The following is a 557,681-nucleotide window of genomic DNA, read 5'->3' as shown; positions in this document are numbered from 1 at the left end:
AGGCAGAGGGAGAAGCAGGCTCCATGCAGGGAGCCCGATATGGGAAAAGCAGGTGCTCAACCACTGAGCCACCTAGGCGTCCCTGCAATTCTTAATCTAATGTCTCCAGATATTCGAGAGAGCACTGTGCAAAGTGTTATTCTCTACCCCACAGAAGATTCTATCTCCATTCCAACCAGGATGAAGGGACTGCACCATTTAGTGTTGACTCCTGGAAGGCTTAATGCTGAAAAGATGCAAATATCATGCTAAATACACAAACTCATGAGGGTTTGTTCTCCCCCTTATTTTTGCCCATTAAATGTTCTTTATTGAATTTATTTTATTTCATCACTGAATTCAGAGAAATATGTAAATAATAACATCAGTAAGAACCTTCTAATAAAAGGGAAAGACACCAATTGCTTATCTATCCTAAACTTTTATTTTATTTTATTTTATTTTTTTTTAATAAATTTTTATTTATTTATGATAGTCACAGAGAGAGAGAGAGAGAGAGAGAGAGGCAGAGACACAGGCAGAGGGAGAAGCAGGCTCCATACACCAGGAGCCTGACATGGGATTCGATCCCGGGGCTCCAGGATCACGCCCTGGGCCAAAGGCAGGCGCCAAACCGCTGCGCCACCCAGGGATCCCGATCCTAAACTTTTAGTGCCAGGAAAATACCTATCTCATGTGCAAACTTCTTAAAAGTTTGAATTTACTTTTCTTTCACTCAATAGATAAAAGACTCTTCATCTACAACAACAGGTAGCATTATCCAATTTTCTCATTAAGCGTCTTAAATATTTCTAAAAAAATAAAAGTAAATTTCTTACCCCTTGACATTTTTCCCTGATTATTTTCCCTTCTACTTCCCACTGAGGTCGTCCATCTATTGAAAGAAACAATTTACAGTTAAAAATAATTTAAGTCTGAAAATATATAAACAAAATCTAATGTATTTAGTATCACAAGCTTATTGGCAAAGGGAATCTTTTTCTCACTGACCTCCATTATGAAAATAAGTACCCATGAGAAAAAATGAGGAGAAATATCTTGGGCTGCCTGAGTTAGTAGACCCCACAGTTTATTCTATTAAGTGATGTCTGAAAACCTTCTGAGAGCACCTTCACCAAGTGGTAGTCAACTTCCATTTGTCTACCTTAGGTAAAAGGAAACTCATTTCCTCACCAAGTAACCCATTTTATCTTTGGACAGTGATTGCTGCTGGAAAGCTCTTCATGATAGATAAAATCTGCCTCCTTATAGTATCCCATCACTGGTTTAAGAACTACTCCTTGCAGCCCCCCAATCCAAAACATCTTGAGTGGTTCTCTCCAGGACAGTAGTCCAGATGTTTAAAAATAGCTATGCTTACATGTGTCTCCTCTTCTATTGGCTAGTATCCTCAGTTCTGCATCTAACTCCTACACAGTATTTTAGCCTTCCGGCCCACTCTTTGAACAATCCTCCAGTGTGACCATATCTCTCCAAATGTACCAAGCCCAGAACTGAACAGCTCAGGTGGGAAATGAAGAGATGGTAGGCTCCTACCATCAGCCTACAGTGATGTAGGCTCCTGCCATCTTATGTCAAGATGCTGCATCTGAATGGTGAGTGCACCACACTGACCTACACTCAGTGTATAGTCAGCAAATTTCCCTCAATCCATTGTATTTCCTACTGCCAAGTTCAAACTCCTACACTGCACTTATGTGTTTTCCTCCCAACCCTTATTAGGTTAATTTCTCCCTAGTAGACTTGGATTGCCTGGCTTGCTAAGAGCTTTTTAGACACTGATGTCTTTGAATATATTTGCTAGGCTTTCCAGATTTGTGTCAAAGATCTGGCCAGCACATTATCTGTCTCTTCATCCTAAGTGAACTGTTCATCTGGGGAGAACCCCAACTGCTAAAGCTCTCATTCCAGTCTGATGTGAGTATTCTAAGGCATTCTTTTTGTAAGTCACAGGTATTCACCCATTGACTAACCCATACATGTATCTTCACAGCTAGCATGACTTCATCTGGTCTGTGAAGATATCAAAAAAGACTCAATCAAACATCTTCTGACCTGTGACTATCATTTTCCAGTCCAATAAATAACTAGATAATGGCTACTCTCGCACAAAAGAGATACTACACTCAAATGCTATGCCTACACAGAAATACAGCTCAGTTCAACAATCATTTGCTGATTCCTGACGTGCCAGGCACTTTGGGTTACCGAGATAATGAAGATAGGATACTCTTACCTTCAGTCTGTGGATGAAGGCAAATATAAACAGTTCATTATAATAAAATGTGGCGGTTACAATAACTAAAAAAGGTGAACTCTGGAGGTGCCAAGAGAACAGAAGTCAGGGTCCTTACCCTAGTCTTAGTGTGAGAGTATGAGACAAGAAGCTTTCCTGGGTTCTTGAACTGAGGCTTAAAAATAAGGGAGAATTTAAGTGATGTGGCGGGGGAAGGGTGGTCTATGCAGAAGAGACAGCACGAGCAAAACCAAGATGAAAGGAAATTACACGATACAGGGAACCATAAGCAGCTGTGTTGGTGGGCAGGGAGCAGTAAGAAATGAGGCTGGAAAGAAAGGCAATAGACTGTGACCTAAATGCCATGTTAAGGGGCCTAAACTATGAAGGGATTACTCATGGTGCTTTCAGAATGGGCTTTAAATATTCGCAGCTGCAGTCTCATCTGAAACAATAACTGCTACCATTTAACATGATTCCATTTAAATCAAAGGTCTCAAAAATAAAGCTCTGGGTTAAATGAATTCTATAATCAAACTGCCATACATACATACATATTTATTATATTCAGGTGCAAATGAATTTTTATAATAGAAAGGGATAGCTTTGAGATACTAAGTCTTCCTTATATTTTTTGTTTTGCTTATATGACTGCTGAGGACGTTCCTCGACCAGCTGATATAAATAGTTCAATATTCAGTTACTACCATGTTACTCTCTTACTTCATAGTACTTTTATCTGGAATTATTTTGCTTACTGATTTGTTTATATGTTTATTGTCTGCTTCTCCACTAGAATGTAGACCATCAAAGCAAGCAACTTGAAGACTGTATTCACCATTATATTCCCAATGCCTAGATAAGTGTCTGTCATTTAACAGTTGTTTCACAAATAATTGATGAATAAATTGTGAAACAGGGATGCCTGAGTGGCTCAGTTGTTGAGGGTCTGCCTTTGGCTCAGGGCGTGATCCTAGGGTCCTGGGATTGAGTCCGGCATCAGGCTCCCTGCAGGGAACCTGCTTCTCCCTCTGCCTATGTCTCCAGCTCTCTGTCTGTGTCTCTCATGAATAAATACATAAAATGTTTAAAATAATAATAAACTGTGCTGAGATGCCTGGGTGGCAGTTGGGCATCTCTTTGGCTCAGGATGAGATCCCAGTTCAGGAACGAGTGCCACATCGGGCTCCCTGTGGCACTTAATCTTAAAAAATAAAAAAAATAAAAAAATAAATATAAAATAAAATAAAATAAAATAAAATAAAATAAAATAAAATAAAATAAAATAAATAAAATAAAAATAAAATAAAATAAAATAAAATAAAATCAAAATTCCTTCCAGCTCCTTTGATCCTGACCCATGCCTCCCTGTCTGCAAGGAGTATCAGTTCTGTTTCACAGTTTGTTTTTTCTTAAGATTTTATTTATTTATTCATGAGAGACACAGATAGAGGCAGAGACACAGGCAGAGGGAGAAGCAGGCTCCATGCAGGAAGCCCAATGTGGGACTTGATCCCAGGTCTCCAGGATCATGCCCCAGGCTGAAGGCGGTGCTAAACTGCGGAGCCACCGGGGCTGCTCAAGGAACTGTATTTTTTTTTTTTTAAGGAACTGTATTTTAAAGGAGAAAGACACATGGTTTCCAGCCTAAGAAGAGGAAGACGTGACATTATTAAATCAAGTTGGGGGACCCAGTGAGATAAACTGGTTTGTTAAGTCTGACATGTTTTTATATTTTAAGTATCAGTGGGACATTAATGCACTATTTAGTGGGTACTTTTTTTTTTTTTTTTAAAGATTTTATTTATTTATTCATAGAGACACAGCTAGAGAGAGAGACAGAGACACAGGCAGAGGGAGAAGCAGGCTCCATGCAGGGAGCCCGATGTGGGACTCGATCCCGGGGTCTCCAGGATCACACCCTGGGCTGCAGGCGGCGCTAAACCGCTGCGCCACTGGGGCTGCCCTTTAGTGGGTACTTTAAAGCACATGTTAGAAGTTTAAAATAATGCGCCTATGGATAGAGATATGCTAGTTGATGAGATTTCCTAGAATGAAGGAATATAATGAAAAGAAAAAGCTGAACCACAGAACCTTGGGAAACATCTATATTTAAAGGCCAGAAAAATTAATATTAATAATAATAAAAAAAGATGAATGAGGACAGTTAAAAATGTGCCGAGAATAAGGTAAATAAAATCACACAGGCCAAGAAAGAAAACAGTATCAAGAAGGAGAGTGGATAGCTGACTGTCCAAATTTTAGGTTATAATTTCAATATAGTAGAATACAAAAGATAAGTAGGAGGTAAGGAAATGAAGGTAGGGGAAAGATAATTTTTTTGAGGATGATGAAAGAGAAATAAAATACATTATGAGGATGACAGAGTCAAGGGAAAGGGAATAGTTTATTTTAATTTTTTTATTTTTTTTAAAGATTTTATTTATTTATTCATGACAGACACACAGAGAGGCAGACACAGGCAGAGGGAGAAGCAGGCTCCATGCAGGGAGCCCGACGGGGGACTCAATCCCGGGGCCCCAGGATCACACCCCGGGCTGAAGGTGGTGCTAAATCGCTGGGCCACCCGGGCTGCCCGGGAATAGTTTAGTATGAAAAAATTTAAACTTATTTTAAACTCCAAGAAAAATACTAAGTGGAAAAACAGGTACTGAAATCACAAGAGATAGGCAATGAAAGTAATGTATAGCCTTAAGTACTTAAGTTTTACAAAGATGAAAGGATGAAAAATGAATGAGATTACCACTGATATTAAGAAAAAGAAACATGGGCAGCCCGGGTGGCTCATCAGTTTAGTACCGCCTTCGGCCCAGGGCCTGATCCTGGAGACCCAGGATCAAGTCCCATGTCGGGCTCCCTGTGTGGAGCCTGCTTCTCCCTTTACCTGTGTTTCTGCCTCTATCTCCCTCTCCCTCTCTCTCTCTCTGTGTCTCTCTCATGAATAAAATCTTTAAAAAAGAAAAACATATTAAGCCCCAAAAAAGGGGAAAAAAAATACAGAAACTAGGGAAACAGGAAACAAATACACAACTGAAAAGATCAATAAAGCCAAAGTACTCTGGGAATACTGACTAAAACACCAGAGATGTACAAATAAATAAAAGCGGGAATACATTTTTTTAAAAGGGATAGAATTCCAGATGCAGAAACACGGTATTATAATCAGATTAATATCAACAAATTTGAAAACTTGGGTGAAATAAATAAAATCCCACTGTGAAATAATAGGGAAAATATATATTGGTTTCTACCTCTGGTTCCTGGCATAAAACTCCTAAAAAAGTGGTAAGAAGCTCACAAGGAGTACTTTTTGTTCTTGTATTTGATCTCTGACTCCAGTTTCTGACACAGAAGTCTTAAAACCCTTGGAATTTCCTGGGTGATAGGACTATCTCTTATTCTAAGGAAGGGACTCCTGGTGGCTCGTGGATAGAGGCTGGTCACCAAAAAGACCAAGCCATGATTAGAAGCTTGAAATTTTCAGTCCTACTTCCATTCCCCAGACCGGGGTGAGGGGCTGGAAATGGAATAATCAATCAAGCCTGTGTGGTGAAGCCTCCATAAAAATTCCAAATACTGAAGGGTTTGGGTAGCTTCTGGGTCACCAAACACATCAAAGGAGCTGGGACAGGGGCAAGTCCACAGAGGACACAGAAGCTCCATACCCCTCACTATATATATCTTACTCCATGTATCTCTTCCACTTGGATGTTTATCTGTATCCTTTATGATATCCGTTGTTATATTATCAACTAGTAAACGTAAGTTAAGTGTTTCTCTGAGTTCTGCTCTATCAAATGATCAAATCCAAGATAGGGGTCATGGGAACTTCTGATTTGTAGCCAAGTCAGGCAGAAGTTGTGGACTCCTAGGCACCTCCACTTTCAATTAGCATTTGAAGTGGGGGGCAGTATTATGGGACTGAGCCTTTAACATGTGGGGTCTATGCTAACTCCAGTTACTGTCAGAACTGAATTTAATTAAGAACACCCAGTTCATGTCAACGAGTTGGTAGATATATGGGAAACTCACACATGTGGTGTAAAAAGTGTTTTGACAGTGGTTAACATTGTGAGAGTGAAGGAGAAACAGACTGAGGGTTTTTCTTTTTACCTGGAAAAACATAAATCAAGAAAATTACCTCAAGAAGAAATAAACTTAAATGGTCCCTGTACCCATAAATAGGATTATAGCAGAAATTAAGAGTCCCACAAAACCTCTGCCCAGAAGGTTTCAGAAATGAACTCAGCTACATGTTCAAAGGAAGGTGAAATTATATGACACACACTTGGGGAATAGGAAAAAATGAGGCACTTCCCCAAATCACTTTGATATCCAGAACACAGAAAGAATCCTATAAGGCAATAAGAAAACGAAAACTGACTCAATGGAAAAAAAAATGGGCAAAAACATGAAGATACTACACAAAAAAGGATATGTGAATGACCTGTAATATCCTCAATAAATACCAGGCAAATTCAAATCCAAAGTCCAAGATACCATTTTACATCTACCAAATTAACAAAATTTAAGAATTACAACATTCTTATCTATGTCCACCAGGTGATAAGAACTATAGCAGCACTGTTATTGTTTGGTAGTGCCAAAAACTAGACACAGCCCAAATATCCAGTGAGAAAACAGTTAATAAACTGTGGCATGTTTATACAGTGAAACTACATAGAAGTAAAAATGAAAGATCTTTTGTTACATGGATCAATCTTTTTTTTTTTTTTTTTTTTAAGATTTTACTTATTCATGAGAGACAGAGAGAGAGAGGCAGAGACATAGGCAGAGGGAGAAGCAGGCTCCATGCAGGGAGCCCGATGTGGGACTCAATCCCAGGACTCCAGGATCACACCCTGAGCCAAAGGCAGACGCTCAACAGCTGAGCCACCCAGGGGTGCCATACATGGATCAAGCTTAAGACATTACTGTTGACCTCTGAAAAAAGCAATTTTCAGGAGAATACATGCAATGTTATAACATGTCCAAAACCAGAGAAAACACATAAAACTTTATATAAAGAAATGCATGAACTGATTTAGGAATAGGATCCATCTGGAAAGGGGTTTCAAGAGGAACTTCAGAGATAAATGTCCTACTTCTTAAACTGGGTAACAGATATAAATATCTGTTATCTTCTTCTTATAAAAAAGGTATTTCACAATTTTAAAACAGAGGAAGAGAGGAAAAAATAAAATAAGACAAAGAAAGTGAGAGAGGGAAACAAAACATAAGAGACTTTTAATCATAGGAAACAAACTGAGGCTCAATGGAGGGGAGACAGGAGGGCAGATGGAGTACCTGGGTGATGGGCATTGAGAACATGTGATGTAATGAGCACTGGGTGTTAAATAAGACTGATGAATCACTGAGCTCTACCTTTGAAATCAATAATACATTACATGTTAATTCACTGAATTTAAATTTTTAAAATGCAAAAAAAAAATGCTTAAAAAACTGAGAAGGAATATTGATGGAAAAATGTTTCGTTTTGTTGGTACACCTCCAACACCCTACAGGGTCCTAGGACACTGTGTGAAATGGGGGAAGCACTGTTTTTTTTATTTTTTACTTTTTGTCCTCCAGGAGCTTGATAGAAAAATGTTTTAAATATGTTCAAAAGGGCTAAATCAAACATCCTGATAGTCACAGGATTCTTCTACATTTCCAAAATTGAAGATATAATAATTTATATAGTTATGCAAAAAATACATAAAATTCACCCTTTTAAAGTAACAAGTGAGAAGTTCTTTAGTATGTTCACAGAGCTGTACAATCACCATCACTAATTCCAGAAACCCCATGCCAATTAGCAGTCACTCCCCACTGACACCTCCCTCCAACTTGAGGCAACCGCTAATACACTTTCTGCCTCTATAGAATGCTGATTTTGGACACTGCATGCTGATCCCTTTCACTTACCATGTTCTCAAGGTTCATTCATGTGTTATGTATCAGTACCTTATTGTTTTTTTATGGCTAAATATCCCACTGTATGGATAGATCCCAATTTGTTTATCCATGTAACAGTTGATGATTATTTGGGTTGTTCATCTATTTTGGCTATGATGACTAACGTTCTTTTTTTTTTTTTTTTTTTTTTTTTTTTTCCTTTTTTTTTTTTTTTTTTTTTATTTATGATAGTCACAGAGAGAGAGAGAGAGGCAGAGACACAGGCAGAGGGAGAAGCAGGCTCCATGCACTGGGAGCCCGACGTGGGATTCGATCCCGGGTCTCCAGGATCGCGCCCTGGGCCAAAGGCAGGCGCCAAACCGCTGCGCCACCCAGGGATCCCATGACTAACGTTCTTATAAGTATTTATATCTAAGTTTCTATGTAACATATTGGCAATTCTCTTGAATATATGTATATATAGGAGTAGAAATACTGGGGGGTTCGTCTAGTTTTGAGACATCTTTAATGAGAATTCAACATTTAGATAAAAATTTAAGAAATGTATGGCTTACAAAAAAAAAACTGTGTAAATGATGTCTGTAGCTTTAGGAAAACTATTTTGTGATTAATGTTAATGAAACAACTGAGTAATTCATTTTATCCCCTCTGCCCCTTATTTTGAGGTCAATCAACTCAAATCTTATTTACCTTGTCCTTTTTCAAGAAAAATGATTTTGGATTCTGGAAGAAAATTAGATCCAGTCACAATCATTTCATGACCTCCATTTACAGAACAACTGTTGATACTGTACTTCTCAATATGAGGAAGTTCTTGAGCAGATCGCTGAGCTGTTTTTTTTTTTTAAGAGTTGAGAAGAGATAAAATATTAGTTTACAATCTTCCATACATGAATGACAAATTCAAACTATACAATAAAAATAAAAAGAAGCAAACTTTGGGCTTTAAATGTTTGAGATAATGGTAGCAATATCCACTATTATTTAGAAAACAAAACAGATTTATTAGACTTGTGTGATTTCTAAATAATTTTCTCACAACTGTAAAGAAACCAAAAGAGAAAAATTAATCAATGCCTGCAACTTCATATTGACTCCAAAATACTAATTTCATCCACTTTTCTCCCTTTAGCTTATATCTTCAGTACATTTCTTTCCTACAACTGTTAAAATTGGTAAATCTAAAGCAAATTAATTCAAACATATAATTATATTTCATACAATTAAAAGAAGACAAGTTTCTAAAGGACAAATGCGAATTAGCTCTTTCATCAAGAAAATATCTACATCACCACCGTGAGACAACAGGATTCCATTTTGGGCAATTTGCTAAGTAACTGAAGTACATCCTGAATTTTTAAAAATGGAAGTAAATGTTTCTACAGTGTACTACACTCTTCCTTCCCAAAGTATGAGAACATAATTTTTCTTAATGCCTTAGGGTCATTCTTTAAATTTCAACTTTTATAAAGTGACCTTGGTCACCTTTCTCTCATATATATGTATTTTTTTTGCCTTTCTCTCATACTGACTGATTTCCAGTTGTTATATTTTGTGGAGATCCTATTTCTGGGTTTTCTTTTTTTTCTTTCTTTCTTTTCTTTTTTTTTTAAACTGAGCTTTAAGCTACAGATTATACTTCTTATGATTGCTTAGGTTCACTAAGGGTTTCTTCTTGCCCAATGCCTAATTAGGTTTCTCTCTGGATCAAAACAAACAAAACAAAGTGTGGATTATGCACTCTTCTTCACAGCTGGAAAACAGGTCTACTTTTAGTTCTACTTCGTGGGTGGAAAATTGGTGGCTTTGAAGGTCAGCTTATGTTTTGTTTGGCTAGAACATATTTTAAAGAAATTTAAACTTGAATGCCTTTGGGAAGCACACATTCACAGTTCACTATGGCTCTTCCCTGTCCCAAATATTTATACCAAGCCACAAAATGTATGTGAATTGGGATCACTGCCCCATTCAAAGAGAATGTTAAAACAGACCCTTTTCTTAGGAGATAGGTCTGGGACTTAGGATTAACTACCACTTAGAAAGTACTGAGCACTAATCTAGATCTCAGAAAATGGCTCACAGAGAAGGGGCATGAAAACAAGCACGGACTGGCCTAAGAGTCAGACTAATTCAAGTTTTAGATATTTATGATGGAAACTAGCCACCATGACAGCATTCAAAGTAACAGCAAAAATGTGTTCAACAAATGGCAGTCATAAAAAGCAGGTAAGCTCAACTAAATTTTATATATATACACACACACACACACACACACACATATATACACATACATACATATATATGTAAAGACAAAAAAAGAAAGTCCAAAGAAAGGTTAATAGTGACTCTGTGAGATTAGTGATATTACGAAAAGATTTTCATACTACTTTGTACCACTCTGCATTTTTATATTCTCAACAGTCACATATTAATTTAATAAACTAAAAGAAAAAAGAAAATAATTTTAGAATAACTTCATCTCAAAAATTCAAATTACTCTATGAACTTAAATTATTTAAATTAACTTTGCTAAAAAAGAGACATATATGTTTATGTAGGCATAGAATAGTCTGGCATGATAATAAAAACATTGGTAATGACAGCTGCTTCCAAGAAGGGGAAACAGTTAACTTGGTAATTTGCTTTCCACTCTATATTCTTTTTGAATTTTGTAGCATGTGTCTGTATTGTTTATTAAAAATTAATACAAAACTGCTTTTACAGTTAATTCTATTACCATGGATTTTCTCAGTGATACCCACGGTCAAGTGGGAAATAATAAAGTAATAGTCCAATTCAACAAACAGCAAAAGGAGCACAGAAAGGTAATATAGTAGGTTTGACCTCATATTAATACATGTGTTTGACAGAAATAAAATGATATAACTGAAAGAGCACTAAGAAAACCTATGTTCTAGGCACAGCTCTGTCACCAAGAAGCAAATAAGATTGAATGAGTACGTCAGATACTTGTGCCTGTTTCCTCCTACACAAAATTAAGACATGAGATTAGAACACTTCTAAGACTATGCCCTAAACATCTGAACAGCAGTCTCAAAATTTCAGTCCTAACAGCTAACCTGCCAGAGGTCCATAGTTCTCCAGGACTTGAGCAGGGACCAGGTTCTAGGGCCTGTTCTCATTTCCTGCCTTTGTAAATTAGGGGGAAAAGCATTCACTTTCTCAATCTGATGTTTTGAGTAGATTAATGATAAAACCAACCAACCAAAAAATAAAATCCTTTAAGTCTTTAGCTGAGGAGTCAGTTTACAGAGATAGGCATATTCTAACAAGAAGGCTCACATTTTAACGAAACAAAGGTGACCAAGGGATACTTAATATGAGAACTATAGTTTCTTTTTTTTAAGATTTTATTTATTCATGAGAGACACACAGAGGCAGAGACACAGGCAGAGGGAGAAGCAGGCTCCATACAGGGAGCCCGATGTGGGACTTGATCCCAAGTCTCCAGGATCACACCCCGGACTGAAGGCAGGGCTAAACCACTGAGCTACCCTGGCTGCCCAAGAACTACAGTTTCAGTTGGTCCTTAGGTGTCATCAAGCCCAACTACCTCATTTACAGATATTTACAGATAAGAAAACTGTGGTCAAGAGAAGTTGTTTATAGTCCCACAGCTACCTATGGTCAAATTGTCATGAGAACCCATTTTATAAATCCAAGATCAGTATTCCTCCCACCTAAACACGTAGCTTATTTCCATATAAGAAAATCACATCAGCTATCTAGTCTCTGTGCCTCAGTTTATACTTGTGATCCAAATATTACATTATATGCAAAACAGAAAATGGCCTATTATAAACAAAATCTGAAAACATCACCACAAGCTCACTTACAGCACTCAACAGGTATCGAAGCTGTCTGCAGAGAAAGGACTTTTCCATTGGGCTGTGGGATGTGCACACGAAACACGAGACGTACTCTTGTATTCTTTCTGCCAATATCAGTTTCTCCTTTTCGAAGTTCTATATCTGAATTGCGGAGTTTCAAAATACCTGCACAGTCAATACTAGGGAGAAAAATACACAAATTTTATTTGCTTGCTTACTGATATTTAGTGGTCCTCAACAACTCAGGTCAACTTGGCATAGAAGAACTATCACTACCTAAAATCAGGTCAAAAAAGAAAGATGTATGGGGTCTGGGTGGCTCAGCTGGTTAAGCATCCAACTCTTGATCTTAGCTCAGGTCTTACACTCTGGGTCATGAGTTTAAGCCCTGTGTTGGGCATGGAGACCACTTAAGAAAAAAAAAAAAAGACATGATTGCATTTTCTCCTATTTTGAGATTAAAAGTTTTTTTGTTTTTGTTTTGTTTTTTTTAGATTATAAGTGTTTTGAATGACAAATGTTTAATAGTAAGTGTGGTAGACTGTCCAAAAAGATGGCTGTTAATAATTCTTCCTCATTCCTGTACCTGAATATTGCTTCTCTTATTAAGAGGTGGAGTACCTATGTACCTTCTCCTTGAAAGCTGGCCTTATGATTTGCTTTGACAAACAATGTAACTAACTAACTGATGCAGTGTAAATTATGAGGCCAACACTTAAGCCTCACAACTTCCACTTTTGCTCTCTTGGAGCCCTGAGCCACCATGAAGTCCCAACTAGCAAGCTGGATTCGGGAGCAGGAGTAATCCTAGCCGACACCACATGAATGGACCAACTGAGTCCAGCCAACCGTAAGAATCAGGAAAACATTGAACAGTTATTACTTTGTGGGTTTTTTTTTTTAATAAAGTAAACCTCATTTATTTATTTTTAAAAGACTTTATTTATTTGACAGAAAGAGAGAGAGTACAAGCAGAAGGAGCAGCAGGCAGAGGGAGAAACAAGCTCCCCGCCAAACAAGAAGCCCGATGTGGGGCTCAATTCTAGGACCTCAGGATTATGGCCAAAGCTGAAGGCAGACACTTAACTGACTCAGCCACCCTGGTGCCCAGAACAGTTATTATGTTGGGCCATTAGATATTAGAGTGGCTTGCTTTACAGAACTAGGTTAAGTGAAATACAAAGTAAAAAGGCTGTTTGTTTTTTTTAATTTTTACTTATTTATTTGAGAGAAAAGGAGCGCAAGAGCACCAGGTAGGGGGGACAGGTACAAAGGCAAAGGGAAAGGGAAAAGCAGACTCCCTGCTGAGCAGGGAGCCCAATATGGGGCTCAATCTCAGGACCCTGGGATCATGACCTGAGCAGAAGACAGACACTTAATTGACCGAGCCACCCAGGCACCACTAAAAAGACCGTTTTTGTTTTTGTTTTTGTTTTTTTTTAAAAGACCGTTTAATTTTATATAAGTAACCAGGGCAGAAAAGATTCATTTGTAGGACTACAAATCAGTCACTTAATAGGATATTTAGACTTTTCTGGAGACGTTAGCTAGTCAAAACAATCCATCAGACTAAGATTCTTTCATTTCTAAAGTATGCACATATAAGATTAAAGTTTTGAGGGGATCCCTGGGTGGCTCAGCAGTTTGGTGGCTTCCTTGGGCTCAGGGCATGATCCTGGAGTCCGGGATCGAGTCCCACATCAGGTTCCCTGCACAGAGCCTGCTTCTCCTCCCTCTGCCTGTGTCTCTGCCTCTGTGTGTGTGTGTCTCTCTCTCATGAATAAATAAAATCTTAAAAAAAAAACTAAACTTTTGACATTTAAGATCTAATATTTCATTATCTTCCAAATTTATGACTTGTGTATGGCTGGCTGCTTGACACACACAGGGTAAGAAACGACATATCTACAATATATGTTTGTAGTCACATTTTGAAAGAATGAAAAAGGATAACTAATAAACAACATTTTTTTTAAAGATTTTATTTATTCATAAGAGACGCAAAGAGAGAGAGGCAGAGACACAGGCACAGGGAGAAGCAGACTCTACACAGAGGCCCAATGTGGGACTTGATCCCTGGACTCCAGGATCATGCCCTGAGCCAAAGGCAGACCCTCAACCGCTGAGCCACGCAAGCATCCCAATAATCAACATTCTAGTTAAAGTTTACTCTCTCTTACGGTATTCCTTTTCATTCTTTTGCTTTATCTACCAACAGTCCCAACTCTAGTGTTCACTGCCTGGAGGCTGCACCAGTTGCTATGAGGACAGTATGTGTTATAGAACTAGGTAATCAAGGTAAAAACCAGTAAAGCACAAGAAAGAATTCCAAAAGGATGAATATTTTCATTTTCAGAAAGACAAAGGAGAAGAAATTTCCAAAAAAAAGGAAACACTTTTGAAAGTAAGTATTTGCCATTTATGGATAATAATTATATTTAATATTAAACATCTGCATTTTATTTCTTCTTAAAGGTTTTATTTATTTATTCATGAGACACACAGAGAGAAGCAGAGAAATAGGCAGAGGGAGAAGCAGGCTCCCTGTGAGTAGCCTGATGCGGAACTCGATCCCAGGCCCTGGGATCACTAGCTGAGCCAAAGGCAGAGGTTCAACTACTGAGCCACCCAGGCACCCAAACCTTGTACTTTAGATCAAAGCAGTACTGATCAAATTATATCAAGTAGTGATTATTCATGTTAATATGCCAACGTGAGTCTTTAAGGGGAAATACCAGAGATCATCCATTGTATTGAGTTTTGAGGGAAGTTTTATTTTTTTGTTCATTCATTCATTGTAAACTCTATCCTCATCACGGGGCTCAAACTCAGAACCCTGGAATCAAGAGATCAAGAGTCACATGCTCTACTGACTGAGCCACTCATGACCCCTGGGAAGGTAGTTTATCAGAGACCTAAGTATCTAGAAGAAGGTTCGGAAGTTTGGAATAAGAATATGAAAAATGACAATCTTAAAACTTTGGGTAAGAAATATACAGAGAAATAAAAACTATTAATTCTGTTTAAAAGTATGACTATATTTTATTTATATCAGGGTTTTTATTAAGTTTTTTCTTTTTTTCTTTTGAGAGAGAGCAGCACAAGCAGGGAGAGGGTGTAGAGGGAGACTGATAAGAGAAGACTCTGCTTAGGGTGTAGCCTGACATGGGGTTTGATCTCCCCACCCTGAGATCACCTGAGCAGAAATCAAAAGTTGGAGGCTTAACTATCTGAGCTACCGAGGCACCTCCCAAGTATAACTATATTTTAGATCAGAGTACAAAGCTGCCATATCCATATGCATCTAGTTTTAAAAACAAGGAGTTACAAATAGGATAAGGCAATGAATACTGGCATCCTATATTTAAAGTACCTTGTAGGGTGGCTTACAGCAATGGGTTAGTATAATGGTCTTAAATAAAGGGTCTTATACATCCAAGATAGTATTGACATGACCATGACTGTGAGACAATAGGCAAAACAAAGAGGACTATCTACCAACCTTCTCCCATCTTACTGCTTTTAGAGTCATTGAATACATACCTATAACTCACTTATGCATAAATTACTTTGAACAATGGTCTTATCTATCATTCATAAATTTTTTATCTACCATTATGTGACACTACACTACATTCAGTAACTGTAGCTTATCCTTATAATTAGTTGTTACATAAAAAAGGCTCATTCATCATTAGCTACTCTATTATCTAAGATACATGGAAGAGTTTCCTTAGGTTTGGGTAGCTTCCAAGTTGGTTCTTCTGTTTTATTTTGTTTTTAAGATTTATTTATTTGACAGAGAGAAAGAGAGAAAGAGAATCTCAAGCAGACACCCCACTGAGCATGGAGCCTGACGCAGGCCTCAATCTCAACCAAGAACATGAACTGAGCGAAAATCAAGAGTTAGATGCTTAACCAACTGAGTCACCAAGGCACCCCTCCTAGCTACTTATTTGATATGTGAAGCTTTCCCAATTTCTTGAAAATTTTAGAAACTTCTATACTCTTTTAATTTTTTTTTAAATTTTATTTGAGAAAGAGATCATGAGCAGGGGGGAAGGGCAGAAGGAGAAGCAGACACCCTGCTAAGCAGGGAGGCTGATATGGGTGGGACTCCATCCCAGGGCCTTGGGATCATGACCCAAGCCCAAGGCAAATGCTCAGCCGACTCAATCACCCAGGTACCCACACTTTCTTCTTTAATTTATTGATTTATACATTATTTTTAGAAAGGATGAGGGATTTTACAATATAAATACAAATAAGGTCAAGGAAAAATAGAAAAAAATTTAAATAGAAGGAACAGCAAATGTATTCCAAATCTAGGGTTATACAAATTACTAGAATTACTATAACTGAACTTGACTGTGAACTTCTGGAAGCCAAGGCAAAAAAATAAATGTGATAAAGTTTTTATAGGTCTCTCCTTGTTGGGTAAAGCAAAATCTATCATGTTATCAGGAAATACCGGCTTTTCCCCTTTATTTATTTATTTTTAAGATTTTATTTATTTATTCATGAGAGACACACAGAGAGAGAGAGGCAGACACAGGCAGAGGGAGAAGCAGGCTCCATGAAGGGAGCCTGACAAGGGACTCAATTCCAGGACTCCAGGATCACACCCTGGGCCAAAGGCAGGTGCTAAACCACTGAGCCACCTGGGCTGCCCCAGCTTTTCCCCTTTAACTTGAAAAGTTTCTGTGGGTATGTATATGTGACTAACCTAAGACACAGTACTTTAATACTGTTTTTTCAGATTATGAAGTTATTCATATATTTCTTTTTTTTTTCTTTTTGTTTTTGGTGTAAAGTTATTCATATATTTCTTAATCCTTCAAAGTTAAAAGGCATAAGAAGCTTCTGGTAACTTTCTATTTAACTAGATTCAAGTCTAGTGCCTGTAATATCCAGAAGAATGAATGTGGTAACATGGCCTGTAAACTATCTTGTAGGGATCAGTTTTATGAGTTCTTAAAAAAAGATGGTTCAAAACTGTTTTATTTTTATTTTTAGATTCAAGATACTTTTTATTAGACACCTGTTGTTTCTTTCTTATTTTTTTATTGGAGTTCAATTTCCCAACATATAGCATACCCAGGTGCTCATCCTGTCAAGTGCCCCCCTCAGTGCCTGTCACCCAGTCCCCCCGTCCCCCCACCCACCTCGCTTTCCACTACCCCTTGTTTGTTTCCCAGAGTTAGGAGTCTCTCATGTTCTGTCATCCTCACTGATATTTTCACTCCTTTCCCCTTTATTCCCTTTCACTATTTTTTATATTCCCCAAATGAATGAGACTATATAATGTTTGTACTTCTCCGATTGACTTATTTCACTCAGCATAATACCTGCCAGTTCCATCCACATCGAAGCAAATGGTGGGTGTTTGTCATTTCTAATGGCTGAGGAATATTCCATTGTATACATAGACCACAGCTTCTTTATCCATTCATCTGTTGATGGACACCGAGGCTCCTTCCACAGTTTGGCTATTGGGAACGTTGCTGCTATAAACATTGGGGTGCAGATGTCCTGGCATTTCACTGCATCTGTATCTTTGGGGTAAATCCCCAGCAGTGCAATTGCTGGGTCGTAGGGCAGCTCTATTTTTAACTCTTTGAGGAATCTCCACACAGTTTTCCAGAGTGGCTGCACCAGTTCACATTCCCACCAACAGTGCAAGAGGGTTCCCCTCTCTCCACATCCTCTCCAACATTTGTTGTTTACTGTCCTGTTAATTTTCCCCATTCTCACTGGTGTGAGCTGGTATCTCATTGTGGTTTTGATTTGTATTTCCCTGATGGCTAGTGATGAGGAGCATTTTCCCATGTGCTTGTTGGCCATGTCTATGTCTTCCTCTGTGAGATTTCTGTTCATGTCTTTTGCCCATTTCATGATTGGATTGTTTCTTTCTTTGCTGTTGAGTTTAATAAATTCTTTATAGATCTTGAGTACTAGGCCCTTTATCTGATACGTCATTTGCAAATATCTTCTCCCATTCTGTAGGTTGTCTTTGAGTTTTGTTGACTGTTTCTTTTGCTGGGCAGAAGCTTTTTATCCTGATTAAGTCCCATAATTCATTTTTGCTTTTGTTTCCCTTGCCTTCATAGATGTATCTTGCAAGAAGTTACTGTGGCTGAGTTCAAAAAGGGTGTTGCCTGTGTTCTCCTCTAGGAGTTTGATGGATTCTTGTCTCACATTTAGATCTTTCATCCATTTTGAGTTTATCTTTGTGTATGGTGTAAGAGAATGGTCTAGTTTCATTCTTTTGCATGTGGCTGTTCAATTTTCCCAGCACCATTTATTGAAGAGACTGTCTTTTTTTCCAGTGGATAGTCTTTCCTGCTTTGTCGAATTTATTAGTTGACCATAGAGTTGAGGGGCCATTTCTAGATTCTCTATTCAAAACTGTTTTAAATTCACCCTGGCAGCTACTGCAACTGTTTAGTCATACGCTTTTGATGCCAAATGAAAAAGTAATATTCCAGAATAAAAGGGAAGAAGTCTACATGCATGCATTCTCATTCAGTTCTCATTGACCACCTCACCTTATTTGAAAATGTGTCAAATAGGATGTCTGGAGGCAGAGAACTGAGTTGGGTTCTTGCGTACTGTCTATGTGAACAAAGTAGATAAAAATAAGGTTTTATCTCAATTTATATTAACTTGTCTTTTCTGGTAAGAAGTAGGTAATAAGAAAAAAGAAGTAGGTAAACACATAAATTCTTTCTTTTCCTCGTCCCCTTTTTAAAAAGATTTTATTAATTTTAGAGAAAGCATGTGTACATGGAGAGGCGCAGAGGAAAAAGGACAAGCAAATTCTGCACTGTGTGTGGAGTCCAATGTGGGGCTCGATCCCATGACCAAAGCTGAAATCAAGAACTGGACACTAAACGGAATGAGCCACCCAGGCACCCCAAGATAAGTTATTTCTTAAGGCAATTCTTATTTTATAATGATAGAATTATATCACAAATTGCTATGCCTTCAAGGGTATATTCGGTTCACTCAAAAAGTTATTTAAATATGAATTTAAAGGAAGAGAGCTAGAGACCAAAATCTTATTTTATATAACTGTTATTACAATAATAGCCTGGGACAGATGTTACTGCCATTTTAAGAAAGGTCCATAACGTAGTTTGAAACAATCGTGACAAACCTGACTGTAAGTTTCAAACACCTAGTTGTGACAAATTAAAATTAAATTTCCTTTTCCGGGCAGCCCTGGTGGTTCAGCGGTTTAGCGCCGCCTTCAGCATGCGTTGTGATCCTGGAGACCCGAGATCGAGTCCCATGTCAGGCCTGCATGGAGCCTGCTTCTCCCTCTGCCTGTGTCTCTGCCTCTCTCTCTCTCTGTGATGAATAAATAAATAAAATCTTAAAAAAATAATAAAAATAAAAAAATAAATTTCTTTTTCCTCTTTTTTTCTTGGTAATAGGTCCCTATGTTGTTAGAGGTAGTAATATACTCAGGTAAAAACAAAACAAAACAAAAATCCCAGATGTTTCTTGTATATATACAAGGATGAATAATGAGATGTGTTGCATAGGTTTCTGTAACAAGCTCTTTAAAGTGGCTAACTCGGGGATCCCTGGGTGGCTCAGCGGTTTGGCGCCTGCCTTTGGCCCAGGGCGCGATCCTGGAGTCCCGGGATCGAGTCCCACATCGGGCTCCTGGCATGGAGCCTGCTTCTCTCTCTGCCTGTGTCTCTGCCTCTCTCTCTCTCTCTCTCTCTCTCTCGCCTGCTTCTCCCTCTCTCTCTCTCTCTGTGTGTCTATCATAAATCAATCAATCAATCAAGCTTTAAAAAAAAATAAAGTGGCTAACTCGGGAGTACCTGGCTGGCTCAGATGGTAGAGCATGCAACACTTGACCTCAGGGTTGTGATTTTAAGCCCCACACAGGGCACAAACTTACTTAAAAAATAAAGAGGCTAACTCAGATGGAAGTTTTCATTTACCCTTCCTCTTATCCCTTCTTCCTTATTCCTTTTGGGACTACAGTTGTGATGGCTAGAGTTCCTGTATCTTGGGGCTAGAAGTTGCGTGTTAAAATAGCAGGGAAGAAAAGACAGAGAGGGGGCCCCCCAATGACTTATGAAGCCGTTGTGTTAGCCCTAAAATGCCTATCTCTGTACCTTTTTTTATGGAATAACAAACGAAGCATCTAATGTTTAAGCAACTGCATTTTCTAACATAAAATCTAACATATAATATCCTGCATATAATCCTAACTTGAACAAAACTCTAAAGGATTCTCCTTCCGAAGCTAGCCACCTCATTTTGTTTGGAAACGAGTCAAACAGTATACCTGAAGATAGAGTCAAAGTGTCCTTTAAGGAAATTTAACATTATAATAATTGTACTGCAATTATTACTTTATTGTCTATTCTACTAGACTGCAAGCAACTACAAGAAGTCCATATATATTTTTCTCTATCATTTAACATAATGCTTGGCTGGTATTACATGGTTCATAAACTTTTGGTAAATTGAATTTCTTTTCTGGAAATTTCCTCCTAACCTTATTAGCAAATATACTATGATTACTTACATAGTATTAGTTAATTTAGAACAATGAATATTTCATTTCTGTACTAAAAAAGAATTTAAAAAATATTTTTTTTCTGAAAGTTGCTTTATAGAAAAAAAAAAAAGAACTATCCATTTGAAGGTATTTTTCAAGATACCTGGCTGACATATTGTTTTCAGGAAGAAGGGGAATTTCCAGAACTTTTGTGCTGGCAATTATTATCTCTTGACTTGCAGTAGCAACAGTCTTCCCAGTGATTCGATGGACCTGGTAAAATGCGTGAGGTCGTAAATATCGATCATCTGCTGTTCCAATAAACATCTGTAGATTTATCGGCTTTTCACTATAGCCCAGGAGCTAAGGAGGAAGAAAAAATGGAAAAATACAACTTATTATTCATGTACTTACAATAAGCTTACAATGGTAAGTCTATTATATCTATAACATATATTATTGATACATAAAATGTTATTTCAAAAAGATAATAAGAAAAAGTAATAAGTGAACAATCTTCCAAATTTTAGTTTATGAATTATAGAATGTTGGGATATGTTACAAAGAGATGAGGATTTGGTTGTTTTTTGTATAAATAGCTAGAACAATAACAATTTTGCAAAGCCTTCTTTGTAGAATGCTGTGAAAAACCAAAATGAATGCTGATTCTGTACTCCATGCAACATTAACTATCCAGACCAGACTTAAAAGACTGGTTACAGAAAGCTCCTCTAATAAGCTCTTAAAATCAGAGACAGTTTGTTTTAGCAGAAAAGAAAAATCTCAAAACCCTATTATGTATGTTACCAACTTAAAATTTCAACTGACTTAACAGGCTGAGCTATTTGACTTTCTCTGGTATTCTTCATTATTGCTGAAGAAAGTGTTGGAGGTAAAAACAGTAACCACAAAAAAGAAGGAAAATAAAAGAAACAGAGCCTGGCACTTAGGGAGACTCCACCTACCCAATCTGATGGCAGAGTAGCACCTGTCTGACCTATTATCATGCAGATAACAATTACAAACTGGAAGAAACATAAAGAGTGACTTGAAAGCATGGAGGGTAACCAAAGAAAGCACTTACTGGAAGCAAACTGACACATTTATGAAGCGAGTAAGGAAAAATGTGTTTCTCATTAAGGCTTTTTACCTGAGAAGGCCACAGACCATGCTTAAACTCCTATAGAAAATCTACGGTCTGAAGGGTCTGAAGAATTAAGGAGAAAATATAGGACAACCACAGCCTCTGGAGAGTAAGAGGGAAATCTAAGAAAGGAGACGGCCAGAGAAGGGAAGCTCCAAAATATACATGTAAGCTTTGCCGGATCCTTTGGTTGACCTGGGAACCATCCACGAATAGGTTAAATCCCAAGAAGTGTAAGGTTAACATAACTGAAATGAGATTATAAACTGCCACCAACCAGAAAGAGAAAGGTTCTGCAGGTTGACTCTAACCAAGTTAAGTGACTGCTTAGTAAGCAAAAAGAAATTCAGCATTCTAAAAAAAAAAAAAAAAAAAAAAAAAAAATCAGCATTCTTTGGGGGTACATTTGGGTGTACATGTGTATCTGTTTTGCTTTTGAGTTGAGAGTTCTTTATATAATCTGAACTATTAATCTCTTACAAATAAATGATTTGCAAATATTCTCTCTCATTCTATAGGTTTTTTCACTTTCTTGGTATTGTGCACAAAAGCTTTTAATTTTTATGGAATCCAATTTATCTATTTTGTCTTTTGTTGCCTGTACTTTTGGTATCATACTTGAGAAACCCATTTCCAAATCCAAAGTCAAGAAGACTTTCCTTGATGCTTTCTTCTAAGAGTTTTATACTCTTAGGTCTTAAATTTAGGACCTTAATCTATTTTTAGTTTATTTTTTATTTTTTTAAAAAGATTTTATTTCTTTATTGATGAGAGACAGAGAGAGAGGCAGAGACATAGACAGAGACACAGGCAGAGGGAGAAGCAGGCTCCATGCAGGGAGGCCAATGCGGGACTCTATCCCGGGACTCCAGGATCACGACCTGAGCCGAAGGCAGGTGCTAAACCGCCGAGCCACTCAGGGATCCCCTATTTTTAGTTTATTTTTGTTTATGATGTAAGGTAAGAGTCCAACTACATTATTTTGCATGTAGATATCCAATTCCCCAGCACTATTTGTTGAAAAGGACTGTCCTTTTCCCCTACTGAATAGTCTTGGCCCCCTACAGAAAATGAATTGACCATATACATAAGAGTTCATTTGGGGGCTTTCAATTCTATTTCATTGGTTTGTTTTTATGCCAGTACTACAGCGTTTTAAATACTGTAGCTTTGTAGTAAGTTACAGGTCAGGATGAGTAAGTCTTCCAAATTTCTTCTTCTTTTTCAGGACTGTTTTGCCCATTTGAGGCCTACTGCAATTACATACAAATCTGAAAATACAGGCAGCCCTGGTGGCCCAACGGTTTAGGGGTGTGATCCTGGAGACCCGGGATCAAGTCCCCACGTCAGGCTCCCTGCATGGAGCCTGCTTCTCTCTCTGCCTGTGTCTCTGCCTCTCTCTCTCTCTATGGCTGTCATGAAAAAATAAAATCTTAAAAAAAAATCTGAAAATACACTGTCCCATTCAGCAAAAAAGGCTGCTGGAATTTTGGTAGGTATAGCACTGACTCTACAGATTGCTTTGGAATACTACTGATGGCTTAACAATGTTAAGTTTTCCAATCTATAAAAATGGGTATCTTTTTATTCTCCATATACTTATATTTTATTTTTTATCTTATGTTTCCATCTATATTTTTCTTTCAGCAATATTTTATCGTTTTCAGCATACAAATCTTGACACTTCCTTCGCTCAATTTATTCCTAATTCCTTTAGATACTACTGGAACTGCCTTTTAAAATTTCCTCTAAATAAATACATACATACATACATACATAAATAAATAAATAGAATTTCCTCTTTAGGTTGCTCAACAGTGGTATACAGAAACACAAATATTGATTGTATGTGTTGATCTTCCACCCTGAAATACTCTGTTTATTAGCTCTAGTAGCTTTCTTGTGGATGATTTGAGATTTTCTATGTACAAGAACATCTATGAATACAGTTTTTCCTCTTCCTTTCCAATTCAAATGCCTTTTATTTTACTTCTTTTTATTGTCTAATAGTTCTGACTAGAACTTCTAGTACAAATTTGAACAGCAGTGGTGAAACTGAGCATCCTTGTTCCTAATCTTGAGAAGAAAGCTTTTAGTCTTTTACCATTACTTAAGTATGATGTTAGCTGTAGGCTTTCCCTAAATGACCTTTCGTGGTAAGGAATTTTCCCCCTTTCCTAGATTGTGTATGTGTGTGTGTTTAAATGAAAGGCTGTTAAATTTTGTCAAATGCCTTTTCTGTGTCAACTGAGACGATCACATGGTTTTTTATCCCTTCTATTAATGCAGTGTATTATCTCAACTGATTTTCCTATGTTCGGGCACCTTTTGCATTATGGGGATAAATTCCTCTAGGCAATGCTGTATAATTGTTTTAACGTGCAGTTGGATATGCTTTGTTAGTTTTTTTTTTTTTTTTTTTTTTTTTTTTTTATTCATGAGAGACACAGAGAGAGAGAGAGAGAGAGAGGCAGAGACACAGGCAGAGGGAGAAGTAGGCTCCATGCAGAGAGCCTGACGTGGGACTCGATCCTGGGTCTCCAGGATCACTCCCTGGGCTGAAGGCAGACGCTTAAACATTGAGCCACCCAGGCGTCCCTATGTCTGGGTTTTGTTACACCTTTAGTCTGATACCTCTGCTTTGAGATAGTGGCATCCTTGTACTTGGTTGTTTCACAAGCTTCAGAAAGATCTCTCTCGGTAATCTCCACTCCTACTTTTAGCCACCAAGTGGGAGAAAGATTTGTTCCACAGCTGTTGAAATCCATTAAACCAGCAAGGGAGCGACAAAATATTGGAGGTTGCATAAAGTCTATTTTTTAAGTATACATAGTGGAGGTATCTAGCTCTTCGAGGCAGTAGTGGAGTTTCTGGCACTCTCAAGCACTGTCAGAACAAGTTGTGGACATGAGTCACAGTGTCAGTGATGTTTTCCCTATGGCAGTATTGGGCTGGATGGCTGGACAATGCTCCAAACCACGAAACTTCCAAGCCTCAGATTTTATAATACTCTTTAAAAAAAATTCTGTTTCTGTACTATGGCTTATAAATTAGCTTAACACATGATATCAAATATAAAGTGTCTAGTACAGTGCTATCATGTAGGCAGCGATAAACAAATATTAGCTATTAGTCTGCATCCATGATTCTAGGTATATAATGTAGTCAGAGTTCAAATGTGGTAGAAGGAGTTTTAGTCCACTATGAGGTCTTTCAGGTGAACACTTTACACTCCTGCTTGTCCATTCCCAGATTTATAGTGGAATTTGTAACCAAGCAACATCATCATTGATTATCCTCTCCCCAGGAAACAACATGAAGATTTCTGCCTATTATTGGGTAATATAATTTACTTAGGATGGTTATCAGTACTGTAACATTTACAGAAAAGCAGTTAAAGCCTAGACCACTGCAATGGCCTTATAACTTCTCACTCTTGCTCCCTTACAGCCTATTCACTGTCTGGGAGCCAGAACAAACTTTAACTAGATAATTTCACCTCCTGCTCAGAACTCTAATGGCTTCCTTGCAACATTCAACTAAATCCAAATGCCCTGTGATGATTTATAAGGCCTAAGCGATTTGAACTCTAGCTAACTTGTCTTACCATATCTTACTCCTTTCCCTTCCCCAATCTGCTCTGATTATTCTGCCCTTGTTGCCTGAACCACCTAAGCTCATTCCTAACCTCAAGGCTTTCACATTTAATACTTTATCACTCTGGAATATTCTTCTCTCTGATTTTCATATTACCTCACTCCTTCAGTTCCATACTCAAATGTCAGCTCCTCAGAAAAGATCACCTTACCTAAAATACCTTATCACTATCCCCTTATCCTGTTTCATTATTTTTTATAGTATGGATCACCATGAAAAGTGTGTCACAGGGTCACCTAAGTGGCTCAGTTGGTTAAGTGTGCTATTATTGATTTCTGCTCAGGACATGATCTCAGGGTTTTGAGATCAAGCCCCATGTCAGGCTCTGTGCTCAGCAGGGAGTCTGAGATTCTTTCCCTCCCGCTCCCTTTGCTCCTCACCCAACTCATGCATGTACGCACAATCTCTCTCTAGAAATAAATAATTTTAAAAAAATGTGTTATAGGGGCACTTGGTGGTTCAGTGATTGAGTTTCTGCCTTTGACTCAGGTCATGATCCCGGGGTCCTGGGATCGAGGACAACATCGGGCTTCCTGCAAGGAGCCTGCGAGGAGCCTGCTTCTCCCTCTATGTCTCTGCCTCTCTCTGTGTGTCTCTCATGAATAAATAAAATCTTTTTTTAAAAATGTGTTATACATTTTTTTTAAAGATTGATTGATTGATTTATGAGAGACAGAGAGAGAGAGAGAGAGGCAGGGACACAGGAGGAGGGAGAAGCAGGCTCCATGCTGGGAGCCTGACGTGGGACTCGATCCCGGGACTCCAGGATCTGGCCCTGGGCCAAAGGCAGGCGCTAAACCGCTGAGCCACCCAGGGATCCCCTGTGTTATACATTTATTTATTTAAAAAAAAATATTTTATTTATTTATGCATGAGAGACATAGAGAGAGGCAGGGACACAGGCAGAGGGAGAAGCAGGCTCCATGCAGGGAGCCCGACGTGGGACTCGATCCTGGGTCTCCAGGATCACACCCTGGGCTGAACGCAGCACTAAACCGCTGAGCCACCGGGGCTGCCCTGTGTTATACATTTATTATCTGTTTTCCTCAGTAGCATAAAGTTCCAAAAAGGCAGAAACTCTGTCTTGTTCACTCCTCTACCCCTTCTTCTTTTAACTGAGGATCTATTAGGGAAATATCCATATTGAATAGCAGTGATACTGCTTTAGCCAATACTATATAGATGACAAAAAATAAAGAACAAAGTGGCATGTATTAAACTTTAAGAAATTAGTGAAGACTTTAAAAGGCACTACAAAAAAGAATGTTGGGATGCATATGATAAAAATCAAAGAAGGCTCTATGAAGGAGGGAAAAGACAGAATCATGAAAATCAGCTAAGAGGCTGAAGCACTAAGTACTAACATCATGTGTACTGAAAGTTTAGAGTAGAAGTAAGAACATAATAGAGAATAGAAATGGAAAGGGATGAATACAATAAATCTTTCCCTTTATAAAGAGATTTTTTTAACTGACTATATATAGAATAATAAAGAGAAAGGAAAAAAGAAGCTGTAAGTTCTGAGATTCAGGGGCTCCTGGGCGGCTCAGTTAAGTGTCTGCCTTCAGGTCAGGTCATGATCCCAGGGTCTTAGGATGGAGCCCCCCATTGGCCTCCCTGCTCAGTGGGGAGTCTCCTTCTCCTTGGCTCTCTCCTCTGCCCCTCCCCCACCTAGTCACTAATGTTTTCTCTCTCAAATAAATAACCTCTTAAAAACAAAAGTTCTGAGATTCAGTATCCAAGAGAATGGTGGTATCACTAGCAAAAAAAGTAAACAAGTCAATGATTTAGAACAAGTTTGGGGGAGGGTAATGTTTTCACCGTTAGTCTTAGTATATTCAAAACAACAGTGATACAGCTAGTTGGAAATGTGAGGCTATATAAGATGTATATTCTTTTAGCCAGCCACGTTACTGAACAATAAACACAATGCTTTGCTATCTATTTTGATAACAAAATAATACAATCTATTGTGCCTTAAAAGGATGACGTTTGAAATCTATTTTTCTTTTGTTTTGACATAAGTATGCACTATGAAAGTTCCAGTATAGCAATACTCTGAGGACTTGAAATACACCGAGTTTTAACTGCAACACTGTGATTTGCAGTGTCCTAAGTGAAGTGTGAAGTGACGTATCACCTATGTTCTTTTTCTTTTTTAAAGATTTTATTTAGGGCAGCCCAGGTGGCTCAGCGGTTTGGCGCCTGCCTTCAGCCTGGGATGTGATCCTGGAGACCCGGGATCGAGTCCCACGTTGGGCTCCCTGCATGGAGCCTGCTTCACCCTCTGCCTATGTCTCTGCCTTATTCTCTCTCTCTCTCTTTCTGTCTCTCATGAATAAATAAAATCTTTATTTTTTAAAAACATTTTATTTATTTATTCATAGAGACACAGAGAGAGAGAGAGAGGCAGAGGCACAGGCAGAGGGAGAAGCAGGCTCCATGCAGGAAGCCCGATATGGAACTAGATTCTGGGACTCCAGGATCACGCCCTGAGCCAAAGGCAAATGCTCAACCACTGAGCCACCCAGGCGTCCCCCACCTATGTTCTCTATCTTAACTACTCTGCCATCTTTGCACAACAAAAACAGCCATAGTCAATATATAAATGAATGAACATGGCAACATGAGTGAGGTACATTACAAGCATTTTATGACAAGGGGCCAGAGACTGAAATTCCTGTCAATGCATGAGATAATTAGTTCTTCCAAGTACAGAACTAGCCTATGTTGCATAGAACTTCAGAATGTCCTGTATATATTTATATATATATATAGAAAAGTTTATGAATTTAGAATCCAACTCCTTAGTATATATAAAAAAAATTGCAGTTTTAATACGTTTAATGAATGTAACTACCATATAAATCGAAGAAAACTTTACCAAGAGTTCATCGTTTCAGAAAATCATGTCATTGCCAGTAATGCTACTCCCTAATGGAATTTAGGTTGCTGATTAACATGTATCTGCCTTCATATCTGCAACACCTGCAGTGATACTGCAGGTACAAATATCTAACTATTTCATTGTCTTCTACAGTCAATATCAAGCCTTTTCATTTTGAAACACAATTATTCTGTTATAATGTAGTTTTTAAATTTATTTTCTCATACTATCATAGCATTGTTTCGATATTCTTAAATTTATCCATGCAGGTTAATAAAATAGTATTAAAAAATATTTGTTTTGTTTTGTTTTTTAAAGAGTGGGGTTGAATATGATCATTAGTCTGGAAGATTTGCCAAGTCAAGAGGCACACAGGTATTTTCTCTTGACCAGTCTGTCTAAAAATCAAATCTTTCAATCGCCTGTCTCTGAAGAATAAACTTGTTAATAAGCATTTGAGGAGTTGAGAAAAGGGGTGAGCAGTCTCCCTATTCAGTATGTAGACTTTCATTATGCCACCCCTCTTAACCCGCTCCATTTTCTGTACAGATTCTCAAGCTCTGCCTTCAGTAATTCTAGAACCTTGAATCTCTACTTCATTCCTTCTGAAAAGTAAATCTGCAATATTCTCACAGGGTAAGACAGTATTTATCATGTGTCTATGCCACATAAGAGAAAAATCTGGGAAGTCTAACTACTTCTTTTATAGACTTTCAACCAATCCTTTTGTTTCCAGATCCAGCTCACATCCCACTTTCAGAGATATTCATTGCCTCAAATTTCTGAGACTTTCCAGGATTTTTTGCTGTAAAATGATTTTTTATTGATTCTTTCTATCCAACAGGCTTAAGTTGCAGCTGTCTAAACTCTAATGAAAGTAAAACACATGTGTTCAATTTACTATATTAAACTGGAAGTTGCAGTTCTCTGCAAATACTTATATAGTCAAGAAATCGATCAATATTCTCTTTTTTTTTTTAAAGATTTTACTTAAGTAATCTCTACACCTAATGTGGGGCTCAAACCTATAACCCCATGATCAAGCACTGCACACTCTAGGGCACCTGTGTAGCTTAGTTGGTTAAGTGTCCAACTCTTGATTTTGGCTCAGGTCATGATCTCAAGGTCGTGGGACTGAGACCTGTGTCAGGCTCTGGGCTTAGCAGGGTTTCTCCTTGAGATTCTATCTCTCCATCTCCCTCTGCCCCTCCCTCCTGTGCACACTCTCTCTCCCTAAAATAAATAAATCTTAAAACGAACAAAGAGTTGACCAAGCCAGCCAGGCACCCCTCAATATTTTCAGGTGTGATTTCCTTTTATATATTTTCATAGAATAAGTTGATAAATTTTATATAGCTTTAATTAAATTGAAAATAATCCATGAGGGACGCCTGGATGGCTCAGCAGTTGAATGTCTGCCTTCGGTTCAGGTCCTGTTCCTGGGGGATCCAGGATTGAGTCCCATATTGGGCTCCTTCTGGGAGCCTTCTCCTCCCTCTGTCTATGTCTCTGCCTTTGTGTGGGTGTGTCTCATGAATAAATAAATAAAATCTTAAAAAAAAAATCCATGAAAAATAAAATGCCAACACAATCAGAATTTAAAAAAAAAAACCTAGGTAAATTAACTAAAGAAAAAATTGGAAACGTATGGTTAATAAGTGATTAGCTACTCCTTTCTGCTATACCTGTTGCTCTTTCATGTTTAATCCAATTGAACAAATTGTTCCATGGAACCAAATGTTCATCTACATAGAGGAAGAAATAGCAACAATTTTGCCACTCTCCTCTAAGTATTGTGAAAGGGACAGGGGTCCATCTAGTTATCTCCAGAGCATAGTACAGTACTTAGCATATTACAGATGCTTGTTCGATCATTGTTGAATGAATGAATTTTGGAGTAAAGAGTACAATTTGGTGGAGCAAAAGAACCATGAGGTTAGTCAACAGAATTACTTAAATTAGAATAGCCACTAAAGTAGACTGTTCAAAAAATAGTTAAGTCTAAAATAGAAAATACAAGTAAAAATTTTATTGCCATCTAATAAGCTACCCAAATATCACATAACGTACCAGTAAGTACTATATACCAAAGTATCCTAGTCATATTAGATGACTCACATTAATACCCGCTTGGCAAAGACATAAGCCACCTGTCCTTTATACTTCGATAGTAAAATAAACCAGTGATGGGGGAAGGTAATCATGCATATAAGATTTCAAAGGGAATATATTTCATAACACGTACTTCAGTCAGCATCTGCTCCAAGCATATGTATACTATATAGCATATGAAAAGTACAGTTTCTCCTATGTATCTTAGGGATTTTAAGGAGTCAAATAAATTAGATTGTCTTCCCATTTCATTTTCAGATAAGCATTATGTTGTAGGCCATAAACAAATTATTGCTGCTACTACTACTCTCAAAAAATTTTCTTCTAGGATCAGTATACCTCTCTTCAGGCCACCCTCCGCTTTGGAGAAGAAAGTAAGCCAAGTTGTTTGTTATGTTTCTGTATCGTTTCCATAGCAAAGGTCTGTGCCTGCTTAATTTAACTAAAGCTGGAGTGTTAAAGCCCGAAGGTCACTATAGGACAAACTAGAGTAGCTTCAATAAGAGGAATTCTATTATCAGTTCTGCTAAATTACTTGGGGGTAGGGAATCTGAATATATTAGAAACATGAGAACACATTATAGAGATACTAAAAACACAAAATTAAATTTCCATAAGTAAACTGCTTCAAACTGAAAATGTGCATGTAACAACATATAAACAATCATCACCTGGAAAAGGATCTTGGTGCATGAGGAAATACAATCTAAATATGAAAAATTTCTATAATCCCCATTTTTATTTTTTAAAGATTTATTTATTTATTTCAGAGAGAGCGAGCAAGCAGGGGGAGGGGCAGAAGGACGGGAAAAGTGAGAACCTCAACCAGATTCTGCTCTGAGCATGGAGACTAACTCAGGTCTTTTTTTTTTTTTATTTTTTTATTTTATTTTTTTATTTTTTTTTTTTTTTAAATTTTTATTTATTTATGATAGTCACAGAGAGAGAGAGAGAGGCAGAGACATAGGCAGAGGGAGAAGCAGGCTCCATGCACCGGGAGCCCGATGTGGGATTCGATCCCGGGTCTCCAGGATCGCGCCCTGGGTCAAAGGCAGGCGCCAAACCGCTGCGCCACCCAGGGATCCCTAACTCAGGTCTTGATCCCACAAGCCTGAGATCATGACCCAAGCCAAAATCAAGAGTCAGATGCCAAATGAATGAGCTATCCAGGTGCCTCGACAATCCCCATTTTTAAAATTTCAGTAATTTTTGAGGTAACATTCAAAATGTCCATGCCTTGGGGCGCCTGGGTGACTCAGTCTGTTAAGCATCTGCCTTCAGCTCAGGTCATGATCTCTAGGTCCTGGGATTGGCCTGTGTCAGGCTCCCTGCTCAGTATAGGAAGTCTGCTTCTCCTTTCCCCTCTGCCCCCCACCAATGCACACTCGCTCGCTTTTTTTTTTTTCACTGGCTCTCTTAATTTTTAAAATGCAAAATATCTATGCCTTAATAAAATGATCACAGTACAATAAGATGTACATGTAGTTTTTTTTCATTTGTTGTTTTTAAAAGATTTTATTTATTTGACGGAGAGAAAGAGAGCACAAGCATAAGAGGCAGACGGAGAGGGAATCTCTTAAAAAAAAAAAAAAAGACAATGTAGTCATTAGCCACACTTCTACCAAGTCTTGAAATGCTGTTAATGCATCTAAAGAAGTGAATTTCTAATTTTGATTAATTTTTTTAAAGATTTTATTTATTTATTCATGAGAGACACAGAGAGAGAGAGAAGCAGAGACATAGGCAGAGGGAGAAGCAGGCTCCATGCAGGGAGCCCAATGTGGGACTCGAATCCGAACCCCAGGATCATGCCCTGAGCCAAAGGCAGACGCTCAACCACTGAGCCACCCAGGCATCCCTAATTTTGATTAATTTAAATTTAAATGCGGCTAGTGACTACTGGATTGGATAGTGCAGTTCTAAACTCTTCCCTCTGCTTAATATTTTTCCTTTCTTAATATCTACCTTTTCTCTGGCTAATGATTGTTTATTAATGAGCTATCAACATTCCTCAAATAAGTAATGCCATTTCAACCCATTCACCTATTTGCTTTCTTAAGGATATGAATTTCCTCCATCCTACTTTATCGTTATTATCTCATTTGCAAGCTTCACCAAACTGTAAACTTCATGGGAGAAGGAAACATGTCTGATCCCCCCCCCCCCCCAAATTCCCAGCTATAGCAGCAGACTGGCTTCAATCTATTAAATAGCTGCAGATCATATTAACAAATAAGATTATTTACTTCAGGGACACCTGGGTGGTGCACAGTCGGTTAAGCAACCAACTCTTGGTTCAGCTCAGTAGTGACCTCAGGGTTGTGAGATTAAGCCCTGTGTCAGTGTCTGCATTCAGCACAGAGTCTGCTTAAGATTGTCTCCCTTTCCCTCTTCCCCCAACTCATGCACTCTCTCTTGCTCTTATTCTGCTACTTTTCATGAGCGTTCAGAGCAGTGATCAATGTTTACTTAGTATTAACTCTGTGTAAAGTACTATGGCCATAATAGGTCTAAGATTTTTACTAGGGATTATAAAGGTAGTAGAAACAGCACGTGACTTTAATTCAGGGTTTCTAAAAAGGCTTATCTGGAGAATTAAATGAGACAATGTGAAAGTGTTAATAAAATGAAAAGCACTATGAAATTATAACTTATCTGTAATACAAGAGGCAATATGGTACAACAGAAACCAGAACAGCAGAGTCAAAAGACCTAAGTTTAAGATCTCCATCAATTATATCACGTGTAATCTCAAATCTCTGGCACAATGTACTTGCCTTGCCCTTTTTTTTAAGGTTTTATTTATTTATTCATGATAGACATAGAAAGAGAGAGAGGCAGAGACACAGGCAGAGGGAGAAGCAGGCTCCACGATGGGAGCCTGATGCGGGACTCGATCCCAGGACTCCAGGATCAGGCCGGGGGCCAAACGCAGGCGCTAAACCGCTGAGCCACCCAGGGATCCCTGCCTTGCCCTTTTCAAAGAACTTTTGTGAATATTAAATATAAACTATGAGAAAACATTTTATAAACTAAAAAGCACCACAAAAAAGTGATTTTTTTCTGATTAGAAGAAGCACAAATAGGGATGCCTGGGTGGCTCAGTAGTTGAGGGTCTGCTTTGGCTCAGGGAGTGATCCTGGAGTCCTGGGATTGAGTTCCACATCAGGCTCCCTGCATGGAGCCTGTTCTCCCTCTGCTTCTGTCTCTGCCTCTCTCTCTCTCTCTGTGTCTCTCATGAATAAATAAAATAAAAATTGCAGTTGTACAAGATAAAAAGAGCTGTAGAGATGGATGGTGGTCAAAGTTGTACATTTAATACCACTAAATACCACTAAATTGTATATGTAAAAATAATTAAGATGGTAAATTTTATGTTATGTGTATTTTACCACAAAAATTTTGGGGGAAAAGGTATAAAAATTAGAAGAAGTAAAACTCATTATTCAAAGATGAGTTGACTATTTAGAAAACCCAAAAGAAGCTAAAATAAACTATTAGGTCAAGAAATATAAAGTCAACATAAAAAAATAAACTGCATTTCTGTATTCTATAAACAAAAAATTAAATGGAATAAAAAATAGTGTAAAAAACAGTGAACACTGGAAATAACAAAAGATATAAAAATGTCTACTTTGAAAACTACAAAACACTGCCAAGAGGAATTAAATAATACCCAAATAAATGGAGGAATAGACCATTTTCATGGACTGGAGTCAATAATATTATTGAGAAGTCACTTAATGACTGAGCCATTCAGGCATCTCTAAACAAAGATTTTTGAACAGGATATAAAAGCACCACCCAGGGATCCCTGGGTGGCTTAGCGGTTGAGTGCCTGTCTTTGGCCCAGGGCATGATCCTGGAGTCCCAGGATCGAGTCCCATGTCAGGCTCCCTGCATGGAGCCTGCTTCTCCCTCTGCCTATGCCTCTGCCTCTCTCTCTGTGTCTCTCATGAATAAATAAAATCTTAAAAAAAAAAAAAAAGCACCACCCAGCCACATGTCAGCACCTCAGTTGGTTAAGCACCTGCCTTCAGCTTGGGTCATGATCCCAGGGCCCTGGGAGTAAGCCCCATGTAGGGCTCCCTGCTCAGCGGGGAGCCTGCTTCTCCTGCTCTGCCTCCTCATGCCCCCCCCCCCCGTTCATTTGTGCTTACTCTCACGTGTGCATGTGTGCGCACTGTCAAATAAAATGTTAAAAAATAAACAAAAGCACTATCCATAAAAAAAGACTAATAACTTGGACTTCATTAAAATTAAAAACTTCCACAATTAGAAAGTGGAAAAGGAAGCAAAAGACGAGAAGAAATTTTATTTGCAACACATTGTTCTGACAAAAAACTTACATGCAAAATATTAAAAACTCCTACAAATCAGTAAGAAAAAGAGACAATTTAAAAACTAGTCAAGAGACATGAACAGGCACTGGACAAAAGACGACAGTCAAATGTTTGACAAACATGAAAAGATGTTCAACATCACTAGCCACCAGGAAACCACAAATCAAAACCAGTATGATTCCTCTACAACACTACTGAAATGCTTAAAAAATACCAGGAACCAAAGTTTTGGTGTTGATGAGGATGTGAAGTAACTGAAACCTTCATATATGGCTGGTTAGGAGTAGAAATTGGTATAGGTACTTTGAAATACCAGCAATTCTACTCTTGGATATATAGCAAAAAAAGTGAATGTTTTTGTCTATCAAAATATAGGTGTAGTACATCTGAAACTAATGTAACACTGTATGTTAACTATACTGGAATTAAAAGTAAAAAGATATGTAAAAAAAAAAGAGAGAGAGAAAGAGAGAGAGAGAAAAGAACATACTATCTTTATTCAAAATAGTCCGAAAGTGATCACAAACCAAGTGTCTATGAACAGGGAGACAGATGAAGAAATTACAGCTAATTCATGCAATGGAATACTATACTGCAAAGAAAAAGAAAAACTATCCCCCCAAAGTGGATGACTCTCACAGTCGTAATGTTGAAGCCAGACAGAAAATAAAACATACTGTATGATTCTATACATATGAAATTCAAGAATAAAAAGATGAATCTATGATGATAAGCAGTCAGAAGCATGATTACCTTTGATTGGGAGATACAAATTAGGAAGGGTACAAGGGAGTCTTCTAGGTGCTTAAAATCTGTAAGTTGGGGTGCCTAGGTGGCACAGTTGGTTGGGTATCCTATTTTTGGTTTCGGCTCAGGTCATGATCTCAGAGTCATAGAATCAAGCCTTGTATCAGGCTCCAGGTTCAGCACAAGTCCTCTTTTTTTTTTTTTTTTAACTTTTATTTATTTATGATAGTCACACACACAGAGAGAGAGAGAGAGGCAGAGACACAGGCAGAGGGAGAAGCAGGCTCCATGCACCGGGAGTCCGACGCGGGATTCGATCCCGGGTCTCCAGGATCGCGCCCTGGGCCAAAGGCAGGCGCCAAACCGCTGCGCCACCCAGGGATCCCAGCACAAGTCCTCTTAAGACTCTTTATGGCTCCATCTGCCCCTTCCCACACTAAAATAAATAATTAAATAAATCTTTTAAAATTATTCTGTATCTTAACCTTTGTGGTAGTTTTGTGTGTGTGCACATGTGCTAAAAATTCACTGTGCTGTACATGTTAAGACTTGTGTATTTTAGTGATGTATTCTTACACAGCAATAAAATGTTTAAAACAAAACAAAACAAAAACAGTACAAAGAGAGCAAAATCAGGGCTTTTTCTGAGAACCAAGCATGCCACTCTAATGTGTGATGGGTCAGACCAGTCTGGAATGGCAAATCATGCCTTCCTTTCCTGAGTATTACAAAATTCTCAGAACAGCAGAGAAATCTACAAATAGTCTTCTTAGCTGCTGGGAAAGGGCTGCCTCTGTTAGTGGGAAAAATGAGGTCTCAGAAGTAGGCATACACAACTGAAGAGTGTACCATACAAGTGTGGTACAGTACACAGAATCAGGCACATTTTATTTCCAATTTGAGATGACCTCTTCTTATCGTGCAATGCTTGTTTTACTCTGATTATTAGAAAGAGAAAACTTTTGGATAAAAACAATGGAATGAAGTAGTATCACAATCATCTTCCCCCAATACCTAACAAAATTAAATATATGCGTGTGTGGTGGTAGCAGGGGCAGTATGAGAAATGCAAAACATAAGATTACGATTTTGATTTGTGTGGCAGAACTGCTAACTAGTTCATACCTTTATCCACTAGGAAGAGTAATAACAAATAACATTACTAAGTAAATTAATGGAATAAAAGTAATAAATTGAGAAAATAAAATAAAATATTGATATAATGCTAACTAATTTACAGCAAAGTAAATCACAAGTGTAAGTAGTCAGCTCTGAAAAAAGTCAAGGAAAAACTTTCCCTCAAGAATAAAAGATACCACATTCTGCTCCAGGGCCTTTGGCAGAAGCAGAAAAGGTCAGGAGTGCTTACCATCTTCCAGGACTCTGTGCTGTACTAAGGGAACAAGTACAGCTCATGAAAATATGATACATACTAGAGTAATGGGAGTGGGCCATAATACATACGTGATACTGTTTACTCTCTTGAGCCAAACTCAACAAGGCCTATCTTAAGCTAATTCTGTACCTCTTCCACCCAATTTCCTCAGGCTATAGACCAAAGTTCTCAAACAAAATGGGGGATAAAAGGCATGGCAATTAGGCAATTACAGTATACATTTTTAATTTTTATTTAATAAAAAAAAAGGAACAAACTATACAAGACATTTGAATAATTTAATAAAGTGAAGGGGTACCCGGGTGGCTCAGTCAGTTAAGTGTCCAACTCTTGATTTTGACTCAGGTCATGATCTCAGGGTTGTAAGATCCTATTTTTGGTGATCCTATTTGTGAGATCGAGGCCTGCATTGGGCTCTGAGGTGGGCATGGAGCCTTCCTAAGATTCTCTCTTCATCTGCCCCTCTCCTTCTGCCCCTCCCACCTTAAAAAAAAAGTGAAAACAAAATCTCCCCCTCAATATAACACACACACACACACACAACTGAGAAACTAATTGCCAGTGAATGTTCCACACTACAAAATTTAAGAAGGTCAATAAATCATGAAATCAAATATAATGATAAAATATGAAATAAGTGGAAAATGTAGCTAAAGAAGCAAACTAAAGTACAAAACACAACTGGAGATCTAAAAACTAAATTAAGGGGCACCTGGGTGGCTCAGTCAGTTGAGTATCTGTCTGCCTTTGGCTCAGGCCCTGATCCCAGGGTCCTGGGATCGAGCCCCATGTCAGGCTTTCTGCTCAGCAGAGAGCCTGTTTCTTCCTCACCCTCTGTCTGCCACTCCCCATTTGTGTTCACTCACTCTCTGTCAAATAAATAAAATCTTTAAAATAAATAAATAAATAAATAAATAAATAAATAAATAAATAAATAAATAAATAAATTTTTTTAAAAAGCTAGATTAGAAACCATGAGTGACAAATATATCAAAAACATCAGTGCAAACATCAGGGCAGGGCTTTAAAAAAATCACAATAAATGATAAGAAAAGACATTGAAGGAATCAAAGAAGAGAACACAAAGACATGGGAGATAAAAACAAGTAAACATCTGAATAGTAATTGGAGTCCCCAAAGTAAAGGACAAAACAAATGAAGAAGAAATGTATACAGATACATAATATAAAAAGGTTTTCTTGCATGAAGGAAGAAAAGAATCTCAGATTAAAAGAAGCATTACAGGTACTAGGAACAGACTGACAAAGAACCATCAATATCCAGACATACTCTAGTTAAGTCAGTAATTTCAAGTATACTGATATAATTCTTCGAGGAAGCAGTTACAAAAAAAAAAAAGTAAGTCACTAACAAGGAAAATACAAAACACTGATGATACTCAAAGTGTTAATCTCCCCTTAAGCAGAGAACTAGTTTATTTTGGGGGGAGTTGTGGGGTTTCTTAATTTTTAGTAATCTCTACACCCACGGGGGCTTGAACTCATGACCACAAGACTAAGAGTCACATGTTCTACTGAGCTAGGGAAGAGCTCCAACAAAGAATCAGCTTTTACTTTTTGTTATTTTTAAAAATATTTATTTTAATTTTATTTATTTTTAAAGATTTTATTTATTCATGAGACACACAGAGAGAGAGGCAAAGACATAGGCAGAGGGAGAAGCAGGCTCCCTGTGGGGAGCCGCGTGGGGGACTCGATCCCAGGAACCTGGTATCACGACCTGAGCCCAAGGCAGATGCTCAACCACTGAGCCACCAGGCACCCCTAAAATATTTATTTTAGAGAAAAAACAGAGAAAAAGAGAGAGAGTATATGAGTAGGGGGAAGAGCAAAGGGACAAGGACAAGTAGATTCTATACTCAGCACAGAGCCCAATACAGGGCTTGATCCCACCACCCACAAACAAAAACACTTAAGAGTAAAGTAAGTAAAAATTAGTAGTAATCATTGAATTCAACTAGATATAGGACTAAAGCTAAATAATGGGGGTGGTAAGGTACAAGGGTGGGGAGATGGCGGTACATCAGTAGGGAAAAATAAGCAACAAAATTTAGACAGCAGAGGGGGAGAGCAAAAGGAGTTTAAAAAAAAACATTATCTCATTTTTCAAAGAAGGGCGTCAATTCAAACCATCTAAATCTTTTAAACAATGATTAATTTCTCAATTATTTAGTATCTCTGACCTTAGATCTTCTTAGGACTCCTGAAAGTGAAGAACAATATCTAAGATTCGGTAGTTCTTAGTTTTACTTGTTTCATTTTTTAAAATGTTTTATTCAAATAAAATTAAAGTTAATATTCAACTATTATGATTCAAAACTTACATATTAAATATATTTCACACACTCAACTATCACAATTTTTATGATTTCACGTTAGTTTTATTTTCTAATAAACTCAGATAAACAATATTTTATTTTATTTTATTTTTTTAAAGATTTTTTCTATTTATTCATGAGAAACACAGAGAGAGAGAGGCAGAGACACGGCAGAGGGAGAAGCAGGCTCCATGCAGGGAGCCCGATGTGGGACTTGATCCCAGGGACCCAGGATTAGGCCCTGGGCTGAAGGCAGCACTAAACCACTGAGCCACTCGAGCTATCCGATAAACAGTATTTTAATCACAAAGATGCTCAATATAATCTTATCCTTAAAAACTTCATTCTATTTTCTAGTCATCCACTCAGTCTTTCACTAAATATACACAGAGAATTATTTGGAATATTAATCAAATATTAACTGCTTATTTCTGAGGGGTTTAGATTTGGGGTAATTTATTGCTTTATTCTACTTTTTGGCATTATTTAGATTTTAAATGAGCATGTATTATAAAACAGTTGTGTTTTGTGTTGTTTTAATGAGAAAAATAACTGTTTGACCACTATAATCTTGACCCAGAGTTCCAAAGCTGGAGAGTCAGTCCACAATCAAAAGACTGGTTTTTGGGGCAGCCTGGGTGGCTCAGCGGTTTAGCGCTGCCTTCAGCCCAGGGCCTGATCCTGGGGACCCGGGATCAAATCCCACATCAGGCTCCCTGAATGGAGCCTGCTTCTCCCTCTGCCTGTGTCTCTCATGAATAAGTAAATAAATCTTAAAAAAAAAAAAAAAAGACTGGTTTTCAACATAGCAAATAACAACAACAAAAACAACAAAAAACCTTCAATGTAGATAGAAGTGCTGCCATCAAGAACACAAAACCTCAACAGAGGTTTTTGTAAGCTTTGAACTTTCTCTTTTTGGGCACAGTAGTACCTAAATGAATAGACTTTATCATCAACAGATGTAGGACGTCTCCAAAAGCCAACTCATATCCCAACTCATACCTTTACAACAGGATGTCCTCCAGTAGATGCTTTAACTGCTCCTCGGCTACCTTCAGTTTCATAATGGGCTCGATGATGAGTTTTAGGTTGCACTTCAATTTTCAGTTCACATTGTCCAAAATGAGTTGGTAAAGGCCAGTCTAGTGGAGGTAATGAAGATGTGCTATAAACAAAACACACACAAAAAAGACATTTCATCATACTATTATTGCCAACCAATGATTCAAATCACTTCTTTGCCAGCGCCCAACATTTTCTTCCTGTGATCTCTGAAGCTGAATATTGCAAAATAAAACTTCAGTTAGTAAGTGATAACATTGGATTTGACAGGTACATAAGAAATAATTCTTTAATCTTAAGAATAAAATCAATTTCATTTACTTTTTTGTTTCCTTTATTTTTTTTTAAAAGGACAAATTCTGGGATGCCTGGGTGGCTCAGCAGTTCAGCGTCTGCCTTTGGCTCAGGCCATGACCCCAGGGTCCCGGGATGGAGTCCCGCATCGGACTTCCTGCGTGGAGCCTGCTTCTCCCTCTGCCTGTGTCCCTGCCTCTTTCTCTCTCTCTGTGTCTCTCATGAATAAACAAATAAAATATTTTAAATAAATAAATAAATAAAAGGACATATTCTAACATTCTGTAAAACTATAACTGATTCTCAACTATGTATACATAATTATAAAAAGAATTAAAAGAATAATGTTATTTTTTAAAGATTTTATTTGGACAGCCCAAAATAAAATCTTTAAATAAATAAATAAAATCTTTTAAAAAAAAGAAATTTATAAAAAAAAGGATTTTATTTATTTATTCATGAGAGACAGAGAGAGAGAGGCAGAGACACAGGCAGAGGGAGAAGCAGGCTCCATGCCAGGAGCCCGATGTGGGACTCAATTCTGGGATTCCAGGATCATGACCTGAGCTGAAGGCAGGCACTTAACTGCTGAGCCACCCAGGTGTCCCGAATAATGTCATTTTTAAGGCAAAGATATCAACCTGCATGAACATATACCAGTGTCTCTCTAAGGAACCAAACAAACATCCCTGTATTTCCCAGTACAAATGTCTCCCTCCCTGGTGTGTAGCTATAGCAGTTAATCTATTGTACATGTTGCTTCCCTGCTTCCTCCCTATTGCTCTTTTCCCTGTCTCTGTGAAATACTGCTTAAGTCAAAGGTATACTGCAATTTGAGGCACAAATTTAATTCCACTACATACTCAGCTGAAAATTATAAGGCCTATCAATACAGCACTCTAAATGTCTATTTCAGAGAAAACATCAGTTGATCAGTAAGATAATTTAAACCGCTTAAAGGGACACAGATTCATTCAGATATTAATATTGAAAATGTGGAATTTAAAAAAGAAATAACTTGGGACGCCTGGGTGGCTCAGTGATTTAGCGTCGGACTTCCTGCATGGAGCCTGCTTCTCCCTCTGCCTCTCTCTCTGTGTCTCTCATTAATAAATAAAAATCTTAAAAAAAAAAAAAAAAGGTAACATATGTCTACAGGTCTAATATCAAAAGACCTAAGGCTACAATGATTTATATTAAAAATGTCTTCTTGAGATGCCTGGGTGGCTCAGCAGTTGAGTACCTACCTGCCTTTGACTTAGGGCATGATCCTAGAGTTCCGGGATCAAGTGCCACCTCAGGCTTCCTGCAGGGAGCCTGCTTCTCCCTCTGCCTATGTCTCTGCCTCTCTCTCTCTCTCTCTCTCTCTCTCTCTCTCTCTCTCCCCCCCTCTGTGTCTCTCATGAAAAAATAAACCAAAACTTAAAAAAAAAAAAAACCTTCTTAGTGACTGGGGAAATTGGTCTTTTAAGGTCTTCTCCATCTCTGAAATGCTATCATTCTTAGTTGTAAATTTCTAAATTACCTCATCACTTCTTTGAATGTCCTCAGCCTAGCTTTACTACCTACTGTGAACCTCATAGGTATTAATTTTTATTAGTCTGAAACAACTCAATTTCAACTCTCAGCTAGTTTCTACACTTGTTCCCCAGACTAAAGCAAACCCCAAAAAGATTAAGACAATTTTCAGAAGCAGTGTGATAGGCTCAAAGGCACCTTCAAAACCCTAATTCCACATTGTATCTTCCTAAATACTAATGAAAAGGCTTTAAAAAAAAATGAAATAAACTCAACTCCACCATGTGTCACTTTAATATATAATAAAAGCTGTCTTTTCTAATCAATTAGACTAGATTGATTCTATAAAATAGAATTGTGGGAAGTGATCAGTCATTTGGAAAATAAAGTTGTTACACTGTTCTCTACTCCAGTCCTCAGCTAGACTCAAAATTCAAATATATATATAAAACATTATATACATAGATCATAAAACTAGTCTGTACATTAAATTTACTAGAAATTTGCAAGTTAGATTTTTGTTTATTTTTAATTAGTTTAGATTGGGGTAAGGCTTTCAAATATAACACAAAATCCAAAAGCCACAGAGCAGACAACAAATTTGAATATGTAAAATGTTAAAATTCCTCTACACTAATAAAAAAGTCAAATTTATAAAGCCAAAATATAGATAAAAAGCAAATTATGAAAAAAAAACTTGCCACAGTATACAAATTTCATTTGTACAATAAACTCTTAAAAATATAAAAAGCCTGTTCGCAATTTATTTTATTAGTAATTTAACCCATACTATAATCAATCTTTTACAAGAAGCTTTTTTAGGTAGGAAAATTCTTTCTAGGGATTCTTAAATGTAACTTATTATTATCTACAACTCATTATCCATATGTTTTTAAAATGCTAAATCCAGGGAAGCCTGGGTGGCTCAGTGGTTGAGCAACTGCAGGGTGTGATCCTGGAGTTCCAGGATCAAGTCCCACATCGGGCGCCCTGCATGGAGCCTGCTTCTCCCTCTGTGTCTCTCATGAATAAATAAATAAATAAAATCTTAAAAAAAAAATAAATGCTAAGCCCAGTCTATCCAAGGCCCTTTTAAGAATCAAAGGAAAACACATGTTGACTTTAATTGATTTAACCAGAAGACACTGGGGGAAAAGGAGGGGAAGGGAACGGTCAAACCATTCCATATAGATAATGTAGTCACATGCCGCCAATAACCCATAAGCATGAAAAATGACCAGCAGACATTTCCATCAACTCACCGAAATATTGGGGTGTGGCCAGGCTTTGGTTTGCTCCAGGTAAAAGGTGAAGGAACTGAAAGAAATTGGTCACCAGATGAATCTTTCTTTAAAGGATATTGAGATCCAAGGCCATCATCTATTGAAGTCTCCCGGGATGGTGATAAATTCCCTTGGTCATCTGAACAGAATTCTAATTTTCCTGGTAGTACAGCAGCTTGGTCTTCAGAAGTCTTCCTTGTTTTCAGAGGGATATCAGTCTCTACACAGCACTGAAATGGAAAAAGTGCAGGGCCAAGGCCTGATCCACCCTGGACAGAAGCATTAAGCCAGGTATCTTCTGTGACACTTCCCCTGGGGGAGTGACCAGGAGAAGGAACAGGTGAGTGATGGGGTGAAAGGGACCCAGCATAACAAACCTCAGCGCTGGAGTGCCTTCGTTTCCCACAGGGGGAAGTAGGCCTTGATGATGGCCCTGAGGCTGGCCTGGGGCTCAGCCAATTCTCATCAGTGACACTAGATCTAGGAGAGTGGCAAGGAGATTGTCTGGGTGACAAGGAGTGTCCAAGTCCATACTGTTGATGCCAGGACTCTTCTCCAGGGCAGCCTCCTGGCGAGCCACCAGGAGAAGTCAGAGGGGATCCGAGAGTAAATCGGGCGGCAGCTTCATTCAACTCTGAATCCACATCATCATAAATGTGTGAAAGAGATTCACAAGAAGATGCATCTGAAAACCAGCTCCTAGAAGATATGCTGCTGGCAGGACTAGGACTAAGGGAAGACTCCCGGTAGGATGGCTCAAGAGGAAGATAGAGATGATCTCTAGAAGGCCTTTCCAAATACTCCCTTTCTGGGTCATTTATGTGTAGGTCATCTTCATGAGCATCTATTTCTTGATGACAGTTAGGAGAGATGGATGTAATTTGAATACTTGGGCACTCAAAGGGTTTGGGACCACCTAATGGGCTGTATTTAGATTCAGGAATCTCACAAGTTCCTTCATAGTTTTTGTGACCCTGCAGCTGAAACGATGATGACAAAACAGAAGAGTGAGACGGTAATCCATGATGTGGTAAGCAAAGTGGTGAGTTTAAGGTAGATGGAGGTGGATCTACATTAAAGATGTAAATGGATGCACAATCATCTGGCTCAAGATCTATGGAGGGAAAGAAAAAAAAGAAAAGAAAAAAAATCAACAAAACAAGAAATTAGAAAATTTAGATGTATAAATTATTAGATGAGAAAGTAAATAATAATCTTGAGAGAAAAAAGGACATAAAATGTATATCATTAGCTCCACTAAAGAGTGGTATGTGTGTTTTGTTTATATTCAAATCACTTCTCTGCCTACACCAACAGTGTGGGTTTAAAAAAAAAAAAATTTTTTTTTTTAAGTAATATCTATACCCAACATAGGGCTTGAACTCACAACCCTGAGTTGCATGCTCTACCGACTGAGCCAGCCAGGCACCTCAACGTGTGTTTTCTAAAAAGTGTATCTAATTATTTCTTCAAGTATACATAATTATTACATATTTATATTTGTACCTATATATGTAATTTTCTCATTTCCACATTTTCTAAAATGAAAATCAGAAAACATCTGAAAATAAATGCTTCTATAAAAGAATCATATCCACAATTCTAAAAAACATTTATAGAATTATAAAATGATATAATCCTATAAATTCAGCCTCATCTGGGGTCTGCAAGTTAAAACAGAATAAAGGATAGAAGAGAATCTGAAACATTTTTAGTTATAAGCATACATACTAAGTTTATTAATGAAAACGATTACAGACTCAACTGAGGAGACCTAGACTCTAGTCCACCTCTGCCATTAACTGTGAGCTCTTAGCCATATTATTTAGCCTCTCCAAGGCCTCAGTTTCTGTGTAGCAGTACCAGATCTTTTCATTAAAGGATTTTTTTTAGGGAGAGAGAGAGAGCTTGTGTGCACATGACTGGGGATGGCGGCAGGGAAGGGGGTGAGGGAGAGAAGGAGAGGGAGAATCTTAAGCCCCCACCGAGCACAGAACCTGCAGGGCTTGATCCCAGGACCCTAAGATCAAAACCTAAGTCAAAGTCAGATGCTCAACCAACTGAGCCACCCAGGTACTCCAAGAAATTTGTATGATTAACAGTAGCTGCTTCTTCCCTCAACATCATACTATCAAGAATTCGTATCTTTGGACACAGCAGTCCAGGTTACAAGAGCCACATGACCCCACTGGATCCTTTACCTCAACCAGAAAAAAAAAAACTGATTAGAGCTTTTAACCTATGATTGACTGTTAAGGTAAACCTTTTAGGGGCAGAGCTTTTAAAATGCAACCCTTGCTGGATGGAATATCTAACACTTGTTTGTCCTGCCAAATGACTTGAGCGCAACTGCAGCAATAAGGGTATTTTGCAACTTCACTTTTAGAATGGAGTGATTATTACCCTTTGCACAGAAAAAGTAGTTCAAAGCATTAGCACAAGGTGCTGGTTAACACCTTCACTTTCTTCAAAGAGATCATCATTGGGAAACCAAAGACAAAACTGTTCATAGGTAGAACAGAGAAAAGCACAAACCTTTAGCCTCTTCTCAAAAGTACTCAAGGAGATCACATTATTTCATTACATTAGTAATCTTGGAAAATAACATATCTTCAGACTCCTAGTGCTGCTGCTATTAACCAGCATCCATAATTTCACTATCTCCTTAAGTCCTAGATTTTGAAACTTCAAAGATGCTCTGTGGTTAGTGAACACATTCAGTAAAGTTTTTACATGTATTAAAACAACCTCCTCCCCCCATGTTTAAACCCTGGCTCTGCGTAGCGGTGCAGACAAGTTATTTAACCGGCTTGAACCTGTTTTCTGAGGCAGTTTTTTTTTCTATAAAACTGTTAGAAGGTGACCAGAGTATCAACTGAAACACACAGGACCATTCTAAAGTAAGCAACCTAATATTATGACTAATATTCAGCAAGAACTCATCACATGTTAATTACCCGGTCTTTCCATTTAAAAATTTTAAGGTGGATATGTTATATTATACTTTTTTTTTTTTTTTTTTTACTCTTAAGTATTTATAAACTGAAACAGCTTTTTAAAAAGTACACCCCTGGGACGCCTGGGTGGCTCGGTGGTTTAATTTAGCATCTGCCTTCGGCCCAGGGTGTGATCCTGGAGTCCCAGGATTGAGTCCCGCATTGGGCTCCCTGTGTGGAGCCTGCTTCTCCTTCTGCTTATGTCTCTGTCTCTGTCTCTGTCTCTCTCTCTCGCTCAATCTGTGTCTCTCATGAATAAATAAATAAAATCTTAAAAAAAATAAAATAAAATAAAATAAAATAAAATAAAATAAAATAAAAAGTACACCCCTCACGTCACTTACTGAATCAAGTAGGAAGGTCAGAGATCCAAAGAAGAATAGCTGTACTTAACAGTGACAGAAGCTGGAGAAAAAAGCTTTTAAAAATAAACACCTTGTGTGTGTGGGGGGGGGGGGGGAGGGGGTGTGGCTCAGTCAGTTAAGTTTCATCCTTCGGCTCAGGTCACAATCTCATGGTCCTGAGATCAAGCCCCACATCAGACTCTCTGCTCAGCCCATCACCCTTGCTCATGCTCTCGCATTCTCTCTCTCTCTCAAATAAATAAAATCTTAAGAAAAATAACGAACTTGTGGTAAGCACAGCATAACGTACAGAGATACTGAATCACTATGTTATACACCTGAAATTAATTTAACATTGTGTGTCAACTATACTCAAATAAAAATTAATAGAAAAACAAAAAGAAGAGGTTTGGGGAAAATGGTGAGTCACTTCTAATGGGTATTGGGTTTCTTTCTGGAGTGATGAAAATGTTCTAATATTGACTGTAGTGATGGTTACTCTACTCTGTAAATATACTAAAAACCAATGAATGGTATGCTTTAAATGGGTGAATTGTATGGCATATGAATTATGTCCCAATAAAGTAGTTATGAAAATATAAAAAGAAAACAATATTACCTATATTTTATCACAAAATTTTTTAAAAGTTAAAAACATTTGTTTCTTATCTACGAAAATCATAAACAAATGTTATCACCTAACACTTAACTAATGTTTAACATTTTCACATATATCTTGGTCTACAGTAGTATATTTTTCAAATAGCTGTGGAACATATTTTGGAGGTTTTTTCCTAACCTTTTATTGAAGTACAAGATACATCATAAAAGTGCAGACATTATTTTAAAAATTTTTTTTAAGATTTTATTTATTTATTCATGAGAGACACAGAGAGAGGGGGGCAGAGACAGGCAGAGAGAGAAGCAGGCTCCATGCAGGGAGCCTGATGTGGGACTCAATCCCAGGACTCCAGGATTACACCCTGGGCTGAAGGCAGACCCTCAACCGCTGAGCCACCCAGGGATCCCAAAAGCAGACATTATATACAGCTTGATAAACTGTCACAAATAGACATATTCTGTAATGGTATCCTTAAAAAAAAAAAAAAAGATTTTGTTTATTTATTTGAGAGACAGAGAGAGAGAGAATGGGTAGAGGGGCAAAGGGAGAGTGAGAAGCAACTCCCTGCTCAGCAGGGAGTCCAAAACAGGGCTCAATCCCAGGATCCTAAGAGCATACCCTGAGACAAAGGCAGACGCTTAACCAACTGAGCTACCCAGGCACCCCTGTAAAAGCATCCTTTAAGAAAAACAAATGCCAAAAGCCCGCCTTTGGCTTGCTTTCAAGTCATTACCTCTCCACCAAGAGTAACCACTATACTGACTTCTAATGGCCTAGGTTTGTTTGTTTATTGTATGTATGTTTTTTTGTATTTTATTGAGGCTTAAAAAAAGTTCCTAAGCAATTTTCAAGGCCACGTAAAACATCAAGGGTCAGTGATCATAGCTATTTCCTACTTTTTTTTTTTAAAGGTTTTATTTATTCATGAAAGACACAGAGAAAGAGAGAGGCAGAGACACAGGCCAAGGGAGAAGCAGGCTCCCTGCAAGGAGCCTGATGTGGGACTCAATCCCAGATCCCGGGATCATGCCCTGGGCCAAAGGCAGACGATGCTCAACTGCTGAGCCACCCAACCATCTCATACTTGTTGTTTTTATAAATAATGTAGCACTGAACATCTCTATACATACGTCTTTTTCTCTTCTTTTGAATCCCTCTCCAAGAATAAATTCCTAAAGGTGGAGTTACTAGATCATAGGGCATCCATTTTTAACACTTCTACTATGTAGAGACATTTGTTTCAAAAGACTTGTTTTAATATGCAACATGGGAAGGGCATGAGTATCAATTTTACTTTAGTTTCTCCAACAAGGATATTATTTCCAATTTTAATATAATTTAGGAGTAAAATGGTTCTGTAAGGTATACAATGTTTCTAGGCTGCAAAAAAAAGAAAATCCAACTGAAAGTAGCTGAAGAAGGGAGGATATTTTCTAACATGACAAGAGGTCTAAAAGTAGGACAGTTCCAGAACTGGTTATTTCATCAGTTCAACAAAGTCACTGATAAATCCATTTCTTTCTGTTTTTCCCATTTTGCCACTTTTGGGGTGGCAAAAGTTAGCACTTTGTGGTGTTCACTTTTCTTTTTTTTAAAGATTTATTTATTTATTTATGAGAGAGAGAGAGAGAGAGAGAGAGAGAGAGAGGCAGAGACACAGGAGGTGGGAGAAGCAGGCTCCATGCCGGGAGCCCGACATAGGACTCAATCCCGGGACTCCAGGATCGCGCCCTGGGCCAAAGGCAGGTGCTAAACCGCTGAACCACCCAGGGATCCCCATGGTGTTCACTTTTCAACCACAAATATGTATTCTGTCCTAAACCAGAAGCATTGTGATAATTTGTTTAAAAATATTTTTTGAGTAGCTGCTATGTAACAGACATGTTCTAGACACTGAAAACACAAGAATAGACAAAACAAAATCCCCATCCTCATATAGCTTCCATTCTACTGTGAAAATTAATAAAAGGAAATTTCATTTTAAATGGAGTCTGGAGGCCAGCAGGGGGAGCTCTCACATCCTCCAAGTCTTCCTCAATTGCTGAACAAACAGGAAGCAATGAAACCAGCAGGGGAACAGCAGTTTACCATCCCAAGGAGGAGGAAGAAGTTTTTCTCCTCCCCCAGGCAACAGCCAGCCACTGAGAGACTGTCACAACTTAGCCAATGAAAAGTCATCACACTTTGAGCTCCAATTAATGCCAATGGGCTTTTTTTTTAAGGTTTTATTTACTTATTCATGAAAGACACAGAGAGAGAGGCAGAGACCTAGGCAGAGGGAGAAGCAGGCTCCCTATGGGGAACGTGATGTGGGAATCGATCCCAGGACTCCAGAATCATGCCCTAAGCAAAAGGCAGACACTCAACCACTGAGCCACTCAGGTGCCTCGCCAATGGGCTTTCTGATTAAAACAACCCAACTCCCTCACTTTCCTACATAAAAGAGCTTTCCTCTCCTTTGTTCTCGGATTTGCCTATTGTTTTGCCATAGCTTGCTTGTCTCAAATCACAATTCCCTATTCCAAATAAACATTTTTGCTGGTAAAATAACTGGCAGTTTTATTTTTAAGATTAATACCAATAACATGTAATTGGCAGTAATATCTGCCATAAAGAAAAATAAAATAGGGTAAGAAGAAGAGATGTGAGGGGAGAAGCAAAGTTAAACTAGATAAGGGGGTCAAGGAAGGATTTTCTCCAATACATGAGGAGCTACCAAAAGCATATGAGAAACTGAGCGATATAGAAATCTTTGGGGAAAACACTGCAGGTGGAGGAAATAGTGAGTGCAAAGTCCTGAAGACAGAGAATTTCTAGATTTTATGAGAAAAAGAAAGAAGGCCAATGGGAAAAGAACTGAGTGAGGGTGTGGAGCAAGGACTGGGGGTGGAGGGACACTGGCTAGTAAAACTAAGGCCTCATAGACCATTGAACAACTGATTTTTATTATGAGATGAGAATCACTGGAAGGTTCTAAGCAAAGAAGTGTCATAATCTGACACATTATAACCTGATATATATTTTAAAAAGTATTGTAAGGGGTACCTGGGTGGCTCAGTTGGTTAAACATCTGCCTTTAGCTCAGGTCATGATCCCAGGGTCCTGGGGTAGGCCCCGTGTGGAGCTCTCTGCTCAGCGGGCAGTCAGCTTCTCCCTCTCCCTCTGTGCCTGCTCCTGCTCTCTCTTGCTCACTCTCTCAAATAAATAAAATCTTAAGAAAAGAGAGAGACTATTGTAATAATCTAGGTATAGGACCTGGGTCGTGATAGGTTACAGAAGTAGAAAAAGCAGTAAGAAATGAGGTGGGTTTTTTTGCTTTGTTTTTTTTTTTTTTGATAAGGTAAAGCTCACAGAACTTGGACTGGATTTAAGAAACAGAGGTGAGTCCAGGATGATACCAAGGTTTGGGGCCTGGACTACTGTAAGAACAATATTTCTAATTACTGAAATGAAGAAGAAAGAGAAATTTGGGAGATAGGAAATCAAAAATCCATATAGAATGTGAGATGCCAGTAAGCTTTTCAAGTGGAGATACCAAGTAGATAGCTCTATAAAGTCTCAGGTTTACCACATAGATTTGGGAGTCATTAATGTACAGATAATACTTAAGGATATTAAGACCAGAACAGGGGCACCTGGGTGGCTTAGTTGGTTGGGTGTCTGCCTTCTGCTCAGGTCGTGAGGGTCGTGATCCCAGGGTCCTAGGATCAAGCCCCACATCGGGCTCCCTGGTCAGCGGGGAGTCTGTTTCTCCTTCTCCAGTTCACTCTGCTTGTGCTGTCAAATAAATAAATAAAATCTTAAAAAAAAAAAAAAAAAAAAAGACCAGAACAGAGGATTAGGGAGTGCAGATGGAGAAGAAAGCAGGCAAACGAGGCATAGGAGATTTCAAAGTTTAGGGATCGGGGAGACAGAAAATGGAAGAAGGGTCAGTCATTGAAATGAGGGGAAAAAAAAAAAAAAAAAGAACGTAGCATCCCAGAAACCAAGAGCTCATTTATTCAGCATTTATAATTTCATTGCTATTTTCTACAACTGTTCCAGATGCTAGGTATATAAATAGCAAATAAGTAAATATACATGCATGGGCCCTGACCTCATGAAATGTACAGTCTCAGGGGAGATTGACAAAAATACAAATTAAACACTGTAACTACTACTAAGTGGTAGAAATTTCAGAGACTAAAGAAGAAACCTACTTTACAGAGTACAGGGATAGCCTTTTTGAGAAGGTGGCATATAAGCTAAAACCTGAAAGATGAATAAGAACCAGCAAGCAATGAAAAGGGGGTGAGTATGGGCAGGCACAGGTAGAGAAGATGACAGCTCCAACACAAGGGGATGATACAACTAAACACTGAGTCAGATAAGACCTTTGCTTCGTTGAGGAAGTGAAAAGCCTAATGTATGGCTAAAGCCAACAATACAACAGGAGAACTGAAAAGCAAAAACTAAAAGGATAATGGTAAGAAGCGTGACTTTCATTCTAAGGAAAATGGAAACTATACGAGTTTTAAAGGGAGAGTGATAGGGACCGCCTGGGTGGCTCAGCGGTTGAGCATCTGCCTTTGGCTCAGGGAATGGTCCCGGAGTCCTGGGATCAAGTCCCGTAACAGGCTTCCTGTATGGAGCCTGCTTCTCCCTCTGCCTATGTCTCTGCCTCTGTGTGTCTCATGAATAAATAAATAAAATCTTTAAAAATAAATAAAAGGAGAGTGACATGATCTCGATTATATTTGAGAATAACTTTGACTACTACATATCTAGTATCGTAAGTCCCTAATGCTTAGTAAGTCTATAGTAATGTATTTGTTAAGGTTGTGTCAAATGTCTTAAAGCACTGCAGAGATCTGAATACAAAATTTGGGAGAATGCTGCTACATCTTCTTCCCAAGTGTCACCAAAGTCCAAGCTCTGGAAATGATGTGAATGGCTACTATAACCTCTCTATGATAAATAATTCTAGGTCGGTATTTCCAACTCTACAATTCTCAAATTCATGGTGCTTCAGAAACTTGATCAAGACTTATTTGCTCTGTGTTCATTCAGCCACTAAGAGGTTCCACACAGGTATACAGTAATCTGTAACTGTAGAACAAAGGTTGGCAAAATATAGCTCATGAGCCAAACCTGGCCTCCACTTGTTTCTGTATAGCCTACAAGCTAAGAATTCCAATCATTCAAATGGTTGGAAAAAAAAGAATCAGGTAATACTGTTACATGACACAAAATGATGTGAAATTCAAATTCTGGTGTCCACAGATAAAGTTTTATTGGAACAGATCCATGCTCATTCATTTATGTATGGTCTATGATTATTCTCATACAAGGGTAGAGCTGAGCAGCTTTGAGAGATAAGTGCTTCCACTGCTACCTAACAAGTTGCACTACTGGACAGCATTCCCCATGCAGTGCATATTGACATATTGCAACATTGTTTTAAGCTTACAAGTACATACCTGTCAAAACAGGCCAGAGAAAAGTGGATTTCAAATCTAAGTCACACTTCCAAGGCACACTGATAATTTTGTTATCAAATTACATGGCAAAGTATCATGTTTACCATGCAATGACATTATGGCTGTGCTATAAGAATACCCTATACATCAGCAATTCCGCAGTAAATTCATCACAATAGCCCAACTCACAAGAAAACAAAGGAAAAATTAGAAAAAAACAATACCTTATAGCAAGATTTCTTCGCAAAAAAAAAAAAAAAAGAATAAAAAATGAGGCTGCAACCAAAGAAAGTTTTTGAGTGGCTCATTTGTTAGCCAAGCACAGAAAACTATCTTCTAATGGTGATTTATTTAAGTTGTTTGCAGCAAGGGAAGAAACTTGCTCAGAGAAAAATAAACTGTATTAGCTTTTCAGCAAGCATGGTTGATTGAAAAATTGAGGAAAAATTGAGGACACTGTTAACAACATCAATAGGCAATTACAAAACAAGGCAAACAGTTTCTTTTTTTTTTTTTTTTTGGCAAACAGTTTCAAGTGGTTTTCCTTGGCTCCTGATGTGTAACAAGATGTTACAGATTATGTTCAATTACTATTTATTTAAAGAGTCAATGTGAAATTTATTTTTAAATATTTTATTTATTTATTTATGAGACACACACACAGAGAAGCATAGACATAGGCAGAGGGAGAAGCAGGCTCCCCATGGGGAGCCTGATTGCGGAACTTGATCCCAGGACCCCAGGATCACAACCAGAGCCAAAGGCAGATGCTCAACCACTGGGCCACCCAGGCGTCCCTCAATGGGAAATTTAAAGTGACTAAGAATTAGCCTCTATGAATAGTCTGCATGGAACAATGTCAGGTAAGAATATTTTTGAAAAAGTTGAGAATACAATAGTCGAGTACAAACTTTTTTTTTTTTTTTAAGATTTTATTTATTTATTCATGAGAGACAGAGAGAGGCAGAGACACAGGCAGGAGAAGCAGGCTCCATGCAGGAGTCCAATGTGGGTCTCGATCCTGCGACTCCAGGTTCACATCCTGAGCCAAAGGCAGACGCTCAACCACTGAGCCACGCAGTTGTCCCTACTTGAGTACAATCTAAATGGACTCTTAGGATGTATTATAACTGGTGTTGCTAAAAATATGTATGAGAATACAATGATAATAATGCTGTGAACAACTGTAATCCACCAAATTAGACAATCGATAAGAAATAAGCAAATTCTTACAAACACACCAATTACCAAAAATGACTCAGAAGAAGTGAGAAAATCTCAACAGATCAGTATCAAATAAAGAGATCCAACCAGAACCCAGAAAGTCTCTCAACTAAAAAAGTCTAAAACGAAATGGCTTCACTGGTAAATTCTACCATTTAGAGAACATTCCAAGAGGCCTGTATTACCCTGATGCCAAAGCAAGACAAAGATACAAGAATACTACAGACTATATCCCTTAGGATTACAGACATAAAAATTCTCAACAAAATACTAGCAAACCAAATTTAACAGCATATTAAAAAAAATAAACAAATGGAATTTAGGGCAGGAATGCAAGGGTGATTCAACATATGAAAATTAATTACCATAGTACTAGAATGGAGGATCTGAATTGACAGAGAAAAACATTTGACAGAATTCAATACTCTCATGATAGAAAAAAAAAAAATCAGCAAACCAGGAATAGAAGGGAACTTCCTTAAAATGATCAAGGGATTTATAAAAACATAGTAACTAACATCATACTTACTGGTGAAAAATTGAAAGCTTTCTCCCTGAGATCAAAAACAAGACAAAGATGCCACTTTCACCACAGCTATTCAACATTGTACTGGAAGTCCTAGCCAGAGCAATTAGGCAATAAAAAGAAATAAAAGGCATCCAAATTGGAAATGAAGAAGTAAAACTATCTCTTTGCAGATGGCATGATTCTATATATAGAAAATGCCACAGAATGCACAAAACACAATTAGAACTAATAAACAAATTAAGGAAAGGTGGAAGGTAGAACTTCAACACATAAAATTCAGTTGTGCTTCTATACACCAAAAGGAACAATACAAAAATTAAGAAAATAATTCTATTTACAATAGCCTCCAAAAGAATACTTAGAAATAAATTTAACCAAAGAGGTAGAAGACTTACATCCTAAAAACTACAAAATATTGCTGAAAGAAATTAAAGAACTAAGTAAGTGATAAGAATTCCCTCGTTCATGGATTGGAGGATTTAATACAGTTAACACTGAAATATTCCACAAAACAATCTAGCCAATGCAATCTGTACCAAAATTTCAATGATTTTTTCTGCAGAAATGAGACCAATCATCAAATTTATATGGAACTGAAAGGGGTCTAGAACAGCCAGAACAACAATAAAAATGAAAAAGCAAGAAGACTCCCAAAACAGTGTGATATTGGTGTAAGGATAAACATATAGACTAATGCAACATTAGTGACTCCAAAAATAATTATTAAATTATAATAATTCAAAAAAATTAATTTTTTAAAAAGATGATAAAATGATTAAATAGGAAAATAGCAGTTCCTTCAACAAATGGTGCTGGGAGAATAGGATAACCACATACAAAAGAATGAAGCTGAGGGGCACCTGGGTGGCTCAGCTGGTTAAGCATCTTGCCTTCAGCTTAAGTCCTGGGATCAAGTCCCACATATTGGGCTCCCCACTCAGTGAGAAGCCTGCTTCTCCCTCTCCCTCTGCCTACTGCTCCCTATGCTTGTGCTCTCCTTCTATCAAATAAGTAAAATCTTTTAAAAAAAGATAAAGAATGAAGTTGAACCCCACCTCACACTACATACACAAATTAACTCAAACTAGATCAATGACCTCAATATAAGAGCTAACACCATAAAACTATTAGAAGAACACAGGTGTATACCTTCATGACCTTGGATTTGGCAATAAGATTCTTAGATTTGATATTTAAAGCAGGAACAAAAGAAGAAAAACTGGATGAAACAGACTTCATAAAAATTAAATTTTGTGCATCAAAAGATACTATAAAGAAAATAAGGACATTTCTTACTCAGCCATAAAAAAGAATGGTATCGGGGATCCCTGGGTGGCTCACAGTTTGGCACCTGCCTTCGGCCCAGGGCGTGATCCCAGAGTCCTGGAATCAAGTTCCACATCGGGCTCCCTGCATGGAGCCTGCTTTTCCCTCTGCCTATGTCTCTGCCTCTCTCTCTCTCTCTCTCTCTCTCTCTCATATGAATAAAATCTTAAAAAAGAAAGAAAAAGGAAGGAAGGAAGGAAGGAAGGAAGGAAGGAAGGAAGGAAGGAAGGAAGAAAGAAAGAAAGAAAGAAAGAAAGAAAGAAAGAAAGAAAGAAAGAAAGAAAGAGAGAGAAAGAGAGAGAGAGGGAGGGAGGGAGGGAGGGAGGGAGGAAGGAAGGAAGGAAGGAAGGAAGGAAGGAAGGAAGGAAGGAATCTTGCCACTTGCATCAACATGCATGGACCTAGAGAGTATTATGCTCAGTGAAAAAAGAGAAAGACAAATACTATGATTTCAGTCATATGTGAAATCTAGAAAGCAAAACAACAACAACAAAAAAGAAACAGACTCATGAATACAGAAAACAAACTTGTGATTGCCAGAAGGGAGAGAGTGGGAGGATAGGCAAAATAGATGCAGGGGTTTAAGAGGCACAAACTTCCAGTAATAAAATAAATAGGTCACAGGGATGAAAAGTACAACACAGGAAACAGTGAATAATACTATAATAATGCTGTTTAGTGACAGATGATGACTACACTTAAGTGGTGAACATTAGGTAATGCAAAGAAGTGTGGAATCACTATGTTGTACACCTGAAATAAATATAAAATTGTATGTCAACTATACTTCAATAATAAAAATTTTAAAATATTCAAAAATAGTTCTTGAAAAATGCCACTCAACAAGACCCTCTGATTACCTGTAATAATGACATTTTCCCTTCAGAAAGTTAATTTCCCCCATATATTAAAAAAGAAAACAATCAGGGACACCTGGGTGGCTCAGTGTTTGAGCATCTGCCTTTGGCTCAGGTCATGATCCTGGGGTTCTGGGATCTAGTCCCTCATCGGGCTCCAGGCAGAGTCTGCTTCTCCCTGTGCCTGTGTCTCTGCCCCCGCCCCCACTTTCTGTGTCTCTCATGAATAAATAAATAAAATCTTCGGTAGCCCGGGTGGCTCATCGCCGCCTTCAGCCTAGGACATGATCCTGGATTGAGTCCCACGTCAGGTTCTCTGCATGGAGCCTGCTTCTCCCTCCGCCTGTGTCTCCTCTGCCTCTCTCTCTCTGTCTCTCATGAATAAAAAAATAAAATCTTTTTAAAAATAAACAAATAAAATCTTAAGAAAAAAAAGAAAGCAATCTAAAAATTGAGAGAGGAAAAAAAGACAACCCAGAGAATGGAAAAAAATATTTGCAAATAATGTATCTGATAAAAGTTTGAGTGTCTAGATATATAAAGGATCCTTAGAGTTCAAAAACAAAAACACAACCCAATTTTTAAAATGGGAAAAAGATCTGATGGACATTTCTTCAAATTAGATATCCTAATTGCCAACAAGCACAAGAAAAGATTTTTAAGGAGCACTTAGGTAGCTCAGTTGGTTAAGCAACTGACTGTTGATCTTGGCTTAGGCCTTGATCTCAGGGTCATGGGTTCAGGCCGTGTCAGGACACACACTGGGCATAGAGCCTACTTTAAAAATAGATAGATAGATAGATAGATAGATAGATAGATAGATATAAAATTTTATTTAAAAATTTTAAGATTTTATTTATTTCATTTATTTTTAAAGATTTTATTCTCTCTTATGGCAGAGAGAGCACAAGCAGGGGGAGTAACAGAGGGAGAGGGAGAAGCAGATTCCCCACGGGGCAGGCCCAATATAGGGCTTGATCCTGGGATCATGACTTGAGCTGAAGGCAGACATTTAACAGACTGAGCCATCCACGTGCCCCTAAAAATAAATTTTTAAATAAAATATAAAGAAAACTGGGCAGTCCCGGTGGCGCAGCGGTTTAGCGCCGCCTGCAGCCCGGGGTGTGTTCCTGGAGACCCGGGATCGAGTCTCACATCGGGCTTCCTGCATGAAGCCTGCTTCTCCCTCTGCCTGTGTCTCTGCCTCTCTCTTCGCTCTCTCTGAATGAATAGATAAATACATCTTAAAAAAATAAAATAAAATAAAGAAAACTAAAAAAGAGAAAAAGAAGACGTTCAATATTGGTCATTAAAGAAATGTAAATCAGAACCACAGTGAGATACCACTTCATACCCACTAAAATGGCTTTCATTTTCCCCCCAAGATTTTATTTATTTATGTGCTGGGGTGGGGGGTAGGCAAAGGGAGAGAATCTCTAATAAGTGCATTGCCTGATATGCGGCTGTATCTCACAACCCTGAGATCATGACCTAATAAGCCAAAATCAATGAGTTGGGTGTATAATTGGCTAAACCACCCAGGCATCCCAGGATGGCTTTAAAACAAACAAACAACAACAACAAAATCAAGTACTGATGAGGATGTGGAGAAATGGGAATTCTCATATATTAGTGATGGCAATGTAAAATGGTGTAGTCATTGTGGAAAAACAATTTGACAGTGTCTCAAAAAGTTAAACACAGAATTAGCTAAGACCCAGCAAACCCACCTCTAGATATATATATACATACACAAGAGAATGCAAATATACTGTCTTCATAGAAGCTTGCACACAAATGTTTACAGCAACATTATTCATTAATAGCCAAAAGGTAGAAACAATCCAAATGTCCATCAGTAGATGAATGGAGAAGAAATTATGGTGCATAGAAACAATGGAAGCCATAAAAAGAAGCGAAGTATTCAAAGATGCTGAAATCTGGATTAACCTAGAAAACATTACAGTAAGGGAAAGAAGACCAAAAAAAAAAATAATAATAAAAAAAAAATCAGGGATCCCTGGGTGGCTCAGTGGTTTAGCGCCTGCCTTTGGCCCAGGGCACGATCCTGGAGACCTGGGATCGAATCCCACGTCAGGCTCCCGGTGCATGGAGCCTGCTTCTCCCTCTGCCTATGTCTCTGCCTCGCTCTCTCTCTCTGTGTGACTATCATAAATAAATAAAAAAAATTTTTTTAAATCACACATTATATGATGCCTTTTATATGATATATCTGGAAAAGGCAAATAACAGAGACAGAAAGCAGACTAGAGATGATCAGAGGATGCAGAGAGAAGGAAATAGGGAGTGACTTCTTAATTGAGTATGAGGTGTTTTTAAGGGGTGATGAAAAAGTTTTGAAATTAAAGTGAGTTGGTGGTTGCACAACATTATAAATACACTAAATACCACTGAATTATATATTTTAAAATAGTTAATTGTATACTTTAAAATGATTAATTGCATGTTATGTAAATCTTACCCCAATCAAAACAAAAACAAATTGAAAGAATTTCCAGAAAGAGGACTGAAGACAGATGTTTGCCCATTCCTTACTGAAACTCCACTAAATGATAGTAAAAGATATTTTTTAAGGGTGTAAACTCACAAGAACAAAAAGAACAGAAGGTAAAGCTATGGCAACAAAACTTTTAGAATGTGCAATACAGAACACATGGCAACTGATTTAGCATCTGAAAACTGAAAACTAATTTTTCAGTAAAGAACTCCAAAAACTCAAGAAATGAACCACCAGGTACTTTTGGTGAAGGCAAAAATGAAAACAAGATGGCACAAAATTTAATGAGTCACTAACCTTCCCAATTTCCCACACTGCCTCACTTTGCACTACTGGATGACCATCTCTCTAGGTAGAACACTGGAAATTTTCTCAAGAGGTAAAACAGGGTAAGTGAGAACCACGACACTGAAAACAGAGTGGACGATATTAAAGTCTCTCTAAATCATTAAAACCCCCAATACTCTTCTCTCCTTTGGTTCACAGTAATATGTGCTTATACTCTGCAGGTAATAGAAGAGATTCTTCTTTTGGGAATCTGATTAGCCAAAGAGAAAAGACCTACAGTTAATGACATCACAAGGTAACCCAGTAAAACTCCTAAAACAAGGCCTATAAGTTAGCAAGTGCCACTTGTTTTTTTTGTTGTTGTTGTTCGAGAGAGAGAGAGAGAGAGAGAGAGAGAGAGAGAGGCAGAGACACCGGCAGAGGGAGAAGCAGGGTCCCCGCTGGGAGCCCGATATGGGACCCAATCCCGGATCCCGGGATCACGACCCAAGCAGAAGGCAGGCGCCCAACAGCTGAGCCACCCAGGCGTCCAGCAAGTGCCGCTTGTGATCACGTAACTGCCATTAAGATTTTGGTGCCTCATTTTAAAAAATAAGCAGATAGCCACAGATCATCAAACATCTGAGAAAAGCTTCACCATTAAAGAAAGAAGCAAGGGCAGCCCTGGTGGCTCAGCGGTTTAGTGTCGCCTTCAGCCCAGGGTGTGATCCTGGAGACCCTGGACTGAGTCCCATGTCAGGCTCCCTGCATGTGTCTCTGCCTCTCTCTGCCTCTCTCTGCCCCTCTCTCTCTCTCTCATTAATAAATAAAATCTTTTTTAAAAAATTAACAAAAAGAAAGAAGCAAAAAGAGAAGTAGAGGGAAAAGGCTATGCAGCAAGATGAAAACCTCAAAAATAAAAACAAAAGTTGCCTTCAATAACCTCAGAGGAAAAAACAAGAACATGCGCTCATTTAAAAAGATGAGGGGTGCCTGGGTAGCTCAATCAGTTGAGTGCTGAACTCTTGATTTCAGCTCAGGTCACAATCTCAGGTGGTGAGATTGATTCCTGCATGGATTCCTTCTCTTCTCTCCCTCTGCCCCTCCCTCCACCCCATGTGCAAGCATGCTCTAAAAAAAAAGTTAAAAAGATGAAATAAGAGCCCCTAGAAATTAAAATAACGAATGAGAGGATCAAAGAAAAACTGAAATATCAAGTTGAAAAAATTATCCAAAGAGTTAAGCAAAGAGAAAAACAGGAAATGAGAAAGAATATTAGAATCTGTCGAGGAGTCTCAGAGTTGAAACTCTGAGTTCCGGAAGAAGAGAACAGAAAATGAAGAGGAAGAAATAAAGGATCACTGAGGGTCTATTAAGCACAATGGATGAAAACAGATCCACACTAATGCACATCATATGAAATTTCTGAACACAAGTGACAAAGATTTTATTATTTTATTCATTCATGAGACACACAGAGAGAAGGCAGAGACACAGGCAGAGGGAGAAGCAGACTCCTCGCAGGGAGCCCGACGTGGGACTCAATCCTGGAACTCCAGGACCAACGCCCTGAGCCGAAAGCCGTCGCTCAACTGCTGAGTCAGCCAGGCGTCCTCCTAAGAGTTTAAAAAAGTAAAGGATTCCCTACCTTTAGGTTCTATCTAATAATAATGAAAAATTGTTCAAAGGAATTTTCATACGAAAAGAAAAAAGCAGGAGAATCATTGGGCAACCACTGACCTAGCACTATTATGCTTGATTATAGGGACGAAGTCAATAGTGAAGAAATGGTACTGCCACCACAGATTAACATCCAAATGTAGGAAAAAATAAGTAAGGTCAATTCACAGTCATCAAAGAGAACACAGAACTATATATACTAATATGATTTTGTTAAAAAAAAGTCAGAACAATTTAATTTTTTCCTACAATTGCCATTATAGTGGCCTACAAGGAGAAAACAATTAGAAACTCAAATCTACCTAGATTATAATAAGAAGCCTTTGTTTGAATACACTGCATGTGACATTCTCACCAATGGGGCAAGAAATCATGGTAGCAATTAGGTATACAAACTATTGTTTTGTAAACAGTGACCCATAGATATCAACATTTAGAGCTTATCCTTTTCAATTTACTTATGAATAAACAATATAACAATATTAAATATATATTCATGTTTCCAAATATTATATTGGATTAGTATTATTAGTCCTTGTATAATACTTGTATTAAATACATAATGGCAATGGCAACTACTATGGAGGACAAAATTCTAAATTACCATGAGAAGCTGTTGAAAACCACTTAAAAGGAGAGAGAACAGGGGCGCCTGGATGGCTCAATTGGCTAACCATCCGACTTCAGGTTTTGGCTCAGGTCATGACCTCAGTGTGGCGAAATGGGGCACCAGGCTCCAAGCTCTGAGCTTCAGCATGGAGTCAGCCTGGGATTCTCTCCCTCTCCCTCTGCCCCTCCCTCATTCTCTAAAATAAATAAATAAATCTTTTTTAAAAAAGGCAGAGAGACCTTGTCTGAGGAAAGCGGCTTCTCCAGCCCAGCCGCCTGTGCTGCAGACCGTCCTCCAGTCCTGCCTGTTGCTCCTGCCTAAAGGACATCTGGACACTTCGAATTTTTCCATAAAACTGATCCTTAAAGGATCATTAAATCTTTAGAACTGTTAGGAACCAAGGACTTCCCTTCAACAGACTTTTCCCTGATTCCAACTACGTTTCAAGTTTGCTCAAATTTGTGGGTGGCTTCATCCCCGCGACTAAACTTTTAGTCCTACGTTAGCCTGACATCACAGAAGTGCTGAAATCAACAGTCCAATAAAATATGAACTAGTTATGGGAAAAAATAATAATAATTAAAAAAAAGGGGGGGTTCCCTGGGTGGCTCAGCGGTTGAGCACCTGCCTTCTGCCCAGGGCATGATCCTGGAGTCCTGGGATCGAGTCCCACATCGGGCTCCCTGCATGGAGCCTGCTTCTCCCTCTGCCTGTGTCTCTCCCTCTCTCTTTCTGTGTCTCTCATGAAAAATAAATAAAATATTAAAAATAAAAAATAAATAAAAATAAAAGGCAGAGAGAAAATAACAACGTGGTTGAATTATGATCCAACATTAACACAGACTACACTAAGACCACACTAGACAAATAATGGATTGTGTATTATATTTAGAAAGTAGTGCAGAATAACACCAAGGTAGAGGTGGGTAGTGATCAAAAGAAAAAACACAATGGAGAACACTGACGTTGGAGTCAAATAGACTACTTAATAGATGCCTTACCTTCATCACGTTAATTACCTTATCAAGTTTCAATTACCTCATCAAGTAAATTGAGGATATTATTGACACTGAAATGTTGTGAGGATTCTAGATAATCTGTATCAATATCTAGTATCATATCGGATAATATACCAAATAAATGTTTATATATATGTATATATACATACACATTTATACATATATTATATATATATAAAATATTTAATAGAACAGAAGCAAATCTGGTTCTCAATAATCTGTTACTACTGACTATAATTTTTAAGTCAACAATAGATATCCATTATTCAAAATGCCTATTATCAGAGAATAAAAGCATAAGAACTTTCAAAGTAGTCATCTAATAAACCACATGGATAAGTCCTTTACCACAGTGATATGAATGCCAACGCTTATGCTTCCAATGAGTGTACAAGAAATCCGTGATTTCAGAAAGCAATGTCTTACACTATAGACTTTTGATTTCTTCCCAAACCAGCATTCTCTTTTAGATACCATTTCTTCTTAATCCCTTACTACTATCAGGCTACTAAGGATGGCACCTCCCACCAGACTCCTCTCCGTTCTCAATTTCTTAAGAGATTCTCCATCCTCATCTCTCAAACTTTTTTTTTTTTTAAAGATTTTATTTATTTATTTATTTAAAAGATTTTATTTATTTATTCATGAGAGACACAGAGAGAGAGGCAGAGACATAGGCAGAGGAAGAAGCAGGGTCCCTGCAGGGAGCCCGAAGCAGGACCTGATCCCAGAACTCTGGGATCCCAGAGAGCTAGCACTCTCATCTACTCCCACACATCTCTCCCAGCTTTTTCAACATTTCTTACCATGTCTTTGGAAGGCCCATACCATCCAGCTACATCAACTTCCATCTGTTATTACCATTATCTAACGTCCTCTGGGTCACTGGCATCTGAAACAGGCTTCCTCTATAACTCAACTCTACTTGACCCTAGGCACCTTCAACATCCAATTCCCACTTCAGTATCCAATTTCCAGGAACTTGGACTTTGACATTGCTTGGGCCCATTTGATTCCTATAATTTTAAATTTTTAAAATTCCCATCTTTGACTACTACCCCTACCTATTCATCACTCTTTCTCTTACTCCATTAGACCCACTGTGTTATCTCGTTTAGATTCACAGTTTCTTAACCCTTCCCCTTTCTCTCAATCTATCTTTCATCTCCTGGCTTTACTTAGTACCTTATCTACACTATATCTCAAATTCTGTCACTTCAACTGCCTTCTTTCAGGCAGCTCATTTCCATTCACTCTTCAACCTTCCACCTAGCAAATTTCAGCCCAGAATCAATCCAATCATCTGTTTTTCTGTTATTACATAAAAGTAGTCAAATATTGCTGGAGGAATGGGGGAAGGGGTCAGAGGCAGTTGGAAAAGGACAACAACCATCTACACTGGCATAAACACAAATAACAGCAGAGAACTACTATCTCCCACTATACCACCCTCAAAAATATATGATCTCTATAAATATCTATAACTGCCCTTTTCATTTCTTCCTTTCCCAGAAAAAAGTGACCCATCTCCCATAGAAATCTACTCTTCTCCGTCTATGCTCTAAATTCCATTCCCCAGAGTCATCACTGGTCTTCTCTTTCATAGCTTCAACTTTCCCCTTCTCGTCACCCGCTACTTCCTTCAATCAGTCACTTCCTTTAAAAAGCCTCCCTGAGATGAGATCTTCTATTTTAGATGAAGAAGGGTCTTCATTCTTCTTTATCGAAAGTACTGTTTTAAGATGGGGCAATTCTGATCCCCAGGGCAATACTGATCCCCATAATATTCCATTGTATACATGGGGATCCCTACCAAAATTCTGCTGGCATTTTTGGTTGTGATAGCTGAAGGGGTAACTATTGGCAAACACCAAGTAGGGGCCAGAGATCCTGCGTACAACTCAACTCCCCCAAAGAATTATCCAGTCTAAAATGTCAAGAGTACCAAAGCTGAGAAACCTTGCTCTAAAAACTATGTTTTTAGGGGAGACTTTAGTGGCTCAGTCAGATAAGGGTCTGACTCTTGATTCTGGCCTAGACCATGATCTCAAGGTGGTGAGATTGAGCCCAGTGACAGGCTCTGCACTGGGCTTTAGACTCTACACTGGGCATGGAGCCTGCTTAAGATTCTTTCTCTCCTGGGGTGCCTGGATGGCACAGTCCATTGAGCAGCAACTTGGTTTTGGCTCACGCTGTGATCTCAGGATCATGGGATTGAGCCATGCATCGGGCTGAGCTCAGCACGGAGTCTGCTTGAGACTCTCTCCCTCTTCCCTGTTTTCTCTCTCTCTCTTCCCCAAATTAAATCAATGCCCAGAAATCAGTGGCATTTCTATACACGAACAATGAGACTGAAGAAAGAGAAATTAAGGAGTCAATCCCATTTACAATTGCACCCAAAAGCATAAGATACCTAGGAATAAACCTAACCAAAGAGGTAAAGGACCTATACCCTAAAAACTATAGAACACTTCTGAAAGAAATTGAGGAAGACACAAAGAGATGGAAAAATATTCCATGCTCATGGATTGGCAGAATTAATACTGTGAAAATGTCAATGTTACCCAGGACAATTTACACATTTAATGCAATCCCTATCAAAATACCATGGACTTTCTTCAGAGAGTTAGAACAAATTATTTTAAGATTTGTGTGGAATCAGAAAAGACCCCGAGTAGCCAGGGGAATTTTAAAAAAGAAAACCATATCTGGGGGCATCACAATGCCAGATTTCAGGTTGTACTACAAAGCTCTGGTCATCAAGACAGTGTGGTACTGGCACAAAAACAGACACATAGATCAATGGAACAGAATAGAGAACCCAGAAGTGGACTCTGAACTTTATGGTCAACTAATATTCGATAAAGGAGGAAAGACTATCCATTGGAAAAAAGACAGTCTCTTCAATAAATGGTGCTGGGAAAATTGGACATCCACATGCAGAAGAATGAAACTAGACCACTCTCTTTCACCATACACAAAGATAAACTCAAAATGGATGAAAGATCTAAATGTGAGACAAGAGTCCATCAAAATCCTAGAGGAGAACACAGGCAACACCCTTTTTGAACTCAGCCACAGTAACTTCTTGCAAGATACATCCAGGAAGGCAAAAGAAACAAAAGCAAAAATGAACTATTGGGACTTCATCAAGAGAAGAAACTTTTGCACAGCAAAGGATACAGTCAACAAAACTAAAAGACAACCTACAGAATGGAAGAAGATATTTGCAAATGACATATCAGATAGAGAGCTAGTTTCCAAGATCTATAAAGAACTTATGAAACTCAACACCAAAGAAACATGGGATCCCTGGGTGGCTCAGTGGTTTGGCGCCCGCCTTTGGCCCAGGACGTGATCCTGGAGTCCGGGGATCGAATCCCACATCGGGCTCCCTGCATGGAGCCTGCTTCTCCCTCTGCCTGTGTCTCTGCCTCTCTCTCTCTGTGTCTCTCATGAATAAATAAATAAAATCTTTAAAAAAAAAAAAAAAAAACACCAAAGAAACAATCTAATCATGAAATGAGCAAAAGACATGAACAGAAATCTCACAGAGGAAGACAGACATGGCCAACATGCACATGAGAAAATGCTCTGCATCACTTGCCATCAGGGAAATACAAATCAAAACCACAATGAGATACCACCTCACACCAGTGAGAATGGGGAAAATTAACAAGGCAAGAAACCACAAATGTTGGAGAGGATGTGGAGAAAAGGGAACCCTCTTACACTGTTGGTGGGAATGGGAACTGGTGCAGCCACTCTGGAAAACTGTGTGGATGTTCCTCAAAGAGTTAAAAATAGACCTGCCCTATGACCCAGCAATTGCACTGTTGGGGATTTACCCCAAAGATACAGATGCAATGAAACGCCGGGACACCTGCACCCTGATGTTTATATCAGCAATATCCACAATACCAGGCTGTGGAAGGAGCCTCGGTGTCCATCAAAAGATGATTGGATAAAGAAGATGTGGTTTATGTATACAATGGAATATTATTCAGCCATTAGAGATGACAAATACCCACCATTTGCTTCAACGTGGATGGAACTGGAGGGTATTATGCTGAGTGAAATAAGTCAATCAGAGAAGGACAAACATTATATGTTCTCATTCATTTGAGGAATATAAATAATAGTGAAAGGAATTATAAAGGAAGGGAGAAGAAATGTGTGGGAATATCAGAAAGGGAGACAGAACATAAAGACTCCTAACTCTTAGAAATGAACTAGGGGCAGGGGGTGGGGGTGAATGGATGACAGGCACTGAGGGGGGCACTTGACAGGATGAGCACTGGGTGTTATTCTGTTTGTTGACAAATTGAACACCAATAAAAAATAAATTTATTATTAAAAAAAATTCCCTCCAACTCCTTCTGCCCTTCCCCCTCTCTAAAAAATAAAATAAAATAATTAAAAAATTAAAAAATAAAAAATAAATTTTTAGAAAGAGTCATATTCTTTTACTGTCTCTACTTCCTCATTTTTCAATGTTATCTGGCTTCAGGTCTCATCTATATACCAAAACAACTCTTTTTTTTTTTTCCCCAAAACAACTCTTAATACAGTCCTGCACTTTCATCCATCTCACTGAAGAAGTAGATATTAACCACCCCTCCTTCTTAAAGTCTTCTATTTGAAAAAACAACCATGAAGACATGAAAGCAGAAAATACATGAAACAGAATAGAGAAAAATCAATGAAACCAAAATATGATGCTCTGAGAAAATCAAGTGAGCTAAAAACTTAAGGTCACATAAAAACCATGTGTAACTCTGCAGATTCATTCATAATTGCCTAAATCAGAAAGAAACAAGATGCCTTTCAACAGTTGAATGTATAAACTAACTCTAGGGTGCCTTAGGGTGGCTTAGTTAGTAAAGCTACTGCCTTTGATTCAGGTCATGATCTCAAGGTCCTGGGATCGAGCCCTGCATGGGGCTCCCTGCTCTGTGGGGCACCTGCCTCTCCCTCACACTCTGCCTGTTGCTCCTCCTGCTTGTGCTTGCTCTCTGTTAAATGAATGAATAAAATATTTAAAATAATAATAATAAACAACTAATTCTGGCACTTTCATAATGGAATACTTTATAGGATTAAAAGGAACTAGTTATTTATTCATACAATAACATGGATGAATCTTAAATACATTTTGCACATTTGTGAAATAAATTAGACACCAAAGGAATGACTCATGGGAGGATTTCTAAGATGAGCAACTTTTCTCTATGTTAATGGGGTAAGGAACACATAACACTATGCATTTGTCAAAACCCACAGAACTGTTCATCGCAGAGAATGAACTTTAATGTATGCAGTGAAAAAAAAATCAAGGAGTTTGGAGGGGGGGTTCCTGGATGGAATGCACCCACTGTAAAAAGAATGTACTGTATATAACATGTTATGAGGCCATAACCTCCAAAAAGCATCTGGAATATATAAAGAATTCTTCCAACTAAACAACAAAAAGACAACTCAATTTTAAAATAGGACTATTTTTAGGACTTACATACTTATTTCTCCAAAGAAGCTATACAAACAGCCAGTGAACACATGTAGAGATGCTCAACATCATAAGTCATTAGGGAAATGGTATTAAAACCATAGTGAGAGGGACGCCTGGATGGCTCAGTGGTTGAGCAACTGCCTTTGGCTCAGGGCGTGATCCTGGGGTTCCAGGATCGAGTCCCACATTGGGCTCCCTGTGAGGAGCCTGCTTCTCCCTCTGCCTATGTCTCTACCTTCTCTCTGTGTCTCTCAGAATTAAAGAAATAAAATCTTTATAGAAAAAAAAAAAAAGCTACAGTGAGAGGCCAAAAACAAAAAATAACAAATATCAGTGAAAATGTAGAAAAACTGGAACTCTTGTGCACTGCTAATAAGAATATAAAATAGTGTGGCTAGTGTGGAAAACAGTTTGGCAGCTCCTCAAAAAGTTAAACATAGAATTAACATATGATCCAGCAATTCCACTCAGGTATATACCCAAAAGAAAGGAAAACATGTCCACACACAAACTTTTAGCGTTTGAAGGTTTACAGAAGCATTTACAATAGAAAGATCTACACACTGAAAACCATAAAATATTGCTGAGAGAAATTACATAATAGCAATATATAATAAAACAATAATGATATATAACAAATTAAAAAAAAATAAGTAGAGACATTTTATCTACAGGTAAGATTCAATACTGGTATCAGTTCTCACAAAACAACTGGTCTATAGATTTAACATAGTCTGGAGTGCCTGGCTGGCTCTGCTCGTGGAGAATATGACTCTTGATCTTGGGGTCATGCGTTTGAGCCCCATGTTGGACACAGATGTAGAGATTATTTAAAAAAAAAAAAGGCAGCCCCGGTGGCGCAGCGGTTTAGCGCCGCCTACAACCCAGGGCGTGATTCTGGAGACCCTGGATCCAGTCCCACGTCAGGCTCTCTGTATGATGCCTGCTTCTCCCTCTGCCTGTGTCTCTGCCTCTCTCTCTCTGTCTCTATGAATAAATAAAATCTTTTTTTAAAAAAAAAGAAGATTCAACACAATCCTAGGCAAAATTCCAGTAGGTTTTTGGGCACCTGGGTGGCTCAGTTGGATAAGCATCCAACTCCTGATTTTCAGTTCAGGCTGTGATCTTAAGGTTGAGGGATGTAGCTGCATCCAGCTCCATGCTCAGCAGGGAGACTGCCTAATATTCTCTCCATCCCACTGCCCTTCCCCCAGTGTGTGCACACACTCTCTCAAATAAACTTTTAAAAAAATTCCAGGAAGTTGAAATAGACAAGCTGATTCCAAAACTTATATGGGAGGGCCAAAAGGATTTAGAATATCCAAAAGAGTTTTTAAAAGAACCAAGCTGGGAATCCCTGGGTGGCTCAGCGGTTTGGCGCCTGCCTTTGGCCCAGGGCACAATCCTGAAGACCCGGGATCGAGTCCCACTTCAGGCTCCTGGTGCATGGAGCCTGCTTCTCCCTCTGCCTGTGTCTCTCCGCCTCTCTCTCTCTCTCTGTGACTATCATAAATAAATAAAAATTTTTTTAAAAATTAAAAAAAAAAAGAACCAAGCTGCAAAGTGATACTGATTTCAAGAGTTATTATAAAGAAACTTATCATGATAGTGTAGTATCAACAAAGGACAGGCATAGTGTTCAAAAATAAACTCACATATATATGGTGAACTTATTTTTGACAAAGGAGCAAAGGCAACACTGGGAAAAAGAATAGCCTTTTCAACAAATGGGGCTGGTAAAATTGGAAATCCATATGTAAAAAAACAATGAACTTGAGCCCATACTCACACCATACACACAAGAAATTAACTCAAAATAGATAGATCTAAATGTAAAACCCAAAACTATAAAACCCCTGAAAGAAAACCTAGGAGAAAATTCTGGTGAACTTAAGTTAGGCAAAAATTTCTTAGATGTAACATCAAAAGCACAATCCTTAATAAGCTGATAAATCAAACTTTATTAAAACTAAGAACTTCTACAAACCATTGTTACTGAAAAGACAAGACATATATTGGGAGAAACTGAAAGCATATAGTGGATAAAGGACTTGTGTCTAAAAAAAGTAAAGAACTCTCAAAACTGAACAATAAGAAAACAATCCTATTTTAAAAGAGGCAAAAAATAAAATAAAATAAAATAAAATAAAATAAATAAAAAATAAATAAAAGAGGCAAAGACTTAAATGGACACATGACCAAATATGATACAGAAGATAAAAAAAAATACTTAATAGTATTAGTCATTAGGGATATATAAATTAGAACCATAATGAAAAAAAAAAAAAAAAGAACCATAATGAAACACTATTACATACCAATCTGAAAGGCTAAAAATAAGAAATAGTGATAATACCAAATGCTGTCTAAGATGCTGAGAAACTCAGTAATTTGTGCAGCACGTGCTGGTGGGAATGTATAAATTTGGCAATTTCTTATAAAACTGAACTCATACATTTGAGATTGGGAGACATACACTCTTAGGTATTTAAATGAGAGAAATGAAAACTTACATTCAAACAAAAACTTGTAATAAATGTTCATAGCAACTTTATTCATAATAGCCTATAACTGGAAATAACCAAGTGTTCTTCAATAGATAAAAGGTTAAACAAATTTTAATACATGGACTACTTCTCAGAATTAAAAGGAACAAACTATTTAATACAGGCAACAACTTGGAATGATCACCTGAGAATTATACTGAGTGATAAAATCCAAACTCAAAAGGTTAAATACTATATGACTAAATTTATATAACATTTTCTTGAAATAAAATTATGGAGATGGAGAATAGATTAGTGGTTGCCAGGAATTAGATAATGGGGTGGGGAGGAAGGAGGGAAGTAGGTGTGGTTATAAAAGGGTTAGTGTGATGGAACTTTGTGGTAATGGAACAGTTCTGTATCTTGATTATGGTGGTCGTTACATGAATCTACACGTGATAAAATTGCAGAGAACCACACACACACACATAAAGGAGTGCATGTAAAATTGGTGACATTTGAGTAAGTTTGGTGGATTGTATCAATTGTCTTAATGTCATTTTCCTGATCTTAATATCATACTATAAAAATGCAAGATATTACCAGGGGAAACTTAAGTGAAGGACTCTCAGAATTTCTCTATATATTTTTTGCAACTTTCTGTGAATCTATAATTATTTCAAAATTTGAGGTTTTTTTAAACAGGCAAAAACCTGAACAGGTATTTCACCCAAAAAAGATATACAGATGGTAAAAAAGCATACAGAAAGATGCTCAATAGCAAGTTCTTTATAAAGTAAAACTACAAGGAGATACTACTATACACCTATTAGAATACTCAAAATTAAAAAGACTGACCATATCAAATGTTGGTGATGATGTGCAAATGTACATTTCCACTAAGAGGAATGTAAAATGATACATCCACTTTGGAAAACAGTTTGGCAGTCTCTCATAAAGTTAAACTTATACCTATCATATAATCCAACCATTCTGTTCCTAGGTATTTATCCAAGACTAAAGGAAATATGTGTCCACATAAATATTTATACATGAATGTTCTAGGAGCTTTATTTGTAATAGCCCAAACCTGGAAACAATCCAAACGTACATCAAGAGGTGAATGGATAAACAAATTGTCATATATATGTATACAATGGCAACTACTTTTCAATAAAAATGACCTACTGATATACTTTTTAAAAAAATTTGAGAGGGAGAGGGAAAGCATGTGCAAGAAAGAGAGACACAGAGGCAGAGAAAATGTGTATGAGCAGGGGGAGGGGCAGAGAGACAAGCAGACTTTGTGCTGAGGAGGGAGTCCGATGTGGGGCTGAACCCCAGGATCACAACCTGAGCCAAAGGCAGACGCTTAACCAATTGAGCCACCCAAGCACCCCTACTGATATACTCTTTAACAGGGAAGAATCTCTGGGCAGCCCAGGTGGCTCAGCGGTTTAGCGCCGCCTTCAATCCAGGGTGTGATCCTGGAGACCCAGGATCGAGGTCCATGTTGGGCTCCCTGCATGGAGCCTGCTTCTCCCTCTGCCTGTGTCTCTGCCTCTCTCTCTGTGTCTCTCATGAATAACTAAATAAATAAAATCTTAAAAAAAAAAAAAAGAAACAGGGAAGAATCTCAAAAGTAACAATGCCCAATAAAAGAAGTCAGACCAGGAGGCCTGGGTAGCTCAGCGGTTGAGTATCTGCTTTAGGTTCAGGGCATGATCCCAGAGTTCTGGGATCAAGTCCCCCAAAGGTCTCCCTGCGGGGAGCCTGCTTCTCCTTCTGCCTATGTCTCTGCCTCTCTGTCTCTCATGAATTAAAAAAAAAAAAAAGAGTCAGACCCAGGGGCGCCTGGGTGGCTCAGTTAGTTAAGCATCTGACTCTTGATTTTGACTCAGGTCGATTTTGACTCAGGTCGTGATCTCAGGATCCTGACATCAAGCCCCATGTCACCCCAGTTCCAGATCCTTGCTCAGCAGGGAGTCTGCTTGAGATTCTCTCTCCCTTTCCCTCTGCCCTCCTAACCTCCACTCATGTGCTTTTTAAAAGATTTTATTTATTTATTCATGAGAGACACAGAAAGGCAGAAACACAGGCAGAGACAAAAAGCTCCCATTGGGAGCGTAATTGGGGACTCGATCCTAGGACACCAGGATTGCGATCTGAGCCAAAGGCAGATGCTCAACCACTAAGCCACCCAGGCACTCGGCGCTCTCTCTCAAAATAAAAATTAAAATAAAAGAGTGAGAACCCCTTGCCCCTAAGTATATACTCCATGGCTTCATTTACATGATTTTTATAGTGACTTCAATGGTTGTCTAGGAAAGTGAAAAGAGAGATGAGTGGAAGGAAATGACCATTAAAGGGACATAAGGAAACTTCTGGAGGTGATAGATATATGCACTATCTTGAATAAGGGTAAAAGTTCTATGGATACACTTGTGTCAGAACTTATCAGACTAGGGGCACCTTGATGGCTTAGTTGAGTGTCTAACTCTTAGTTTCAGCTTGGGTCATGATATCTGGGTGTGGAATCAAGCCCGGCATCAGGCTCCATGCTCAGCACAATCTGTCCCTCTCCCCCTGCTTCTCCCCACACCTACACCCAGCATGTGTGTTTGTGTCTCTCTCAAAAATAAATTAAATTAAATAAAAAAACCAACTTATCAGAGTATACACTTTAAATAAGTACTATTTATTGTTGAAGGAGATCAGAATACATCATCCCAAAATATGCCACTCTGGCATAAAAATTTGAGCCTGAAGGCAACTAAAAAACAGCAGACACAGGAAGAACCCTGCCCTCTCCTTTTTTGCCTAAAAGCAGGGCATAAATTTTCCTTCGTAAGTGACATAAATTTCCATTTGTAAGTGTTCTTCCCTTCAGTACCAGGAAGGGAAGTATTCTTATCTGCATAACAAATCTTACTAAACAACCCTTATTTATCATACATTTCCTAGTCATCTCCCCCTCTAGAAGCCCAAACTCCCTTTTTACTTGGTTTAATCTCTTCTCCACACTTTATCACTCTGGTAAAATTATATATATGCCTCCCAGATTTTCCCCACTGCCTGAAACATTTTATTAAACTGAATCACCTTTCCTTCTCACCATCCCCAAATCTGCTTCTTCTCCTATCACAACTGACCTGAATTAGAAAAGCAGAAATAACCCTACCCTCCTTCCTCTTTTTACTCAACTGATACCAGGTCCTATTGATTTCTTTTCCCTAAATCTATCTCAGCTGTATTCCCACCTTGACATCTTTAGTCCTCTGCCCTTATCATTTCTCAGGTACATTTGCCACCCCCATCCCCTGGGGCCTATTCCACCAATTCCTGCCTTAAACCATGATCCAACCTAGCACAGTGATCTAAGCCATAGATCTGGATTCCTACAGATTCAAATCCTTCAATGGGAGACACCTGGGTGGCTCAGCGGCTGGGCATCTGCCTTTGGCTCAGGGCGTGATCTGGTCTGGGAATCAGTCTGGGAATCCAGTCCGACATTGGGCTCCCTGCAGGGAGCCTGCTCCTCCCTCTACCTGTGTCTCTGCCCCTCTCTGTGCGTCTCTCATGAATAAATAAATAAAATCTTAAAAAAAAAAAAAAAAAAAAAAACAAATCCTTCAGTGGTTCCCTACAATCTTCATTCTAAAACCCAAATTCCTCATTATAGCATAATAGGCTCTCCTATGGTCAAATCTGGATACCATAGACTGATATTCAATCTTTCCAAATTAAAGGACTCTCTCTAACTCGGGTCTTTGGATGTGGTCATCGATGAAACTAAAATATACTTCTTCCTTTATCTATCTAGGAAAATCACTCAGGATTCAGCTCCATGTAACTTTTCTGACCTCTCAAAGTTGTCATTTATGCATTCAGAGGGCTTTCTCTGTACCTATATTACATAGATATTGCTGTATTTATTTACATGTCCACTCCGATAAACTGAACCATTCACACGTAATATTGATATAATAAATTTTATTACAAGATTGAATGATTTTGTACATTCAGCTAACGGTCTTGAGTTCCCCTCCCTTGCAGTTACTCTGAGATCTTATACAATGCTCCCATCTAGTTTCTGTCTTCCCAGTGCATATCCTTCTATTTTACCATTTAATAAATTCTAGGTTCCTTTCAGGTTAGCCTTAAAGAGTAAAATAAAACACTTGACATTATTTTGAAAACTCACGATTGGCTTAACTAGATGACTGTCTTTATGTTTCTGTATGCCTACGTGGCCATCCGATTCCACTTGAACCACACAAGAACATGAATTCGCTGTCCCAAATATTTCAATCACCAAACACCAAGCCCACCCACAATTCACAGGCACCTATTAGTCATACTTGATTCTTTCTCCATACTTATATAAGCTCCCACATCCACCCCAAGGACTTTGACAAAGCAAGAAAAAAGCAAATGCCAGAAAAAGTAACTGCATAGTAAAAGCTGCATTTACATTTTAAAGTTCCTGAACGGCTAACAAACTATGAATAGTAAGTGTAGAGGATTCTTTGGTTGAACTTCTCCCTGCCCCCCAATTTTCTCCTTCCTCCTTGATATATTTTCTCACAAGTATCTATCTACTCCTCTCTCATGCAGCCATGTTTCAGGGGAAGTCAAACACCTCCTCAGGCCAAGGGATGGGCCTGGTTGGCTAAGAATAATTCCCTCAGTCTTTACGAGTGACTAATTTAGGAAAGGGAATGTAACCCAATTTTGGTCAATGAAATGAGTGGTTAAGTTTGCTACAGGCTTCTGGAACAGTCCTTCTGCACCCTTAAAAAGAGCCATGTGTAGCCCTGTTTGTATCTCTTTTCCTCCCCCTACCAAATATATCAACCCCAAATATAGCCATTTTGCACATGTTTAAACTAGAAAATTTAAAGTATTACTATTTCTTTCAAATAGTGATCAAATGATATGAAGTTTCAATAAGAGTGATCAGTTAACATTTATTAGGTAAATAAAAACGTACTGAAAAGGAGAGTTCTGGTAAAGCTCAAAGACAACTGTGTGTGTTAAAACAAATAGGTAGTAAACAAAGAGAAACAAAGGGAAAGCCCAAAAGGCAGAGTAGGTGACAGATGGCAAACTGATCACAATATCAAGGAAAAAACTGTGAATCAGTGTTAGTTGGCTATAGAAAGTACATCAAGGGCGCCTGGGTGGCTCAGTCAGTTAAGCATCTGCCTTCGGCTCAGGTCATGATCCCGAAGTCATGGAATCCAGTCCCATGTGGGGCTCCCTGCTTAGCAGGGAGTCTGCTTCTCCCTCTTCTCCCTACTCATACTCTGTCTCTCTCTCTATCTCTATCTCTCTCTCAAATAAATATTTAAATAAAATCTTATTATTTTTAAATAGTATCTTTTTTTTTTTAAAGATTTTATTTATTTATTCATGAGAGACACGGAGAGAGAGGCAGAGACACAGGCAGAGGGAGGAGCAGGCTCCCTCAGGGGGCCCCATGTGGGACTTGATCCGGGGACTCCAGGATCATGTCCTGGGCAGAAGGCAGAGCTAAATCGCTGAGCCACCCAGGCGTCCCAAATAAAATCCCTACAACAAAACTAAACAAAACATCAGTTTTACTTAGGATCTAAATTCAACCAAAGAAATAAATAGGACATACGTATCTTTTGGAACAAGTGAAAGCAAAATGTTAAAACAAACAACAAAAAAACTGCTCTAACTAGTAATTTCACATTTTTTAAAATTCTAAACTTGGGGCACCCGGGTGGCTCAGCGGTCGAGCTTGAGCATTTCGCCTTCAGCTCAGAGTATGAAACCCAAGGTGCTAGGATCAAGTCCCACATTTGGGCTCCCTGCATGGAGCCTGCTTCTCCCTCTCCCTGTGTCTCTGCCTCTCTCTGTGTGTCTCTCATGAATAAATAAATAAAATCTAAATCTTTAAAAAAATTTAAAATAAAAAATAATAAAATCTTTAAAAAAAAATTCTGAACTTTTCCTTCATTTAGGTTTAAAGCAATCTTGACAACAAATCGAAAAATGCTTTGAATTTTAAATTGTAAATTGTAAGTGAAAAACTGCCTGCAAAGGTCACAAATCAGACCCTAATCAGGGCACCTCGGGAGGGAGCTGCCAAAGAAAAAGGCCAAGTCCTCATTACTGAAAACCTAGAACAAACGACCTCTTAACCTCCAGATCCACAAGGAAGCAAAGAAAAGAGGCCTAACACCTAAATTTGGGCCTAGCACAGTGCAGTACCTTCTATTGGTCTGGCTGTAATACTGCTACCATTTAAAATTTTCTAGTACAGGCTGAAGTAGAGGGATCATCCCTCAAAACAGCCATTCTGAGCCAAAAGCAGAAATCTAGTCACAAGAACACACATTACTTGTAAGCCCTAGCCCACATATATTTGAATCCTTGTACTTATCATGAATCTTGGTTTCACCAAAGGAAAATTTCTGCTCTTAAAAAGTCCAAGTGGCAAGAGGCATAAAAGAAAGAACCTAAATTAAAAACAAAAACAAACAAAAAAAAAAACAGGGTTCGGGGCATCTGGCTGGCTCAGTAGGTAGAGCATGTGACTCTTGATCTCATGTTGGCAAGTTGGAGCCCCAAGCTGGTTAAAAAAACAAAACAAACAGAAACAGGATTCAAATGCTGTATCTTCCACTTTCTAGATAGATGGTCAAACCTGGCATCTGTTTCCTCAGATAGAAAATGGAACTAACACCTGGGTACCTGGGTGGCTCAGTTGGTTAAGTAAGCATCTGGCTCTTGGTTTAGGCTGGGGTAATGATCTTAAGGTTGTGGGATCAGGCCTCCAGATGTTCCCAGTTCAGCAGGGAGTCTGTTTGAGATTTTCTCTCTCTCCCTTTCCCTCTGCCTCTGCCCCCCATCCCCACTCCTGCTAGTGCTCTCTAAAATATGTAAATCTTTTTTAAAAAAATGGAGATAACATCTACCTCTTCCAATTATCATAAAACTTAGAGATAATATACATAAAAATATCTTGCACATAACAGGTACTCAAATTAAGTATTTACCTAATAAAACACAAATGAAAAACAATTACAAAAATGATCAAAATTATAAGCTGTGCAAAAACAATTCTATAATTTTAAAGAAGAAATCAAACAACTTTCTAGATAAGAAAAAAAGAGTAAGAGTCAGAGGTCCTGGGTCTTCGTCTTACAACTAACTGGTTAAGTGACTCTGGGCAAATAAACTTGAACCTTAATTTCCTCTCTTATAAAATAAAAGGACTGAATTAGCCTAAAATTATTCTGTGATTTTTAGCAATGTAACACAACCACAACAAATGGGAAATCTAGAACCTAGACCTACCTCAGTACTACCTCAAAATAGTGTTTATAAATTGACTCACAAAAGATAGACTATGAAATGACATGTGGTTGGCAGAGGCAGTTTAAATAAATGGGTAGAGCAAAAGGTTTCACACATGGAGACTGAAGAGATGAATAAAATTAAAGATGATAAACTTGTTATTAACATACAGACTGAGGGAATAAAATAGGTAGGGCATGATGAGAAAGACCAGTGAGAAGGCAAGGTATAGATGTGGGAGCAGGAATCAAAGATGCCCTTAGCTGTGACTTTCAAAAATGATTTTTGGGAAATAAAATATGAAGAGAAAATTTCATAAATCCAAACAAGAGATGACCAAGATTTGAGTTTGGTCACAGAGCAGAGAAAACGGAGGTGATAAAACCCCTTTTCAGAGAGTGGCAAAACTTAGCAACAAAGTAATCCAATAAAAGATAGCAATAAAGTAATTCAATAAAAAATAATTTTTAAAAAATGTATTGAATAACTACTGATTAGGATGCCTGGGTGGCTCGGTGGTTGAGCACCTGCCTTTGGATTCAGGGTATGGTCCCAGAGTCCCGGGATCGAGTCTCACATTGGACTCCCTGCATGGAGCCTGCTTCTCCCTCTGCTTGTGTCTCTGCCTCTCTCTCTCTCTCATGAATAAATAAATAAAATAAAAAAAAAAAAAAAGAACTAGTGACAACGAAATATGGCCTGAATAATAAAAACACCTCAAAGACCTAACAGTTTTAATATGTCAGAACTATGAAACCATTAGCTTTTTTTTTTAAGATTTTATTTATTTATTCATGGGGGGGGGGGAAGCAGAGACACAGGCAGAGGGAGAAGCAGGCTCCATGCAGGGAGCCCAATGAGGGACTCAATCCCAGGACCTGGAGATCATGACCTGAGCCAAAGGCAGATGCTCAAACACTGAGCCACCCAGGTGCCCCTGAAACCATTCCTAAAGCTCTGTTTTTCAAACTGAAGGTCTTAAAAACAATTTTTTTTTTTGAGATTATTTATTTGGCAGAGAAAGCACAAGCAGGGAGACTGGGAGGCAGAAGGAGAGGGAGAAGCAGGCTCCCTATTGAGCAGGGGACCACCCCCTCCCTTGTGAAGCTCAATCCCTGGATTTGGGGCTCATGACCTGAGCTGAAGGCAGATGCTTAACTGACCAAGCCACCCAGGCACCCTTGAACAATTTTCTAATATAATGAAAAAGAAAATGTCAGGGTAATGTCACAGAATAGGTATAAATGCTGCTTGATCTGAAACTTCTATCTCAGTTTTCTGTATATAAATATGTATGCTGGGGATCCCTGGGTGGCTCAGCGGTTTAATGCCTGCCTTTGGCCCAGGGCCTGATCCCGGAGACCCGGAATCGAGTCCCACATCCTGCTCCCTGCATGGAGCCTGCTTCTCCCTCTGCCTATCTCTGCCTCTCTCTATCATGAATAAATAAATAAAATCTTTAAATAAAAATAAAAAAATAAATATGTATGCTTGTGCTATGTTGAAACATAAACTAGATTTCTTACATTGCATTATATTCAAAAAAGTTTCAAAACTTTGTATTATGGAAGTTTTCAAACAGTTTAGTATAATAATAAGTCCTCACATATCATTTAGCTTCAACAATTTCTGAATATCATTTTTTTCCTAAATGTCACTTTTATTGAACTTTTCTTGAAAGGAGGTGAAAACCATAAGTGTTAATAGCAGAGGAAATACCAAATTTCCTTAAAACTCTTATTCTGCAATTAAAAAAAAAGAAAAAGTAAAACTTTTAGATGAAACTTTCTATATTTTTCCCAAAGGCTTTCCTTTTATAAAGGAGAAGTTTAATACTTAAATTCCTTTAATACTCAATATGCTCTCACAAATGTCAAGATATAAAACATAGGGGACGCCTGGGTAGCTGAGCGGTTTGGCACCTGCCTTTGGCCCAGGGCGCGATCCTGGAGTACCTGCATGGGGCCTGCTTCTCCTCCATCTGCCTGTATCTCTGCCTCTCTCTGTGTGTCTCTCATTAATAAATAAAATCTTAAAAAAAAAAAAAAAAGATAAAAGACATAAATTTCAGAGCTTGTTTACTCTGAAATGTTTACAAATCAAAAGATTTAACATGTCAATTATTTTGCAAGTTAATCACTATAAATTATATAGTAGAATTAAAAATTAGGCTTGGAGTACCTGGGTGGCTCAGTCAGTTAAGCCTCTGACTCTTGATCTTAGCTCAGGTCTTGACTTCAGGATCCCAAGTTCTAGCCCCATATTGGACTCCACAGTGGGTGCAGAGCCTACTTTAAAAACTAAACAAACAAACAAAAAACTAAACAAACAAGGAACACCTGGGTGGCTCAGCGGTTGGGTATCTGCCTTCTGCTCAGGGCGTGGTCCCAGAGTCCTGCATTGGGCTCCCTGCCGGGAGCCTCCTTCTCCCTCTGCCTACGTCTTTGCCTCTCTCTCTCTCTCTGTCTCTCATGAATAAATAAATAAAATCTTTAAAAAATAAAAATAAAAAATAAACAAAAAACTAGTCTTAAAATTAAGACCAAGTTCTCTAGCTTCATTTCATCATAAATCTAAAAGCTCAAGTGAATTGACAATACTTAAGAAATATTAGACTGATGGATACAACCAATATAATAAAGCATTAACATCTGCAAAAATAATTTCAAGCCCAGAGCTTCTGGGTGGCTGTCAGTTAAGTGACCTATTCATGATCTCAGTTCAGGTCTTCCTATTTTTTTTTTTTTTTTTTTTTGCAGCTCAGGTCTTAATCTCAGAGTCATGAGTTCAAGCTAGGCTCTGTACTAGGTGGGGAGCCTAAATAAGAAAATAATAATAATAATAGAAATAATAACATCAAGCCCTTAAATTACTAAGCAATAAGTGAATTTTTCTGATCCTATAGTTAGAAATATTTTTTAAAGATTTTATTTATTTATTCATGAGAGATACAAGCAGATGGAGAAGCAGGCTCCATGCAGGGAGCCCACTGTGTGACTCGGTCCCAGGACTCCAGGATCACACCCGGAGCGGAAGGCACAGGATCAACCACTGAGCCACTCAGGCATCCCAAACAGCTCTCGGTTTCTGTTGGGGTCATGATCTTGGGGCTAGTGGGATAGAGCCCCACCTCAGGCTCCACCCTTCACTGGAGAGGGAGTCTGCTCGGGAGGCTCTCTTCCCCCTTTCCCTCCATCCTCCCCTCTCCCACATATGCTCTCTTTCTAAATAAATGGATAAAATCTTTTTAAAATCTTTAAAATACTTACTATTTTTTTTAATATTTTTTTAATTTTATTTATTTATTTATTTATGATAGTCACAGAGAGAGAGAGAGAGAGAGGCAGAGACACAGGCAGAGGGAGAAGCAGGCTCCATGCACCGGAAGCCCGATCCGATCTCCAGGATCGCGCCCTGGGCCAAAGGCAGGCGCCAAACCGCTGCGCCACCCAGGGATCCCCTAAAATACTTACTTTTAAAAAAAGATTTCTTTATTTACTTGAGAGAGAACATGGGAATATGGGGGGGCAGAGGGAAAGAATCTTCGAGTGGACTCCCTGCTGAGCAGTCTGAAGCAGGTCTCCAGGGCTCAATCCCACAACCCATGAGATCATGATCTGAGCCGAAACCAAAAGTCCAATGCTTAAAAGACTGAACCATCCGGATACCTCTAAAAAAACCTACTTAAAAGCATATATCATGAGTTCACTTTCTATTTATGTACATTAACTCACCTCACCATCCCACTCTAATACTATTTTTTTTAAGATTTGATTTATTTATTTGACACAGAGAGAATGCAAGCACAAGCAGGGGGGAACATAAGGGAGAGTGAGAAGCAGGCTTTTCCCTGAGCAAGGAGCCCAATGCAGAGCTCAATCCAGGACTCTGGAATCATGACCTGAGCTGAAGGCAGATGCTTAACCAACTGAGCCACCCAGGCACCCCCACTTTAATACTAATTAAATAGAGAAATGAGTTTTGTAAATCAGATATACCATAACTAATTTTCATATTCTGTTTACTTGCTAAACCAGGTTTTATTTTTTAAAGATTTTTATTTGAGAGAGTGAGCCCAAGCATGCAAGGGGGGAGGGCAGAGAGAGAGACAAGCAGAATCCCCACTGAGCCCAGAGCCTGATCCCATCACTAGAGATTGGAGATCAAGACCTGAACCAAACAGGAGCCCAGCTAAGCCACTTTTCTCTTAATTACATGCAACTGCAAATACTATTAACCGCATAATGCTGTTTTATTTTGTTGTTGTTGTTTTAAGTAGGTTCCATGTCCAGCAAGGAGTCCAATGCAGAACTTGAACTCAGGACCCCAGAGCCAGACCTGAGTTCTGGATGCTTAACCGATTGAGCCATCCAGGCACCCTTCACAATGCTATTTTAAAACATTTTTAAAAAATATATATATATATATTGTTCCTGGGACACCTGGGTGGCTCAGCGGTTGAGAATCTGCTCAAGGCCTGATTTGGCTTGAGTATTTGGCATTTGGCTCAGGGCCTGATCCCGGGATCAGGGATCAAGTCCCACTTCGGGCTCCCTGCCTGCTTCTCCCTTTGCCTGTGTCTCTGCCTCTTTCACTCTCTCTGTGTCTCTTGTGAATAAATAAATAAAATCTTTAAAAAAATAAAAATAAAACATTTTTCCTATCCTAATGTAGCACCTTAAAAAACTTGAAGAGTTTTGGAATGTTATTTTGTAAACTTTCTATCAGGGAAATTTTTTTTTTTTTCAGGGAAATTTTAAAACATACGCAAAAACACCAGGACATCAGTGTGGCTCAGCGGTTGAGCATCTGCCTTTGGCTCAGGGAGTGATCCTGGGATCCTGGATTAAGTCCCATATTGAGCTCCCTTCGAGGACCCTGCTTTTCCCTCTGCCTAGGTCTCTGCCTCTCTCTCTGTGTCTCTCATGAATAAATAAATAAAAGCTTTTGAAAAAATAGGGGATCCCTGGGTGGCTCAGCCGTTTAGCGCCTGCCTTTGGCCCAGGGCGCAGGGCGCAATCCTGGAGTCCTGGGATGGAATCCCAGGTCGGGCTCCCGGCATGGAGCCTGCTTCTCCCTCTGCCTGTGTCTCTGCCTCTCTCTCTCTCTCATAAATAAATCCTAAATAAATAAATAAATAAGGGCAGCCCGGTGGCTCAGCGGTTTAGCGCCACCTTCAACCCAGGGTGTGATCCTGGAGACCTAGGATCAAGTCTCGCATCGGGCTCCCTGCATGGAGCCTGCTTCTCTCTCTGCCTGTGTCTCTGCCTCTCTCTCTCTCTCTCTCTCTCTCTCTGTGTCTCTCATGAATAAAAAAATAAAATCTTAAAAAATAAAATAAAATAATTAAGCATACACAAAAAATACAGAAAATATTATAACAATTCCAGGATGCCTGGGTGGCTCAGCAGTTGAGCGTTCACCTTTGGCTCAGGGCGTGATCCTGGATCCTGCATTGGGCTCCCTGCGGGGGGGGGGGGGGGGCTGATTCTCTCTCAGCCTGTGTCTCTGCCACTCTGTGTGTCTCTCATGAATAAATAAATCTTAAAAAAAATTTATATATATATATATGTGTGTGTGTGTGTGTGTGTGTGTGTATATATATATATATATATATATATATATAAAATAAGAATTCCCATATGCCCATTATCTAGCTTCAACATTTTCTTTCAAAGATTTTAGGTATTTATTTGAGAGAGTGTGTGTGTACAGGGTGAGGGGGCAGGCAGGGGTAGAGGGAGAAGCAGATTCCCCACTGAGCAGGAAGGCAGAGTCCAGGCTTAATCCCAGGCCGCAAGATCATGACCTGAGCCAAAAAAGCAGATACTTAACCAACTGAGCTACCCAGGGAACCCCAACAATTTTTTTTTTAAGTTTAGTTATTTTTTTTAGTAATCTCTACACCCAAGGTAGGGCTTGAATTCACAACCCCAAGATCAAGAGTCACAAGTTTTTGGGGTTTTTTTTTAAAAGATTTTATTTATTTATTCATGAAAGAAACAGAGAGAGAGAGACAGGGACATAGGCAGAGGTAGAAGCAGGCTTCCTGCAGGGAGCCTAATGTGGGACTTTACCCCAGAACCTGGGATCACTCCCTGAGCTAAAGGCAGTCGCTCAACCAGAGCCACGCAGGGTCCCAAGAGTCACATGCTCTTTCAACTGAGCCAGTCAGATGTCCCTAGCTTCAACAACTTTTTTTTTTTTGTAAGACTTTATTTATTTATTCATGAGAGACACAAAGAGAGAGGCAGAGACATAGGCAGAGGGAGAAGCAGGCTCCCTGCGAGGAGTCTGATGTGGGACTCAATCCTAGGACCCCAGGATCACGACCTGAACCAAAGGCAGATGGCTCAACCACCGGCAACCACCACGTGCCCAGCTTCAACAACTTCTGAATGTCACTCTTATTTAACAACCTTTTTTATTTTTAAAACAATACTGAAAAATAGTTACATGTAAGTACAACTTATAAACTGTCCATTGAAGTGTTCTGGCCAATGATTACCTTGGCGGAAAAATGCTTTTAGAAATATTTTTTCAGAGGTGCCTGGGTGGCTCAGTTGGTTAAGCATCTGCCTTCTGCTTGGGCCAGGGTTCTGGGATCCAGCCCTGCATTGCCTCCCGGCTGGACAAGGAGCCTGCATCTCCATCTCCCTCTCCCATTCCCCCTGCTTGGGCTTCTCTCACTCTGTGTCAAATAAATAAAATCTTTTAAAAATGTGTTTTTTCATATGATACAAATTAACATTACTGAGAAGTTTTGTTTTTTTTTAAAGATTTTATTTATTTATTCATGAGAGATGCAGAGAGAGAGAGGCAGAGACACAGGCAGGGAGAGAAGCAGGCTCCAGGCAGGGAGCCCTACGCGAGACTTGATCCCGGGTCCCCAAGATCACACCCTAGGCTGAAGGCAGAAGCTCAACTGCTGAGCCACCCAGGCATCCCTGAAAAGTTATCAATATTAATTTCAAAGCTCATTTAATCCTATTTTCTATTTAAAATAAACAGGAGGGATCCTTGGGTGGCGCAGCGGTTTAGCGCCTGCCTTTGGCCCAGGGCGCGATCCTGGAGACCCGGGATCTAATCCCACATCGGGCTCCTGGTACATGGAGCATGCTTCTCCTTCTGCCTATGTCTCTGTCTCTCTCTCTCTCTCTCTGTGTGACTATCATAAATAAATAAAAATTTAAAAATAAATAAATAAAATAAAATAAACAGGAAAGCTGATAAAAATTTACCACAGAATTTAGAAACATAATTATCTTAAGACACTGAAAATATATTTAAAAAAATTAAAACTGTTGGGGCACCTGGGTGGCTCAGCCAATTAAACATCCGGCTTCAACTCAGGTCGTGATCCCAGGGTCCTGGGATGAAGCCCTGCATCAGGATCTCTGCTTAGTGGGGTGCTTCTGACTCTGCCCCTCCCCTCGGCTTGTGCTCTCTTTGGCTCGCTCTCTCAAATAAATAAATAAAATCTTTTTTAAAAAATTAAAACTATCGGGCAGCTGGGTGGCTCAACGGTTTAGCGCCGCCTTCAGCCCAGGGCCTGATCCTGGAGACCCGGGATCGAGTCCCACGTCAGGCTCCCTGCATGGAGCCTGCTTCTCGGTCTGCCATTCTCTCTCTCTCTCTCTCTCTCTCTCATGAATAAATAAATAAAATCTTAAAAAAAAATTTTTAAACTATCACCTGCTTCTTTAGCATAAGACATATCCAAACTTTACATTTTGTAGGACAGTGGAGCCTTCAGAGTTACTTGTCCAATGTACCAGGGATTTTCTGGCTTTCAGAGATATATAGTTCCCTTACACTCAGGATATCAACACAACTATAACTGTCCCAATGATTCAATTTCAGGTAGCAATTCAAAGAAAATTTATAGAACATAACTTAAATGTGGGGATCCCTAGGTGGCACAGTGGTTGGGCGCCTGCCTTTGGCCCAGGGCGCGATCCTGGAGACCCGGGATCGAATTCCACGTTGGGCTCCCGGTGCATGGAGCCTGCTTCTCCCTCTGCCTGTGTCTCTGCCTCTCTCTCTCTCTCTCTCTCTCTGTGACTATCATAAATAAATTTTAAAAAAAAAAGAACATAACTTAAATGTTACAGGTCCAATTGCTCCTCTCTTCTAAAGTCTGCTGAATTCAGGCAAGCAAGTGAGAGCCATGCAATATAACTATACAAACATTACCAGAAATCCTAAAATATATGCAGATCCATACTATGTTTGAGTTAAAATTTTGGTTGTTAAAAAAGCTTACTCCTGCTTGTGACTCTTCTAAGTCTCCATGAACAAACTCGCTCCTCAAATTCCACTGTTACTTGAACCTCATATGGCATGCCTGGGCAAATTTGATGACTTGGATTTTGTTTTAGAAGCCAGGCTTCTTGCCAAGTCTGCTGTGTCTACTCCCCTAACCCACCAGGACAGCTTTAGACAACACCTCCCTTATTTATGTTACTGCTGTGAGCAAACTGCAGCTTACTATCAAATGAGGCTTAACCTACTCAGGTTTCCTATCTCTTAAGAGTAATGCAACTGACTTCACTGTATTATGGCTTCCTCAACCCCACCTCTTATTTAAAATAAAACATCACCTTACAGAATCAACTACTTAAAAGGAAAATAAAGGACGCATTAAACTTCACTCTCAAAAAAAATTAAAAAATAAACTTCACTCTCAGTAACACAACTGCATTTATCTTTGTTTAGCAGGCTTCCATGTTATGTATCAGTATTTTATTACTTTCTCTGAAGAAAAACAAATTTCACGTTTTCTTACCAAAAATGTCCGTATGATCACACTTCACTGAAAGAATAAAGAGCAAAACTCAAAAGCAGAGCCTGGGATATGCCCTCAATAAAAATACATGTAATTACTGGCAAAGTTTACAGAAAGGCAAGTCATAATAAGTTGATCCTACAATTTACCTTTAAAAAAAAAAAAAAGATTTTATTTATTTATTCATAAGAGACACAGAGAGAGAGGCAGAGATACAGGCAGGGAGAAGCAGGCTCCATGCAGGGAGCCTGATATAGGACCCGATCCCAGGACTCCAGGATCACACCCTGGGCCAAAGGCAGGCGCTAAACCACTGAGCCACTGTAGCCATCCCCTACAATTTACCTTAAATTAATACCTTAAATGTCCTAAAAATGCTTCAGATACAGGCCTTACAAGAGGCACAATTTCATGGCCATGTATATAATACTCAAGTTTTAATTTTTATATCATGTAGGATAACTGCTACTGTATTACCTCTACTAAATTTAGAATATATGCCAAAATATTCCTTTTGTATTGGTACATGGGAAAACCTAAGAGCGCAGGTGTAGCCATGCTCTTTAACTGATGAGGTTTTAACACAACATATGACAGAGAATTAATTAATTTATTTATTTATTTATTTATTTATTTAGAATTTATTTTTCTTCCATTTTTCCCCAACACATTTATTCATTAACCTCCATCACAAAATTCTGCTAATACCCTCAGGACCATCTACCCCTATCAGGAAGTGTCAAAGAAACAGAATATCAAATTACTCTTCCAAGTGAAATGCTGAAATGTTTATCAGTGACTCAATCACCACATACTCTCACTGCATTCAAGTCTAAAGAAAACGCTGACCTATGGTATGAAAGTAAGGCTCTGCAGTAATCATCTCCGCCTATACACTATCTAATGTGCTGTACAAATACACCATTAAATTTCTACAGGAAACCATAGAGGCAACTTCCCTTTTTTCATACTGATTTAAATATCCAATTATACTTAGTATGGTTCGCAAATCAACCAACTTTCACACCATACCAAGTAACAGGTCAATTCCAGAAAGTAGAAAACATAAAAGCAAGTGACTTTCAGTACTTTTATTTGGTAAAATACAAGAATGAAGATTACTATTGAAAAGAATAGAAATAGATTAAAAAAAAGATGTCTAAGACAAATATTCCAACTTCTCTAAGCAAGATTTAAATAACTGGATCTCCTATTTGCCCCTACACTCTCTGTGTTTTAGTTTAGCATAGGGAAAAGGCTTTAGGAAAGAAGAGGAAATAAAAAAATAACCTAACATCAGTGTGCGTGTGTGTGTTAAGAAATATTAACTATCGGGGCACCTGGGTGGCTCAGTGGTTGAGCGTCTGCCTTTGGCTAAGGTCATGATCTTGGGGTCCTGGGATCGAGGCCCACATCTGGCTCCCTGCTCAGTGGGGAGTGTTATTCCTTCTCCCCCTCCCTCAGTTTGTGTCCTCTGTAAGGGAGCCTGCTTCTCCCTCTGCTTATGTCTCTGCTTCTCTCTCTGTGTCTCTCATGAATAAATAAATAAACTCTTAAATAAAAATATTAACTATCAGCACTTAATGAATACTACTGGACCAAAAATTGTGCTAAGAGCTTTAAATACATTTTTAAATACATTATCTCACTTAACACAGGTAAAACAAGAACTCTGAGTAAAAATTATCAATAAAAACAGAAAAGTGAGAAAATTATCTGAGACAGTAAATACAAAGAACATATGAATCAGATTTTCAAGCACTAAACAAAGTAAGAACACTACAAATTTAGGACTTTGACAATCATCTAGGAAAAGTTCCTCAACTTTACATAGGAAAATGCTATGTATTTGAGTGATATCCAACAAAAATACACATATCTTACCCTTTAGCTAATTTCTTACAAAAATACATATTGGGGCACCTGGGTGGCTCAGTGGTTAAATCTGCCTTTGGCTCAGGGTGTGATCCTGGGGTCCTGGGATCGAGTCCCACATCAGGCTCCCTGCGGGGAGCCTGCTTCTCCCTCTGTCTCTCATGAATAAATAAATAAAATCTTTTAAAAAAATACATATTGTATCTAAGCTATTTCTCCCCCCTTAAAAAGCTGCAGTAGAAAAGATATTATGTAGTCAGTATATAGCACACACTTCTCCCAGTGACTTCACTCAGAATTGAAAAGTCAATATTTAATACTGGACCAACCCTGAGAGTGAAACTTTAAATCTGAAAAGATTATTATAACATCAAACTAAACTAGAGATACACAATCAGTACCCTCAAATAAAGCACCAGAAGCTGCCCTTTATAATGGCAAATAGTGTTAGTGAAACACATTAAACACCAATTTAAAACTGTATTTACTATTGAAGTTTACCTTCATTTTGAAGCAAGGTATTAAGAGAAAATTTAAAAATAGTTTGATTCAGTTTTAACTGAACAACTAACACTGTCCTTATAGCTAGGGACTCCAGGATCTTAAATTTTCTTTAATGGAAAAATTTCAAAACACCTTGCTAAGCAATAATCTTTTAAAAAGTCAGTCATGAGGCACCTAGGTGGCTCAGTCACCTGTCTGCCTTCAGCTCAGGTCATGATCCCAGATCCTGAGATTGAGCCCCAGATCGGCCTCCCTGCTCAATGATGAGTGGGCTTCTCCCTATCCCTTTGCTGCTCACCCCACCCCGCTCCCGCTCATGCTCTCTCTCTCTCTCTAATAAATAAATAAAATCTTTAAAAAAAAAAAAATAACCCCAGTCAGAAATGTATCCAACATTATCAAGTATCAAAACATCTAATTTGTACTAGAACAAGCTTGATCTTAGGACATTAATTCAGCTTCTCAGCTTATCTTCAGTTCCCATCCATTATCCCTTTCTCCAAATATCTTTCAAAAATCTTCTGTATGAAAATGTACATGTGATACAAGCACTCTCAAATTCTTGAGATGGAAAACCTGCAGCCCCAAATTACCAAGATCTGCTGTCTTATGGGACTGACCAATAAAAGTCAAAGAACTGAAACAAGTCTCACCAACTTCCTCTACCACAAAAAAAATAAGTATTGACTCAAAACATAAGCGGTATATATTCATTAATTCAACAAACAGTGTCCTCTTAGGTTAAAGGTACTGTGCTAGGCACTGATAATACAACTATGAATAAGATATAGACACTATCCCTGCCTTCATGGAACCTTCAACCCAGTAAAACAGAATCCAAAAACAAGTAAACACACTGATATAATCCCATGCTGATCTTAATTCTATCAAGCTATTTTATTCTCGTAGTTTATTTCACTGCATATTACTACCATCCTAAAGCCATGTCAGTTAATCCACTTAGTTCCTTCAACTACACTCATTATCATGCTTACGGAAACTAATTTTCTGAACAAATAATTTTGAATATATAACATAACCTTCTCAATAGAACTTTTAAATCACCTGCTATGCTATTCACAATAACCAAAGGTAGAAGAAATAGCCAAATGTCCGTCAGAGGAGGAATGGATAAATTGGGGTATATATACAAGAATATTATTCAGCTATAGAAACAAATGAAGAAATGATGTATTCAACATGGATGAACCGTGACATACTATGCTAAGTGAAAGAAGCCAAACACAAAAGCTCACATCTGTATGATCCCATTTACATGAAATATCCAGAATTGGTAAATCCACACAAATCCCAGATTAGGGATTGGGCAGCCAGGGAGTGGGAGGGGACAAGGGAGAATGAGGAACAACTACTTAAATAGGTTTGAGGTTTCCTTCTGGAGTGATGAAAATGTTTTGGAACTAGATAGAAGTGGTTGCACAACACCGTCAATGCACTAGATGCCACTGAATTGCTCATTTTAAGAAAATTGACTTTAAAAAAAAAAAGAAAATTGACTTTTTCTCAAATACAACTGCTCAAGTTTAAATTTGGGAGTTTCAGTTACAGGTCAAGTTTCAAACCTTACCTCCTTTGGAACCCATTTTAATACCAAAATGGTTTTGGGGGTTTTACGGCAAAAATCACTTCTTAAAATGCTGTTCTCATAGCTTTTTTATTTTTTTTATTTTTTATTTTTTGTATCATAAACATCAATGTAAATCTTTATTTTTTTTTTAATTTTTATTTATTTATGATAGTCACAGAGAGAGAGAGGCAGAGACATAGGCAGAGGGAGAAGCAGGCTCCATGCACCGGGAGCCCAACGTGGGATTCGATCCCGGGTCTCCAGGATCGCTCCCTGGGCCTAAGGCAGGCGCCAAACCGCTGCGCCACCCGGGGATCCCTTCTCATAGCTTTTAAATGTTATCCAATATTTTGGAATTCCGACTTACGTGAGGATACTCCTTTATTGATCATGAATTTAGTATATAACATGCTCTAATCAAGTCCGTGCTAAATAAAAGCCTACAGACATCAAATGGTTTTCTTTATAATAAAAATGCTCACTAAAACTCATTAAATCTCAATAATCTAAATACACAATTCAGCGCTACTCTCTGCACAAATGCCACTTTTCCCATTTCTACTTATAACAAACACACCACCCTTCAGTCTGCCTGGGAGCCTAATTATTTGTCCCCCCCCCCCCCATTTCCCAAGCTCCTTGAGGGGCCTCAGTCCTTTTCTGCATGCAACACAACACTACAAAGTACCTAACAGTATCTTCAACCTAATGGGTGCTCAAATAACGTCAGTAGAATTGAAATAAACGCAAGCAACAAATTAACTATTACAGATTACTATGTTTAAAAGACGACATACATAGACTAAAAATAGTCCACAAAGAAATCCTTTAGCTTCACGTTCAGATATATTTTTGAGTTATGTTTTCAGATATTTTTCAACGCAAAGCTACAGAATTAGTCGTCCGAGGAACACCAATGTGATCATGAAGTAATTCACCTAATACCCAGAAAGAATAAATAGGAATTAGTCTTATCCATCTCTCTTTTGAAGTTCGCCTGCATATGCAATAGGGAAACTGAACTTAAACCAGAGTATTCCAAACCAGGTCACAGGAGAGCTCGAAGTCCCCAGCCATCCTGTTTTCTGTTTCCTGATTGGTCTGACCTCCAAGCATTATGGTGCCCAACCTTCGCAATTCACAATCTCCTTTAAAACATCTTCTGAGGTGAGCTTTTGATTAAAATAAAAATTGACTTCCAGAACTTTCTAGAATTATGAACAAGGCACCTCACCTTTTTTTTTTTTTTAAATCTTCCGAAACACTTTGCTCAAGAAAGGAAATCCAGTTTTCAGTCAAGTCCCGTTATAGTTACACTTCGAATTAAATGTGGGCCATAAACTTGCACAAGTGTTAGCGCGATGGCATTACTCTCCTAACAAAGTAGATTTAAGCGGACATGTGCAAGAATCTTTGAGAACTCCTACACCTCAAGAATGTGCCCCCTTCAGATTAAAAAAAAAAAAAAAAGTTTAAAACCTGGGTTAGATGACAAGCCAAGTGCGCTTATACTTCACAGGGGCAGCTTTCTCCGCACCACGCTGGCAAAGCAGCGACAACCAGACGCCACTTGGGCAACGGCCCGGACCCTCGGCCTCCAAACCGCAGGCGTCCACTGGCACAGGCGTCCCGGAGTCGAGTTCCCCTAGTCCGCTCCCAGCCAAGCCCGCGGCTACTTCCACGTCGCTGCGACCCACACACCTCTTCAGCGATTTAAATCCGCCTTCACTCACCGCACGCGCACGCGCGCGCGCACACACACACACACACACACACTCACACACACACGGCGTTACCAATCCCGGGACAACCCAGGGACCAGGGAAGGGGCGAGCTCGAGCGAACCAGGAGAGCAGGGGACGGTCCTCGGTCCCGCCCGGCCCGGCACCCACCTGCAGGCCGCGAGCCCGAGGGCGGCGGCGCCGGCGCCCCGTCCTCGCCAAAGACGAGTTTGAAGTCGAGCTCGTCGTGGGCGCCACAGTTTGCAGTAGTCATCGGCGTGGCCCGGGGTGCAGCGGCTCCTCCTCTGGCGGCGGCGGCGACGGAGGCGGCGGCAGCGGCGGCAGCGGCGGCAGCAGCTCTTCAGCGCCGCTTCATGCCGGGCCGCGCGGGCCAGGAGGTCGCGGCTCCGCGGCGAAGTTTCCGGGCGAGACCGTGACACCGAGCGTTCCTTTCCAAACTCGAGAGCTGGACGCACGCCGAGCCGCACCAGGAGCCGCCGCCACAGCCTGTCGCTGGTGCCTAAGCCGCCACGGTCGCCTCAGCCGATATTCCCCGCCCCCCAACAGCCGCCGCCGCCGCCGCCGCCGCCAGCGCGTTGCCGCGCCGTGTAGCACGCCTAGCCCCGCCCCCGGCCGCGCGCCCATCGGACCGTGCTGCCTATAGGCCCCTGGTGCGCCTGCCAGCCCAATGGCTCCGCCCCCATCACCCGCCTACCGCGTGATTCCCTCTCGGGGAGAAGGAAGTCACGTGCAGACGGAGAGCCGGAGAAGCCCCACTACCTCTTGGGAGTTGTAGTTCGGCCGTTATTCTCTCCTCAACTTCTAAAACCAGGGCCCTCTAATAGGGTTGAGTGCAATCCAATCCGCCCGCCAATGGAAGATCCCTCTCCTTATTGGGCAGAGCTCACGTCGAGTGGGGTTCTGGGTTCGGTGACGGGCGGCTGAAATGTTACTCTGATGGCTGGGCTGGAGGAATGTGTCGGGGCCGGAGAGGGTTACGTCAACGCCATTCACTCGCCCATCCCGCCACCCCGACCCTAATGGCGGAGTCTAGGGAAGGCAGGGCCGGGCCGAGGCTCCAGCTAGGTTGGGGCTGAGCGGGAGGAGACCTGCGCAGCGTTAGGAGTCCCGGGTCTCAGCTCAACAATGCAGACCCACCCCCTCGGGGCGGGGCCCGCGCCCGCAGGCTGCGCCTTTGTCTGCCCCTCCGAGCTGGCAGCTGCTCCCTGGAGGACAGCCGGCGCATTCGAGGCCTCGGCAAAGCCCCACGGGCAAGGTCGATCCGTTGCTGGAAGTCGAAGCCGACTGAACCAGAAAGCCTGTCCTGAACTCGCACCACTCACGGGCTTATGATCTCAGCATCCCAGCGCACATCCGTGAAAGCAGGAGGGCCCGCTACCCAAACTGAGTGGTTGGTAATGGAGAGGAAGTGACACTGTATCTGAAAAACTGTTTTTCGCTCTCGGTCCCTCCCCAGCGGGCCTATCTTCCCTTGAGACCCAGGACGCCTCCTCCTGGGCCTGGGGTGGAGGCCGGCCGTGCCAGGGGACGCTGAGCCTGGCTTGTTTACTTAGGGCTCCTTCAAGATGCAACGTGGATTGGGAGCTGGGAGAAGTAGCAGTGACCTACTTCCCTAACTCCAGGTCCCACAGGGCAAAGTATCTCTAGAAGCAAATTGCTGTAAGAACCCAGGGCACTAGGTCTCAGAGGCCTGGGTGCAGGTGTAAGAGCCCAGGCACTCACCCACAAAAAGGTGAAGAGGACAAAGTCCAATGCTTTGCAGAAAGGTCTCAATATATGGACTGATACTTGAGCTACCAGGGAGCCGCAGGGAAGGCCTAACTAGGCCTTGGGTCAGGAGGACAGGTAATGTCCAGGGCAGATGAGATGTTTGTCTTGGATTGATTCAGCCCTGAAGTCAGAAAATCTTTCCTGCCCAGTGCTCTGTACACATACCTGAGCTGAACCTAGGGACACAGAGATAAATTAGTCTCCCTTCAGGGGTTGGGGAGAGGAGGCCATCAAGTCTACAATCACTACACAAAAAGATTAGGGATGTGCCAGGATCTACAGCAAGGTTCACAATCCCTTGGGGTTACAGGGCCTCCACACGACTAAGTAGGAATTGGAAAGATGGCCAAGAGGTGAGGAAGATGATTCCAGGCAGCAAACAGATTTCCAAAAACAAAAAGTACCTGCAGTGAGCAGAAGCCAAAGGTAAGGCCAGATGAGTGGGCAGAGTACTATAGTACTATAGGCCACTGCAAAGTATCTAGACTTTTTATCTGAGGGCAGTAGGGAGCCATGGAAGGATTTAGAGCTAGGAATTTACATATTTAGAATTCTGGGAGAGGAGGAGATTAGGAGCAGAAGAAAATAAAGGTCAAAGAGATGGAGCACATGGTATTGTGTGGGTGAAACATCCTAATGAACAATTTCAGGATGTGTTGTCATCCCCCTGCTAAGTCCCTCCCCTACCCCCCCACCATACTTCCCAGGTTACCATCTGAATGGAGAAAATAGATCTTTATCTAGCCCTTCTGCCCTCCAAACTAGGGGCTCAACTAGGCAGCCTAGGGGGACTGCAAGAGGGAGACCCTGAACCTGTCAGCCACACCACTGGGAAGGGACCACACAGGAGCTGGAGATGGCTTGAAAAATTCACCTGTTCACCAAATGCAACCGTGTGCGCGCGCACACGCGCGCAATCCATCTGTGTTCCCAGCCAATGTGCACCTGGAGAACACTTAGAAGGGGTTAGGTCTTAGGAAGATTTCTGGTCTGGAGGAAACTGAGAACTCGAACCTGGATTGATCAGAGCTGGAGCAGCAGTGGGCCCTGACTGCGGGAAGAGTGTTACCACTTTCATAAGAAAGGCGGCCATGGCTAAGAGCTCTGCAGGCTGGTACTGAGGCCTGCCCCACTCACACATGAACTCTCTCCAAACCCTTTTCCTCAGCCAGGACCTCCCTTATCAGCTCTTCCTCAGGCCAGCTCGAAAGCTCTTTTTTTTTTTTTTTTAAGATTTATTTATTTATTCACGAGAAACACACAGAGAGAGAGAGAGAGAGAGGCAGAGACACAGGCAGAGGGAGAAGCAGGCTTCATGCAAGGAGCCTGATGTGGGACTCGATCCCAGGTCTCCAGGATCACACCCTGGGCTGCAGGCGGCGCTAAACCGCTGCGCCACCCTCGAAAGCTCTTTTAGATGGATAGCAGGGGATGGCCATCTGACCTGCCTCCAGCCTTTGAGAGCCCTGTGAAACCAGGAGGCCAAGGGACCACTACAGTAGATAGGACTCCAGACTAGTGGACAGGACCGTGTGGGTCCCTATACACCCCGTCTCCCTCCTGTGTGAATGTGAGCCAGGCCTGAGATTTGGGGAAAGCCATTACTTTCACCAGCTGCCACAGGCCTGGCTCTGAGCCCCCAATGTCAAAGACTCTCCTGTAGTGTCTGAGCCATGGGATGGTACAGCTTGGCCTGGCACAGCCCAGCCCAGCCCCCTTTTGTTCATTAGGGGAAACGGGAACCTTAGAGGAAAGTCAGAGTTTAGAAAAGTTCTTTCCATGCCACATATCCCATTCAACGAGCTTGTTGGATTCTTTTTTTGTGGCCGCTCCCCACTCTCAAGCCAAGGAGGGACTATAGCAGACACAAGAACTGCCCTTGAGCAGCTCCCAATCTGGGCAGAGGTAATACTGGCCAGCTACAATTGAAGAGAGTTGGTTGCTGAAGTCAGCACAGGGTGCTGAGAAGACAGGGTCAGCGCTTTGTTCTCGGATACTAGGCTAAGGGGTTTGGACTTGATCCAGAGGGCAGTGGAGAGCCATGGAAGAGTCTTGAGCAGGAACCAGGGATTCCCCACTCTTCTGTGCACAAAGTCCAGTCTTCTTGCTGTGGCCTTTGGAAGATGTGCCATCCTTTCCAGCTTTGCTTGTCCCTACCTCTCAGGCTCAAAACCATGTGTCCCCAAAATGTGATGAGCTAATAAGTCCTCAGTGTAGGTGGCTGGAATGGATGAATAAGTGTCATGGACACTAGCCCAGAGAGGGGTTTGGGCATCAGAGTGGCCTGAGTTTAGGTGGGCATGGTGAGAACAATGTGTAGAGCTTTCAGATCTGACTGGGCCCTCCCAGTTGGTCCCAGGTCTTAGGCAGGTCACTCTGAGACCAGGGCAGGCATCACTGAGGTATGCTAAAGTGAGACCATTTGAGAGCCAGCATACCCAGCCAGGATCTTTGCCAGGTATCCTCAGTCGTGGAACATACACAAGCCCCTCCTCACCTGCTCCCCTGTGAATGACACTCTCCCTGGTGCTTTTCCTGGGCCCTCTAAGTTTTCATACACCAGCCTCCCATCTTAACAGCTGACCTCCACCCCTGCCTCTCCTTTCTCATAGCCCAGAAATAAACCGACCCCATCAGAGAAGGGGCTTCCCCAGGAACAGTACGTTGGTGGGAAAGAGGCCTGAGGGTACCACCCAACCCTACAGAAGAAGTGGATCTTAAGACTGGTATTTGACCCACCACAGGGTCCTTCCACAGCCCCTGACAAGCTTAGGATGCCTGGGGGTCTACTGGGGCCTCGGTGTCCACCCTGTTCCAGTTGGGGTATGAAGAAAGACAAAGGGAGCATTTTAACTGAAACGGTTTTTTGGTGAGAAAAATCAGAAACTGTGCCTAAAGCTTGATGGCTGAGACTGTACCAAGTCTCAGCCTGTCTCCTGGGCAGAGCTCCTTCTCTTGGAGCATTAGTCTGGGAAGCTAGCATGGAGTGACCCTGTTAGCCACACAGTGTGCCCTATCACAGGCCTATTTATCCTCCAGCCTGCCTCATGCAAGCAGAGAGCAGATCTCCCTCTCAGAGGAGGTCCCTCAGGCCCAAAGAGAACTAGAAGTGACTTGCCCAATGTCGGTCAGCAATGGGCTCCGGGAGGCGGGAGGCGGCTGGTAGTGTGGTATCCTTATCTGCATACAGAACAAGTGTGCAGGGAGGGGCAACTCCAGGACTGAGAGGCCTCACCTGCCTGAACTTTGACTCAGGCCATAGGGCCAGGGGCTGCCAAATGGCCGTGAGGCCAGACCCTAGGCCTAAGGGAGAATCGGCCTTGTCCTAGAGGGGAATGCCCCTCCCCACAGAACTTGGAAAAGGGGAGGAGAAGTAGTGTGTTTACAGTGGAGGAAGCGGGGGTGGTGCAGGGCAGGGACCTTTGGTCAGAACGCCCCTCCCAGTAAGAGGGGGAGGCCCCAGGAGATGTGGTAGCCGTTTGTTTGCTTCTCACTGCCAAGAGGAAATTAAAGAGAATCTGCCACTTCCTTCCGGCCCAAGGGATAGTGGGGGCTGGTGGCAGGCAGTGGAGTGGGTGGGCAATTGTCAGGGCCCCAAGCTGCTGGCATCAACAACACATACGCTCAATGTTCCCCGTCTGGAGCAGACACTTCATCAGGTCTGAGCTCCAGCCAGCTGGGGGTCAAGCCCAGGAACCTCCCCCTCACCTGAGATGGTCCCTCACTGGAGCACCAGATACCCTAATTGTTCCCCAGATTCTATAATACCTCTCATCATGAAAGTCAACTGATAGGCAGTACCTCAGGTTTGCCATCAGTAGAATGGGCTTCTTGGGCCTTCCTGGCTCAGCCCAAGTCCTGCGAGCGTTAAAGTGATACCTCATCCCCCACTTCCACCCAGAGGAAGGATGGGTAGGGGTATTTTTAGGAAGCTCCAGCTGTGCATAAAGGGTGGGAGTAAAAAAAAATATGCCAGGCCATGAGTATGTGTGTGAAGATGCGCAGGGCTAGAGCAGCCAGCCATGGGTAAGGGTGGGGGTATCTTTATTGCACTGTAGCAATGTCAGGTTGAGGGGGTACCACATGAAAAGCTCCCGTTTTCAAAGAAAATACTGAAGTCACTGGGAACTTGGCCTTGCTCCTCAAACCCACCAAAGGAGATATACACCTTAGGCACCCTTTAGCCAGTGCTCCAGGCTGATGGCCCAGGTAAGGACCTCCTAACTCCTGTCAGGAACAGAGAATTGTCCAGTGGCATCTGGTTCATACCCACAGACATCTTATGGCCAGGCTTCTGAAGTGAGTGACCAAGGTAGGGACAATGGTCACCAGCCTTCCAGAGGGCTCTCTTCACCACTTCCCAAGGCCACAAAGAGCTTCTTGCACAGCTCCCCAGGCACTGCGTGCTCCTGAGCTCCAGGACCCCCAGGGTCTTGGTCAGGGGCCTCCCGCTTGCGCTTGTGCCAGGAGGGGTTCTCTTCACCCAGCCGACCCTCAGGGAGGCCGCGGCTCCGCAAACAGACGATGGCCGCAGCCTGCTCCGCCAACTTCTTAGACTTGTCCCTGGGCAGACAAGGCATGGGGCAATAAGGCAGGTAGGCAGGCGGGCTGGTTGCAGGACTGGAAGCAGGGAAGGCCTGACTTTATACACCCTTGCCAAAGATTCTGACAAAACTGAGGCAAGGGGTCATCGCCCAGGATGCCACTAGCCAGGTATGCCATCCTCCCCAAACCCTCCTCAGCCAGGCCCCTCATCCCAAGCCCCAAACCCAATGATGAGGAAACTCACCACAAGGTGGACTGGTACTTTTGCTCAGCAACAGTCACAACAGAGCAGAAGAGGCGATCCAGGGGGCGCTGAACCTGGTGCAAAGAGAGCAAAGGAAACAGGGATGGCTCCTTGGGGGCAAAAGAAATGAGCCCTGGGGCTCACCTGCAGGGACCACGTGGAAGACAGAAAAAGGGAAGTACTTTCCACATAAGATAAATGAAAGCTACCCATATCACATGCTCCTCCCCAGCAGAAGTGCCTGGTGCATCTGCCAAGGAAGAAAGGCAGAGACATAAGCAATGACATTCCAGTGTGTCAGGAGTTCAATCATGTACCTAAGCAAAGGGCCATCAGAGCCCTGAGCTGCATGTGACTATGGATCCGGATCCTACTGACATCTGGATGGGCCAGGTCACCAAAAATGAGAAGGAATTACCAGATGGCAAAGGGGTGAGAGGGGACAAGGATGGGGCAGAAAAGGTACACTTGGCAGAGCGACCAGGTGATAGGGCTGGACAAAGAGCTGAGTGGATGAGACATGAAGCAGAAAGGCAAAAAGGGAGCTTTGTGCTCTGTGCTGAGGTGCTAGGACTTGATCCAAAAGGCACTAGGGAGAGGATGAGGACTTTTCAAGGAGGCAGAAGTCAGATTTATTCTGGAAAAGTCACTCTGGAAGAGGAGGACACAAGTTCTGAAAGGTATAAGCTTGGAGATCAGAGATTGAAGGCCAGTCTAGAAGAGACAGAGCAGCCTTAATAACACATGGTCATAGAGACCAAAGAAGGTGAAGCAAGACTGTTTTAAAGTTTCCACCAAGGAGCCTCAAGTCTGGGGCCCAATTCTGTGCCCCATTGGCTGAAGCCTGGTCTAAAAACATGCCTGCCTAACTCTTAGGTTTGAGCATCCTTCCTAAGTGAGCCAACTAGTCCTTTCCAGAGCAGTCACTCTTATTTAAGAAACACCACTGGCAGAGACTGGCCCCAGTGGCCCCTTACATAGGTCTCAAGTTCAGTTTATGAAAGTGGCCAGAATTAGACAACGGGCCCGCTGTCATAGGGAAGGGACTATCATATCAGCAACTGGTCCGGCCACCAGCAACCACTGCATGCCCCTGGAGGGCAAAGCCAGGCTGCAGTCAAGCAGTCTGGAATTCAGGGTACGAACTATGGGTGTGTTGGGGGTGATGGCACCAACAGTGGGAGCACTATAGAACTGAATGCGGGGCAGGCCACAGCTAGGAACTCACCGTGTCATACACAGGCTGCGCCAACTTCTCCTTCCGGCACCATTCCAGCAGGCACATCTTGGGGGTGATCTGGGGTGAGTATGCTCTCCTGGGGCAAGGAGGGAAAGGAGTAAGGCTCACCTACCATCACCACCAGGCTGTTGTCTTAGAACTCCTGTACTTATTCCCCTGAGCTCCCATTTCTGTCCCACCAGTCGTGTGTGGCCTGGATTCTACCTAATAGGAAGATGGGCTTCAGCATGCTTAGGGAATTGGGATATGAAGTGAACTCCCAACACTCTGAACTCTAGCCTAGAAAACAGCCTTCCACAGCCAGAAATGACAGTACAGGGGCTCTTGTGTGGCTCAGTTAGTTAAATGTCTGACTCAATCTCAGTTCATGTCTTGATCTCAGGGTTGTGAGTTCAAGGCCCCCATGGGGCTCCACACTCACTGTGGCACCTACTTAAAAAAAAAAAAGGAAACAAAGTTCAGTTTGCCTCTCAAGACAAGACAGAAGGGAGTGAGTGGGGGTTGGGAACATGGGTGGCTGCATGATGGTCTCAGATCTAGCTCAGTATCCACCCTTATTATGTCCCCTGAGTATTAGGATGATGTTTCTGCCTTGAACTCAGTGTACTCTTATTTCAGAGTCAGAGTTGGATTGTGACAGGGTGACAGGGTAGAAGGCTCTATATTCCAACTTCCCACCAGAAGCTCTCCCCAGACTGCCCTACAGCTGTGCCCATAGTCCTCTCCTCCCAAGCCCTTGCTAGACAAGACTGGCTCCTGGTATGGGCCTGGGGACCTGGGAAAGGCTCAGATCCTAGATGGCAGAAGACAAGGATAAGGACCTCCCTCAAAGCTGAGTCACACTCTGAGAGCAATAATCATCATGGGCTACTTCTGACTAGAAAGGGTACCACAGGGCTGGTATGGGCCAGTGGGTATGGGCAGAGGTTGCACAGCCAGATGAGGGCAAAGGTCCCAATGCCTTGGAGGCACCTAGCTGTTTGGGACCAGGAAAAATGTACAGACTTTCAGGAACAGGAGACAAGCCCTCCCACCCTGAGTTGTGGGATGGGGTGGATCTAAGAAAAGGTGAAGTTTTGTCATCGTGGGACAACATGCACATCCCTGACAGTGCTGCCTGGGCTTTCAGGGACCATCTTCCTCAAAGTGCCTTCTTGGAGATGCTGAAAAATAAGAATAAGTATCCCAATCAAGAAGACTTGGGGTCCCTAAACTTAGCATTAACCATGTACAGAAGCCAACCATGTACACTGCCAGTTGAGGGCAGTGGCTCTGGCCCAGCTGGAGACCTACCGGTCAAACTTGACAGCCATCTTAATGACACCTGAGGTATCTTCAACTGGCTCCCGTGCAGCCTCTGGGGTCCTAGCCAAGAGCTCAGCCCGCCGGGCATTTAGCTCTCGTGTCGTCTCCTCGTAGAAGGCACCAAGGCCAAAGGCCTCACTATGGAAGGACAAGCAGAGCAGAAAAGACCCCTTAGTGGAGCCAGCATCCAGGAAACTACTGCAAGAGCCCAGGGACTCACCAATGAGATATGCCTTCTGCCCTCCCCCCTCCACACACACACACATGCACACGCATGCAAGCACCACCAAAACCTAGCCATCAGAAGGTGCCACTACCTACCCCTGGGATCAGCCTGGACTGGCAAAAAGTGAATGTGAGCCTCTGAGGGTGGACACTAGAGAGTAGGCTGAGTGAAAGGTCACCTCTACCACCTAAGCCCAGCCTCTCTTCCAAAGAAGAAAATACAAGCAAGTGTCCCCAGCCAACAGTAAGTGAACTGACCTACACTGAACAAGCACCTGGGTTTTACACAGCCTCATCCTCATGTGGGCCCAAGGGAGGAAGAGACAGAGGCCACGACCACTAAGTGGTTCCCCACTTCCTGCCCCAGCCACAAGCACACAAGCAGTTAGACCTAGCCTAAACTGAGGTACCACCCAGAACTACAGTGTTACATTCTTTCCCTTGAGTTCACAAGACACCCGCGTCAAGCTGGTTAGGCTCTATGGGGTAGGGCCAGCACCAACAGCACAAGCCTGGGGTTAGGAAGAGAGTTCTGGCAACTCTTTGCCCTTCTAGAAAGCATTTGGAGGGCTGAAGAATATTCGTGAGGATGGGTGCGTGGGCTCAAGTGTGGTTTAGGAAAGTTTCTTTGAGGAGGAGGAAACAGCAAGGAGGAAAGAGCATTCAGGCAGAAGACCCAGTATGAGCACAAGTATGGAGCTGGGGATATGGACAAATAGGGAGCCACAGGGACAGGTAGTAGGCCAGGCTGTGAGGGGCCCCAAAAGTCAACCACCTGAATTGGAGCTATACCAAATGTAGAGGACCAGCAGGTAGCCTTCCGGACTGCAGAGTAATGGGTTGTGGGAGCAGGCTCAGGCCAGGGGCTTGATACTACAACCCCAACTCTCCTGACCATTGAATCTTGATGGCCTGATGTGTGACAGATCTGTTACCGTGAAAGCTCTTTGCTCCCCAGGAATTCCCAAGCCCAGCCCCCACATTCCTCCATCCTACTGGCACTCCAGTTCCCAAAATTCTGCTATGAGATCAGTCCAGGGATGGAAAGCTCCAAAGCTTTGTTAAGTATCGTATTCTGGGAGGTGAAACTGTACCACCATCCCACTCCTGTACATCCATTTCCAGAAGCTGTATCTCTGGTCCCTGATAGTCAGCTTAGAGCTCATAGTCAAGTCCGGGCAACGTCTGCAAGGAATGAAGGACAGCCATTGCCCCTCTCACCAAATTTCCTGGGAAGACTGGGCGGCATGGAGCAACCTTCCCTGGGGTGATTCCAACTGTTCTCGCAGCATCTGGCACAAGCAGTACTTGGTGTTGGTGTAGTGGTTTTCATACTGTACAGCCTGAGGGAAGAACCAGCATGAGTCTACTTGCTGCCCAGGCTATGCCCTGATGGCAGAGAAAGGGGCTTTAAGGGGGCATGAGAGGTGTGCTTGCAGCTGAGGTAATATGAGCCCCTGAGAAAAGCCACTTCCATCTTGACCATCTACTCCTCTAGTTAGCAGTACAAAGCTCTAGAGTCATAGCCGAGATCAGGATTAGGAGCACACTCGACTAGACAGCCTGAAGGAAGTCTAGGTGTGTAGGGAGCCCCTCCTGCTGCAGCCACCACAGGCCACTACAGAGGACCTGCTGCCCTTCCAGGGCAGGGAGGGGGAACAAGTCAAATTCTGATGTAGCAGGAGCAGCACCAGGACAGGGGCGAGATTCTTCTATTTCTATACACAGTGAATACCTTCCTTTCCCACATCTTAAATGACCGGTCTCCAATATATGCTTGCATGGGAAAGCACAGCACAATCCACCAGTCATATTCCCATATGACTTGTCACCTCATTGAGCTTCACAAACCTCACAAGCGTGTGGTGCAGCTGTTACCACGACTCCTGACAAATGCAGGCTTAGGGAGGCAGGCTGGCTACACAGGGATACACACTAGAAGCCCGCCTGGCTGGGGCAGACAGAAAAGCGGTGGGTAAAGAGTGCCCTGGCCCAGGATCCCGGGGTGGCTCAGTGGTTTCGCGCCTGCCTTTGGCCCAGGGCGCGATCCTGGAGTCCCAGGATCAAGTCCCGCGTCGGGCTCCCAACATGGAGCCTGCTTCTCCCTCTGCCTGTGTCTCTGCCTCTCTCTCTATGTCTATTATAAATAAATAAAAATAAATCTTTAAAAAAAAAAAAGAGCGCCCTGGCCCTGTAGAACACCATCCCAGCCCTTGCCGCCTACACTCTTCTAATATCTTCAACTGGGCCTATATCTTCAGTGCCTGGGAAAGGTGCCCTGACATGCTAAGGACAAAGCAGAGATACATTGGTAAGCCCCAGCTAGTGGCAAGGCCTTGACTGAGTTTGTCTGGGACAGAAGGCACCTGGCTGGTCCAGAAGCAGCCCTGCCTATGCTTGAAAGCCACTCCCTTCCTCCAGGACAACAGCTCTTGAGGAGCTGCCAAAGGATAGACTGAGTAGGAATGATAATATCACCTTTTACCCAGGGATCAGCGCTGAGCCTATCTTCTCTGCTACAGACATACCAGCCAGCTGCAAGAGCTAGCACAGGTGGCCTGGGCTAAAGTAAGCCCTCCTTGTCTCTGGCTGACCCAGAGTACTGGGGAGCCTTGGTGGTCACCAACTTGCCCAACAGGACACCAGGAACCCAGGAGATGAGGGCTGTAGCATCAAGCAGGGGAGGCTCTAGGGCAGAAACCGCCCATTTTTGGACAGAAGCCTCAGGGCCTCCCCACCCCCAGCTTGCACAGTCTTGGGGATACCCACATGCCATGGCAGGCAGCCACAACTGAAGAGGGCATGGGCAGTCTGAGGATCTAAGAAGCTCTTGACTCTCCCAGGAAGGTGTGAGCTCCAGGATTGAAGAAGATGAGGGCTGGACTGTCTGCTCAGACCCAATGCACTGAAGAATTAGAAGTCTAGTATCTCTGCCTACAGACATGTACAGCTAATCAGAGTCATAGAATTCCAGGATTGTGCCTAATGCACAGGGCAGATGAACTGGTCAGAAAGTTCCTATAGAGGGAAATGCCTTTGGCACTACCATCAAATTCTCAGTGAGAGGAAAAGGCCAGTCCCTAATTAGAGGGTTAAAGTTAGGCTAGTCCCTAAGTCAAGGGTTAAAGGTTTCTGGGAATTAGCAAGAGAAGAGTTTTAGAAGTGATTCTGACTCATGACCAGAGAGAAGTCTCTACAGAGATAATCTGTCCTCAACAACAGTTACAATGGCTCCTCCTGGCTATGGCTGCTCAAGTGCCAACCCATTGGCATGAATGTCTTCCTGACACAGATCCCACTGTCATTGTGCATACATGTATATGTTGCGGGGGGGGGGGGCATAATGAGAGAGAAAGAGAAAGATATCACATGTTTGAGCCCTGGTAGCATCCTGAATCCGGGGGTCCTTACTATGACCCTCACACCTAGAAAGCTTTTGGAGGAGGTAATGATAGGGGCACGCCTCCCCAGCACACTGTCTTCACGTTGCAGTCAGGGAAACCCAATGCTACGTTACAAGAACTAATAAAAAAAAAAAAAAAAAAAGGAGAGGAACAACAGGGCTGCTGGGGGCTGGGGGCTCACCCAAAGCACTTTTTGCAGGAATGTGGCAGACAGTAAGAAATGTTTCTTTTGAAAAAAGCACATAGACGTACATATCGGATGTACTTCTGCATAACTTCCTCCAGGGGTCGCAAACCCTCCTTGAGAAAGATGGATGGGTTCCACATGGCGGCTCGGGCAACCATCACTGAAGAGGCTGCTGTAGCTTGTCGAAAGTCCTCTATGTCCAAATACTTTTGGATGTGGTCATGAGATCCTCCACTGAAAGGCAATAGGGGAGTAAGGGGTGTCCCCACCCTCATACCAGCAGTTTCAGAAAATGACAACTCCCAGAACTGCTACTTATTAATTGTGTGGCTTGGGCCAAATCCTTTAGCTATGAGCACTTTGAGAGCCTGGAGGTCATAATACACACCCCGCTAAGGGGTCAGGAACACCAAATAAAATAACACAGTAAAAAAGCCTGGAACCAGGCCTTGCACTTACCATGTCCCAGAGATTTTTACTTTCCTTCCTCCTCATCCTAAACAGTGGCTAAAGCCAGCCCAAATCTGAAGACATGGGTCTGTAAGTAGATGCTGGGATCACAGGAAAACCCCTAGCCTGGGGCACCTATATACTGACTAATGGGTAGGTCAAAAACCACAGACACAGTAGAGATGAAGAAAGGAGGCCCAGTTTGGTTGCAATTTCCCTTCCTGCCACTCTGAGGCCCCAAGGGCCTCCTTGGAAACAGCTCTGTTTGCATCTGTTCCATTAGGAGTTGAATGACAATCTCAATCCAGAGACAGCGTTATAAGTATTATGAGGAAGACCCTCAGGTGGCAGCAGCAGCAATGGTATCCAGGCTCTTGAGTAGCCCTACCCTCTCTAAGCCACTCCTACAACTTCTTGGCCTAGGGACAACCAGGCCTGGCTAACACCCCCGACTTTACTTCCCTCCCTCCTTCCCACCAGTCAGGTATGCCTTTCATCAGGGCTTCGGGACTTTGGAACCTCTCTGTTCCCATCCTGCCATCAGACTCTGTGCATCCTAAGGTGCAAGGCTGCACTGAACTCCCGACTGATCCACACGGCCAGCTCCCCAATGACAACTGGACACTGTCTTACTACTAAGCCTCTGGGCTAGTCATTGATACCTCACAACTACCCATTTCAGTTCCTGGTCCGATAGCTGCCCAGAATGCTTTGGATTGTAACCTGCCTTATGCCCCCTGAGCCATATCTCTATACACTCTGGCTTGTGACTACTCACCCTCCACCCTGCACACCTAACGCTGGGTGTGACATCACTTTCCCCTGGGCCTACTTCAGTGGCCACCTTCTCACTCTCCCTGTTCCCTGAACCCTCCTTACCTCAACCCATCCATCAGAATGCCCTGCCTGCTGCACACCAACCCCAGCCACTCACCATAGGCTAGGGGACTCAACAGGTACTTTTCAGCCTCATGCCCAACCTCATTTTTTTGTCCCACCCTTTTTTCCTTTTCCCTTAGGTCATTTTTTAATGCTATCTCAGTCCTTTTTTGTAGGCTATCTCAAGTCTCTCAGAGTGAGGTGGACATAAAACAGTAAATGATAAACAGGAGAGGCTTACTTGGCTATGACAGGAATGGAGACGGTTTCAGCAATGGCTTTAATGGCTTCACAGCTGACAGGGTGCTGAGGTCGTTCCTCCCGCTTCCTTGGAGATAAAAAGATGGGGCCAAGGGCTGAGGCTATGTCACAGTTCGAACAGGTTTACCTTAGCCAAACCCTACTGTCCTCCCTGCTGAACCTCAGCAAAGTCATGTGGCCATGAACCACAGTGTTCTGGACTGCAAAGGATGTCTCTCCATGACCTCTGTTTGAAGGGACAAAAGCAGCATAAGCCCCTGTTGGGAAAGCAAGTTCAGCTCTTGCAGGCCCGCAGGTAAGGCATGGCTGCAGACGGCTGGTGTGGGTGGCCTGGCTCCCAAGGTCACAGTGCCTTTCCCTGGCTTCCCTTCACCTCTGCTAGAGATGAGGGACAGTGCTATAAGAATGCTGCCCCTACTGTCCGGTCCTGCCCTCCCCACGAGACTGGGAACAGCTGCTGCCCTCAGTCTGGCCACTCCCACACAGCTGCCTATGCTGAGGCCAAGTTGGGCAGCTGATCCTGGGGAGAGGCACCTGGCACAGGGCAGACCCAGCAGCCAGGATGGGCCACAGATCATGGTTGTCACAATGTGCCCTGGGGAGGCAGGACAACAACCTGGGGCCCCTCCTTCCAAGGTCAATTGCAAGAAGTTCTTGTGTATGAGTGAGTCTTAGGGATACAAAATGAGTACTGATCTAAGTCGTGCCCAGGAACGAGCAAAAGAGATGGTCAACCAGACAACCCTTGCACAGGTCTTGCCTGGGCACATCCCTTCTGGTACACTCCTCAACAAAAGGGTCAGGAACCACACTACCTCAAGCCTCTTCCACCTCCACCTCTTCACACCCCCAGCAGCCAGTCTAGCCCATCCTCAACAGCTTTGATGGCCAGAAGGCCCCTTTTCAAACTCACCCAAATCTGTCTTCCTGGTGTTTCCAACTACTGGCAAAAAGGAATAGCTGTGTTTATTCAGAGAATACCATATGCCAGGCATTGTGCCAAGGTTAAATATTCACAACCTCATAAAAGCCTCAAGACAACTCTATAAAGCAGAAATTTCCAATTAAATTTCCCCAATTAATTTCCAAATGGGGAATGTGGTGCTCAGAGAGGTTAAGTGATTTGTCCAAGGATACACAGCCAACAAGCAGCAGAGCTGGGAGCCCAAACCAGGAGCCTACAGCCTGCTGCGACAGGGAGGAACATGTGTGTACATGTGTGTGGCCTTTCACCGCCCCCTACTGGCTTTGACCCGCACAGCTCTGCTTTTCTCTTAAATGTTGGAGTTACGGATTCACTTCTCTGAAATGCTGTAATAGACACAACCAGCAAAATGTGGACTGTTCCTACAAGACCCCTGAACCCGAAAGGAACAACACTCAGAGAAGAGAGGTCATTCTAGCCAAAGGCTGTGGACCTGGGATATACAAAAGCATATCTAGACACAGGAGGCAAGTCTGACTGGGAAACCAAAAGTAGCTGTCAGCAACACCACAGCTCTCAGAAGAGAGCACATTAGCTACAGATACAAGGGCTGTTTCAAGCAGTCATTGTGACAGCTGGAAATCCAAGAAGGGCAGACAAAAGAGATAGTGCCTTTAAAAAAAACAGCCATCTGCCTGGGATCATTCAAGGGAGAAGCCATTGCTCAACGTAATGGAAATAAAATGAGATTCAGAGTCAGAGTTCTAATTCCACCACTTCCTGGCTGCAAGGTACAATTCTGAACCTATCACTCAATCTCAACCATTTACACATCCTGAAGGTATGGGCGTTTCTCCTTCCTCTTGTATCTTTAAACTCAGTCTTCCTCTCCTTCTGTCTGTGTCTTTAAACTCAGGGCAGTGTCTACCACCAGTAAGGTGCTCAGGGAATGAAACAAGGAACGCCAGCCTGTAAAGGGTGTGACTGCCCTCAGGACTTACAGGATGTTAAAGAGCTAGGCAGAGTCAGGCTGCATATGTAGAAAAGTTGGCTGTCACCTGGGGTATGGTGATGCCTGAGGATCTCTCTGCAAGTCAGTCACTAGATAGGCAACTACTCACCTCCCATGAACTGTGACGGCAGCGATGCCAGTCCTCTCTATCCGCTTCACAAGGCTCAAGGTATCTTCCAGCTGAGGAAGAAGACAGCCCAGGGTGGTTACTGAAGCTACCCACGAAACAGCTGCCAGCTCCCAAAGTAGGCTCAGCCCTGCTTTCTCCTCCAAACCTAATTCAGCTCTTCGAGAATCATCCACCACCCCCAAATCAACATCCCAAGAGAAAGTGGACCTTGAAATGTAACATATCATCCTTACTGAAGGCAGGATGCGAATCTTGCAGGTCACAGGTCTGCGTATCCCTTTAACAAGAGTGCTGAGGATCTGCAGAGAGGAAAACACAAACTCTTCTGGAAAAATAACCACATTGCTCATACTAATTACCTGTGCTACAGACCTTTGCATCACCATGGCATGGACAAGTCCATGTTCATGTATGTGTCCTTCCTTTCCTACACTGGCACCCCAGCACCAGAAGCCCCTTGCCTGGTATACTGTGGTATACATATATTTGATAAATGAATGAATGAATGGGTCTGCATGCATGTCTATGAAGAACACAGTAAACCTTTTGCCAGGCAAACATCAGAATCATCTGGAGATGGGACACCTGGGTGGCTCAGTGGTTAAGCATCTGCCTTTGGCTCAAGGTGCGATCCCAGGGTCCTGGGATTGATCCCACATCGGGCTCCCAACGGGGTGCCTGCTTCTCCCCACGCCTATGCCTCTGCCTCTCTCTGTGTCTCTCATAAATAAAATCTTTAAAAAAAAATCATCTGGAGAGCTTAAGAAACACAGAATCTTAGATTCTACCCTGAGTCTCTAGAGGCAGGGCTTAGGAATATGTATTTTCAAAAAGGCTCTATATTATTCAACCATAAAAAGTAAGGAAATCCTACCATCTGCAAAAAACACGGATGGACCTTGAAGGCATTCTGCTAAATAAAATAAGTCAGAGAAAACAAATACGGTATGAACTCGCTTATACATGGAAGCTAATAAAAAAGCAAAGCTCCTAGAAAAAGAAACCAAATTTATGGTTACCAGAGGTATTGGGAGGGGGAATTAGAGAAAGATGGTCAAAAGGTACAAACTTCCAATTAAGTACTAGGCATATAATGTACAACATAACGCCTGCAGCTAACACTGCTGTATGATATCCAGCAAAGTTGTTAAGAGAGAGGATCTTAAGAGTTCTCATCACAAAGACAAAGTTTGTTTTGCTTTGTTTTGTTTTATCTTTATAGTATAGTTGACAATGTGACAGTTTAAGAAGAGTTTTCTAATTTTCATTTTATTGTAGCTATATGAGATGATGGATACAGAATACAGTGCAGCTTACTGTGATAACCACTTCACAATATAAGTAAATCAAAAAAAAAAAAAAACAATATAAGTAAATCAAACCATCATGCTGCATGCCTTAAACTTAGACAGTGATGTATGTCAATTTCTCAATAAAACTAGAAAATCTTTTCAAATTTTAAAAAACACACTCCTTCGTCAACATAATTCTGAGGCTTCATCCTGGTTGAGAAGACATAGCCAACAGCTTCTTTCCTGATTGAAGGCAATGTTCTCTGAGTGCTGTTCCAAGATCTTCCAAGTAAGAGAACCAGGAAGGTTGTACAGGTCCTGCCTAGGCCCTGTCCTCATGCGACTCTCTTTAGGTGAGTTGGATACACAGAAGCAAAATTGGCAAAGGAAAATATAACATATTCAACACATTGAAAAGCGTTAATTTGCACAGTAACTGCAAAGGACTTTTCAAAGAAAGACCAAGAAGTCACACAGGAAAGAGTCAAGAGAAGTAAGCGATGCCAGATCTCATATGAATCAGAGATCAAGAGACATGATCAAGATGACAATGAACATCTGTCACATTACTATATTCTTCCCTCACTAAAAATTTCAGGCTAGAAGTGCCTGGCTGCTCAGTTGTAGAGCCTCCAACTCTTGATCTCAAGGCTGTAAGTTTGAGCCCCACATTGGGTGTAGAGATTACTTTAAAATAATAATTTTTAAAAACTAAAAACAAATTCAAGTTAGGCAAGCTGGAGGGAAGGTGATCCCAAGAGCCCTCTTCCAAGAACTGGATTGCCATCAGGGCACAGGGGACACTCATGCAGCTGCTGTCAGTCTTGGTTCTAGACAAGTGGGGGCAGCAGAGAGCCAGACTGCAAGAACCACTCTAGGAGGCCTTTCTCTCAGGCCTCAGCTGAGGCAAACCTCTCTCGAAGACATCAGACCAAGAGGCTGGGCTGACAAGGCAGGTAGACAGATCATGGGCAAGAGAGGGCCTACTAGCCTAAGCACAAATGCCAGGAACTGGTAGAAAGGAAAAGTCCCTGGATGCTGCCCTGGGAGGCAGACTGGGCCTGTGGTCCTAGGGTCACTCTGGCAGGCTTTAAGGGGGCAAACTACCCTTTAAGGAGGGGGGACTGCCAGATCCACTGAGATACACAATAAAAATCCTCCTTCTAGTCTTATCCCTCAGGCTGGCAGTACCATCTCTGGAAGGTTCCTCTGCTAGTGCTGACTTAGAATCCCCTGAAGTTTCGTGACTAAAGCAACGTCAGCTGGTTTGATCCAGTTCTCTGTTTTGCAGAACTTCCTTTGCCGAATTTCATCCAAGTAGCTCTAAGCACTTTCTTTGGTATTTCTGTTCATTTCATGTGCATTTTCAGAATCAGGAAGGAAATTAGTAATCAAAATCCCCAGCCACCTGCAAGGGTCACATTGAGGGGACCAAGTGAATAGAGACTGTTTCTGGCTAGGCTCTAGCATGAAACCCTGCCGGACTCAACTCTACCAGACCCAAGTCACACCACCCATCTCTGTGGTGTGCAAGTCTGTGGGGGAGAAGGACCTGAGATAAGCTCATAACACAGGTAACATGGCACATCTACCCACAGGAAGCCTCATCTCACCAGATCTACTAGCTGACTCAGGAAAAGCAGACTCGTAGCTCCCCTGGTTGTTGTGGAATGGGTAGAAAGGTGGATGGGAGAGCATAGGTTTAGGAATCACTGAGAACTGACCCCCACCAATTGTTAGTCATAGCCCAAGTGTACAGAGCAGAGGGGAAAGCCCTGGGCACCCAAGGGAAGGGGGACAGGAAATCTTGGGCAGAGAGGATATTGGGTGAAAGAGAGGATATTACTAACCTAGAGTCTAAAACTGAGCTTCTTAGTCTAGGGAGGATACATCAGAGTTACCTAGGAAGTTGTTTGTTTGTTTTTAATTTTTTCTAGGAAGTCTTTTTTTTTTTTTTTTTAATTTAAGATCCACTATGGGATCTTAATGATTTTAGTTTATTTTTTTTTAATTTTTATTTATTTATGATAGTCACACAGAGAGAGAGAGAGAGAGAGAGGCAGAGACACAGGCAGAGGGAGAAGCAGGTTCCATGCCCCGGGAGCCTGACGTGGGATTCGATCCCGGGTCTCCAGGATCGCACCCTGGGCTGAAGGCAGGCGCTAAACCGCTGCGCCACCCAGGGATCCCGGAAGTCTTTTTAAAAGACTAATTCATACTCCCTCCCAGCCATTATCCACCCCAAGAGTATACAGAATTCTCAACAGATAAAATCCTTTAGAATCCTTTATTATTATTATTATCATCATCATCATCAAATATATATAACATAAAATTTCCCATTTTAGCCATTTTTAAGTGTATGATTCAGTGGCATTAATTATATTTGCAATGTTATATAACCATCACCACTACCTATTTCCAAAATTCTTCATCACCCAAACAAGTATCTTTGTTTTGAAAAAATGCTGCAGGTCATCCTGAAATGCTCCCAGAGACAGAACCATGGACCTAAAACACCAGCCTGGAAGAACTCACAAAACTCTCACCCAGGTCCCCAAGTCTGCCAGCTGAGTTTGAACCTGTATCTAATCCAGCCCACTACTCTTGGGTCCCATCTGGCTTTGTTGTGGAAGCCTACAACCTCCCCTCCATGAGGCAAACCACAACCACTAGCCAACCCAGCCCATCCAACCACCCCACCAAACAGAAAAGGAATGGAATAAACTGAGCAGTGTAACTCTGCTGTCTCATGTATGAAATGTGCCTTTTCCAAAGAGGTGCAGTGGAGAAGACAGAGCCAACAGTATGGGAGGGAGCAGCCAGGAGGCTGGAGGATAGGGTAATGTCTGTGGGCACATGCTGTAAAGCAAAACCACCTAACACTGGGGCCTCTCCCCTAAGTGTGGTGATGAGCTGAACATCCACAGTTGTCCAAATCCACTCCATTCTGCAGAGATGTCTGACTGGAGGTTCCTAAATCCAGATGTCTACTGACCCGTAGCTAGACACTTATAAACTATACCCAGGCACCGTTAAACTGAGATACCATCAAGAGGGTGCAACTGATACTGGGCTAGGGGTCCCAAGATCATGGCTCTAGCCTTGGCTCTGCCTGCTATTTATTTGCTACATAATCTTGAGCAAATTATTTTTATCTCTCTGTGCTTCAGTTTTATTATTCTTAATCATATTAACATAACAAATGCCTCCCCTGTCTACTTCAAGAGGCTTGAGGAATAAACTGAATATATATACATGCATACATAAGCACATTATATATGTAATCATCATATAATATGTGATACACATATATTATTATATACAGTTACATATAATATATATAATGTGCCTATGTGTGTGTGTGTGTGTGTGTGTGTGTGTATATATATATATATATATCCCTATCTACACATGGGAAAAATGAAAAAGCACCAAGCCCATCAACACACTGGTCTTCCAATATCCCAAAGACAGTGGGGCTGAGGAATATACATGGCTGAGCTGCAATACAGCAGCCAGCACAAGAAATGGCAGCTTTTCTTGGTAGTGCCTTATTCCAAGTTGCTCTAGCCTATGCGAGGCACTTGGAGGCTTAAAGCCCAGACAGGGAAGTGGGAATGGAGAATGAAAACAAAGGAACTAAGAAGAGCAACAAGAAGAGAGCTGGTGGACTGAGAAAAAGTTAAAGGTATAAATGGTGCTGCAGAAATGTCACCCTTACAGGCCTTGGCAGCTCACAACACTGGGCAGCAATGCCAACCTGTCGACAGTGCCTTATAAACCTGGCCTTTGGAATCACCAAGGGAAGGGGACCCGAGGGGACCAACTTCAGCTCACCTCAGATGACACTGGCCTGACTCTCAAAGGCTGATGACAGACTCAGGGGACCCACAGCTGCTCTCAGCAAGCCCCCTGGGAGAGGCCATCCCACCCCCACTGCCATTGAGTCTGTCCACAATCCATGGGTATCCTGGCCTATGCTCTCATAATCTCCTCAGAAGAGAGAACAGGCCATACACAGGAGGCTCTAAATGACTCCTCAAGCTACCTGGCTCTCAGGTGACCTGTCCCTAAGCCTTGGACTTTTGAGGAACTCCAAGGCTCTTGTATGCTCTCTCAGATGTTCCCAAATCTAGCTGTATGTCACAATCACTGGGTAGCCTTTCAAAACTTTTCCAGACTCCAGGGGGGCACCTGGCTGACTCAGTCAGTAGAGCGAATGACTTTGGATCTCGGGGTCATGAGTTCAACCCTCATGTTGGCACAGAGCTTACCTTAAAAAGGTGGGAAGGGGGAGCACTTGGATGGCTCAGGGATTGGGCGTCTGTCTTTGGCTCAGGTCGTGATCCCGGGGTCCTGGGATCGAGTCCCGCATCGGGCTCCCCGCATGGAGCCTGCTTCTCCCTCTGCCTGTGTCTCTGCCTCTCTCTCTCTGTGTCTCTCATGAATAAATAAATTAAGTCTTTAAAAAATAAACTAAAATAAAATAAATAAAAATATGGGAGGGGGAGGGTGCCTGGGTGGCACAGTTGGTTAAGTGACTGACTCCTGGTTTCAGTTCACGTTGTGATCTCGGGGTTGTGGGATCAAGCCACTATCTCTCTGCACTCAGCAGAATCTGCTTCAGATTCTCTCTCTCTCCCTCTGCCCTTCCCAATCATGCACTCTCACTCATTCTCTCTCTCAAATAAATAAATCTTTAAAAAAAAAAAAAACTTCCAGACTCCAGGTAGAGTAACTGAGTAACTGATTCACTAATCTTGGGGGAAGGGGGCATTGGTCGGGGGAAGGTTGTTCCAGACATCTCTATTCACAGACATGTTTAAGACCTCTGCTTTCACTCCTGCAGGACTTACCTTCTCAATCTTGTCAGGGTCTGATAGCAGAGCAGCTCCCATTCCTCCCTAAGGAAAAAGCACACAGAGGGTCTTCTTATGGCTGGAGGAGGGTGGTCCATCCCCACGGTGTGGCAACCTGGCATCGCCCCAGCACTCACAGGCAAGAGACCAAGGTTCCCTGGCAATTGGCACTTCTAGTCAAGCAGGAAAGTAGCAGCATCCATGCCCACAATGTCAGGGATCAGAGTTTGATAAATTCTAAAACTCATCACTCTGATCCTCTTAGCAAAACCCACAGATCTATCAGCAAGTGGGTCCCACAAAAATTGTTTTTTAGGAATGCCCATTCCTTACTCAAGGTCTCAGAGTCTTAATAAACTAAACCCCACAATATGGCAACCCCTTAAGAAAGCAATGAATCATTCTCCCTTTGGAATGAGATCCAATGCACCTTCGTCCTACCCTACCAACACTTGTTTTAGTACCATCACTGCCAGCAAAGCCACTTAGAGGAACATAACCTGCAAACCTTGTCCAGGCTCTTCTTCCTTGCTAGCAACAATGCTCCAGACCAACATCAAACTCTAGCAAAAGCCCCAGCTGATGAAAACCAACAACCTGCAGAGCCACTTAAATCTTGACATTAACAATAGTTGTCTCTTGATGGCGGGGTTATTGATGATTGGTCTTTTTTTTTACTTTTCTATATCACCTAAGTTCTGGGCAATGGTATGAATTACTTTAATAATCAGCAAAGAGGAGGATGTTAACAAAGCTGAACTTGTTAAAAATGAGGTGAAGGAAAAAAAAAACAAATCTAATAAATAAATCCCTTGTCAGTATTTAGACTGCGATCTAATGAATGCTCATAGGATATGCTCAGAAGTTTGAAGTTTGCTTATTACAGTTTAATTTCATATTTAAGGATGATAGATTAGAATCAGAGAACCTGAACCACCCGCAGACTCGGCCAGCCTGAGTCTGCATTTCAGAGGAAAATGGAAAGGGCAGAGGAGCTACCAGCCCTGGCCTACCTTGGCTACAGATACAAACCTTAGAAGCCTTAAGAGAGTCCCAGCCACTTATCCTGGCTCCGTCTATCCACCCGACACACAATCCAGCCCTGCCTTGTGGAATCACATGATCTAAAATCCAGCCCTCCCACAACAATAGCTTTGTCAATGAGTATTTCCTTCCTTCCTTCCTTTCTATTTAACTTATTTATTTGCTTTTTTGAATACATAACACATTAAAAATTTTAAAGGTTCAAAAGGGTAAAAATAAGAACTCTTCTTCCCTGAGAAATGGAAAACTTTTCAATTTATGCTTTTTATAAGGCTTCAATTTTTTAACCATCGCTATTCAGGTGGTATATACTGGTATAGCATACTAGTACGTATCTGTTCTGACTGGCCAGGACCAGTGCTGTGCCAGTTGTTAGTTATTTTGAGGAGCACCCCTACAATGGGAATTTATTCCTCATGCCAAACCAAATAAAAACTTGGTTACCTTCCCTAGGGAAAACACTAGTTTCTTGTGAGTCTTTCCAAAAATATTCTATGAAGAGAAATGTAAATATATATAAATATTCATTCCCTATCCCTCATATACAGATGGTGGTACATCTTATCTAATTTGGCTCCCTGCTTTTTCATTCTACATATATCAGGGAAATAATGCCAATAATTTAGGCTCTATGCTTTATATTATCTCAGAGCATAAAGGAGTAATTAGAAGACAGCAAAACAAGGTCCCAAGTTTTCAACTCCTCATAGACAATTTTAAACTTCCATAATTCCTTGAAGTAGGCCCTATGGTTTTCAAGCATCCAAAAGAGCCTTTCCCTCAAGTAATCTTTTACCTCCTGGCCTAAAGCCAAAGTTCTCAAGCCACTAAACTCCTGGGAACAGAGTGGCTGACTCTGGGCAGGGGAACCAGGGGGACATCTGCTATGTCTACAATGCAGATTATGACTGCATACCCTGTGATAAGTTTCCCAGCGGCAGCCCCACAGAACTCCCTCTGGGGCCTCACATGCAGCCAACCCCAAGCTGTCCTTGTTATCTGTCCCAAACATGCTTTTCCTCCAGCAGTCCCAATCACATTGAAGACAAACTGTTCTCCTGGCTACTGGTCTTTCCTCCCTCTACCAAATACTCACCTCACCTTCCCACACCCAGTCCAGTCAATTGCCAAGTCCTATCAAATTCTGTGTTTCACTTCTCCTCTCTCCATCCCTGATCTCCCCAATGCACCCAGGACACTCATCTCCTAAACCTGTGTCCTTACCTCTAGCCCAATTTCCACTCAAATGTACCAGACATGGCTTTCAAATTAGTATTTCTAAGTATTTCTATCACAGAATATATTTGGAAAGACACACAAGAAACTAGTAACACTGGTTTCCCCTGGGGAATAAAGTTTCTGATCACATGCCTTCTCTGTGCCAAAAGGCCAGAAATATCAAAAGTCCACATTCAGCTAACCTGGTCCTAACCAAGATTTTCAATCCTGTGCTCCGGTTTCCTCTTCGTCTTCTACTCCCCAGCTCTGGTCAAACCAAGGCTCTCTGCCTCTATCTCATATTGGCCTCCAGGCCCCTGCTTGTACCACTTCCTCTGCCTTTAGGGTCCCAAATCTCCTCATCGAGGACCACATTTCCCTATTAAGATATTAAGGGCTGCCTTTCCACTCCATTTTCTGAACTGCCCTAGCACTGTGGTCTGATTTTATGATATGACAACGGGCACACATATACTGCATCCTCTTTTTCTTTTTTTAATGTACATCTTGGTTTTTTTCATGAAAAACCAAAGCAATGTTCACATTTTTTCCTTTTAACATTTACATCATTAATTACTCAGGCATGAGTGCTTTATGTGTGTTTATGTGTGCATGTGCATGTAAATAAAGTTTGTCCTGAACCACTTGCAGGTAAGTTACTGATCATTGTATCATAGCCCTTTACATGTAAATATTTGTGTGTATTTTCTAATAGAGATACTCTTGGGGCTTCTCCCTGGCTGAGTCTGTAGAGCATGCAACTCCAATCCCAGAATTGTGAGTTTGAAACCCATACTGGGTATGTAGAGGTTACTTAAAAATAAAATCTTTAGGGGCGAGGTGCCTGGGTGTCTCAGTCGGTTAAGCATCCGACTCTTGATTTTAGCTCATGTCATGATCTCAGGGTCATGACATCGAGCCTCACTTTGGGCTCCAGGCTGGGCATGGAGACTACTTGGGATTCGCTCACTCCCTCTCCCTCTGCCCCTCCTTCTCTCTCTCAATACAATTTAAAATTTAAAAAAATAAAATCTTAAAAAAAAAAGAAATATTTTTACAAAACCAGAGTTATCAATTTCATAAACATATTGATACAATTTTTTAAAAAGATTTTACTTATTTATGCATGAGAGACACACACACACACACAGAGAGAGGCAGAGACACAGGCAGTGGGAGAAGCAGGCTCCCTGCTGGGAGCCCGATGTGGGACTCAATCCCGGGTTTCCAGGATCACACCCTGGGCTGAAGGCAGCACTAAACCGCTGAGCCACCGGGGCTGCCCTGATACAATATTTGTAGCTATTCTGCTATGCTCCATATTCCAATTTTGCCAGTTGACCTAATAATATCCTTTTGAGCATTTTCCCCATCTAGTATAGGATCTACTCCAGAGTCAGGTAATGTCTTGTTAGTCACTACTACTCTGTACTCTATATTTGTAAGGCATATAAAGAAATCAGTTTACCTTGGTGGAATACTCTTTTGGACAGCCCATGTTTACATCAATACCAGCCACATCATTTTCCCTGGAAAAACATGAAGTAGAAAAGATAATAAATATCCAACTTGAGGAGAGAATTTAGAGTCAAAGGCATGGATCTGTGCTCATAAACCTCTTCCCATGTTCCTGGCCATATTAAACATACCAACCCTCAGAGACAGAAGGTGAAAAGCTGGTCTCTGAGGGCAGCCTGGGTGGCTCAATGGTTTAGCGCCTGCCTTCAGCCCAGGGTGTGATCCTGGAAACCCGGGATCGAGTCCCACCTCGGGCTCCCCGCAGGGAGCCTGCTTCTCCCTCTGCCTGTGTCTCTGCCTCTTTCTCTCTGTGTCTCTCATGAATAAATAAATAAAATATTTAAAAAAAAAGAACTGGTCTCTGAAAGGTAGAACTGCCTTCCTTGAGCAGAGTTCAAGAGGAAGAGCATATTGCGCTCAAACATCTACAATGGGCTAGTTGTAGAGGACTTTGCTACTTGGGAATTATATCAGATAATCCAAATACCAAGTGACGGCCACACTGAATTTGATCTCAGAGTTCCAGTTCTGATTGGGGTAGTACAAGCTATTTGTCAACACATAGAGCCCTTTCCAGAACACTGGTTCTAGGAGAAGTTACAAGACTGCCTTTGTTTGCTGGGCTATACGGTTGGCTTACTCCAACGATTTTGTGGCAAGGACCCTTAGCCCATCTTCTGGTATGTAGACAGTTAACAATCTGTAGCTAATGCCTAAGTTCCTTCTCACCATCATTTCACTTAATAATAATAACTAACATTAATTACTCACTATGTGCCACATTACTGTGAAGACATTTATGTGCATTATTTCATCTACCGTCACCTATAAAGACAGAGGTAGGTAGTACTATTGATCTCATTTCATAGATAAGGAAACTAAGTTCCCTTGGTTAAAGTATGATTAGGCAACTTATCTAAGATCAAATAACCCTTGGGAGGGTGCTCAGCCCCTGGAATCTCAGCAAGCAGCAACTCAGAATTCCAACCCAGGTCTGCCTAACTCTAAAGCCCATCTCCTAACCACGTACTCTCCTGCCTTCATTAATCTAGGCAGCAGTAAACCTTATCTACACTTCATGAGCCTCAAAATGTTAGGGCTCATAGTCATAAGAAACCCTGGAAAGGGAGCTTCATGAATAAATACTAAAAAATAGTTGCCTGAACAGAGGTTATCTGGAATCTGGGTACTGTTGGTACACATGAGTCCCAGGCCAGCCCTCAGATGCCAAAAACAGAGAAAAACAAAAAACAACAGAGACTCTTAATTTGGAAAGAGAAGGTAAAGAGCTAAGAGACAAAAGGATGGTCACCTCCAAGGTCACCAAAACAGTAAAGTTTCACAGCCCATAGGAGAGGAAAAGGCAGTCCCAAAGACAGAACTTACACAAGTTTAGCCACAGCAAGGGCTCGATCTGCATCTGAGGTCCCCTGGGAACAAAAGAGACTGCATCAATCACCATCCCTGACACAAGTATACATGCACAGATGCATAGACAAACACATCTATGCACTCCATGTGCACGCACACTTCAGCAAGTAGAGTCTGCCTGTCATCCTCTTAAACAGCCAGGCCATTGGACTAGCTCACTATCAGAGGTAAAAATTGGACCTGGAAGGCCTAGAAAACGTCCTCAATGCTGTGATTATTTTCTAATACAAAAAAAAGTTGACAAAATTATATAGTGAACATATATTCATATACTCACCACTTATATTCTACAATTAATATTTTTGCTATATTTGCTTTATCATATGTCTACCCATTGTTAAGTTTAAAAACTTAAACATCTGGGGCAGCCTGGGTGGCTCAGCAGTTTAGCGCCTGCCTTCAGCCCAAGGCGTGATCCTGGAGTCCCAGGATCGAGTCTCACGTCGGGCTCCCTGCATGGAGCCTGCTTCACCCTTTGCCTGTGTCTCTGCCTCTCTCTGTCTGTCTGTCTGTCTGTCTCTCTCTCTCTCTCTGTGTGTCTCTCATGAATAAATAAATAAAATCTTTAAAATAAATAAAATAAAATAAGATAAAAATAAAAACTTAAACGTCATACAGAACCTATTTGTGAAAAAGTGAGAGAAGAGTGCTATGGAGTCATTACAAGCCAAACATAAATCAACTAGTCTTGAGGAAACCTAATTTTCTTTCTATGGGAAGTATATACAGACTATACAAAAACAAAGAACATGAACTGAATAACCAATCCTAGCAGGTAAAAATATATAAGTCATGCCAAAAAAACAATTCCAACAGCTAAGGAAATTATATTTGACACTGGAGGCATGTAACAGAGTGCTCTAACTTGACTTCCTTAAACTCTCTCTGACAACATAAACACTCATGAACAAATCTTTGAAAAACATTAAAGCAGTCTCAGGAAACCACTACTATGCAACAGCGCCCAGGCATTTAAGGATGCATAACCCTTGGGAGGGTGCTCAGCCCCTGGAATCTCATACCATCTGGAAAACAACCCTGCTCTGCTCTCTTTCGCAGGTGCGGAAGACGACTCGTTCATCAGGGGCGACAAAGTCCACTGTGCTGAGCACCTCTGCAAGAAAACACAAACACACAGGGCCACCCAATGAAGAAGCAAGTTCAACCTAGCCTAATCCCTGGGAGAAAACACAGCAAAAAAATCACTCTGAAGGGGAGAAATGGATGCTGGAAATACATAATTCTTTAAAGAAATCAGTGAGCACCTGGAAGCTTCTGAGGTGCTAATGATGGTCTATTCCTCGATCTAGGGGATGGTTAGTTACAGCTGGCTGCTTTACAGTTATTTGTTATACTGCATGCTTGTGTTTTATGCACTTCCTTGGTGTAGTATTTACATTTTGTAATTTTTAAAAGACTGGAAAAAAATGTGCATACATGGAACCTTGTCTATGTTTTAGCCTTGGCCCAAATTTTCCCAGATGTCACTCTGAAGTTCAGTAAAGTTGCTGTTTCTTAATTATTTACCATGTACTGTGAGTGGAGATTCACTCTATTACAGTCAACCCTCATTATGTGTACTTACGTACTTCCAAATTTGCCTGATTGCTAAAATGTATCTGTAACCCCAAAATCAATACTCATGGCATTTTCATGGTCATTCACAGACTAATGTAGAACTGCAAAAAAAGTCAGTCCCCTGATGTGTGCATTTCCAGCTAAGGTCTTATACTGTAAATAAGTGTCCTTATGGCGGTATATTTAACGTCACATATTTCTGCATTTGTGGGCCTTTTGTTAATTCCGCTGTTGAAAATGGCCCCAAGCACAGTGCTAAAGTGTTATCTCGTGCTCCAAAGCACAAGAAGGCTCAGAGATGCCTTACAGAGAAAATACACGTTAAACAACCTCTGTTCAAACATGAAATTAGAGAACTGAAGTCTGTGAGTTCAATGTTAAAATAGAAACACATATAAAACAAGGTTATGTACTGATGTTAGTGAAAATGCTGTGACCAGATGCTTGCACAAACTTAATCCTGTATTTCCCCTAAAAGCAATGGTTCAGTATTTGCTAATTTGTTGTTCGATGCAACCTAATAGAACATAATTGTTGTAAATAATAAGAATTTTATATGCTGCTCAAAATACAGCTCTATAGTAGGTACTACCATTATTAGCTCTCAAAGATGACGGGCACATCAAAGAGATCCAATGTGGCAGACGGGAGATTATGCCTACCTTGTGCATTTATTTTGAGAAATGAATGAGATCTTTAATACACGTAAGGCATTTCCAGAAATGGAAGCAGTTATTATCAACTCAGCACTAAACAGATTAGGTTAAAAACGTAGGGTAAAGGTGATGACATGTTGGGAGAGGCAATTGAAGTAAATTCCAACAGCGCAGGCTTTTAACTAGCAAAGAAGTCTGAGAGAAGAACTGCAAAAACTTACTGTGTTTATACAGCTTTATTTTTAACAGCAAAATACTGGAAACTCCCATTAAAACACTGATGAAATCAAGTCTGACATAATTATCTACAGGTACTGACATGGGGAAAGGTTCTAGTAAAAAAGTAAGGGGCAAAACTTGCAGAGCATGATCCCAAGGGAAAGCATATACAGAAACATTCTCTATTTTTACATACATGCTTTACTAAACGTGTAAAAAATATATATTATTCCTCCTCATGATTACCTCTTCAAATATGAAATTATGGGCATTTTCATTTTCTAGGCTATATGGTTCTGTAAAAATGAAATTTTTGTAACAAAAAAATAGAAATCTAAAACAAAGACATAATGAGTCACAACTTCTGATATTAAGATTTCAAAAATGGGTATACATTTCAAAAACCTCAAACAATACCACAACTCTAATCAAAACAGAATCAGCTTCATCAATAAAACATAAGCAAAACCACAATTTAGCACAACCACTTCTATCTGCAAAGTACTTACATGTACCTTATCTTATTTGATTTTCACTTCAACCATATGATTTAAGTAAAGCAGGGGTTTTGATTTTCATCTTAACAGCTGAAGAAATGGAGGCAGAGAAGTCATTGTGACTTGCCCAAAGTCACACAGCTAGGGAGTAGCAGAGTCAGGAACAATGCTGAAGCTGGCCAAGCCCAAGGCTTTTAGGGTCCCTCCTCTACTATGAAACCTGTCACTGTCTATGCCAGCAAGCCTGTGGGTGGAAGGTATTCTCAGCCTATTTTATATTTGGTCTTTGTCAGGGTCTCTGGAGAGTAGTGACTGCTGTCAAAGGAGGACACTATCCACAAAATGACACAGCCAGGCAAGGAGCACACTGGCAGGACACTGTCACTCCACGCAAGGGCAGGAGTAGTTGGTGCTGCTTGGGCCTGACCAGGTGCCACACAATCCTGGGATCAGAACTGTACTCACCATTGACAACTCTCTTGCACTGAAGCATCTTGAGGTCAATCAGCTCCTGCAGAGGAATCAGAGGGCACTTATCAGTGCTGGTCATGTAGGTCCTGGGCCCAGGGGGAGGGACCTTCACTGGAGGTCGCTAATGGGAGGGTGGTCACTCAGCCTGTTATCCTACTACTAACAACAAATCATGGCTTTTGGGAAATGTAACACTGATATCCTCACCTAAACATGGCAAGCAGGAGCCTGAGTGAGCTACCCTCGGTCAGCTGTTCCTCCCAGTGGCTGTGAAGACATCGGGGGCCTAGGAAGGATGAGCTACTCAGGGAGCCAGAGATAAGACAATAGCCCAGATTATGGACACCTGGACACTCTCCCCACCTACTCATCTCAGTTCCAGTCCATCCCCTCAAAGACCCTCCTACCTCATCCCCACACAAACAGCAGACAGTGTTGGGCTCCCAGGAAATGTCCAAGGACAAAAGTGGGACCAGTGAATAAAAGCAGAGGGAGGAAGCCTTGAGATCAGTTCTAAAACTCCTGCCCAACATGGGTCACACTGTGTGGAAACAAAAGGGGTGAGCTCTTTGACTCTGGACATCTTCAAACTGACTTAGGAAAGAAAAGAGAAAGAGGTTTCTTCAAAATCAGGATCATGAAAATGAAGGGAAAGCTCCTGTCTCCTGAAGGACTAAGATCCTCTGCCTCTTGGTAGGAGACAACTGTTCTGCTTTGTTCAGTGATCATTTCAACAAATGTGTAAGATAAAACCTGCCACACTGCCCAGAAGCTCATACCAAGGGGTTCTGCAGGTCCAGAAAAATGGAGAGGAAACTCTGCCCCCTGGTATCCATCGCCATACTGACTACCTATGAGCCTCAGCAAGTCACAACTCCAGCCAGGTGGGCACAATACTGTCAATATCTCATGGGAGTATGCAAAGCTAAAGTGGCCAAAGGGCACCTATGGCTTCCCCACATACTCATCATCTGAGTTAGTACACACATAGGCGTTTCTCTGGCTATTCTCTCTCTATGTTGCATTCAGGTCATCAAGTACCCGATGTCCACCAGTCCTGGCCAAACAAATCACCACCACCAAGCAGTTATGGATATGTGGCTGGCAAGAGTCCGTGTAGTGTCTCAAGGGATGGACAGAGCCCAACACAGAGTCCCTGGAGCCAGGATCTTAGTTGCAGGGGCAGGCCAAAAAGGCAAGTGGGAAAGCGGGCAGAGCATCAAATGGCCTGTGCTCATAAAAAGAAGCTTTGCAGGCAGGCTGAACTTCAGCCAGAAATGAGCAGGAGACAGCAAGGCAAGCCTTTGCTGAAGCCCCAGCCCTGCCAGATCTAACTTGTCCTCCTCAGGATTCCCAAACGCCCCTCCTCCAAGTCCACATTTGCTACTTCATCAAATGCTAGCTATACATACCTCAGTCATACCTTTACATTAGACTATACCCCCTGAGGAGGATCCTGTGATCACACAAAGGTAGGCCTTGAGGACCCAGGCCAGGTAGCCTGAGCCACAAGAGGAGGAATTAAGGCAAAATGGCCCTTGAAATGTCTTGTTTTCTTTTCAGTCTCCCCACCACACCAAAGGAGCCTGTGGGGCCTGGATGCCGTTTCATTCATCACCAGCATCTAGCATGTTGCAAGTGCTCACGAAACATCTGCCAGAACCTCTTCAAGACCTTGTATGCAGCAGATGTTCAACTGTTTAAGCGGAGAAATTAAATTGTCACCAAAAAAACCACAAGTGTGTCTGCTCAACACGCACCCTCAACACCACTGTTCGTCAATTTTATTCATTTTAGTTAGTTCTGGGATAAAATGGAACCTCCTGGTTTTTTCACTATATTTCCTTAATTAAGTGAAAACAAACATCGTTTTTCCTAGTGGTAGTTTATGATCAGTGAATCTTCAGAGCAAACTGCCTTTTTTTTTTTTGTTCTTTTTTTTTTGTTTTTTTTTCCAAACTGCCTTTTACATCTATACAAGTTGCAGGAAAAAAATCTATTCTTTGTCAAATTGTATATTGAGTTTTTCTGAGTTACCTACCACAAATACTTTTCTTCTATTACTACCACTTCCTCAATTGTTTTTTTAACCTATGCTCTACTTTTTTTTTTCTAGTTTTGAGATATAGTTGACATATAATATTATGTTACTTTCAGGTATACAACAGTGGTTCAAACAATTCTATACTTTATGAAATGCTCACCACAAGAAATGTAGTTACCATGTATCATCAAACAAAGTTATTACAGTATTATTGACAATATTCCCTAAGCTTTACTTTTTTTTTTTAAAGATTTTATTTATTTATTCATGAAAGACACAGAGAGAGAAAAGCAGAGACATAGGCAGAGGGAGAAGCAGGCTCCAGGCAGAGAGCCTGATGTGGGACTCGATCTTGAGATCACAGATCACACCCTGAGCGAGGGGCAGGTGCTCAACTGCTGAGCCACCCAGGCGTCCCAGTGCTTTTCAATCCTATAACTTATTCATATTATAACTACAAGTCTGTACCTCTTAAACTCCTTTGCCTACTTCACTCATCCCCTAACTTCCTCCCCTCTGGCAACCACTAGTTTGTTCTCTGTATTTATGAGTTTGTTTCTCTTTTTTGTTGTTGTTTTTTATTTGCTTTGCTTTTTAGATTCCACAGGTAGTAAGATCAGACAGTATTTGTCTTTCTCTGTTGACTATTTTACTTAGCATAATACCCTCTAGGTCTATCCACGTTGTTACAAACCTTAATTTCTATCATACATAACATTCTATTTTTATAGGAAAGATCACCCTAACTTGGCCATGAACAGTACCTTTTACTTCCTAAGTATATCTCCATTATATAGTGAAGAACATAATCTTGGGGCACCTGGGTGGCTCATTGGTTGAGCGACTGCCTTTGGCTCGGGACATGGTCCCAGGGTCCTAGAATCAAGACTCACATTGGGCTCCCTACTTCTCCCTCTCCCTCTGCCTATAGTTCCTCCTGCTTGTGCGCTCTCTCTCTCTCTCTCTCTGTCAAATAAATAGATAAAATCTATAAATAAATAAATAAATAAATAAATAAATAAATAAATAAATAAAATAATCTCAATTGTTTTTTCCTCTTCTTAAAAATAATTTTTTTAAGATTTATTTATTCATGAGAGACAGAGAGAGAGGAGGCAGAGACATAGGCAGAGGGAGAAGCAGGCTCTTCACAGGAGCCCGATGTGGAACTCGATCCTGGATCCCGGGATCATGACCTCAGCCGAAGGCAGCCGCCCAACCACTGAGCCACCCAGGCGCCCCATTCTTTTTAAAAATAATTTAGATTTTGTTAAAATAGTCCTCTTGTAATATTTTTTAAAGATTTATTTATTTATTTATTTATTTATTTATTTATTTATTTATTTGAGAGAGAGAGAGAGCACGCATGCATGAGCATGAGCAGGGGCAAAGGGAGAGAAGACGACTCCTGCTGAGCAAGGAGTCCAATGCAGGGCTTGATCCCAGGACTCTGGGATCATGACCTGAGCCAAAGGCAGTCACTTAACCAACTGAGCCACCCAGGCATCCCAAAACTAATTTAGATTTTAACTTGCCTGAAAATTATGGCCATTTATAAGTCATTTTTTCTTCAAATGAGTACCCAATGTTCTGAACAACATTTTTTTTTTTTTAAAAAGTAGCCTCCATTGCTCAATGTGGAGCTTGAACTCAAAACCCTGAGATCAAAAGTCACATGGTCTACCGACTAAGCCAGCCAGGCACCCCACAACATTTAGTTTTAAAATGCCTTAGGGGCACTTGGGTGGCTCAATATAGTTAAACATCAGACTTTTTTTTTTTTTTTTTTTTTTTTAGTATTTTATTTATTTATTCCTGAGAGACACAGAGAGAGAGAGGCTGAGACACAGGCAGAGGGAGAAGCAGGTTCCCAGCAGGGAGCCCTGTGTGGGACTTGATCCTGGGACCCCAGGATCACAACCTGAGCCAAAGGCAGACGCTCAACCACTGAGCCACCCAGGTGCCCCTAACATCAGACTCTTGATCTCAGCTTAGGTCTTGAAAGTAGAATATTTCTGAAAGTAGAATATTGATTTCCAGGGACTTGGGAAGGGAGAAATCGGGGAGATTTGCTAACAGATATGAGGTTTCTTTTTGGTGTGATGAAAATATTCAATAGTTTATTGTGGTGATGGATGGACAATTCTGTAAATATACCAAAAGGCACCAAATTATACAGTTTGAATTGGTGAATGATGTGGCATATGAATCATATCTCAGTAAAGGTGTTAAAAGGGGAGTCTGCCTGGTTTAGACAATAGACCATGAGGCTCTTAATCTTGCATTTGTAAGTTCAAACCCCATGTTAAATGTAGAGATTACGTAAAAATAAAATCTTTTTTTTTTAAGATTTTATTTATTTGAGACAGGAAAAGCACGAGTGGGGGGAGGAGTGGAGGGAAAGGAAGAAGCAGATTCCCTGCTAAGCACAAACTAGCCCCAGGGCTCAATCCCAGGACCAAAGGATCAGGACCTAAGCCAAAGGCAGACAGACACATAACCAACTGAGCTACCCAGATGCCCCTAAAAATAAAATCTTTATTTAGCTATTTTTTAAAAGATTTATTTATTCATGAGAGAGACACACACACAGAGACAGAGACATAGGCAGAGGGAGAAGCAGGTTCCCTCTCTGGAGCCTGATGTGGGACTCAATCCCAGGACCCCGGGATCACGACCTGAGCCAAAGGCAGCCACTCAACCACTGAGCCACCCAAGTGTCCCAAATAAAACATTGGGGGGAAAAAAAGATGTTAAAATAATGCTTAGAAGAACAATTTTGGGTCAATTGACAAAATTAGAACATAGAAGGTAGATTTTTAAAAAGTACCGTATCAATATTAAGTTAATCAAAGATGATGCCTATATCATAATTGAATAGAAGAAAGACTTAATTCTGGGAAAATATCAGTGAAGTACTTGAGAAGTAAGAAATCATACTGCATGAAACTTACTCTCAAATAGTTAAGGAGAAAAAAAATAGTTAAGGAGAACACATGAAACTAACGTAACATTGTGTGTCAACTGTACTTCAATTTTTAAAAATTAGTTAAGGAGAAAATATATATACATTAGATAGAGCACAAATGATAAAACAAATCAAACAAAAATGTTGACCATTGGTCAATATGGGTACAGATAGATGCTCTCTGTCCATTCCTGCAACTTTTCTTTTTTTTTCCTGTAACTTTTCAATAAATTTTTCCCTTTTAAAAAATTTTTTACTGAGGTATAAACATATAGCAACTTTTCCATAAATATGAATTCTTTTTTAAGCCATTCTGGGGAAAGGACTTAAATAAAAATTTCTCCAAAGATGATACACTGACACTCAACAAGCATATGCACATACTCAGCATTGCTAATCACCAGAGATATGCAAATTAAAACCACAATGAGCTATCACCTTTCACCCATTAGGATGGCTGCTATAGAAAGAAAGAAAGAAAGAAAGAAAGAAAGAAAGAAAGAAACAAACAAACAAACAAACAAACAAAGAAAGAAAGAAAGGGAGAAAGAGAGAAAGAGAAGAAAGAGAAGAAAGAGAAGAAAAGGAAGAAAGAGAAGAAAGAAAGAAAGAAAGAAAGAAAGAAAGAAAGAAAGAAAGAAAAAAGAAAGAAAGAAAGAAAGAAAGAAAGAAAGAAAGAAAGAAAGAAAGAAAGAAAGAAAGAAAAACGAATGAACAGAACTGGTGTTAGCAAGTATGTGGAGAAATTGTGCACTGTTGGTAGAATTGTAAAGTGGTGTAACTGCTAGGGAGAATAGTCTAGAGTTTCCTCCAAAAATGAAAAACAGGGCAGCCTCAGGTGGCTCAGCGGTTTACCACTGCCTTCAGCCCCAGGTATGATCCTGGAGACTGGGCGTGATCCTGGAGACGCCGGCTCGAGTCCCACCATGTCCCATGTCCCATGTCGGGCTCCCTGCATGGAGCCTGCTTCTCCCTCTGCCTGTGTCTCTGCCTCTCTCTCTCTCTCTCTCTCTCTCTGCCTCTCTCTCTCTGTCTCTCTGTGTCTCTAATAAATAAATAAAATCTTAAAAAAAAAACCCAAAAATGAAAAACAGAACTACCACCTCATCTAGCAATCCTACTTGAGGATATATATACCCAAAAGAATTGAAAGCAAGATCTCAAAGAGGTATTTGCATACCTATGTTCATAGCAGCACTATTCAAAATAACCAAAAGGTGGAAGTACCCAAATGTCCATCAACAGGTGAATGTATAAACAGAATGGGGCATATACATACAATGGAATATCATTCAGCTAAAAAATGAAGGAAACCCTGCCACATACTACAACATAGATGAACCTTGAGGATACTATGCTAAGCGAAACAAGCCAGTCACAAAAAGACAAATATCACATGCTTCCACTTCTATGAGGTATCTAAAGTAGTCAAATTCATAGAAACAGAAAATAGAAGAGTGGTTACCAGGGGTTGGAGAGATGGGGTAAGGGGGAGTTGTTTCACAGATAGAGAGTTTCAGTTGTGCACAAAGAAAAGATTCTAGAGATTTGTTTCACAACTGAACACTACCAAAGTGCACATTCAAAAATGTTTAAGATGGTAAATTTTATGTTATGTGTTTTTTACCACACACACACAAAAAAAATTTAAGTGCCCATTCTGGAAATCAGGGCCTCTTAAGAACACCACCTCCTCCCTTGATCTTGCTTAGTAAAAGGTTTAAGTCTAACAGGTAGGTGTCCTCTCACAGTTTAAGGGACTGGAGTCCCCTTATAATAAGGAATAGATAGGAACACCTGGGTGGCTCAGTGGTTGAGCGTCCGCCTTCAGCTCAGGGAGTGATCCAGGGGTTCCAGGATTGAGTCCCACATCGGGCTCATCGGGAGCATGCCTCTCCCTCTGCCTATGTCTCTGCCTCTCTCTCTGTATCTCCCATGAATAAATAAATAAAATCTTTAAAAAAAAAAAAGGAATCGATAAATGACATCTGAGGAACTCTTGGAAAACCCCTAACAATAAGGCAGACCTTAGTTTCAGTTGTGCACAAAGAAAAGATTCTAGAGATCTAACTCCCTTGACTCCCTCGACTTCTGCTGAGCTAGTTCATCCTTTCTTCACTTCCAGCTGCTGAGGGCTTTGCAGAGCTTTTGAGGAGGTACATGCATGCCTGGTATGTCGTAGACCCTATATGCTGGTCCTATTAGGTGGGTGGGATGGTTTAACTAAATCCACAGTTGTGCCACTTCATGTGAACCCAGGAAGATTGATCATCCAGGCAGCGGGCCTGTAGAGCAACGCTGGATCCACCAGGGGGCACCAGGCACCATACTGTGCCATGTCTAGTATTTGGCCCAGTCCCTGGCCACCTACCCATGCTAAGGGTCCACTGACCAGCCTGCCTCTGCTCTTCATAGGGGTTAGGCTTGGGTAGAAGGTCGAGGTGTCCTCTGGCAGAGGCCGGTTTGTTCATAAGCCATATTGATTCTCCCAAAGTAAATGCCCATCAAACATGCCAAAGAGGGCATCACAAGCAACAAAACAACAGTTGAGTTCTCTGGGACTTGATCTTTTTGGTCTCCGTTCCTTAGGCTCTGAGTCCACAAGTCCTCACAGTCCTTCCTCCCAATCTTCTTCTACGTCCAAGAGGTTTTTCTGGAGGGCGAGAAGGGGGCTGGCTAAGAAGGGCTATCCCTGGGACGCCTGGGTGGCCCAGTGGTTAAGTATCTGCCTTTGGCGCAGGGCATGATCCCGGTGTAGGGATCAAGTCTCACTGGATTCCCTGTGAAGGGCCTGCTTCCCTCTCTGTCTATATTTCTGCCTCTCTCTGTGGGTCTCTCATGAATAAATAAATAAAATCTAAAAAAAAAAAGAAAGAAAAAGAAGAAAGAAAGAAAGAAAGAAAGAAAGAAAGAAAGAAAGAAAGAAAGAAAGAAAGGAAGAAAAGAAAAGAAAGAGAAGGAAGGGAAGGAAGGGAAGGAAGGGAAGGAAGGGAAGGAAGGGAAGGAAGGGAAGAAAGGGAAGAAAGGAAAGAAAGGAAAGAAAGGAAAGAAAGGAAAGAAAGGAAAGAAAGGAAAGAAAGGAAAGAAAGGAAAGAAAGGAAAGAAAGGAAAGAAAGGAAAGAAAGGAAAGGAAAGGAAAGGAAAGGAAAGGAAAGGAAAGGAAAGGAAAGGAAAGGAAAGGAAAGGAAGGCTAACCCTAACCCACAGCTGACCACTTGGGGGCCTGAGTAGTGGCTCCAAGGATGAGTGACCAGAAAAATAATGCTCAGTGCACTATCACATTCCCTCAGGACTGGCCTCTGGACACAGGTTCCTTCCTGCCCTGGGGATATTCCGACAGCCTGGAAAGCTTATGGATGCCCAACTCTCATTTCTTGGACCTCCTTGACTCTATTTCAACAACCCCCTTAGAAGTCAGGTTCTATGCCCGTGACCCTAAACTCGGGAACCTCCCTTTCTGACTCCCACATTTGGACAACACATAGCCCCTCTCTCCCATTTCACCTTGCTAGCACCCTAGCTGGCTCTGCCTCTGCCCAGCTGTAGATACTGACATGCCAATCTGCAGCCACGGGCATCTGTCTGCCCGGCTTTGCAGCTCTCGTTCCCATAAAGCTAAAAACCAGCATGACTATGCATACCTAACGGCCAGGCAAATCTCCCAGTGCCCATTCCCCATAGGAATGGGACCAAAATGCCCTCACTTTCTTTCCTCAGGTCCCCATCCCACTCCTGCCACCTTCATCACCGACAGAAGATTGGCTTTCCATGTCTTGTAAAACAAGCCACTCAGGCAAAATCCCTTGGTTTCCCTGCCTTCCACGGTTCTCCCACTCTCCTCCCTGCCCTATCTTGGAGGCAGATCCCACCACCTCATCTAGAATCCTGCCCCTCGGGGATCCCTGGGTGGCTCAGCAGTTCAGTGCCTGCCTTTGGCCCAGGACATGATCCTGGACTCCTGGGATTGAGTCCCGCGTCGGGCTCCCGGCATGGAGCCTGCTTCTCCCTCTGCCTGTGTCTCTGCCCCTCTCTCTCTCTCTCTCTCTATCATGAATAAATAAATAAAATCTTAAAAAAAAAAAAAAAAGGAATCCTGCCCCTCCAAGTCCAGCCCCTACCCACCCCACAGTGATCTGCCAAATCTTCAGGCCTCCCCTCACTGCTAAGAGCTTTCTCTTATGTTGCAAACATGCAAGTCACCCAGAAACAACTCCCTTCACCATCTCCCCTACTTGCATGTACTCTTTGCCTCCCTTCACCTCTCGAATTCCTGAAGGGTAGTGGGCAGCTCTGTTTCTCTTTCCTCATTTCCTGCTCCTTCCACAATGTTGCCCCAACAAGTCCTCATCTCTGTCACAGCTGTCCTCCAATCACCTGGTTTTCAAATCAAACACCTTTTTGGTCTTTTTGCAAATTGGATTTCTCTGCATCATCTGTCACATTTGACAAACCTGACTTTTGCCTTCTCTGACACACATTCTTAATTTGCCTATTCTTCTCACTCTACATTTTTTTTTAATTTTAAGTAGGCTCCACCCCCAACGTGGGGCTTGAACTCACAATCCCAGGACCAAAAGTCACATGTTCTACTGACTGAGCCAGCCAGGTGCCCCATTCTTTCACTTTTCTATCATAAATTACTTACCTGTCCCCCCACATATAAACATCCAGTATATTGGAGTGTATTTTTCCCAAGTTCCCTCTTAAGCCCTCCCTTCTCTCTACATCAGTGGCTATCTATCTATCTATCTATCTATCTATCTATCTATTTATTTGGCAGATAGAGAGCACAAGCAGAGGGCGCAGTAGAGGGGAAGGAGAAGCAGGCTTCCCACTGAGCAGGGAGCCTGACATAGGGTTCAACATGGGGCTCAATCCCAGGACCTTGGGATCATGACCTGAGCTGAAGGCAGACACTTAACCAACTGAGCCACCCAGGCACCCCTCAGAGGCTTTCTTCTTAACTGAAGTTTTTATTTTGAAATAATTGGAGGTTCATATGCAGTTGTAAGAATGTGAGCTCCAAGGGGCGCCTGGGTAGCTCAATCAGTTAAGCATCAGACTCTTGATCTTAGCTCAGTTCGTGAATTCAAGCCACTGTCAGGCTCCTTGCTGGGCATGGAGCCTACTTTAAAAAAGAGAAAGAGGGGGGCAGCCCTGGTGGCTCAGCGGTTTAGCGCCACCTTCGGCCCAGGGCCTGAATCTGGAAACCCAGGATGGAGTTGCACATCAGGCTCCCCTCATGGAGCCTGCTTCTCCCTCTGCCTGTGTCTCTGCTTCTCTCTCTCTCTCTCTCTCTCTCTCGAATAAATAAATAAAATCTTAAAAAAATAAAAATAAAAAAGAGAGAGAGAGAGGGCAGCCCGGGTGGCTCAGTGGTTTGGCGCCGCCTTCAGCCCAGGGTGTGATCCTGGAGACCCAGGATCGAGTCCCATGTCGGGGTCCCTGCATGGAGCCTGCTTCTCCCTCTGCCTGTGTCTCTGCCTCTCTCTCTCTCTCTCTCTCTCTCTCTCTCTCTCATGAATAAATAAATTTAAAACATCTTTAAAATTTAAAAAAAGAGAGAGAGAGAGAATAGGAGCTCCTATGTACTGTTTGCCCACCTTCCCCAATGGTAACATCTTACAAAATATAGTATAATATTACAACCAGGATATTGACACTGATACAGTTAAGACACAGAAACATCAACACCAGAATCCCTTGTGCTGTCCTTTTATAGCCACAGTCCCCATCCACCACCAGTGCCTCTGAAAGACAGAAATATCTGAAGCATTTGAATGGCTTCTTCTTACTTCTCACACACACTAGGGAGACACATTGGTACTGGAGATGGTGGGGAGCTCTCCAGATAATTCTTTTATATGCCCAGCTGAAAAACACTGCTCACACCCCCACACTATCCAATATCAGCTATTCTTGTAATGCTATTTTTCCTGGAAAATACTTTTTTAAGATTTTATTTATTTATTTGACAAAGAAAAAGAGAGTAAGCACAAGCAAGGGGAGCAGGAAAGGGTGAGGGGAGAAGCAGCCTCTCCACCAATCAGGAAGCCCAATGCAGGGCCTGATTCCAGACATTTAACGGACTGAGCCACCCAGACACCCTGAAAATGCTTTTTAAACCTGGGTCTCAAGTCCTACTGTTCTCCACAGCAGCCAGGATGTAGGCAACTCACTAGCTACTACTACTAGAATATCCTGTGGCTCCCCAAACCAACCCTATCCAGCTTCCCTAGCCTGAATCTGGTCCTTTTCATCCTCCTCCTAACCATGAGGTAATTCAGTCATGCACTGAACATCTATTAACTCCTACAGAGGCCAGGGCAGTGACCTGACATGACACTCATCCAACTATCCAGCCCAGGAATCCCACAATGCCTCCATGCTGCCTGGCCTCCTGGCCCTGAACAGGGCCCAGAGAATTCACAAGTGTCATACATATTTGCCTTCAGTGAGGACCTGTGAAGTGAGTGCCCATTCTCTCTCCCAACTCCTGGCCACTTCAACTCACAGATTAGGAGGCTGCACTGGTGAAAAAGTCCTCCAGGAAAATTAGGAGCCTCTTACCTCACAGTACACAATGTCCGCTCCATAGTCCAGGGCCAGCAGCCGCATGGGGAGAGTGCCTACCCGAACCATAGGGGCTAAGATGAGTTTGTTGTGGTAGCACAGTGAGAGGCTGTGCTCAATCATTCCTCCTCTGCTGAAGCCTGCAGAAAAGGAAAACAAGAGTTAGAAATTCAAATAAAGAAAATCTCTTCTGTTAGATAGGTTTTTCTTCTTCTTTCCAATACATAAGACTTTGTTTTCCTTTTCTCTGACCATAAAAATAATGCACGCTTATTCATTCATTGAAAGAATATTTATTAGGTGTCTAGTCTGTGCCAGTCACTGTCCTAGTTTTGGGGATACATTACAAAACAAAACAGACAAAAATTCCTGTTCTAACAGAGCTTTTATTCTAGCAGGAAAACAAAGGCAAAAAAAAAATACATAATAAATAAATGATACAGTATGTTGGAAAATTAGTAATGCTAGAGAGTAAAAAACAGCAAGAAGTGGGGTGCCTGGGTGGTTCTATTGGTTAAGCATCTGCCTTCGGCTCAGGTCATGATCCCAGGGTCCTGGGATCAAGCCTCATGTTGGGCTCCCTACTCAGCAGGGAGCTTGCTTCTCCCTCTCCCTCTGCCTGCCACTCCACTTACTTGTGGTCCCTCTCTTTCTGTCAAATGAACAAATAAAAATATTTTACAAAAGAAAAAAAAACAGCAAGGAGAAAGGAAGATTGAAAACACCAGGGATGGATTAAAATTTCTTTCCATTTCATTGAGATGTGATTGACATACAGTATATTAGTTTAAGGTGTACAACATAACGATTTGATATATGTGTATGCTACAAAATGAATACCGCAATAACTTAACATCTATTACCTCATATATTAATAATTTTAAAAATAATAATAATTTTTGTCTTGTGATGATGATGACCTACTATTAGTAGGGTGCTTGAATGGGTCAGTAGGTTGGGTGTTTGACTCTTGATTTTGGCTCAGGTCATGATCTCAGGGTTGTGGGACAGAGTTCTGTGATGAGCTCAGCTCACAGAGTCTGCTTGGGATTCTTTCCCCCTTGCTGCTCCCTCCTGCTCGCTCTCTCTCTCTCTCATTAAGTAAGTAAGTAAGTAAGTAAATAAATAAATAAATAAATAAATAAATAAATAAAATCTTTATTAAAAAAGATCTATTCTTAGCAACTTTTAAATACACAATATTGTCAACTATAGTTGCTATGCTGTATATCACATCCTCAGAAGATATTTATCTTCTAGCTGGAAGTTCATATCTATTTTTTCCTTTTTTGAGAGAGAAAGAGAGAGAGAAGGGGGCAGGGTGAAGAAGAGGATGAGAGACAAGAGGACTCCATGCTGAATGTAGAGCCTGACACGGGGCTCAATCACATGACCCTGAGACCATGACCTGAGCTAAAATCAAGAGTTAGACATTTAACCAACTAAGCCACTCAGGTGCCCTAGAAGTTACTATCTTCTGACCACCTTCACCCACTTACCTCATACTCCCAGCAGGAAAAATATAAATAAATGGTATACTAATGGTATATTTTACATTAAAATATAAAAATATGTGAAAATATTTACATTAAAATATAAAAGTTTAAATAAGGAAACCAAGATAGGCTTCAATGGGAAGGTAACATTAAAGCTAAGACTTGAGTTGGTCAAGTTGGTATCTAGTAGAAGAATATACAGCAGAAGAAACAGCTTCCCTGATGTGTTAGAGGAACAGTGAGGAGGCCAATGTGGTTGGAACACAAAGAGGAGAAGAGAGAGTAATGAAAGTCAGATACACGATATCACAGCAGTAAGCAGATAGGACACAGTGTCAGATCCCATACGGACTTGAAGTACACTCTGTGGACTTTTTCAGCTCTTCACAAAACAGAAGCCAGTAAAGGACTTTAAGTAGAGAAGTAGCATGACTGAACATGTTTTCTCATGATCACAGTGATTACTCTAGAACAAGCAATTGGTTAGGGGCCAGAGTAAACACAGGGAGACCAAGTACAAGGCTCTTTGATAACCAACATAAGAGACGATGGTGGCTTGGCATGCCTGGGTAGCTCAGCAGTTGAGCATCTGCCTTCAACTCCAGGTGTGATCCTGGGGTCTGGGGATCGAGTTCTGCTTTGGGCTCCCTGCGGGTAGCCTGCTTCTCCCTCTGCCTATGTCTCTGCCTCTCTCTCTTTGTCTCTCATGAATAAATAAGTAAAATCTTAAAAAAAAAAAAAAAAAAGATGATGGTGGCTCAGGCCAGGAAGCTGGTAGTAGAGGTAGTGAGAAGTGGTCACATCCTAAATATATACTTTGAAGGTAAAGCCAACAGGAGTAAAAAGAAAAAAATCAAAATTCCATATCCCAGAGAAAACTGTTAATATTTACTTATGCTGAGCAAATATGGACCCCCCTAAAAAGTCACAAACCTAGCTAGCCAATGTTCCATTCTGCTCAGTTACTAACAATGTCTCCATTTTCTCTTTACTATTTAGCCCATTCCGGCTGGTGCCCTCCTCTACCATTCTACTAAAACTGCTCTGATTAAAGTCACCAATTACCTGGAAGTTGGGCAATCAACCACACACACACTTGTCCACAATCTGGTTTCACTAACAGTACAGTGACATGGTTGAGCCTCCCCTCTTCTTGACCTCTCCCCTCCCTAGGCTTCCCTGACCCCACACTTTCCTGGTTTTTCTCCCACCTCTCTGTCTTGCTTCTCAGCATCTTTGCTGGTTCCACCTCCTCAACTCACATGTTGAGTTTCCTCCTTAGTCTTGGGCCCTCTTCTCTTCTAATTCCACACATTCTCCGATGTAAATGTATTCACTCCCATGGCTTACAATATTGGTAATATACTGGTGATCTCTTTTTTTTTAAAGATTTTATTTATTTATTCATAGAGACATAGAGAGAGAGAGAGAGGCAGAGACACAGGCAGAGGGAGAAGCAGGCCCCATGCAGGGAACCCGATGTGGGACTCGATCCCGGGTCTCCAGGATCACACCCTGGGCTGCAGGCGGGCTAAACCGCTGCACCACCACGGCTGCCCATACTGGTGATCTCTAAAGGTATCTTATACCAACTGCTCAATATACATCCCCACCTGGGTATCTTAAGGACATCTTATAAGAAACATGCACAAAACAAAAATCTTGATCTGATCTGCCTTCCTAAGCTGCCTCTTCTGTCTTCATTAATTCATTCAACAGACATTTATTGAGCCCCTATAATATGCCAAGCACTGGTTGGCACTAGAGATAAAATGCAGAGGAGGAAGTCGAGTAGAAAAAGAGGGTTATAGAAAGAGAACTTACAAATACTTGGGAAATTAAACCACATACAGTGCTATGAAGGACATGAGGTTTTGGGAATCTGTGTCAACAGGAAAGGGACAGATAGAGGTTGAGAAGGGCTTCCCTTAAGAAATAATTGTTTCATTTTATTTTATTTTATTTTATTTATTTATTTTATTTATTTTAGAAAGACAGCGAGCACAAGGGGTCAAGAGGGGAAGTACAGAGGGGGTGGGAGAAGGAGGGGGAAAGAATCTCAGACTCCACATGAGCACAGAGCCTGACATAGGGCTTGATCTCATAACCCCGAAATTAAGACCTGGGCCACAATCAAGAATCAGATGCTTAACTGACTGAGCCACCTAGGCATCCAATAAATAATTTCTGATTCAAGATCCCAAGGGAGTGAAGGTGTTAATCAGGCCAATACAGGTAGAGAAAAGGTTTCCCATTTCAGCAACTAACACCTCCATTCACCCAGTTACTCATCCTTAATCCATATTCCCCACATTCAATCTATCACTAACTCCTTCTGAAACAGCCTTCAAAATATAACTAATCCATCGGCTTGGCTCCATATCTAGTGCCACCACTGTGCACAAAGCCCAGTCATCTAATGGCTCTCCCCAAATCTAATCTTACCTCCTCCTATCCTTTCTTTTAAAAAAAGATTTTTTTAATTTTTTTTAGATTTTATTTATTTATTCATGAGAGACACAGAGAGAGAGGGGCAAAGACAGAGGCAGAGGCAGAAGCAGGCTCCATGCAGGGAGCCCGATGTGGGACTTGATCCTGGGTCTCCAGGACCACGCCCTGGGCCGAAGGCAGGCACTAAACCACTGAACCACTGGAGCTGCCCAAGATTTTACTTATTTATTTAAGAGAGAGAGAGAGAGAAAGCAAGAGACAGAGCATGAACAGAGGGGGAGGGGTGAAGGGGGAGGGAGAAGCAGACTCTCCAATGCACTGAGCCGTGCATTAGGCTCAAACCTGGGACTCCAGAATCACGACTTGAGCCCTTGAGCCGAAGGCAGATACTAAACCGACTGAGCCATCTAGGCGCCCCTCCTATCCTTTTTCTGTTCCATACTGCATGGGTTTTGAAAAAGACAACTCTGGGGGATCCCTGGGTGGCGCAGCGGTTTGGCGCCTGCCTTTGGCCCAGGGCGTGATCCTGGAGACCCGGGATCGAATCCCACATCGGGCTTCTGGTGCATGGAGCCTGCTTCTCCCTCTGCCTATGTCTCTGCCGCTCTCTCTTTCTCTCTCTGTGACTATCATAAATAAATAAAAATTAAAAAAAAAAAGACAACTCTGATAATACCACTTCCTTGTTTATATCCTTCAGTGGTTTCCCACTCAGTTTAGGGATAACTCCCAAACCCTTCTGATGGCCCATCAAGCCCTGCACGACCTGTCCCTGTTCACATCTCCAGCTCATCTTAAGCCTCTCTTCCACTCATTCTCCTTGCTCTGGCCCCCTGGCCTTCTTTGAAAGTCTCCTACACTAAGCTCTCTGCAACCTGGGGCCCATGCACTTGCAGTCCTCTCTGTCTAGAACACTCTCCTGGACTCAATCATACACACCCACACTAAGGTCCTCTTTACCTTGAACGTCCCCTTTTTGGAGACATTTCCCTACCAGACCATCTAACTTCAGGTCCCTAGTCACATGCTCTCACAACACTTTGTTCTTCCTTATAGCTCAGTTACAATCCATGTGTCCACACTTACTTGTGTGGTCTCTCGTTTATCCCCCATCTCCTGCTCTAGATCACCAGGACAACAAGTCCCACAAAGACAGGAACATGGCTACCTAGTTCACTGCCAGGTTTCTAGCCCTGAGCCAGGGCTTGGCCCTTAGCAGCAGCTTCGAAAAGAAGGCGTGACCAAACACTTACTCTGTGGTGGCTGAGGACACCCTCTTGTTGGGACATTGGTCCAGGGACTCCCTCTGGTGCATGCCAGCAGGGCCTGACAGGGCCTGCCTCCAAGAAGGCTCCTCTCAAAGAAGCTAGGCTGTCCCCACCCTTTCCCAGTTCCCATCACAACCATTCACCCAGCCCTAAAATCACACCCAGATCACCATTTTAGTCACACAAACTGAGACAATCTCTCTACCATTCCTTTAAGGGCTGGTCTTCTCTATGACAGTTTGATGACCTTCTCAGTAGCCTTAACTTCAGTTTCATGGATACAAAAATCCCAACAATTATAATGCTTTTTGATTAAAGATAACACTATTCAAGGAAAACAACAAACTGGACTGGAAAAAAACCTTCCCAGCAGCCCGGGTGGCTCAGTGGTTTAGCACCGCCTTTAGCCCAGGGCCTGATCCTGGAGACCTGGGATCGAGTCCCATATTGGGCTCCCTGCAGGGAGCCTGCTTCTCCTTCTGCCTGTGTCACTGCCTCTCCCCCTCTCTGTCTCTCATGAATAAATAAATAAAATCTTTAAAAAAGAAAAAAAAACCTTCCCAGTCCCTTCCACATAAATTTTCCTGGAGACTATGATATTGCTTAAAAAACAATTTCTTTAAAATTAAATTTAGGGGGATCCCTGGGTGGCGTAGCGGTTTGGCGCCTGCCTTTGGCCCAGGGCGCGATCCTGGAGACCCAGGATCGAATCCCACGTCGGGCTCCCAGTGCATGGAGCCTGCCTCTCTCTCTGCCTGTGTCTCTGCCTCTCTCTGTCTCTCTCTGTGAGACTATCATAAATAAATAAAAATTAAAAAAATAAATAAATAAAAATAAAATTAAATTAAATTTAGGGATCCCTGGGTGGCTCAGCAATTTGGCCCCTGCCTTCAGCCCAGGGCCTGATCCTGGAGACCTGGGATCGAGTCCCATGTCGGGCTCCCTGCATGGAGCCTGCTTCTCCCTCTGCCTCTGTCTCTCTCTCTCTCTCTGTCTCTCACGTATAAATAAATAAAAATCTTTAAATAAATAAAAATCTTTAAATAAATAAATAATAAAATAAAATATAGAGTTAAAATTAAAGTCAATTAGGATTAAATATTCAGAGAATTATCCTACTTCCCACTCAAAACACCTGTAGATAAGAAAAAAATTAAAGTGACCTAATATATTTATAATGAGAAAGAGGTACTACAGTATATCTCTGTTACAGTTCTAAACACTGAATCAGAAGACCTGCCCTGAGGGCAGCCTGGGTGGCTCAGCAGTTTGGGTGCTTGCCTTCAGCCCAGGGCGTGATCCTGGAGACCCCGGATCGAGTCCCACATCGGGTTCCCTGCATGGAGCCTGCTTCTCCCTCTGCCTGTGTCTCTGTCTCTCTGTCTCTCTGTCTCTCTCTATCATGAATAAATAAATAAAATCTTAAAAAAAAAAAAAAAGAAGAAGAAGAAGAGGACCTGCCCTGGAATCCCAACTCTGCCCTGGGCAGATGAATTAACCTAGTAGAGAATGGAATAATTAACCTTATTCCATTCTCCCTCTGGAATATGAGACCCCAGCAGAATCTGCCAGGTGGGATATTGTGAAGAGTTAATTCTATGATGCTCAGTAGCTCTCCACACGTAGTAAGGGCTTAATAAATGTTCACTGCTCTCGCTACTGGGCTTTTACACTTTCAATACATTCTAAGTCTACTCTTCTATCAACAAACATCTACTAGCTGTTTTAGGATGAAGGCACTATGTGAAGTGCTGAAGGTAAAGAAATGGAAAGAACTAAGTTCTTGACCTCAAGAAGCTGCTCGGATCTGCCACTGCCAAGTGACTGATGACAAGAGCCTACAAGCCAGTCTCTCTGCTTCCAGGCCTATTATGTTCTGTATATGTTCCTTCCAGCAGCCAAAGGGGTCTTTCAAAACACAAATCAGGATAGGATATTATTCCCGTTCTCCAAAGCCTTCCCTACTGCTCTTAGAATTAAGTCCCAGCTCCTTCACAAGGCCTGCTCCCCCCCTTTCTCAGAAGCCCATTCATCATTTGCCCCCTGCCCTCTTAACTCCTCCATGTTAAGCTTCAGCTATTCTGATCTGTTTCTAGCTCCCCAAACTAACCTGCTCTCTCTCAGTTTGGAGTCTCTAAATAAGATGCCCCTGCTTAGAACCCATATTCCTATTCTTCCACCTGGCCGACTTCCAGTAGCCTTTCAGAACCTCCATACAGATGTCACTTCCTCCAGAAAGCCTTCCCTGACACTTATGTCCCAAACACAGAGTAAGGGAGCTCCTCTTAGCTCATTCCTGTCCTACATTGGAATATACTCTTGTAATTACAAGAGCAACTAACTATCAATCTGCCTTCCTCATCACAAATTAAAGGCAATCACTACATCTTGCTCATCACCAGGTCCTTGTCACAAAGTACACATCTGGCATAAGGTAGATGTTTAGGGTTTGTTGTGAAAAAAAGCTAACTGGGATGCCTGGGTGGCTCAGCGGTTGAGTGTCTGTCTTCGGCTCAGGGTATGATCTCAAGAGTGCCAGGATCGAGTCCCACATCGGGGTCCTCGCATGGAGTCTGCTTCTCCCTCTGCCTGTCTCTGCCTCCCTCTCTGTGGCTCTCATGAATAAATAAATAAAACCTAAAAAAAGGGTGGCCCGGGTGGCTCAGCGGTTTAGTGCTACCTTCAGCCCAGGGTGTGATCTTGGAGACCCAGGACCGAGTCCCACATCGGGCTCCCTACATGGAGCCTGCTTCTCCCTCTGCCTCTCTCTCATTCCTTTCTGTGTTTCTCATGAATAAATAAATAAAATCTTAAAAAAAAAAAAAAAACCTAAAAAATTTTAAAAATAAAAAAGAAGCTAACAGGTCAAATGGCAACAAGAACCACAATACGGTTAATGTTTCAGCCAAAGAAGAGCTCTATCACAGACAAATGTGTACTCTATAACAGAGCATTTCAAGTGCCTTGCCATACCTCAAGTATGATTACAGAGCAGACAAATGTCTACCCCAATCCCTTGCTTACCCAACTTGCATAAGAGCTACCACTAAAATGAATAAGATTCGGGTAGGAAAGCAGGAGGGGCACCCAGGTGGTGGCTTAGTCAGTTAAGTGTCTGCCTTTAGCTCAGGTCATGATCCCAGGGCAGATCAAGCCCCGCACTGGGCTCCCAGCTCAGTGCGGAGTATGCTGCTCTCTCTCTCCTTCTACCCCTCCCCCTATTCATGCTCTCTCTCTCTCTTGCTCTCTTTCAAATAAATAAATAAAATATTTTTTAATGCATTTTCTTTTTTTTAAGATTGTATTTATTTATTCATGAGAGACACAGACAGAGAGGCAGAGACATAGTTAGAGGGAGAAGCAGACTCCCTGCGTGGAACCTGATGCGGGACTTGATCCCAGGACCCTGGGATCACGCCCTGAGCCAAAGGCAGACACCCAACCACTGAGCCACCCAGGAGCCCTAAAAAATACATTTTCAAGAAAGTAGCAGGAGATGGAGTTGGGGGCAGATTCTGCAGAATGATTAGGAGATAAGCTGTAGGCCACAGGCATCCATCCATTAATAGCTTCTGAGTCAAGGAGTGACAAGGCCATGGCTGTGCTTTTTAGTAAGATCATTCGGAAAACAGATGATGGACTGGAGAATGAAAGACAGGAAGGAGGTAAGGAGTTGGGTTAGAAAGAGGATGAAATGATCTAGGCATATAGTGACACAGGCTGAAAAGAAAATGTTCAGGGGATCCCTGGGTGGCGCAGCAGTTTAGCGCCTGCCTTTGGCCCAGGGCGCGATCCTGGAGACCCGGGATCGAATCCCACGTCGGGCTCCCGGTGCATGGAGCCTGCTTCTCCCTCTGTCTATGTCTCTGCCTCTCTCTCTCTCTCTCTCTCTCTCTCTCTCACTGTGTGCCTATCATAAATAAAAAAATTTTTTTTTAATTTTTTAAAAAATGTTCAGCACTTGTACAACAGTCCTGATGCAGGCAGGAAAATGAAGGAACAGGGAGAGAATACTAACTAACAGCTACTTTTTATTTTTGCAATGCCTTGCAATTCCCTAAGTGCTTTGTTTATAACTGTGATTCTCAAATGGGGAGGCATATTAGAATCATTTGGAAAGGCTTTAAAAAATAGCAAAGTCCAGGCCTTACCCCCAAGTCAATTAACTCAGAATATAAACTCTTAAATGAATGAATGAATGAATGAATGAATGTAAACTCCATTAGGGCAGGAATTTTACCTGTTTTGCCCACTGTCTGTTTGAACAGTACCCAACATATACATGGTGCCCAGGAAATATTTATTGAACGAATAAATGAATGAATGGCTGTACCATTATCACCTGAGATCCAAGGGACAATAATTCTGTTTAAAACTTATGGAGTAACCAGGCAACGTGAGTTACTATGACAGCCCTGGGAAAAAAATACTACCAAGTTAGGCCCCTATTCTCATTCTTTTCACAAATAAGTATAACTTTCTTATTTCTAGAGTACTATAATATAAAACATGTATCTCAATAACAACTAGAGATTACTCAATGTCTCCTGCGAACAGCAGGAAAAGAGAGGAGACTTATTCAGTAGCTGACAACTGACAAAAAGAAATCAAGGACCAAGGGCAAAGACTGGCTCAGACAGACTCCAATCTTTATGAGATTTTGAGTTAATCATCTTGTAAGGACTTGAGCATGGTGAGAAAGTAGCCATATAGTAACCAGCTTCCCTGCCCCAAATATTTCGGTAGAACCCAAATGCAACTACATACCTATGTATTATTCTTTTCTGATAATTCCTTCAGTGTATCTACTCTGGCTTGGTGCAAAGTAAGACTTTGTTTTTATCTGAAAAAAACAGTGCCACGTGTAAATGGATAAGACCTGTTGAGTCAGATGTCAAAGAAGCTACATAGGGTAGCCCCCGTGGCTCAGTGGTTTAGTGCTGCCTGCAGCCCAGGGTGTGATCCTGGAGACCCTGGATCAAGTCCCACGTCGGGCTCCCTGAATGGAGCCTGCTTCTCCCTCTGCCTGTGTCTCTGCCTCTCTCTCTCTCCTCTCTGTGTATTCTCATGAATAAATAAATAAAATCTTTAAAAAAAAAAAAAAGAAGAAGAAGAAGAAGCTACATAGATAAGGAGCAAGGAGCTCTGATTTCTTGAGAAGAATCATAAAAGTAGTATAGAATCACAATATCTTGCAGTGCCCTTTATTTTTTTATTTTTTTTAATTTTTATTTATTCATGATAGTCACAGAGAGAGAGAGAGAGAGAGGCAGAGACACAGGCAGAGGGAGAAGCAGGCTCCATGCACCGGGAGCCCGACGTGGGATTCGTTCCCGGGTCTCCAGGATCGCGCCCTGGGCCAAAGGCAGGCGCCAAACCACTGCACCACCCAGAGATCCCTGCAGTGCCCTTTATATCAACTCCCTTCGATCATATTGCCAACCAGCGGTCATCCGGCCTGGATATGAACTTTCAATGATGGAAAAACTCAGCATCCTCAAGACAGACCTGGGCAATTCTAGTTGTTACAGCAGTTCTTTATATCAAATTCAGAATCTTCCTGTTACCTATGGGTCCTAATTCTGCACTCTGGAATGGTACACCCCATGGCACACTTCAGCTCTTTTCCATTTGGCACATTCCCCAGACCCATGAGGACAGTTTTGTTCTCTCTAAACTTCTCTTCTCCAGCTTCACTTCCTTGAGTCACTATTTCTTGTGTTTATGACTTTCAGGAAGGACCCCCAACTTTCCTAACCCCAAGGGCATAGCAAGCAATGGCATCAGTGTCCTAATTACAAATTCTGGGGATGAGGCAGAGCCAGCGCAAGAGGCTGTCAGATATGCCTACCTGAAGTGAAAGCACATGTAACCTCAGCCTCTCTTCAGTCCTCATACTCTATGCAGGGTTTCTCAACAACACACTATTCACATGTTGGGCCAGATAATCTTTTTTTGTGGGAGGCTTTCCTGTGCACTGCATAATGTTCAGCAACATCCCTGGCCTCTGCTCACTAGATGCCAGTAGCACCTCCCCAGATGTGACAACCAGAAATGTCTCCAAATTCTGTCAAATATCCCGGGGTGGGGTGGGGGCAAAAATCACCCTCACCTGAGAGCCATTGCTTGCTCTATCCAATGACTCTGTTCACCTGTCACTACTCAAAACTCTCTCCTCTGCTGGTTTGATGGGTAACTTTCCAGAAAGTCTACTTATGTATCAGAATGGCATTTGAAATTTTCAAGTATTTATCTCTTTGGAAACAACATGCATTGGTGAGGATGTGGAGAAAAAGGAAACTTCTTGCACTGTTGGTGGAAATTAAAACTGGTGCAGCCACTGTGAAAAACAGTATGGAAGTTTCTCAAAAAATTAAAAATAAAACTGCCATATGATCCAGCAATTCTAGTACTGGATATTTAGGCAAAGAATACAAAAACACGAATGGGGGGGGGGGGAAGCACCTCTATGTTTATTGCAGCACTATTTACAATAGCTAAATTATGGAAGCCACCCAAGTGTCCCTGGATTGATGAATAAAGAAGATGTGAGATAGGGGATCCCTGGGTGGCTCAGCGGTTTAGCGCTTGCCTTCAGCCCAGGGCGTGAACCTGGAGTCCCAGGATCGAGTCCCATGTCGGACTCTCTGAGTGGAGCCTGCTTCTCCCTCTGCCTGTGTCTCTGCCTCTCATGAGTAAATAAATAAAAAAAATCTTGGGATGCCTGGGTGGCTCAGTGGTTGTGCGTCTGCCTTTGGCTCGGGGCATGATCCTGAAGTCCCAGGATTGAGTCCCACATGGGGCTCCCTGATGGGAGTCTGCTCCTCCCTCTGCCTGCCTGTGTCTCTGCCTCTCTCTGTGTGTCTCTCATGAATCAGTAAATAAAAGACCTTAAAAAAAATCTTTAAAAAAAAAGAATTAAATCTTGCCATTTGCAACAACATGAATGGATTCAAAGGGTATAATGCTAAGCGAAGTAAGTCAATCAGAAACAGATAAGGGTTTTTTTGCAACCTGAACAACTGAATGCAAGTAAAATACTCTGGCCAGGGCTATGTAACACAAGCCACATATTTGATCACCTGAGTGATCAAGGACCCTCCTCACCACTATTTAAGCAATTTATGTATCTTGACTGGGAACCCAGTGAAGGTGAGCATACTGCAAGAATAGTAGGTTCAGGATGAAAGTTGGGAGGGTTGGCAAGAGAATGGAGAGCGAACCTCAGGTGAAAGGTGGGGGTAAGTACAAAGAGAAAGGTCTACTTGAAATAAAGCCTGAAGATCTTACAGCTCCCGCTTCACAGAGGGGCCATCAGTTTGCCCTCGGGGCTCTCAGCTCTTGGCCAAGGGAAGGGGGGGCCTAGATCTAAGACACCTGGCCCTCGTCTTCTCCCCCAGGCCTGACCATGCGTTCAGATTCTCAGTAAACATTTATTACCAGACCTTGCGCGGGGATCACACCTGGGAAAACACCACCGCACCCTCGGAATTTACAGGAGACCAACACTAGACAAGCCACCAAAGGAGCGGTGGGAGCGACAAAAGAGAATGACCAGGACCGACACCCAATCGCCAGAAGCCCTCCGTCCTCCTGTCCATTAGGCCCGGCCCCCAGCGCCGCGTATCGCCGGACCCCGCGCCTGCCTCCATCGCGCCCTTTTCCCCCAGGCCGATCCGGGTCTGGACGTCGCCAACACCTGCTCGGACCCACAGACCTCGCCGCAGTTGAACTTTACAGACTCTCCCTCCTTCCTCAGGGTTCGCCGACTCCACAAGCCTTACTGAGCCGCGCCGGACACCGTCCACGAGGCCTCGCGCGCTCGTGACGTCATCGCCGTGCGCCTCTCGCACGCCTAGGGGACTATGGCTGTGGCGCGGCCGCCGCGGCTGCTGCGGCTCGCGGCCCGGTGGCTTTGCGCGCCTCGACGGGACCTGGCGGGCCGCGGTCCTGAGGAGCCCCTGCCCGTGGTTCGCATCCCGCGGGCTCTACAACAGCGGCAGAGCGGGCGACGGAGTTCCCCGCGGCTGGTGCTGGCGCGGCCTGGCCCGCTGCTCATCTCGGCGCGGCGGCGGGAGCTGAGCCAGCCGGCGCGCCTCACGCTGGGCCGCTGGGAGCGCGCGCCACTAGCTTCGCGTGGTTGGAAGAATCGGCGCTCCCGCAGAGACCACTTCTCCATCGAGCGCGCGCAACACGAGGTACCAGCGCTGCGGAACCTCTCATCCGAGGGCAGCTTCGCGGATCTGGGTCTGGAACCCCCAGTGCTTCGTGCGCTGAAGGATGCTGCGCCTGAAGTCCTTCGGCCTACAACCGTGCAGTCCAGCACCATTCCCCCTCTACTTCGCGGCCGCCACATCCTTTGCGCCGCGGAAACGGGCAGTGGCAAGACTCTCGGATACCTACTACCCCTGCTTCAGCGGCTCCTGGGCCGGCCAGGCCTGAATCCCCACAGTACACCTGCTCCTCGAGGCCTCGTCCTTGTGCCTTCGCGAGAATTAGCGGAACAGGTGCGGGCAGTGGCCCAGCCCTTGGGCATCTCTTTGGGCCTCCGGGTGCGAGAGCTAGGGGGAGGCCATGGCATGAATAGGATCCGGGTGCAACTGTCCAAACAACCTCCAGCAGACGTACTAGTGGCCACTCCAGGAGCTCTGTGGAAGGCCCTGAAAAGTCACCTAGTCAGCCTGAAGCAGCTCTCCTTCTTGGTGTTGGATGAGGCAGACACACTATTGGATGAAAGCTTCTTGGAACTAGTGGACTACATCTTGCAGAAGAGCCATATAGCAGAAGACCCAGATGACTTAAAAGACCCCTTCAATCCCAAAGCTCAGTTAGTGCTGGTGGGGGCCACATTTCCCGAAGGTGTAAGCCAGCTGCTAAGTAAAGTTGCCAGCCCAGACTCTCTGACCACCATCACCAGCTCTAAGCTCCACTGCATCATGCCTCATGTTAGACAGACATTTATGAGGCTGAAGGGAGCAGAGAAGGTGACTGAATTGGTGCAGATCCTCAAGCAGCATGACAGAGCATATAGGACTGGTCCCTCGGGAACTATTCTGGTGTTCTGTAATAGCTCCAGCACTGTGAACTGGCTGGGATATATTCTGGATGACCACAAAATCCAACACCTAAGGCTGCAGGGACAAATGCCAGCCTCAATGAGAGCAGGTATCTTCCAGTGCTTCCAGAAGGGCTCCCGGGACATACTCCTCTGCACAGACATAGCCTCTCGGGGCCTGGACAGCACCCATGTAGAGTTAGTTGTCAATTACGATTTCCCCCTCACCCTGCAAGACTACATCCATAGAGCCGGTAGGGTGGGCCGTGTAGGGAGTGAGGTGCCTGGCACTGTCATCAGCTTTGTGACCCATCCCTGGGATGTAAGCCTGGTTCAGAAGATTGAGCTGGCAGCTCGTCGGAGGAGAAGTCTTCCAGGACTAGGTCCTCAGTGAGAGTCTTTGCCCTAGCAAGTCTGATGGCAGCCAGCTTAAACATGATGCCATTAACAGGGATCTTTCCCTTTGTTCTGAGTGTGTGAGTGCACTTGTCAGTAGGATGCACTGGGCTGAGCAGCCCGGGTGGCTCAGGTTTAGCACCGCCTTCAGCCCAGGGCATGATCCTGGGGTCCTGGGATCGAGTCCCACCTCGAGCTCCCTGGGTGGAGCCTGCTTCTCCCCCTGCCTCTGTCTCTGCCTCTCTGTGTCTCTCATGAATAAATAAAATTAAAAAACCAAAACGGATGCACTGGGCTACCTAGTCACCTCCCTGAATGCCTGGCGAGCTGCTGTCTGGTTTCCAAAGATAGATGTGGCCCTAAATGGAGAGCGAGCTACTGAGCACAGTTCTTTGCAGTCTTTCACATGACTTGGGAAAAATAAAGTAGATTTTTGGCTTTGTATTATGTCATAATTTCTAACAATAAGTAATGTTTTTATGGGTCTCACTTAATAATAGTTACCACTGGGGTGGAATTCATTGGACTGTGAGAAGATTCACACTCCAAACAACACATCTGGGACAGAGACTCTTTCTGTTGCCGTTTTAATTAGTAAACACTTAGATTTTATTTCCTGCCCCCAAAACATCCCTTAAGCCCCCCGGAGAAGTGAAAGGGGACGTGACTAGCAGTAGAGATTTTCTTCACCAACGGTGCTCGTGGCAAGCTTGGGCATTCTTGGTGAAGTCTCTTCAGGAAGTACTGCCAGAAGAATAGAAAAGACAGACTGACACAGAAGTATTGCTTGGTGTGCATTTCCAAGCTCTGCATTCTTAATCTTTGTGGCCTGGGAAGAGAAAGAGGATTAAACTTTTTACAAAACTGGCAAAATAAGCATGTAGCATCCTCTCACTGTTTCCTAGGTTCCAGTTTCTATAGTATATAAGCCTAAAGTAATGTGCAGTTGAGAGTCATACTCTACAAAACAACTTTAAAATACTTGCACGCACACAAAGACACACAAAAATACTTGCACACTGCAAAGGACAAGGTTGCAGAGAACAGAAGATTGCACTACATGTATAATCATGGCTCTCATATGAGGAAACTTAAAGATTTTATTTGAGAGTATGAGCAGAGGAGAGGGGTAGAGGGAGAGGGGTCATATAAGGAAACTTGAGGCTCAGAGGGATAAAGTTGCTCAAAATCCTACACATAACATAATGATGACAATTTTGTCTGTGTGCACCAAGGGTTGAGTTAGTTGCCAACTTTTAATATTGCCCACTTTAACTCTCAAAAGTAACCCAGTTTGGACAATAATTTGGTCACTACCCATGGATCACTTGCAGTACTGCCCAGGAAGTTTGTTAAAAATACAGATTTCAGGACAACGTGAGTGACTCAGTGGTTGAGCCTCTGCCTTTGGCTCAGCTAGTGATCCCAGGGTCTTAGGATCAAGTCCCACATCAGGCTCCCCACAGGGAGCCTGCCTCTCCTTCTGCCTGTCTCTGCCTTTCTCTCTGTCTCTCGTGAATAAATAAAATCTTAAAAAAAAAAAAAAAAAAAAAAAAACAGATTTCAGAGTCACCTGGCTGGCTCAGTCAGTAGAGCATGTGACTCTTGATCTCTAGGTTGAGTTCAAGGCCCATGAAGGGAATAGAGATTACTTAAAAATAAAATCTTAAAAAAATAAATTACATATTTCTGAGCTCACAACCATTTGTCTATGCTATTCTCCCTTCCCCAAAGACCCAGGTCCTGATAATGTATCAGTAACCCTACGAGGTCAGATTGATGTTCCCAGATAAATAAACGCTCCTGAGCCTTGGAGAATGTAAGTGGTCTTCTGCTGGCCCACTTGGCCAGAAAGAACCTCCCCCAGAGCTCTCCCCTTCACATCTTCCCTCCCAGCACTCTGCAAGGGCAGTCAATTCTAATCAGGCCTGATTTCATGTGTCCTAACATGCACCACACTAATTCAAGCAATTTAGGAATAGAAAGATGATGTGGTTCTCAACCACGGTTGCCCCACTTTGTTGTTGTTGCCCAACTTCTAAAATAGTCCTGCATCATTATGTACCTCCAGGGAACATGCCTTTTGCAACTGCCCCAGGAAACAAGCATCCCATCTCTGCATATTCAAGGTCAGCAACAGGGGGCCCCCTTTAAGGAAGATTATCTCTCATTGCTAGGAAGTGTTGATTGACTGTATCCAGGGCTGCCCCAAATGTGGTTCCTTCCTGTGGGCCTGATCAAGCTCAGGGCAGAGCTATTTCCTCCTCCTCTGAGTAGGACCCAATCAGCTTTTAGTAACGCCTCTTCACAGTTTGACCATGTTTTTCACCCACACTTCTGCTGAGCCCACACTTCATCCTTTCACAGTGGTAGGATTGTTATATCAGTAATTTGCCTTTTTAGGGGAGAGATGAATGTAATGATTAGGTTGTTGTTTTGTCGTGAATTTGTTTTGAATTTCATACTAAAACGCCCCCACCATTCCCACTTGGTGAATGCCATTCAGGACCCTCATTTGGAGCACCTTTAACATCTCTAGCAGTGTCACTTTGAAAAGGATGAGTTTGTCTTCACATTCCTATCAGGTATAAATCCAGAGCCCACCTGAAGCCCTACCATTGAGCGGAACACCTTTCCACTACTTGTATAACCTCACATAGGCCCCCTTCACCTCTTAGTTTTTTGAGTCCTCAGTTGTAAAAATGTGAGGGTTCTGTGAATTTGCATTTGGAGAAGGACAAGTTCAAGAAGACTTTGTCTTTGCTTTTATTCTTCTCAGCTGGAAGTTCTTCCCTCTCCTCTCCATGAGTCCAAATCTAACTTATCCTTGAGGGCCACTGCCAAGGAAACTTCCACACAAATCTCTGCCTCCCCAGCTGTTGAATACTTAGGGTCAGTGCCATACAACCTGACTGTCTCTTGGGTTAGTCTTGCCTCTCAAGCCAATCACAGAATGTGGGTTCTCTTGCCCTATTTTGGTCCCTGGCGCTGTGCCACAGTTATTTCCTAGGGCTGGCTGGGGAGAGAAGTGTGAGGGCCCAGACAAGGTGCTTTTCTGTCTCCACCCTGCTCTCCTCCACAAAACCCCAAGAGCCTGAAGCCTGCCCTTCAAGTCACAGATTCCTTATGTGACCTCACTGGATAGTGATGACTTCACAAGCCTTCTCACAGTTTCCATGGCAGAGTAACGACGCAAACGTGATGCTCTCGGGGAAACTTCCCTACCAGTTCTCTACCAGATACCAATCTGTTCGGTTGCCTGAGAGAGAATGTCTGACCGGATCTTCTATATTCATTCTAACTTGTCCTCTGTCCCCTGGGAGGGCAGCATAGCAGGTAGGCCTAGGTCAGGCATCTGTACAAGAGTCATTGGTATACACACAACTTCACCTGGCTGACACAGGTTCCTTCTGGGCTTGCCCACCACACCTCAGAACTTAATCAGCTGTAAGTAATACAAGTGACCTGGGGCCCCCTCAGGGACTTACAGTGTTCCTGCTCACTGCTGAGGACAAGTGAAATGTCATCCCTGGGCAACTATTCAGAAAGCTTCTAATCTTTATAAATGCAGCCTTCCCTTTTGGCTACAAGATACTTCCATTCTGACCCTTTTCTGAGTGGCCTCTCAGCAAAAGTCAAGCCAATTTTTGTTGGCAAGTGATAAATGGAGCAGTTCAAGGAAGAATTGTTGAGGGCCACTCATGAAACCCTCCTTCAAACCCAGGCACCTTCACCATGCTGTCATGTAGACATCCACATGGGTCCCCTCAGACACCCCAGAATGAGCTGCTGAGTGCTGGGAAAATGTGGTGTCCTATCAATGGGAAGAACAGAAGAACCAAGGAGAGTGATGAGTGATACCAAGACTGGAGGGCTGACGAAATGGTGTCCTAGGAGGCTGGGTGGACGTGAGCCTAGATTTGTCACCCAGAATCTGGCTCTGAACCTCCTGGTCACTCTGCCTCAGTATTTGGCCTTTTGCTAACCTAGGTAAAAGTACCAGAGGGCTAGAGATCAGTGTGGTTGAAATAGGCAGTATGAATGGGGCCCCAGAGGGGTTGCCAAGATGAGAGAAGTTCTTAGCCCATTTATATTAATTTTTCCAACACTAAAAAGGTATTTCCATTAAAGCCTCAGAAGTGATAGACCTTGAGAAATGCTTTTTCTGCTGTGGAAGGGAGAGATGGAAAGGATCCCAGATGCAATTGTTTTCAGGTTCTACTATTTCCTCCAAGAATGTGGAACAGATTTCCGCATCTCCTGCTGCTACCCTGAGCTACATAGAATCGTTTTTGCAGCCATATTCCTTCTCTAGGGGACTCATAGAGGCAATGGGCCAAGGCTGTGTTCCAGATACCAAGCAGATTAAAGGACTTCAGCCAGAAACTGGGAGAGACATGAGATGGGAGGTCCTGGCAGGTCACTGTACATAGCAAAAATGACTGATTAGATCTTATTTTCTTTCCAGCAACAGTGGCTCCCATTTCTCCTCCTACACCTGGTCACTACCATGTCCTCTACCGAGGCTGTGGAGAAACCCAGGTGGGCTGGCATGGAGAGACATACTGCCTGGTTGGTGGCTACCGGACCTATGGGGATGCTCCTGTGGTCACCCCAGCAAAGGTGGAAGCAGAGAAACCAATTTCCAGCAGGGCTCTCCAGAGGCATCAGAATCGGATAAAGACCTAGGTTGCTCCAGCCCCCAAATTTGGCGATTGCAGTGTGGTGGCAGGAGGCTGACCCCACAGAAGCTCAGTGGCTGAGCCACTCTGTGGGGAGGGCAAACATTTAACCACCTAAGACAGCCAATGCCTCTTCCTGCAGTGACTCCGACTATCCACCGCTGGAACTAGAACCTGAGCCGCTCTGTCTCAGCCTTCCTCAGCCAGGAGCCTCCTTCCATACTAACTGGCCGTGGGCAAGGAGCCTTGGAACTGAGGTTTGAAGGAAGAGGCTGCTCTGAACATCCCAGGGCTAAAACCGGCCTGGAAGAAAACCTGACGTTTCTCTGCTCAATCCTCTAGAGCCCCTTCTTGGGAAGAAGAAAGAAAAGTCTGCTGTCTTGGAGCCAAGGACGATGCAAGAGCAGAGAGAGGGTTCAGAGTGGTCTTAGCAGGGGCCAATCTAGCAGATAGACTCCTGCCCTGAGTCACTGCCAGAAGCTGCCAACACAAACCAAGAGGAGCTGGGCTTTTTGAAACTGAAAAGAAGCAATTTGCGTCTACCCAGGGAGCCTCTTGTCTGGAGCCAGGAGACAGAATAGAGAGACCCAGGAAGACCTGCTTCCCAGAGCCAGAAGAAAACAGAGAGAAGAGTTGGGTGGCACCAACGCTGAGGCTCATGTGCTCCTTCATTCCCAGCCCTTTCTGCCCCAGTGGGATTACTTACTGTCCAATAAAATGATTTTGCCCAACATATTTGGCTTGAAACCTAGCTTGTCCAAGGCCAGGCCCCAAACCTTCCTGTTCCCTTGAAGTACATTCCCACATGGGGAACCTGATGCTCTAAGACCTTCTGCCTCCGAAAAGACCCTGGAGTACAGCTTCTAACTGTGACTATCACAATGACACCTGCGCAGATCGGGGCAGGACACAGGCAGGTTCTTTAAGAAATGCAAAGCCTGATGAGAACTTCCCTGTGTATATGTACATGTGTGTACGTGCGTGTGTGCGTGTGTGTGCATGTGTGTGTAAGAAGATGAGAGGCAGGACTGAAAAGACATTCTGTCCATCAACCCATCCATCTATCCATTTACTCAACAAATGTTTACTGAGCACCTGCTAGTTGCTTGGGGTATATTAGTGAGCAAGATGATTAAAGCCCCTCACCTCAAGGCACCCACAAACTAAAGAGGTAAGTAAAGGATATAATTTCAAATAATTATAAGTGCAATAAAGAAAAGTAAAAGAGGGGCACCTGAGTGGCTCAGTTGGTTAAGCATCTGCCTTTGGCTCAGGTCACAATCCTGGAGTCCCAGGATCCAGAGCCCCATGTGGAGGAGCTTGCTTCTCTCTCTGCCCTTCCCCCAACTCATGCACATGTGGGCTCTCTCTCTTCTCAAATAAATAAAAAAAAATTTAAAGATTTTATTTATTCATGAGAGGCACAGAGAGAGGCAGAGACAGGTAGAGGGAGGAGTAGACTCCATGCAGGGAGCCCAATGCAGGACTCGATCCCAGCACTCCAGGATCATGCTCTGAGCCAGAGGCAGAGGTTCAACCTCTGAGCCACCCAATAAATAAAATCTTTAAAAAAGAAGGAAAAAAAGGAAAATAGGATAAATAGGATAAAAATAGGATAAAAGGATACAGTGATGAGGTGGTGCTAGGTTTCACAAGGTAGTCAGGGGAGACTTCTTTGAGGAGGTGACATCTCAGTGAAGGAAGATGTGAGGGAATCCTAGTAAGAGCTGGAGGGAGTCAATTCCTGGAGGAGGAAATGGAAAGTGCAAAGATCCTGGGGCAGGAATGAGGCCGGCCTGTTCTAAAACTAACAGAAAGGCCAGTGTGGCCAGAGAGAAAAAAGAAGAATGAAAGATGTGGTTGGAGCAGCAAGCATGGACCAGGCCACAGCAGGCCTTGTCAGCCATGGTGAGGAATGTGGATTTTAAGCGTGTTGGGCAGTCATGGGAAGAAGTTGAGCAGGGTAGTGAAATGATCAGATAGATATGCTTAAAATATCATTCTGACTACTGTGTGCAATGGCAGTGAGGTGCTGGCTATTACCAGTGGAATGTCTCACTGAGCAGTTAAGGGGACAGAGAGTAGGGGTGAGGGAATGTCAGCAGAGAAGAAAGAGCACAGGGTGTGTGTGGACCTGTGTGCCGGGTCCACTTGTCTTCAGCATCCTAGATCAAAAGGAGGCACTGCCAGCAGCTCCTGACCCTCAGGTCCCAGTGAAGCAGCTCACGCCGTGGACAGCGCACACACTCTCAGGGGGCCACATGAGCAAGAGTGTTGCTCCTCCTCTGACACCCTCAAAGCCAGGAAAGGTCCTGATAATTTAAATAGTTTCCCTAATCTGAGTTAGAGGAAGGAGTCACCAGCTCTGGGGGGTTCCCACTGTGAGTCTCAATTAACTCACAAAAGACAGGGGATCCCTGGGTGGCTCAGTGGTTTGGCGCCTGCCTTTGGCCCAGGGTGCAATCCCACTTCGGGCTCCCGGCATGGAGCCTGCTTCTCCTTCCTCCTTTGTCTCTGCCTCTCTCTCTCTCTCTCTATGTCTATAATAAATAAATAAATAAATAAATAAATAAATAAATAAATAAATAAATCTTTAAAAAAAAAGCTTACAAAAGACAGCTAATTCCTCTTCCTCCTACTCCTCACCTCTGGAGATTATAATCTTATATTGCTCTCTGAAACTTGGGGTGTCTGAGGACAATTTGCGATCCTGGAGGAGTCAGGTAGGTTGGCAATCCCCAAACATGAGGCAAACAGACTCACCTGGGACTTCCAGGAAAACAAGGGATCCCCAGCACCTATGCCAGTCCTACAGGAATACATTTTTAGAGTGGGATCTGGAAACCTGCACTTTAAAAATTTTCCCATACAAGTGACAGAGGAACCTGTGAAATGACACCATGGGATGCAATCAGCAAATTCCAAAACAGAACACTCTAAAGAACAAAGGACCTGATTTTTTCAACAAATAAATTACAAAGAAAGAAGGAAGAGGAACCAATGGATTGAGAGACATAAAAACCAAATGCAATGTGGATGACCTTATCTACATTATAATTAAAACAATTATTTAAAAATTAGACAATCAGGGAAATTTGAACATGATAGATAATTCATAATAGTAAGGAAGTATTGTGACTCTTTTAAGATCCATAGTGGTATGGTAGCTGTCTTTTTATTTTTTTTAATATTTTTTTCTTTATTTATTTATGATAGTCACACAGAGAGAGAGAGAGAGAGGCAGAGACACAGGCAGAGGGAGAAGCAGGCTCCATGCACCGGGAGCCCGACGTGGGATTCGATCCCGGGTCTCCAGGATCGTGCCCTGGGCCAAAGGCAGGCACCAAACCACTACGTCACCCAGGGATCCCTTTTATATATATATATATTTTTTTTTTTTTTTTGGTAGCTGTCTTTTTAAAAAGCTGTTCGTTATTTTTTGGGATGCAAACTTAAATATGGATAGAATAAATGTTCAATTTGCCTTAAAATATTCTGTAGAAGGTGTAAATGAGTAAGGTATACATGAAACAAGATAGGCCATCCATAATTGTTGAAGCCAGGTGCCTGATATATAGGGGTTCACTATACTCTTCTGTTTTGTTTTGTTTTGTTTTTTCATGAGAGACACACTGAGAGAGGCAGAGACACAGGCAGAGGGAGAAGCAGGCTCCATGCAGGGAGCCCGACGTGGGACTCGATCCTGGGTCTCCAGGATCAGGCCCCGGGCTGAAGGCGGCACTAAACTGCTGAGCCACCTGGGCTGCCCATCTTCTGCTTTTTTATGTTTGAAATTAACCTAATAAGTTAAAAGAAATTTTCAAAACTTTATTTGAGAGAGAGTGAGAGAAAAAGAGAGAGAGAACAAGCAGGGGGATGAGCAGAGGGAGAAGCAGACTCCCCACTAAGCAGGAAGCTGGATGTGGCTAGATCCCAGGACCCTGGGATCATGACCTGGGCCTCCTAGGATCATGACCTGAGCTGAAGGCAGGTGCTTAACTGCCTGTGCCACCCAGGCACCCCAGAAATTTTTTTATTATTTTAAGATTTTATTTATTTATTCATGAGAGACACAGAGAGAGGCAGAGACACAGGCAGAGGAAGAAGCAGGCTCCATGCAGGGAGCCTGATGTGGGACTTGATCCCGGGTCTCCAGGATCATGCCCTGGGCTGAAGGTGCCGCTAAACCGCTGAGCCATCAGAGCAGCCCAGAAATTTTTTTAGAAAGCTTCTCAGGTGCAGTTCAATGTTCCATCCAGATTTGGAATCAGTGAGGACTTGGGGGTCACTTCATAGCATAAATTAGCTTGTGGGAGCCATGGCAGCCAGGCAGAGTAGGGTAGTCTTTCTGCATAAAAAATAGGAAGCTCAGAGAGCTCTGAGGCAGGGTGCGCTGTGTATAGCATGCTGCTGCAGGTCTGAAAGGCCTCAGAGATGAGCAGGCTAGGCTGAGCAAACAGCAAGTCTGAACTTAAGACTAAATGAAAACCACATATGCCACACGATAGATGTTTGTTTGGTCAGAGCCCATCCTAGCACCTGGCATCCACACAGCCCACTCCTCTGATGCTTATGTGAGCAGATGTGGTAGGTAACTGGAGACTTGTCCAGCCCCTTCACTGCATACCCCAGCGAGGGGCCAGCTCCAATGGGTGATCAGTAGGGAATGTCTAGACAGATGATTTAAGGGACTTGAAGCCTCTCCTGAAGAGAGAGGCAGCAGCTGGAAGTCAAGAAGTCCATGGAACCCCAATCTGACTTGGCCAGGAAGGCATCATTGTAATCATTGTAATCATTTGCTTGTCCAGCTGCTGCCTCCCTATCTTTCCTCCCCTTCAGCCAAGTTCAAGGAGGGCTCTGTTGTACCCCAGATGGTTTCCTTATGTCCCATGAAGCCACACTGAAAAGAAGGTCAGTACACTCCAACTTTGGTGAGCCTGACAGTGGTGAACAGGAGGTGAGCGGCATGTGCAGAAGGGGATAGGACAGGGTGCCTGGGTGGCTACGTGGTTGAGTGTCTCCCTTGGGCTCAGGTTGTGATCCTGGGGTCCTGGGATCAAGTCCCGCATCGGGCTCCCTGCAGGAAGCCTGCTTCTCCCTCTGCCTATGTCTCTGCCTCTCTCTGTGTGTCTCTCATGAATAAATAAAATCTTAAAAAAAAAAATAGAAGAAGAAGCAGCAGCAGACAGGACAGACCTTACGAAGTGACAATCATTCTTCAAAGTTCTCTCTCCTCAGGGCCTGGACACCCAGAGAGAAGGTGTAGTTCTGAGTAGCTCTGGCCTATGGTCCCACAGAGCCTGGACATCAGAAAGCTAAGTACATTCCTCCACCACAAACTTAGTCCCATTGCCCTCACAAGTTGTCCCCAAATTTTGAATTCCCCTGCCCAGTGTTCTGGATTTAGATTCAGGGAGGTCTCCAGACAGAGGGGTGCAAAAGTTAAGAAAGGGCATCTGTTAGCTGGGGCGGCTGCTTCGTACCTGGAGTGGTCCGAGACAGAGAACAGAATTAGAGAGCTCAAAACTCATCAAGTCTAGGAGTAAGGGAATTTTGGTTTCAGATCCCAGTTCCACCTGCCAGCTTCACCTCGCTCAACCTCAATTTTCTCACCTAGAAAATGAGGCTGGTAAAAACCTACCTTGTGAGCTATTGAGATCAAATGGACTACAACACATCAAACTGGTAGTACAGCTCTGGACACACAGTAACTTAGGCTGCTCTGACACGTTGTCACTGTTGTCACATTCCCCTGCTCCACGAAGGAAGGAAAGGTAGCAGTCTCCTGAGCTCCAAGCCAACTTGCTCTTCAAGGAATGTTGGTTGGGCGTTTGTTGTGTGCAGGTATGGCACTAGGGGCCAGAATATGGTGATCATGGCCTCACTGAGTTCACGTGCCAGCTTTAGTAGGGCCAGCCACTGCAGACTTCTGTGAGGAAGATATGGACGAAGGTGAGGAGGAGGAGGGGGAGGAGGGGGGTGAGGAGAAGGAGGAGGAGGAGGAGGAGGAGGGGGAGAGGAGGAGGAGGGAGGGGTTCCAGCAAACCTGAACCTGAGCAATCTGAGAGGCTCATCCATATTCCTGTTTTAAAGAGAATAAGTTACCAAAGAAGATTTGGATTTGTTGGAGTTCTCCATAATATGGCCCCCTCTCTAGGCAACTGAATATCACAGTTCAGAAGGTGCCATCTGAATCTCAGGGACTCCCTGTATGATCTTCCTCAGTCAATCTCCTGTAGCACATGCCCCTCTAGCCTCCCCACAGCTGATGGCACTACCTCAAGAACTTGGGACAGCAAGCAAACCAACCTCAGGACAAGAGCTCCAAGCCCTGTGGACTTTATGCCTAAATCACCAGAATAACTGGTCCCAGGAGGCAGCCCAGTCAAACACTTAAAACCTGCCAGCACCACCATGACTTTGCTCTGGGGATCTTGTGCACTGGATCCTTCATACTGCCTGAAGTCAGGCAGAGTCTGGCTGCAGGAGACCCAAAATGGACAAGAAGGGTGTGGAAGACAAAAGTGGGGATTAGGGAGAAAGCTAGGTGGAAGCAGGAGACAGAGATGCATTCGTGCTTACTGCACTTCGCCTAGCAAGGTGGATGGTGGCTGCCTTTTGAGGAAGGAAAATGTGCTACCTGTTAGCCACTTCCAGAAGGGTAGCCTCAGCTTTGTGATTAGAGGATGTGTGTCCCTGGTGGCCAGGCTGTCTTCTGGCCAGAGAGGCTGTTGTGTCGGGAATTTGGCTATGTCTGTCATTGTGGCAGCAGAAACAGAGCAACACCCAGAGAGAAGTAGGGGTGAGTCTTTAGGAGTCTGAAGTCTTCAGGAGCAAGGCGCCCTGAAAGAGGCTGAACCTCACCTGCACAATACTGGATACTGAGGAAGACCGTGCTTCTGTCCCTCTCCTGCACTCTGAGCATGTGAGGTGGCCTGTCAGTCTGATATTTTTCTTCCCTGCATATTCTTGTAATACACTGGAGATCAATGGGGTTGGATCGGCTCTGCCCAAGAAAGCTTGGTCCCAGGAGGAGCCTGTTTCTATCACTGTGTCCTCTGCAGGTCTTGATTTATGTAAACACTACATAGGTAAAGATTAGAAGAGAAGGTGCTTACTCACATACTGTCCCTTGTGTCAAGATTTCCCACACTGGCCCTGCCTCAGCAGCCATACCAGTTGGAGGCTAAGGGGACAGCATGTAACAAGGCTCTGTGGTAGTAGGCAGCAAGGCAAGAGGGCAAGAGGGTTTATGCCATTTGCTGAGACTAGAGAGGCCGATGGGAGACACACCAGGACTTGAGTGCCAAATAAAGGTATTTGGTAGACAGACCTACATTAGTATAGTAATGGCTTTCTCCCTAAAAGCAAAATCCTCTTCAGATTTCTTTTGGTTAGTAAAAATGGGTACTAATGTAAATCTTTCATAAAAACAAGGTGGCACAATGCAAACTTTCTGAAAGCCAGGGTACTCATCCCTTTACATCATTTTGACTTAAGGTTTCATGGGAAAGCTCTGACTTCAGCTAGTGGAGAAATCTGTATCCTAAGAGCCACGAGAAGCTGCAGAAGAACTTTAGCAAGAGGATGACAGATTCTTCTCAAAGAGAGATAGGTCTGATTGCTCAGTTGGGGAATGGACTGGAAGTGGGGAGACCAGGAGGAGGTGAGAGATGAAAGGGGTAGAGGTACTGGGGAAGAGATAGTAGGAATGGAGAAGAGACCCCTGGGAGATGTTTGGAGGTTGAACCAGAATGATCTGGAGATGCTATTAAAGAGGAGAAAGGGGCAGAAGGTAGGAGGCATCACAGATAACTTTCAGATCAACTCTGGAGCCAGGCCCTGGGCTTCCCTGCTTCCCCGTTTTCTCTGGTATCCACTGCCAGCACTCGGATAATTTCTGTCATAGCCTCTCCCCCCAAATTGTCCAGGTCTATCCACAGATACTGGAGTCTTCTAAAGGACAAGGCTTGGAAGGAAGGAAGGAAGGAAGGAAGGAAGGAAGGAAGGAAGGAAAAGAGAGAGAAGAGGAGAAGAGAAGAGAAGAGAAGAGAAGAGAAGAGAAGAGAAGAGAAGAGAAGAGAAGAGAAGAGAGAGAAGAGAAGAGAAAGAAGAGGAGAGGAGAGGAGAGGAGAGGAGAGGAGAGGAGAGGAGAGGAGAGGAGAGGAGGAGGGGAGGGGAGGGGAGGGGAGGGGAGGGGAGGGGAGGGGAGGGGAGGGGAGGGGAGGGGAAGGGAAGGGAAGGGAAGGGAAGGGAAGGGAAGGGAAGGGAAGAGAAGAGAAGAGAAGAGAAGAGAAGAGAAGAGAAGAGAAGAGAAGAGAAGAGAAGAGAAGAGAAGAGAAGAGAAGAGAAGGAGGGAGAGAGGACAGGAGAGAGGAAGGAAGGAATGGGACAAGGCTTCTTTAGTGCTTGCTTATTTCCCCCTGCACAGGACAGGGCAGAGAGAAGGCCTCAAACAACGTAAAAAGGAGAACAGTCCGTCCAGTTGGCTCAAACCCACCCACCCCTTGAGTATGAGTGTTCTCATGTCCCTGAGTGTATAAGGGGCTGGGTATGTCTGTGTTTCTGTGATTGCCCTTGTATGGTCACCTCGAGGCCGTGACTAGCAATGCCAGTCAGTTTAGGGACTGAAGCTGAACATTGCTGAAAATTAAGCTGCCTGGTTGACCTTCTACAGAGATGGCGCCCACTTGCTATGGCTCAGCACCACCTGTCTCTGCTGGGCTAGAGTTTCCTCCGAGCCTTGGGATGTAAGACATCTGATCCTTGGAGAAAAGCTAACAAACCTTGAAAAGCTAAATAAATTCTCCCTTCTCTGTTAGCAGCTGCTGTTTGCTCTGGATTTCCTGCCTACCCCACCCCACTTCCTGGGGGGCTATTAAAAGTAGAACAGACAAGTTGTTTATTCTCCCAAACAAAGTTTTTGTCTTGGAGACCGGCCATAAGAGTTTCTCCTCCCTCTCCTCACTCAGCCCGCTGCTTGAGTAGGTACCAGGCTGCAGGCCAGCGGTGAGGGGAGAAAGGAGGGAGCCAGGTCTGAGTTTGGGCTCCCCAGCCACCCAGGGCAAGCACAGACCCTGGGGGACTCCCACTCTGCAGTGGGGCTGCCAGAGAACCTTCCAGCCGCGGTAGTCAGAGAGCAGACCGACATCCAGCACAGCGCCACTGGGTAGCCCTTCACCCCTGCCTGCCCGCACCGGGCACCACCATTTGCACAATCATTCAAATATACCCAAGCCCAAGCCGGGCGGCCTCTGCTGGGTAGCCCAGGACCCCTAGAGCCTCTTGCAGAGTTTTGCTCATTTCCTTTCTAGGGTGGTTTCTAGGGTCTCCAGTCCTCCGACTTGGGTCACTACCCCTGCACTGGTCACGCCTGCCACCTGTTAAAGGTTCCAAAGTCAAAGCAGCTCCAGGGGGTGCCAAGGTTCAGTGTAGAAGCTTGAGAGGCTGGGGACGGAGTCTGGGCAGAGACCTCGAAGCCTCTCAGTGGCGGAGCTTCTGAGAAGATGCATTTCCCTGTGTTTGTGTGGTGCCTGGTGGAGGGAGGTGGTTCCTGGAGGAGGCAGCCAGGGTAAGGGCCTGGGGCTGGGAAGGAGGGTGGGGCCTTCAGAGGAAAGACGCAACTCAGCCTGGAGTTTTCTGGAGAGCTAGAGCCACAGGAGCTGGAAGATAAGGCGGATGTAGCCTCAGGACCCAGATGCCAGGCGTTTCCTCAGGACCCATACCTCTAACTTCATACACTGAGGACTTCCACACTGAGGTAGGAGGGATCCTAACCGACAGCTCAGCCAGCAGCTGGGGCGGGAGGGGTGCTGGGATGGGGGGAGGGGTGCTGTGCTGCCCTAAAACTGACTCAATTTCCTTCCACTCAAATCGCTTACTGAGTTCCTGCTCTGTTCAGTTAACCACCCCGGACCCTCCTCAGATGCTTGCTCAGTTCACATCCCCAAAGTCCCTCCATTCAGACCCTGGGGAGGTGTAGCATCTCCTGAGGAGCTAGCTCTTTCCTGAAGCTGGGGAAGACTGGGGGAGGGGCGCCCCGACAGTTCCCAGTTTCAGCTTGAGCCCCCCAGGGGATGGACGGGTAGGCAAGGGAGGAAGGCAGGGGAGGGAGAGGTCAGGGCAGAGGACCACTGCGAAGTCTGCAAGGTCAACCCCCCATTCCCAGAAACTGTCCCTTCCCTCCCCCACCCCCACTGTGGCTCGGCACCGGGAGCCAGAGCCGCGGGGTACTGTGGCCAGAGACCTTTGCATGTGGCCTCGGGGCGCTGGCGCAGGGTCCGGCCTAATTGGGCACCTGACGGGGTGGAGAGAGGCTTCAGGGCTGAGGGCTGCCCTGCGCGGGGCGCCCTAAGACTTCTCTCTCGGACAGCAGGATTAGAGGCGGTGGCAGAGCAACCTGGGTCAGCCCGGCCGCGCCCCGGCGGGGCGGCGAGGAGAAGCCACGGGCACCGAGGGCCCGCCCAGCGCCCAGCGCCCAGCGCCCAGGGGGTGAGGTCTTGCGGGCCGGGGGCGGGCGGAGGGGAGGCGAAGGGAGGGGGAGGGGAGGGGAAAGGAGGGGGGAGGGGAGGGGAGGGCGGCGCGCCCGGGGTGGCCCGAGTCGGCGTTCCCGTCGCCCTCTGCCCCTCGCCACCCCTCTCACGCACCCCTCTCGACAAGGGCTGCCAGTGCGCTGCGCAGCATGCGGCCCCCGAGCCTGGAGCGCACCCCCGCGCCCCGCGGGCCACCCCTGCGCCGGCTCCTCCTAGTGTTGCTGCTGCCGCGGCTGGTAAGCGACGCCCACACCACGCCGGGCACCTCCAGCTCCGCGACCCGGCCGGCCACCCCCAGCTCCCCAAGTCTGCGGGAGCGCGCGCGGGCCCTGATGCGCGACTTCCCTCTCGTGGACGGGTGCGTAGGTGCGGGGTGGGGCGGTGGACACGAGCCCGGCCCAGGGCAGGGGAGCCCCAGGGCAGGGGAAGCGGTCCTCAGGTCCTCAGTGATTCACTCTCCCAGCATCCGTGGATGCCTTTTCCCTTCGTCTGTCACTCTGCCCCTGGTGGGAACCCCCAGCGTAGGCCTCAAGGGGTTCTGGTACAGTCTGTGTGACTGTGGTGTGGGGGACATCCCCCTCCACCAACTTTGACCCACGTCCTGCTTGATCCTAAGGCCTAAGAAGCGCACCCATTTGCCCCTGACCTGACCTTGCCTTGCCCTCCCTCCAGCCACAATGACATGCCCCTTGTCCTGAGGCAGTTTTACCGCCAGGGGCTACACGATGTCAATCTGCGCAATTTCAGCCGTGGCCAGACCAGCCTGGACAGGCTTAGAGACGGTCTCGTCGGTGCCCAGGTACCACAGGGACACAGCATGGCTGAGGGGGAGTGTGGAAGCCCCAGAGAGCACAGGTTAGTCACAAGGGAACTCAGTTACTGTAGGGCCCCCCCAAATGCTACCATATGGATGCTGGGGGCTGCAGGGCTCACAGTGAATTAGTTTGGTAGGCATCCAAGTACCAGAGACAACCATTGCATTACATGTGACCACATTTGCCATGTGGGCTGTCAAGGAACTCCAAAGCAACCCCTGCCCAAGCCAACCCTTGGCCTTCCCCCAGTTCTGGTCAGCCTACGTCCCATGCCAGACCCAGGAACGGGATGCCCTGCGCCTCACCCTGGAGCAAATTGACCTCATCCGCCGCATGTGTGCCTCCTATTCTGAGCTGGAGCTTGTGACCTCAGTTAAAGGTAGGCAGACTGGTGGGGGGTGTTAGGGACTTGACTGAATACCGGAGTCTCTGAATGTGACCACCTGACCTACCTGCCCCCAGCTCTGAACAACACCCGGAAGTTGGCTTGCCTCATTGGTGTGGAGGGAGGACACTCACTGGACAGTAGCCTTTCCATCTTGCGTACCTTCTACGTGCTGGGTGTGCGTTACCTGACACTCACTCACACCTGCAACACACCCTGGTGAGCTCAGTGCAAATGGTATGCACCCACTGATGCAGGGACATGCCCAAGATCATACTGGGGCTCAGACCAAGCTTTACCCCTGGGATCTGAAACTGACCCTGGAGTGGAGAGAGGAGCAGGAGTTGGTACAAGACTGGATCCCCAGTAGGGACCACCTCCTGCCAGGCACAGCCCAGCTTGAGTCCCTGCTCTCACTCCAGGGGTTGCAGGTAGAGAGGGTTCAGTAGGCTCTTGTGACTAAGTTAGGGCCACCATTCAGACAGCCTCCTGGTCATCCTGCAGGGCAGAGAGCTCAGCTAAGGGCATCCATCCCTTCTACAACAATGTCAGTGGGCTGACCAGCTTCGGTGAGGTGAGGACTCTAGTGCCATACCCTGCCACACATGAATTCACATGCCCCACCAGTTCCCTACAGAAAAGGGCACATGCATGTGTATCCCTAATGCCTCTTCCCCAACCTGTCCCTGCAGAAGGTGGTGGTGGAAATGAACCGCTTGGGCATGATGGTAGATTTGTCGCATGTCTCAGACACTGTGGCTCGGCGAGCCTTGGAAGTGTCACAGGCACCTGTGATCTTCTCCCACTCGGCTGCCCGAGGTGTGTGTAAGAATGCCAGGAACGTTCCCGATGATATCCTACAGCTTCTGGTGAGAGACTGCCCTGGCCCTCAAACCTAAAGCAAGAGGTTTAAACCAGGAGCCCTTGAACCTGAGCCCCTGTTCCCTCAACTTGCTCAAACCCTAGGCTGAACATCTGTCCCACAAAACCAGAGTCCACAGCCCCTGAATTCTTGAACTCAGGTGTGGGGGTTCTAAGTGGTAAATACTCCAAGACATTTCCATCCCAACCAGAGCTTAGACTCCTCCATCCACACAAATCTAGAGGTGATGTCTCCTCTGACCTCAAAGCCAGAGCTGAATAGTTTCCTCACAGGAGCCTAGAGACAGGTGGTTGTTCTGGCAGCCAAGCTGAGTGTCCATTTGTCCACCCCTGCAGAAGAAGAATGGTGGCATTGTGATGGTGTCTTTGTCATCGGGGGTGCTGCAATGCAACCTGTTAGCTAACGTGTCCACTGTGGCAGGTAAGCCCTGCCTGGGCTCTCTGAGCAGCTCTGATTTGGACCTGAAGCCTTGAGGGAAGGGCCTCAGAATAGTCCCAGTGGTCTGACCTATTGTAGGCAATAGGCACCGCTCCCCAAAACTCAATGATGGATGGTATAAAGCACCTTGGTGCCATGTGGAACTGCTGAAGACACAAGAGTTGGTAACTATGACACTCATGGATATAAGGGAGGCAGTCAGACAGAGAGCCCAGGTGCCAACCATCTGGGCCTCGGCAGGGGTTCCCAAAACTCCTTGCCCCTGCCTCTGACCAAGGGACTAAACATCCCCTTAAATCTCTGTGGTCTTTGTCACTTGTATTTTTTTCCCTCTCATCCTCTATACTTATGGAAAGGAGCCCTCATAGTTCTCAAGGAGACTGGAGGCAGGGTGAATCCTGTATGAGAAATTGCCCAAATGGGGTCCACTCCAAATCTAAATTCCAGTCTAGAGTCAACTGGGATCAGCTTTCTCAAGCCCTTGAACTGGGAGTCAGGCCATGAAGGAATAGGCCTGTATGGCCTACAGGCTGCAAGAAGGGGAATCAGTAGAGTGCAGTTCCCACGCATCCCTGCCCTGGAAGCCCCACAGTGCTGACTCTCCATCCCTCAGATCACTTTGACTACATCAGGGCAGTCATTGGATCCAAGTTCATTGGAATTGGTGGAGATTATGATGGGGCCAGACGGTGAGTGCTTCTCTGTGGCTTGTCTGGGGCTAGCTGTGGGGTTAGCTTAATAGACATCATATCTACCACACCATGGTCTTCATCGCCTTTAGGCCCACCTTGCATCTCTGCACACCCAGAGTCCTCTTTCCTTTTCTTTCTTTCTTTCTTTCTTTCTTTCTTTCTTTCTTTCTTTCTTTCTTTCTTTCTTTCTTTCTTTCTTTCTTTCTTTCTCTTTCTTTCTTCCTTCCTTCCTTCCTTCCTTCCTTCCTTCCTTCCTTCCTTCCTTCCTTCCTTTCTCTCTTTCTCTCTTTCTTTCTTTCTCTCTCTCTCTCTCTCTCTCTCTATCTTTTTCTTTCAAGTTTTATTTATTTAAGTAATCTCTATATCCAATGCAGGGCTTGAAGTCATAATCCTTAGATCAAGAGCCACATGCTCTTCCAAACAAGCCAAGCAGGGTGCCCCTGACCCACTGCTTCTGAGCAGACTCTTAGCAAAGTCTGGTGTGAACTGACCATTTTCTTTGCCTGCAGCTTGGTGTGTGCCTGCAGGATGTCAGTCTAGGTCCTTCTGTAAATGGAGGAAAACTTTGTATTCAGTGAAAGGCTGGAGCCCAAAACAGGGCTTGAATTCACTACCCCAAGATCATGACCTGAGCTGAGATCAAGAGTGGGATGCTTAACTGACTGAGCCACCAAGGTCTCTCTGCATAGATCTCAACCGTACAATTCAGTGAGTGTTTATGAATATTGAAAGAGGTTAGGAGCTTCCTTCTGCAGGATAAAGAGCAGGTTTGAATCACTTACCCTCTCCAAGTCTCCTATTCCCACATCTGACCAGGGCTGGAGTTCAGTAGACCTGGACACATATGGCTGTGGCTGAGTCATGAACAGGGAATAGGGCTGAGGTTCCACAGCTGACTAGCTCTCGGCCACACAGTTTCCCTCAGGGGCTGGAGGATGTGTCCACATACCCAGTTCTGATAGAGGAGTTGCTGAGGCGTGGCTGGAGTAGGGAAGAGCTCCAGGGTGTCCTTCGAGGAAACCTACTGCGGGTCTTTGGACAGGTGGAACAGGTATGCTGGGCTGGGCAAAAGAGTAGCTCGGGGGTCTGAGCAAGCATGTCAGAGTTGCTGTGGGAGCTGCTGACCACTGACTGCTACCTCCAGGTACGGGAGGCAAGCAAGGGGCAAAGGCCCTTGGAGGATGAGTTCCCGGATGAGCAGCTGAGCAGCTCTTGCCGCTCCGTTCTCTCACGTCTGCATCAGACACAGTACCCTGCTCCATACCAGAAACTAACTGAGATTTCACCTGAGTGGTCCCCTAAACAGTCATTGTCAAAATCTCTCCCCATCATGGCCCCAGGCCTCATAGTTATTGCTGCTTGTTCAGTCCTCATTCTGTGGTTCTGGTGACCCAGTTAATCCTACCAAATGTCACTATGGCAGCTGCGGATACCCCACAATGTTCCCCCATCATGCAGGCACAAACATTTCCTGAAATAAATGTTTTACACAAGGAACCAGGCATGACTGTCCTTCTCTGTGGTGGAGTCTGGTGACACAGGTTCCCAATTCCGGTGGTTGGTAGGGGACCCTGCAGTTCAGCCACCAGTTACTCAGGTAAGACCTGAGTCTCACTAGCATGGCCTGAGTAGACCCAGATAGTTGAACTCAACTCTTGAGGAAGACAGTGGGTAGTTCCAGCTGTGGGAGAGTGGATCTTCCTCTGAGCTGCTTCACAATAGCTCACCTCAGTCCACATCCTGACTCAATGACCACCACCCAGGGAATTTGAAGGGAACTCTGGCTCAGATTCCCAAGAAGGGAACCTGCCTGGATCACAAATGATCTTTGTTCCTATTTGGACAGAGCCCAGGATGCCAGGCTACATGATAGGCCACAGGGCCTCCAATCACTGAACTTCCCTAGATGTGAACTCAACCCCTCCTCTGCCTCTCAGGGACTTCCTCTCTGAGAGGCAGAAGCTACTTAGAAAACCATAGTGTCTTTTCCACAGGCCATTAATGGTAATAACAACTGCACTACTAATAGCCAAAATTAAGAGTTAATGCTAATAATGACAGCTAAAAATAATAAATAACATATGATAATAGATAATGCCTAATAAAAATAATAGTTAATACTAATAGTCTATGCAGACCCCATGACTGAGCAATTTCACTCCAGGTCTATACCCAACAGGAATATGTTCATAGGTTTTCCAAAAAAGGATGTGAAATAATATTTAAAGTGGCCCTCTTCATAATAACCCCAAACTGTGTACTTTAAAGTTGAACTTGAAGAAGTCAAATACAAGAGATGATCTTAAAAGCAGTCATATTTTTAAAACTCACATTAATTTGGGGTGTCTAGGTGGCTTAGCCGGTTGAGTGTCTGACTTGATTTCATACCAGGTCATGATCTCAGGGTTGTGAGATCAAGCCTGACCTCAGGCTTAGCACCTGATGTAGAGCCTGCTTGAGGCCTGCTTGCGATTCTCTCTCCATCTCCCTCTGTGCCAACCCCTCCCTGGCCCACACGCATGCATGCTCTCTCTCTGAAAAAAAAAAAAAAAAGAGAGGGATCCCTGGATGGCTTAGCGGTTTTGTGCCTGCCTTCGGCCCAGGGTGTGATCCTGGAGATCCGGGATCGAGTCCCACGTCAGGCTGCTTCTCCCTCTGCCTTTCTCTCTCTCTCTCTTTCATGAATAAATAAATAAAAATCTTTAAAAAAAAAAAAAAAGAGAGAGAGAGATTACTTAAAAATAAAATTTTTAAAAATAAAACTTTTAAGAAACACACAATAGGGCAGCCCCGGTGGCTCAGTGGTTTAGTGCCGCCTGCAGCCCAGGGTGTGATCCTGGAGACCCTGGATCGAGTCCCGCATCAGGCTCCCTGCGTGGAGCCTGCTTCTCCCTCTGCCTGTCTCTGCCTCTCTCTCTCCTCCCTGTGCATTCTCATGAATGAATAAATAAAATCTTAAAAAAAAAAAGAAAAGAAAAGAAACACACAATAATGATACTTAAAATCAGCATTGTATTTGGATTTTCAAAAACTGATTAATAGGGGGGTATCTGGGTGGATCAGTGGTTGAATGTCTGCCTTTGGCTCAGGTCATGATGCCGAGGTCTTGGGATCGAGCTCCACATCGAACTTCCCAATAGGAGCCTGCTTCTCCCTCTGCCTATGTTTCTGCCTCTCTCTGTGTCTCTAAAGAATAAATAAAATCTTAATAAATAAATAAAAATTAACAAATTTTGCTTTGTGGAATTTTACAAAAATTTGGAAATGGCCTTAAAAAATAAAGATTTTATTTATTTATTTGACAGAGAGAGAGAGCACAAGTAGGGGGAGCAGCAGGTAGAGGAAGAGGGAGAGGCTAGAAGCAGCTCCCCACTGAGCAAGGAGCATGATGCAGGGCTTCATTCCAGGACCCCAGGATCCCAGAATCACAACCTGAGCCGAAGGTAGACACTTAACCAATTGATCCACCCAGGCGCCCTCTTGAAAAAAAAAATTAACTATACCAGTCATGATGGCATCCTACAAAAGAAGTTAACAAGCTGCAGTTATTTAAAAATTATTTAAGATCCTCACTTGGTCAAGAGAAATTGCCAAGCATTCAATCTCTCAATAGAAAATGAGCTAAGGGACACCTGGGTGGCTGAGCGGTTGAACGCCTCCTTTCAGCCCAGGGTGTGATCCTGGGGTTCCAGGATTGAGTCCCAGGTCAAGGTCCCTACATCGAGTCTGCTTCTCCCTCTGCCTATGTCTCTGCCTCTTTCTCTGTGTGTCTCTCATGAATGAATAAATAAAATCTTAACATAAAAAGAAAAAAAAATGAACTAAGAAGTAGTTTTGAAAATATTATTTATGAAATGTTCATCATCACTTACTATCAAGGAAATGCAAATGAAAACCACAATGAGGTGTCCCCTCACACCTTTCAGAATGGCTAAAATCAACAAGACAAGAAACAACACATGTTGGCAAGGATGTGGAGAAAAAGGAACCCTTGTGCACTGTTGATAGGAATGCTAACTGGTACAGCCACTGTGGAAAACGGTAGAGATTCCTTAAAAAGTTAAAAAAAAGAACTACCCTATGGATCCAGCAATCCCATTACTGGGTATTTACCCAAAGAACAGAAAAACACTAATTCAAAGGGACACATGCACCCCCATGTTTATAGTAGCATTATTTACAATAGCCAAATTATGGAAGCAGCCCAAGTGTCCATCGATTGATGAATGGATAAAGAAGATGAGGCATATATATACATATATATGGAATATTTTTCAGCATAAAAGGTGAAATGCTTGCCATTTGCAATGACATGGATGGAGCTAGAGAGTGTAATGCTAAGCAAAATAAGTCAGTCGGAGAAAGACATGATTTCAGTCGTACGGAAATTAAGAAACAAAGGGAAAAAGAGAAAGACAAATCAAAAAATAGACTCTTGGGATCCCTGGGTGGCGCAGCGGTTTGGCGCCTGCCTTTGGCCCAGGGCGCGATCCTGGAGACCCGGGATCGAATCCCACATCGGGCTCCCGGTACATGGAGCCTGCTTCTCCCTCTGCCTATGTCTCCGCCTCTCTCTCTCTCTCTCTCTCTCTCTGTGACTATCATAAATAAATAAAAATTAAAAAAAAACAAAAAACAAAAAACTAGCATTTAAAAAAAAAAATAGACTCTTAACTATAGAGAACAAACTGATGGTTACCAGAGAGGAAGTCGGTGGGGGATGGGTGGAATAGGTGATGGGGATTAAGGAGGGCACTTGTGATGAGCACCAGGTGATGTATGCAATTGCTGATACTAATATAGTGCACCTGAAACTAAATTAATACTGTATGTTAACTAAATTAGACGATTAAAACAAAAGCTTAAAAAGCCAAAAACATTTTTACGCATGAGTTTGCCTCCATTAAAGCCATGTAAGTAAAATTATAATAAATTCTGGTTTGAGTATGAATAAAATAATGTTGTGAGTTAATACACCTACTTTTCAGTTCTCTAATATTTTTCAACTATTTTATTGTTCTAGAAAAGTTCATCATTGAAAATACATTAAAAATGTATATAGTGATACACATTTTCCCTTTGCCTCAGGCTCCAAATTGGCTGTGCTCTGCAGTATTACTCAGAAAGTGCTAATAGTTCTTTCTGTTCATTTTACCTCTTCTCCCTTTTCTTGACTCCTTTGGGTGGATTGAGTAGCACTCTGAGATGACCTAATCCCTTTACAGATCCTTCCAAGCAGAGCTGATCCAGCTCAGGGTCCATTTAGGAAAAAATGGAAACAGGAGGTAGAAGACCGAGGCTTATGGGGGTGCCCTGCGCTGCTGGGGAGCAGACCTCTTGACGATCTTGCTCAGCAGTTGCAGGTGTTCTAAACACGAGTGGTAAGGGTGCTCTCTGTGACAGCCAGAGGTTGGGGATTACAGCCAACCATCACTGCTGGCACAGAAACTGCCTTTCGGTTTCCTCTGTAGCTCCTATTGGCAGAATGTAACAGGAAGCCAGCTAGGAGTTTAGGAAATGCGGTAAGAGTTTGAGCCCCAGCCTCACAGAGCAGAGAATAGGAGACCGCGTCTGGAATTGAAAGACAATTGCTTAATCACTAGAATTGCTACCGGCCTGGGATAGCTTCATTCATTCATTCTTTCTCCTAGGTGCATTCTTTTGTGTTCAAACTCAAAACTAAGTGTTCATCAGGGTCCTGCTTACTTTGGTGGACTCTAGACATGAATCATTGTCTATTTAGACCACAGCACCCCTCATGGAAGACACAGCCCGAAAGTTGGCCTCATTTCTGGGTTTCTACCCTCCCTCGGTCCTCATCAAGTAATTTTCTGATATCTTGTTGAACTCTCTGATGTCTTCGGGAACATCCTTTATATATATATTTTTTTTTAAGATTTTATTTTTTTAAAGATTTATTTATTCATGAGAGACACAGAGAGAGAGGCAGAGCCTTTTTATATTTTGCCCAATTTTCCCAGTCATTATCAGGAAGAGTATAACTCTTAGCAAACCAAACCAGACATTTGAAATGGCATTTATGTATTAATCTGATGACATTAAAAATTAATTATAAACATTTGTTCCTTTCCTTTCACCTAAGACTATTATAGGAATTAGCTGTATGTGCAATACTTCTGAACTTTTAATTTTTTTTTAAGATTTATTTATTCATGAGAAACACAGAGAGAGGGAGAAGTAGGCTCCTTGCAGGGAGCCTGATGTGGGACTCGATCCCAGTCCTGGGATCACGCCCTGAGCCAAAGGCAGATGCTCAACCACTGAACCACCCAGGCATCCCAAGGGTGAGAGAATATTTTTTTTTTTTTTTTTTAAGATTTTATCTATTTAGAGACAGAGAGAGAGAGAGGCAGAGGGAGAAGCAGGCATCATACAGAGAGCCCAATGTGGGACTCGATCCAGGGTCTCCAGGATCACGCCTTGGGCTGCAGGCGGCGCTAAACCACTGCACCAACGGGGCTGCCCTAGGGTGAGAGAATCTTAAGCAGACTTTTCACTTAGTGTGGAGCCTGACACAGGGCTCAATTTCATGACCCTAAGATCATGGTTAGAGCTAAAACCTAAAGTCAAATGCTTAACTGACTGAGCCACCCAGGTGCCCCAGTACTTCTGAACTTTTTTTTTTAAGATTTTATTTATTTATTTATGAAAGACACAGAGAGACAGGCAGAGACATAGGCAGAGAGAGAGGCAGGCTCCCCACCGGGAGCCCTATGTGGGACTCGATCCCAGACCCCGAGATCATGATCCAAGCTGAAGGCAAATGCTCAGCCACTGAACCACCCAGGCACCCCTGAACTTTTGATAAACCATTAGCAAATTCATCATTCATTACGTCATTTATATGACTTAAATGAAGGCCTCCCATGGAACGACAGCCCAGTACAGGAGAGACCAGAATAAACATTCTTTCTCTCTCTCGTACTCCTGAGAGAGCCAAAGCCGGCCAGAGGCAGCAGGGTCAGATTTAGTACTTAACCCCTAGGCATGAGAAGGGACCAGTGATGGACAGGAGGCAGTGGTGACCAGAGGTCAAGGCTCTTCTCCTGGTGCCCAGAGGGGGAGGCCCACTTATTAGGGAGCCCTGGTGGGAGAACAGGTGACAGACACAGATACAGAAGGAGGGGCATTTCCAATTTTAATCTGTGCTATAGGCCCCTCTCTGCCTAGTAGGATCTGGTGCAGGCCCAGGAAGCCCAGATGCCACCCAAATGCAGTTCTGAGATCAGTTCTGAGGTCAGTTTCGACTGCATCAGGGCTTTTTCTGCAGAATGAATTACACTGTCCAGGCTTCTGACCATCCTGGAAACCATGTTGCCTTGAAGGAGGAGGATTTCTGCCCCGCGTGAAATCCTGTCAGACCAGGTGCCCTTTTACCAGTGAGAACTCTTGTCCCATTATTTTATGCCATTGAGGACCTTGCAGCTCCTCCCTTCCAGATGGCTGTCTTGTGCAAACCAGACCTTTGCCTGGGCTACTGTCCAATGCCTTCTCCATCCCCTGCCCAATCCAGACCCTATCCTTTCAAAGCTCAGCTGCTGTGGTGCCTCCATTAACCTCTGACCAAACTGGCCAACCCTCACCAGCACTACTCAGGACATCCCTCAGGTAGGATGACCGTATGACAGAAAACAAGATGTGATGTAAATTGACCAGGGAGTGGGTAACCCCCTTTCCAAGAGGGCTACTGTTAATTAATGTTTAGCATCTAGAATCTTTTTGTGTGCATCTGTTAACACGTTACAGAAGCCAATTTCAATACTAGATCCTAAAACAAAATGGTTTCCCATCATATTATTCTTAAATTTCATTTTTTACTAGAAATAGAATCCTTTTTCTGTCAGTCAAAACATAGAGATCGAATTCAGTGTTTTTCATGGAAGGTTTGCAGGGTGAGGCACGTTCCTACAACTAAAACCCCCCGTGGACCTGCGACTGTCTGGCTAGGGTGAGGCTGGGGAGACTGCTGCCCACCCCGCCGCCCCGCCGGCCGCGGGCCCCAGGAACCGGGAAGCGGCAGCGGCAGGGCCCGGCGTGGCCCCGTGGGGGCGCCCTCCTGGGGGCCCGAGGGCTGTGTCGCCCCCGGCGGTCACGCTGCGCCGCGGCGTCGCGGATCCCTGCCCGTGTGGAAGCCGACCGTCTCCAGCCTCCTCCTCACGGGGCCGCGCCGCTGGGTCACCTTGATCGCCGGCCGGGCCCCATCGTCGCCCTGCGCCCCCAGCCGCCCCCCAAGACCGGCCCGTCCGCCTGTGTGGCCCCGCGCAGCATGCGGCCCCTGCGCCCGCAGGCCACCCCCGCGCTCCGCCAGCGACCTCCGCTGCGTCTCCTGCTCCTGCTGTCCCTGCTGCGGTGGCCGGTGCCCCGCGCCCAGGCCACGCCCGCCCCGCCCAGCTCCCCCAGTCTGCGGGAGCGCGCGCGGGCCCTGATGCGGGACTTCCCTCTCGTGGACGGGTGCGTAGGTGCGCGGTGGGGCGGTGGCGCGAGCCCGGCCCTAAGCGGGAGGAAGGGGCCCTCGCGGCGCAGGGCGCAGGGCGGGCGGGCGAGTGAGAAGGCTCCCTCCCGCCACCTCGGGATGCGCCCTCCGCTCTGTCCCCCGGGCCCCCGAGCCCCATTACCCCCTCCTGGTGTACCCCGTCCCCCCTCCGAAAGCTGCACCTCAGGACTTCTTTTGCATTGCCTGTGTGATAGGGGGAGGTGGACGAGGACAGGACAGGACCAGGTATGTCGGCGTGCCCAGCGTGACCTGGAGGTGCTGTCTCCCCCTCTAACCTTGTCTTAATGCCCCCAGCCACAACCATTTGCCCCAGCTCCTGAGACAGCTTTTCCAGAACAGGCTGCAAGATGTTAACCTGCGCAATTTCAGTCGTGGTCAGACCAGCTTGGACAAGCTTAAGGATGGCCTCGTGGGTGCCCAGGTACCACAGAGATACACAGGGTGCCACAGCATGGCTGCTGGGAATGTGGGGGCACTGGAAGCCAAGACAGGCCAGCCGCATGCATGCCCAGGTTCTGTGGGGACACCAGAGAGTGACCAGAAAATCTCTGGTGAGCGTGGGGGCTGCCAGAGCCAAAGGGACATAGTGGATTGGCCTTGGGGCATTCACATAGCACATGGATAAACAGCAGACAATGACGTTTCACAGTCCACAGTCTGGTTGCTGGCAGTAAGCTTCATGGTCATGCAGTATTTCATTCTGGGCCACTGACCTGAATAAGAACCTTGGGGGCTGAGGAGGAGTGGCAGGCCAAGGACATTGGAGACCACCCTAATCTCATGCCAGATCCCGGGGCCTGCCTCTAGTTCTGGTCAGCCTATGCCCCATGTCAGACCCAGGACCAGGATGCCCTGCGCCTCACCCTGGAGCAAATTGACCTCATTCATCGCATGTGTACCTCCTACTCTGAACTGGATCTTGTGACCTCAGCAGCAGGTGGGCTGGCAAATGGGGGGATAGATGGTGAGCTCCTAACTCTGGTGGTAGTGGTCCTGGGCCCTGACCACTTGATTATCCATCCTCTTCTAGGTCTGAACAGCACTCGAAAACTGGCCTGCCTCATTGGCGTGGAGGGTGGTCACTCACTGGATAGCAGCCTCTCCGTGCTGCGTGGTTTCTATCTGCTGGGAGTACGCTACCTGACACTCACCTTCACCTGCAGCACACCCTGGTGAGCATAGTGCCTAGCCAGGATGAAATGGTAGATGGAAGAGGTGAGGGCAGAGGAGTCCACAGAGGAGGAGGCTGGACTCCCAGCAGGTCTGGTACACTCCCGGAAAGCAGCTGGCCCAGATCCCTATTCTGTTCTGGAGGTGGGATGGATGGACAAACAGAGGGGCTACAGAGCCCATGATATGGCCTTCGAGAAATTGACCTCTTCTGGCTGTCCTGCAGGGCAGAAAGTTCCACCAAGTTTAAACACCACTTCTACACCAACGTCAGTGGGTTGACGAGCTTTGGCGAGGTGAGGACTCCTGTTCCATACCCCACCCCACCCATTCCCTACAAATAATGTGCAAATATGGGCATACCTGACATCTCCCCCACCTCACAAACAACAACAATCCACCTCACAACCACACACACAAAACAAAACTCTGTCTCTGCAGAAGGTGGTAGGGGAAATGAACCGACTAGGCATGATGGTGGACTTGTCCTGTGCGTCAGACACCTTGGTACGACAAGTGCTGAAGATGTCAAAGGCTCCCGTGATCTTCTCCCACTCAGCTGCCAGGGCCGTGTGCAACAGTTTGCTGAATGTTCCCGATGACATCCTGCAACTTCTTGTGAGTAGCTACCCAGCCCTCAAACCCAGAGCTAAGCATGTTTCATACAAATATTCTTGACCTTGAACAAAGCTACTAGACCGGGCCTCATCCTTGGACTCAAGGCTGGTTAACCCTCCCCCATCTCTGAAAATCACAGCCAAACCGGCTCCACTCAGGGACCCACAAACCCAGAGATCAAGTCTCTTCCAGCCCCTGAAGTTAGGACTGAGCAATGTCCTCCCAGGGCCCCCAGGCCATCAGGCCAGAAGAGCCAAACTGAGTGTCCATTTGTTTATCTCTGTAGAAGAAGAATGGTGGCATTGTGATGGTGACGCTGTCCATGGGGGTGCTTCAGTGTAACCTGTTTGCTAATACGTCCACCGTGGCAGGTGAGCCTCACTTTGACCTCTTATGCAGTTCTAGCTTGAGCCTATGGCCACGGGGCCCTCAGGACAGTTCCAGCAGTTGAGCACACCTGTTGGGCAATGGGCAGACCTCTGACAACTCAGGGGAGCAGATACAGCTCTTCATTGCCACAGTCAAAGCTGTGGGACCACAGTCCTGGGACCACAGTCAAAGCTGATGTGTTTGGGGGAAGCAAATGCCTCTGCCTCTGACTCTCTTTGCTCTCACATCTCTGGACAGTACAGGCAGGCTCTCAAGGAACCCAGAGGCAGGGTGGCTCCTGGGTAGAAAAAATTCTGAAGTCCATTGCTAAGCCTATAGTCGCTTCAAAACTCACAACTGGCCAGGCGCTCCATGAAGTCAGCTGCCATGGTGTGGAGTGCTGTGGGCAGAGTTGGCCAGGGCTGAGCTTCCCCAGACCGGGCTAACTCCAGCCTAGTGCTACTCACCACTAATCCCTACCCCCTAGATCACTTTGACCATATTAGAGCAGTCATTGGAGCAGAGTTCATCGGAATTGGTGGGAATTATGATGGGTCTGGACGGTGAGTGTTTCCCTGGGGTTTGTCTTGGGCAGGGGTACAGCAGGGAGTCCTTTAGTCTCTGTTCCCATGCCATGGTCCTCCTGTCCTTCAGACCTTGACCATAGGGTCTGGTTTTCCAGCTCACCTGATATCTCTCCACTCCCAGGGCCTGTTTCCTGGGCTGTTCCTGTCCCTCCAGTGGCCTGGTACCCACTCCCACTCCAGATCATCACATTCATTAAGTACTCTCCTCCCTCAAGCAGAGCTCATTTACCCAGCACATGCCCAACTCCCAGTCCAACCCATCTGTTTTGGGCCAATCATCTGCTCAGGGCATAAATGCCTCTGAAGCAACTCAGTCTTCAAGGAACTTCCAAAGTGACATTCAGTAGCCTGGAGAACATAGCCTTCAATTTTGCATATGTGATTGGGGCTGGTGGGACTGTGGGCCCTGGACCAGGATCAGGGCTGCGGTTCCACAGCTGGCTGACTCTCTGCCACAAGGTTCCCTCAGGGGCTGGAGGACGTGTCCACGTACCCAGTGCTGATAGAGGAGTTGCTGAGTCGTGGCTGGAGTGAGGAAGAGCTCCAAGGTGTTCTTCGTGGAAACCTGCTGCGGGTCTTCAGACAGGTGGAACAAGTATGTTGGCCTGGGTAAAAGGATGGTGCAGTGGTTTGAGTAGGTGAGGAGAGGTTGCTATGGGAGCCACTAACTGCTGACTCCCATCCCCAGGTGAGAGAGGAGAACAGTGGGCAGAACCCTGTGGAGGCAGAGTTTCCAGACAGGCAGGTGGTCACTTGCCACTCCCACCTCCTGTCTCAGCCTCAGAGTGAACATCTGGCCACACATCTGGAGGTGATCCAGGGGCCAATCAACCAGGTCCTCCAGAGGCCCTTGAAAGCCTCCCCATACTTTGTTCTAGGCCTCATGGCTGCTGCCACATTCTCAATCCTCATTCTGTGTCTCTGGTGACCTGGCCAGTCCTCCCCCTACCCTGAGGTCATTGTGGCAAAGTCTCACAAAGTCCCCCTCCTTGTTCTCCAGACACAAGTATATATATGCTGAGAATAAATATTTTGGATATGGACCCAGGTGTGAAAGTTCTTCCTTCTCCCTGGGGAGCAGGGGAGTAGGGCCTGGTGGGCTGTTGGTTGGGGATGAGTCTTGTAGGTCTAGCCCCAGCTGCTCCAGGTGAGTGGCCTCTAGCTTTGTCTCTTTCTCAGAAAGCACAGAGGGATCTCACCATGTTCTTATGCTAAAAGTCTGAGCCCACAGAAGAGCACAAAGGAATCTACTTCTGTGTGGTGTCTATCCCATTATGGAATGTGACAATGGGTGGATTTTGAGTCTCTGAAAGGTTTAACTGTGTGTGTGTGTGTGTGTGTGTGTTAAGATTTCTTTATTTGAGAGAGAGAGAGCAAGGGTGGGGGCGGTAGCTGGGGGAAGAGAGGCAGAAAGAATCCAAGCAGACTCCATGTTGAGTGCAGAGCCAGGCAGGAGTCCCAACTCACAGCTCCATCTCATGACCCTGAGATCACAACCTGAGCAGAAACCAAGGATTGGGCACTTAACACCAGGTGCCCCATGTGTGTGTGTTTTTAAGAAGTTGAAGCTGATATTATTTATAAAATAAATAGTAACTTGTTTGGAAATATCAAGAGAGAAAATCTGTAAAGATTTTAGATTTTTTCACATAAAGTCTTAATATTAAACTGATTTTTTTTAGTGGAGGGGGAAAAAATCAAGTCTTAAAAAGAAAAGGAAACTAGCTTCATTTGCTTGGCTTACTGCAGGCCCTCCATCTTTGGCAACTTTCCTTTCCTGATCTATAAGAGTGGGCCAGAACCTGATCTAAGTTCATTCCATGGGAACTTGAAATTGGGAGAAAGAGAAATTATACTCTCTGTGTATGTATATGTTATATACAGAGCCTATGTTACAAATCATGTCCATATATGTGTAAGTCTATTTCCGAATTCTGTTCTATGTGTTTATTTATATATCACAGTATCAATACCACAATGTCTTAATCTCAGTAGTTTTCAAACAAGTCTTGCTATCTGGTAGAGTGAGTTCTGTCACTTTAAGGGTATTATTTCAGTCAGTGTTTGATCAGATAAGTAGATCCACTATGAATGATATAAAATAAGAGATTTATCATTGGGATTGGACTTCATGCATATGTAGGAGCCAGTGGAAAAAGCAATGCAATCTATGTCTGTTACCTGTGCATCTGGTGTTAAGTCTTAGTCTATACAGATAAGCTAGCCAGAAGTTAGGAGGGACCACGGGATATGATGTAAAGGAGAACAAGGACAAATTGGGACAATTAGATATTCATTTGGAAAAATAAAAATAATAAATAATTTGATCCCTTAGCTCAGACCATACAGAATGCAACACACAATATAAAATTAATTTGAATATGTTATTGATCCAATGTAAAAGTTGAAAGAATAAAACTCCTAGAAGATAATGTAGGCAAATACTTTGGTGACCTCAGTATAGGGACACTGGATATAAAAAACCTTAATGGGGATCCCTGGGTGGCGCAGCGGTTTGGCGCCTGCCTTTGGCCCAGGGCGTGATCCTGGAGACCTGGGATCGAATCCCACGTTGGGCTCCCGGTGCATGGAGCCTGCTTCTCCCTCTGCCTATGTCTCTGCCTCTCTCTCTCTCTCTCTGTGTGACTATCATAAAAAAAAAAAAAAAAAAAAAAAAAAAAAAAAACCTTAATGACAAAGGAAAATATCGATAAATTGGGTTACATTAAAATTAGTAACTTAAGCTTGTCATAAAATACCAGTAAAAAGGGGCACCTGGGGGTGGCTTAGCTGGTTGAGTGTTTGCCTTCAGCTCAGGTCATGATCCCAGGGTCCTGGGATCGAGCCCCACATCAGGGTCCCTGCTCAGTGGGAAGCCCGCTTCTTCTTCTACCTCTGCCTGCTGATCCCTCTGCTTGTGCTCTTCCTCTCACTGTGTCAAATAAATGAGTAAAATATTTTTTAAAAATACTATTTTAAAAAAACATTTAAAAGAGTGAAAAAGCAAGCCACAGAGCAGGAGAAATTTTCAACACATGTAATTGACAGAAGACTTGCATCCAGAGACAGACAAGCCAATATAAAAATGGGCACAAGGGATCCCTGGGTGGCGCAGTGGTTTAGCACCTGCCTTTGGCCCGGGGCGTGATCCTGGAGACCCGGGATCAAATCCCACGTCGGGCTCCCGGTGCATGGAGCCTGCTTCTCCCTCTGCCTGTGTCTCTGCCTCTCTCTCTCTGTGACTATCATAAATAAATTTTAAAAAAAATTTAAAAAAATGGGCACGATATTTGAAGAGTAACTTTATAAGAAAGGATATTCAAAAGGTCAATAAGAATACGAATAAGTAGACAACCTTATTAGCAACTAAGGAAATGCAAAATAAAACTCATAGTGAAGACAGCTAAAAAATTCAACAAGTGAACAATACCAAGTGTTAGCAAGGATGTGGAGCAACAAGCATATTTACACCCTGCTGGTGGCAGTATATATGGATAAAAACTGCTTTGGAAGACAGTTTGACATTTTTTACTAAAGTTGAAGATGCGTATATCCAAGGACAGTTACATAAAACTTGCAAGAATCACTCAAAGTATGTTGAATGAAAGCCAGGACAAAATAATCTCTTATTATTCCGTGTGTATAAAGTACAAACACAGGCAAAAGTGATCAATACTGTTACAGTCAGTTTGTGGGTAGGTAATGCCTGGAAGTGGACATGAAAAAGGGCTTCTGGGTTCTAGTAAAGTGCTGTATCTTGATCTGGGTGCTGGTTACATGAGAGTGTTTATTTTGTGAACATTCAGCATGCTATGTATGCCTATGGTATGTGAATTTTTCTGTATGGATATTTTTTGTCAATAAAAAGTTTTTTGGGATGCCTGGCTGGCTCAGTCGGAAAAGCATGCAACTTTTGATCTCCAGGTCGTGAGTTCAAGCCCCACATTCAGCATAGAGTCTACTTAAAAAGCAAAACAAAAACCAGAAAAGGCTAAATTTAATGTTCAGAGATTTATGCTCAGGTTGAGCTCCTTTTCTTTTCTTTTTTTTTTTTAATTTTATTCATTTATTTGAGAGAGAGAAAGCAGAGAGGGAGAGAGGGAGAAACGGACTCCCCACTGAACAAATAGCTCAAAGTGGGGCTCAATCCCAGGATCATGACCCAAGCTGAAGCCAGACGTTAAACTGACTGAGCCACCCAGAGCTGCCCCTCAGGTTGAGCTTTTAAATAGTAAACAAAAGGGGATCCCTGGGTGGCGCAGCGGTTTGGCGCCTGCCTTTGGCCCAGGGCGCGATCCTGGAGACCTGGGATCAAATCCCACATCGGGCTCCCGGTGCATGGAGCCTGCTTCTCCCTCTGCCTGTGTCTCTGCGCCTCTCTCTCTCTCTGTGACTATCATAAATAAATAAAAATTAAAAAAAAATTAAAAAAAAATAAATAGTAAACAAAATATTATCATCAAACTCATATATTTAGAAAATGCCTGAGTTACACAACATTATGTGTCAATTATATCTCAATTTTAAAAAACAAACACTAGGGATGCCTGAGTGGCTCAGTTGATTAAGCATCTGACTTACATTTTCGGCTCAGGTCATGATTTCAGGGTCATGGGATCAAGCTCCACATAGGACTTGGTCCTCAGCAGCAAGTCTGCTGGGATTCTCTTTCTCCCCCTCCCTCTGCCCCTCTGCACTGCTCTTGCTCTCTCTCTTCTCATTTTCTCTCGTTCTCTCTCTCAAATAAATAAATCTTTTAAAAAGCATAATAAAAAAACTAAAGACTACCAAAAAAAAACATGTCTGTGATTGATGGGGTGGCAATTGGAGGAGGCATGAAGGACATTCTAGAGTTCTGGCAACTTCCGTCCTCGTACTCCCATTCCCCAGTTCTATTCTCCCAGGAATCCCTTTCAACACTTTAATTGTTGGTATTTACTGGTATTTTCCTCCATATTTCTAAATGATATATATAATTACTAGCTCTTTAGATATAAACTTTAGATATTATGTACTGACCCAGTAATTTGAAAAATGAAGATTGTTTAGCTCTCACTTTCTCTTTCTCCTCCTACTGTCCTCTAAATATTAGAATTATTCAGTTAATTACATCGTGTGTTTTTTGTTTGCTTTTTTTTTTTAGAAATGCAGTTTCTTTTTTTCTTTTTAAAGATTTTATTTATTTATTCGTGAGAGATACACAGAGAGAGAGAGAGAGAGAGGCAGAGACACAGGCAGAGGGAGAAGCAGGCTCCATGAAGGGAGTCCGACGAGGGACTCGATCCCAGGACTCCAGGATCACGCTCTGTGCCAAAGGCAGGCGCTAAACCGCTGAGCCACCCAGGGATCCCCAAAGATTTTATTTATTTATTCATAGAGACACAGAGGGATAGAGAGGCAGAGACAAAGGCAGAGGGAAAAGCAGGCTCCATGCAAGGAGCCCGACATGGGACTCGATCCCGGGGCTCCGGGATCACGCCCTGGACTGAAGGTGGCGCTAAACCGCTGAGCCACCCAGGCTGCCCTTGTTTGCTTTTTAAAACAGCATTATTGAGATATAATTGACATACCACACAATTTGCCCATTTAAAGTGTATTGTTCAATGGTTTTGTATGTCATGTTATTTTTTTAATTGTAGAAGGTATATAACAAATTTGAGACTTTACTATTTTTGGTTTAGAGATTTTATTTTGGGGCATTTGGGTGGTTCAGCCAGTTAAGCCTCTGGACTCTTGACTGTGGCTCAGGTCATGGTCTCAGGGTCATGAGATTGAGCCTCCGTCCCCCCACCTCAGCTGGGCTCCATGTTCAGTGTGAAGTCTGCTCAGGATTCTCTCCTTCTCAGGGTACCTGAGTAGCTCAGTTGATTAAGGGTCCAACTCTTTTTTTTTTATATTTTATTTATTTATTCATGAGAGACAAAGAGAGAGAGAGACAGAGACACAGGCAGAGGGAGAAGCAGGCTCCGTGCAGGGAGCCTGATACAGGACTCGATCCCGGGACCCCAGGATCACGCCCTGGGCTGAAGGCTGGTGCTCAACCGCTAATCCACCCAGGCATCCCAAGTGTCCAACTCTTGATTTTGGCTCAGGTCCTGATCTTGAGGTGGTTGGGATCCAGCCCTATGTCAAGCTCTGCTCAGCATGGAGTCTCAAGATTCTTTCTCTCCCTCTCCTTCTGCCCTTTCCCCCTGCTCTCTTTCTCTCAAATAAATACATAAATAAAATCTTTTTAAAAATATTTTGTTTATTTATTCATAGAAGACAGGGAGGTAGAGACATAGGCAGAGAGAGAAGCAGGCTACATGCAGGGAGCCTGATATGGGACTCGATCCCGGGATCTGAGGATCACACCCTGGGCTGAAGGCAGACACTCAACCACTGAGCCACTCAGGCATTCCTACAAATAAAATCTTTAAAAAATAAAGATTCTCTCTTTATCTTTCTGCTCCTCCCCACAACTCATGCGTGCATGCACACACAATCTCTCTCTAATATAATAAATAAATAAATAAATAAATAAATAAATAAATTTAAAATAATAAAACATTTTATTTTTACGTAATCTCTATACTCAACATGGGGCTTGAATGCATAACCCTAAGATCAATAGTCATATGCTCCACTGACTGAGCCAGCTAAGTGCCCCTCATTTTAACAATTTTTTAAAAATTATATTTATTTATTCATGAGAGACACAGAGAGAGAGAGAGAGAGAGAGAGAGAGAGGCAGAGACACAAGCAGAGGGAGAAGCAGGCTCCATGCAGGGAGCCTGATGTGGGACTCGATCCTGGGACTCCAGGATCACACCCTGGGCCAAAGGCGGCACTAAACTGCTGAGCCACCGGGGCTGCCCTAACCATTTTTATTTATTTATTTATTTTTTGATTTTTATTTATTTATGATAGTCACACAGAGAGAGAGAGAGAGGCAGAGACATAGGCAGAGGGAGAAGCAGGCTCCATGCACCGGGAGCCCGACGTGGGATTCGATCCCGGGTCTCCAGGATCGCGCCCTGGGCCAAAGGCAGGTGCCAAACCGCTGCGCCACCCAGGGATCCCTGCCCTAACCATTTTTAAATGTAGAAATTAGTTGCATTAATTACACTCACAAATGTACAAATATCACTGGTATTTCCAAAACTTTTTCATTATCCCAAACAAAAACTCTAATCAAGAAGCAGTAACTTCCCATTTTCTCTTCATCTCAGCCCCTGGTAACCTCTATTCTTTTCCCAGTCTCTATGAGCTTATCTATTCCAGCTAACTTCTGTAAGTGGAATCATACAACACTTGTCCTTTTGCATCCAGCTTATATCATCGAACCAAATGTCTTTAAGGCTCATCTATGTTGTAGCATATATCAGATTTCATTCCTTTTTATGGCTGAATAATATTCCCGTGTATGGATAGGTCACAGTTTTGTTATTCACACACCTGTCGGTGAAACCCAAGGTTGCTTCCACCTTTTAGTTGTGCAGTGAACATTGACATATTGGTAATTGTTCAAGTCCTTGCTTTCAATTCCTTTGTGTATATTCCTAGAATAGAATTGCTGGATCATATGCTATTTCTGTGTTTAGCTTTTTGCCAAACTGCCAACCTGTTTTCAATGGCAGCTGTACCATTTTACATCCCCACCAGCAACATACACAGGTTCCAGTTTCTCCACAGCTTTGCCAGCACATATTTTCCATTCTTTGGTGATAGCTAACCTAAAGGGTGGGAAATGGTATCTCAACCACCAACCTCACGTTGTGGTCTTGATGTGCATTTATCTAATGACTAATGATGAGCATCTTCTGTGCTTATTGGCTATATCTTTGTCCATAAACTCCAAGTCAGTGTCCTTTCTCACCTCTATGAAACCACTTTTGGACCAGCTGGGAAGGTCCTAAGGTCAACCTATTCTCCCCAGAAGTCCTCTTTTAAAATATATATTCATGAGAGACATAGAGAGAGACAGGCAGAGAGGCAGAGGGAGAAGCAGGCTCCCCATGGGGAGCCTGATGCGGGACTCGATCCCAGGAACCCGGGACCATGACCTGAGCCAATGGCAGACACTCAACCACTGAGACACCCAGGTGCCTCCCAGAAAGCCTCTTTATGTCAGTAATGTACATTTCTATACACTCTTGGAGTGTGCGTAGCCTTATCAGTCCTGACATCTGAAGTATATTTTAGGGAGGGTGAGTCTGTCCCACTTCTACAGGGTGACCTTTGTGCTTTGTTAGTACAACTGATTTTTCATCTAGGGCTAGCAAGTGTTCTTCTGAAGATTCTAGCTAATGTCCCATATACTAAAGAGTCTTTCACTGGAGTTAGTGGGAATATGAACTATTGTGCTCCAGGAACTGTTGAACCTACTTTTTCCAGTGGGTCTTTCTCTGGCCTTGATAGTGCTCTGTTACTGTGTGATCAATCCTCTGGTGGAGTTAAGGGGACCTGCTAGACATTTCAGACCTCTCTCTTCATGCAGCTTCTTTCTCTGGTATTCTATCCTGCAAATCTGGTGCTTTGACTTTCCCAAAAGTTGATTTTTTTTTGCTCCTCAACTCAGCAAGACCACTGGTTCCTTTTGGGCTCCCCACCTTTCCTCCCACTCCCATGCTACAGCTATCCTAGGGCTCACATCATTTTATTTTCCTTCAGTCTGGGATCCCAATCCTGCACTACCTATTGTCTGATGTCTTAAAATCACTGTTTTATACATTTTGTCAGAAGTTCTATTTATTTTACACAGAGAGGTAACTTTGGCTCCTATTATGCCTCATGGTTGGAAGCAGAAGTTCTGTTGAGGTACTCCTCACAACCAATAATCTTTGTAAATGTTCCACTTATACTTGACAAAATATATGAAATTTTCCAATTGTTGGATGTCTGACTATATACATGTCCATTAGTTCAAGTTCATCAATTGTATTGTTAAAATCTTTTATACCGTTGCTGTTTTTTTTTTTCTTGATCTCTTAGTCAACCATGTTGACATCTTCCACTGTGATGGTGTATTTATCAATTTCTCCTTGTAGTTCTAGCAATATTTTCATTGAGGTGAAATTCACATACCGTAAAACTAACCATTTTAAAGTTTATAAGTCAGTAGCATTTAGAATAGTCCCAGTGTTATGCAACCATCCCCTATCTTCTTCTAAAACATTTTAATCCCCCTAAAACGAAAACCTGTACCATTAAACAGTTACTTTCCACTCTCTTGTTTCTCCCAAGCACCAATCTGCTTTCCATCTCTATGGATTTACCTATTCTGGATATTTCTTACAAATGGAATCATACAAAATTTGACCTTTGGGTCTGGCTTCTTACATTTAGGACTTCTATTTCCATCCTCTGTCTCTTTTTTGTCTTCCATTTCATTGTCTTTTTCTTTCTTCTTTTGGGTGGATTGCTTAATTTGATCTTTCCAATTTACTAATTTATTCTCAGCTATGACTTTCTGCTAGTAGATCACCTATTGTGTTCTTTTTTTTTTTTTTTTTTTTTTTTTTTTTTACCTATTGTGTTCTTTGTTTAAAATATTCTTGTGGTCACTTTAATATATGGTCTCATATTTCTTTGATACTTCTCCCAGAGATGGATTCAATGCTTCCCTACTCTCTCTTGAATCTGGGCTTGAAAAATACCGCAGAAATGATGCTGTGCCTGTTTCCAGACCTAGGCGTAGAGAAACTGCCAGCTTTTACTCCCTGCTTCTTGGGATGGTCACTCATGGACTGCAGCCCTTGTGCCATAAGGAAGCCAAGGAGCCCATGGAGAAGTACACATGCAGAGGACCCAATCTCCTGATCCACAGCCCCACTGAGCTCTTAGCTTATAGCCAGTAACAACTTGCTAGCCATGTGAATGAGTCTTCTTGGGAAGGGATCCTCTGGCCCCAGCTGATGCCATATGGAGTAGAGATGAACTTTACTCAACCAGCAGATCTATGAGCAAATGTTTTTGTTGATTATTGCTTGAAGCCATTGTTGTTTGGGGGTAATTTGTTAGGTAGCAATAGGCCACTGGAACAATTATATTTCTCATACCTTATATATCTGCCTGTGCTTTTTTATATTTTCTTGTTTCATATTGATAATATTCTCTCTTATCTTTTATAATGTTTATTTGGCTAATTTGGAATTTTTGTTCCGTTGTGTTCTAAGAATTTTCCTGATAGATGTTTTCTTTTGAAATGTCTGTGTTCCTCGAATGTCTTTTTCTTTTTGCCTGGGAGTATCTTGATGGTACAGGCTACTTGGACAGTCAATGGTGTGGGGGAAGTTGTATCCTAGTCATAGGGTCCCTCAGAGTCTAAGGTTGTCAGTTGGGCTGCAGTGGCCTATCTCCTCACACAGTACTTCACCGCACCCCTGGGGAGAGGCTGTGTGTAGGGGTGTGGTGAGAGGTATAGGAAACTCTGCAGGGCATTAGGGAAGACAGGAAAGAGGGGGCACTTGTTCATTCTTTATTCAAAAGATGTGTTAGGGGATGAATTGAGAATACCAAGGTGGCAAGACCAAAAGAGTCCTGTTCTAATGAAATCCAGTCTAGTGGGCATGAAAAACACTAATCAAAGATCCCCACCAACACATTTCTCCCTGCAAAGGGTACTGTGAAGGGAAAGTGCCTAAGAGGAACCCAATCCAGGTTTCTGGAGGTGAGGTGGGGGATGTGAGTCTGAGAAGTTTTTGGGGAAGAGGTGGTCCTCCAGGGTGAGACCTACCCTAATACCAAGGAATTTGGTTAGTGAGAGTAGGGGCAGAGGGTAGAAAGTCATCTGTCAGAGTGAGCAGCAGGTAACGTGCAGTAAGGCTCTGGGTTTGGGGAAAGAGGCCAAAAGACTGAGGTTGGGGAGATTAGAGGGGCCAGATGGAGGAGGGCCTTGCAGTCCAAGAGAAGAGAAAAGAGCATGGTAGGTGGCTCTACCATGAGCAGTGGGAGAGAACAGGGAGTCCATTTGGAAGGCTGCTATCATGTACAGCTGAAGGTGGCGTGAAGGACAGGAGGTCAAGTTGGCAGGCCCTGGCTGGATGACTGAAAGGTGAGGGCCAGGATGGTGGTCAGCTTGGAGGTCCTCTTGCAGGACCCAGTGACTCTGATTCCTCATTCCACCCCAGAGCTGAGACTGGGAGGAGGCAGCAGTCAGGCAGAGATACCACTGATTCTTCACTGATGTTCTCAAGCTCTCTGAGCCATAAAACAGAAGGGAGGGGGGCAGCCCTGGTGGCTCAGCGGTTTAAGAGACGCCTTCACCCAGGGCCTGATCCTGGAGACCTAGGATAGAGTCCTACATCAGGCTCCCTGCATAGAGCCTGCTTCTCCCTCTGCCTGTGTCTCTGCCTCTCTCTCTCTCTCTCTCTCTGTGTGTCTTTCATGAATAAATGAATAAAATCTTAAAAAAGGGCGGGGGGGGGGGGCAGCCCTGGTGGCTTAGTGGTTTAGAGACTGTCTTTGGCCCAGGGCATGATCCTGGAGACCTGGGATCGAGTCCCAAATCAGGCTCCCTGCGTGGAGCCTGCTTCTCCCTCTGCCTGTGTCTCTGCCTCTCTCTCTCTCTGTCTCTAATAAATAAATAAAACTTAAAAGAGAGAGAGAGAGAGAAGGGAGGGAGCAGAGAAGGAGACAGACAAGTTGAATGAGCTCTGGGGTTTTCTAACAGAGAAATAACTAAGAGGATAGTATAGCCCAGAAAGATGCTGATCTTAAAGCCAGCATGGATAAGTGATCTGAAGCAGTGATATGGAAAGTGAAAGAAAAGTTGAGAGCAAATATATAAACGACTCGATAAAGGAACCCTCAGGAGGTGAGACAGTGAAAGAGAAAATTAAGATGAAAGAACGTGGTTAAAGAACCCAATGCGGTGTCTCAAAGGGGCCAGCGCGCGGCTGGGGGACGGGTGTCCTCCGGGCCGCGGAGGAGGCGGCAGCCTCCGCGGAGGGGGTGCAAAATCCCCTGCCTCCTGGGACAGGGACGGACTGTGGTGAGGGGCGCGGGAAGGGACGTTATCTTCGCGGGTTCGGCTTACAGGGACGCAGAGGCGGGAGGCAGCGTTGATGCGAATGGGGTGGGGATACCCAGGAGGGACTGGGGTGGCCTGAGGTCCTGCTCCGATCCTGCCTCCTCTCTCCCGTCCCCGAGTCACAGAGACGACGCTGGGCGCTCGCCAGGGCACCCCGAGCCCCCCTCATGGAGGGCACTTCCCCATCTCACAGGCATCGCACCTGAGGCTCAGAGAGGGCGGCCCCACGCCCAAGGTCACACAGGAACCGGGCTCTCGGGAGGGCCTGCCTCCGGGGGGCTTCCCTGCGCCCCGGCCCCCCTCGGGGAGGAGCCGGCCGAGCCCCTCCTGCTCCCCGCCCCCGAGGGGCGGCCCGGGGGGCGGGCGGAGGAAGTGAGCGCAGCGGGGAGGAATGCGGGCGGGCGGGGCGCGCGGCCGGGGCGGCGGGGACAGCGGGCAGGCGGCCGGCGCGGGCGAGCGCGCGATGCCGCACTTCACCGTGGTGCCGGTGGACGGGCCGCGGCGCGGCGACTATGACAACCTCGAGGGGCTCAGTTGGGTGGACTACGGGGAGCGCGCGGAGCGGGAGGACGCGGACGGTGAGGGCGCCCCCGGGGCCGGGGGGGGCCGGGACGCGGGCCACGCGAGGCCGCCGCTCGCACACACGCCCGAAGCGCGCGCGCACACGTCGGTGCGGGCCCAACTTTTCGTAGTCGGCGCCGCCGCCGCCACCTCCCTGGCTCCGGGCGCGCAGACACTTTTTCCGGGCCCCTGGCACCCGCGGCCGGGCCGCCCTCCCCACCCCAGCTCCTCCCTTGCGGGCCGCGGGCGGGGGTGCAGACGTGGCCGGGAAGGAGGCCAGGCCCCCGGGGCCGCCCGGATCGCGAATAGCACCGAGCACCCCTCTCTGGCCCTTCGCGCCGGGGAGCACCTACGCAGCCCGGACCCCAGTCCCAGCACCTCTGCGAACTCCCCCAGCCTCCTCTCGCCTCGCCTCCCCATTTTGCGCTTCGGCGACTCTGCCCCGAGACTACCTCTCCCCTCTCTCCTCCCCCAGCCGTGTGGAGCCGGGAAAGGAGGTTGTGCCTGCCAGAGGGGGGCTATGGGTAACTGCCTGTGAGTGCGCTCGGGTGGCTCTCCCCTTAGAGCTGTAGGTGCTGCGGGCGCTGTAGGCACAGGGGGCATCTGTGGAGCACTCCACAGAACCAGGCTTGTCTGGCGCTTCACATGCATTAACTCGTTTAATCCTCCCAATTTCGCCCATGGGACAGGTCCTGTTACTCACACTTAGGAAGGAGTGGAGCAGTTATAAAATTTGCCCCAGAGGATTCAGACCCAGCCTTGGAAACTCCAGCACTCTAACCTTTTTTTAAAAAATATTTTATTTATTCATGAGAGACACACACGGAGAGAGAGAAAGGCAGAGACACAGGCAGAGGGAGAAGCAGGCTCCATGCAGGTCTTCAGGATCAGGCCATGGGGCTGAAGGCGGCGCTAAACCGCTGAGCCACCCGGGCTGTCCTGCACTCTAACCTTTAACATAGGTGGTAGAAGTGGGCCAGGAGGTAGTTCCTCCTCCCTTCTCCCAGGTTTCTGCCTCCCAAGACCCTTTCTCCATCTCCCACCCCAGGAATCCCTCGGGGGACTGTCCTTGCTAGGAGTCCCTTGGAAAACACGTCTGAACAAATAGCAGCATATATATGTACTTGTGCAAGTGTGGTGCTCTGAGTATCACACCTGACTGCTATGTGTGGAGATGGCACAGGACAGTGGTGTGGGCTGCTAGACATGAAGGTTTTACAGGCTTGACAGTTGTCTGCATGCACATACTCCACCTCCACCCCTGCCCCTAGACTTACTCCAGTGGTCAGCAAAAGCCTGTAACCCCTGCTTCCCTGTTAGCATTGGGAGGCTATTTTCCCATAGAGGCTGGGCAGGGCTGCATCCGGAGGATCAGCCTAGACCAGTGGGGAAGCAGAGCTGAGCCTAGCCTCTGGCTCCGCCTTGGCCTCTCAGGGTGACTGGAGGGACCTGGAGCCACATTGGCTGAGTCCTGCCAGGTCCCTCTGAGCTGGGCCAGCTCCTCCCACTATCCGCCCTCCTTCTCTTCTTGCTCCTTTTCAGCCAGAACTTGGCTGTGTCTGCAGTATGGGGGACACTCTGCGCCCTGGTGAGTGATTATGATCCTTCTTGGTGGGGACTGCAAAGGGTCAGGGAGCACAAAAACAGTCTCAGGTCCATCTCATGGGGCTATCCCAACCTGGTACCTGAATCTCTCAAGGCCCATACTTCTGCTCCAAGGGGTGTAGACGGGCCTCTCATCCAGCCCACTGTGGCATGTAGGTAGGGGGTGGGGAGGTTCTAGAGGTGTACCCCTGGCAGATGCCTGTGAGAACAGGGATGAGGAGTCTCACCTGGATCCCCACTTGTAGCTGGTGTGTTCATAGCTGTGGGCAAGAACATACATATATGTGTACCTCACAGATAGTCCCCAGGACTACGCCATGCTCTGGTTCACTGGGGGTCTCAGGTTGGTATCTGAGTAGTTTGGCCTGGCAGGCATGCCCAGACCTGCTCTGGAATTTTTGGAATACCTGAGGGCTGTACAGACATCCAGGCACTGCTTAGGTCTCCCCACCTTCCCACAGTTTCATGGGAGCTATCCTTGGGGAAATCCCAGGAATGACTGCTGGGTATATAGCACCAGATTGTCCCTTTTCAGATATGTCTGGGTCATTGGAAGAATAGGTGTTATTATTTCAACTTCATAGAAGAGGAAACTAAAGCAGCACAGAGAGGGTAAGCGGGTTGCCCTGGGTCACACAGAGGGAAGATTTGCAATCCAAGTGGGCTGCCAGCCATCTGAGCCCCAAGAACCTTGAATATGTGCACCCTGGGCTACCTGCAAACCCCAGCCACACTTCTCTGGTTAAAGGCTTATACTGCACCCTGGAGTGCATCCTGGGATGACCCAGGGCTCAGGGTAGGAGTAGGAAACCTGCAGCCTAGCTCCCACTTGGCTCTGGTGGATCCTGGGACACAGATTTGGCCCCTTTCGCTGGATGACCTTGTCTCTGAATCTCTCTGAGCCTTACTTGTACTAAAAGGGAATAAATGATACCTACTGGAGTGCTGCTGTGAGGACTAAAGGCAAACCCTGGATGGGCTCTCAGCCACTCTGTGGTCATGGCTGAGGGGACAAGAATTGGGTGGGTTTTAGAAGACTATTCACAGGCATTTTGGTGGAAACTGCTATGTGTTCCACTCTGCATTTTTTGGATACTAGCACAGTCCCCTCAGAGGGGGTACTGATGATGGGATAGCCTCAGAGGGGGTACTGATGATGGGGTACTCAGTGTATGAGTTTAGCATAATTTATCATTTATTTCCAGCCTACTTTCACAAAAGGGTCAAGAGAGATAAATGCAAGAAAAGTGGCTCCCCAAAGCACTCTCACAGAAAGATCATAACTATGAAGAGGAAGAGAGCAAGGACTCTGTGATGAGACAGATGATGAATGTATTTAAAGAGTAAACTTAGTTTGGAGATTCCTGGCAGCCAAGGCAGGAAGGGAAATAAGATGAGCTCGATAGATGCCGTTTTCTTACAAAATGAAGCACCTGACTTATTCAGGAGACACGCTTTTTTCTTTCTTTTTTTTTTTTTTTTTAGTCACAAAATCCAAGAATACTTTTCAGAGGCTTCTCACTGAAGGCATGTTAATATAATGAGCAGTGTTACTGGGTTTTCTGATTTTTCTTGTGGTTCCTTATCCTGATCCTGAACAAGTATCATAGGGTGTCTAAGGAGCTAAATGACCCCATGAGGCTTTAACATGACTCAGTGGGCTGGCTTGACCTCTTGCTGTCTTTGTCCACTATGCCGTTGGCATTGACCTACAATTGTGTAGCTCACAGGACTGAGCTGCTTGGCTTATGTAGCTAGTCTAGGTTTCTAGATGAGATGATGCATCCCTTTCACATGCTGTGGGAACGAAGAGCTGACTTTACCCCAAAAATTCTCATCAACACACTTTACCTGTCAGTCTTTGGGAGATAAAGAATCCATAGCGCGGCAACCTACAGAGTGTTGTCGGCTCAGAAAAGGCAAGCTAAATCTTACACCGATGACAAGAGAATGTGTCAGATGGAGGATGCATCATTCAGCATTCTGAGTTGCAAACAAGATAGATTAATTGTAGGCTATTTAACCAGAGAGGGTTAGCAGATAGCTCTTTGAAAACCGGGCATGGCCGGTGCATGGCTGGAACACCCCACTAGTCTGGGTCGGTGATGACAGTTCTGTTGCCACCTCCATCACTGGACACCAGGCCAACACTGCTGTCACAGTTATTGTCATCCAACACCAACGTGGCTTTTTTGAACCAAGATGACAGCTTTCCATTTGCTACGGGGCCTCCAGCCACTGCCACAGCTGCCATGCTATCTAGATGGGGACGAAAGCACTTAACGATTAGAGAAGTACTTGGTGTTCTCTGCCTGCTTGATAGAAAACTGGAGTGTAACCCATAGAGACTGACAAAGGATAAAGTTTGGGAAACCGGAGAATTTGATTGCTGGGCAACCAGAAAAAATAGCTGAGCTCTGAGTTGAGGCAGGCTTATTTTCAAAAAGGCGCGTCTGGCGGCTTTGCGCGTGGTTTACCTGGAGCCCAGGGGGCAGGTGGGGGCTGGTATCGGCCTCGCACCGAGGCTGGGGCAAGTTGCTGGGGCCTGGGGCAGGGGGACCCACCGACAGGGCTCCCCAGTGGTCCCTGCTCGGCTCACCACTCACCTCGCCCGGCCTCTGCAAGGGCTTTCTTCGGCGACCCTGGATGGCCCCTGGCACCGCTTCCGCCGTCTGGACAGGCCTTGCCCCTCCTCCCAGCATGCGCCGGGGTGCCCCCCGGGACGCCCCCACGCAGTGCACAGTGGGATAGCGAGCCGGCGGCCAGCTGGCCATGGCCGCTGAAGGCGCCCTGTGTGGCTTCATATATCTGGAGGGCGGCCCCCAGTCGGGCCCTGAGGACGCCGAGCCCTTGGCGCCCAGCACACCGGTTATTCCAGGTGGACCTGGAAAGTGGGAATCTGGGGCGCGGGGCTGGGATGGTCTGAGGACTGACCAGGGCTTGGCCCCGCCCCTGCCGTCAGGCCCCGCCTCTCGGCCTTAGCACGTGGGGGCGCACGTCTGGGGCCTTCACGCCGGCCTCGGGGAAGTGATGCGCTGGCTTTTTGGGTCATTGGCCATTTTGCTAATTCTGGCTCTTCACCGAGACAGGCAGAGTATGATGGGGAAACTGAGGCCCAGCCTGGTACTCTGACCCCTAAAGTGCTCCACAGAGATGTTTTGTGGGCTGGCTTGTTGGGCTGGGGGCGCAGGAGGCAGCCCCTGACTGGGAATTTTGTCTCTCTCTCTCCACAGGACATGGCAACCACAGAGAGAGCAGCCCTTTCCTTTGTCCCTTGGAGGCTTCCAGAGGAAATGACTATTACGACAGGAACCTGGCCCTGTTTGAGGTAGCTGAGGGGCCATTCTGGGCCATCAGTGTGGCCGGCAGGTGGGAGTAGGGGACAGAGGCCTTTCAGGACTCAAGCCTTAGCTAAGCAGGCAGTCTGGACAGTTGTGTCACCGAATGTCTCAGCTCCTCCTCCAGTCTCCCCTTTTGAAGGGAAACTGCTTTCCCAAAGGCCACTCACAACCCCACACCATTACCACCTCCAGGGGTATGTACCTTTGATTTCCCTGTAGCCCCACAGCAAGGTGACCACCTTCAAGACTACTCGCCTCAGGATTTCCTTTTTTCCCTTTACTCATAGGACTTCTCATTCTACCGTCCCCGGTGAACTCTTCCTAGTCCTCCCTGGTTGGCTCTTCTGACTCTGTCCTTGGAGCTTCCCTGTGTCTCTGTCAAGGGTGTTACCTTGTTTACAGAGTCCTGGCCCTTCTTACCTCCACATCTGCAGCCTTAGGGGACACCTCTCCAGATGTTTTGTGCCTCTAAACTTGAATTTTATCCTTTTGAGACTCAAGCTCAGAAGTTGGATCTGGATTTAAGGCATGGTTTAGGCCTCTTGACACTGACACACACATTCAGCTGTCCCTGGGAATCTCATGGGTTCCTCCATCTCCACATGCCCCAAAAGACCTGCATCTTCACTTCTCACTTCAAACCGGTTTCTCCTTGTGTGTTGGGTCAGAAGGAAGCTGCCAGACAGGGAAAGACCAAATGGGCAAGCAGCAGGTAGAGGCATGGCGCTGAGAAGGGTGCAGGAATAGGGAAAGCCTAGACTCCAGTGGGGACTGGGGAGCCTGAGCCCTGGGAGGCCTTCTGACCTGGAAAAGTGGCAAATTTCTGCAGCAAAGGCTTTGACCTGGCTCCACCTAAAGATGAGCTAGGGAGCCAGGATCCATCCTGGAGATTAAGGTGTGTTACAAAGCCTGGGGCCTAGGGAAAAGACCATCTGAGAGGCTCAGGGTTTGGGTAGAGACTTCAGTTGTTCCAGACATCCTCTTTTGACTTCCTTGGTTCACTGAGATGACTTTTTTTTTTTTTTACATATATATTTTCTTAAGATTTTATTTATTTATTCATGAGAGACACACACAGAGAAAGAGGCAGAGACACGGGCAGAGGGAGAAGCAGGCTCCATTCAGGGAGCCCGATGCGGAACTCGATCCTGGGACTCTAGGATCATGACCTGGGCCAGAGGCGGCACTAAACTGCTGAGCCACCCGGGCTGCCCAGATGACTTTTTTTTTTATGGGAGAGTTGAGGGCAGGTGAGTCCCAGAGGCCCGCTCACAGCTGGGAGTAGCCAGGCAGAACAGGAGGATGAAGTGTGCCATTCGCCTGTCTGCCAGCCGTGCCCTGCCCCGCCCTCACCCCCGAGGCAGGTAGTTTTCACAAATGTGCTGGCCGTGATTGTAGCCAAGATGAGGCAGAGAAAAGCAGTCACTGGGCTGGGCCTTTGTGTGGCGCGTGCTGGGGTGTGGTGCCCACACCTGCCCAGTTGGCTGGCTTGGGCTTCCTCAGGCAAGAGTGGGATCAGGCCCAAGCCTGCCTGAGAGCTTGGCAAGGGGCCAGAGGCTAGGCTGCTGCCTACACACAAGTAGCCTGGCACCAGCCAGGCTCATTGCCAGATTGCCCTGTGGCTCTGTTTGCAGGAAGAGCTGGACATCCGCCCAAAGGTATCATCTCTTCTGGGCAAGCTTGTCAGCTACACCAACCTCACACAGGGCGCCAAGGAGCATGAGGAAGCTGAGAGTGGGGAGGACACCCGCCGGAGAGCAGCCAAGGTGAGCTGGTCAGGGGCATGGCGGCGATTGGGGGGCGGGGGCCGCATTCCTGGGACTCATCACCATGGAATTGACAACTGTGAACATCCCAGGGGATGTGGGTATCAGGTACGGTGAGCATGGATGATGGGCACTGAGTGCTTTGAGCTCAAGAAAGCTTCAAGGGATGGGCTAAGGAGGAGCTTGTGAAGGGGGCAGAGGACTAGAGGGGGCAGAGGGTCGGGAAGGCCCTCAGAAATGGTAGTGAGAGTGATGGCTGCCTTTTCTCTGCCCTCTCTGTGTGCCAGGCATCATGCTAAGCAGTGGGCCTGGGTTCTTACATGCTGTTTTCACAAGAAAGGTGTGAAACAGGTGCTACTTTCATCCTCATTTTACGGACAAGGAAACTGAGTGTCATGGGCATTAGGTAACTTGCCTAAGGTCTCTCGGCTAGACAAGATGTGTGTGTACACTAGAAGACGGACTTGAGGATTTACTGTGAGATATCTGACTGTAGAGCGCCAGAGCACTCTCATTCCATCAGGATGGATAAGCCTGTTACTGTGGGAATCAGGAACCTGGTTGTCCATTGTGACTATGTAACCAAGTGACCCAAACCTGCCCCCGACTATGTGGCTTCCATTGGCACACCTCTCCAATAGCCCCTGTGTTCCTCGAGTGCCAGGGTTAGGGAGTGACTGGAATGTAACACTGCCTCTTGGAACTTCCCTATCCCTCTCCTGGGCCCATCCCTGGTCACTGCCGTCCCTGGTCACTGTCCAGGCTTCTGGCCCTCCAGTCCTCCTCTCTCAACAGGATGACTTTACACATCTTTGCTCAGCTCCCCTATAGGACAGGTCTCAGTTTAACTGAAGACTTGGGGCAAGAAGTTCTATATCTTCACTTTGGAGGCAAGGAGCCCTCCCTCTCCATCGACTGACTCTGACACTTGGGAAACAGCTATGATTTAAAAGGAGCTTGAGGACTGCCTGGGTGGCTCAGTCCATTAAGCATCTGACTCTTGATTTTGGCTTGGGTCTTGATCTCTGGGTCGTGGGACTGAGCCCTGCATCAGGCTCCATGTTCCACATGGAGTCTACTTCTCTCTCTCCCTCTGCTCCTCCCCCTGCTCTCACATACTTTCTCTCTCAAAAAATAAATTTTTAAAATATTTTTTTCTTTTAAGATTTTATTTATTTATTCATGAGAGACACAGAAAGAGAGGCAGAGGCACAGGCAGAGGGAGAAGCAGGCTCCTCGCAGGGAGCCCAATGTGGGACTCGATCCTGGATCCCGGAATCGTGTCCTGAACCAAAGGCAGAAGCTCAACTGCTGAGCCCCCAGGCATCCCAAATAATATCTTTTAAAAATAAGGAAATAAAAGGAACTTGAGTCTGGCAGTAGCCATAGTATTCTTGCTGGAGGTCAGCATGGGCAGAAGTTCCTGGTTGGGATAAACTGGGGACCCAGCCTCAGTCCTGCTTATGAAATTTGAGCCTTGCTGGGGCACCTGGGTGGCTCAGTTGGTGAGTGTCTGCCTTCAGCTCAGGTCATGATCCCGGGTTCCTGGGATCTAGCCCCACTTTGGGCTCCCTGCTCAGCTGGGAGTCCACTCCTTTCTGCTCCCCTCTCCACCCTCATATTTTCTCTCTTTTGCTCTCATAAAATAAATAAATAATAAATAAATAAAATCTTTAGGGAAAAAAAAAAAGAAATTTGGGCTTTGCTGGGGTGACCCAAGGAGAGGGTAACCTGGGCTGTTGTGCACTCCTCACCCTGCTCCTCCCGGAAGCAAACCAGCCCCCGCTTCAGAGAGGGCAGCTTACGTCACACAGACCTGACCCCCACCCTATCTTGCTGGTTGTGATTTTGCTGGAATTTATTTGTACTGCACATGCCAGAGAAGCCTGAGTGTCTCTGGCCATCCCTGTTCAGCCCTACAGAGGGATCTTAGCCTCAGAGAGTGTTACCTGCAGTGGGTGGTAGGATCCTTGATAAGAGCCTCCTCCCTGTTCCTTCAGGCCCAATCCAGGGAGCTGGTGGCTAGAAGTACAAAGGTCCCTGAGAAAGGCTAGCGCACATCTCGACAAGTGCCAGAAGAAAGTCTGGGTTGGTGAAGGGTCATGGTCCCTTAGCCTTACGAGGAGGCTGTCAGGATGCTGGGATCCAGCTTCAGCTTACCTGCTCCAGCTCACTGGGCCTTAGGGCTAGGACGTGAGACGATGGCAGAGTGTCTCAGTTTCAGTGGCTTTTCCACAGAGGAAGGAAAAGGCTGGTTCAGTTTGTAGTGGGGTCAGTAGGAATCTAGGGAGTTGGAGCTACCGAGCTATGATCCATACCCGGGACGGGTCTGAGCAGGGCCCTTAGGAAAGGAGGCTCAGGGCAGGAAGGGTGGTCCTTCAAGCAGACCCAAGGCAGCCTCTCCATGGCAGCTGCTCTGGTTCTGGCCTGATGACCTTCAGAGGCTGCCAGAGGTTATTTGGGGATGCAGAAGGCATTTCCGGCCCTGCCCTTTCCCACACTGCCCTTTCCCCAGAGTGACTCAGCTTGGAATGGAGGTGGGGCTGGGAGCTGACACTGTCCAGTGAGTGGTCCAGGGGCTCTGTGAAGGGCTCAGAGCTGAGTTGAGGTGTGTTTGTCACATTTGAGGGGCCATTTGTTCTTACTCCAGCCTTTCCAGGCACTTCTGAGGTCCTTTTAGGCTGCACACAGATCCTGGCCTGGACCCAGACCCTTCAGAAGAGTTCCTGTGACCACGTGGTTTTCTCTCCCACCCCAGCTCCAGGGCAGCAGGCTTTGCTGGAGCTCTGATGGAAGCTCTTAGGGCCCTGCCACCTTGGGCTGCATTAGTAAGGTATCTTTCAGGAAGGTGCTAGCCTTGCCTCTTGTTTCAGCCTCTACCCTGGCTGACCAGGGTCATCCTGGATGACCCTCACTCTGCCCTTAGGTATTTGAGAAATCCTGTCTGGATTTGCCCACTGGACCTTCCTCACCTGTCCTTCAGCGTGGGTTTCTATTGTCTCTGCAGGATTTTCCCAACAGGTTATCCCAGGGACCTCCTAAAGCACCATTTACTGGGCTCAAGACCACCTTTTGGGTACCTGCAGTGCCTACTGGTGATAGAAAAGTGAGCAAACTGGGATCCCTGGGTGGCGCAGCGGTTTGGCGCCTGCCTTTGGCCCAGGGCGCGATCCTGGAGACCCAGGATCGAATCCCACGTCTGGCTCCTGGTGCATGGAGCCTGCTTCTCCCTCTGCCTATGTCTCTGCCTCTCTCTATCATAAATAAATAAAAATTAAAAAAAAAAAGAAAGAAAAGTGAGCAAACTAAAAAAAAAAGAAACAAAAGTGAGCAAACTGAGTATACCCCAGCACAGTCATGAGGCATTTGAGTGAACAGTTACCATGACCCGTAGTGACCACTATGATGAAAGGGTAGATCACATGTGTTGAGGGAATACAAGAGGAAGTACCAAACTCAACCTAAAGCAACCCAGGAGAACTTCATGGAAGAGGCAACAGTTAAGTCCCCCTGAAGGTTTAACTGAAGCAGAGTTTGCCAGGCAAGGAGACAGGGCTGACCCTTCCAGGCAGAGCCCAGCACATGTCCTGGTTCAGAGGCTGTGAGTAGTCAATGTCATCAGGGGCTGAAGGTGTCAGAGAAGGTGATTGGGTACACCTGGTGGCCCAGATCAGGGAGCCTGGCCCACGCTGTGGATTACAGGATTGAGGACGCAGAGGGTTTTCAACATGGATGATGAGATTGGACTTGGTTTTCAGAGACCTGCTGTGGCAGCAGAGTGGGCTGGAGTGTGGAGAAGTCGACAGGCATGGGGGGGGCACCACCCAGGTGCCACAGGTGTAGTGCCCCAGGGTCAAGGGACTAAGACTGAGGTCAGGCAGGCTGATCTCAGGGCAGCTAAGAAGCAGACCAAGCAGAACTTCATATCCACCTGGACTGGACTTGGGGGTTGGAGAGAGGGGCTCCCAGGAACAACTTCTTGGATTCTGACATGAGTGACATGGGTCCTGCTGGATGAGAAGGTTCTAGAAGTTTAAGAAAAGAGAGGAAGGGAAGAGGGCCATACCTGGAGGGGGAGGTGAGGCCCAAAAGCTCACATGTGGGGTTTTTAAAATAATCTGGTTTTATAACTTTCCAGTCCCAAACTGCCTTCCTATACGGAAGTCAACATAGACATCCTAGCTGTCACCCCACCCACTGTGCTCCCCAGGACTACCCTTGGGATTCCAACCTACTCTCTGGTAGAACACCCTGGGGATAGGAGTCTTCTGAGTGACCAGGGGCTGGCCTTCCATGGCGCATCTGAGCCCCTTTGATATTCTCTGCTCCCCTCCTCCCCTCCTGCTCCGTAGGCACCCAGCATGGGCACCCTCATGGGGGTGTACCTGCCCTGCCTGCAAAACATCTTCGGGGTTATCCTGTTCCTGAGGCTGACCTGGATGGTAGGCACAGCCGGTGTGTTGCAGGCCCTCCTCATTGTTCTCATCTGCTGCTGCTGTGTGAGTATCCTCGCTGGGGTGGGGGCCACAGCCACCCCACAGAGCCCGCCCAGCTGAGCTGCTCACCTAGGCCTCCTTCCCACAGACTCTGCTGACAGCCATCTCCATGAGCGCCATCGCCACCAACGGTGTGGTTCCAGGTGGGTAAGCGCCACCCCAGGCCTGATGGGAGGAAGGGGTCCAGAATCCACCTTGATGTGCCTGGGAACCCTCATTGCCAAGCCATGCCCTCCTTCCCTCCCCAAGTAGTTCTCTAGTGAGGTCTTAATCACTGACTCTGTGATGGTACCAACACTTAGGAGCATCCTTGCTTGACAGAATTTGAGATTACTGTTATGTTTTGTGTTTCGTTTGTTTAGTATAAAAGTAATATTTGTAAAAAGGATGCTGGGGCTGACAAAGAAGATACTGGGACACACGGGGTGGCCCAAACTAAGGAATCTAGATGCTACGGATTACAGGATAGACAATGTAGAGGGCTTTCATTTTCAGCAGGGATGATGGGATTGGACTTAGTTCTCAGAGACCCTGTTTATGTATTTATTCAACCATTTTTTATACTGATGTAGATTTCCGGGTATTTTATTCTTTGGATCATAATCCAGTGCTATCATTATTTATTTTGTTGCTCAAACTATTCCACTTTGGCTGTTTAGCTATTCAGTTTGGCTTCTGTGTCTGGATTTTTTTTTTAAATAACAGCTTTAGTAGTATTAGTATAAAAGTAAGAAGGGGAAAAGATTATGATTACCATAAGAAGGTTTGAAAGTGAAGAAAAATATAGAAAGGAAAATTGGAAGTACCCATAATCACACCTTCTTGAGTTAAAAACAGTATTTGGTTAAACTGGATCAATAAGATATTACCTAATTTATGTGATTATTCTGCTCTTGGATTCTGTTTCTTCACTGTTACAACGTTGTCATGAACAGTTTTGCACACAGATCTCTATGCACTGCCCTTGGCAACTCCCTTAGGAGAGGATCCTAGAGGTAGGATTACAGCATGGAAGGGATTAACTTTTTTAAAGTTTTTGGAGTCCTATCCCCAGATTTTTCACCAGAGACACTTTATTAGGAGCAGACTGAACAAACAACATGGGGTCACTCTTAACCCCTGCACCCCCGCTAGCCCTGTGGCCCAGTGTTGACTCTGTCAGTCTTGTCTATCTAGACTCCAGAGGAAGCACAGTCTCACGTCAGGAGGGTTAGCCATGGTACTCACCTGATGGTCAGCCATGTGCTGGGCCCTGGGGACAAAAAACTGGACAACACAGCCCTTGTCTTGGTCAGGAGGGGTCTGACTAACAGACACAGCCCTTGCGAGGAGTAAGGCCTGTTGAGCTAGGATACACCCAGCTAGAGGCTGTGGGGACCGGCCTGAGTGCAAGGACTTGGTGGGACAGTGGACCACTTGAGCACTGCTATGGATTAGGGTTGCCCTAGCAAAGCAGTCATTTCACTGGCTGTGCTAGGCACTGGAGTCAGATGGCACGGGGGTTCAGCCCCAGCGTGGCCACTTATTAACCGTGCAGGCTTGTGCAAACCTCCCAACCCTCTGCTCATCTGTAAATGGGAAAAACAGTCCCTGTCACCCTGGGTGGTTGTGAGGGGTTGTCATGGGGGGAACCCCCCCTTGAAGAAGAACCAGCCTTGACTTTCTCTTTTGTAGCTGGAGGCTCCTATTTCATGATTTCCCGCTCACTGGGACCAGAATTTGGAGGCGCTGTGGGCCTGTGCTTCTACCTGGGAACAACATTTGCAGCAGCCATGTATATCCTGGGTGCCATTGAGATCCTGCTGGTGAGTTAGGCTAAGCCCTGGCCAATTCTGGTCTTGTCCAAATAGTCCCTTCCCCAAAGGCCAGGGCTGCTCATGCTCCCCTCACCTCTGGCCAGGGTCTAGGGCTTATTATGCAGAAGGCCTTCTCAAGGGAGAAAGGTCTTTGCTCACGCTAGTCTCCCCTTCAACTCCTTGCCAGTTTGGGCCAGGCAGGGAAGCAGCCTGGCTGCCTTCACCTCGACCCTGAGTGTTCCATCCACCTGGGCACCATTTCAGCCATAGCAAGTGGTCTGTGACCTGTTGAAAAGTTAAAACTTCATGATCTTGATCATGCAGAGCCTACCGCCTGGGCTTGTGTAGGCTCTGGCCAAGTCTGTATCCCCCAGGGCTCTATGCCAGGGCCCTTCAGATCAATGTTGTCCTCATCCCTAAAAGGGTGAACCGCCTCTGGACCTTGCGTGGAGGCCATTGCCCCCTTCGTGAGCCCCATGTGTGCCCTGACTCGGCTTCCCTCTCTCCAGTGAAATGCCCGAGCTGGTAAAGAAGAGAAGTAGTGGTAGTGGGGAGCACAGGGTAACAAGTGCCCACCCCTGGGGATCCAGACAATAGGAGTTGTTGGGAGGAACTGCCTGGCTATTTCCACCTCCAGGCTCTTTGCCTGTAGTAGGGCTCTGCTCCTGGATTTTCTGGGGTCAAGAGAGAGGGGTTGTGTTTTGTTTTTCATTTCCCACATTCCTACATTTATTATTTGGATTTCTTCTGTAAGGAAAATGTGTTCTCTTCCCCATTTACTTATTCATTTAACCATGTATTTACATCAGTATGTACTCCTGGATATTTATTTTATTCTTTGGCTCATAATCCAGCACCCTCATTATTTATTTGTTGGCTGTTTAGCTATTCAGGTTGACTCCCGTGTCTGAATTAATTTTTAAAAAAATAACAACTTTATTAAGATAGAATTCACGGGCAGCCCGGGTGGCTCAGTGGTTTAGTGCTGCCTGCAGCCCAGGGCATGACCCTGGAGACCCGGGATCGAGTCCCACTTCGGGCTCCCTGCATGGAGCCTGCTTCTCCCTCTGCCTGTGTCTCTGCCTCTGTCTCTCTCTCTCTCTCTCTCTGTGTGTCTCTCATGAATAAATAAATAAAATCTTAAAAACAAATCAGATCTACCCCTTCTGGGTATTTCATATAAATGGAATCCTACACTATATGGTCTTTTGTAACTATTTTTTTCTTAATATTCTTTTAAAAAGAACACCAAAGAGACAGAATTCACTTTCCAGAAAGGAAGCTTGAACCTACTCTATGTGTCTCATTCCAGACCTACATTGCCCCGCCAGCTGCCATCTTTCACCCAACAGGCGCTCACGATACGTCGAGTGCCACCTTGAACAACATGCGGGTCTATGGAACCATTTTTCTGACCTTCATGACCCTGGTAGTGTTTGTTGGTGTCAAGTATGTGAACAAATTTGCCTCACTCTTCCTGGCCTGTGTGATCATCTCCATCCTGTCCATCTATGCTGGGGGCATCAAGTCCATTTTTGAGCCTCCTGTGTTTCCGTAAGTCACCTGGGAACACACCCGGGCGGGCATGGCACCGACACTCCTCCTAAGTAGATGGCCTTTGCGTCCCAGAGACTGCAGGACGGGAACACACTGGAGCCTCCAGCTGAGCGGGTGCTGATGCTTCTGCCCCCTGCCCATCCCCTACAGGGTATGCATGCTGGGCAACAGGACCCTGTCCCGGGACCAGTTTGATGTCTGTGCCAAGACAACCGTCACGAACAATGAGACAGTGGCCACCCAGCTATGGAAACTCTTCTGCCGCAGCTCCAACCTTACCACTGACTCCTGTGACCCCTACTTCCTGGTCAACAATGTGACCGAGATCCCTGGCATCCCTGGTGCAGCTGCCGGTGTGCTCCAGGGTGCGTCCTCCCTCCTGGCCTCCCTCTTCTGACCCCCAGGCTGAGCAGGAGACAGGGAGGGAGTGGGCAAGGGGAGTGGAGCACAGAGCTGTCCTTGTGTGGCCAGCTCAGGAATCAGGGGCAGGCCTGGCTACCTTCCCAGCCCAGCAGTGTCCTCTCAGCCTCGCGCTTGGCAGCTAGGTTTTGGGTGAACAGAGCCTGTTTGGCCAGTATCCCAGGCATGCAGCAGCCCCCAGAAAGTTCTGGCAGTCCCTATTTCCGCAGCCACCAGCCCCTGACGCTGCTCGGGATTGTTCTCACAGGAGTCGTAAAGGGCCTCTGTGTAGGAGACAGGCATTGGCGAGGCTCCTGTCAGGGGTGGTTTGGCCACCGTTGCCTGTTAGACTTCTGTCAAGACAGCTGCTTCCCTGTGGCCCACGTGGCTCCCCACATCCCGAACCCCCAGAGCCTCTTGCATCTGCAGCTTCTGGCCGGGCTGCCCCAGCCTGCCGCTGGGAAGTAAGTGGGGCTGCAGTGCTGATGCTGCTGCCCCCACAGAAAACTTGTGGAGTGCCTACCTGGAGAAGGGCGAGGTCGTGGAGAAGCAGGGGCTGCCTTCCACAGATGCGCTGGGCCTGAAGGAGAGCCTGCCCCTGTACGTGGTGGCTGACATCGCCACATCCTTCACTGTGCTGGTTGGCATCTTCTTTCCCTCTGTAACAGGTGAGTACCTCTGGCCCACCCACCTGGCCCTGCCCTCACTCCTGGGGAGCCCCTGAGAGTGTCTTGTTGTTTTTGGAGGCATTATGGCTGGCTCAAACCGCTCTGGGGACCTCCGTGATGCCCAGAAGTCCATCCCTGTGGGGACCATTCTGGCCATTGTTACAACCTCCCTTGTGTGTATCCTTTCCCAGGCCATGGGTGTGTGGGGAGAGGGGCAGGAGGCACTTGTCTGCCATAGGTCACCAGCTGACACCGGATGTACCACACACGCATGGACACACATACCTCACTCTCCACGTGCACATGCTTGAGGGGTGTGTGCACAGCACGAAGCCCTCAGCTGGGGCTGTCCCCGCTATCTGCTGGTTCCAGCTGGGGTGAGGGCCGTATGGGTTCTGCGTGGGGACCGAGTAGGGGCAGCAGTGGCAGCGGAGACCTAGCTTTCCTTGACATGGCTGCAGACTTCAGCAGTGTGGTTCTCTTTGGTGCCTGCATCGAGGGTGTGGTACTCCGGGACAAGTGAGTGAGCTGGGCCCCTCCCTGTGGCAGGGGGCTCAGCTTTTGCCTGCCCTGACACCAGCTCCCCTCATACACGTGGTCCCACACATGTCCTCAGGCTGCTGGTTGGCAATGGTGGTTGGTCTGTGCCACCAGGTGAGTCCGGCCCTACCAGGACCTTTTCTTCTGAGAGGATGGTGACGTCAGGATCAGGGCTGGCCTAGGGAAAGGATAGGGGCTGATGAACTAGTCTTCTCTGCTGAGGGACCAGAGCTCTGCCCACCACAGCCGTCCTTCCTGACTGCTGACATCCCTCACTCTGGTCAGCCCCACCCAGGGCTTGGGGGCTCCTTGCATGGAGCATGGCCTGAGCCTGGCCCCTGCAGGTACGGCGATGGCGTCAGCAGGAACCTGGTGGTGGGCACACTGGCCTGGCCTTCGCCCTGGGTCATCGTCATCGGGTCCTTCTTCTCAACTTGTGGTGCCGGCCTACAAAGCCTCACTGGGGCACCGCGCCTTTTGCAGGCCATTGCCAAGGACAACATCATTCCCTTCCTCAGGGTGAGCCCATCTGCACTCCCCGGTGGGGGCCCGGGTGCTGCTGGCCTCACACTGACTGGGGTAGTGAGGTCGGGGATGTGGATGCACTGCTTCTTCCCGGGGCCTACAGTCGCTCTGGGGCCGTGCAGCCATTCGGGGGAAGCTGCCGAGAGCTGCCCTGGTCCTGCCCTGCTGTTGGCAGAGCTACTTGGGCCCAGAATCCTCATGGCCTTTCCATGGCTCATCTACAACAGAGAGGCCTGGAGAGATGGGAGGGCAGAGAAACTTGTGGTACCTAGCAGGGCAGGTGTGGATGTGCCCTAAGCCCCGGAGGAGAGACTTGGGGGTAATGGAGGCCAGGCTAGGGCTTGTGGCCCGAAGTGTGGAATGGGGGTGACGGGATCAACTCTTGCCTTGCTGACTCCACGGACCTGGTGCCTGCAGGTATTTGGCCATGGAAAGGCAAATGGTGAACCAACGTGGGCACTCCTCCTGACAGCACTCATTGCTGAGCTGGGCATCCTCATCGCCTCCCTTGACATGGTGGCCCCCATTCTATCCATGTGAGCTGGGGGCCAGGGCAGGGCCGGGGAGTGGTCTTGGGAAGGGTTCCCTGACCCCTCAGCACCCCTCACCCGGGAGCCCCAGCACCCTCCTGTGACCCTCCCGCTGCTGCGGGTACAGCTGGGAGACATGCCAGGCTGTATGGGGAAAGCCTGCACGACAGAACTCAGCCTACCTCCACTTTCAGGGTGAGCCCGGCACTTACCAGCAGTTTTTCAGAGACCAGCAGGTCCCGTGCTCCTCTGGGAGACGCCCAGAGCAGGCAGCCGGACCCTGCACTCCCAGACAGGGCGAGCGCGAGTGCCTCGTGCCTTGAGGCCGCCACTGCCCCATCCGTCTGCTTTCAAAGCTGCTTGCTTTTAAAGTTCTGGAATCAGCTGGGCATTTGAGCCCCCCCCACCCCGTGCCTGTGGGAGGTGGTCAGCATGTGGGGATTTCTGGGGGCCTCTGAGGCAGCGCTCCTGTGGGTGCTATTCACCTCTGGCAGGGGCTACGCCACTTCTCACACACCTCATTCTACGGCCCGCCCGTGCTCCCTCTCGTTCGGTGATCACAGGACTGCCACTCAGTCGCCGTCCCAGTCGCCTCCCGCATGACCGGCCCTCCTTCCCCCTGAAGCAGCGCCCCCCAGCCTCAGGCAGGCCTTTCAGAGTCGTGCTCCCGACTCCCTCCGGCTCACCCCCACTGCTGCCCAGCTCCCTCGTGCGCCAGTGCACACCCGAAACTCTTGCCACCGTCACCGGTTGGTGACCCTACTGCCCAAGCCAAAGGGTCTGCCCCAGACTCTGTCAGGTGTTTCTCCCTGAGCCCTGATGGAACTGACCATTTCTCCCCTCTGGGAGTCCCTGCCCCCTGGCACGCCCTTTCTAGTAAGCTGTCCTGCCGTCTTGTCTGCCCTTCCTTTCCTGCCAGCCCTCAGCCAGAGGGCTCACGCAGCAGCCTCCCCCACTCACCCCAGAGCCCCTCACGGGGTACACATATTTCAGTGTATGCAATATGGCCCTTTCATATTCCTCGAGGCTCCCCTCTGCACATTCATGACAGTCCTTCATCCAACTGGTCACCTGGCCAGAGCCTGAATGTGGTCTAGCCGTCTCCAGACACTGAACACTCCTCGGCTCCGTCCCTTCCCACCGTTCCCCCTGCCTGCAGCCCCCTCCCCACACCTCTGCCTGGGGCCCCTTGCCCGTCCTCTAAGGGCTGGCTCTGTGGATCCCCCTATGGTAGGCCCATCTGCCTCAGGCTTGCAGCTGAGGAGACCCGGCTGAGCGCACTCAGGGCGGGGCCGTGACGCTCTCAGTTCCTAGTCCAGGCCTTGCCCGGAGAAGGGCAGGTACGTCAGGTACCTGGCTGCCAAGGAGGCCACTCTCTACCAGCCATTCCCTGTGCTGCAGGTTCTTTCTGATGTGTTACCTGTTTGTGAACCTGGCCTGTGCTGTGCAGACGCTCCTCAGGACACCCAACTGGCGGCCCCGGTTCAAGTACTATCACTGGTAAGCTTGGACCCCTGAACCAAGTCCTCCAACACAAGAATTTGGGGGGAAGCTGGGAGCCCCATCCTGGGGTTTGATTTCCTGAGTAACTGTTGCTATCATGAAAGATTGGGGTGTTGGAGGGGCCCCAGCTGATCTTTCCCTGACTCTGGCCCTTCCCCACTATGACCCAGGGCACTGTCCTTCCTGGGCATGAGCCTCTGCCTGGCCCTCATGTTTGTCTCCTCCTGGTACTATGCCCTCGTGGCCATGCTCATTGCGGGCATGATCTACAAGTACATTGAATACCAAGGGTGAGTGAGGGGCTGCCACCTAGTCGGGGCAAACGGGGTGGTCTGTATGCGGGATCTGGGGGAGCTGAGCCATCATCTAGCCACCGTGGGTGTGGGTTTGGGGGGTCTGTGACCCAGGGGCTGGCCGTCCTCCATCTCACATACACATGGACAGAGTCCCATGGGTGGGACCAGGGACTCACTAGCTTCACGTGGCCTCTGCAGGGCTGAAAAGGAGTGGGGTGACGGGATCCGAGGCCTCTCCCTGAGTGCTGCCCGCTATGCACTGTTGCGGCTAGAGGAGGGGCCTCCACACACCAAGAACTGGCGGTGAGTTCACACCCAGCCTGGCAACGGCCGCTCTGGGTTCTCAGGGGGTACTGTGAGGGTGGGAGGGTGGAGAGGTGCTGGCTCTCCCTCCCTAGTCCATGTTCCCTGCCCTGGGGTTGTCAGGGTGCCCTTGGATTCCTACTCCAACCTGTAGGGGCCTGTGAGCTGAGAGAGGAGGAAGAAGAGGGGCTCCCTGGAAACCTGTGGCCCAGGTCTCAGGCTCCCCATCTGGCCTCTGCAGGCCTCAGCTGCTGGTGCTGCTGAAGTTGGACGAGGACCTTCATGTGAAGTACCCGCGGCTCCTAACTTTCGCCTCCCAGCTGAAGGCTGGCAAGGGCCTGACCATCGTCGGTTCTGTCATCCAGGGCAGCTTCTTGGAGAGCTATGGCGAGGCCCAGGCCGCTGAGCAGGTGCCTGCTGTAGGGCGCAGGGTGCTGAGCCAGACCAGAGGTGTCTGGACTGAAGCTGACTCTTAGGAGAAGGGGACTCATCCTGGTCAGTCAGGTGGCCGGCACTGCTGCCACCTGAGAGCTGGAACGAGGGGGTATGGCCGTCCCATCTTGAAAACATGGCCTCTGGGCCAGCAGCTTTCCTCCTTCCCCTCCCCACCCCCACCCCACATCGTTCTGTGGGGAGGGAGCCCAGCAAAGGGAACCTTAATGGCCTCACCTTCTGCCCCTGCTGTGTTCCCCACAGACAATCAAGAACATGATGGAGATTGAGAAGGTGAAGGGCTTTTGCCAGGTGGTGGTAGCCAGCAAGGTGCGAGAGGGGCTGGCCCACCTCATCCAGTCTTGCGGCCTGGGCGGCATGAGGCATAACTCTGTGGTGCTGGGCTGGCCCTATGGCTGGCGACAGAGTGAAGATCCACGTGCCTGGAAGACGTTTATTGGTACGTGACGTGGCAGCTCCTGGGCTCGGCCTTCGGGGAAAGGGGCTGGGGATCAAGTCAGAGTGGAGACCGGAGGGCCACGGGCTGGCAGTCAACAGCGGCCCTCTTCCTCAGATACTGTGCGCTGCACCACGGCAGCCCACCTGGCGCTGCTTGTGCCCAAGAACATCGCCTTCTACCCCAGCAACCACGAGCGCTACCTGGAGGGCCACATTGATGTCTGGTGGATTGTGCATGACGGGGGCATGCTCATGCTTTTGCCCTTCCTGCTGCGCCAGCACAAGGTAGGCCAGGCGGATGGACCCACGCTGGAAGGGCTGCATGTGGAGGGGTGGGACATGACTAAAGCACCTGCCGCAGGTGTGGAGGAAGTGCCGGATGCGCATCTTCACTGTGGCCCAGATGGACGACAACAGCATCCAGATGAAGAAGGATCTGGCCGTCTTCCTGTACCACCTACGCCTTGAGGCAGAGGTGGAGGTGGTAGAGATGGTGAGTCACCTGCCCCTGTGGCCCTGTGGACACGCTGCCCCATGCAGCCCATTTCTCATGGTCCACCCTGTCCCCAGCATAACAGCGATATCTCGGCCTACACCTATGAGCGGACCCTGATGATGGAGCAGCGCTCCCAGATGCTGCGGCAGATGAGGCTGACGAAGACAGAGCGGGAGCGAGAGGTCAGTGGCCTGCTGCTTTGGGGCAGGGGCGGTGGCAGGTCACACTTCAGAGGCACCATGGGTTTGGGGAATCAGAATGACTTACTCAGTCTCACCCAAGTCAGTACCCATCTTCCCGAGGCCAAGTGATCATGTTGGGCCGACCGGGCTCCCCTTTTCTCATGGCACCGAGGCCACCTCTGGTTTGCCTTAGGCCCAGCTGGTCAAGGACCGGCACTCAGCCCTGCGGCTGGAGAGCCTGTACTCCGACGAGGAGGACGAGTCTGCAGCTGGGGCTGACAAAATCCAGATGACATGGACACGGGACAAGTACATGGCAGCTGAGCCCTGGGACCCCAGCCATGCCCCTGACAATTTTCGGGAGCTGGTGCATATTAAGCCGTGAGTGCAGCAAAAACGAACCCACCCACACTGGAGTCTGGGCGTGGAGGTGGGCTGGGGGTGGACAAGGTCTTTGGGTGGGCCAGACGTGGGGCCTGTGATCAGCTCCATTACCTGCAGGGACCAGTCCAATGTGCGGCGCATGCACACGGCTGTAAAGCTCAATGAAGTCATCGTCACACGCTCCCACGATGCCCGCCTGGTTCTACTGAACATGCCTGGCCCCCCCAAGAACAGTGAAGGTGATGAGAACTGTATCCTTTTGGGGAGGCAGTAGTGGGGAGGTGGACAATGCATGAGGTGCGCCTAGAGCTCCTCTCCTTAGATGCCCCCAGGGGGTGCCGGCTTACCCCAGGTTTGATTAATGGGCCCGATTTCCCTGGGTGCCCCTTGGTGCTGCCTCCTTGACCTGGTGCCCTACAGACATGGAGTTCCTGGAGGTGCTGACCGAGGGCCTCGAGCGTGTGCTATTGGTGCGTGGAGGCGGTCGTGAAGTGATCACCATCTACTCTTGAGCTGGCTATACGCTTACGGCTTAGAGTAGAGGTGTCCAGGGTACCAGCCCCCTCCCAACACCAAGCCGGTAGCCCTGCTTTGCCTGGACCTGTCCTAGACCCAGCTTTGCTAGGTTTCCTTGGAGACCCGGCCTGGGCTGGTAACAGAGATGGATCCAAGCTTCTGCAGGACCCTGAGAGGTGTGGGGACTTACCCCACCCAGCACCCCAGGAGGCCTGTCCTGGCTGGAGAAGACTGGGGGAGGGCTGATGCGGGATTTGAAGGCAGCCTGCCCAGGAACGCTATTTATTGCATATTTATTGTTCGGATGTCACCATCAGAGAGGAGGGGGAGGGCAACAAGGGACGGGGTCTGGCCCAGCCCACCTGCTGGAAGACCTGGCTCAGGCTGCTGTGGGCAGGGACCCCCATCAAGCCAGGCTGAATGGAACTGGCCAGCTGGGGCCTGACTTTTTTCAATAAAACATTGTGTACTTCTGGGCCTCCTGCTGCCCCAGCTCTGTTTCCCCTGGCACCAAGGGAGGAAGGCGGAACTGAAACCAGGCCCAGAGCTGGCTCCCTGAGGCTATGCCCCTTTGCAGCAATCTCTAGCCACCCCCATTGGCCAGGGTGTCCCTCCCACTGGCCTTAGAGCCCCTCCCACCTCCACTCTAGATAAGGCCAGCCCAGGACTGCTTCACTGGGCAATAGGCACTAGGGCTGGAATGGGGCCGCCGGGCTCCCCATGGCAGTGGGGGCTGCTGCTGCTGCTGCTCCCCCCTGCCACCCCCTTCTGGCTTTTCAATGTGCTCTTCCCCCCGCACACCACGCCCAAGGCTGAGCTCAGTAACCACACACGGCCCGTCATCCTCGGTAAGCCCCCGCCAGGCCCCTGAAGCGCCAGGCCAGACCTCAGGGAGCCTGGGTCCCAGCCCCCTGGTAGCAGACCTGCCAAGGCCCGTCTGCCCCTGCATCCGCCCTGATACCTGCTTCTGTGTTTGAGGGTCCAAATGCTTCTCCTGCAGAGAAATGAAGCCCTTCCCCCACTACACTGGTCAGGCGTGCCTGGGCCCTCTACCCAGGCGGGTGGAGTTGGGGGGGGTGTGCCTGAGGGCTCAGCCAGGGCATTACAGCCGCTCAGCCCCCACCCCAGCAAGGATAAGCCCAGCCCAGCAAAACAAGAGGCCCATCAAGGCCTGCCTCCTACTCCTAGGCCCAGGCCCTACTCCCCTATACCTATTTGTTCTCACCTTGGACTTCGGCATTAATTGGAGAGCCAGGCTAGATATTTGCCTTTTGGGGACAGGGGTCAGTGGCCTTGGCCCCTGCACCTTCCTTGCCTGAGGGGAACCTGGGCTCTGGGCTGCTGGGGGGAGAGGGTGCGGGGTTGTGATCGGAAAGGACCAAGTCCTTAGTTCCTGGAGGTGGAGGGTGTGGGAGATGAAGGGGTGGAGCCGGGCCTGGAGTGAGCAGCGGAGGGCGGGGTGGAATCCAAGGAATTCAGAATGAAGGCTAGTGCCCACAGTGCCTGGCTGCCTGGGGAATCAGCTGGAAGCCAAGCTGGATAAACCAGATGTGGTGAACTGGATGTGCTACCGCAAGACAGAGGAATTCTTCACCATCTGGCTGGATCTCAATATGTTCCTACCCCTTGGAGTGGACTGCTGGATCGATAACACCAGGTACCTGCCATCCCCTCTGCCTGGGCCCCCACACTGCCCCTGGGCTGCTGGCCGGCTGAATGGCCCCCTGCCCCCAGGGTTGTCTACAACCGCAGCTCTGGGCGTGTGTCCAATGCCCCTGGTGTAGAGATCCGCGTCCCTGGCTTTGGGAAGACCTACTCTGTCGAGTACCTGGATAACAACAAGCTGGCAGGTGAGTTCAGTGGGGGAAAGGGCGGGGCTCCAGCTGCCATTGGTGTCCCAGAGCCTCCCGTGCCGCTGCCTTCCCACAGGTTACATGCACACACTGGTGCAGAATCTGGTCAACAATGGGTACGTGCGGGACGAGACGGTGAGGGCCGCCCCCTACGACTGGCGGCTGGAGCCTAGTGAGTGTCTGCGGGAGTGGGCTTGGGGCAGGGCAGGTGGGCCCCCGACCACCATGGCCCTGACCCCACCCTGACCCTGCCTGTCCCATTGCAGGCCAGCAGGAGGAATACTACCGGAAGCTCGCTGGGCTGGTGGAGGAGATGCACGCTGCCTATGGGAAGCCTGTCTTCCTCATTGGTCACAGCCTCGGTTGCCTACACTTGCTCTATTTCTTGCTGCGCCAGCCTCAGGCCTGGAAGGACCACTTCATCGATGGGTTCATCTCTCTCGGGGCTCCCTGGGGGGGTTCCATCAAGCCCATGCTGGTCTTGGCCTCAGGTGAGAGGGCCTCAGACCACCTATGTCAATGAGAGGACTGGGGTTGGGGGAATGAAGCTGACCACGGGCCTGTCCTCACTCCTGCTTCTGCTTACGGTGCCAGGCTGAGGGTATTATTTACCATCCCTAAGGCATGGCCCCTGTCACTGGCCCCTGAGAGCCGTAAGCCCGGCCCGACCTGGTGACTCCTGCCAGAAATCTGTTTTGGTGACAAAAGGAAAGTAAACAGAGAGGAAATGAACCCAAGCAATCTGACACATGGGCCTAGGTCTGTTCCTTGTGGTCCCAGGGCCTGCCCACTTAGCTTTTAGCTGCCATCTACTTCCAGGAGCTTCTAGGTGTTTTCCAGGGATCTGCCTATGGAGGACAGATGTGCCCAAGCCAGGGCCAGATCCTAAAAGCCCCTTTGCCCTTCCCTGAGAAGTGGCACAGCTACCACCTGTTGAGCACTAAGTGTAGGCTGGGCAGAGCCAGACTCCACCTTCCTCCCAGGAGCGTACAGTCCCTGAGGGAAACACTCATCAGACTACATCAATAAATGCCAAACACAGACACAGTCTACCTTCATCCTTCCCAAGGACACAGCTCTGACCCCTGTCACATAGCTCTGGGTCACAGGGGCCAGCAGACACCTGGCTGAGGGAGAACCACCAGCACCATCTACACACACACACACACACACACACACACACAGCCATCTTCAGGAAACCAGCCCCTAGAGGCTCTTTAGCTCTGCTCCACAGACATGCCCTCAGGGCTTCCCATTTAATAAGCACACATTGAACACCTACTGAATGCCAGGCCTGCTCAGAGTCTGTGGCTTGTAATCAGTGTTTGGATTGCGCAGGGGCAAGCTTGAGCATCCAGCTGAGACTGGGGTGGGAGGCATGTTGTGGGCCAGAGGCAGCCAGACCTGGCTCCCTGACCCCCCTGCCTCTTGTTCACAGGTGACAACCAGGGCATCCCGATCATGTCCAGCATCAAGCTGAGAGAGGAACAGCGTATAACGACGACCTCCCCCTGGATGTTTCCTTCCAGAGAGGCATGGCCCGAAGACCATGTGTTCATTTCCACGCCCAGCTTCAACTACACAGGCCGTGACTTCCAGCGCTTCTTTGCAGACTTGCACTTTGAGGAAGGCTGGTACATGTGGCTACAGTCACGTGACCTACTGGCAGGACTCCCAGCACCCGGTGTGGAAGTGTACTGTCTATATGGCGTGGGCCTGCCCACACCCCGCACTTACATCTTTGATCATGGCTTTCCCTACACAGACCCCGTAGGGGTGCTCTATGAGGACGGTGATGACACCGTAGCCACACGCAGTACTGAGCTCTGTGCCCGCTGGCAGAGCCGCCAGCCACAGCCTGTGCACCTGCTGCCTCTGCATGGGACAGAGCACCTCAACATGGTCTTCAGTAACCAGACTTTAGAGCACATCAATGCCATCCTGTTGGGTACCTACCGACATAACACCCCTGTACCCCCAGCTGCCAGCCCAGGGCCTCTGCCCCCTGAATAAAGATCTTCTTTTGCTCTCTAAGCCTTGATGTGTATTGTGGGTTGGGGAGGAGGCACTAGAGTCCATATAGCAGGCCTCACTGAGCAGTAGCCATAGGCCTGGTGCTTTGTGGAATATAAAGGCAGGATGGACTTCGGTGAAGCCTGGGCTTGAACTGGGAACCCTGAGATGTCTAGCTTCCCACTCTCCTGGTTGAGCTGTTGATGTAGCCTGCCTCTGCTTGGGGGATGGGGGACTAGAGGTAGCTGCACAAACAGCTGTGGGATGGAGGCATTTGGAGCCAAAGTGCAGAGCAGGGAAGATGTGAGCTGTCCTGCCCACTCTCAAAAGGGCAAGTGGATTCCACCTCTAGACAGGGTCTTTTTTTTTTTTTTTTTTTTTAAGGTTTATTTATGAGGGGGCAGTGGAGGGCAAAGAAGATCTCAAGCAGACTCCCCACTGAGCTCAGAGCCCACCGCAGGGCTCGATCCCACAAACCATGAGCCAAAATCACAAGTCAGATGCTCACCTGAGCCACCCAGGAGCCCCCCTAGACAGGGCCTTTTGAGGGCTAAGTGGATATCAGAAGCACAAGAGTTTTTAGAATCTGAGGGAGAAACAGCCCCTAATCAGATCATTTCTCTAATGATGGTGTAATTAAGGGAACTAAGTGGTCTGAGAGAAAAGTTTAGGGAGCACCAAAGGGCTGAGTCTTGGGGGGTCAGGGAAGGCTGCCCAGAGGGGATGGTGCCTATTCTGAGATCAGACGGGATGAGAAAGGTCATGTGGGCCGCTATAACTTGGGTTTTTTTTTTTTTTTTTAAGATTTATTTATTTATTCATGATAGACATAGAGAAAGAGAGAGAGAGAGAGAGGCAGAGACACAGGAGGAGGGAGAAGCAGGTTCCATGCCGGGAGCCTGACGTGGGACTCGATCCCAGGACTCCAGGATTGCGCCCTGGACCAAAGGCAGGCACTAAACCGCTGAGCCACCCAGGGATCCCCTATAACTTCGGTTTGAACCTAAGAACAATAATGCAGTTGCTGAGGGGGTTAACCAGATTTTCAATCTAGGAGACCCTTCTCTGGAAGGTAAAGCTAGCCCGAGGCAGGGACTGAGGAGCGGGAAGCTTGGGGAAGCCAGGATAGGCAGTGCGGTATCCAGAGGGGACAGGATGCTCGCGGAGACTAACGCGGTAGTTAGGAGAAAGCTGCCAATAGATAAAGGGTCATTTGGGAGGTGAAATAAGGCTTGGCCATGGGTAGAGCCCAGCATGCCTCCAAGCCACGAGATGGGCAGCCCCACAGCACCCCTCTTGTGAGAGGGAAGATAGCACCCGAGACACGGAAGGTCACCATGTGTCACCACGGTGGATAGAGCCTTGGTGTTTCAGATTTCAGGGAGGAGGCAAAGGCAACAAAAGAGCTGAGGGAGAAAGGGCGCCATAGGACAAAAGGCAGCCATGCCTGATGCTGTCGGGAGGCCAGGACTAGACACCTGGCCAGTGTGACAGCCTCAGGATTGAGGGACTTGAAGTCAGAGCTGGGATCGGGATCCTCAAAGCTAGGGCTCAGGCTGGAAGGCGGAGGAGCTGCTAACATCCCCCGACCCAGGCCTGACCCAGATGGAGCTGTCTGTCCCTCTGTACAGACTGAGGACTAGGGAGCAGGATGGAAAGCCAAGCGAGGACATCTCCCCTTTGACAAGCTGCCTGGGACCAGAGGCAAAGGTGAAAGTGAAAGAAGATGCAGAAAGGGGCCAGCCAAGCTCAGGAAAGGTGAAAGCGAAACCAGGAAGCCCCGGACCAGCCAGGCGGGTGCGGGACAGAGGACCCGGCTTGGGCCTTTCTTGCTCCCCGCTGGTCGCACAGAGACCCCCAACCCCTGGACCACCCTGCCCACCTGGAGATGCTGAAGCTGGCGTCAGAGCCCCAACGGGGCTTCTCCTTCGAGAACTGCCAGAGGTGATGGGGGTGATGGTCTAGAGCTGAGCTGCTATGCTCTCCCCGAAGGCCTCGGGCACCGACACTCCAGGGCCTTTATTCCCGGTGGGGGCGGAGGGGCGGCAGGGTGTGCTGGGCGACTTGGGTTGCCAGGCTCCCGCCGCTAGACGCGGGCGAGGCTGGGACGTAGTTGGAGGATGTGATGCGGCCCCAGAACCCCAACCTGGGCCACTCCACTCCGTTTCCAGAAACGCATCCTTAGAACGCGTCCTCCCGGGGTTCCGGATCCCTCGTGCACACAAGACCGGAACCACCATCGCGGGCCTCGTGTTCCGAGTGAGCAGGGACTTGGGCCTGGGGGCTTGGAGGGGCTGCTGGGGGATCCAAAGCCACTGGGCCAGCGACCCTCTCCCACCAGGATGGAGTCATCCTGGGCGCGGATACGCGGGCCACTAACGACTCGGTCGTGATGGATAAGAACTGCGAGAAGATCCACTTCATCGCCCCCAAAATCTAGTGAGAAATCCCCAACCCCGACCCCCTACTCAAGACCAACCCTGCCGCCGGCCCCCCCGCCCCCCCGCCCCCGGCCCCTGCTTCTCCGGGCCCCACCCACACCGAGCCTCCACTCGTTCTCAGCTGCTGTGGGGCTGGAGTAGCCGCGGACGCCGAGATGACCACGCGGATGGCGGCGTCCAACATGGAGCTACACTCCCTGTCCACGGGCCGCGAGCCCCGCGTGACCACGGTCACGCGCCTTCTGCGCCAGACCCTCTTCCGGTGCTGGGGCCGGGCTCAGGCGGCCCCGGGGACGGGCGCGGCCGGGGGGCGGGACTGAGGGGAGCTGGGCCGGGCGGGGGCGGGGCGGCCAGAGCCGGGACCGGAAGGGGCCGCCCCAGGAGGAGCCGGGCGGCCGGAAGGAGCGGCGCTGCCCCGGTCGCCAGCACAGGAAGGGGCGGGGCCCGGGCCCGGAGGCGGGGCTGACCACGCCCACTCCCCCCAGGTACCGGGGCCACGTGGGCGCGTCGCTGCTGGTGGGCGGCGTAGACTTCTCGGGACCGCAGCTCTACAGCGTGCACCCGCACGGCTCCTACAGCCGGCTGCCCTTCACCGCCCTGGGTGAGCGCTTCTCCCCTTTCCCTGCGGCCCTGGCCTCGCGTTCGTCCCGCGACTGGGTGGCCACGACCGACCTCAGATGCCCCTCCTGCCCGCAGGTTCCGGCCAGGACGCCGCGCTGGCGGTCCTGGAGGATCGGTTCCAGCCGAACATGACGGTGAGCAACACCTGTCCCCCACGACGTGTTCACTGACGGGAAGCGCACGCGGGAGTTGGGGTAACACACAGGGATCCTAGTAGAGGTCAGGGAGGGCTTCTTGGAGGAGGTGACGACTGAGTGGAGGCCGAGGGGCCAGTGGAATCAGAATGAAGTAGTGCTATTCCAGGAGACGATCATCAGCGCCAGAGTTTGAACTGCCCGGAGAAGTCAAAGCTCAGGACCATGTGAAGCTGAGGGAGGAGGGAACGGCAAGTGGGGTCTGGAGTCCCGATTCTGTTTGAGGTGGGATGGAAGTGAATGACAGGTGTTGCTTCAGAGGCGCCTAAGGCCCGGAAGTGAAAGAGCAGTGAGCTGGTAGTTTGGGGACCGAGACGCATTGGTTGGGGGGACAATCCTGGAAGCAGAACCGTAAGTGTAAGAGAAGTTTGTGAACATGGGACAGTGAGACAGTCTCTGGAGAGAACGAGGCAGAGGCCAGGGCAAGGGAGTCTGGGCTGGCTGGGGGAATAGGGAATAGGGGTCTGGGTAGGAGCAAATGGTAAATAGTCTGGGCTTTGAGATGAGCAGAAACCTGTAGGCTGTAGGCTGAAGGGCGCCAGCAGGGTCCGGCAGGTCTCCCCCACACGTATCGTCACAGCTAGAGGCTGCGCAGGAGCTGCTAGTGGAAGCCATCACTGCTGGGATCCTGGGTGACCTCGGCTCCGGCGGCAGTGTGGATGCATGTGTGATAACGGGGACCGGCGCCAAACTTCTGAGAACATTAAGCTCCCCCACAAAGCCCACAGAAAGGTGGGAACTTGGGAAATGGGGAGACCACTGGGGAGGATGGGGCAGTAGCAGGGCAAATGGGGGACTGCAAGATGGACTATATGATGGGCCCAAATTGAGAGGCTGTCCTTCCCTTCTCCCAGACCCAGCCAGTACTACTTTGCCCCTGGGACAACAGCAGTCCAGTCCCAGACAGTGAAGCCACTGACCCTGGAGCTGCTGGAGGAAACTGTGCAGGCAATGGAGGTGGAGTGAAGTGGGATGATGCTTAGGGCTTGGAACAAGGAGGAATAAACATAGAAAATAGAAAAACACCTAAGCAGATGGCTGTGTCGTTCCTGGGTGGAGAGGGGACAAGCAGCCATCAGGACTCTGGCTAATGTACACCTGCAGGTGCCACTCCCTGCCGTGGCTCCAGTGCCTGGCCTAACAGGTGGCTTCACCCATCACCTCAGGCATCTACTCCTCCGGAACCCCAGCCCTAGCAAGCACGGCAGCTACAGGAGGGGAGCCCCCTGCCGACTCCACACTGCAGAGGTCCCCTGCTGCTCCAGTGCCTTGCTCTTGCCCTCTAGTCCACCGGGGAATGTTGTGAAGTCCAGAAGGCCCCCTGCACTGCCCCCGCCTTGAGTCTTTACCTGGCTCATCAGCGTCCCACAGCAAACCCCACACCCCTCGGTCAAGGACGGCCCCGTGGAGCTCACTGAGTCAGCCTTGAGTATTGGTAAAGGAGCTGCTCCCTGACTCCAAGGGCAAGTTCTCACAGAACACTCCTCCCCCCTGCAACACCTGTACCCGTGGAACCCCTCCCTTGACCAGGCACACCCTGAGGTGCTAACACCAAACAGGCCTTCTATTTGAACGTGCTGAGCTGTGACCGGGCGGGGGTGGGGGGGGGGTGGGGGACTCCTAAGTTTGCTGGGCTGACAGGAGTCCTAGAGCTCATGCAGAGAGAGATGACATGACACATTTATCCAGCAGACCTTTGCTGGGCACCCACTGAGGGCCAGCCTAGGTGCCATGTGCAGGCAGGAGCATCCTGCCTTCAGAACAGCTGTTTCCACCCGAGCCTCGGAACTGTTAGAATCTGCCCAAGCCCTGGGGAGCATCTCCTCTGAGCTGGACTTCCCCGGGCCACTGATTGTGCCCCCTCACACCCAGTATTTTATTATGATTTTTAAACATAGAAGCTGAAAGAACTGCATTGAACACATGTATACCCACAACTGACTTTACAATTATTGTTATATTTGCTTGATCACATTTCTATTCCTCCATCCCTCTGTTCAACCATTAACTCATCTTATTTTTTGAAGTTTGGAGTCCCTTGGTGCCCCACACCCCCTAGGAGCCCAGCCAACTTACCCACTGCAGCTTTGCACACAGGGCTGTCTTCTCTTCCTCAGTGCAGGCTCAGCCTTGAACTCTATAACAGATGGGCTGTGGACACCAAGAGCTTGCCCACAGGAGCCCGAAGGCCTGGAAGCTGCCAGAGATTTGGTGGCTGTCACCCTTGCACCCATAACCTCCATTCAGGGTCAGCCAGTCACCAAGGGCTCACACCTTACCCTCCTCTCAGGGTCCCTCTCAGGTGTCCTCTCATCAATAAGTGTGGGCTTCAGAGCTAGATGAAATTTTGGGTCCAGACACACTATGTGCTGGTAGGAGAGATACCATCTCTCTAGGAAAACTGACTCCTGTTCCAGGTTGGTGAGACATCACTGAAATGCTGTTAGGATTTGTGACCTGCTGGAACCCCTGTCCTGGCTGCATGGCCTTGGCCCTCCACAGCAGAGCTGGCACAGCTGGACATTCCCTCCACCCATCAGGAACACCCCTGGGCGCTGAGCAGGCTTCTCTGAGTCTGGTGCCCCAGCCAGCCCTGAGACACTTCCCTGATCCCAGCCACCAGGCAGTCCACACAAGTCCTTGCTACTTAGCACATACTTAGGGATGTGAGGTGGTTCAAGGAGCCAATCAGAGACCAGGTTTTGGGGGAGTGGAGATGAGAACCTCACACCTGGGCTCTGTCTGATAAAGCCCAGGCCTAGGTCCAGGACCTTGGCCTAGAGATCCTCCTCCTGACCAAGGCCTCAGGCCTGGGACTTTTGCCCAAGGACAAAGAGAACCATAAAAGCAGGCTCAGCTCTCAGCCTCATGCCTGCCACAATGCTGCTGCTCAGTCTGACCCTTAGCCTGGTCCTCCTCGGCTCCTCCTGGGGTGAGTGGGCCTGGACTAGCCCTGATGACCAGCCCTAAAGCAACCTGGCTCCCCAAACCAGCCCAGGCTTCCTGCCCAGGGGCTCAGGGCAGGGGCTGGGCTGGCTGGAAGGAACCAGGTGGACAGAGTGGGTACAGGAAAAAGGATATGCCAGGGCCGGGGCCCGGTGGGGGGTGTGTGTGTGCAAGAGGTGGGCAGGGGCTGGTTTCACAAATGAGACAGGAGATCAGGCCAGAGCTAGAAGCCAGGGATGGTTGAGAAAGCTGAGAAGTAGAGGTTGGACATGTAGTTTAGGGAGAAGCCTCTGGCTGTTGAGGCCTGGAGCAGGTGGCAAGGCCAGGAAGGAGACTATCCCAGGGGTCAGGGAGAAAAATGGTCTGAGTTGGAGGGTAGGAGTAAAGTTGAAGAATAATGGGACGTAAGGGTGGAGAGAGATGTGAGAGAATGGACAGAATTTGGGGGGTAGTTAGACACAGGTAAGGACATGGGAAACCAAGATACCTAGGGGTGCTCAGGGTGAGAAAGGGTAGTGACAAGCCCTCTCGATTCGGACCTCTCTGAGGGGCAGAGCCCAGGGGCACCCAGGAGGTGGGGAGAGGTGGGTGGGGGTGTAGAAAGCAGGTCCTCACCAGCCCAATGGCCAGGCTGCGGCATTCCTGCCATCAAGCCAGTCCTGAGCTTCAGCCAGAGGATTGTCAACGGGGAGAATGCAGTGCCCGGCTCCTGGCCCTGGCAGGTGTCCCTGCAGGTACGTGCACCCTGAACCCTGAGGGTGGGGCAGGGTCCCAGGTGCTTCATGTAGGTTTAGCCTGAGCCCACCCCTACTTCTGACCACTGACCCCAGGACAAAAGTGGCTTCCACTTCTGTGGTGGTTCCCTCATCAGCCAGTCCTGGGTGGTCACTGCTGCCCACTGCAATGTCATGTGAGTACTCCCACTCTACCCGCCCCCTCAGCCCACTTCTCCCCACCTCGTTCCCCTGGATGCCCCTCTTGTCACTCTGCCCTCCCTGTGGCTGCACAACCCCACTCTGACTGCAGCCCTGGCCGTCACGTTGTTGTCCTGGGAGAGTACGACCGATCATCCAATGCTGAGCCTTTGCAGGTTCTGTCCATCTCAAAGGTGAGTGTCTGGGCTACAGACATGGAAAGGAAGAGTGGACAGGGCAGGTGGGTGGGCTCTGGGGATGAGGAATTCAGGGCATGCCCTAGGCTAGCCCCTTCAACAACCATCAACCCTACGGGGCCTTCGCCCACCACCATCCTATATGGTCCCTTCCTGGTTCCACAGGCCATCACGTACCCTTCCTGGAACCCCACCACCTTAAACAATGACCTGACGCTACTGAAGCTCGCCTCCCCAGCCCGGTACACTCAACGCATCTCACCAGTCTGCCTGGCTTCCCCAGATGAGGAGCTGCCTGCAGGCCTCAAGTGTGCCACCACTGGCTGGGGACGCCTCAGCGGCGTGGGTAGGAATTTGGGCCAGAGATCTGGGTAATGTGGCTAAGATGGGAACAAGTCATCCAGGGCCGAACTACCCCCTTCTGGTCTACAGGCAATGTGACCCCAGCACGTCTACAGCAGGTGGCTCTGCCTCTGGTCACCGTGAATGAGTGCAGGCAGTACTGGGGTTCACGTATCACTGATGCCATGATCTGTGCAGGTGGCTCAGGGGCCTCCTCATGCCAGGTGAGCATCGGCACCCTGTCCTGCCCTCTCCACTGCCCTGTGGCACCCCCTAATCACCATGCTGACTTTTCTCCTCTCCCTCCCGCAGGGAGACTCTGGAGGCCCTCTTGTCTGCCAGAAGGGGAACACATGGGTGCTTATTGGCATTGTCTCCTGGGGCACCACCAATTGCAATGTGCGCCAGCCTGCCATATACACTCGGGTTAGTAAGTTCAGCACCTGGATCAGCCAGGTCATAGCCTACAACTGAGCCGACCACAGGCCCTCTCCCCATCTCAATCCAATAAAGACTCCATGCTCTGTCCTCTTGTGTATTCTTGTTTGTCCTTTCAAGGGAAAGGAGAGGCTCTCAGGAGCCCTGCTCCCCACTTGGGACTTTGACTTCTGGCATGGCAGGCATTGAGTCAGATTTTCCCAGAGTAGCCATGCCCAGCCCGGGCTCCCACATCTTTCTTCTTCCTAGGCAACCCCTCAGTCCACAGCATGGAGTCTGGGCTGTCAGAATGGATGAGCAGCCTTCCCTGGGGATGGCAGCCTGTTTATTGAGTACAGAGGATACATTTACAAACAGAGTACACAAAATAAATACCTGCACATTCTCCAGCCACGGTCCATGGTATAAAGGCCCAGGTGGGCCTATCAAAGGCCCATGTCTCCAAATGTCCTCTGTCCTACCCTTAGGACCACGCCTATTTTGGACAAGAGAGGAAATGAATGCCCAGGGCTTCAGGCCCCCGAGACACTTGGGGAAATGGGGGGAATTCTGAGGATTTGGCTCTCCGCTGCCTTGTGCCAGGAGCACTTGGGATGGGAGATGTATAAGGCACAGTCAACTTGGCCCAGAGCGGTCTCTTTGGCTTTGTTTCTCACTGGAGGTGGCACTTGCAGAAAGAAGGGGGCCTGGAGCAAGGCTACCCACTGAGAGAAACAGTGAGGGCCAATCCCTCCAGGCTGGGCCCCAGATCCTTCCCATTCACTAAAAGCAGCTGTGGAGGAAGGGGACTTGGGTTCCAGCCTGGTGGAGGGAGATGGGGGAGGTGCCATGACTGACATGGGGATGGTCTGGCTCAGGCCTCTGGGAAAGCAGCCACCCAATTCCACCCACCTCCTGCAGGGGGTCCCTCCAGCCTGAGATTCGGCAGAGCCCAAGCTGGAAGGGTAATGCTGTGAAAGGAAGCAGGGACAGGCTGGACCAGGCAAGGCCAGCTGTGGGAAGGCCAGGGCCCCTAGGCACTCAGGGTTCAGAGGCAGGTCACACAGTATGGCTAAGTTCCAACTGGAGCTGCACAGCAGCTCAGCAGAAGGGGAGGGCTGAGCAGCCTGGGGACCTTTCCTAAATACAGGAGGTCCTTCCTTCCTACTTTCTCTAGAGGATGAGGGAGGAGCACAGTGGTCAGTCCTAGGCTGCCCATAACTCATGTCAGACACTAGATGGCGCCTTCATGCCACTGCGAGGAGGGAACAGCAGCGCCTGAAGGGAAGGGGCAACCGGCAGTACCAAGGGTGGAACCGGACAGGGCTGACACTGGAATCTTAATGGGGGTCTCCCTGGAAAGCCCCTGGCCTCTGCCTTGACCCTGGTGCCCCCATTCCCCAGGTAGCAGCAGTGGGGTTCCCTTTAACCCCCACGGTTGGGAAGGAGGCACCTAGGGAATAGAATGGGCATCCAAGGGGGAGAGAGAGGTGATAGTGGGCTCTGTAAAGAAGGCACTCAAAACAGCGGCCTGGTGGGCAGGAGGTCTCTCATTGCAGAGAGAGAGGTTGGAGCCTGGAGCAAGCCTGCTACTAACATGGCCAACATAGTCCAGAAGGGCCAAGGACCATGCCATGGCCCTACCACTAGAGGTTCTAGCCAGTCCTGGGGCTAGGAGGGGTCCCTGGGGGCACCATGAAGGGACAAAGACCTTGGGTGAGAGGCGGGAGACTGTAGACTTAGCCAGGGGCTGAGAGTCCAGCCAAGGCACAAGCTTTGTGCTTCCTAGGCCTCTCACTGGGGCACAGATCAGGATGCAACAGAATGTGGGGAGGCCAGAGAAGATTCAGTGAAGAGGCTTTCAGAAGTAACTGTCCCAAAGAGTCCTGGGACCATAGGACGCCCTCCGCCTGGCACAACATACCCCCTTGGTCTCGGGGAAGAGTCAAGGGGTGAGGGAGCCTGAAGGCCAGGTCCTGCCCCTTCCCCAACTTGTAGCAGAGCAGTTGCCCAGGAGCACTGGTGCCAGGCCAGGCTTCCAGTTCACAGGGCTCACAGCCCCCTGGGCTCCCTTCACTCTGTCACACCAGACTCAGGCCCAGGATGAGGATAGGGGCTGCTGAAGGCACAGGGAAGGGGCTGGGGCCAGTCACCTGCCTCTGGCCATACAGGCCTATCTCTAGAGAGGGTGTCGGGCCCAAAGGGCACGGCAGTGCATGGCCAAGCTGGGACCGTGGCACGTCTGCACTGCAGCCAGGTGGCTCAGCCATTGTACTGCTGCTGGTAGCGCAGGTTGAGCTCCCGCAGTTCCCTCTCCCGTACACGGCGCGACTTGTTGGAGCGTGTGGAGCGGCTGGAACGCGTGGACTGGGCCGATTTGGTGCTCTGACAGCGTGAGGAAGCACGTTTGAGGAGGTTCTGGGAGATGGAGCGGTGCAGATTCTTCATGGATGAAGAGGCTGCCATGCTCACCACCCATGGGTGCCTCAGGGCCTGCAGTGCAGTCATACGGGCGCCGGGGTCCACCGTCAGCAGGCGGTCAATGAAGTCCTTGGCCAGGTTGGACACACTGGGCCAGGGCTAGAGGCCAAGGACAAGCATTAGCACGAGAGCACTGAACACGGCTCTCCCCATGCTGACGATGCCACCACCACAGCACTTAGAACTGTCCAGCATCCCTGCACTCTCCCCTCGAGAAAAGCAATGCCCGTCTCCTCCCAAGTACAGTCTTCTGGGCCTCCCCCGCCCACCCAGCGCTGGGCCAGGCCATGAAGCAGAGGCTCTTCTCTGAGTAAGGAGTCCATCTGAAAGCACAAGGACTGTACCTCTTCCCAAGCAGCAAACTTCTAAGGAGACCTGGACTCAAAGCCTGGCTCAGGAAGGTGGCCCCTGTCAAGAAGTCCCACCTGGCTGAATCCTTAGGTTCCCGGGGTAAAGGACGCTTCCTCAGAATTCCTCTTAGCCCCCAGAGCTAAGCGTTATTTCAGTGATCTCAGGTTCAGTGCTCGCTCCCATTAGATCATAGTGCTCTGGGTGAGCCCCCGTGCCTGGTGCCAGGCACACAGCGGCCCTGGAGCCCGGAGGAGGGAGGGCAGATGGTCCTGAGTCCCTGCATCTTCTGAGACACTCTGGCATGGGCTCTGACCCCCTCAAGGGGTGGGCAGCTACGGCCTTTGCTGAGCCTGCTGCAGAAGGTTCGGGTGGGATGTCAAGGGACCCCCACGCTTTTTTCTGACCAGTGAGGTCCGCCTGTTCCACCTAAGAGTGCTCTTCGCCCTGGGGTACCCCTGAACTCACTGTCTAGGGGGGTTCAGGAAGCCGCAGAGCCCACATTTGGGGCTGCTGCATGCCTATCTAGCAGATCCATATAACACTGACTATGGCTACCCTCACTTCAGCTTCCTTGACCTCCAATTCTTCCCCAAGGCTCTTCCCCACTTATATGGGGGGGGGGGGGGGGCAAGGAGAACACTCTTCTGGAATCCTGAAGAAGGGGTGGGGCTACTTGCAGTTGCTACCCTAACCTGCTTTACAAAAGGCAAATCCCAACTTGTACTAAACCGAACTGGTAGAAAATGACAGGCCACATTCCCAAACAGCCACCTCGTCACTAACGGGCCTGCTTCCAGTGACTCCCGGGGAGATAACGGCCCTCAGGATGCACGCACAGTCAGGGAAGCCCAGAACACCTTGCTAAGAGCACTGAGGGGGCACAGAGTCGCAGACAGCGCTCCCCCATACAGAGCCCGGTCCTAGTTTCCCTGCAGACCTGCACAGCTCGGGCTCCCGTAGTGAGGCTGACATATGCGTGAACGGACTGGGTGCCACAGTAGGTTTTGGCTCACAGTTCAAGAAAGCTTCAGTACTGGAGAAAGCAGCTTGCTGCTGCCACCTGAACATAAGAAGCCACCAGGAGGGGTCAGCCAGTCTAAACCACAGGTACTGCAGCCCCTGTCACTCACTGAAGACCTGGAAAGAAGCAGGCCTGATGGGCCCACTGATGGACACAGCAAAACCTAGGAGCTAAGCAGGCTGGGGCACAGGAATATTCACGCTGCCTGACTGGCTTTTCTGAGCTCCATGAGAAAGGGAAGTCATGCAAGAAGTTACTATGGCCGAGTTCAAAAAGGGTGTTGCCTGTGTTCTCCTCTAGGATTTTGATGGAATCTTGTCTCACATTTAGATCTTTCATCCATTTTGAGTTTATCTTTGTGTATGGTGAAAGAGAGTGGTCTAGTTTCATTCTTCTGCATGTGGATGTCCAATTTTCCCAGCACCATTTATTGAAGAGACTGTCTTTCTTCCAATGGATAGTCTTTCCTCCTTTATCGAATATTAGTTGCCCATAAAGTTCAGGGTCCACTTCTGGATTCTCTATTCTGTTCCATTGATCTATGTGTCTGTTTTTGTGCCAGTACCACACTGTCTTGATGACCACAGCTTTGTAGTACAACCTGAAATCTGGCATTGTGATGCCCCCAGATATGGTTTTCTTTTTTAAAATTCCCCTGGCTATTCGGGGTCTTTTCTGATTCCACACAAATCTTAAAATAATTTGTTCTAACTCTGAAGAAAGTCCATGGTATTTTGATAGGGATTGCATTAAACGTGTATATTGCCCTGGGTAACATTGACATTTTCACAATATTAATTCTGCCAATCCATGAGCATGGAATATTTTTCCATCTCTTTGTGTCTTCCTCGACCTTCTTACTGTATTGAAACTTCTATTCCATGAGCACAGTATGTCTCCCCATTTATTTAGGCCTTAAAAGTTTGTTTCATTAGCATTTTGTTATTTTCAGCATACAAATTCTGTGCAAATTTTGTTAAGTGCATTACAAAATCATTTCATCATTTGGGAATAACTATCAATAGTGTCATGTTTTTAATTTCACTTTCTGCATGTTCATTGTTAGTATATAGAAATGCAGTTGATTTCTGTGTGTTGATCTTGTGTCCTGTGACTTTGCTGAACCACCTTTTAGTTATAGAAGTTTTATTTTTTTTAGTTATAGAAGTTTCAAAAATAGATTCCCTTGTATTTCCTACTTAGACCATCATGTCACCTGCAAATAGGGACAGTTTTACTTCTTCCTTTCTAATCTGTAGGCCTTTTATTTCTTTTGCTTTCCTTAACACAATGGCTACAACTTCCAGTATTATGTTGGATGAGAATGGTGAGAGTATATATCCTTCCTTTGTTCTTGACCTTAGAGGGAAACATTCAGTTTGTCATCATAAAGTATCATGTTAGCTGTAGACTTTTTGTAAATGCTCTTTAGCACATACTCACATCATATCATGAGACATACTGTGTTGATGGATTAGAGAACTATCATTAGAAGAGTCAACATAAAAAAAAAAAGAAAAAAAAAAAAAAAGAAAAAGGGAAGTCACTGGGAAACACAGTGCAGGTCCTTCTGGCCTCTCAATGGCACAGCCTGAAGACAGAACTGGCAGGCCAGGCGAGCCAAACAGAGCTGGCACATGGATTCTGCGCTTACCCCTTGGTCCAGCCAAGATAGAGGAGGGGTAACTCCTCTGCAGACCACAGAATAGAAAGAGTGGCAAAGCTGGACTCAGAAGCCAGGAACCTAAACACGGATGGATCAGAGGTACCTCCCCACTTCACATCCACACCCAAAGGCCCCTGCAGCTCCAGACTAGTCCACTGTGGTCTTTGGCGGGCCTCTCACCAGACCCATCCTGGGGGCGTAAGCACTTCCATCTCCAGAGTGGCACAGGCTTACACCGGGCATCGACCCCTGCTGTTCCCCGAGCGGCCAGCCTGTTAGTGACAAACTGAGCCAGACTGATTTGCGCCTCCTGCTCCCCCCGAGATGCCTGCCTCTCCGATTACTGTGTACACACAGCTGTGTGCACAACGCCGATGAACTCATCTAAGGGCCAGGCCAGCCCTCTCCGGCAGGCCCTCGCCTTCCTCATTTTTGAAGAGCTGTGAACAGCTGGGCCAGGTGGGTCCCCCAAGCCAACGTGACTTGAGCCATCCTGACTTGAGAATCATGCTAGGCCAATGGCACCCAGCCTAACCCTCACACACTGAGCAGCAGGAAGTCAGGCGGGCCAAATCCAGGAAAGTGTCCTCAACCTAGCCCACTGACAGTGAGAAAGGGGCTCAGGCGGCCTTCCGAACAGTGGCCCCTGGAAGCCCCGCCAAGTCCTCCAACAGCACTCAGCAAGGAAAAGGCTTTCCACACTCACTCAGGGCCATGTCCAATTTAGTACCTCCTAGGAAAATATTCAACACCCACAGACCAACCCATCCGCCTCCCCAACACGCTTGGGCCTCTGGAGCCCCATGAGTATGTCTGTCAGCCTATGACTGACTGGCTGGGTAGCATTCTGGGTGAGACAAAGAATGATAAACAGTCATGCCTTTCCATTTCCATAGCTCTAGCTGCTGGCTCTGGGTAAACAGAACTCTCACCTCAGTAAACCTGGAGCCAAGTCAGGGACACATGTGAGGCACAAGTGGCTGACAGAAGCAACAGGCTCCAGGTACCACCTGACCAGTCTCCCAGAGGCTTCCACCTGTTTCTGGGCTGACATGGAGCACAGCATGTGGAAGGGAATGTTAATTATCAGTCTGCCTTGCCTCCAGACTCATATTTCCCTCTGCTGTAGGATCAGAGAACAACTTTGATACTCAGGGTGAGAGCCTACACCCTCCTTTCTATGACCCTCTTATGAGCTGTGTGGGTAAAGGGCTGGGCCCCATCCTGAGAGACAAGGACAGGTTGTGTGTGTGGGGGGGGGTGGGGGGGACATCATTTCCACCCTATTTCTGACCATCAAGCTGACTCTTTTCCCTAGTCTGTAGCCCCCAGAATACTTATCCCCTTGCAGTTATGGTACCTACTTTTTTTTTTTTTTTTTTTTTAACTAAGCCCCAGTGTGGGGCTTGAACTCATGACACTGTGATCAAGAGTTTTGTGTTCTACTGATTGAGTCATCCAGGCGCCCCTAAGGTACCTACTCTTGATTTTATAACAGCAGAGAAGCCAAAATGGGGTAGTCAACTCTTCCAGAGCACTTCCTTACCAACTTTACGCTCCTCATCCCCTGCTTCTCAGGGACCAGCAGAATCCAACCCTCCCTTCGAAGGGAGGCACTAAATCAGAAAGGGCTTTCCACTTCAGCTCAGAGGATGCATTTTCCTTCTCCCCACCCCTTTGCTTGTGCTTAATAGACTGAGCCACCCAGGCTTGATCTAAGAAGTACTTGATCTAAGAAGATCTCATTCTTAGATTCTCGCTTCTTCTTCTCTCGCTTTCTTCCTCACTTGGCTGCACATGAGGAACAAAAGCATAGCATCTGGGTCACCTGGGTGGCTCAGTTGGTTGGGCATCTGCCTTTGGCTCAGGTCATGATCCTAGGGTCCTGGGATCAAGCCCCGCATTGGGCTCCCTGCTCAGGGGGGAGCCTGCTTCTCCCTCTCTCTCTGCCTGTACTTTCTGTGCCAAATAAACAAATAAAATCTTTAAAAAAAGAAAAAAAAGAAAGCATAGCATCTAACATTTAAGTGGCCTGAACCTCCTGACCCCTATGGGTTCTTTTCTAGCCCATGAAGACTCTGGGGAATGTTCCCTGGCAGAGAAGTTAGCCCCACCAAAGAGCTGCTAGGGGAGAGAAGGGAGGAAAGAAGCCTGGGCTTTGCTCCCATGACTCAGTCTTCCCTCAGCTTTGTCTCAAGATATATTTTCAGACCCAGCATTCCCACCCTCAAGGGCCTCCTTCCTGTACTTATGTGGGCCTGAATGAGAACAGAGAAAAGAGCATGTTTCTGGGAAATGGAGCTTTGGGTTTACTCAGAAGAGCAGAACTATTAGTATGACAAGAACAGCATACTCTGATGTGGCCCACGAGGCAAAGGATTTTGAGAATTCAGCATAGCTGGAGACCGTGTGGCAGGGGAGCCAGCAGCCCCTTCCTCTGGTCAAGACACTTACCATTCTAGGATCTGGCAGGGGATGAGTGGGGGCTGAACGGCAGGAAAGAGGACCTCAGGGGAGAGAGCCTGAGGGGAGAAAATGAAGGAAGATAATAGAGTTTTAAAAAGGGGCAGAGAATGAAGATAAAAATAAAACAAGAAAAGGCATGACAACTTAAAGGTTAGTAAAGCTGCATTCGGAAACCTAAGATGAGAAATAAAATGAACTCATGCGCTCCCATCTGTCCCTGTCCAGAGTCCACAAAGTGAAGGACAGGGACAGGAGGGAGACAGGGCACAACTCAAGAGTCAGGAAGGATGCTGTGTGCTCGCTTTGGAATCAGGGGGATGTTGGCAACCTGTGCCAGCAACTAAGTAATGTCTGCTTTTAATGATGTCTTAAATCTTTTTTTTTTTTAATTTTTATTTATTTATGATAGTCACAGGGAGAGAGAGAGAGAGAGGCAGAGACAAAGGCAGAGGGAGAAGCAGGCTCCATGCACCGGGAGCCTGACGTGGGATTCGATCCCGGGTCTCCAGGATCGCGCCCTGGGCCAAAGGCAGGCGCTAAACCGCTGCGCCACCCAGGGATCCCTTAATGATGTCTTGAAGCAGCCCTGGATGGTTCTGGATTTCAGAGCCTGTTGCAGAGTGGTCTTTTATCTCCACTCACAGATTCTACTAAGGCCAACCTGGCTCTTAAAAGAAAAACTCAATGCCAAAAAACCTCCTCTCTTCTGGTTTCTGAAACAGTTAGAACCCTGGTGGCTATTGACTAGCATGTCATCCCCACTGAGGCCTGTGTCTCCGAACTCTTGGTACACAGGACTTGGCACAGGGCAGGTACTTGGTCCACGTGGAATGGCAGGAAGGAGACTTCTGCTCGAAGCTGGCCAGACCACACTGGAGCAAAGCTCAGGTCTGGGCACTATACTTACACGGGGAGACAAACTGAGGCCAGGCAGGCATGCCCCAGAAGGGGGACCTTGTGAGATAGGGCCGGTGGGGAGTGGCTGGATCAGGTCCCCTTTAACTACCCCATCCACCTGTGAGTGTGTTTTCCACTCAGTGGGGGCAGAGGGAATGAGTGTGGGAGGCTGTCAGCGGATTGAAAGAGGTCAGACTGTGGGAGACAACAGCTGTGGCAGCTCCCACAAGAACTCAAGAGCCTAGAAGCGACAGGGCCTGTGAGTGGGCCGAGCTACCTAGGTGGAGACAGACAATGAGAAGAGCAGGAGAGGGAGGGGACGGACAGCACACCAGGCACTGCTCTGAACACAACCCATGATACAGCCCTTTGATGGAGAGGCCTCGGCCAGGTGGGGGTGGGAGACAGCAGTGATGAAAGAGGCTCTGACCCTGGGTTAATGAGAAGCTGGAGGTGGTCAGGGCAAGGCATTTTGGTAGGAACGGCTGAATGCAGCAATGTGGGGAGAATGGGCATCTGTTTCTGCCACCACAGGAGAGTACTGCTCTTTGGGGACTGTGTAACCAGGGCAGCAGCGGCAGAGGGAAGCCTAGAAGATAGGGCTCCAGGGAGCTGAGTGGTACACCAGAGGTGGCACAAGAGGGGAAATAGTGCCCTTCTCTATGCAGAGCCTGCCTCCTGCCCCCAACCAAGAGGAAGCCACCCCTGCCTTCCTTTAAGAGGTCTCCAAGCACAGTGACCAGTGAGGATCCACCACCCACACCCAGTGGACCAGATCATGCCATCTATCAGAGACCAGTCAGGAATCTGGACTGCCAGCGTCTGCTGGCAATGAAGGAGGGAGACTGCTCTGTTCAATACCTACTGAGTACCAGGAGCTTTGGTGAAGTAGGGACAGCCCTTCCAGAAAGGTCCCTCCTGGACAAGTATGGGGGCATCTGCTTGTCCTCGTGGGATCCTGGCACTGAGCTAGTACCATCACCCAGCACTGACAGCAGACAGGCAAGTAGGAAGGGCTTAGGGATACCTCACAGGAAAGAATTCTAAATCAATTTGTGTTTCCGTGTGCTGTCAGCTTTTGCAACAGACACGGGAATCCATCCACTTACTCTGGGAGCAGGAGGAAGCAAGAGAAGAGTGATGAGCCGATGGTCCGTCACAGTCCCCATCCACCCTGGAGGTGGGAACGTGAGGCAGTTAAATGCACCAGCAGAATCTAAGCACAAGCCTGAAAACAGGCCACCTGCCTCTCTGCAGTCTGTGTGCTGCCTGCACATAACTTCCAGTCTCCAGCTCTCCCATATCCCAGGGGAAGTCCTCCCCATGGCTCTGGGTCAAGGTCCTAACCCCACTCGGCTGACCGTCCCTACCAGGGCATATGAACTAGGCTGTATGACCAGCCTCCTCATAGGGGCTGACCCGGTTCACCTAGAGAGCCACAGGACATGGTACATCCTCTGCACCTCCTTTTATCTTCAACATCCCAGGACAGAATGACAAGTGTTAGGGTCACTTTAAGGTGGGGAAGTAAATGTGAACTCTGGCTCTGGGTACTCATCCTACTGCAGGACTATCAGAACTACAAGATGGTCCCATTCACTGCCCCTGAGCGCTTACCCCTTGGCGTCAAGTGGATGGGTGGTCTGACTACAGCCCAGAGGCCCACCCTGGAAAGCCACCTCCCACCACCTTGATCCCCCAGGGGGTGACAGACTGGCCCTGCAGGTGGCCTTCCTCTCTCACCAAGATTCTGTCCCTTACTCTCCTGAACAAGCCACTGTGAGTACCTTTGTCCAAGCCCACCTGTGCTCAGGCTTGCCCACAGCTCAGAGACCACCCCAGTAGAGGGCGACAATTAAAGGCTGCTAAAGGCAGCAGACAACAAAGCTGCCGATGGCACCACTCTGCCATCAACCCACAAGAGCCTCTTCAACTATCCTGCCTCTAAGAATAGAACTCTTGACAAAAGCAATAACATTAGGCTGGCAACGTCACATTTCATGTGCAGTTAATGACAGCATCTCAAGTCAGCAGGACCATAACGAGCCTCCAGTATAGGTCTTACAGGTGATGACTCACCTTCTGTGTCACTTCTTTAGAAATAGCTGCTCCAGCCCTTCTGGAATCTCTCAGGACAAGAAGCTCCCTCTCTCAAGGTGGCTCTTTGTGTCTTCAGACTGCTCCCCCATTCATAAAGGTCTTCCTCACATCTGGCCGACACGGGTCTCTCTGTCACTTCTTTTTTTTTTTTTTTCTGTCACTTCTAACATGACCCTGGCTTGGCCCTCTCCATTCCAGCACCTCTGGTCATCAGGGAAAATGCAGATTTCTCTTCTCAAAATTATCTGTCTTAGCCTCCTCCTTCTCAGCACTCCCTCCTCTTCCAAGATTCCCATAGCTGCTTCTAAAGCAGGTCTGACCAGCAGACCACTAAACACCCCTCCAGCAGGCTCTCCACTTCTTCCTGGAGCCCAACCCCAAGAAGAGAATGCTTCCAAGTCATCAGAGCTACGCCCATCTGCCTGCCAGCCAGTCACTTTTGGGTCCTTTTCCAAGGCATCACCAACAACTGCTGGTGTTTCCCTCAGGAAAAGCCAGGAGAAAGTACTGGAAACCTATGTATTGATATACATGCTGTCCTCAAGGACCTTATAGGCTTGAGAAGAGAGATGTATACAGACAACAACCCAAGAAAGTACTGAACCAAAGACTCTGGCAACATGCTGAGGCATGTATGTCAGGGAACAGAGACTGCGGGGATGGAGAGGCCAAGAATTCTGACATCAAGATGGCTTGGATTCAAATTCCAGGCCTGCTATGCTCTAGCTGTGGAACCATGGACAGGTTACTTAACATCACAAGCCTCAGTTTTCTCATCTGTAAAATGCAGGCATTATACCCACTTGGCAGCACTGCTGTGGAGATTAAACATGTTGGATACAGTACCCTTAGCCCTGAGTCTGGTATTCAGGAGGCATTACACAGTGGTCACCACTATTCTTTTTTTTTTTTTTTTTATTCATGAGAGACAGAGAGAGAGAGAGAGAGAGAGAGAGAGGCAGGCAGAGGGAGAAGCAGGCTCCATGCAGGAAGCCCTATGTGGGACTCGATCTCGGAACCCCAGGATCATGCCCTGGGCCAAAGGCAGGCCCTAAACCGCTGAGTCACCCAGGGATCCCCGGTCACCACTATTCTTAATGGGAGCAATCTTTGAATTGAACCTTTCAGAGCTGGTCAAATTTCTAAGGTCAACACTCAGAGCACAGGGAAAAGCCTGACCAAAGCTTAGTATGGGGAGTGAATGAAGCAAACATCTAGGACCTACAGTGTGTAGGAAATGGGGCAGAATGGGGCCAGGGCTATGGGCTGGAGTATCTACAGTGTCAGGATTGTGTGGCAGGAGCCAGCCACTTGGTGTACTTCCCTCCACCACATCCCCCTAGGGATGTCAAGGCAGGAGCCTACACACTCTCTGGACCATGTAGACAGCAGCCTCCCAGGTGAGAGAACTCTCTCTCTTAAACACCCCCAAGATGCCAGGTTCTTCATCCCCAACTGGGAATACTGCAACAGTCCCTCCATCAATCTTCTTCCTGTTGAGTCTCCAACAATGCTTCCTGCTGCATTCCCCCTTCACTCTCAAGAACCCAGAGGGCTCCCTCCCACCTTATGCTTCCAATCTCCAAGTTGCCTCTGGCACCAAAGAGCAAACACCAACACCAAATACCAGGCCTGGCCCACCCTCATCAACCTGTCCTGCAGGTTGATTATTATTCCCAATTTCCTGTTTATTCTGAGCACAGTCAGCAATGACCCTTTCTCAAAGCCCACCTCCTGAGAGTTGACCCTTCTCAAACGCCCTCTATTCAAGTCCATGGAAACCACTGAGTCTGACAAGGGACTGCACAGACGGTAGGCCTCAGGGAACAAGCTCATTGGATAGGGCTTGGTATACAGAAGACATCACTATGAGAAGGTAGGGGGCAGGAAAAGTGCCCCTAGAAAGGCACTAACTGCCATGTACTTACTGTCAGGTGAGGAATGCACACTTCCAAACCTTGCTGGGCTCAAAGTGAGTGGTCCTTCATTTGCAGAGGAAGCTAGATCAAAACACCCTCCTTTCGGGGATCCCTGGGTGGCACAGCGGTTTGGTGCCTGCCTTTGGCCCAGGGCGCGATCTTGGAGACCCGGGATCGAATCCCACATCGGGCTCCCGGTGCATGGAGCCTGCTTCTCCCTCTGCCTGTGTCTCTGCCTCTCTCTCTCTCTCTCTCGAATAAATAAATAAAATATTAAAAAAAAAAAAAAAACACCCTCCTTTCAACATGATATGCTCTCAGACAGGTTTTCTGGCAGGGCCTTACTCACTTGGATGGCCTTCAGAAGAGCAAATGACTATCACACAGAAAACAGATGGCTGGACTGAGGGTGGAGGCAGGGCCCAGCCCCACGAAGGGGGATCAGCTCAGCCACCTGACCTGAGCCCCACAGCTCCTGTTTCAGAGTGCCCAGGCCCAGTGGCTAGTGGTGAGGCCTGCACTGGCAGGGTTTGTTCTGTGGCCATTTCCCACTCCTAGTCCTTTCTCCCCAGGCAATCTCAAGCTTCATGGGGATGGAAAACAGACCTTCATGTCTCTTTGCATCTACCCCAGGTGCATTTATGGGTAGGCAATGGTCAGCAGAACAGAAAGACAGATGCTTGGTCTCCACCTCCTCACCCAGGAAGCACCCCAGGCAAATCCCACCCAAATCAGATGGTGGTAGAACCTGTTGCTGGAGTCAGCAAAGCTCTTAGTAAGGGACAGATGCCCTCAGGGGAGGGCCAGGAATTTGGCTCTGGAACTGGGAACTAACTCTTGATTTCAGCTTCAGATAAATGGGGCGGGAGGCAAGGCTGGGCAGTGACCCCCATAACATTGGGAGCCCCAGACTGTGTTTCTAGCAGAACAGGAAACAGTCTCAGGATCCAGTCTTGTGGCTATAAGAGGAGCAGGGAGCCTGAGTCCATTCCTCACCCCATTCTCCTGTCATTCTCTCAGCCACAGATAATCAATAGCTGCTTAGCAAGATTGCAAGCCCCAATTAGATAGATAAACTGCTTGATCAACAACTGCCAGAATTAAGAACTCTTGGGCAAACCAATAGACTTTCAGAAAGTCTTCCCTTTGTCAGCACTCTTGGGAAACCTCCCTCTCTACTGTAGCTAAGCTCGATACTCCCTCTGCCAGCCAGACCCCCAACAGCCGGGCACCACACAGAGCTCATAGCACACAGCAGGCCAGGTGGGGCCTTGGTACAACACTGCCTCTGGGAGGTGGATCCTGGGTCTTCTGCCCTGTGATGAAATCTGGCCAGAGGATGGGAGAGGTGCCCTCTGTGACTATGCCATTCTAGCCTGAGCTAGATGCTAGCCAAATGCTTCCCAGCATTTGTTTTGCTGAATCCATGTGAATCTATGTGGAGCAAAGAAGATATGAAAACTTTAGGAGAGAGCTAGAGAACATTCTGCTTTCTCCTTCACCTGTGGCCAGCACAGAGCTGGCCTAACCATGAAGGCTTCCCTCCATTCCTTGCACCACTTGGACATGAGACCTGGAGATCCCCCTAAGGAATGCCAGTCACCATCCTCCCAGGGAGTCCTTGACTGACCCCACGATCACGTCTGAAAGCTGACAGGGAGTCTGGTGGGGCATGGGACCTCAAGCACTGAAGACAAAGTGGCAAGAGGCTTTGGGGTGACTCCTACTGGAAATGCTGCTCTGGGCCAGTTGGCTGGGGCCAGAGAGGGCCCAGTCCAAAACCCCTGGAAGGAGGTTTCAGAAGGCAGTTGGTTCCTCCCCTCCATATGGGTTGTTTGTGGAAGCCCACACCTGGGAGCGCTCTGCAGGGGGCACCTGGGGAGGGGCCCTCGCTGCCTTGACAGCATCCTGCAAAGCTTAGTTTACCTCCCATTTAAACTGCTGCACATTCTGTTATTTGCCACCCTCCCAAGCCCACCATTATGCTTACAGCACCTGCTCTTGCTAAGGTCAGCCTCATGTCCCCCACAGTTAGCATCCTGCCTAAGGACCAACCAGCTCACTCCTTCTGTGTGCCTTCCTTCAGTTCGCAGCAGTGCTGAAACCTAACAATTTTTTTCACATATCAAGACAATCAGTGGATCCAAAGACACACACATCATGATGGTCTACTGGTTGAATCTGGCCTGCAGGTTAGTATTTGTTGCCACACAAGGTAGTATTTAAATACATAAATGGAATTCCAACATTTTAAGATCAAATTTTCTGGCTTCTCTTTAAAAAACTGGAGCATCTGGGGACACAGAATCTTCTGGGCTGTGTGGCAAAATTGGGCAGAGATGAGCAGCAGGGGCTCCTTTTGACAGGGCACGGTCACTGTAGCTTGTCCCAGTCCCCGTGGAACAGATACAGTGGCCACTGTGGCTCACACGCTCCAGCCGCCTTCTGAGTTCGCCTACGGCTACAATGCCCCTGTGCAGGCAGACAGCTCCCCAGATGCCGGTACCTGTGTTCCCCGCTTCTCAGCCTAAAGACTTCCTCCAGCACTAGCCAGCATTCAGGATAGCCTGGAAGGGTTTGACACCCTTCCCTACAAAGAAATCCTTAACTCTTATAGGAGTCAGTGGGTTAAAACCCACCTTCTAGTCCCTTGGTGATACAACTCTGAGGCATGCACCACGTGATTATTCACCAGGTCCCAGTGGAAGTTCCAATGGCCCACAGTGGCAGTTGGCTCCTCCACAGCCCATTTATTGGCTTCCTTCCTTTCTGCCTCACTTTTCCACCCTTCTGCCTGTGTTTACTGGACTCAAATCCCAATTACACTACCTGCTCCCAAGTCTACGGGCTCACTTTCAGGGAAATCCAAACTAAGATACCCTACTCATCTCACTTCATCATTTTTACATTACTTATCTGAACCCATGAGCAGAGCCCTCAGGGCACATGCCCTGATCAAGAGCTGCCGGATACACCCCCTCTTCCAGGGCCTCCCACCATCCCCGGACAGGGTAGACTCACCTCCCCAGAGTAACTGTACTTGCCCCTGAGGATTTGCCGGTACAGTCTGGTACGGTTGTCATCCTCAAAGGGCATGGTGCCACTGAGCAGGATGTAGGCAATGACACCCAGTGCCCACATGTCAACTGAATTGGTGTAGGGCTTGCGGACCAGGACCTCAGGAGCAATGTACTCGGGTGTGCCGCAGGTGGTCTTCATCAGGCAGTCGTCACCCTTCTTGCGGGCGCTGGCCAGGCCAAAGTCAGTGATGATGATCTTGGAGTCAGTGCCTGGGTGGTAGTAGAGCAGGTTTTCAGGCTTGAGGTCTCGGTGTGTAATGCCCAGTGCATGCAGATATCGGACACCATCCAGCACCATCTGCAGCACTCTTGTGGCATCACGTTCAGTGAAAGAACCCTTGGCGATGATCCGGTCAAAGAGCTCTCCACCGGTGGCCAGCTCCATCACCATGTACACACGCTCCTGCGTCTCAAACACCTCCACCAGCTGGATGATGTTGGCATGACGCACCCGGCGCAGCACACGCAGCTCTGACTCACATACCTCTCGCCCTTCCCGGTACTTGGTCTCAATCATCTTGATGGCATATGGCTGCCGGGTTGCCCGGTGCTCCACACGTACCACTCGGCTGAAGCTGCCTCGGCCAATCAGAGCTTTGATGTCATACTTGGCTGTCACACGTGGGTCAAACTTAGCCCTGTACTTAGCCACCCTGGCCCTGCGTGGTGGTTCTGAAGGAGGCTCTGTGTGGCTGGTAATGGGGGCACTGGGGCAGGGGTTTGCACACTGACTGGCTGCTGGGAACCCAGCTTTAAGATCACTGTTCACCTCTGTGATGAAGTGCTTGTGCACATCCTTCTCAGTGCCACTGGAGGGCTCCACCTTCTTGACGAGATCCAGCTGGACATCCTTTGGCGGCTCAGGAAGGACCTTGCTTGTCCCACAGCCCATCACGGACACGGGGGCATCCTCTCCAGGGAGGTTGGCAGGACCTGCTCTGCAGGCAATGCCCTGTCTACACCTATGCACACAGAAGAAAGGGCAAGTCAGTATAGCCAGGAGTACCACGGAAAGGATACTAGTCACCCTCATCCCCTCTCTCTTGCTCCTCAATAAATGTAGCCTGAAGACCTGACTCTAATATGGTTCTCTAGAAGGAAGGACGGCCTTGGTCCCTGAGTGCTCAATGGAAGGTCCGGATGAAAGGCTGGGCCTGAGCTTCATGGTCTTGACTTAATCTCCCTGGATCTGATTCTCATGCTGCTTTCCAACCCCAAGTGCAGGGCAAGAACATGCACCAGGCTTAGCTGTCACTGCCCCCACCCTCCTCCCTACTCTGCCTGGGTCCCTTATCCTAGTCAAAGTTCAAAGTTTTTTTTAAATGTTAAAATCATTCCTCTTATTATTCTGACTCATCTTTTCTGAAATGGGGGTGTGGAATGTTGGGAGGCCTGCTCTCCAACGCTATCACCTACGATGGCTCAGAAAGCCACTTCCCCAAGGCACCCCTTAAGGATAGCTTTCCAGGCCCTCTAGGCCTCCTGCAGGCATTGATTCCCTCCTACAACTGCTGCCAACACTACCAGCCCTGTCCTGGTTCTTTGCCCTAACCTTACTCTTTCCTAGATGGTTCCCATTAAAGCATCATCTTCATCTGGCAGTCTAACACTCTGTTCCAGGGTCTTCCACTTTCAGTTCACCACATGGATGGCTGAAATCCCAAAGCTAGCTGAAATCAACCCCAGTAAACTTAGGACCACAAACCTTAGCACACTGCCACCAGGTAGCTACCGAACTATCCTGGGCTTCATTCAAGAGACAAAGGGAACCTTGAGCTCAGAAAGGACACTAACAGTTTCATCTTGATGTGACTCAGGCTGTGGATCAGGGTACTCTGCTTCCTTGGGATGAGGATCCAAGAGTTTTTCCATGTGCTTCTTAGAGATGTTCTAACCATAAAACCTATGGTTGTTGGGGCCTTGATAAGGTGAAGTTTCCAGAGGTTACCTCTACCCTGGCTGTCCTTCTTTAAGTCTATTGAAGAGCTCCACAGGTCAAAGAGGGCAGCTGAGAATTTCCTATTGACTATGACATACAGAATTAGGGGTAAAATTATCAATTCAGGTCAAACATTTACAAAACATTGTGAAGGAAAAAAAAAACAGCTCTTTTCCTTTCTATGTTAGGAAATAAAGAGTTCTTTCGTACTGTGTATTTCTTCACTGCATGTGTCTCTTTTACCTTCACAGAGAACACTTCACTTCTTTTCTTTCTAAAATTTTACTTTTTAAATTTTTTTTAAAGATTTTATTTATTCATGAGAGATACAGAGAGATACAGAGAGAGAGAGAGAGAGAGAGAGAGGCAGAGACACAGGCAGAGGGAGAAACAGGCTCCATGCGGGGAGCCAGACATGGGATTCAATTCTAGGTCTCCAGGATCACACCCTGGGCTGAAGGCGGCGCCAAACTGCTGAGCCACCAGGGCTGCCCAGATTTTTTTTTTTTTTAAAGTAACCTCTATACCCAACATGGGGCTCGAACTCGCAACCCCAAGATGAAGAGTCGCACACTCCACCGACTGGAGTCAGCCAGTGCCCCTAGAACACTTCACTGCTGACACCTTTGATCACATGTGTGGAGTCCCTACACCAAGCAATTCGGTAACGTCAGCCAGATGTCCGACAATTTAACTACATTGTCTACTGTCTACTTAAAGATAGCGTCAGCTCCCACAGGTTAAGGGCTCAGTCCCCTAAGACTGTTCTCTCCCTCACACACATTTCAGATGCCATTCAGAAGCCTGGGTTATTACCTGTTCTTCTGATCAACTGGCCATAGATCAGGTTGGGTCTCAACAACTCCCTCAAGTTTAATTAATTTGCTAGAGAGACTCCCAGAACTCAGGGAAACACTTACATTTAGCAGTTTATTAAAGGATATGATAAGAGATACAGGTGAACATCCAGATGGAAGAGATGGTGAGCAAGGCATGTGGGAAGGGGTGCAGAGCTTTTATGCTCTCTCTGGGTGCACCACTCTCTCAGTATTTCCATGTGCTCAACAAGCCAGAAGTCCCTCAAGCACTCTACTATTGGAATTTTATGGAGAGTTCATCCCATAGGCATGATTATCATTAACTCCATCTTCAGCCCTACTCCCTTCTCAAGAGAATAAGAGGCAGGGCTGAAAATTCCAATCTTCTAATCATGGCTTGAGTCTTTCTGGTGACCAGTTCCCATCTAGGAGTCACCTAGGAGCCCACTCAGAGTCACCTCATTAGAACAAAAGACACTCCTATCAGCCAAGAAATTGCAAGGGTTTCAGGAGCCTGTATCAAGAACTAAGTTCAAAGGCCAAATATTAGAACAGAGATGCTCCTCATGCTCATATCACTTTGAAATTACGAGGGTTTCAGGAACCCTGTGCCAGGAACTGGGGGTAGAGATCCATATATATTTTAGTTTATCTCACAAATATCTACCAGGTGCTTAGGGATATGGGAATGAATAAGACATGGTCCAATGTAGATTACATTTTAACACACACACAGATACAAAAGCAAAACACGGTCACCAAAGTCACAGTGTAAGATGAAAAAAACATAGGAAGAGATCATTTCAAAACAGCAATAGTAAGTATTAGGCTTAAGAAATAACAACATAGGGTGGCCCCAGTGGCGCAGCGGCTTAGTGCCGCCTGCAGCCTGAGGCGTGGTCCTGGAGACCTGGGAGTCACTCCCTGCATGGAACCTGCTTCTCCCTCTGCCTGTGTTTCTGCCTCTCTTTCTCTCTGAGTCTCTCATGAATAAATAAATAAAAATCTTTGAAAAGAAAGAAAGAAAAGAAAGAAAGAAAGAAAGAAAGAAAGAAAGAGAGAGAGAGAGAGAGAAAGGAAGGAAGGAAGGAAGAAAGAAGAAAGAAAGAAAGAAAGAAAGAAAGAAAGAAAGAGAAAGAAAGAAAGAAAGAAAGAAAGAAAGAAAGAAAGAAAGAAAGAAAGAAAGAAAGAAAAGAAAAGAAAGAAAAAAGAAAAATAACAACATACATGTAGAGTGACACAGGTCTCAGGGAAAGCTTCCCGGAGGTGACCCCCACAATGAATTTATTTATTTATTTATTTTAAGATTTATTTATTTATTTATGATAGACTGAGGGGGGGGGGCAGAGAGACACAGGAGGAGGGAGAAGCAGGCTCCATGCCCAGAGCCCGATGTGGGACTCGAGCCCGGGATTCCAGGATCGTGCCCTGGGCCAAAGGCAGGCACTAAACCGCTGAGCCACCCAGGGATCCCCTCCCACACTGAATTTAAGTTTAAAGTAAGAAGGAGTCAGTTGAGGAGAGGTGGGAATGGTGTTTCAGACAGAGAGCACAACATACTCAAAGATTACCCTGGGCCTAGGACCAGGCACGTTGGTGGTATGAAGACAGCCCTGGGGGCAGGCTGGGTTGAAGTTCTGGAAGCAGCAGGAACCAAGCTGCAGACAACACAAATTAGGGTGAGGAACCAGGACCTTCCAGGGAGTTGACCCGAGCTACAAAGGGTTTACAAAGACGGCAATCAATCTGTGTTTAGAAAGAAGTGTGAGGCAGAACTGGAGGAGGGTCAAAGTCTATTAAAAGGGCGGGTGAGGAGGGTGGTGGCCCAGATAGCAGGGTGGAAAGATGTCAGCGGGGAAAACTGACAAGGACTGAAGGGGAGACCTAAGGGGTGAAAGGAAGGAGAGAGGGCAGCTCTAGTCCCTTGCCTGGGCTCCTAGGCAGACGGGTCAGCAGCGCAGCAGGAGGGACAGATCTGGGAAGCATCAGGGAGAGATCAGTTTTGGGTATGCTGCAGTGCATGTGCAACATCCATATGACACAAAGGTAGAATCTGACATTTGAAGAGGCTGACCAAGGGTGGTGCTTGGGGCCAAGGGGGCAATACCTAAACCTCCCACTCCCAGCCACTGAGAAGCCAGCAAACGATCCCATCAAAGGCAGCAGAGGAAGACCCAGGCAGGTTTTGCTAAGGCAATTTGGGGGTCACAGAGAACCCACAGAGGCCACCAAATTCCAGTGAGTCAAGGGCCAGATTCTAAGGTGGTGATACCGATCGGTGTAGTGTGGCTAACTCTTTCAAGGAACAAGCTCATTAATGAAACATATCCGAGCCCTCAATTAGATAAAAAGGAGGAATCTGGAGACCACAGACTAAGGGCTCAGATTTTAATCAGTATGTCAATATGACTCTCAGCAGAATGAGGGATCTTTCTCTCATGACGGGGAAGGATTCCTCCACCAACATAAGGAAGAGCCCAGGAGATCCTACATAGTAGCACAGGAAATCATGTTAAACAAAGACACTTAGAAACAAGGTTTGTTTTCACAGAGGCTCAAGATTAGAACTGTGGACTAGAATTTTGCAGACTCATCTCTTCTTTCATGGAAAACACAAAACTCTCAATGCTATAAAGGGCTGAAGCTCAGGAACAAGACAGTTCCTAGGTCAGGATTCCTGAGGCAGAACAGAGGCCCCTGACCTCCAGGATCACCGGTAAGCAATGTCTACCACCATTCAGAGAGAAAACAAACTGCATGGGTGACCCAGCATAGCTGCTCGGAGGTCTTCTCCCAAGATCTGCAAAATAAGTAATTGTTTCCAGGCGTGTGCACTGGGTCTTTTGTTTAAATGTGCACATCTAGTCTGGTTCTGATGAGAAAAACTAAGGTTTACAAAAGAAAAGGCCTGACTTCTCACTTTAAACAAAGCCTGCATAGGGATTTCAAGTCAGCAGTAAGAGAGCCAAAAATTATCCCTCTCTGACCTTCCTTCTTCCTTCCTGGGACATAGTTTCTCCCACATTTGTTCCAATTAGAAAGTCTTCCAAGATAAGCTGACGCTTGGACTCCACCTTCCCAACTAGATGAAGAGTGAAGGAGAGAGGCTGCTAGCTCTGGGAAGGGGCAACAGCCAACAGCATCCAGGTTACCACAGCTGCTCCACACAACCAATCACATCTGTTAAATTCCCATTGCTCAGAGATCAGGTGAAAAGGCAAAGATAGGAACAGGGAAGGAGTCTGACAAAACTTCTGGGAATAAGGGCAGATTGTCTTCCTGCCCCCAGCCCTCCTGTGTATGTCCCTAGCACAGTGACCAGGGTGTGAGAAAGGACTAAGGAGGTCACATTATGCCAGCTATCACAAGTCACTGTTCCTCTTCATGATACCAGTCCTAACACATCTTGCAGAAGGAACTGAAGAAATCTCTAGAGTCAGCCTCCACACCCTCAACTCCCAGCCTGATTCCGAGGACTCCCCGAGGAGTGCAAGCATGTTACAGTGTGGTAGTGGGCATGAGCATTCAGCACTACTGTTCTCACTGAGGAATGACAGGACCAGGAAAGTAGAAATTTGCCCACAGCCACTTTAAGTAGTGACAGCCAAGCACGGACCCAAATCTCCTAGTTCTCCATTCACAGTTCCTTCCATCACAAGGGAGACTCCAAAGAGTCTGGGGCTCAGCCTCACCAGGTCAAGGCCTCTATCCTTCTTCAGAACATTCAGCTGATGAAACAACCGGCCTTTACTGAGGACCTTTTCTGAAGGGCCTATATTATGAAACTACCATTCCAAGTATAATCTGGGTCACACTGCTCACTGCTGCACTCTAGATCGCTTTAGAACACTATTTTTCAGCCTCTTGAAGGAAGAAGCCACTTCTCAGGTTTCTAGAACTCTCTGGCACCCAGTGAAGTGCTGAGCTCAGAGCATGCATTCATGTTTGTTAACAATGAATGAAAGGTGGTCTGGCTCTTGGATTTCTACTTGCTGCAAGGCAACAGTCCCAGAACCTCAAACATTTTCAAGTGGCAGGAAGAAGCCAGACTGGTGATTAAACCAGAGCCCTGCTCCTTTGGTACCTGTGTAAATGTCCTCAACAACAAAGGAAGCTGGAGCTCTCAGGCCTGTTTTTCTTAGATTGTTAACTGAACTCCAAAGCAAGTTTGTCCACAAGCTGTCAGACTTGACCCCATGGGAAAGAGAGGAGAAGGGCCTAAGATGGATCCCGAAACAATTTCCTGGCCACAGAAGCCGAGACTGTGGCTATGTCCCTGGCAGGGGCCCATAGGCAACCCGCCCTCTCCAGTAACACCCCCTAAGATTGTCCTCCACAGAAAAGCTTTGCAACCTTTCACCTGCGAAGATCTCTATATCATGCTGTTTTGAAAAGACTGTTTTGAAAATCTATCAAATGAAGTAGGCAGTAATCTCCCAGTAATCCCTGAAATAAGTAACTGCTAAACAACACTTCTAACCATCATGAGGCAAGCAGAGACACCAGGCAAAAGAACTTGTCACTTTAGATGAAAACCCCTTGAACAAGGACCTCAGCAACCTTAAGGGGAGCTACGTGCATCTGCTTTCTGAAACAAAAGGGACACTGCACCTAGCAATTCCATTCTCAAAAATAATTCTATAAAACCACTTCTGCGAGTCTGCAGATATAGTTGCACAAACAAGTTCATGAAAATGTTCTTTGGGGCAGCCTGGGTGGCTCAGCGGTTTAGCGCCGCCTTCAGCCCAGGCAGGGCGTGATCCTGGAGACCCGGGATCGAGTCCCACGTCCAGCTCCCTGCATGGAGCCTCTTCTCCCTCTGCCTGTGTCTCTGCCTCTCTCTCTGTGTCGTTCATGAATAAATAAAATCTTAAAAAAAAAAAGAAAATGTTCTTTGTAATAATGAAAAAATGGAAATTACCCAAATATCCATCAATAAGGGAATAATTACATACATTAACATCTATTCATATAATGGAAGGCTGTGAAGCTGTTGAAATGAATGAGGTAAATCCATATATACTAACAAAGAAAGTTACTAGCCAATTTTATTGAATGGCTTCATGCCAGGATCCATATCTGTGATGTAATATGTAGTTTAAAATAGTATCTGAAGCATATGTCCAATGATGGATTTAAAAAAAGATACAGGGATCCCTGGGTGGCGCAGCGGTTTAGCGCCTGCCTTTGGCCCAGGGCGCGATCCTGGAGATCCAGGATCGAGTCCCACGTCAGGCTCCCAGTGCATGGAGCCTGCTTCTCCCTCTGCCTATGTCTCTGCCTCTCTCTCTCTCTCTGTGTGACTATCATAAATTAAAAAAATAGGGATCCCTGGGTGGCGCAGCGGTTTGGCGCCTGCCTTTGGCCCAGGGCGCGATCCTGGAGACCCCGGATCGAATCCCACGTCAGGCTCCCGGTGCATGGAGCCTGCTTCTCCCTCTGCCTATGTCTCTGCCTCTCTCTCTCTCTCTCTATGTGACTATCATAAATAAATAAAATTAAAAAAAAAATTTTTTTAAAAATTAAAAAAAATAAAAATAAAAATAAATAAATAAAAAATAAAAAAATAAAAAAAGATACAGGGCAGCCGGGTTGCTCAGTGGTTTAGCGCCGCCTTCAGCCCAGGGTGCGATCCTGGAGACCCAGGACAGAGTCCGGGAGTCGGGCTCCCTGCATGGAGCCTGCTTCTCCCTCTGCCTGTGTCTGCCTCTCTCTTTCTCTCTCTGTTTCTCATGAAAAAATAAATAAAATCTTTAAAAAAAAAAAGATACAGACACATATATGGAAAAATATCCTCGAAAGGAAAAAGAAAAACTGTTGACAGGGATTGCTTCTAGGGTGTGTAAATGTGAAGGGAACAGGAGGAAGGAAGGAAGGAAGGAAGGAAGGAAGGAAGGAAGGAAGGAAGGAAGGAAGGAAGGAAGGAAGGAAGGAGGGAGGGAGGGAGGGAAGGAAGGAAGGAAGGAAGGAAGGAAGGAAATAAGTGAGCGGAGGGAGAAGGACTTTCACTTATAGCTTTACATATTCCTGTGCTGTTGTTATTTCTTAAAATCATCACCAAATATTATATTTTTAAAGTTAAAAAATATATATTTTGTAGAAATGTACAGTCTGGGGATCCCTGGGTGGCTCAGTGGTTTAGCGCCTGCCTTTGGCCCAGGGCGCAATCCTGGAATCCCGGGATCAAGTCCCGCATCGGGCTCCCAGTGCTTCTCCCTCTGCCTGTCTCTCTGCCTCTCTTTCTTTGTGTATATCATGAATAAATAAATAAAATCTTAAAAAAAAAAAGAAATGTACAGCCTATTATATGAATTTTTTAAAGTGCCAGAAGAATACATACCAAATTATTGCAGTGTTTGAGTCTAAAGATATTTTAACTTTTTTAAAAAAGATTTTATTGGGATCCCTGGGTGGCGCAGCGGTTTGGTGCCTGCCTTTGGCCCGGGGCGTGATCCTGGAGACCCGGGATCGAATCCCACGTTGGGCTCCCTGCATGGAGCCTGCTTCTCCCTCTGCCTGTGTCTCTGCCTCTCTGTCTCTCTGTGTGACTATCATGAATAAATAAATAAAATCTTTAAAAAAAAAAGATTCTATTTTATTTATTCATAAGAAACACAAAGAACGAGGCAAAGACATAGGCAGAGGGAGAAGCAGGCTCCCCGTAGGGAGCCTGATATAGAACTCGATCCCAGGGTCCTGGGATCACAACCTGAGCCAAAGGCAGACGCTCAACCCCTGAGCTACCCCAGTGCCCAAGATGATTTAACCTTTAATATTTCATAATAAAAATTGTTATGACTTCTTCTTAGAATACAGTAACTCAGGACACCAGTTCTCAAGACTCCAGTTAGGCACCAAGCTTTACATGGTAATAACTGGTGGACAGACTCCAGCCTTGGGGCTGAGAGGGAAAAAGTTCAAAAGTCTACTGTGTCCTCATTTTATCATGACCCCAGCTCCATCTAAGACATCCCACCCACTGGCCATCTGATCATCAGAACTACAGACTCTGGCAATGTACCTGGGGTTCTTCTTCCAAAATCCCAAGGTTCAACCCACAAATATTTACTGAGCTCCTGCTGTGGGCCAGGAACTCAGCCAGGGACTGTGACAGACAAAAAGAAGGCTGCCATAATCTCTGCTCTCAAGGAACTTACAGCACAGATGATTCTACACAAGAATCTCTCTAATGATGCATGGTGAGGCCACTTCAAGACTGCCAGTCTGGAAGGGGACCCTCTGCGATAATCTTCCCCTACAAAATGAAAACACTACATTTTTTACTTTAGCATCATATCAGATACCACAGCAACAGAAAGCTGTCCCAAGAATTAGCTCAGTGATGACCTAGCCAACACAAATCCACATAATAGTCACTGAGTAAGATTCTTGGAAGGAAAAGGAGTTCAAATAAATAAGTCTCTAGCTCTCACAAGCAGAATTGCTTCCGTTCCTCTAGGGCTGTACTTCTCAAAATTTTCTCTGTGTATCCTAGGGTTGAGAGAGATGGCTGTTCTTGGCTATCGATTCAATTCTTTGGCACACTTATAGCCCATTCATATCACACAGTCAGGAAGCTCTGAAGAGGACAGAATTGTCCATACAACATGCTAACACTTGTAAGACAGAAAGCCAAACCAAAGTCTCACTCGTTTAACTGTGAACTGCGACCAACAGAGATCCCCAGTATCTATTTCAAATTCCACAGACAGTAGGATCTGCAGGGATGTTCCATTCCAGGTCAGGTGCAACTCTAGCTCAGTGTCAGAGGCAAACAGGTTTCCTGAAAGCTGCACTTTCTCTAGCTCATTTATACAAGTCAACAAGCACAGCCACTGCAATTAGACAGGGACAAAGTGCTTATGCAACAAACCTACCCTCTGGTAAATCCGCATTCCAAGCCTCTTCTAGGGAAATGACCAACTATAACTGCCCTGAGTAGAAGCACAGTTTTGTCAGAGCTTTCCCTGATAAGCAGAAATCACCTCAAGGAAATCCTATAAGGCACCTTCCTACATGAGGCTGTCTGAAGAGCAAACAAGCTACCTGAGTTCTCCTTTTGACAAGGGACACACTCTGGGAAAAGCAGCATTAGTAATAACAATGGCTTCCATTTCCTGAATTCCAACTATATTAAGCATCTCGTAGGAACTCTCATTCCTCCGTGCAACCACACACAGTAGGCACGATTACTGCTATTTTGGAATGAGCAAGATAGGACTCAAAAGACCTCAAGATCTCACAAAAACCAAAAACTGAATCCAAGTCTTTCTGACTCCAAAGTCCATACTACTAACCAGCAAATCATACTGCCTCCCTCAGTATGGGCAACAAGGCTATAACAGGAGTCCACATGTCACAGCTAGCCCTTCCTACAGGACAAAGAAGACACAGCAGATTCCTAGTGCAATGACAAAGATGTTCAACCAGGGAGCAAAGTCCTCTGAGATGTGTTTTGTTTTGTTTTGTTTTTTCAAAATACAGATTTCTACCAGGCTCCAGATCTTCTGAATCCAAATATCAGAGAGAGACTCTTGAATCTGTATCTTGAAAAACTACCCCAAGGGATCTTAGACCATGGAAGTTGACAAGGCTGCACCACCTACCACAGGAATATGTGTGCATGTGCAAACGGGAGATATACATTTGCTCTCCTTATGTCAGATCCTGGCCTCTGATAAGGCCTCAATAATACAGTGAATCTATTTCTAGTTTTTTTTTTAATTCTTTTTTAATATCATCAATCTTGATCGCTGGGTTTTTTTTTTAATTTTTATTTATTTATGATAGTCAGAGAGAGAGAGAGAGAGAGAGAGAGAGAGAGAGAGAGGCAGAGACATAGGCAGAGGGAGAAGCAGGCTCCAAGCACCGGGAGCCTGATGTGGGATTAGATCCCGGGTCTCCAGGATGGCGCCCTGGGCCAAAGGCAGGCGCCAAACCGCTGCGCCAAACTGCGTCCCTATTTCTAGTTTTAGACCAGCAACCTATCCCAGTCCATTCAGCAACTACTTTATGCCAGGCATAGAGCCAGACACTCAGACAGGAGACCCAGACCCACCATCGCGTGATACCACATGATATACTCAACTGTAGTCACATGAATAAAATACATAGGAGCCAACGGTTACCTGTGAGGCAAGGGAGCCTTCTCCCTTGGAAAAGGAAATGAAATCTAAGGTGGATTTTAAAGGACAGATGTAAATTTTCCATTCTGGTGGTTAGGGGTGGGGGTAAAAGAATATTACAAAATGCGTATCTAAAGTACAAGGGTATTAAAACACTGAACACAGCGGGCTCACGTGTCCCAACGACCAACTGTAAACAGAAGGGAGAAGTGCCCAGGTGTTAACTTCCGGTTAGGCCTCTACCAGATTACGAAGAGCCCTGAGCGCCTTGCTGCGAAGCTTGGACTTCATCCTGTAGGCACCAGGGATCCCGTTTCAGGCAGTGAAGCACTTACTCAAATTTTCAGGTGGGACCGATCGCTTCAGCAGCTTCGTGGAGGGGGAATGAGCGTGGGGCGCTGGGCTTCCCCTCGTAAGCTGAAGGCTATTGGCTTGCGGGGCAGGCAACCCGGCCAGGCTCAAGCCTGCTTTTCCCCGCCTGAACACGGAAGCGACCGGCTGCCCGACAGCTGCTAGCGTTCAGTCGCAAAGGAGGGGCGTGCGGTAGGTGGCGGGCACGAGAAAGCAGGGAGGACAACCTGCTTAGTTCACCCTGCCCGACGCCGGCTGGCTGAACAGCAGGCAGGGAAGCTGAGCACGTCGACCAGGCCCACGCGGCCCCAGAGCCGGGCTCCCCGGCACAGCAGCACGGTTGAGGCCCGTCCAGCCTCCAACACCAGGCATCCCGAGCAGCCCTCGCCTGGCCTGCGCCCCAGTCCCGGAGGCCCCGGCGCACGGGGCTCCGGCCGGGCGAGGATAGGCCCAGGGCACCAGGAAGCGACCATGGCCGCAGGTCGCCAGCCCCTCCCGCCCGTCGGGCAGTCGCCCTGGGCCGGGCCGCCTCACCTCGCGCGGGCGGCGGGGTCGTCGGCGTCTCGGCGGCTGCGCTGACCCTCTCCAGACTGCGGACAGGGTCGCCGCCGCCACCGCCGCCGCCATCCTCGGGCGTCAGCGTCCTGACGTCATCACAGCGCGCGCTTTACGCCAAAACAAACCCAGGCCGCCCCTGGGGCGGTGACGGGGCGGACTCCGGAGGGCCCGGCCACGCGTTCAGCGCCCTCGCAGCGTGGCCTGCCCATCGACGCCTTCGGGGCGGAGACTTTCTCTGTCTCCGGGGTGAGTCGAAGTCACCCTCCAAGTAGCTGAGCCTTGGGCCCGGGGCGGGAGCGCGGGAGGTCGGGAGAAGGTGTCAGATTTCTGGGTAGGGCGGCCGGACGCCCCGTAGTGCGAAGTTGGGGACGTAGTGTGTTTCGACAGAGGTTTCTGGAAGTGCCCCTGGAACTCTGCAAAGGATCGATTTAAATTTTATTAACAAATCAGTTTTTGAAACTGCAATTAAAATAATTCAGGGACTCAGACGTTAAATTTGGCCTTCCTCACAGTGGAGTTGCAAATGGTTAACCTGAGGATCTGTGAAAGTGAAGTTAGTCTTGGGCTAACTTCGGAGTAACGGGGTTTTTTTAAGATTTTTTTTTTTTAAAGATTTTATTTATTCACTCATGAGAGACAGAGAGGCAGAGGCACAGGCAGAGGGAGAAGCAGGCTCCTCGTGGAAAGCTCGATGCAGGACTCGATCCCAGGACCCCGGGATCACGACCTGAGCCAAAGACAGATGCTCACTGAGCAACCCAGGTGCCCCTAATTTTTGTTATTGTTGTTATTGAATTTAAGTTTCAATAACAACTTGGGACTGCAAATCAAGTAGATTAAAAAAAAAAAGTTGTTTCCGTTAAGACTTCTCTATATAAGATCAGAATTATCTCCGGACACCTGGGTGGCTCAGCTGTTGAGCATTTCCCTTACGCCCAGGGTGTGATCCTGGAGTCTAGGGATGGAGTCCCACATCCGGCTCCCTGCATGGAGTCTACTCCTCCCTCTGCCTGACTCTGCCTCTCTCTCATGAATTAATAAATAAAGTCTTAAAAAAAATTATCTCACTACTTTACAATAAATCCACATTGCAGGGAGGAAAAGTAGATGCTGGGGGTAATAAGGGCATTGTTAACCTCCTTCCATCTACCTCATTTCAGTCTGTTCATTTGTTAAAATATTATTTACTACATACATCAAATGGTCTTAAATTGTATAAGCTAATGTTATGCTTTAAACCTAAAAGTAAGGGATCCCTGGGTGGTGCAGCGGTTTGGGGCCTGCCTTTGGCACAGGGCGCAATCCTGGAGACCCGGGATCAAATCCCACGTTGGGCTCCCGGTGCATGGAGCCTGTTTCTCCCTCTGCCTGTGTCTCTGCCTCTCTCTCTCTCTCTCTCTGTGTGACTATCATAAATAAAAATAAATAAACCTAAAAATAAATACCAATAAAACATCATGGTCTGTTTTATGTAGCAGAGTTTCATAAAAGATTTTATTAAAAAAAAAAAAACAAACCTTTAAGAATCACTCCTCCCCCACCTCCAAAAAAAAAAAAAATCACTTCCAAAAGTCTAGTGTGATGATTAAGGGCATGAACTTTGGGGTCAAACAAACCTGGGATCATATCCCAAGTTCTGACACTTTCACAGCTGTGTAACCTTAGGCAAGACATCTCCCCTCCTTAAGCCTCATTTTTCTTATGTTTTATGGGAGTCTAATCCTGACCCCACAGAGTTGTTGTGAAGGATAAAAGCAGTATGGAATTCTAGGGTTGGTGGGGCTTAGAAATCCACACAACACCCCAATTTTACAGACACTCAGCAAATTAATCCAACAAGTATCTATTAAGTCCAGCTACTGGCAGCTGCTGGTCTGGGTTCTGGTAAAAAAACACAAGGCCCTGAGATGAAGAGGTAGGTTGATACAGAGGGACTGAGTTCAGGACATATGGCCCCCAGGCTGTCCGCTAAGCAATAAGGTATTCCATGTCTACAGAGATGTAAATGTGAGACACACCATCACCATTACGCTCTGGCCTGGGCAGATGTGTCCAGGGCCCAGTCTGGCAATCAGCCCACCCCTCTCCTCCAGCTCTGGGATAAAACATACAAAGCTCTTAAGCCCCTGGCCAGAAAGCAGATCTGTCCCCACCCCCATGCACACATTACAAGTCACTAGATTCCAGGGAAGAGCAGGGACTTAGGGTGCAAAAACCAGGGTAAAGTAGGTCACAGCAGGAATATGGTAATCCCCCTGAAGGCTGGTCAAAACAGTTGGGCCTCTGCTCCTGGAAGCAGGCTGCTCCTGGCCACCCACCAAGAGTGGCTCTGAGAAGACTTTCAGGGTCTGGATTCCCAGCATCATCCTTCCCAAAATATGCCCAGGCCAGGTAAGGGGGCTGCCCCAAATGACACATCCTCCATGCTGAGGACTGATGCTCCAGTCTGATCTCTTACTAATTCTAACACTTCCTATGCTGGGCTTAAGAGATTGTCTTTGATTCCACACACTTCTGCAAGGGTACTCTTTATACCCAACCCCTAAGTTGGGTGCTAGAGACATACAGAGGGGCATTGCGGAGTCCACAGTGCAGAATTCTGACCCGGACCCAGACAGTAACAAGCCTGTGTTATCAGTACTGAGACAGAAGACAACCGGGGAGCTGTATGGACCTGTAGGAAGCTTCTGATTCAGGTTCAAAGTCAGGATTAGGAAGGTGATACTGAACAAGAACAGGAGTTCACCAGGAGGATATGGGGAAGGGCATTCTGAGTACAGATAATAAATATACAAAGAACCAAGGAGATAAAAGCCTGGTCTTTCCTTCTGGAAAATTCTGGTGGTCAAAGTGGAGCAGACGTGAGAGGGATTTTCTTCTGAACTTTCTCCTTCAGGTGATGTGAGATGGATAACTAACTGGTTGGGAGATAGAAGTGAAGATAAAGGTACAGGTGAATGAGGCAGAGGAGCAAAGGTAAGGCAGAGAGAGCTGATTGAGTATCTGAGCTAACTGGAATGGGAAGGGGCTTGGGAAGAATGGATAAAGTAGGGCTTCTATACACGAGGATGAAAGTCTCTGGAGGCACCTGTCACCTACCAAACAAAGGTCACTTAAGGCACCTGCCCCCCAGCATGGGCTTTAGTGTAAATCTAGTCTGCCAAACTCTAGATTCCTACACTGATTTCCTTGGGCTTCTCTTGTAAAGCCCTCTCCAACTCAGCCCCATCTCTCTTCCACTACCTGCAAGTCTCACAGACCGACCTCCTCTATCACCCCTGTCACATGCCTTCCCCAAAGCCTCTCCTGATGCCAAGGACTTGTATGTCCATCCTGCTCCAAGCTCAGACAGAGGGGAGTCTCAGGAGGGGACTGAATCAACTATGGGCGGAGCTGGCTTATGCTGCCCCATAGAGTAAAGCAGAGGGAGTGAGAGCAGAGCACCACCCAAGTCATGGGGTGGTGGCTTGGAGTAAGGTCCTAGAGGCGGAGGCAGAAGACCGATTGAGAGAGGGTCTCACCCTCTCTGAGGACTCCTTCCCTCAGGGTTCTGCCACACAGATTCTTGCTTTTCTCCACCAGGATGAACAGGGTCTCCTTACACACCACACCCTCATTCCATGCTTCCAGCAAGTCTTCTGGGATTGCAGCTGCAGGTGACCTCAGGGACTTGAATATAGACCCCAACAGGGATTCTCCACCTTCTGGAAGAGGCTCCCCTCAGGTAGACCAGGACCCCAGAAAGGGAGAGGACAGAGCGCTTAATCTGTTTTGCAGGCTAAGGTGGTAGTTAGCAGAGCTGGCAGGAACGTGGAGGCTGGAACGAACATGGGGATGGGGGTGAACTGGCTTGAGGGGTGAGGGGGCGGTACACTTCTCCCCCTCACAGGGCCCACAGGGGTCAGAATAGGAGGAGCAGGCAGGGGTAGAAATGTCAGCCCCGGGGGAGGGGAGCAGAGGAAGGCTGTGCATCCACCAGAGCTCCTGGAACCTACACACAATGGAAAACTCTGCACAGCCAGCGCTTGGAAATGAGTGTCTGTAAGTAGAGAGACGGAGTCCCCTGTGGTGGCCACAGCCCCGCCCTTCCAGTCATGGGGATTAGCTTCTGGAGGTTCTGCCCCAGCCAAGCAGCGCTCAGGCCAGAAGAAAGGAAGGAGCTTAGTACAAATATAAATACCTTTAATGAAAGCCAAGGGCACTCTGCAGAGCTCCGACAGCAGCCACCAGAGCAGGGTAGGAGGCAGGTGCTGCTATTTCACCAGACTGGCTAGGCCAGAGGGCCTAGGAGGCAGGCGAACGCCAGAGCAGCCGCCAGCAGTGGGGGTGTCGGGGCTGGGGTGGGTGCAGCTGCTCTTGCCTGCAGCGTCTCCTGGTTGGTCTCAGGGCCTGTGCCATGCTCCCTAACACTCACAGGGGTGCTGCACAGAGCATGCAAGTTATCTGGGTGTGGAGCCCGGCGAGCTTCTTGCTGTAGTGACTCCCACACAGCGGCAGCCTCTTCTGGGCAACGCAAAAGGACTCGGGAGGCACAGATGTGGAAGTCATTCCAAGACCTGTTAAAGGCTCAGGGTTAGGGTAATTAGGTGGGGCAAAAAGGCTTTTGTAATAGGAAGGAAAAGGTTCAGGCCTCAAGGGTGGTGGGAGGGATCAGCAGTTAGGCGGCTGTCTTCACATCTGCCCTTACCTGCAGACAGTTTCCAGCTCGCCTCCAAGGCCCATGCTGTCCCCCAAGCGGATGAGACACTCGGCGAAGCCCTGGTATATGGTGTCACAGCCCCCTGTGCCTGGTGCAGCTGCTGCCAGGGGAGATCCAAGGACCAGGGGTGGGGGTGGAGAATAGTTGATAGGATGATCCACCCCGCCTCCACTTCACAGTCAAGCCCCCAGAGCCTTGTTTACCTGAGTGTGCTCTGGGGACGTGACTCAGCGTGAAACAGAGGTACCCAAGGGAACTAAGGGGCACATCTAGGGATCCACCTGCATTGACTCCCCTCTAGACGCAACCTGGACAGGATATGTGGAGGGGGGAGTGTCCCATCCCAAGGGGTTGGCTCTTCCTCTAAGTTTCTAGGACCACAGGTCAGGTGAGGATGGTCCAGGTGAAGGAGTCAGGACATAGAGAAAAGGGGCAGGGTCCAGGGCTACAGGCTCCCTGAGCTATCCTGGAGGCTGGACAAGCTTCGCTAGGCCATCCCACACCATTCCCAAAGACAGGTATTCTCAGTCAGTAGAGCAGGACAGGCAGCGTCAGGATCCAGATCAGACTCAAAGAGAGGGCCTCAGGGGTTCCACGGTAGTCTGGGGGTCCCATGAGAGCCTAAGTCTCCCTTTGCCGGAATGGGCAATGTGGAATTTTAGGGTCCTTCCCTGGTGACTAGGTGTCAGCTCATGCCCATTTTGCATCCTGAAACCACTGGCACTCATTATCCCCTCCCCGGAGCCGTCACACCTCCTCTCCAGCCTGGTTCCCAGGGCTCAGGAAGGCTGTACCTCAGCTCTCACATGCCCTATACCTAGACTGGGAGTGTGCTGCCCAGCCGTTAAGCTGGGTCCAGCACTCCCACACTCACCGAGTGGTAGCAACAGCAGCAACAGCCCCAGCACGGCAGAAGGTCGGGGCAGTGGCTGGCGGTGGTGACAGGAGCAGTATCTGCGCATCATCCCCGCATCATCCCCTGCTGGGAGCCTAGTGCTGGAGCTAGCAGCTTGGAAGCGCAGCCCTTCGGCCCAGCCCCCGTAAGAAAGGATTGTGATTGGATGGGAGCCGGGGGCGGGGCCCAAAGCCAGCTGGTGGCCCCGCCCCAGTACCCAGAGAGGAGGAGGGGAGGGACCCCAGAGAGAAGAGCTGGGCATCCGGGCAGTTGCAGAGCTGACCCTAGGGCCCCTGTCTCAGAGGTGGAGCGGGAATCTGGGAAGGCGGCTGTGCAGATGAGGGTGGGTGTTCAGGCACCTGGGTTAGCCTGGACAGAGCTCCACACAGGAAAAAGAGGAGAGAGAGATCAGAGGCCCTTATCAAAGTCACCCCAAAAGCACACACATACTCCATTTTATTCCAAAAGCATTTAATTGAATTTCTCAATATTTTTCAAAAACAAAAAGATCCAAATTGGAGGTAAAAAGGAACATGGAAAATTCAACTCCAGTGGTGTCACGATCTCAGGGGTCATGCTCCAGGCATAGAAGAACCCAAGAAGGCACAATGCCCACCCTGGGCCCAGCCTGAACCTGCTGGCTACCACAACCTATAGACCACAGCCGTGCTCTCCCCTCACACGCCTCAGAGGTGGGAGCCTGAGCAGATAAAAGAATAGACATGACCCTGCTTTGGCCTAGGCCTGTCTGCTGGCCTTCAGTGCCTCCCCACCCCTGGGCAAGGCAGGCTTAGCTAAGGGAGGCTAGGGGTTACGAGGCCGTGCAGCATGAGGCTGAGACGCCGGGCCACTTTGCCAAGTGAGTTGTGTGGCTCAGCCTGCAGGAACTGGAAGAGCTTCTGGCGCACCTGGGCCATGACGGAGCCCATGTGGTCCCGAGTGATGGGGTCACTGTGGTCCAGGTGCATCACAGCCTCTTCCAAGTAACTGGTGGAAGAAAGGGATGGGATACAGGTGGGCTCCAGCAGATGGAAGCGCCCCCTGGTGGCAATGAGGCCCAAGGGGCTGCAGACAAGGGGGAGGGGGCTTAAAGCCTGAGATGGGAGGGGAAAAAGGGGATGGGTGGAGAAAATCAGGAAGCAGGGTCAAGCAGGAGTCTGCTTTGAACTGTTCCTCACCTTCACCCAGGCTGTCTCCTGATCCCTGAGTCCACTCACCTGAGCTTGAGGTCAGTTCGAGTACCAAGGTCAGAGGCCAGCTGCTGGATGAGGGAAAGGAGCACAGGCTGGGAGAGTGGGCAGGGTGGCTGCCCAAAAACCTGCCCTGGGTCCACAGTTTCACACACATACAGCACCAGGTTCAGGTCAGCAGCAGTCAGGGCCTAGAGAGAGAACAGTGTTTAGAGCTAATGTCAGAAAGGAATACCTGCTTGTCTGGCTGTGTGGCTGGGATGAGGATGACCAGAGTAGGGTACTGGGAGCTCCAGAGGGGGATGCTCAGGGGCCTAGAGGCAGTAACACAGAGCTGCGTTGTTACTCTAGAAGGGTGGTCATGAAGCAAGGTATGTGGAGGTAGAAAGAAATGGGTCTAGGGTCCAGGCAGAGGGGAAGCCAAAGAGAATCAAAACAGTCTACTGGGGCTGGAGTAAGGTAGAGTATGGTGTGTGGGCCCTGTCAGGGGACACCTGCCCCTTACCTGGACCTAATGGCTGGCGTACCTGCTGGAAGGCCTGATTGAGGTGGCCCTGCTGCAGCAGCTGCAGGATATGGGCTTGCTGGGCCTGGCAGTCGAGGTGGGCAGCAGGGACAGGTGTGCCAGCGGCTGAACGCATGGCCTGCATGATGCTAGACGTGACGGCAGCCTGTTGCTCCTTGAGTGCTACACTCACTTCACCCTTAACAATGCGCTGTACCTGCGCTAAAATTGACTCCTGCAGGCTGCAAAGGGAAGTGAGAGAAATGAAGTAGACAAGAAATCTGGTCTGGCGCTTTCCAAACCCAGCACCTTGCCCAATACCCTGCCCACACACCTGCCCACAGCCACGTGCAGCTGGTGCTGCACCTCAGCTCGAACGCTGCTGGACACAGTGGCTGCCATCTGCTCAGTGGCACCCTGCAGTGTGCTGACCAGGCCCCGCAGCTGGGCCAACACAGGCTCCCGTGCCTCCTGTTCTCGTGCCTTCCGGCTCTTCATGTGACTCTCTAGCTGCTGCAAGTCTGAGAAGTGACCACAGGAGCTATGAGAGGGATGGTAGGGGACAGGGGGACAGCCTCTCGCACCTTGAGGCATATAACTCCACTCACATTCTTGCGTGCCCAGTCGGAAGCTATCATTGATCTGCTGAAACATGGCCTGGCAGCTCTTCTCAAAGGCTGGCAGCACCACACTCTGGAAGGCTTCACGGTAGGCAGCCTGCATTGGCCCCTGTAATGTGTCTGCAGCTGCTCGGGCAATGGCATCTGTCAAGTTCTGGGGGTAGAGGGAGGGCTGAGTTGAAAGGCTAAGCCCAAGCTGGCATGACCAGGCCCACCAACCACTAACCTCCCTCATCTTGGGCCCTACAGAACCTTGGACTTGAGCAGTTTGGAGATATTCTCTTTCATGCTACCCTCCACGGCTGTGAGCTTGGTGGCCACTGAGTTGCTCAGCTGGCCTGCCACTGGCTCCAGACTCCTGGAGACACCTGGGGCAGGACAAGGAGGAACAGGTGGAGTCACGAGAGGCAGCCTGACAGACAGGCTGGCCCACCCAGAAGTCTCCATACAAAACTCACATGGAGGCACCGTCTTCTTGATCTCATCCCGTATGCTGCGCTCTAGCCGCCCAGCTATGGCCGAAGACAGCGCCTGGGACAGCTGTTGCGTCAGCTGCTCCTGCAGCTGCCCACCCCGTTGCTGCCCCTCAGCTAGTGCCCGCTCCAGCCGCCGCTCTGCACTGAAGCTAAGGAAAAGACCTGGGGCAGGTCCCACAGCCCTTCCTGGGCTTCGAACGCTGCTGTCCCTGCCCCTATGCCACACCAGGCCATGACCTCTAAGGATACGCTCCTGCTCGTGCCGTGACTCTAGAGCGCGTTCTACGTGGCCTGTGACAGTGCTCTGCAGGCCTTCGAGCTGGGTGCAAAGACGCTGCAGCAACTCCTCCTGGCTGTGACGCAGCTCCGCCAGCTCGCGCTGCTGTTGCCAAATCAGTGCTAGCCAGTCCTCAGGAGGTTCTGGCCCCTGCCAAGAGCACCAACAGTCAGGTGACATCTACCTCAGACATCGCCAACACGCCAGACCAGGGAATGGCTCCGCACTCTTCCCCATCCTCACAGGGAGGAGCCCCAGAATCAGAAAGGCGGTTACTTCACTAACCTGGTGCTCCATGAGCCGGGACCCCACGGCCGAATCCCTGCCATGGACAAGCAGCACTTCAGGCCATGTCAGCTGGGGTAGCCTGGGGACCACCCCTCTCCCTGGCCACAGGACCCTACCCCCTACCCGTCATCTTTCTTGCCCTTTCTCTTAAGCTTGGGTGAGGCTCGAGGAGAACCCTTGGTCTTCCAGTCCTTGGCCGGTAGCCGGGGAGTGGGAACTTTGGTGCCAAAGCCCCCTGCAGCAGAGGCAAGGCTAGCCACCTCATCATCATGGTCACTGTAGGAAGGGAAGGGACAAAGATCAATACCTACCCACTGGCTGGCCCTCCCTCACGAGAACAGTGGAGGGTGGCACCTACCTTTGCTCAGCACTGGCATCCTGGCTGTCATGTTGCTGCAGCAGATGATAAGGTGGTCGGTGGAAGGCCAGGCTCTTGTGCTTCTCCTGGAGACCGTTCCTGGGACTGAAGGACAGGTCAACTCAACAGCAGTGACTCTATCTGAAACCCCCACCACCAGCACACTTTCCCCACCCAGGTTCCTCACCTCTCCGCCAGGCTGCTGCAGGTCTCACGAGTAATGTCTGGTGCCGTAGGCCAGACCTGATTGTCAGGGGCTGTGGCCTCCTGGGTCAATGCTGCCTCCAAAAGGGAAGGGGTACTATGCCGATCCCCATCCCCAGGGCCTCCATCCAGGCCAAGCTGGGAGCCAAGTTCGGGCCCTGGCCGGGGCCGTGGGGACAGCAGGTGTAGTGCTGAGGCAGCTGAGGCCATACTGTCTGGTTCAAGGCCCTCAGGGGCAGAGGAGACAAAACCACGGGACAGGGCCTCAGATGCAATCTCAGGGATGTCCTGGGACAGGGCAGTGGAAGCTGAGGATATAACATCAGGGGAACGGGTACGGCTAGGAGAAGCCTGGGGTAGCCCCAGGGGCTCCACTTCTTGCAGCTCCAGTGATAATGCAGAGGCAGCAGTAGGTACCTGGGGTGGAGCAAAGATGGGACTTAGGTCATGGGATGTGGGGATGGGAGAGATAGAGATGAGGCCTGATGTCTGTAGAGATGGGTCAGTGGAGAAGGGGGATCCAGGTCAAAAATCCCACAAACCAGGAGGATAGGAGGCGGGGATGGACCCAGGCTGAGAAGCTGCCCTCCAGGGAACAGGGGAGGCTGGGACCACCTCATGGAAAGACTTCACGTGCTCTGAGAGGAAACTGCCACCAAGCTTCCCACTATCACATACCTGCCACCCTACACTTCATACACACCCACACACACACCTGCCCAGGTACTTTGGGAGTCAGTTTGTCAGCTGGACCTGGAAGTAGGCTGGGCAATAGGCTGCGTGGGCTTGCTTGTAGGCTGCTACTGCCGCTCATTGTCAGACTACCATCCAGCTGCAGCTTGGGGCTCAAGGTCAGCTCCTCAGGCGGCCTGGTGACAGGAAGGCTGAGGTATAACAGCCAGAGCCCAGCATCACCTGGCACCAGCCCCTGCCATCCCCCAACTCTGACCCTCACTTCACCTGGGCAAGGAGGGGTCCACAGCTGAGGTACTGCTCATGGCAGACACGGCTGTGAGAGAGGAGGAGCTGGAGCTGGAGCTGGAGCTGCTACTGCTGCTGCTGGGGGAAGCAGCGATCTGGGGAGACGCAGGGGATCAGGGCTGTGGCCTGCCGGTGGAGCATTCCTGGGTACCCCCTGCCCTCAGCCCCACACTCCTCTCCCAGCACACCTGCTGCAGGGAGGTGCTAGGTGTCATGAAGGCGTCAGGTGTCATCAGCTTGGGCTTGGTCTCATTGCTCAGACTGAGGAAGTCAGCAGGTGCAGGCAACTCCACAATGCGTCGGAGGTCAGGCTGGGAGCCCTGGGGAGCTGACCCCAGGCCCTCAGAGCCCAGTTCAGGCCGAGACTCTCCAAATGCTGTGGGGAAAGCTGCCACTTGAGTCAGATCTCTGACCCCGGTCAGTCTAACCTGCCTCTCTCTCTTACACGACACTCACCAAAGTCCTCATGGGTGGTGTGGGTGGGGAGCGGGGCCACCACATCAGGGTTCGACTGTGGCTGGAAACGGATCTGCACATCCTGCAAAGCCCTATAGGCAGAGAAGGCTGAGAATAAGAGAGAGCTCATGGAGGCCAGTATTAGTGGGCGGGGAGCAGTACAGACAAGGCACAGGTCAGACTCCCCAACATACTCACTTAGTATGTACACAAAAGAGTTTGATGAGCACACCAGCTGCAGACTCCATGGCACCAGCTCCGTGGGTCCCATCTACAAAGACAGTGTGAGCGACTAAGCCCTGGCCCTCCATACCTCCACGTTTCCCTACATACCCTGAGAGCAACTCACCAGCCCCTAGGCTGTCATTCTCCTCCTCGGCAGGCAGCACCTCAGTGTGCCGCAGCCGGCAGCGACTCACAACCTGGATACCGAAGCTCAGCACAGGATGGGTGAGCAGGAACTCAGAGATGGAGCTGAAGCAGGCACGGCCCTCCTCCTGGTTCTGCAGCAGCTCCATCACGTAGAGAACCTGCACAGATAGTGCACTCATAGCTGGGCTCAGAGGCCACGAGTGCTGTGGAGGGTGCCCAACACCCCTGCCTCCCTGACGATACCAGCTCTGCCTGGGGTGCCCCACTAGAGCCTACCTTCCGTTGCACATCACTGAGAATAAGGTATTCTGCCGAGAGGTCCAGGCAAACCTTGAGGCTGGGGGGCACACTCACTGAGCTGAAGATATCTGGGGAGAACCTGTGGGGCCGGGGAGGCGGGATTAATGAGACAAAGGGTGGAAAGAACCCACAGCTATAAGCCGGCTGCTCCTGCGCAGCCTCTACCTACCGAATGGTCTGCAGGCAGGTCCAGGACACTGTGCACCACATCTTCAGTTCCCGATTCTGGTCAGCGCCAGTAATAAGGAACCTCCAGAAAGGGACTCTGCAGAGAGGCACTGAATAGCTGGCTGGGCCCCCTACTACAGAACCAAGGTCCAGCCCACCACCCACCTGCCTGCCCACTCACTCACTCAGGATCCTGTTTCTTGTGGTTATCACAGAACAGGAGGCAGGAAAGGGACCGCCCATCATGAGGCTTCCATTCATGCAGACACCTGCAAGGAGGCAGATGAGGTGCCTGGGTGAATGATCTGGTCCTTGTCTTAGGGAAGGGGGTGTCTCAGTCCCTCAGGCCCTGCCTTACCTTGGCTCATCCTGCCCCTCAATGTAGATCTGCCAAAACTTGACAAAGCCATCATGGCTTGCAGTAGCCAGGACAGTCCCATCAGGTGAGAGGGCCCCTTCACTTAGGCACTGGAAGAACCCAAAGAGCCTTGCTTTGCCACCTGACTAGTGGTGGGAGCAAGCCCTCCTCAGGTGAGGATGGTAGCAAGCTGAGCTGGGCCACAGTAGATGTGGACGTCTGTATCAAAGACTCACTAAGTAGGGGGGCTGTACAGAAGACCAGACCCCCAGGGTCCAGCCATATTAGGTGTGCACTCCGCAGGTAAGGGTCACTTGGGCAGAGTGCCAGTAAAGCTGCAGAGAAGAGAGGAGGAACACAAAGAAGGGAAGGCAGGGAGGAGGCTTACAGTGCTGTGGCCTTTCACCACGATGAAGCCTTGCTTGATTTGGCTGACACGCACAGGCCAAGTGCTGTGGTTGGAGCGGAGCATGTCCAGATCCCACACCTCAGCCTGGAGGGTACAGAGTGAGTGTTCAGTCCATGCCCACCGCATGGCTGCTCTGTCCCCTTTTCTCCTCCTATACCGGTTCCCTCACCCGATCCTCATGCAACAAGGCCACTGTTGGGCTGCCCTCCTCACAGCAGTCCTCATTCTCCTCAGGGATGAAGGGGCACCAGATGATCCTGCGGAAGTGGTTCAGTGGCGTGCCCTCTGGCTGCTGGATATGGACCAAGATCTCTTCTCTGAGCGCGGTGTTAAGGGCTAAACAGGTGGATGATGAGATCTGTCTAGTAGCCCCACCCACCTTTCTTCAGTCCCCCATCCCATCCCAGGGAAAGGATACTGAATTTTGCCATTAACCAGAGCCAAGCGCCACACAAACAGGTTGCCCGCCTCATCCAGGCAGGCCAGCTGTGAGGAATTGAGGTGTGCAAAGGCCAGATCAGCCACACTGCCTGTGAAGCCCTTGAGCAGGGTCCGCTCTGAAGTGCTGACACTGATTACCCGCACCATCGCCGAGCCATTGTTGGCAGCTGAAATCAGAAAAGCAGTAGACCATAAGGAAGCATCCAGGCCCAGGCACCAACAAAGAAGCCTTGCCCTTGCCACTACCATTCGCAAGCTCAGCTTTCCCACGCAGCTCCCCAAGGCCTATTAGAGATGGGGGCAGCAGAGACAAGCCTTCTATTGTACCCTACAGGCTGAGTGGGCTGAGTAGCCCGACACTGGATCTGCATTTCTGGAGTTTCTAGCAGAAAACCTCCCTCTCTCTTGCCCCTACTCACCCCGAATGGCATAGGCCAAAAAGGAGTTGGACACAGCAATCAGGTTGCCATAGTAGTATTTCTGCTCCCAGTCATACTTGGCCACAGGCTGGATTTTCACCTGAGAAAAAAGAGTAAAGAAGGCTGTAGAAGCTGAGGGCTAGGGTAGCTTTGCCCAAGCCCAGTTGGTCCTCAGTATCTCTGGGGACAGGAAAGGCCACATGTGTAAGCCCAGCTACCCATTCACAACTCTTGGGGCCAGATTCCCATAGAGATTTGGCAGCTAACCCTGGCTTCCTGAGACTGAGGCACACTACCTGTCAAGGTGGTCCTCATAGTAACTGGCAGGATGGAATAGGGGAGGGAGAGGCTGAATGTGCCCACATCTACCATGTATGCCCCAAAATCGTGGTGCCCACCTTGTTGCTGCCCCGTGCTTTGCTTGAGATGCTAGAGTCACTGCTGGCCACAATCTCCACCTCCTTGGCCAAAATCCCGATGCATGTAGAGCTGTCATCTCCTGTGAGGCAGCTGGGGGAGGGGTGCACAAGCTTGACTCCTAGTCCCCGAAAAGTCTCAATGGGCAGGGTTGAGAGGGGAAGAGAACACAACTACTCTGGTGAAGATGTCAAGTCCCAGATGCTCAGCTCTGCCTGGTCCACTGGTCCCCACACCCACAGCTCCCTTTCCTCACCTTCCTCCTTGGTAATGGGCCTATTTCCACTCTAAAATGGAAGCCCAAACTTTGGATCCAGGCCAAGCTCTTGAGCTTGTCCTTGAGCCTCATCCTAACACAAATATGTGATTAAGTGCACCACCCCAAAGACCCCAATACCATCATTGCCATTTCCCAGACACTCACATGACCTGCTTTTCCTGAAGGTTAATAGGTGGCATGGCCCGGAGACCAGGCTTGTTTGTTGAAGTACCATCACCTGAGCAGAGGGGGTCTGGGACAAGAAGCCCATTGAGATCCCCATTGTAGGCATTAGATGACCGCTGGCTCTCTGCACTGGGACCTGGGGATAGAAAGGTCTACTCTGATGAGGCTGTTCCACCTGCCCATTGGCCTTTCCTCTTGCCGAACTTCATTCAAAAGCCATGAGGTGCTCTGGGAACATTCAACTGAGGGAGCCATGTCTGAGGGGAGGAGGACTCTTGGTTCATCTTTTGTTCCATCAATACTGATAGTTATCCCAATGCCTGCCAGGACCAAAGACATGCATGTGGCTCTTCTGCCTGAGGGAGGAGTAAAGCCATCAAGAATCCCATGCAGCCAATTAATATTTAGGCCTGGGTCAGTACAAAGGGACTCTGTACTCAAGAGAAGGCATGGAAAGGGTCAGGACAGACTTCATAAAGGAGGTACATCAGAGCCAGTAAGGCTGGCACACACAAGTATAGGAAAGATGGAGGGAAGACAAGCCATAGAGGTCTCAGATATGAAGCTTAGGTGCTTAAATTTTCCCTGTAGCGCAGAGAGCCACACAGAGTTTTAAATGGAAAGGTGACATGGTCTGCTATGGCCAAAAGAATGACTGCTCTAAAGCAGCATGTAGGATATAATTTAAGAACCTAGACCAAGATAGTGGTAGATGATATAGAAAGGAAGATGGGCTTCTAAGGCATGAAAGAACACTGATAAGATGTGGGAATAAGAAAGAAAGAAACCTGCCCCTCAAAGAAATGGTTCAGAAGAAGCCACCTTGGGCAGGTAAACTCAGAAGGAATGGACACAAAGGGGTTGGACAAAGTGGAGAGCAACTCTAGGATAGGGTGTGTAGTCAGGAAAGAAAGGATTTCAGTTGTTTGCCACTGGCTATTTCAAGCACCCTTATAGGCTCAGATACCACCCTAAAACTCCCAGATGACAAGGAGACTAGGCCCCCACACTGGCATCTAACATGGTCCTCCAGTGCCTCCAGAGGAGACAAGCAAGAGCTAATTGGTAAATGGGGCAATTAAATACCAATCAATACGTAAGATATTAAGTGGAAAGCCTCCAAGCCACTTCACTTGGATCAGAGCCACTTTAGCTGCTCAGGAGTAAGCTGGCCACTCTCCTTCCAAGGTAGGCTACCATAAGGACAAAGAAACAAGCTGCAAAATATTGGCCATGCCAGCCTCTACCAAATCTTTGTGCAGTCTAGTCTGCCCAGTGCTGATGACCATGAGCGGTCCAAGCCAACCAAGCTCACGAGTAAACCGAGCACACACTCCAGGTTTGGGGCAAAGTACTTAGTGGTTTCACGCAGCAGATGGATTTTCCTAAGGGGACCAGGGGTAGCTAAACCCACCCAGTGTGAGCACCAATGCCTGCTTCTAAAAGCAGCCAGTTTGGGCCTCCCAGCAAGTTTAAGAACAGAGTCTGAAGAAACACCAATTCTCAGCTGTGGCCCCTGCACACCCCACACCACCATCACCAGCCAGTCTTTCAACCACTGCTTTTCACAGGTCCCTAACCTACCAGGAAACTTTGGCAGTGCTTTCATACATGCTATTTCTTCTTTGTAGAATGCCATTCCTGACACTGAATCACCTGGTCATATCATACTATTAACACCTAGCCTAAACACTGTCTTCTCAGATCTGTTCTCAGGCACTATCCAGCCCTAACCTCCTACCCTGTCTTCATCACAGTACCAAAATACGCCCCCCCCCCCACCCCCAATGACAACAGCATTAGTTCTCTAAGTCCTGGGAGCTCTTTAAGGGTAGGAGCAACTCTGAGGTTATCACTGCAAGTCAAGTTTAAATGAATGGAAATAAACTAGGGCTTGCAGATGTTTGTAGCCTAATCCAATCAGGGCCATGCAATCTGTGATTTGCTTTAATCTCAGAAAGGACACATCCTGGGGCTGGTCACCTGTCTCCTAAGAATCAGTTTTAGAACAGCAGGCCTGGAGTCTATTCCAGAGTGAAGGGCAAGTTGCAGAGGGTGACCAGTGGTTCCTCAGCAAAATGCTTAGGTCTAGACCCAAAACTAGCATACAGAGCCCTGATCAGGCCTCTGAACTACATGGCACCATGATACGGATCGAGCCCTAGGAACGCTTCTACCTTGGGGCCAGGACACCAAGGGGGCCCTGCGGATTCAGAGAAGGAACCTCACCTTCAGCAGAGACGCTGAAGGGCGAGGCAGAACGGCCCGGCCCCGGGATAGGAAGGGATCTGCACCCTTGCGGGGCACGCTCAGGAATTTACGGCTCCAACCCTCGTCTTGCCTCACCAGCCAGGAAGATGCGGCACGGGTCCTGAGGGACCTGCGGACACTGAGGACGGCCCAGGCCCGCGCCGCCCTAAGGCCCGCTCGCCGAAGGCCCACCCCCGCTGTCCCGGCTCACCCCCCGCGGGCCGGTCCAGCTTGAGGATGTCCCGCAGGTGCTGCGTGGCGTCCTCGATGTCGATGCTCGCGCAGGAGGAGGCCATGGGCCCAGCCGCGGGCGCCTCTCCCGCGCCGCGTTCGTTTCGCCGCCGCCGCGCACAGTGCAGCCGCGCACAGCCCTGCCGGGACCAGACGGCAGGACACGGGTCGCTAGATTCGGCCCGCCCGCTGCCCGCAAACCGCCGCCCGCGCCGCGTCCCTGTACCCCACCAGCCCCACCAACCGCCTCCACTTCCGGCCCGCCGGAGCTCCGGCTCCCGGAACCTAAGCAGTACGGAGAAGAAAGGTTCCGGGCTGGGGGCGGAAGCTTCGCCCCTCCGGGACCCCTAGGTCAGTGGGCGTTCCTCAGGGCAATTGGGCGCGTATAGGACCGCCGAAAACCCTATTCAGCTCAGGACATCCTGTCCAGCCTGTGTTCATTCCCAGAACACGGAAACATGATAGGCCTGGAACTGGATCAACTCCTTAAGACCCTCCCAAGGAGAAAGCTAAATTGGTAGGAGCCTAGTTTCCCCTTGGGGAAATACGGTAGGGCAACCCAGGCCTCAGGGGAATCTTAAGCCCAGGAATTGCTAGGGGAGCTTGTCAGACCAGAACGTCACATTGTTAATGTCCCCCAGCATCCTTTACCCACCCAGGCTTGACACCCTCAGGCAGGAATAAAGAAACCAGAGTTTACAAACACCTCTTTATTGCAGAAATTTCAGGCACAGGTACATGGAAGAAGCTGTATTGCAGATTTTACACAGGGTGGTTTAAGAGGCATCAGGCATCCACCTCTCTCCCAACCCCCACTCCCCACCCCCAGCCTCCTAAATCAGTCCCCCTGAAATCCGAATTTGTGGTCTCCTAAAAACAATCCATCATCCAGGCCTGTGCTCAGTGTAGCCAGGCAACCTGTGGGGGGTCTGAAGAAGTCCTTGGCCTCCATCTGTAGTGCAGGAGGGAAGGGGGAGTGCAGGTCAGGCCTAATTGTGGTACCCTCCTCAATCCTGAAACCCCTAACAGGGCACCAGCCTGACCCCTGGGTTTGGTTCTAGCTTCTGGTTGCTTCCTTGACACCAGGCTTATTTATACCACTAGAGGTCTCAGGGCTAAAGGGCAAGTTCTGCAGTGAGCAGAAGGCCTCTGTCCCCCAAAATGAAAAGCATTAACTGCCCCAAGAGTTAAGATTTCCTGGAACTTGAAGACAATGTGAAAGTATGTGTGTGGTGAGGGAGGAAGCAGGAGGCCTAGAGATGCCTTGCAGAGGTCTGAGGGGTGAGAAATCCCAGAGCACAAATCCCTCAAACTCAGATTGCCTACTTTCAATAGCTCTAAACTGGGCCTGGCTCTGTGGGCAAGGATATCCAAAGCAGGTAGTACAAAACCTGAGCTGCCCTCTGCTTGGCTTGGGGTTTATGGGGTACCCTGGATGTGATCCTGACTGTTCTGGGGTAGAACAGGACCCTCTCCCTCAAACTTTTGCTCATTTTATACATGGTAGTTTTGCTGAGCCCTCAGTCTGGAGCACCTGAACCTGATGAGTCCCTTTCAATGGGATTCTAGATCATCTCTACTACCAGAGCCCTGATCCTACCCCACGTAGGAGTCATCAGAACTGACTAGAGAGTGCAAGGGAAGCCTCAGGCTTGGCCTTGAGCTCTGTCTGCAGCTCGGTTTTCCAAAACCAGGGGGCTGAGGTGGGGAATACTATGCCCTAGGGCTTCTGGGAGGAGCTAGCTGGGAGTGCTACTTCAGCAGTTTTCTCTTTGCAACAGGTATTGCTCAGTTGGGGAAGAGGTGGGACGGTGGGACATGAGAGAGCCAATGGGGCAGGGTGGTTACTGATGCCCAGCCAACTATTAAACTAATTAAAACAATTTAAACTGTTAAGAAAATTTTTGTGGTTTTATTATATCATGAGCCATTGAAACATCCGAACAAATCAATATCTGGGCGGTCAATATCTGGGCGGTGAGGCAGCTGCTTTCTCCTTCACTTCTTTGGGTTACTAGAGCAACTTGTCAGTAGATTAAAAAAAAAAAAAAAAAAAAAAAGACAACCTTTTGCATTACTTAAGTCTTTCCAAGGCATGCGCTGGTACAACACAAACTTCTCCTGTCAGATGCAACTATTCTAGCATCCAAACATCATGCACAACACCTCGGTAGTAGCAGCGCACTGCGCCCGCTCCCACCGTGGCCCTGCTCATTTGTGTATGATATTTGGAGCATCTGGAGGAGTGTGAATAGTTATCAGGAAGAGGAGGGAGGAGGAAACAGCATGAGTGCCTGGCTGGGAAGAGGTCAGCCGAAGTTGTGCAGGGCAAGCCTGAACATGTCATTGGTGCAAACCCAAGCATCATTGATGTTCTTTAATAGGAACATCTGGTGGAACCCCATGATGGGGTCTTCATCAGCCTGTGAAGAGAAAGAAAATGATTCAGTTAGTGGGCCAAGGAATAGGAAGGTAGTCCAGTGACAGGGGGACAGGACAAACAATACTGACTTGGGGATCAGACTCTACTGTCTTGGACTCCAATTCCAATATGGCGAAGGGATACTTGTGAATGTGAACTGATACAATGTACTGGACACAGAGGGGCTATGGATGGCAGCTCGCACTGCTGCATACACTTAAGCCGCAGAACAGGTCACCAGTTAGCTACTACAACAGAGCAGAGAACACACCTGCTCTGAGCCCATGTCTCTAGGCACAGTGATCAATTTAAAAGACTTCTGCACTGCTCACCACATAACAGTATCTAAAAACGAAACAATCTTAGTGTCTGATTATGCCAGTTACCCAATTAGGAGAAACTACTGCTAATACTGACTGTGACCAGGAAGGTGAGAAAAGGCTCAAAACGGAGTTCACACTGTGATCACAGCTCTATAGAACAAAAACAAAGCAATATCACTAGTTGATGTTTCCTGTCACGTCATATATAACATTTGCAATGAGAATAAAAGGCAAGACATCCTCAGCCAAACTGCAAAAGACCAGGATGAAGCCTAGTTAGGGGAGGAGCCCAGTTAACCAGCACTGTCTCTAACATGGCTGGGTTTTCTGGGCATCATCAGCAAGAAGGCAAATCAATCTTTTGGGGATTCTATGTTGGACAGAAACACCAGAATGAGCCTGAAGCCAGGTACGAATGGGCAATGATGACTGACGCTAGCCTGAAAGTGGGTATTGAGTCCCCTGGAAGAGACCTCTTCACTCTCAAGGGCCTGAGTACCAACTCTGGGCAGGGCATGTTGGACAGGCAGGAAAAACTGACAAGAAAGTCCAGGCCAGAAGGCAGGTCCTCTGGGTCCATGGCAGAGACCTAAGGGCCCCCCTCTTTCTGCCCTTGTACTTGACTCAGGAGACCTCACCTAGCCTAGGGAGCCTTCAGAGCCCCACCATGACACGGGCCCAGGAGATGAGGACCTTGTCAAAGGGCAACCAATTTGTCCCAGTTTGGGAATGCGGAGAGACTTATTTGGAAACTAAGAATCTGGCTTCAGTCTGCTGGAGCACAACAGGTGGGAGTTCCTGGGAGAGTTCTTGAGGAACTGAACTGAAGGCTTTGAAGAGGACATCTCTTGAGAAGAAGAAAGGAAAATGCAAAGAGAAGCAGAAGTTCCAGGAATCTGCTTTGCTTAGCAGGTGGAGGAGCCAGCAGCCAGCTCAGGGAGTGGCAGCATGGACTCCCACAGGTGACTGCGACTCAGTACCCAGCTGGCCAATCCAGGGCCAGCTGCCTGCAAAAAGCCCACCTACACCTCAGGGCAATACAAAGGCCCAGTAGCTTGGCACCACAGCTCCAGCCTGCTCCTTTATCTCTTGTCCCTTTTCCAAAAAGGCTCTAGACCAGGGGATCCCTGGGTGGCGCAGCGGTTTGGCGCCTGCCTTTGGCCCAGGGCGCGATCCTGGAGACCCGGGATCGAATCCCACATCGGGCTCCCGGTGCACGGAGCATGCTTCTCCCTCTGCCTATGTCTCTGCCTCTCTCTCTCTCTCACTGTGTGCCTATCATAAATAAATAAAATAGGGATCCCTGGGTGGCGCAGCGGTTTGGCGCCTGCCTTTGGCCCAGGGCGCGATCCTGGAAACCCGGGATCGAATCCCACATCAGGCTCCCGGTGCATGGAGCCTGCTTCTCCCTCTGCCTGTGTCTCTGCCTCTCTCTCTCTTTCTCTCTCTCTCTCTGTGACTATCATAAAAATAAATAAATAAATAAATAAATAAATAAATAAATAAATAAATAAATAAAAATAAATAAAAAATAAAATTAAAAAAAGGCTCTAGACCAGTACTTTGCAATAGTACTTTCTGTAATAACAGAAATAGTCTATGTCTGGGGGCACCTGGGTGGCTTAGTCGGTTAAGTGTCCAACTCGTGACTTCTGCTCAGGTCATGATCTCAGGGTTATGATATAGAGCCCTGTGTCAGGCTCTGTGCTCAGTGGGGAGTATGCTCAAGATTCTCTCTCTTCCTCTGCCCATCCCCCCACCTGCACATGCTCATGCTCTCAAATAAATAAATCTTAAAAAAAAAATTCTATGTCTGCGCTGTCCAATAGGCAGCCACAAGGACAGACTATGAGGACTTGAAACATGGCTAGTTCAACTGAGAAACTCCATTTTAACTTTATTTCATTGTTATTAATATAATTTAAAAATCACCATTAAAATTAAAACATTTAAAAAATATGACTAGGGATCCCTGGGTGGCGCAGCGGTTTGGCGCCTGCCTTTGGCCCAGGGCGCGATCCTGGAGACCCGGGATCGAATCCCACGTCGGGCTCCCGGTGCATGCAGCCTGCTTCTCCCTCTGCCTGTGTCTCTGCCTCTCTCTCTCTCTCTGTGTGACTATCATAAATAAAAATTAAAAAAAAAAAAAAAAAAAGCATACGGGAGAAAATCTTTCTTTAAAATAAAATAAATAAAAAAAATAAAAAATATGACTAGCAGTTATTGTATTGAATTGCACAGCTCTAGATGCTTTGATAAGCAGGTCACATCACAGAAAAGGCAGGGGTGCAGGGTTCTCCTCTGCCTGCCCATTCCTCCCTACCACCACTATTTTTTTTTTTTAATTTTCCATCTTTACCGTTTTTTAAAAAGATTTATTTATTTATTTAATCAGAGGGAGAGAGAGACGCAGAGACACAGGCAGAGGGAGAAGCACCTACCACCACTATTAAGAGGCAGCAGTACTATTACCTTGAGCTGGCCCACTACCATGCTGATGATGCAGCTATCTGGCGTGGGCTGATGGTCCTGTGCCGTGATGCTGTGCTGGATTTTCTGGAACGGAAGGCTCTGCAAAAAAAAAGAATGGGTTATGCTGTGGCCAGTAGGGCAGGGAAGAAGCTACTTAAACATGGCCCTGGCCCTTACTTACAGACAACTTCTCCACAATGGCAGCTTTCCCCTGGAACTGCTGTCCTTCCCACGTAAGGCATGATGCATCAATCTGAAAACCAGAAAACACAGGGGCAGGGCCTTGTTTCAGAAAAATGAGTTCAAACTTTAGTTTCCTTGCCTGTAAAGAAGGGAACTCAAAGCAGCTTCCATACTCTGCACTATTAACATCCTCTTTAATTATACCCTATCTTCCCCAAAATACAAGAGGGGTAGAACTCAAAGTGCTTCTGCTACTTACCAGCTTAACATTTGGCAAGTTACTTATTTTTCTGAGTCTGTTTCCTGATCATTATTTATTTATTTACTTATATTATTTTTTTCTTTTAAAGATTTATTTATTCATGAGAGATACACAGACAGAGAGAGGCAGAGACACAGGCAGAGGGAGAAGCAGGCTCTACACAGGGAGCACAACGTGGGACTCGATCCCAGGTTTCAAGGATCACACCCTGGGCTGAAGGTGGCGCTAAACCGCTGAGCCACCCAGGCTGCCCTTACTTGTATTATTTTTAAAGATTTTATTTATTTATTTGAGAAAGAGATAGAGTTCAAGCACGAGCAGGGGGGAGGGACAGAGGGAGAGGGAGAAGCAGGTCTCTCGCTGAGCAGGGAGCCTGATGCAGGGCTCAATTCCCAAACCACAAGATCATGACCCAACCAGAAGGCAGACACTTAATTGAGCCATCCAGGCACCCACTTCTTGATCTTTAAAAAGGGATATGTAAGGTGCCTGGGTAGCTCATTCCAATGGGCATCCAACTCTTGATTTCGGCTCAGGTTACAGTCTTGGGGTTGTGGGATTGAGCCCCACATCAGGCTCGGAGCTCAGCATGGACTCTGCTTGGGATTCTCTGTCTCCCTCTCCCCCAACTCTGCCTCTCAAATAAATAAATAAATCTTTAAAAAGGGAGTGGGGGGCAGGGGACATGTGCTGAGGATTATATGAAATGACATAAAGCACACTTTTAGGACCTTGCTAATAACTCCCTTCTCTAGGTCAGGACTGCTTTAATTGATTTTAAGAAGCAATGAGACAGACGTATCAAGATCCTAGAGTCAGGATCCCTGGGTGGCTCAGCAGTTGAGTGCCTGCCTTCGGCCCGGGGCGTGATCCTGGGGTCCTGGGATTGAGTCCCGTGTCGGCTCCCTGCAAGGAGCCTGCTTCTCCCTCTGCCTGTGTCTCTGCTTCTCTCTCTGTGTCTCTCACGAATAAATAGAATCTTAAAAAAAAAAAAAAAAAAAGATCCTAGAGTCAGATCAGTTGAAGTTTTTAAAATTCTCTATGATGACAACCAAATAATTCATGTGCTGAATTTAGTTTTCCACTGGTAAGATCCTTTTCTTTTCTTCAGACTTGACCCTGACTTTTTGGAGAGACACACAGGGCTTTGCCCACAGTCAGGCTCTGAGGCTATGTTGGATCGCTCCTATCACTTCCATTCTGGGCAGACCTGGTAGGCATGTCCCAATTGATCACATTTCTGTGATTGAATCTTGGGCAGGGTCAGATACAAATAATTCCTGATGTATATGAACATCATTAAAATAGCACCAAATAATGCCTGCCTAAAAGGATTTCTTAAAAGACACACCAGCCTTCCTGGGGTACTTGAGTGGCTCAGTTGGCTAAGTGTCTGCCTTCAGCTCAGGTCATGATCTCATTCATGCATGCGTGCACTCTCTCAAATAATAAATAAAATCTTAAAACAACAATTACAACAACAACAACAACAAGACATACCAGCCCCCCTGGGCTAACCCCATTTGTTTACCATGAGCATCCAGGGGCTTTTGGTCCCCAAAAGGAAGCTGGGCCTAGGGCCTCCAAGGAGTGCTCAGCTTTGTACTGATGATGCTCACAGCTGCTGCCTCCACAGAGCACCACAAGCCCCAGCATCTGCCTGCTCTGGCCCACTCTGGAATCAGAGGCACTCCCAGGACAATGGAATGGCAAGCCTAGAACACCCTGCCAAGGACACCAGGATCCCTACTCTTACAGAAGATGACAGAAGGGAACATGTATGTAGACCAGGTAGTTGGGCTAGGCCTCAGGTAACCTGTCCCATGGACAGAAACTCAGAAAGATATAGTCAAGGGGCACCAGGGTGGCTCAGCAGTTGAGTGTCTACCTTGGACTCAGGTTGTGATCCCAGGGTCCTGGGATTGAGTCCCCCATCAGGTTCCTCGCAGGAAGCCTGCATCTCCCTCTGCCTATATCTCTACCTCCCTCTCTGTGTCTCTCATGAATAAATTTAAAAAATCATATAATATATATATATGTATATAAAAGGATATAGTCAAATCCCGTAAGGGCTGCTAGAATTTGTGAACTGACACCCTAGCCCAATTATCTGAATTGATCCCCTGGGGTCCCATTCAGGCCCTAGAGCTGAAGACTTACATAAATTGCGCCTAGTTGGGTTCTGTCGTTATCAAATAACTGGTAGTAATGCTGAATGAAGCTGGATCCAATCTGCTCCCAAATTGGCTTGTCTCCCATTCTGGAGTGTCACCCGGCCTTGTTGAGACCTGCAAGATCAGCAAAACAGAGAGGCAAGTGTTGGTACCAAAGGAGCAGGAGGTGGCCAGTTTCTGTTTCTTCACCAACCCTACCCTTCTTGGCCTCCTGGAGCAGAGAGAGTCCTTGGCTGAAGTGTGTTCTCCCAGGGAACATACAGAGGCCCAGGTTAACTGGTAGGAGGCCCCTTCCAATACAGACCAGTGCAGGGAGCCCAGAGGTAGACCAGACTGAGCTTCTCCTTTGAGGAGCTCTGAATGATGAAATGAAGGGGTGCCAGAGATGTGAAGCACACAGGATGGGAGCTGAGGGTGGAGCCAAGACAAAGGAAAGTCATAGCAAGTCCTTCAATGCCCAATGGCAGGGTGTGGCCTTCAAGGAGGAACTCACACCACTCTCCCACATCTTTTCATTTGATCCTCTCAACAACCTGCAAGGCCAGAGTTACTACTATTCTTCCCATTTTAGAGGTCAGAAACTACAGATATCTGTATGTGAAGTATCTTCTATTGCAGTCCTCAGCCCCATCAATACTGTCCCAGGGCTGTACTGGCAGGTGGAAGAAGATCCAGCGAGGGAGTGGGAGATGGCTCCTCAATGCCTCACTGGAAATAAAAGAGTAAGTGACTCTTTATTTTAGTCCTTTATTTGACCTTCCGTTTTAGTCTTAAGGGAGCAGTTTACTTCTTTGAGCACAGGTAACATCTCTTCATTTCTTCATTCCTACTCACTTCAGAGCTGAGGACACAGGAGTTCCAAATATCAGAGAGTAATACTGAGGGGTACAGGGAAGACAAACGGAGGCTATGAGGAGGAAATATGTCATCTCTTCACACCCCTCATCCCAGCACTGCCTCTATTGGAAGGGGCTGCCCCTCTCTGGTCTCTGAGGGGGGAAAGGAGACACCCTACCAGCTAGAAACATCACAGCTCCAAGGGTGTAAACTGGGGCAAACTCAAGCCCCAGATGAGAGCCACTCTGGCTTTGTTAACCACCCTCCCTCCCCCTAGGAAGCCCACATCTCACTGAAGGATTCCATGACAGCAGAATATCGTATATGGTTCTGCAGTTGGGTCTGACTACCTCCCCATCTCCTGATAACAGGACTCTGAACCAAAGCGGTGAGGAGCTGGGTTCAACCCTGGCAGACAACCATTAACAGTGGTGGAATCTGATGCAAGTCACTGCCCTAAGAAGGGCCTCAGCTTCCTCCTCTGCAAAGGGGTGGAACCCTGATGTTGCCAGTGGTTGTAAAGCCTCACGAAAGGAACCTGCTAGTTCACTCCAGTCCCTATGACCTCACCCAAGGCCAGAGGAGCCAGCTGGGATGGATAGTGTAGGGGGGCAGTGGCTTATCCCCAATCCAGCCAATCTCCTAGCCTATGACCTATACTCCAGCCAATGAAGGGCCAGGAAGATGAGCCAGCTTTATTTTAGGTCCCATAGGAGGTGGTGGCACTAAAAATAGGAGCTCAGTACTGGGATGACTAAGAAATGTCCAAGAAAAGTCTAAAACAAGCAGAAGAGAAAGCCTGGACCTGGTCACGCCTGCTACACAGGAACACAAGGTGTGTCCCAGTTTATACTCTGCCAAGAAACAAATCAACAAGTGGGAAAAGCATAGAATCAACAGCTAGGCTCAGCTGCTGTCTTGGTCACATTTCCAAGGGGTCAGACTGTGGCTATAGTCATTCCCCATCTCTGCCCCTTCCACCCTAGTAGTATTCACTCTGTTTGGCTCACTCACTGTGGCCCAGCCCTACAGTACCTTACCCCAAGATGTCTTGCTCAGCCCCCAAGAGCTCTGGGGCAAGGGGAAAGCTGGAGGAATGGACAAGGGCCATCTCTCCCTCTGTCCTCAGCAAGATTGGGCAGCCCTCAGGGAAGGTCTTAGAAAAAGAGTATGCCGATTAGAAAAAACAAGCCAGTGTTTGGGTGCATGAAAAGAGATAAGGGCAGGAAACCAGAAAGCTGAAGATGGAGGGTGACAGGAAAAAAGGCTAAATAAAAGCTGATTCAAAGACAAGAAAAGTGGGGTGCCTGGGTGGCTCAGTGGTTGAGCATCTGCCTTTGGCTAAGGTCATGGTCCTAGGGTCCTGGGATTGAGTCATCAGGCTCCCCACAGGAGCCTGCTCCTCCCTCTGCCTATGTTTCTGCCTCTCTCTGTGTCTCTCATGAATAAATAAAATCTTAAAAAACAAAACAAAACACCAAAGACAAGAAAAGTGGTGCCATGTTGTAGGGCAGTGACGCAGAGGAAATGCGGGAGTGTTTTTTTTCCCTTTTTCAATATTGTTCTTAAGGTGTGATAACTTGCCAATATTAAAACTACTTGGCAGAAGTAGCGGTAGAGTGAAGAGGGTGGAGGGATAAAGGGACAGAAGAGCACTCTAGTTTAGTGGAGCAGGGTAGGGCAAAGTCAGCTTTCCTAAGGAATGAGATTGCTCAGGGGCTCCCAGAAAGTTGTAAGTAGGAATCTTCAAAACTATTTGGGTTGAGGTCTTTTCCAAGAAGTGTCCCTGAAGCCAATACCAACCTTGTTGGCCTGCTTGACTCTGATGTGTTTACTGCCACGTAGTCATCATAATAACCATGTGGTCAGATCCCACTGTCATCCCACTTCACAGGTGGGAAAACTAAGGTTCAGCAATTTGTCTTGACCCAAGTCCAGTGGCAAGTAAGTACACCAGGACTGATACTAGGTCTCCTGATCAAAGCCAATGCTTTCTTTCTGCTAACTTTGTCCCTCTGTTCTAAATGACAAAGCTGGCCATTTCCCTTCTCTACAACGGCCTCACTTCTGGATTAAACCCTGAAGCTCCACAGGTGGCCAACCACACCTGTCCATGTGTCCCTACCACTCTCTCCTACCTTCATCCAGCTCCACATACAAACAGACCAGAACTTGCTGAGGGCTTGCTCACTGGTTTTCACCCCACTCCTACCCCATGAATCGCCCTGCTGGTATGTCCTCCCTCTCATCTGCCTGGTCAGTTCCTAATCTTCTCTCAAGTCACTGTTCAGACTCCATCTATTTGGGTCCTCCTTCCCAAACTCAAATGTTGACCCCAACCCCACATACAAAACTGTATCAATAGAGCCAGGGCCAGCTCCTCTGCCTAAACACGGTAGCTCTGGGCTAGGAGGGTTCCAGCCTGTTTCTTGCTATACCCACTCCACCCCACCCAATCCCTGAGCACAGAGCATGGCTCAGCTAACCACAGGATTTACAGTTTCTAACTCCAAACCTCCTACAAAGCTTTCAACTCATGGCGGGGAGGCAGCATTCCTGTATCCAGAAAAAGAAGAGGGGAGCAAAGTGCTCCCCTATCCCCATGCAACACAGGGAGGGGTCTGGGCCAGCCTGGGAGGATGTTCCCCAGGATGGCTAGCAAGCCCTGACCTTGTTTCTAATACATATACTATAGAAAGAACAATCTGAAAAGAAAAATGCCAAGGCTCAGAAGCAGCCTCACATCAGATTGGGGACTGACCTTCATGACAGCGTCTCCTACAGTTCTTCCAAGAGGGCTGCTGACCACACCATCTCCTGCTTCACCCCAACAGTCCACAGGCTGACTGAGGCCAGGCTCCTCGAGGAGCAGAAATGACCTTAATGACCTCTTGCCCACTGAGCATCAGCCTTCACTGACCTTTAGGTCTCTGTGGGTGCAAAGACCCTCTAAGAATGTCTCAAAACCTGGAGCCTTCTCCCAATAAATCTACACAGAGGTAGAGATGCCCCAGCCTTGTGAATAATTTCAAGTTGTTCACACTCTCTGAGGTTCAGTCATAGACCCCAAGTTAAAACCTCTCGCCCAGTAGATGCCATTAGACAACAGAAAAATTTCATTTTTATCCTCAAATTCTGGGTCATTGTTTCCAGTGACCAAACTTAAATAGCAGTGTCTAGCTGATAACATATCATTTTCACTAATGTGTATTAGACACAGAAATGTGCTAAGAGCTTTATGTGCATTTGCTCCTAACACCCCATGAGTCAACTCCCACAATATACTTAAGCAAAATGAAGCTCAGAAAGGTTAGCTAACTCACTCAAGGCCATGAGCCTAGTGGATGGTGGAACTAGATGGAACCAAGTTTAGCGGACTACTCCAGGGCCAAGCCCCCCAGAGACAGTAGGTCAGAATTTAAAAATGAGCATATCACACCAGTGACAGAGGTGCTTCTGGGCATGAACAACTGAAGCCCTGACCTCTAAACTCCACTTCCTCAGAGGGGCAAGACAGGCCTGAACCACGGCCTCTGTCTCTAAACAAAGGCACCAGGCAAATTCCCACACCAAACCTAACAATAGGGATTTTCATGGGGGATGATCTCACAGTTTTCCCAAACCTGCAAAGTCACAGCTCAGTCCTACCATCTCAGCAAATCAGAAATAGATCCTGGCTTAGCTAGGCCTGGGGCAGGGATGGGGGGGGGGGGGGGGGGCAAGGGTAATGGGGAACAAGATGCTACAAACTCCAGGGATGCCCGGGTGGCTCAATGGTTGGGCACCTGCCTTCAGCTCAGGGAGTGATCCCAGAGTCCCAGGATCAAGTCCCGCATCGGGCTCCTTGCATGGAGCTTGCTTCTCCTTCTGCCTCTGTCTCTGCCTCTCTCTTTCTCTGTGTCTCTCATGAATAAATAAATAAAATCTTAAAAGGAAAAAAAAAAGGTGCTACAAACTCCAGAATGATAGACAGAAAGACTCATACTTGTCTTTTTTGGGGCACCTATCATCAAGGCCTGCAGCGAATGTCAAGCAGATATGCCAAGCTCTAGTAGGATCCTTGAAATCAGTATCAACCATGGCCATTAATTACCCTAACATGCCCTATGGCCCTCCAGTGACTTCTCTTCCCATTCCCACTAACAAAGTTTCAATCACTTAGCCTGCCTTCAAGGCCCCTGGGTGACCTGCACTCCTGGCTGTCCAACTTCATCTCCTGCCACCCTGTCCCCCGTCCTCTACAGCCGGTCAGGGCATTTCCCTGTTTCTGGAACATGCTGAGCCTATTCTCACCCAGGGGCTTTGTAACTGTTTATCCTTCTACTTGGATCACTATTCTCCCTAGATCTTCATGTATCTGGCTCCTTGTCACATATGTGTCCGCTCAAATGTCACCTCCTCACAGACACTGACCACTCAGTCTAAAGGAACTGCTCAGCTACTCATTTCATCATCTTGTTGTGTTTTTTTATTATTTTATTTATTTATTTATTTATTTATGATAGTCACAGAGAGAGAGAGAGAGAGAGAAGCAGAGACACAGGCAGACGGAGGAGCAGGCTCCATGCACCGGGAGCCCGACGTGGGATTCGATCCCGGGTATCCAGGAACCGCTGGATACCGCTGCGCCACCCAGGGATCCCCTTTGTTTTGTTTTCTTAGCGCTTATTGCTGCATGAAATAGTCACACTTCACTTATTTATGATCTGCCTCCCTGACCTAAGCAGCCTGTTCCCATAGTCCCTGGCCTAGCCCTTCTCTGGAGGAGTGAATTCTGGGCAAACCCTGCTAAATTTAAGTGGCCAAGTGACCCACTTCCCCTCCACCTCCACCTTCTGTCCAAGTCATCAGGAGACAACCCTTTTTCATCAGTCATGTCTGTCTGAGGGTGTGGCAAGTGAGGCTTGGCCCAACCCCCACTCTTTCCTCAAAGTTCTGGTCACCTGAGGGGCAGCTATGGCTCAACAGCAGGCACACAACCACACCCTCAAGGTCTGGCCTCTAGCCTACTCCTCCTTTCCCTCATTGTATGACCCCCTGACCCCGTCTCCTAGGAGTCAGGTCCAAAGTGAAGCCCCAGGTCAAGAACTAGAAAAAGGGTGGTTACCTCAGCCTCCTGCAAGGATATCACATCAGGGAGCAGCCTCCACCCAGGACTGGCAACCGCCTAGACCACCAATCTCCTGCCTCAAGTCTAGAGAGCAAGCAGCCGAGGCCTGGTGCCTGAATGGCTGCCCAGGACAGAATCTCTTCCTGGGTCAGACCTGAGATTTAGGTGCCCCCAGCACCCTGAGGGCCCTTTCCTCCTCTTCTGCCTGGAGGAAGGATCCAGAGCTTTCAGGGTACCCTGGCTGGCTCAGGAGTTGAATCCTGAGACCTGCATTCTGGTCTCTCTGATCTATACTCGGTCCCTGAGGAGCCCCCCTTTCCCAAATCACTCAGAAATCTCTGGGGCCCCATCCCAGCCAGCTCCCATCCATGAACTGAATCCTGGGCTATGAAATCGCTGATGGGGTATATATGAACTTGGCTCCCCAGTTGGGCCTGAAGCCCCTAAGTGACCACCTCCATGGTCTGCTATGACCATGCCTGCCTGGCCAATACCATCATGAGACTCTGAGACTGAGGTGAGCAGAAAAAAGGGATGAATCCGTACAGAGTCCCCAGGGTGCTGAATGGAATGCCTTCTTCTGTGACCCAAACAGTTACATGTGTTCTCTCATTTAAGCCTCACAGCTGTAAAGTTAGTATGATTATCATCATTTTCTAGATGAGGAAACCAAAATTCCATGAGTGTAAGAAAGAATTCAAGACCACATATGGCCACTGGCATAGGCATTATAATGTCCACTAAACTGGGCTAAACTGGAACAGCTGAGAGCCAATGTCAAATAGTGGGAAGTGTAGAGGTAACAAATGAGGTGGCGAGGAAAGGAGCCTAGGCCTTTTCTTGCTCTCCAAAATGAGCAAGTTCTGTCCCTCTCAGGACAGAAAGCCCCTGAGTGCATGCTCAGCTGGTCAAAGCAGGACTACACCATAGAGACAAGTGAGAACTCGCATTCACCTAGGTCTAAAACCACTTCTGGGAGTGGAACCAACGTCTCCTCACAGAGACATAACTCCAGGGGGCAGCAGTCTCTGCCCTGGTGAGACCCACTGGCTCTGACGAAGTATCAGAGATTCTAAGAAGCAATCATTCCAGAATATCCCCAGTTTACTGAAGCAAGCAGTCATGAGTTCCCAGATACCTCAAACACACCCTTCTCATGAGAAGGAGGTTCTCCTTCTCTGGGGTAGGCCCCTCTCTAGTCTCAGGGCTTAGAACAGAACAGGTACCAGCAACATATAAGGAGTAAGGCCCAAGGCAGTAAAAGAAATTTCTCAGCCATAGCAGGTCAGCTGGTGGTGGAAGCCCTGGGGCCAGTGAGCACAGCCACCTCCCAGTTCTCTAGTGTTCTTCCTGGGCAACCAAGACCCTTCCACAGTCATAGCCAGACCTGAACAAAGGATTCTTCCCAGAAGACACATTCCAGCTGTTAGGGAGGTAAAGGGGAAGGTGCTACATGGACCTGGTATCTGGGATGCTGACCAAAACAATCGTATCACATGGGCCTGGAAGTCACTCCAGATGTAACCTACACACTGCTGCCTCTCTCAGGGAGGGAATCAAGAATTCCTGTCACATTTGGTCAAGGCAAGAAGTCTCAAAGCTGGGAAAGGGGTAGCCAGTTCAAACCCAACTCCAAACACAAAATCTCAAATGGCGCATCAGAAAAAAATTAAATAAGGCATCTGGTGGCTCAGTCGGTTAAGCACCTGCCTTCAGCTCAGGTCATGATCCCAGGGTCCTAGGCTCAAGAACCCCCACCCCCCAATCGGGCTCCCTGGTCAGTGGGGAGCCTACTTCTCCCTGTCTCTCTCTGCCTCTCACTGCTTGTTCTTGCTCACTCTTCTTCTTTCTCAGTCAATTAAAAAAAAAAATTTAAGATTGATTGATTGATTGATTTATGATAGACAGAGAGAGAGAGAGAGAGAAAGAGGGGCAGAGACACTGGAGGAGGGAGGAGCAGGCTCCATGCAGGGAGCCCGACGTGGGACTCGATCCCGGGACTCCAGGATCGCGCCCTAGGCCAAAGGCAGGTGCTAAACCGCTGAGCCATCCAGGGATCCCCAATAAATAAATATTTTTTTAAAAAAAGAAGAAATTGGGCATCCTTGGTGCCCTGTGTCTGTGTCTGCCTGTGTCTCTGCCTCTCTCTCTGGGTCTCTCGTGAATAAATAAATCTTTAAAATAAACAAATAAGGGATCCCTGGGTGGCTCAGCGGTTTAGCATCTGCGTTCAGCCCAGGGCATGATCTTGGAATTCTGGGATTGAGTCCCACATCGGGCTCCCTGCATGGAGCCTGCTTCTCCCTCTGCCTGTGTCTCTACCTCTCTCTGTCATGAATAAATAAATAAAATCTTTAAAAAAAAATAAAATAAACAAATAATAAAAAAATTTAAAAAGAATAAATTAAATGTAAAAAAAGCAAAAAAAAAAAAAAAACCCCATGAGGAGGTTCAGCTCAACAACACCAGGCCATGAGAAATCCTGCTCAACTTTCAATGTCCATCCTGTGGAAAAGATTTTGGATCCACTCCCCTCTCTCTGAAAGGACTATTCCCTTTCATCTCTGGGGGAGAGCAGCTCTGTGTCTCACTCTGGGAAGATGTCCTGATAGGTACCACACTTGAATAAAGGTGACCTGAGAGGGTCTCAGTGAAAGGGGCAGAAGCCACCGACTATACAACGCTGGTGAGATTCCCAGACACTGGGAGCATACCCAGCAGGGACCCCCGGGAGACTAAGAGCAAGCTGTAGATGACAGCAGCTAGACTCAACAGCCACAGCAATTTGGAATGGTGACAGCACTGCTCCGAAAACCCCAGACCTTCCTGTGCCCACTACGGGAAGTATACCTTGCTCTATAGTTCCTGGCAGGAAGTGGAGAGGAGAGTGAGCTCATTAATAGCCTTTCTTCTTCAGTGCTCTCATCATTCCAAAGCCCCCTTTTCTGCACAGTGCCAAGAGCCCCAATAGGTCCCTTCAACTCAGGCCTAGGTACATAATAGCAACGTTACCTCCTTTCCCCAGCACCAGGACTGGGTAGGATTCATTCTTCTACCTTCAGCCTCAGTCCAGAACCTGACACACAGAAAAGGCCAAAGAATGGTTGCTGAAAAATAATCATTGTTGGGAAAGGAAAAGAAAAAAATCCAAGCAAGATACTAATCCTCCAGTAAAGGAATCCCATAATTTTTAAATGCAAGGGTCTTCTAGTTCTAAAATTTGACAAACTGTGTCACTCTTAAATCATTCATGCCACCCCAACCCAACTGCAAAGAGAGCAGAATAAAGATGTGGCTTGGAGAGAAGTACATTCCAGGTCACTAAAGGACCTAATTTTGAGCTTTTTGAGAACCCAGGCACCCTCACACTCTGCCATGCTTATGCAGCTACATCTTGACTACCCCATGCCAGACCCCACTTCCTAGTCAGCCCTACATGAATAGACTGCAGACAGATTCTAAAGAAACTCAAGATTCTCCTCTTATCTCCGAGATAGATGGCCTGCCAAGTTCCAGAAAGGTCAAGGACTTCTCAGGGTCAGGATGCCTACCAATAGCTAGCTAAACCCAGACACAGAAGTTATAGAAAACTTCTAGGGTTGGAATGAGAGAGAGAGAGAGAGAGACCTGAATGCCTCCTACTCCTGACACTGCAGGCAGTGGTGAAGACACAGTATGGAGAAGGAACAGTATCTTTTTGACCTTGAAGGGAAATCATTGTCATTAAGTCACCTAAGGCCTTGGAATGTGCAAACTAATCCACAACTATAAGCCTAGTTCACCCAAAACCTGTGTCCTAGACAGAGCCAATCCTGACAATCTAGAGAGGGTCCTGAAACAACTGCTTCTACTACTAAGAGATTCCCTCACAGTAATCCTACGTGTGTCCTGTGGGTAGTCCCTCCTTGTTGCCCATCTCCACTAGCAAGTCAGATCCTCCTGAATCTGCTAAATGAACGTGACTTCCATGTGCTTATGGGCCAGAATGTGGACTAGGACATTTGAGCTCAGAGAGAAGGGAAGTGCTGGTTAGAAGATATAGACAGATCTTCACTTGTCCTCCTTAACCAGGGAGAATAACTAGAAAGAGCAGGAAAACTTCCACGGCTAGAGCCCAATGACTAGAGAAACATTACCTGGGGAAATACTCAAGGAGAAAAAAAAAGTCCAAGAATGGCAGCTTTCTGCATCATGGGCCTAACTCAACTTTCCTAGGAGACATGCTTGCTGCTGAAGCCAGGACTGCAGAAACTTAGCTGCTTCTTTAATCCTTGCAAGTACTATGGCTCAGAAGTTGTACTGGGTCAGAGGAATCAAGACTAGACAAGCTGTTTCTTCCCCAAATCCCTTTGTCGTCTCTGGACTGGTCCCTTAATCAATAGTCAATCAGAAATGCCTTTACAAAGCCTGTCAGAGAACTACTCTAAGGTTAGATACTCTTCTCCCAGGACTCAAAGGGGTCACTGGAGCCTTCACTGAAGGCAATTTCCCAAGGTACATTCAGTCTCCTGCCTGTACATAGGTTACTGTAGCTGTGGGAAGTGAGCAAGTAAGTGAGAGAAGCCTGACTTTCTGCAGCTTTTAGCTCTAGTTCTCCTACCCAGGCCAGGGTTCAGAAGGGCCCCACAAAGTCTGAATCTGAGCCCCACAGCCCAAATGTGCCTCCCCACCAATGTGGCTTCAAACTCAGTCTCTTGTTTGGCACTGGCTTCATGGACCTCAGACCTGGATTCTACTTTCCCCTCCACTAAATCCCACCTTATCACCACCATTCTCCTGGAATCATTCTCTGTAGGAAGAGGGCAGATGACTCTGGCAAGGGCAGATGTGAGGATTAGGCTGTGATGGAGAAGGTCTAATAAAGCGTTGGGGGCTCACACATCCAACTTCACCTCCTTGGCTTCCTTTCTCCCCTCCTCCACTAACAGGGCCGGCCAACCCACCCACAGCTGGGGCCTGGTCCCCGATAGAAGGGCGGGGTCTGAGCCTACCAGTCCGGAGCCGCTTCATCGCATCAGGCCAGATCCTCCAGGCTGGCGGGGGATGAAGTCCCATGTGGAACCCCCTCCCGCCCGAGATTCCCTGACCCTGCCCTCCACGCAGGAACCTACGCATCAGTTCCAGAGTGGGAGATTGGGAGATAGGTTTTGTGCACTCCCGATGGGCAGACAAGCAGGGGAGAATTCACCTACATCCTAGCCTGGCTATGGTCGGGAACCGGGTTGAGAGTCCTATAATCCCGGGCTGCGGCAGGAAAGCGCCCTTACCCAATGCTGATTCCAGAACGGGCCGGGTGGCGCTTGCCCATCCCCGGATCCATCGCTGGCGGGTGGCAGGACGTGGGGCTGGGGTCGTCCCGCTAGCCTGCCTGCAGAGCTTGCGGGACTCGGGCAGGCCGGGCTAGGCCAGACGGGGCGGGGCCCGGAGAGCCCCATCCGGGTGGTCTGGACCAGAGAGTAAAAGGCCCGGCCACCGCGCAGTCCGGTGCACCCGCCATGGACACGATGGGGCCAGAGAGGCGCCTGGCTGTCTCTCTGTGTTCCCCCCGGCCGCCGCCTCAGAGGACCGGCGGGAGGCGGAGCCGCGCGCGACACATGGCCCCGTCCCCGCGCGGCTTCGGGCCGCCGGTGGGGGGGGGGGGGGCGCCCGGAGACTGGCAGCGGAGGCACGAGCGGCCCAGAGCGCGGCTCCAGCGGCCCAGCTCCCGCCCCGGCGCGCTCGCCCCGACACTCACCCGAGGGGCTGGCACGATGGCGGCAGCGGCGGCGGCGGCAACCCAGCGCGGTCTGCGACCGACTGTCCCTTCCCCCCTGCCTTCCCTCGCCACCCCGCTGCACTCTGGGAAACGCAGTCCCCCCCGAGTTCCTTCCTGGCATAGGTGCGCCAGGAGAAAACTACAGTTCCCGTTGTGCTATGCGCCGAGGACCAGCCACGGCCCGCAGCGCGGGAGGTGAGGCTAAGCCGGGGAGGGAGGCTGCCAGGGCGAGCCCCTGAGAATTGTGGTCTAGCGGAAGCCTCTGGAACACCCGAGATTGGCGCCAGACAAGGGTCAGGGCTCAATTGTCGCCAGGTCTCAGCTGGTCTGGCCCCACCCAGGTCGCGCGGTGGTTTGGAGCAGGCCCCGCCTCCGTGGGAGTCCGGCTTGGCCCCAAGCAGGCCCAGCCGCCCCTCCCTGGGCCCCTAGGCTGTTTCCGCTCCCGAATCCTCCTCCCCTTTGGTGCTCTAGCTGCCACCCGCCACCCCCCCCCACACACACTTTGGAACGGTGCTCTAAAGCCAGCCAGGGCGGAACCCAAAGTTTTGCTGTCCCAACATTCACGAGCCTTGTGAGGCTCAAAGCAGGTTTCGAGCAGTCGAGGCTTTCCTTTCCGCTGGAGATTCAAATGCTCAAGTGGGACTCTGCTGGATTACTCTTACACTTGTACAGTTGGGGTCTCCAAAACATTCTCATAAGTTTTTTGTTGTTTTTATTTTTGCCCCAGTCAGGGTAGCCAAGAATTTCATAAAAGAGAACTGGCTAACCTAAACTTTTCCCGTGATTTAAGTGACCAGATTGTCAATAATCTCTGTCCCATCCTTGTCCTTTCATCACCCGTTTTAGTTGTTTCCTGGGCAATGCAAACATTTGAGGTAAGGCCTGTGTCTAAGTTAGGCCTGTTGGGGAAATGCTCTGCAGCTAACTCATGTGGACCACAGGTAAAGGAAATATCCTGGCAGCTCCATGCTTTCCCTCCTGGACAGAGATCCCAGTATTCCTCTTCTTCCATAAATCTTGCTCCTTCACCAATATGCACACACACATTCACTTGCTGGGCATGGCTGGTAAGACCAGGCCAAGTTTCTGTTTGTTAAATCCCAGGTCTGCACTACTTTGCCTGACTAGATTCTTATTTCTTAGAACTCTCCACTGTCCTATTTGTGGTGAATTTGAGCCTTCCCTTGTTCTAAACTGTCATCCCACCACCACTACCCCCACCCCCAAGAAGCCAAGACACTGGATATGTTGTATACACATACCCTCCAGAGCCCTGGCCAGAGCTTGGCCCTCACCTGTCCTGCAAATGCTGCTAAGAGGTCCAAGTGAGCCATAGCACAAACAGTGAGCCTTCAACAAGGAGCTAGGATACACTAAACAGCATAGACTGAGCCTGAGAAAGCTCTCACTCCCTAGTGGAGAGTGGGGGACATGTGAGAGACTGGCTTGTTAGCTGCTCACAATGGGCTTCAGTCCCCACTAGTCTGGAAGGGCAATGCTGCCCTTCCACCACCTTATTTATGATTAGCCAGAACTAATGCTAGGAACAGAGGTCCAATCCCTTCTCCAACTACGCACCTGTACAACCTCTACTCTACCCCTCTCCCCCACCAGAGACTTGATTCTCAAGGCAGTGCCAAGGGGCCAAGAGGAAAGCAGAGATTAGAGAAACATTTGTCATTTCAGTTCACAGATAAAAGGAAAGCCCCCAGGGAAGTGGCTTTTCCTAAGGTAACAGAGAAGGGAGTCATGTTTTATGGAGTCCAAGAAGTGTCCATTTGTGCCTGAACACCCATCGTAAATAGGGCTGGCTTTAAAGGTAGCCTTTCCTCATTGGCTTTGAGCTAAATTACTTGAATCTACAGATAAAAATGTCACCACACCCCTACAATATCTAATCTACATAATAGAAACAGGCAAGAAAATGAGTCAAGAGATCACAAATCCCAACTCCTCCACAATACAAATGTACCAAGGCCAAGGTATCTATAATTCTTATGCATGCAGGAGGCATGGCTGGCTCCAGCTGTGGTCTTCACTAATTTAAGTAACTGCAAGCCCATGTATGCCACTGTACTAGGCTTAAAATGGTAAGTGAAATTCAACCACAGCTGAAAATACCTGAGGAATTCAAAATCCTCAAAAGAAGTAGCAGTCACAATTCAGTTTAGTTCTCAGTTGTCCCTTCCCCTAACCCACAAACTGGGACGGTTTGGGGCAGTTTCCAAACTCTTTGGAGTCCGCTGGGCCAAGAACTCTGTAAGAACCTTGTATGAGGCCAGGGTCCATGTGCTCAGGGCCCCTTTATGAACAACATGGTCACTGAAGCATTTCTACCCTCAGGATCAGCCTGGTCCTTGAGACCTAAAGCAGAGGCCTGTTGGGAGGCCTATCTTCCCAAGTTTCGGGAATATGGAAATGAGTCTTTATAAAAATAAAATAGCAAAACCCAAATTAAAACCTTACTTTCTGTTTAATTCGTTTTGCCAAACAAACACAGTGAAAACTTTAGTCTGACTAATTGTACAGAAAATAGAATTTTTAACCAGTAGCAAACATAACAGGATAAACCTAAGTCTCTGGCAAGCTGGATCTTAATCAGCAGGTCACCTATATCCCCTTGTAGATGGCCTCCTGGGGAAGGAGGTCCTTGTAGGCAGAAGCACAGATCTGCCAGTCCCCATCAGAATCACAGGCTGCACCTGGGAAGGAAAAGCACGAAAAGGAGGAGAACTGATGTTACTTGTATCTCTTATCACTACACACAGAAGAGTTGTCTCAATGCTGGCCAACCTCAACGTGTTGTCTTCCCAAACCCATAGTCTTGGACATCCGACCTACATCCTGAGTGGGTAATTTTCAGGTTCAGTGGTTCTGAAGCCTCTGCTTAACCAGAACCTGCAACATAAACTGGGGATCAGGTGGGGAGTGGGGGGACAAAGTCGTAACTGCTGGTGTCACCTGTGCAGAGTCTGAGGTACCAGACTTCAGGACCTTGCTTTATGAGAAAACAAGAGAGGGTGCCAGGTCACCAGCCAAAAAGTCCAGCTGCCCTAAGCTTCAGTACTGTCAACCAATGCCCCCAGGAGTATAGGGGAGTTCAATAGCTGCGGCCTAAGGTCCCTCCAGGCTGACAGGGCTCCAGGAGTCCAGCAAGCCGAAAGGGAACCCGTTCACATTCCGTGCTTCTTTCGGATGACCGCCATGGCCAGCAGCCGATCCTTCTCACGGAGTTCTTCTCGTAGCTTGGCCTCGGTGAGACGCAGGTGGCGGATGCTGCCTTTCATCTCCTTCATCTTCACCTCCATCAGCGCCAGGATGTCCCGCTGCTCGTTCAACTTGCGCAGGAGCTCCTCCTCCGTGGTGCCTGACGACAACGAGTATGAGTGATCGGAGCCAGTATCAGGGAAGCCCTCTTCCCCCACCACCACCAACTGGGGGCCCATAGGGCACTCTGCGGCCTCCAGCCCTGCTGTAGCAGCCTCTAGCTCCGACGCGGCGGCTGCAGCGGCTGCGCCCTCTGCAGCGGCGAACTCCACTTGCACGGTCAGGTCGATAGGTTTCACGTCTTCGCCGGAGGGAGTGGTGGGCGCTGGGGTCACGGACCCCGGAGCCTGACTGCTGTCTACAGCGGCCTGAAGGGTGAGGAGCACAGCAGCAGAAGCAGATACCAGGTTCGGCTGCAGCTGGGAGGCCTGGGCAGTGGATGCTGATGGCGACGGCTGCTGCTGCTGCTGCTGTTGTTGTTGCTGCTGCTGCTGCTGCTGCTGTTGTTGTTGTTGTTGCTGCTGCTGCTGCTGCCTGCGGCGGGCGGCTGCAGCCCCCGCGGGTCTTCGTGCTACTTTGCGCTCGTTGACGCCGCGCAGCGGGAAGATGGTGGGGACGCGCACCGTGTAGGTCTTGCGGCCGCCCTGGAAGTGGACGCTGCAGAGACGGTGGCCCGTGGTGGGCTGGAAGGTGGAGAAGCACCCACTGACGCCAGCACGGGACACGTTCTTGAGCCACAGGCGCCGCAGTTCAGCGTCCTTGGGAAACGTGTAGAAGTGCAGCGCCTTGTCCCGGTGCGAGTTGTTGTAGCAGCCCGGCACGCAGCACGTAAAGCCTGGCATGGCTGCGCCGCGCGGCTTGGCCCGGCCCGGCCCACCGGCCTCCTGAGCCCTTCGACGGCCCGGTCGGTCAGCCGCCGCCCGCCCCTCGACGGGCGGCGCCGCGCGGGGCCTTAGGCGGCTTCCCACTACTGCCGCCCGGCGCGGCCGGCCTGGCCCGGCGCCCCGTGCCCAGAATACGCTTCCCGCCGGCCCGCGCTGCGCCGGCCGCCCGCCTGCGCTCCGGAGTCGGCCCCGGGGACGCCGCGAAGGACCGCCTGGAAAGGAGGACTACGCCCCCCACAATGCACCGCGCCAGAAGCTGCTCACTTCCGGAGCGGGGGTGTGATTATTCCGGGCGCTTTCCAGGGCACCGTGACGGCCCACGCAGAACAGATTCTTACCCCCACCCGGCTTATCCCCGGCCGACTATAGAAGCGTATTCGGTTGGAACGCTGTGGCCTGGACCGCCCTTCACAAGGACCCGGAATCCTGATGGGAGGGGGGCGAGCGGCGGGCGGCGGGCAGCGCGCGCCTCTACAGTGCGCAAGCGCCTTGGGCCTTTGCCCACGGAAACTACAAATCCCTCAATGCCTTGCGCTGAACTCAGCGGCTGCGGCCTGGAGCGCCGCCTAAGGGAGAGGTGGGATTACAGGAGCCTAGGATTTGGGTGAGGTTGTGTGTCCCCCGGAAGCGTTTCCCCAGTCCTGCGGGCTGTGCATGGATGGCATTCCTGCGGCGACTGGATGGGAGACCAGGGCTTCAGTGCCCAGAAAGACCTCAGGAGCCCCTTTTTCTGCGTTGAGGACCCCCTCTAATTCAGCCGCTACTTGAGTTGACTGATTTAAACAGTCATCAGTAGGTACCTACTGTGTGGAGGGTACGGTGCAGTGAGCTGGGAACCTTGCAGAAGTTCCACTGACCAGGCCTGACTACCTAGAGGGACGAGGGTCCGATTTTTGGGTAATAGATGTGAATATACCCGAATGGATGTTTAAACACAGACATAAGTGCTATGAACTAATGAACAGGACAAAGGAAAAAATTGGAGGCAGAGGCCAAGGAAGAAAAAATGGTGAAAAACTTGAGTGGGGAGTATGTGGTCCTCAGGAAAGAACTAGGCTCTTTCCTTAAAAAGCCTGGAAAAGGGCAGGTGGGGTAGCTGAAGCAATGAAAGATACCAACCTGGGCTAAATTAAAAGATTGGGGTTTTAATTCTGGGAGACGAGACTGGGAGCTGTTGAATTGTTGAACCCGAGAATGGACAAAATTTGTATTGTAACAAGATACCTCCCATTCCCCACTTCCGTGGAGAAAATGTTCTAAAGGGCAAGAAAAGCTGTGGAAAAACTCGGGGAAGGCCAGGCAGTTCTGGGGAATTACCTGCAAGCTAGCCCTTCTTTACTGAGTTCCCCCTTTCTCCCACTGCTTGCCTTCCTCCACCCTTTCTCCAGACCCCTCCTCATTTTTTTTTCTCCTGATTACAGGCCATGGGTATGATATTAAGCCTAGAATATAGTATTTCTAATTGTTTACTATTTTAAAAAGACCCGTCTATGTAAAAGCTTTAAAAGAAAAAAAATAATACCCCAAGTTAATTTATTTAAAAAAGAAAAAAAAAGCTTTATTATAAAAGGAACCAATACTTAAAATTTTTGGAGAAATACAGGACAATAGGAAATGAACAGTTTGTCTGGTCCCAACATCCAAACATTACTATTGCATTTTTTTTAAAGACTTTATTTATTTATTCATGAGAGACAGAGGGGGGGGGGCAGAGACACAGGCAGAAGGAGAAGCAGGCTCCATGCAAGGAGCCCAACGCGGGACCCGATCCTGGGTCTCCAGGATCACGCCCTGGGCCAAAGGCAGGCGCTAAACCACTGAGCCACCCGGGGATCCCTACCATCACATTTTGTATTTACAATTAATGTGCTCCATGGTATGGGTTTCACAGACTCATAACAGGAAAAAGTCCCGTTCCTCCTGGCCTATGCCACTGAGGTCTGCAGCTTGCTTGAACCCCTTCAAACACAGAATTGCAGCCCATGGTGAAAGATGTGCATTCATTTGGGTGAATATATAACAGTAAAAACATGAATACACACTTTGTTATATGATTAAACGTTTAGAAATGTGTGTAGTAGAGACAAAATTAAGCAAAAGAGCATGTTATGTTTTTTTTTTTTTAAGATTTTATTTATTTTTTCATGAGAGACACAGAGGGAGAGGCAGAGACACAGGCAGAGGGAGAAACAGGCTCCATGCAGGGAGCCCAATGTGGGACTCGATTGGGTCTCCAGGATCACGCCCTGGGCCTAAGGTGGCGCTAAACTGCTGAGCCACCCAGGCTGCCTGTTATGTATTTTCATTGTCATATTATTACTGATAGAGTACTGTTCCTACCTGTCTTTTTTTATTATTATTATTTTTTAAATTTTTATTTATTTATGATAGTCACACACAGAGAGAGAGAGAGAGAGGCAGAGACACAGACAGAGGGAGAAGCAGGCTCCATGCACCGGGAGCCCGACGTGGGATTTGATCCTGGGTCTCCAGGATCGCGCCCTGGGCCAAAGGCAGGCGCCAAACCGCTGCGCCACCCAGGGATCCCTGTTCCTACCTGTCTTAAGACCTACCTTACTCAAAAAATATTGAGAGGTCAAATTCATATCATGCACAGAATTCATTATTCATGCACAGACAGTGAAGATTATGCTTAATAAAATTCTATGGGACACCTGGGTGGCTCAGTGGTTGATTATCTGCCTTTGGCTCAGGGCATCATCCTGGAGACCCAGGATTGAGTCCCACTTTGGGCTCCCTGCATGGGGCCTGCTTCTCCCTTTGCCTATATCTCTGCCTCTCTCTCTCTCATGAATAAATAAATAAAATCTTTTTTTAAAAATAAAATCTTTAAAAAAAATCACACGTTTGGAAATTGTAACATTTCTGCTGGATCACAAACAGCCCACTAGCCTTTGGGTCTACAAACTTTCTGCCTCTTCTAAGGCAGAATGGTCTTCACAAATGCAAATCTGACCAGGTCGCCTATAGAATAAAATTATTTTTTCCTATTTAAGTGTCTTTCCTTGACTCTAGAGGGAGATGGGAATGCGACATTTTAATAATAATGATTTATTGAGGACCTGTCTTACTATGTTAAACATTATCTCATTGAGGGGTGCCTGGTTGGCTCAGTCTGTAGAGCAGAGGACTCTTGATCTCAGGGTAGGAGTTCTAGCCCCACCTTGGGTGTAGAGACTATTTAAATAAATGAACTTTAAAAAATTATCTCATTGAATCGGTACAAGCCCCTTATTAGATGGGTATCACCTTCAACCTACAGATGAAGAAACCAAGGCTTCGAATGGTTGCACACGTGCACTCCCAGGTAAAAAGTGCCTCCAAATCCAGAGCTTGCAACGACCACTACACGCTCCCCCTCGCCTCTGGGCAATAGGGTTAGAACTGCAACTCCCGTGAGGCAGTGCGGCAGCCTCGCGAGAGTTGGCTTAAATGCGGCGGCGGGAAGGCGGCGGCCGAGGCAGCTTCAGCGCTTGGAAGGCGGACTGCTGAGGCGATGGCGGATACCTACAACAGCGACAGCGAGCCTACGACGCGCACGCTTTTGCGGCGCGTGCTGGATACTGCGGACACGCGCACCCCACGGCGACGCCGAAGTGCTCGAATTGGGTATGTGACAGCGCTGCCGAGGGGGTCAGGTCTCAGCGGGATCCAGTACTGACCCTATTTGGAGAGGGAAACTGAGTCTCGCAGAGCCGCAGGGCCCAGGGTTCTGAGAACTGACTCCACCTTCTACCGGGCTCCGGTCAGTTAGTTGTGCCCCCATCCCTGGGAATCCAGACTGCCAGGTCTCGGGACCACAGAGGTCAACTCTGCTCACGTCTTTGCGTTTCTGCTTCAGGTGGTGCAGGATGGGCGCTCAGAATCTGGCCTGTCCTGTTCTCTGGGCCACACCTCCCCCAACACCGGCCCAAAGTGTATCCAGGCATCTACCCTGAACTGCCGCCTCTGTGGTGCCCACCTTTTCCCCGCACATGCAGTCAGTCCCCTTTCCCTGTAGCTCTCAGCTGGAAGTTGGGAAGGGCGCTAGAGCGCACAGCCTGGGCAGATTCGGGAGGCAGAAACTAGAAAGATGCTTTGCTCGGGAGCAGGGACTTTGGCCTGACCTGGTGGCAGTGGCAGTGGATGAGGGCTGTGGTGAGCTCACGGCCCAGAGGGTGTGGCGTCTGCTAGACTGGGGCAGCAGTTTTACAGGCACTGGGAAGCTACTCACAGTAGGTTTTAGATCTGTAAGTGATGAGATGGGAGCCGTGCCTTGGGAATCTGAGAGGGACTGGAATGGAGAGACTAGGGCTGGAGTGACCTATGTAGAAGCTGCTGTCAAACACTGACAAGTACTTGAAAGGTTTCAAAATACTCAAATATCCTTCTTGGATTGTTAATTTTCATGTCAGGAATGAATACTTTTCCAATTGCTCCTCTTGTCTGTGTGGATAACCTCTGCCTCTAACAGAGTCAGGTCTGTAAAGCCTTCCTTAGTCCCTCCCTCTGGCTGGATCATTATGATCCCTCTTTTTCCCATATCCCTCAGGCTCCTCTATCCACAAGCTGTTGATAGAGCTGGGAACAAAGGCTAAAGGGAGGGGCAAGTGGTTTCTGGGTCCCTGGCTTTGAGGGAAAAGGGCTTCAGGCCAGGATCCCTGATGAAGGCATATCTCTGCATCCTCTAGTTCCCTCTCCCTACTTAATTCTCAGAGCTATTGGTGTTTACACAGTGTCCAGAAAGCCCGACTTGAAATGCCGCTGAGTAGCCCCACAAAGATGAATGTGAGCCGGCGTTCCCAAAGAGCCAGGGTAAGTCCCCAGGCCACTGACCACTGACCACTACAGGGCTCTTGCTGCCTTCAGGGGGCTCTGAGATCTGACTCTGCCCTGAGGAAATCTCAAGGCAAAGCCACAGACTGATTACTTGGTGCTTTCATCCAAAGTCTATTGAGAGATTGGCCCGTGTTCAAACCAGTGGGCATCTGGATGAACAGACACCCCGGACTCTGCTGAAGAACATCCTTCTAACTGGTGAGTGAACACTAGCTTGCTGATCAGGGTTAGATACCAGTCCCTTGGCATCCTTCATTCAGGGCAGCCTGTCCTACCAACCCTACCCTCTCTTTGCTGTTCTGCAGCCCCAGAATCTTCCATCATGATGCCAGAGCCTGTGGTGAAGCCAGTACCGACGCCGCAGGTGGTCCAGTCCTCTAGACGGAAAAGCAGTCAGGGCAGGTGCACAGTGAATTCTTCCCTTGCGCTGGGCTGTTGGGCAGCTCTAATCAGGGAGTCTCTTGAGGGCCCCAGAAGCCAGGATTGGGCTTCCTGGCCTGTCTGAGATAATTTCCATCCTTGTAGCCTGGAGCTGCAACTTCCTGAACTTGAGCCACCCACAACCCTGGCTCTAGGTCTGCTGGCTCCTGGTAGGAGGAAGCAGAGGCTGAGATTGTCAGCGTTTCAGCAAGGAGTGGACCAGGGGCTGCCTCTCTCCCAAGGTAAGACCCTGGACAACACCTTTGGCTATCCTCTCTTGCTGTCTGGAGAAGCTGAGGAGGCCTGAGAGAGGGCTCTCAGGAGCTTCGTAACTCATCATGGTTTCTTTTTAAATTCTCTTGCAGAGCCTCATGGGAATGCCAATGCCTCCTCCCTTACCAGGTGCTGTTGCCTATTCTAGGGGTTGGTGGAACGGCTTGGACAGGGAGGTATTAATTGGGTTGGAATCTGGCCATACTGGTCCCTGCCAGTTTTAGCTTCATGGTATCATTGCTGTGTTCTAAGAGATGAGAGCCACAGGGCAGATGGGGAGTTCTGAAAATTGGGCCTCAGATACCTGACTTTCCTTTGTGCCTCCTCCCTCCCACCAGCTCCCTCAATTTGACCTTTGCCACACCTCTCCAGCCACAGTCAGTGCAGAGGCCTGGTTTGGCTCGCAGACCTCCTACCCGCCGAGCTGTAGATGTGGGTGCATTTTTGCAGGATCTGCGAGATACTTCCTTGGTTTCTCCAGGTAAGGTTGAGATTTCCCTCTCCCACCCCCGTAGGAAGTGCTGCTGAGTCCAGGATTACTCCTCTCTCTGTCAAGGACAGTGAGCCAGCTTGGCCAGTAGGTCTATGAGGAGTTTCTGCTTTCTTTCTCCAAGGTGCCTCTTGTCGTAATGGGGCCCCAGTCTTGATCCCAGTATCTTCTAGGATTCCATATTCTTGAAAAAGTTCAGGGCCGAGGGAAAGAAAGGTGTGGTGTGGTGACTGGAGCTTCTTGGTAGATTGATGAGGGTCAGGTTTCAGGATCAGCTGGCCAGTCAGAACTGACCAGGCAGCCTGATTCCAGAAGACAAATCAAGTTCACTAGAGTAAGAGGAGGCTTCCTAGCAGAGGGAGCAGAGTGAGAAGTGTGGAGGCATAGGTAAGCAGTTTTGGTGGGACAAGCTGTAGAGGGTGGGAATGCTAGGCTAAGAAGCAGGAAGGTAAGCAAAGAGAGCTGTGGAAGGTTGATAAGGCTGGAGAACAGAGGGTCAACTGGTGTTTGATCTCCAGGTGACAGCCTGAGAACCCCTGTTGCTACCCTGCCAACGGATACCGTGTTGGAGGACACTCAGCCCTTCTCTCAGCCCTTGGTTGGCCGTTCCCCCAGTGTATACCACTCCCTGCCCTGTCTCTCTCATACTGAGGCTGAAGATGCTGAGAGAGCTGTCAGTCACAGGACACAGAGCAGTGGACCTAAGTTGCAGAACTACAGTGAGTATGTGGAGCATGTGGCCTGGAGCTAAGCCTTGGATGAGAGTTGACACTGGTGCTTTTCCCTTCTCAGTCCTGTATGTGTGCCCCGCAGAGCTCCCTGGTTGTTGGTTCCTCTTACGTGTTAGAGCAGGGTCAGTTTGGGGCCAGGATACTCTAAATAAGTACCTTGGTCTGCTTCTGGACACTTCTCCTCAGTGAGCTAGACTGGGTCTTACTATACCCTCTCTTTATCCTTCTCAGAGCTACAGCCTTGTCCTACTGCTTTTCTAACCTATGTTCTTTTTTTTTTTTTTTTTTAATTTTTATTTATGATAGTCACACAGAGAGAGAGAGAGGCAGAGACCTAGGCAGAGGGAGAAGCAGGCTCCATGCACCGGGAGCCCGACGTGGGATTCGATCCCGGGTCTCCAGGATCGCGCCCTGGGCCAAAGGCAGGCGCTAAACCGCTGCGCCACCCAGGGATCCCTAACCTATGTTCTCTCCCTTGATTCAGACCCTGGAAAACAAGCCCAACTTCTGGCAAGAAAGGCAAAGAATGTTGATGCCATTGCTATGAGCTTCCCAAACAAGAGCAGTGCAATCTCTGGAGAAGATGGAGTAGACCTTTTACAGGATGGAATTGATGAGGAGGCAGAGGAAAGGATGGAGGAAAATTTGAGTGTGAGCGAAGTAATGGACACAACAGGAACACAAGGATCTGTCAGGACAGAAAATTCTAAGGGATATAGAGAAATGACAGAAGCTGTTGAGACTAATGAGCCAAAAGGATCTTCAGAAGATGAGGATATCTCTGATAGAAGAGGTAAAGGGCCCAGTGCAGGGAAGAGGGAGTAAATGGGTAACAACTGTGTTCAGTCCCTAATCTGAGGAGTTATACCTCTGGGTTATGTTTCTGGGCATAAGTTATGTTGAGTTGGGGAGATTCTGAGGGGCCCATTGCTTGGCTGGCTAGAGCTAGATGTGGCCCTTGAGGAATAGGACAAGGAAGCTGTGGGCCTTGACAATTGGGTGAGATAGTCAAGGCTGAGACCCCTGTAATCCTGCTCTTTCTCTACAGCAAGTCCAGAGTTGGCTTCCAACACCACTCAGTCTCCTCAGGCCAGGCGACCTCAGTTTCTTGAGCCAGCCCCACCGTCTAGCACTGCAGTGTAAGTCTCATGACCTTGTTCTGCATGGGCCTCTCAGGAAGGGGGCAGGCTTCAGACCTTGGCATTGAGCACCAAAGGGTTATTCCCCTTCCCATTGGAATGCAGATGATCACTCAAGAGATCACCCTTAGACAGGCTGGGTGGGACTCACTGAGTACATGTGTCATCCTGGTGCTTGCTTCCAGGTTCTTAGAGGAACCTAGTAGGGGGAAGTGCCTTAGTCAGTATGTAGTCAGAGAAGGCTTCCTAGAGACTTTAGCAGAATTGAATAGGTAGCAACAGGCAGAGGGGAAATGTCCATGTGGAAGACTGAGGGTCAAGGGCCTGAGAAAGTATCAGTTTATGTAATGAGTCTAGACTGCGACATTGGGTCCAGACTAGAGGATCAGGGCCCCAGGGAAAGATCAGGCCTCTATGTGGCCCCCTGTCCCCACCACGGCCCGGCAGAGAGTTAGAGCTCTTGGTCCAGGATAGCTAAGGAGCATATGGGCCCTAGTCTGGCTGGAGCCAATAAGACTTGTTTTTGATTAGGGGCCTCTTCGGGCAGCATTTTAGCTAACTATCCACTCTTGCCCCCAGCTTATCTTCAGAGCCTCTGTCGACCAGGCTTCCTCCCAGAGCCCGAGCCCCTGGCTCCAGACCCCGTCAAGATCCCCACAAGACTGGACTGAGCCACTATGTGAAATTCTTTAGCTTCTGTGCTAAGATGCCCATGGAGAAGAAGGCTGTTGAGATGGTGGAGAAATGGTGAGTCCTGAACATTCAGGGTAGGGAGAGGAGCCCCTCAGATCGACAATACTGTTTAGTCTGTCCTACCCCAACCCTTTTGGCAGCCTGGACAGGTATTTCCAGCATCTTTGTGACGACCTGGAGGCATTTGCTGCTCATGCTGGCCGTAAGACTGTGAGGCCAGAGGACCTAGAACTGCTGATGCGACGGTAAGTGGGCAGAAGCAGGGAGGTGCTGGGTATGGGAGGCTGCTACTGATTCTGTCTCTATCTTCCTCTGCTGCAGGCAGGGCCTGGTCAACGACCAAGTCTCTCTGCGTGTGCTTGTGGAGCGGCACCTGCCCCTGGAGTACCGGCAGCTGCTCATCCCTTGTGCATTCAGTGGCAACTCTGTCTTCCCTGCCCAGTAGTGGCCAGGCTTCAACACCTGCCCAGTCCTTGCCTAGGGGACTGCCCCACACATTCTTCCAGTTTTCTTCCCCAGTTCCCCAGCATCAATAAAGTGTCACAAACAGAATGTTCCATGTTTTGGTGTATATCCTGGGGCCAGCCAGGCCAGGACCAACCCTCTCCCTCCCCTCAATTCCCAGGATAACCTGGAGAATAGGTTCAGTCAAATAATTTTATACTAAAAGTAGAGGTTAGCAGCACTGGAACACTCAGGCAGCCCACAGTGTCCCTAGCTTGCAGGCTCTGGCTCTCGAGACCCCATGCGCCTGATGTCAATCATCTGAAGCCGTTGCAGGGCAATCTTGAGCTGTACCACAATGCTTTCTTCCTTCTCTTCACCCTCCTCAGGCAGTTCTGTCATGGGGAGCTGGAAGGCCTGGATCAAGTAGCTATTTAGGGTCTGCTTTTCCAGGCTGGGATCAATGCTTATCAGGGCTTCACGTATCTGAGGTAGGGTTACCTCATTATGGCTACCCAACAAAGAAAGAAAGATAGGCCTTGATCCCTCCTTTCTGCACTCCAGACCCCAAGGTGCCACCTGCTGAGCTTGAGCAGTATATAGGGCCCAGCAGCAAGCTCAGTGCACAAGGAGACACAAGGCCTTGAGATGCCACCCTGTGGCATCGAGATTTGCCTATGGCTAAGTGGGCCAAAGGGCCTCAGGAATTACTCACAGTTCCATGCCCAGCTCCTGCTTTAGCTCCCGTAAGTACTCATCCTTTTCGTCTACATACTGTTCCCACAGCTTTTGCACAAAGGGCGTACTCTGGCCTTCTTCATCCTAGGAGGGGCCATAAGGCAAGGTGAAAACACGTTTGGGGTCCAGCAGAGGCTAGAGCAGGGCTGGGCAAGTTCCTGGACAACCCCCCGCCACCCCCACCCCCCACCTCTGTAAATAATGAGCGGTAGTTGAGCAAGTCTGCATTGCTGCTGTTGGGATGCCAGCCTCCTGCCTCCATCAACTCCTGAATTTTCTCTTCCTTCTTGAAGGGGAAGGTGCTCTTGAGGACAGTGCTGTGGGGAGATACAAGGGCCAACAGGCCTAGCTGTGGCCTGCTCATGCATCTTCCTGTATCCCTCTGCCAGCCCCACTAGTGCTCAGAAAGGACAAGTGTTGAGGCTGTGACCCCTTCCTACCAAGCTCCCCTTACCCCTGCGTATCAGGGAGGCTGGCCAGAGGAAATGTTGGACGGGAGTTTGGGAATGGCTGGACCAGCCCCTCACCTTAAATGCTCCATGGTTATCAGCCCTTCATTCTGACTGTCAGCATTCGTCATCTCCTTCAGCAACTGTGCCACTGTCTCCTTCTGCTTGATGTATACATTCTCACTCCTCTACAGGAAAGGAAGCATTGGATAATTTGATGCTTCCTGGAGTAGCAGGGATAGAGCTGGCTTATGCTGGGGACAAAAGATGGAGAGCCAGACCCAACCTTACCTTTCCCATCAAGACTGCATAAAACTGACTCATGACCTCATTAGAGCGGAACAGCTTGATATTTTCAAAAATGGTGTAAGCCCAGGCCATGGCTTCACCAGGTCCAAAGCGATGCTCCAGGAAATTGAAGAAGAAATCTGGGAATCTGGATTTCTCTTTCTGCAGAGTGGAGATGACTGTTTGGGAAGCCTGCCCCATCATGGGTTGGCCCTTCTCCCTAGTACCTCAACAGAACCCCCTGGAGGACTCTGGAGGCCACACCAACCCAAAATGGCCCATGAGGTCTGACCTGCTCTTCAACAAGACGTTGCTTCCAGGCATCCTTGAGGAGGTTTACCACATCCTTCTTGGTTGGCTTCTTATTCTCCACAATGCCATCAAATCGAAGGAAAGGGGGGATGGCTTCCCCATAACCCTGGAAAGGAGAGTGTCCGCTCATCTCTGGGCCGGGCAGAGCCCCAGAGGGTTCCTCCAAAACCTCAAGTCTTATTAGCACAAGGCCTGGCTGTTCTGTCTCTGGCCCCAAGCCTCCAGAGCCCAGGGACCCCTACCAGACCAGGAAAGAAATCTTTCTCCCGAAGCAGCCCCTCGCCAATCTCTTCCAGGAGCACATCCACCAGCTGGTCGCTGTTCTTGCCCTCAGCCAGCATTTGCCAGCGATCTGGGCCCCCAGCCACCACATCTGCAGGTGGAGAGAGGGTACTGGAATCCAAACCACATCCTTGAGCAGTCCCTGGGAGTACAATGACCATCATTACCTTCACACTTGCTCCAGTCAGGCCGTGGCGTAGAGGTGCGCTGGATTTCCTGGAGCTCAGAATGAAACTGATCCCGCTCCTTCAGTGTGGTCATGTGCAACTGCAGCAGTATCTCATGCTCCTTGCAGACCTCTTCATAGTCATCTCTCAGGCTGTCCAGCTGTGGACAAGGTGACTAATTCTTGCTGCCCACCTGTGTGATGTTGCCTGAACCTGCCTGCCCTGCCTGCTCACCAGTACCAGTACCTGCTCCTGCAGATCCTTGTTGGTCTTCTCCTGCATTTCAAAGTCCCTCCTGGGTACCACATCTCCAAAGTTAGCCTTCATGGTGTTGAGTTCCATCTGTGTGCGGGTCAGGTCTTGCCGGGTCATCTTCAGAGCCAGTGTTAACTTCACGGGGTCCTCCCCCCAGATGCCTGCCAGGGTACCCGCCAACTTGCAACACTCTGCCTCTAGGATCTGTAGCCCAGGGCAATTTTAGAGTGTCCGTCAGGGCCTGGTCCCAGGTCCTTTTCTCCCTGATTGGAAAGCCCTAGGTCTTTCCCACAGCACTAACAGCTCAGAAGTTCGGGCTTAAATAGAGAACCCAGGACATGGAGTACCAGGCCTGTCCTGCTCCCAGGGAGTCTAGGCTGCCTTAGCAGCCAACAATTGTTTCCTACTTAAACGATGAGTCTATGATTCTCAGCCAAGCTCAAAAGATCCATAGACCCAGGCAGCAGCAGGAGCATCCCTGCTTTGTGAATAGGCATGGAATGAACAGACATTAGGAGAGTTCAGTGAATGGGGATGAGTGGTGAGACTCCTCTTTAGCACCTCCTCCACATAGAGAAACCCCCCTCAGGCTTACCTGGGGACTGGGCTAGTGACATGTCCTCCCTCTGGTACCGTAGCTCATTCAGGTCTGCAATGAGGATCTTCCGGGCATCTCGCTCCGTGAGGTAGCGCAGGTACTCCTCAGCCAAATTCTTTCTCAGTTTGGATACCTGTTGGGAAGGTGGCTGTGTGGCCAGGGGCTGTATATAACTAACCATCAAAGGGGATGGGATGGGTGCTGAGTGGCCCCATCAGGGTCTGGGAACAGGAAAAGTGGAGGAAGGAGACAGACCATTCCTGAGAATCCAGCAAAGTATCAACGCTTCCTCCTGTGGAGAAAATTTGGCAGCCAAGAAGCAGGACTTCTGGCATTTGGGGCCACATGGAGCCAGTGCTAAGCCAAGAAGGAAGGGGCAGGGTGTGGAGGTAGCCTCTGGGGGGAGGTGGTGGCTCAGGATATCATTCCAGGTAGAAGGGTAGAGAGTTAGGGAGTCACCTCAGTGCCCAAGGCCTCAGATCACCCCTAGGGTGGGAGTAGCAGGAATTTAGGGAGTTGGTTACCATACTACTCCCATTCACCTCACTCTGCAATGAGATCTTCTCCTCATTCTTTTTGTCAATGAGTTTTAGTAAATTCATCTTCTCTTTCTTCAGCATGGTGATTTCATATCTCTCCTCAGCCCTCATGGCCAAGATCCTCTCGTTGCAGTCCTCATTCACAGTGACAAGCTTGGCCTTCAGGGGCTCCAGAGCCCGAATCTTCTCCCTCTGGTGAGCTAAGCAGGGACAGGTAGGAGAGTCCCTTTGGGACCACAGAGAACAAACAGCCAAGAGACACTGATCCTAAGGTCACAGCGAGTTGCTATGTCCCTTGCAAACTCCATGTCTGTGCATGCCTGTTCAAAACATGGCCCCTGCTTAAGGCCTTCCTGCATTTTCTTTTATACCAGAGACAGCAGTGCCTAGGTGGCTTCCATTGATTGTCTGCCTTCAGCTTGGGTCATGATCCCAGAGTACTGAGATTGAGTCTCATGTTGGGGGATGGGGGGGTCCCGGGGGAGGTCCCTGCTCAGCAGGGAGTCTGCTTCTCCCTCTGCTCCTCACCTCACTTGTGCTCTTGCTCTATCTCTCAAAAAAAAATATTTTAAACAAACAAACAAACAAACAAACAAACAAACCAGAGACAGAGTCTGGATGAGTACTGGGGTTTCATCTATGCCCTTTCTCCCTATAGCTTTTATTTTTATTTTTTTTTAATTTTTATTTATTTATGATAGTCAGAGAGAGAGAGAGAGAGAGAGAGAGACAGGCAGAGGGAGAAGCAGGCTCCATGCACCGGGAGCCTGATGTGGGACTCGATCCCGGGTCTCCAGGATCGCGCCCTGGGCCAAAGGCAGGTGCCAAACCGCTGCACCACCCAGGGATCCCCCCTCCCTATAGCTTTTAGTCCTGCAGTTGTACCATGCCCAGCACTCCTGAGCCTGGTTGGGGAGGCTCATCACTTCCCAGAGGTACTCACTCCCTCTTAGACTTTGTTCTCAATAGTGAAGTTGCTCTCTTTCCTACAGATACTGCCTTACCATGCTTGCCAAGGACTAGAGGTAGGTAGTCAGGTTCTCTATCACACACGACAGTGTAAGAAAAAGCTGAGCAAGGCTTGGTGACCTCAAGGCCCAGTTAGCAGCTGCCCCAGTACTTCTGCACAGCCCCAGAAGGTCAGAGTAGGATCCTCTCCATGCCTTCCAAACTGGATCCAGGCAGAGGCTGCAGTCTTACCCAGCATCACCTCATATGCATTCTTGATGGAGGATAGCAATGGCTTGTACGTTTTAAAGTCCTCTATGAAGAACTCAAAGATTTCTCTGTAAGGCTGGCAAGAAAAGGGGACCTGTCACCTTCTGGCCTATAGCTGCCACTCTTAAGCTTAGAAGTATTATAGCATGAAGCTGCCAGGTGACCCACATTCAAATAAATGCCTGGGTACTACCTGGGTCTCTCAATGCCAGGAAGCTAAGGGGCAGCTCTGTCCCTCTCAACTCTTCTCTGGAGGTCTCTCCTGGTACTATCTCTGAAGCCTGGAAGATGACCTGGATTGGGGCCATTCCACTCTGGCTCTCCAGGCTGCTAGCCTTCTCCAAGCACTGTTTCATTTGGCCTCTCACCAGCACCCCCTTGTTATCTCACAGACCTGGGGGAACAGGAGGAGATCAGAGGCTCTAGCCTTGTATTCTGACCAAGGAGAGTTATGATTTTCTGTCCCATTTGGACACAGAAGTTTTTGGAGGCAGCATTATGTCCTGGAATTAGAATAGGTTCTGGAATCAGCCCTGAGTTCATATCCCAGCCCCACCATTTCATAAATGCATGCCTTCTCTGAAGTTCTGCTTCCTTGTTGATGATGAGGTACCTTTAGCTTGTGAGATTGTATTCAAGGTCCCATTCAGGGCCTGACACACAGGTGATGCTCAGCAAATGCTTCTGTCAGTGATTAAGTCAGAAGTGAGGGATTCCCTGTCATCATTCCTGTTTGAGCAGGGATTTGGTGATTCCCTCCTTTAAATGTGCTAGAATCTGATCTACATCTAGATTTTCCTATGTGTCTGGGCTAAGTTCCTCAAGCTTGGGTCTGTCATCCCTGACCTGGTAAATACTGTATTTACTGCTTCTTGCTCAGTGGCCAGGATTTCAGGCCATTGGCTGATGTCCAACAACCCATGCTAGGCACTGAAGATCACAGAGCTGAAGGGACTGGAGATGGCATCCAGTCTACTACCTGACTCAGATGTGGAAACTCAGACCTAGGGAGAGTTTTGGATTAATACTTGCAGCTTTGCCTGCTCACTGACTTTTTTATAGAACATGTTTCCCTTACCAGGAATGGGGACCTAAAAGAGCTGGGAGTGACTGGTTTCTCCTGAAGTCTGAAGTGCTCAGTCCTAGTGAGTAAGGTTTCTTCCCACCTGTCTTCCCACCCACTCCCCTCCACCCCCACCCCGCCCACAGTTATTCTGTGGCTCTGACCTGTAGCCTCAGCTCCTGGGTAGAATCTGTGCTCAGGTCCAGCAGGAGGAGCTCCTTGCGTAGGTAGTTCTCCAGCTGCTCCAGGTACCTCGGCTTAGTAGTGCCCAGAGGATGCTGTTGCCAGCTACTGCATGGGATGGGGGAATGAGAGGGATGGGTACTCCATGGCCTCTTGCATCATTAGTCTGGGCCAGCACATGCCCCTGTGCTGTCTCTGGGTCCAATGCTGGGTCTGTACCAGCCCATGCACCATGAGGCTGACCCCAGCTTACCCTGCTCGCTTCCGGTAATCATATGAACAGGGCTTTCGATTATGTAGAATGGTCTGACCACTGGTGTGTGTGGGCCATGGGGACAGTTGGCCACCAATGGAGAACTGACAGGACTGCAGGAAGAGACAGGTGGGGTTACCATGGCAACACGGATCCCTTTCCTGATGCTCGTCCCCATCCTCCTCCCTCTACATTTTATTTTTTTTAATTTGAGAGAGAGATGGAGACAGCATGCATGCACAAGCATTGGGGGGAGCACAGGGAGAAAATTTTGGACAGACCCCCACTAGAGCATGGAGCCCACACATGGCTCAATCCCACAATCCCAAGATCATGACCTGAGCCAAAACCAAGAGCCTGACACTCCACCAACTGAGCCAGCCAGGCTCCCCTTCCCCATAATTCACAGAATTATGAATTCTTTTTTTTTTAAGATTGATTGATTGATTGATTGATTTATTCATAGAGACAGAGACAGGCAGAGGGAGAAGCAGGCTCCATGCAGAGAGCCTGACGTGAGACTCGATCCAGGGTCTCCAGGATCACGCCCTAGGCTGCAGGCGGCGCTAAACCGCTGTGCCACCGGGGCTGCCCAGAATTATGAATTCTTAATATGGTTCATAATTAAGATTATGGGCACTAGAGGTAGAGAGAGTTTAGATTAAAAAACCAGATGCCCCTTCTTGGCTGTGTGACCACAGGCTTAGCAGTCTCTACATTTCTACATTCATAAAATGGGGATGGTTTTAGTTCCCACTGCACTGTATTGATGTGAGGATGCAGTGAGAAAACATGAAGTCGGTTTACACAGACTCAGACACCTTCTTGGAACTCAGTAAAGGTGAGCTGTTCTTCTCTTCTGGAGGTATGTCAGTGAGTATTGCATATCTGTACTATGAAAACAGATATGAGTACCAATCTGTACCAGCCCCGCTGTACTGTTTGTGGGACTCAAACTGGGGAATCTGAGATCACACCCTGAGCCAAAGGCAGACATTCAACTGCTGAGCCACCCAGGTGTCCCAATTACTTTCCAACTTAAAAGAAAATTGGGGCCACCTGGCTGGCTGTCGGTGGAACATGCAACTCTCCATCTCAGCCCTGTGAGTTCAAGCCTCATGTTGGGTGTGGAGATTACTTCAAAGTAAAATTTTTAATAAAGAAAGAAAAGAAAAGAACATTGAATTAGAATTCAATGTTGAATCCAATATTAGAGCCCCCTCTGTGCCCCTTAACTATGTAGACGTTTAAGAATAAATTCCTTTTTTCTTGACCCATTAACTTCTTAGAATACAACGTTATAAAAATAATGTTGGGAGCGTCTGGCTGGCTCAGTCAGAGAAGCATGGGACTCTTGATATCAGGGTTGTAAGTTCAAGCTCCACGTTGGGTATAGAGATTACTAAAAATAAACAAACTTGGGATCCCTGGGTGGCGCAGCGGTTTGGCACCTGCCTTTGGCCCAGGGCGCGATCCTGGAGACCTGGGATGGAATCCCACATCGGGCTCCCGGTGCATGGAGTCTGCTTCTCCCTCTCCCTCTGCCTATGTCTCTGCCTCTCTCTCTCTCTCTCTGTGTGACTATCATAAATAATAAATAAAAATTTAAAAAAATATTAAAAATAAACAAACTTAAAAAAAAGAATGTTAAGGGGATCCCTGGATGGCTCAGCGGTTTAGTGCCTGCCTTCGGCCCAGGGCGTGGTCCTGGAGTCCCGTGATCGAGTCCCGTGATGGAATCCCACATCGGGCTCCCTGCATGGAGCCTGCTTCTCTCTGCCTATGTCTCTGCCTCTCTCTGTGTGTGTCTCTCATGAATAAATAAATAAAATCTTAAAAAAAAAAAAGAATGTTAAAATTATAGTTCATAATGTTTGGGACATGGTCAGAGCAGCACTCACAAAATACTTTTTTTAATTAAAACAAAATTTTTAAAGATTTTATGTATTCATTCATGAGAGGATCAGAGAGAGGCAGAGACACACAGGCAGAGGGAGAAGCAAGCTCCATGCAGAGAGCCCAATGCGAGACTTGATACTGAGACTCCAGGTTTACTCCCTGGTCCAAAGGCAGAGCCTCAACCACTGAGACACCCAGGAATCCCTAAAAAATTTTTTTAATTATTGTATTTATTTATTGTATTTATTTATTGTATGTATGTATATATGTATTTATTTATTTATTTATTTAAAGATTTTATTTATTTATTCATGAGAGACACAGAGAGAGAGAGGTAGAGACACAGGCAGAGGGAGAAGCAGGCTCCATGCAGGGAGCCCAATGTGGGACCTGATCCCAGGTCTCCAGGATCACACCCCAGGCTGATGGCGGCGCTAAACTGCTAAGCCACTGGGGCTGCCCTGTTTTTTATTTTTTAATTTTAAGATCAAGAGTCCGAATCTTGGGCACCTGGTGGCTCAGGAGTTGAGCATCTGCCTTTGGCTCAGATTGTGATCCTGGGGTCCTGGGATTGGTCCTGGGATTGAGTCCTGAGTCCCGCATGAGGCTCTCCACAGGGAGCCTGCTTCTCCCTTTGCCTATGTGTCTCTCTGCTTCTCCCATGAATAAATAAATAAGATCTTTTTTAAAGTTTTTTTTTTTTTTTTAAGAATCAGATGCTTAATGGACTGAGCCACCCAGGCAGCCCTTTATTTTTTTAAGTAATCTCTATCCTGAATGTGGGGCTTCAACCCAAGACCCGAGATGAAGAGTCATATGCCCTACCGACTGAGCCTGCCAGGTGCCCTGGTATTTATTTTAATTGCTTAAAATACTTATGCTGTTAGGAAAGAAAACCTTAAGCTTTCTTTCTGTTTGAAAAGAACTATCAGGGAGTGTGGGTGGCTGAGGCAGTAAAGCGCCAGACTCTTGATTTCATCTTAGGTCATGATCTCAGAGTGGTGGCACCCAAGCCCCAAGCCCCAAGCTCCCAGCCCCCAGCCCGGCACCAGGCTCCACGCTCAACGCACTCACCTGACCCTCCCCCTTTCTCTGCTCCTCTCCCCACTTGTGCTGTCTCTCCCAAATTAAAAACAAACAAACAAACAAACCCACAAAATTATCAACATTTTTAAATAGAAAAAAAGACTAAATAGGAGTATAAATAGACAAACTGGAAATACAAGAAAAGTCAAAGTATTAAAAATCAAAGCCAGACAAAAATGTTTTTGAAATTTGTCAAAATTAATGTGCTTTTTTTTGGGGGGTATGTGATTTTTATAAACGTGTCAAGTAACCCTGAAAGACATCTGAGAAGCTGTCAAACAAGCACCTGACCCTAGTGAATTAATAAGTTTTTCAGACTTTCAAAAGTTCAGTCCTTGTATTTTCTCTGCCGTTTCCGTGGAGAAAAAAACGTGGTCACCCTATACTGATTCCTGGGCAAGTAAGGCAGAATTCTGGGTGTTGGTCATCATTACCAGGGGCCTCCGGCCCTGGATGGGAGCCAAGAGGGCTCCGGGGCGCTCCGAGCTCTCGGCTTCCCCCTGCAGGGGAGAGCAGGAAGGGCGGCCGCCGCGCGGGGCGGATGGCGGCGTGTGGGGGGGGAACAGTGCTCCCTGGTGGCTAGGGAGGGCGGTGCTGCCGCTGCGCGAAGGAGCCTGGCCCCAGCTCAGCTGTGCTGGGAGGCAGCTACGCGGTGTGGGGAGCGTGTGCCCCAAATCATCCGGTCTTCTGGGGCTGTGGCTGCGCTTCATCTCCGTGAGCAGTCCACACTGACCCCTCTTCCCTCTCTCGAGTCCCCAAATTACCTATTCCAGACACACTAAGAAAATCACTACAGGGCAGCCCGCGTGGCTCAGCGGTTTAGCGCCGCCTTTAGCCCAAGATGTGACCTGGAGACCCAGGATCGAGTCCCGCGTCGGGTTCACCGCATGGAGCCTGCTTCTCCCTCTGCTTGTGTCTCTGCCTTTCTCTCTCTCTCATGAATGAATAAATAAATAAATAAAATCTTTTTTAAAAAAATCACTGCAGGGGATCCCTGGGTGGCGCGGTGGTTTGGCGCCTGCCTTTGGCCCAGGGCGTGATCCTGGAGACCCGGGATCGAATCCCACGTCGGGCTCCCGGTGCATGGAGCCTGCTTCTCCCTCTGCCTGTGTCTCTGCCTCTGCCTCTCTCTCTCTCTCTCTCTCTCTGTGACTATCATAAATAAATAAATAAATTTTTAAAAAATCACTACACAGCCTATAATACTACGCAGCTCCACTGTGACCTAGAGTTATGGTTTGTTTTTTTTTTTTTTTTTTTTTTTGGTGTTTGTTTTTTAAGTATTTTATTTTTTCATGAGAGACACAGAGACATAGGCAGAGGGAGAAACAGACTCCCTGCGGAGAGCCTGCTGTGGGACTTGATCCCAGGACCCCAGGATCATGACCTGAGCCAAAGGCAGATGCAACCACTAAGTCACCCAGGTGTTCCTGGAGTTATGTTTGCTAAACTGTGTTTTTTCAAAAAATTTTTTAATAAATGTGTTTTTTCATTTGATTCTGATAGTGGCTGTTTGCTAATTAATTACAATCCTATGATCATATCAACCAAAGCCCCAAAGTACCTAATGAGACAGCATTCATTTTTTAAAAGTAAGCTCTATTCCCAACCTGGGGCTTGAACTCACCACCCAGAGATCGAGTCACATGCTCTACCACTGAGCCAGCCAGGTACCCCAAGATAGAGACAGCATTCATTTTTATGTAAAAACTTAAAAGAACAGGAATGGAGGAAGGACATTTCCTGAGGCCAGTTGAGTCTCTATTTCCAACCCAGAGTCAGCAACATGAGGGGCGAACATCTCTTTAATCCTGCCTTCACATACCTACCTACAGCATTATGGAGCTCTTAACATATGCCCACCACTCAAGTACCTGGGCCATACAGAAAAAAATGATAGTCACAGCCCTGAGGGACCTTGGCAAGTCTGGTATGACCATCCCAGCACCTAGCACAATGCCTGCCATATGGCAGGCTGAATGAAAAAATGAGGTCTAATCCAGAATGCTGAGCTACAGGGGAAGGGTGTCCATGGACAGCAGCTGAGTCTTTCTCTACCATGAGAGATCTGGAAGGGCTTTTCAGATGAGGTGCAGCAAGTGTGCACACCCCTACCTCAGAGCCTGATGGGCCTGGCCTCTGTGAGCCACACTCCCCCAGCTGCGGAGAAGCTACTCTGGGAACCATGTTTCAGGTGGGTGGTGCTTTGGGGTTGCAGAGAGGGAGGCAGATAGGGTCTGAGAGCCGACATCTGGGTTTCCAACAAGACATTGCCACTAACCAGTGTCTTCCGTTTCTGAGAAAGCTTGCGATTCTGGATGTTCTTGGTTTCTGTGAGGAAGGAGTCATCTATGATCCCTCCTGAAGGCCGCATGTGTGTTCTGCACAGAAAAGGGGAAGACAGTGGTAAGTGACAGAGCCCTGAGTGGGGACAGCACCTCCACCCTTCCCAGATCTATATGACATGGCGTCTTCTCCCTGTAGAGCTAAGCTCTGGGTCTTCCCAGCACTGCCTGTAGTTTCCCAGAGATGCTGCCAACAAGCTCCTGGCCCTGGGCCCAAAACATTTTCCTACATTCCCAGAAACCTTCTCATGCTGAGAATCTCACCAATTCCTACAGTGACAGGAAAGCCTCACCATGAGCCCAGAAAACTGTGGGCTTATACTTTCATTCAGTGTTCAGATGAGTTTCATGTTTGTGACTCTGACACATTCTGGGGGTGTGATACCAAGGCAGGTGCTATAGAACAAGAAGCACAGGGCCTGGGGTCCAAGGGCTGGGGTGTCAGCTCCCATCCTATACTTAATGGCTGAAGGTCCTGGGGGCTGACATCTGGTGTTCCAACAGGGACCCCTAGGCAGGTCATTTAACCTCTCTCAGACATCCTAGTTTGCTCATAAGGAAATGGAGACGAGTCTTGCTTTTTTTCTGTTTTTCTTTCTTTTTTTTTTCTTTTTAAGATTTTATTTATTTATTTGAGATAGAGAGAAAGAGAGTATGACCAGGGGGGAAGGGCAAAGAGAGAGGCAGAAACAGACAACCTGCTGAGCAGGGCGCCTGACATCCCAGGACTCTGAGATCATGACCTGAGCCAAAGGCAGACGCTTAAACAACTGAGATACCCAGTGCCCCTCTACTTTATTTTTTTTAAGATTTTATTTTTAAGTAATATCTACACCCAATATGGGGTTCAAACTTATATTCCAAGATCAAGAGTCACATGTCCTACTGACTGAAGCAGCTGGGTATTCCCCTATATTTCTACCTTAAAGGTGGGGAAAACTCAAGTTACCTAACAGATCACAGGCAGTGGGTATAACAGGGGTATATCCTGGTATTGAGTGAACTCAAGCGCATTCCTGAGCTGAGTAACAACACTCTCAAGCCTGCTGTCTGGTTCTTGTAGATTCATTTTAACTCTAGATAAAATAATTAAACTGGCAAATAATCTCCTGATTTTTTTTTAAGAGAGGGAGGGGAGAGGGACAGAGAGAATCTTAAGCAGGCTCTATGCCCAGCACAGAGCTGATGCAGGGTTCAATCCCACAACCCCAAGATCATAACCTGAACTGAAATCAAGAGTCAGATGCTCAACCTACTGAGCCTCCTGACTTTTGTAGGCTTTCTCTGTTGGGGCAACAGACCCTGAAGGATTAGAGTTTAGGTGGGATCAGGTTTTTGCATTGGTGATAAGAAGGGAGAAACTACGTTCATTAAACACTTACTGAATGCTTAGTATATGCAAGAGCTGTGATGAAAGCTTCACATATTCTTAAATGTATTTTTTTTTTAATTTTTATTTATTTATGATAGTCACAGAGAGAGAGAGAGGCGCAGAGACACAGGCAGAGGGAGAAGCAGGCTCCATGCACCGGGAGCCCGACGTGGGATTCGATCCCGGGTCCCCAGGATCGCGCCCTGGGCCAAAGGCAGGCGCCAAACCGCTGCACCACCCAGGGATCCCCAGCTTCACATATTCTGCCTAAATTTTCCCAACAATATATTTTTTAAAGATTTTATTTATTTATTCATGATAGTCACACAGAGAGAGAGAGAGAGGCAGAGACACAGGCAGAGGGAGAAGCAGGCTCCATGCAGGGAGCCCAACATGGGATTCGATTCCGGGTCTCCAGGATCGCGCCCCAGGCCAAAGGCAGGCGCCAAACCGCTGCGCCACCCAGGGATCCCTCCCAACAATATTTTTGAAGTGGGTTGTATCATCCCCATGTTTGAGATACAGAAGCAAAGGCCCTGAACTTAAGAGACTTCTTCTTTTTTTTTTTAAGCTTTTATTTATTTATTCATGAGAGACAGAGAGAGAGAGAGGCAGAGACACAGGCAGAGGGAGAAGCAGGCTCCTCGCAGGGAGCCTGATGTGAGACACGATCCTGGATCCCAGGACCACCACCTGGGCCGAAGGCAGGTGCCCAACTGCTGAGCCACCCAGGCATCCCGAGACTTCTGAATTCCCAAAGCTGGAAAGATATTTAGCCAAAATTTTTGTTTTAGTATGTACACTTGTGGCTTTACGAGCTAATAGAGCTTGTTGTCATCTTTTGGAGTGCCCAGAGACTGCAACCTGAATAGACAGCAATTCGACAATCATCTTTGCCATAAGCTAATGGGCGAAGAGGCAGTTTATCTCTGTGGCTAAGAGCGCAGGTTCAGGAGTCTCACGAGGCTGGGATCAAATCCTAGCTCTACCACTTTTTTTTTGTTAGCATTTTTAATAAATGATTTTATTTATTTATTCATAAGAGAAACACAGAGAAAGGCAGAGAGCTAGACAGACGGAGAAACAGGCTCCCCGCGCGGAACCCAACGTAGGACTGATCCCAAGACTCCGGGACCACGTCCCTAGCGGAAGGCAAACGCTCAACCACTGAGCTCCCCAGGAGTCCCCTTAGCTCTACCGCTTATAAACGTGTAAAACACATGATCTCTCCAGGCTTCTATTCATTCGTAAAACGGAAATATTACTACCTCATAGAGTTGTGAGGTTAAATGTGCCATATATAAAGTAGTTGGCACATAATATATGCTCAATACATGCAAGCTGTCTCTTACTAATGATAAAGTGCGCCAGCCCTTTTGCTAGCATCTAGTGTTCTCAGGGGGCTAAGTCAGTCCAGATTCCATTTCTGCACCACCGATCCTGAGGGGCTGAAGCCCTGGACCAATGGGCAGAGGCATTTCACTTTCTGGAAGTTCTCAAACCCTCCTCTCCGCCCTCAGTCGGGTCAGGGCCTACCTCGACGTAGTCGCGAAGCTGGAGCACCGCGGCTTGGGGGAGGCCATGACCCTCAGACAGTCGGGCAGCCAGCACCCGCGGCCCGGGAAGCTGCGGTAGTGTACAGCCCGTCGCTATGGCGACCAGGCCCCAGCATCCTAGCGGCGGGGGCGGAGTTGAGTCTGTGCCACGCCCACTCGGCCAGAGCCCACAAGCTGGGAGCAAAGCCAATAAGCAAAGGTGGCCTCGGACCCGGGGACAGGGTCCCCTCAGTCAGTTACTACCAGTGATTTGACCCTGGCTATCGGAACTGAGGCGGGGGGATAAACAGAGGCCATGGGGGCGGGCGGTGAACTGAGGACCCGGAGCCGCGTCGCCAGCGGGAATTGTAGTTTTTGGTTTCCCAAAGTCTCCGCTGAACAGGCTTATGACTGAGCAAATTTGTACTACATCTCCCAAAGTTCCTTACGAGCACTGGTTGTCCCGCCTCTGGAGAGCTCTGCATTGTGGGATATATAGTCCGAAATGTGGCGAAGCAGGGCAGAGTCCAAAGAGAGGTGTAGGACTTGGACTCGGTTTCCCTGCGGCCTCGGTAGGCTCGCGGGCCATTGGCTGAGCGGGGAGATCTGGTCTCGCTCCTCCCCGCCCCCAGTGACACAATAGCAGCTCCCTCCAAGATGGCGGCGGCGACGGCGGACCCGGGAGCTGGGAGCCCGCAAGCTGGAGATTCCTCTGGCGGGGGCGCTGGGGGCGGGCTGCAGTCCCCGGGGGAGCAGGAGCTGAGCCGGCGCCTTCAGCGCCTGTACCCCGCGGTCAACCAGCATGAGACGCCGCTGCCGCGCTCCTGGAGCCCCAAGGACAAGTACAACTACATCGGCCTCTCCCAGGGCAACCTCCGCGTCCACTACAAAGGTATCGGCCAGTTTGGCCCTGGGGGTGGGGGGAAGACCGGAGCACCTGCCGGGCGGCTGTGCTGCCCGGCCCCTGTCCCATCACGTCCCTTCCCCGATTTGGGTGCCCCGGGTTAGGCCTTAGCCCCTGCGGGGTGTCCAAGGTGTTGAAGCTGACCAGGCCGAGGGTCGACTGCCTGGACTGCTGTGCCCCGAGACACCCGATGTCAGGAGGACTGCAACAGGTGTCCAAACCCAGTGCTAGGCTGGACCTTCCTCCTGAGGGCCTTGCTTATCCTGGGATAGCTCCAATTCCAGCTGGGCCTTTCATCACTGCTTAGTTTGGGGAGTGTCTGAAGAAAGGGGTGGTCACAACCCCTCCATTAGCCAGAGGCCCATGGGCTTGCTCACCTGCCAGATATCAGAGAGAGCTTGTGGTTCTTTACTCAAGTTGAGAGGGGTGATCTTCCAGAGCTGCCTCCCTCTCCCCTGATCTAGGTGGGCTCTCTGTGTTTTGGAGAGACTGCCAGCAGCGCTTGGGAATCTCTCACATTCATCCACATTGCCTGCACCCTGACTTAGTTTGTATGGGAGAAATTGTCTCTGGCAGGGCTGCTGTTCACAGTAAGAGGTGAGCCAAAGGTGGGAGGTTTATGTGTTTGCTCAGTTGTTATCTGGTTATTCCTCCAACAATGTCAGGGCTTCCTCTGGCCATGAAGCAGTGAAGTTGCCATGGAGTAGAAAAGAACAGGACTTCTATTTGCATTTCTTTCTGCTGAAATTTCTTACTTGCTTTCTCCTATTAGGTCATGGCAAAAATCACAAAGATGCTGCCTCAGTGCGTGCCACCCACCCCATACCTGCTGCCTGTGGCATTTATTACTTTGAGGTGAAGATTGTCAGCAAAGGAAGAGATGGGTAAGCCCCTTCTTACCACCTTCTTTCCCTTGGCACTGAGCTATTCCCTATGGTCAGAGTTTGAGGTCTTCTGGCTGACACTTGTGACTGATGTGAGTTGCTAAGATGCATGGGTCTGGGCTACAGAGGGTTGAATAGTGAGTGGGCTGTCTCTATGACCTGACCGTGGGCATGGCCTAGTCTAAGCAGCAGCCCTTGATGGCAAGTAGGTTCATTGAGGGTAGAGGAGGGGACTTCCTATTCAGTGATTATGTAATGAGATACCTCATAGGTCAGGGAAACAAGTAACAAGTTTACATTAACAATTCAGGGTCCATGGATCCCTGGGTGGCGCAGCGGTTTGGCGCCTGTCTTTGGCCCAGGGCGCAATCCTGGAGACCCGGGATCGAATCCCACATCGGGCTCCCAGTGCATGGAGCCTGCTTCTCCCTCTGTCTGTGTCTCTGCCTCTCTCTCTCTCTCTTTCTCTCTCTCTCTCTCTGTGACTATCATAAATAAATAAATTTAAAAAAAAATTCAGGGTCCAGAGTGGGATTTCCCCTGCTGTTATATGACATTTGTGACTTCCCTTCTTTCACACTCTTGTTGCATTCAGGGTTCTTTTTTATGGCATTTAGTCACATAGAGGCCCCTGTAGGCTTCAAAGGGATAGTAGAGTCTTCACAGCATTTATCACAGCTGTGGCAGCCACTAGCCTGTCATGTCAGGGTAAATAACATGCACATGGTCAGAATCAGATGACCTTGCTGCTCATAAACTTGTTTTTCAGTCCAGGGACTCAAACACCAGTTGGACCAGCTTTAGGAAGGTCCTCATTAAAGTTAGCATTAGGGAGGCTCCCTATTTTAGGGTGATCTAAGCAGACACCTGGAAGTCAGAGGGGTAGATTTCGCATTTTTCTTTTTTTTCCTTTTTCTCCTAGTCTTCCCTTTTTCCTATTGATTGTGACAAAGCAGGTGTTTAACTTATATAATAACATGATTTCAGCTGTCTTGGAAAGGCTTTCCTCATCAGACCTTAGGTCTGATGTGGGAAGTTTGCCAACTAGACCAGTGACCTTCGTGCCAACCCTGAATATGTGTTCTTGAGCATTCAGAATACTTCCTCTCTCCTAGGGACTGTCCCTTTTGTGGTACATGCAAAACGCCCAGCCAAGGGGTTTGTGTTGGGGGAGGACTGATAGAGTCAGAGCTGTGCCTGCTTCCTCTGTGAAGTTGTAACATCCTTGCCTGAGATGGCTGTGTGGCCATGTGTAGATGGTGCATCTTTAATCTCCTTGTTTGTATTATGGGGGAGCTAGGTCAGTATCTAAGCTGCCTTGAACCGCAGAATTCTGTGATTCTGAAATTCTGATCATGGCATGGTATTACATCTTTTCACTTTTATTCCTACCTAGTGCATTTACAGATAGAAAACATACTTTTGGAGAGCTTTAAGGTTTCTATTTCCCCTTCCCACCATCTGATAAAAGTACATATGTACATATAATGTTCTTGAACTAGTGTGAATAAGAATAGCCTCTTAAACAGTGCAAAAATAGTTTTGGTAGAGACTGAAATGGCAGTGACTGGAGTCTCATATTGCCAAAGAGACTGAAGGGCATTTCTTAGACTTGTAGGAAGGAAAATCAATTGTTTTCTCTGTAGTGCTAATCATAGGTAGCAGCTGAGCTTTGAGAAACGTGAATACTTTTTCAGAAAGGTAGTGTTTAAATGTAGAGATCTGGATTCCTCCAACTGACTTTTCATATTTCAGTTGTAAGTAGATTTTGCTTGAAAAGGCCCTGTGTCTTGTTAGTTGGCCTTACTATAGGTGTTGCCTGAAAATTTAAAGAGAGTTGACCATCGTCTCCCAGCTTCTATACCCAGCATTTTTTTTTTAAATTTTTTATTTATTTATGATAGTCACACAGAGAGAGAGAGAGAGAGGCAGAGACACAGGCAGAGGGAGAAGCAGGCTCCATGCACCGGGAGCCTGATGTGGGATTCGATCCCGGGTCTCCAGGATCGCGCCCTGGGCCAAAGGCAGGCGCCAAACCGCTGCGCCACCCAGGGATCCCTTTTTTTTTTTTTTTTTTAAGATTTTATTTATTTATTCATGAGAGACACACACAGAGAGAAGCACAGACAGGCAGAGGGAGAAGCAGGGTCCATGCAGGGAGCCTGACATAGGACTCGATCCTAGGTCTCCAGGATCACACCCTGGGCTGAAAGCGGCGCTAAACCGCGAAGCTACCCCGGCTGCCCTATACCCAGCATTTTTATATGTGGTAAATACAGCCATTAAGTTGACCTGGAAACCTCAGTTCCTATATGCTTCAGTTGACCACCATCAGATGGCAAGTATATGAATGTCTCCTCATAGCATCTTAATGGAGTCCCTGAAAGCCATCTCATGGCTAGGATGTATAGCCAGATATTGTTATGAGCCAGGTGTGGTTTTGAAGAGGCCAAGGGTAGATACAGGGCAGAAAATTACCAGTACGTTTTTTGTTTCCTGTCAATATTGGATGTGTGTTTCTGACCTGGGGTTGGTCCATGACCCAGGTGTTAACCAGTTTTATAGCTTTCATGTATTATCTAATTTGAGCCTTGCAGCATCTCTGGAAAGTGACCAGAGCAGATGATAATGTATCTGTTTGTTTTTATTTTACTATTTAAAAGATTTTATTTATTTCTTAATGAGAGACACACACAGAGAGAGAGAGAGAGAGAGAGGCAGAGACACAGGCAGAGGGAGAAGCAGGCTCCATGCAGAGAGTCCAATGTGGGACTTGTTCCCAGGACCCCAGGATCATGCCCTGGGCCAAAGGCAGGCGCCAAACTGCTGAGCCACCTAGGGATCCCTGTTTTTAGATTTTATTTATTTATTTATTTATTTATTTATTTATTTTAATTTAATTTTCTTTTTAAAGATTTATATATTTGTTTTGGAGGAAGAGAGAAGCATGCGCATGTAAGGGGTGAGAGGCAGAGGGAGACAAAAATCTATTTTAAAAAATTATTTTATCTTTTTAAGTTAATTTATTTGTGAGAGAGAGAGCAGGAGCAGGGGGAGGGGCAGAAGAGGAAGAAGAAGCAGACTCCCCACTGAGCAGGAAGCCCCACATGGGGTTGGATCCCAGGACCCTGAGATCATGACCCAAGCCAAAGGCAGATGTTCAACCAACTAAGCCACCCAGTTGCCCCTACTTAAAAAAAATTTTTTTAAGATATTTTATTTATTTATTTATTCATTAGAGATACACAGGGAGAGAGGCAGAGACATAGGCAGAGGGAGAAGTAGGGTCCTCGAAGGGAGCCCGATGTGGAACTTGATCCCACGACCCCAGATCACGCCCTGCGCTAAAGGCTCAACCACTAAGCCACCCAGGCATCCCTAAAATTTTTTTTTTAAGATTTTATTTATTTATTTGAGCAGGGGCTGAGGGGGAGGAGCAGAGGGAGAAGCAGATGCAGACTCCCCAATAAGCGGGGAGCCCGACATAGGGCTCAATCCCAAGACCCCAAGATCATGTCCCAAGCTGAAATCAAGAGTAGGCCACTCAACAGACTGAGCCTCCCTGATAATGTATTTGTTTTGTGAGTAAGACCTGAACCCCTAGGATGTTTGGTTACCTGCCCCGGCAACAGTGCTTTGAGTTTGCAGTAGAGTAACCTAACTTGTTAGATGCCTTTGCCTGATTCCAGACATATGTGTACATGCTGCTGCTGCCTTTCCCCATTGAATTCATTCCCTGTAGGTAGAGTGAAGGAATGCCCAGTTGGATTCTTAGGGGGTCACAGTGTTCTTAGGGGAGAGATTTACAAGGTGTTTAGTGCTGAGTGGGGCCAGAGAAATGTGGCATACTCTATGCTTGATTTACTGAATCTGTAAATTTGTTTTTCTGTAAATTTTTTCATAAAAGGTGTTTCTGGACCCAGTTATCAATGTCATTTTCCAGAAAAGCCTTTGTTTTGATGATGGCTTTTGTAGAACATACTAATCTAATCTAGTTAGAATGTTTCATTTCAGGAGTTCATGGAGCATTTATTCATAGCTACTATGCCCAGCTAGGGACAGGGAGAATAGAGGTAAAGCCAGCACAGATCAGCTTTGTCCTTAGGGAGCCTGTGGCCTACTCAGCAGAGTAGATTGAAATATTCTCTGCAAGAGGAGGCAGAGTGTGGGCTTGGTTTTGAGGGGTGAGTAGGAGTTTCTTAGCAGCTGAGACCTGTTGGACCTAAAATGAGCCCGGTTGGTAACTGGCTTGAAGTCAGGGTGCTGGGGTTTCTGGGCACTCCTTAAATGTAAGAGATAGCTAAAGACGGAGGGACTATGTTTGAGCTAAGAGCTTGGCACAAACTGATGGGGTTCAGCTGCATTTTGCCAAGTCACCAATGCTGGGAACCTCAGGAGTTGGGTCTGGTGGGGTGAGGAGACATCAGAGCCCTGCCAGTGGTGCCAGGAGATAAGGGCATTTTGGTTGATCTTGTTAGAAACCCAATGAGGCCCTGAAGCTGAGGGTCCCTCGGGGAAATGACTTGCTCAATCAGAGTTTGTGGACCTGTGGGTGTCCCCAGCTCTTAGTGATGACACATGGAGGGTGTGGCTGGCCAGGCTGACAGATGCTCCAGTGTGACCCTCAAAATAGACTGTAACATCATCCCAGCAGCAGCAGCCTCCTGACATGTGATGGGTGGCTCTACCCAAGAACAGCAAGCCTGGGCTGGAGCGGAGTTAAGGAGGGGGGGGCACTTCTCTACAGCTGGTGCCCAGGCCCAGGCCACAGCCAGCCTGCCTTTGCTTGAACTTGCAGCTGACTTCCTTTGGCCAGGCAGCAAAGCACTCATCATTAATCCTGTACGCTGCAGTGAGGGACCCATTGTTTAGTCCCGGTGCCAGGCTGGGCCTCAGGAGCACAGGCCTGAGGCCCATCTAGAGAGGAGGCAGATATGCCTGTGCACATGATATTGCAGGATAGTATAGAAAAGGCCCATCCATTGTGTGCGCTATGCCTAGGGGTGGCCCAGATTTTGGGCTTCCTCCTGTACCTGAAAGTTTGGGGAAACCATAGAAGAGGTGATGATGCTAAATCTGGAAGGATGAATTACAGGGTTCCAGGTTCTCATTTTGTTGAGAAGCAGATGCTTCAGGCAGAAGGAGTAATGCATAAAAAGATGAACACAGAGCATAAGGTAGGCAAGGGCCAGATTGGAAATACCTTGTATGCTCTGTCCAAGGAGTATGGGCTTTATCTTGAGGGCAATAGTAGTGTTTGAGGACTTCAGACCTGCTCACACTTTTGAGAATGGATAGGGCAGAAAAGATTGCTGCTCTGGTTTAGTCAGTCCTCTCAGGCTGAGAGCCCTGGCCAGTAGCTTTAGTTTCCACACTCCAGGCATGGGTTTCCCAAAGCATATGTCTTTTTTCTTCTTTTGGCTGGTCTTCCTCCTGTATGGTAAGATATAGAGGAAGGACGTTGAAGACTGGTTGCCAGAGAGGCTTCTTGGGAGTGAAAGGACTTAGCCTGTGCTTGGTCTTTGGTATTTCGTTTTTGCCAAGACCCACCTGAAAGACAACACTGTCCATAATTTTCCATGGTGACCCAGAGAGCCACTCACTCATTCAAGATATCACCTACCATGTTCCTGGTCTGGAGAGCAACTTGAGCTCTGCAGCTCTCCAGCCTAGAGATAGCATGTGGCTGGCCCGTCACCCTGGGTTCCCTTGCTCCAATCTGTGCATTGTGCAGTGCCACCGAGAAGTAGGTGCTCATCTGTGGACCTGGGGAAGGCTTTGTCCTGCCTGCCCGAAGAAGTAGGTTCTGTCCTCGCCGAAGGCAGGTACAGATGGTGGTTGTGCCCTGTTCTTCCTGAGTGCCCTCCAATTCTGATGGCATCACAGGCAGATGCTGAGCTTTGGGCTGCATCACTCCCTGGTAACATATTGCACTATTTCTGGAGACATGGAGTATTTGGATTCTGGAACATCTTGGAGTATTTGTATTGCTTACCTCTGTTGGGGGTTAAAGCCCAGGTCTAGCTGGACATACTGAGATGTAGCTCTTACTCTTACAGGGTAAGAGGATTAGAGTCCACATAATGTTCCCTTTTCTGGAAGGACTTGTTCTTGTGCTGAGTACATCTGGGCTTCCCTGGGACCTTGTTGCTCACTGTGTGTTGCCACCCAGGCTCCAAGCTGGGAGTTCAGAGTGGGGAATATGGCTTCCTTCTTTATAACTGTGAACTTCTTAGTCAAGCATCAGCCTCTAGAGAAATTCCTAAAATTCACTGCATAACCCTTCTCCCCAATTCCTGCCCTCATTGTTGTTGTTGTTGTTGTTGTTGTTTTTCCTGGAATGTTTGTTCTTTTCCCTAAATGGGTCACCATGTAAAGGAGATTCCTGTTAGAGGGGAAGCAAAAGCTCATTGGGCTAGAGCACAGGAGGATGGACTTAGTAGTTCTGCATGGCAAGCATGGTGTGTCATCCTATTCTGGGGCCATTGGGAAAGAATCAAGGTTCCCAGAGTGGGTCTCTGTGGTCAGGGATCAAATTGGAAAGATAGAACTGATCATTGGGAGGAGGATGGATAAATGTCTAAATGCAAGGGTGTCCCTCTGCTTCCAGAAATTCTGCTCAGAATTCATATGAGACGTCTTTTTAGCTCCAGGATTCTGGCATTTGTTGTAATTGAAACGTGAGATCATGGCTCCATTGCTAGAAACGAAGCTAGAGAACTTGGTGATGGAACAGAACCCAGCCCCTCTGTTACAAAGGGACCCAAGAAAGACCAGCTCTAGACTGTGTAGGAAAGTAGAGGAGGAGTGGGTAAGTCTAAAGCACCCCTCTTATGCTCTCTTCCTCTCCAACCTCTTGGACCATAGAGATGGCTTGGGATTCCAGGGAAGTTTATTTTAGGTTATGGAGATGGCAAGCGTCAAGGCTCAGATACTCCATCTGCCCACTCAGCTTCTGTGGCACATGTTACTGATTGATAACAGCGCTCATCCTTATCCAGACAGAGCCCCAGAAGTTTTCTTCATGTGCGGTGCACCAGGCAGCTGCTATTTTTTTGGTCACAGGGGCTGAGGCAGTTGGAAGATGGAAGATGAGAACAAATGGAGAGAGGGGGCGGTTGTCCCTGGGATGTCTAAGGGCACAGCGCGTCTCTTCTGAAGGACATTGCCAAGGTGCAGCTGAACCAAAAGGAAAGAAGCAGGGGAGATGGTTTCCTTGGTAGAACTGATTATAATCCAGTTTACAAAGCTATGTATCTGAAATTGACATGGCTATTTTATAGAATGCTCTCTTTTATTTTCTATTTTTTTAAAAGATTTTTATTTGTTTATTAATGAGAGACTCAGACAGAGAGGCAGAGGCACAGGGAGAAGCTCCCTGCAGGGAACCCAATGCGGGACTCCGTCCCAGGTCTCCAGGATCTCGCCTTGGGCTGAAGGCAGGCGCCAAACTGCTGAGCCACCCAGGGATCCCCTAGAATGTTCTCTTTTAATAACAACTGTTGCTCTGGGAGTTTATTAGTAGTTATATTTGCTTTTTTTGACCAAAATGTAAATAATACATAGGATTTTTCAATACCTGACACAATTTATACATTTAAAAAATAGCAGAGAGACAGGGGTATCTGCATGGCTCAGTTGGTTGAGCATCCAACTCCTGGTTTTGGCTTGGGTTGTGATCCCAGGGTCATGTCAGGGTCAGAACCTGTGACAGGTTCTGAGCTTGGTGTGGAGTCTGCTTGAGTTTCTCTCACCCTCTCCTTAGCCTTTCCCCCCACTTGTGCACGTGTGTGCTCTCAATCAATAAATGAAATATTTATTTTTTAAAAGATTTTGTTTGTTTGTTTGTTTATTTATTTATTTATTTATTTTTTTATTTTTTTATCTATCTATCTATCTATCTATCTATCTATCTATCTATCTATCTATCAGAGAGAGAGTGCAAGCAGGGGGAATAGTAGGCAGAGGGAGAACGAGAAGCAGACTCCCCCCTGAGTAGGGAACCAGACGTGGGGCTTGATTCCAGGGCCCTGGGATCATGATCTGAGCCAAAGGCAGATGCTTAACTGACTGGGGCACCCAGGTGCCTCGATAAAGGAAATATTTTTTTTTAATAGCAGAGGGACAGAGAGATGCAGGTTTAAACAAATGTAGTTTATTGCTGTTATGTATTATTAGTTGAGACTAGTGCAGAAAGCAGAAAACATTCCAGGTATTTTAACCAGAAAGGGGTTTAATACATGGGACTGATGTTTTCAAACTCATTAGGACTTAGTGTTTCCAGGTAATGGTGAGCTAGGTTACTCGAATAAGATCTCCTGCTGAAAATAATTAAAGATGCTAAGTTACAAACCAACAGACTCCAGGCCAGTTGCTGGATGAATACCTTTTTTTTTTTTTTTTTTTAATTTTTTTTATTTATTTATGGTAGTCAGAGAGAGAGAGAGAGGCAGAGACACAGGCAGAGGGAGAAGCAGGCTCCATGCACCGGGAGCCCGATGTGGGATTCGATCCCGGGTGTCCAGGATCGCGCCCTGGGCCAAAGGCAGGCGCTAAACCGCTGCGCCACCCAGGGATCCCTGGATGAATACCTTTAACTAGAAAGTTAAGGGTAATATCTGAGTAACTAAGGGCATTTGTTGTGTTCAAACTCAGCTGTGCTCTAGCTCTGTAATTACACAGGGCCAGAGAAGCAGAGGTTAGGGCCCAGAGCCTCTTGGATGTGGAGTGTGGTGGAAAATCATTCATATTAAGCTGGGGTACCCATAGCCATACCCTGTGGTTAAGGGTGGTATATTTGGTTTCTGAATGTGACAGGCTCTGGAAAGTCTTGGCACTTGAGATTCCCAAGATTCTTAGGGAAGAAGCTAGAACCCAGAGTGTGTGAGTAACCTGTCTAGGGCCACCCATGGAAACTAGTTCTGCCCCTTCCTGTCTTGTGGGTGCTCTGTTTTTTTTTGTTTTTTTTTTAAGGTTTTATTTATTTATTCATGAGAGACACACAGAAATAGGCAGAGACATAGGCAGAGAGAGAAACAGGCTCCCCACAGGGAGCTTGATGTGGGACTTGATCCCAGGATCACGCCCCTGAGCCAAAGGCAGATGCTCTCAACCACTGACCTACCCAGGTGCCCTTCTCTGGGTGTTTTGACAGTGCTCTTGACAGTGGATGTCACCAGATCCACATTCAGAATCACCTTTCTCCATATAAGCACATTCTGACTCAAGGCTCTTTTGTCTTCAGGCCTGTTCTTCCTTGAATGATGCTGAGCTGGGTTCATTCATCTCTGTAATGGTCCTTTTCCTAGTGGGGGGCTGGCACAGATTTGGGCTCAGTAGGTAACTGGCATTCTCTGCCAAGTGGTGGTGTGGCTGGTGGAGGAGCAGCTTTTAAACAGCAGCCAGTGTCCTGATGGACTGTGGTTTTTAAGCAGGCCCATCAGACTATGAAGTAAAATTCCCCAGCACCAAATATTAGCCCTTATTTCAGACTTAAACATCAGTTGATATTTGTCCTGAAATGTCTCCCAGGGACCATTTTGTATCCATGGTTCCAGAGATCTCCTCTGTTATGTAGGATGTTGATTTCTTTATCTAGGGCAGGTTCTGATAGGAACAAGATTGCCAGCCTGCTGAGCTGTGGTTAAGGTGTTAGATGTCAAGATGAAACTATCAGGTAAGATTTCAGTAGCTCCTTGGGGGTCTGGGGCAAGGGAGAGAGGCATTGGTGACTGAGAGGATTGGTAGCAGAGCTGGTAGCTTTCCTCAGCCCCCAAGAGCTGTCTTAGCCCTGAGGCTGAGGAGCTTGTCTCTTTTCTCTCCTCTTTGTCACTTCCTACCAGAGCTCTGTGGGCCTGAAGATATTCACTTGATGGAGCTTAAATTTAAAGTGTTCAGGTCCTGGGCAGCCCCGGTGGCGCAGTGGTTTAGCACCGCCTGCAGCCCAGGGCATGATCCTGGAGACCCTGGATCGAGTCCCACGTCGGGCTCTCTGCATGGAGCCTGCTTCTCTTTCTGCCTCTCTCTCCTTCTCTGTGTCTCTATGAATAAATAAATAAAATCTTAAAAAAAAATGTTCAGGTCCCATGATCATTGGTTCATATGTCTTAAGCAGCATTTATTAAAAGTGCCTGTCAGACCATAAAATCCACCTTCTCTCTAAGAAGAAATAGAAAATAAAAAGAGCTAGGTGAGTGTGTCATCTGCTGTTTGCTTATGGTGAAGGACTTCTTTCTTCTGGCACTGTTGTGAGGCCAGAATACTCTGATGCTTTCCACTGTGCTCTGTGCCAGGGCTTCCTTGTCTCATCTGGAAAAGCCAGATGAGGATAGTGCTGGCATGCAGGGCCTCAGGGGGCGTTCTTAGTGACTGTGTGCGTGTGTGCATGTGTGGGGGTATAGTATATATATAACATAAAATGTGTCATTTTAACCATTTTTATGTGTACAATTCGGTGGTATTAATTACATTCACATTCTTATGCAATCATCACCATTATCTATTTTCCGAAACTTTTTCATCACCCCAAATAGAAACTCTGTACCCATTAAGCAATAATTCCCTATTTCCCATTCCTCCCAACCCCTGGTAACTTTTCTGTTGCTGTGAATTTGCCTATTTTAGATATTTCATCTTACTGGAATCTTATGTATTGTACTTTTATGTCTTATTTCACTTGGCATAATATTTTCAAGATTTATGTTGTGATCTGTATCAGGGCCATTCCTTTTTATGGCTGTGTATATATACACCACATTTTGTTTACCTGTTCATCTGTTGATGGATACTTGGGTTTTTTTTTTCCCCATCTGTTGGCTATTGTGAATAATGGTGCATAGAAGTGAACAATAGAAGTATTTGAATCCCCCCCTTTTTAAGATTCATTCATTCATTCATTTATTTATTTATTTATTTATTTATTTATTTATTTTTAAATATTTATTCATGAGAGAGAGAGAGAGAGAAGCAGAGACACAGGCAGAGGGAGAAGCAGGCTCCATGCCGGGAGCCTGACGTGGGACTCGATCTGGGGACTCCAAGATCATGCCCTGGGCCAAAGGCGGGTGCTAAACCACTGAGCCACCCAAGGATCCCTATTTATTTATTTTAGAGAGTGCTCAAGTATGCGAGGCTGGATAGGGGCAGAGGGAAAGAGAGAGAAGTAGACTTCCTGCTGAGCATAGAGCCCAACACAGGGCCTAATCTCATGATCCTTAGATGATGACCTGAACTGAAATCAAGAGTCAGTCGCTTAACCAACTGAGCCACCCAGGTGCCCTTTGAGTCCCTCTTTGTATATTTTGAATATTAAACCTTTATCAGATACATGCTTTGCAAATATTTTCTCCTATTTTCTAGGTTATCTTTTCACTTCCTTGATAATTTCTTTTAGATTTTATTTTAATTTAATTTAATTTAATTTTTAAAAAGATTTTATTTATTTATTCATGAAAGACACAGAGAGAGGCAGAGACACAGGCAGAGGGAGAAGCAGGCTCCATGCAGGGACCCGATGTGGGTCTTGATCCCAGGGCTCTGGGGTCATGCCCTGAGCCAAGGTAGATGCTCAACCCCTGAGCCACCCAGGCATCCCTTTTTTTTTAGATTTTATTTATTTATTTGAGAGAGAGAAAGCACAGAGGGAGAGAGAGAAGCAGACTCCCTCTGAGCAGGAAACCCGCTGTGGGGCTCGATCCAGGACCCTGAGATCATGACCCCAACTGAAGGCAGATGCTTAACTGATTGAGCCACCCAGGCGCCCCTTTGATAATGTTTTTTGATGTACAGAAGTTTTAACTTTTTTCTTAATTAAAATTTTTTTAAAGTAGGCTCCACGCCTAATGTGGGGCTTGAATTCACAGCCCTGAGGTTGAGTCGTATACTCTACCAATAACAACTGAGCCAGCCAGGTACCCTAAAAGTTTTAACTTTGATGAAATCCAGTTTCATCTTTTGTTGCTTATGCTTTTGGTGTCTTATCTAAGAATCCATTGCCAAATCCAAGGTCATGAAGCTTTTCCCTGTTTTCTTCTAAGAATTTTATAGTTTTGGCTCTTATGTTTAGATTATTGATCCATTTTTTGTCAGTTTTTATACATGATATGGAGGAGGGGTTCAGCTTCATTCATCTGCATGTAAAAGTCCACTTGTCCCAGCACCAATTGTGTTTTTTTCCCAGAGAATGGGGGAGGGGCAGAGGGAGAGGCAGAGTCCCAAGCAGGCTCTCAGCCCATTGTGGAGCCTAAAGTGGGGCTCTATCTCACAATCCTGAGATCATGACTTGAGCTGAAATCAAGAGTTGGATGCAATTGAGCCACCCAGATGCTGATGCCTCCCAGCACCGGTTGTTGAAGAAACAATTCTTTCCCCACTGAATGGACTTAGCACCTTTGTTGAAAGTAATTTAGCAATAGATATGGGTGTATATCTGCACTTTAAATTCTATTCCATTTGTCTGTGTCTACTTATGTCAGTACCACACTGTTTTGATTAACTGTAGTAGTCTAGTAAGTTCTGAAATCAGAAAGTGTGAACCCTTTAACTTTGTTCTTCCTTCTTCAAGGTTGTTTAGTTACTTGAGGGTCCCTTGCGTATCCATATCATTTTGAGGATTGACTTTTCCATTTCTGCAAACAAAAAAAAACACTGTTGGAATTTTGGTAGGGATTGTATTGACTTTTAGGGTCAATTTGGAGAGTATTCATAATACTCTATCTTAACAATATTAAGTTGTTAATATGGAACAAGATGTCTTTCCATTTATTTGTATCTTCTTTAATTTCTTTTAGCAGTGTTTTATAGTTTTTAGTGTATGAGTCTTTTGCTTCCTTAGCTAAATGTATTCCTAAGTATTTTACTTTTTTGATGCTATGTTATAAATAAAATTATTTTTTAAATTTCCTTTTTAGATTGTTTAGTGTTAGTACATAGAAACACAGCTGCTTTATGTGTGTTGATCTTCTATCCTGTACCCTTGCTGATTTCATTGTTTAGCTCTTATGAGCTTTGTACTGTTGGGGATTTTTTTTATAAGATCACTTCTGGGCAGCCGGGTAGCTCAGCGGTTTATTTTTATTTTTTTTTATTTTTTATTTATTTTTTTTTTTTTTAGCTCAGCGGTTTAGTGCTGCCTTCGGTCCAGGGTGTGATCCTGGAGACCTGGGATCGAGTCCCACGTCGGGCTCCATACATGGAGCCTGCTTTTCCCTCTGCCTGTCTCTGCCTCTCTCTTTCTGTCTCTCTCATTAATCTTTAAATAAAATCTTTAAAAAAAAAATCATTTCATCTGCAAATAGAGATAGTTTTACTTATTTTCTTTTTTTAAAGATTTATTTATTTATGAATGATAGACATAGAGAGAAAGAGAGAGGCAGAGACACAGGAGGAGGGAGAAGCAGGCTCCATCCTGGGAGCCCGGCTCGGGACTCGATCCTGGGACTCTAGGATCGCACCCTGGGCCAAAGGCAGGCGCTAAACCCCTGAGCCACCCAAGGATCCCCAGCTTTACTTATTTTCCTATTTGAATGCCTTTTATTTCTTTTTCTTATCTGATTGCTCTGTCTAGGACCTCTAGTGCAATTTTTTTTTTTTTTTTTTTTTTACTGCAATGTTAAATACTAGTGGTGAAAGGTGGGCATACTTGTTTTATTCTGGTCTTAGGGGAAAAGCTCACCATTGGGTTTTCGTAAATACCCTTTATCATATTGAGGAAGTTCCCTTTTATTCCTACTTTTATTCCTGCTCTTGTCATGAAGGAGTGTTGGATTTTGTGAAATGTTTTTTTTGTGCATGCAATTGAGATGATCAAATGAGTGTTTTTCCTTAGTTCTATTAATGTGGTTTATTATATTGGTTGATTTTCTTAATGTTGAACCCACCCTTGGCTTCCTGGGATAAATCCTACTTGATCATGGTGTGTAATCCTTTTAATACACTGTTGGATTTGGTTTGCTGCAATTTTGTTAGAATTTTTGTATTTATGTTGATAAAGTATATTGGTCTGTAATTGCCTTTTCTTTTGATGTCTTCTTGGTGGCTTTTTGATTGCTGTTTCAGTATCTACCCCATCTTGGGCTTGCATCTGGGTACAGCACATTTGTAACAGTATCCAGACATTATTCTGCCAAGAATTGAAGTCTCTAGGTCAGAGCAGGGAAGGAACTTAGAAGCCCTTTAGTCCAGCCTCTCCTCTTCTGATAGGGAACTTGAGATGTGGGGTGATATCTGAGACCAAGAGTCCTGAATTAGGCTGGAGTGTCTGAGACCGTGCTTCAGAGTCTGGGATATTGTCTCTGGAGTCCTGCTGCAAAGTATTCTGTCACTTTAAAACTCTTCTACTTCTCTTCAGGAGGCAGGAAGGGAGTGCTAAATTTGTTGCCAAAAAGGTCCCCTGTGTATGGTGCTCCAGGCTGTCTCTCAGGACTGGATGGGTGATAACAGCAAAGTCTGGTCTCCTGGCCCCAGGTCTTGTTGTATGTCTCTGGAGGCTGTGAGACTCCAAAGGTCTGGTTTCTAAGGTCCCGTCCTCTGTTCACCATCAGGCCTGTCTGGGTCAGTTGGAGCTGTGCTGAGCCAGTGTTACTGCAGGAAGATTTCCTGGGTGTATGCTCTGGGTTGTGCTTGGGACTCACCTGGTACTACATGAGCCAGAGCCCCAGCTCCTCTGCTGAGCAGGGATTTTGACAATTTCCCGCTGTTTCTGAAGGTGTACCCTTCACATGCAGCCTCTGCCCTCCTGTCAAGGCTCAGGGAAGTGGGTGTACTGAGCGGTTGACCATGAAAACCAGGTCCCCTGCTGTGTCTCCCTGGCACTGAAATGTTGCTCTGGGAGTCTGGTGGGTGAGAGCCAACAACCTCCTCAGTATGTGCCATCAACTGGCTCTGGAAAATGATTTTTCTATGACTATTAATTTATGTTAATTGTAGAAAATATGGAAAACCAGAGAGGAAAAAAGAAGAATCCAAGCTGACTGGAGTGCACTCATATCCCCGCGTGACTGCAGGGTTTCAGCAGACTGTTGCTTTTGTGGGAGAGTCAGCAGAGGCAAGGGGAGGGCAGCATGGGCCCCAGAAACCACCAGTCTATTTTCATTGTAGGTGACTTACTAGGGCCCCTGTTCTCCTCTGCTGCCTGCAGTGTATGGTGAGAGCTTCAGGGCGGACCTGGCTGTGTGGTCAGCGGAGGGGCTTGCCAGAGACGTTGCCCTTCCTCTGTCTTGCTCTCCAGCTTGGCGAGAGCTGTGCTCGCTTGCTGTCCTCTTCTCGCGAGAGCCCCACAGATAGAGTTACTCTTCTAGCTCTAGCTTGTGTTGTGGTTTTGGCAGTGAAGTAGAAACAGAGAAGGTAGAGGCCAACTCATGGTCTCACTGCACCGAAGAGCTTATCTATTGTCCCTTCACACTTACTGGCTGTCTCACCTCTCTGATAAAGGGTATTTTCCATTTTGCTGCCATATGGGAGAAAGGAGTAAATCGGCTGGGTTTACCCTACTTTCAGTCATGATATGGGGTTAATAAGTTTGCCCTCAAGCTCCTCAGATATATCCTGCTGCCTGAAAAGAAAGTCCTAGTGGAGATGCTAAATATAGGGGAGCTAAGCTCTGTCTATTCCAGTTACCTGCTTTTAGGAATGAGAACCCATGTTGCCTCCCTCCCAGGTGACCAAGGCAGCTTGTATCTGTTAGTGTTAGAGCATTGTCTGACATGTTACGAAGAAGGAAGCAAATGCTCATCTCCTTTTTCCTTGGCAATCCCCAGTAGACAGGCCCTTGTTTTTAGATGTTCCAAGATCCAGGCCTTCAGAAATAGCCTATTTTACCTGATTCCAATGCTAGAAAAGCCTCTAGGTGTGAACTAAAGCACAGTGGAGTCATCCACTGTCCACTAGCAGCCCTTTTGGCACCATGCCCAGGATCCTGTTTAATGGCTACACTGAAGGCTCTTAGGGCTGAAGATTATAGCTGAAGAACAGTCTCTGACAAGCTGACTCGGGCATATGGTGAACTCAGTGGTAGGGGTGGGATTTGAATCTGGCCTTGCCTGATACATTTGCTCTGATGCAGGTATGTTTCTTGTTCAGCTGTTTGCACACAGTATAAATGCCAGGGTTGGAAGAGAGCTGGGGAAGGGCCACTACTGAGAGGCCAAGTACTTAGGCTCCAAAGTTTGGAGCCCTTTCTATGGTGACTAGCTCTGCTGGGCTGTGTCCCAGGCATCTCCTCCCCCATGCATCTAAGTTTACTGTGTTCTAAAGAGCACTTGGCTCAGGGGTGCCTGGCTAGCTGTCAGTAGAGCGTGTGACTCTCGACCTCAGGGTTGTAAGTTCAAGCCCCACATTAGGTATACAGATTACTTAAAGATAAAATTTTATTTTTATTTTTTTAAATATTTTATTTATTTATTCATGAGAGACACACAGAGAGAGGCAGAGACATAGAAAGAGGGAGAAGCAGGCTCCTCACAGGGAGACGGATATAGGACTTGATCCCTGCACCCAAGATCACTCCCTGAGCCGAAGGCAGATGATCAACCCCTGAGCCACCCAGGCGTCCCAAGATAAAATCTTTTTTTTTTTTAAGTTTTTATTTATTTATGTATGATAGTCACAGAGAGAGAGAGAGAGGCAGAGACACAGGCAGAGGGAGAAGCAGGCTCCATGCACCGGAAGCCCGATGTGAGATTTGATCCCGGGTCTCCAGGATCGTGCCCTGGGCCAAAGGCAGGCGCTAAACCGCTGCGCCACCCAGGGATCCCCCAAGATAAAATCTTAACAAAAAAAAAAAAAAAAAGGAACAGTGGGCTCTCTCCATGCCTTGCCATCCTCACTGCTTCTGTCCTTGTCCAGCCCTTGTCAAGCCTTTGGTTTTGCCTCTTCAGTCCATTTTACAGATATTAGTGGTTTGATCAGCTGCACCCTTTTCTAAATCCTTTCTGTAGCTTCCTATTTACCTTCCATGAAGTTCAAACTCCTTAAGCTACCATGCAGGCTGTATGTGAATAGCCCATTTCCTGCTCCAGCTTTGGTTCTTTTTAGGTCTGCCCAAGCTGTGACCCAGCCACACTAATTTCTCTTAGTTCCTTGATTGTGGAGCTGTGTTCTTGCCACTATGTCTCAGCACATTCTGCTGCTTCTGCATGGAACATGCTCCTCTCTTCCCCCTCACTCCTTACCAGGTCTTGGCTCAGCCTTCACATCCTCTGGGAATCCCCGAGTCAGTGCATCCTGAGTCTTTGGCTTGCCCCTTGCCTCTAGAAACTGTTAGAGTGCAGTAACTGAATTCAGACCCCAATCCTTGTGTCCCCAACACCATATTGGACACAGGATCTTTATAGAGTAGGTGAATGATCTCAAGCGCTTCTGTAAAAATAAATTTATCACACCTGTTTTTACTGAATTACTCCACTTTAGCAAGGTTTCAACAGCTCCTAACAATTTATTCATTTTCAAGTGCCACCAGAGATCCATAGAGGAGAGAGGTGTTGTCAATGCTGCTTAGATGCAGAGGTACTACTATATGTGTCCAGGAGAACGTATGTGGGTTTGGGGTTTTCATTATGCTCTTTCCTTATTATTTTACTTTATTCTTGCCAGCCTGTCAGAGAGCTGGGATCACATGAGTCCATGACCTGGCAAAGCACTACACATGTCATTTGTTGGTGATTGAGAGGGAACCTCAGGCCTCCTTAGATTTTTCATGAGTGGATGGAGTAGTAGACTTCCCCTCTATGCCTGTAATGTCACTAGCTTCATGATTGTAAGTTATTTAATCTCACTGCTAAAGTCCAGTGTCTGCAAGAGGGGAGAATAGTACTGGAGGTGCTGTGGCTGAGTTCAGAGTAGCTGAACTATCATGTAGCTCTTTTATTATCTCACCATACCAGCTAGAAGTTTAGGTTCCCTTGTAATATAGTTGGGAAAGATCCTGTGACATTGGTGATAAAGTTCACCAGACCATGAATGGATGAATGCTAGGGGTTTGTTGAATGTCTGTTATGTGCCCAGCACTCCTGTAGCTCCATGATTTTCCTCTGAGGGCTGCGGGTTCCTTCCTCTATCTCCTGCATCCTGAGGTAGGCAGCAGGCCTTGTATCAGTTTGTTAATTGTAGCATAAGACATAGGGTTTGGGCCTGTAAACTTTGGGTCCATCTCTTGTGTTTGGATGGCTTGGGTTATTGGTATTTAGGGGATATCAGAACTGAGTAAACACATATCCACATGCTGGGTGTTGGCCAGAGATGACACTTCTGAAAGAATGAACATGTGAAGGTATTGTCTCCCTGAATCCTAAATCCCCAAGCTTGAATAGAGGAAAAGATTTTTGTAATAACAAATGTTATAGCTGATGATAGTGAACTTGAACCTTTTTTGGGACAAGGGGCAGTTGCATTGATATGTATTCATTTATTTATTATAAAACATACACAACATAAAATTTACCATTTTAATATTCTTAAATGTACAGTTGAGTGGCATTAAGTACATTCACATTGTTGTGCAACTATCACCACCATCCATCTCCATAACTTTTTTCATCTCCCAAATTGAAAGTCTGTCCCCATTAAACAGTAACTCCTGATTCTCCTCCTAGGCCCTGGTAACTACCGTTCTATTTTGTCTTTATTAATTATACTACTCTAAATACCTTTTTATAAGTGGAATCAAACAAAATTTGTCTTTTTAAGTTTTTTTTTTTTTTTTTTGAAGAGCGTAAGAGAGAGAGTGAGTGCACATGCGAGCATGAGCAAGGGGGAGGGGCAAACAGTCTCCTATGAGCAGGGAGCCTGACACTGGGCTTGATCCCAGGACCCTGAGGTCCTGACCTTAGTCGAAGTCAGACAACAACTTGAGCCACGCTGGTGCTCCCTGCAGTTGTCTTTTTGTGACTAATTTCCTTAGTATGATGTCTTCAAGTTTCTTTTAAAAAAAAAAAAACATTTTGTTTCTTTATTCATGAGAGACAGAGAAAAGCAGACATAGGCAGAGGGAGAAGCAGGCTTCCTGTGAGGAGTCCAATGTGGGACTCATCCAGGGGCCCTGGATCATGACCTGAGCTAAAGGCAGGTGTTCAACCACTGAGCCACTCAGGTGTCCCAATGTTTTCAAGTTTATTCATGTTGTAGTATAATATCAGAATTTCCTTCCTTTCTTAAAGTTATATTTATTTAAGTAATCTCTATACTCACATGGGGCTCGAATTTACAACCCCAAGAGTTGCATGTTCCGACTGAGCCAGCCAGGCACCCCAGAATTTTTTCCTTTTTAAAGCTGAATATTATACTGTGTACAGATGTTACATTCTGTTTATCCATTCATCCATTCAGCGATAGATACTTGGATTGGTTTACTTTCACCTTTTGACTGTTGTGCATAATGCTAGTATGAATATGGATGTACAAATAATTATTCAAGGCCCTGTTTTCAGTTCTTTTGAGTATATACCCAGAAGTGAAATTCTGTTAAAAATCAAGCTTTTAAAAAGCAGTGTGTGATTTTTTTTTTAGTAGTTTTTTTTTTTTTTTTAATTTTAAAGATTTTATTTATTTGAGAGAGAAAGAGAACAAGCAGGAGTGGCAGGGAGAGGGAGAAGCAGGCTCCTCACAGGGAGACCAATGTGGGACTTGATCCCTAGAGCTGGAGATCATGCCCTGAGCCCAGGGCTGAGGCTCAACTGCTGAGCCACCCAGGGGTCCCACATTGTGGTTTGTTTGATTTATTTATTTATTTATTTATTTATTTATTTATTTATTTATATTTATTTTTTATTTATGATAGTCACAGAGAGAGAGAGAGGCAGAGACACAGGCAGAGGGAGAAGCAGGCTCCATGCACCGGGAGCCCGACGTGGGATTCAATCCTAGGTCTCCAGGATCGCACCCTGGGCCAAAGGCAGGTGCCAAACCGCTGTGCCACCCAGGGATCCCTCACATTGTGGTTTTGATCTACATTTTCTAGTGATTAGTTAGGCTGTACATCTTTTCATGTGCTTATTAGCCATTTGTCTCCTATAACTACTCAAGTGCTTGCCTGTTTTTGTTTTTGTTTTTTAAGATTTTATTTATTTATTCAGAGAGAGGCAGAGACACAGGCAGAGGGAGAAGCAGGCTCTATGCGGGAAGCCCAGTATGGGACTCGATCCCAGAATTCCGGGATCAGGCCCTGAGCCAAAGGCAGACACTCAACCACTGAGCCACTCAGGTGTCCTGCTTGCCTGTTTTTAATAGATTTTCTGTTTTGTTATGTTTTTTGTTTTTGTTGAGTTGTAGGAGTTCTTTAAATATCTTGGATATTGAACCCTTAATCAGGAGTCTGGGTGGTTCAATCAGTTAAGTGTCTGCCTTTGGCTCAGAACATGATCCCAGGGTCCTAGGATCGAGCCCTGTGGCAGGCCCCCTGCTCCACAGAGAGTCTGCTTCTTCCTCTTCCCCTCTCTCCACTTGTTCCCTCTCTGTTTTGCTCACTCGCTCTCTCAAATAAACAAATAAAATCTTTAAAAACACCAACCCTTATCACATACTATTTGCAGATATTTTCTCCTGTCCTGTGGGTTGCTTTTCACGGTGTTGATGGTGTCCTTTTAGACACAAAAGTTTAAGTTTTTTTTTTTTTTTAAGATTTTATTTATTCATTCATGACAGAGAGAGAGAGACTGGCAGAGACACAGGCTGAGAGAGAAGCAGGCTCCATGCAGGGAGCCCCATGCGGGACTTGATCCCAGGACTCCAGGATTACGCCCTGGGGCGAAGGCAGGTGCTAAACCGCTGAGCCACCCAGAGATCCCCAAAGTTTACGATTTTGATGTAGTTTACTTTTTTTCTTTTGTTGCCTGTGTTTTGGGTGTAATATCCAAAAAAATCATTGCTGTTTCCAATGTAAACCTTTTCTCCTCTGTTTTCTTCAGAGAGTTTTACAGTTTTAGGTCTTTGTTTATTTGATCTGTATTAAGTTAATTTTGCATATGGTTACGGTAGGGGCCCAACTTCATTCTTCTGCATTTGATATCCAGATGTCCCAGCACCATTTGTTGATAAGACTGTCATTTTCCAATTGAATGATCTTAGTATTTTTGTCGAAATCAGTTTACCACATATGGGAGGGTATATTTTTGTGCTCTCTATTCTGTTACTATGGCCTATATGTTTGTCTGTATGCCATACCAACACTGTTTTCATTATCACAGATTTGTGGTAAGTTTTGAAATCAGGAAGTGTGAGTCCTCCAACTTTTTTCTTTTTTTTTTTTTATGATAGGCACACAGTGAGAGAGAGAGAGAGAGAGAGAGAGAGAGGCAGAGACACAGGCAGAGGGAGAAGCAGGCTCCATGCACCGGGAGCCCGACATGGGACTCGATCCCGGGTCCCCAGGATCGTGCCCCGGGCCAAAGGCAGGCGCCAAACTGCTGCGCCACCCAGGGATCCCAGCTTTTTTCTTTTTTTTCAAGATTGTTTTAGCTATTTATTATTCCTTGCGATGCCATATGGATAGCATTAAATCTGTGTTTCGAGGGATGCCTGGGTGGCTCAAATGTTTAGCGCCTGCTTTTGGCCCAGGGCGTGATCCTGGAGTCCAGGGATCGAGTCCTACATCAGGCCCCTGCATGGAGCCTGCTTCTCCCTCTGCCTGTGTCTCTGCTTCTCTCTCTCTAAGTGTGTGTCTCTCATGAATAAATAAATAAATATTTTAAAAAAAAATCTGCGTTTCGCACTCGGTAGTTAGGGATCTTAACAATATTAGTCTTCCAATTTGTGAACACAGATGTCTTTCCATTTATTTGTATCTTCTTCTGTTTCTTTCAGCAACATTTTGTAGTTTTTAGTAGTATAGTCTTTTGTCTCCTTGGTTAAGTTTTTTTTTTTTTATTTATTTATTTATTTATTCATGAGACACACATAGAGAGAGGCAGAGACAGAGGGAGAAGTAAGCTCCTCACAGGGAACTCAATGTGGGACTTGATCCCTAGACCAGGGATCAAGACGGCCTGAGCCAAAGGCAGACACTCAACTCCTTTAGTCTACTTTAGAGACTAAGAGTATTTTATTCTTTTTTTTTTTTAAGACTTATTTCTTTTAGTGTGAGAGAGAGCAAGTGGGAGGATGGGGAGAGGGAGAAAGAATCTCAAGCAGACTTTGTTCGCAGAGTATGATGCAGTACTAGAGCTCATGACCCTGAGATCACTTGAGCCAAAACCAAGAACTGGACATCTAACAGACTGAGCGACCCAGACACCCCAGTATTTTATACTTTATAATGCTATTATAAATCAAATTGTTTTAATTTCCTTTTTCTTTTTTTTTTTTAATTTTTATTTATTTATGATAGTCACACAGAGAGAGAGAGGCAGAGACATAGGCAGAGGGAGAAGCAGGCTCCATGCACCAGGAGCCCGTTGTGGGATTCGATCCCGGGTCTCCAGGATCGCGCCCTGGGCCAAAGGCAGGCGCTAAACCGCTGCACCACCCAGGGATCCCTAATTTCCTTTTTCAATTGTTCACTGTTTGTGTAATAGAAAAACAACTGATCTTTGTGTGTTGATTTTGTATCCTTCACTTCTGCTGAATTTGTTTATTCTAATAGCATTTCTGTGGAATCTTTAGGGTTTTATACATACAGGATCATGTCATCTGTGGATAGAGATGGTTTTACTTATTCTTTTTCAGTTCTGGTGCCTTTTATTTCTTTTTTCTTGTCTAATTGCTTTGGCTAGAACATATAATACTCTGTTAGGGTGGCAAACAGGCATATTTGTCTTGTTCCTGATCTTAGGAAAAACTTTTCAGTCTTTTACCATTAGATTTGATTTTAGCTGTGGACTTATCATATACGGCCTTAATTATTAAGACAGTTGCCTTTTTTTCTAAAAGATTTTATTTATTCATGAGAGACACAGCGAGAAAGGCAGAGACATAGGCAGAGAGAGAAGCAGGCTCCATGCAGGGAGCCTGGTGTGGGCCTCTATCCCAGGACTCCAGGATCATGCCCTGGGCCGAAGGCAGGTGCTCAACCACTGAGCCACCCAGACATCCCTAGACAGTTGCCTTTTATTACTAGTTTGTTGAGTATGACTGAGATATAACAACGTACCATACAATTCACCCACTTAAAGTATATAATTCAGTGTTTTTTAGTATGTTCATGAGGTCCTTTTTTTTTTTTTTTAAGATTTTTTATTTATTTATTAGAGACAGAGAGAGACGGAGGGAGGGAGGGAGGAAGGGAGGGAGAAACAGGCAGAGGGAGAAGCAGGCTCCATTCAGGGAGCCTGACGTGGGACTCGATCCCGGGTCTCCAGGATCATGCCTTGGGTGGAAGACGGCGCTATACTAGTAAGCTACCATGGCTGCCCTGTTCATGAGGTCCTTATAGCTTTTTTGCCCTTGCTTATGTCAGACTGGTTGGATAATAGTTTTCAAGTACATGAAGACTTGCTGAAAGGTAGAAGGCTGTGTCTTTTTGTAATTTTAGAACATCATACTTTTGCAAAAGACTTAATGTCACCCATTGTTTGAAGAGTTGGGACTCATTTGTTTTGAACATCGACTCAGCTCCAACTTTTTATGAATATGCAATTTAGGTTCCTGTGGGGTTGCTCATTGACACCTGCAGGTGACATGCATCCATGTGTTGGCATTGGATTTCCTCTGGGTGCTCTGCCCTTAGATCATCCACTTGGATTCACGAGTTGACCCTAGGGTTTATGTAAAGGCTCCCAGACCATCCACTGGTCAACACTATTCCATCTCTGGGGCAGAGTTTATAGAAAGGTGTTGAGGGCTAGCTGCTGGAGGTGGAAAAGATTTCCCCAGTGCAGAAGCCTAAGCAACTTAAGTTTGAGTGCATATGCCTTAGTAGTTCCTCATTCCCATGGAAATTTGTGGAATTAGACCCTGGTTGCTGGTCGCCAAGCTGCTCAACCTTCCCTATTTGCATTAGCTTTAAGTGGTTAAGAGTTATCCAGGAAACATGTGCTCCAAACACAAACCCTCATCTTAGTGTCAGGAAACCTGTATGTCAGGGATGGGATCACATGTAGTATTGGGCAGGGACTCAGGCTCCTTCGGATAGGACAAGATGAGTGGGCTGACATCTAAGTCAGGGAAACCCCTGGGTATGTGGTACCTGATTTTATTGATGACTGCAAGGCAGTTGAGGTCATTTGCTGCTTGGTCAGCTGAGGCATTAAGAGAATGGAGACTGGCTTTTGGCAGCTTCTACCATGTAAAGCAAGGAAGCTGATTATTTGGGCTGCTGGTTTTCCAGGAAAAAGTACAGGTTTTAATCTAATGGGAATCCTGCCAGCAGGCTTACACTGCTTCTGCTCCTGATGGTTCTTCAATGTCCATTTTTGGCAGGAGGTAGCAGGCACTTGGAGAGTCTGGGTCCTTTGAACCTTGCAAGTCCCTCTTTGAAGTGCTGTTCCTTTCCCTTTCCTCCTCTTCCCCTAACTCCTGCAGGCCAGATTATCAGGGTCATGGGTTGGTCAGTGTCTTCCTGGTTCCCACCAGCATGATGAGATAGCTGGTTTCAGAGGAGGATGTGTGGGTCAGAGCCTGCCTTCTCTGCCTGGTCCTTTTTTGGATGATAGAGTCTGCTCCCCCAAACTCACTGGTATAGCCAGCCAGAGAAGGGCAAAGGGGCATTTACTGTAGATGAAGGACTTGGAGAGACAGGAGCACCATGTTGTGGGAACTCAGGTAGTGTTAGGAAACAGGTACATAGGTGCATGGTACATGTTGGGAAAGAAAGACATAATCCCAGACGGAGAAATGTATGTGGAATGCAGAATTATTTACGATAGGGAATAATTGGAATGTAAATGTGTAAACTTGAAATGGTCAAAATAAGGCAAAAAACATTTTTGTGTGTGTGGTAAAGTATACATAATATAAAATCGACTATTTTAACCATCTTTAAGTGTAAGTTCAGTGGCTTTAAGTACATTTACATTGTTATGCAACCATAGTTATATCTCAGCCCTCTTGGTTGGTGTTTTTAGTACTCTGAGCTTCTCAATTACCTGTTGGCACTCATACAAGGTTAATATAAGGCATCATGTGTGGGTTTCTACTATTGTATTCTTAGAAGGTAATTATTTCAGTTCTTGGGGAAATACCTCACTATTTCCTTGCACACTACCAACAGACTGAAAAACTGTGTTCATTTCCTTTTCTGGCCTGCCTACTCATGAATGCCACTGAGATATCTTTGACAGAGTTGTGCAGCATGGGCCCCACCTTGCTGTGGTTGGCTTAGTTGTTGAGGTACTTAGGTGGGAAGAGTGGGGCTGGGGCGGTGTCTCAGGGGCTTAAAGACAGCCCCCCCCCCAACATTGGATGATCAGGGGGCCAGTGGTGAATGTATGGGGCAAAGGTAATGAGTTTGGAGATACCCAGATAAGAAGCCCTGTGTGAGGGGTCTTTACAGTCTTCTACAGAGCCAGCCTAGCTGTACTTTTTCTGTGTCTTGGTCCTTGCTGAAGAGTGGCTTGTCCTTGTTGGATTGATCTTGCATCACTCTGCCAAGTACTACCTAGGATTCATCTGCTTACTTTAGTTACTTCTTGAGGGTAGATTCCACTGCCTTAGCTGGAGCCAAAAACCAAGGGGCTGGAAACAGTGATTTCAGGAAACTTTCTTCTGAAACTGAAACCAGTGGTTCCTACTTAGAAACACACAAACTACCTCTTGTTTCTCCAGCTACTTAAGACATTGGGATGATTTTCCTTAGAAAATGAAAATGTGGGGGCAGCCTGGGTGGCTCAGCGGTTTAGCGCCGCCTTCAGTCCAGGGCCTGATCCCAGAGACCCGGGGTTGAGTCCCATGTCGGGCTCCCTGCATGGAGTCTGCTTCTCCCTTTGCCTGTGTCTCTGCCCCCCCCCCCTTTGTGTCTCTCATGAATAAATAAAATCTTAAAAAAAAAAAAAAAAGGAAAGATGTGAAGCTTCTGTAAGAACCATTTAGTGTATTAAGAGTCTCTATATTCGGGACACCTGGGTGGCTCAGGGGTTGGGCTTCTGCCTTCAGCTCAGGGTGTGATCCCAGGGTGCCAGGATCGAGTCCCATGTCGGGCTCCCTTCATGGAGCCTGCTTCTCCCTCTGCCTGTGTCTCTGCCTCTCTCTCTCTCTGTCTCTCTTATGAATAAATAAGTGGAATCTTTAAAAAAAAAAAAAAAGAGTCTCTATATTTGTTGCTTTTCCGTTTTTCTTTTACCAAGAAATATTTTAGAAGGGAGGCACATAACCATTTGCTAACCAAAAATTTTGTGTGTGTGATTTTTTGAAGGTACATGGGAATAGGACTGTCAGCTCAAGGCGTCAACATGAACAGACTTCCTGGTGAGTCACTGGTTAAGAGAATATTTGTTCTGCTCTCCTGATCCATTCTATGATGAGAATCATGGTAGCAGCCAAGAGAATAGAGTGAACTTTGCTGCTTGCCTTACCCAAAGCCAGGTCATAAGGTGGAAGATCATAAAACTTGGCCATGGGTGGGATGGTATGGGCTTCCATTTCAAAAATTAATTAGCAAGTGTTCATCATTCATGGAATTTGAACTGTTTGTAGTTAAAAGCAACCTGAGTTTGGTCCTAGTGGGGATATGCCTTTGTAACTGTTATTCCCATTGGCCTTTGACCAGCCTGGGACCCTGGCATATATGGAGAGGAAGGCTGCTGCCAATTCTGGCTTCTTTGTTACTGCACCATATTGATGATAAAGTTTTTATTTTTTATTTTTTATTTACTCATGAAAGAGAGACACAGGCCGAGGGAGAAGCAGGCTCTATGCAGGGAGCCTGACATGGGGCTCAATCCTGGGTCTCCAGGATCACGCCCTGGGCTGAAGGTGGCACTAAACCGCTAAGCCACCTGGGCTGCCCAATGATCAAGTTTTTAAGTGGCCTCCCACTTGGAACATGGTTGAGGTGATTTTTTAAATAAATAGTATGTGTGCAAGACTTGGATTGTCAGTCAGCAACCTCATTCAGATTTGTGGAATGCTCTGAGCCCTGCAGATGGTCCTCCTCTACTTTCCAGGAGCCCTTTCAGCTACTTTCTGCCCAGTGACCCATACCTAGTCTTGGGCTGTGTACAGTTGAGGGGATAGAAACCTCCAACAGAAGCTGGTGAGTTCCAGAAGATGGTCCTAAGTCCATTTATCCCTATAGTGGCATAAGTGACATGGTGCAAGCTACCTTAGCACCATCATGAAGGCGGGCAAAGTCCCTATGTTTTTTGTTTTGTTTTGTTTTAAAGTCCCTATGTTTTTGCCCTGGCCCTCTATTTTTTATGCCTCAGACACAGAGAAGGCAACTGGCTTTTTCCAAAAAGAGAGCAGCACTTAAACATTATGTGTTTTCCCATCTATGCTTGATATCAGTCACAGATTTTTTTTCTCATTGACTAATTTCAAGTACTTAAAATCTAGAATTGCTCGAGATTCAACTAATTTGTCAGGGGTCTAACATTTTTCAGCTTTGATATGAGTGAAAACTGACCTTTAGTTATTAATCAGAATGTATGTGGCATGTTTGGCCTCTTTGTGTAGCACGCAGCTGTGTAATTTTTTTTAAAAGATTTATTTATTTATTTATGATAGACATAGAAGAGAGAGGCAGAGACACAGGAGGAGGGAGAAGCAGGCCCCACGCCGAGAGCCCGACACGGGACTCGATCCCGGGACCCCAGGATCACACCCTGGGCCAAAGGCAGGCGCTAAACCGCTGAGCCACCCAGGGATCCCCGCACTTGTGTAATTTTTTTTAAAGATTTTTATTTATTTACTAGAGAGAAAGAGAGAGAGTTCATGCCCTTAAGCAGGGAAAAGAGAATGAGGGGGAGGAAGAGAGGGATAAGGAGAATCTGCGTTCAGTGGAGAGTCCAACACTGGGCTCGATTTCAAAACTGAGATCATGACCTGAGCTGAAATCAAAAGTTGGCCACTTAACCGACTGAGCCATCCAGATGCCTCTTAATCTTTTTCTTACTCCAAATGTGCTCTTTGAACTTTTGCACTGCCTTCATGGCAGATAAAAGAAGCTTATTATATGGAAGTAACTATTATAATGTTATTAGATGTCACTTTAAGCAACTCTGAACATTGGTTAAATGAATTTTTGTTAATCCACAGAAAAGAATACTATGCAGCTTTGAAGAGAATGAGGAGGTTGTTTAGGTACTGATTTGGAGTCATCTCTAGAATATATTGTTAAGTGGAAAATATAAGCCATAGAACAGTGTATAATATGCTACCAAATGTGCAAAAATAAAAAAGGCATGAATGTATGAATGTGCTACCAAATGTGCAAAAATAAAAAAGGCATGAATGTATGAATGAATGTATCTGTACTTGCTTGTACATGCATTGAATATCTTTGGAAAGCTACGGAAAAACTTATATAATATCGGCTATCCCTTGGGAAGGGACAGGGTGGCTAGGGATAGGACTAGAAAGATTTTTCACTTTCAGAACTTTCACATCTTCTTTCTTGTGAATATATTAATCTATTTTAAAAGTATGAATAGGGGATGCCTGGGTGGCTCAGCAGTTGAGTGTCTGCCTTCAGCTCAGGGCTTGATCCTGGGATTTGGGATCTGGGATCGAGGCCCGCAACAGGCTCCCTATGGGGAGCCTGCTTCTCTCTCTGCCTGTGTCTCTGCCTCTCTCTCTCTCTCTCTCTCTCTCTCTGTCTCTCATGAAAAAATAGATACATCTTAAATTTATTTATTCATGAGAGACACATAGGGAGGCAGAGACATAGGCAGAGGTTGAAGCAGGCTCCCTGCACGGAGCCGATGCGGGACTCAATCCTTGGGCCCCAGGATCACCATCTGAGCTGAAGGCAGATGCTTAACCGCTGAGCCACCCAGACGCCCTAGATACATCTTAAAAAAAAAAAAGTATGAATAGAATTAAACAAAAGCAAGTGCTGTTGTGTCAAGTAGTCCTCACATGTCTTTCAGGTGGATTGGGAATATAGCATTTTACTATGTGCTAGGCTTGGTATTCTAAATTCCACATGCTCATCCTTCTTGAGTAAGAACTATTTTTTGCATGGCTCATTTGGTTTGAGATCCATGGAGTAGAGTAGATGAGGTAGGAGGGGGAGGTTCAAGGTCTACCTAGGCAAACTTGAATTTCTTCAAGATAGAGCCCTGTGGAGCTGGCCTGGTTTGTTTGCATTGTTCATAAGATGGGCTTTTTGACCCTCTCTGGGCCAGTTGGAAGCCAGCTGCTGGTCATGTGTTTTGATGTTGTGAATGTAACATTGTAGAGAAGTCCATCTGGGACCCTTGTGCAATCAGACTGCACCTAGGCGCAAGATGTGGGCCTGTAGGGAGAAGGGACCTGGACACAGTGGATGAGGTGAGAGTCCCTACATTAACATATCAGGAGAGTTGGCACCTTTTTTTTTTTTTTTTTTTAATAATTTTTTTTTAAGATTTTATTTATTTATTCATGATAGTCACAGAGAGAGAGAGAGGCAGAGACACAGGCAGAGGGAGAAGCAGGCTCCATGCAGGGAGCCCGACGTGGGATTCGATCCGGAGTCTCCAGGATCGCGCCCTGGGCCAAAGGCAGGCGCCAAACCGCTGCGCCACCCAGGGATCCCATTTGGCACCTTTTTTAACATCCTCAGTGGCACATCTCTTGTTTGGCAGGAGAAAGGGGCCTCTGTGGGTATTGTACCTATTTTCATTTCATTTTGCCCGCCAGCTCTGAGGGCTTTCCTTCCTGCCGTATCTGTTAATCTCCCTGATTAGTCCTTAAGGTAGTAAGTAGGAATCAGAATGCAGCTAGATAGGGATTCTCCCTAGGAAGGATGGATGCCTCTGGCTTTCCCAGGATATAGGGCTGGCTGAATGGGTGAGAAGACCTAGCACAGGACAGATGTAGGGATAGAGGGGAGACATTCCTCTTAGGAATAAGTGTCCTGCTGCTGTTCATCCTGCTGGATTTGGAAGATCACAATCCCCTTTGACACTTTCCATTTTCTGGGATTGCTTTTTTTGGTGTGTGTTTGGGGGTTAATGAGCATACATTCTCCAAAACTGAAATTATCACCATTCATAAAGAGTTGGACCTGAAATTCTTAGAATGTATTCCAGTGGGGACATGAGATGGAGGATGATGGCAGCCTTTCTACCAGTTGCTTTTGATTTCCAAGAGACCTTTGGTTGTAATGAAAGCTCTGTTTGGATATATGGTTGGTGGGAGGTGATGATGGTGGCCTAGGCTGGGTCTAGAATTTGAGACTTTAGTGTTAAATTCAGATGAGATGTTTAGCGTTGATGTATCTTTTTGATAGATACTGGTGTGTTTGATGGAGGTGGTTGGAGAGGTTAGTGTGGCTTTACAGGGGTGATCAGCCTCATGTTGAGAAACATATAGGAGTTTGCTAGGTGGGTCTGGGTGGTGGTAAGGCCTATGGGTAGATCTATAAGTTGCCTAGTGTGATGGGATGGCTTCCTGGGAACAGTCAGGATGACCCGGTTGAAGAAAGTCTTATATTCCATGTCAAGGGGCCTAAACTTCTTTATTTAAGCAGTGGAGGCTGAAGGAGTGTCTTAAGCATAGGCAAAATGCTAGCAGGTTTGCTAAGAAGTAACTAGTTCAAGTGAACTAGTGTAGAGGAGGCCTTCCAGAGGGGTAGAGGCTAAGCTGGGCTGCCTGGGCAGTGAGAATTCTGAGTTTAGGCATGTGATGGAACTTCAGGAGGTGCTAGATAATGGCTTAAAAAGGGACTCCTTTTCCTTATTTTGAAATACTTACTTGGAAGCATTTAATCAGAAGTGAACAGTTATATTTATAAGCGCCTTATGGGTGTATTTTGTGATAACTCAGTATATCTTGCTTAGTAGAGAAGAATCCTACTAGGTCATTGGGAGGGGTCCTTAATTTCATGGCTGTATATGTAGATTACTTTTGATTTGTTAGTTTAGAAAAATTTATCAACAAATCCATCAGAGCCAATTGGTCTTTTGGCAAGGACATTTTTTTAAGACTCCCTTCCTCTCTTGTTAGCTTGTTCAAGTAAGTTCTTTCTTATGGCATCACTTTCAATATATTCTGCTTTGGCCACCTGATTCTCTTTATAGGAAAATGGCTATGATGAATATTATCAAAACCTAACAAAGGGGCTCCTGGTTGGCTCAGTGTAGAGCACATGACTCTTGATCTCAGGGTTGTGAGTTCAAGCCTTATGTGGGATATAGAGATTACTTAAATAAATAAAACTTAAAAAAGATTTATTTATTTGAGAGAGAGAAAGTACATGCAGGGCGAGGGACACAGGGATAGGGAGTGGGAGAGAATCTTTTTTTTTTTTTTTTTAAGATTTTATTTATTTATTAATGAGAGACACAGAGAGAGAGGCAGAGACACAGGCAGAGGGAGAAACAGGCTCCATGCAGGGAGCCCAATGTGGGACTCAGTCCCGGGTCTCCAGGATCACACCCTGAGTCAAAGGTGGTGCTAAACCACTGAGCCACCCGGGCTGCCCTAGCGGGAGAGAATCTTAAGCAGACTCTCTGCTGAGCAGTTAGCTGGATGCAGGGCTCAATCCCACGACCCTGAGATCATGACCTGAGTGAGACACTCAGGTGCCCCAATAAATAAAATTAAAAAAAAAAAAACAAAACCCAACCTAAAAAAATCTTCATGATTGATCTTTTAAACGAATTTAATCCATTTTGTTAGTTTTTTAAAAAGATTTTATTTATTTATTCATGAGAGACACAGAGAGAGGCAGAGACACAAGCAGAGGGAGAAGCAGGCTCCCTGTGAGGAGCCTAATGCAGGACGCTATCCCAGGACCCAAGGATCACGACCTGAGCCGAAGACAGATGCTCAACCACTGAGCCATCCAGGTGCTCCATTTTGTTAAATTTTTTTTAAAAGATTACTGTTACCAAACTATTATTTATTCCTTTTTTTTATTGAGATCTAATAAATATACCATAACATTCACCAATTTAAAGTGTGCATTTCAGTGGTTTTAGTGTAGTCACAAATTTGTGCTACCATAGCCTCTAATTCCAGAACATTTTCATCACCCCAAAGAGAAACTCGATACCCATTAGCAGTCATTCCCTTATTCTCCTTTCCTGTAGCCTCTGAAAACCACTAATCTACTTTCTGTCTCCATGGTTTTTCCTTTTCTAGACCTCCATTGATTTCCTATCAATGGAGTCATATAACAGGTGGCCTTTTGTGACTGGCTTCTTTCACTTAGCATAATGTTCTCAAGGTTCATCTAATTTCATTCCTTCTTACGGCCAAATAATATTCTATTATATGGATATATCACATTTTGCTTATCCATGTGTCTGTTGATGAATATTTGGAATTTTTTGATGAATATTTGGATGGTGTCTACTTTTTGGCTCTTATGATTTATGCTATAAACACTTATGTACAAGTTTTCTTATGGACATATGTTTCATTTGATTGTGTACCTGGGAATAGAATTGCTGGGTCATGTGATAACACCTTTTATTTAAGGCTTTGATGCATTTAGTTTTTGTTTATGCTGTGAGGTAAGGATCCAGCTTCATTCATTTGCATGTGGCTATCCAATTGTCCTAGCATCAGTTGTTGAAAATACTATTCTTTCCTTACTGAATCATCTTGGTATCTTTGTTGAAAACCAGTTGAGCTGGAGATGCATGGATTTTTTTTTTCTGGCTTCTCAATTCTATTCCACTGATCTATATATTTGTCCTTGCACCTGTACCATATTCTCTTGATTATGGTTGCTTTGTAGAAAGTTTTGAAATTGAGAAGGATGAATCCTTTAATTTTTTTTTTTTTCTTTTTCAGGTATGTTCTGGGTTTTTTGGTTCCCTTGCAATTCCATATGAATTTTATTTTATTATTATTTTTTTAAGATTTTTATTTATTCATGAGAGACACACACACAGAAAGACAGAGACATAGGCAGAGGGAGAAGCAGGCTTCCCGCAAGGAGCCTGATGTGGGACTTGATCCTGGATGCCAGAATCATGCCCAGGGCTGAAGACGGACGCTCAACTGCTGAGCCACCCAGGCGTCTTGTATTTTAATTTTCTTGCTAATAAAGATAGGTGTTCATTGTTAGATATTTTTTCTTTTTTTTTTTAAATAAAGATTTTATTCATTCATTCATGAGAGACAGAGAGAGAGAGAGGCAGAGACACAAGCAGAGGGAGAAGCAGGCTCCATGCAGGGAGCCCGACATAGGGACTCGATCCCGGGACTCCAGGATCACAGGCTGGGCCGAAGGCAGCCGTGAAACCACTGAGCCACCCAAGTACCCCCAGATATTTTTTTCTAAGTACTACTTTACTTCTTACAAATTTTTTAAAAAGATTTTATGTCAGAGAGAGAGAATAAGAGAGAACATGAGTGGGGGGAGGGGCAGAGGGAGAGGGAGAAGCAGACTCTGCACTGAGCAGGGAGCCTATATGGCTCCATCCCAGGACCCTGGGATTATGACCTGTGCTGAAGGCAGTTGTTTTTTTTTTGTTTTTTTTTTATTATTATTTATTTATGATAGTCACAGAGAGAGAGAGAGAGAGAGAGAGAGGCAGAGACATAGGCAGAAGGAGAAGCAGGCTCCATGCACCAGGAGCCCGACGTGGGATTCGATCCCGGGTCTCCAGGATCGCGCCCTGGGCCAAAGGCAGGCGCCAAACCGCTGCGCCACCCAGGGATCCCTGAAGGCAGTTGTTTAACCAACTGAGCCACCCAGGCACCCCTCACAATTTTTTTTTTAAATTAATTTGTTTATTTAAGAGAGAAAGAGTGGGAGTGCACGCGTGTGCGCATGAGCAGGAGGATGAGGGGCATAGGGAGGAAGAGTCTTTTTTTTTTATTATTTTTTTTTAAATTTATTTATGATAGTCACACAGAGAGAGAGAGAGTGTGAGAGAGGCAGAGACACAGGCAGAGGGAGAAGCAGGCTCCATGTACCGGGAGCCTGACGTGGAATTCGATCCTGGGTCTCCAGGATCGCGCCCTGGGCCAAAGGCGGGCGCCAAACCGCTCAGCCACCCAGGGATCCCAGGGAGGAAGAGTCTTAAGGAGACTCCCTGCTTAGCATGGAGCCTGATTTGGGGTTCAAACTCATGACTTTGAGATCATGACCTGAGCCAAAACTAAGAGTCAGATCCACCACTCATGTGCTGTCTCTACTTAGAACTTTTGATATGCTGGTTTTTTGGTTTTTTAGATTATTTATTTATTTGACAGAAAGAGAGCATAAGCAGGGGGAGCAGCAGGCAGAGGGAGAGGGAGAGGGAGAAGCAGATTCCTGAGCAGAGAGCCTGACATGGGTCTTGATCCCAGGACCCTGGAATCATGGCCTAAGCCAAAGGCCAATGCTTAACTGAGCCACCCAGGCACCACTGTTATGCTGTTTGAGTTTGAGCTTTTCATTTTAGGGTATTTATTATATCCCTTATTCTTGATTTTCTTCCTTTTTTATTTTATTTTATTTTATTTTATTATTTTATTTTATTTTATTTTATTTTATTTTATTTTATTTTATTTTATTCCTTTTTTAAAAATATTTATTCACTCATGAGAGAGAGAGGCAAAGGGAGAGGCAGGCTCCATGCAGGACTTGATCCTGGGGCTCCAGGATCACGCCGTTGGCCAAAGGCAGGCACTAAACCGCTGAGCCACCTAGGGATGCCCTCTGTTTTCTTCCTGACCCAGGTTATATTCAAGACTGTAGTGCTTTGTAATTTTCACGATTGAACATTATTTATTTGTTTAATTGGCCGAGCCTGACCTTATTCCATCATGTTCAGGAATATGAAGTGGTCTGCCTTTTATTTTTGGTATTTTTAAAGATTATTTATTTATTTATTTATTTATGACACACAGAGAAAGGAAAGACACAGGCAGAGGGAGAAGTAGGCTCCCTCAGGGGAGCTCAATGTGGGACTTGATCTCAGGACCCCAGGATCACTCCCTGGGCCAAAGGCAGATGCTCAACCACTGAGCCACCCAGGTGTCCCATGGTCTGCCTTTTAAAAAAACTTGTGTAATGCTGATTTATACTCCAGAACATCAGATTTTATGAAATAGGTAGGTACAGATTTTGTTCTCGATCTACCATAGAGTTTTCTATACATTTGTTTTTTTTTTCACTCATTTATATATTCAGTATATTTTACGAATTTGTTACCAAAAGGCATAAGAAATTTTGAAAATAACGTCACCTGGAACCTTGTCCCTAAGGGCTAAGGGTTTAAGATTAAAGGGTTTAAGCAGCTGTGGGCCTAATGGTTGGTGCTGGGTCAGGGAAACAGGTAGTACAGGGAGCCCCTGAGCAATTTAAGCAAAGATGTGATATGCCCGGTTTGGAGGGGTAAGGGCAGGAATAGGTGGAGGGAGGCCAGTTAGGAGACTGTCTTGGTGGCCCAGAAGAACACGGTGGTATCTTAGACTAGAGACATGGGGAGAAGAGAACAGAATTGGGCCCCGTGGGAAATAATTCATCTGGCTTGGTGTCTTCAGAGTAGTGGATGGACAGACTGCAAACCACTAGTGTTGTGCCTTGAGGATTTTCCTGATAATTTGTTCCAAGAATTCTTTTATTAATAAAATGGCCTGAGGATAGCCATTGTAGATGCCAAATCTCATTGTCACTCAGAGCAAGTATCAGAGTGCAAGTCAAGCAGTGCAGCCCCTGTCTGAGTTGGTCTAAGAAGAAGGTAACTTAGTCCAGCCTTGGCCTACCCAGGTGCTGCTGTCAAGAATTCCCTGGCCTTTGGCGCTTTTTTTTTTTTGGCCTTTGGCTCTTAATCCTGCCTTTCATGAGTCCTCAGAAGAGAAGCTTATGAAGAAGGAAAGGTCCAAGTGTAGAACTGAAGCCACTTTTCTTATGGTTCCTGATCTGATTGAGTGAAACAAATAACAGATGATGGACTTGCCTGAGACAGAGAGCCTCCACTCCTCTCTGTCTGAAGTAAGTGATTCTTGACGGTAGGAAATAACCTCTCTCTCTCTGTCTCTGTCTCTCTCTCACACACACAGTCTCCCTCCCTCACTCCCTCTCTCCCTCCCTCCCTTTCTTCTCTACCCTGGGCTACTTGTTTCTCTGGTTGCTTTGCATCTTGTTCCTGATTACAGCAGCTGAGTGAAGTAGGTGTGGAGGCAGTTGAGGCAGTTCTCTCTCTCTTTGAGGGACCCAAAGACTGTGGCCTGTGAATAGTTGACTGTGCTTTCCAAGGCCTGCAAGTCTAGTTGAAAAGTAGCCAGTGAGCCATCCAGGCAGTTATACAACTCACTTTTTTGTCTCACTCTTATCTTTGAGGAGGTCATACCTCCAGAAACCTTAGTGCTTTATTTAAGGTCCAGCACACAGTGAACCTGCTTGCCCCAAACTAAGTTTATCTTCCTGTAAAACCCAGATCCTCATGCTTTCCTTGTGTCCACTGAGTTACTGTTCACCCTAGTGCCCAGGTGGCACTCTTCAGAGTAATCCTCATACTGTCTCTTTCCTCTTCTCACAGCTCTGCCATTCCCCAGGTGTGGTTTTATTTTTTATTTTTTTAAAAGATTTTATTTATTCATTCATGACAGACAGAGAGAGAGAGAAAGAGAGTCAGAGACACAGGCAGAGGGAGAAGCAGGCTCCATGCAGGTAGCCTGATGCAGGACTCGATCCCAGGACCCTGGGATCACGCCCTAAGCTGAAGGCAGACACTAAACCGCTGAACCACCCAGGCGTCCCCCCTTCTCTGTATGTTAGAGCTCAGTGCTGTTGAGCCAACGATGGGCTCACATTTAGTCATGTGAGGAAACAGATCTTTAGAGTTGTGGTCAGCTTGTGGAGCAGTATATAGCTCAGTGGTTAAGAGCATGGATCTGGAGCCACATGTTTGCATTTACATCCTGGCAGCTATGTAACCTGAGATAAGTTACATAACTGCCCTGTGCCTCTCTTTTCCCCATCTGTAAAATGGAAGCATTACTAGTATGTAACTCACATAAGGAATGGTTATGAGAATTTAGTGAGTTCATGTATAGTGCTTAGAATAGTGCCTAATATGGGACGCTGGTTGATCTTTTACCCCAGGATGTACACGGCTTCACGGAAATCTTCCAGGGACTGCTCAGTCCCTCCTAATATGGCTCAGTGATTGAGCATCTGCCTTTGGCACCGGTCATGATCCCGGAGTCCTGGGATCAAGTCATGCATTAGACTCCTCACAGGGAGCCTTCTTCTCCCCCTGCCTAAGTCTGTCTCTGCCTCTCTGTGTGTGTCTCTCATGAGTAAATAAATAAAATCTTAAAAGAATAGTGCCTAATAAAAAAGGAAGATATTCGTTAGCTTTTGTTGTAATTGAGAAAAAGTATTTTTTCCTACCTGAAGAAGGAAGTACCTATACATTTAAAGGTCTTAAATAAACAAGTACAGTTCTTTTATGAATGTTTATATATCAGAGTGGAGTTGAGTGTAATCGAAACTACATTTTCTTTCCAGTGCTTGTGTTTTCTGTATTTGAGGAGCCATGTTAGTACATGTTAACTGGAGTTGAATTACGGAGGATGAGATGGCATAGCAAAGAAAGTCAGGATGTTGATGTTTCAAGTGTTTTCTTGTAGGTTTTCCTATATTGGCTTAACAAGGACGTCTTTGCCTCTGGTGCTGTCAGGAGTAAGGGGTAGCCACTCTCTGGTCTTGCTTGGTTCTGGGAGCAGATGATAACAGAGAGTACCTTTTATGAGACTGGTGGCCAGACTTTCCCAGGAACATAGGGGCATGTCTCAGCTTGCGTGGTCGGAAGTTTTGATGTTTACCTTTTGTAAGATGTTTTTGGCCTCCATTAAATGTGAAACCAAGGAACACGTGTGATCCAAAATAAGAATATCAGAATCCTTGGCCAAATGGCTTGAAAGCAAGGCAGGACGATCAACAGGCAGGTGAGTACCTGCAGCCCGACCCTCCCATGAGCTGGCAGCAAGCAGCATGGACTGAGATCCCTGGATTGAGGAAGCAGGGTGGAAAAGTCAGGGATGTGGATAGAGAGAGGGTTTGGGGCTCCTCCTAATCTTGGATACGTTGAAGGGGTTGAGGATAAGACGGATCTTCCTCTGTGCCTTGTCCCTCAAAGAGGGCCAGGGAGGGACACCTCCGTGGCTCAGCGGTTGAACATCTGCCTTTGGCTCAGGGTGTGATCCTGGAGTCCCGGGATTGAGTCCCACATTGGGCTCCCTGCATGGAGCCTGCTTCTCTCTCTCTCTCTCTCTGTGTCTCTCATCAATAAATAAAAATCTTAAAAAAAAAAAAAAAAAAAAAAGAGGGCCTGGGAGACTCAGGGTTTGTTGATAGGTAGCCACATCTGTCTCAGATCTGGGTAGCTGGTGATTTCCACCTTACCGTTTCTCTGCAGGAGGCAGCTGTTCTCTTGGTTTGGCATATATTACCTTAATTACTACAACCTCTCAAAGGAGAACCTTTGAGGCATACTTATTTCAAACTGTTGGAAAAGAAGCAACTCCACAGCTGGGGGTTGGGGGTGGGGAGGTGCATATCTTCTGAAGCAGATGGCACCTCTAAGCTACGCCCTGGTGGGAGGGTGGGGAGGGTTATAAGGGGACTCTCTGCCTTGCTCCCACAGGATGGTCATGTTCAAGTGAACATCCTTTCCTCCCCCTAGAGCTTACCTGACCAAAGCCTACCCTGAATGGTCTGTTAGGAGTATGCCCCTATGTGTGTCCTGATCTTGGGGCTGGGGCCTGCTTCTGCTGGGTAGGACACATTCTGCAGATAGCCAGTATTTCACGTTTGCATGTACCATGGGAGAGGAACAGCAGAGAGCAGAGATGAGGGCAGAACATGGATATTTACGTCAGGTTCACGAGTGCAGAGGCTAGCCCCTGTCAGTGTGGCAGGCACTGACAGTAAATAACAGGGTGTTCAGTATCCTTTCTTCCTACCCTTGTAACTTGCAGCATAAGGTATCTGCTTAGTGCAGATACCAGTCACAGGTGGCTTTGCTCAGTGGATGCCTTAAAGGTTACTGGCATGTAGGTGGGTTTCCAGTACTCTGAAAATGCTGTTTGTCTATACCCACCAAGTAGGCACTGCTTCTGTCCCACTCCATTTAGTCTGAAGACCCTGTTCCCCTCAGTTCATGAGCCCCCTTCATGTCTACCTGTAAATACCACCTGTCTGTGGATATCTTTCACCCCAGGATCTACAGGGCTTCACAGGAATGTGCCAGGGGGCTGCTCAGTCCCTCCGTGAGTCCAGTTGGTGAGTTGAACCGTCAGGGCCCCACTGGGAATCTGGGTGTACCTCCTCCTGTCCATGGCAGAGCACCTGGAAACAGGCCTCAGTAACACTGGGATGATTGTAGGCACCATGCAAACCTCCCAAGTGAGTGCCAGCTTAGGCTGGTAGAAGGAAGAAGCCAACTGGTGATGACCTTGCAGTTCAAGCCTATAAGGTGCCCCAAAGTAGCCCTGTCTAGAAAAGGCAGGCAGCCAGGAGATTCTCTGACACCCCTGGAGCAGCTGCCCAGGACCAGAGCTGTGGGAAGAATAGGTTGGGGTTTCTGTGCCTAGTGCTGTCCAGCCCCTCACTGCCTTGTTCATTCTGTTCTTTCTCTGAGATACCCTTGGGAAATTACCGGGATGGGAGTGGAGGGGTAGATAGCCAGGTTCCACTGGGGAGTCCAGAGAGGAGCGTGGTTTGGCATTTGGGGCCCTAGGGTCAGGTAGCTGTTCAAAATCCCTGGTTGTTTCCGTGGTAGTTAATGGTGCCAGTGCCATAGGACCTGCCGTAGTCCCTGCTGTGGAGCTTGTTTCATGTAAGAGGGCCTTTGCTTCCCTGCTACTCCTCCCTGGGCCAGCAGCGCCCTTGGCCCCATAGTGAGCCAAGTCATGGTCCTTTTCTCTGGGCCTCTTCCCTCACCCACAGGAAGACCTGTATTTCCATAACATATCAGGGCTGCTTGGCAGCCTTTTGAAGTGTGACAACTCAGCCAGGCATGGAAATTATTATTCCTAGTCCTGGAGATTTCTCGTCTACAGTATCCTATTTTCTTCTTCTAAATACCAGCTCCTACCTCTGTAGCAGAGGTAAAAATTATGGATTTAAGACTATTTTGCAGGACAAGTTAAGTCCTTTGAGGTAAGAGGGTTCATCAACAGTAGTGGGGCCAATTATGAAACCTGAATTTGTCAGGCTCTGAAAACAGAGATTCTCCAGTGTCCTCTGGTATGGTTGGAGGTCGGGGCCACCACAGAGTGGAGCTGACTGGGAACTAGTTACTGGTCAAATCCTTGCTTCTTTAGTGCTGATCAAGAGTCTGTCTTCTAGGGGTTCTGGAAGTACTGCATCACCATGCCTGGGTCTCCATTTGGGAAGGGTTTTGCATATGACTGTCTCTCAGGATCTGGCAGTGTGTGCAAAGTTACAGTCTCCTACACTGACTTTTCCCAGAGGTTCAAAAGGAGCTCAGTGGAGACAAGGAAAAGACCCAATGGGGCAGCTGGGGTGGCTCAGTGGTTTAGCGCCACCTTCAGCCTGCAGCATGATCTTGGAGACCCGGGATTGACTCCCATATCGGGCTCCCTGCATGGAGCCTGCTTCTCCCTCTGCCTGTGTCTCTCTGTCTCTCTCTCTCTCTCTGTGTGTGTCTCTCTCATGGATAAATAAATAAAAAATCTTAAAAAAAAAAAAAAAGGAAAAGACCCAGCTCTAGAGGAAAGATACCAAGGCCTAGGAACTGAGATTGCCCCACAGGTTTGTGGGACAGTGCTTTCCTTAGCCTGATTCAGCGTGGATGACAGATCCTGCCTGTCCTATGGGAGCCTGAAGTATAGGTGGATAGCTCTGTCAGATATGGCAGATGCTACTTGAGTCATATCCTAGCCAGACCTGCTAGACTCATCCTGGCTTCCCTGCGCCTCCTCTGGCCACAGGTACCTATTTCTTTTGGAGTAGGGAAGGAGTATGACTATTGGAAGACCCGTTTTATGCAGGTGCTGGATATACAGGCCCTTGCCTTGATCATGGTTTCAAGCTGACACCTGCCTCTATCTCAGTGTAGAGCCTGGATCCCATATCCAGGGGCAGGCAGCACCAGTATGAGCCTCTTGTGTCACCAACTACCTGCAGAGCAGACTCCCAGGGCACCTCTGACCCCACTGGCCTGGAGCTGCCAGAGGCATAGCTTTAGGGATGTGTAGATCCTGTTCCTTGGTCCCAAGATTCTGAGAGTTTGGAGTAGCAGCCTTCTGAGTACTACGATGGGCCTTCTTTGATGCCACCCCGCTGCATCTGCTGAGTGAAAAGATCTCTCTTGCTTTCCCGTTCTTCATGGTTGAGCTGCTCTAGGCAGTGGGGCCTGTCAGATTTTTAATGATATTTGAGGTTTGCAAAAAATATTTGTCTGATGGATTTCCAAGGATGGATGGTTCTGAGAGAATGACCATCCTTGAGAAGCAGCCCTGCCAGGAAGTCTCCCAAGACACATGTGTTCTCTCCACAGCAACCTCAGGCTCAAGCACCCTGGCCAAGCTAGCCCAGCATTTTCAATCCATAGCCAGTCTTAACGTGACATTTTGAGAGCCACTGGGCATGGCTGCTGAGCCCTGTCAAGTGCTCTGAAGGCCAGGTGACCTCCCAGGAACCTGGGGACAAGCAAGAGTGGTGCAGGCCTGGGGCTGCTGTTGGTGGGCTGTTAGTTAGGAGAGATGGGTGGTAGTGACCAGCTCCACCCCTGCTTGCTCTCTCAGGGAAAAAAGAAGAAAGAAGTCTGAAGTGCCCAGGATTGACCATGAAGCTGGTGTTAGTTAGGAATGGAGAGGGAAGGTAAACTCAAGGGTGAGTGCCTCCTGAGGATTGCTGTTCCATAGCCATTTCGTTTCATTTAATTCTCTCACCAACCCTGAAAGAATTCAGTCGAGAACTCTGAGGGCCAAGTGAGAGAACCGGGATCCAAACCCAGGGCTGTCTAGTCCCAAAGCCCAAAGGTGACTAGGACTCATTTATTGGGGAGAGATGGCTGGCTTGATAGCAAGGCCAAGGATTAGGCGAGCTTTCTGAGGCTGGACTCTGTATGCTGGTCAGTCATGCTCCAGGACTAGCCTAATGGGTAGGCACAGCACCAGACTCCTTTCCAGGTTCTGTGCTAATTTGCTGATGACGCAGAAATCTTTCTACTTGGCAGTGGGAGGCCTCTCCATTCCTAGTTCCCTGGGACTGAGGCCCCCAACATGTCCTGGCAGATGGAGGTTGCATGTAGTGGGCTCCTGGAGCAATCATGCTGGAGTCTCTGGCACCCCCATGGGAGTCTCCTTCCTTCTGGGCACTGTAACCAGGGATGGTGTCTGGGAGTGCCAAGATGATGAACCATTTCCTTTCCTCAGCCACTCCCACACTTCTCTGGGGGAGACTTCCCCTCTGAATGATAATGGAAGGGGAAGTGGGTGGTGCCAAAGCATCTGAAGTGGGCACCTAGGGCCTCTTGGCCCTAAAGAGGCTTGGCTTCCCCTTGCATCACTGGCCTCTGATAGGTGTCTGATGTGGCAGGCTTTTCTGTGTGGGTGCCAGGCTTGCTACCCATTTGTTCTCTCTAGGAGTGACAAAGCTTATTCTCTTTGGAGAGAAAAAAATGGTTAGTTGGGTGGCATTTATGTCAGAATGGTGTGCTCATTGTGCAGTCCCAGCCATCCTCTGACTCAGAGCCACCTAGACCTGACTTCCTATAGGGCCTGACCCAGGCAGCTGTGCCCTGTTGTCTCTTTCTGGCCCTCACATCCCACTGTCCTCTCAGACAGCTGGCTTCAGTCCTGTGGTAAGGGTGACAGTTCTCATTCCTGGCCATATCACTCCAGCCCCACACCAGGCACATCCAGAGAGGGTGGTTGCTCCTGCTACCAACTTAAAAAGTGCCGACTTTGGCTTCAGGGGTTCTGCTTGGAGTTCTCTCCTGAAGCAGAGAGTGGTGGGGCTAGAGGGGAGGCTTACCCAGGCAGAGGTATGGGAGTGACCATAGCTACTGGATCTTCTTAATGGAGGACGGGGCTCAAAACCATGGATTCTTCCAGAGCCAGCAGAGGTATTTGCATCAGCTGCCTTGTTTCACAGAAGAGGAAACAGAGAAGGTAAATGCCTTACCCAGGTGCAGAGCCAGTTCCACAGCCTATCTGTAGGCCTTCTAGGGCCCAGAGGTGGCTTCACATTAATCTGTATAAGGGAGCAAGGTGCAGGCTGACAGCTTTAATCTGTCTTAATTAATCTGTATAAGGGAGCAAGGTGCAGGCTGACAGCTTTAATTGCCTTTCTTTTCTTAAAAAGAAAAATGGTAACAACAAAACTCCTCATAGTCGAGCCCAGAATTGTCCACTAGCAGTGTGTCAGTCATAATGTGCTCTGACCAGTAACCATCTTATACTTCAGGCTTCCTGCCAGCCCTTGGCCACGTTTTCCTTTTTACTTTAACAAAATTTCTTGAGCACCTACTGTGGGCCAGGCATAATGCAAAGTGAACAAAAAGATGCTTAGAGGTGGCCCCTTTAGCCAGAGAACTTTGGTTGGAGAGAAACCCATGTCTCACCAGTTTGGTCAGCCAGAACTCAGGTAGGGTAAACAGGAGTAAGATGTCATGGACTCAAATGCTGTTTGGGACTTTTCTTTCTCTGTCTCTTGCACCTGCTTTGTGCTTATTAGCTTTAGTCTGTCAAACTGGCCTTCAACACGAGATTGAAACAGTGGCAGCACAGAGCTTTGAGAGACCCACTCTCTTCCCAACATCCCTGTAGAAAAATTCTAAGGTCTCTAAATGAGTTTGGGTCAAGGAGGAGGAGTTACTAGGATTAGCAGTCCCCACTGGAGACAGGGTTGGTGTAGGGGAGGACTTAGGTGAGCGCTATCCCCTAAAGAAGGGGAGCTCAAAGGGCAGCCCTGGTGGCTTAGCAGTTTAGCACCGCCTTTAGCCCAGGGTGTGATCCTGGAGACCCGGGATGGGATCAGGATCGGGATGGGATCAGGATCGAGTCCCATGTCGGGCTCCCAGCATGGAGCCTGCTTCTCTCTCTCTCTAATAAATAAAAAATATATATATTAAAAAAGGGGGGGGGGGCTCGCAGACAAATCCTAGCACTCCTTGTTTACCCACCTTACTGTTTGTTCTTGCAGCCTTGGGGGAGGGGTGCCCAGAGGGTTTGTGGCCAGTCCCTTCTCAAAGTTGATGGAATTCAGCTAGATAACAGTAGGGAGTAGTATTGGTCAGGTCAGCCCAGCTTGCGGTCCAGAAACCTTGTAGAGATTACCTGAAGTTTTTTCTAATGGAGCACAGTTTTCGAGGAACTCAAGTGTTCTACTTTCACAGGATCTTCCTTTTTCCTGAGTTTGGATTGGGGGCCACCTCAAGAAGGAGGAGATAGTGGCTTGTATCTTTGTGGGTACATTCTTGGTGCTCACCTGAGAGGAAGGGAGAACTGAGCTTCTGAGAGTGTCATCCGCAAGACCATAAGCCTTCATTTAGCCCTCTCAGTGTCTCAGTTTCATCAACCTTCAGATGGGGCTTGTTGTACCTGCTGATTGTTTTGGAGACTCAGTGTTTCTTATAAGTAGACCTTGGGGCCCTTTGATAATACTGTCCAATTGCTCCCCCCTCACTTGGTAGAGAGAAGGGAACCAAGGTCCAAGGAAGCAAGTGGCTGCCCAGGGCCTGCCATCTTGGAAGAACAAAGCTTTATCCAGGACCAGACTGCAGAAACCCTTCAGCCTTTTGCCCTGTCCTACAGGGCTACAGTGTCTTCCTGACAGAGGCCACACAGCCCTCTAGAGGACCCTAGCTTGGACAACAATGGACTCTCTTCAGAATGTGCAACTGCAGTTAGGTTTTGGCCTTAAAATTTTTCTCCTGTCTGATTCCTCAAGAACGGCTGGCCGTGCGAGTACCTTCTCCTCTCTGCTGTACAGCCTCTCAAGGCCTGGGGACGAGAGATTCATGGAGGGCGGGGCAACTTAAGCCCTTTCGAGTAACCTTGTGCCTTTGACCATCTCCTCATCTATTTTGGGCTTCTGGTGCCTTTTTCTATGTGTGTTCTGACCTTTCTAGTCCTTTACTGGCCTGAATTTTTCTCCCAAAGGAAAAACAGAAAGCCATTGTATCAGGACAGCGCAGCAGGAAATTCCTCCAGTGAGTTCGTTTTAAATTTTCTGTCGGCACCATTGGGTGTTTAGTGAGTGTCCCCATCACAGCCTTGAGCCCCTGGGATGAGCCATGTTCGTTCACCAGCTGTGTAGAGCCACCCACATGCCCAAACTTAATGTGTCTAAAAGGCCTGCTCCTTCTCTTAGTAGGTGGTACCACCATTCACCCATTTGTCCAGGACAGAAACCTGAGGGGCATCCTTATTTGCTCTCAAACCAGCAGCACGCATGTCCAGTGAGTCTTGTTGACTCTGTTCCAAGTCTTTGTAAGTCTCTCTTGGCTCCAGCCCCACTGTCCATCTTTTCCTGTTTCAGTCACAGTGAACTCATTCCTTTTATCTCCAAAGTTTTTTTCTGATTCTCTCGTCAAGCACACCTCTGCTTAGGGGTCATGCCTTGGTGAGGACTACTTGACTCCTCTATCCTGGTCAGTCCTCATCCCTGCTCCCATTTCTAGCCCCATCACCTGGCTTTATTTCCTTCAGAGCACATTTTATCTACTAGGTGTTTTCTTGTTTGGTTGTTGGTTTACTTATAGATTATGTCTTCTTTGCTGCTTTCACACTGCCCACCACCTCCAATTTGTCAGTTCCTTGGAGTTAGGCGGGCCTTTGTTAACTAATTGGTGGCAAGTGGATTGGTTCCTTGTTCTTCCTAGAGAATGGGAAGGTAGCACAGTGGCCCTTATCAAGCTGCAGCTACCAAATGAAGTGTTTGACATTCCATTTTTCACTGCAAGCTAGCTTTCATACACATACATAGGCTCCTTTTTTTTTTTTTTAAGATTTATTTATTTATTCATTCAGAGAGAGCAAAGAGAGAAGCAGGGACACAGGCAGAGGGAGAAGCAGGCTCCATGCAGGAAGCCCGATGTGGGACTCGATCCTGGGTCTCCAGGATCACACCCCAGGCCGCAGGCGGCGCTAAACCGCTGCGCCACCAGGGCTGCCCACATAGGCTCCTTCTATACACACCCGGGCTCTTAATTGTGTTTGGAAAAAACATTGGTTATAAAATGACAGCTTCAATTGAAGATACATTAAAGCTCTACATTTTTCTTGCAAAACCTTTTAACTTCATAGCACTCTGAAGAGCAAGAGATAAAGAGCTGAGGTGTTGATTTTTTACACTGATCATTCCAGATGCTCAGTAGCTTCATCAATAGCTTTGAGAGACCATATTAGTTTCCTCTTTCTGCTGTAACAATAGTAGTGGCTTAAAATAATCATTTTAGGGGCCCCTGGCTGGCTCAGTCAGTAGAGCATGCAACTCTTGATCTTGGGGTTGTGAGTTCAAGCCCCATGTTGGGTGTAGAGATTACTGAAAAAAAAAATCTTTAGGGGGGTCGCCTGGGTGGCTTAGTTGGTTAACCATCTGCCTTTGGCTCAGGTCCCAGCTTCAGGCTCTTCTCAGTGGGAAGTCTGTTTCTCCTTCTCCCTCTGTCCCCCTCCATTCATGGGTGCGCTCTCTCTCTCTTTCTCTCTCAAAACCTTAATAAAATAAAATATTTAGGGGCGCCTGGGTGGCTCAGTCAGTTAGGCATCTGACTCTTGATTTCCATTCTGGTCATGATCTCAGGATCATGGGATCCAGCCCTGCTTTGGGCTCTGCTGTCTGCAGGGAGTCTGAGATTCTCTCTCTCCCTCTCTCCCTTCCCCCTTTGCTTGCTCTTGCGCATGCTCTCTCTCTCTCTCCCTCAAAAATACATAAAAATAAATTTAAAAAATCTTTAAAAAAATAATCATTTTGCAGTTCTGGAGGATAGAAGGCTTAAAATCAAGATGTCAACAGGGTGACATTGTTTTCAGAGGCTCTAGCGGGGGTAGAATCTGTTTCCTTGCTTTTTCTGCAAGGAAACTTACCTATGTTTCTTTTTCTTTTTAAGATTTTATTTATTCATGAGAGACACAGAGAGCGGGGCGGGGGCAGAGACACAGGCAGAGGGAGAAGCAGGCTCCATGCAGGAAGCCCGATGCAGGACTCGATCCCAGGACCCTGGGATCACGCCCTGAGCCAAAGGCAGACGCTCAACCGCTGAGCCACCCAGGTGTCCCATCCCACCTATGTTTCTTAACTTGTGTCCCCATCTCTCTGTCTTCAAAGCCAACATTGCAGCATCTAACAATCTCTGCTTTCAGATCACCTTTTCTGGGACACCTGGGTGGCTCAGTGCTTGGGCGGCTCCCTTCGGCTCAGGTCGTGATCTGGGGATCCGGGATCAAGTCCCGCATCGGGCTCCTGCGGGGAGCTTGCTTCGCCCTCTGCCTGTGTCTCTGCCTCTCTCTGTGTGTGTGTCTCTCATGAATAAATACATAAATATTTTTTTTTAAAATCACCTTTTCTGAGTAGACCCACTTGCCTCCTTCCTTCAAGGACCCTTGTAATTACATTGCCACCCATCTAGATTATCCAGGATAATCCAGTCTCCCATTTCAAGAGCCTTAAACACTTCTGCAAAAATCTTTTTTACCATATACAATCACATATTCACAGGTTCTGGGATTAGGACATGGACAGCCTTATTCGGTGTACCACAGGGACTATGAATTTTCTTCCTTTGGGTCAATCTGTATAGTTGAAAAATCATTTAGGAATTGAAAACAAAAACAGGAAAACTTACCTATTTTACAGACAACCTGAGTGATGGTGAATCTTGAATTGATTCTAAATAAGTATCTTTTTTTTTTAACAGAGCTCTTCAGTTTTTTTTTTTTTTTAATTTTTTTATTTTTTTGCTCTTCAGTTTTTTAAAATTTAAAATCTATACTTACAACTCTATGGTAGTTTTGTCTAAATAATTACATAGTTTATTTTTGAAGAAAACCATTCAAAATACTTAATTTCTATTTTAGGTCTTTGGAAATGTAAGCATCTGTTGTTTTGGTGATAGTTAATGAACTCCGATATGTGGAGACAAAAATATCTCTCAAATATCCTTGAGTCATTGGCTTTACCACTAAGGAAATGTTTTTTCTGGGTAATTTCACTACTTTTAAGAAATCAAATGGCTATATTTTTTTAAAAAATTTATTTAAAATTGTATCCTAAAAAAAAGATTTATTTATTTACTTTAGAGAGAGTGTATGAGTGGAGGAGAGGGGCAGAGGGAGAGAAAATCCCAAACAGACTCCCCACTGAGTGCTGAGGCCAACTCGGGGCTTGATCTTATGACCTTGAGATCATGACCGAAACCAGAAACCCGAAACCCAAGAGTCAGATACTCAGCTGATTGAGCCATCCATGCTCTCCCAAATGGCCACATTTTTATTAGGATTTCTAGAATACCTACTGCTTCAATCTGAGAAAGCTAAAACAAAGAAAATCTTCTAGTTTTAGAAAGTCTTCTACCTTCTGGACAGTAAAATCTGCATATAAAATCTATCCTACAGGGTCATCCTTGTGTGAAAGAAAAACAGGCTAGGACAGGTCACCTGCACACGAACACTCAGACACGTGACACGTGTGCATACATGTTTGTATCACCTCTCAGACTCCTGACGTGCTGGGCACTGAAGGAACTGGTTTTGAGACTGTACGGCCCCTGCCTGAAGGAGCTCCTGTCTTGGCCAGGGAAGACAGACAGGGACAGTCACCAGTGACTGGTGACTTGAAAGGTTCGATAGGGGTCAGGATTGATCAGGAATGTGAGCAATATGCTGGGGGGCAGTGTTCCAAATAATGTTATGGAATCCTTCAAGGGGCAAGCGTTAGGATCATGATGCATTTAGGAGGTGGTGAGTGGTAGGCTTGGCTTTAGGGAAAGCTCAAGCACCATTGAGGAGAGCCACACCTCTGTTCCTGGCACCCCAGGCCCTTGGAGCAGAAATTTGGGTTAATAACAGCCTAGCAGAACCCTAGGGGATTCCATGCGGAGAGCTTAGGCCTGTGGCCTAAAGTTACGTGTTCCTGTCTTTTTGTCTGGATCATGTATATGTTCTTTGATGTGAGAAATGTAGCTTCCTGCTTAGGAAGCCTTTTCCAGTGGCCACTGAGTGGAAGTGTGTGTTCTGGTTAGCTGGCCTTGGCTGCCTGGTGAGGTGGGAAGTTGGGGGCACTCTGGAGAGCAGAGACAGGCATCTGCAGCCTTCAGGCAGGAGGCAACAGTCCCTATGTCTTCCTCTAGGGCTGAGGTCTGGGCTTTCCCCCATTTCTGGCCTGGAGGCCCCCTGACTCACTCAAGTCCGAGAACTGACATCCGCAGCTGCCTAAAACCAGTGTATCTAACACCTCTCTTCAGGTGATGGGTCAGGGACTTGGGGATGGTTTTACTGCCCAAGTGATCACCACCCCAAATGAGACAGGACCCATGACAGGAAAGATGTGGAGTTTGGAATTTGAAGATTTGGGTGCAAATCCCAGCTCACATTCCTCAGCTTTGTAGGCTGCTGAGCAAGGCCCCCAGTCTCTTGATGAGGTGGAAGCAGCAGCACCTGTCCTGCCACATACAAAGGGTTATTGTGGTGCTCTCCTCCTCACAGGTTGCCACAGATAGTATGATTAGTTACTGTGCCACGTGTGGGAAGTGCCCATGCTCCATCTGAAGGATCCAGGAGTGGGGTGAGGGGAGAACTGCAGTGACCAGTGTGGCATATTAATGTGGAACCTGAGGCAGGAGAAGATGGTGGGCAGGCCTCGGGCCACCAAGCACATTCTGAGCCAGACCTGGAGGGATGATTGTCAGTCACTTTGGTCCTCTCTACTGTTTAGCTAGACCCCCTTTGTTTGTGGCCTTCTGTAGACCAGAGGAGCAGCTGCTGCTGCAGCTACTGCTGCCAGGAGCCATAGGGCCTCCTGTGTGGAGGCCAGAGAAGAGGCATTGCCTGTGGTAGCCTCATCAGCAGGGCAGGAATGAGCATCACTGTGCCCCAGAAGAGTACTTCCCTGAGGTCAAATGACCTGTGTACTCACAGCAGTAGAAAGGTTCCGCCCATTCCTGGGCTTGGGGAGGTTAGAAGTTGGGTTGGTACCTGGAGTAGCACCTTGTTTCCCAATCCAGGCAGTCCCAGTGTCTCGAGAATAGGAAAGGTGGGGACAGAGCCTGGCTTCAGGCCTTGGGCCTTCTAAAGCCAGCCTTGGGCAGTTCTCAAGATAGTTTCTGCAGCTATTGGGAGGGGAGCAGCAGTTCTCTGGGTCCTGTACTCAGTAGTGAAAGGCCATTCAGCTTTGGCCTGTTCCTCACTATGGGCTCTGGGGAAGCTTTGTTTAACCCAGGGCTCCTGGCTGAAAAGACATGAAAGCTCAGGGGACACAAGTCTTGGGATGAATAATGTGATTATGAGGGGCAACTTGCCCTGGAGCCCAGCAATCCAAATGCAGGGCAGAGTTTGGGCTCCAGGATCTGGTCACTTCACCTCTCCAGTCATTCCCTCCCTTGCCAACCAGTGGTCTTCTCCTCTGTTCTCACCCCCATACCTCTGTTTACTGCCCACATGCTCCTTCCTTCCCCCCCCACCCCCCACCTCCTCACACACATACATACACACACTGAGAATTGAGCTCTGCTTTCCTTTCTCAGCTATTCAGATCCTCAAGCACTCTGCCCCTCTGGAGAGAGCTTCCCTCCCAGAAGGAGAGCTTCTACCTATGCCACTTGGGAAGGGAGGAGCGTATTTAAGTATGTTCACATGGGCATGTGGCACAGACCCCAAGGAGGCAGCAGAGGCTGGGAAAGCTATTTGGAGGGGCTGCTTTGAGGAGTAGACCTGCTTGCTAGCCTGTCAGGCTTGCTTACCCTTTGCAAGTCCTGGCTTGCCATGGCCCTATGGGCTCTACTCCTGCTCCTTAGCCAAGTAGGCAGTCAGGCCCCTCTGCAGCTCACACCCTCTGGTACCACTTGTGCTCATGCCTTTACCTTCCCAGAATGACCTTTATCACTCTTTTCCCTGTACAAAACTGGTGTGCTTCAGAGGTCTCATTTTTGTTCTCACTATTTCAATTCAGCATTGTATTGGAGGTCCTAGTTAGTGCAGTAAGGCGGGAAAAAGAGATTAATAAAAGATATACAGAATAGATAGAAAGAATACAACTGTCTTTATTCTCAGATAGTGTATTGAAAAATCCCAAAGAATCTTCATAAAAGCTACGAGAACTAATTGTTGAGTTTTAACAAGGTTGCAGGATACCAGGTAAATATGTAAAAAGTCAAATATATATATATATGTATATGTGTTTAATACCTTTATTGAGATAAGATTTACATGTCATAAAAACCACTCATCTAAAGTATATAAATCAGTGGGGTTTTTAAAAAAGATTATTTATTTATTTATTTATGATAGACACAGAGAGAGAGAGAGAGAGAGAAAGAGAGAGAAAGGCAGAGACACAGGAGGAGGGAGAAACAGACTCCATCCTGGGAGCTCGACGCAGAACTCGATCCTGGGACTCCAGGATCGTGCCCTGGGCCAAAGGCAGGCACTAAACTGCTGAGCCACCCAGGGATCCCCAAATCAGTGGTTTTTTAGCATGTTCACAGAGTTGTGCAACTATCATCTTAATCTTAGAACATTTTGTCACTCCAAAAGAAACCTTGATCCTAGTCCCCTGCCACAAAATCAATTATATTTGATATGATAGCAAGAAACAATGGGAAATTAAATTTTTAAAAAATATCTATTCATAAGAGACCCAGAGAGAGAGAGAGAGAGGCAGAGACATGGGCAGAGGGAGAAGCAGGCTCTATGCAGGGAGCCTAGTGCGGGAATCAGTCCCGGATCCCAGGATCATGCCCTGCACCAAAGGCAGATGCTCAACCACTGAGCCACCCAGGTGTCCCGGAAATTAAATTTTTAAAATAACACTTAGAAATAGCATGAAAAGTACTTAGAGATAAGCTTGTTAAAACATTGTTGAGAGAAATTAAAGGCCTAAATAAAAGGAGAGATATGCCATGTTCAGAGATTGGAATAATCAGTATTATTAAGCTGTCTATCCTCTCCAAATTGATCTATACATTCAACCCAATTCCTTTTTTTTTAACCCAATTCCAATCAAAATTCCAGCAGGCCTTTGAAAAATACCATTAACAGCTTTGCGCAGTGGCAGTATCATAGCCAATGAGGTTTATCCGAGGCGTGATTATTGCTAGTTGAAAAATACTGTTAAGAAAATGAAAAGAGGGATCCCTGGGTGGCGCAGCGGTTTGGTGCCTGCCTTTGGCCCAGGGCGCGATCCTGGAGACCCGGGATCGAATCCCACATCGGGCACCCGGTGCATGGAGCCTGCTTCTCCCTCTGCCTGTGTCTCTGCCTCTCTCTCTCTCACTGCGTGCCTATCATTAAAAAAAAAAAAAAAAAAAAAAAAGAAAGAAAGAAAATGAAAAGACATACCACAACTTGGGAGAAAATATTTATAAAAACACATAAAAGCATTTGTATTCAAACTATATGTAGAATCCTTACAGCTTAATAAGATATACAACCCAACTTTAAAAACTGGTTAAAGGAGCACCTGGCTGGCTCAGTTGGTTAAGCGTCTGTCTTTGGTTCAGGTTGTGATCCCAGGGTCCTGGGATTGAGCCCTGCATTGGGCTCCCTGCTCAATGAAGAGTCTGTTTCTCCCTCTCCTCTGCCCCTCCCCCTGTTCATGCATGTGCGCGTGCGCTCTCTCTCTCTTTCTCATAAATTCTTTTTAAAAATTTGGTTAAAGATTTGAATAGACAATTTAATGATTTTTTTTAAAGATTTTATTCATTTATTCATGAGAGACAGAGAGAGAGAGAGAGAGAGAGGCAGAGACACAGGGAGAAGGAGAAGCAGGCTCCATGCAGGGAGCCTGATGTGGGACTCGATCCCAGGTCTCCAGGATCACACCCTGGGCCAAAGGCGGTGCTAAAACGCTGAGCCACCTGGGCTGCCCGATTTAATGATTTTCTAATAAATTGTTGGTTCAGTATATGAAAAGATGCTCAAAGATCCTTGGTCATTGGGGAAATGCGAATTAAAGCCACAATGACATTATAGATACTACATACCTACTAAAATGGCTAAAAGAAAAAGAAAAAACCCCAAACAACTGATAATACCAAGTGTTGGTGAGAAAGTAGACTTTATACATTGCTGTGAGAATGCAAAGAGTACAGCCACTTTGGAAAACAGTTGGACAGTTTGTTATCAAGGTAAACATATACTTATCTTATGAGCCAGCAATAACACCTGTAAGTATTTACCCAAGAGAAATGAAAACATAAGTTTATGCAAAGGAATGTATGCAAATATTTATTGGCTTTATTCACAATAGCCAAAAATTGAAACAACTCAAATGTCACCAACTAGTGAATGAATAAACTGTGGCATATCCATATAATGGAGTACTACTTAAGCAATAAAAAGAAACAAAATATTGGTACACCTAAACAATGTGGATGAATCTCAAATGCATTGTGCTAAGTGAGAGGTGCCAGATACAAGACCCTCTGTATTCTGTAATTTCATTTATATGACATCCTGGAAAAGGTGAAACCTTTGGAACAAATCAGATCAGTGTTGCCAAGGACTAGAGATGGGTGGAGTGGGCCAGACCATGGGGAGGCATGAGGGAACCGTTTTGAACAATGGAAATGTTCTGTATCTTGAACATGGTGATAACTTGTTGAACTGTCAATTAAAACGGGAGAATCTTATTACATGTAAATTATTTTTTTTAAGATTTTATTTATCTATTCATGAGAGACACACACAGAATGAGAGAGAGAGACAGAGAGGGGCAGGGACACAGGCAGAGGGAGAAGCAGGCTCCACGCAGGGAGCCCGACTGGGATCGATCCCGGGTCACCAGGATCAGGCCCTGGGCTGAAGGCGGCACTAAACCACTGAGCCACCCGGGCTGCCCAGTAAATTATACCTCAATTAAAAAACACGTTAAGGGGATCCCTGGGTGGCGCAGTGGTTTGGCGCCTGCCTTTGGCCCAGGGCACGATCCTGGAGACCCGGGATCGAATCCCACGTCGGGCTCCCGGTGCATGGAGCCTGCTTCTCCCTCTGCCTGTGTCTCTGCCTGTGTCTCTGCCTCTCTCTCTGTGTGTGTGTGTGACTATCGTAGATAAATTAAAAAAAAAAAAAAAAACACATTAAAAACCCTCTCAAAGGTCAGTTTAAGACCCTCTTCTTCATGACGCTTTCCCTGACTGCTTCCTTGTCACAGACATGGCCTTCTGGTAAGTCCCTTCCAGGTCACTCATGGCTTGGGTTCTTGTTAACCACAGCTTGCACCCCTTGACTGCTTCAGCTACTTAGGTGTGGTGACCTACTGGACTCACTGCTCCTTTGACATAGCCAGACCTTCCACAGCCGCCTCGGAGAGACCAGGAATACTGACTGAGGTGGTAGCAGGCTGGGGAGAGGGGCTCAGACCCAGGCCAGTGTCTGCTGCTGTCTCAAGTACCTCCACTCAGCTGTTGCTGTTCTCTTCCCCCACAGGTTGGGATAAACATTCCTATGGTTACCACGGCGATGATGGGCACTCATTCTGCTCCTCCGGGACTGGCCAGCCCTATGGTCCCACATTCACCACAGGAGACGTGATTGGCTGCTGTGTCAACCTCATCAACAGCACCTGCTTCTACACCAAGAATGGCCACAGCCTTGGTGGGTGCTTGGAGACCTTAGAGGGTCTGCCCTGTGGAACCACTTTGATTAGTGAGAGGCCCAAAGGCAGGCTTTAAAGCCAAAACAGTTTCAGTGATCCTCTGCTGAGCTCTGGGGAACTCCAGCCATTTCCAGGCATTGAAACACTGCAAAGTGAAGAAAAGGTAGCAGAGGTGCTTCCTTTGTTAATCCATCCATTTAGCAGCATTTATGAAGCCTAGGGTCAGTGCTGAAAAAACAGCAAGGTCATGGTCATGCTTCTGGCCTGTGTGAAACCTCTTGGAGCAGGGTTTGGCATTGGTGAGAAGTTTGAGGGGCCTGCGTACATACCTGACAGTGGTAGTAGTTGCATGTGCATGGTCTGGGCTCTGACTTTGATTGGCCCTTCCAACATGCAAGATGCTGTTGCTGTGGAGCAATAGGTGCGTTCTAGTATAGGAGGTAAGCAGACAGGCTGGAGTTAGATGGGGCCAGGTCTTTTCTGGCCCTTTTGCCGGTTAAAAGATAGCAAACCTGGACAGAGTTCTATTTAAAAAGGTCCTTTGATGTAACCGCAAAGAAGCGACTGACTGGAGTGAGGGCCTGGGGAGGAAGCAGGTAGCCTGAGGCAAGGCCATGATGATTGATGCAGGGCATGGGGAGCAAGCCTGACAAAGTCTAGGGTGGCCAGCAGGATTAGTGACAGATGGGGTGCACTAGAAAGAAGGGAGGATGGGAAAGTGGCTGGATAGTTGTGCTATCAACCAGGATCAGGAACCCAGGAGGAGCAGCAATTAGTGGAGTGATGGGGACCCTGGAGGATCTCTTGGAAGAGCAACCCTGTACATGTGGAAAGATTTAGGATAAGAGCCTGGGAGATGGAGAGATGTTGGTCATTATGATGCCTTGCTCTTATAGACTGATTGGTATTTGGCCCTTGAGTGAGAGGAGCCCTTGGCCAAAGTGGCCCTGAGGTAATGCCTGACTGCTGGGCCTGCCTGCTTGAGTTTGCAGAGGTCTCTGATTGGGCAGAGATACCAGCTAGACTGGCCACAGGCCTTGCCAGAAAAGGGAATTGGACATTTTCCTTAGAACATAACTTCTAGGAGGACTGCATCCTCTGGCTTGAGGGGCAGTAAAAAGGTGACTGTCATTCCCCACTGTGATGACTTCTATGTGGGTTCTCCATGAGATGAGCCTGGGCCAAATTAGGGTACGTGAGTGGGAATCAGGTTTGCTGGTGGTTGAGGCTGAGTGGCCAAGAGTCAGCATTCCTCATTAGGACAGTCTGATGCCACAGCCCACAGTGGATAGCCAAGAGCATGGCATAAACACTGCAGAGGTGATCCAGGTGCACATCTGGAGAAATCCTCCTCTGAAATCTGTAGCCGCTTAGCTGTAGTTGCTGGCATCCAGCTGATGAGCTGGCAGCTAGGGCAAGTTCTCTAGATGGCTTCTTACTTGCCACTCTGCTTTTTGTCTCCAGCTGTTTCCTGGCTCTTTTTTTGCTGTCAGAGTCCCAGGGGCCTCTGCTGTGGGTTCTCACTCTTTACTCTTGTCCCAGGCTCAGTCCTTCCCCTCTGCTCTGGACACCTGCCCTTGTCACATTCCTCCAGGCTATCCACACTTTGCCTGGAGCACAACACCTGCCATGGGATGAAGCTGCTGTCCTCTCTGTACCTTCATCTCCCTCATCTGTACCCTCTGCCTAGCCTCTGAGCTCTTTGTCAGTCAGGTCCCTAGGTCCATAGGGAGCTCTCAGCAACCTTAATGTCAGCCCAAACCCTCGTATTTTTAAATTCTTATCCCTGTATTCCATGTTTTATATAGACCTCATGCAAGACCTCACTTGTTTAGGTGGATATTGCTTATTTTTCCAGCCTGTCAGGATCTTCTAGGATCTTGGTTGTTTTTTCTCAAATATTGGATAGCCTTGTCAGCACTGTATTAACCTAAAATTTGATAAGCATGTTGATATATGTTTTCATCAAGGTCTTGATAAAAAATATTGGAAGAGGCTGAGATCTGAGTCCTTCAGGGTATAGCTATTTGAGAATCACTTCATAATGTTAGTTTGAAACTTGTGTTTTTCTGTCCTGTCCGCAAGGATATTACTGAGACTTTACTAAAAAATGTATATGGCCTGCCCCCTGCATTTTCTAGATCACAAAATTTAATGGAAAGGCAGTGAACTTGGGGTGATAGACCACTTGATGAATCTTCTAATGGCCTTGTTTCCTTTCCACAAGCCAGCTTATCTATAATGTGCTTCAGAATCTCACCTGAGATCAGTCACAGCTCTCTACCCTCAGAACCCTAACCCTCTCCCCTTTATAGAAGCAGAATGATGTTCCCTGCGCCGACCTCCCCACTCTTTTGCATTGTTCCATCGTTCCTCTGTCACAGCACTTGCCCTTGTGTCAGTGGTCTGTGTAATTAATGACTCCTGGAGCCAGCAGCACTTTGGGGGCCTGGCTCCTGTGAGGTCTCAGCAGATACTTAATGGAAGGATGGATGAGCAAATGAATGGAGACAGGAAAATGATGTCTCACCTGTGAGTGGTCCATGCACTTTCAGAGATTTTTTTATTTTTATTTTTTAAGATTTTATTTATTTATTCATAGAGACACAAAGAGAGAGAGAGAGAGGCAGAGACACAGGCAGAGAGAGAAGCAGGCTCCATGCAGGGAGCCTGACGCGGGACTCGATCCCAGGATTCCGGGATCACGCCCTGGGCTGAAGGCAGGCGCTAAACTGCTGAGCCACCAAGGCTGCCTGTTTTTTTGGGGGGGTTGTTTTGTTTGTTTTGTTTTGTTGTTGTTGTTGTTTTAAGATTTTATTTACTTATTTGTGAGAGACACAGAGGCAGAGGAAGAAGCAGACTCCCCACAGAACAGGGAGCCTGATGCGGGGCTCGATCCCAGGACCCCAGGATCACGACCTGAGCCGAAGGCAGATGCTTAACCAACTGAGCCACCCAGATGCCCTTGCAGAGTCATTTGTATACACTCTGTGCTATTATAGGTGTTATACCTTTGGCCTCATTGACCCCTGACCTATGTCTCTTGGCTCAGAGCACTTCTTATCTGCAAGTTTGAATGTTCTGTTTGCATCCGGGCTCTTTGCCTGACCTTTTTCCCACATCTCATCACTACATTGGCTTTGCAGAGGCTCCCAGAGACCTGCAGGGCTGGGGGCGGGGGAAGCAGTGTTGCCCTTGTCCAGTGCAATAGGGGGTGGAGTAGCCTCTTTCCTCATCCTCCTGGAAGCACCTCAAGGCCTTGTCCTTCCTGAGTGCCATTGTGAGGTAGACCTGGGCAAGCCAGGGTACATTATCCCCTGCCCAGAAGTGTGGCAATTGGCTCACCCTGTAGCACAAGTGCAGCCAGCTTGTACCAATACCCCACAGTTTTTGAAGCAGTTTTCATCAAGTAGCTCTGTTTCTCCTTTCTTTCTTGAAGTGTCAGGTTTAGTGCTACCCCCTTTCTCAGACGGGCTTGCAGAGATTGGGTAAATTGCCAAGGTTATGCTACTGATAGCTGATGGAGTCTGACCTCCTCTTCCCAAGGCCCGTGGGTCTTCTCCATGAGCTGGGAGTAGAGCAGCAGCAGCCTGCTACCGTACTGAGATCCACCAGGGTAGCTCCTGTGCAGACCTGCAGGGTGGGCGTTGAGGTCTTGGATGCAGAGGGGCTTCCAGCTTCAAATCTGGCAGCTCTGAGACTGCCTCTGCACGTGGGGCTGAGGAGTGGCTCCATGCAGGCAGATCCTGGGATTTGTGAGCTTCCCTCACTACAGAGCAAAATAGCCTGGCAAGGAATGTGAACAGTTTCTCTGCACTGTGGTTTTTTAATCTGTAAACTGGTATTCAAGACAGTATACACCTTCCAAAATTGTTCTGAGGATTAAGTGGTTCCTTGGCAGACCCTGAGCCCAGTGCCCAGCACAGAGCAGGCATGTGGTATATGCCGGCTGCCTGACAGGATTCTGGCCCCAGCTTCACTGGGAGACCTACTGTCAACCCTCATTTGTTCTGTCTTGCTGGGTTTCAATTTCTCTTCTGGGTAGGAGTTAAGGGAGCAGCTGGAACCTCTAAGGAGTGGCTTGGAAACTTCTCAGTCCAAAAGTTCAGGAGCTTCTAGAAGATACAAGAAATTTTCTAAAAATGAGAGGGCTGTGAGTCCTTGGAAGGACTTGGCCATGAGCCGTTCTCAATCTATAGAACGTGAGTGCTCTGGCGGATATTCTGAGATGCCTATCCTGCTCATATATTTTGGGTACTACTTTCCTCCACTCTCACTTCCAACTCAAGTCTGAGGAACCTGGAAGCAGCCCTTTCTCTTGGCAGAAGGGTCAGAGAGCATACAGGCCAGTGTTGACCTAGGATTTGACAACCTGAAACCTCTGGAGACTCTGGATGGGAATGGACTGGAGATGGGCATCTGCTACCCTCCTTGTCTCCACTTCTCTGTCAGCTTAGAGATCATGTTGGAGCATCAGACTAGGAAAGAGTCCAGGCCTACCACTTCTGCTAGTTTTATGACTGTTGGCAAATCATTTCACCTCTGAGGCTTACTTTCCTCATTTGTAAAGTGGGGATAAGAAAGTATGCTCCCCAAAACTGGTATGCAGGTCAGATGAGGTGATGGATGGAAAAGGACTTAGCATTTACAGTGAGTATCCATAAATACATGTTGGATTGCAAAAAGGATCAGGCCTGAAGAGGCCTCAGGGTAAATTATTTGGTTTTAGTCCTTCCTAGCAGATTTTCCCTGAGAGAGTAGAAGAGCTGTGGACAGGTATTCAAGTATTTGACTTTACTTCCAGCCAGGCCACCCAGCAAAGGAAAGTCCAGGATCTAGACCTACCAGGCCCTAGCTCATGCTTGACCTCTACCAAAGGAGACAGCCCCTCCCCACCCATTGTGATAGATCCTCTGTGGTCCCACAGAGGTATAAGAGATCAAGTGGCCTGATTTCTTTTCTTTCCCTCTGCAGGTATAGCCTTCACAGACCTCCCGGTAAGTACTGTTATTGGGTCTCTTCCCTTTGGGCTCTTGGGGGCTGACTGGGATGGAGCATGGTGGAACCTGCAAGTGCAGGGTGTGGAGTCTGGCCCTTTCCCCAAACAGGGATGTATGCTGTGCTGTCAGCTTGAGAGTACCAGTAGGGGTACCTCCTGGCCTTCTTCTCTCTCCAGCAGCAAGGCCTGGTCTTCCTCCATGACTCTTAGCAGGTGACAGTGATTTGTGGCATTTCCAAAGGCAGCTGGGGGGGGATGGTATGGGTGGAGATGAGGGTAATAACTCCATGGCTCATCTGGTCTGGGCCAATTCTGTGCGGCTTACAGCCAGTGGACTGGGGTGTATAAAGAATCGTTCTAAACTGCTAGGGAGCCCAGTCCCAGTGACTACTCATCAGAGATCCCTAAGGAAGGCCACTACCCTAGGGACTAGGCCTGCTACCACACAGGGTATGCTCAAGCCAGAGAGGTGAGCTTTGTGGGGTTTTCTCTTCTTAGAAAAGGGTGAGGTTTCCTGTTGGCTTAGTTCAGGGCTCATCCCCATCTTCTGTGCCCCAGTCCTTCATTATTATGAGTCATCACAAACCTTGTCACATGCAAGGCCTCCACCCAGACTGCTGGGAGCCTGGCCTGGTTCTCTGTGCCCTGGCTGGGTTCTAGAAAGAGGAAAAGTTTGCTGACTGGTGGTTGTCTTGGGATCCTGAGCACCCCTGTGATGCCCTAGGAAATGCCCTTGCCATCTGTCTGGCCCTCTGGAGCCCAGCCTGCAGCATCCAAGCTCCTATTACAAATTCTTACCTGTAGATCAGAATCCTTCTGATCTGACCCCAGAGAAGGGCTGAAGTCCTAGGCAAATAGAAAGACAGGAGAATTCTTACCCTGTCTAGGGAATCGTCTAGTTGTGGAGACGTGACATAAAATAAGCAGACACGAATGTGGGTAGTTGCCAGGTGCTAAGAAGTGCATGGCTGCTCCAAGGTGGGGAGCATCACCGAGGGCAGTGACGGTCCAGGAAGTCTTGCTGGAGGGGATGAGCTTTGCCTGTGGCACAGAGGTTGGGAGGGGAAAGGAAGGAAGCAAGAGGTCTTAGGATTCAGAGCTTATGGCAGGCTGAACCCAGTGTGCAGTAAAGGCATGTGATACTCAGAAATGACACATGACCTGAGGTTGGAACGTGGAAGAGAGGACTGGGGGCCCAGTGACCTTGAGGAGGCGGCTGGCGAGACACTGCTCAGTAGCAGTGCAGAGCCACAGGAAGCATTGAGGGAGGGAATGATCTGGTTAAGTTGGCCATGGCAGGCAATGCGTGGAAACCAGGGAGCCCCACCGCCCATGGAGGGATATGCCCAAACCTCACTAGCCAGAAGATCCTCCTTTTAGTGTGCCTCTGACAGGAAGGACAGTGGCTTCTCTTTACCCTTTGCCAGCATCTGGGGGTTCCAAACCACCTACCCCTTTTGCCATGTTCTCCTCCTCCCCACTTTCCTTTCCTGTCACCCCTATCCCTTCCTGCCCTGTCATATAGTCCTTTTTTGGTGGCAAAGGGATCCTTGATTGTAGATCATTCTGAAAGGAGCCATTAGCCACCTGTGTAGCAGATCTTCATGGGCATGCCTGCAGGGTCATGGAGCTATTAGCCACCTGTGTAGCAGATCTTCATGGGCACGCCTGCAGGGTCGTGGAGCCTGGCCTACCTTTGTGTGCCCCGGCTGAGCCCCAAAGGGGAACCTTGGGCTTTGGGGACACCATAGCCTCTGTTGCAGGGCAGGAGACTCCACTTTGAGCTTGGCTTGCTTTTCTTTTGCTTTCTGTCCTTAAGCTCTGGGGAATGGTGTCTCTGGTAGGGAGGTGGGCAGTATGTGGCTTAGTCCCACCTCCTTCAGCCTTGCAAGTCTTTCAAAAGCTGGAGTAGTGGCCTGCAGGAGCCAGCGCCTTCCCTCTCTGCACCAGAGGTAAGGCGATGCCCTGCTGCCCCATTGCCCTCAGGGCCCAACTGACATTTCATTCTCCTCCTCAGGCCAACCTCTACCCCACCGTAGGCCTGCAGACACCTGGGGAGATTGTGGACGCCAACTTTGGGCAGCAGCCCTTCCTGTTTGACATTGAGGACTACATGCGGGAGTGGCGTGCCAAGGTCCAAGGCACTGTGCACTGCTTCCCCATCAGTGCCCGGCTTGGCGAGTGGCAGGCGGTGCTGCAGAAGTGAGTGCCCCACTCCCGCCCTTACCCAGCGCTGGCCCATCCCAGGGGCCTCACTCTGCTATAGGCCCCTGTACCTCTTCAGGCTGCCCTTATGAACTCCAGTGGTAGCCGTTCCCTCTGGAAAGCACTCCCAGGGTGACTCTGCCTGCTGCTCTCCTGCTTTCCTCTTACTGAACAGACAGCTTCTGCTCAGTTCTCTAGTTCTATTCCTAATTAAGCCTTTGCCTCCCTCAACTAGATTGGAAGGCTCTGCATGTAATGTAGTATCACCAGCAGAGCTGTTTTCCTTCCCAGGTCATTTTGCAGAGGATGTACTAGGATGCCCCATGGTCTCTTCATCTTTGGACTCTTTTTTACACAATAGGGAATATCCATCATGCTGTGACTCTGGCCTGAGGTCATCTCTCAGGGTCATCATCCATCTAAGTCCCACGCATTCATGGCAGCAGTGGCCAGAAGAGAATCTTAATGAGGCCAGCCTGTCTGGCTCTTGGATGATTAGTTTCCAAACTGTCCGGGAAGCCAGTCTTGATAAGAATCTGAAGGGAGGCAAGGTTTGGGTCTCTCTTCTACATGCCAGCTGCAGGCCTGAGTGAGGCAATAACCAGTACCCACTGAGCTAGGAGGTGGGTGAGCTTGTTAGCTTGGCTTCCAAGGGTGGACAGAGAATGGCTGGGCTTCCACTAGCCCTGATTATTGCCTTGCAAAGGCACACAGGTAGCACAGTCTCTTGGGTGGGGTGGGGTGGGGTGGGGTGGGGTGGGGTTGCACACTGGGTTCTTCATGCAGTCTTCCTTTCTTAAAGGATTGATACAGAGGCAGGCCATGGGGCAGGGCTGAGGCAGAGGTTAGGTGGCCAGACCCTTCTCAGGAAGAGCAGCACTGTTTTGTTTTCAGCTCTCAGAGCTACTGAGAAGCTCTTCCTTGGAGGGAAGTCAGTAGTCAGTACGGTGCCAGTCCCTAAGCAGGCTTGCTGGGACAGGCAATGGGAGAGGTGGAGCTGCCGCAGCTGTGTTGAGCAGGGAATGATACTCTCAGCTTACAGTGTGCTTATATGTGTTTATATGTGTGCTGGTGTGTGTTCATATGTAGTATTTGCCAAGACTGACAAATAACTTGTATCCTGTGATTTCATGCAACTTCATTTTATGAACATTGTTAATGGCTGGATTATCTTGGAGACGAATTTACCACAAGCTCCTTGGCCAGCTTCCCTTGGTGGGAGGTTGAGGTTATTTCCTCTCTTTTGCTTGTATAGGCAACCCTTTTTAAGTAAAGAGCTTTTCACACTTAAGATTATTTTCTTGGTGTCCTTTCAAGAAGTAGAATTACTGAGTCACTGGACTGTACATATTAGTGGCTCCTGATGTGCATGTGGACTCATCTGAACCATGTTTTGTCAAAAATGTTTGCCCTTGTGTTTATAATAACATAGTTATTATAATTATCTGGAGTGTAAGATAAGTACATAATTTCATAATCAGAGGTTTATTTCATTGACTTTTTACTCTATGCTAGGCACTCCCTACGTATCATCTCATTTACTCCTTAAAACCTGAGGGGACACAGCTGAACTTCTGTGCCTTTCACATTTGTGTTTGGCAATTACAGTAATGACACTGGACACATGTTTATACCAAGGGATTCACTTCTGTGCATATCAGATGTGAGGGCTCCCCCTTCTGCTCTACATGGGTGTGTATGCACATATACACACATGTGCCACCGCTCAGCCAGCTGCGAGTGGGATCAAATGGCTACTGAGTGTTGCACTCGTCCAGGTCATTCCCCGAAGATTGTGCTCCTATTGGCCCTGTTGTTGCCTGTATCTTGGCTTCTTGGGCCCCTGACTTGTGGTGTATGGTAGAGTAGCTTGGGTCACGGGTTAGCTCCCCATCACCCTCTAGAGCCAGCACTCCTGAAGGCCAGGTTCACCTGCTGAGCTGGAATGCTTAATGCTGGGCATGTGGGACGGTCTGCAGAGGAGCCCCTCTATCTATAGAAGGCACTCACATGGCACACATCACTTCTGTCTGGGCAGCTCCTAAACTGCTTGGCTGGCTGCCACTCCAGGAAGCCTCAGAGACACTCTTGGCCATCTCTGGGCTTGGCCACAGTTCACAGGAGGCAGCCGCTGCTGTAAGGAGACGGTATGTGCCTCTGCGACTGTTTTTGTTACCGTACTTGCCCACTTGTTGGCAGCATATTCCAGAGAAACTGCAGCCCCTCCTCCAAGCCATGAGAACAGCTGTGGGGCCTACCCCCTCCGCAGCCTGACTTGCATGAGCACCGGGGGATGTTTTTATTTTGTTGCAGCCTCTTTTTTTTTTTTTTTTTTTTTAATTTTTATTTATTTGTGATAGTCACAGAGAGAGAGAGAGAATGAGGCAGAGACACAGGCAGAGCGAGAAGCAGGCTCCATGCACCGGGAGCCCGACGTGGGATTCGATCCCGGGTCTCCAGGATCGCGCCCTGGGCCAAAGGCAGGCGCCAAACTGCTGCGCCACCCAGGGATCCCCTATTATAGCCTCTTTATTCTCGTTCTATGGAGGTTGCACCTCCAAGATGTGTTTCAGGAAGCCCAAACAGGGAGGTAGCTGGTCCTATCAGATGATCAGTGAGAAATGCAGTTCTAGAGTGTCACCTTGAGCATTTCCTTTCTTCTAGCATGGTCTCATCTTACCTGGTGCATCATGGGTATTGTGCCACAGCCACGGCTTTTGCCCGAATGACTGAAACCCCGATTCAGGAAGAACAAGCATCCATAAAGAACAGACAAAGTAAGGTTGATTCTCCTCTCCCCTCTCCCTCCTTCCCTCACCTGTCCCTAACTCTGCTCTCTGGCTTGTGCCAGCCTCGGGTAACCTGTCAGGAGTCCATTCGGCTCTGGCCCTGCCCAGCCAGTACAGCCCCAGGCTCTGCTTCTGCCCCTCCTTCAAGACAGCGCTGCCCAGGCGGACAGCCCGGCAGCATGGGAATGAGTGCCTCAGTGCGGCCTCCCTGCTGCACACTCTGATGGCCCGGCCCAGGCTGGGGCCCGGCATGGCTGACTCTCACTCCTCTGTGCCTGTTTTCCTTCCCCCGAATCCTGGATTCTAACAGCCTCCTGCTCCTAGTCTTCTGGAAGAATGTGTTTGCATCTTAGCAAACCAATGTCTTGCCTTTCCCCTTTACTCAGCTTTAGTCGTTATGTCTGTTCCTGGCCAGAGAAAGGATTGACGTAGTCAGACAGGGTGAAGGCTGGTTCTCAGTGGCTGCTGGGGTAGCACCTCTCTCTGCTTCCACCTCTGGTCCTGCGTTTTACAGACCACCAAAGGAAGGAGCCAAAGGAAACTATACTGGCCTGTAATGTGTTTGGGGCTCTTTTGTGGAAAGAGGGTGCTGGGAAAGAGGAAACAGAGCCCAGAGAGGAGATAGGAAGAGAAGAGGAGAGTGAAGGAGAGCAGGTGTGTGTGGATGTGTATGTCTGTGTGTGCCTGCTTGTGTCTCTGAACCTGTCGTCTCTGTGTATGTGCATGTGTCCGTGTCTCCCAGAGAAGCTCCGCCCAGCCAGCCAGATGGAAAGGGATCCCAGACTTGGGATCTACAAATGAGAACCTCAGACCCAGAAGTCGCTCCCAGCAAGATACACCAGGCCCCAGAGCAAGAGCAAGATGCTGATGGCCTGAGAGGTGTCAACATCAGAGATGCCAGTGTGAGGAGGGTGACCTCCTCTCCCAGCAGGGAGCATGCTGAAGCCTCTGAAGATTGCCAAGACTTGGGGCCTGGCCTAGAAACCATTGTGCTCCCATTGCCACCCCATTGTGAGGCCTGAAAGGAGAGAAGTCTGTCTGAAGAGGAGCACCTAGGGATACCAAGCAGCCTGGGTGCCCAGCTCCAGATCATGCCCCCAGAGCCAGAGCCCCTCCCCATGCCCGGGGCCCTGGCTGTCTGACCTCCATAGGAGCAGGCCTCCACATTTGTTCTCCTGCCTCTGCATTGAGTCCTGCCTCTGTTTCCCTCTGTCATTCTTTGAGGACTCCCTGAAACTTGGCAGAAACCAGGGTCTGTTGTGGGGCTGGGAGGCCAGGTTCTTTCTTCAACCTCTTCTGTGAGCATCTCAACCAGGCATGCCATTTTGAGCCAGCCCACCTGACTGTTGGCTAGACCATGCTTGGGGCTGGTAGTGTGCAGGCATGTGGCTGTGAAGAAGGTCTGCAGCCCTTCACTCACTGCCATACTCTTGCTCTCTGCAGAGATCCAGAAGCTGGTGCTGGAGGGCCGTGTGGGTGAGGCCATTGAGACCACACAGCACTTCTATCCAGGACTGCTGGAACATAACCCTAACCTGCTCTTCATGCTCAAGTAAGTTTTGAGCACCACCAGTTCCCTCCTAGCCCAGCCCCTCTCAGCTGGTGGTGGGAACATATGGCCCAGACCAAGCCCAGAGCATTGCCGCTCTGCTCCCTCTGCAGGTGCCGACAATTTGTGGAGATGGTGAATGGGACTGACAGTGAGGTCCGCAGCTTGAGCTCCCGAAGTCCCAAGTCCCAGGACAGCTACCCTGGCTCCCCCAGCCTCAGCCCCCGACACGGCCCTAGTAGTTCCCACATGCACAACACAGGTCAGCCACTCTCCAGAGGGCTCGGGGAAGCACTGGTGTGGAGAAGGAAGGCCACCTACATGCCCTTCCCTGGGCTTGGCTCAGGGCCCAATGTTGGATGTGGGGGAAGGGAAATGGAACCACTGTGGTTATTCCTGGGGCCCCATTATGGCAAACTGCCCCACCTCTTCTGACTGTCCCCTGGTTTCCAGGAGCAGACAGTCCCAGCTGCAGCAATGGCATCGCATCCTCGAAGAGCAAACAGAACCACAGTAAATACCCTGCACCCAGCTCCTCTTCTTCCTCCTCGTCTTCCTCATCCTCCTCATCCCCATCATCTGTCAATTACTCCGAGTCCAACTCAACAGATTCCACCAAGTCCCAGCCCCGCAGCAGCACCAGTAACCAGGAGACCAGGTGCCTGTCCTGCTCTGCTTCCTCTGTGCCAGCTGGGCTCACTGTAGCCTGTTTTGAGTGCCACACCCCATGCTCTAAATCCCCCACCTCCATCCCTGGTCTGTGCCTGGAGTAGCTGCTACTGACTTGCCAGGCCAGGCATTGACTCCAGCTTCTGGCGCTACCTGTGGCCTAGCTACCACTTTCCTCAGCCCTGACTTTCTCAAGAGACACTGCCAGACTGAGATAACGCCAGGGTGAGGATGTCTCCTCACGGGAGACCAGGCCTAGCAGAACCCCTAGGATCTACACTGAAGAAGCGTTTACTGGGTATGGCTTGAGATCAGACAGATGGGGCAGCAGAGTAAAGTTTTAGGCTGTAGACTACAGGTGGCTTTCAGCAGCCCCCAGGCATATCTCAGTGCTTGACCTGAGTTTGGTGCCTAGAGATACTTCTCAGGGGTCCCTGGTCACTGGGGATGGGGGAGGAATGGGTAGAAGGGATGTGCCAACTCAGACAAAGGCCAGGAAGAGGAAAGCCACAGAGGCAGCATTGAGACAAGAGTGAAAATCAGGTGACAGGTTTCTGGGGATAGCTGATACCAGAGTAGGCACCAAGTGTTGGAGCCTAAGAAGCCTTTCATGCTCCTAGGGTCCCTTGATTTTCCCTACAGCAACCTATGGCTGAAGCCTGAATGGAGGCCTAGCTAGGCTGCGCCTAACCACATGCCTGTGGCCAACTCCCACCTCAACCTTTCTCCACAGTGACAGTGAGATGGAGATGGAAGCAGAGCATTACCCCAATGGTGTGCTGGAGAGTGTATCTACACGCATTGTCAATGGCGCCTACAAACATGAGGACCTACAGACAGATGAGTCCAGCATGGGTAAGAACCATGGCCCAGCATGGTGTTACATGGGTGGTAATAGCTTAGTCCAGATGCCTTTGCCCCCTGGGAGGGGATTGGCATGGACAGGCTTTGTCAGCCTGAGAAGCTTTAAACGGACCTGGTCCACTGCTGCCTTAGTCAGTCAGGAACGGGTGTTTGAAGCGGGAAGGTCCCTGGCCTGCTGCTGAGAGCAGGGCCCCTGCGTCTGAGGCTAGAGGGAGTTGGTGAGAGTGGGCATTCTTATGAGCACTGTACAGAGTGGGAAGGAGAGAAGCTGAGTCCAGACTCCCAGTCACATGCTAGGTGGACAGAAAGCACCTCAGCTATGGATGGTCCACCTAACTTGCCTCTGGCAGTGCCACCAAGATCCTTATTGCCATCTCCTTTTTGGGGTCCCCACGCCAGTCTCCTCTCCTCCTTATCCCTCATGATTTGTTCTCTGCTGGGCTCTGGGTGCAGATGATGGGCATCCTCGGCGGCAACTCTGTGGGGGCAACCAGGCTGCCACAGAAAGGATTATCCTGTTCGGTCGCGAGTTGCAGGCACTGAGTGAGCAGCTGGGCCGGGAGTACGGCAAGAATTTGGCCCACACGGAGATGCTGCAGGTATAGAACAAGCCAGGTGCTCACACAAAGCAGACCCCCATTTGGTATGGGGGTGGGGCAGGTCAACCCTGGGAGGGCCTTGGGGGCAGCAGCAACAGGACAGAATGGGCTCTAGTCAAGTCCACAATGGGAAACGGGACATCCAGTATAGACACAACCCTCTCTAGGTCCTGGAGAGGGCACAGTCCTTTCTGACCCTATGCTCAGGGTTTGTGGTGCCCTCAATGGGGCCTGTATGGGCCCTGTATGCCCTCCGGAGCCATGGAGGTGTTTATGGGTGTGGTATGTACCACAGTCCTCTCAAGAATGCCCTGTCCCTTAGGATGCCTTTAGCCTGCTGGCATACTCAGACCCCTGGAGCTGCCCTGTTGGCCAGCAGCTTGATCCCATCCAGAGGGAGCCTGTGTGTGCTGCCCTTAACAGCGCCATTTTAGGTAAGTGGATCTAACAAAAACAGAAGCTGGTCCATGAGTGCCCTAGGTGGCCCCTCCACTCTTTCCCCAGGAATTGCTGATGTTTGTTCAAATCAGGTCAGTGAGCTCTGCCCTGGCAATCTCTGGTAGCCCAGAGGACTTGGGTTTCCATGGCTGAACCTAAATCCTGACCTCCTTCTGCCCAACTGACTTGGCTGACTACATCATGATAGACTCGGGCTTATGACTGTGGGCCTGGCCAGCCCATGGCTCTGAAGAGAGCTTAGGTCCTTAGGTTCCTGGCATGGCTACGGGGCCATGAGCTGGTGGTTGGGACATACACAGAGACATATGAACACTGTGTTTTAAGGGATTCTGTCCACTGCCCCTACTTTCTGCTCCCAAGGGAACTTTGCCCTGAGCCCAACTCCTGGGCAAAGCAGTGACCAGGCCTTGTCTCTCCTCCACAGAGTCTCAGAACCTGCCAAAGCAGCCCCCTCTGATGCTCGCCCTGGGTCAGGCATCTGAATGTCTACGGCTCATGGCCCGAGCAGGCCTGGGATCTTGTTCCTTTGCCAGAGTCGACGACTACTTGCACTAGCAGACCATGCCAGCTGGCCCCACCTGGCCCTCCCTCAGCCCCAGGGCTGGAGCAGCCCTGCCCTCCATAGGCATTTGGCGCAGGGACCTGGAAGCCATGGGCAGAGTCCATTCCTCCTGCCTGGCCTCCCCCACTCCCTTTCCTGTCCTTTCATCCTTCCCTCCCTCCCTCCCTTCCTTCCTTCTTTATTTCCTGCCTGCCTGCCCTCCCTCCCTCCTTCATTCCTTCTTCCTTTTCCTTCTTCCCCCCACCCCCACCCTCAGTTTCTCTCTCCCCTTCACGTGCAGCGGCCTCTGACACAGTATTGGCTGGTTACTCTCATGTAGCGCCTTCTACTTTGAAAGGGGGGTCTTGTTTTTGAGGAGGGGTTGGGTTTTTTTAATCTTTTTTTTTTCCTCCTGACTGAGCCACCAGTATTTATCTCTGGAGAGCTTGTGCTGAGCTGGTTTCTGCTAATTTAGTGATGAAGCCTATCCAAGTTGGTGATAGCTTATTATTTTCATAAGTAAAAAAATGAGATTATATATATATAAATATATATATTAAAAAAAGACACAGTATTTATCGTAGTGTTAGTGGTCCAGCACCTCTTGGGCGAGGCTGTCCAGACACCATGTTTTTATTTGAGTCCAACTCATAGAAAAGAATCATCTCTGTCACCTCAGCCAAGTGATAAGTTTATTTCAGGCTTCCCCTGTGTTGAGTCATATGCCCAGCTGCGGCCTAGGGAAGCCCAATAGGCATTGGGGGCCACTTAGTAGACAGGTCAGGCTAAGTTGGTTTGCAGCATCTGAGAGGTATGGGTCCCTAGGCTCCTGAGAGCTGGGGTGAGCAGAGAACTACAGGGCTGAGGCTTCAGAGAAGGGATGAGTTGGCCTAGGGTTACACGGTGAAGCAAGAGAGTAGAGGGTCCTTGGCCAGCACGCTATCTACCATTCTTCCCTGCCTCTCACTGCCTGCCTTGCCCCTCCCTTTCTCCCCCTTTCAACATCCTATTTTCCCTTGTTAAGATGGCCAAATAATTCATTTACTCTAAATTGATTGCCTGGAAACTACCTGCCTTTGACCCAAGAGCTGCTGTGTGTCAGGCTGCGGGGAGGATGTCTCCATTCCAGGACAGAGGCCCTTGAGTACAGGGGCTGCCTTCTTTCTGCCTGGATCTTCACCGTCTCTGCACAGCTCTGATGGAATCAGTGCTTTCTGTTGAGAAGCTAGGACTTTGTGGAGGCAGATTCTTGGGCCACCAGTTGCTGGAGTGGATGGAACTCTTGACCTACTAGGCCAGGCTTTGCTGCAGCTGTGCCAGGCAGCTCCCTGCAGCTTGGCCCCAACCACTCTCAGAAAAGACTATTAGGAGTATTTGCTGGCCGGAGGAAGGGACCTCATGGGCTCTACAAATGTCACCCCAGCTGTTTCAGATGGATCCTCACAGCTGGTGAGGCAAAAACAGTCCTGGTACTGCCATCAGGGAATCAGGAAAGGAAGGGCTGAGATGGCTGCTAGGACTTGGGCAGGCCATCCATTGAGAGGACTGACTACCCAGGAGGAAGAAGGGAGGAGGCCTACCCAGAGGAGCACCAGGAGGGGCTGGGATTTCCCTATCTGCCTCACAGTGAGAGAGAGCACACAGGCAGCCCTTGCAAAGGGGGAAGGCCAGAAATTGAACTTCCAATCCCTGCCTCAGCAAGGGCTGAGTAGATTCCTGTTCTCTGGCAGCGGACACAGGGATGGTGATATGGCTTGAGATACTCATTGCCTGACATGCCCACAACTGGACAGGAAAAGTGATTGAGTTGGACCAACTCCTGGTGATAGGGTTAGGGCCCTGGCCCTCTGCTCTCCCAGGGTTCTGCCTTGGGACCTGATCCTACAGGCTGCTACTTTTCTTGGTCCCCACCAGGGCCTCAGCTGGCACCCCACAGACTGTGGCCTGTTGAGGAGGTGTTGTCTGTAAAGAACCTCATCCTGTGCAAGGCTGGGGATGTCTGGCCCCCAAACCCAGAAACATCAAGCTGTTAAAATGGTCAGAGCTGAGCAGGATGGGGAATTAAAACTAGAGGCTTTTGCAGCTAGAATGGGGTTCAGAAAACATCTACTCCACCAGTCCTCTCCTTTTACAGATAATGAGACAGGCCCAGGAGATTAAATGACTTAACCAAAGTCACACAGCAAATTATGTGGCAGAGCTGGGACTAACCTCATCCCTCTGGCTTGTGCAACACTGTTTAGTCCTGAAGCTAAATGGCGGGTGAGGGCTTAGGCTGGGGAAGGCCCCAGCAGTATCTGAGCAGCTGGTACCTTCAGGGGTGTGTCAGGGATGGGGATGGGTGCATGGGCTTAAGTTGTGGAGCGGCTGAGAGAGGGCCCAAGAGGGCCCAGGGCAGCTGTGTGTGCTTGGGGTTGGGTGTCCTCCTGACTCGTGCTCAGTACCCATGGCCACCTCCCCATTTTCTGTGCCTTATCTCACTGTTTCAGCTGAGTCCAAGTTGTTTACTCTGTTCCTCTCCAGAGGGGCTCTCTGTCCCAGTTGGACAGCTTGCCTTTGGGACATAAGCCTTTGCCCCACAAGCCGTGGAGAGGACCAAAACCAAGCTGCTTGAGTCCACTATCTCATGGATAGTCCAGGGCTGCCTGCCAGCCAGAGGAGCCCCTTATGCACACCCAGTCCTACCAGCCTGCTTCCGGGAGCCAACAGTGGGGAAGGCACCTGGGAGGAACCCCAGTGAAGGGCTGGACTTGACCTGTGGGGTCAGGAAGAAGACCCGGTTCCGTTGGGTTGTCCAGCCCTGGGGGAGCAGCCTTCCCTATTTATCTTTCCCCCTTGTGCCACCAAATGGTCACTCCTTCCAGAGCGGACACTGGCAGACCACGCAAAGACAGCCAGAACCTCTGATCCTCACACAAATCTGTGGCTGGGGGTAGGCCACCAGGACAGGGACACCAAGAGATGGAGAAGGGGGGACTGCCCAGCCACCCAGCGCCTTCCTACACCTTAAGCAAGCACAAAGAAGATGAGGCAGAGAACTGTCAGAGCTGAAAGTTTCTTTGGTTGCTCACAACTCAGGTATGCACGCCGTGTGGCAGCCAGGCAGCAGAGCCCTACTTGACCGCCAGTCCCGTGCACCAGACCTGTGGCCTGTTCATGGACTCTGAATGCCTCAGGTGCCGCCTCTTTGCATAGGGTTTTCCTCCATTAGTAACTACAGCTGAAACAGATGTCCTCCACATTGTGCACACTGGTTCTGCCTTTGTCCTCGCAAGTTGATATTTGGCATTAGCATGAAACTTGTGGGCGTGGGAGGGTTTAGAGAGAATTCTAACACAAAACATCCTATTAAATTGTACTTGAGAGATGAAAAAAACTCCTGTTGTATTTTGACAGAATTATTTTTATTAAAATACACATCCATGAGTAGTCCCGATTGTCTGGTCTCTGTTTTGAGTCTTACTGGGGTTGGCACCTCTTGTGTGGCTCACTCTGTCCTGAGGGTTTGGCCTTTTCTCGGCCCACCTCTCAAGCTTCCAGGCCCTGATAGCCCTCAGGGACCCTCAAGACTTCAGGTGTTTGTGAGACCCCAAGAGGATAGGCAGTTAGGCTTCAGTTCTCTCCACTCCCCACCCAAACAGCTTTCATCTGAGACAAAGAAAAATAGCAAATTCACCTTTAAAAAGGGACCACAGGTCCTCCTGTCCTCAAAATAAGATTTTTAAATATTTTTATTTATTTATTTATCAGAGAGAGAAAAACGGGGCAATGGGGGAGAATGAGACTCCCCACTGAGCAAAGGATGAGGGGCTTTATCCCAGGACCTTGGGATCATGAGTGGAGGCACCAACTGAGCCACTCAGGCACCCCTCAAAATAAGATTTTAATATAAAATAAGACTTTTAAAATAAAAGAGTCCAAATACACTCATCCCAAACACTGGACAGAGCGCTTCTGAGGGTTATTGAGGTTAGAGATTAGCTTCCTGTCAGTCTGAGGAGAAAGTACTCATGCTCAAAATCTTAGATCAGCTGTTTACTAACTGGGTAACTAGAAAATTAACCTAAGCTTGTTTCCCCACATTAACGTGATTAATCCCACCCCAGGGAGGCAGAGGATTAAAGCACATATAGGGCAAGCTTGACATAGATATAGTACATATGTCCTTCACTTGGTTATTTTACAGGACTGTTACTTGACAGAACTCTCTTAGGGAAAACGAGGGAAGAATGGAATGTTAGATTAAGCACAAAAGTCCTGGTTCCATAAATAAAGCCAGAGTAGATTAATTTTTCTCTAGATTAGTAGTTTCTACAGGGAGTGATTCTGCCCCCGCCCCGAACATCTGGCAGTGACTGTAGATATTTTTTATTGAAGTTCGATTTGCCATCATACAGTGTAACACCCAGTGCTCATCCCATCAAGTGCCCCGCTCAGTGCCCGTCACCCAGTTACCCCAACCCCCGGACTATAGATATTTCTGATAGTCACAGCTTGGGTTGGAGAGCTACTGGCATCTACTGGGTAGAGGCCAGGGATGCTATAAACATCCTACAGTGCATAGCCCCCTATAAAAGAAGAGTTAGGCTCATAATGTCAAAAGTGCCACTATTGAAAAACTGTTCTAGAGTGAATCATGAGACAGTAAAAAACACCAAACACAAGCACACTTCGATTCTGCATGGCTGTTGAGAATCCAGGAGGAAAGATTAAGGGGCTAAAACCCCATCAGAAGAGGGAGGTTCGAAGTTACAATTTCTCATCACTGGGAGCCTTCCATGCTCAGAAGGTGGCAGCAGTGGCAGGAAGTCCAGTCTCCTAAAGCAGGGGTAGCCCTGCTGGTCAGTTCTCACAAGAACAACTGCCTCAACTCCACTGACATGTCCTATCATTATAGGTTGATCTGGAACGATGTCTGGGACACCCTTATAATACCAGCTAAGTGGGGGCCCAGATTCTCACCGGAAGTCAGAAAAGCGGGGGGGGGGGGCTCCCCATGCTGAAATAACCCCTAATCCTACATTTCCAACATAGCCTGTTTTACACGAATGCTTACCAGACAGAGTAATGGTAAACTAGAGTGGTCTTACTACAAAATGGTATTTACTTGGGGGAACAGAGACTCCAGTAACAGATCTGGAAGACTGAGGTCACAGTAGGAGCACTTAACATCTTTGAAACAACCAAAGAACATGCGGAGGAAGAGAAGCCCAGACAGGCACCAGAGAGCAGAAAAGAGAGTCATTGTTGTTGGAGTCAGGAGGCTAAGAAGTCAGTGATTCCAAGAGAACTACCATTCTGCAACAACAGGGAGTTGTGTCCAACACCAAATCTTTTTTTTTTTTTTTAGATTCATTTATTCATGACAGACACAGAGAGAGAGGCAGAGACACAGGCAGAGGGAGAAGCAGGCTCCCTGCGGGGACCCCGATGCGGGCGGGGCTCGATCCCAGGACCCCGAGATCACGCCCTGAGCAAAAGGCAGACGCCCAACCACTGGGCCACTCAGGTGTCCCAAAACTAGCCCCTCCTTAATTCCAGGCCAAGGCCCACCACAGCTCCCAGAACCTCCTCACGACCGATGCCCCAAGGGAGGACCCGAAAGCAGCAGAGGCTGCGGCTCTCCTGCCCAGTCGCCTCCACCGCCGGAAATGAAGGACCAAACCCCCCGGCTCATCTACTTAATCTCCGCCCCCAAAGTGCGAGCATGCGCAGCCCCGGATCACGGCCCCTCCCGGCGCAGGGCCACCCCCGTCAGGGAGCATGCGCAGACCTCCAGCCGCCCCGCCCCTCCCTTTCCCGAGCTCCCGGTTCCTTAGAAACCAGGCGGCGCGTTCCCGGTGCCTGCGCGTTGGAGTCCGCGGCCCGCGCGGCCCCGCCAGCCTACCTCTTGGCGGGCGGGTGGGCTGGGCGCCCCCGGACCCATGGTCTCCAGTGTAGCGCGGGGCGGGCGATGCCAGCATGCCAGGTGAGAGGCGGGCCGGCGGCGGCGGGTGAGCTGGAAGGGGGGCTTGGCGCGGCAGCCGGCGGGCGTCGACCGGGCCTCCTCCGCGGCCCGGCGCCCGAGGTCGGAGGCGGGGCTGCCCAGACCCTGGGTTGGAGGGGGCCGTTCGAACTGCCAGGGCGATGGTCGAGTTCGGGGGTCGCCCCGGAGTCGGCCCTCCCAGCCTCGGAAATAGGACCTACAGATTTGCTCGTATAATTGTAGAATTTTGGCTCCTGGAAGGACCTCGGCCATAGCCCATCCTTTTACGGGACGCGGAAACCTAGGCTTCCCTGTCCTGCGCCGAGCAGACCCTACCTGTGTGAGGACTGAAGCTTTGTGGTCAAGGATGTGAGGTTTGGAAGCGTCAGACAAAGGGCGCTGGTCCATCGTCTTTCAGAGGGGAGATGGGACTTTTCGGGGGTAAATCTTGATTTAAGGAAAGAATGTTCAGGTGGCAGATGGGAGAAGGGCCACTCCAGAAAGCGCGGGTGGCTCTGCCAGTCACCGAATGCCCACCGGCCACGTCTCCATGGCCCTGGCCTAGCTTTGAAGCTCAGGAAGGAAGAAGAAGGACTAGCGGAGACAAAAGGTGAGGTAAGGTGTTCCCATCAAGACGTTATCACATGAATGAGGAGGAAGGAAATGGGGGCGGGGAGATCAGGAGCTGCGAATGGTTATGTGAAGAGTTTACCTCCCGAGCTGCAGCCGAATCTGAAGAACCGGACAAGAATAGCAAAGTTTAAAGCTGCGTTGGCTGGACAGCAGGAAAGGTTATAAACCATCTTGTAGAAGAAAGTGGGTGCCCTTTTGAGTATCCAGAACGGAGTTGGGGCACCGCCCAGAAGACCATTGTAAGCTGTGGAGCACAAAGGTCTCCGAAGGAAGAGCCGTTGGTGTAAGACCCTTCTTCACTTGAGGGGAACAGCTATTTAAATCAGAAAAGACACTTAAAACATACTATTGAGATATGGAGAAGATGGTTGTCTTTAAGTGTTGGGGAAGCTAGATTGTCTTTAAGTGTCTTCATAAGGAAACTTCTTTTCTCCTGAAAAGCTCCGTACACCAGGGCACAAACGAGTTTCAATTAAGGCCATCCATTTTGCGGAAAATGTGAAAAAAGTTCTGGTTTTGGACTAGGAATTTCGAGACTGGACTAAGGTGAAATTTTTAGGCAGACAGTTCTGTTAGTGGGCTCCCCATTTTATGGATAAAAATTCTGTTGTAGGGCTTTCTCTTACCACCTGGTTGCCCTATGTTTCCTGTGGAATGAATGGTCCGGGTCTGATCGGTTATTTTGATTTGCTGGAAAAATTCAGATATATGATTTTTATAGTAGTACTAGAATCCACTATAGTAGGATTAGCCATGCCACCTCCCACCCCCACAAAAAAAGACATAAAGATTTGTAATGTGGAAAAAAGTGTGTGATTTTTTTTAAAAGATGGTCTCTATTGTAATCAATAGAATCAATTTCTTACTAGCTTGTTAAAACTAATTTTCAGTGTATATTTGATTTTGCAGCAGATTTTCTTTGACCCTCAGAGTGATAACATACATTTAGAGTATGGTGATGTTAATAGAGGTCAGATTCGTTTAAGAAACAAAATTTTGGGGGATCCCTGGGTGGCTCAGTGGTTTAGCACCTGCCTTTGGCCCAGGGCACGATCCTGGAGTCCTGGGATCGAGTCCCGCGTCAGGCTCCTGGCATGGAGCCTGCTTCTCCCTCCTCTTGTGTCTCTGCCTCTCTCTCTTCCCCCCCCTCTGTCTATCATAAATTTAAAAAAGAAAAAAAAAAGAAGCAAAATTTTGTCTTACGTTCATAAACCAATGCCAGACCATATCTGTATAATGTTGTGGCTGTGCATTTTATTGATTTTTCTTTCATCTATGAAAGTATTTTGTGTAGGGGCAGCCCGGGTTGCTCAGCGGTTTAATGCCACCGTCAGCCCAGGGTATGATCCTGGGGTCCCGGGATCGAGTCCCACGTCAGGCTCCCTACATAGAGCCTGCTTCTCTCACCGCCTCTCTCTCTCCCTGTCTCTCTCTCTGTGTCTCTCATGAATAAACAGATAAAATCTTAAAAAAAAAAATTTTGTGTGTAAATCCCTCTAGAGAGATAATGAGGTTTGTATCAGAAGGGTTAAAAAAAAAAAAGAAGGGTTTGTAATCTGTGGGGGAAATTGGCATTGTTAATCAAATCCTGTCAGAAAAGCTTTATGAAAATCGTATTCTTTGTAGAAGCCCTCATTGCTTTAGTACTGGCCCAGATAGAGACAAGACTAGTAGGCCAAAATCAAGGTAAGTTGGGAGGGAGCAATTACTGATTACAGAGCTGGACGTGGCGTGGGAGGCTGCTTTGAATGTAAGTGACAATACTTTTGTGAATGAGCAGTTGAAAGAAGATACTGCACTGCATAAGTGTGGTGAGTTTGCCCCATTGATTAGTGTGCAATTTTTGAGCTCCTATAATAAAAAAGACACTTGTTTTCAAAAGAGAAAGAGGGACTTAAAGTCTCTCAAAATGTTTCATTGTTGCTATAGCAATGAAGCTTTTGTCAAATAATTATTTAATATCCACCCCGTTTTCTGGGGCAGCTGAGGGCAGTTATCAAATCTGAGCTGTAATAAAGTAATCAACAGTATTTAACAGCCCAACATACCAGATAAACCAGTAATGCTAACAGGATCTACTTTCACTGAACTGATTTTCTAGTTACAAGGTAGGAGAAAGGAACTAGAGATGCAGTGACACCTTACGTAAGTTGTAACACAGACATTGTTGTTCAGAAAACATCATAAGAATCAATCAGAGACCACTAACTTAGAAGTAGGAGAAGAGCCTTTCTGATTTCTGACAAGTTGCTCACACTGTTTATTTTAGGAGGTCCAATTTCAGGATAAATTCATTGTTGGAATTGGACAGTGTCTAGGAAAAAATTGTAGATTTTGCTATTTTTGAGAATTCATGTACAATATAATAACATCATTTTTCTTAAATTAAAAAGTAGCAGTTTTATATTCTGAGAGAGTCCAAATATCCAAATTTCCTGAAAATTTTAAATGTCAGATGTTTTAAAAAGTAGGAATTGAAAGATACGTGAAATAGGCTTGAACTCATGAAAGTTAGAATGAGAAGAAATATTAAGAAAAACTGAAAGCTGTTAAGACTTCTCCACTAACACTATGAATTAGCCATTAGGTCAGGAATGAGCTCCCTCTTTAAGTCGACACTAAAGAAATGAGAAATGGAGTTAAATATTTCAATCTCACAGTGATGGAAATAAACACCTAGAAAATAGAGATTAAACGTTAAAAAGGAGGAGATGATTATTCCTGCGTTACTTAAATACACTCAAACTCTATCCTTAAGCACTTGTTCTTTAGATCCTTCTTTAAGTAGAAGAGTTGCCTTTATCTAGATACTGGCAGTTTTGAGTGGCCAGTGACACAATGCCACACTCTTCAGAGCCAGGATACACGGAATTTGCTGGAAGGATAGATCTCCCTTATCCCCCACCCCCACCCCGTCACCTTTCACAGCGATTCTGTAAGGATTTCTATCAGTCCTCAAACATGAAGGATCCAGAACGAAGGCTCTGAGGAATGGGAACTGGCTATCGAATGCAATCCTCCTTTCTGGCCAGGGATAACTGATAACTCTCAAACTGTCAGCTCTCAGTTTCTCATGAGAACAGATAACCCCAAAATAGAACCGGAAATACTTCTACTGGCTTTGAGATTTACCATATCACTTTACAACCTCAAAACCATTATTAATAACTTTCACAGTTCTATTTTACTTAGAATGCTGGGTGCCCAGTTGGCTCATTCGGTAGAGCATGAGACTCTTGAACTTGGGGTTGTGAATTCAAGCCCCACGTTGAGTGTAGAGGTTACTTAAAAATAAAATCTTAGGGATCCCTGGGTGGCGCAGCGGTTTGGCGCCTGCCTTTGGCCCAGGGCGCGATCCTGGAGACCCGGGATCGAATCCCACATCGGGCTCCCAGTGCATGGAGCCTGCTTCTCCCTCTGCCTGAGTCTCTGCCTCTCTCTCTCTCTCTCTGTGACTATCATAAATAAATAAAAAAAATTAAAAAAAAATAAATAAATAAAATAAAATCTTAAAGAAGAATGAATGATAATGTTAGGCAAATCATATAAGTTAATTTCTTAACATGTATAATTTATAACAAAATTAATTGAAAGTAGGACACTTGTCTAACACTAGGGAAATGAAAAACTGGTTCATGTAGTCCATGAAATACATAACCCTTAAAAACTGATTAACATGAAAAATGCTTATGTCAAAATGGGTATGATATACAGTTTGATCACATATATTAAATGTAAAAACTTTCTAAAAAGAACATGAGAAAAACAGTTTTCTATAATGAGCATATATATTTGAAGGATATTGATTGATTGATTAGAAGGGGGGGAGAGGGGCAGAGAGAATCTCAAGCAGATTCCCCACTGAGTGTGGAGCCGCATACAGGGCTTGATCTCAGGACACTGAGAGCATGACTTCAGCCAAAACCAAGAGTAGGACACTCAACCAACTGAACCACCCAGGCACCCCTATAATGAGTATATATTTTAAAATATAAACCCTTCTAAGAGTTTCTTGTTGGTGTAAAAGATGATTTGGAACTTACTTTCTCTCTGTAGGCCTTCACCCCTTATCACTCAATGACTTCATTAAAGTGCTGTGGGAAGGACACCTGGGTGGCTCAGTGGTTAAGCATCTGTTCAGGTCATGATCCTGGAGTCCTGGGATCGAGTCCCACATCGGGCACTCTGAATGGAGCCTGCTTCTCCCTCTGCCTGTGTCGCTGCCTCTCTCTGTGTCTCTTATGAATAAATAAGATCTTTAAAAAAAAAAGTGCTGTGGGAAAAGGCTGACAGAGGGTACTGTTGTTTCCTATTCCAGGTGTCAGAACCAGACAGTAATGTGGTTACCTAGATAATGAATTTACATGTGTATAATTGAAGGGTACACTGTACACATCATATACAGCTTTCTAAGACCGTTATTTTTTTAAAGATTTTTATTTTTAAGTAATCTCTACACCCAGTGTGGGGCTCAAACTTAAAACCCTAAGATTAAGTTGCATGCTCTCCCATCTGAGCCAGCCAGGTGTCCCTAAGACTGTTGTTTTTATTTGTTTTGGGGAGATTGTTTGTGCTCGATGACAGATAGTCTTGTCCCTCAGGGTCTCTTTGGTGTGTTTTGATGGGCACTTTTGTAACACAGTATTCCAAAGCTTTTAGAGGGTGTTTCCATGTGGTTAATGTTTTCTGTAGTCTGATGGTGGTTCCTGCTGGGAAATGGTTAGTCTCTCTGCGGGGGTGGGGTGGGGGGGTGGCTCTGGGAGTGGCTCTGGCAGCCTGTGAGGTAGAATGTGTTTGTCTTGTTAGGCATCCTCTGATTGTCAGGGAGAAGGGGAGTGGTGGAGACATCAGTCATATTTCCTGTTACTTTTCAGCCTTTTGCATTGATATTCCTGTGCCAGTGACTTGTATTTTGAAGCATTGGAGAAAATGATTGAACATAGTATTTCTTATCTGATGTTATTTTCAAAATTAAATCATTGTGCTTAAATGGTTGTTTTGGTTCCTCCAGGCCTGGGCTTGCTTCTGGTCATGGTGGTTTTGAAAAACGATCGTTGTTTCTCTTTCTTTTAGCGCTTAATAGCCCTGATATACTAAGATTATTATTCAAAAACCATTTAAATGACTTTAAGTAATTTCCAAAGTGGTATGGGAATGTTCCTAAAATACCTGGAAGTGTGAGATTGGGGGGTCTGTTATCTCCTTAATACCATGTAAAAGCCCTATTTTGGTCCTGAAAGCTTAGAGTCTCAGTAGTAAGACAAGACATAATGTATTATTTAAACAATAGTCAGAAAATCCTAAAATATAAAATGAATGGCTTTTTTCAGAAATGCATATCCTATACACATTCTATGTTTTATAACCAGCCTCCTTCATTACACATTAGCCATCCATCCCAAAAAAAAGTAAAAGAAGAAAGAGTATGGTGTAGCAGACTGTCCTTAGATTAGATTATTTTAGATTTCACATTCAACAGCTAGAAGATCTTTAAATGAAACCACAGCTGAGTGTGGTCATGGTCTAGCTGGGAAACAGTTTTCTGCATACTAAGGAGATGCTTGGGACGCCTCAGTGGTTGAGTGTTTGTCTTTGGCTGAGGGCATGATCCTGGTCCCGAGGTTGAGTCCCGCATCGGGCTCCCTGTGAGGAGTCTGCTTCTCCCTCTGCCTGTGTCTCTGCCTCTCTCCGTGTGTCTCTCATGAATAAATAAATAAAATCTTAAAGAAAAAAACAACCTTTTTGGTGACCACAGGCCATATAACAGTAGAAAATGCTGATCGGAGTTGCTGTGCTCCTCAGTGCCCCACGAATGTTCTGTGTCCAACAGATGCCTGGCTGGCTCATTTGGTGAAGCATGCAACTCTTGATCTACAGATTGTGAGTTTGAGCCCCATGTTGGGTATAGAGATTACTTAAAACATAGAATCTTAAAAAAAAAAAAAAAAAAAAAAAAAAGGAATGTCCTATACCTGAAATCCAGAAGGAAAGGATCTAGTGTCTTTTACTGCCATAGAAATACCAGTTTTTCCAGGAGAAGAGTACTTTTATCCATGTAGAAGGTGGAAAACAGAAAACCTCAGTTAAATTAGGTGTGCACGTTGAAAAACATTTATTATCATTAAAAACTTGCCATTTCTTGGGCCCTAGACCAAAACCAAAGTATGCAATACTCTTCTCTCTAAGGGTTGGCGTCTCACATGCATTGTGGCCAGATGTGCTTTATATTTACCTCAGTAATTTTAAAGTAAAGGCAGAGTCTTTGTTCACGTGACTGCCACAGTAAAAGATCTCTGAACACTCATTGTGTTCCTGTGTCAAATCACTCCTTGGTATTCAGCTGTGGGTGTAGGAGGAAATGGAAACTAAGCTCCAGGGACCTAGCCTGTCTGGATCACTGCTCTGTGCCCCAACTCCTGGCACAATGCCTGACTCATTGTGGCACTTATAAATATTGTGGAATAAATGAGAAGAGGACTCTGGTGACTGGATGGTGTGCCATTGAAAGGGGTAGAGTGCACAGGAGGCGGTCCATGTTTGAGAGGAAAGACGAATTTGGGATGGGAGCAACTGGTAGGTCACTCAGGTGGGGATTTCTAGTAGACACAGACATTTAGTAGAGCTAGAGCTGGAACAAGTTGTTGAGGCTGGAAATTGGAAGTTAAGAATGTTTACATAGGGGATGCCTGGGTGGGTCAGCGTTTGAGTGGCTGCCTTTGGCTCAGGGGCATGATCCCAGAATCCTGGGATCAAGTCCCATTTCAGGCTCCCCGCAGGGAGCCTGTTTCTCCCTCTGCCTATTTCTCTGCCTCTCTCTGTGTCTCTCATGAATAAAAAATAAAATCTTAAAAAAAAAAAAAAAAAAAAAGAATGTTTGCATGGTGGCGCGCCTCGGTGGCTCAGTTAAGTGTCTGCCTTCTGCTCAGGTCATGATCTCAGGGTCCTGGGATGGAGTCCCACATTGAGCTCCCTTCTCCCGCTCCCTCTGCCTCTCCCCAGCCCCTGCTTGTGCTCTCTCTTTCGAATAAATAAATAAAAATCTTTAAAAAAATATGCATGAAGGTTATAGTGAAATTGAAGGGTTAACTAACGTTGCTCTGCTAGAGAGTAGGGCTGAGGATGGAGTTTTCAGAGTGATATCAATCTGGAACTCACTGCTAAAGCATTCTTAGAAAAAAATAATCTTGTTATTGCTAGATTTTCAAAAGCAATAAATAATTGATATAGTGGGTAAATAAGTACTTTTTCCTACTGTAATCATCAGCTGAAGCTAACTTTTAAACCTAATAGCAATCTAGATACCTCTGTGGGTGTTAAATTTTTCCTTTATGACCCAATTAGCTCACCTTGTACTTTGGGTAGTTCTGCCTCAGTGGACAGGTCATTAGGTCTTTCATGAGTGCCCTCCTGGGACACTGTGTGGACTGGGCAGGGAGACAGGGAATTGGCATCTTTGGCCAGCGCTGGGTATGCTCTCATCCTGTGATAGCTGCCTGACAATTTACCACCATGTCAGCTTGTGGAGCTGAGGGAATTGCATTTCTTTCCTTTGTCCTGTTTGTTTTTGTTCTCAATGAAAAGGCAGGAATCTGTGACCATGTCACTGAGTCAGTGCAGGCACTGTTAAAATAAACAAATCCTACGAAAACAAAATCTTCTCCAGAGAGCCTCTGGATCTTTGAAACCCAGGGACTGAAACATTTATCATAACTAATTTATAAAACTCAACACCTGCTTCTTTAGTTTGGCTTTTATTTTTTAATGGTAACATAAATGCAGGTAAAGAAACACTTTGACATCTATCTGAAAGCAGTCCTGCTGAAAGCATTCATGCTACCATATCAGACTCTTAAGTACATGCTGCAGGGAATATGCAGTTTCTTTCTTTCTTTCTTTTTTTTTTTTTTTTTTTTCTAATTTATTTATTCATGAGAGGCACAGAGAGAGGCAGAGACACAGGCAGAGGGAGAAGCAGGCTCCGTGCAGAGAACCCGACTTGGGACTCGACCAGGGTCTCCAGGATCATGCCCTGGGCTGAAGGCGGCGCTAAACCACTGAGCCACCTGGGCAGGGGCTGCCCGAACATGCCATTTCTAACTCAGGCTGATACTACCACCACCCCAGCCCTGGCCCCCGCCCCCAGCCCCAGTTCGCCTTCCTCTCATGCCCAGGTTCTGATAATGGGGTGTGGTTGTCTTCCCTCTTTGGGTCTGGCTCTTCTATTCAGACATTGACCGCCTATCTGCCACACTGGCTCAATTCCAGCTGTCAAGGGGTGCCAAAAAGGAGGGCGGGGAAGATGTGTTAGATACATCTTCCTAATTAATTCTTGGTACATGACTGATGTTGAAGGCCACATAGAAGGCATTCCTGCTTATTTCCCCAACTTGTCCTCAGTTTTGCAGAACAACAATTAAAATTGTCCTTCATGGTTTTGTCTCCTTTATCATGCTCAAGAATTCGACATTAGACTCTCATGTTATAGATCCCTTTGCGACTGGTTGTTAAGCCTCCATGCCCTTCTCCTTTGGTAATAATGTTCCACTGTCTCAGTTCTGGGGCACCATTCAAAGGTTATACTTGGGGTGCTTGGCTGGCTCAGTCAGTAGAGCATGTGACTCTTGATCTTGGGGTTATAAATTCAAGCCCCACATTGGGCATAGAGCTTACTTTAAAAAAAAAAAAGTAGCTTAGGGGCGCCTGGATGGCTCAGTGGTTAAGCGTCTGCCTTTGGCTCAGGTCGTGATCCTGGGATCCTGAGATCGAGTCCCGCATCGGGCTCCCCAGAGGACGCCTGTTTCTCCCTCTGCCTATGACTCTGTCTCTATGTGTCTCTCATTAATAAATAAATAAAAATCTTTAAAAAAAGTAGCTTATACTCTTAAGATTTTTTAATATTTTAAATATATTTTAAATATTTTAAATAATATATAAACATAATACTATTTGATATTTTAAATAATTTTTTAAATGTTTGTTTAAAATCAGAAAGGCAAAGAAGGAATTAGGCAGGAAAAGCTGTTGCCTTCTAGTTAGTGCACTATCAATACAGGCTTTAACCTGACTTCCTGATTTATTCATTCTCACACTACTCATTCATATGTTCATTCTTCAGGTAGTACTCAGCAGCTACTCTGTGTCAGGCACTGTGTTCTGTGACAGTTGACAGGTCCACGGTGTGAGGTAGACAGGATGATGGACACTAAATAGATGATCCAATGAAAGAGTGATGGGCACTTTGAAAACCAAATCCAAAGCTACTGTGAACTGAGCTGACTCACTTAACCCAGGCTAGGCATGATTTCTAAAGAAGTGATGTTTAGGGCACTTGGATGGCTGAAGCTCAGGTCATGATCCTGGGGTCCTGGAATCAAGTGCCTCATTGGACTCCCTGCTCAGCCAAGAGTCTGCTTCTCCTTCTTCCATTCCCCCTACTTGTGCGCGCACTCTCTCCCCCACCCCCACCGTCTGAAATAAATAAATAAAATCTTAAAAAAAAAAAAAAAAGGAAAAGAATTAGTGATATTTAAATGGAGAACTGCCACATCTCAGAAGGAGTTAGCCTGAAGAAGTAAGAAAAGATTGTTCCAAGCAGAGTAAACAGCTTGGACCAGAACCTCAGAGCAAGACTGAAGGAGCTAGATATGATAGCTGCTAGCATGTTAAATGCAGTATAAGGGGAAAGTAGTAGGGTAGAGATCTGGGAAAGGGTCCACCTCACTGTGGGAGATGTTTTGTGAACATTATCAAGGAATTTGGGCTTTATCCTAGGGGCTTTTACAGTCTAGGGAAGGAAATGGTCAAGACCAGGAGAAACATTAGGTATCTGTTAGGGAACCAGAACAGTGGATCCATTTCAGGGGCACTTAATCCGGTTAGTGAAATGTAGTGATGGGCTGGCTGTAGGGGCAGGAATGCTTCACTGTAACCAGGCTCCTTATGACCTGGTTAGGACTGAATCACTGTCACCTGTTTGAGTCCACTCTTAATTGTCTTCCCCTCACAATTGTCTGTTGATATTGGAGCAAAATCCCTAAGTGCTGGGTCATTGTGGTCCTACAAGGCCCTTTACATACATTGTGCTTCTCTGTTAGAGGGAGGAAACTTGACCACAGGGGATTGAGCTAACTAGTAAGTATGAGTCATGTGGAGGAGGGATGTTAGTGGGAGAGTAAGTTCTAGGTGAGGACACCTCCTTAGTGGTCAAGTTGTAGTTTAAGACTCAGAGCAGCAGCTCATTTTCCTGATCCCAAGTGGTAGAGGTATTCTGTTGTCATATGATGCTTGTTTTCTTTTCTAAACCAGTAAATCAGATTTTGCCTCAAACTACTTAGATTAGTGATGTAAGTAATCTCTATTATATTGGTGAACGTATGGTAAGACTCTACTGAATTATAAAGTTCTTCTGAGTTCAGTATATACATCTTGGTTTATTAACAAGATCTGAAATCTTTTTTTTTTTAAGATTTTATTTATTTATTCATAGAGACACAGCTAGAGAGAGAGAGGCAGAGACACAGTTAGAGGAAGAAGCAGGCTCAATGCAGGGAGCCTGATGTGGGACTTGATCCCAGGTCTCCAGGATCACGCCCTGGGCTGCAGGCGGCGCTAAACCGCTGCGCCACCGGGGCTGCCCAAGATCTGAAATCTTTAATCCTTTCAGCAATATTTATTGAGCACCCACTATATATCAGGCTTTGTTCTAAGTACTGGGAATACAATAATGAATAAAAGAGACAAAAAAAAATTCCCTGTCTTAAGCATATGTTCTAGCAGGAGTGGTTGGGGGAGACATACATTGAGGAAATAACTTGTTTCTGATACAATATCAAATAACATTTGAGTATGGGCCTGAAAGAACTGAGGGAGAAAGTAAGCCAAGTGGCTATGTATACAGAAAAGGGAACTGCAAGTGCAAAGGTCCTGAGACGGGAGCATACCTCGCATATTTGCAATATAGTCAGTACTAACCACTGTGGCTGGAGCAGAATGACCAAGGGAAAGAGAAATAGGACATAGCTGAAAAAGATAAAAGGAGGAGGGGAATGAGGACAGACTTTGTAGGAAGGACCTTGTAGGTCAGTGGAAGAACTTTGGCTTTTATTCCAAAAGAAATGGGAAGCCTCTGGAGGGCTTAGGTAGAGAAATTACTTGTTCTGACTTACATTTTAATTGATTTACTATTCTCAGTGCTGTGTTGAGAATAGATTGGGGTGCAGTATGAGGTAGAGTGGTTAGGGTAGAGTGCCAACTTAGCTATTTTATTTTTTTCTTAAAGATTTAATTTATTTATTCATGAGACACAGAGAGAGAGGCAGAGACACAGGCAGAGGGAGAAACAGGCTCCATGCAGGGAGCCTGATATGGGACTTGATCTCAAGACTCCAGGATCATGCCCCAGGCTGAAGGCAGGTGCCAAACTGCTGAGCCACCCAGGGATCCTCTAACTTAGCTATTTTAATAATGTAGATAACAGAGGTGCTTATGACTTGAACTGAAGTGGTAGCTATAGGAGTTGTGAGAAATGCTTGGATTCAGGATATATTTGAAGGTAGAGATCCAGCAAGATTTGTTAATGGATCAGATTTGAAGTGTGAGAAAAAAAATAAGAATCAATGATTATTCCCAAGATTTTGACTTGAGCTGTTAGAAGATTTGTGTTACCAGTTTCTGAGATGAAGCCATTGTGGAAGAGCAAGTTGGGGCGGGAGTAGAATCCATTGTGGAAGAGCAAGTTGGGGCGGGAGTGGATAATTCCAGGAGCTTCAGTCTCGACATATTAAGTCTGGGATGCCTGTTAATATAAACATTTAGGGCACCTGGGTGGCTCAGTTGGTTAAGTATCTGGCTCTTGATCTCAGCTCAGGTCTTGATCTCAGTATCGTGAGTCCAAGCCATGCATTGGGTTCCACAATGGGTATGGTATTTACTAAAATAAAATGAAATAAAAATCCAAGTTGAAATATCAGATAGGCAGTTGTTTATACTAGTCTGAAGCTTAAGAAAGAGGACCTGGCTTAAAACTTTGCAAGGCCTCAGAAAATAGATAATATATATATTTAAGCCATGAGACTGAATAGGATAATCATGGTTACCAAAGTCATTATCAGGAAAAACTAGCAGAGAGGATTGAGAAGTAGTCAAAGAGATAGAACAGCAGGAGAAATTTGTGTTCTGGAAGTTAAAGAAATGTTTCAAAGAGAGTCGAACATGCTATATCCTCCTGCTGCTACCAGCCTCAAAGTGGGATGAGGATGAGAATTGGCTCTTGGATTTTGCAGCATTTTAATTGTATTTGACAAATATCAGGTAGCTGAAGTATTAATGGCCAGTACTGTAGGATTGTTGGCCACGGTGCCTTGAAGGCATAGCATTAAGCTATTTGCACATTTGGCAGTTTGAAATTCTGAACATTTCAATCTGAGATGAAACTCATTTTATTTTTCCTTTTTTTTTTTTTTTTTTAAGATTTTATTTAGGGGATCCCTGGGTGGCTCAGAGGTTTGGCGCCTGCCTTTGGCCCAGGGCGCAATCGAGTCCCGGGATCCAGTCCCACGTCAGGCTCCCGGCATGGAGCCTGCTTCTCTCTGCCTGTGTCTCTGTGTCTCAAACAAACAAACAAATAAATAAATAATTTTATTTATTTATTCATGAGAGATACAGAGAGAGAGAAAGAGGGGCAGAGACACAGGCAGAGAGAGAAGCAGGCTCCATGCTGGGAGCCCGACTTGGGACTGATCCGGTACCCCAGGATCACGCCCTGGGCTGAAGCCGGCGCTAAACCACTGAGCCTCCCAGGCTGCCCCCCCCCCCTTTCCTTTTTTTAAAAGATTTTATTTGGGGCAGCCCTGGTGGCTCAGCGGTTTAGTGCTGCTTTCAAGCCTAGGGTGTGATCCTGGAGTCCTGGGATCGAGTCCCATGTCGGGCTCCCTGCATGGGGCCTGCTTCTCCCTCTGCCTGTGTCTCTGCGCCTCGCTCTCTGTCTCTCATGAATAAATAAATAAAACCTTTGAAAAAAATAAAAAATAAAGATTTTATTTATTTATTCATGAGAGACACAGAGAGAGAGGCACAAACACAGGGAGAAACAGGCTACATGCAGAGAGCCCGATGCGGGACTGGATCCTGGGTCTCCAGGATCACACCCTAGTCTTGAAAGCAGCACTAAACCACTGAGCCGCCTGGGCTGCCTTCTTTTTTTTTTTTTTTTTTTTAAATGTAAGCTCTGTGCCCATTGTGGGGCTCAAATTCATAACCTGAGGTCAAGAGTCACATAGTGTACTGACCAGGCACCCCCCCCCTCCCAGACCCATTTTATACTGAAGAAATATTGTTAGGTAGAGGCTTAAACACTACTCTGGGAGAAAGGAGGGTCTGCCAATTACAGATTGGCTTTTTAAAGCCATTGGGCTGCTGTATTCTTTTTTTACTGAACTACCAACATATCATTGTTTTTTCATAATTCAGTCCTGGAGTGTGGGTAATGCCTTTCTCATGTGGTACTCAAAGTGCAATACAGGTATGTAATTTAATGTGCATACATCTCCTCCTCCTTCCTACTACTTCTTCCTCCTCCCTCCCCTTCTTTTTGGAGAAGAATTATAGGGATGGAGGGACAGAGGAAAAGCAAAAGAGAATCTTAAGCCAGCTCCACACTCAGCGTGAAGCCCTGCAGGGGGCTTAGTCTCACAACCCTGAGATCATGACCTGAACTAAAATCAAAAGTCAGACCCTTAAGCCACCCAGGAGCCCAATGTTTCCTTAAAGAAAGTTAATTCATACCCTTTTGAATACTCTCAGAGTACCCTGTTCTTTGCTTTTATACTGCTTATCTCAAATTATAATGACATATTTATGTAATGATTTGTCTTATCTCTCCTGCTCAACTGTAAACTCTGCAGGCAGAAACTATCTGCTCTGCTCACCAACATGCTTTGCCAGGCATGGCCAATAGTAGATAATTAAAATAAGTATTTATTAATGAATCAATTTGCATAAATTATATGTGTCATTGTATACATAAGCACCTGAAACATAGACTATAATTCTCTAAGCTAATGTCACAGTCTGTTTTAAAATTAGGTTGAGGGGGATCCCTGGGTGGCGCAGCCGTTTGGCGCCTGCCTTTGGCCCAGGGCGTGATCCTGGAGACCCCGGATCGAATCCCACATCGGGCTCCCGGTACATGGAGCCTGCTTCTCCCTCTGCCTATGTCTCTGCCTCTCTCTCTCTCTCTCTCTCTCTCTCTCTATCATAAATAAATAAATAAATAAATTTTTTTAAAAATTTAAAAATAAAATAAAATAAAATTAGGTTGAGGGACACCTGAGTGGCTCAGTGGTTGGGTGTCTGCCTTCGGCTCAGGGTATCATCCCAGGGTCCTGGGATCGAGTCCCACATCGGGCTCCCTGTGTGGAGCCTGCTTCTCCCTCTGCCTGTGTCTCTGCCTCTCTCTCTCATGTCTCTCATGAATAAATAAATAAATCTTTTTTTAAAAATTTATTAAAGATAGTATTACAAGGCAGTAACTTTATCTATAGAAATCCCTAAAAAAAAAAAAAAAAAAAAAAGAAATCCCTAATGGTTCTTTTTGAAGCCTGGCACTGAAAAATAGAAAGCATAATTTGTAATTTAAAAAAGAATAGTTACAGGGCAAACTATTATAGGTACATTTTAAATAGCTTGGCTAGAACCACCCACACTATCCATCTGCAAGCTACTGAAGAGCTGGATGCTTCTAATAGGATCAGGGAGACACAATCTCAGAACAAGTAATAATGATTGAAAAAAACCTGCAGTTAATCAAAAGAATTCTTAAAGATATACTGAGAGGTAGTGAGGATAAATAGAGAATAATCTGACAGACAAAACATTAACTACTGAATTCCTCTCTTATATTTCTCCTTTTATTTTTTTATTTTTTTATTTTTTATTTTTTTATTTTTTTTTAAAGATTTTTTATTTATTTATTCATGATAGTCACAGAGAGAGAGAGAGGCAGAGACACAGGCAGAGGGAGAAGCAGGCTCCATGCACCGGGAGCCCGATGTGGGATTCGATCCTGGGTCTCCAGGATCGCGCCCTGGGCCAAAGGCGGGCGCCAAACCGCTGCGCCACCCAGGGATCCCTTTTTATTTTTTTATATTTCTCCTTTTATTAAAGACTTAGCTGGGGTTGAGGGGGGAGACGTAGCTGGAAAAAGCAGGCTCAGGGAAGGGAGGATACCCAGTTCTCAGAACAGTTTTGTTCTCCTGATCCATTTGAATTACCTCCTTAGAGTCTGAGAATATTAGCAGGTGACCATGCTATATATAGCCCCATATACTGTCAACAAATTTTTGAGGCATTATAAAGCAGAGGGAGATACCAGAAGATGGACGAGGTGCAGCATTTTTCCCAGTTTTCAGAGACGATTCCTCAGAAAAATATTAGAACATTGTATTAAACAAATGACCTCTGAACACAGGGAAAGGCAACCATTGAACACTGAAAGGTATATGGATTTATAAAGGACACATCATCTAACAGACATTTATCAAGGGCTAATTGTGCTGGATGCCTAAACCTCATGCAATTGGTTTCTGACCTTGAGATTTTGGTCAATTCAGATTTCCTGTGTGTGCATTTGGTCACAATATAATATTTAAAGATAGCTGTTTTGGCTTGAAGAACATAGCCTGCTGATCATATTTGCAACTGATACAAAGCTGGTGCAAATAGTGAATAAATATTCAAAAATATCTCAATTGACAAATGCCTAAGTTAAATGACATTTATTAGAGGAAATATTTTATTTTATTTTATTTTATTTATTTTATTTTATATTTTTTAGAGGAAACTTTTAAAGTTTGGTTCAGATAAACTAGTTTGGGGGCACCTGGGTAGTTCAGTGAGTTAAGCATCTGCGTTAGGCTCAGGTCATGATTCCAGGGTCCTAGGATCGACCCCTGGGTCAGTCTCCTTGCTCAGTGGGAAATCAGTTTTCTCCCTCTGCCTCTCCTCCTTCCTTGTTCTCTCTCTCTCAAATAAATAAATAAAATATTTTTTTAAAAAAAAACATGATTTGGGGGCAGCCCCAGTGGCTCAGCAGTTTAACGCTGCCTTCAACCAAGGGCGGGATCTTGGAGACCCGAGATCAAGCCCCATGTCGGGCTCCCTGCATGGAGCCTGCTTCTCCATCTGTCTGTGTCTCTGAATTTCTCTCTCTCTTTCTCTCTCATGAATAAATAAAATCTTAAAAAAAAACTGATTTGTACACCCATGATCATAGCATCATTCACAATAGCTAAAATGTGGAAGCAACCCAAGTATTGATGGACAGATGAATGGATAAGTAAAATGTGTATATGTACAATGGAATACTATTCAGCTTTAATAAGGAAGGAAATTTAGATACATGCTACATCACGCATGAACCTGATACTAAGGACCTGATACTAAAGAAAATAAACCAATCACAAAAGTACAAGTATTATAGGATTCTACTTATTTGAGGTAGTCCACCTAGAGAGTCAAACTCAGAAACAGAAAGTAAAATGGTGGTTGCTGGGTGTTGGTGGGGTAGGGTGATGTTGGGGTTAGGGTGGTGTTGTCTAATGAATCTAAAGTTTCTGTGGATGGATGGATGGTAGATGATAGTTGTGTAACAATATGAATGTTATTAATGCCACTGAACTATAAGTTTAAAATGGTAAATTTTATGTTAATATGCATTTTACCACAATTAAACATTTTGAAAACTTGATGATACAAGTGCAGAATATTTATTGGGACATGAGAAGAATCTTACTGTGGGTCAGGATGACATGGCTGTCTAAATTCTGTAATGAATGTAAGCTGCATAATAGGAGTATAGTAACCAGAGAAAGAAGGCCAAGACAGAGTATGCTCAGGATATGACAGTTAGTTCTGGGGGCTCTCTTTCAGGGTGTTGATGATAAACCAGAGAGTGGGCAAACAGAGCAGTCTTGGCCCTATGCTGCTCTTCTGATAGAGCATATGAGGAAGGCCCAAGGGAAGTAGGGGATTTTTGTGTGTAAAGGAGTGTATCAGAAAGCTTTTGCTATATAACCAACAATTAACAACAAACATCACAACTCAGTAGTTTCAAACAAATATTTCCCATGAGTCACTCTTTTATCCTCCAGGTTTATTAAAATATAATTGACATATAATATTGTATGAGTTAAAAGTTTACAATGTATTGTTTTGATTTTGATTTTGTCCTAATTCTTTGGGCGATTTGGGTGGTGGTTCTGATCTGGGTCAGCTCAGTTGGAACTGGATGGCCAGAGGTCGTCTCACTCATAACTGGCAGATGGCTTTGTATCAGATGGGGCAGGATGAGGATGACTTTGGTCACATGTCTCTTGTGATCCAACAGGGTGACCTGGGCTTGTTCACATGGCAATGGCCCAGGAGAACCGAAGAGCAGTGAGAGAGCAAGCCTTCATGCACAAGTAGTTTTCAAACGTCTTATGTCATTTTGCTAATGTGCCATTGGCCAGAGCAAGTGACATGATTAAGTCCAAAGTCATTGTGGGAAGTTATTTCACTACCTGATGGCATGAAAACAAAAAAGGGAGTTATTGTGGCCATCTTGCAAATGACCTACCACCACCTAGGAAGTTTAGAGGAAACATGACAGGTTCATTAGAAACATCACAGACAGGATCCCTGGGTGGCTCATCTGTTTAGCGCCTGCCTTTGGCCCAGGGCGTGATCCTAGAATCCCAGGATCGAGTCTCAGGATCGAGTCCCACATCGGGCTCCCTGCATGGAGCCTGCTTCTCCCTCTGCCTGTGTTTCTGCCTCTCTCTCTCTCTCTCTCTGTGTCTCTCATGAATAAATATATAAGATTTTTTTTTTTTAATATATAAGATCTTAAAAAAAAAAAAAAAGTCCTCATCATCATCACCACAGATAGTTCCCCAGTGTAGAACTTCAGGTCCATCCACAGAAGAGTTTTCTGACTGAAATGGCCCCGGAACAGAAGCAAGCCACCAATAAAGGGAAGGTCCTGTCATTGGATATGTTGGAGAGGCCACATGACCTCTTGTCTTTCTGACCAACTTGGGTCTATTACATCATCTCTTCCAGGAAGCCTTTCCTGCTTGCACACCAACAGTGGCCCCTGTTAATGATGACTGTTCTCTATGCCACACACAGATTTCTGTTGCTCTACCTGTCATACTGAATAACAAATGTGTTTACATGCCTGTCTAGTCCATGAAATGGAGTTCCTTGAGGGTGATTCACCATCCCAGTGCCAGTGTCTGCAGGAATTTCTGTTCCATCCTCAAGTTGCCTCCTGGTGGTCATTTGACTATGTCAGCTCCACCCATAGAATCTGCATTTCAGGCAGAAAGAAGGGAGAAAGAGGGGGAAAGGTGCCTGTCAATGAAGATTACCTCCTTTTGTTTTTTTTTTCCACGGATTGGAACACTTCATGTTTTCTTTTTTTTTTTTTTTTTTTCTAAGATTTATTTATGTATTTGTTCATAAAAGACAGGCAGAGACCTAGGCAGGAGAAGCAGGCTCCCCGCAAGGAGCCCGATGTGGGACTCCATCCTGGATCCCAGCCAGGATCATGCCCTGAGCCGAAGGCAGATGCTCAACCACTGACCCACCCAGGCGCCCCAGAGTACCTCCTTTATTTTTTATTTTATTTTATTTTTTTGAGTACCTCCTTTAAAGAACATTCCTAGAAGCTCTACCAAACTGTACCTTCTTTTTTTTTTTTTTTAAAGATTTTATTTATTTATTCATGATAGTCACACAGAGAGAGAGAGAGGCAGAGACATAGGCAGAGGGAGAAGCAGGCTCCATGCACCGGGAGCCCGATGTGGGATTCGACCCTGGGTCTCCAGGATCGCGCCCTGGGCCAAAGGCAGGCGCCAAACCGCTGCGCCACCCAGGGATCCCCAAACTGTACCTTCTTAATATATTTATCTTTTTAAGATATATCTTTTTTTTGCAGGAGAGGCTGTGAGAAATACAGGTTTTAGTTCTGGGTGTTGCATCTGATAGGGAAGGATTCACAGGCGCCTTCTGCCCAGGGTCTGACTCCTACTCAAACTGCCTGAGGAATAAACGATCTCTCTGACATTATGCACTAACACCAGAATTCCCAGAATCTGTGACTCCTTACACACACAGGTAGGGTGTTCTTTTTATCAATCCTGGCTACCTTCATGACTATATTCTATCACTTGGAGCTCCTAGCTTCATTGCCCATGGGATAGGGCAGGGATCAGCAAATCTTTTCAGTAAAGAGCCAGATGGTAAGTATTTTTTATTTTGTGGGCCATATGGTCTCTGTGTCACCTACTTTGCTGTTGTATTTATTACAAAAGTAGCCATAGATAAAGGAATGGATGTGACTGTGTTCTACAACTTAGAAAAATGGGGGTCAGACTGGATTTGTCCCCCTTCCCCTCCAATGGTGGGGAATAGGTCTCTTCTTATGGTTTTGAAGAAGCTGTGGCTCCCTGAGCTAGGCATACAGAAGATAAGATAATATTCCACCAGTCTGGAAAGAACAGAATCCACAAATCCCAGCTTCTTTGTTTTTTTAAATATTTATTTATTTACTTATAATAGAGAGAGAGAGAGGCAGAGACACAGGAGGAGGGAGAAGCAGGCTCCGTGCCAGGAGCACGACGTGGGACTCGATCCCGGGACTCCAGGATCACGCCCTGGGCCAAAGGCAGGCGCCAAACCTCTGAGCCACCCAGGGATCCCCCAAATCCCAGCTTCTGCACAAGTCTCAACAAGTCTGGTCTTTTGGGTTCCCTTTTTCTCTTAATGACACTACAACTTGTCATTTTATGCTTAGAACTTCAGTATCATTGTTAGGGGGTCACATTTATTGAAATATAACTTATGTATCAATAAATTTACTCTTTTTGGTGTACAGTTTTGTGGGTTTTGACAAATGCACACAGTCCTGCAACTAACACCATAGTCAAGATATGGAACAGTTGCTTTACCACCCACCCACCAAAATTCCCTGTAGTCCATTGCAGTTGATCAATACACCCAGTCCACCCCTTGGCAATCAATATTTTCTGTCCCTGTTGTTTTCCTCTTCCATTATGTCACATAAATGGAATTGCACAGTATGGAGCTTTTTTTTTTTTCTTTTAGATTTTATTTATTCATGAAAGACACCAAGAGAGACAGAGAGAGGAGCAGGCTCCCTGCAGGGAGCCCAATTTGGGACTAGATCCTGGGACTCCAGGATCATGTCCTAGGCCGAAGGCAGGTGCTCAACCACTGAGCCACCCAGGCGTCCCAGTATGGAGCTTTTGAGTCTGGCACCTTTAGCATAAGGCACTTGAGATTCATTTTGTCAGTTGAATGCATCAGTAGTTTGCTCTTTTGCATTACTGAGGGGTATTCCATTGCATTGATCGTCTGTTTCTCCATTCACCACCAGTTGAAGGACATTGGTGTTGGTTCCAAGTTTTGGCAGTTATAAATAAAACCAATATTAGACATTATAAAATAGACATTCACATACAGGTTTTTGTGTGAACAGTAGTTTTTTGTTTTTTGTTTTTATTTTTTTTAACACTGATTGGAGGATTTGTTGAGCTCCCGGCACGCTGGAGGAAGCCTAGAGCCTCCCTTGGTCTGAACAGTAGTTCAGTAGTTTTAATTTCTCTTTTTTGTTGTTTGTTTTTTGTTTTGTTTTGTTTTGTTAGTTTTCGTTTCTCTTGGTAAATACCAAAAAGTGGGGCTGTAAGGTTATATGATAAGTGTATATTTAACTTTATAAAATAACAAACTGTTTTCCAAAGTGGCTGTACTATTTTTCATTTTCACCAACAGTGAACAATTACATTATAGCCTTGGCCAGTATTTGATACCAGGTTTTCTGAATTTTGGACATTTTTATAGGTGTGTAGTTATAGTAAGAAAGTTTTAATTTGCATTTATAATTAATGTGGCCTAATAAGTAATGACTATTAATATGGTGGATTATAGTAATTGATTTTAGAATGTTGAGTGAGCCTTACATTCCTGGGATTAAATTTTCTTAGCCATGATGTGCTGTCCTTTTGACACATTGTTGGATTCAGCTTGCTAAAAAAATTTTTTTTAAGATTTTTTTTTTATTCATTAGAGAGAGAGAGAAGGGAGCACAAGCAGAGGGGAGGACAAAGGGAGAGGGAGAATTAAACTCCCTGCTGAGCTGAGAGCCCAATGTGGGTCTCCATCCCAGGACCCTGGAGATCATGACCTGATTCAAAGGCAAACGCTTAACCATCTGAGCCACCCAGGCATCCCTCAGCTTGCTAATACTTTGTTGAGAATTTTGTGCCTGTGTTTATGAAGGATGTTGGTCTATAATAATAGTTCGGTGTTGTTTTTGGCTCTTCCCTCTCTCATTATCCCAAATTCTGTCGATAGTTGTCTGCTCCATTTCGTTCTCTCCATCCTTATCTCTTACTTGATATCCTAACTGGTTCTTCGTCTAGAGTCTCCTAAAATAAAAACATTTTAATGGTTCTCATTGCTATTATATTAGGGTCTGAACAGAAAACAGCTAGCACACTCATTATTTATAATGGTGTGAGCAGTAAAGGAAACAAACCTTGGGACGCCTGGGTGGCTCGGTTGGTTGAGTGTCTGCTTTCAGCTCAGAGCATGATCCCAGTCCAGGGATCGAGTCCCTCATCGGGCTCCCTTCGAGGAGCCTACTTCTCCCTCTGCCTATGTCTCTGCCTCTCTGTGTGTGTCTCAGGAATAAATAAATAAAAATATATTTTTTTAAAAAGGGAAGCAAATCTCCAAGGGATGATGGAGCACCCAGGGACTGGCTATAGCTGGTAGTCCGTGTTACCATCTCAGGCACAATCGGAAAAGGATGGGGATACCAGAACCATGTACTGGCAGAGAAAAGGCAGAGAATAAATAAATTCATCCATCCATTTATCTCTCTCTTGCTCTCTGATCTCCTCCTGGTGCTTCCCATTGGCTGAACCCAATGGGAACCTTAGAGCCTTAGTAATTGGCCTTCTGACTCCTTAGAGAGCAGGGCAGAGAGGGGATCAGGTGGGGAAGGTGGGCCACACCAAGCATATAATCATACCCACCTATAAAAGTCCAAACTCTAGACTAGCACTTGGTGCCACTAGCTCTGACTCCTTCACACCTTTCTGACTTGTTGCCCCCAAAATTTGGGCTGGTTTTTTTTTTTTCCATCCTTTTGTCTGCACAGTCTTCCTAATAGGCCCTCAATAAAGGTGTGATGTATGATCAGCATTGGTTTGAGTGGTGGATCTGAGGCAGGCACTTGCCAAGCCAGACAACAGAATGAACTTTTCCTGGCTCATGCTTAGCACAAAAGAATGAAAGAAGAGTTGTTACACACGTACAAAACCTCTGTTTTTAAAGAGGCTCAGGGAAGCTAAGTAACCTGCCCAGGGTTTCACAATTGATTATGGCAGCTCTGTCATATACAGCCAGCTACAGAACCCTAAAAAAGTTACCTAGCCTCTCTGAGCTGGTGTATCTTCATCTGCAGAATGGGATTGTGTGGACTTAGATATACTTATGTTGCACTAAACATTGTTTAGCCTATTGCACTTCAGTGCGTTTTAGCTCAGATTATTATCTTCATATTCCTACACATTTTTTTTTTCAAGATTTTACTTACTAGCCTAGGGAGAGTACAAGCTGGGAGCAGGGACAGAAGAGGGAGAAGAATCTCTGCTGAGTAGGGAACCTGATGCAGGGCTCAGTCCCAGGACCCTGGGATCATGAACTAAGGCAAAGGCAGACACTTAACTGACTGAGCCACCCAGGTGCCCCTCCTACACTGCTTCTGAAGAGGAGACCTCTAAGTCAGAGAAATCTTTTCTAAAAGGCTGTATGCGGGCAGCCCGGGTGGCTCAGCAGTTTAGTGCCACCTTTGGCCCGGGGTGTGATCCTGGAGACCCGGGATCGAGTTCCGCATCAGGTTCCCTGCATGGAGCCTGCTTCTCCCTCTGCCTGTGTTTCTGCTTCTCTCTGTGTTTCTCATGGATAAATCAATGAAATCTTTAAAATAAATAAAAGGCTGTATGCAGTGACTTACTATGGGCTAGGCCCTGTTATAAATGCCTTACAGATACTAACTCATTTAATCCTTAACTCCTCTGTGAGATAGATACAACTGTCCCCATTTTATAGATGAGGAAACAGAAGCACAGAATGATTAAAAAACTTACCTGAGGTTACCTAGCTGCTAAGTGGTAGAGCCAGGACTTGAGCCAGGCGAAGTGGCTGCAGACTCTATGCCTCTAACCTCTGCTATCTTCCCCATAGCTTTAAAAGTGTATATAGCCAATCCTGTCAGGGCAATTTCCACCCTTTATTCCTGACCAGTATCTGGCGTTTGGAGTGCATATGAACTAGGCAGGACTGACTTTGTGGAGATCTTTGGAGGATATGAAAGATATATATATATACAAGGGCAGGGAGTAAGGAAATTTGGAGGGTTAGAAAGGATAGTCACTGAAATAAGGGAAACCAGCTCTGCCTGCTTGAACAGGAAAAACCTAGTGATCAAGCCTGCCTAGCTTCATGCCATCTGGCTTCCTCAGAGCCCAGCTGATGCCCCTTTATGAGTGTTGTTGAAGCTGCCCTTTAAGTCACTGTCAGTAAAACAGATTATTGAAATGTCTTCTAATCCATTCTGTTGTTTTAAGCCACCAATGCAAACATATACCCAAATATAACTAGAGCATGAAGAAATGAGGTGAGAGAGAGGAAGAAGAGTGCCCTGAGCATGAATTTAGAGCATGGACAACTTTGCTTATTATAGTTGCTGTGTGTCACTCTGGCCCTTATAGCTTTTGGTAATTAATAACCCACAAAACTTATGCAGAAGCTTACTTGTCTAGTGCTACGAATTTGAGACTCTCAAGCTCCTGGAATATCAATGATTTGTAAGTAGCCAAAACAAAAACAAAACTGCAAATGCAGAAGGTGACCAAAATAGCTGAAGTGGAGAAGTCCAGGACCTGATAATTATAGAAGATACTATGCGACTGACCTCTTTCTAACTAGAAAGGAAGTCAGTAAAGGCAGAATTATCAGCAAAGAGGAAAAAGACATAGCTGAGAGTCCACAGACATTATTCATTATTATTAGAAAGAATGATGATTAAGATAAAACCTAATGGTGGATTGTAGGGGGCAAGCCAAGATCCAGTGTTCCAGAAAATAGAGATAGGAAGGCAGAAAGCTGACAAGGGTCTCAAGTTAGAGGCAGCTCAAGTCATGCTTATTTCAGTGGTTCACAAAGGCACAGGTATCCTTCAGATAGTGCCAAGCAGCACAGGATGTGCTGAGCTATATCGGCAAACCAACCAGTAAGAAAGACACGTAGGTTATATACTACATATAGAGTATCTATACTAGAAGCAAAAGAGATGCTTGATCTGAAAATGAAATTAAGAAAATAATTTCAGGGGCACCCAGGTGGCTCAGTCGGTTGAGCATCCAACTCTTGATTTCAGCTTAGGTCATGATCTCAGAGTTGTGGGATTAAGCCCTGGGTTGACCTCCCTGCTCACTGGGGAGTCTGCTGCTCTCTGCCTCTCTACCTTTCCCTCTGCCCCTCCTCCTGTATGAAACACTCTCTCTCTTTCTAAAATAAATGAGTAAATCTTTTTAAGAAAAAAAAAAAACACAATTCCATTTACAATAGCATCAAACAAATACTTAGAAATAAATTTAACAGGGACGCCTGGGTGGCTCAGTGGTTGAGCATCTGCCTTTGGTTCAGGTCGTGATCCCAGGGTCCTGGGATCAAGTCTTGCATTGGGCTCCCCGCAGGTACCCTGCTTTTCCCTCTGCCAGCCTCTCTCATGAATAAATAAAATCTTTTTTTTTTTTTTAAAGGAGGATAAGTAGAAAACTAAGGGACTATGAAGTATTTATAAAATTATTACTTAAAATGGTACAGACCCAGCGGGAAACAATATGGTGGTTCTTCAAAAAATAAAAAATCTACCATATGATCTAGCAATTTTACTTCCAGATATGAACCTAAAAGAATTGAAAGCAGTATTTTTTTTTTTAAGATTGTATTTATCTATTCATGAGAGACACAGAGAGAGACAGTGACACAAGCAGAGGGAGAAGCAGGCTCTACGCAAGGAGCCCAGTGTGGGACTTGATCCTGGAACTCCAGGATCACACCCATAGCCAAAGGCAGACGCTCAACCGGTGAGCCACCCAGGCATCCTGAAAGCAGAGTCTCAAAAGAGGGGTGGGGTGGCAGGGTCTCGAAGAGATATTTGAATACCCATATTCATAGCATTATTTACAGTAGCTAAAACATGGAAGCAACCTGGGTGTGTACAGAATAATGTATACAGCATATTTTGGTATATGGTATATACATGGAATATTTTTTTACCTTAAAAGGGGAGGAAATTCTGACACATGTTACCACATAGATGAACCTTGAGGACATTATGCTAGTGAAATAAGCCAATCACAAAAAGATGAATACTGTATGATTCCCCTTCTGCAAGGTACCTGGCATAGTCAGATTCATAGCAACAGCAAGCCTGGCTGGCTCTGTCAGTAGGGCGTGTGTGACTCGTGATCTTGGAGTCATGAGTTCAACCCCAGGTTGAGTGTAGAGATTACTTAAAATCTATGTGTATATATTTTAAAAACAATGAGGGATCCCTGGGTGGCGCAGCGGTTTAGCGCCTGCCTTTGGCCCAGGGCACAATCCTGGAGACCCGGGATCGAATCCCATGTCAGGCTCCCGGTGCATGGAGCCTGCTTCTCCCTCTGCCTGTGTCTCTGCCTCTCTCTCTCTCACTGTGTGCCTATCATAAATAAAAAAATAAAAAAAATAAAATAAAAAAAAAGAGAAAATAGAATGGTGGTTCCCAGGGGCTTGTGAGGGTTGACAAGAGAAGCTAGTGTTTAATGGGCAGAGAGTTTTAGTTTTGCAAGATGAAAAGAATTTTGGAGGTAGATGGTGGTAATGGTTGCACAATATGAGTGTACTTCATATCACTGAACCTGTACACATAAAAATGGTTAAGATGGTAAACTTTATGTGTATTTTACCACACACCAAAAATGAATTTAACTTTAAAAAGAAAGTGATAGTGAACAGAGCCTCATCCCTATAGTCTTATGCAGGGGGTCTGGAATTGCCAACACATAACACATTCAGAGGAGGACTACTGAATTAGAAGATGGGCTGCTGTATGGGGAAACCAGATACCCTAAGCACACCTTAAATCTTATCCTGGTTTCCAAGACAACTTTTGTTTAATGTTCTTTATTTTATTTTTTAAGATTGTATTTATTCATTAGAAAGAAGGAGTACAAGCTGGAGGGCGGGGGCAGAAGAAGAGGGAGAAGCAGAATCTTCGCTGAACAGGGAGCCTGACCCGGGCCTCAATCCCAGGACCCGGGGATCATGACCTGAGCCAACTAGGCACCCTTTTATTTCATTTAATAACCTTTGTGATCAGAAGTAAAAACTCTACAATTAGATATATTCATTGTAGAAAATTTGGTGAAAGTTTGAAAAACAGGGGATACCTGGGTGGCTCAGCGGTTTGGTGCCTGCCTTCGGCCCAGGGTGTGATCCTGGAGTCCCGGGATCGAGTCCCATGTTGGGCTCCCGGCATGGAGCCTGCTTCTCCCTGGGCCTGTGTCTCTGCTTTCTCTGTGTGTGTCTCTCTTGAATAAATAAATAAAATCTTTAAAAAAAAAAAAAAAAGTTTGAAAAACAAAAATCATCCATAATCCCATCAACCTGAGTAATTGTTAAGAAATTCAGGTGTATTCTGGTCCTTCTAATGTCATGTGTGGAATATGTTTACAGATAATATTATAGATCTTCCATATTTTTCATTCATATATACTTCTTTTGTGCTTTAAAGACGTGAATATCATACTTCACCTCTTGTTTCGTCTTTCTCCTTTTCAATGAATATATGGTGATGTCTTGCAGGTCATCAAGGGCATTCTACCCCCTGTGATTTTCAGTGGCTTTACAGTGCTGTTTATCTTACTCATTACTGTTATTAGACATCTAGATTGTTTCCCAGTTTTTCACTTATCACAGCCTATGTTGGAGTGAATATCTTTATACAGAACATAACATTTTAAACTCGCTGTTATTGTTGTTGCCAGTTCGGTGAGTCACACAAACATTAAGTAACAAAACAGGGATTTGAACTCAGCTTTCCTCGTTTTTCATTCTTCCACCTTCCAGTAGGTGGATATTGCTAATGTCCTTGAGTCACTGTGAGAAAAGCTTTTGCGGGTTTTCATTTTAGAGCAGTATTTCATTTGTGCTTTGTGGCAGAGAACTTACTGCTTCCAAATAAGTCTAGAAGGGTAGCCTCAGCTGAGTGTGCCATCCACTAACAGCCAATATAATGCTTGCTGTTCCAGGAGCCATGTTTGACCAGTACTGTGGGAAAATCGTATTCATGTTGGAGGCTCTTGTGAGGAGATGAGTTGGTGAACAGAGAAGCTGGCATGAAGATGCTCCCAGGAGTGGGTGTATTTGGGACCGGCAGCTCTGCCCGGGTTTTGGTTCCGCTACTGAGGGCAGAAGGGTTCACCGTGGAGGCCCTGTGGGGAAAGACTGAGGAGGAGGCAAAACAGCTTGCCGAGGAGATGAACATCACCTTCTACACCAGCCGGACCGACGATGTCTTGCTACATCAAGACGTGGACCTTGTGTGCATCAATATCCCCCCTCCACTCACCCGGCAAATATCTGTGAAGGCTTTAGGTATGGACAGTCAGAGCAGGGGCAGGGTGTGTCTCCCCCTGGGTGGGCCTTGCGTGTCACTGCTCTCCTCTGTGCTGGAGAGGGCACGTGGCGGGGGCGGGGGGGGCGGGGTGTACAGCTATGGGAAGAAACGATCCAGCCTTCCTCACCCCCATAAGTAACTCCCTGAGCAAAAATTAAGCAAACCCTTAAGAGTTGGCCTATCCTAGGGGCTAGAGATCATCAGGTCATGCAATGTGGTGCTCGATTTGGCAGCACATAGACATTTCATGCAATGTAAAGTTGGCCTGTTTGAAGTCAGAATTCAGAGACTTGGGCAGTAGGAAATTGATTGTGACTGATGTGTTTGTTCTTCCATTTCCGTGGCACATAGCACCTCAGAGGGAAGACGAGGGTGTGTAGCAAGGCTGCCATTTCCCATGTTTTGTCAGTCTTTTGCTACATTGAGTACACACCCTTCCTGCCAAATTTTGCAATCTTGTGTGCCACAAGGCAGGAAGGCTCTCTGACAATGCTGGGCTCCTCTGATGGTCCACAGGACTGCCTGCTTGCATCTCTGCCCCCTTGGGAAGCAGTAGACAGGGCTTACTGAGCTGTTCTGCAGTTCTTGTTGGGCTTCTCTGCCCTGTCAAATGGAGGTGACGTTTTCTCTTTTTCTTATATTAATCAGAATCTAATAAGAAAACAAGCCAGTAAATATTCATCTAGCAGTTTTTTTTTTTTTTTTAAGATTGATTTATTCATGATAGAGAGAGAGAGTCAGAGACACAGGCAGAGGGAGAAGCAGGCTCCATGCCAGGATCCTCTATTTGTTTGTATTTATTTATTTATTTATTTATTTATTTATTTATTTATTTATTTATTATTTTTTTAAAGATTTTATTTATTGGGGATCCCTGGGTGGCTCAGCGGTTTGGTGCCTGCCTTTGGCCCAGGATGCAATCCTGGAGTCCCGGGATCGAGTTCCGCATCGGGCTCCTGGCATGGAGCCTGCTTCTCCCTCCTCCTGTGTCTCTGCCCTCCCCCCATGTCTATCATAAATAAATCTTTAAAATATATATATTTTTTTTATTTATTTATTTACTTATTTATTGAGACACAGAGAGAGAGAGGCAGAGACACAGGCAGAGGGAGAAGCAGACTCCATGCAGGGAACCCAACATGGGACTCAATCCCAGGTCTCCAGGATCACACCCGGGCTGCAGGCGGCGCTAAACCGCTGTGCCACCGGGGCCGCCCTATTTGTTTGTTTTTAATGCCTTCTCTGTGCCAGGCACTGTCCTGTCCTGACGTCACTCTGTACATTATTTAAAGCAATGTTGGACCAGAGCCCTCCCTGCCTTCAGATTTCACAGTTTAATTGAGACTGAAGATCACACACATTACAAAGTAAATGAGAAAAAACTTAGGTAACAATTCAGGTAGCATATAATTAATTGACAGAGGTTGATTTATGTAAGGTGATAGTCACAAAATATTTCTCTGATGCGTTCTGATGCAATCCATGCCCAGGAACTGGTATGGCAGGCTTGATCACTCCTCCTGGCCACTACTGTGGTGGTGAGTCCTAGCCTCTGCCTATCTCCCTTTTTCTGAGGAGAAAAGGATGTCTCACTGACCCAGCGTGTTGGTAAAGATAAATATTCATTGGAGTGATCAAGAACATGAGTCTGTCTGGTTATTGATTTGGGGGCATGTACATTTTAGCCAAAAATTAGAGATGGTTTGTCTCCTTCAGAGAGCAGTCTCTTAAGAGTGTGTGACGCTGGAGTTATTCACTAGTCACTAGATTCTTAGGAGGGCAGGTAATGGCTTTCAGATTTAGTTTAGAATTGGCCTAAGTTTAACAGAGAGGACTAGTGCAAGGGGGATCAAGCTACAGTGGTCATTTGATTTTTTGCCATCCCTGTGGCATGAATGCAGGCTGGTGAGGCCAGGTATATCCAGAGTTCTAGAGGCTCTCTGTCTTAGATTTTAGGGTTCCCATAGAAACCATCACCAAACTGTGTATGAAACAGAAAGAGGAAACTCCAGGGTTCTTTGGCCAAAACCCTGCTGTTTTCTGGTTCCTGGTACAGGAAAGCGCTAGACTTGATTTTCATGTAAACAGGAAGGACAGGGATGACCAGAGACTTCTGGGATCTTATGTCCCAGCCCTTTGTGAAACAGGGTCATCTGTCTTCTCTCAGCATCTCTGTTGTCAGGAGGTACAGGGTATGAGTGAGAGTCCTTGGTCTATTGTAGGCACATGATCCCAGGGCCAGATTGGTGGGTTTGGGAGAGCTCATGTCAGCTGGACCTTTCTTCAGGTATTGCTCACTCAAACCCCAAAAGAGTTACTGAGCATATTGTGACCATGAAATTCACTCTCTGTGTGCTTTCATTTTTTCCTTTTTTTTTAAGATGTATTCATTTATTTGAGAGAGAGCACATGGGTGGGGGAAGGAGCAAAGGGAGGAAAAGAATCCCAGACTGAGCCCTACACAGGGCTCAGTCTCATGACCAATGAGATCATGACCAGAGCTGAAATCAAGAGTCAGATGCTTAACCGACTGCACCACGCAGGCACCCCTCATTTTTTTTTTTTTTATTTGAGAATTCTCACTTGACTTAAGCACATGTAAAAAAAAAAAAAAAAAAATGGCCATGAGTACTCCTCCAGTTTTCTCAAAGTACTGGGTGTGAGTGTAGGAATTGCTGTAGGCAGAACACCATACTGAATTTTACATCAGGCCCTACTTCTTTTCTTTTCTTTCTTTTTTTTTTTTTTTTAGGTTTTGTTTATTTATTTATTTATGTACATCTTTATACCCAGTGTGGGGCTCAGACTCTCAACCCAGAGATCAAGAATGGCACACTCCACCCACCGACCCAGCCAGGTGCTTCGACATCAGACCCCACATCTTTTTTCTATCCCTTTTAAACTCTCTGAACTCCTGTTAAATAGGCATCTCAAGGCCCCCTTTGGCCTTTCTAGCATGATTTATGACTGCCTCCAAGTGCTGACCAAGAAAGACATTGGCATCATAACACAAGGGATTTTCTGTTGTTTGAAGCAAAAGAGCAGATTGAAGTTAAATTCATTTTATTCTTTAAGAATTTTTTTTTTTTAAGGGGGTGCCCAGGTAGTTCAGTGGCTTAGCGCCGCCTTCAGCCCAGGGCCTGATCCTGGAGACCCGGGATTGAGTCCCACATCAGGCTCCCTGCATGGAGCCTGCTTCTCCCTCTGCCTGTGTCTCTGTCTGTCTGTCTCTGTGTGTGTGTGTGTGTGTGTGTGTGTGTGTGTCTCATGAATAAATAGATAAAATCTTTATTTAAATCTTTATTTTTAAAAAAATAAGTTTTTTTTTTTTTTTTTGTCTCCCTGTTATTGGGTCTGTGTCTCTTGTTTTTCATTAAGGATATAGGCTAGATGCTTCGTTTTGGCAGGGAGTAGTACACCTAGGTGACTCAGTTGGTTGTGTGTCCAACTCTTGGTTTCGGCTCAGGTCATGATCTGGTGGTCTTGAGATCAAACCCTGCATCAGGCTCTGCATGTAGCAGGGAATCTGCTCCAGATTCTCTGTCTCCCTCTGCCTTCTGCGCTCTCTCCCACCCCCCACCCTTGACCCCGCACATGTGCATGCTTTTTCTCTCAAATAAATAAATCTTAAAACAAATTATTTTTTTAAATTTTTCTTATTTTTTAAAAAAGATTTTATTTTTATTTATTTTATTTTTATGTTGAGACAGAGAGAGCACAGAGGGAGAGGGAGAAGTAGACTGCGCGCTGAGCAGAGAGCCAGACATGGGGCTCTATGCAGGACCCTGAGATCGTGACCCAAGCTGAAGGCAGATGCTTAACCGACTGAGCCACCCAGGTGCATTTGTGTTTGAAGAAGACTTCTGGGTTGTCCTGACACACAATAGGGAACCACTGGTCTAATCCAACATCTTCCTTTTCAGTTAAAGAAGCCGAGGCCCAGGAACATTAAGGTTGCATCTCACTAAGTCTCAGTGCTGTAGGAAAAATTGTATTTTCCTTGGCTTGTTACATCTTTAGATGTTACTTCACTTGTGAGGCCATAAAGATTGTTTCTTGCCTTCACTCTTATTGGTTATTTCCTAAAATAAATGATTGAACTTCGCCTCCAGGGGTGACCATTTCATTTCACAGCTCTTTCTGTGGCATCTTATTTTCTACCTTTGTTTGACTTTTTTTTTTTCATCTTCTTTTGCTCCAATGTCATCCTTAAAGCTTGCCTATGGGTTCCTTACAGGAGAGAGAGGGACCCTAAAAGTTTTATTTCTCAGTTTAGAAGTGGTTCAGAAAAGATGTGTTTTAGTGTGCAAAACATCCCCACATTTTTGCTACAGTTAAAAGTTTTCTTAAATCTGTCACTAACAGGTAGGTTTCTGTGCCCAATTCTTGGCAGTTCGTGTGCTTCATTAGAAAAGCACTGAATTTCCCAACTCTTTCCCAAGGGCTTATAAGATAATAAGAGGTTATTCCTCAAAAAAAAAAAAATCTAACCCAAATAATTTAATCTCTGGAACACTGGTCCCTGGGGATTTCTCTGACCCTAAGGTCAGGTTCCTGGTATATGTTCTCATTTTACTGTTTATGTCATCTTTATTGCATTTACCACAAGTGCAGTTTTACATGTATTTATATGATAATTTGATTAATGGCTATCTCTCCCACTAAACTATAAGTTCTCTGAAAGTAAAGACCAAAGCCAATGCTGTATTCCCAGTGCTTAGCACAGGGCCTGGCACACAAATTCTACTCATGCAAGCCCAGTCTGGTGGTATGACCTAGGTGCTAACAGTAGGACCAGTAACAGAGAGAGAGTAGGCAAGAATGATTCAGTCATGGGACGCCTGGGTGGCTCAGCAGTTGAACATCTGTGTTTGGCTCAGGACAGGATTCTGAGGTCCTGGGATTGAGTCCTGCATCAGGCTTCCTGCATGGAGCCTGCTTCTCCCTCTGCCTGTGTCTCTGCCTCTCTCTCTCTCTCTCTCTCTCTCTGTGTCTCTCATGAATAAATAAATAAATCTTTAAAAAAAAAATGATTCAGTCTTGTGGCTTTCAGACTTACTTTTCTAATAGCAGAACCTTTTTTATACCTCCTCCCCAAAGAAAGTAGACTTCCTGGATTTTGTAAAACATAAAAGTGGTACTCTTCCCAAGCTCCTTCTCCACCTGCTTCTTGAAATCTCTTTTCTCTAATCCCATGCCTTTGGATGGGCGGGTGCCATAGTCCTAGAGCTCTGAACCTGCGGTCTGTTAATAGGGAACAAAGAGAGGTCTCCTGGGGCACCTTCTCTGGGCCTCTGGTGCTCAAAGGCACTTTACTCCTGGGAAGTCTGGGGAATAGGAGTTTAAGAAAGGGTTGCAGCTTGGGGATCCCTGGGTGGCTCAGCAGTTTGGCGCCTGCCTTCCGCCCAGGGCATGATCCTGGAGACCCTGGATCAAGTCCCACATCAGGCTCCCTGCGTGGAGCCTGCTTCTCCCTCTGCCTGTGTCTCTGCCTCTGTCTCTCTCTCTCTCTCTCTGTGTCTCTCATGAATAAATAAAATCTTGAAAAAAGAAAGAAAGGGTTGCAGCTTGAAATTTGTTGACACTCCAAAAAATCTGAGCTAATAAGCACTTAGCATCCATGCTTTTTTCCCACTCCTAAAACAAAAAGCAGTTCCAGGCTTCTCTAATCTCTCCTTTGGCTTCCTGGCAGGAGTGCTAGATAACTTAAATAAATACGTCTTTCTGGGCAACCCAGGTTTTCTCAAGTTAGAGATCATGTGCAGTTGGCCTGTGGGAGCCTATTTAACTCAAGATGGCCTTTAGCTCCTAAACAGATAATGCCACTGGGGCCTAAGTTCAAAAGCATTTCTATTGTTTGGGCTCAAGAAGGGAGGTCTTTCCCCCTTCCCTGACGTCTCTTGGCATGAAACAGATTTCTTATCCTGGTTTCACCAAATTCCCAGCAGCCACAGAGGTTCTTCCCGTCCCCCCCCCCCCACCTCCTCTCAGCCCCATGCTGCTGTGTCCACCCCAATCCCTGCAATGAATCGTTCACAGCAGGTAGTTTCTGGGTTGGCCAGAGCTGCAGCCCTCAGATGGAGTGTTTGTATTTGAGAGTCTAATTTCCTCATTATTCCCCTGGTCAGCCATTAATGTTCTGCAGCCAAGTGGCAAAATTGTCACCCAGTATTGTGATTCTCCAGTCCCTAATCCTAAAATCCCACATGTGTAAGGAAGCTTTGGAGACTATCCAAGAGCAGATCATGATAACAATCAGGGGCTACTCCTGGCAGGGCCCCCTCCTGCCAGACCTGAGTACAAGACATCTCCCTTTGTTTTACACCTCCACCCTACATCCGTAGCGGTATAACATAGGACTTCAATTTGAACCACCCCAAGTTCACAGGAGTATCCTAAGTGTTGGTGTCTTGTGACTACTCATACCCTCATAAACTTTCATCTTAAAACATGGAGTATCGATCCTTTCTGCTTCCTAATATGGAAGCTGCACAGTCTTCTAGTTCTCTATTTTCAGGGCTTTTTCTAGCCTTGTTTTGCTCTCTCAGTACATCCCAGCTACAGTATACTCAGAACAGTCATGAGGGCAAAAGGGATATTTTATTCCCTCTCCCCTCCTACTAGAGCTAAACATTTTCTAACCTTTTGACTACACTAACTTGTTGGACCAGAGAGTAATCTTTAGGAAATCTTATAGCCCTTTCTGCAGTTACAACTGAGAGCACAAAGCCCATCCCCTAGAATACAGAATAGATACTTTTGCTGGTGATCTAATAAATGTATGAAAGTACATAGGCCTGTTTGTCTCTCCAGCCCACATATATCAAGCAGTGTTCTCTGGAGAAACAGATGAAGGTATCTAGAGAGAGGGAGAAGCTTATTTTAAGGAATCAGCTCGTGTGATTGTAGAAGCTGACAAATCTGAAGTCTGTAGGGCAAGACAACAGGATGGAAATTCCAGCAAGAGTTGATGTTGTAGGGATGCCTGGGTGGCTCAGTGGTTGAGCACCTGCCTTCTCAGGGTGTGATCCCCGGGGTCCTGGGATTGAGTCCCACATGCGGCTTCCTGCAGGGAGCCTGCTTCTCCCTCTGCCTGTGTTTCTGCCTCTCTCTGTCTCTCATGAATAAATAAATCTTAAAAAAAAACAAAAGTTGATGTTGCAGACTTGCATCTGGAAGCAGAATTCCTTCCTCTCCACAGAACCTCAGTCTTTTTTCCTAAGGCCTTTAACCGATTAGGATGAGGCCCACCCAGATTATGGAAGGTGACCTGACATACTCCAAATCTACTTTTTTTTTAAAAAAAAAAAAAAAAGATGTGGGATCCCTGGGTGGCGCAGCGGTTTGGCGCCTGCCTTTGGCCCAGGGCGCGATCCTGGAGACCCGGGATCGAATCCCACGTCGGGCTCCCGGTGCATGGAGCCTGCTTCTCCCTCTGCCTGTGTCTCTGCCTCTCTCTCTCTCTCTGTGACTATCATAAATAAATAAAAATTTTAAAAAAAAGATGTTATTTATTTATTCATTCAAGACACAGAAGCAGAGACACTGGCAGAGGGAGAAGCAGGCTTCTCGCAGGTTGCTCAATGTGGGACTCAATCCTAGGACCAGGAGATGCCCTGAGCCAAAGGCAGACACTCAACCACAGAGCCACTCAAGCGTCCCAAAATCTACTTGTTTAAATGCTAATCACACCTGAAAAATACCTTTCCAGCAGTGTCCAGACATATTTGATGGACACCACAGCCTAGCCAGCTTAGCACATAAAATTACCTATCATACCTCCTCTGTTTACTTCCCATTCCTAGTTTGCACCTTCTGCTTCTACTCCTTTCATTTTTCCTTAAGAATTTACTCGTCTTTCTCCAACCTGTAATTTGTTCTCCAGTCCCAGTCACGGGACACCATCTTTATCCAAACCATTGCCTTTGCTCTTATCCGAGGCCACCATCTGATAATAGGCTTTTGAGAGTTCATCTACCCTCAAGGAAAGATCCTCCCCCCTGTGTGAATCTCTTGGAACTTTGAGATCTTCCAGTGTGTTTTGTGGTGTGTTTTGTTCTCAGGTATCGGGAAGAATGTGGTTTGTGAGAAGGCAGCAACCTCAGTAGATGCCTTCCGGATGGTGACAGCCTCCCGCTACTATCCACAGCTGATGAGCCTGGTGGGGAACGTGCTGCGCTTCCTGCCTGCCTTCGTGCGCATGAAGCAGCTGATCGCGGAGCACTACGTGGGCGCAGTGATGATCTGTGACGCCCGCATCTACTCAGGCAGCCTGCTCAGCCCCAACTACGGCTGGATCTGTGACGAACTCATGGGCGGCGGGGGTCTACATACCATGGGCACCTACATTGTGGACCTGCTGACCCACCTGACCGGCCGGAGAGCAGAGAAGGTGCATGGGCTCCTCAAGACCTTTGTGAGGCAGAATGCGGCCATCCGTGGCATTCGGCACGTCACCAGTGATGACTTCTGCTTCTTCCAGATGCTCATGGGTGGGGGTGTATGCAGCACAGTAACCCTTAACTTCAACATGCCAGGAGCCTTTGTGCACGAGGTCATGGTAGTGGGCTCCGCAGGACGTCTTGTTGCCCGAGGAGCTGACCTCTACGGGCAGAAGAACTCTGCCACACAAGAGGAGCTGCTCCTGAGGGACTCGTTGGCTGTGGGTGCGGGGCTGCCCGAGCAGGGGCCCCAGGATGTCCCACTGCTCTACCTGAAGGGCATGGTCTACATGGTACAGGCCCTGCGCCAGTCCTTCCAGGGGCAGGGGGACCGCCGCACGTGGGACCACACCCCTGTCTCCATGGCCGCCTCCTTCGAGGATGGGCTGTACATGCAGAGTGTGGTGGACGCCATCAAACGGTCGAGCAGATCCGGGGAGTGGGAGGCTGTGGAGGTGCTGACGGAAGAACCCGACACCAACCAGAACCTGTGTGAGGCACTCCAACGGAATAATCTGTGAGCCTGCACGTGGGCTCCCTGTCACGGGACAGAGGGGCCGGGGAGGGACCCGAAGCCGAGACGGGAGGGCTTGGCCACAGCACAGACCATGTCTTTCATTTCACCAGTCACCTGGGCAGGGTCCAGGTCAAGCCCCCTCCAATGCTCAGTTACTCCTCAGACTTGCAGGGTGGTGATGGAGCTGAGGGCCACACAGCGTACCCCGGGTGGAGCAGTCCCCCGGTTTCTGCATAGTTGTGCTGGTGAGCAGAGCCAGCAAGGGTTTAACCTGGAGGCTGCTTTAGCCTATTTGTGGTCCTAACTAGGTGAGGAAGCGAAGCAAGGACCCAGCTTGGCTGATTCCTCGGGCCTGAGGAGAAATGACAAGAAGCCTTGCTCTCCTGCCCTTCCTGGGGTAGGGCATCTCAGGAATGGTGAGGGCATCGAGTCATCCCTCAGGGATCTGCACCTGCCCTCCTTCCCATATGACCAGGCCCTTCCAGCCCTTAGGCTGCCCCTTCCCTGGCAGAGAGGAGGAATTCTTCATTAGGTAACCTCTCAGGGGCTGTTGACCAAGGGCAAAAGGCCCATTATTTGGCAGTGAGGAGATAGGGAGAGTTCTGGAATATCTGATAAATGTTAATAAATAAATCAGAAAGTCTGACACTATGTTATGTGGTTGTTGTTTGTTTGGTAAATTGGATTTCTTTATCAATGAAAGGCTTGTTTATTGTTGTAGATTGTTCATATTTTTCTCTTTCCTTGGGGCTCCACAGCAGCTCTGGCCTGCTCTGCATCCATCTCAGTCTAGTGGGCTTATTCCCTTCCGCCTGAATCCCAGGAGCCCTCCAAGGAAAAGGAAATCTTTTCTCAGAGAACAGGACTTGAGACCTCCTAGTGGGGGCCTGTCTTGCCTGCCATCTCTGGGAGATAGGGAGGGAGAGTTGGGGACCTCCCTGGGCTGGAGGCCACGAAGAAATCTGTTCTTGAAACCATGGATTTGGCTCTGGGGAGCTCTGGCCAGGAGACGTGAGGAGCGGTCCCAGGAAGCCTGAATGAGACGAACTAGAGGAAAACTCCACATGTTGCCCCAATTTGCCTGGCCCAGACAGCTGGCCACCAGCCGTGCTTTTAGGAAGTGTTCTACACTGGGACTGCTTTTTAACCGCCTCAGAGGTGAGGTTGGTGCGGGGAGAGGACACCCGTGCCCCTTTGTTTCCTCCGCCAGCCTGCTGGGATTAGGCCTAGCCTGAACTCCTCCCTTCTCCCAACTTCCCTCCCTCTTCCTTGCCCTGGGCTCCTTGCCAGAGAAAGAAAGGCTTGGGGAAGTCTCCCTCTTCCTCTTGGCATCTTTCTAGAAATCACCAGGCTGATTTTCCTGTGTGTTGTCCTGGTTTTTAAACCTTGTCCTTGTGAGACAAAATAATAGCTGGTGTTGGGGAGTGTGCTTATTATTGCATGTTACCTGCCCCTCCAGCCCCCCGAGACCATTTCCAAACCGCTCTGTGGGGTACTACTATTCTCATTATTCAGATCAGAAAACTGAGGCAGGGAGGGGCAAAGTTACTCCCTCCTATAACTTATAAGTGATGGAGCCACGAAGGAGCCTGGTCAGGGTCATCTGACTACAAGAGCCTGACCCTGAACTACTCTCCCCAGCACTTGCAGATCTCAGAGACTGAGCGTCCAGGTGCTGCCGTCTGCACTCAGGGTCCTATCCACGTTACTGCCTTCTCTCTGCAGCAGGAATCTCCGCTGGGCCTCAGCTAGGAGGTGGACTGCAGAGAGAGCCTGCAAGGTACGATGCTGGTAGAATTTAGAAAGAGGCTGCTTGGGGCACCTGGGTGGCTCAGTCAGTTGAGTGTGGGACACTTTGTCCTCAGCTCAGGTCTTGAGCTCAGGATCATGAGTTCAAGCCCCACATTGGGCTCCATGCTGGGCCAGGAGCCTACTTAAAAAAAAAAAAAAAAGAAAAATTAAAAAAAGGAAGGAAGGAAATAGGCTGCTCTTTTCCTCCTGAGGTGATCAGATCAGCTCTAGGTCAGTCCCTCTGTGTTTCTAGGATGATGGGATCCCTCCTAAATTGGGGGATTTACTAAGAAAGTACATGTGTCCATCATACATGACTCGCTCCTAATTAAGAGCCATCCAGGTTACTGACCCACAGTGGCACTTAGGTTCATAGGGCTCTACAGCAACCTCCTTTTTCACAAAGACAGGTTTCCCAGAAGTCCCAGGGCAGGTTGCGGTGGGCTGGGTGCAGAGCTACTATTGTGAGGACCCTGAGGTTCCTTGTTGGTACTCCCCAGAGTCTAGGTCCATGGCCATCCTTCAGACATCTTCACCATCATATATGTCTTGGGTTGGTCCCAGGGAGGAGATGCACCTTGAAATAGCCCAGATGCCTGTGGCGAAGGAAGCCTTCAGGGTTCTGGTCCTTAGGGGTGACTGTGCCTGCATGTGGATCCAGGCTTGTCCTGCAGCGCCCCCTCCTGGAAGAAGACAACATCACCTCCCTAGACCTGATCCCCTAAATCTCAGGATCCTCCTTGAGTCAGAGTAAGTTTTTCCAAGTCACTGAAAATGCAGTTCGCTTTTCCTCTCTGTGAGAGCAACTAGAAAAGAACTTCCAAAATACCTATTGCTTATTTCTCAACCCCCAACCAAATGTAGGCCTCATATTTACCCAATCATCAGTCCAACCCAGCAGTGTCCTCACCTCCCTGTCCCCAGACTCCCTCATTTTGCTCTTCTGACTCCTTCCCAAGTGACCTCTCCAAAATGCCAGGCCAAGATGTCCTTGCCTACACCCCCTCTCATCACTCCCAGAACTGCCCAACCTGGTTTCCTGATGGCCATGCCTCTGCGTCAGCCATGCTAAATGGTCCTCCTGCATGGGGCTGACATCTTTCACATAAGCAAGGCTTTTTCCTGGCATATCCTCTTCTTGGAAGGCCACCCAACTTTCCTAGAGGACTCCCTCACCCTGCTTGGACAAACCTGTCAGGAAATAGACCTGTGAATGTAGATCAGTTCTTCCTTTGGTGATTACTATTTCTATGTCACCTGTTGGAAGAGAGAAACAGCTTCCTTGTCAGTACTGGCCTGGCTCACACCTCCAGCCCTGGAGACCTGTACATAGAAAGCAGATGTTCGGTCTTCTTGGGTCAGGCCTTAACCAGAGTTCTCAGGTCCACACATCTCCAGGGTTCAGGAAAGGACAGTGTGTCCCTGGCACCCAGGGTGTGATCTTATGCAACGCCACTTCTCTCAAGGCCTCTGCTTCCCCAGCCATTAACTGAGTCAGCCAACCGGTTACCTTTTTTTTTTTTTTTTTTAAGATTTTGATTTTTTTTAAAAGATTTATTCATGAAAGAGGCGAAAGAGGCAGAGACATAGGCAGAGGGAGAAGCAGGTGCAGGGAGCCTGATGTGGGACTCACAGTCCCAGGACCTGGGATCATGCCCTGAGCCAAAGGCAGATGTTCAACCACTGAGCCACCCAGACGTCCCTATTTATTTGAGAGAGAGCACAGGAGGGGTGAGGGGCAGAGGGAGAGGGACAAGCAGACTCCCCACTGAGCAGGGAGCCCAACACGGGGCTCAATCCCAGGACTCAGATCATGATCTGAACCGAAGGCAGATGCTCAACCGACTGAGTCACTCAGGTGCCCCCAAACTCAGTTAAGAGCCCTTTACCTCTGAAAAGTCCTGGAGAATCCATGCTCATCCCTATAGACAAGACTTGGTCTGCATAGTCCCTGTGGGGGATCTATCTTCTGGGTGGTCCAGTCACTACCCAAGGAAAAGCGTGGGCAGAAGTAATAAATGTCCGGACCCCATGGCTTGCCCTGTGGACTTGCCACCAGGCCAGGGAGCATCCAGGTGACCCCTAAAGGTGGAAGCAGCCTGGGATGACGCCCATTTTCTTCCTCCTTCCATCTAGGCCTGTCCATCCTATCTCTTCCAGTGATCTTGCCAGGCCATTATTTGAGGGGCCCCACACATGGTTCTGGACTTTGGATGGCCTCAGCCTTTCAGATCCTGACCTGTCCTCTGCAACCTCCTCAGCTCCCCACCTTGGTCTCCTTATCTTTGTGCCTTTTATGGGGACCCTCTGCTAGGTGGGTGCAATGCAATGACAAACGTTCACAGCCTAGTCCCCAAAACAGTTATAGCCCACAACAGCAGTAGTATGTAAATGCTATAGGGTAATACTGGGTGCTAGAAGCAGAGATCCCCCCAAGTCTTCAAGTTAAGAGTGCAATAGCCATGGGTAAAGAAATAAAAGGATTTTAGGCAGGGGAAGCCCACGTGCAGAGAGTAAAAGAAAGATATGGGGCACCCCAGGTGGCTCAGCGGTTTGGTGCCGCCTTCGGCCCAGGGTGTGATCCTGGAGACCTGGGATCGAATCCCATGTCGGGCCATTGCATGGAGCCTGCCTGTGTCTCTGCCTCTCTCTCTCTCTCTGTCTCTCATGAGTAAATAAATAAAATCTTTTTAAAAAATAATAAAGATAAAAATAATAATAATAAAGATATGGCTGGTCAGGAACTTATAAGAAACCACTTAAAAGTTTTAAGGCAGCTGAGGCAAGAGGAGCAAGCTGCTAGAAGGGAAGCAACACCATCGGGTTCAGGTGTGTGTGTGGCAGGATCACTGGGTGGATTGCTTGGGCAAAGGGCCACAAGCAGGGAGAGTAATGAGCTCTCACCTGAAGGTAAGAGTGTCCCAGGGCGGGAGTGCTGACCATGGGATCTTAGAGGCTCTCAGCCTAGAGGGTACATTCACCAGCCTTGGTGCCTGATTAGCTGGTAGGAGTAAAGAACCGGCAAAGAATAGGATGGAGCCCGGGGTGACCCCCAGGATTTTGGCTTGAACAGTGATGTAGATGAGACACAAGAAAAAAAAAAGCAGATTGGAGGGAGGAGAAGTTATTCATTTAATTTGGAAATCCCTATGTCTAAGGTAAATGAGGGACATTCAGAAGGACCAGGAGGCAGCAGGATATGAGGTTTCCAAAAAGGCCAAAGGCTGCCTCTTACGCAGCAGTTATCCAGTGGCTTGGCTGCAGGGCTCCAGGGAGAACACTCGAATCCACCACCCCACCCCACCCCCAGCTGCCAGGGAAAAGGCACCAATGCCTCTGTTAGGTCCACTTTGGGGGCAAAAACTGGTCCAGCTGTTGCCTCCAGTAAGTGGAAAGCAGTCTAAAAACACCACTCTTGGGACAGGCAAATGAACTCTGACACCTCAATGGGAGATCCCAAGTGTTGGACCCTCAAGGTCAGACCAAATGCAGGCCACTTCCCTAGGAAATGGAGCAAAGCCAAGCATCTGCTTCCTGTGACCTGACTGTCCCTTTTCTTTCTCTGCCCCAAGTTTCTCCTTACTACCTCCTTCTGCATCCCCACCATTACCCTGTCTGACCTTCAGGTTCACCTGAGGAGCCTTTAAATGCACAAAAGTAGGCCCTACTCCTGCAGATTCTGATTTGGTTAGGTCTGGGGTAGTACCCAAGAAGCTGTACTTTTGTTCACCCAAGTTCTTGGGTGATCCAGATGACCAGTCAGGCTTCAGACCCTGCACCCACCTTCCCAGCCTCTCTTCAGCCATCTTATTTGGAAAGTCACAAAGTCTCAGAAAAGGAAAAATGTTTATTTTCAGCAAGTCCAAGGTTCCAAGTAGGGAGAGGGACTAATTTACCTCCGTCCCCCAGGGCCTAAGGCTGCTGCTCTGATTCGGGCTTTGGAGATGGGGAGCCACCAATGGGGAAGGAGGCAGGAAAGTCACTTGTACTGAGGGGAGAGTGGAGGTACAAGTGGGGCAGCGCAAACACTCAGCATCCTGTTGATGTCCACCTGGGTTGATTTATCCACCTCAGCCTTGAGGCGGCCGCTGACCCCCAAGCTGGGCAAACAACCGGGCTCCTCTCCAACCTCCTCTCCCAGGGGAACCAGAGCATGGGTGGAAGACACAAATGTACTGGGGCAAGGCAAAGTGAGGCTTGAGGCCAGCTCACCTGCCACGGGCAGCAAGGCCTGCAGTTGCTCCACACCTGCTTCCTCGGGGATCAGGGCCAGCTCCAACTCAGGCTCCAGCTCTGCCTCAGCCTCCCTGTCCCCCTCCCCTGCCTGATTCAGCTCGGGATTGCAATAGTTGATGTACTGGTACAGGGGCCGCAGGCGCTGGGCCTTTCCTGCAAAGACCCAGGGCAGGGCAAGAGCTAGAACACCAAGCTGTGCCATGTCAGAGTTCCATCAGGCAGGAGGAAAAGGGGAGGCCCAGGGGCTGCCACTCACGCTCCAGCCCCAACGTCTCTGAAGGCGCAGACACTGTACTGGTCATTGCTGGGAGCACTGGAGCCCCCAGACTCTTGCGCTTCTTGGCTTTTTTGTGCTGTTTGGCAGATGGTAAGGGCTCACTCTGGCTACTTTCTGGCTCCTCCTTCTGCAACGGCAGGCCCTGTGGCATCTCCACTTCAACCCTAGGATGGGCTTGGTGGCTGGGCCCTGGAAAGCTGGGGGACAGGGGGCTAAGGAGCCGGCCTCCAGCTTTGGCTCCTTTGTCCTGACCATAGGGAATAGCCCTGTCTGTCCACCACCTGGCGCCCAGATTCTTGTGTGCTTCCTGGTCAGTGAGGCTCTGGGCCGGACAGAGGACTAGAGCTCCTGGGAGCTCAGTTCCCTGACAAGGCCTTGAGACTCCTCTGGCTGCCCACCCCGCTATGCCAGGGCCCTTCGGGAACAGAGGGAGTGAGTGACAGCGGTGACGGTGACGGGATGCCGAGGCACTGTGCAGGAGTGCAGGATTTAGGACCCCTGCTGGTGCGCCACCCCCACCGCGCCCCCGCCCAGCAGCTCGTCCCTCTGAAAGCCCCCTCACTTGACAGGCTTCCTCTTCGGACCGTGACTGGTCCTTACAACGGAGGCCGTGGGCCTGGGGCCTCTCTCCTCTAACGACTCCACCTCTAGCTTGAGCCTCTCTTCTTCCAGCCTGAGTTGTTCCTCCTGGAGCTCCGGCTCTGAGACTGGTCCTGCTGGGCCCTTGTCTTCACCCAGGGTCCGGCAGGCCTCATAGGCTGGTACCAGGCACCGGTCTGCCATCACTGGACACTAGAGGTGGCACATAGGTAACTGATCACCAGGCAAAGGATGCAGGGGATCAGTCATTAGACACCGGACAAACACCAAACGCAGACGAAGGGCACCAGCCCATGGCCCTCCCTGTCTGGGGAGCTTGTCCTGGCACTCAGGGGAGCGTCGCACGGAGTTTGGCCTCCTAGGGTGCCGCGGACAAGTGTTTGAAGACCACACAGCCTGATGGTCACCTCAGAGCTCTGAGCGTGGCCACCGGACGACTCCGAGAGCTGTGCCGGCCCCGCGGCGGTGCCCTCCGGGGCCCCGGGCCGCCTCTCGGCCCCTGCTGAGGCCATGGCTGCGAGGAGTCAGCGCCTCGACGGCTGCTTGCGGGGAGGAGGCGAGGGGCCGGCCCTGTGGACCTGGCGCTGGCCCCAGACACCCGCCGGCCACAGCAGCCCGCTGGGAAGGGCGCCTGACGGTGGCTCCTCTCCACCCTCAGCTGGAACTACAAGCCCCAGAAGGCTGTGCGCCAGGGGGCCTTGGCCCCTGACCTCAGGGACGGAAACTATTGTTACCTGGCAACAGCAAGCCCGTGGGGTTGCAGCAGCCGGCGGCAAAACTCCCCCCGCGTGTGGCGGGGAAGGGGTCGTGACCCGGGCAGGGAAGTGGGCTGGCAGCGGAGGCGGCGAGCGCTGGCGGGCAGCGGGAACGGAGGGCACCGCCGGGGTCAGGATCCCGGCCCCGCACCAGGGAGGAGGCGCGGGGCTGAGGACGCGGCCAGGGCCCGGAACCGCGGCGCCCAGCAGGCCTCGGCGCACCGTTGCAGGGCAGCGAAGGCGGTATGTGCGAGGGCCCGTCCCGCATCTCGGGGCCCATCCCTCCAGACCCTACGCTCTGCCCTGACTACTACCGGCGGCCGGCCTCGGGTGAGTGGGGGTCGGCGCGGCGGGGCGAGGCCCGAGCGAGCTTGGGCTCTGCTCCACCACTGAGCCCCGCGCTCCGCCCCGTCTGGCTTGTCAGCCCTAGGTCGCCTCGAGGGAAACGCGCTGAAGCTGGACCTGCTGACATCGGACCTTGACTTGGACGCCACCCCTCCGCGCGGCCCGCGCATGAATCCCGGAGCCAGACAGATTCTGGAGCGTGGCCGGAGTGGCGTCGGGGGCGTGCTGCTGCAGCTCAGGGGCATCTCCCTAGGCCCAGGAGCCTCTCCCAAGAGTAAGTTCGGACAGAAGGGGTAGCGCAGCGAGTAGGAAGTCAAAAGCGTTGCTTCTCCTTCCCAGATCTGGGCTCAGGCTTTGCCCCTCTGAGTGTCGTTTTCCCCAACTATAGAAGGACGGGGGAAATGCATTACTTCCTCCCTGGAGAGGACTTGACGTAGTTCCCGAGAACCCTAACTCAGCTTAATGAATTCATGCATCAGCGAAACATTGTCTGCTGAGTGCCCACTGCGTGCCTGCCCTATAGGTGAAGAGACGGATATGATATACAAAATGATTAATGATGTACTTCACAATAAAAATATAGAGAATAATCAGGGACAGAAGAAGATAATTACTATGTCAGGAAGGGAATAAGCAATGCCTTTGGAGAAAGTCAGGGAGAGGTCAGGGAGATCTTTCCGTAGGAGGGAGTGTGTGGGCCGGTTTGTCAACTAGTAGGAGTTGGATCTCCTGGACTGTATATAGGGTAGAGTCTGGCAACATCTTTTTCCCAGGGAAGGACCCTAAAGACCATGAGAAGGAGAACCTGAAGCGGATCAGGGAGATCCAGAGGCGTTTCCGGGAGCAGGAGCACAGCCGGGAGCAGGGCCAGCCCAGGCCCCTGAAGGCTCTGTGGCGCTCGCCCAAATATGATAAAGTGGAGTCCCGGGTCAAGGCCCAGCTGCAGGTACCTGCCTTGGAGAGCCAGAAGCATTGTTCATCTTGTTGACTGATAGGCAGTTATACTCAGATCCGAGTTACGGAGAGAGATAAAAATCACAGGGGACGAAGGTAACCAGGGCTAGGAAATAGAAGATTCTACTGCAGAGTCAGGCTGTGAGTTTCCTCAGAAGTGGTGATGGCTGGGTGCTCCTGAGAGGCAAGTAGGAATTAGGCAAGGGGAGACTGGAAGAGAACATTCTACTGAGATGGAACCTCACAGATAGAAGTCCTAAGACCAGAAGTAGCATGTGTAGTGGGATGTTGTGCACAGGGGAGAAGAGCATGAGGTGAGGCTAAGACATCAGCTGGACCCACATCCTAAAGGATCACATAATCCACTTTGTAACCTTTATTTCGAAGGGCAGTGAGATGGGCAGGGGGAGGGGTATGGTGGTGGGATTCTTAGGCAGATAGTAGTACCATTTCTCTATCCAGTCTTCAGAAGAAGGAGCAGGATTGAGAGAAAAGACAATAAGGTCATATGTAAATTTGTTGAAGCTGAAGCATTTGTGGGACTCCCAGGGGGTGGGCGTGTGTCCAGGAAGCAGATGGAGAGTCAGGTCTGGATCTGAGGACGGAGACCCAGGAGTTATTGAGGATTAGGCTGAGGACAGGGAGATGAGGGAAGGAACTCTGGATTTGAGTGCTTGGAGGCCAGCTGTGAGTGACCTTGGTGGGGACAGAGCCAGGAAGCTTGTCCAGGAAGGAGAGAAAAAGGGAATGGTAGCCAGAGCCACGACTGAGGTAGAATGAGGGGTGGTTCATTGTTTTCTTAAACATGTGAGAGGCCCACATACTTAAATGCTCATGGATAGAAGTGTTCTTTTCAAGGGGGAAGAGGCCCATAGGGCTGGAGATAGAGAAATGTCCTCACCGGCAGGAGCAGAAGCTTACTTGTGCAGTTGGCTTAAGACCCTGACATTAGCCTGACTGATTCCTCTGCTGTGCCTTGCCCTCCAGGAGCCCAGCCCTGCATCTGGAACAGAGCCTGCCCACTTCCTGCGGGCACACTCCCGCTGCGGCCCTGGGCTCCCACCCCCTCGTGTCCCCAGTCCTCAACTAACTCCAGCAGGCCCCAGTGCTAAGGTGAGAGGATGTGTGGGGGCCAGGAGGTAGGGCAGGGATCTTGAAGGGTTCAGGAGCATATCACAGTGCTATCTGCCCCATCATGCCATGTCCTGCAGGGGCCAAGCCTGGGTGTGGACTTCATTAGCCACAATGCCCGCGCTGCCAAGAGGGCCCCCCGGAGGCATTCCCGCTCACTGCAGGTCCTGGCACAAGTGCTAGAGCAGCAACGGCAAGCCCAAGAGCACTACAACGCCACGCAGAAGGGCCATGTGCCCCATTAGTAGGTCCCACTGCCCAACATCCAGGGTGAGGGGGACCTATGGAGGGTGGGAGACAACCTCTGCCCTCAGACCATCAACTCTGAGCCTGTGCATCTGCAGCTTGTTGGAACGCAGAGATCTGTGGCGACGGGAGGCTGAGGCCCGCCAGCATAGTCAGCCGGACCCTGCCATGCCCCCTGGCCACACTCGCATGCCGGAGAACCAGCGGCTAGAGACACTGAGCAATCTGCTCCAGAGTGAGTTCATGGGCAGGGGGTAGGGGTGGAATGGATGGGGAACCCAATGGGGACCGGTACCCCTGCCCAGCACTCACTGTTCCTGGCCCCCTTGTAGGCCAGAGCCAGTTGCTACGTGAGCTAGTGCTGCTGCCTGCTGGAGCCGACTCACTGAAGGCCCAGGGCCATCGTGCTGAGCTGGACCGGAAGCTGGCACAGGTAGAGGAAGCCATCAAGATCTTTTCTCGCCCCAAGGTTTTTGTGAAGATGGACGCCTGAGCCCTTTTATGGGGATAGTTATGGGGGGTCCTCACCAGGGATCGCCGCACGGTTGCAAAGGGCAGGATCAGGCCCCATTGTAGAATGGAGTCTGAAGACAGCAGCTGTGGGGTGGGCAGTATCCCTGGAGCACTCTTCCCAACCACTGGTTGTAGAAGGGTCAGCCCAGCCTCTTAACCCCTTTGTCAAAATTAAACCTTTTGTACACAGTGAGGTTTGTCTCCTTAAGAGCATTTCTTACCCTAGAAATGCCAAGCCTGGTGTTCTTCCTGCTGCTTGACTGCAGAAAGGTCTCCCTGTTGTCCTTATCACTCCTGCCTTGTGTCCAGGGCAGAAGGCAAAATTGTGAGACCATGGAGGACGCTAAGCCTGGGACACAGAAAGACCATGACTGCATTTGTAGAAAACCTTTAATGTTCCCCAGACTGAGAGGGCCCTGTGAGCAAGCTAAAAACCCCCACCAAGGAAGTCCCTGCCATGTCCCAGCAGCCTGGAGTAGCAAGGGGTTGCATCCTTGCCCATCAGAGGCTAAAGCCACTACCATCTCCTCGCATGCTACTCCCCCAGCCAGAGCTGGCCTGCTCCTGATCATCCAGGGAGGGCAGAGAACTGCGGGCACCAGGAAGTAGACGGCCCTGGCGCAGGTCCCAGCATGGAGGCCCTTGAGACAGCCCATTGGAACAGGGAGGCTGGCGGTTTTCAATGACCAGATCATTGCTATCATCGTCACTCTCAGCCTCAGTAGGCCCAGGCCCAGCAGAGGAAGGCCCTGTCAGACGCCCAGATGCTCCCCGCACCACATTATTGCGCTGATTGGCTGGCTTGACAGTGACAATGAGATTGTGGCTGTTGGCGACCATCATGTCCGTCACTTGGTCCAAGGTCTTCCCAGCCACCTCAATACCATTGACCTCGAGGATCTCATCACTGACTGCCAGCAGCCCCGTACTCTCAGCCAGGCCCCCTCGTACCAGGCGGGAGATGAAGATGCCTGGAACCCGTTCCAAGCCCTGGGGAGCTACACGGACACTCATGCCATCTCGAATGTAGAAACCCAGGGGGCGGTCCGAGCCATGCTTGTGCAGCCGAACCCGTCGGTGGGTCTCAGGCAGTAGGTCCACATCTATGACTGAAGAAACCTGGCGGAAATCTTGGGGCAGGCTGATTAGCAGGGGTGGCCGGGTGCGCAGGGGTGCCACTGGCCGAAGTAGGAGCCCTTTCTTCCGCCGCTGCAGAGAGTTGGAGGCAAAGGCCAGGCCACTGGAGTCAGCTTCTGCTGCAGGAGAGGGGGGTGCTGAGATCAGAAACCCTGCTCTCCCACGTGGGCCCTTTTCCCTCAGTCTCGGGCCTGGGGAAGGGGACACTGTAGCTATTTCCTACCACTTGGAGGTCAGGCCAAGGGCAGGGACTGCAGAGGGTGAAGCATGGATGCCCTGGGCATACACTAACCCTTGTAGACCTGCCCTGCCGTCCTACCCCGCAGAGGCTGCCCACTGTACCCCATCCTCCTCACCCCGCTTCTGTACTAGCAGGCGCAGCGGTGGGGGCCCGCTGGCCAGGGCCCGGTGCAGGCTGTCGTCGTTGGTGAGGGGCAGTAGGTCACCGTGAGCATCTGTATAGCCAAGCAGCACATCCAGGCCCGGGATCTGGTGGACTGCACGCAGCAACCGCGAAAACTCTTGGAAGCCACTCACCGAAGCGCGGGGCAGCGCGAAGCGTCGGAACTCAGCATCAAACTGGAGGCAGGGGGTGGGTGAGAGGAGGGGTCAGGACGGGGCCCGTGCCCTTTCCCACCACAGGTCCGAGGGTGTTAGAGGTCGGAAAAGGCTGTCGCTATGGCTGCAGCCTTGCCCCCAGACCTCAGCTCCAGTACGAGGGACGCTGTCCAAGGTCTTCTCCCCGCCCTCCAGGTACCAAGGCCACAGAGGGGCTCTCGGGGCCGGCAGTGGAAGGAGGAGGGATGGAGGAAAGCGAGAGGAAAGGCCGGAGAATGGGACATGAATGATGGAGGCGAGAAAAAAGGTGGTGGGGACTAAGAAGCCAGGAAAGGGGAGAATAGGGGAATTGGAAGCGCCTAGGGCCGAGGCCGGAGCCGGGGCCAGAGGGGCCCTTACTTTGCTCTTCACCTCGACGATGTTGTCGGGACTGCGCGCCGGAGTCCTCTGCGGCCTGGCCATGGTGAGGCCGGCGGGCCGGGGACGGTGCCCCAGGCGGCCCGCCTGGGCGCAGGTGCACAGCCCGGGCGACCGGCCCGTCGCCCCGCCCCTGGCGGTAGCACTCGCCCCGCCCTCCCGTCCGGACCATGACGTCAAGGGGGCAGCGACAGTGAGCGGTACGCGGAGTCCACGTTTCCTAGGAAACGGAGATGGGGTGGGGGCGTCTTCGTGTGCTCTTGCGTCATTACGCTCCTGCGCGCCAGTCTCCGAGTCTGGGGGTGGGGCTTCGCCAATCCGAGGGGAGACAGGGAAGTGGCGTTTACCGAGTGTTGTCTGTGTCCTAGTATTTCCACTGGCCTTACGAGACTGCACGTTTAGATGAGGAAACTGAACCATAAGTATTTGCTGAGCAACTCGGTTCACACGGTGTTGAAGTGGCTTTGAGCCAACTCGCTTGACCACTCGTGGCCGCAGCCTCAAGCTCCAGATCCTTCCCTTCCCATCCCAGCCAGCCCTGGGCCCCATCCTGCCCGGCGGCACGGGAGTCTTGACGAACGGCCCACACGGCGGGCCGTTCCTCGGAGGCACTGGGGTAAACCAAGCACGTTGGCACCCACCGTCCCGAAACAGAGTCTGCACACACGTTCCCGAGCCACACGAGCTCGTGCGCACGCGCGGGCACGCATGGGGGCGGGGCCTCGCCCTCGGGTCCCGCCCCGCCACAGCGCGCTTCCTCTACGGCGAGAGGCGGGGCCCGGCGTCCGCGGGAAACGCGGGCTGGCGGTTCTCGGTGCGGGGCGGCTGCGGGAATGGCGGGCATGGGGAGCTTGGTCCTGCGGCCCTGGATTCGAGAGCTGGTCCTGGGGTCAGACGCTCTCTCAAGTCCGCAGCCGGGGCAGCTGCTCGAGGTGAGCCCTCCCGCATTCTTCTCAGGCCTCGGAGACCAGGGCAGGGCCCGAGGGCCGTGGGATTGACGCCAGTGGACGCCCTCAGGTGCTGCAGGAGGCCGAGGCCGAGGCCGAGGCCCAGGCCCAGGCCCCGGGCCCGCCCCGCGTCCCTGACACATCTGACGTCGCGGCCGCGCTGCTTGTGTCTGACGGGACCCACAGCGTCCGGTGCCTAGTGACGCGGGAGGCCCTGAACGCCTCAGACTGGTGAGAGACGCCGCGGAGCCCGGGGACAGCTGAGTGTAGCGGGAGGGAGGCTTGCGCCGGGGGTGGGCGGGCCGCTAGCGGGCGGCGCCGTGTTCGAGCGGGCTGAGGCCCGAGGGCCGTGCTTGCCGCAGGGAGGAGAAGGAGTTCGGCTTCCGAGGGGCAGAAGGCCGGCTGCTGCTGCTGCAGGACTGTGGGGTCCGCGTCCAAGTCGGCGAAGGCGGCGCGGTGAGTGGAGACGCTGGCCTGGGCGGGTTAAGCCTGGCTCTCCGTGACAAGCCCCCAAAACCTGTCCCGAAACTCAATCCCTCAGGCGGCGGAGTTCTACCTCCAGGTGGACCGCTTCAGCCTGCTGCCCACAGAGCAGCCCCTGGAACGGGTGATTGGTTGGTAAGCGATGGCCCCCCTCACCGGCTGTTCCCCCTACCCCGGGCCTGGCTGCCGTTGCAATGGGGCTTTCGGATGGTAGGGCTTAGGCCTTCCAGTAACAACCTTGCCTGCTACTCTCCTTTCTTGGCCCCAGCAACCAGGACCCGGATGTGCAGAAAAAGCTATTTGACTGCCTGGAGTGAGTATGGGGTTGGGCTCTGCGGCCAAGTGTGGCTCTGTCAAATCTGTGTAGACAGGCCTCAGGATTGTTCCTCAGGCTTGTCCTCTCTGTTTCTATAGGGAGCACCTTTCAGAGTCCATCTCCCCCAGCCCAGGTACTTACAGGGGTTGGCCAATGACCCTAACACCCGCAGAGTGACCTCTCCAGTCATCACCTCTTGCTTCCTTAGTAAGCTCTTCTCCCTGCCCACCCTTCCCTCCCGCCTCTTCAAGTTTTGGCCCATCCTCTGGTCCCTGCCCTCAGGCCTTGCACTGTCTCAACTTCTGGATGAGGTGCAGGAGGACCAGGAGCATCAGGGGGCGCTGGTGCACCTGGCTGAGAGCTGTCTGATGCTGACAGGCCCTTGCACAGCGCCCCCCCTCACCCGCTGGGCCTCCACCCGCTGTAGGGCCACGGTCAGTCTGGGGCTTTCCTTGGGAAATGTCAGGGTGAGGAGTTGGGCAAGGGCTAGTCTGAGAGTTTATGCCCCACAGGGAGAAGCTGTGTACACTGTCCCCAGCTCCTGGCTGCACATCTCGGAGAATGACCAGCGAGTTCTGAGCTCTCTGGGCCCAGGCTCCAGGACCCAGGGTAAGGAGGACTGGAGAGGTGAAGAGGGGAGTACCTGGGGGCCCAATGCCCACAGTGCTAATAAGCTCCCCCTGACCCTCAGCTCCAGAGCTGCCCCCACCAGACCCAGCTTTGCAGGACCTATCGCTGACTATCGTCTCTCCTTCCTCACCTACTTCCTCAGGTAAGGTGATGCTCAGGCCACAGGCATTCACTGCTCTCAGCCGGGTACCCAGGCCGCTGCAAACGGTTGCTCACCCAGATGGGGGATAAGCACTGTCCCTGTAGGCCTGCCTAAACTCACGGGCCACTGAGCTGCGAGGGCTGTACTCATGGTCCCCTTCTTCCCAGGAACCCCAGCTTTACCCAGCCACGTGTCCTCAGAGGAAAACGGTGCCAGCATCAGCCTTCTGCCTGCCCTGTCCTTGGCAGCTTCAGACCTAGTGCAGAAGGGCAGCTCCCAGGCTGTACCAGCCATCTGTTCAGCCCATGGCCCCCTGCCCCCTGGCTCCCCACACTCTAACCCTGTACCCAGTTCCCCACTCCTGAGCTGCACCCCAAGTCTTTCTCCCCTTGGCCATGTACCCAGCCCACATCAGGCCATTGTGACCAAGGCCCAGAAACCCAGCCTGGAGTTCAAGGAGCTAGGGTTGCCCCTCAAGAACTGGCATCAGTCTCCAAGGACAAAAAACGCCACAGGAGCCCTGGAATCCAGTCCCGTTTGGGTGAGCATAGGTGGATAGTAGAATGGGGTGGGCTTTGGGTGCAGCTGGGAGTAGGGGTGGGGAGTAGCCTTGGATTAGGGGTCCTTCTAGGCCCTGCTCTTGCTACCACATCACTTTCAGGACCCTCCAAAGAGGCATCGTGATGGTTCCGCCTTCCAGTATGAGTACGAGCCACCCTGCACCTCCCTGTGTGCCCAGGTCCAAGCTGTCAGGTGAGTGCCAAGGGCTGACCCCCCCCCCCCCCACACACACACACTTTCAGTCACCAGTCCCCATTGCCATACAGCCATTGTTTTCTTCCCAGGCTTCCTCCCCAGCTCGTGGCCTGGGCCTTGCACTTTCTGATGGAGCCACAGCCAGAGTCTGAGCTAACCCAGGTGTGAGGGATCACGTGGGCATGTGGGCGGATGTATGCACACAGATCCACGGCTGGAGATCGACAAACAGTGTTCCACACTCTGCTCCTTTGAGTTTTTTAATAAAATAATCTCATGCGGCAGGAAAAGGAGAGGGATCAGGGGTTGGGGCCGCCGCCTCTTTGGTCTGTGGCTGGGGAGGGGGGGGTTGGCTCGGGGCTGGAGGGCTCTGTAGGCTGTGGGGGTGGAGGTTGGGTTCCAAGGCCAGATCCTGCAAGGGAAGGAGAAAGGCAGAGAAGGGGTCAAGACTGGACCAAGCAGTCCTGCTCCCCTCCCCAGTGGCCCCAGCTGCCTCTTACCGAGGCTTGGAGAGGAGGGCGCCTCGAGCTTCGGCCTCCGCTTGAGGACAGGGGAGCGCTGCAGCCGCAGGGGCCGTTCTGAGAGACACAAATACTTGGCAAGGGGGGTGCCCGTTCCCACCCCTCCTCCTGGACTTCCACTGTGTGTATGCATGAGCACACACTGTTGCCTGCAGAGCATCCCCCCTTCCCCTGCCTCCTCCCACCCCTCGTGGAGGTTGCTGTTCCGGAGGTGGAGTCAGGGCTAGTAGGAAGGATTCGTCAGACCCTTGCTCCATGCCTTCTGGCTCCCTGACTGTGCATTCTCACATCACTGGTGGCCCCCTCCAAGGACCAGGGCCATGAAGAGAGTCCTGGAGTCTACCCTCCCCCGTCTCCTGCACTCAAGCACACAGGGAGGTGTCCCCCCTCACCAACAGGGGCCTGGAGCTGGTCCTCATGCACAGACACTGCTCGTCGCCCTGCTGAGAGAGGCCTCGGCCTCAGTTGGCCATCTAGAGGAGGCCAGGGTATCAGGGGATGGTCTGGACAGCTATCCCCATCCCTTGCCTCCCCTTCTGTCCGGCTGGGGAGCCCAGTATTGGAGTGGGAGCTAGGGTACCTGCTTACCTTCATTCCTGGGGCCCAAGCAAGGGTCCTCTGGGAGGCCCAGGCTGTCTGGGGAGGGGCTGGCTCTTCGTGGGCTGGGGCTGGGACAAGGAGAGGGGGGGCCCGGACCATCCTGTTGGCCCCAACCACGGCCCCTGAGCTCTGCATTCAGCTGCTGCCCCAGTGTCTTCCAGCTGGTAGACTCAGGCCCTTGACCCCCTGGACCAGGTCTGCATGAGGGGTCTGAAGGGAGAAGGGTATGAGCCTAATCAATGGTTTGATCTCCCTCCTGCCTATCCTTGCATGTTCCCCAACAGACAGCAGCCCTTACTCACCAGCAGACACGGAGTGGGTGCGGGACTTGATGGAGATGGGAGGGGCCTCTGTGGAACTGTCCATAATGTCACCTGCAAGGAGGGCCTGGGGGTTCAGGCACCAGCCCTTGGAAGGTAGGGGAAGAAAACCTGGCCTCTTTCCCTTTAACCCCAGGACAAGAAATGCCTTGGAGACCATCTTTAAGGACAACTCCCTCACCAAAACGGTACCATCCTAGGACAGGGTCCCACTTACCATCTGAGCCAGCCTTCTTGATCTCTCCATCCTTGCTCTGTAGGAAACAGGGAAGTCAAGCTCAGTCTGGTCCTGCCCTCACTCTAGCCTTGTTCTTTCTTCATTCTTGTAACTACCACTAAATGCCCACCAGGAGATGCAGGGATGGGTGAAGAGGAAGCTGATGCAACCCATGGGTGGTGATGAGAGGCTGGAAGTAGCCAAGGAGGAGCTCCCAACAGAGGAACGGGTTACAAGCCACTGGGATGCCACAGATGGAGCACAGTGAGATGAAAGAAGTGACAGGGCTGAGGCCTTGGGCAGGGTTAGGAACCAGGGCAGGATCTTTAGGGGAAGTCCCTGGAGGACTTGTTTCAAATGCAAATGACAAGGTCAGGGATTTGTTAATCTACAGAGAAAGGACCATCCCAGCTCCAAGGAAGAGACAGCAGTGGCCAGGGCAGAAGCCAGGAAGGAAAAAAAGGCTGAAGCCAATGACTATTTTGAGGAAGAGGGGGTGGAACCGATAGAGCAGCGTGTGTGTCATGAGTCTCCTTCTGGTCACATATGTCACCCACAGACTGCCACAAGCCACATGTCCCCTGCCCCCTCACTTTGCACTTGCATCCCTCCCAACTTACTTGCTTCCTCTTGCCTTCGGCACTCCCGCTGCTTCTGCTCACACCAATCCTCTGCAGCATCACTTGGACCCGCTGTTCAAAAGATGGGGCCAGCTCTGTGTCTCCCCGCTCCAGGGGCCGTCGCTGAGGACAGAGAAGCTCAGATGGGGAGAGAGCCCACTGCCTCAGTCCTAGCAGAGCCCTCACCCCTTGTCACCAGGCCTACCTTGTCAGGTCTGGCCCCCAGTGTTTCCTCCTCCTCTTCAGCAGGTAGCAGTATCATTGAATAGGCTTTGCTTTCCCGAGTATAACGAGGCCGGCTCCTGCGGGCAGGGTCAGGGCTGCTGGTGCCCCCCTCAGCCCCACCAGGCTCCTCACCACGGCCAGGACGGGCTGGTGGCCGCAACAGGTCTCCAAGTGTGGTCTTTCGAGTGCGGGGAGCTGCCCCAGGGCTGGTCTCTAGATCAGGTCGTGGCCCCCGTGTTGAACGAGGCTTCTTGAAGGCAAAGAGGGTACCCAGCTTCTTTCGCAGTGTACGAGGGACAGGGGTGGCACCCCCCTCGTTGGCCGGGTCCTCTTCAGGGACCCAGCTGTGGGAACAGCCAGCAGTGAGTGGGAAGGCCCATGGAACAGCCCACCCCCTCCCACCCACTACAACTGCCCCTCACTCACAGGCGATCCTGCTGGATCAGCCTTTTGGAGAAGAATTCCTCCACGCCCTCGTCCACGCGGGCACTGAGCCCATTCCCTTCCTGCGGCAGGGCTGGGGGCACCTGGGGGACACCATAGGGTCAGGGCTGAGCACAACCATGAATTCTTTCCACCCCTTGTCCAGCAACCTGGCCTAGGCAACTCCAGAACCCGGGAGATGGAGTGACCCTAAGGGGCTACTGACAAACCTTCCTGTGCAGCTGGTGGGCAGAGATGCTAGTTTCTCATATCCCCTCGCCAGTAGTTGGCCCTGGACACACAAACCTGGCCCACACCTGTTCTTGTCCCATGGAGTCTCTTACACACCCTGAACCAGCAGGCTAGAACCCAGAGGCCCCCTGGGTCACACATTCCCATTTGCCACCCCCTCTGCTCCAAACAGTTCCCTGCAGTACCCTCCACCCCCACCCCACCCGGCCTGCTGGCAGCTCAGCAGCGCCTGCTGCTGCGTCAGACCCTCTGGGGGGCCTCAAGCTGACTCTCTGCCTTCTGTCCTGTGTCCACTGCCCCCACCAGTACCCAGCGCACGTACACATCTCATATAAACACCCACTGGACCTGCAGTAGATGCAGGATTTTCCCCTCAGCCTGGGGGCCCAGCATCTTTCAGGAACCCTGGAAGAGGGAGGATAAGATGGACACCCTCCCTCGCACATCCATCCATGCAAAGGGCCAACACAAAGTGCAGTCCCAAACTGAGATGTATCCCCAGTGAAATCCACACACTCATGACCCTGCATGGGAACAACCTGGGGAAGGGGTGGCCAGGAAGAAGCCAAGACACGGCAGCACGACTAGGTGGTCTTGGGCCCCTACAACCCACCTCCCTAGCCGCCATCACTCCTGAGGAGCGAACAAGCCACTCGTGACCCCCAATTCCAAGAGCTCTAGAGTGGGGGAAGGGCACTCACCTGGGGGCCCCCCGGCGGCGGCCGGTGGTGGTGCTGGCGCCGTGGCCGCGGCCGGGCCCGGGTCGGATGGCGCAGGGGTTGTCCAGAGGGTGGCAGGTCCATGCGAGGCAGTGGGCCGGCCTGGGGCCCGGGGGCGGCGGGGCTCGGAGAGCCACGCGCAGAAGGCCCCGCCTGCGGCTCCGCATCTTCCCCCGGAGCCGCCAGCTCGGGCTCCGGTTCCTCAGCAGCACCTAAGGGGAGAGCACCAGAAGAGCACGGAGCAGCGAGCCAGGGGAGGTGGTGGTGACAGCGGCGCTAGGGCGGCGGGGGACCCGCCCAGGGCGCGGGGAGGGGCCCGGCTACGCCACCCGCCCCCCCCGGCCCCTCCCCCGCGCCGCTGTCCGCGGTGCTGAGCGCGGCCCCGAGCGGCGCGGCTTTGCGCTGCCTCCAAGCATGCGCATCCTGGGGGTGGGGAAAGGGGCGGGGGAGGCGAATGGAGACCGTGGCCGCGGCTGGATCCTGGTCTGCTCAGGTCCTGCTCCACGCCGACCGCAGCAGACCCCAGCCTGCAAGTTGCAGAGGGCCTGGGCTGGCTCAGTCAAGGGTCAGGGAATTCCCTGGACAAGACTGAACGTATCCACGTGTCCAGGTCCCCAGAACTAATGAAGAACTTTCAGCCCGACCTGGTTAATTCCCTTTTCCCCAGACCCTGACTTACTGTGAGTGGAGGGAACCAAATGAAGGCACTGGCTGGACTCAGGCCATTTTTGTGGAGGACTGTCATCCTAGTGGGGAGGGCAGAAACTCAACCTGGGACACAGGGAAGCTGCCTCCCTGCCTTCCACACTCCATAACAAGATGGGAAGATCTAGAGTTCTGAGACCACATACCTTCTGCTCTTCTTCATCCTCTTGCTTTTCCTTCACCTCCTCAGGGAAGAAAAGACCTTCCAATTCCCCAGGCCCAAGGGGGCTGGTCTCACCTCCATCCAGCGCTGGTATAGCAAGAGGCATTGCCACTGTTGCCTGCCGAGCCAGATTCTCTACCTGCAATACCAGGCACCCCAAAGACAGGCAGTTGGGCCTCAGCCATAGTTCCATCAGTCCTAAAGGAACCTGAAATACCTCTGGGCTATAGGACCCCAGAAGACATTACAGAACCCCTGCAAGGCAGTGGCAGGTCACTGTGGGTATGTGGGTGCGTGTGCCTGTGCGTGCATGTGGTGCATGTGCACGATTGTCCCTCACCAGCCGATCCCGGGCTGCATTCAGCCCCTCCAGAGCCTGAGCCACAATGCTCTCTGCCAAGGTCCCTGTAACTGACAGCCGCATATCCCTGAGAGCAAGAGAGAGCAAAGATGAATGAGCTATCTCTGCCCAGTCCTGTTCATTCCAGTCCAGCCCAGGCCCATCCAGCCCACCTGAGCCTAGTGAAGGCATCTTGTAGTAGGTGCTCTGGAAGCAGCTCTGGGAGGCCCCTTGAGCCCACCAGGACCCCCTCTAGCTGCTCCCTCCACCTGGGTCCCTGTAGCATCTGTGGGCAGAGGCTTCTTGTTGTGTCCAGTGTGGCCTGAGTGAAGTCCTGGGCAAAGATCAGAGCATGGAGAGTGTGGCCTGAGGCTCCAGCCCCCACAGAACATTGACACAAGGGATAACACAGTCAAAACTATGAGATAGGTGTCAAGCCTGTTTACAGAGGTGGGGGTGGGGCAAGGGTACCATCTTACCTGAATATCCTTGCGGCAGACCTCACCCACCTGTCCTAAGAGGCCCTCCAGCTTCTGCCGCAGCTGCCACTGGTGACTTGGGGAGCTCCCAGCCTCATACAGAATTGGGAGGATCTGGAGGCCAAGTAAGAGAAGGAGTTTCAAGTTGACACCTGATTAAGAGGGGAAGGGTCCCTGCAGCAGCGGTTGGGGAAGGAGTGCTCACACTGAGAGAGAAGTTGGCATTTTGGATGGCATCCTCTGCCTGGTGCACAGCAGCTTCACCCTGAGGCCCAGCCCCACAGCCCAGGAGCTCCATGTGCTCCTGCACTGACTGACACAGTTCATTCACTTCCTAGGGGGGAGGAGGTGTGCATCAAGAATCAGTGAAGTCCTGATCCCCTCCAGCCCCCTGGACTCTGCTTCCTTCCCAGGGTCTCCAACAGGGTGAGTGAGGTCCTGGAGCCAATACTATCCGGCCAGCCACTCATGGACCCTATCTGTTCAAGGAGGGCAAGCAGTGTCTCCTTTGGTTCATTTTAGGGACTTTATATATACTTCCTAAGTGTCCAGAGCAGGAAGACAAGGAACGGTTAGGCACGTCTATGTTTTTAGATCACTCTGCTTACTAGCCACATAGAGGACAGGATGCGGTGGGCAGAAATGGGAAGAGACATGGAAGAAGGACCGGGAGGAGCAAGAAGATAGTTGAGGTGGGGGTGAGGAGCAGTGTGTTGGAGAATTAGCAGAGATAGGAGCAAGGAGGTCTGTGGGGGTTCTAATATGGCCAGGAGAGACCTGGCCCAAACCTCTGTCCAAAACACTTGGTCAGTTTGAGCACGGGTGAGAATGGGTTCTAGGGTAGAGAGAAGGGTTTGTGGGAGGTGATAAAATCATTTTAAGGTGTACAGAATGTGAAGTCTGGGTCAAGATGCCTGGGCTCAAAAGCCTGGGAAAGAAGGGGAATTTGGGAATGAATAGGTGGGAACATGGCACAAAGGCAAGGTAGGGGAGAGGGACGAAGCCAGGGAAAAGGGTTGCTGGGTTTGGCCCCAGCAGAGGTTGGTAGAGAAGAGAGCCCTGCAAAAGGCAAGTCACAGATGGGGCTACAATCAGCTGGGGGTGGGGGGAGAATTAAGGGAGAATTTTTAAATATCTACCATCTTAAACAGAAGAACCTATTTAAATGCTTCTAAAAGGCATCTGGGGGTGTTATTTGGGAGAGCTACCTGTCCTGGAGAGTATAATTTAGGCAGCCTCGCCCCAAGAAAGTCAGACCCTCAAACTCATTGGAGGGTTCCAGCGGCTACAGCTCTTCCCATCCCCAATCTTCTGTGCCTACTCAAGGCTGAGAGAGGAGACACTAACCTGCTCTGAGGGGTCTGAGACCAGACCAGGTGGCCGCGGACGGGGCATGCGGTCAGAAGAGGCATGGTCCGCACGGTTATTCCTCAAAAGACAGGCTTGGATCTGGGCACAAGGGATATTGAGAAGGGGTAGGAGGCGGGGCCAGGGCACAGAACAGGGCAGGGATGAGGAGAGAGGGACCCACACCTGATGCACTGCGCGGGCGGTCAGTTCAGGGCGGCTGCGATGTGCCTGGGCCACGTCGTTCAGTGGCAGAGGCATGGCCTTTAGGCTGCGGTTCTGCTCCAGGGCCTGCGCCACGTCCAGCAGGCCCAGGGCAGACGTGTGGTTCCGGTCCCAGACCACAGACCTGGGCCAGGCCGGGCTTCAGTCAAGGGCAGAGCTCCGCAGGCTCCACCCAACCCGCGGGCCAGGTCCAGTCACCTCGCGCTCCAGTGGCCGACTCTGCTCCTCCACCTTCCGCCCTGCCCCTTAGCCCGCCCGCCCCGCCCTCCTGCCCCGACCCCGCCCACCGGAGCCTGGTGTTGACCCGAAGTGCCTTGGCCAGCATTTTGGCGCCGGTGTCACCCATGGCGTTGCCGCTGATGTCCAGCGCCGTCAGGTTGGGATTGGTGCCCAGGGCCCGGAGCAGGACGCTAGAGGCCTGCTTTAGCCGCGACTCAGCCACGGACAGAGACTGCAAGGGCTGGAGTTAAGGGAAAGCCATTTGGGTCCGGAATCAGCGATCAGCAAGGAGGGCGGGTTGCAGGGTCTGAGGGAGCAGGAGCCACAGGGGCCCGTTGCCTGAGGATCCCGCGTGGCCCCCAGACTCACACAGTCGTCATCCTGCATGAGCTGGACAATCCGGTGCAGGACGTCGTCCAGGGTCTCCCTGTGGGGCAGGAGCCGTGGTTTGGAAGGACCCGGGTCGGGTGGTGGGGTGCTGTCTGGGAGGCCCGGGAGGGAGTGGAATGGGGGCTCACTTGCACCGGACGTTGAAGTTCCTTCCAAGTGCCACATGTCGCAGGGACCGACTCCTCCCGATGGCCAGCACCAGGGTCACCATGTCTGAGCCGAAGCCTAGGGGCGCCTCGGGTCACGCATCAGGAGAGGCTGAGGGGGTGGGGATGGGGTGGGAACGGGGTGGGCAGTGGGAGGGTGGGTTTCGGGGCGGCCTCACCATTATCGGCCAAATCCAGGGAGCTCACGGCGCCGGCGTCACACACCAGGTCCTGTATCACCTGAGCGCCGGCTGAGCGCAGCTGAAGGTGACAGGCGGCGCTCAGGCCAGCGGGCCACAGGTGCGGAGGCTCAGGCGCCCGCCGGCCCGCGCCCGCCTCGCAGCCCCCGGCGCGTGCGGCGCTCACCTCACAGGCGCTGAGGTCCAGGTGCAGGTCGCCCGTGTGCGTGTTGAGCGCGAGGCCTTCCAAAAGGGCCCTGGGAGGGGACGTCACCGGGGGTGGCGGGAGCTGGGAGAGGGGGCCCCAGGCGCGAACGGATTCCCCGCAGGAAGGGCGGGGACGCGGGGGCGGGGGCGCCCCGGGGCGGCGGGGCGGGGCGGGGCGGGGCGGGGCGGGGCGGGGCGGCGACTGACCTGAGCGCGTCGGGCGGCAGCCTGCAGCCCGCCAGGCCCAGGTGCCGGAGCGTCCCCGCGCGGCTGAGGAAGCGCTGCAGCGCGGCGGGCGCAGCCCGGGACTTCCTGGGGTGGGCGAGCGGGAGGAGTGGGCTTCCGGGCGCGGGGAGGCGGCTCCCGGCCCCCCCGGCCCGCCCCCCTTACGTGCGGGAGAAGACGTTCCTCGAGGCGTCCAGGTGGCGGAGGCTGGGGCAGCAGCCGCGGGCCAGCGCGGCGAAGAGCTGCGGGAGGAGGGTGTGGGCCACTGGGACGGCGGCCGCGCCCCCTCCGCCCCGCCCCGCCCCGCCCCGCCCCCCCGCTCGCCCCCCGCGGCCCGCCTCTCACAGTGTCCAGGGCGGCGTCGGTGGCCGCGAGGTTCAGGAACGTCAGGACATTAGGACGGCTCAGGAAAGCGTAGAGGCCCTGACGGGAGGTGGCCGGAGGCTCAGGGACCGCCTCACGGGGAGCCCCCGGCGGCCCTGCCTGCAGCGCCCCGCCATTGCCTCCGAAGACACTCACCCCGTGGTCCTGCGAGGCCCCCAGCGCCCCGGGGTTCCCGGAAAGGTCCAGGTGGGTCAGGGCGCTGTCAAAGGCCACATTGGCAGCCAGTGCGCGGCCCAGAGACCTCATTCCTGGGGGCGGAGGACGGACGGAGTGGCTCCCGGCAGTCAGGCACTCCCCCGCCCCCCTCGCCCCCCGCGCCCCCCCCCCCCCCCCCCCCCGGGCCCCGACCTACCTCTCGGGGTCAACCCTGTGTGCGCCAGGCCGAGCCTCCTTAGGGCTCCTGGGCGATGCTCCAGGTGTCTGCTGAGAGCAGTCACGCCTGGGGAATGGGGGCAGCTGTGTTGCCGCACTTCCTCCAGCACCAGCCCCCCGGGGTCCCTAGGCCCCGCGTACCTCGGTCGTCCAGCAGGTTCCCATTTAGGCTAAGTTCCCGGAGGGCAGAGCTTGAGTGCCCGGCCAGTGCCTGGGCCAGTCGCCGGACAAAGTCTCTGGGGACCAGACCCCAGGCGTGAGATTCCCATCTCCTCCAGGCCACAAGCCTCCGTCGGATCCCAAGCTCCCAGACTCCTGTCCCAAGCCCTGCCCTGCCGCCCTTACCCTCTCAGGCCACAGTTCTCTAGCACTAGCTCCTCCAGGTGGGACGACTGACTCATCATGTGCAGAATCTGTTCTGAGACCTCAAGGCTCTGAGAACCAGAGAGGGGGCTCAGTGAGTCGCACACTGGTCCCCACGCCCTTGCTCCTCCCTGCCGCTACACTCTTACCAGCTTCATGTCCACACAGGAGAGGCATTGGAACCATAGGTTGTAGGACAGGGCAGCCACACTCAAGGCCAGGTCCCTGGGTGGGGGAAGGGGCAGGAGTGGAGTTCAGGGCCCTCCAGCCAGATCCTAGGCCCACATCCCCCTCCATGGAGAGGCTGAGGCCCAGGAATGCGGGTCATGGGATCTCCCTCCCTTCCCAGGCCTGGCAGGCCACAGACCGACTGCCCAGATGGCTGAAGTCGCATAGACTGAAGTGGCGACAGCCCTGACGATGGTAGATGGTGTCCACATCCTGGATGGGAAGAAGATGTCTCCAACTGGCTTGGGGTCACAAGGGGTAAGGGGACCCAGTGCACATGGGGGACCAGATATCTCTAGAGCCCCTGAGGAGGGCCGTACTCTCACCCACTGAATCTCCTCTCGGAAAGGGAAGCCGTTGTAGTCACACAGGGCCTCGTATGTCTCCAAGAAGCCACCTGGGGGAGGTGCCAGGGGTGTAAAGGAGTGAAGAAAAGGAGAGAGAAAAAAGGTCAGAGAGAGAGGCAGATCAGACCCGAGCTGCGTGGTGGCTATGCCTTGAGTGACTGTTCAGTTTGGGAGACCCTCAATTCAGGGATCTGGGGCTGCAGGATGGGGATACGCTGGAAGCCCTGTGTGGCCTTTTCTTGGCCCTTACCACAGGGGCTGCTGGGCACAGTGTCCTCAGAGGGGCTGCTTCTCTCCAGGCGAGCCAGCATGGAGGGGGACGTGGGCCTCCGGAATAGCTTCCTGGGGAGGGGGAGAAGGGGACTTGTAGCCCCTGGGATGGGAGGCAACCCACTTATGTCATCCAGAGCACACCCCTCCTTTCCTGCTGGTCCCTTGTCGTTGTTGGGCCTCACCCAAGGGTGGAGCAAGGGAAGACCTTCTTGATGGCTGCAGCAATGTGCTGGGCCAGCTGTTCCAGGGCAGCCACACCAGGAAACTCCAGGACCAGCTCAGGCAGGGACTCTAGCTCAAAAGTCACCTGGGGAGGGAGGGCTGCTGGATTGGGCTCCACCTGTGGCCGAAGATGGGAGCAGGGGCAAAAACCAGTCTGCAGGCCATGGGGGTGGGGTATCAGCTGTCTCACCTGAGGGGGTGTCTCCTGCAGCGCCATGGCCTGGACCTCCAGGTAGCTGAATGTGCAGTCCACCTATGGAGTGCCCCAATCAGCTGGAACTGAGGCCCTAGGCCACCCCCCGCCCCACACTCCTGGGATCCCAGTCCCCCGGGCAGCCCGGAGCTCAGAGCCAGCCCTGCCTGCCTCAGAGCCCAGTGCGGTTGGAAGGCCGGAGTCCCCAGGCAAGTCGGGGACGCAGCTCTCACCAAGGAAGCTGCGGAGGGCGAGGTGGGGGCGGCAGTCAGCCTCCACTCACCCTCAGCGGGAGGCAGGTGTGGAGCAGGTAGGCTCGCCATCGTAGCAGCGCCTGCGGGAGGGAGCGTCTGAGCCCTGGGCAGGCCAGGAGGCTCTCCGCCCGCCCCGCGGCCCTCCCGGGCTCTGCCCCTGCCATACCAGGACATGACCTCGCTCAGCACCCTCCCGCTCGGGTAGCCAGGTCTGCAGCAGCAGCTCGGCCTCCTTGGGCCACAGGAACCTGGTGATCTCGCCTGTGGAATGGCAGCCTGCTGAGTGACTTTGGTCATCCCTCGAGGTCACTCGGCCGTGGTCTGTACCAGGCTTGTGGCCTGGGCTCATGTGTGGGCCAGCAGCAAGGGGCGGAGTGGAGGTGGGGGCGCCAGGCCCTTCCCAGGAGCAGAGAGAAGTGCTCGAGGGGCCCCGGCCGCCGCCGGGTGAGCTTACCTCTCAGCTCGCACGAGATGCCGCCGTCGGGGGTCTGGGCCATGGGGCCGCGGGGTGGCCCAAGCAGCTCCGCCGAGAAGCAGTTGCGGGCGGGCGCGCACACAGGAAGCCTGGGGGCCCGGCCCGCACTGCAGCCACCTGCTCCTCCTGCGGCGGAAGGTACGCGCGGCTTCCTGCCAGGCCGCCCCCAGCCCGGCTCCTCCCCGCCTCGGCCTCCGCGGCCGGGAGACGTAGGAGGGGGGGGCAGAGTCCCAGCTGTCCGCCCGCCCTGCCGCGCCGGAGCTCCTTGGGCAGGGCAGCCGTGGGGTAGGGGTAGGGGTAGGGGTGGGGGGGCGGAGGGCGGAGGGGGGTCGCGCTCGTGGCGCGCGCCTCTTGTGGGTCCTAACCCCGAACTTCCACCCCGCGCCGCAGTCCTTGCCGCTGGCACCAGGGGGCGCTGCCCGCTCGGGGAATCCCTGCGGCCCACCCGCGTTTGTCCTCCAAAATCTGGCTGTGGAGGCAGACAGGGGGCCGCCAGGAGGAGCGTCTGTTCAGCAAGGAGCATCAGATCTCTCCCAGGATCTTTCCTAACACCCGGGTGGTACCTGAGGGATCTAATCTGTTGGTCCTAACCCGGAGTCTGTGACACCGTCGGAGATCCACCAATTTTTACTTAAGTAATCCCTAGGGGGACTCGAACTCACGGTCTCAAGATCAAGAGTCGCATGCTCTGTCAAATGAGCTAGCCAAGCGTCCCAGCAATCCGCCAGCTTTTGAACCGGCAGGAAAAATGCCAGATGGAGGCTCTGCAGTGCGGGGTCCTCAGCTTTCATCAGGTTCAGGCCAGTTAAAGGCTGGAAGGTGGGGAGTATTCTCAGGCCACGAGGGGTGAGCAAAGGCCAGGTACATGGGGGGGCCTCTCCCTTCCACGGGCCCTCACCTCTGCTGGAGAGAGTTTAGGAAGAGGGGAACCCCTAGAGGAAGGGAAAGCTAGTGTCTCCAGGGCTGGGAGGGGCCAGCAGGTCATGGGGTGGGGTCCTGCTAACCAGAAGCATGCTGCCCTGTAAAAGATGCGGGTTCACAGGAGAATTATTATTTTCTTCCACTACAATCCAATTAAACTCTACGTATTGGGAATAGACCTTTGCCCCTGCCTACAGCTCAGCCAGGTGGGGGTGAAATAGCCCTGAGAGATGAGAGGTGGTCAGCAGGGTCCCTTGGCTTCCTCCGCACCTAGTTACCCCTCCCCACCTCAGGCTGGAGAGAAGTGGGAACCTCCTCCAGGCACATGGTCATTCCACCTCTCAGCAGAATCTCCTCTCTGCAGGGGACTGAGACAAAGTGCCGGGGAAACTGAACAGTGGCCACTTGAGCAAAGCCTCCCCTCAGGCAAAAGGCCTATGGTTTGAAAGCAGAGGACTAGCTAGGGCTGATGGGAGGACTCAGTCGGAGAAGCTGTTCCTTTTTTTTTTTTTTTTTTTTTTTTTTTTTTTTTTTTTATTGGTGTTCAATTTACTAACATACAGAATAACACCCAGTGCCCGTCACCCATTCACTCCCACCCCCCGCCCTCCTCCCCTTCTACCACCCCTAGTTCGTTTCCCAGAGTTAGCAGTCTTTACGTTCTGTCTCCCTTTCTGATATTTCCCACACATTTCTTCACCCTTCCCTTCTTTTCCCTTTCACTATTATTTATATTCCCCAAATGAATGAGAACATATAATGTTTGTCCTTCTCCGACTGACTTACTTCACTCAGCGGAGAAGCTGTTCCTGCAAAGAGGCACCAGTCGGCTCTGCTGTCACCCAGTTTGAAAGATGAGTTTGGGTTAAGACCTAGGGGAATCCCTGGGTGGCGCAGCAGTTTAGCACCTGCCTTTGGCCCAGGGCGCGATCCTGGAGACCCGGGATCGAGTCCCACGTCGGGCTCCCGGTGCATGGAGCCTGCTTCTCCCTCTGCCTATGTCTCTGCTTCTCTCTCTCTCTCTGTGTGACTATCATAAATAAATAAATAAAAAATTAAAAAAAAAAAAAAGACCTAGGACTCCAAGACCACATAGAACCCACAAGGCTTAGAGTGAGAACTCAGTAGGTCTCTGGCACTCACCGCAGGCCAAGGTGGAGAGCGCTAGTCCTAGGGGGTCCCTGGGTGGCTCAGCTGTTTTGTGCCTGCTTTCAGCCCAAGGCGTGATCGTGGAGTCTCGGATCGAATCCCGCATCGGGCTCCCTGCACGGAGCCTGCTTCTCCTCTGCCTGTGTCTCTGCGCACCCCCCCCATGAATGAATGAATGAATGAATGAATAAATAAATAAATAAATAAATAAATAAATAAATACAAAACAAATAAATAAAAGCTTTAAGAAAACAGCACTAGTCCTGAAGGCGGACTGCCTGAACTTACCTCCCACCCCACCTCTCACCAGGTGTTCCACACTAAATAACTTGGTCAACCTTTTTGGGCTTCCAGTTCCCGCTTTGTAAGTGGAGCTATTAGCTCACCTCAGTGCTGCTGTAAGGAGCAAATGCTGCCCGAGCGCCCAGCACAGGGCCTGGCGCTGTGGACTCCTCTGCCAAGCCGGCCAGGGCAACCCCAGGGCTCCACGGCAGAACAAGAGAAGACCCACCTCGCTGGGGTTTCTCTGCTGAGGAGGCTTAGGACGCGAAGAGGGAAGGACTGCAGCGGGGACCCCAGGCTGCCGCACACGGCTGGTACGTGCCCGTCTGCGGAGAGCCGTTGGGCTGGGCGCGGCCGCGGAGGGCCAACCAGAATCGCACGGGAAGTCAGGGCAGGGGCACAGGCTAGCCACACTCTCAACTGCTGGCGGCCAGGGCGGCGGCGACAGAACTACAACCGCCGTCAGAGACCAGGTGAACACAGGGACTCCGCTCCTAACAGCCTGTCTGCGTCCTAGAGGGCACCACACCCCGAGGGGAGGGCGCGCGGGAGATGCCCACAGCGCATCGGGAGGCACAGGCCCCGCCCGGCCCAGCAGCGCTGCGGAAAGGGCCAGGCTGCACCTCCCGGGGCGGCCACCAGGCTCCCTGCAGAGGGTTTTAAAAGACTAGGTCGCGGCCACAGGAAGCGACGGGCCCAGCTGCTTGCTGGGCTGGGCAGCAGGGACAGGGTGGCGCCAGCCCAGGTGTGGAAGGAAATAATGGCTTAACAGCGGGTAACGACCCCATCAAAAGTTCTCCGGTGTGAAGTGGCTTCTGTACTTTGATTATATATAAATATAAAATCTGTGTCTTAAAAGGTGTTTTTTTAAAAATTTTATTTAGTCATGAGACAGAGAAGCAGGTTCCCTGCAGGGAGCCCGATGCAGGACTCAGTCCTGGACCTCGGGGTCGCGTCCTGAGCGGAAGGCAGACACTCCACCACCGAGCCACCCAGGCGTCCCAAATAAAAGGTTTTATACATAATGGAGTCACATGGGGTATATCATGGGCTACGCAATAGGGGATCCCCTTTAAGTTTCTAACACATCAGAATGACTTTTCTTGCCCCCTCTCCATCCAAAACTGACCTACTTTTATTTCAAACAACTTGCATTTACACGAGAGATAAAAAGCTATGCTGGGGGGTCACCTGGGTGGCTCCGTGGTTGAGCATCTGCCTTTGGCTCAGGTTGTGAGTCCGGGATCCTGGGATCAGACTCCCACATAAGGCTCCCTAAGGGGAGACTGCTTCTCCCTCTGCCTACGTCTCTACCCCCCTTTCATGAGTCTCTCATGAATAAATAAAATCTTAACAACAAAAAGCTATGCTGAAGATAAGAGATAAAGAACTTACTGTTCCTTGGAGATTATAAACACCAAAAAAATTAAGCAAATTATATACATCCACCAAAACACGGTAGGGGGGGGAACTCTGGCCTCCAAAGGGGCTGGCCCATGCGTGAGACAAAGAACCCCACACTCAGCGTCAGGCCACTAACACTCGGTCCAAATAGCGGACTGCCAGGTTCTGAGTCTTGAGGCCTCGTTACCTGTTTTCCTGGGAGACGGGATTACGTGGACAGGACAAGCAGCCAAGTGGTCACACATACCTTATCTTTTGTTACTTCACACTGGAAACCACCAATTCAGAATTCTGGTCAAAAAGCCCTAGAATTAGTGGCTGAAGCTTTTACCTAAAATGGGTTTGCCGAAGCTCTCTGTCCAGAAATGGCCAGCAGCAGCAGCAGCAGCAGCAGCAGCAGGTGTTTCACTAACACGTCAACTTCCTATTCCCACTCCCTTGCACCTGCCCCTGCAGGGCTCTGAACAAGCTCTGCGGTCTAGGGCTCTGTCCCTGCAGCTCGCGGACTCACTGGCCTCCCTCCCACAGGAGCTTCTCTGAGGCAAACTGGGCCCCGCCTGTCATCCTGCACTTGGCAGAATTCAACGTACAGATCTCAGACTGCACTGAACTGAGCCTCAGAGGACAGAACTTCCCACGAGCCCCTGCATCTCTAACCTCTGGTCACCCTTCTGCCGCAGGGACCACTCCTAAGGCGGATCACGGGGCGAGCAGTCGTTCATCCACACTTGCTACTCACCCCTTTGGGGAGTTAGAAACCCACAACAGGATTCACTCAATAATCCCACCATTTGCCAAGATCATCTTCCAAGTGCTGTCTCGAGAGGAAGTGGCCTCTGAGAACAGAGTGTGCCTCTGAAAGGCGACCAGGCCTGCACCCGAGGCCATGCGGACCCTCTGGGGCCCCCATTAAGCATAGATCACACGTGACGGAGTGTCTGGAGCACTTGTTAATCCGTTATGATTTATTAGCTGTACAGCAGTAGATCCTCCTCCCCAGCTTTCAACCCCATTACATATTTTATTACAGGTCTCATGTTGGCGTCCTAAAATAATGAAAAATATCACACAGTACAGCTAAGTACAAAATGCATCAACCTAGAGTCTGATAGCTAACTGATGGCTCTTTTAAAAGCAATACACAGAAGAAAAAAGTGTTTGAAATCAGCAAGACTGAGGCTCTCTAAAAAACACATTTCAAACATGTGACAGTTCATGTGCAAGAATCATTTTTTAGTTGGTTTTGTTTCACATTATTATTGTTTATTATTTTTATTTTTTTTGCAGATCCAAAGTTTAAATTACTGACCTAGTGAAATTTTCTGGCCCAGCTTTTAAGGGCTGCTGTGACCCACTCATAATCACCCTTCTGCTTGAACAGAGGAGTCATAAAACACAAAATTCAGCTACAAACAGAGCAAAGAAAATGTAGATGGGAAATCATAACTGAAAGTTAATTGTACAAGGTTCAAATGCTGGCTCCATGGGCTGGAAATCACGATCTTCCACGTGGGTGTCCATCACTAGCGGGCAGCAGTCTGGGTGCCATTCTGCTACATGATTGTGATCCAATTCCTTGTCAACATTTACACACTACAGAGTCTGTGGTAACTTAATTTGCAAGTAATTAAAATGCTGGGTTTTCTTACACTGCACTTCTTTTCAACCTCTTAATTAATGGAAAAGATTAAAATGTAAAAAAAGTTATTTACAAGCTTGACCATACCAGAAACTTTGCCAAGAAAGAGGCAAAGCCTTCAGGACAGACACCGACTGCAGCATGCCGTACTACTGGTGTGCAGCTGGCTCCGAGCAAAGGGAGTCAGGGAGAAGCAGAAGCAAAAATCAGTTTAAAAGTGTAAGTCCTTCCCAGTCTGCATTTACAATTAAAAACTCTCCTGGGAAGAAGACCTAGAACTCTGGGAAACCCGGTGGCCATTCTGGAGTGGTTTACCATAGCAAGAGAGAGGGTTCAATGTCTCTGTTTCCATCTAAGAAAACCAGTTAGGCATCAAGACTGTCCTCAGCACTTCATAGTAAACCCTTGGGGACTCAGAACATTCCATGATTTGCTAACATCAAACAGCAAGTTCTAGTAAAATCACATTTTTCTAACATCATCCTTGAAGTTTTAGTTCGCAGTATGTTTGGTAAAATGGTGTAAAATGATGCTTTTCCCAAAGCCAAAAGAAGAAAGAAGGGAGAAAAATTAAGATGCGGGCCGTTTAAACACAGCCCAGAGCAGTCTTGGCGATGAGCAAGGCCCCGCCATCACCGGTCCATCATGCTGAGGATCATCTCGGGCGTGAGGTCTCCGTTGGGGGCGTCTGTGGCAGCTGGTTGAGCCTCCTCTTCCTCCCCCTCTACGGGCTCTGCATCTGGCTCTTTTTTGACTTCAACTATAATGTTCTCAATTGCACCTGTATTCTGATCTTCCACTTGGATGATGGCTGTTGCTGGCAAGAAAGAGCATGAACAAAACAAATGCTCCATTAAAGCCCCTGTAGATTGCAAGGGTCCTGTCAAACTCGAAACTAAATGAATGTCAGCAGTGTAGGAAAGTCTTAGCAGCAGAGCAAGTAAAAAACGACGTAATGATCGAAAATACTGCCATTCATAAAGCCCCAAAACGGTAGAAACTATCAAAAAACTAAATGCTGACATTCATCTTCACATGCCTCCCAAATTCCATATTAAAGGCCTTATTAGTTTTACTTAATGTCATAAAATTGAGCTTTGCACTAGTATGAGATAGGCAAAAGACGCCGAAAGCATGTGACTAAGAATACCTCACCATGTGTGTGGCGCAGGGCTGTTAGAGATGAACCGCCTATAGCAAGAATAGCCATCTCAGATCCTGAAGCCTCCCACACCCAGAGCCCTCCACCAGTATTTCATTCTGGTGTGTGCAGGTGAAATGGCTCCAAGGGTCTATAGTCAACCAACCCCCTGCTCCCCTGCAATAGACATCTATCTACACATGAGACTCCGGGAGTACAATAAAAACTAGATTAAATCATGCATTTGTTAAAGAAAAATGCTGCCGGCTTTCAGGATATCCACAGCAACAAGGAGCAGAACACAGACCCGAGTGCCCCAGGGCCTGCTGTCACAAAGGTCGAGGCCAATACAAGACTGCTGCCCACTGCCATTTGTAGTGTGAGGTGGTGAGAAACACCTCTACTGTCTGTGTCCTCTCCCAAATCAAAAGGCCAGCACTTGAATCCACAGGCCTGTAATTCTTAGGAGAATGGATCATAGCACAGAAATTGCTTTATCCTTCTTCCTTTAAAATTAGGCTTTTTTGCGTTTATTACCATATCACTTCTGCCAGCGGGGATAGGACTTTGATTGTTTTGCAAAAACCCTCCCACATTAAAAGTACCCATCTTGTAGAACAGGAGTACCCTTCTACTCTGGACTACTTCTCCCTGAAGCAGAATAGGCTCCCTGGGTCTTCCTCACGTGGTTTCCAGTAAAAACTAAATAGTAAGTTCCTAACAGTTTGTTCCTGGTGTTCTTAACTTGTTCTCAAGGCTTAGTTCCCATCATCCCCCAAAACAAGGGCCTGGGCCAGCTCCTCCAACATGTTGGGGGGAGGGTGCCAGCCTCCAGCCTACTGAGCTGAGACAAGTAACTTACGCTGGTTCTGTTTGGGCTGGTTGGTTCTGCCAGGAGGGCGTCCTCTCCGCTTCTTGGCAGGTGGTGGGGCTGGGGTCACAGGCTGAGGCTCTGGCTCGGGTTCAATTTCCACAGCAGGTTCTTCCTCATCCTCATTGTCATCCAGGTCTGGCTCAGCATTTTCTTCTCATGAAATCAGAAATAACAGGTGGGGAGCCAGGGAAAAGTATGGTAGAAGAAAAATATGACACATCCACACAAAACCACATATTCTGTTAAGTCTAGTTATGTATTTATTTTTATCAAAGAAGTCCGTTTAAAAATACTTTTGCTAGAAAATTTTTGCTATTTACCTTGAAAAGAATAAACTGGTATTGTGCTAATAATAATATGTAAATTGACCTGAAGACTACTATTCCTATATTACTCTTTTCTCTTAGCTTTAGACATTAAAATATTGAATTTCAAATTAAGCGGCAAATCCATCATGCTCCAGATACCTAACAATGCCAATGTTTAAGTTGAAAACATATGTTCCTTCTATTATGCAAGGATAAAGCAGGTTACTAAGCCTAAGGACCCTTGAAGATGTGCTCCTGATTGATTCTGAGTAGGCAAGTGTATGTGTGTGTATGTGTGTGTGTGTGTGTGTGTGTGAGAGAGACAGAAGTTCCTAGGACTATAACTGATGGTTTTCTTTTTTTTTTTTTTAATATTTTCTTTTTTCTTAAAAATTTTATTTATTCATGAGAGACACAGAGAGAGAGGGGCAGAGACACAGGCAGAGGAGAAGCAGGCTCCATGCAGGGAGCCCGACGTGGGACTTGATCCCGCGTCTCCAGGATCGCATCGCAGGCTGAAGCGGTGCTAAACTGCTGAGCCACCTGGGCTGCCTTTCTTTCTTTTTTTTTTAAAGATTTATTTGAGACAGACAGACTGGGGGGTGGAGGTGGGGGGTTGGGAGGGTGGGGGGGAGGAACAGAGGGAGAGGCAGACAGAATCATAAAGCAGATTCTGCACTGAGGAGGGAGCCTGATGTAGGGCTCAATCCTAGGACTCTGAGATCATGACCGGAGTGGAAATCCAAAGTAAGCCACTCAAACGACTGAGTCACCCAGGTGCCCCCTGAGGATTTTTTTTAAGGCCAAAATTTTGGACTTAATTCTTAACTATGCCAGGTTCAATGGGTCATTCTTTTTTTTTTAAAGACTTCTTTTTTGTTAAGATTTTATTTATTCATGAGAGATAGATAGATAGATAGAGAGAGAGAGACACAGGCAGAGGGAGAAGCAGGCTCCATGCAGGGAGCCTGATGTGGGACTCGATCCCAGGTCTCCAGGATCACGCCCTGGGTGGAAGGCAGGCAGGCACTAAACCGCTGAGCCACCAGGGCTGCCCCCCCGTCTTTTTAAGGTTTTATCTATTTGAGAGAAAGCAAGAGAGTGAGCATGAGTGGGGGTTGGAGGGAGGCAGGAGGGAGAGGAAGAGGCACACTCCCCACTCAGCAGGGAGCCCAATATAGGGCTTGATCCCAGGACCCTGAAATCATGACCTGAACTTAAGGCAGATGCTTAACCCACTAAGCCACCCAGGAGCCCCTCAATGGGTCATTCTTAACTCCCTAATTTTCTCCCTGATGCCATCATCACATAAAAGGAGACAGGACTATTGTATAAAGAATACCGACAGGGACGCCTGGGTGGCTCAGCAGTCTGGCACCTGCCTTTGGCTCAGGGCGTGACCCTGGAGTCTCGGGATCGAGTCCCACGTCGTCGGGCTCCCTGCACAGAGCCTGCTTCTGCCTCTGCCTGTGTCTCTGCCTCTCTCTCTCTCTCATGAATAAATAAATTCTAAATCATGAATAAATAAAATATAAAAAAAACCCCACCTGGCAAAGGGATGCCTGGGTGGCTCAGTGGTCGAGCGCCTGCCTTCGGCCCAGGATCAAGGCCCACATCGGGCTCCCTGCAAGGAGCCTGCTTCTCTCTCTGCCTATGTCTCTGCCTCTGTCTGTGTCTCGAATGAATGAATGAATGAATGAATAAATAAATAAATAAATACATATAAAAAAATCTTAAAAAAAAAAAAAGGGGGGGGCAGCCTGAGTGGCTCAGCAGTTTAGCGCTGCCTTCAGTCCAGGGCCTGATCCTGGAGACCCGGGATTGAGTCCCACATTGGGCTCCGTGCATGAAGCCTGCTACTCCCTCTGCCTGTGTCTCTGCCTCTCTCTGTCTCTCATGAATAAATAAATAAAATCTTTAAAAAAAAAAAAGAATACTGACAGGCAGCTTTGAATCCCTTACTAAGTGTGTGACCTGGGACAATGACCACAGTGAACCTCAGTTTCCTGATATCATCTCTAAAGCACCTCCAATCTACTTACTAGTGATTTGAGGATCAAAAGGATTGAACTACAATGCATGTAATAATCATGCTCTGAAACTTACACTCTACTACACAGGCACAGCTCTCGTTTGCACCATGCATCAGTTTTAAGTTTCTCCATTATTCCATTTAGGCTTTATTATTTCATTTAGTAAGAGATGTTACCCTCATTGTATAGAAAAAGTGACAAGCTAAATGATTTAAGGGACAGCTAAACCACAGCAGCCAGAATCCAACCTCTGGCCTCGGTCTAGGGCGGTTTTGCTGCCTGGCCCTGGAGGCAGCTGAGGAATCCTGCTATCCCCCTCACCCTTACCATGGCACACAAAGTATCCTCCCTGCCTTCCTCTGAGAAGCACAGGTTATGCCCTCTTTCTCAGAACTAGACATATTTAGAAATCTGGGAATAAACACCTCATCTCCAGGAAAAAATGCCTTATTTGTCAAATCTTAAGTGAAAATGTGGGGAACATACTGGTATGTGGCAGTGTGTTAAGAACGAGATGAGAAAAAAAAAAAAAAAAAAAAAGAACAAGATGCTTCCCTCTTGAACTATTTAAGCCCCCTATTGCCTAAGTTGGCCCAGTGCCTAGAAAACCAAACAAATTCAGTCAGAAGTGTGTGTGTGGGGGGGAGGCACACAAAGAAGGTTAATAGGGTCAAAGGCTTATTGGCTTGGAGACATTCTGGCAAAAAGCCTTGAAAATAGCAGTATATTCTGCTGGTCCATCTCTGCAGATGGCCAAACAAGCAGAACATCTGGGAGAAGACAAATATGACTGTGTGGCCTTGGTCAGCAGAGGGATGGAAAGCCCAGACTTTCTGGGGTGATAAAAAGACACTAGGTATAAGGCCTAGAATCCAAGTGTGCCCTAAAGCCAGCAATGCAAAAGACAAAAGAAGGAATTGCAGAAATCTATTAGGAACTATCAGTAAAGATACGTCATCAGAGCTGAAAGATGTTCTGGCGACGCATAATTAGGCAGTGAAGCTGATCTTACTGGGAGATGAACCACAAAAGTCAACAAGGTAGTACCATAACCAAGAAGGCTAAGGGCCAAAATCTGTGGCAGTAGGAGGCTCTGCAACCAGAAGCACCTACAGGGATCCCTGGGTGGCGAAGCGGTTTGGCGCCTGCCTTTGGCCCAGGGCGCGATCCTGGAGACCCGGGATCGAATCCCACGTTGGGTTCCCAGTGCATGGAGCCTGCTTCTCCCTCTGGCTATGTCTCTGCCTCTCTCTCTCTCTCTGTGACTATCATAAAAAAAAAAAAAAAAAAAAAAAATAGAAGCACCTACAAAGATCCTCAGCTCAAAGTTACCTGTGGATCTCTGGTAGCACTTAAGGACTGTGATTTTCCCCCAAAACTCCCAATAGTCCATTCGTTAATTTCTTGGCCAAAGGGATCCCACAATGGTGTGTGTGTGTGTGTGTGTGTGTGTGTGTGTGTGTGTCTGTGTGTGTGTGTTTAAATGATTATTTACTTATTTGGTGGTGGTGGGGTCGGTGGTGATGATGATGGGGTGTGAGCAGGGAGGAGGGGAAGAGGAAGAGGGAGAAGCAGGCTCCCTACTGAGCAGGGAGCCCAACAAAGGGTTCCATCCCAGGACCCTGAGATCACGAACTGAGCCAAAGGCAGATGCCCAACCAACTGAGCTACCCCGGGCACCCCAGTAGAGTATAGTGTGGTTTTAAAAAGTTAAGTAAACCGACATTTTCAAGGAGGCATGTTTACTGAAAACCCAGTGAAGATAATGATTAAAATAGATTTTCTGGAAAAGGCAGCAAAAAAATAAATTACTCTTATGCTTTACTAGATGAATATTGTCCCAGAAAAAGGTAAAGTTCTAACCAGAAAAGGCTTTATTAAAATAAAACACACAAAAACTAAAAGAGACCTTGTTACAGATATAAATACAAGAAAAAAACAAAAACAAAAAAACACCTTAATGCTTTCATGAGCAAGTTATAGACAAAATCAACAGAGACTGAAGTTTTCAAATATGTTCAATCTCCAAAATTTTTATTTATTTTATTTTTTAAAATTATTTATGATAATTTTTATTATTTATGATAGTCACAGAGAGAGAGAGAGAGAGGCAGAGACACAGGCAGAGGGAGAAGCAGGCTCCATGCACCGGGAGCCCGATGTGGGATTCGATCCCGGGTCTCCAGGATCGCGCCCTGGGCCAAAGGCCCGCGCCAAACCACTGCGCCACCCAGGGATCCCTCAATCTCCAAAATTTTTAATCCCTCCCCATTATTACTAACAATGCAAAAGACGAAACAAGGAGCTTTAGAAACACATAAAGCACCATCTATAACCTTGCCAGTCTGATGGTACTTCTGGGGAAGTATATTCCCCAAAACAAAACCCCTTACATGTATCTTTTACCATAAAAAGCTTAAATCTTTAGTCACAGATGTGCTCTCTCAACTACTTGGCCAGTAGCCCAAGCATTCACATTACAGAGCCTAATACCATGAAATGAGCGTGTACAATCAAATGTGACTCCTCCGTTACTGACACTCTTGTTCTCCCTCCCTCTTCATGAGTCTAGCACCTCAAAGAATACCTTCTGCCTGGATTTCATGACTAGAAGTAAAAAAACACCCCCGAAAGCATCAATGGTAGGAAAACAGGCAAAGTGTTACATTATAAAATGGAGAGATTAAGGTAGGAAGAGAAAGGCTGACCTTCATGGATTTGATCAACACATCTCAAGGCTAGGCTGACACAGGCAGTCAAACCAGAAGTTGGTCAAGATGCTTAAGAAACCTTCTTCATGTCCATAAATTCATTGCTCAAATCTAGACCAGCTTCCTAAATGTAAAAGTTATGAACATAGAAAAGAAGCTCTGCTGGCCTTAGAATATCACTAATCTGAGATAAATGAGTTGAGATACTACTTTTGCTTTGGCTGTAAGTGAACATATAACATAGAAGATACTATCAAGCAATGGAACACCAGGAGGAAAAAAACTTGCCCCAGAAACAAACTAGCTGCTGCTGTAAATATGTAACTGGTATTAGAAAGACTAGAGGGTATATATAAAGGAAGTAAGAGTAATGACCTCTCTATCCCAGTATATGCATACATCAATGTACTGGCGACTGGGCACCAAAATCTACCACGGGTAACTAAATCAAGAAATAAGTTACTCACCACTGTCAGAGGAGTCTTCTTTTTTGGAACGCATCTTTCTTTTTCTGCCACGTTTACTCTTCTTTGTCTCCCCACCATTTTCCCCTTCTACGCCATCTGGACCAGCGCAATTGTCAGCATGTCTTGCCATGGTATTCTAACGAAAGAAACAAAATCTTCACTTATGTTACCAAAAAAAGCTGGTTTCAGAAGTTAGAAGTTCTCTTATTTTATTTTAATAAAATAAAAATTTGGGGTATTCATATTAGGTCTGAATGTTCCAGTATGTGCTAATAAGCATATCCTGAACAAGCCTTCCTCATTCAAGGGAAATGGTCTCCATCTGGAAGGGGAAAGAGAAGGAAGGGAGGGAGAGAGGGAGGAAAAAAAAGAGGCCCTCCAAAGAGGAGGGTGGGTCCTCTCTGCAGGCAGGAGGAACACAGGAGACCGAGACCAGCTCCCTGTCCTGTGCAGACCTAACATTGGCCCAAGGGAAGATCCAAGACAGACCTATTCACAGATACTGAGTCCCCCTTCAGCAGAAGGGTTCACACACATATAGAAAACCTTCAAGTGAGTATAAGAGGCCGTTTCCAAATGATACGGCATCTCTGTGCTTATAACCAACTGGCCTGCTTTGCAGTGGAAGATCAAGAACATGCTACTAAGAACCACGATAAGGGAAGTAAAGTTCTGACTCTTACCCGGCGTGTAAATGTTTTTCCACACTTAGAACAGACAAAGGCCGCAGGGACAAAGTTGGGGTCATGATAGCGTTTGAAGTGCATGTCGAGGAGCTGTTTCTGGCGGAAGGTCTTGTCGCAGTGGCTGCAGGCATAAGGCTTCTCCCCGGTGTGTGTACGTTTATGCATGATCATGTGCCTCTCCTTAAAGACAGTGGGTGAAGGAAGAGGCCTCAGAGTCTGTCATAGGGCTGCTACAACAGCCACCATTTGCATACATGTGGTTGACATTGACAGGCCTTTCTCTGAAGGATTTAGGCTTAAAACTGCTGTTCAGAGATTAAAGTTTTTTATTGGGGTGCAAAACTGCTTCCTTAAATCCCAGGACAGATATGCTCCCTCCTATTGGCTGCTTGTCTAGATCACCCGCCAGGCTCCAGTACCACATTCTTCCCTTCCCTCAGGCCCTGGACTTAATTTCCCAGTTCTGAGAAAGCAGCCAATAGTTTGCCTGAGAGGGAGATAGGTTATAACTGAATAAAACATCAGCTGGAGACTGAAGTGATAAAATCAAGAAGTAAGACCTTTGGTGACATTCCTCATAAATCAGTTTGAAAATACCATCTTTAAAAATAGCGTATAAGGAATCTAAAAACCCTCTGATAAAAATCTAACACTGATGGGGAGTCAACTGCTTTCAAACTATGAAGGTCTCTACCTGTCTGCAAGCATAATCACACTGGTCACACTTAAAGCGCTTCTCATTCTTGTGTGACTTCTGATGCTGGATGAGGGCATAGCGCTCATGAAACACAGCATCGCAGTATCGACATTTCTTGCCTTGCTCAATATAGGAATGCTGCTTTCTCAAGTGGACACCTGAAAGCAAAACAAAGCCCAGTTTAACTTGTGAAAACACAAACAAGCATCAATTAATTAATTAATTAATTAAAAATTTCGTTTATCCATGAGAACACAGAGAGAGAGAGAGAGAGAGAGAGAGAGAGGCAGAGACACAGGCAGAGGGAGAAACAGGCTTCATGCAGGGAGACTGATGTGGGATTTGATCCCAAGTTTCCAGTATCAGGCCCTGGGCTGAAGGCAGTGCTAAACCGCTTGAGCCACCTGGGCTGCCCACAAACGAGCATTTAAACAAGTTAATAATTCATTCTTCTCTGCTTCTTAAAATAATTACTCTGGGTGCTGTCCTGAAAGTGAATTAAAAGGTGAAAAAGAGGGCAGAAAAGTAGCACACGTGAAGTGATGAGCACTGGGTGTTATATGTTGGCAAAAATTTAAATAAATAAAAATAAAAGACGAGGGCAGCCCAGTGGCTCAGCAGTTTAGCACTGCCTTCAGCCCAGGGCATGATCCTGGAGACCCGGGATCGAGTCCCACGTCGGGCTCCCTACATGGAGCCTGCTTCTCCCTCTGCCTGTGCCTCGGTCTCTCTCTCTCTGTGTCTCTCATGAATAAATACAATCTTAAAAAAAAAAAAAAAGATGAAAAAAAAAACAATAGAAGTGGAAAGACTGGTTAAGATATGGAATCAGGACAGGTGAGAGAAGATGGTGGCTTGGAAGAAGCAGGGAGAACTGATAAGAAACCCAGAAAGTAGCATCAATACGATTTATTCACTGAATTCAGATCAAGAAAAAAGGTGAGTGTCAGAGACAACCTCCAGGTTTTGGGGTTTGAAAGTCAAAACCAAGTAGGCAGTTGGGGCCATTTGCTGAGACAACAAACAGTGGAAAAGGACTAATGTCCTCTGTTTTTGGGGAAAGGGAACATGTGGGTCTTAGACCCTCTTGAACATGTTAAATATGAAAAGCCAATGATATCAAAGTGAGGATAAGGATGGCAAGGGCTAGATAAGCCTAGCTCAAAGGAAAAATTTAGAATAGAAACTGTAGTTACAAAGAAAAAAAACCAAACAAACTATAGTTACTAGGATTTAAATTAGACGATAGGAACTGATGAAATCACTAAGATCAAGAAAGAGTATGGGTCATGCTTTAGGAAAACTAAGAGGTAAGGCCAATGGGAGGAAAAAGGTTCAAAACAAGAAACAAGAAAAGGCGGAGAAAGAAGAGTCAGAGAAGAAAGCCAACAGGATATAGTGCCATGGAAACCAAGGGAAGAAAGTGTTTCAAGGAGGATGGCACAGCTTGCTATAAAGAACACTCTACAGAGATCAAGAAAGATGGTAAATGGAATGTTTCCCGCATTAAGCAATGTGGTATTTAGTGATCTTAGGAAATGTCACTGTACAGAATGGGGTGTAAGCTAGATGGGAAGACAATCAGAAACTGAGGAAGGAGAACTGTGAAAGATAGAACTCTTATCTCCTTACCTGCCAATCCTCATAAAAAGTCAAACCTAAACACCCAAGTAACATAACATAACGTAACATAACATAACATAAAATAAAATAAAGTAAAATAATAAAATAATAAGCGAGCTAAAGATGAGTAAGTCCTAGAGATCTACTGTATACCATAATTCTCCTAGTTTATTTTCTAAAATCCTTTTTAAAAATCTTTTATTTATTTATGAGAGACGCAGAGAGAGAGAGGCAGAGACATAGGCAGAAGGAGAGGCAGGCTCCATGCAGGAAGCCTGATGTGGCACTTGATTCCGGGACTCCAGGATCACGCCTTGAGCTAAAGGCAGGCATTCAGCCGCTGAGCCACCCAAGCATCCCCTATTTTTTAAAATATTAAAAAAAAAAAAAAAAAAAAAAAGGGTGGAGGGATGCCTAGGTGGCTCAGCCATTGAGCATCTGCCTTTGGCTCAGGGTGTGATCCTGGTTTGGAGATCGAGTCCCACATCAGGCTCCCTGTGGAGAGCCTGCTTCTCTAACTTTGCCTGTGTCTCTGCCTCTCTCTGTGTCTCTCATGAATAAATAAATAAAATCTTTTTAAAAAAAAAGTTCATTTTTAAGTAATCTCTATGCCCAACATGGGGCTCGAACTCACAAACCTGAGATCAAGTGTCACACGCTCTACCAACAGAGCCAGCCAGGCGCCGCTAATTCCCATAGTTTATAATACTGTGTTACACATTAGAAACTCGCTAAGATGCTAGATTTTAAGTTTTTTTTTTTTTTTTTTAGATTTTAAGTGTTAGCAAAAAAAATTTAATTAAATTTTAAAAATAGCAATAAAAGTTTCTATGTACAAAAATTTTCAAGTTGGGATGTCTGGGTGGCTCAGGGGTTGAGCATCTGTCTTCAGCTTAGGGCATGATCTCGGAGTCCCATGATCGAGTCCCACATCAGGCTCCCTATTGGGAGCCTGCTTCTCCCTCTGCCTGTGTCTCCACCTCTCTGTGTCTGTTATGAATAATTTAGAAAACCTTAAAAAAAATATTTCCAGGTTTCCAGATTATGTTTTAACAGGAAAAATTAGAGACTTAAAGAAAAAAACAGTCAAACCTAGACAGGGAAGATTTTTTCTTTAAGACAGGAGAAATAAAAGCATGTTTAGAGTTGAGGAGAAAGATCTAGGAAAGAAAGCATAAAGAGTTAAGGAGGCAGTACATGACAATATAAATGCTGCAAAGGCAAGAGAGTAGGATCAAGGCACAAATAGGAGTAATGTCAACTTTCTTGTAGCAAATGGGCAAAGAGAAGATGAATGCAGACCGGTTTGTAGGTTTGATAACAGGAATTTAGGTGTTCCAATCTGTTGCCTTTACTTTTTTTATGAAATAGGAAAAGAGGTCACTTACTGAGACCAGGGAGGTGGAAGGAAAGGGGGAGGAAGGATTAGAGGCTTAAACAAAGTTCAGGTGATTCACCCAACTTTGAATCATTGCATGGTGTCTCCCACATAGCAGGCACCCAAACATTTGTAGAATGAATGAATGACTGAACTCACTGAAAAAAATGGGAACATACCTGACAAAGACAAATAGCTGGACTGCCCAAGAACAATGAAAGCTTAGCTGCATGTGGGATCATGAACTTATGCAGCTACCGATCTGCTTCACTCAGAGTGATATCAAAACAGACTTAAAGAGGACCAATTCTGGGGAATGGAAATGAAGGAAGGCTTTTCTTTCTTACTCTCTACACATGTGCAGCATTATATGAAAGCCTTTTATACATGCATATATTATTTCAAATAATTTTTAGGTTTCAACTTCCCCTTCTAGTCCTGAGATAGGCCTATCAGTCTAAAAGTGCTTATGAGGGATCCCTGGGTGGCGCAGCGGTTTGGCGCCTGCCTTTGGCCCAGGGCGCGATCCTGGAGACCCGGGATCGAATCCCACATCAGGCTCCCGGTGCATGGAGCCTGCTTCTCCCTCTGCCTGTGTCTCTGCCTCTCTCTCTCTCTCTGTGTGACTATCATAAATAAATAAAAATTAAAAAAAAAAAAAAAAAAAAAAAAAAAAAAAAAATAAAAGTGCTTATGAAATACTTGTAACAATTGGGTAATTATTTTTCCTATATATCAGGTGGGGGAAAAAAAGCAGTATTTGGAGGTAAATCTTGACTCTAGTAGGTCAGTCTCCAAAGTCCATGCTTTCCTGTGTCACAAAGTGATAAATTTTAAGTATATAATTAGTGTGCAATCAGGCCTGCTTTAAAGAAGGAACACAAACTTCTTTGGGATTGGTTTTGGGAGGTAATGTTCCTTATTATGTAGGACCTAAGGGGTATCATGCAAGTAGTTATTTGCATAATCCAAGATATTTGCATAATAAAAGTGAATAATTTTTAAAATTTGGATAATCCAGACAGTGGCCTAATAGCTTATACACACTGCCATGAGATATTACTATTATTATTATTTTTAAAAGATTTATTTATTCATGAGAGACAGAGAAAGAATGAGAGACAGAGGCAGAGGCATAGTCCCCACAGGGAGCCTGATGCAGAACTCAATCTCAGGCCCCTAGGATCATGACCTAAGCCAAAGACAGCCACTCAACCACTGAGCCATTCAGGTGACCCTGCCATGAGATTTTTTTTTTTTAAAGATTTTATTTATTTATTCATGATAGCCACACAGAGAGAGACAGAGAGGCAGAGACACAGGCAGAGGGAGAAGCAGGCTCCATGCAGGGAGCCCGACATGGGATTCGATCCCGGGTCTCCAGGATCGCGCCCCAGGCCAAAGGCAGGCGCCAAACCGCTGTGCCACCCAGGATCCCTGCCATGAGATATTAATTTAGTTTCTGTACCATAATAATAGTAAAACTCATTCAATTATCAGAGGACACTGACTCTTAAATCTTGTTTGTTTGTTTTTAAGATTTTTATGTATTTATTCATGAGAGACAAAGAGAGAGACGCAGAGACAGGCAGAGAGAGGGAGAAGCAAGCTGTGGAGAGTCTGATTCAGGACTTGATTACAGGATCCTGGGATCACGACCTGAGCCAAAGGCAGATGCTCAACTACTGAGCCACTCAGGCATCCCCCTCTTAAATCCTTGTAACAAAGTCCTCTTGGGATCCCTGGGTGGCGCAGCGGTTTGGCGCCTGCCTTTGGCCCAGGGCGCGATCCTGGAGACCCGGGATCGAATCCCACGTCAGGCTCCCGGTGCATGGAGCCTGCTTCTCCCTCTGCCTGTGTCTCTGCCTCTCTCTCTCTCTCTCTCTGTGTGACTATCATAAATAAATAAAAATTAAAAAAAAAAAAAGTCCTCTTAACAGCACAGGATGAACAAGTGACCCGTGGGTCTTACGTGGAGCCCAAAGTCCTCTGCTTCCAACTCATGGTTTCACCTTAAACGTGTATTAGATGTTAAAGAGAAATAAAAACACTTATACCTTACAAAAAAATGCATGCTAGCCTGCATTTTGCTCAATATGGTTATATTAATATAAAAATGTTTTAAGACATCACCTAAATTGCATAAGTTCACTCAAAATATTTTGAGTAAAACCGATGCTACAGGAAATATAGGCCATGTTTATGCTGTAGCTCAGTATGCTCCTGTTATGACCCAGATACTTTTATGTTCCTCAGTGTAAGAAATGGCTCGAGGCTCTTGAGAGGACTCAAGCCCAGCTTTGACATTATAAGCTATGTTGTGTAGCTCTGGTCAAGACATCTGTCGAGGGGGCACCTGGGTAGCTCAGTGGTCTGCCTTTCTCAGGTCGCGATCCTGGGGTCCTGGGATCAAGTTCCGCATCAGGCTCCCCATGGGGAGCCTATTTCTCCCTTTGCCTATGTCTCTGCCTGTCTTTCATGAAGATTATCTTAAAAAACAAAACAAAACCATCTGTCAGGTGACTCAAGTTCATCGCCTATAAAGCTAAAATAATATGCATTGGTGACTTTATATGGTTGCCGTGAACATCAAATGAGTTAAGAAAGTAAAACAAAATAATAAAAGACATGTTGTAACGTACAGCAATTTAGCTAAACATAAAAATGTTTATAATAATAATATTCAAGGAGCAATGCATTTTGGTTAAAGACTGGGGCAAAAAAGAAAAGAAAAAGAAAAGAAAAGAGAAGAGAAGAGAAGAGAAGAGAAGAGAAGAGAAGAGAAGAGAAAAGAAAAGAAAAGAAAAGAAAAGAAAAGAAAAAAGGAAAGGAAAAGGAAAAGGAAAAGGAAAAGGAAAAGGAAAAGAAAAAAGACCAGGGCAATATTTTTATCTCTTTTAAACAGGAAAAATAAAGGCAGACATCCAGGTGACCATACCTTTAAGTATGTATGACCTGACTACAATTTCTCTTTTTTTAAAGATTTTATTTATTTAGTCAGAGAGAGAAAGGCAGAGACACAGGCAGAGGGAGAAGCAGGCTCCATGCAGGGAGCCCAATGTGGGACTCAATCCTGGAACTCCAGGATCACACCCTGGGCCGAAGGCAGGCACTAAACCGCTGGGCCACCCAGGTGTCCCCCAACTACAATTTCTACTGATAAATTCAGCCTCTGTATAAGCTGTAGTTTAATTATGCACAGAAATATAGTTATCATTCAATCAATAAAACAGTCTAATTACTTAAAGAAAGTACAAGTGTTCTGAGAAAAACTGAAATGGACAGACCCTAGTTTGAATCATACTATGTCACTTCCCTATTTGGAGATTTGAACGTTACCGGTAAGGGCTACTAATTAAAGGTTTAACATTTCCTCTCATTACAGCTCCCATTAATTTATAAATGAGATATATTTAGGAAAGAATCTTGTAGTCTGATTGCAGTTAGAGAAAAAAGACAAAAACAGTTGTTAAATGATGGCTGTTGTTAAGTTGCAGGCCATTCACATATACAATTCAGAAAAGGAAGTTATTTATGATCTTCCTATTTTCACAAATCCTCAAAAATATTTTTTCATTTGCCACTAGTTATTTTACTTACCCAAATCACTTTTTCGGGCTATGACAGTGTCACAGTGGGGACAGTGAAATTTGGCCACATTTTCTGTGTGCTTCTGTAAAATGTGCATCTTCATGGTACCACTTTGGGTAAACCGAGCATGACAAATATAACATTCATAAGGTTTTTCCCCTTAAAAGGAAATATAGAATGAACAAATTAGATGAAATGAGTACTGTCATTTAATTGGAGGGTAATTCAAGTGGTAATTCAGGTGTAGTCAGGTGGCAGAAAAGCTAAGCTACAAACAATCCTCAAGTGTTACCAGCTAGACCAAATCTCAGGCCTGTTGCATGGCTCGCAACTGTTCTCACAAGATGGCAATCAAGTCCTAAACTGCAGCTTCTAGCTCTGCTCTGCTAGCTCCACCAGAGTCATTCATGAGAGAGCGAGCTGGTCCTACAAGGCATGCCTTTGGGTGACAAGAGGACCAACAAGTTTTTCTTTTTTAAGTTATCTTTACATCCAACACGGGGCTTGAACTCATGACCTGAAGATCCAGAGTTGCACACTCTACCAACTGAACCTGCCAGGTACCCCTGTTTTTTTTTTTTTTTTTTTTTTTTTTTTTTTAGGGAAAGACAGTATGGGGGAAACTCAAAGAGCTGGGTTAGGTAATCTACCCAGACTTCCAATGCTGAAACCTTCCATTCTTCAATGTATATTCAGAACAATGAATTCAGAAGGTATACCAGAAAAGCATCTGTCAATTCTACTACTTTTATGCCAGCTTCCATTCAGGTAAGCAATAGGGGTGTGAGGTGGTTCACAAGGTCCCATGGGATCCACTGAAAAGCAGCTCATTAGTACACGGAGGGAAGACGTCCTACCTGAATGGGTTCTCATGTGCCTTTTCAGCTTGTATGTGTCCCTGCTGGCGTAACTGCACAAGCTGCACTGGAACGGACGCTCTCCAGTATGAGAACGGATATGACGTTTTAATTTGCTGACCTGAAACATGAAAGTAATCAGACTTTTTTTTTTTTTTTAAGTAATCAGACTTCTTACTTCCATTAACACTGCCTGTAATGTGAATGCTGTGGGTCAGGCACAAAGGCTTAGTTTTGGGCACTGAAGTTTAGAATACGAAGTCTAAAATAACGGTATTTCTTCCTCATTATTTATAATCTTTGCTTTCTAATCCTTATAATCCAAAGAAGCTAAGTAAATGATAGGGCATAGGACTCAAGATTGGTTATTAGTAACTACTGAAACTGAGTGACAGATTTATAGAAGTATATTATCTTATTCTATATCTGTAGGTTTTCTTTTTTAAACATTTTAAATCAGCTGTTTTATTTTTATTTTAAAGATTTTACTTATTTATTCATGAGAGAGAGAGAGAGAGAGAGAGGCAGAGACACAGGCAGAGGGAGAAGCAGGCTCCATGCGGGGACCCCGACGTGGGACTCGATCCCGGAGACCTAGGATCATGCCCTAGGGGCTGAAGGTAGCACTAAACTGCTGAGCCAACGAGGCTGCCCTGTTTTCTGCTTTTGTATAGGTTTGAAATTTTCCATAGTAGTTTATGCTTATTTACAGATCAATTTCCTTCCAGATATGTATCAGATGTTTTTAAACTTTTTAAAAAGATTTTATTTATTCATGAGAGACACAGAGACACAGGCAGAGACACAGGCAGAGGGAGAAGCAGGCTCCCCAAAGGAAGCCCGAAGTGGAACTCGATCCAAGGACCCAGGGACCACAACCTGAGCCAAAGGCAGACACTCAACCACTGAGCCACCCAGGTGCCCCAGTATCAGATGTTTTTGTGTTGTTCAGCTTACCCCTAAATAATTTTATTTCTATTAGAATGTGAACCTATTTTCTGCTATCAATCATATTAAGGTAAGTTACTGGGCTCTGTGTATTTTTCTTGTATGTGGTCACTCAAATGGACTCTTATTGCTCTAAGTTTTTCAGCTGATATTCTTGGATTTTTTTGTGTAAGCAAATATGGCTATAATAACTAAGTTTTGTTTTATCACTTATAATTCATATTTATTTAGCTAAGATTTCCAATACAATGTTGATGCTGAAACAGTAATAAGAACAGGTATCAGGATGCCTGGGTAGCTCAGCAGTTGAGCATCTGCTTTTGGCTCATGGCATGATCCTGGGGTCCTGGGATCAAGTCCCACATTGGTCTTCCTGCATGGAGCCTGCTTCTCCCTCTGCCTGTGTCTCTCCTTAAATGAATGAATGAATAAATAAATAAATATCTTTTAAAAAAAGAACAGATATCTCGTTTCAAGTTTTTATTATTTACTTTTAAGTAATTTCTACACCCAACATGAAGCTTGGGGGCTCACAACTCCGAGATCAAGAGTTGGATGCTCTTCCAACTGAGCCAGATAGGCGGGTGGTCTTGTTCCAAATTTTAATGAGAATACTTCCAATGTTTCAGTTAACTGGGATGGACTGACTACAAGTTTCTGGTATATACTCCTTATAGTAAAGCCATTTTCTTCTACTGCTAATTTTCTAGGACTTTAAATAGTAATGAATATTGAATTTTATAGTTCCACTCAATGTGGCACGCACCAGTAATTTCCTTTTTTTTTTTTTTTTTTTAATTTATTTACTTATTCATGAGACATTGAGAGAGAGGCAGAGACACAGGCAGAGGGAGAAGCAGGCTCCTCGCAGGGAGCCTGATGTGGGACTCGATCCCAGGGCTCTGGGACCCGATCCCAGGACTCTGGGACCACGCCCTGAGCCAAAGGCTGACGCTCAACCACTGAGCCACCCAGGCGTCTCACACCAGTAATTTCCTAATGTTCAATTCTCCTTGCTTTTAGATATAGTTTATTTAGTAATCGCTTTTTTTTAATAAAGATTTTACTTATTTATTCATGAGAGACACGGGGGGGGGGGGGGGGGCAGAGGGATAAGCAAGCTTCCTGCAAGGAGCTCGATATGGGACTTGATCCTGGATCCTGGGATCATGCCCTGAGCCGAACGCAGACGCCAAACCACTGAGCCACCTAGGTGTCCCAGTAATCATTTATTTTTAAAATGTATTACTAAATTTGGCGAATAATTTGATTTAGTAGTTTTTGTTTTCTGTGAGAATAATACATACTTTTCTTTTTGGCAGCATTCTTATCCAGTTTTGTTCACAGTGTAGCTTCAAATAGTAAAGGAGATAACATTTTCCTTTTTTTTTTTAAAGTAGGCTCCACATCCAGTGTGCAGCCCAACGCGGGGCCTAAATTCACAACCACGAGACCAAAACCTGAGGTGATATCAATAGCTGGGCACCTGACCGATTGAACCACCCAGGTGTCCTCATATTTTCCATTTTTATTTATTTATTTAAATTTTAAAAAATTTTCCCTCATATTTCCCATTTTTAAATGCCCTCCACTAGTATAGTTATCTCTTTGATGTTTCAAAGAACTTACCTGTAATAAATATGTGGAACTAGTGCTTTATAAAAAATGGGTAAATCTGGGGGATCCCTGGGTGGCTCAGCGGTTTGGCGCCTGCCTTTGGCCCAGGGCGCGATCCTGGAGTCCCGGGATCGGGTCCCGTGTCAGGCTCCCGGCATGGAGCCTGCTTCTCCCTCCCTCCTGAATCTATGCCTATCATAAATAAATAAATAATTTTTTTTTTTTTTTTAAAAAGGGTAAATCTTTCACACTCATTACAGTTTTATTACTTTTTGTGGCTGGGAAGGGGAGCGGGTATGTTAATAATCCTGTAAGACTTTCTATCTCATCTGAAGTCAGTTTAGGTCGTTTTTATCCTTATCCTGGAATCACAGTCTTAAGAAAGGGACCAACTAGGAGCCGAACACTCACTTCTACGCTGGCGTAATCGCACATGGAACACTTAAATGGCTTCTCATGGGTGTGTTTATAACGACGATGCCGCACCAATTCTCCACTAGTCACAAAGGCCATGTCACAATCTGGGCACTTGTGAGGACGAGTACCTAGAGAAAGGTGTTATAACAAGAAAACAAGATCAAGGGCACAGTTAATGACAGTTCAACATTTGACAAGAACTGCAGTATGACATTGAACCCTGGTCATCTCAACAACCTTGTACCACTAGCCTGAGAGTAACTCTAAAAGCTATAGCAGGGCCTGGCTAACTTTCTAATACTGACCCTGGAACACTGAAAACACATGTTAAAGATTTAATTTCTCTTAATTACCCATCTGAGTATGCTTTTGAATACAAAATCCCCCCACTTTCTGGGACGCCTGAGTGGCTTAGTGGTTTAGCGCCTGCCTTTGGCCCACGTGTGATCCTGGAGTCCCAGGATCAAGTCCCACTTTGGGCTCCCTGCATGGCACCTGCTTCTCCCTCTGCCTGTGTCTCTGCCTCTCTCTCTCTCATGAATGAATGAACGAATCAATAAATAAATAACAAAAAACTGTATAATCAATCAATAATCAAGGCCAGACACCCTTGTGGTGATAGTGAAAGACTTCCCTCTCATGGACCATAATACCTATACTTGTGATTTCATGTGCTAGCCAGAATACAAAATCCTTTTTATCCCTAGTTTATGAATTCTGATCACTATGTATCAAAGTTAAGAGAAACACCAGTCTGTTTCAACTCTTGATAAAAAAATATAGAACACCTTGGGCTACCTGGGTGGCTCAGAAGGCTGAACGGCTGACTCTGGATTTCAGCTCCAATCGTGATCTCACGGTCGTGAAATGGACCCCTGGCACTGGGTTCCATGCTTAGTGAGGAGTCTGCTTGAGATGTTCTCCCTCTGCCCCTCCCTCACTACCGACCTATACATGCTTTCTCTCAAATAAATAAATCTAAAAAAAAAAAAGTCATCTCTTAAGCCTTAGTGTTTTGTCAAGTACAAATCACATAATTAATAGTTATTTGACCCAAGATTCTTTTGCACATCAACTCTTACTATATTATGACTGTACATGGGTGATGAGCACTGAGGGGGACACTTGGTGGGATGAGCAATGGGTGTTATGCTATATGTTGGCAAACTCCAATAAAAAAAAATTATGACTGTACATATAGGGTCATTGGGCTGTCCTTATTCTGACAATTTTTTAAGAAAACTCAAACCAGAAAACCCCCCAAAACCAAATACAATAGCTTATTTTCTATATAAATTTATTTTGATAATTTTAAGAAACTTATCAAAGGCTTTACAAAGTAGTACTGCCTTTTATATGACTTAAAGATAACTGAGCCACCGGGTGCCCCAACAGATCACTTCTTTGTAAAGAAAAGTAATCTTTACACCCACCATGGGGCTTGAACTCATAACCCCAAGATCAAGAGTCACATGCTCTACCCAGTTCAGTCAGCCAGGCGTGCCTAAACAGATCACTTTTTTTTTTTTTTAAGATTTTATTTACTTATTTGAGAGAGCACAAGCAGTGGGAGGGAGGAGCAGAGGGAAAGGGAGAAGCAGGCTCCTGTCTGAGCAAGGAGCCTGATGAGGGGCTCTATTCCAAGCCCCAGGATCATGACCTGAGCTGAAGGCAGACGCTCAACCAACCAAGCCACCCAGGAGCCCCAACAGATCACTTTCAAACATCCATGTCTAATATTCTGTGATCTGAATGTCAAATCATAAAATAAACATTTTTACAGGGCAGCCCTGATGGCCCAGCGTTTGGCGCCGCCTTCAGCCGGGGGCATGATCCTGGAGTTCTGGGATCGAGTCCCACATTGGGAGCCTGCTTCTCCCTCTGCCTGTGTCTCTGCCTCTCTCTCTCTCTCTCTCTGTCTGTCATGAATAAATAAATATTTTTTAAAAATAAAAAATAAACATTTTTACAAGCTAATAATATACAATTTTTTTTCCTTTTACTGAAGAAATCTTACTGTTTTTAGTATGTCTTCACATAGTAGCCTCCCAACATAACTGACTGATTACATTAGTGGATCCTCTCTAGTCACTTTATTTATTTATTTATTTATTATTTTTAATTTTTATTTATTTATGATAGTCACAGAGAGAGAGAGAGGCAGAGACATAGGCAGAGGGAGAAGCAGGCTCCATGCACCAGGAGCCCGACGTGCGATTCGATCCCGGGTCTCCAGGATCGCGCCCTGGGCCAAAGGCAGGCGCTAAACCGCTGCGCCACCCAGGGACCCCGTCTAGTCACTTTATATTCTAAATACAGCAACTGAAAATGTCCTCAGGTAATAATGACAATAAGGAGATAAGCTGACAGCAGAGCACAGTGATGTTTTCATAGCCTATTACTCAAAAACTAGGGACCATCTATAATTGTGCACTTTGGGTAAGGGGTGACAACAAGGTAGCCCCAAACACCAAAATCAAAGGCAGGCTACCTCTGTGAATGGAATTAGAAACAGTCACAATGTAATGAATGGGACTAGCCATCTGCAGAAATGATTCTGAGATAGAGAAGACCCTCAGAGCAAAGTGTGATTAAAGTATGACAGTAATTAAGAAATTGCAAGGTAAGTTCATTTGCTCAGTTTGCTTCTTTAGTATCACCGGGGATACAGGAGTGGAGGAAAGAGTTTTTTGTCTATGAAAAATATTGTCTGGCAGCACAGACAGATAAGTAAAACAATTAATGAGAAGGAAACCAAGGATCCACTTCTGTTAGGATAAACTAAACTGGAAACCAAGAATTTCTAATGTTTACCTAGTACTATGTAGGGGACAGAAAGAGGCCTGCTACTGGTAGACATATAAGCATGGCAATTAGGAAAGAAACACACACTGTTGTGCAATAGAGATTTTCATTGGGTTGCACCACATGAGCTTATGTCCCTCTGCTCAGGGTCCATGCTTACCAAGTCACCCTTCACTTGCTACATCTTCTTCATATAGGCAAGGGTGTTGCCTACAGTGTAATACAACTGCATCCAGAAAAATAAAAAGGTACAGTCCTCACCATAAACTGATTTTCTGATTGAATCTGACCCTTGAGGGTTTGACTAGTATGAATTAGTCCTGCTGAATCAGTTCTGGGCAACCAGACATATTACACTCTTATTTTCAAAGTTGAGGACTAGACCATGACACACAGTGCCCACATCAAGCACTCCCATTTTAGGAAGTCCTATTATGCGTCCAAATGTTTTTATCTAGTCATATGCCCTTGCACAGTGTCTGTCTTCAAATTACTGAATAAAATATATTATCAAGTGTCTGAGTAGAAAGCAGGGAAATAATGAAAAGTGACCAGATCATATTAGCCAAGAATATACTAATGCATAGTATATCACTTATAGGCCAAACTCGATCATGCTCAGCAGTCTACCAGCACATGTGGATACAGGAAAGCTACTCATCATGAAGAACTGTGTGAGAGAACTCTCTAAAGGGTTTTTTTTTTTTTTTTTTTTTTTTTAATGATAGTCACACACAGAGAGAGAGGCAGAGACATAGGCAGAGGGAGAAGCAGGCTCCATGCACCGGGAGCCCGATGTGGGATTCGATTCCGGGTCTCCAGGATCATGCCCTGGGCCAAAGGCAGGCGCCATATCACTGTGCCACCCAGGGATCCCGAGAGAACTTTTTTTTTTTTTTTTTAATTTATTTTATTTATTTATGATAGTCACATAGAGAGAGAGAGAGGCAGAGACATAGGCAGAGGGAGAAGCAGGCTCCATGCACCGGGAGCCCGACGTGGGACTCGATCCCGGGTCTCCAGGATCGCGCCCTGGGCCAAAGGCAGGCGCCAAACCGCTGTGCCACCCAGGGATCCCCCGGAGAGAACTTTCTATTAGCACTCACAGGCAAATGCCAATATAAAAGAGCAAAGAGACCAGAAGGGAGCCTAAAGAGAACTCCAGTGCATAGTACCTCCACTTTAGTGACTCCTGGGACCTAACCACAGCCAGCATGACACTAATACAAAATATTAAAGTGTGTATGGAACACAAATGAGTGTCTGAATTGCTAGAATAATGCCTTAACTGTCCATTCTGAGATTATGAATTACCTCAGTTGAGGTGAAACAACCAGAAATCATAGTTTTTAACAAAGGGAGAACTGCATGCTATTTCTAATGTTCATCCTTACAGTGCCTGGGAATTTGGGGGGTCATTTTTTGTCACTGATGTTAAAAACCTTAGAAAAAAAAAAAAAAAACCCCAAAAAACCTTAGCAACACAATGGTGATGTCCTTCAGGAAACATGACAGGTTAGCTACCATAGATAATCTTTTTCTGGCTCACCATCCTTAAACAGTCTGCTTATTTTCCACAAAAATTCCTTTACATTTACCTATAAATTCATCTGCTTATTATAAATCAGGATTACAGCAGAAGAAAGAACAAAAATCATTCTTTAACTTCCCACGGGAACCAGCTTAGATAATACTTAAAACCGAAGTTTTAACCTTTACCATGTTATAGCCCCCAACATTCATATCCAGCACCTGTGTGTGTGTTAAGGTGATTCCTCAGGAGGGTGACTGTTCTGAATGCCCTGCCACAGAGATGGCACTTGTGTGGTCTCTCATCAGTGTGACTTTTCATGTGACGATCCAAATTTGAACGCCGTGGACATGTATAACTGCAAAGCTCACACTGGAATGTCTTCTTTACACCTATATGCAAAACAAAACACTTACTTGTTGCAAGTTTAACCCGAATGTTAAATTTCTACAAATAAACTTCATTAGCCTTTTTAACTATATTCAATCTAAGTCATGTTAAATCATTATTATTCAATGCCACTAAAAGATTTACTTTTTTGTCTTCAGGACTTAAAAAATACTCAGTGTGGAAAAACTTCTTTTAGACTGGTTAAAACGACTGGTACCCAGCTCATGATCTTAAAAAAACAAAACAAAAAACACTTACTATAAAATAATTTGCATATACCCTATGTTATTTATTTGCTTTATCCCAAAATGATTTTATGAGAGTAAAATGGATAAATTCATTTTACCTTTCTTTTTAATTTTTGTTGGTTTTGGAGGCTTCATGTTACCAACTACTTTCTCTGCATTAACCTCTGACAGCAGGCCCTCCTGCTGTTCTTCCTCAAAATCATAGACAGACACATCCACATCTTTGCCTTCCTCTGTGTAACGCAGTTTGCTCTTTTTGGTTTTCTTTGTTTTTTTGGCTGGTGGCTGATAATCTGGGTCTTTTTGCCAACTAGGATCTTCTTGAGGTGGAAGTTCCCCTTGCTCTAGCGTCTCCACCTCTCCATTGGCACCTACTTTCACCACTTGAAACCCTTCAGGCAAAGGTAAGGTGTGACATATCATGGGTTCGCTTTCTGCAAGGCCCTCTTTAGATACTTCATTCTCATAAGCCCCCTGAAGTTCCTCAACTGAAGTGGTAGCAACAGGTACAGTCACAGGAACAGGTACTTGGACAAGCTGAAGCTCTCCTATGTTTATAGGCTGTTCTTCCATATTTACAACCTGCAAAGTTATGATCTGGGTATCGTCCACAGCAGCCTCTGCTTCTGGAGCGACTGTACCCTCCATTACTTCAGTCTTCATCTGAAGAAGGGTAGGATCCAGTTGTTCCATCATTACCATCTGTACACTGCTATTGACATCCTGGACCACCTCACCCCCATCAGTCTGGTTCTGGGGTAGGTGGCAAGTATCCTCTTCCTGGCCCCCTTCCCGGCGTCTCTGATAAGTCTTTCTTTCCTTTCCTTTAATGAAAGTTTCAGACTCTTCCACAATGGCTTCAACCGCCTCACCTTCCATTTCCCCTTCCTTTATAAGGGAGAACACAGCTTGTTATTAATCTATTCATTCATTTATTCCACAGATTGTTATTTAAAATAAAGCTTGTCTAAATGAAAATAAATACATTTTAAAACAAAAACGATCCCTGACAAATTAATTAGGAAATCAATGGTTGTTAAATTACAAAAAGACACAACAGATATTATGTGCCTCCTGATGGAAGAACAAACTACCCCCTATGAAGCAGTCTTATTATAAAAAACAAAAAATCTGAAACTAATCAAGTCTCTAGCTCCAACCACCAATTAACAGGAAATTGGTGACAGAGTATGTTAAATTACACTACAGGGATGAAATCAGCGTAATCCCAACTGAAGGAAACTATGCAGGACTAACTACCCAGTTTCTTCTGCAAATAAATCACCAAGGCAAAAAATGGGAAGGATAGAGGGAGAATTTACATATCAGTGGTTCTCAACCTGGGTAACTTTGCCTCTGGGGGCATTCGGCAAGGCCTGTGACATTTCTGGTTGTCAATACTGGGGTAGATATGCTACTAGCATCTCTAGTGGGTAGAGGCCAAATATATTACTAAATATTCTGATATGCATAGGTTCAATCCTCCACAACAAAGAATTATTGGCCCCCAAATGTCAATAATGCTGAGGTTGAGAAACCCTGATAAAAAGAGATATAAGAAATACAATAATGGGGCACCTAGGTATGTCTCAGTTGAACCTCCAGCTCTTGATTTTAGCTCAGGTCAAGATCTCAGGGTCCTGTGATCAAGCCAGGCCTGTAGACCTCTGCGCTCAGCAGGGAGTCTGCTTGAGGCTCTCTTCCTCCTCTGCCCCTCCCCCTGCTCGCGCTCTCTCTCTCTCTCTCTCTCTCACACACACACACACACACACACACACGTGCGCGTGTTCTCTCTCTTAAACAAATAAAATCTTTAAAGAAATATAGCAATCAATCACAACATATGGATCTCTTTGGATCCTAATTCAAACCAACAAACAATGTAAAAAAAAATAGGACATGAGACAATTAGATTCAACTCTGGATTTTTTTTTCAACTCTGGATATTTGATGATATTAAAGAACTGTTAACAAAATTAGTTTAAATCCTTTACATTTCCTGTAACTATTAATAAAAACACTGACAGAGGGCCTGGCTATTTTTCACTAAATTCTACCTTAGAAAAATACCCCATCATAGTGTTTCCTCACTCTATTTTTTTGGAATCAGAATCAGACCTTGGATCCAGACTCCAATGGTCCTGAGAGTGACTACCACACAACACTACCTCCTGTGTCATACCATCAACTTGACATTCATTTATTTCTCCTCTGTGAAACCACCAATTCCTTGAGGACAGGGACCATGTCTAACAAGTTGTTTTTGTTCCTCAGCACTACACTCAGGTTGGTAGGTACTCAACTAATTGAACATATTTTAAAAAACAGGAAAAGAAAAATGAGCCAATTCAGTTTCCAGCTCTTAAGCCTTGTGAATACCAAAGTACCCAGATACCTAACAGTAAAATGGGTCTGAACAATCATCTAATTCACAAAAAAATTTGACTTAAGTATATACAAGGTTAATTCAAAATTAAAGTGTTTTGTATTCTTGCCCTAGTCTTACACAAAGCTTTTGTTACTTCTATTAGAGAAACATTTCTCCAATTTGGGTACCTTAACACTATACCCATGCTGGTAGTCAGGACCACCCACAAGGTAGTACAAAGACTACAAAGAGCTGGTTCTGCATTCAAGGAGTTACTGTCTATTTTAATAAACCAAAGCTTATTTACTTAAGTAATTTCTATACCCAATGTGGGGATTGAACTCATAACCCCGAGATCAAGGGTCACCATGCTCTTCTGACTGAGCCAGCCAGGCATCCCTAAAGAGTTACTATCTAACTTAAGGGACAGAACAGCTACAATGGTTCTAGGTAAAAGTAGGTAGGTTCTGAGAACTCTACTCAACTGGTGTGAACTAGTCACACTGTAAATTCTCAATAGTCACATGGGGCTACCCTGTTGGACAGCACTGTTTTATATCTTTGTTTCTCAAAGCATGGTCTAAGGACTAGCAGCAATGGCATAACCTGGAACTTGTTAGAAGCATAGAATTTCAGGCTCTACTCTTTGTTTCTTAAACAATTATATTTGTGGGGTTTTTAAAGTTTTTTTTTTTTAATTTAAGTAATCTCTACACCCAATATAGGGCTTGAACTTACAACCCTGAGATCAAGAGTTACATACTCTTCTAAGCAAGCCAGCCAGGCACCCCTTCAGGTTCTCCTCTTGATCCACAGGATCAGAATCTGCAATTTAATAGATCTCCAGGGACGCCTGGGTGGCTCAGCGGTTAAGCATCTGCCTTCGGCTCAGGTCATGATCCCGGATCCCCGGATCGAGTCCCACATCGGGCTCCCTGCATGGAGTCTGCTTCTCCCTCTGCCTGTGTCTCCGCCTCTCTCTCTCTGTCTCTTATGAATAAATAAATAAAATCTTAAAAACATTAAAAAAAAATAATAGATCTCCAAGTGGTTTTATATGCTAAAGTTTGAGAGGTACTACTTTATACCACTGCTCTTCACAGATTAAAAAAAAAAAAAGTTTTTTCAGTTCGGGAAGGTCCCAAAATTAGTACCCCAACAAGGATGGGTAATTCCACATGTTGCAGTTAAGGAACAGAGAAAAAAGCCCATCTACCTTGGTGACATTCTTGGGAAAAATACCAAAGCACAAAGAACAAAAAACTTATAAGCCATAAATTGCTAATGCTGACCATTCCAGACAATTGCTATTTTGATATCCTCAACTATAAAACTGACGGAGGAAAAACAATCTCTGAGCTCAACTGAGTTGTGAGGCATACAACAATTTGAAGAACACAGAAAAATCCATCTTCTCTTGGCCTTGAATTCAAAAACTTTTAAATATAAATAACTTGCTTATAAATAACCAGGTCTAACCTAAAAGAAATCACTGGAATTAAAATCCAGGTAGAAAAAGTAAAAGTACAAGGAGTACAAATAGAAACCAATTGTGTTGCCAGGGAACTGAGCCGACAGAGTATTCCCTCCCTGTGAAAAAAACACATGTAAGGTTCCTGAACATCAGCCTCTACTCAGGAACTCAAAAGCAGTAGCTTCAGTTTTGACAGAGAACAATCAGATACAAAGTAGCAAGGCACGCCTCTCCCACACAGGGCTTAGAAAGCCCAAAGCATCACCTCAAGTAGTGGATCCCTTTACCTAACATTCTACAGGAGAAGGGAATCTCTCCCCTGAATTGGTAACTAACCTAATTGGCCGGCCCAGGTCTCTCTTCCCACCAAGTACTGCTCTGCGAGCTATAACATCCCTTTAGCACTTCTGATCCATGTCTTCTCTTCCTTTACAGACTCCACTGTTTCCACTCAGTTTCTCTTAGCCACACAACACACACAGAACACACACAGAGACTCAACTCTAGGAAACAAACTGAGGGTTGCTGGAGGGGGGGTGGATGGGAGGATGGGCACTGGGGTAACCAGGTGATAGGCACTGAGGAAGGCAGTTGATGTAGTGAGCACTCCATGTTATAAGCAAGAGATGAATCACTAAATTACCTCTGAAACTAATAATACACTATATGTTAAATTGAATAAAAAAAAAAAAAGAGTTCCCCCCTCTCATGCTCTACCTCTCTCCTTGCTTCAGTCATCCATGCTTTCTAGATTTTTCAAAGCTTTCTGTGGACCAATGATAATAAAAAAGGCTTACATTTACTTTCAGAACATATATATATTTTTTAGATTATCAAAGTATATTAGTTCATTTAGAGAAATCTGAAAAATGAAACACATTAAAGATTTTTTTTGAAGTTATTCATGGGGTACCTGCTGGCTCAGTCAGTGGAGTGTGGGATTCTTGATCTTGGGGTTGTGGGTTCAAGCCCCATGTTGGGTATAGAGATTACTTAAAAAATAAAACCTTAAAAATTCACAATACCTAGAGATAATCACCTAGCCCTTTGCTATTTATTCAGTTGTTTTTTCCCGTATGGGTGTTTTTATAGAGATGAGATGACATCATACATATAGTTTGCACACACTTGTATATGGCCTTGTTCTCCTATCTTCAGAACCCAATGTTATTAAAAGGACTTCAGGGCAGCCCAGGTGGCGCAGCGGTTTAGCGCCGCCTTCTGCCCAGGGCGTGACCCTGGAGCCCCAGGGTCGAGTCCCACGTCGGGCTCCCTGCATGGAGCCTGCTTCTCCCTCTGCCTGTGTCTCTGCCTCTTTCTCTCTCTCTGCCTCTCATGAATAAATAAATGAAATATTAAAAAAAAAATAAAAATAAAAAAATAAAAGGACTTCACTCCTCCTTGAGCCTTCTGTGGTCCCTCTGCTTGGTCCACAAGCACCATGTAGCAAGAACCATAGCAGCCAACTTCTCCTCACCCTCAATCTCAGTTTCTCTGGCAGCTGACGGTATGAAACTTGTATTCCTTCTTCACTAGCCTCTTTTCTCTCTTGGCTATGTCTTTCCCAGGTCTCTTCCTTCGTCTCTGAGAGCTATTCCACCTGCTCCTCTGAATACATCAAGGTCCTGTTCCTTGCTCTGTAGCCACTCCAACCGCTAGCCTTTTTTAAAATTCAGCTGTCTCCAGAGATCTTTCAGATCCATTTCTGCAATTCCCTAGTTTCACTGCCTACAAGGCATCTCCCCATGTGGACGTTTGGCTACCACCTTCAACTCAGTGGCACTGGAGAAGGAACTACTGAACTGTAGTCTCTAATCCACCACAAACCAAATGAAGGCAGCTAGAAAGTAGGTAGTCCTCTGAAGAACAGATCCTTTCTATATTCTCTGTCATCCTGGTGACAAAGTGAAGCTTAGAAACATTTGTTTTCATTAATTTATTTTATTTAAGATTTTATCCATTCACTTAACAAAGAGAGAGAGCAAGCACAAGCAAGGGGACTGGCAGAGGGAGAGGGAGAAGCAGGCTCCCCACGGAGCAGGGAGCCTAACTCAGGGCTTGATCCCAAGACCCCAGGATCATGACTTGAGCTGAAGGAAGACACTTAACCTACTAAGCCATCTAGGTGCCCCTAATTTTCTGACTGAGCCACCCAGGTGCTCCTAATTTTCCCCAGTGCCTGGGTAGCTCAATTGGTTAGGTGTCTTCCTTTAACTCAAGTCATGATCTTGGGGTCCTGGGATCAAGCCCTGTGTTGGGCTCCGGCTCTGTGCGGAGCCTGCTTCTCTCTTTCCCTTGTCCCTCTGTTACTCCCTCTACCCCTCGTCCCCAACTTGTGCTCTCATAAGTAAAATCTTAGAAACAAAAACAAACAAACAAACAAAAAACCCCACAGGCACCTGGGTGGCTCAATCGGTTAAGTGTTTGCCTTCGTCTCAATCCTGGGATTAAGTCCTGCATCAGGCTCCCTGCTCTGTGGGCAGCCTGCTTCTTCCTCTCCTTCTGCCTGCCACTCCCCCTGCTTAGTTCTCTCTGTCAAATGAATAAATATTTTTTTTAAGAAGTAATTTTTAGTGTTAACTTATTTATTTAGTAAACTCTACCCCCAATATGGGGCTTGAATTCATGACCCCAAGATCAAGATTTGCATGCTTTACTGACTGGGCCAGCCAGATGCCCCAAGGACATTTTTTTGAAAAATCATTTGATCAACTTCTAGGATAAGCAAGAGAAGGTTCCCTTAGACTGGCACAGTGATCCTGGCACCTGCAAATGTTGGGGCCGGCAGAGAGGAAAACTGGCACTTGAGCACTTACTTATCAGCCCTTGCTGACTACGCCTGAGTAGGAGGATGCAGAAGCCTAGCCTGTTAACAGGGGCCCCTGCTGCCTGGCCATGTTCCTAGCCACCAGCCTGGCCCGCATACTTGGGAGCCTACTAAATCGGCACTCCCTCTCTTGCCTCAGTCTCTTCTTTGCCAGCTCTATGTTGCTCAAATCTTTTGCATAAATCTTCCTTTAACCCACTCAATAATTTAGCATCTACCATTTCTTTATTCCCTTCATGGTCAACCTCACACTAGCTATCTCAACTCCTTTATTTCTCCTTCCATGCCTTGGTTCACCAGTCTGGTTTCCGTTCCCCAATTCTCTATTGAATTGCTTAAGGTGAGCAATGGCCCTTAACTGGTAAATCCAAAGGAGACTTTTCTGTCCTGATTTGACTTGACCTCTGTGTGGAATTCACCATTCTATTCTAGGCTTTATCCCAGAATTATGCCAGACCATCAGAAAAAAAAAGCTGGGTATATTTGGGTCACATGGTCTTATCCCCTACAGAACTGCTTTCACCAAGTTTTGTTTTGGCATTATGCCCTTGGCTTACACTAAAGGATACGTGGGAGAAATTTTTGAGTTGCATGCTTGAAAAAGCTTTTCTTCCAAACTAAGACATTTTTTTTTTCATTGTTGAGACCCATGTAACAGGATCGTGAGTTACCATTTTTTTTAGTTGGCCATACCTTGATCAATTTGTTTCCTCCCAAACTATGTAATATAATTTTCTATTCTAATTTGTATTTTCTAGGGTTTTGATTTTATATCTTATTTTTTGTTGGGGGGGGGGAGCAGGAGGAGATAGAGACCCAAGCAGGATCCCTGCCCAGCATGGAGCCTGATGCAGGGCTCAGCATGGAGCCTGATGCAGGGCTCAATCTCAGGACCCTGAGCCAAAATCAAGAACCAACTGAGCACCAACTAAACCACCCAGGAGCCTTTTCATTTCTTTATTTTTTTAAAAAAATATTTTATTTATTTATGCATGAGAGACACAGAGAAATAGAGAGAGGCAGAGACATAGACAGAGGGAGAAGCAGGCTCCATGCAGGGAGCCTGATGCGGGATCGATCCCAGGACTCCAGGATCACGTCCTGAACCGAAGGCAGGCACCAAACCAGTGAGCCACCCAGGCGTCCCGACTTTTTCATTTCTTAATTATATATTCTGTGCATTTTCTCAAATTCTTTGTGGAATAAGATGGGCTATCAACTTAAAACTGTATATACATACATATTTAATACATAGAAAATACAAAAAATACAGAAATGAAGGGAGTTACCATTATTAAGAAATGTATCAAAATAAAAATAACCACAATTAAAATTTTGCAGACATATTTGAAGGTTATAAAACTCTCCCAAGAAACATAAAAGACCTCACTAAACAGGGACACTATCTATATCCATGATCAAAAAGGCCAAACATCATAAAGCTGTTCATTCTTTCTCCTTTACATACAGTATTTTTAAAATGTCCGAAAAACAAACAAGATAATGATAGCAATGAAATTTCCAAAAACTGAAGGCAACTTTCTATTTCCAAATATTAATATATTATAAAGCCACAGTAATTAATATAGTGTACATTGTCACTATCACAGCAAATTTAAACAGAAGAGACAATTCAGAAACAATCCCTAGAATATAAAAAGCTTGTCATTTAAAAAATTAGTGGGGAAAAAAAATTAGTGGGGAGCAGAGGATTATTCCATAAACGGTGCCAAAAAGCTATTAAACTATTTGGAAAATACCGAATTATGTATATTTTTGAATTATATTTTTAATCCACTGGAATACATTCTGTTGTCTAAGAGATAAGGAGATGTGGGGATGCCTGGGGGCTCAGCAGTTGAGCATCTGCCTTTGGCTCAGGGTGTGAACCCAGTGTTTGGGATCAATTCCTGCATCAGGCTCCCTGTAAGGAGCCTGCTTCTCCCTCTGCCTGTGTTTCTGCCTCTGTGTCTCTAATGAATATATAAATAAAATGTTTTAAAAAAAGAAAAAGATAAGGAGACATTAGAAACAAAACACAGCAACAATTAAAAAAAGAAAACCCCACATTGAAAAAAAAAAAAAAAAGTGAATAGCCTCAGAATGAGGAAGTTTGGGGATCCCTGGGTGGCGCAGCGGTTTGGCGCCTGCCTTTGGCCCAGGGCGCGATCCTGGAGACCCGGGATCGAATCCCACGTCGGGCTCCCGGTGCATGGAGCCTGCTTCTCCCTCTGCCTATGTCTCTGCCTCTCTCTCTCTCTCAATCTGTGTGACTATCATAAATAAATAAAAAATTAAAAAAAAAAAAAAAAAAAAGGAATGAGGAAGTTTTTGAGCTAAGACACAGAAATAATAGGAGAAACTTGAATCAGTGAAATTGTGACCTTAAGAAAAAAAATTTTTTTTTAATTTATTTTTTTATTGGTGTTCAATTTACTAACATACAGAATAACACCCAGTGCCCGTCACCCATTCACTCCCACCCCCCTTAAGAAAAAATTCTTATGACAAAAGCACCAAACAAAATTAAAAAGAAAACAGTTAACAAGAAAGAAGTATTATATATAACATATGTGACAAAGAATTAACATCTTTATCATATGCCTGTAAAATTTGTAAGAAAAAGATGAACATCTCGGCACCTGGGTGGCTCAGCGGTTGAGCATCTGCCTTTGGCTTAAGTTGTGATTCAACTGAGTCTCACATCAGGATCCCCACAGGGAGCCTGCTTCTCCCTCTGCCTATGTCTCTGCCTCTCTCTGTCTCTCATAAATAAATTAATAAAATCTTAAGGGGAAAAAAAAGATGAACACCGAAAGAAAAAGCTGGGCAAAGGACACAAACAAATGACTCAAAGAAATACAAATGGCAGATGAGTTAAAAAGAAAAAAAGAACCTCTTTAACACTAAATCAAACAACAAAAAATAAAGCAAATTAAAATATCATGACAACATGTTACCTCTATGCCTGCCATGGCTGTTTTAAAGGATAATCCGTCATATTGGTCATGATGCCATGAAATCAGCAAGTTAGCTGATAATATAAATCAAGAATTTTAAAAATATTCAAATTATAATCCAGTAACTCCAATTCACTTTATGCCTAGAAATACTCAAGAGATGAACATCAAGATTATAAGGATATTATTTTATTTATTTAAGTAATGTCTACACCCAACGTGAGGCTTGAACTCATGACCCCAAGAGATGAAAAGTTACATGCTCATCTGAACTAGTCAGGTGCCTCTGATTACAAGGGTATCATTAATCAAAGTGAATAATTCTAAACAACTTAAGAAGTACAACCATAGGTGAATAGTCAAAACTTGGAAAATGATACACCCACAAAGTGAAATATTATACACTGAAAATCACATATCAATATAATGTGTAATATGAGGAAAATGCTCATTCCATATTAAAAAAAAAAAGGAAGGGAGGGGCAAGAGAAGCAGAATGGAATAGTCATCAAGAGCTTCAGCCCTCCAGCCAGAAACCTGAATCCCAATTCTGGTTCCTCTACCTAACTAGCAGTGTGACATGGAATGAGATATGCTACCCCCTTCTGTGCCTCAGTATCCTTTTTTTTTTTTTTTTTGAGATTTTATTTATTTATTCATGAGAGACACAGGCAGAGGGAGAAGCAGGCTCCACACAGGGAGCCCGATGTGGGACTCGATCCGGGGCTCCAGGACCACGCCCTGGGCCGAAGGCAGGTGTCAAACCGCTGAGCCACCCAGGGATCCCCTCTCAGTATCCTTTTGTACAGAATAGGGACAATAATGGTATCCACTTCATAAACTATCATAAAGATTCAATAGAACAATGCGCACACACAGCCTAGCTACTGTGCTCCTATCATTATACTGTGCTCCTCTGGATCCTTCACCCTGAGGGTAATGAATACATGTTAGCCAAACAAGTTTTTAACTTTTCAGTTGCCTAAATTCTTCTTTGTTTTTAAAAGAGTTTATTTATTTGAGAGAGAGAGAGAGTGTGTGTGTGTGTGCGCGCGCACATGCATGAGTAGGGAGGAGAGGGAGAGGGAGCGGCACACTCTCCGTCAAGCAGGGAGCCTGATGTGGGGCTTGATCCCAGGACCTGGGGACCATGAGCCAAGCTGAAGGCAGACACTTAATTGAGACACCCAGGTGCCCTAGAATTCTAATCATAAACCTTACATAAATGTTCCCCACTAAAATCTTCTCTGAAAAACTACTCAATTTCTGCAGGATGAAGGCAGCAACCAATGGACACAACTTGGTGACCGACCAATTCTAGGAAAGAAAGAGAAAAAGAAGAGCCAAAAAGGAACACAACAGCATTCCAGGCTGGTCTCTCTTTACTAGTCTGTCCAGCGTATTGATGCCTGATGAAACTTTCCTTCTGAAATGAGATACAAAAACTCATGGTGGTTGAAGCTTACCAAATCAACTCCAAATTCTATTTTTTTTTCTAAAGTAATTTTCATGCCCAATGTGAGTGAGGCTCAAACTGACATCAAGAGTTGCATATTCCGGGACACCTGGGTGGCTCAGCGGTTGAGCGTCTCTGCCTTTGACTCACGGCGTGATCCTGGAGTCCCAGGATCGAGTCCCACATTGGGCTCCCTGCATGGAGCCTGCTTCTCCGTCTGCCCATGTCTTTGCCTCTCTCTGTGTGTGTGTCTCTCATGAATAAATAAATAAAATTAAAAAAAAAAAAAAAAAGAGTTGCATGTTCTACTGACTGAGCCAGCCAGGCACCCATCAGCTCCAAATTCTTTAGCTGCACTCTCAAAACTCTGAAGAGTTTGTCCTCATCCTTTCCACCCACCTAACCTCACCTTACAGGCATCTTCTAAACAAGTGCCTATTGTTTTGTCCCCTCCCAACTCAAGTGATCCCCTAAATCACATCTTCTCAAGTATAAACTGACTTTATGTTTGTCTGGTTTTCACTGTAGTACACTGTTCTAAGTTTGTTTTTCCCTCAAATAGTCTATTAGCTTGTTGAGAGGAATTATTATGCCTTTTAATTCCGTATCCTCTACAGCAATAAATACAAAACACTGTTACAGAAACAGTCGACAATATCAGACACTCAATATCGACATTACTATCATGTGAAACACATATAAATAGTTCCTGTCCATAACAAGAGCAGGGAATATGGAAAAACAAAATATTGTATGCTTCATCGTAGCTTAGCTGTATGATTTCCTTTATTGCTGTTTGTGCCATTTCTTGTGTGATTTCTTAAAGAAAAATAAAAAGTCCTAACAATACAATTATGGGTTAGATCTTAAAAATCCTACCAATAAAAATAAAGGCTAGAGGGATCCCTGGGTGGCGCAGTGGTTTAGCGCCTGCCTTTGGCCCAGGGCGCGATCCTGGAGACCCGGGATCGAGTCCCACGTCAGGCTCCCGGTGCATGGAGCCTGCTTCTCCCTCTGCCTGTGTCTCTGCCTCTCTCTCTCTCTCTCTGTGACTATCATAAATAAATAAAAAAAAAAAAATTAAAAAAATAAAAAAATAAAAAAAAATAAAGGCTAGAGGCACCTAGCTAGCTCAGCCAGTAGAGCATGTGACTCTTGATCTTGGGGTCGTAAGTTCAAGCCCCATGTTGTACGTGGAGCTTACTTAAAAAAAAATAAAACAAAATGCCCTGAATCATGCACTGTAGGTGCTCAATAAATATGTTCTGGATGAAAAAAAAGTTTTTTTTAAAGATTTTATTTATTCATGAGAAACAGAGAGAGAGAGAGAGAGAGACACACACACACACACACACACACATAGGCAGAGGGAGAAGCAGATTCCATGCAGGGAGCCTGGCGTGGGACTCAATCCTGGGTCTCCAGGATCACGCCCTGGGCTGAAGGCAGTGCTAAACCACTGAACCACCTGGGCTGCCCGAAAAAAAAAAATTTAAATAAAGACTGACTATTCTAATTTTGAAGACAGTAAAATTTAGTAATTTATCACCTAGATTATACTGCTGTACAGCCAATATGTCAGATATTTTCCAAAGGAAATCAACCAAAATAACCTTTTACATTCAGCAATACAGAGTTTAGTCCTCTGGGGAGATCAGTTATTGTAAAATACAAATGTACTAAAAATGATAGATAGATACTGAGAATGAGATAGTAAAAAAGGATAATTTCTCGTAGTCTATTTTATAAATAAAACTACCACAACTTTTTAATATACTGTTCTTTACAAGGGATAAGTGATTGCTAAAAAACAAACAAACAAACAAAAAAACAAACCCTAACTTATTTTCTGGAGCACATTAGAAGACTATCTATACACTCTTGGCAAAAATAGTAATCCCAAGTTCCCATGATTATAAGAACACAGTATATAATACATGTAACATAAAAAATAAGTATTAATCAATTGTTTAGGTTATTAGTGAGGCTTTTGGTCAACAGCAGGCTGTTAGTTACATTTTTTGGGAGTTAAAAGTAATACCCAGGAGAGGCTGGGGTGGGGGGTGGAGGGCATTGGCGCCCCTAACCCCACATTGTTTAAGGGTCTATGGTAGTGTGACTGAGTGCTATAGCTGGGATTAACATACTTCCCACCACCTTGGCACAAATGATGGCATAGGTGGGTAAAAGAGGGCTTGAAGGAGAGGAAATGCTACATCTGGATCTTAAAAGAGGAGATGGACCCTGACAGGCAAAGTACAGTAGAGAGGAACATGCTAAAAGAGGATATGTATGGAATTAGACAAATTCTATGCAAAAAAATTCAACATAAGTGAAACGGTACTAAGCCATTTCAGATTTATTAGTGTGACCTGACTTTGGAGGTCATGCTCATGATCTGGTTTCTCACTAAGGGCAGCCTGTTTATCTCACTTATTGAACAATTTACACATGAAACAGAAGACAAAGTGTATCTGGGAGTCAACATGCTGGTGCCTCAACACTGAGTAAAAGCTGCTTCCGGGGATCCCTGGGTGGCGCAGCGGTTTGGCGCCTGCCTTTGGCCCAGGGCGCGATCCTGGAGACCCAGGATCGAATCCCACATCGGGCTCCCGGTGCATGGAGCCTGCTTCTCCCTCTGCCTGTGTCTCTGCCTCTCTCTCTCTCTCTGTGACTATCATAAATAAATAAAAATTAAAAAAAAAAAAAAAAAAAAAGCTGCTTCCCAAGCACACGGTGCCCCTCTCTGCTTTCCATAACCTGAGTGACACTTTTGCTGGAATACAGGAATACAGCAACTTAATGCCTCACTTCTCCTTGTGCTCCCCAGGGTGATGATATGAGAACTAGCAGATCTCTTTGCTCTGCTCCAAGCCCATAACCCTGAAAGCAGCTCAGAGTTACACTATCTTTAGAGTAGTCCTTTAGTCTTTCATTACTGGGAATGAGCTAGGCTGGGGATCTATGGCAAGTCTGTCACCTTGAATAAATATGTCATAAAAAGGAATAAGTTACAGACACACACAATATAGAATTTATAGAACATCTAAGAGCCACATTCTACGGATTTTGAGGCAGATTCTATGTGAGCAGTTCCCAAACCTGGATGGTATCAGGATCACCTGGTGAGCTTTAAAATACATAGATCCCAGAGATTCTGATTCAGTAGGTCTAGGGTAGAAGAGATATTTTAAAAGGTTCCCAGGTAGGGATGCCTGGATGGCTCGGCAGTTTAGCGCCTGCCTTCAGCCCAGGGCCTGATCTTGGAGTCCTAGAATGGAGTCCCACATCGGGCTCCCTGCATGGAGCCTGCTTCTCCCTCTGCCTGTGTCTCTGCCTCTCTATCTCATGAATAAATAAAATCTTAAAAAAAAAAAAAATTTGTTTTGTTTAGAGAAAAATCTACAAAGTTTATCTCAAAACTAGTATGACTTCCACATATGCAATAATGGAATGTATTCCATTCCTTCCTACCCAAGAAGGAAGTCTTACTAAGTTTTACCTCTACCATCGGCCATCAACAAAATATCTCTCTACATGATATCAACAAGCTCAACACATGACACAAGGAAAAAAAGTAAAGAGAAGTGGACATATGTGACAGGAGTGAACTCCTGGTTTTGCAATGTCTCTCAGTGATCCTGTAGCCACTGCTTGAATGTTTCTATAAACCAGTACTTGCTCATGAAGGGTACTTGGCGTTACCAAGACCATTTTTATTTGGTAAATGGGGTCTCCTATAAGATCAATGTTAAATCAGAAGTCAACAGCTTAAATTCAACAATGCATACTCATACTAAAGGCACAATAATAAATGGCAATAGGAGTTCTCTGAACAAAAATCAAATAATAGTATATTTTTAACAGAGTAAGAAAGGCGCCTGGATCCTGGGGTCCTGGAATTAAGGCCCACACTGGGCTCCCTGCTCAGTGGGCAGCCTGCTTCTCCCTCACACATTGCTTGTACATGTTTGCTCTCAAATAAGTAAATAAATACATAAATCTATAAAAAAATAAAGAGAGTACGATATTCTTAGTGAATAAATAGTATAGTAGAATGAAGTACAGATAATTGCTTAAGTACTATTCAATAGAACAAAAGAAATCTAAAAACAGATAAAAGCTATACGTGTATAGGAACACATACGGAAGCTTAATGGAAGAAACAGAATGTTACTTTAAACTACATTAGATTATGAAAACAAATAATTTGTCAATTTGGTTACTCTAAAAATATGGAAACAAATATAGGAAAGGAGATATAGGCAATAGCTTACCTAAGAAACTGGGGGAAAAATTATATACTTATAAATATCTAAAAGACATGATTAGAGGAGCTAAAGACCTTGTCTGGCAAGATGCCAGAAAGAAAAAAAAAATTGTAAAATACAATTTATTACAAAGAGGTAACCATGTCACTATTATTTTATAATCTCAACATATATTCATAACAAAAAATTTTAAGTAGGAGCAGAAAGTTAAAGATACGAATAATTCAGAGACACAAGAAGTATCACAGGCAATTAGGGTATCCCCTGTTATTATAGAATGGGTACATACATACTTGTGTGAATGTAAAATACCTTGTACCTGCTTTATGATATATGATCATGAACATTCTCTGCCAGCTTTCTGTTATACCAGAGTTTATAAAAAAAATAAGAAGTAGCAGGCTGAAATAATTTACAACTTTCAATGGTCCAACTGGACAATACTAAAAATAGGTGCTAAGCAACACTGGTTTCCAATCAATGATGGTCTGTTCTTATCACAGAGAAACTACTGAAAGATTCTGAAGAAGCCCTGAATTATAATGAAAGAGGTATTTACCTCTTTGAGGTAAATTGTTGAATTTAAGCTCAAATTCTGAACACAGCTGGTACTAGATACCAAGCTTTAATATTAGTGACAGCCAGAGTCTAACAATGCATTGCATACACAGACAACCTTTAAAGTTGGTGACTATGTTAAAAAAAATTCTGATACTAAAAACCTAATGTGTGCCAGTGTGCAGGAGCAGTAACAGTGTATATAGTCTTCACACTTTTCTTCTATAGAAATACATGGATTTATATTTCTGACAAAAGAGATCAAAAAAGCTGAATATATAGCAAATAATTAGCTCCAAACCAAATGCAGCAGGACATTCTGTGAAACCTAGACTATGCAGACCCAAACGGGGAAGAACAAAAAAGGCAGAAGCACTTGCCCTACATCTATGACCTCAGGCAAATCACTCTCTTAGGTTTATTTTCTATAAAAGAGATTGCCAGATTACTTCAACTTTAATCTGGGCTTAACATCCTATACTTCTTTTTTTAGGTTAGATTATGAAGTTAGATTCATCCTTGCAGGTAAAGGAACAAGTACCCCACATCCCAGCTAAAAAAGACCGGAAATTTTAACAAGTGCATACAGCAAAGTTGTACAAAAGGATGGAACAAAAGGTAGTTCCCTAGCTTCACAGTCTACTTGTCTGTAACAAAGAATCAGGAAGAGGTCTCTACAATCTATTTAGATGAAGATGGCTAATGCACATCACTCTACCAACTGTCATTTACATCTGAAGTCCAGGAAATTTTAGAGGGGGGTAGGGACAGAGGGAAAGGGAAAGAATCTCAGGCAGGTTCCACCTCAGCATGTAGCTCCAGGCAAGGCTTGATCTCAGGACCCTGAGATCATGACCTGAGCTGAAATCAAGAGTTAGACACAACCAACTGAGCTACCGAGGCACCTTGGAAGCCCAAGTAATCTAATAAGAAATCTCTGTGTCAGTCAGAAACACCATAAACATTAGGTACAATCTACCAGATTGGCTGTTTCCTCCCTCCATTAGGTTATGTTTTAAACTAGAAAGGCTGCTCAAAGTCAAGGTATAATCACTGTATAACCCTGCATACTCCCCCTACACACAGAACATCAAGACATTTGCTCTTAAAAACCCTCATCAAGGGCAGCCCTGATGGCCCAGTGGTTTGACACCACCTTCAGCCCAGGGCGTGATCCTGGAGACCTGGAATCGAGTCCCGAGTCGGGCTCCCTGCATGGAACCTGCGTCTCCCTCTACCTGTCTCTGCCTCTCTCTCTCTCTCTCTCTGTCTATCTTGAATAAATAAATAAAATCTTAAAAAAAAAAAAAAAAAAAAAAAAAAACAACAAACCCTCATCAGGGCAGCCTTGGTGGCTCAGCGGTTTAGTGCCGCCTTCAACCCAGGGAGTGATCCCAGGGACCCAGGATCGAATCCCACACTGGGCTCCCTGCATGGAGCCTGCTTCTCCCTCTGCCTGTGTCTCTGCCTCTCTCGAATAAATAAATAAAATCTTAAAAAAAAAAAAAAAAAACCCTCATCAATCTACAACATTTTAGGACTCTTATTTGCCACCCTTCTTGTTGGGGAGGCATCTACCCTCCTTCAAAATAAGAAACAGAGGATTTAATTTTAGTGTGAAAAATGCTTAAAGCCATAACTATATACTTGATAGGATAATCTACTTAGCCATTAGCTAAGATGCAGACGTATCTGAAAGTCATTAAATCATCAAATATCTACTACTGAGAACAGTCAAGAATAAAATCAAAATAAAAGGACTCTGGGGACACCTAGATGGCTCAGTGGTTAAGCTGTGCTTTCAGCTCAGGGCGTGATCCTGGGGTTCAGGGATCGAGTCCACATCAGGCTTCCTAAGGGGATCCTGCTTCTCCCTCTGCCTATGTCTGTCTCTTATGAATAAATAAATAAAATCCTTAAAAAGAAAAAAAGGACTATGAATAGCTATTATCACACCTCAAAATCTGTGCACTCAAATGTACAATTAACTTGGCTCTTACTCAAAGTCCATCTACTTTTATATTAGAAATAATTCAAACAGTGGGGAAGAGGAGAGATGAAGTATTAGAGGCAAAATGCTAGGGCCAAAACCAAGAGACTTATCCCCAAAGGAACAGGTTAGAAAACTTAACCAGCAATAAAGAAGTACATTCTTAGTAATTTGAAATAACGTAAAGTATCTAATGGGGGAAAATGTTCATAACATATAACATGAAGGAAGCTTACAAAAGAGAATGCAGGGGATCCCCGGGTGGTGCAGCGGTTTAGCGCCTGCCTTTGGCCCAGGGCGCGATCCTGGAGACCCAGGATCAAATCCCATGTCGGGCTCCCGGTGCATGGAGCCTGCTTCTCCCTCTGCCTGTGTCTCTGCCTCTCTCTCTCTCTGTGACTATCATAAATAAATTAAAAAAAAAAAAAAAAAAACAAATAGCATTTCTAGCGAGATTCCCTATCTTAAGTCAGGCAGGTATGACATCTTGCCTGGACCGATGCAACGGCCTTGGTCAAACTAGTTTCCCTGCTTTCTCTCTTTGCTTCCTTACCATCCATTTTTCACACAATGGACACAGATTTTTAAAATGGTAATTTATTATCAGGAAGGAGATTTCAATTCTGAAACCTCCCAAGTGAAAACTTATAAGCTGAAGTCTAATAAACTCTTAAACCTAGACTACAGGGTCCTTTAAGGCCCTATCAGCAGATCTGCATCCAGCCTCACACACTCTGCTCTAATCATACTAAACTGCTTTCAGTAGCCAGAACATTCTGGGCTCTCTCCTCTTGCCTCTGGGCCTTTGTATATGCTATTCCCTCTTCTAGGAATATTCAAGCAATTAAATTTATATGAAGTCATCCTATAAATACACTAGTACAAGTGCACAAAGAGGTGTATGCAAGGATATCTACTAGAACTTCTTTGTCTAACAGCAAAACTGAAAACAACTTAAATGCCCAGGACTATGTGCATTGTATGATACCATCTGTTTTTTTATTTTTTTATTTTTTTTTAATTATTATTATTTTTTATTTTTTTATTTTTTTATTTTTTTCATTTTATTTAGGATAGTCACAGAGAGAGAGAGAGAGAGGCAGAGACACAGGCAGAGGGAGAAGCAGGCTCCGTGCACCGGGAGCCCGACGTGGGATTCGATCCCGGGTCTCCGGGATCGCGCCCTGGGCCAAAGGCAGGCGCCAAACCGCTGCGCCACCCAGGGATCCCCCATCTGTTTTTTTAAAAAGGATACACACACACATGCTTATGCATGCATATGATTTTCTCCAGAAGGATATATGAAAAGCTGTAATATTTATTACCTCCGAGGAAGAAAACTGAGGGATCAGGGGTAGAAAAAAGTTATTACTTTTCACTGCACATTTTGTACTATTTGAAACATTCACCCCCATGTGTTTTTATTTAATGTGGTAGTTACAAAATACTTGTATAGCACAATTACATTCTTCCTTTAATACTATTATATGGGGGTGCCTTGGTGGCTCAGTCAGTTAAGCAACCAATTCTTGATTTTGACTAGGTCATGATCTTAGAGTCATGAGATTGAGCCCTGCATTGGGCTCTGCACTGGGTATGGAGCCTGCTTGAGATTCTCTCTCCCTCTGCCCCCACCTTCTCTAGGAAAAACAAAAAACATAAAACTACTATAATGTACATGCCCATTTACAAAAGTGCAGGGGAAAAACTCAAAAGGGAACACATCAAACTATTAATAGTGTTTATCTCTGTAGAAACAAAATAAAAGGGCAGCCTGGATGGCTCAGAGGTTTAGCATCACCTTTGGCCCACAGCGTGTTCCTGGAGACCTGGAATCGAGTCCCACATCGGGCTCCCTGCATGGAGCCTGCTTCTCCCTCTGCCTGTGTCTGTCTCTCTCCCTCTCTCTCTCTCCTCCCCCACCCCGTGTCTCTAATGAATAAATAAAATCTTAAAAAAAAAAAAAAGAGTTCTTTGGATTTTAGTTCTACAAATATTAGACTTTCCAAAGAAAGAAACTAAACATTACTCAGGTGATACAAAAAAGGTTTAAGACCAAATCTAAGTGAGGAAGGTTCTAAGAATTGCCTCTGTAACCTCAATTCCTTCTAATACTTGGGCAGATAGGTGGCTACTAGTACTCTCCCTCCTGCCTCCTGCCTCCTCCTCATGCTTGCACTTCTGCAACAATGTTCTGGCAAGGCTTCAAATCCACTCAAGAAGTCTAGACTTTATTGCCAGCGTAAACAAGACAAAAACTTTTATTATTTCATTATATTTATCAGAACACTTTAGTACTAATTCTTACTATACTGGATTCCTTTTCCCTTTAAAAATTATATAATACAGGGCACCCCGGGTGGCTCAGTGGTTTAGCCCTGCCTTCAGCTCAGGGCATGACCCTGGAGACCTGGCATCGAGTCCCACATCGGGCTCCTTGCATGGAGCCTGCTTCTCCCTCTGCCTGTGTCTCTCATGAATAAATAAATAAAATCTTAAAAAATAAAAAATAAAAATTATATAATACATGTATAGGAGAAAACCCAGATAAACCAAAAACATAAATCTATAGGTTTGTATAAACAAACTTTCTGGTTTATATCCATGGTCCCCTCCCTATATACATACACATATTTGTGCATACTATTTGATAATCTACTTTATGTAGTATGTCTCAAATCTCTCCCTTTCAATATACTACTATACATAACACAATGGTTGCATGACATTTTATTTTATAGATATTCTTAATTTTTAAAAAGATATTCATAATTTAATCACTTCCCCACCGTTGAATATGGTCATTCCCAAATTTTGGCAATGCTACTTTATTTATTTTCTTTTTTTCTTTTTTTAATGCTACTTTATTTAAAAACAAAAACTAAACAAAACAATTAACGGCAGCCCAGGTGGCTCAGCGGTTTAGTGCCACCTTCAGCCCAGGGTGTGATCCTGAAGACCTGGGATCGAGTCCTACATCGGGCTTCCTGTACGGAGCCTGTTTCTCCCTCTGCCTGTGCCTCTGCCTCTCTCTCTGTCTCTCTCATGAATAAATAAGGAACATCTTTATGGGCAGCCCAGGTGGCTCGGCAGTTTAGTGCTGCTTTTGAGCCTAGGGTGTGATACTGAAGACCCGGGATCGAGTACCATGTTGGGCTCTCTGCCTGGAGCCTGTTTCTCCCTATGTCTGTGCCCCCACCCCCCCGTCTCCATGAATAAATAAATAAAATCTTTAAAAAAAACTCTTAAAAAAAAAAAAAGAATAAAATCTTTAAAAAGAAAAAGGAAAAGGGACGCCTGGGTGGCTCAGCGGTTGAGTGTCTTCCTTCTACCTAAGGCATAATCCCAATGTTCTGGAATTGAGTCCTACATTGGGCTCCCTGTGAGGAGCAAGCTTCTCCCTCTGCCTCTGCCTCTCTCTCCCCTCTGGGTCTCTCACGAATAAACAAATAAAATCTTAAAAAAAAAAAAAAGAAGAAGAAGAAGAAAGAGAATCTATTTGCACTACAAGATGTTATACAACTATAGAAAACCAGGAAAAGGAATCCCTGGGTGGCTCAGCGGTTTGGCACCTGCCTTCGGCCCAGGGTGTGATCCTGGAGTCCTGGGATGGAGTCTTGCGTCAGGCTCCCTGCATGGGATGGGGCCTGCTTCTCCCTCTGCCTGGGTCTCTACCTCTCTCTCTCTCCCTCTGTATCTCTCATGAATAAATAAATAAATAAAATCTTTTTTAAAAAAAGAAAAAAAAAAAAAAAACAGAAAAGTTACCCTAGATCCAACCACCCTTGCACTGTTAGTTTATTATATTTTGACCAGTTTTTTGATGTCTGTTTGGTCTTTTTCCTAGGCATTCATTCAATTACTTACTAGGTTTCTGCTATGTGCCAGGTTTTGGTTTTTTTTCTTTGCTTTTATTCCATAACAATTTTTTTCTACTGTATTTAAAAAAATAAATTTCTTAAGCATTTTGCTAGTTAACAGTATTCCCAATCAGTTTCTTTTTGTGGTTGTCAAAAATTGCTCCCAAAACAGTGTGGCTCTGTTTCCTTATCCATTTCTCTACTGATCAACAGGTTTTTTTTTTTTTTTTTTTTTTAAAGATTTTATTTATTCATTCAGAGAGAGAGAGGGAGAGACACAGGCAGAGGGAGAAGCAGGCTTCATGCAGGGAGCCTGATGTGGGACTCGGTCCCAGGACTCTAGGATCACGCCCTGGGCCGAAGGCAGGGGCTAAACTGCTGAGCCACCCAGGGATCCCCTGATCAACAGGTTTTGATTAATAGAATTTTCTCATCCATATTACTTCATTCACCTAACTTCTGTACAGTCTAATTGTCATCACTGTAGCTTAATGCAAAATATATACAATGACCAACTATTCTAAAGATCATAATTTTACTTCTACACAGCACATTGTAGTTACAGACATAAATACATGTTTATATACATATACACAAATATATAAATATATATACATATTCCCCCTTAACCATACTTCATTTAACTGCCATAAGCCTGTAACAAGGTAAATATGTCATTTTACCAATGAGAAAAGGCACAAGGAAGTAACCCCTAATGGACTTGCCCAAAGCTATGTAGCTATTAAAAAACACTGACTAAACCTTGGTGCCCTAGTAGGATTAAAATCCAATTGTATGCTTTTGAATTTCCTCATACACCTACATCAGGGTTTCTCCTCCAGAAAGCCTTTCGCAACATCTCTCACCAACCCCTGTAACTATTCTCCCTGAATCCCACACTTTTATGAGAGCACAAGCAACACTTATTTACTGATCTCTTGCCCCATACTCAAGACCTTGAGGAAAACCATCTTTTTCTTATTCATCTTCGAATCCCTTAGTATCTAATGCAACCAATTAGTAGACACAAAGTAGAAGGGCAAGGGTTCAAAAAATATAATGAACACCTTATAAGTGTTCAATAAATACTATAAATATTTAGAGCACATCTAAACATCCGGGTTGATTCAATTCAAATACATTTCAGAGAAAGTCATGCTCATATCTAGAACAAACTAGGTTCAAATATAAAACTTATATTCAAAGAACAGATATTATCAATAATAGGAAATATAATTCTTATGTGCCACTTATATTAAGAGCAATACACTAATAACACTTAGTAAATTTAAAACACACAGAACAGTTTAGATGTTTCTGAGTAACTATCTTAGGAGTCACAAGGTCTACAATTTAAGACTTAGCCACTTTTTTTTTTAGCCACTTTATTATAACTTTGACTACTTAACAACTTGAATGGGTGGGTAACAAAATCAGTATAAATTGTTAATTATGATGAAGTTAATGTGATACTTGTTTTCAAAATTCTGTTTTACAGAATTTACAATTTTAGACCTGATTTTGCTCATTGCTTTAAAAATTCTAATTCTTGGGATGCCTGGGTGGCTCAGTGGTTGGTCTGCCTTTGGCTCAGGGTGTGATCTTGGTCTCTCATGAATAAAATAAATAAAGTCTTTAAAAGAAAAAAATAATTCTAATTCTTAGGTCATTGGAATGGTCTTAATGACAGTATTTCTGACTTGGTCCAGCCATCTAGAACTGCCTACCAATATGTACAGAGCTCTTGTGCATGCTGGGCATGTGCAGGAACGTGCATCCAAGCTAACAAGCACCATTTAATACAATTTAACAACCATATCCCACAGTAGGATACTACAGGGAACAAAGTAAAGAGCTGAAAGATAGAGCTGTTCTATATCTCAAAAGTATTGCTTCTTGAATGCTTTCACTATAGTACCTATACAAAGAGCAATTCTTAATCCCAGGCATTCATGACTCACTTTGTTGAAAACCTGTGTTATCTTAGACAGTCATACGTGGTTCCCATTCTGATCCTAAAAATATGTATTTGTTTTAATGTAAAAATTTAAAAATTACTTACCAGTCAAATTACTTAACTCACCGCCCCCTCAATGAGCACAATTGAAGCTCCAAGAAGATGGATCATGTTTATCTTGTGGCTTCAAGTACCCCGGAATCATACCACTTTGTACCCTAAGGGTATTCATATCCCAGTTTGAGAAACAGGGATCTAAACAATTAAATAGCCATAACACTTAAAAGTGACCAACATGTTCCTACAACCCCATTCCCCAAACTCTTACGGCTAGTTTTCCCCAACAGCTTTTCAAATTAGTATTGTTTTTCTTTTCAGCAGCTCATTAATATATACTGTGTCAACACTCCTAAAAAAAACCTGCAGGGTACAAATTATTTCTGGAGTGACAGAACACTAGCACACAGACCTTGCCATTCCCATCTATCAATGTACCAAGCTGCCCATGGAAAATAGAGATGTGAAGAATAGTAGAGCTTTCACTCCTGTTTCCTTCCTCCTCTCTATTTGCTCCAGGCACAGCTTGTAAGAAAAATCTTAGTAGTTGTCATTTAGATGATTCCTTCACATAAGCTTATCTAATGCCAGCATTTGTAATTCCCACCTTTCCCTTTTGCCATTACACAAGTAAAATTAAGCCATTTTCATATTTTAAAAAATTTTCACATTTTCATGTGCTTTCTCTTAGGCTAAGAGGTAATTTTCCTACCTAGAACCCTACATTGCTTGTTGATGAGATTCCAAATCCTAGTAGATTTCAACATTTATAAGGTCTATTTCAAGTTCCCTATGATGTCCAATATATTTTATAACAAATCATAGGCTACAGTAAATTTTAAGTGACTCTTTAAAATGTTTTTTAAAAATTATTGATAATGATGCAAAAATGGGTCAGCAGCTAGGCTAACTCTTATTGACGAAGACAACTTTTATCTCAGATCCATTTCCCCAAGAATATGGTTCCAACAAAATTTCAAATCACCACAGACTGTGGACTTCATTTGCCAATAGTCAGAATACACATTTCAAAGGTTTCTGCAGAAAAACAACCATTTCCTGGAGGTCCTTCTATGTACACACTCAGAATGGTACTTAATGCTTACAAACATTCTCATTGACTTGGGAGAACAGCCTCTGTAATTGTTGTGCTGTTCTCTCACAAATGGTGACCACAGGAATAGAAAGGTTAAGTAACTTGCTCAGTGTCACCCAGCTAATATATGGTAGTGGACTTCCAAACGAAGGACTCAGACTATAAAACCTATATTCCCTCAATTACCCACCGTCCTGGATCTCCTATACCTAAGAACAAAATAGCAAATCCTTCCACCCTAGAAAGGATTTACTACTCCCATTTTCAAGAAATGGAAAGAGCATTTACCTCTCCGTGACTGCAAAGTCAGTTTGAGGAGGGAAAACAGAACTCTCAAGCCCCTGGTTAGCAATCTGTCCACTAGTGCATCTTGTTCTTTGGCTCCAGATCTGCAATCATTCTAAAACAGAAATACAAATAATTTTATGAACATTAAATATGCATAAATGCATACATAATATGAAAAGCAAAATGAGGGCAAGATGAAAATGGAAAAAATTGGTTAAGAAACAATATATTAAAAAAAGCAAACAAAAAAAATAAACATTATGTTTTAATACGTCACATTACTAAACAAAGCATTCCATAAATTCTATCAAGCCAATAATAAAACACTTATTTTTTTCGACATTTGCTTAATATATAAATGACTAAAGATCTGTAATTATCAAAACCGTACCCATGTGGGGTCCTGGCTGGCTCACTTTGTAGAGCATGTGACTTTTTTTTTTTTTTAAGATTTTATTTATTTGAGGATCCCTGGGTGGCTCAGAGGTTTAGCACCTGCCTTTGGCCCAGGGGGGTGATCCTGGAGTCCCAAGATCAAGTCCCACATCAGGCTCCTTGCGTGGAGCCTGCTTCTTCCTCTGCCTATGTCTCTGCCCCCCAACCCCCCGTCTCTGTCTCTAGTGAGTAAATAAATAAAATCTTTAAATAAATAAATAAATAAATAAATAAATAAATAAATAAATAAATTTTATTCACGAGAGACACAGAGACACAGGAAGAGGGAGAAGCAGGCTCCATGCCAGAAGCCTAATGTGGGACTCAATCTTAGGACTCCAGGATCACATCTGAGCCAAGGCAGACACTCAACCTCAACCGCTGAACCACTCAGGCATCCCAAGCATGTGACTCTTGATCTCAGGGTTGTAGGTTGGAGCCCCAAGTTGGGCACAGAGAGAAATTAAAAAAAAAAAAAAAAAAAAAAGTCTTAGGAACACCTGGGTAGCTTAGTGGTTGAGCGTCTGCCTTAGGCTCAGGGTATGATTCCCGAGGTCTTAGGATGGGAGTCCTGCATCGAGTTCGCCACAGGGAGCCTGCTTCTCCCTCTGCCTGTGTCTGCCTCTCTCCCTGTCTCGCATGAATAAATAAAATCTTAAAATTAAAAAAAATCTTAAAAAGAAAAAACCATTATGATCCTGCAAACAAATAATGGCACATGTATATATATTCAAACTAACAAAAATTAATTTTTTAAAAAGACTTTATTTATTTATTCATGAGAGACAGAGAGAGAGGCAGAGACACAACACAGGCAGAGGGAGAAGCAGGCTCCCTGCAAGGAGCCGGATCCGGGACTCGATCCCAGATCCTGGGATCACGCCCTGAGCCGAAGGCAGAAGCTCAACTGCTGAGCCACCCAGGTGTCCCCCCAAATTAATTCTTATAGATATAATAATAGTTCTTTAGCATATACTTCCTTATCTTCAGCAAGTAGTAGCTTTACTGATTAAGTTAGTTTACATGAGACTGTATTTTTCAGTTTAATAACCATGGAGAGAGCTTTCATTGACTTGAAATTCCTAGAAGCACAGCAATGAAATACTTTGTTAGCTAACAATTTTCTCCCTAAATTACAAATAAATGAACTGTCAAGCTCAAGCTTCAGACAACAGTAGAGTGGAACTTACTTCCAAAGGGGGAAAGAAAAACTCCCAAGTGAAATGAAAGTGCTAAATTTGAATTAAGAGTTTTCAAAGAATTTGACATATAAGGTACAACTACAAGAGAATCCATCTCATAATTAATTAAAGCTCATAAAACCAAGCTAATACTTTATTAGATGAAGCTAAAAAAAAATCTTCTCTGCTGAGAGGCAATTTACAACCTGAACTGATTAGTAATACCTAGTCCAAGAAACCCTTTTGTATTGGAGTCCATATATTGTTACTAGCATGTCTCAAAAGAGGATGAGATTTTATATACCTCAACATTCTAAGAATGAGTAAAAACAACGATCAAGTATGGGAAAGTTGCTATTCTTGGTGTATGCAACAGCAGTCTATACACAACGTCCCATCTTTGAACTCAAATACTTATCACTAAGAAAACACACAGAGATACTGCCAGGAAGATTTGAAGATAATGACTAAAATTTAGGGATGTTTAGAAAAAAATAATATGGCATGCCAAATCTACACATGCAATTGTGAATCAGGGTCTTCAAGGCTATACATTACTTGCCATTACTGTTCTTTTCAAACCTGTATGCTCTTTCTCAAAGTATTAAATTATGACAAATTTTAGTTGTTTGAAGAGGGACCTAATTTCTAGCAAAAGAGCTTGAAGTCATCTGGGACCAAGATAGGTAAATAAGGTAGATAGATAATCAATTAAACTTCTGGTTTAAAAAATGAAATGGAAGCTATAAAGTAGATGAAGGGGAGTGAAGCGGATTCCAGCAGCATCCCTAAAGAAAAAAAAAAAAAAGTCTCTAGAGGTGACTTTTTGTCAGAAGGCACCACTGTGCAAGGCTCTGCCCAGGACTCTATAGTCAGCCACAAGTGGCCTCTGAACTTCCAAAGAACTCCCTAAGCCACCCAAAGATGTCCCTCATCTTGTGTGTCATTTAAAGCAAAATCCAAAAGCGCTTGCAATTGGAATGTATCTTAAGAATGACTTTTACAACTTCTAAATTTTCTTACTTTGGTTAAATAGACCCCCTAAGGATGACTTTTACAATTCCTATTAAATAAGCAGTATTTTCCTAAGTGGGCAAACATTCCTGTTGTAATCTTCCTCTGTTACTGACTTAAGTAATAAGTTCCTTTGGGTAACCTCATATCCTCAATTTATTCTCTGTAGATTTCATCTTCCAATAAAAATAAAGTATGAATCCTAGCATACAGAAAACCTCAAAGTATAGCAACTCTGTGGACAAAGTCTATACCATTAAAAAAGCATAAATGATATGGAAGACCAAGAAGCTGATGACTTGTATAGGGCAGAACTGAATAAAGAAACAAAACATGGCCTGTGGAACACAAAAATAACCAGGGAAAACAATTACTCCTGAATCAATTACAGAACTTCTAGATTTTAATTTTTAACCCATACGGAGCTTATTTTTATAAGTAAAACAGACTACCTGCCATCCACAATATTAGAAGGAAAATAAAAAAAATCTCAAGAATGCAAAGAATTACACAAATGGACTTACGACAATTAAGCATGGTTCTATTCCAAAACCTGACAATCAACACTACTGCATTTGTTAGTGCAATTTTAGTTTTACTGTAGAGGAGGGAGAGAAGGAACATTTTTTGTAAGGTTCAAAAAAGGGATGCTGAAAGACTCTCCTATAGATATTCCTGCAAAATCCTACAGATTGAGATTACACACAGCAGATGCAACAACTTTGCTTAGCACCAGCCTGTTTTAATTTCCTCATAAGCTTAACATAGCTTATCATAAAAAAAAAGAAGTTAATCAAGATCTTCCTCTCTCCAAAGCACCCCCAGTTGATGCAGCAACGGCTGCACGATACTATATTAAAGTACTAGAGTATCTGAGGAAAATAAAGAGAGAAAACTATGGCAATTCAACAGGAAGCTTTTTAACGATTCAAGAAAACAGTTAAGGACAATAAATTTAATATACATGCCCCGTTTTAACTTCTTTTGCCGCCTATAGGGGACGTAGATTTTTAACTTTCCTAGTTGATTTAAACTCAAAGCATGAAGACTACGTCCGTATGCGAATGTTTACTTAATGCTCAACTCTGGGCTACAGGAAGTCAGCTACTAAAGAGTAGTTACATTAGGCGTAGATATTTATAAACCAACTGCTAGTGACCCAGGATTCAATTACAACATCAACCCTCATATTTCAGCGTATGGGCAAATTACCAGTGGAGTCAAGAATAAATTCATTCTGCCCTACTGGCGCTTTAGATCGGGTTGCACAATTCCGGGGCAGAATTGCCTTCGCCTAGCTCTAAAGCATCAGGTACTAAATACTGTACTAAGTTAGCGTCAGGACATTTTAACGCGGGAGGGAAACTCAAGGATCGCCTGAACCAACTGAGCCAGCCCATAATCCCGAATTCAGGAATTTGTCACGTCACTTGACCTCAGAATGAAATTAAATTTTGATCCCTTTGAGATCTCTTAACGCACAAAGTCAGGCTATCACTACGAGTGGTGTCCCGACCGCGACTGTAGAAAAACTAGTTGGTGCGGAACTCGAGTCTCTTCCGCCCACCATGGGGGGCCGCACCGGTCAGGTCCAGCGAGGAGCCGGGGCGCGAGTTTGGGGGCGCAGCCCGGCCCGGCGGGGGCGGCGAGCGCGCGTCCCCCCGCCCGCTCAGGCAGCGTCGAGGCGCGAGCAGCTCAGCCAGCCTTGCAGAGGGAGCTCTCGGCAGCTCTGGGGTCCCTCTGCTCGCAGCCGCAGCAGCGCCGCCTGCGCCACTCGGCGGAGACGGAGACCAGCGGCGGCGGCGCGCGGACCGGGAGCGACCGCCGAGCAGCCGGGCGGCAGCGGTACGCTCGCAGAGCGGCCGGGTAGGTTCCGGGGACCGGGCAGGCTGGAGGAGGGGCAGCCCGAGAGGCGTCGGCCAAGGCCCGACACCCATACTACACCGAAACCGGACCGCGCGCGCGGCGGCAGTGGGTCGGGACCCCGGAGCAAGGCGCGGGAGTCGGGACGCAGGGATCGCCTTTCGGCTGAGGCCACCCGCCGCGGGAGGGGCGGAGGGCAGAGGGCGGGCCACGGCCGGGCAATCAGCCGGGCCAAGAGCCGGCCTCGAGGGCAGAGACAAAGGAAGGAAAATGGAGTCGCCGGCGCGCGGGCCTCTGTTGCCGCCGCTGCCGCCGGAGGCCTAGCGCGCCGCCAGGAGGGAGGCCTAGCGGGCGGGTGTTGGCGCGGGGGGGGGCGGCCGGGCCGCGGCGGCGACGGGCAATGGCGGCGGCCGCGCCGCAGCAGGGACGGTAGAGGGAGACAAACACCCCCCGGCGGCGGCGCTGGCGCCGGGCTGCAGCCAGCGCCGACCGGAGCGGCCCCATCGTGACACCTAGAGGCGGCCCGCGAAACCTCCTCCACCCCGGGCCCCCTTACCTCCGCGCCACACCCCCTGCAGCGCCCGCTCCGCCGCCGCTCCACCGCTCCGGCCACCCGGCGTCCCCGGCCAGCTCCGCGCACCCGCACCGGCTACCGCCACCGCCGCTGCCGCCAAAGAAGCAGCTCCGCGCACGGTTTAATCGCTCCACAGGCTCGGACACAAAATGGCGGCGGCGCGGTGCAGTGCGCCTGCGTCGGCGCTGCCGGGGCCGCGGGTGCTGATAAGGGAAGGGACGGGTGGGGGGGCAGGCCGGGCGACGAGTGGAGGGCGGGGGAGGAAAGGTGAGGGGAGGGGTTGGCGCAGGGCAGCATGGGAGGCGGCCCCGGGCGCCAACTTTCAAAAGCGGGCGCGATGGCGTCACGGGGCGCGCCGCGAGTCGCGTCACGCCGCACGCGCCCTCCCGCGCCCTCGCCTGGTCGCGCGTGGGCTCTGCGGGCGCCGCGACGTCCGGGCTCCCGCTGGGTGGGGCTTCCTGGGCGGAGGCCGCTGCCTCTGGGCGGCGCAGGATCCCTGGCTCGTCTGACCTGGTTCCCTAGCCGCAGTCTCCCTCCCTGAACGCGTAAAGGGAGGGTTAGGGGTGGGAGGGAGAGTGTTTGGAGGAAGCGCGCGCGGGGCGAGCCGGTGGGGTTGAGGCGGTTCTTGGGCCGGGCCCCGCCCAAGTCTCCGCCCTAGCTGGGCCGGACCCTCCTTCCCGGCGCCCCACCGCAGCCCGCCACCGCGTAAGGCGGGACTGGTCCCCGTGCACTCCCAGCTCCTGCGAGCGAGGGCTGGCCTTGCCCAGCGGCTAAAATTTAAGGGATCTTTCCGCCTCCTAAAGCCGGGTGCAAGGGAAGAGGGCATGGGCTTCCCCTTGGTGTCACCAGGCTGCTTGAGCAAGAGAGGCCGACGGAAGACCAGACTTGATGCTTTTACACGACCATAGCAATCTTTTGCCAAAAGAACTTTACGATTCGGCTTGATACAATACTGTATTTTAAAAGTACATTTCTTGTCTGTACTGGAGAGCTGAGTTCTCAGTGGGCGGCGCCCTTCAGCCGCTCACAGTGCGGTCATCCCTCCCCCTCCCCAGGATGCACCTGCGGATTCCACCCAACCTGCGATGAAGCTCACCGACCGCAGACTGGAAGATGTTCTGACGACCCAGGGAGGAGAGCCTTTGGTACCTTGGCAATCTGACTCAGGACTGTGTTCTGAACTGTACCTTAGATGTCACGAATAACAAACAGACCTAGCATCAAGGAGACCCCTTCTCCATTCAGCTCCTTGTTCCATTATGAGAATGCCAGCCCAATATTGACAGATTTTCTGGGGGTTTTGTTGAAAAGGGGAATCCGAAATCTAGATTTTTGTAATTAAAATTTTTGGGTGTTCAGGTGTTAGCAACTAAGTCATGTTTTTAAACTGCATGAGCTGATTAGACCAGATGTGTGGGCTGTCATTTGGAGGAAAGAGTAAAGAGAAGTTCAAGGCCAGACTCTAGACACTCCAGCATTTAGAAATAGGATAATGGAGAAGGAATCTGAAAGGAGGCAGTCAGGAAGGCAGAAAGAAATCCACAAGAATGGGCTCCTGGGTGGCTCAGTGGTTGAGCATCTGCCTTTGGCTCAGGTCGTGATCCCAGGGTCCTGGGATCAAGTCCCAAATTGGGCTTCCCGTAGGGAGCTTGCTTCTCCCTCTGCCTATGTCTGTGCCTCTCTTTGTGTGTCTTTCATGAATAGATAAAAGATTTTTAAGATCCACAAGAATGTTAAATTTGGAATCCCAGGGCAGAGAAGGTTTCCAGGAGGGGGGAGGGGTCAGTTGTGTCTAGGCTGCTGAGAGGTCAACTCGGGTCAGAGATACGCTGTTGGATTGGTCACCTTGGTATTCAATGGAGAATATCATTGGTGAATTTGGCTTGATTCATGTTGGTAGATCAAGAGATGTGGACCTCACTAGAATGGGTTGAGAATGATTGGAAAAGTAAGGAAATAGAGACAGCACACATAGGCAACATGAGAAGTTTTGCCGTGAGGAGAGCAAAGAAATTTAGGGAGAACTGTGGAACGATATTGGATCAGTGAGGAGATGCTTTAAAACATAGGGTTCCAAATATAATAATAATACATAAATAAATAAATAAATAAATAAATAAATAAATAAAAAGAAAACATAGGGTTCCAGAGATGCCTAGGTGGCTCAGCAGTTGAGCGTCTGCCTTCGCTCAGGGCGTGATCCCGGGGTTCTGGGATAAAGTCCCACATCAGGCTCCCTGCAGGGAGCCTGCTTCTCCCTCTGCCTATATCTCTGCCTCTGTGTGTGTGTCTCTCTCTGTGTCTCTCGCAATAAATTGATAAAATCTTTTTAAAAAAAAATAAAACGTTGGGTTCTGGAGCATGTTTATGTGCCATTGGGAGTGATACAGGGGAGAGAAGTCTTGCCTGACCTATACAGGAGTAAAATCCATGAAAGGATATAAGAAAACCGGGAGCGTTGATCTTGGATAGAAATAGCATGCTTCTACTGTGATAATTAGGATAACATTTTAAAAAAGATTTTATTTATTTATTCATGAGAAACAGAGAGAGAGAGAGAGACAGAGACATAGGCAGAGGGAGAAGCAGGCTCCATGCAGAGAGCCTGACGGACTCGATCCTGGGTCTCCCGGATCAGGCCCTGGGCTGAAGGCGGCGCTAAACCACTGAGCCACCCAGGCAGTCCCTGATAATTAGGATAAAGGTGAAGATGAATGGTAATGCTGCTGAAAGGGGGAGCAAGCTTACAACTTTCTTAGTAGGACTGTGTTGGTAGCATTGGGTACCCCTTTGAAATATGTGATCATGGGGACGCCTGGGTGGCTCAGCAGTTGAGCATCTGCCTTCAGCTCAGGGCGTGATCCTGGAATTCCGGGATCGAGTCCCACGTTGGGCTCCCCAGAAGGAGCCTGCTTCTCCCTCTGCCTATGTCTCTACCTCTCTCTGTGTGTGTCTCATGGATAAATAATTAAATCTTAAAAAAAAAAAATTGTGATCATGAATTTAAAGCGAAACCAATTGGCCCAGTATGTGTCTTTTTCCAGGAACATTCAGGTGCTTGGGTACAGACATGCAGAAAAGTGATAATCTGGTTTCTCAACACCAGGACCCAAGCTTTCTGGTTCCTAATTTCAAGTACTTGCCTTATTAGTCACTTAGCCAGTATTCTAGAAATGTGTGAATAGTTAAAAATTTACATGTGACCACTTTTTCTAGAAACCAAATGATCCTATTTGTCTCTTATGTATACCTGAGGACTCAAAAATAAAGAAAAGGCAAACTTTGAGGGAAATTATCAGGTACCTCTGGAATATTTGCATCTTGCATTTTCTTCACCCTTCCACCCCAGACACCTCTTGGTGTACCTGGGAACTATGTACTAGAAATAATAAGGCTGACTTGCACTTAAATTCTTAGTTTCTTTTTCCTTCTGGTACCTTTAATAACCTGATTAATAAACTTTCTGTAAGACTTTACCTCAAACCAGGCACCTGAGTGGCTCTGTCAGTTAAGCATTTTCAGGTCATGATCTCAGGGTCCTCAGGGTCCTGCAATAAAGCAGCTGATTCCCTGCTCAGCAGGGAGCCTGCTTCTCCCTCTCTGTCTGCCAGACCCCACTACTTGTACTCTCTCTCTCTCAAATAAATAAATAAAATCTTTTTTTAAAGAAAAACCTCAAACCATCTTCCTTATCTTTAAGAGTAAGCAATTAGAATATCTTTTGGGACACCTGGGTGGCTCAGCCATTAAGTGCCTGCCTTCAGTTCAGGGCATGATCCTGGAGTCCCGGGATCGAGTCTCACGTCGGGCTCCCTGCATGCAGCCTACTTCTCCCTCTCTGTGTCTCTCATGAATAAATAAATAAAGTCTAAAAAAAAAAAGGGGGATCCCTGGGTGGCGCAGCAGTTTGGCGCCTGCCTTTGGCCCAGGGCGCGATCCTGGAGACCCCGGATCGAATCCCACGTCAGGCTCCCGGTGCATGGAGCCTGCTTCTCCCTCTGCCTATGTCTCTGCCTCTCTCTCTCTCTCTCTCTCTATGTGACTATCATAAATAAATAAAATTAAAAAAAATAAATAAAAAATAAATTAAAAAAAAGGAATATCTTCTAATACTTTAATATGGGCAAATGTAAGTCAGTGTATTTAGAAGGAAAAAAGTCTAGCTATATTAACAGTGATATTTGCAGCTGCTATGGTTTGAATATTTGTGTCCCTCTCAAAAATCGTACTGAAATCCTAATGCTCAATGTGATGGTATTAGTAGGTGGAGCATTTAGGAGGTGGTGGAACCATCATAAATGGGATAAATGCCTTGTAAAATGTAAGATCATAGAGATCCCTAGTTCCTTCCACCATGTTAAGGACACAGCCAGAAGGCAATGGCTATGAACCACAAAGAGAGCCATCATCAGAATGCAACCATGTTGGTACCTTAATCTTGGAGTACTCAGCCTCCAGAACTGTAAGCAATAAATTTGTTGATTATAAGCCACCGAGTCACTGGTATTTTGTTATAGCAGCCTGAACCAACTGAGATAACTATATTTATAACAACTGTATCAGGAGCGTCTGGCTGGCTCGCTCAGTAGAGTGTGCAACCCTTGATCTCAGAGTTGTAAATTGGAGCCCCACATTGGGTGTAGAGATTACTTGAAAATAAAACCTTTAGGGGTACTTGGATGGCTCAGCTGGTTGGGCATCTGACTCTTGGTTTCTACTTAGGTGGTGATCTCATGGGTCCTGAGATTAAGCACAGTGTGGGGCTGTATGTTCAGCGCTCAGCCAGGAGGTAGCTTAAAGATTCTCACTCTGCCCCTTCCCCTATGTGTATGCACACACACCTTCTCTCTCATAAATAAATCTTTTTTAAAAATAAAATCTTGGGATGTCTGGGTGGCTCAGTGGTTGAGCATCTGCCTTCGGCCCAGGGCATGATCCTGGAGTCCCGGGATCGAGTCCCACATCGGGCTCCCTGTATGGGGCCTGCTTCTCTCTCTGCCTATGTCTCTGCCTCTCTGTGTGTGTCTCTCATGAATAAATAAAATATTAAAAAAAAAATATTGGGCGCCTGGGTGGCTCAGTCGGGTAAGCACCTGCGTTGGCTCAGGTCATGATCCCATGGTCCTGGGATTGAGGCCCAACAGGGAGCCTCCTCCTCCCTCTGACTTGTGTTCTCCCTTGCTCTCTCATGTACTTTCTCTCTCTCAAATAAAATCTTTTAAAAATATTTTTTAAGGGATCCCTGGGTGGCGCAGAGGTTTGGCGCCTGCCTTTGGCCCAGGGCGCGATCCTGGAGACCTGGGATCGAATCCCACGTCGGGCTCCCGGTGCATGGAGCCTGCTTCTCCCTCTGCCTCTCTCTCTCTCTCTCTGTGTGACTATCATAAATAAATAAAATTAAAAAAAATATATTTTTTAAAAATAAAATCTAAAAAAAACTATGTCAATTATATGATTTCTGAGGCATGAATGAGAAACTTGGAGTAGGGTCCAAATGGCCTTGGAGCCTGCTTTCTGAAGACAATGCTCCCAGGTGCTATTCTGACAAGGGCTGAGAAAATGCTGAGGATCACTAAAGGAACATAAATGTTTTATTTTCCTTGTAGGAAACAGTGATATGTCCTACTTCATGGAATTGACTCCAAAGAAATGGAGGGCCAAACGAAAAGGATAGGATGTTTTAGGCTGGACAGAAACAAGCTGAGAGGGGAAAGCAGTATGACGAGTCTGTGAAACTGTTAGGATGATAAAAATAAGGGAGAAAAAAAAGGACAGATTTGTTCCCTGTAGTACTACTCCAGACTACCTCACCAATGAGAACTGTGGTGATTTAAAGCCACTTTGTGATCTAAGGAAGAATTCTTCCTGTGGACTCTCTTAGGTTTGTAGTCCATAGGAGTTCAGGGCATCATCGGCTGACACTGTCAGCTTACCACATGGCATTAGTGAAGTCACCACGTTCCAGAATCTGGTCGTCAGCCTCACAAGCAGGATCAGAAATGTACCTATCAGAAGAGTGTATTCCTTCCTTAGGCACTTGTCCAGTTCACAGGAGCTGGACGGGTAAGCAGAGTGCTGCTTTACTAACTGGCAGGTGGACCAGTATCCTTATGCTGGCAAAAGGCATGTTCTTTCCCTGTAGGAGAGCCTCCTGGGAAGCCAAATTACTAGAAAGAAGCTTGGTGAGCAGGTAATTAGATTAAGAGATGTAAATTATATAACATTTAATATCACCCTCTCTGGATGCTAGAGTCAGATTGTCCAGCATTTGTATCTTATCTTGGCTCCTTATTAGTTGGGTGATCTTGAATTATAACAACTGCAGATTTCTTCTCTATAAGATACGATGATAATTGTACTTCACACAGTGGCAAGGATTAAACAAGGAAATGCAAGTAAAGCTCTTGGCAGAATTCTAGACACTACTAATTGTACCAAAAAAAGGTAAACTATTATTATTTTATTTTTATGCTTCTTGTTACCTACCTTCACTCCCAAATCCTTCCTCTGGTGGACATAGTCTTTCTAGATTCATTAACAGAATGAGTTATTGAGTAGGCTTTTCTTGGCCTGGGAACCATTCTTTCTGGGAAGGGTGTACTTTGTGCTATAATTCTCAGGAGACAGTTCTATTTCCAAGATCTTCCTTGGTTCCCACTGTTGCCCCATGTAAAGTCTGCAATTATTGTGATCATTTATGTGTTGTTGTTGTTGTTGTTGTTGTTAGCTTGTCAAACAAGAGAATCAATGATGGAGGAGAGGTGTTGATTTTCTAAGTAATAATGGGCAGGAAACTCCTTGCCCACTTTGGGGGTAAGACCTTAAGTTACACCTGAATACCCCTGTTGTGTCTGTATCTGTTATGTGAGATATAATTCAATTTAGCAAACATTTATATTGAGTACCTGCTGTTCTAGGCACTGGGGATATAAAAGTAACCTACAATGTTTCCTGTCAGGACGCCTGGGTGGCTCAGCGGTTGAGCATCTGTCTTTGGCTCAGGGCATGATCCTGGAGTCTTGGGATTGAGTCCCACATCGGGCTTCCTGCATGGAGCCTGCTTCTCCCTCTGCTATGTCTCTGCCTCTCTATGTGTTTTTCATAAATGAATAAATTAAAAAAATCTTAAAAAAAAAATGTTTCCTGGGCAGCCTGGGTGGCTCAGCGGTTTAGTGCCACCTTCAGCCCATGGCGTGATCCTGGAGACCCAGGATTGAGTCCCACGTCAGGCTCCCTGCATGGAGCCTGCTTCTCCTTCTGCCTGTGTCTCTGCCTCTTTCTCTCTCTCCTCTCTGTGTATTCTCATGAATAAATTAATAAAATCTTTAAAAAAATGTTTCCTGTCCTTGAACTCAAAGTTTAACTGATCAGACTGGTTAAAAAAAAAAGAACAAAACAAAACAAAAAAAAACAATGATTGCAATAGTGGTTATAATGGGAAAAAATGGATTCATAAAGGAGTAAGTCACTCTAGAAGTATCTCATCTCAGCTAGGTGATAAGGGATCAGAAGGCATTAATAAGCAAGGCAAAAAGCATGTAAGGTGAAAAGAGCATAAAAGGCCACAAGAATGTTGAGAGTCAGCAAATCATTCTACACCATTGGAATAGAGTACAGAGTAGTGACACAACCTTTTCTCTCTCTTTCTTTCTTTCTTTCTTTCTTTCTTTCTTTCTTTCTTTCTTTCTTTCTTTCTTCTTTCTTTCTTTTCTTTCTTTCTTTCTTTCTTTCTTTCTTTCTTTCTTTCTTTCTTTCTTTCTTTCTTTCTCTTTCTCTAAACCTTATAACACATTTGGAAAGTTTTCAGTGTCGAGGGCAACTACTTTCTCCTAACATTTTAAAGATCTATCCTTTCATATCATCTCCTACCTAGATCACAAGAATTTTATCCCTTACTGATGTCTTTCTTCAGACCCCTGTAAAAAGCCACGTTTATTTTTTCACCTCTTAGCTCCAATTACTGCTTTCTAGAGTTTAAAGGACTTTACCTAGACCTACATCCCACATTTAGGGGATGTGCTCTTTTCTTTTCTGTGCTCTAACCTGCATTTTTCAGGCATGCATTGATCACCTCTTTTTTTTTTTTTTTTTTTTTTTTTATGATAGTCACACAGAGAGAGAGAGAGAGAGGCAGAGACATAGGCAGAGGGAGAAGCAGGCTTCATGCACCGGGAGCCCGACGTGGGATCCGATCCCGGGTCTCCAGGATCGCATCCTGGGCCAAAGGCAGGCGCCAAACCGTTGCGCCACCCAGGGATCCCCTCTTTTTTTTTTTTTTTTTTTTTAAGATTTTATTTATTTATTCAAGAGAGACACAGAGAGAGGCAGAGACACAGGCAGAGGGAGAAGCAGGCTCCATGCAAGGAGCCCGACGCAGGACTTGATTCCAGGACTCCAGGATCACACCCTGGGCTGAAGGCAGGCGCTAAACCACTGAGCCACCCAGGGATCCCCCTACTGGTCACCTTTTAATAATCCATCTTCTCTGTACATCTTTCATTTTGCAAAACATCTCCACATCTGCCCTTTCAATTGATGTTCACAGCTCTGTTTGAAAAGCCAGACACTGGGACGCCTGGGTGGCTCAGCGGTTAAGCACCTGCCTTCGGCTCAGAGCATGATCCCAGTGTCCGGGATCAAGTCCCGCATCAGGATCCCAGCGTCCTGGATCAAGTCCCACATCGGGCTACCTGCATGGAGCCTGCTTCTCCCTCTCCCTATGTCTCTGCCTCTCTCTCTTGTGAATAAATAACTACAATCTTTAAAAAAGAAAGAAAAGCCAGACAGTTTTGTCCTAAATTCAAGAAATGATGTGACTTGTCTAGTAATTTGTTGGAAAAACCAGAATGAGTGCTCAGATCTTCCAGCCCCACCCCTCTTTCAGTTCTTTCATCAGCTGCTCAGTGGTCCTCACTGTCGGATAACATTTCCAATTTTACAGGGATCCTCTGGAGATACTTTAGCTCAGAGTTTGCTTTGGAAAGGCAAGAGTAGGGGAAGGGAGGTCTATCAGGCAGGCTCTGGACCTCCCTGCTCCTTCTATGCTCTCCCACATCCCTAAATGTTATGAGATTTGTTTAGAGGAAGAAATGGTTTCTACCCCTAAAACAAGTTGGACACTACCCCTCAACTCAAAGGAAGGCCTCTAATGATGGAAATTTCAGGTATTTGGAAGCAGAAGTGTTTGGAGTGATGAATTTTTAATCTAGAAGTATGTTCTGAGTGACTGCTTGAGATACAGATCAATGCCCATGCTGAGTAATACTGGATATAGATGCTGCCCCTAGCCCTCAAGTGCTTTATATTTAGTCTTAGCCTGTAGAGGCCAGACTAAACTTTATGAGCATTGGTAGCTAAAAGTCAAGGATGGAGAGGCAAGTATAAGGTATGACTGCAGGTGTGGGGGGAACAGGTTAATCACCGGACATCACAGTAATCTTATAAGACTTAACAGTAGGGCAGCCTGGGTGGATGGGCAGCCCGGGTGGCTCAGCGGTTTGGCGCTTGCCTTTGGCCCAGGGCGTGATCCTGGAGACCCGGGATCGAGTCCCACGTCGGGCTCCCTGCATGGAGCCTGCCCCTCCCTCTGCCTGTGTTTCTGCCTCTCTCTCTCTCTCTCTCTCTCTCTCTCTGTCTCTCATGAATAAATAAATTAAAAATCTTAAAAAAAAAAAAAAAAAGACTTAATAGTACAGCAAGGATGACTCTCAAGTTTCTGCCTCCTGCTCATGCCCATGTTTTCTTGCCCCAGATCTACATTTCCAGCTTCCTTCTGGTTACTTCCTTTTGGAAGGCTCTCAGGTCACCTTACTGGCCTTGTTACTCTCCTCCCAACCTGCTTCTGTCGTAACGGCTGTCTCTTTTTAGTGAATGATACCACCATCCAGCCATCACCAGGCCAGAAATTTGGGCTTCACTCTCTCACCTCCCACACCATATTGTCACCAAACCATTTTTCTACTCTGCCTTTGGAACATCTCTTCACTAGCCTTTCCATCCCCTCTGCCTCCATCAGACCCAGGCCAATATCATTTCTCCTAACTATACCTTCAGACACCTCACTCCTTCCTGCCTCCTCTCTCCACACAACTGCTAGAGTGACTTTTCCAAAGACCAGATGTAATCACAAAATCCCTCTGCTTCAAGTCCACAGATGGGTCCCCAGTGCCCTGGGGGTAAATTCCAAACCCCCCAGCCACTCCATAAGGCCCTATGGCAAGCCCTTGCTTACCTCTTCAGCCTATTTTTTTTTTAATTTTATTTTTAAGTAATCTCTACACCCAATGTGGGGCTTGAACTCACAAACCTGATATCGAGTTGCACGCTCCACCGACTGAGCCAGCCAGACGCCCCCCTTCAGCCTCATTTCTAACGGCTTCCTCTGGCCCCTGTGGATTTAACTTACTTGCCTGCTCTAGCAGTCTGGCCTCAGCTCTCCCTCCCTATATTGTCCCATGCTCAGGATTCCATTTTATCCCTTAATTGGGATCCCAGTGTAAAAGTACATTCTAAAATACTGTGCTTTGTAGGGCACATGGGAGTATTTTGGGTGTTTAGCCTTTCTCCATTAAACACAGTACTTTTTTTTTTTTTAAGATTGATTTATTTGAGAGAGCTTGAGCAGAAAGAGGGAGAGGGAGAGAAGCAAACTCTCTACTGAGTGCAGAGCCCAACACCGCCTTGATCTCATGACTCTGAGATCATGACCTGAGCTGAAATCAAGAGTTGGATGCTGGGGCGCCTAGGTGGCTCAGTTGGTTAAGCCTCTGGCTTTGGCTCAGGTCATGATCCTGAGGTCCCAGGATGGAGCTCTACATTGGGGGGGGGGGGCCCTGCTCAGCAGGGAGTCTGCTTCTGTCTCTTCCTCCTCCTCCTCCTGCTCCACCCCCCAAATAAATACTTTTTTTAAAATTTTTTATTTATTTATGATAGTCACACACACAGAGAGAGAGAGAGAGAGAGGCAGAGACACAGGCAGAGGGAGAAGCAGGCTCCATGCACCGGGAGCCCGACGTGGGATACGATCCCGGGTCTCCAGGATCGCGCCCTGGGCCAAAGGCAGGCGCCAAACCGCTGCGCCACCCAGGGATCCCTAAATAAAATCTTAAAAAAAAAAAAAAAAGAATCGGGCGCTTAACCAACTATGCCACCCAGGCACCCCTGCATTAAACAGGGTACTTTCATATTCAAAATGTTTTGGGTGGATTGTTATCAGTAGAGCAGTCAGCAAATTATGGTAATATATATACATATTGGAGGATAAAAAATAAATAAGCAATTGCATGGGGTGTGATTAGTACTAGACTAGGGGATATGACAGGAACATAGTGAAGGAACAAGCTCCTGAAGAAATCTGTGATGTCTAGGTTGAAGCCTATTAGGTGAACTGGCATTAGCAAGGCAAGATGAGGTGGGAAGAGTGTACCATGAGGGACAAGCAAGCCCTGCAAGAGGTGAGGCTCCAGGGTAGAGTGAGAGGTTAGGTGGCAAAAGTGGGGCTGGCTGGCTTTGTGTCCAGGGTGAAGGTCCTGGACTTTTCCCTAGGAGAAAAGAAAAGAAAGCCTGTGTGGTGGGTTTTAGAAATCACTCTGATGAACCATGGAGAATGGATGGAAGAAGGGTAAGACCAAAGGCAGGAAGACTATGAGGGAGCTGTATTAGCGTCTCCGTGAGAGGTCAACATGTCCTGGATCTGAGAGGTGCTCATGGGGATAAAAAGGAGTGGGTGGAATTTAGAAATTTTTAGGGCATTAACTGAGAGGATTCTGGTGGCGGGGATGAGAAGACAGAGGAGTCAAGGACAAGGCCACTGTGTGGCTGGGTAGTTTGTAACCTCAAGAGACTTGGAGGAGAAATAGGTTTTAAGATAGTGAGTTTGATTTGGGACACTCTGAGTTTGAAATACCTCGGCGGGGCAGCCCTGGTGGCGCAGGGGTTTAGTGCTGCCTGCAGGCCGGGGTGTGATCCTGGAGACCCGGGATCGAGTCCCACGTCAGGCTACCTGCGTGGGGCCTGCTTCTACCTCTGCCTGTGTCTCTGCCTCTCTCTCTCGCTCTGTATCTCTCATGAATAAATAAAAAATAAAATTAAAAAAAAAAAAAAGAAATACCTCAGCATTTCAAAAGGAGGTGTCCAGTCAGCAGCTAGATACGGGAGTGAGGAGAGGACCATGTGAATCATTGCCATACAGCCTTAGCCTATAGATGGCAGCCAGAGAAATTGATGAGGTAGTTCAGGGAATGTGTTTCAAGAGGGAGCAGGGCCTACAATGGCATCCTGTGGTGTGATGCTTGTAAGAGGATGCTTGAGAAGGTGGCAGAGAAAATTTTAAGGAGATTCAGAAGATATGGCTAGCAACGTACTTACTAGCGATAGCAATTCAGCTACTTATTCAGTGGCTCTAAGCATTTTTTAAAAGATTTTATTTACTTGAGACAGAGAGAGAGAGAGAGAGAGAGAGAGGGAGAGTGCGTGCACACAAGCAGGGGAAGGGCATACGGGGAAGACTCTCCACTGAGGAGGGAGATGGAGGCTCAATCCCAGGCCCCTGGGATTATGACCTGAGCCAAAAAAGGCAGACACCTGACTGAGCTACCCAGGTGTTCCTAAGTCAGCATTTATTGGGAGACCATCTGCGATGGGTGTATTCTAAGACAAGTGAGACTTGACCACTGACCTCAAACTCCCAACTCAAATGTGGCTATCACCACATTGCAACCTTCTGAAAAAAGAGGCCACTCTCTTGCAAGCCAATGACAGGCTTATTTTATAAATGGTAGACTGCTCTTCCATAGCTGTTTATATAGGCCCTGAAGTCCTTACCAAACTCACTCTTCCATATTACCCAGGCCCAGAAGATCCAGGTCCAGCAGCCCAGCCAAAGAAGGCGGATGGCCTGAATAGGATACTCCAGGGCTGTCTGGAGCTGCGGGTTGGGGGAGGAGGGACCACGTCATATGCCTAGGGTTCAGCAAATTGTACCCACACACCATGCACAGAAACACACAAGGAAGGCACCCCCACACTGTGGGTGAGACAAAAGAGGCAGTCCTCTTCCCACGTGCCAACCCATCTGCTTCTTTGCCTTCACAAACATGCCTCTTTTTCTTTCTTGTTTTTTTTTTTTTTTTTGGTTCTCTACAGCTTTGAAAACATAAGGAAGAAGAGTGGAAGACAGGAGAAAAGGTAAGATTAGAAGAGGAAAGAAGAAAAACAGGAGGACCCAGTGACCACCAGTAAACTACCCTGGACTACTTCAGCCTGGTCCCTTTTTTGCAAAGTGCATTTATGTTTTGTCCGGGTGGAACCCCAACAATGATGGCTGAGGCATGGCTATAGCCTTGATGGGCTTGATGGACGGGGCACTCCTCAGTGTATCACACTTCCTCTGTTCCCCCAGAGGCTGGCACGGGCTCGGCAGGACACCTGGGCATAGGCTTTCCCTACCCTGGTACCTTCGACTTCTGATGGTGTCATCAGCCCCCCACACCCATCACATGGGGCAGCAGGAATGAGTGGCTCCCTGAACCTGTGTGACAGCAGGGTAGGAGGTGGGGTGAGTGCCCCGTGGAAAGCACTTGTGAGGCTGTGTTTGTTGGCAGAGAGGAAGGTACAAGAGGGAGGATAGGCTCTCCCTGCCCTCCACTATCTCACAGACATGGGCCTAGGGGTAGGAGACCATTCAGCCTGACCTCAAGTCATTGATGGAGAGGGTTTGAGTGGCTGTTCTGGGGTTGATCCACATTGCTCTGAGCTAGGTAGGCTTGATGAGGCAAAGGCCTGAGGCTCTTTTTGCCTTGGCCTTGACAGTACTTCACCTGTACCCAGTTTTGCTCACGGTATTCTAATTCTGCCTCTTGACCCTCACACCCACCCTCAGCTAGAGCTGAATACTAGGCTGTGGTCTTCTGGTGCTCCTTATAGAGGACAGAGAGTTAGGGACCCTATCCCTTCTCAGCACTGAAAAGCAGGCCATTCAGATTTTTGACAGCCCCATTTAACCCCTGGCTGGGTTATTTTTCCATCCTCTACTTCTTGCCCAGCCCCTGTCTTCTGTGGATTGAGCTGTGAGCTTGTGATAGCCCAGTCACCCCTGTCTGCACCAGGACCTGGTCAGTGTTCACTTCCTCTTTCCCCATCACACAGGCTACGCTTTGAATCCAAGTGGACAGTCCTGCCTGCCAGTGGGCCTCTTGTGGGGCCTCAGGCCTGAGGGGCTCCTTGAGGTAATTCTGGGACTGCAACATTCCTGCAGGGGCCCCTGGGGGCAGGCCCAAGCCGTAGCCAACTTTGGGTGCTGCCTTGGTCTCCCCATCACTTGTTTGCTTTCTCCACCTCCTGCCACCCTAGCCCACCACCCAAAAAGCTGAGCTGCACACCACCCACCATCCCCTCCATGCCACCCTTCAGAGTTACAGAAAGAGCACATAGCTGTGCTGAGGGCTGTCTGCCTGCCCCCACCCCCATCCCAGCCCCCCGACTCTTCTGGAATGAGCCACCTGCATCCACACACAGGTGTTTCCTGTGCTCCTTCCTGTTGGCCGTTTTTCTGCTCAGCTTGGCTTCCCCAGCAGGTGGTTAAAGACCCAGCCAAACCTCCTCATACCCAGCTCTGAAACACTGGGGAGCAGGGCTCCCTGGGGATCTGGGTCACCCCCCTTCTGTCCCCCAGGGTGTGGGGGGGTTGTTGGCACCTCATTGGCTCCTCTTGAGTCCAGGCACACACACTTTCCCCGGTGTCCCACTACTGCGCTGACACTGAGATACCAGAGTGGGCTCAGGGAGTGGTAAAGGCCCTGTTTTCCTTGCCCCTGGATAAAGAAAGCTCCAGAGGATGAGGGGAAGGGTAGACAGCCTGTTTGTCCAGCCTTGGGTGTGGGCCTCCCTCGGGACCTCTTTGGAACAGGCCTGCCATCCTGAAATCCCATCCCCGCCTCCCCCCCCCCCCACCACCAAAACAGAATTCTTAACCTTCTGGGGTTAACACACTCACGTGCCAGGCACCTCTGGGAAGAGGTGAGACCTCTCCCTGGAGCCCTGCTTCCTGAAGCAGTGGTTGGCCTGCCGCTGGGGGTGAGGAGCTCAGGGTTCAGTTGGGTTTGTTATTACAGAGAGGAGAGGCAGCTTGGAGAGAGAAAAAGCTTGCTGTTTAGGGTCACGGGGGCAGCCATCCGTGTTTCCTGCCTCCCAGGCCTCAGCTCTTCCCCTCTGCAAGGATCTGTTCCTTCTTCCTATCCAGTCCTCAAGGAGCTCCCTGTGCTTAGCTCAGCCACCTTGGTTGGAAGCTGCCCAGGCTGGGCGAAGATCCAGGAGCCTGGCATTCCCTGACGGGGTTCTGCTGCCCCCTTCTGGCCAGAAGCTCCAGGTCCCACCACGCTTTCTCCTGCCAGCTTCCTCTGCCTCCAGGACCCTGGAGCTAGCTGCTAGGGAGCCAGCCATTCCTGGGACTGGCACCTCTGGGCTTTCTCTAGGACAACTCCGGTTTGGCTCCAGCCTGGACCCAGACTGGACCTCCTCAGTAACACCCTACCACCACCCTCTTCCTCTGCTCTCTTTTCCAACCCCAGCTCCAGCCTCTGGGTTCTCTTTTGCCTGAATTTCCAGGGCTAAAGCAGATGCCATTGTCACATTTGGGAGTGCAGACATACTAGCACCAGTGTCAGGAAGGGCCATAGACAGAGGATGCTGGAGAAGAGGGTCAGGAGTGCACCAGGCCAGGCCATTAGGAAAGGCATGTTGCTTTTTTATTTTCTGTAAAACTCTGTAAATAAAATATAAAACCAAGGGATATGGTGGGACACTGATTTGTGGCAAGTGTGCTGAGCCGAGGCTGGGAGGCACTTGACTGCAGGCACTGACTCTACCAACCCAAGGGCAACAGAAGAATATATTAGATTTTAATTGGTGGGAATCTGTGGGGGAGAGGTGTCTGGAGCCAGCCCTCACCCTCCCTGCCAGTGCCTGGTAAGCCCTGAAAGTGAGGGGAAGAGGCATGGAAGCCAGTGGGTAGGAAATTTAGAAAGCGGTGCTGGCCATGCTGCCAGGCCCAAAGATGCGGGGCAGGGCGTCCAGTGATTCCTCCAGCCGTCGATGGGCAGACTGTCCCTCTTCCCCTGTAATAAGTAAGGATGGGATCAGGAGTGATCCTAGCCCTATCTGGGCCCTTGCATCCCATCCTGACACCAACTCCCTCCAACTCCCACCAGCCAAAATGCTCCAGAACTCTACTTGACCCATATCTCCCATCCCCTGGCCTCACCACACTGTTGCAGGCTCTGCCGAGCAGCTTCCCTCACAGCTTCTGTGTCTGTTTGGCACAGATACACCAGGGGCTCAATGCCCTCAGGAGCCTACCAGGGGAGAGAAGATTGAGGTGGGCCCAGTGGAGCAGGTGGAAAAGGCCCAGGGCCCAGGGCTGAGGGAGCCTCTAGGGGTGTGAAGAGGGGGGGACAGGCAGCAGGGGTGTGAAGCAGGGGATGGGCTGGCAGGGATATGGGGGGGAATGGGTTGGTAGGGGTTACCTTGATGCAGCCCAGGGCCAGGCAGCCAGCCACTCTTGTCTGTATGTCCTCATCCTCCAGTTGGTCCAGGAAGCACAATAGGGCCTGGGTAAGTCGGGGAGGGCAGACTTAGCCAGATACTGGGAGCCTGGAGCCCCAGCCTTTGCCTCAAGGAAGACCTGCCTGACTCTCACCCTTTCCCGAAAGACAGGGCCCAGTGACAGGCTCCGGAGCTGGGTGCTGACAGCAGCCATGACCTTATTGTTGCCATGGACCAGCAGGGAGCTGAGGGCCCGAAGCCCATCCCTTCGCAGCCGCCCCTCTGGTGCCAACCTCAGGGCCTTTAGCACAACAGCTTGGTCATCTGAGTTCAAATTCCGCACCAGTAACACTGAAAGAAGAAAGGGAGGGTGGGAACGAGGTGGAGCCTTGTGGGGTGGGGTCTTTTTACACTCGTGCTCTCATCCACACCTCCACTCCTTCAGACCACCCACAGTCAGGCCACTTTGTGACCAGGGCCTCTGCCTCACCCTCCTCGGCGGTTTCGGTCACAAAGGCCTCCATAGAGGGGCTATCCAAGGCTTCAATGTAACTCCAGAACTGGAAGACGGTGAACTGCTCTCCATGGCCTGGCTGGGGCCTCCTGGGCAGCTTCTGCCCCAGAGCATCCTCCAGGAACTTGACACACACTGTGGGAGGCAGTGCCGTGGGCCTCAGGGTTTGGATGGACCCAGACGCTTACAGGGAAGAATGCTCCCACCTCAGGCTCAGGTCCAGGGTCCCTCTTTGCAAACCCTACACCTCTGGGTCCTTCTGTGCAAAGGAGATAGCCTTCACTAGTTCCTCCTAGTGCTCAGCTCAGCACGTCTGGGTGGGCTGACCTGGCTTCTCCTGAGGTCTCATCACTGGGGATCTGAGGGAGGAGGGCAGATGGGGCACGTAGGCAGCCCACTCACCAGCCTCAGCTAGGCCTGGCTGGCGCAAGGAAAGACGGGCACCATATTGATTGCAGAAGGTGAGAAGCACTCTCTCCACAGGGCAGATGAAGGGGCTGAGTCCCTCTGTGCACTGGTCCCAAAAGGTCAGGAAGCCGGGCCGAGAGGCTGAGAACTGCACCACTATGAGGAAGGGCAGACAACCATCAGCAACAGAGCAGGTGGATGGGCACACAGGCCTGTAGATGGGGCTAGGTAAGGGAGGAGCTTCCGCGCAGACAGGGCCTTTACCTTCCTGGGCAGAGGTGGCAGGGATTTCCCATCGCCTGCTAAGCTCACATACAGCCTCCAGCACTCTGGCCTCCCTCAGCAGCCGCTCCAGGGCCCATGCCTCCTGGCAGCGCAGGGGCCCAAATGTGCCCAGTTTCTGGAGAATAGGGGTGGCCAAGGAGCTAAGACCTCAGGAGAAAGACTGGGGAGGGTGGAACCCAGGGACTACAAGTCCCGGCATGCATGGCAAGGTGGGGATAGCCAGAGTATGGGAAGTGTTCCACTCAGCAAGAACCAAATGCTAGGGCCCTGGGGCAGTGGGGAATGGAAATCAGAGGAGGTAATGGAGGGCCGGGATTGAAGTGCAGGGCTCCCTGGGATAAGGGGCTACAAAAGGAGGGTGTGGGAAATACCACTAGCCTCACCAGCAGGAGGCGGCTGCAGTGGTACAGATGCTGGACCAAGGCAGCGTCCAGAGCTGGACACTCTGTGCTGAGGGGGCGGGCACTGGCTAAGTCGAGGCTGTCCTCAGCCCCAGGCTCCAGGCTGTTTGGGGGCCTGAGAGAAAAATGGGGTCAACCACCCCAGGAGCAAGCATCACCATGTGGTCACCAGTATATTTTTATTTAAGGTCCCCCCCATCCCAGAATGGAAGAACAGACGATGTACAGACAGCAGACAATGGGTAAATTCATGGAAGACTTCCAAAAGGAGGAAGGGACTAGGACCAGCAGGTGGTAGCGAGGATCTCCAGGGTCTGTCTACCTTTTACCACCTCCAGCTACAATGGCCGAGACCACTGGGGCTGGGGTGGGTGGGAGTAGGGTTGCAGGCGGGATGGTCTATGCAATGTGGACTGCAAGGGATTATGGCCCAAAGGGTGCAGGGCACAGGGCCCTAGCCTGGGCAGCAGCAGAGGAAGGAGGGGCTGGGTACAACCCTCAACCGGGATTTGGCAAAGGCCGCTCTGGGACAGAGAGCCAAGGGGCTGGGTTCTCCGGGCAAACCTGGGTTGAGACAGAGGGGATTGATGCTGGGGGACCCAGGGTGCATGGGGAGGCACTGAAGGGGCCTGTTCATAGGGAAGATCCAAGGTGAGGCCAGGGGAAAGAGGAGGAGCTGCAGGATCACCAGCTGACGGGAACCAGCAGGAGAGGCAGGCATTGCAGGGACCAGGAGGGAGGTGAGAAGCACTGGGGACACAGATGGGGTTAGAAACAGGCATCAAGGACACATGAGGACTACACGGACGTGGGGGGATGGAGTGAATACGATGCACACGCTGGCAAGTGCATCCCCTTCTGCCCACCTCCAGTCTTGCTGCTCTCCTTGTGTGCTCTACCTGGCCCCACCTCACCTGTTCCCCTTTCTGGCCTTTCTCCTTCACCTGGCACTCATCTTACCTCTTCCCCCTCACCTGGCCACCCTCACCTGTCTCCAGGACCATCAATGTCTTCATCTTCATCCTCGTTGAGGAAGCTGAAGCTCTCCAGGGCATGTTCCACAGTGATGCTAAGGCTGGAGGCCCGGCTGCGAGTCAGGCCTTGTCTCTGCTGGGGTTGTGAAGGGAGTCAGTGCTACCTCCCACTGCCTGGCTGCCCTCCCGGTGCTGCTGCAGCCTACCCGGCCCTCCTCACCATGAGCAGACTCTCCAGCCGGGTAACCTCCTGCTCCAGGCCCTGCAGCTCGGGGAACTGGCCACGATAGTCATCCAGGGCAGCCATTAGGGCCCCCAGTGCCTCTTCCAGCCTCCTATCCCCAGCCCTTCCAGCAGCCCCTGGAACTGGGGCCCGGGGGGCTACATCCGGGCTAAGGTCTAAATGCTGAGGCATAGGGGCTAGAGGTGAGGGAGGGGGACTTGGGCTTCGAAGGATGGGCTCTGGTGGGTCTGGGGAAGGACTTGTGAGCGGTTCCCAACTGGAACAGGCGGGACTTGGGTAGGAAGTGCTGGGGGCTATGGAATCTGCCTGAGTGCAAGGAGTGGAAGATGGGTAGCCGTAGGACAAGGTGTGGGTGCCTGGGAGAGTAGAGTCTGTGTTTGTAGAGGGGCTGGGAAGCATGGCATAGTCTAAAGAAGTGGAAGAGCTTACAGTTATAAGGGTGGGGCTTGTGACAGGATGGGTGGGGCTCCCGGTGTTCTGGACTGGGCCTTTAGCTTTGGGGGTAGGACTTGTGGTGTGAGTTGACATCCTGGCTTTGTGAGTAGGGCTTGTAGTGGTATGGGCAGGGCTTGCAGTGGTGTGGGTGGGGCTTATGGCAGTATGGGTGGGGCTTGTAGTGGCATAGGTAGGGCTTGCAGTAGTATGGGTGAGGCTTATAGTGGTCTGGGTGAGGCTTGCAGTAGTATGGGTAGGGCTTATGGTAGTGTGGACGGGGCTTGTGGTGGTCTGGACTGGGCCTGTAGTATTGGGGGTAGGACCTACAGCAGTGAGAGTGGAAAGTATCACTTTGTCAGTGGGTCTTGTAGTGGTCTGCTCTGGGGTTGTGGCACTGGGGGTAGAGCCTGTAGTGGTGAGTGGAGAGACCAGCGGCTTGTGGGTAGAACCTGTGGTAGTGTGAATGGGGCTTGGAGCACTGTAGCTAGGGCTAATGGCATTATAGGTAGAGCCTGTAGTGGTATGGGTGGGGTCTGGCAGGTCAGCAGTGCTAGAGTCTGTGATCTTGTGAACCAAGTCTAGATGTGCTGATGGTGCAGGGTCTGTAGATGTGTGGGCAGGGCCTGTTGTACTGAGGGTGGGGCTTGTGGCAGAATGGGAAGGGTCCACAGCAGGAGGGACAGGACCAGATTGCTCCCCATGGGTGGGATCTGGGTCTGCAAGCTGGCTAGGTCCCTGAGCTAGATTTTCTAGACCCAGAGCCTCCACTGAAGCCTCAGTCAAGGCAGCGTCCACACTGGCCTCACTGATGTGGCTCAGAGTCCGGCTGTAGGGGGCATGCCCATTGGCCAGGGCTGGGGCCATGGCTCCCTCTTCATCCATGGACCTAGAGGTGGGGGTCTCAGGCCTTCGGAAGGCGACTTGAATGGGCAGAGGTTCAGGCTGCTGCACCAGAGGTCTTGGAGCTGAAGAGTGGCGGGTAGTGCCTGAGAGCTGGGGGCTGGATGAGTCATCCGAAGATTCGGATGACAGGGACCACGCTGTCCCATTCTCCAGCTCCTCCTGCCGTTTCAGCATATTCTGGGAGAGAGGAAAGAGCATTTCAGGACCACCCCAGGAAGCCCCTGGGGGATGGTGGGGCCTAAGCCTGGCCTGTGACTCACATAAAAGGCTTGTTCCCGAAGTGAGGGCGTGTCTGGTGGGCTCTGGCTATAGGTGGAGAAGCGCTTGGTGACTGTGGAGGCCTTGTTGACAGTGGAAGCGGTTGAGGGCTGGTCATCCTTGTCGAAGGGGCTGAGGAGGGAAGAGGCTGTTAGCAGGTGCCATGAGCCTCTGGACCTATCCCCAAGCTGCTCAGCAACACCAACCTCCATGTGACTTCCAAGCTGAGCTTAATGGTGCCGAGGTCATTGATGTCCACAGCCACAACTTGGGGCAGGGCAGCAAACAGGTCCTTGGTCTCACAGGAGACACTGCCTACAACCACGTGGTTGGCCAGACCCTTCAGTTCTGTCACCTACAGCCAAGAATGCATCATGAGGTCACAAGGGTGTGGAGGTCATGAGGTTGTGGGAAATCAGACATCTGAATATGCATAGGGATTATATAACAGTCACAGGATCACGGGGTCATGAGAAGGTTGTAGGGACTAGAATTTTCTGAGTGATGGGCCCATGGAGGATTGAAGCAACCTGGGAGGATGGGAATCGCAGAGGTCTGAATTTGTAGGGTCACTGAGGTCATGGGGTCACAGCCTCATGGGCATCCAAGGGGCCCAATATTCACATGATTAGATTATGAGGAAATCACAGTCATGAAGGTCACGGGGGTCACAGAGCCATGAAGACAGGTGGGAATTACAGGGGTAATGATCTTAGGGTCATGAGGGGTTCACAGGGTTAAGGAGTCACAGGATCATGTTGTCCTGTGGGCCTGGGCAGATACATCACCTTGATGGACAGGAACTCTGTGAGCAGAGGAAGAAAGACGGTTTCCTCACTGTCCCACACCTGCTTTCCGCTACCCTCAATTCGGCCCCGTAGTTTCCAGCGCTGACGCCCATATTTCATGCAGATCTAGGTGAACAGCCAGGATGAGGCAGCCCTTGGTGCTGTGACCCTCCCATCCCAGCCCTTCCCTGCACATTCTCATACCTCATACTGATCGCCCACACACAGCCTGGCAAAGCCAGCCAGCCCTGGGAGTGGAGGAGAAGGAGATGAGCCATGTCGAGGGGTCTCAGGTACACAATTCCCTCTCCCCACCACCAGTCTGTCCACATCACTGAGTACCTTTCATTCGGAGATGGAACTCGCCCAGCTGTGCCTCTAGCTCACTCTCCAGCAGACACATGCTCTGGGGGGGGGGGGGGAGACACAGGGACAAGAGGGGGTCAAGAACAGTGCCCTGTCACCACCTCTGCTATACCCTGTGCCTTTGCCTCATGGACACCCATCTCTCACCTCTGTGTACTCGCGATGCCCTCGAGTGGCTTCAGCCAGGCTGTCCCGGGCCTCACGGCTCCCTGGAGACCCAGTGCTATAGGCACGGACCATATTGTAGGCACCATCCCGGAGACGACGCTGGACACAGTATGCCTCATATAGCTCGTCAATCTGGGCAGATGAGTGGGGTGGTAGTGGAGGAATTGAGACTCACTGCTGGGTTTGCTCACCCAGGGCTTAGCTCCCCCCATCTCCCTATGATACCAATCTACCGCCTCAGTTGTGTGCACACATGCATGCTGCACATATACCTTGCTGGCATGGAACTCCAACCGCCGCAGGAAGCGTTCAATGGACTTGACTTGCTGAGGGAGAGGTATGTCAGAAGGGGCCAGAGAACCAGAGCCCTTCACCCTCCCCATGAGCTAACCCTTTCCAACACTTACCTTGTCCAAGTCATACAGGAAGCCCTGCAGGGGAGGATGAGAGGAGGCACTTAGGAGGCACAGGAAGTATTCCAGCAGGGGCATTTGTCTCCCCAGACCCATGTAACTCCTCTCCTACATGGCCTTCCTCCCCCTCATATCATAGTCTACAAACATTCCACTCAAAGCATGGACTGACCCACCTTCCCACATGCCTGGCCTTTGGTGGATGCTAGTGACATAGGGGTCCTCAAGACCCTTCCCGTACCACTGCCCTGGCCCACTCCCTTTCCTGCAACCCCTAGGAAGAGGTTCCCTCTACCAGAGAACTCCTATTCTTTAAGACCTAGCAGAGGTGTTTCATCCTCTGGGAAGCTCTGACCTGTTCCAGGGAAGAACCAAGACTTTCTATCAGTACTCTACACTATAGTCTTCAGCTGTGCATGCCTGTGGGAGTCTGACCCACCCCACTGAAAGCTCCCACGGGCAGATACTAGGTCCTAGGCAGGAAGTGTACACAGCCTGGGGAAGGTGGGTCTAGAAACCTGCCCAGCCCCAGCCTTTCCCGATATCCTGTTTTCTAGTCACAACTGGGCTAAGTCACCCTAGAAAACAGCCTAGATGTCACAGACAGCTCCTGCTACCCGGTTGTCCCTCATGCCACCAGGGCAAAGAGCAGTAGTCCAGGGCATTCTTGCCAATCCTTTACTCACCAGGCGAGAATTCCTCTTGGACTCCCTAATCTGTCCCTGGAGTTTCTCCTGCTCCTGCTGGTGCACTTCCAAATAGGCCCTGGGGAAAGGGGCGACTACAAGAATTAGCTCACCTTCGCAGCCTCCAGCTACCCAGGGTACAGGCAGCAGGAAGAAGATTACGAGGCTGGGGAAGGTTCCCACTAGCAGAAAGGGGATGAGGGCTCAGGGAGGGATCCTGGGATAAGGCACTGGAAGGAGTTCCTTACGTCAGGCCCTGCTTGAGCGCAGTGTACACCAGGTCCAGCCGCTCAGGCTGCGGGACCTTAGGGGCTGGGTGCGCCACAGAAAACATCCTGGATACTCGGGAGAGCGCTGGGGGCTTCCGTGGGGGCCCCGGGGGGCTGAAGGCCGGGAAGCTCCTGAAGAAGAGGCTATACTCAGAAAGGTACAAGAAGGAGTCCCCCAAGCCCTCACTGCACACCCAGCACCAACCCCGTCACACTCTCTTGACCCCATTAGCACCCCTCTGCTGCGTACCTGGGCCCCCGCTCGTGGCTGCCGAGGACGCCTGCGAAGGACTGGCTCCTATTGACCCGGGCGCTGAGCAGGCGGCGCTGCGGCCGCACCGACAGGGACATCATGGAATGAGTCCGCGCGGGGCTCCCTGGGGGTGGCGAGGGCGGGTGTCCAGCGCCAGTCCGGCTTTGAAGCCCCCTCCGGAGGCCGGGCCTCTGTGCCAGTCCGGCCGGACACCGCCTGCCCCGGGAGTCCGACAACCCTGCCGGCCCCAGCGCTAATGACAGGGCGGCCGGGCGACTCGGCCTCGGACTCAGCGTGGCCTCGGCCCGGCCCCGCTTCCTGCAGAGGTGCAGGCTCCGCCTGTCGCGGTGCAGGAAGGGGGGTCGCGCGGGGACCCTCCCCCGGCTGGGAAGGGGCAGGAAAGGGGCGGGGCGCGCGAAGAATGTGCGGAAGCGGCTGTTTACCCGGGGGCGGGGCGGGCTCCCCAGCCCGGCCCCCGGACTCGCCCCCCACCGCCCGCCGCCGTGACCAGGCGCTCCCGCGCCCCCACCCCGCGAGGCCGCAGGAGGTCCCCGGGCGGGGCGCACGCCGGGAGCGCAGCGGAGCGGCCCGGCAGGCCCGGCAGGCCCGGCAGGCGCGGGGTTGGCTCTCGCGCCCCGCCCGCCCGCGGAGACTGCTCCCCTCCAGCCCCCACCGGCTCGCAGGCGCCCGGACGCCAGAGCCCTCCCAGCGCCCAGCAGCCGGGGGATTCCCGGAGTGGGGGGCAGTGCCAAGAAGAGCCCTGCCTCCTCCACTTTCCTGTGGCTCCGACCTGGAAACTGAGTCACAGATGGACGCCTTCGCCCGCGCCCTTAGCGGGAAGGGATCCTCCGCAGACCCCCGCCCCGCTCCGGCGAAGCACGTGCCCCTGGCCCCCCGAGTCCGGCCCACACCCCCCGGGGCCAGCCCCGGAGCTTTCGCGCCCCAGGCCGGGTCCTACCTCTCTTCTTGGCACTCATGGTGGGTCCGGGACGGCTCCCCACCCCCCGCCTGCCCTCCCGCCCCTGTGTCCCTGCAGGCCCAGGGCCACTAGGCGCTGACCGAGCTGGGCTCCGCGCTCGCTCCCAGCGACTGCGGCTCCGGCTTCGGCTCCTCCCGGCGCCGCCCCCCGCCCAGTTCCTGCCGCCTGACTCAGCCAGCCGGGATGGGGCGGGACCGGCTGGACCGGGGGGGCGCCGGGGCCTCGGACTGGCCGGCCTCCGGGAGGGGTGCCTGGGGGTTCCCTTGGGGAGGACACTGAAGTGGGTGAAGTGGGTCCTCTCGAGCGGGGTTCGGAGTTTGGGAGTTGAGCGCGGCGGTGAATAAGGAGGGATAAACAGAATGAAGAGTCTGAGTGGAGGCTGGATTGGATGCAGTGAGGATAAAGAGCTCATCGAGTGGCTGCAGAGGACTGCTGAGAGAGGGCTGAGCGCATAGAGGGCTGGGAGGTGGGGTTCTGAGTATGTGAAGACTGGAAAGTGGGGCCGAGGGAGTAGAAGAAGGGCTGTGGGTGTGGAGTGGAGGGCAGTGTCAGGCACTGAGCGGGAGGGGTCTGGGAGGCTGAGAAGAGAGATGGGCTAAAAGTGGGGGACGGGACAAAGCTCATGTTATGTGTTGCTACCCCAAGAAAGAAGCAGAGAAGGAACTGGGTAGAGTCACAAAGCCCCCATCCACAGAGGGGGTGCTCAGTCCAGACACACCAGTACCCCAGGCCCTAGGGAAGAGGATCAGGTCCCACTTCCTAGCTAGCATCTCCCTTCTAGTAGAAGCTGCATCCTGGGATGAAGCCCCATCCTTCTGGCCACCAGCTCACATGGCTGAGTTCCGCCCGTGTTAGCCCTTTCCTGCCCCCAGTATCTTTTCCTTCAATTTCCCTCATCCACTCCAGCCTGCATAGAGGCTACTATCCTCCGGGTCTAGCAGGCATTGGGAGGACTGGTGCTCCCCCATCCCATAAATACTCCTGCTCCTGTATGCTCAGTTCTGCTTACTTCCTCCCCAAGAGGCTGGGTGGGCCCAGGGGTCAGCACTGCCAACAAGCCTAGAGATTCAGATGCAAGATGCCCAAAGGCCCAGTTTGAGAAGTGCTATCCTCCTCTCTCTCTTTGAAGACCAGGTGCTGTGCACCCTATACTAGCAACTATGTATTCCTGTGGATTGCTTGCCCAACACTGGCCTTTCTGCTCCCATTAGCCACCCTCCACAGAACATCCGTGGCTCTGGAATGCCCCCTTCCTAAATTGCAATCACACTGACTCCAACCTTTCCCTAGTATCCCCACCTTCCCTGTCTTCTACCTGAGACCTCTTGAGCCCTCCACTCATTTATTCAACTATTCACTGAGAAGCAACTCTGTGCCAAGCATGTGCCAGTCACTGGAGATACAGCCCAAATTTCACAAACACCATCCTGCACAGAGCTCTCAATTGGCCTCTGCTTCCTTTCTCTCTGCCAGCTGCCTTCCACCTTCTCTTCCCTGCACCTCCTTCTCCTCACCCTAGATCCACAGCCACTACTCCATCGCTCACCTGCTACTAATATGCCTAGAACTTTGTGCTTCTCTCCTTCCTAGCAGAAACCAGTGCTAGGCAACCCAGCTCCCTGCCCTCTCTGTGCCTGCACACACTGGCAGGAGCTGCCAGAGGTCCTCACACGGCAGCTGAGCCGGAACCACAGAGAGATTCTCTGAACCTCATCCAGGCTCTCATTTCCCACCTGGGAAATCCTCATGTGTGGCCCTCCTCATCCTTCTTCCTTCTCACAGACGATGAGTGTTTCAGACTTTCTCCACAAGCTTCAAACAAGCTCAAATCACTCCCACATAAAAAATGAAAACAACCCTGGAAACCACCCAAATGCCCATCAGTAGATAATAGAACCATATACAGCAAAAAGAATAAACAATATAAAACTGCACACAATATGGATGAATCCTACAGACATAAAGAAGAAGCAACACCACAAGAGAGAACATGTATATTGTTCTCTTGATATATAGTTCAAAAACATGCAAAACTCATCTATGGTGATAGAAGTCAGAATACTAGTTACCTGAAAGGGGGCACAAGGGGGCTTCCGGGGTGCTGATAACATTCTATATTTCCTAACCTGGGGTCTATTTCCTGATCCTATATGAGTGTGTTCCCTTGTGAAAATAGGTTGAGCTGTACACTTAAGACATGCACCCTCTATGTAGGTATATTTTAATATAAAGTTGACTTTAATAACTCCAAAATGAAATGACCCCTTTGTGGACCCCATGTCTCCTCCAGGGACCCCACCATCGCCTCCATTTGGCCTTTTCAGAGTCAGATTTCTTGAAAAGATGTCTACTTCAATTTCCTCTCCATGACCGCCCAGTTCTCTTCCCACCCACCACTCCCCTGACTGGTCAGTGACCTCCCTGGTGCTGAATCTAGTGCCCAAGGTTGAGTCCTTATCTCGTGCTTGATCTCAGTAAAGCTTTTCACTTTGCAGCTCTCTTCCTCTTCTTTGAGCCCTTCCTTCCCTTGAATTTCAAGAGGCAGCAACATGTTCCTGGTCTTCTACCTCTCTCTCTCTCTGGCTGTATGTCTTATTTTCCCACAAATCTGTCTTTCTCATCATCCGGAATGAGCCTCATCCTCCTCACTCTTGGGTTGGGTACATCTCCCACACCTCAATGCCATCTAAATGTTGCCAGCTTCCTTATCTCTTCCTTGCCCAAACCGCTCTTCTGAGCACCAGGCCTCTATATCCAACTGCCTGCTTGTTGCCTCCCCGGAAGCTGAGTGACAATGCAGAGTGAGCTATTAGAAAGAGCTGAGCTTGATGTCCCCAAGCTGAATTCACCAATTTCCTTCTCAAACCTGAATCTCCCCAGTCAACCTCTCTGTGCCAACCCCACCGCCTCTTTACCCAGTTGTTCAAGACAGAAACTAGGAATCATCCTGGATGCCTCTGTCTCCACTACCCCCACATCTACTCAGCCACCCACTCCTGCCATCTCTGGAATCTACCCCCTCACCTCCACCCCCACAGAATTCAGGTCCAAGCTGGTACCGACTCTCACCTAAACCCCTACTGCAGCTTCTCAGTGGGCTCCCTGTCTCAAACGTAACCCGTAACAATCCATTCTTTTTTTTTTTTTTTAAGTAAGCTCTGTGCCCAACGTGGGGCTTGAACTCAAGACCCCGAGATCAAGAGCTGTGTGCTCTACTAACTGAGCCACCAGGCACCCCCCGCATTGTTTATTCAATAACAGTCATCTGACAATGCCAAAAACAGTGCTTTGTCAAATTCTCTCTATAGGCCAGGCACTGTGCTTAGTTAACAAACACCATTTCGTTTAATTCTGGTAACAAGCCTATAGGGTAAAACCTATCAGCCTCAACTCGCAGATGAGAAACCTGAGGCTAACTGGCTGTGTGACCTCTGGCATGACATTTCTTAACCTTTCTGGGCTTTAGATACCCCTCTGTTAAATGAACATAGTAACAACTGCCTCCCAGGGCTGTTGGGAGTCTGAAATGAGCTACTTCTCTCTCTAGGGTGTGTTTGGGGAAGGGAAAATTGTCCCTGGGGTAGGGAAGTTGGGGTGGACACACTACCACACTTTAAGCACACAATAAATATTAATTGCTATTATTAATAATCATTAATCTGCCCAAGATTACCCAGCTGGTAAGTGGTAGGGCCAGGATTCAAATCCAGATACTCGGACCCCAGGACTCTAAGTCTTTAACATTCCTCTAGTTGACGCTTATGAAACATCCATGGGTAACCCCCAACCCGAGGGATAGAGCCTAGATTCTCTGACATGACCCCTAACACCCTTCGGCCTCTATGCCTTCCCTTATGTACCTTCAACCAGTCCTTCACTCAGTCCCCTGCTCCTCTCATGGTCTTTCTAGTCCAGCTTCTATGACCCTCTCTCAATGCCTGCAAGGCTCCTCAGCCTTTGAGCAGCAGCCTCCACCACTCCTGTACCCTTCTCCCATACTCTCAGCCTGAACAACTTCCCCTCTTTTTTCAAGTCTTACCCTATGACTTCTTCCTCCAGAAAGCCTGTCCTGGGTTGGTTCCCCCATTCAGGCGCCTCATAGCTTCCTTCCTCTGGTCCCTAAGACCACATAGTTCAGTTGTCAGTTCTCCTTTAGCATCCGTCTCCCAACCGGACTGTGAACTCTGGGAGCAGGGGCCTGTTTGTGGGGTTCACTGCTGCGCCCTCTGGGCCCCACACCAGGGAGGTGAGGGAGGGGGCTGAGTATGAGTTGGGAGCTGAGTGAACTGGGCTGCCCGGACATAGAAAGAGGGATCCCTGGGTGGCGCAGTGGTTTGGCGCCTGCCTTTGGCCCAGGGCACGATCCTGGAGACCCGGGATCGAATCCCACGTCGGGCTCCCTGTGCATGGAGCCTGCTTCTCCCTCTGCCTGTGTCTCTGCCTCTCTCTCTCTGTGACTATCATAAATAAAAAAAAAAAAAAAAAAAAAAAAATTAAAAAAAAAAAAAAAAAGAAAGAAAGAGCAGATCCTGGGTTGTTGAAAGGGTAGATTTCAAGTCTGTGCCCACCCCAGCTCCCCTACCTTGCATACAATTTTCCTTGTCTCTTCCCCACTTTATATCAGCAAGCAGGGTTCTGCTCCCTGGGCATAGGGCAAGGTGGGGACCCCTGGGATTCTGGAATTGAGTGGATAGGCTAGACTCAGAGTAGGCTACTTGTCCTAACACTTTTCTTTCTCTGACTAGAGCTTTGCTATCACCAACTCCCTAGTCCCACACGGATCAGGATATGTAACTGCCGGTCTGCACTCTTGCCAAATGACCATCAGAATATCCACCTGAGTGGCCATTTCAGGGTGTGGAGAAGCAGGATCTTCCCTGCTGCAGGGGAAAGAAAGAGCCGAACCGCTTTGAGCGAAGGCCCACCTTATTTGGTGAGGGCTGAATGATAGGAGCCAGGGGACTCTGGACTAAGGCCAGCCCTGAAGTCTGTTCTGGAGGTGGGAAAGATCCCAGATCCCAAAGGTTATGGTGCTTGCAGCACCGCCAGCTCCAGGCAGAAGGAATGGAACCCTGGCCGCCTGCATGGCCCCAGATTCCTCCGCCCTCAATACCCTCTACGCCAAAAGTGGTGCGCTTGCGTGGGCCGGGAGGTCCCAGCACCTGCACTGCCCAGCTCAGCGGTATGCCAGCCCGGGCCAGCAGCCCAGCCAGGAGTCCCCGGTTCAGCCCCGCCCAGGAGCGGGGCTGCCCCAGACCGAGGTAAACAGACGCTAAAAATAACCCCGGCAAGGGGCGCCAGCTAGAAGAATGGGGTCCCTACCGAACCCGTCCCGGTCTCCATGGCGACTCCCCCAACCCCGGCTGCTGACGTCATGCCGCAGCTGCCTGGGGGGGAGGGGGCGCGCACGCGCGCGGGCACAGCCTGGGACCCCCCACCCCGGAACCAGGCGGAGGCGGCCGGGTGGCTTCACTTCCTGCCGGCCCCCTCCCTGGTCAGCTGGTCACATTCCCGGGCCGGCGGCGCCCTGGAAGGCTGGTGGCCTCCCTTGGGCCGGGCCTGGCAGGGCCCGGAGTCCCCAGCAGCAGCGAGGGGCCAGGGTTGGCTGAGCTGCGCCCTCCTCACCTGCCTGTCCACCCTGCGTGCACTCAGCCTGGCTCCCTGCGTGCTCCCCTCACCCTCACCAAATCCAGGCCTCGGTCTCTGACTGGTGCCCCACAGAACCCAGGATGGGGAGGGTGGGTAGAGTGGAGGCCAAGCCAGGCCTCCTTGTCCCGCTCTAGTGTTTTGTACCTCATGCTAATTCTTCCCCACCTCTACCCCCCATGCCACAAAAGTGGTAGCGCAATGGCAAAAATTCAGGGCTGGTTCTGGTTCCCACCTCCCTAGGCCAGATGTGTGACCTTGAGAATGTTACTTCACATCTCTGGGCCTGTTTCTGCATCTGCCAGATTGCCATAATCCTCAGAAGGCTGTGCTGGCGTGAATGCGGCAGGCCCAGGGGTAAGGTCCCACACATGGTGGCCGGGCACCTTTATTGTTGTATTTGCCATATTAGACTGCACACGGTAGCGCTCCGCTAGCCAGTCTGGACCGATTTAGAATCAATCCAGTACAACCCGCTGGGAAGGGTCAGTTCTGGAGGCTGGACTCAGGCCTCCACAGGGAGAGGACGACAGAGGGTGCCGAGGGCAGGCTTAGATCCCTAGCCTCGGTCAGCAGCTCCTTCCCCGAAACAGTTCTGCAGGGTGCTCGAGCCTGGCTGCTTGCAGGGACCCGCAGCAGCCTCCTATTCCCAGGGACAGGGTCTGCTCCCCCGCCAGGCTGGGGCGATCATCTCCAGCTTCAGCCGTCTGGGGGAAGAGCCCAGCCAGGCCAGGAATGGCCACCTCCGGCCGGGCCCCAAAGCCGCTTAGGCCGGCCGGTGGGGCCCGGAAGATTAGCTCATCTCTGAGGCTGGCCTGCACCCCTCGTCGCCCCCTCCCCATTCCCAGCCCAGCCTCCCCGCCGAGGACGGGGGCTCCGGGAGGGCGCCCCTGCCAGCGCCCAGGCCCGGCCCACCCCAGAGCCCCGGGCAAGGGCCGCTCCGGCCTGGCCTCCCGAGGGTAGAAGGCCCAGAGGCGGCGGCTTTTGTGGGCGTCCTCGGCGCCCGGGGGGGGGCGGGGGGGAGGACTCGCGGCGCGCGGCCCGGCTCCCGGGGATGGGGCGCGGGGGGGCACGGCCGCGGCCGGGGCGGCAGACCCGGGACCGCTGAGGAGGCCCCCGCACCGCCGCGCCCCGCCCCGCCCCGGCCGCGCCCGCGGGCCCCGGAAACGTTGGTGACACTCACATGGCTGCGCTGGGCTGCGCGGGCCTCGCCCTCTCCGTGCGCTCGTCCGGCCCCGGCCTGGTCGCGCCGCCGCCGCCGCTGTCGCCGCTGCCGGGCCCGCCCCGCCGCCCGCCCCGCCGCCCGCCGCCGGCAGCCCTCTCCTCCCCGGCGCGCCGCGCCCCACCCACTGCGCTCCCGCCGCCCCAGCACCCGGGAGGCGTCGGCGGCTCGCTCCGCCCCCTCGGGTAACGGGGCCGCCAGTGGCCCGCGGGGTCCAGCGGCCCGCGGGGAGGCGGGGCCCCGGAGGGCGCGACGGCGGTGGGAGTTCTCAGCGCTGGATCCGCGGGAACCGCCGCCGCTGGCAAAGCCGGTCCCGCTCCTCCCCGCACTGACCCCAAGCCGGGTGCGCCGCCGGGAGAGCCCCGCTCGCCTACCCCCTTCTCACAATCTGTGTCTCCAGAGATTTTCAGGCCCTCCAATCTGTGACCGCCTGAAACAGGTCCTGGAGCGGCCACTGCTGGGTTGAGTTGGTTGGAGGAAAGGATCTGGGTCAGTCTCTGGGAGGGGAACCGTGGGGCCTGGAGCGTCGCCATTGGACACCTGGCCGTGCATTCACCCCTCGTGGGTTGTTGGCTTCTGGGGAGCCTCAGGCCTTGTTTGCAGAGCACGGCAGGGGCTGGTACGGGGGCTTGGGGTACATGTTGGCCAAGTGGGCCAGAGCCCAGTCCTTCCCAATAAAGGGACTGGAATACTGCCTCGAGTGGGTTAAGGTGCAGCTGAGAGCTCCGCGCCCCCACCCTTCAGGTTTCACTCGGCAGCCCTTCACCTTTAGAGGTAGCACAGACATACCCAGGAGTAGGCTGAGGGACTTTAAGAGGTTCCTGAATACCTGCACCTCCCAGGGTTGGTCTACACAACCCAGAAGTTGTGGGGGGGCGGGAGGCAGAGGCATCCTCTCCATCACCAGCTCTTCTTCCAAGAGACACACATCACTCCCTCTCCCAGGTCTCCCACTTCCCAGTCCCTCCTCTTTGCCTTCCTTTGCAGCACACCTTTCTCTATAGACCTTGAACCTGGGGATTGCTTTCAGGGACAGGGTTCTCTTTCTTTCCCCACCCTATAATATCATCCAGTCCCAGGGCTTCCATCCAACCACTGCTGAGCATCCCAAGCTGTCCTCTGTGCTCAGCACCCTCTTCTATTCTACAGCCTCTGAATGACCCACTAGATCTCATGACTGGCCCTGAGGGACTCTTCTTCCTTCCTCTCATCTCCGCAAAGCACTGACCTCCACTCAGATTCCCACCTGAGCCAGAGGTTTGGCCTCCCTGAAGCTCTCAAAACTGGCACATTGGTCCTTACCCACTCTGAAGTCATCTCCTCTGCAAGGCATCCTCTGACCACCTTCTCTGACAGCCTCTCCTTGTGATTCTCTCCCTCCATGTCCGGTGACTACCTTCATGTCACCCATCACTACCAGGCAGCATTTGTGCCCATGTGTGCTCATGTGCCTAAACTTGCCTCACTGTGGGTCTCTAAGTTCTGTGGGGGCAGGGACCATGGAAGTCCTCATCACCACTGTCTTTGGGTCATGATACCAGTCTGAGAAATGTTTATCAGATGATGGGGTGCCTGAGTGGGTCAGTCAGTTAATTGTCCAACTCATGATCTCAGCTCAGGTTTTGATCTCAGGATTGTGAGTTCAAGCCTGGTGTTGGACTCCACACTGGGTGTGAAGCCTACTTAAAAAAAAAAAAAAAAAAAAAAAAAAAAATATATATATATATATATATATATATATATATATATATATATATATACACACACACACACACACGCCTGAATGGCTCAGCAGTTGAGCTCTGCTCAGGGAGTGATCCTGGAGTTCAGGGATCAAGTCCCACATTGGGCTCCCTGAGGGGAGCCTGCTTCTCCCTCTGCCTGGGTCTCTGCCTCTCTCTCTCTCATGAATAAATAAATAAAATCTTTTAAAAAAGTATATATGTACATATATTTTACATATATATATACTTATTTATTTACTTAGATGAGCCAGTGAATGAATGAGTAAATGCATGAAGCATGACATTCCCTCTCCTACCCCCACCTTCATTTAGCCTTCTAGTCCTATTGATCCACCTCCAAACATGTTTCAAGTTCATTCCCTCCATGTACTGCACCTCTCACTGCAAGTACTGTTTATTAATTAATTCTACAAACACCCACTGAGTACTTAGGGCTGGGCACCTTGCTGGCTCCTGGGGTGGAGAATGCCTCTGGCTGGCTCCCATGCCATTACTTGGAGCTTTGATGAGGCAGCACTGATTATAGGGCCTCACCAGAGCACAATCTGGGGAATTCTTTCTTATTCTGGAATTCTATAATTCCACTTCCAGAAAACTTCTACTTTTTTTAAGTAAACTCTACCCCCAAGGTGGTGCTCAAATTCACAACCCCAAGATCAAGAGTCACATGCTCTATTGACTGAGCCAGCCAAGTACCCCGAAAATTTCCATTTTTAATGGATGATTCACTCACTTCATAACCACTCTGTTCTGTGTGTGGTCATGTCTCTGCATGGTCACAGTTGGTACCTAGGCTTGGCCCACCATTTTTTATGGCTTCCCTGCCTCCACTTTCATCTCCTACAGTTGTTCTCAACAGCTAGGTTGATCTTCTAAACCATAAATCAGGGGATCCCTGGGTGGCTCAGCAGTTTCACGCCTGCCTTTGGCCCAGGGCGCGATCCTAGAGTCCCAGGATCGAGTCCCGCGTCGGCCTCCCGGCATGGAGCCTGCTTCTCCCTCTCCTCTGCCTGTGTCTCTGCCTCTCTCTCTCTCTCTCTGTCTCTATGTCTATCATAAATAAATAAAAATAAATTTAAAAAAATAAACCATAAATCAGGTCATACTGGCTCCCCATTGCCCTGAGGATAGGTTCAGACTCTATAGTCGAGCCTCTAAGACGACTCAGAAGGTCTGGCCTACAGTGACCTCACATCTCATCTCCCATGCATCCCACCAGCCTTTGTTGCTCTGGTTCCACTGTGCCATTCTACCTGTGGCTCCCAGGGCATGGTCCCCATGCTCTGGCCTCTGCTTCTTCTCTCAGCTTCCCTTCTACTTGGGTTGGAAAAGGATTCAACTGTCACCTCCTCCAAGAAACCTGTGTCCTCTGGGTTCCTACTCAACCCTTCTGAGCATGCACTACTTCCTATTGTCCTTGTCTGTGAGCAGGCTTGGCTCCTCATCCTTGTGATCACCAGGACCAGGCATGTTGGAGCTGCAGTGAGAAAATGGGACACCTGAACCTTCAGCTTGTCCTCTCCCCTTGCCTAGGTGCCCTTGAAGGAGGGATAGTAGCTGAGGGCTTTGGGGTGTTGGAGGCCTTTCAGACTTCTCAACAACAGTGAGGCAGGTGAGGAAGGACAGAGCTGAAATACATTTTACAGAGGAGCCACCTGAGGCTCCGGGAAGTCAGGGCCTTTCCATGCTCCTGTGGTTAGGAAGGGGCAGAGTCTGAGCTCCAACTTAGCTCACTGAGCCGAATGAGTTCCACCCTGAGTCAGCCATGGTTCCCCGAGCACATGCTCGGCTTTGCACCAGCTGAGAGCCGGAGCAGGACACCAAACCATCGCCATTTCTAACCATGAGCACCATGAGTTAGAAAGGACAGTCTCTGGCCTGAGAAAAGTCCCCACAGCGAACCCCAAGTCCTCACATATGGTGTAGCTAGTTCCACTTTTGCAAGTAATGCCGTTCAAGTCCCCAAATCCAGAAAAACGGAAGCTTCCCTCACCCCACTCCACAGCCTCCATAGCTACAGCTATCTGACATGCAACTTCACTGCCCCAGCAGAGTAGAAGCCCGCCCCCTACTGTGCCTGTGGCCACATGCCTTGGACAGTGCGCAGTATTCATTCATTGGCCAGAAATTCCCCACGCAGAGTCTGCTGCATGCTCAGCCCCTGAGGGACCAGACGTGTTGGGGAGGGGAACGGTGAGTCCACTAGTCCCCACTCATGGGGACTCACTGTCAATCAGGGCGGGTACCTCCCTGAGTCTCTGTACCTCTGTGTCACCAGTGTGTGTGTGAGAGAGTCCCTGAATGGTGGGGGCAGATGAAGGCTCAAGAGGGAGGATGTCAGGGCTTTTGGTTAGATCTGTACCTGCCACCAACCTCCACTCCCCTCCAGCCCTAGGCTGGACTCTACTGCCCATTGTGTGTGTCAAAGGACAAGGGTCCTAGCTTGACCACTGTCACCTCATTGTTTGTTGTTCGTGGGGCCGCTTCTCTTTTCCTTTTTTTTTTTTTTTAAGGATTTTATTTATTCATGAGAGGCACACACACAGAGAGGCAGAGACATAGGCAAAGGGAGAAGCAGGCTCCATGCAGGGAGCCTGATGTGGGACTCTATCCAAGGACTCCAGGATCATACCCTGGGCCGAAGGCAGACACTTAACCGCTGAGCCACCCAGGTGTCCCCTACTTCTCTTTTCTGATGCTGTAACTGAATCCATCTATTCACCCATTAAAACTGCAATTTGAAGATGCGCTCCACAAATT

The 557,681-nt window shown here is 47.1% G+C and overlaps 26 protein-coding genes, 3 long non-coding RNA genes and 1 pseudogene across 103 annotated transcripts in view; 15 read left to right on the top strand and 15 right to left on the bottom strand.

Moving 5' to 3' along the window:
* Window positions 1–93,186, bottom strand: part of NFATC3 (nuclear factor of activated T cells 3) — a 138,611-nt gene extending 45,425 nt beyond the window's left edge. For 3 of the 7 annotated variants that reach the window (XM_072815623.1, XM_072815610.1, XM_072815607.1), the window contains exons 1-7: window positions 92,764–93,185; window positions 43,318–44,452; window positions 40,184–40,346; window positions 20,718–20,917; window positions 12,034–12,206; window positions 8,867–9,007; window positions 819–874 (exon numbers count right to left, since the gene is read on the bottom strand). In XM_072815623.1, the coding sequence (XP_072671724.1) occupies window positions 819–874; window positions 8,867–9,007; window positions 12,034–12,206; window positions 20,718–20,917; window positions 40,184–40,346; window positions 43,318–44,452; window positions 92,764–92,866 (1,971 nt within the window). In that variant the 5' untranslated portion in view covers window positions 92,867–93,185. Of the gene's footprint in view, window positions 1–818; window positions 875–8,866; window positions 9,008–12,033; window positions 12,207–20,717; window positions 20,918–40,183; window positions 40,347–43,317; window positions 44,453–92,763 lie in introns of all 7 variants that reach the window. The other 4 variants (XM_072815629.1, XM_072815636.1, XM_072815646.1 and 1 more) reach the window with 3 other exon arrangements.
* Window positions 93,187–98,410: 5,224 nt separating this feature from the next.
* DUS2 (dihydrouridine synthase 2) lies at window positions 98,411–148,647 on the bottom strand. 11 transcript variants are annotated; one of them, XM_072815918.1, is made up of 18 exons: window positions 148,423–148,575; window positions 135,559–135,701; window positions 131,360–131,641; window positions 123,971–124,016; window positions 121,578–121,669; window positions 120,511–120,554; window positions 119,075–119,135; window positions 115,342–115,389; window positions 110,065–110,100; window positions 109,424–109,489; window positions 109,170–109,240; window positions 107,104–107,190; window positions 105,599–105,767; window positions 103,164–103,285; window positions 101,706–101,855; window positions 100,401–100,488; window positions 99,173–99,246; window positions 98,411–98,946 (listed from the first exon to the last, which is right to left on the bottom strand). In XM_072815918.1, exons 3-18 carry the CDS (start codon window positions 131,399–131,401, stop codon window positions 98,709–98,711), a joined length of 1,434 nt encoding a protein of 477 aa, XP_072672019.1. In that variant the 5' UTR covers window positions 131,402–131,641; window positions 135,559–135,701; window positions 148,423–148,575; the 3' UTR covers window positions 98,411–98,708. The 11 variants fall into 11 exon arrangements, with proteins under 11 accessions (XP_072672019.1, XP_072672029.1, XP_072671995.1 ...); XM_072815928.1 differs by lacking the exon at window positions 131,360–131,641 and adding an exon at window positions 125,389–125,672; XM_072815894.1 differs by lacking the exon at window positions 131,360–131,641 and adding an exon at window positions 145,544–145,619 and having other exon boundaries at window positions 148,494–148,569.
* Window positions 148,617–150,669, top strand: DDX28 (DEAD-box helicase 28). The gene has a single exon (XM_072815872.1). It carries the CDS (start codon window positions 148,642–148,644, stop codon window positions 150,223–150,225), a length of 1,584 nt encoding a protein of 527 aa, XP_072671973.1. The 5' UTR covers window positions 148,617–148,641; the 3' UTR covers window positions 150,226–150,669.
* Window positions 150,670–153,309: 2,640 nt separating this feature from the next.
* Window positions 153,310–155,642, top strand: DPEP2NB (DPEP2 neighbor). Its single transcript, XM_072816197.1, is given in 3 exon segments — window positions 153,310–153,563; window positions 154,696–154,893; window positions 154,896–155,642. Coding segments are annotated over 3 exon segments (360 nt in total). The 5' UTR covers window positions 153,310–153,496; the 3' UTR covers window positions 154,991–155,642.
* Window positions 155,643–164,153: 8,511 nt separating this feature from the next.
* Window positions 164,154–176,692, top strand: LOC140627563 (dipeptidase 2-like). 4 transcript variants are annotated; one of them, XM_072815962.1, is made up of 11 exons: window positions 164,154–164,669; window positions 165,285–165,799; window positions 166,114–166,240; window positions 166,506–166,635; window positions 166,719–166,860; window positions 167,146–167,215; window positions 167,334–167,510; window positions 167,860–167,944; window positions 168,576–168,651; window positions 169,570–169,705; window positions 169,799–170,151. In XM_072815962.1, the coding sequence occupies exons 2-11, from the start codon at window positions 165,591–165,593 to the stop codon at window positions 170,042–170,044; spliced, it is 1,398 nt and encodes a 465-aa protein (XP_072672063.1). In that variant the 5' UTR covers window positions 164,154–164,669; window positions 165,285–165,590; the 3' UTR covers window positions 170,045–170,151. The 4 variants fall into 4 exon arrangements, with proteins under 4 accessions (XP_072672063.1, XP_072672070.1, XP_072672081.1 ...); XM_072815969.1 differs by having other exon boundaries at window positions 165,282–165,799; XM_072815980.1 differs by having other exon boundaries at window positions 164,297–164,669; window positions 165,285–165,400.
* A 92-nt stretch (window positions 176,693–176,784) lies between these two features.
* DPEP3 (dipeptidase 3) lies at window positions 176,785–180,956 on the top strand. Of its 2 annotated transcripts, XM_072815992.1 has the most exons (10): window positions 176,785–177,126; window positions 177,464–177,590; window positions 177,977–178,106; window positions 178,200–178,341; window positions 178,566–178,635; window positions 178,781–178,957; window positions 179,244–179,328; window positions 179,814–179,889; window positions 180,373–180,508; window positions 180,602–180,956. In XM_072815992.1, exons 1-10 carry the CDS (start codon window positions 176,942–176,944, stop codon window positions 180,839–180,841), a joined length of 1,368 nt encoding a protein of 455 aa, XP_072672093.1. In that variant the 5' UTR covers window positions 176,785–176,941; the 3' UTR covers window positions 180,842–180,956. The 2 variants fall into 2 exon arrangements, with proteins under 2 accessions (XP_072672093.1, XP_072672098.1); XM_072815997.1 differs by lacking the exon at window positions 176,785–177,126 and having other exon boundaries at window positions 177,277–177,590; window positions 177,957–178,106.
* Window positions 180,957–192,341: 11,385 nt separating this feature from the next.
* Window positions 192,342–214,759, top strand: SLC12A4 (solute carrier family 12 member 4). Of its 8 annotated transcripts, none has more exons than XM_072815668.1 (24): window positions 192,342–192,504; window positions 197,326–197,420; window positions 199,068–199,199; window positions 203,552–203,698; window positions 203,784–203,838; window positions 205,370–205,500; window positions 206,804–207,045; window positions 207,199–207,413; window positions 207,951–208,115; window positions 208,194–208,292; window positions 208,577–208,634; window positions 209,000–209,174; window positions 209,598–209,716; window positions 211,112–211,210; window positions 211,384–211,503; window positions 211,708–211,812; window positions 212,054–212,222; window positions 212,509–212,704; window positions 212,819–212,988; window positions 213,065–213,196; window positions 213,274–213,381; window positions 213,575–213,762; window positions 213,883–214,016; window positions 214,186–214,759. In XM_072815668.1, exons 1-24 carry the CDS (start codon window positions 192,390–192,392, stop codon window positions 214,275–214,277), a joined length of 3,261 nt encoding a protein of 1,086 aa, XP_072671769.1. In that variant the 5' UTR covers window positions 192,342–192,389; the 3' UTR covers window positions 214,278–214,759. The 8 variants fall into 8 exon arrangements, with proteins under 8 accessions (XP_072671769.1, XP_072671756.1, XP_072671817.1 ...); XM_072815655.1 differs by having other exon boundaries at window positions 199,044–199,199; XM_072815716.1 differs by lacking the exon at window positions 192,342–192,504 and adding an exon at window positions 194,009–194,075.
* A 66-nt stretch (window positions 214,760–214,825) lies between these two features.
* LCAT (lecithin-cholesterol acyltransferase) lies at window positions 214,826–218,168 on the top strand. 2 transcript variants are annotated; one of them, XM_072816010.1, is made up of 6 exons: window positions 214,826–215,129; window positions 215,782–215,938; window positions 216,016–216,131; window positions 216,211–216,306; window positions 216,401–216,625; window positions 217,573–218,168. In XM_072816010.1, exons 1-6 carry the CDS (start codon window positions 214,982–214,984, stop codon window positions 218,145–218,147), a joined length of 1,317 nt encoding a protein of 438 aa, XP_072672111.1. In that variant the 5' UTR covers window positions 214,826–214,981; the 3' UTR covers window positions 218,148–218,168. The 2 variants fall into 2 exon arrangements, with proteins under 2 accessions (XP_072672111.1, XP_072672104.1); XM_072816003.1 differs by having other exon boundaries at window positions 214,897–215,129; window positions 215,773–215,938.
* A 1,725-nt stretch (window positions 218,169–219,893) lies between these two features.
* Window positions 219,894–222,428, top strand: PSMB10 (proteasome 20S subunit beta 10). The gene is made up of 8 exons (XM_072816086.1): window positions 219,894–220,091; window positions 220,319–220,406; window positions 220,489–220,586; window positions 220,710–220,850; window positions 221,074–221,189; window positions 221,285–221,343; window positions 221,984–222,135; window positions 222,258–222,428. The coding sequence occupies exons 1-8, from the start codon at window positions 220,036–220,038 to the stop codon at window positions 222,367–222,369; spliced, it is 822 nt and encodes a 273-aa protein (XP_072672187.1). The 5' UTR covers window positions 219,894–220,035; the 3' UTR covers window positions 222,370–222,428.
* Window positions 222,429–223,091: 663 nt separating this feature from the next.
* CTRL (chymotrypsin like) lies at window positions 223,092–226,330 on the top strand. Its single transcript, XM_072816097.1, has 7 exons — window positions 223,092–224,335; window positions 224,980–225,083; window positions 225,180–225,259; window positions 225,376–225,457; window positions 225,626–225,806; window positions 225,893–226,026; window positions 226,115–226,330. Exons 1-7 carry the CDS (start codon window positions 224,272–224,274, stop codon window positions 226,274–226,276), a joined length of 807 nt encoding a protein of 268 aa, XP_072672198.1. The 5' UTR covers window positions 223,092–224,271; the 3' UTR covers window positions 226,277–226,330.
* Window positions 226,331–226,522: 192 nt separating this feature from the next.
* Window positions 226,523–255,104, bottom strand: PSKH1 (protein serine kinase H1). 4 transcript variants are annotated; one of them, XM_072816043.1, is made up of 4 exons: window positions 254,968–255,104; window positions 242,142–243,162; window positions 234,193–234,260; window positions 226,523–228,799 (listed from the first exon to the last, which is right to left on the bottom strand). In XM_072816043.1, the coding sequence occupies exons 2-4, from the start codon at window positions 243,090–243,092 to the stop codon at window positions 228,748–228,750; spliced, it is 1,071 nt and encodes a 356-aa protein (XP_072672144.1). In that variant the 5' UTR covers window positions 243,093–243,162; window positions 254,968–255,104; the 3' UTR covers window positions 226,523–228,747. The 4 variants fall into 4 exon arrangements, with proteins under 4 accessions (XP_072672144.1, XP_072672124.1, XP_072672136.1 ...); XM_072816023.1 differs by lacking the exon at window positions 234,193–234,260; XM_072816035.1 differs by lacking the exons at window positions 234,193–234,260; window positions 254,968–255,104 and adding an exon at window positions 254,418–254,675.
* Window positions 255,105–255,873: 769 nt separating this feature from the next.
* NRN1L (neuritin 1 like) lies at window positions 255,874–260,893 on the bottom strand. Of its 3 annotated transcripts, XR_012026314.1 has the most exons (4): window positions 260,565–260,893; window positions 259,679–259,790; window positions 259,172–259,547; window positions 255,874–258,808 (listed from the first exon to the last, which is right to left on the bottom strand). XR_012026314.1 is itself a non-coding variant. In XM_072816111.1 (3 exons), exons 1-3 carry the CDS (start codon window positions 260,845–260,847, stop codon window positions 259,262–259,264), a joined length of 681 nt encoding a protein of 226 aa, XP_072672212.1. In that variant the 5' UTR covers window positions 260,848–260,893; the 3' UTR covers window positions 259,153–259,261. The 3 variants fall into 3 exon arrangements, 2 of the variants coding, with proteins under 2 accessions (XP_072672212.1, XP_072672215.1); XM_072816111.1 differs by lacking the exon at window positions 255,874–258,808 and having other exon boundaries at window positions 259,153–259,547; XM_072816114.1 differs by lacking the exon at window positions 255,874–258,808 and having other exon boundaries at window positions 259,153–259,547; window positions 259,679–259,787.
* Window positions 260,894–261,039: 146 nt separating this feature from the next.
* On the bottom strand, window positions 261,040–272,005 carry EDC4 (enhancer of mRNA decapping 4). 4 transcript variants are annotated; one of them, XM_072815578.1, is made up of 29 exons: window positions 271,731–272,005; window positions 269,249–269,405; window positions 268,806–268,917; window positions 268,408–268,507; window positions 267,966–268,155; window positions 267,717–267,864; window positions 267,527–267,631; window positions 267,139–267,248; window positions 266,966–267,049; window positions 266,782–266,877; window positions 266,589–266,691; window positions 266,290–266,470; window positions 266,139–266,211; window positions 265,941–266,032; window positions 265,673–265,860; window positions 265,464–265,579; window positions 265,219–265,372; window positions 264,487–264,920; window positions 264,300–264,404; window positions 264,065–264,217; window positions 263,939–263,975; window positions 263,626–263,803; window positions 263,359–263,514; window positions 263,153–263,268; window positions 262,889–263,054; window positions 262,615–262,801; window positions 262,303–262,522; window positions 261,803–261,966; window positions 261,040–261,572 (listed from the first exon to the last, which is right to left on the bottom strand). In XM_072815578.1, the coding sequence occupies exons 1-29, from the start codon at window positions 271,813–271,815 to the stop codon at window positions 261,380–261,382; spliced, it is 4,203 nt and encodes a 1,400-aa protein (XP_072671679.1). In that variant the 5' UTR covers window positions 271,816–272,005; the 3' UTR covers window positions 261,040–261,379. The 4 variants fall into 4 exon arrangements, with proteins under 4 accessions (XP_072671679.1, XP_072671693.1, XP_072671686.1 ...); XM_072815592.1 differs by having other exon boundaries at window positions 271,499–271,995; XM_072815585.1 differs by having other exon boundaries at window positions 265,673–265,872; window positions 271,499–271,980.
* A 1,628-nt stretch (window positions 272,006–273,633) lies between these two features.
* On the bottom strand, window positions 273,634–294,220 carry NUTF2 (nuclear transport factor 2). 6 transcript variants are annotated; one of them, XM_072816152.1, is made up of 6 exons: window positions 291,268–291,574; window positions 288,546–288,609; window positions 279,573–279,700; window positions 277,149–277,220; window positions 276,968–277,066; window positions 273,634–274,173 (listed from the first exon to the last, which is right to left on the bottom strand). In XM_072816152.1, exons 3-6 carry the CDS (start codon window positions 279,669–279,671, stop codon window positions 274,060–274,062), a joined length of 384 nt encoding a protein of 127 aa, XP_072672253.1. In that variant the 5' UTR covers window positions 279,672–279,700; window positions 288,546–288,609; window positions 291,268–291,574; the 3' UTR covers window positions 273,634–274,059. The 6 variants fall into 6 exon arrangements, with proteins under 6 accessions (XP_072672253.1, XP_072672268.1, XP_072672288.1 ...); XM_072816167.1 differs by lacking the exon at window positions 291,268–291,574 and adding an exon at window positions 290,801–291,118; XM_072816187.1 differs by lacking the exons at window positions 288,546–288,609; window positions 291,268–291,574 and adding an exon at window positions 294,082–294,220.
* Window positions 293,743–295,850, bottom strand: THAP11 (THAP domain containing 11). Its single transcript, XM_072816077.1, has one exon. The coding sequence runs from the start codon at window positions 295,395–295,397 to the stop codon at window positions 294,462–294,464; it is 936 nt and encodes a 311-aa protein (XP_072672178.1). The 5' UTR covers window positions 295,398–295,850; the 3' UTR covers window positions 293,743–294,461.
* A 3,031-nt stretch (window positions 295,851–298,881) lies between these two features.
* CENPT (centromere protein T) lies at window positions 298,882–304,576 on the top strand. 8 transcript variants are annotated; one of them, XM_072815850.1, is made up of 15 exons: window positions 299,092–299,205; window positions 299,302–299,439; window positions 299,855–299,919; window positions 300,176–300,254; window positions 300,389–300,476; window positions 300,584–300,680; window positions 300,804–300,940; window positions 301,064–301,100; window positions 301,310–301,452; window positions 301,980–302,180; window positions 302,677–302,985; window positions 303,241–303,331; window positions 303,911–304,078; window positions 304,165–304,269; window positions 304,346–304,576. In XM_072815850.1, exons 4-15 carry the CDS (start codon window positions 300,198–300,200, stop codon window positions 304,467–304,469), a joined length of 1,557 nt encoding a protein of 518 aa, XP_072671951.1. In that variant the 5' UTR covers window positions 299,092–299,205; window positions 299,302–299,439; window positions 299,855–299,919; window positions 300,176–300,197; the 3' UTR covers window positions 304,470–304,576. The 8 variants fall into 8 exon arrangements, with proteins under 8 accessions (XP_072671971.1, XP_072671928.1, XP_072671962.1 ...); XM_072815852.1 differs by lacking the exons at window positions 299,092–299,205; window positions 299,302–299,439 and adding an exon at window positions 299,016–299,069; XM_072815833.1 differs by lacking the exon at window positions 299,855–299,919 and having other exon boundaries at window positions 299,091–299,205.
* On the bottom strand, window positions 304,574–319,673 carry TSNAXIP1 (translin associated factor X interacting protein 1). Its single transcript, XM_072816205.1, has 16 exons — window positions 319,500–319,673; window positions 316,080–316,179; window positions 310,814–310,926; window positions 310,542–310,668; window positions 309,297–309,390; window positions 308,100–308,296; window positions 307,555–307,690; window positions 306,951–307,120; window positions 306,705–306,864; window positions 306,498–306,628; window positions 306,236–306,361; window positions 305,947–306,099; window positions 305,734–305,843; window positions 305,397–305,523; window positions 305,184–305,290; window positions 304,574–304,979 (listed from the first exon to the last, which is right to left on the bottom strand). The coding sequence occupies exons 1-16, from the start codon at window positions 319,637–319,639 to the stop codon at window positions 304,739–304,741; spliced, it is 2,232 nt and encodes a 743-aa protein (XP_072672306.1). The 5' UTR covers window positions 319,640–319,673; the 3' UTR covers window positions 304,574–304,738.
* Window positions 318,073–319,490, bottom strand: LOC140627699 (uncharacterized). The gene is made up of 2 exons (XR_012026335.1): window positions 319,052–319,490; window positions 318,073–318,275 (listed from the first exon to the last, which is right to left on the bottom strand). It is a non-coding gene; the product is annotated as an uncharacterized lncRNA (long non-coding RNA).
* RANBP10 (RAN binding protein 10) lies at window positions 319,235–393,686 on the top strand. Of its 4 annotated transcripts, XM_072815801.1 has the most exons (14): window positions 319,239–319,942; window positions 320,727–320,838; window positions 347,114–347,166; window positions 375,415–375,582; window positions 380,558–380,580; window positions 382,600–382,784; window positions 385,452–385,564; window positions 387,020–387,128; window positions 387,239–387,387; window positions 387,579–387,783; window positions 388,528–388,649; window positions 389,112–389,257; window positions 389,580–389,691; window positions 390,141–393,686. In XM_072815801.1, exons 1-14 carry the CDS (start codon window positions 319,708–319,710, stop codon window positions 390,269–390,271), a joined length of 1,863 nt encoding a protein of 620 aa, XP_072671902.1. In that variant the 5' UTR covers window positions 319,239–319,707; the 3' UTR covers window positions 390,272–393,686. The 4 variants fall into 4 exon arrangements, with proteins under 4 accessions (XP_072671911.1, XP_072671902.1, XP_072671919.1 ...); XM_072815810.1 differs by lacking the exon at window positions 375,415–375,582 and having other exon boundaries at window positions 319,235–319,942; XM_072815818.1 differs by lacking the exons at window positions 319,239–319,942; window positions 320,727–320,838; window positions 347,114–347,166; window positions 375,415–375,582 and adding an exon at window positions 375,648–375,746.
* LOC140631333 (U4 spliceosomal RNA) lies at window positions 373,025–373,106 on the top strand (annotated as a pseudogene).
* Window positions 393,687–396,019: 2,333 nt separating the features above from the next.
* GFOD2 (Gfo/Idh/MocA-like oxidoreductase domain containing 2) lies at window positions 396,020–434,263 on the top strand. Of its 4 annotated transcripts, XM_072816056.1 has the most exons (4): window positions 396,074–396,225; window positions 415,835–416,013; window positions 424,287–424,632; window positions 432,718–434,263. In XM_072816056.1, exons 3-4 carry the CDS (start codon window positions 424,374–424,376, stop codon window positions 433,614–433,616), a joined length of 1,158 nt encoding a protein of 385 aa, XP_072672157.1. In that variant the 5' UTR covers window positions 396,074–396,225; window positions 415,835–416,013; window positions 424,287–424,373; the 3' UTR covers window positions 433,617–434,263. The 4 variants fall into 4 exon arrangements, with proteins under 4 accessions (XP_072672154.1, XP_072672157.1, XP_072672164.1 ...); XM_072816053.1 differs by lacking the exon at window positions 415,835–416,013 and having other exon boundaries at window positions 396,020–396,225; XM_072816063.1 differs by lacking the exons at window positions 396,074–396,225; window positions 415,835–416,013 and adding an exon at window positions 396,408–396,832.
* A 4,969-nt stretch (window positions 434,264–439,232) lies between these two features.
* Window positions 439,233–441,189, bottom strand: C3H16orf86 (chromosome 3 C16orf86 homolog). Of its 5 annotated transcripts, none has more exons than XM_072815524.1 (4): window positions 440,924–441,189; window positions 440,479–440,708; window positions 439,896–440,128; window positions 439,233–439,819 (listed from the first exon to the last, which is right to left on the bottom strand). In XM_072815524.1, the coding sequence occupies exons 1-4, from the start codon at window positions 441,026–441,028 to the stop codon at window positions 439,383–439,385; spliced, it is 1,005 nt and encodes a 334-aa protein (XP_072671625.1). In that variant the 5' UTR covers window positions 441,029–441,189; the 3' UTR covers window positions 439,233–439,382. The 5 variants fall into 5 exon arrangements, with proteins under 5 accessions (XP_072671625.1, XP_072671656.1, XP_072671638.1 ...); XM_072815555.1 differs by having other exon boundaries at window positions 440,479–440,701; XM_072815537.1 differs by having other exon boundaries at window positions 439,233–439,792; window positions 440,924–441,187.
* A 48-nt stretch (window positions 441,190–441,237) lies between these two features.
* Window positions 441,238–444,653, top strand: ENKD1 (enkurin domain containing 1). The gene is made up of 7 exons (XM_072815514.1): window positions 441,238–441,601; window positions 441,696–441,890; window positions 442,390–442,562; window positions 443,558–443,683; window positions 443,782–443,945; window positions 444,046–444,182; window positions 444,280–444,653. The coding sequence occupies exons 1-7, from the start codon at window positions 441,517–441,519 to the stop codon at window positions 444,438–444,440; spliced, it is 1,041 nt and encodes a 346-aa protein (XP_072671615.1). The 5' UTR covers window positions 441,238–441,516; the 3' UTR covers window positions 444,441–444,653.
* Window positions 444,654–444,832: 179 nt separating this feature from the next.
* PARD6A (par-6 family cell polarity regulator alpha) lies at window positions 444,833–447,230 on the bottom strand. Of its 3 annotated transcripts, none has more exons than XM_072815475.1 (3): window positions 446,567–447,230; window positions 445,954–446,176; window positions 444,833–445,716 (listed from the first exon to the last, which is right to left on the bottom strand). In XM_072815475.1, the coding sequence occupies exons 1-3, from the start codon at window positions 447,119–447,121 to the stop codon at window positions 444,962–444,964; spliced, it is 1,533 nt and encodes a 510-aa protein (XP_072671576.1). In that variant the 5' UTR covers window positions 447,122–447,230; the 3' UTR covers window positions 444,833–444,961. The 3 variants fall into 3 exon arrangements, with proteins under 3 accessions (XP_072671576.1, XP_072671556.1, XP_072671565.1); XM_072815455.1 differs by having other exon boundaries at window positions 446,555–447,228; XM_072815464.1 differs by having other exon boundaries at window positions 444,833–445,713; window positions 446,555–447,226.
* A 57-nt stretch (window positions 447,231–447,287) lies between these two features.
* Window positions 447,288–450,136, top strand: ACD (ACD shelterin complex subunit and telomerase recruitment factor). Of its 3 annotated transcripts, none has more exons than XM_072815494.1 (12): window positions 447,288–447,504; window positions 447,590–447,750; window positions 447,882–447,975; window positions 448,061–448,137; window positions 448,271–448,315; window positions 448,417–448,451; window positions 448,601–448,752; window positions 448,831–448,927; window positions 449,010–449,090; window positions 449,258–449,631; window positions 449,752–449,843; window positions 449,936–450,136. In XM_072815494.1, exons 1-12 carry the CDS (start codon window positions 447,406–447,408, stop codon window positions 450,012–450,014), a joined length of 1,386 nt encoding a protein of 461 aa, XP_072671595.1. In that variant the 5' UTR covers window positions 447,288–447,405; the 3' UTR covers window positions 450,015–450,136. The 3 variants fall into 3 exon arrangements, with proteins under 3 accessions (XP_072671595.1, XP_072671589.1, XP_072671601.1); XM_072815488.1 differs by having other exon boundaries at window positions 447,315–447,504; window positions 448,394–448,451; window positions 448,570–448,752; XM_072815500.1 differs by lacking the exon at window positions 448,601–448,752 and having other exon boundaries at window positions 447,315–447,504; window positions 448,394–448,451.
* Window positions 450,093–461,634, bottom strand: CARMIL2 (capping protein regulator and myosin 1 linker 2). Its single transcript, XM_072815444.1, is given in 39 exon segments — window positions 450,093–450,258; window positions 450,347–450,424; window positions 450,760–450,840; window positions 450,956–451,177; window positions 451,270–451,341; window positions 451,505–451,541; window positions 452,125–452,247; window positions 452,330–452,693; window positions 452,776–452,876; window positions 453,726–453,955; window positions 454,423–454,489; window positions 454,595–454,750; window positions 454,952–455,039; window positions 455,125–455,285; window positions 455,431–455,544; window positions 455,636–455,764; window positions 456,778–456,879; window positions 456,964–457,126; window positions 457,290–457,462; window positions 457,591–457,648; window positions 457,740–457,836; window positions 457,937–458,018; window positions 458,124–458,193; window positions 458,351–458,455; window positions 458,534–458,704; window positions 458,706–458,791; window positions 458,888–459,000; window positions 459,105–459,191; window positions 459,266–459,360; window positions 459,470–459,558; window positions 459,637–459,712; window positions 459,855–459,928; window positions 460,042–460,112; window positions 460,313–460,404; window positions 460,518–460,642; window positions 460,748–460,810; window positions 461,034–461,084; window positions 461,171–461,265; window positions 461,459–461,634. Coding segments are annotated over 39 exon segments (4,317 nt in total). The 5' UTR covers window positions 461,502–461,634; the 3' UTR covers window positions 450,093–450,145.
* A 1,435-nt stretch (window positions 461,635–463,069) lies between these two features.
* On the bottom strand, window positions 463,070–465,959 carry LOC140627294 (uncharacterized). 2 transcript variants are annotated; one of them, XR_012026127.1, is made up of 3 exons: window positions 465,567–465,959; window positions 463,544–463,697; window positions 463,070–463,430 (listed from the first exon to the last, which is right to left on the bottom strand). It is a non-coding gene; the product is annotated as an uncharacterized lncRNA (long non-coding RNA). The 2 variants fall into 2 exon arrangements; XR_012026126.1 differs by lacking the exon at window positions 465,567–465,959 and adding an exon at window positions 463,936–464,450 and having other exon boundaries at window positions 463,073–463,430.
* Window positions 465,960–466,174: 215 nt separating this feature from the next.
* Window positions 466,175–521,603, bottom strand: CTCF (CCCTC-binding factor). Of its 7 annotated transcripts, none has more exons than XM_072815379.1 (14): window positions 521,408–521,603; window positions 516,359–516,470; window positions 515,023–515,135; window positions 500,826–500,899; window positions 491,295–492,084; window positions 490,780–490,950; window positions 486,217–486,350; window positions 483,241–483,361; window positions 482,393–482,542; window positions 475,789–475,949; window positions 475,092–475,274; window positions 474,409–474,544; window positions 468,878–469,042; window positions 466,175–467,691 (listed from the first exon to the last, which is right to left on the bottom strand). In XM_072815379.1, exons 4-14 carry the CDS (start codon window positions 500,838–500,840, stop codon window positions 467,507–467,509), a joined length of 2,211 nt encoding a protein of 736 aa, XP_072671480.1. In that variant the 5' UTR covers window positions 500,841–500,899; window positions 515,023–515,135; window positions 516,359–516,470; window positions 521,408–521,603; the 3' UTR covers window positions 466,175–467,506. The 7 variants fall into 7 exon arrangements, with proteins under 7 accessions (XP_072671480.1, XP_072671501.1, XP_072671491.1 ...); XM_072815400.1 differs by having other exon boundaries at window positions 466,175–467,685; window positions 521,408–521,602; XM_072815390.1 differs by having other exon boundaries at window positions 468,878–469,039; window positions 521,408–521,600.
* Window positions 520,154–522,783, top strand: LOC140627287 (uncharacterized). Its single transcript, XR_012026123.1, has 2 exons — window positions 520,154–520,854; window positions 522,481–522,783. It is a non-coding gene; the product is annotated as an uncharacterized lncRNA (long non-coding RNA).
* Window positions 522,784–537,146: 14,363 nt separating this feature from the next.
* On the bottom strand, window positions 537,147–553,242 carry RIPOR1 (RHO family interacting cell polarization regulator 1). Of its 6 annotated transcripts, none has more exons than XM_072815356.1 (22): window positions 553,138–553,242; window positions 545,327–545,453; window positions 545,056–545,208; window positions 544,808–544,886; window positions 544,116–544,139; window positions 543,981–544,034; window positions 543,688–543,840; window positions 543,517–543,580; window positions 543,379–543,422; window positions 543,175–543,300; window positions 542,593–542,741; window positions 542,389–542,518; window positions 540,767–542,305; window positions 540,561–540,682; window positions 539,555–539,687; window positions 539,151–539,286; window positions 538,881–539,042; window positions 538,455–538,613; window positions 538,119–538,315; window positions 537,946–538,029; window positions 537,684–537,774; window positions 537,147–537,537 (listed from the first exon to the last, which is right to left on the bottom strand). In XM_072815356.1, exons 2-22 carry the CDS (start codon window positions 545,428–545,430, stop codon window positions 537,440–537,442), a joined length of 3,801 nt encoding a protein of 1,266 aa, XP_072671457.1. In that variant the 5' UTR covers window positions 545,431–545,453; window positions 553,138–553,242; the 3' UTR covers window positions 537,147–537,439. The 6 variants fall into 6 exon arrangements, 4 of the variants coding, with proteins under 4 accessions (XP_072671457.1, XP_072671465.1, XP_072671447.1 ...); XM_072815364.1 differs by lacking the exon at window positions 553,138–553,242 and adding an exon at window positions 550,348–550,702; XM_072815346.1 differs by lacking the exon at window positions 553,138–553,242 and adding an exon at window positions 546,288–546,436 and having other exon boundaries at window positions 540,561–540,679.
* Window positions 553,243–557,681: the final 4,439 nt, after the last annotated feature.

This window comes from Canis lupus, chromosome 3, assembly GCF_048164855.1.
Source record: "Canis lupus baileyi chromosome 3, mCanLup2.hap1, whole genome shotgun sequence".
Lineage (NCBI taxonomy): Eukaryota > Metazoa > Chordata > Mammalia > Carnivora > Canidae > Canis > Canis lupus.
Note: the sequence above shows the minus strand (reverse complement) of the source record. Positions and strands in the feature narration are given on the sequence as shown.

What these genes read in the sequence shown, in the direction of transcription:
- NUTF2 (XM_072816187.1), bottom strand. Translation starts at nt 279,671, where the DNA reads ATGGGAGACAAGCCAATTTGGGAGCAGATTGGATCCAGCTTCATTCAG. An exon ending in CCCAACTAGGCGCAATTTAT is followed by an intron (nt 277,221 to 279,572) that starts GTAAGTCTTCAG and finishes TCTGGTTTTCAG; the next exon opens with ATTGATGCATCATGCCTTAC. An exon ending in TGGTAGTGGGCCAGCTCAAG is followed by an intron (nt 274,174 to 276,967) that starts GTAATAGTACTG and finishes TTCTCTTCACAG; the next exon opens with GCTGATGAAGACCCCATCAT.
- ENKD1 (XM_072815514.1), top strand. Translation starts at nt 441,517, where the DNA reads ATGTGCGAGGGCCCGTCCCGCATCTCGGGGCCCATCCCTCCAGACCCT. An exon ending in CCCAGGAGCCTCTCCCAAGA is followed by an intron (nt 441,891 to 442,389) that starts GTAAGTTCGGAC and finishes TCTTTTTCCCAG; the next exon opens with GGAAGGACCCTAAAGACCAT. An exon ending in AAGGGCCATGTGCCCCATTA is followed by an intron (nt 443,946 to 444,045) that starts GTAGGTCCCACT and finishes GTGCATCTGCAG; the next exon opens with CTTGTTGGAACGCAGAGATC.
- RIPOR1 (XM_072815337.1), bottom strand. An exon ending in CCAAGAGGAATTCTCGCCTG is followed by an intron (nt 544,140 to 544,807) that starts GTGAGTAAAGGA and finishes CCTCCCCTGCAG; the next exon opens with GGCTTCCTGTATGACTTGGA. An exon ending in GCCAGGCCTAGCTGAGGCTG is followed by an intron (nt 538,614 to 538,880) that starts GTGAGTGGGCTG and finishes TGCCTCCCACAG; the next exon opens with TGTGTGTCAAGTTCCTGGAG.
- RANBP10 (XM_072815801.1), top strand. Translation starts at nt 319,708, where the DNA reads ATGGCGGCGGCGACGGCGGACCCGGGAGCTGGGAGCCCGCAAGCTGGA. An exon ending in CAACATGAACAGACTTCCTG is followed by an intron (nt 347,167 to 375,414) that starts GTGAGTCACTGG and finishes CTTCCCCCACAG; the next exon opens with GTTGGGATAAACATTCCTAT. An exon ending in ATCCATAAAGAACAGACAAA is followed by an intron (nt 385,565 to 387,019) that starts GTAAGGTTGATT and finishes TGCTCTCTGCAG; the next exon opens with AGATCCAGAAGCTGGTGCTG.
- GFOD2 (XM_072816053.1), top strand. Translation starts at nt 424,374, where the DNA reads ATGAAGATGCTCCCAGGAGTGGGTGTATTTGGGACCGGCAGCTCTGCC. An exon ending in AATATCTGTGAAGGCTTTAG is followed by an intron (nt 424,633 to 432,717) that starts GTATGGACAGTC and finishes TTTTGTTCTCAG; the next exon opens with GTATCGGGAAGAATGTGGTT.
- CENPT (XM_072815827.1), top strand. Translation starts at nt 298,957, where the DNA reads ATGGCGGATACCTACAACAGCGACAGCGAGCCTACGACGCGCACGCTT. An exon ending in CGGAAAAGCAGTCAGGGCAG is followed by an intron (nt 300,681 to 300,803) that starts GTGCACAGTGAA and finishes CCATCCTTGTAG; the next exon opens with CCTGGAGCTGCAACTTCCTG. An exon ending in ACCTAAGTTGCAGAACTACA is followed by an intron (nt 302,181 to 302,676) that starts GTGAGTATGTGG and finishes CCCTTGATTCAG; the next exon opens with ACCCTGGAAAACAAGCCCAA.
- CTRL (XM_072816097.1), top strand. Translation starts at nt 224,272, where the DNA reads ATGCCTGCCACAATGCTGCTGCTCAGTCTGACCCTTAGCCTGGTCCTC. An exon ending in GCTGCCCACTGCAATGTCAT is followed by an intron (nt 225,260 to 225,375) that starts GTGAGTACTCCC and finishes CTCTGACTGCAG; the next exon opens with CCCTGGCCGTCACGTTGTTG. An exon ending in AGGTTCTGTCCATCTCAAAG is followed by an intron (nt 225,458 to 225,625) that starts GTGAGTGTCTGG and finishes CTGGTTCCACAG; the next exon opens with GCCATCACGTACCCTTCCTG.
- EDC4 (XM_072815570.1), bottom strand. Translation starts at nt 271,815, where the DNA reads ATGGCCTCCTCCTGCGCGAGCATCGACATCGAGGACGCCACGCAGCAC. An exon ending in ACCTGCCTGCAGACCATTCG is followed by an intron (nt 266,692 to 266,781) that starts GTAGGTAGAGGC and finishes CCGGCCCCACAG; the next exon opens with GTTCTCCCCAGATATCTTCA. An exon ending in CTCCCAAAGTACCTGGGCAG is followed by an intron (nt 264,921 to 265,218) that starts GTGTGTGTGTGG and finishes GCTCCACCCCAG; the next exon opens with GTACCTACTGCTGCCTCTGC.
- TSNAXIP1 (XM_072816205.1), bottom strand. Translation starts at nt 319,639, where the DNA reads ATGGCCCGCGAGCCTACCGAGGCCGCAGGGAAACCGAGTCCAAGTCCT. An exon ending in GATTACCGGAAGCGAGCAGG is followed by an intron (nt 310,669 to 310,813) that starts GTAAGCTGGGGT and finishes CATCCCATGCAG; the next exon opens with TAGCTGGCAACAGCATCCTC. An exon ending in TGACTGGAGCAAGTGTGAAG is followed by an intron (nt 306,629 to 306,704) that starts GTAATGATGGTC and finishes CTCCACCTGCAG; the next exon opens with ATGTGGTGGCTGGGGGCCCA.
- LCAT (XM_072816003.1), top strand. Translation starts at nt 214,982, where the DNA reads ATGGGGCCGCCGGGCTCCCCATGGCAGTGGGGGCTGCTGCTGCTGCTG. An exon ending in CGACTGGCGGCTGGAGCCTA is followed by an intron (nt 216,307 to 216,400) that starts GTGAGTGTCTGC and finishes GTCCCATTGCAG; the next exon opens with GCCAGCAGGAGGAATACTAC. An exon ending in CATGCTGGTCTTGGCCTCAG is followed by an intron (nt 216,626 to 217,572) that starts GTGAGAGGGCCT and finishes TCTTGTTCACAG; the next exon opens with GTGACAACCAGGGCATCCCG.
- CTCF (XM_072815379.1), bottom strand. An exon ending in GCGATTACGCCAGCGTAGAA is followed by an intron (nt 483,362 to 486,216) that starts GTGAGTGTTCGG and finishes TTCATGTTTCAG; the next exon opens with GTCAGCAAATTAAAACGTCA. An exon ending in GCACATGAGAACCCATTCAG is followed by an intron (nt 482,543 to 483,240) that starts GTAGGACGTCTT and finishes TTTCCTTTTAAG; the next exon opens with GGGAAAAACCTTATGAATGT.
- PARD6A (XM_072815455.1), bottom strand. Translation starts at nt 447,121, where the DNA reads ATGGGGCCCAGGGCTGGCTGGGATGGGAAGGGAAGGATCTGGAGCTTG. An exon ending in TCGTCGAGGTGAAGAGCAAA is followed by an intron (nt 446,177 to 446,554) that starts GTAAGGGCCCCT and finishes CCCTGCCTCCAG; the next exon opens with TTTGATGCTGAGTTCCGACG. An exon ending in CCTGCTAGTACAGAAGCGGG is followed by an intron (nt 445,717 to 445,953) that starts GTGAGGAGGATG and finishes CCTCTCCTGCAG; the next exon opens with CAGAAGCTGACTCCAGTGGC.
- LOC140627563 (XM_072815962.1), top strand. Translation starts at nt 165,591, where the DNA reads ATGCGGCCCCCGAGCCTGGAGCGCACCCCCGCGCCCCGCGGGCCACCC. An exon ending in ATGATATCCTACAGCTTCTG is followed by an intron (nt 167,511 to 167,859) that starts GTGAGAGACTGC and finishes CCACCCCTGCAG; the next exon opens with AAGAAGAATGGTGGCATTGT. An exon ending in TAACGTGTCCACTGTGGCAG is followed by an intron (nt 167,945 to 168,575) that starts GTAAGCCCTGCC and finishes TCCATCCCTCAG; the next exon opens with ATCACTTTGACTACATCAGG.
- NRN1L (XM_072816111.1), bottom strand. Translation starts at nt 260,847, where the DNA reads ATGCCCAGCTCTTCTCTCTGGGGTCCCTCCCCTCCTCCTCTCTGGGTA. An exon ending in GCTGCTGTTGCTACCACTCG is followed by an intron (nt 259,791 to 260,564) that starts GTGAGTGTGGGA and finishes CTCCCCTGGCAG; the next exon opens with CAGCTGCACCAGGCACAGGG. An exon ending in GAGCTGGAAACTGTCTGCAG is followed by an intron (nt 259,548 to 259,678) that starts GTAAGGGCAGAT and finishes AGCCTTTAACAG; the next exon opens with GTCTTGGAATGACTTCCACA.
- DPEP3 (XM_072815992.1), top strand. Translation starts at nt 176,942, where the DNA reads ATGCGGCCCCTGCGCCCGCAGGCCACCCCCGCGCTCCGCCAGCGACCT. An exon ending in ATGGCCTCGTGGGTGCCCAG is followed by an intron (nt 177,591 to 177,976) that starts GTACCACAGAGA and finishes GCCTGCCTCTAG; the next exon opens with TTCTGGTCAGCCTATGCCCC. An exon ending in TCTTGTGACCTCAGCAGCAG is followed by an intron (nt 178,107 to 178,199) that starts GTGGGCTGGCAA and finishes ATCCTCTTCTAG; the next exon opens with GTCTGAACAGCACTCGAAAA.
- DDX28 (XM_072815872.1), top strand. Translation starts at nt 148,642, where the DNA reads ATGGCTGTGGCGCGGCCGCCGCGGCTGCTGCGGCTCGCGGCCCGGTGG.
- THAP11 (XM_072816077.1), bottom strand. Translation starts at nt 295,397, where the DNA reads ATGCCAGGCTTTACGTGCTGCGTGCCGGGCTGCTACAACAACTCGCAC.
- SLC12A4 (XM_072815655.1), top strand. Translation starts at nt 192,390, where the DNA reads ATGCCGCACTTCACCGTGGTGCCGGTGGACGGGCCGCGGCGCGGCGAC. An exon ending in GTGGCCCCCATTCTATCCAT is followed by an intron (nt 209,717 to 211,111) that starts GTGAGCTGGGGG and finishes CCTGTGCTGCAG; the next exon opens with GTTCTTTCTGATGTGTTACC. An exon ending in TCCTGCTGCGCCAGCACAAG is followed by an intron (nt 212,989 to 213,064) that starts GTAGGCCAGGCG and finishes CACCTGCCGCAG; the next exon opens with GTGTGGAGGAAGTGCCGGAT.
- DUS2 (XM_072815880.1), bottom strand. Translation starts at nt 135,684, where the DNA reads ATGATTGAGCACAGCCTCTCACTGTGCTACCACAACAAACTCATCTTA. An exon ending in GTGCAAGAGAGTTGTCAATG is followed by an intron (nt 121,670 to 123,970) that starts GTGAGTACAGTT and finishes GTTTTCTTGCAG; the next exon opens with AGGTGCTCAGCACAGTGGAC. An exon ending in TCCATTCCTGTCATAGCCAA is followed by an intron (nt 105,768 to 107,103) that starts GTAAGCCTCTCC and finishes ATTGCCTTTCAG; the next exon opens with TGGAGGATCTCATGACCACA.
- PSMB10 (XM_072816086.1), top strand. Translation starts at nt 220,036, where the DNA reads ATGCTGAAGCTGGCGTCAGAGCCCCAACGGGGCTTCTCCTTCGAGAAC. An exon ending in TCGCGGGCCTCGTGTTCCGA is followed by an intron (nt 220,407 to 220,488) that starts GTGAGCAGGGAC and finishes CTCTCCCACCAG; the next exon opens with GATGGAGTCATCCTGGGCGC. An exon ending in GGTTCCAGCCGAACATGACG is followed by an intron (nt 221,344 to 221,983) that starts GTGAGCAACACC and finishes GTATCGTCACAG; the next exon opens with CTAGAGGCTGCGCAGGAGCT.
- C3H16orf86 (XM_072815524.1), bottom strand. Translation starts at nt 441,028, where the DNA reads ATGGCCTCAGCAGGGGCCGAGAGGCGGCCCGGGGCCCCGGAGGGCACC. An exon ending in CCGAAGAGGAAGCCTGTCAA is followed by an intron (nt 440,129 to 440,478) that starts GTGAGGGGGCTT and finishes CCGGCTCCTTAG; the next exon opens with CCCCCTGTCCCCCAGCTTTC. An exon ending in AGAGACGTTGGGGCTGGAGC is followed by an intron (nt 439,820 to 439,895) that starts GTGAGTGGCAGC and finishes TTGGTGTTCTAG; the next exon opens with CTCTTGCCCTGCCCTGGGTC.
- ACD (XM_072815488.1), top strand. Translation starts at nt 447,406, where the DNA reads ATGGCGGGCATGGGGAGCTTGGTCCTGCGGCCCTGGATTCGAGAGCTG. An exon ending in GCCCTGAACGCCTCAGACTG is followed by an intron (nt 447,751 to 447,881) that starts GTGAGAGACGCC and finishes TGCTTGCCGCAG; the next exon opens with GGAGGAGAAGGAGTTCGGCT. An exon ending in TGGAATCCAGTCCCGTTTGG is followed by an intron (nt 449,632 to 449,751) that starts GTGAGCATAGGT and finishes CATCACTTTCAG; the next exon opens with GACCCTCCAAAGAGGCATCG.
- PSKH1 (XM_072816023.1), bottom strand. Translation starts at nt 243,092, where the DNA reads ATGGGCTGTGGGACAAGCAAGGTCCTTCCTGAGCCGCCAAAGGATGTC. An exon ending in AGTACAGTTACTCTGGGGAG is followed by an intron (nt 228,800 to 242,141) that starts GTGAGTCTACCC and finishes CTTGGCCTCTAG; the next exon opens with CCCTGGCCCAGTGTGTCCAA.